Source organism: Culex pipiens, chromosome 2 (genome assembly GCF_016801865.2).
Source record: "Culex pipiens pallens isolate TS chromosome 2, TS_CPP_V2, whole genome shotgun sequence".
Classification (NCBI taxonomy): domain Eukaryota; kingdom Metazoa; phylum Arthropoda; class Insecta; order Diptera; family Culicidae; genus Culex; species Culex pipiens.
This window is the reverse complement of record NC_068938.1, coordinates 204,492,091-205,068,806: the sequence shown is the minus strand read 5'-3', so window position 1 is coordinate 205,068,806 and position 576,716 is coordinate 204,492,091. Positions and strand designations below refer to the sequence as shown.

The window sequence follows — 576,716 nt, the reverse complement described above, 5'->3', positions numbered from 1 at the left end:
TTTGTCTGATCGCGCCCTCCGTGGGATGGGCAAGTAAATGTTGGCCCGGACTAACCTAAAGGTTAGGTCGTAAGCTCAGTCCAGGTGTAGGAGTCGTCTCCCTGGGTCCTTTCTCGGTGGAGTCGCTGGTAGGCAGTTGGACTCACAATCCAAAGGTCGTCAGTTCGAATCCCGGGGTGGATGGAAGCTTAGGTGTAAAAAGAGGTTTGCAATTGCCTCAACAATCAAGCCTTCGGACACCTAGTTTCGAGTAGGAATCTCGTAATCGAGAACGCCAAGGCAATGCTGTAGAGCGAATAATTTGATTTGATTTTTTCAAAAAAATCTGAGATGGTACAAAAAGGTTTGATTTTAAAGATCAAAAACAATATTAGTAAGCAAACTTAATGTAATCTTGAATGAACCAAGTTTTAATATTCTGATTTCTTTTGAAATTGTAGCTTTAAAAGAATTGTAGGCAATGTGTTATTACAAAGAATGAAAATATAATTTAATTTGGTAAATTTTCTAAGAAAAGTTGATAAATTATTTCATGTTGTTATGTTTGTGCATTGATTTGAACCTTACGCAAATTTCACGGGATTTTACGGAAATTTTAAAAATTCACGAATTTCACGCTGTCCGCGAAATCTTGAAAATTTACTAACCTAACAACACAATGCAGAAATTACAGAAAAAAGTGGTAAAATTACTTATTATTTTTTTTTTTTTTTTTTTTTGAATTAAATATACTTTATTGAATCTTTCTTATAATAATTACATTTGGTTTACATAATAAGTGGTCAGCTGTGGCTCTTCAGCTTTAATTTGCTTTTCGTGATTTAAACACTGTTCATTTCCATAACTTTAAAAATATATGATTTATCATTTTTGTAACACTAGGTACAATGAGGAAAAAAAAAATGTTAAGAAAACATAACCTAACCTAAAACTAACTTAAACTTACAATAAACTAAACCAATCCTTGAATCAAGGGGTATTCAGAAATAGCACATTTTTCCCTGAATTTCAAACATTTTTCTTGAATCTTCTGATCCAACATTTTTACTTCTGCTAATTCATGAACCTCACTTGATCTTGTCCAGCCAGGAACATTCAAAACCATTTTGAGTACCTTGTTTTGGACACGCTGGAGCTTCAATTTATGAGTTCTAGCGCAACACTCCCAAACAGGTACTGCATACTCAATAACGGGGTAAATTATTTGTTTGTAAACTGCTAGCTTATTTTTCAAAGATAGCTTTGATTTTCTGTTAATTAAAGGATACAAACACCTGATGAGAATGCTGCACTTGTTCAATATTTTATCTACATGCTGCCGAAACAATAGTTTCGAGTCAAGTATGAGACCTAAATAGACAACTTCCTTTGACCAGGGTATTGAAACATCATTCATTTTAATCAAAACATCATCCTTTGGGACAAATCGGGCCGATTTGGAAAGTGGAAAAATGATGGTTTGAGTTTTGGCTGCATTTATGCGAATTTTCCAGTCGCCAAAGTATTCGGAAAGAACGTCAAGACCCTTCTGAAGACGGCCAACTAAATATCTGGTTATTTTACCCTTATAAATAACGGCAGTGTCATCAGCAAAAAGTGACAAGACACCATTACCAGGAAGAGTAGGCAAATCAGATGTAAAAATATTGTACAGAAGTGGGCCAAGAATACTTCCTTGGGGAACCCCAGCATCAATGTTGAATAATCCAGATGCAATCCCATTCAGAAAAACCCTGAACGATCTCTCCGAAAGATAGTGCTGGATAATTTTGATAAGATACATTGGAAAACCGTATAAATACAGTTTATGTATCAAACCATCATGCCAAACATTGTCAAAAGCCTTCTCAACATCCAACAAAGCCATAGCAGTTGATTTAGACTCAAGCTTGTTCTGCTTGATGATTTTAGTTACTCTCGTAAGCTGATGAGCAGTATTATGCCCCTTTCGGAAGCCAAACTGCTCATTCAAAATTATATTATTATCGTTGGTAAAATCCAAAAGCCTTGAATAGATGACCTTCTCAAAGAGTTTGGACAGACTACTCAAAAGACTAATGGGACGATAACTTGTTGGCGATGTTGGATCTTTTTGAGGCTTCAAAATTGGTATGACTTTGCCCAGTTTCCAATTGGTGGGGAAGTAACCAAGTTGCAAACATTTATTGAAAATATTGGCTAGATGTTGGAAGAACTGATCACTCTGTTTTTTCAACACTAGATTAAAAATGTTATCAAAGCCAGGAGCTTTCATATTTTTCATTTGTTTAACTGCAACTTTGACTTCCTCACCAGAAACATGGGAATCTGCAGGAAATTCAAAGGTAGAGTCATTGATTGTTGAAATACTATTGGCAACTGATGTTTCTTTACGGCTGGTCATGGAAGCGCCAAGATTATGTGAACTAACAAAATGAAGCCCAAGTGCATTTGCCTTTTCCTCGGATGTAATCAAAGGAGAATCCTCAACAATAAGAGGAGGAATAGGCTTTGGTTTGTTTTTAAGAACTTTTGAAAGTTTCCAAAATGGTTTTGAATAATTCCCAAGCTGGCTTACATGTTTTGAAAATTCTTGATTTCTGATATTGTCAAGTCGGTCTTGTATGATTTTGTTCAAATTGTTCACTGAAATCTTTTTGTCATAGTCCCCAGTCCGTTGATATTGTCTCCTATAAACATTCCTAAGTCTAATCAAGTGTTTAGTATCTACGTCAATATCAGTTACCTTAAAATTAACAGGAACCTCCCGAACGTTGGCAGCCTCTGCTTGGTTGATAGCCTGCTGGATCACCTCCAGCGAACGATCAATATCAGCAGAAGTTTCCGGGTGTTGATCATAGTCGATGTTGCTGTCTACCACTTGCTGAAACTGCTGCCAGTCAACGTTGTGGTAATCTTTCCGGGTTGGTTGCCGCTGCGGAGTAACGGAAGCTCCAACCTCCACAACCACCGGATAGTGATCAGAACTCAACTCTTCAAACACCTCAGGATGAGCCACGTTCTCAGCCATATTGGTAATGAAGAAGTCGATGATTGAGTGATTCCCAGACCGAGCCACCCTCGTTGGACGATCTGGACTCACAACGTTGTAGTATCCGTTTTGCAGATCGTTGTGCAGAATCACTCCGTTCCGATTCCTCCTGCTGTTGCCCCAAACTTCATGCTTCGCGTTGAGGTCACCAGCGATGATGTACTTTGCGCTCCGCCGTGTCAGCTTCTGGATATCGCTCTTCAGTTTTGCTGCTGAACCATCTCTGGCATTCACCTGACGTGGGCAGTATGCAGCAATGAAGAGTACTGGGCCAACCGAAGTGGAAATTTCCACCCCAACGGCCTCGATGATATCCAGCTTGAAGTGTGGCAGCCGGCGTGGCTTGAGATCACGATGAACAGCGACAAGCACACCTCCTCCTCCAGAGGTGGTCCTGTCGAGCTGCGTCGCGATCTTGTAGTTTTGCAGATAAACTTTTTCACCGGGCTTCAGATGAGTTTCCGTGATGGCAGCTACGTCGATCTCCTTCTCGCGAAGAAAATCCACCAGCTCTAAGTTCTTCCTCCTAATGGAGCAAGCGTTCCAATTCAGCAGCTTGAGGGACCTACGATCCATACTGGATGACGAACGAGGTCAGCACTTCAATCTGCTGGGTCTTGGTTTTGCATCCACGCAGTGCAGCGGACATCTGTTTGAAAATATTGAGGAGTTCGGTTGAGGTGTAAAGATCATTACCATTTTCCTCAACTGCTGGTTCTTGGGTTGGTCTTGGCTCCTGGCTGAAGCCCGGTGGTGACGGTCTCGGCTCCTGGCTGGAACCCGGCCGCGGTTGATGCATCTCAGCTCTCTTCCTGGGATCCAACGGCAACGGTGCCAAGTTCGGGACCTGGCGTCGCGGTTGAAGAGGTGGAAAGTTTTGCTCCACCAGGGCTGGAGGAGTTCTACGACGCTGAGGCTGATTCTTCGTCGATGCTTGCTGCCGAATTTTCACGAACTCAGCTCTCTTGGGGCACTTTCGGTCGGTTGACGAGTGCTCACCGTTGCAGTTGAGGCACTTCACCAGCGAATCTTGGATGCACTGGGATGTGATGTGCGCATCGGTACCACATTTGGCGCAACGACGCTTTAGGTGGCAGTTCTTACCTCCATGCCCGAAGCCCAGGCAGTTGAAGCATTGTGTGACGTCACGGTGCACTGGTCGGTATCGCTCCCACGACACGATAATGTTGAAAACCGCTCGGATTGCCTTCAGCTCAGGAAGCGTCGTCGATCCCTTAGCCAAATGCAGCAGGTAGAGCTGGTCACGGTACTTGATGTCTTTGTTGCGTCGGCTCATTTTGTGCACGGCCAACACATCCAGTTTCAAAACTTTTAGCTCGGCAGCTAATTCCTCCACTGGCATGTCGTACAGACCTCTGACGACGATTTTGTACGGCTTATCCATGGCGACATCATGGGTAAAGTACTCCGCCTCGTTTTCGGTCAAGTATTCCTTGACCAGTTGATAGTGCTGCCTGGATTGCACCAGCACCTTAAATCCGTCCTGACACAGACGAATGTTGCCTTGGACTTTCCCAGACTTGATGAGTTCAACCAGCCCCGCTCGAAAGTCGATCGTTGCTGCTGATTGCCGCACATAAAAAGGAGGCAGTTTCTCCTTTCGCTGTTTCACTTCATTCTCCTTTGCTTTCGCTACCTGGTCCTCGTCAGGCAGTCCAGCGAACTTGTTGTTCTTCAAAAGCTGCTCCTCGTGCGACGAAGAGTTCTCCTCCTCCTCATCCATCGGTACAGTACCGTCGCTCTTTTTCGTCTTTTTGCTGTTCGATGTCACTTCCAAAAGCACCTTCCTCTTGGAAATCCCCGGTTTTTGGCCATCAGTTGAGGCCTCAACCTTCCTTTTGGAAATTCCCACTTTTTTGCCTGCTTGAGCCGCAGGTAGGGCGATATTGCCGGCGTTTTGCGCCGGGACGCGACGAGTCATGTTGAATCAGACAACCTTCTCCAACGAATGCTCGGATAACAATCAAATTACTTATTAAATTCTCATTTACTCTCAAAAATCTTCATTCATTCAGACATCATCTTCATTTCAAAATCATCTTCATTTCATAATGTGCATTTTCATGAACCAAAAAATTCTACTTTGGCAAAAAAAAAAAAAAAAATAATGTTGAGAATATTGTGGATATTTGGAGTTTTTTTTTGAATGATTCAATAAACCAAGTTTTCACTTCTTGCTTTTTGGGTGTTTTTGAAACCGCCTAAGGCGAGGTTCTCAGTCAGCTGAACCTTACGGGCTATTTTGGCATTTTTTTTTCGTTCATCGCTGGCCACATGTGAAACATAAATAAAAATTACCGAAACTTGAAATATATTATAGTTTGTATAAGTTGAAATTTGAAAACTTACTTTTTGTGCATCTTTCATTTGATTTTTGAATTTAAAAACTGTCAAAAAAAAATATTTCCATAATCTGTTGGAACCACGTTCCAGTTCAATCTGTGCTAAATAAATTTCCTATGCACAAATTAAATTTTCAACGTAATTTTGACATTGTCCCCTTTTAAATTCTAAGATTTTCTTGAATTCAAGTTTCGAAAACATTTATTTTTTTACATTTTGATACTCTTTTCAATATTTGTTTGATTTTTTAAAATTTGAAACAAGCTTTTCAAACCACAATATTTTTCAATTTATATAATATTCAATAAATATTATATAATTAAGGTTTTGTTCAACAATTAAGATTATGTTGGCTGATAAAAAAACAAAACCATTTTTTCAGTAGATTAGTGTTAGATTATAGACTTTTTGTACTAAGTTTTATTTTTTCATAATTTCTTATCAAGGAAGAGTACAAGAACAACAATAAAATTTATGTGAATATAATTGAATCATGAAATTTTTTTTTAATTTTAGTTGTTTTTTGTTCGAAAAATGAAACAATAAATTTTAAAATGTTGGTTTGAAATGCATATTTCACAATCGATTTTAAGGTATGCGTGCTTTTTGCAAAATGAAAAATATCATTTTTTGCAAAATGAAAAATATCAATTAAATATAACCGGAATGGTATGGAACCATTTTGATCTCGAAAAATAAGTATTTAAAGTACCTCAGGAAGTATTTTTAAACATACTTTAAATAGTTTTGAATGTTGATTTGTAATTTGTTGTTTTATTGGTTACGATACACACTCAGAATCAATTTTCGACTTCGGCAGAATTATCTGCCGACCGTGATCGGCAGGTAATATTCTGCCGAAATCTCGGTAGAAAATTTATTGTCCCAATATTCTCGATTAAATTTAACCGATAATTCGGCAGATCTAAGCAAAATTCTGCGGCAGAATTCTGCAGAAAACAGAACAACTGAGCGCTCGGCAGAGAGTTCGGCAGAAAATTCATTCGCCGAAGTCTCGGCAAAAGTAATTTTGACAGTCAGCTTGTTTATAACGAAAATCTCGGCATTCCTGGAAACGAATTTAACCGAAAATCTCAGCATTTATCATAATAAAAACAAATCGAGATTTTCGCAATTAGTTAAAAGCTGAAAAAACATTATTCCACGTATTTTGAAACAATATGCATGCGTGTTTTCATATTTATTGGTCGTTTATAGTATAATCTGATACAATATATTGTATTATATATTGTATTGTAATATATTATATAATATATGTAATATATTATATATTGTATTGTAATATATATATTCTTTTGAACCAGAATGAATCCTATATTGCTACCAAGCGCCATCGTCATGCATTTCCTTGGTAAAAGCTGCAAATGAAAGACCCTCCAGATTATCTTTTCACTTACTGATTTTATTAAATTACCTAGCTTTTTTTATTATTACCTAGCTTTCAAGTAGAAATCCTGTAGAAATTCGAGTAGAAATCCGGATTTATCCAAAGAACCAGAACTTAGCTTAGCGAGTACTTCTCATATCGAAAACAAATATGGCTACCTCAACATCTAACCAAACAGCTCGGCACTTTCTAGCGAATTTGACAGATGAATTGCCGAACTCGGTAGGTTTTGGACATGCCGAGATTTTCGTTAAATTTAACTGACGAACTTCGGCATTTTGCCTAGATCTGCCGAATTATCGGTTAAATTTAACCGAGAATATTGGGACAATAAATTTTCTACCGAGATTTAGGCAGAATATTACCTTGCCGAGCACGGTCGGCAGATAATTCTGCCGAAGTCGAAAATTGATTCTGAGTGTGTAAACTGTGCATCAGGTTCATTATTGTATAATGAAGAAAACACTGATAAATATGATTATTTGAATACTCTCAAAGTGTCATATTTATCTCTATGAAAAAGAGTTCGATCCTAAAAATAGTCTACATTATTGGAAGCTACACACTCATTTTTGGTTTTCGAGCTCGGCAGAATTCTGCCGAAAACAGAACAACTGATTTCTTCGGCAGAAAAATGCCGAACTTCGGCAAATTAACTGTCATTTTTCACCGAGTAATCGGGACAATGACTCACATTTTGCCGAGATTCGGCATATATTTCTGCCGAGCGATAAGTTGTTCTGATTTCGGCAGAATTCTGCCGAAGTTCGGCATAAAAATCTGAGTGTGTAGTTTCTATGTTACAAGTTTCATTTGCATTTGAAACAGAATTCAAAAATATCACAATATTTATAGAAATTTTCAGTAAAACTAGTTTCTCATTAAATTTCGAAAATATATGAACCACGATTTATTTTTTTTTGGTGTCAACAAAAATTAATATTTTTATTAAAATTTTGATTTCTAATGAATGGTACTCGGAACTTTTTATAAACTCAAATAAAACATTGAAAGTAACCTTACTTTTGGTCAATTTGATGAAATCAATCAATTTGGTCATTTTAAGGATAAAATACGTAGGAAACACAGGGACTATCAATTAATAAGAATATCAACCCCCCAACAACAGTTAGTAATTTTACTTGTTATTTTTATTGCTTGAAAATTAATTCTTTCTTTGACTTTGACACAAAACACTCTTCTGAAAAAACTTCAGTTAAAAAGCATTTTCTAACATGAGTTTATAGCGATAAGAACAAAGCAATTTTGTTATCTGATCAATCATTGCAGCGTGCTTCAGCTTAATTGCTGGGACGAGTTTGCGACACGAATTACAAAAGGGAGGAAAATTCATTTTTCAAACAAATCAACAATAAAGATATACTTTAAGCTTTGTGTGAAACTGTTTTGTTCAGTTCAATTGCACAAAAGCTTTAAGTAAATGTGTTTATAAAAAACTTTTTAAAGGAAATATGTAACAACTTTTTAAGTGGCAATTTGATCTACATTTAGAAGCAGCTAATCTATCACGCAGATCATTTATACAACCTGGCGGGAGCCAATGAACTGCTCCAAATGATATTCCTTGCGCCAAAAATACGCCCAGGTACCCCCATCGTGAACGTGAACTACCCGCGGAGTAAATAACGACTCCTTTTTTTTCGTTGTTATTTTTATAAACATAGCTTCCCCGGTCAGAAGAAGAGAGTACAGTACGTGAATCGCGAAACCAAAGTGGTAGATCGGAGTGGTATCGGATATCAAAGAGGAGACAGTCATTAAATTGGAAGCCCCGAATTAATTAAGAATTCGCGTCGTCGTCGTCGTCGTCGTCGTCAGGTGGGCACAGGTGAAGGTAAACACAGCAGAGAAGAATATCAAATCTCCTTTCGAAGAGCAAACTTGGTCAAACTCGAACGCAGTTATTTGATCCACGTCTATCGACGCGCCCCAGATATTCGGAGCTTTTTTTTTTGAGAATTAGGATGCGGTTTCGAAAACTGGTTTGCGATCGAAATGATACGTGTGGACACTTTTTTTTGGCAAAATATTTTTGGAAAACAGGATTAAGCTGTTATTTTGACCGTCGTGAAAGTCGCCGAGCTTGTTGTTTTCGTTGATACCATCATGATAAAACTATCACTATCTTCACGAAAACTGAGATTCAACCACTTTCGATAAGAAACACTTGTCGTCCTCACCTTGCGATAAGCGGAATGTTTGAACTGACGGAAGATTCTTTGCACCCTCATGATTGGCGTTGTCGTCGTTGCAGATCACTATCCATAAAATTCCGTTACCACTTTTCACCGCAAAACTTTTTGCCACGTTTTGACCATCGGTCAGAGATAACGGCCCCACCAAACCCCCTCTTTCACTAGTGTCTCCAACTATTAATAGGTCCGTCCGGTGGTGATAACATTTCTGCAAGTGCCAAAATCTGTACTGTTACTGGTTGTAGCAAAAAAAAAAAAAAAAAAAAAAACATGTAAAGCGAAAAAACGCGTTCAAGTGCGACGAAATAAAAGAGACCGGTGGCGCGGCGATGGAAAGTCCATGTGCGAATCGGGCGACCGTTTGATAAAGACTACTTCACTATAGCTACGAACTTTGCTTGCCTGACTCTGCCAAGACGATGGGCAGTGCTGGCGGTGGCGACTCTGAAGCGGGCAGGGTCGTAGCAGCAGAGTTGGTGAAGATGTTTGAAGTTTTTTTTTAAAGTTCAAGTTTCTCATCTAGTTCAACTTAATCTAAATCAAAACCAAATTTCAAGGCAAAACTTGTTAGAAAACTCTTGGAGCATGATTATTGATTACTGTTCTACAACTAGATATATTTATTTTATAATGAGAACGGGCAACCAAACTATTTGAAAAGTTTGGCAGAAGCTGTAATTGGATGTCAACAGACGGCGCTCTGATATAGTTATAAAAAAAGAACTGATGCACAAAAAATCGTAAGCGTACTTCGAGATTCAAACCGAAGCACTTTGAATGAGAGTAGAGGGTGACAATGTTGAAGATTTTGAATTTCCTAGGAGTCGCACCGGGATTTTTTAAAAATAAAAACAAAACAAAGCATTAACAATTTGTAATTGCAAGCCATAGTTTTTTTTTACATGGAATAAGGGTTGTAAAATGCATTATAAATCAATACCGTTATCTTGGGCGAATCGGTATTATAGTCTGAATAGGGACAAAATTTTGAGAGCTCTTGAATGCTTCAAAATGGAAATCAAAAAATGTTGTTCTGTGTCTGTTCAGCCAAACCAATTAAAAAATATCATAATATGGTGCAAAAACATGGCTAACATACATATCCCAATTTGATCTTTGCTGTCAAATTCGCCCCAGATTACGGTACAGTTAATTGTCAATCTTTAATTCTTTTTAAAACCCCAAGTCAGATTAATAATGTTCGCGATAAAAAATTCTCTGCTAAACATTTTTTGTTTCAATATTAATTCAAAAACGAATCCTAACGTATTAAAAGGGACCATTCATAAACCACGTGGACACAGTTTATGAAATTGTTATCGTTGATTGCAATATTTTGTTTGCCTCTTGATTTTTCGGAGTATTATTGAGGGAGTGTTTTTCGGAATTGCAACAATGTTTTAATTTTTTTTTCTCAAACTTTAAAGTTTCAACTGAAATAGACGTCCAATCAACTGAAAACAATTTAAAAAAAATCACCGTGGATAATCACTGTTAGCACGATTGAACCAGTTTAATAGTAGTTTATGTAACAATACGACTCGTCGTATTTATCCAGCTTGTTAAGCCTCGTTGAATAAATTTACGAACCGTGCTTAAAAAATCATTGTCATATTGCATAAATTATTACTATACTGGATCAATCACGCTAAGAATTAAAATTCATTTTAAATAGTTTGAGTCAATTGCGCGTTAATTTCCATTGAAATGCAAATCTAAAAAAAAATTGTAAATTTGCATGGAGACTAGCATTTGAAAAGGGCTAATTAGAGTGTTACTTCCATTTCAAATGTCACACGGCGTGTTTCCTAGAACAACCTTATCAGGAAAAAAATAGTCATCGCTACTTTCAAATGTGTCTTATAGGAAATTTTCTCAGCTTTCCAATGCTTCTAAGAGCGAAATGTTTCATCGGGAAATTCCTGAGATATCTCTATTTTATTGTTTTTGGTTTTAAATTCCTTTATTATTTATTGGAAACTTTTAAATAACAGTCCAGGAAACTTGTCAAATGATGTGTTTCATGTGTCTTTTACTCATCAAAATGTGCAGAATAAGACAAAAAAAACTTTGTAGAAGGTTGCAAAACGCTAAACATTTTGCAAATCATGTTTTGTCTAAGTTTTTGAATATATGGGATTTATTCAGAAATTAAAATCATAAAACAGTGTAAAAATATATTTTGTACAAGAATTATTTGATAATTACATATTTTTTGTGTACAAATAACACGTGTCTACTCTGATTTAGCTTGTTCAACCGAAACTATGGCAGGTTTGTGATTGTTAATGGTATTATTGAATTTTAATGAATAAATTTGATATTTTCTTAAGCAAACATTAACCTGGAACATAAATACAAATATGATTTGAAATCGAAAATATACTACATATTACTGTAGCAAGCTTCAAAAGTCATATTTTCATCAGTATAAAATAAAAATTAAATTTTATAAAATGTTTTCTGTTGAAAATGCACTTAAAAGTAGCACTTAAACTCGAGTCTTCCAATTCAGAATGCTGAAAACACCGTCACAAACATTTTTTTTTGTTTGAACAAAAATTAAATAATATTTTAACAAAAAAAAAACAAACAGAAACTTTCTTATCAAACTATTTGAAAAAAAAAATCAAGAAATATATATATTTTTTTTATAGATGAGATTGAAGATGAGAGTCTTATAAACTTCTAAAATATTGCTAATCATTTAATCATTTAATACAAAAAAACTAAAACAATCATTTCATACTAATGAAAAGTATTTCTCCTAAAGCTCGCAACAGTAATTTGCAGTTTAATTTCTAGTATTAAACATGTTTTGTATCCATGCAACTGTTTAGTGTTTGATTAAGGAAATATTATATTTATGCATAAAAATCTTGTAATACCCTATCAATCTCAAACCTGTAGAAATTTCGGTTGTATCAGCTAATTCCAAGCTGGATCAGAGCAGACCGGTGTTATTTGTGCACATCAATTGTGTAATAATCTATTTGTTCTTTTAAAATTAATATTTCAATACGATTTTATTATTTTAATATTTGAATAAATCCCACATATCCAAAAATTCGGTTAAAACTTAATTTTCAAAATGTTTAGCGGTTTGCAAACTTCTACAAAGTTGTTTCTTGTCTTATTCTGCACATTTTGATGAGTAAAAGACACATGAAACACATAATTTGACAAGTTTCCTGGACTGTTATTTAAAAGTGTCCAATTAATAATCAAGGATTTTAAAAGAAAAAACTTAAAATACTGATATCTCAGAAATTTCCCGATGAAACATTTCGCTCTTAGAAGCATTGGAAAGCTGAGAAAATTTCCTATAAGACACATTTGAAAGTAGTGATGACTATTTTTTCTAATTAAGGTTGCCCAGAAAACACGCCGTGGTCAGAAATGAATTTTAAATTTGAAAAATTCGAAGGGACTTAAAAAGTGAAATGTATCTTGTATTGACAATAACAATCGCTTTTGAGATATTGAGAGTTTCCTCTCAGGAACCAAGAAAACCAATCTTTAATGTTATAAAAAGTTTCAATAATGTTTTTTCAAAATGTTTTTTTTATGATTTTTCTTTAAAATTAAACTTTTGGTGGACAAATGTTGGGCCGTTTTTTTATATGGTTCAAAAGTTGACACGGATTTTGTTTATTTTTGTAATTAAGGCCGTTGCAAATATTTTTCGAAATTTATGTCGCCCCACTCCCTTCTTCCTTTAAAATCGTTTCGAAAAATCAGAGGTAACTTTTTTCAGAGAACTTCGAAATTTTAACGAAAATAGAAGTCTTAGAAACTGAAAACCTTTGAAACTTGTGAAATTCTAATGTGCAGTACTGTGATTGCAACTGGACTGGTGTAAAATGCATTTTGAAAGATTTTTTTTGCATTCAAATGTTGAAGCTTGTTATTTGAATTTCTGCATTTTTTTATTTTATTGTCGCTTCTTCAGGGGTTCTTGGACATAAACCTAAAAAAAATATTTGCAACGGCCTTAATTTTAATATGTTTCCTGTGTTTACAGCGCTTGATACAGTCATAATCTCAGGAACAAGAAAACCAATATGAAATTTTTGAAGAAAAAATATAATAAAAATTATATAATATATAGAATCGAAAATTTTATCAGGGCAAGGATTTCGATTGCGATTCCGATTTTACATAAAATTAAGATCATTAATTTCTTGGATGAAAATGCTTTCCAAAAAATTCTTTGTTCCCAAAAAAATAAAACATAGGTAAACATATGAAAAAAATCTTATTTTTCTTGTATTAAATCTGTATTTTCTGCTTATTGTGTTTTCACAAAAAATATCATTAATTCAATTTGTACGAGATTTAAAAGCGATGATGGTTATGCATTTTGTATTGATTCTAGTTCATAGAACTTAAAAATGATTTATTTTTTATAGTTTAAGTCGCTTCCCCATTCAAAAGTGCTCCAAAAATCTGGAGGTTATTTTTTCCCTCAAACAACATTTTCATGAATTTCATTTTCAACTAAAACACCCCTCCCCCCGCCCTCCCATTTAATTTTAAATTATATTTTGCAAAGGTAATTCAGAAAATTACATTTCCGTGTACACGGATAAAAATAATGTAATCCAATCCAATCGTGTCGAATTTGAAAACATTGAATTGTTCCGAAATCATAAAAAAATCGACTCTGCTGTAGATGTTTTCAAAATCGAAATTTTTTTTTGACGGTTTCCGAATCATTTTAATGTTAACAAATTTGAAGAGTTGCTGCATTGGCTTACAGGATTTCTATCCGTGTATTTATGCGGAAACTTTCATAAGATTTCGAACAAATGTCAGGCAAATTTAGTTTCAATGAGTTAGGAGAAATGAAAAAAAAAACAATAGTTTTAGAATTGGGATAGCGATATATTGAAACTTTTCATATTTGAATACATTCTTCATTTTTTTTGGATTTTATTACAAAATGAGTTTACACACTAACAAATAAAACCTTTCCTGACTACACGCCTGACCCAACCATCTCTCGCCGTTACCGGGCGCTACCGTTGTCGTGGGCAATGTTGATACGGGCCAAATATCCGCAACTATTTAGCACGCCGTCCATCGTTTGATATAGATGTGGGTGAACTGGTGCGGTGTCATCATTCGGAGACTCATGAATCATTCCCAGATGGTCAACTAACTGTGATATAAATAGTGTTTCAAAGTCACTCCGCAAGACTGTCTAAACAAGTGACCCCCTAAAAATCACTGCAGTTCTGCTGCGAAAAAGGGGAAGGACAAAATTGCCTTTATTCTGGAAATGCACTTTTTTGGGCAAAAAAAAACGCCTTCAGCTTCTGGAGAAAGAAAGGCTTTGAGTTTATCAAGGTCTCAAACAAGTTTATTCTGTGAAAGGTTGTTTTTCGCTTTCCCGAAGGCGGGCTGCTGCTTATTTATATTTACTTTAAAGCACTTTGGCAGCAACCGGTAGCAGCCGTCGCAGTAGTAAAGTAGTGCATTTCGGGTTGTTTTGGGGAGTTCAAGAACTGGAATTGTGGCGACGACGCCGCGACCTACACCGGTCTGGCGTTGTCGCCGTTGGCAATGAAGAAGTGCAACAGAGTTTCGTCTACAAGCATTGTTCAATGTTTGGGCAAACAATTTGTGGAAATTGGTGTGATTGTTATGGCCAGGAAGCGAAATATATTTATTTAAATTATTTTGATAACATAATGCTGACTTTTGGTAGGAATGTTCATTTATTTATTTTTTTAAAGAAATTAAATTGAAATTTGAAGCTTAATTTGTCTAATATTTATCAAGAAGAGTGTGAGAATTTAAATCTGTTTTTTTAAATTCAAATGTTGAATCAAAAAATCGTTGATTTTTTGTGGACCTTTTAATATTGAATGATGTCAAAAAGTAAGTTAGAGTATGTTTTTAAGGAGTTTACGAAGCTTTTTTTAATTGCTTCAAATTTGACGTTTTGTTATTTTTAGAAAGTAACGTTTGGCAAACCAAATATATGTACATTGATTTAAAATAAAAACAAACAACAAACAACAAACAACAAACAACAAACAACAAACAACAAACAACAAACAACAAACAACAAACAACAAACAACAAACAACAAACAACAAACAACAAACAACAAACAACAAACAACAAACAACAAACAACAAACAACAAACAACAAACAACAAACAACAAACAACAAACAACAAACAACAAACAACAAACAACAAACAACAAACAACAAACAACAAACTACAAACAACAAACAACAAACAACAAACAACAAACAACAAACAACAAACAACAAACAACAAACAACAAACAACAAACAACAAACAACAAACAACAAACAACAAACAACAAACAACAAACAACCCAACAATACGAACCGTCTTATTAAACTCTCAGTGTGATTCCCAAGTGCGATGTTTTACATCCCGGCCGGCTTGCAACGACCCATCACACTTCTACACTCAAACCTACGTTTTACAACAACAACACCATCGCACTGTCAACGAACGTGATAGGGCGAGAATGTTGCTGCTGCGTCGTCTGTCAAAGCGGTCGATTTTTCCAGTCTCGCTCGGTGGAAGTCGTTCCGTGCTTTGTTTGGGAGCAACAGGCGACTCGGTGGATCGTATTCCGGAACTGAACCGTAGCAGAAGGTTCACCATGGGCGAAAACAAGTCACCGCTGATGGAGCGAGCCCGGAACATAGTGCCTCACTTGGAAACGACACGCCACAAGGGCCAAGCTGGCCGGATTGGGGTGGTGGGCGGATCGCTCGAGTACACCGGAGCACCGTACTTTGCGGCCATCAGTGCGCTGAAGGTGGGGGCGGACCTGGTGCACGTGTTCTGTCCTCAGGCGGCCGCCCAGGTCATCAAGTCTTACAGTGCCGAGTTGATTGTGCATCCGTTGTTGGATTCCAACAATGCCATCATCCAGATTGAACCCTGGCTGGAGAGACTGCACGTACTAGTGATCGGTCCGGGGTTGGGACGTGACCGGGTGGTGCTTCAGACGGTAGCCGAGCTTATCAAAATCTGCCGTCAGCTGCAGAAACCGCTGATAATTGACGCAGACGGATTGTACCTGATTACGCACGATGTTAGTCTGGTGAAGGACTATTACGGCCTTATTCTGACTCCAAACGCCATCGAATTCTGCCGGTTGTTTGGCAACGACCGTTCCCGCATCTGGGAGATGATGGAAAAGCTGGGTCGGGGCGTAACCGTGATCGAGAAAGGCCTAAATGATCGTATCTACGAATCGTTGACGATGGAGAAGTTTGAGTGTCCGCAGGGTGGCTCAGCGCGGAGGTGCGGAGGTCAGGGCGATTTGCTGGCCGGCGCGTTGGCCACGTTCTACTTTTGGGCGCTGGAGTCCAAGCAGGAGATTAGCCCGGCAACGGTGGCGTGCTTTGCGGCAAGTTATCTAACCAAGACCTGCAATAGCCATGCGTTCAAGCTGAAAGGTCGCAGCATGACCTGTACGGATATGATTGAACAAATCCACGTCGTGTTTGAGGAGTGCTTCGAGCACAAGAAGGAATAAAAGGGGCATTTTATTGACGAAATAATTTCAGTGGCATCTGGTTGTTCTTTTTCGGTATCAAATTTTAGAAGGTTACTCAAATTACAAATTTTGAATGTGTTTTTGGAGGTAAAAAGTCTTCTTTCTTCTTCGGTGTAGAGATATTGGGGTGGCTGTTTAAATAAATAATTTCTAGTCTTTCTTAGTTTTGTTTTAAGAAAAATGTGATTAAAACTATGGAATCATCACAATCTGTTTATGGTCAGTGGACTAAATAATATACAATATGCACAATTTTAGATCTCATATAACGAACTTTGAAATACAATACGAACTACGAAATATATTCTATATTGCAACAATATTTTACATGTTTCATTCAATGAGAAAATCTTAGCAGGCGAAGTGAGTTTATCTGGTTTGAAAACTAGAGTTTTTTTTAATAGGTCTTATAAACATATGAAACACAATAGCTTATAGGACCTTTTCAAAAAAAAAACTCGCGAAATGAACGATTTTTTTTTATTTTTTTATTTTTATTTTTTTTATTAGGTCCTTTTCGGTACTAGGACCTGGTTATGACCGAGGAAATGAACGATTCCAGCAACTTAACTTGTTTATCCTATAACCAGTTTCGCTATTGACCGCAAGATGTCGCGAACAAACATAATTCGTTCGGTTTGTGTGTTTGCTTTTCATCTCTGTGAAGGTGAAGCGAGAATGCTTCACAGTAGGCGCGACGCTTTGTTGGGCAGCAAGCACGTGGTGCGTTAAAAGTAATTTTATGGAAGCTCAATAATAGTTTTTAAATTTATATGCAGCCTTAATTCACAAATGACTTTTGTTCATTTCATATCAGCAAATTTTCTGATTAATCGAAATTAACATCCATTTCTGAATGATTATCCAGCGCATTAAGTACCATCAACGCGCTTTCTACACGGAGAAAAATGAGTTCCGAAAATCGTGAACAAGCGCTCATGAAATTGGGAACCACAAACAAAGTGTTCAAATGCCATGGTCGTTATTCACGATTTTCAGAACTCATTTTCTCCGTGTAACGACCCCCTAATGGTCAACCTCACCCGATGGCCCCTCCCCATCCCCCACCCTCGAACTCGTTTCCTCCACCTGGCCAACGTTGTGGTAAAACTGCAGATGTTTCTTGTAACTTTTCGCGTAGTAAAACGTCTGCGGGCAGTGCGGACAGCGCAGCTTCTTGACGCAGTTGTGCACCTTTCCGCGGCTGTTTTCCGCCTTCAGGACAAACACTTTGTCGCACCGGTCACACTTGTACGAATCCCTAGCCCGGTGTTCCTCGGCGTGGTGAGCGATTGCATGCTGCAGGAAGTCGGCGCAGCTCTCCTTCACCACCAGACATATCTCGCACGTGTGCCGCTTGGAAGCTGCGTCCGGTTGATACGCGCCGATTAGTTTCTCGTCCAAACACTGGAAGCAGTTCCGGCTGTACCGTTCGTGGTGTTGCATGTGGACGTTGCGCTGGAAGAAGTGCTTCTCGCAGATTTTGCAGAAGTACTTGGAACGGACAATTTTTTGGGAGGACTGCAGTTGTTGCTGGGAGCCTGAGGAGGTCATAAACGGTTGCACAGCGGTCATTGCTTGCTGGTGGTGGAACAAAGATGGCGGCGGCGGAAATGTTGCCTCGAATGTCAGGTCGTTCTGTTCCCAGGGAAATCCGATCCAAGAAGGCTCCGCTGACCAGCTTTCGGTTTCGAGCAGTGGAGGCAACGCTGCTGGCGAAACGAAGTTCAGTCCGTACTGCTCCAGGCTGACTTGATCGATGGTATCGTCGCGGTTGAACAGCAAATGGTGGTCCAGATAGGAGGCTGGTGGTGTGGCTTCCGTTGGTGGTTCTGGAAGTTCCTGTTTGATTTCGAGCGGGGGTTGCGGGATGAGGGATTTGATGTTGAAGGCGAGATTGAGGGCGTTGATTTCTTCCAAGGTTTTGGTGGCTTGGATGCACGTCTGGCGGAATTTGACGCACAGTTCGAGGCTGGTGCAGCAGTTGGCGCAGATCTTGTAGTCAACGTTGTCGTCGGTTGAGAGCTGAAATTTTGAAATTTTACCATAAAAATAAAGAAATAAATTGTTGCATTCATTTTTTAATCAAAGTTGGAAGAAATTACTGTCCAGACTCGATAATCCGAAGTTTCGATTATCCGAAATTACGATTATCCGAAGTTTCGATTATCCAAAGTTTCGATTATTTCAATTTCAATTCGGTTTTATTTGTGAATAATCAAGTTACAATGAGTTCATTTAGGTGCACAACAGAGTTTTGGTGTTCCTTTCAGCTGTGTTTAAATCGTTATTCAATCGAAAAATTATTACTTATAACTATGGAATAGACAAGAGTAAGAAAAAGTTTTCAAAAAACTTACAGAAAGTGCAATGGGAAAAGGATAGATAGAGAGAAAGCTTAAAACTAGATCACAGACAAAAATAATCAATTATAGATGTGCTTGATCATCAGCTCCCCGAGGGCCAGAAATTGCTCCGCCTTGTTACGGCAGCTCCGAAACCGCGTCATCATCTCCCCCGCGAGAGCAAAGAACTCCGGCAGGGAAAAGAGATCTTCCCCGGTGACTCCTTGCTGGGCCGCATCGCCGCTACCGGCAGCGACCACGCTGGCAAACGAACGCCCCCATCCAGGAGGGATCGCTGGGTTGTCCGCTGGAACCGTACGCTGTCCAGCTGCAGGAACGGCTGCGTTCGTACTTCGCTGAGGAGAGTGAGACGCTGCTGCTCTCTTCTTCCTCTTTTCCTGCTCCTCGAGGTAGGCTTTGCGCGCGACGCATCCGCGGTAATTGCCGGTATGGTTGCCGTCACAGTTCGCGCACTTTACGCGCGGCTTGGTTTGTTCTGCCTTGTCCCCCAAGTCCGCCTTTCGTGGCAGTGCGCACGCCTCCGAGAGGTGCGACTCACCTCACTTCACGCAGCGGGGCCGGAGATTGCAGTTCCGCGAGCCGTGGCCGAATTTCTGGCAACGGTGGCATTGCGCTACGTCCGTCGGGTTCTTGGTGTAAAACCGCCAGTTTACCCAAAAACCGTCCAACGTCTTAGTCCGCCGCAGATCTTGGATCTTGACGGTGCCGCGGTCGAAGTACAACAGGTACAGGGTATGCGTACCCGTGACTGTTGTCTTTCGCGAGAGCACTTTTATCTCCCGTGGCTTTATTCCCGCGTTCGAGAGGTGTCGCTTCAGGTCGGCGATCGGACGGTCTTGGTAACCCTGCAAGACCACCTTAACAGGGGGCTTCTCTGGGTCGTATGTGTAGAAGTTGAAGTTGCTACGCTTCAGTTCTTCAAGCACCAGGTCGAAATCTTTTCTGTTCAGTGTGATCACTTGCACTGCCGACTTACCGATTTTCAGACAATATCCGAGGCCTTCCAGCAACTCGTCAACATCGTCCGCCAACGTGTCCAAAACAAAAATTGGAGGTGGTCTTCGTTCCGTTGGAGAATTGTTCTTTTTTGACTTCGGCACTTTTTTCCGTGCACGACCATCATCGTCGTCGTCGTCGTCGGTAGTGCTGCTACCGTCGGTGTTGTTTTCTTCGTCGTCGCTCAGCATCTGGAACTCGTTCCTGATGGGAATGTTGGCGGATGTTGACGTGTTGGTCGTGGCACCGGAAGTACCTGAACGGGTTCGCACTGGTGATCTCGGAACATATCCGGGATGAAGTAACTTTTTGTCGATGCCTTCTGCGCTCACGCTCCCCTGCGCGATGGCGGTCGAAACGGCGTTGGTTTGTTTACCTTTTTGCACACGGCCGGTAGACGAACTTCGCGGGTTTTTCGAGGCCGCACTCGAACTGCCACGGCCACGGCCGGCCTTTGGCATGCTGGAGAAGCAAACTCGCGGGTAATCACAATCAAATACGGCGAAAAAATCCGAAAAAAACGATAGAGCACTGAGCACTTGACTGCTGCTTGCTCTCGTGCGTACACGGAGGTCGAAGTTTCGATTATCCGAAGGTTTGTATGGGACTTCGGATAATCGAATCATGACCAAAGAAATTAGTTTTTTTTCAACTATTCAAATTTAAGTAAAATGGTTTGAAGAACTCGAATTTGATATTAAAGGTAAAAAAATGAAATTGTTATCGAACTTCTAATAATCCAAACTTCGGATAATCGAGTCTGGAGTCTGGACTGTACTACAATTGGGTCCTAAAATTAAGCTTAATTTTGTGATATTATTGTTCAAAACGATAAAGCTAATTTTTCTGAGTACAATGACCCTTTGAACAACCGCAAAGGATTTAAAATTGATTTTTAATTCAAATTTAAAAAAATTAATTTCACGGCCCTTCTTGACAGAAAAGGTCCTACTTGACAGCTCGTTCCAAGGGCCGATTTATCGCCGATTCATCGAAAAAAATGTTGTCTTGTCAATAATTTTTTTTAGCATTAAAATAAAAAAAAAGTGATCAGAAATGGTTTTTACCGTTGTACATAAAAATTTACATAGGGCTTTAGATCACAATTAAATTAATTAGAAAATAAAAAGATTAATGATTAAAGATTTTATTTGCTAGAAAATTTATTTTAACATATTATTATTGCTCTACGTTATCGTATATCGACTTTTATTTGTATTTTTTTAGTATGATAAAACTTTCCATGCATTTCCTATGTTGAAAAGTGCCATTTTGCATCATTAGTTGTTCCATACAAAGCTTCATACAATTTTGCCCTTACAAAATGGGAATGTGAATATTCGTAAACATGATACATTTTCTTATCGATTCGGCGTCTTGAAAAAGTTGTAGGTTATGATTTGAACCCTTAAAAATAGGTTCAGGGAAAAATGCAGACTTTAGAAATTGATATTAGAAGTTGATTTCCCAAACCTCTTATTTTATTTCTGAAAATTTGTTATATTTGTTAGGAAACATCTTTTAGACTAGTGTTTAGGTTTTGTTGTAAAACCTGGTACTATTGTTTTTGATTGAATGCACCGTTGTCATTATTTGTATTTTTAGGTAAAAAGATATAAATCGGAAATGGATCCTCGTATTGGCATACTAATAATACAAAATGACTCCTTTTGTCAAAGAAAATGCATGGAAAGTTTTATCCTATTAAAAAATTCAAATTAAAGTCGATTTACGAAAACGTAGAGAAACAATAATATTTTAAAATACATTTTCTAAAAAATTTTTGTAATTTGTTGTTTTATTGGATAGGAAAAAAAAAATTCATTAATCTTTTTATTTTCTAATTAATTTGAGCCACCCTAATCCGATATCATATCCTCAGCTGCTTTATTAATTAAAATAGGTTATGTATATTAATTTTGCTTAAATGTTTTTTTTATTTTTCTTTCTATGCGAATTAAAAAAATCATATCTTATAAGAGTGTACGAATATGAACCACCCTAGATCATCTTAGACCACCCTAGTTGCCATTAAAACCAGGTTCGACCGCGTTTGTCCACAAACAAAACTTACGTGCATTTGAGCTCATTAAGAGCAGTTTTGATACTGATTTATGTGACATTCATGTACATTTTCTCATAGAGCATGGTTCAAAATCTCATAAAATTACCATTTTTAAATCGCTGTAACTTGGGTTTAAGAAAAACCCTTTTGAGATGTTATATTTATATTAAAGAAGAAGTTTTAAGCTTTCAGATGCACCGCGGAGCACATTTTTTGTTTTCCCCTCGAAAAGATACAAACATTTGAAAAAGGCCTATTAAAAACTTTAAAAAAGCTGTAACTTTTTAACAAAATGACCTAGCGACTTTGTTGACATTTCAAAAGACGCGTATTTTTATGCTCTAAATATGTCCCTAAGACACCAAAATTGCCAAAAATAATACAAAAAAGATACGCAATAAAAACACTTTTTTGATGGGCCACCCTACTACTTTCATATAAAATGCTGTAGAATGATCAGATTACGAGATAGAGATTTGGTGTCTTCGACAAAGTTGTTTGAAATGGCTAGTACTACAATACCTCTATCTCATCTAGAAGTGGATATAGTTTTTGGAAATATTAGAAATTGTTGGACCGCCCTAATGTCGTTTTGACCACAAGATGTAGAATTTCATTTTTAACAAGTGCTTCTTAGACACCGAAGCTCGAAAATGCATCCCTGAAGCGGAAATAAATTATTCCTGCTAAATTTGCGTTTCCGATCACTGTGCATCCCTGCCTTTAGTAAAATCGAATTTCTGATATTCGATTCGCACTGTATAAAATAGTATGTTTGAAATGATACTTTTTGTAGACCTTTGATAATTGTTAAATGATAGTTGTACTTTGAGCATATCAAGTGAAATAAAATTCAATCAACTTCCATTAAATGCTCCTATCTACAACAAATCAACACAAGTGCCGCAATCAAAGCATCACACATAAAACCTTCAACTCACCTCGACCGTCGTCAACTGTCGCACGTTCTGCGTGACCACCTCGGGATCCTTGTGCAGTCCAAACAGCAGATACAGCTGTCCTTCGGCGCTGAGGCAGAACCGGCAGACGGAATCCAGCCGCAGGTCAACCTGCTGCTGGTCCATTCTACGACGATAAATCGGACTACAGACAAGCAAATTAAGAGAGAAACACTTCTGCCAGGGAAAGCAAGGTCGCTGCTACTAACTGATGTCTGCTGAATTTCACTCTGGCGCTGAAACACGCGGCCACACTGACTGACTGTGTGTCGTCAAACGTGGCAAAAACGTGTGTGTTTGTGTTTCGGCGGACACGAAATTTAAAAATAAATTTTAAACTATTTTGAATTTTCATTTTTCGTTTCGTTTTGCTCGTGAATTCGTTTGAATTTTATTTTCTCGCTTTTTGCCGGTTGTTGCATTGGGAAGCAAGTAATAAATGTGCTTTTTTGTTGTTTATTCTTAATTTGGATTCGCAGCTACTCGACGGAGGGGAAAGGTCGTCAGGGCGTTTATTTCAATCTGAAAAAATACACAATCTACGGTGGATTTATTAGATTGAGCCTGGCCAGTAGCGCTGGCTTGATTGGATTCATTGTTGGTTTCGCAGAAACCATCATTATGCTCGAATCCAGAAATCTGCTCGAATTGAGAAACCCGGACATGATATTTATTCAGGTGAAGCAGCAGAAAGAAAAAAAAAGAACAAACCTGAGATTATCGGTTATGACGCTTGACACAAAACTGACGCGCGCTTTACTTACCTCTCTCTCTGGAGCGGCGGAACTGACATCACATGACAGGCAATGGATTACCTTCGTTAGTCCCGGCATCGAGCGTGCAGAGGGAAACGTGGAAAGGATATCTTCCCCGGAACGTGCTGCTGACTCGACTCAACTCTCGCATGGTCGCAGGGTGTCGGTTCTCGGAGGAGTAGGTCGGATTGTCGAGCATGATAAATCCGTATTTTGACATGGAACCGATGCGGAAAACTCCAAACAACGTTAAGCATCGGTCGGATGAGTCGGATGAAATGAAGTTTTGCGTTGAAAAACAGAGGCAGATTTTTTTTTTCTCAATTTCACCAGATCTTTCCACACTCAAAACTGGGCAGCACTCGTCAGAGAGAATAATGGCATCGAGTCGAGAGAATAGTGGTACCAATCACGGACACAGAGAACACAGGATGGACGGAAGAACTATACCCTCGAGGTTCATTTTCAAAAAAAGTTCATCCGTCAAACAAAAAACCAGAAGTGTCAACAATAAGAATCGAACCAGAGACCTTTGACAAACCAACGCAATGACTTTACTGCCTCGGCCACCTTTGCTTGGTGACCAAGGAATGGTCAGAAGTTGATGTACGACACTTTTTTGGTGATTTTTTTCTCAATTAAAAAATGAACACATTTGTTTTGATGGTGTGGGTTGGTAGCATTATTCTCTCGATTTTGGCGCTGAGCCCTCAATTAATTTTGAGGAAAAGATTCTCTCGACTCGGAATTTTGGGTGCATGTTTATAATTTGTGATTAACTCTTTAAATTTCAAGTGCGCGGTAAACTAGGTCGATTCTACAAAAAAAAAACAGTTTTCCGCGTACTTGGTATTCAATCTAAATAAAATTAAGAGGGATTCGTTCTATTTAAAATTCAGCAAAAAAACAATGTTTCAACCAATGCAGGATTTTCGAAAAGAATCGGAAAGAAAATTACAGGTTTGGTGATTTGACTTGTTTGGTGATTTGACTTGTTCTTTGAGATTAATTAAAACATACCGTAAACCGGGGTGACTTTGATAGGATTTCAATTTGTTTTTAGAATATTTTCGAACAGGTAAGGGTTTTCTCAAGATTATTATTTTTAAAACATGTACTGGGGTAGACTACACAAAGTCCATGCACTATTTCGGAAAAAAAGTTTTTTCAATAATGTTTAGAAAAATAGTTACGTTAAAAATTCTTAGTTTTAATTCCGGGGTGACTTTGATAGTCATAGTTTTTCTTGTTAAAATCATATTTAAGATGTTCAAACTTTATTTGTACGCTAAATGTACCATCACTAAAGAAGCTGATATAGTTTTTAAGAAAAAAATCAATGTTTATATTTAGTTAACTAAGTGTATAAGCTTTTTAGCAAAATACATATAAATTTTAGGTAAAATTGTTAAAAAGTCGGAATTTTGCCTGAAATTTGTTAAAACTAGTTTTGTTTGTAAAATTATCGATTTATATTGCATTTTATACTGAATTCAAAGCACGAATCACAAGTTTTCACATTTTAAATGAAATTTGTTCAACTAAAATTGCCTATAAATTTGGAGATTTTTTAAATTTTGTTTCAAAAACACATTTTATTTAATGTTTACAAACTTTTTTAACCTTCTCCTAGTGGAAAATTGCCCAAAGAATCCGAAAATGCATTCCGTTTTCTGATTAAAAATCATGTTTTTAATTGAGAAAATCATGACAATTTGAGAAGTTTAAAATAATGACTTTCATCAGCATTTTCTAATTATAGTTAACTAACTTTTTAAACTTGTCAAAATTTTATGAAAAGTTCTGCTTGAGGTACTTTGAACACTTCTCTACCACGGTCAGTATGTTTCTTAACCATTCCTTACGTATTTTAATTGTACTCTTCATTTTGCGGAAAAATCGCAAACCTATCAAAGTCATCCCGGCTATCAAAGTCACCCCGTTTTACGGTATTATTTTTTCAGAAGTTATCTTTGGCTTTATTTTTGACTAACATTCTTAATATCACATGTCAAAATAGTTATGCAGTAATTTTTGTATTTTTTTGCATTTTGTTGCAACTGAAAAGTTATTGGTTGAAAAAATATGAAAAGCATTCAACCAATTTAAAAAAGTGACTGGGCAAATAAAAAAAGGCGAACGATAGCTATTGGAGATGGTCAAGAATGTTACAATAATAAATACAACAAGCAAAATTTGTTTGATTAAAAAAAAACCCACTACACTGAAATAAAAAAAAAAACTAACCAATTCCTAAATTCTAGGAATTTTGGCTCCTTTCCTTATTTAGCTATTGGGTTTTTTGGATTACTTAATAAGAAAAGAAGTAGAATAGAATTTAGGAATTTGGTACTTTTTTTTTTAATTCAGTGTAAGTATTTTTTGGAAGTAGGACTATTTTTTTCAAAAACTGTTTATGCTTGAAAGAATAGAAAAAATCATAAAAACATTACAATATTTAAGGTATATTTTTTAGGTTGGGAAATATTACATTAGAACCACCAAGAAATGTTGAGAAAAAAACCCATCAAAATAAGCCCCTTTAATGATTGAAGAAAATGATAACGTATTTTAGATGGCGGACTTATATTTTTAAACTGCTTATGTTTGTTAGAATTGAAAAACTCACAAAAATATTACCACAAAATTTGAGGATTACGTCCTTTTTTTAAGGAGCTGCTCATTAGCCTGTCCCATTTTGAGGTCATGTCGAGGAATTTCAGGTGCTCACTTCTTAAATGATAGATTATGATGTTAGGAACAATGTTTTCTTAGACGAGAAAAAATAATAAAATACTTTCTCGCACCCCCTAGTCGATTTACTGAAAAAAGTCACTCTTTTTGAAAAAAAATTCTAAAATCGCTTGGAATCAATACAAAAACTGTTTCGATCAGGTGTGTATTATCTTCAAACGATAGGTTTTTGTCCATAGATTAAGATGCACTATCAATATTGGACCAAAATTTAAGTTTTTGGACTCTCCCAGGCGGATTTGTGTCGAAAAAATCGCATTTTTTCGAAACTTTTTACAGAAATGTTCATTTAATTTAGGGTAGCCTATTTTTCCCAGTGAAACTAATACATGCAGCTTGTAGGAAATTTCATGGCGAACATTTTTCCCTCTGAGAAAATGCAATTTCGACACTCCAGAGCCGAGATATTTGAGTTTTAGTGAGGAAAAAAGTGCCAATTTTCAAAATTTCTCAGAATTCAGAAGCAAGGCCTACTAATTACACGATATAGCAAGCATATGTCTCAATGGTCAGGGTATGCTTTTTTATAGTAATTTTGGCCGCTGAATCCGAATCTGAAATCAAATTTCGTGTAAACAGTGATGTTTTGGAGCTACACCCTTTTGGAATGTTATTTGCGTGTTTAAGAGGCAGTTTTTGTAAATATTGCTCGGTTTGTTCTAGAGGTCGTATCGAGGTGCTCCGATTTGGATGAAACTTTCAGCGTTTGTTTGTCTATACATGACATGAACTCATGCCAAATATGAGCTCTCTACGACAAAGGGAAGTGGGGTAAAACGGGCTTTGAAGTTTGAGGTCCAAAAAACATAAAAAATCTTAAAATTGCTCCCATTTGCGTAAAACTTCATCAATTTCAACTCTCTTAGATGCATTCGAAAGGTCTTTTGAAGCACTTCAAAATGAGCCATAGACATCCAGGATTGGCATTGAAGTTTGAATTTTCCGAGGATTTCGAATATGACAAAAGTGAGACTAAAAAGTGCCGCTATGGATGCAGGTCAATAACTAACGTTGTAAAATGTTTGTTATAGAAAAATCGAAAAACTATGAGAAAAACTGCATTGGCCAAAAAGTTATTTCCGTAGGCTTATAGTCTATGAAACTACCAATCTTTTGACCTCTGGGAGTATGGGTGTTGGAGGCTGTTGCAAAAAGATATTGAGGTTTTAAAAACAACATTTTTAACAGTAATTTGCAAAAGCTATGAGAAAAAGTCAAACCAATCCTGGATGTCTATGGCACATTTTGAAGTGCTTCAAAAGACCTTTCGAATGCATCTAAGAGAGTTGAAATTGATGAAGTTTTACGCAAATGGGAGCAATTTTAAGATTTTTTATGGTTTTTGGACCTCAAACTTCAAAGCCCGTTTTACCCCACTTCCCTTTGTCGTAGAGAGCTCATATTTGGCATGAGTTCATGTCATGTATAGACAAACAAACGCTGAAAGTTTCATCCAAATCGGAGCACCTCGATACGACCTCTAGAACAAACCGAGCAATATTTACAAAAACTGCCTCTTAAACACGCAAATAACATTCCAAAAGGGTGTAGCTCCAAAACATCACTGTTTACACGAAATTTGATTTCAGATTCGGATTCAGCGGCCAAAATTACTATAAAAAAGCATACCCTGACCATTGAGACATATGCTTGCTATATCGTGTAATTAGTAGGCCTTGCTTCTGAATTCTGAGAAATTTTGAAAATTGGCACTTTTTTCCTCACTAAAACTCAAATATCTTGTCTCTGGAGTGTCGAAATTGCATTTTCTCAGAGGGAAAAATGTTCGCCATGAAATTTCCTACAAGCTGCATGTATTAGTTTCACTGGGAAAAATAGGCTACCCTAAATTAAATGAACATTTCTGTAAAAAGTTTCGAAAAATGCGATTTTTTCGACACAAATCCGCCTGGGAGAGTCCAAAAACTTAAATTTTGGTCCAATATTGATAGTGCATCTTAATCTATGGACAAAAACCTATCGTTTGAAGATAATACACACCTGATCGAAACAGTTTTTGTATTGATTCCAAGCGATTTTAGAATTTTTTTTCAAAAAGAGTGACTTTTTTCAGTAAATCGACTAGGGGGTGCGAGAAAGTATTTTATTATTTTTTCTCGTCTAAGAAAACATTGTTCCTAACATCATAATCTATCATTTAAGAAGTGAGCACCTGAAATTCCTCGACATGACCTCAAAATGGGACAGGCTACTGCTCATGTTTGTAATCATGGATAAACATACTCAATTTTTAGGGCAATCAAGAATAGGCTGTTTTTTAAAGCTAAAAAAAAACATGCAAAATATTCTTGAAGTCAGATTTTTTTGTTGTTGAAATAACTGCTCAGATTTGAGAGAATGGAGAAAATCAAAAAATAGTACCACCATCAATAATAAGTTGTTGTTTTAAAAGAATAAAAAAATCATCAGCTTTTTTCTCATGAGGTATATTTTTTTTTCAAAAATCAAATTATTCAAATTATTCGCTCTACAGCATTGCCTTGGCGTTCTCGATTGCGAGATTCCTACTCGTAACTAAGTGTCCAAAGGCTTGATTGTTGAGGCAATTGCAAACCTCTTTTTACACATTAGTTTCCATCCACCCCGGGATTCGAACTGACGACCTTTGGATTGTTAGTCCAACTGTCTACCAGCGACTCCACCGAGATAGGACCCAGGGAGACGACTTCTACACCTGGACTGAGCTAACGACCTAACCTTTTTAGGTTAGTCCGGGGCCAACATTTACTTCCCGTCCGACGGAAGGCGTGATCAGACAAATCTCGTCTCGAAAAATGCCACCGGGACCTTCTGGGATCGAACCCAGGCCGACTGGGTGAGAGGCAACCACGCTTACCCCTACACCACGGGTCCCGGCCTGGTAAAAATATTTTTTTTTATTGAACTTAAATATTTAAAAGATAGGGACAGCACCGTACCTAGGGGTTGGCGCGATTGGCGACAGCCCTTGGGGGCGCTGAAATCGATGATTGTACAAAATTTTTATGTCAGCATTAACATCCTCATTAAATATTTGAAACAGAAAGGGCCCCGAATTATTAAATAGAATTACAAAAACCAAGATAATTTGGCTTAAAAAATAAAAAAAATATTCAGGGGCGCCAAAGTCAATTGTATGAATACTTCTACTGAAGTGTTTTTGAAAATTCATACTTAATGCTAAACTTATTTTTTCATCAAAGAAGGGGCGCTCAAGTGGCAGAAAGTTAAAGGAGTTCTAGAAGAGCTTCTCAAAATAAATACACGTTAAAGTTTGGACCGTTGTATAATGAAGTTTAAGTCATACCTTCCAGACTAAAAAAATGTCCAACTATATGTTATTTTCACGTTAATTTGTCTGTGAATCACAATCAGCCAAATTGTGAAAAAATATGGTCATATTTTGAGTTTCTTTGAAATAGGAATTATTTTAACATGAAAACATATGCCTTTCTTTTGAAATTTTAACACTTTCCGCATAATTTCGTCATCATTTCGAAACTTGTTGCATAATCTACTTTTAATGTACAATAACAAATCGCATTTTTCTAAATTAATGAACGGAAATATTTCTGATTTTAAAACTATTTCTTTACTTTTATAAAAAAATGCAACTACAATTCAATCACTGCCACACATCTCGCATCGGATCAGTTTGCTTGCTGTAATTAATTAACACCGGTAAACAAAGTGCTTTAATTAGAGCCGGCACAACAAGAAAAACGCACAGCTAAAGGTGTGACAACAGTTTGTACTTGAGCATGCTTGCCTTTTTTTGCTTACAGCCGACTGCACCTCGTTGAAAAGCTCACTCCTCGTGTTAAGTTAATTAATTGCCCTCTGCCTTTCTTTACATAGCCCCCCCCTCCCAAGAAGTCTTGGCTGAAAACTAACTGTTGTAAAGCCACCCCCGCCAACGTCGTCGGGTGGGTTGAACTTTCCACCGGCTGAATCGAGGGAGGTGCGAAAAACAATTTTCACTCGCCACGGAAAGTAACCAGCGTCGTCTCGAGGAAAACTTGGGGAGAAAAAAAAGTGTTTCCCGCGCGCGTGGTTTGCACAAATTTGTGTGCTTGTTTTTGTTTAGCGTGCAGCGAGCCATTCACTTTTCTTCCTGAATTCTGATCAGGGCCAGGCTAATGTTTGGCCGAGTGGAAGGAAACTTTTTTTCCTGTGCGCGCGCCCCATCACTTTTCCGACTTTTCAACAAGTTTTCTGCAGACCACGCAAACAAGCGTGTAAGAAAATGAAGGGGAAGGTATTCAAGTTTTTTTTTGGGTTGGTTAAAGTTAAAGGGAAAATTACCCTTCAGATTACTTTTACAGGTAGGGTTTGTTGACAGTGATCATAAAAAAGTGAAAAAAATGACTAGGAAATATGAAAAGAAAAAGGATTGGAAATGTTGAGTAAGAAAATAACAGAATGTTAATTACTCAAATACAAATATTGAAAAAAATAAACAAAAACAACTTTGAAACAAGAAAAGAAGAACAAGAATGTGATACTTTCATTAAAAATTACATTTCCATCAAATTACAATCATCTTTGATGTCTGAATTCAAAATCCATGCTATATGTCAGTAAGCCTAATCAAATTCCCTACATTGATTCCCGTCGCAAATCCATCCAGATCCCCATGCTGCTGGGTATTCATAACACCATAAACTTCCCGCCTAAAACCGATTCCGAGTTCGGTTTCAAGCTCTAACCATGAAACCATGAAAACGTGCGAATAACAATCATGGTGCACAGACATCATGATCCCCGGAAGCGTGCCTCGTTTTGCTTCCCGTTTTTTTCTCACTTTCTCGCTCTCTGCCGGATGTGATGCGATTTAGAGCATGAACCATCTACTTTTATCCAGCGTTGTTATTGTTTGTGTGTGTGTGTGTGTGTGGGTGGGACTGGAGGTTCATTTTTATTATCCACAACAGCGAAAAGAGAGCTGACTTTCTTTGGGCGAGTGGTTTGCTGAATTTTTGTCTTTAGAGGAGAATAGAACTTCCAGAATGTAGAAATTTATAACAAAATAATTCCTTTTAAAAAGAGTTGATAACTAATATATACAGCACATGATTTGTCGGAGTTTTTTTTATTCTGCTTTAAGATTTAATTTTACATTTATTTTTCACGTAAAAATGAGATCTTGTATTCTTTTGTTGAATATTTTTTTAAACAGATAAATAATTACCAAAACTGAGCAAAACTTCCAAAAAGCTGCAAATTTTCAAAATATTTTTTTTAATTTTTTTGTTGGGCATATTGCTATGACCAAAACGGCCGTAATTGGTTCATACTTACATTCTAATTGTAAATTGTACCTTTCCGAAACTGTTCACAACAATTGTAATTTCTAAACATTGAGCAATTCTCTACCAAAACCGTAAATGGATTTTATTTGTATTTTTTTTATTTAGCTCAAACTTTGTGGGGGCCTTCCCTATGACCATACAAGTCTCCATACCATTTTGGCAGCTGAAATGATGCGTAAATTTTTAAATTTGTGAATTTTCCGATTTTTTCGAAAACAATATTTTTAAATGTTTGAATCAAGCCAAACATTTCAAAAGGGCCTAATAGTGAATGTTTGGGCCTTTTTAAATGTCTGTCTTTATTAAAAATTTAAAATATTTTTTTCGAAAAAGATCGGAAAATTTCACAAATGTTTCATGTTTTAACATTGAAAATCGGACCATTAGTTGCTGAGATATCGACATTAGAAAATGGTGGGTTGTTTGGGTGAGACTTAGAAAACTTCAATTTTCTTGTTTCTTTTTCTTTAAGCCGTTGCATCTCAGCAAATAGAGGTCCAACCTTCAATGTCTCTTAGACAATTTTAAATCAATTTTTTTGAACTTTTCAAAAAAATATTTTCAGTAATGGTCACTCATGGTCACTATTTTTAAAAACCGAAAAACTGCAAATATTTCGCTAAAGTCAAACATTCGGTGGCTATATCTTGAAAACGGAGCCCTTTATCAAAAAATCTCTTAAGTAGTTTTCGATTGCAAATTCAATTTTGCATTAAAAAATTAGGTCAAAATTTGTTTTTGTATGAAATTTCATTTTTTTCCAAAAATCATTATTTTTTCAAAAATGTATAACTCGGCGGCAGATTTTTGGACCATACTTCTCTATGGCTCAAAAGTTGCGGGTTTTGGTCCCCTAAAACATATCAAAATATCTCGAAAATCAAAAATTACATATTTTGGGAAATTGATTTTTGGTGAAAAAAAGTTTATTAAAAACTCACCAATTTTATTTTCCGTGTACCTATTTTTTTCTCAATAGTTCTCAACAATACCTACAACTTTGCTGAAGACACCAAATTGATAGGAAAATTCACTCAAAAGTTACAGCTGTTTGAATATTTACGTATCATTTTTGTATGGACAGCTGCCAAAATTGTATGGAGACTTGTATGGGTGAACCAATGACACAAAATAGCTTCTTTGGTCATAGGGAAGGCCTCCACAAAGTTTGAGCCAAATAAAAAAAAAACAAATAATAAAAATGGTCGAAATCGGCCGATTTCGTCGAGACTTGTTCCATTACGTAACGACGAAATGAATATTTTTTAATGAATCCTAAAATTTCGAGCAATGTAAACAATTCAGAATACTGAGTAATTCCCTGCAATTTCCCATTTTTGTTTTTTTTTTCATTAGAAAAATGTTTCACAGTCAAGAAATTTACCGAGTTTTTTTTTATGTTACTTTTTATTACAAAAAGTAGAATTCCCAAAATACATATTTTTATATTTTCGATTTTTTATATGTTTTAGTAGACTTATTTTGTTGAGCATTATATGTGCAAGAGTTTTTTTTTCAATTATTCATGAAGTAAAATCAAATTTTCATATTAGCGCACAGTTTTTATGTTATAGGCATCTGAAGGTGAAATGTTGCAATTTTTTTTAAATCTATATATATAAAAAATTTCGATGGTTTTGTTCGAACGCGAATCAGTTCAATACGGAGCGTCGGATCGAGGTGCTCTTTGTTGCGTTGAGTTCGTATAAGCCCAAGGAAGGTTTATACGCTAACTAATTGACACTTTGGCCACTCTGGAACCGATTCCGGAGTATCGGCAAATTGTTTGGAGAAAGTTACGTAAAATCAAATTTTGATCACAGGAGGCTGAATAAGCAAAAAAGCAAAAAACGTCAACAAACGAAAAAAGGTAGAACGAAGTTTGTCGGGAAAGGCTTGTATTTCATAAAGGAAAAGTATCCACAACACTAATAGTAGTTTATGCAACAAGTTGCAAAAAGAAGATTTTTTCAGCACGAGTTGTACATTTATCCAACGAGGTTTACCGAGTTGGATAAATACGACGAGTGCTGAAAAAATCAAGTTTTGCAACGAGTTGCTTACATCATTTTTTGCAATTCCGAGAAACGCTTCTTTAATGGAATTTTATGTCAAACATTCATGTCTTTAGTAAATTCATCGTTCAAAGCAAAAAAATATTGAAAAATGTTACTTTTCGGTACTAGTGTTGAAAAGTTAAACTTTTCAGCACCCATTTCAGTGCTGAAAAGTAGAACTTTTCAGCACTGTTATTGAAAGATATTAATTTTCCATTCTGTTATTTTTGGTAGGGAAAAGTAGGCCGTTTCGTTTCTCCAGAAGGACAGGAAAAGTTGACAGTTTCACAGTGGAATTGCAAAAAATATTTTAAAACATTTTCAAATCAATCACATTGTAGAGAACTGTTTCCTGAACAATTTCCATAAAAAAGTAACAATTTTGGTTCAATAGCTGAGATAAACCCAATTCCGTAAAAAAAGTGACTTTCTCCAAAATTTGTTGATTCAATTACCATTCAAACGATGAAAACCGCCTACTGAGTTTTTTATGATTTTAATTAAATAGTTTCAATAAATTTTATCAAAATTTTATATAATTTTTATGTCTCAGCCAAATGTTTTCATCCTTAAAAATATCTTAGTAGGCAGTGTTCATCGTTTGAATGGGAATTAAATCCACACATTTTGGAGAATGGCACTTTTTATTTTACGAAATTAGGTATATCTCTGCTCATATTGAACCAAAATTGTTACTTTTTTATGGAAATTGCTAAGGAAACTGTTCTCTACAATGTGATTGATTCGAAAATGTTTTAAAATATTTTAGTGTTGTATGGCAGAGGATTGAAAAAATAATGTTGGGAACCTTTTGGGTAATAAATAGCTTTTAAATGAAATACTCTAAGTTTAGCAATGGTTTAAGCTCGAATTTGTATCCGGGCAATCTGTTGCTGTATTTTCATGACAAATTGTACAAAGAAAAGATTTTTATTTGGTCGTTTTGAGGTTTCCAGCTTGAATGTTGGGGTTATTTCAAAGAAAGCTAGAAATCTGGCAAACTTGGATTGGAAACTTTTGATTTGAGGTCAAATATGTAATTTGAGGCACATTCATAAGAAATTTGATGGATGTGAACATGAACCCATCAATTTCTATCGACTTTTCTGAAGAAAAATCCTATAAAATCGAAAAAAAATCTTCAAAATAAAAAGTTGCTCTAAACTCCCCGACAAAATATTTCGCCGGACCCCGCAAAATGTCGGGAAAGAGCCCTTCTTTCATGGTGCCAAATATCAGACTTGCCGAATTTTTTATCTTAATGTTATCGGAAAAATACACCGTGTACTGGTTCAATTTTCAATGCTTAAAATGAAAATTTGTGAAATATTCTGCCTTTTTCATTGAAAATAAATTCGATTTTTTGCATACAAGGTCACTTTTGAAAGTGCTAAAAGATGTTTTTTACATTTTCAAGGGTCAGGCAAGATTTTTAAAATTCGGATTTATTGTTAAGAAAAAGAGCAGAAAATTTCACAAAAGTTAAATTTTTTAGCATTGAAAGCCGAACCATTAGTTTATGATTTCTCGCGAGTTGAAGTTAAAGCTAATTAAATGACACTGAAAATTACAATTTTGCCAAAAAAATTAGGCTTCCGGAAATTTTCTCATCTCTTTGGATATATTTTTTGGAAGGATGCTTTTCCACACAGAAAAAAAAGTTGAATTTCGAAAGGTTGAAAATTTGGTTGGTTGAATGTAACCTCTTGTTTGAGTAATTTTACGTAAAAAATGTGTAAAAATGTGAACCTGATGAAAATTCATCAGAAACTGATGAAAACTGATTACATGTTCCTGATGTAATATTTCACATTTTATTTTACACCAAATCTGTCATCATTCCCTGATGAATATTACCATTTTTTCTGTACATCCTGAAATATTTTTAAATTGAAAATACTGAAACTTTTTGAAAAATACTTTGAAATAAAATGAAAACGGAGCACTTTATCAAAAAATGTGTAGAGTCATTTTCAAACGCAAATTTGATTTTGCATGGCAAAGTTTCATCCTAATATAAAATTGTATAATGTAAAATCTCGAAAAAAATTGTGAAATTCCATAGAATTACTCAGAAGGTAAATTTATTTCAATTTCACCACTCTCATAAATATGTACTCTTCTTTTGTAAAAACAACAAAATGATCATTTCTGGGAAATGGTCAAAAATGGGAAATGGGCTTTTCTGACGAATGGAATTCACTGGCTTGGAATAGAATCACAAAACATAATACCTTCGCGCAAAAAGGAAGGAATCTTTAATTTTTTCTCACATATTTCCAATTTGATCGTTGTATTTTAACAACAAAAATTTTTCCAAATGTTTTTGATGTTATTTTTTATTAAAGAACTCCGGATTTCATATCTATTCCTTCTTTTTACCGTATCTTTGAAGTTCAAATTTAAATTTTCCCCGAAATTCCCTATTCTATTCAGTGAAAAATCCTAGCAAAATCCCAGACTATAAAACCGCTTTCTCCCCCATACACACCATGAACGTGTACCATTTTCGCGTTTTCCCACCATCAGTGGCACCAAACACGCGAAAATAGCGAAATGGGATAAGAATCCTAGCGTTTTCCTTCTGATTCCGTGCCAAAAGTGAATATTCGTTCCGCCTTCAGCAACCAAATATTTGCAATAAGCTGCTGTGTTGAATACATCGTCTGCCCTTCGCTTCCCCTTAACATTTTCTCCATGATCCTCGTGATTTTCTTTTGGATGCTTTGAGCCAGTTTATTGTCGAGCATTGAATGTGGAAAGTTAGGTCACGTTTCACGACTGAACGAACCTCGGATTAGAGTTGATTATGAAAATTTGATTTCGGTTTACGAAGTATTGAGCGCGCACTTGTTGAGGAATAGTTTGACTCTATTCGCTTAGATATTTTCATAGAATTTGAGTTTGGTTAATATTTCTTTATTGTTTTGCATTCACGTTTTAAATCCCAAAAACAAGCTAAAGAAGAAAGGCTAAATAATTTAAAATTAGAAGTTTATATTTCATTCTTGAGATGGTAAATTGGCTCCATTCTCGAGCAATTTATCGTAATGGAGTTTAAATTTAATATATTGCGAGCCATTTTTTCCCGTTTCTTTCCCCGCTTGAAGAAGCGACCCAAAACGCGTGGAGTTATTTTCATTCCAAGTAGCGCCAAGAAAAAAAAATTGTATCAATTTGTCTGCTTTGGCCACCCTTTGGAGTTTCACACTTTATGTCATCCCGGGAATGCTGATGTCCATCAAATAGCTGTTTGATAACGCACTTTTTCAACGGAAATGCCGTAATGAAATTACAGTCTTGTACGGGGTCGTCGTCCCTCTCTCTCGAGGGAGTTGTGTTTCGGCTGGGTAATGATTTCCCGGGATTGAAAATAAGCTTCTATTGAAATGGACAGAACGGGAAATTCGGGAGGAAAAGTTCGGTCCAGATGGGAAGGGACAAACCAAAGGTCAGATATCATCAGAGTTCAGATCTGTTTTTTCCACCCTCGGTTTTGGCAGTTGGAATTTCCCACTGGAATTCGGCGGAGCTCGGTATTCAAAGTTTTGCATAGTGGAAGCGTGTTTTTGAAATTTGGTGCACGTCAAAATGCTTACAAGATTTTTGCTAAATTTTGTCATTCCGGTTTGTTTTGTTGTAGATTTTTCCTTCTAAAGATTTTGAAACAACTCTTCTGATGTAGAATGTATTTTTTATGTTATGTTAAAACCATGGATTCTTATTTTTTGTTTTTTTTATGTTTGCTCCCATTTAAAAAATATTTGTATCGGCCATAGCAGAAATAAACAAATGATCATGATATGGTTAGGTAATTTTCGACAAACTGAAAAGTTTCGAAAGGCGATATTGAACATAAATCTTGTGATTAAAAAAATCGGAAAATAATGAAATTTAAATGCCAGCAGTGCAGGTTGAATTAGGCTGAAAAGTTGCTTGTCATCGAGATATCTCGAAAAAAAAAATAAATAAACATGGGCGTTACAGGGTTAACAGCATTATGAGTTTTGAAAATAAATTTGAAAATTAGGCTTAAACTTCTTTGGTATCTTTTCGTTCTAGAAAAGATATAATAAGAAGGCATTTTTTTTCAAACAATGCTCAAGACAATAAATTATGGTTTTTCTCAAATAAATGAAATTGTAAATGAAATAAAAAAAAATAGTTTAACTCATTATTGAAAAAAGAGCAACTATGGATGGGTTGATTTAACCGTTATTTGGTAGTAAAAGGAAAGTAAATAAAAAATAACCTTACATTACTTACTGAACAACTCAGTACAGGAGTTCATACTTAAATTTAAAATATGCTGAACTTACAATATATTTGCCATCTTCACAACCTTTCACAATGTTTCTAGCATTTGAATTGAATATACCGTAAAACGGGGTGACTTTGATAGCCGGGTGACTTTGATAGGTTTGAGATTTTTCCGCAAAATGAAGAGTACAAATTAAATACGTACGGAATGGTTTGGAATCATACTGACCATGGAAGAGAAGTACTCAAAGTACCTCAAGAAGAACTTTTCATAACATTTTGAAAAGTTTAAAAAGTTAGTTAACTATTATTAAGAAAATGTTGATGAAAGGCATTGTTTCAAACTTTTCATCATCATCCCGGTACGAGAATCGAACTCACGACCTCTGGATTGGAAACCCAGCACGCCGCTAGTCGAAACCCATCCCCTACCGGTCAGTACTCCCAGTGAGCATATTTACTCCTTTAAGGGATCTGACTTTGCCGAGCCAGACAGGAATCGAACCCATCACCTTCCGCTTACAAGGCGAAACCCGTAACCTCACGGCCACGGAAGCTCGGCAACTTCTCAAAATGTCATGATTTTCTCAATGAACATGATTTTGAATCAGAAAATGGAATGCTTTTTCGGATTCTTTGGACAATTTTCCACTAGGAGATGGTAAACTAATTTTGTAAATATGTATTTTTTAAACATAATTTAAAAAAAATCTCCAAATTTACAAGCAATTTCAGTTGAACAAATTTCATATAAAATGTGAAATCTTGTGATTCGTGCTTCGAATTAAGTTTAAAATGTAATATATATCGATAATTGATCAGTAGTGCGGTGCCTGTGTGGACGCGCAGTCCTGTTTTTTTTTGTGTTATTTTCCGTCTCTTTTGTGTCGCTGTTCGAGTGCATGGGGTGATTGGCTATTATAATTAAATAATGGCATCAGTAGTGTGGTGCTTTTCGGGACGCGCAGTTCTGGTTTTTTCCTTCCTTTTTTTTCATTGTTTTTTTTCCACTCGCGTTCGTTGGCCGGTGAGTTTTTTTGTGTTGTTCTCTATTTATAGTTTTCTATAAAAACGTACCTATTTTTTTGAGACTAGCAAGTCGTATTGCTTGATTAAGCCCTTTCTATATCATTGAAGATTGGAAGGCACGCCATCGAATATTTTTTAAGGCTTATGATAGAAAATCATTTCAATAAATGAAGCCCTTCCTACATCACCGTTGATCGGAAGGCACGCCGACGGAGAATTTCTGGAGAATCGCGGTCGAATTAATACTATATTTAAATCCCTAGATAGCTATCTTTCCGCAGCCGGCTGCCTAAGATTTTTTAAAATTTCAACCGATAAACAAATTGCTTATGGTCGCATCACCTACCACAGTGAATCCTGACCTCATACCCATCTTACTAACCCCTCAAAACTCATGTGATACTTTGTCGGAGACGCAGTCGATTTGAATTTCAGGCAAAATTCCGACATTTTAACAATTTTACCCATTGTTGGAATTCGAGCGAGAAGAAGGAAAGCATTTCTCGCTCGCGAACGAGGGAGAGAACTTGTAGTACTTTTCTCTTCTCGCTCGCGCTCGCATTTTCGTTCGCGTTCTCGCTCTCGCCGCGAGCGCTCGCGAGCGTCTCGTGCTAGCCGTTCGTCCCAAGTTAGCAATTTGTTTATCAGGCTTATGAATATGAACCAGGCGATGGTATAGAGGTGTAACTTCAATCGCCGTGTTGTTTTTTGTTCGTTTCTAACACGTTCAACTTCTCGCGAACGGGCAATTCTGGCTCGCGAGAAAGCCCGTTCGCGAGCGGAGGAAAGCACGAGCAATCGGTGAGTTTCTCTCGGCAGCTCGAGACTCGCGGCGAGGACTCGAGAGAGAGAAAATTTTCTCGCGAAAGCGCGATAAGACCAACACTGATTTTACCTTAAATTTATATGTTATTTGTTAAAAAGCTTAAAAACTTAGTAAACTAAATATAAACATTGATTTTTTCTTCTTGAAAACTAAATCAACCACCTTGGTGATGGTACATTTAATGTAAAAATAAAGTTTGAACACCTTTAATCTGATTTTAAAAAGAAAAACTATGACTATCAAAGTCACCCCGGAATTTAAAATGAGAATTTTTGCCGTAACTTTTTTTCTAAACATTATAGAAAAAAACTTTGATCAGAAATAGTACATGGACTTTGTGTGGCCTACCCCAGTACATGTTTTAAAAACATTAATCTTGAGAAAAACAGTTCCAGTTGGGAAATATTCCAAAAATAAATTACCCCGGTTTACGGTATTTAAAAAAGCAAGAAATAAAAAAAAACTGAGCATGATTAATTACTAAATTTATTTGCCATTTTCACAACAGTTTTCTGCTGTAAAATTTAATTGATTTCAAATAAATTATAAATTTTTAAGTTTTTCAGGTGTAAAACACGTTTTTTAATTATTTCCAGAGTTTTTTTTGAAAAGGACCAATAAACTATTGTCTTTCATATGTTTATAGGACCTAATAAAAAAAACTCTAGATTTTTTCTTAGTTTTTTTAAACCTTTTTCTATTGGAAAAATGGCAGATTTATTTTTTGGTTTTCACTGGCATCGCAACTTGGATGAGTTATTATCTTTTCAGTTTGATACATTTTAAAAAGTCTTCTTAAAAAAATGAGGAATAAAAAAATCAGGGCAAAAAATAATTTATTTGTTTTATATTATCTTGGTAAAAAACGTGTACAACCGATTATAATCAGATTAAATTGGTCGTCGTCGATCATGGCCGTTCATTGCCACCTGCGACAGACACGGACGACGAAACAAAGAAAAAAGCAAAATGTAACTTTTTCAAAACTTTTTTTTTCGTAAAATCGCGATAACTTGTGATGTTTACAAGCAAACCCCTTATGTTTATATATCAACATTTTTTTAATTGTCTGCTCTACAATACACGAAATTTTAAAATGAAATTTTTTGTTCTAAATGAAAAAATTACTCTTCTGGGTCAATGTAGATTCGAAAAGTACATTAAATTTCCCATAAAATGAAATGTTACAAAAAATTTTACAGTTTGGTAACGGAAAATGGGAGAGTTTTTAAAACTTTTTTAGTGTTTTTTTTCCATGAAAAATATTTTTTTTTTCGGAATTCTGAGTACGCCATCAAATCGGGCGTCTAATTTTACATAAAAGTCGCTTTGACACCAAATTTCTATCTCTTCTAGGCTGCAAATTATTGAAAAACACATCTTTTTTCGCATGTTCAAAAATTGAAGGGGTCGTACCGCCCCTCCGTCACGAGATATCAAAAAACGGACTTCGGATTTGTGATCAGGGACAAAAGTTACCCCTTAAGACAAAGTTGCACGCAAATCGAAGAGGGGTCGGGGTAACTGCTGTGTGAGTTGGCGGAGAATTACCCATTCAAAATAGTATTTTTGAGTTTGAATTTTGAAATTAGCAAAAATAGCAACATATGAAAATTATGTAAATTATGATCACAGATTATCTGGCTTAAATCTATTTTAATTTTTTTCTTCGCGTTGTGAACAAAGAAATTTAAACAGAAATTGAAATCTTATTTGTTTTTTTTCTTCTAATTTTTAAGAATTCAGTTTTATAAAATAAATAAAAATATGCAAATAATATGTTGATAATTTTTAACCTGTAGGAAAAAAAAAGAATAAAAATGAACTGATAAAAGGACTTTTAAATATTTTTTCCAAATATTTCTAAAAAAGTTCATTGTCCAAAGCTTGCCCAAATGCAATGTGAAAGTTCCGAGAAGTCCAAATGAAATTGAAATAAGCATAGATTCAGCACTAGAATGGACCTAATATTCAAGAAAAAAATAGAAGTAGAGAAAACCAGAGATGGAAAGCAGCAGAGACAGTCCTGGGTTTTATTTTCTCCAACTCACAATTCCGTTTGATTGCTAATGTTTTATTTTGCCTTCGAGGCCTTCGCAAGAACGGCTTCGGGGATTGCCCACCGACATCTTGAGGTGTTAAGTTTGGGGACGAATGAAGGTCGAGCCACGGGTGTGCATGATGGGTGTTTCTAGGACTCCTCTGTAATGATAAGGGACGTGCCAGGGATGACCAGCTGCTACTAACCCTGAGGAGGACAAATAGGTCTATCATGGTTCCCCAGGGGGGGTTAAGATGGAAGGATGAGTTGGCATTCCGGTGGATCTCCGGTAATATCGTTTGTATTTAAAGGGTGCTTTCTAATTTGTTAAAGAATGCCTTTGAACTGCTGCTGATGGGGACGGATTATTAAATTGTTAACCGACAGAAAGGGTTTCTCGCCGGGATTGTCCCTTATCGACCGACAGAAAGGGTTTCTCGCCGGGATTGTCCCTTATCACACCGATCCCATCTGGGTTGTCTGGCGTATAAGGAAGATACAGTTTCAATTAGGGGGGAATGATAATGTTAGCTTGAAGAGACTTAATGTTGGAAATCCAAACGGACATATTTTGAAATTCAAAGTAATTTTCAAGAAAATAGATAAGTCGACTTTTGGTCAACTCCCAAGTGTTGAGTAGAAAGCATCTTCAACAGATTCGTTCGTTTTTTTTGTCTGCGCTTTTCCCTTCAGGCTGTCGACCAACTTCTCGGTACGATGGAGCTGAAAAACTGCCACTGGCAATTTGCTTCCAATATTTGCCAACTGTCAGCAGCGCAAACACGTGCATTCGGGAAAAATCGAAGATTTTTTGTTAATGTGACGTAAATGCTCGTCGAATGTCAAATTTTATGTTTTTTATCAAACTTAATGATAATTATTTCATCCTAAATTTTATTTCATAATTATTTTTTTTGTCATTTTGTACAATTAAATAACAAAAGTAAGAAACAAAAAAAAGAAGAAGTCCATCATGGATATTACTGGACGTAAGACGCAGATTCCGTTCACGTTTCACTCGTCGTTGGGCGGACTATTCTGTCGGAATTCCAACAGTTCCTGAAGTCGGTTGCTGGTGGCACTAATCGAAATTGAGCCTGCTTATTGAGTGAGATCCAATTTCTTCTCCATGCCGGCAGACGACTAGTGGAGTGGGATGAAGAAGAAGAAGAAGTTGGTGGTGATGGTGGACTCGATTCGACTCGTTGAGCTGAACCATATTGTTCGTACAGCTCGGAAAAGCTTGAATTTTCTGCTTTTCTTATGTATATTCAGACCGTAGAAAGGTGGGAGTTCAAATTAAAAACTAAAAACTAAAAACTAAAAACTAAAAACTAAAAACTAAAAACTAAAAACTAAAAACTAAAAACTAAAAACTAAAAACTAAAAACTAAAAACTAAAAACTAAAAACTAAAAACTAAAAACTAAAAACTAAAAACTAAAAACTAAAAACTAAAAACTAAAAACTAAAAACTAAAAACTAAAAACTAAAAACTAAAAACTAAAAACTAAAAACTAAAAACTAAAAAACTAAAAACTAAAAACTAAAAACTAAAAACTAAAAACTAAAAACTAAAAACTAAAAACTAAAAACTAAAAACTAAAAACTAAAAACTAAAAACTAAAAACTAAAAACTAAAAACTAAAAACTAAAAACTAAAAACTAAAAAACTAAAAACTAAAAACTAAAAACTAAAAACTAAAAACTAAAAACTAAAAACTAAAAACTAAAAACTAAAAACTAAAAACTAAAAACTAAAAACTAAAAACTAAAAACTAAAAACTAAAAACTAAAAACTAAAAACTAAAAACTAACAACTAAAAACTAAAAACTAAAAACTAAAAACTAAAAACTAAAAACTAAAAACTAAAAACTAAAAACTAAAAACTAAAAACTAAAAACTAAAAACTAAAAACTAAAAACTAAAAACTAAAAACTAAAAACTAAAAACTAAAAACTAAAAACTAAAAACTAAAAACTAAAAACTAAAAACTAAAAACTAAAAACTAAAAACTAAAACTAAAAACTAAAAACTAAAAACTAAAAACTAAAAACTAAAAACTAAAAACTAAAAACTAAAAACTAAAAACTAAAAACTAAAAACTAAAATTTAAAAACTAAAAACTAAAAACTAAAAACTAAAAACTAAAAACTAAAAACTAAAAACTAAAAACTAAAAACTAAAAACTAAAAACTAAAAACTAAAAACTAAAAACTAAAAACTAAAAACTAAAAACTAAAAACTAAAAACTAAAAACTAAAAACTAAAACTAAAACTAAAAACTAAAAACTAAAAACTAAAAACTAAAAACTAAAAAACTAAAAACTAAAAACTAAAAACTAAAAACTAAAAACTAAAAACTAAAAACTAAAAACTAAAAACTAAAAACTAAAAACTAAAAACTAAAAACTAAAAACTAAAAACTAAAAACTAAAAACTAAAAACTAAAACTAAAAACTAAAAACTAAAAACTAAAAACTAAAAACTAAAACTAAAAACTAAAAACTAAAAACTAAAAACTAAAAACTAAAAACTAAAAACTAAAAACTAAAAACTAAAAACTAAAAACTACAAACTAAAAACTAAAAACTAAAAACTAAAAACTAAAAACTAAAAACTAAAAACTAAAAACTAAAAACTAAAAACTAAAAACTAAAAACTAAAAACTAAAAACTAAAAACTAAAAACTAAAAACTAAAAAACTAAAAACTAAAAACTAAAAACTAAAAACTAAAAACTAAAAACTAAAAACTAAAAACTAAAAACTAAAAACTAAAAACTAAAAACTAAAAACTAAAAACTAAAAACTAAAAACTAAAAACTAAAAACTAAAAACTAAAAACTAAAACTAAAACTAAAAACTAAAAACTAAAAACTAAACTAAAAACTAAAAACTAAAAACTAAAAACTAAAAACTAAAAACTAAAAACTAAAAACTAAAAACTAAAAACTAAAAACTAAAAACTAAAAACTAAAAACTAAAAACTAAAAACTAAAAACTAAAAACTAAAAACTAAAAAAACTAAAAACTAAAAACTAAAAACTAAAAACTAAAAACTAAAAACTAAAAACTAAAAACTAAAACTAAAACTAAAAACTAAAAACTAAAACTAAAAACTAAAAACTAAAAACTAAAAACTAAAAACTAAAAACTAAAAACTAAAAACTAAAAACTAAAAACTAAAAACTAAAAACTAAAAACTAAAAACTAAAAACTAAAAACTAAAAACTAAAAACTAAAAACTAAAAACTAAAAACTAAAAACTAAAAACTAAAAACTAAAAACTAAAAACTAAAAAACTAAAAACTAAAAACTAAAAACTAAAAACTAAAACTAAAAACTAAAAACTAAAAACTAAAAACTAAAAACTAAAACTAAAAACTAAAAACTAAAAACTAAAAACTAAAAACTAAAAACTAAAAACTAAAAACTAAAAACTAAAAACTAAAAACTAAAAACAACTAAAAACTAAAAAACTAAAAACTAAAAACTAAAAACTAAAAACTAAAAACTAAAAACTAAAAACTAAAAACTAAAAACTAAAAACTAAAAACTAAAAACTAAAAACTAAAAACTAAAAACTAAAAACTAAAAACTAAAAACTAAAAACTAAAAACTAAAAACTAAAACTAAAACTAAAAACTAAAAACTAAAAACTAAAAACTAAAAACTAAAAACTAAAAACTAAAAACTAAAAACTAAAAAACTAAAAACTAAAAACTAAAAACTAAAAACTAAAAACTAAAAACTAAAAACTAAAAACTAAAAACTAAAAACTAAAAACTAAAAACTAAAAACTAAAAACTAAAAACTAAAAACTAAAAACTAAAAACTAAAAACTAAAAACTAAAACTAAAAACTAAAAACTAAAAACTAAAAACTAAAAACTAAAAACTAAAAACTAAAAACTAAAAACTAAAAACTAAAAACTAAAAACTAAAAACTAAAAACTAAAAACTAAAAACTAAAAACTAAAAACTAAAAACTAAAACTAAAAACTAAAAACTAAAAACTAAAAACTAAAAACTAAAAACTAAAAACTAAAAACTAAAAACTAAAAACTAAAAACTAAAAACTAAAAACTAAAAACTAAAAACTAAAAACTAAAAACTAAAAACTAAAAACTAAAAACTAAAAACTAAAAACTAAAAACTAAAAACTAAAAACTAAAAACAAAAAACTAAAAACTAAAAACTAAAAACTAAAAACTAAAAACTAAAAACTAAAAACTAAAAACTAAAAACTAAAAACTAAAAACTAAAAACTAAAAACTAAAAACTAAAAACTAAAAACTAAAAACTAAAAACTAAAAACTAAAAAACTAAAAACTAAAAACTAAAAACTAAAAACTAAAAACTAAAAACTAAAAACTAAAAACTAAAAACTAAAAACTAAAAACTAAAAACTAAAAACTAAAAACTAAAAACTAAAAACTAAAAAACTAAAAACTAAAAACTAAAAACTAAAAACTAAAAACTAAAAACTAAAAACTAAAAACTAAAAACTAAAAACTAAAAACTAAAAACTAAAAACTAAAAACTAAAAACTAAAAACTAAAAACTAAAAACTAAAAACTAAAAACTAAAAACTAAAAACTAAAAACTAAAAACTAAAAACTAAAAACTAAAAACTAAAAACTAAAAACTAAAAACTAAAAACTAAAAACTAAAAACTAAAAAACTAAAAACTAAAAACTAAAAACTAAAAACTAAAAACTAAAAACTAAAAACTAAAAACTAAAAACTAAAAACTAAAAACTAAAAAACTAAAAACTAAAAACTAAAAACTAAAAACTAAAAACTAAAAACTAAAAACTAAAAACTAAAAAACTAAAAACTAAAAACTAAAAACTAAAAACTAAAAACTAAAAACTAAAAACTAAAAACTAAAAACTAAAACTAAAAACTAAAAACTAAAAACTAAAAACTAAAAACTAAAAACTAAAAACTAAAAACTAAAAGCAAAAAACTAAAAACTAAAAACTAAAAACTAAAAACTAAAACTAAAAACTAAAAACTAAAAACTAAAAACTAAAAACTAAAAACTAAAAACTAAAAACTAAAAAACTAAAAACTAAAAACTAAAAACTAAAAACTAAAAACTAAAAACAAAAAACAAAAAAACAAAAAACTAAAAACTAAAAACTAAAAACTAAAAACTAAAAACTAAAAACTAAAAACTAAAAACTAAAAACTAAAACTAAAAACTAAAAACTAAAAACTAAAAACTAAAAACTAAAAACTAAAAACTAAAAACTAAAAACTAAAAACTAAAAACTAAAAACTAAAAACTAAAAACTAAAAACTAAAAACTAAAAACTAAAAACTAAAAACTAAAAACTAAAAACTAAAAACTAAAAACTAAAAACTAAAAACTAAAAACTAAAAACTAAAAACTAAAAACTAAAAACTAAAAACTAAAAACTAAAAACTAAAAACTAAAAACTAAAAACTAAAAACTAAAAACTAAAAACTAAAAACTAAAAACTAAAAACTAAAAACTAAAAACTAAAAACTAAAAACTAAAAACTAAAAACTAAAAACTAAAAACTAAAAACTAAAAAACTAAAAACTAAAAACTAAAAACTAAAAACTAAAAACTAAAAACTAAAAACTAAAAACTAAAAACTAAAAACTAAAAACTAAAAACTAAAAACTAAAAACTAAAAACTAAAAACTAAAAACTAAAAACTAAAAACTAAAAACTAAAAACTAAAAACTAAAAACTAAAAACTAAAAACTAAAAACTAAAAACTAAAAACTAAAAACTAAAAACTAAAAACTAAAAACTAAAAACTAAAAACTAAAAACTAAAAAACTAAAAACTAAAAACTAAAAACTAAAAACTAAAAACTAAAAACTAAAAACTAAAAACTAAAAACTAAAAACTAAAAACTAAAAACTAAAAACTAAAAACTAAAAACTAAAAACTAAAAACTAAAAACTAAAAACTAAAAACTAAAAACTAAAAACTAAAAACTAAAAACTAAAAACTAAAAACTAAAAACTAAAAACTAAAAACTAAAAACTAAAAAACTAAAAAACTAAAAAACTAAAAACTAAAAACTAAAAAACTAATTTTGCATAATTTTGTGCAAAAAATAAATTTCAAAATCCTCCCTGGCACAGTCGCAATAGTTCGAACCCAAAGACGACCAAACCCTGACGACAACGGTGTGGTAGCACGTTGACAGGGTTCCGTTGAAAATTCAGCTTCAGGCGGGTAAAATTTGACGTGGAAACTATTTGCCGAAGCGATTGCCAATCAACACAGCATCAACAGCTCTGCTCAACAGGCAACCCGGGAGCAGTGTGGAACAGACCATGAATACTAATGGGCTAATCGGGAAATTTACGGTGAATTGGATCTTGGCCGTTGGAGCTCAATTAAGTTGGCATACAATGCAGTTTGATCCGAGATGGTCAGTTTAAATCTGGCAATGTCTCGTCATCACCCTTGGACTATGTTACCCTGAAGGGCAATATTTTGAAACTGCAGAGGTTTTTAGTGGCAACCCATAAACCAAAGTCACTCCCTCCCCCCTGCTGAGCAGAATGACATTCCATAAATTCCAAACTGCATATTTTCCTGTAAGGATTTTCTGTGCATTGTCGTTCTCTTCTATTACACTCTGGGAAAACATTGTTGCAAGTTTGCCAAATGAACTCAACGCAAAGTGCCCAACTCTTTTTCCCTCGGTGCCCTCTGGGAACGTTCCGACCACATGCTGGTTCAATGCTTTGCCACCTAATATGTAACCAACTCCACAAAAGTGGTCTCCCACAAATGTATGGGACGGGGAGGTGGGGAGGAATGTTGTCCACTTTTGGGGGACAAGATGAATATTATCGTTCCTTTGCTGAAAAACGGATCCTCCCGGGACCGACTCCTTGTGTTATTGTTCTCTACTCTGTGTGGTCTCTGTGGACTTGTCTGGTGAAGCTGGCTCTGGTGTAACTTTGGTAGAAGCTAGCAAAGCTTATCACTTGGAAGCCAAACCCCAGCCACAGCAAGCACCAGATGGCAATTTGGAAGTTGAGTGTATGCAAACAAGCACTATGTCACGATTTTGGAACATATTTAGCACTGAAGTAGAATTTGCATTTGGGGTTTTGTTATTTTTGCACCAAGGAGTTGACAGCTTGGGAAATGCATTGTATTGCATTGTTATTATATGTTTTTATCTTCCTTTTAAAATGACTTCAAATGCATCTGCATGTGAACTCAGCTAAACCTTCATCGAACCAAAGTTCCTCCCCGCTCAAACAGCTGTACGGCTAATCCCTGTGTAAATTTACCTGCGGATAACCCAGCACCGTGTAAAAGTGTTTGATCATCGATTACCCTCATCGCTAGGCTGGGTTGATTGACGTGAACTTCACCAGCCATCGTAGTGATGCCTCTCCTGATGATGGAGAACAACGCGCGATGGCTCATCCCGACCCTCAGCAAAAAGGTCGAACGGGTTGAACGCGATACGCTTCGATGCAAAAGTTTTTACACCTGAACTAAATTTACACATCACCTGGCTGCCGGAGCCGCCTGAAAGCTTTTGAGAGCGGGTTAAACTCGATAGCACTCTTGCTAAACTTGCAGCTTGAAGCGTGGAGTGGATTTAGCGGGGAATTAGCGAAACTTGTAAGTCTCTGGTTCTCGGACGAGGCAAAGTTTGCGTCAAGAGCAGGTTCAAAAGTACTTCAAAGTACAACAAAGTATTGACGCGGATCGGATGTAATATCGACAAGTACGCCGAGTCACAATATCGTTCCGCTGTTCCAGCGGGGACAATCAATCACAAAGTCCGAAAGCAAATATATGCACTTTGTGGCATGCGATGAGTTCGATCCCGCGAATATCGGATTTTGTTCCGCAGTCGACCAACGCGTTTGTTTGTACGGAGTGGTTTTATTGTTTCCACTCACGGTTCCAGTAAAGAGGCGCTTCGGGGTTGAACGGTGTAATTTAATATCGTGTTTTTTGTTATTTATTATGTGAAAACATTACGCAACACTGACATACAATTTCAAAGATTTTTCTTGCCATTAAAGAAAAGTGAATTCATTACATAACTACAAGTCATTTATCCATACCATCAAAACAGATTTCAATTTAAGTAGTTAAGAAAAGTGTGAGCTCACACCATAGTTATAAATTTGACTCATTTGCATGTACGATCATCTTTTGAAAAAAAGCAAAAGAACTTATTTTTTTATAAAAAATCACTTCTTTGCTAACCCTCTATTGCTCATTTTTCTCGATTTATTTTTTATTTTTACCGTGTTCAGGAGGTGATTTCGAGCAACTTTTGTTCTACGGATAACTTTACCTCTTTTGTTTTAATTTTCATTTAGTTTAGTAATTTTATATCAATTCAAAATTGATAAGAAAGATTGGGTTATTTCTTTAATCGATGCCGGGCTAGAGGCGGGGTTAGGTTGTAGGGTGTTAATGTCATCTGGATCTCCAAATTAAACATTGACTTGGATCACAAAATATATTTTCGATAGCCCTTGGATTAGAGGTGATTTTCAAAAGCAGTATTTTTGGCTCCGCTTTTAAATTTGATAAACATTGTGTTTTGCAAAGCTTTAGTGATGTTTCCAAAAACACAAAAATCTTTAAAATTGAAATAAAACTTAGGTAGATATTCAAATGACTTTTATTAATAAAAATCCAGTCTTTATTTCTATTGGTTTTGCAAGGGTTATCAAATGCCTGACTTTAAAAAATATTACCTAATTCAACTGAATTTCAAGCAGAAGTCAAATTAATATAAAAGATTGAAAATATATTAAATAGAGCGAATGAAATAGCATTTTCAATGTTGCTTTTTTACCCACATTTTCAATGCATTTTATCTTCCTTTCCGCCCAATGCAAATCGAGATTTTTATCGTTTTACATTATTACTAGACTAGAGGATTAAATGACTCACAGATAACATTCTACAGAAATCAGTGCACGTTAAATCAGGATAAAAAATTGCTTTGTTGTCGAGATATTTCCAGTTATTATTTTAGTTAACAGTTAAAATAAATAGTTCAATTTAAATAGTTGAGTTATTGTTAAAGACCGCTGACTTTGATTGATGCTCATTTATCGATCATGAGACTGGTGCGTTCAGTCATTTAGGTATCGCATTAATTCCGAAATCTTATGCTTTTGATTGCTCTAAAAAATGTGGTAATATAACATCTGGGAAGGGGTACATCGTTTATGTCAGAAAAAAATTGTAATCTTATCTCTGAAAATGTTTAATTTTAACGAAGCTTTTGCATCCAGATTTTACAGAATTTTAGTATCTTCAAAACAACGGAAACTATCGATATAATTTGTTATTCATCCCCTAAGCTACTATTTCCATAAGTTCAACTATTTTAGAATAAGAAGACACCAACTTCCTTGGTTGCGGTGTGCTAGCGTGGTTCACGGTTATATGAAAAAGACAAAAGTGTTCAATTTCGATTGCATCAACCGGAATTTTTAAGTACTATGACCCTAGAAGCTAGCCTGAAAATTTGAGCTTATTTGGTTGAGGTTTAGTTGCTCCAGTTTTGATCTGAAGCTAGTATGGAACATTAATCAATTTACTATGGAGAATTGTAGATTTTGATTCGCGGAACAACTTTGTAGAACATCGCAAAGCGCTAAGAATTGATCCCGAAAAGATTCAGGATGTTTTTTGGAGTTTACTTTTTTTCGGGAAAAATTCAAAACAAGCTCAAAAAATAACCTGTATCTTTTCGGGATCAATGCCTAGCGCTTTGCGATGGTCAATAAAGTTGTTCCCGGATCAAAACCTATAAGAAATCTCTTAGATGATAATATTTTATCGGGTTGAGGAAAACTTTCTAGAAGAAGAGTTAAAAAGTAAAAAATAAATCAATTAAATTTATTGAAATTCCATTCTAACTTCAGATCAAAACTGGAGCAACTAAACCTTAACCAAATAAGCTCAAATTCTCAGGGTAGCTTCTGGGGTCATAGAACTTTAAAATTCCGGTTGATGCGAACGAAATTGCACACTTTTGGCTTTTTCATAAATCCTTGAACCACCCTATTGTGTACCCTTAACCCTTTTCTGGTGTACACAGAAAAAAATGATGGTAATATTCATCAGGGAATGGTGACAGATTTCGTGTCAAAAAAAGTGTAATATTACATCAGGAACTGGTAAATTTTCATCAGTTTCTGATGAATTTTCATCGGGTTAACATGTTTACACATGTTTAAGGTAGTTTTATTTAAAAAGAGGTAATATTCAACTAACCATCCTTTCTCTTTTTTTTCTGTGTAATGTCATATTTTAAAATCTAAATTGAGGGAAAATTACATCATAAAAGAGGTAATATAAAACCGTCAAAATTTTCACCATTTTTTATTGTGTGTTGACCGTAGTCCCAATTTGCTCCGGATGACGGCATTCAGTCTGAAAAAAAAGTTATATTTGTCTTGTATAGGTTGAACCTCCACACACAGCCATATAAAACATCAGTTTTAATTGATTATGTGATATGAATGTTTTGTTTTTTTAATTCTGTAGTAAATCTACCTTCTAATTAATTTATTCAATTTTTTTAAATCTTGCCTCAGAGCTAAATGCTTCGTACACAGTAATTTTTAAATGCAATTACACATTTTCAGAGGAAAAATTACACCTTTTTCTTAGATAAAAGATGTACCCATTCCAACATATAATATTACAACGTTTGTTTTTTACTATTTAAAGCTTTTTTCATACGTATAAAATAAATCTAATTCACGTCATATTTTTGTATGTTTCTTCTTTTGATTTGATTTCTTACAGACTTTATAAGGCTGGTACAATTTTTTTATTTAAAGTTTTGTCACCTCCCCCCTTCAAAATCGGCCTAAAAATTAAGGGGGCAAAAATTTATTTAAAAATAAGTTCAAATTTTCAGCGGAAATTTTTAGTGCAGTCAACTGAAATTAATTTAATATGCATTCCCCTGCGTTTTGAATCATTTTTAGTATGTTTGAGTTGATTTAAAATCTTTTGTATTTCAGTGAATTTTCGATGTCCAAAGCCGCAAAAATTTTTTTTTGCAAGATTTTTGTTTATCGTCAAATTTTACATTTTTTTTAAAACTAATGATTGCATATAAACTTTACAAGTGGAAAATGCATTTTCCAATAGTTTTTTTTTCACTAAAATGGAAAATCCGGCTTGTTATCTCAATTTTATTTTATTTTTATTTTTTGCCTTCCTTCAACCCCGGCTTCAACTTAGGAAAATATTTGCATCGGCCTTAAACCTTAAAGAAAAATCTGTTTTTAAATAATGATTTTTGTAATCTTTTTCAAATTTTACAAACAGTAGTGTTTGAAGCTTGGAGCAAAAAAAAAATCCAAAATTTTGTTGCAATTTTAATAATTTGCAAAAAAGAAATTCAATATTTTTTTCAGCGCATTGTACCCCATGCTACCGAAAGCATCACTGCACCAAACACCCAAGGGATCAATTGTGGACAGCCAGTGTATGATTATCGGGAAGGGTTCGCGGCCATCCATCACACTTTGGAGAGTGGCTTCGAAAATTACCATCCTGATGAGCTCGGGACTTTATTTATTTAATTCGTTCATAAAGCTGATAATACCACGAATTGTGGAATGCTGAAGTGTAATTTCCATTTGAGCAGCGCGATGTCAATAAATAAACAAAAATAACTAAATTGCAAATGTTGGACGTTGCAATTTTCTCGGTATTAAAATATTGAACCGTGTTGTGCACTTTCATTTGAATGCATTTTGCAACTTTCAGTTCCGAGAAAATTTTCCACTTCACGATTCACTTTCCAAATCAACTTACACACGCTTTTCCGCGTTTGAACTGCGCTGCCACGAGTGCACATCGCGAATGTCACTGAGTTCAGATCAAAGAGCTTCAAAGCGCCACTGCCTGGACCAGCTGAGAACCAGGTCAGCTCGAAAAACTGTTTCTATTTTGCATCCGGAATGGACACTGACCGAGAGAGAGAGTTCATGTGTGTGTGTGGAAAAAACTGACCTCTGTTACCAGACTCTGGACTCTGGACACGGGCCTAATGTAATGAAACATACCGCAAAAAGTTCAAACGGGCCACAGCCCGGAACAAGTCCACCGGAAACAATTCGGCCTGTTGTGCGGGCGGTAAACGACGACCGACGACGACGATGACCACTTTGCATTGCAGATATGAAGTTGGCGATGGACTCCGGCGAAACCGTACTCTGGCTGTCAATTTGGTTTTCAATTTCGGTCTATTGCAGGCGGTTCAGAAGGTGGAGCAAATGGGTGGTAAAAAATAAGTTGGTTGGTTTTGTTTAGTAAATATTTGCATATCAGTTCTGATCAGGATTTTTTAAGTTTAGATATACATTGTAATGATAAACATTTTTTTTTTATTCTTACCTTATTATTCCATACTTGGAGATCATGTAACTGACGGGGGTTACTTGGTCCAAGCGGGTCTTGCAGGTCTTGCAGGTCTTGAACCTGCAAAAAAAAAAACATGTTGTAGTCAGTGAGATTTTCACATGAGAAATTAAAGTTTAAAGGCTCTAAAATTGTCATACCGAAACCGGAAACTTAAATCTCTTAAAAATCAAATAAAAAGTACAGCTTTAAAATACCAAGTCATCAATTTCTTGTAACAATAGCTTGTAATGCCATCAAACATTTTCTCTTAAATCTCACTTACCGACCATTTCGGTGTTACAACACAGACTACAAATTGAAAATTCCCTTCGCACTACTTTCTACAAACACCACCGAGGAAAACAGCTTCTCTGTAGTCTCCTTAACACAAACCGCCACCAAAAACGTTACGTTTCAGCAGAAACACGATGCTCCCTGGAAGGGGAAAATTCCACACCAAATTGAATATTTAGTCAGTAAACAAGCCAAAACATCCATTTTGCCATCAACGGAGGTGTTTTCAGGTGCTCTCCGGGTTCACCACCAACCAACCAACTACACACTAAAAATAACACCTGCACACAGTGCACACACGTGAGGGGATGGCGGCGAAGGATCGTTTTCCGCATCATCAATTCTTCAGCACTGACACCGTCTTCTTCTGAGGTGCGGTGGCACAGATTCGTTGGGTTCGCCAGCCAGACAACAGAACGACAACATCGAAGGGACCTACAACTACGGCGACGACGGTTTGGCGAAACTTAAACCGTTGAATAATGCATGAACTTGCTCGGTTTCCTCTGTGTTTGGTGTTGTTCAGGAATTTCCACGGCTACAGTTAGTTTGAGATTCTTGCTAAAGATGTGTGGAATAGACTGAGTCAAGTTGCTCTTTGAACTTCAAATCTTTAGACAAACAAAAGTTTCAAACCTCAAGTTTTAAATCTCAAATATCAAGTCTCAAGTCTCAATTGTCTCAATTCTCTCAATTCGCTCAATTGTCTCAATTCGCTCAATTCGCTCAATTGTCTCAATTGTGTCAATTGTTTCAATTGTTTCAATTGTTTCAATTGTTTCAATTGTTTCAATTGTTTCAATTGTTTCAATTGTCTCAATTGTCTCAATTGTCTCAATTGTCTCAATTGTCTCAATTGTCTCAATTGTCTCAATTGTCTCAATTGTCTCAATTGTCTCAATTGTCTCAATTGTCTCAATTGTCTCAATTGTCTCAATTGTCTCAATTGTCTCAATTGTCTCAAGTTTCAAGTCTCAAGTCTCAAGTCTCAAGTCTCAAGTCTCAAGTCTCAAGTCTCAAGTCTCAATTCTCAAGTCTCAAGTCTCAAGTCTCAATTCTCAAGTCTCAAGTCTCAAGTCTCAAGTCTCAAGTCTCAAGTCTCAAGTCTCAAGTCTCAAGTCTCAAGTCTCAAGTCTCAAGTCTCAAGTCTCAAGTCTCAAGTCTCAAGTCTCAAGTCTCAAGTCTCAAGTCTCAAGTCTCAAGTCTCAAGTCTCAAGTCTCAAGTCTCAATTCTCAGGTCTCAAGTCTCAAGTCTCAAGTCTCAAGTCTCAAGTCTCAAGTCTCAAGTCTCAAGTCTCAAGTCTCAAGTCTCAAGTCTCAAGTCTCAAGGCTCAAGTCTCAATTCTCAAGTCTCAAGTCTCAAGTCTCAAGTCTCAATTGTCTCAAGTCTCAAGTCTCAAGTCTCAAGTCTCAAGTCTCAAGTCTCAAGTCTCAAGTCTCAAGTCTCAAGTCTCAAGTCTCAAGTCTCAAGTCTCAAGTCTCAAGTCTCAAGTCTCAAGTCTCAAGTCTCAAGTCTCAAGTCTCAAGTCTCAAGTCTCAAGTCTCAAGTCTCAAGTCTCAAGTCTCAAGTCTCAAGTCTCAAGTCTCAAGTCTCAAATCTCAAGTCTCAAGTCTCAAGTCTCAAATCTCAAGTCTCAAGTGTCTCTAGTGCAGTGTTTCTCAACCTTTTGCGATCCATTCCCCCCTTGACTGATTTGCAAGAACTGCATGCTCCCCCCCTTATTTTTAATTTACTGTTATCAATGCACAAATATAATATTTTTTTTAGGTTTGCATAAAAATGACAATTTTCATTACAAATTAAAGTGTAATATACGCTATAAACTATAGTAGGTATTTGAAAACGTTTTATTTCAATAAAAAAAAAACTTACAGACAACGTAGGTTTGATTTTGATTGATTGTTTGTTTATTTGAACATTTTTTCTTGTACAAGAAAAGCAACTATTCTTCGCTTTTTCTATTTAAATTACAATAAATAAAAACAATTATAAAATGTATACAAATACCAAATAAAATTAAAAATTATTTGCGGCAGGAGACAGATTACTCTAAAAAATGTGAAGAATTCTAGCAATCTTAAATAATAATTATTATTTTTTCAATTTTAAATTATTTTTCAAAAAATTGTCTTTGTTAAAAAATTTACAAAATTCTAACAGAAACCAGCAAAAAAAAAATCTGTTTGTGTCCAAAATAATACAAATGCATGAGAAATATTTAAAAAATCATTTTATTGATTCAAGTAATGTCAAAATTAACAGAAATTGAAACTTAAATAATTATTTTTGGGAAAAAAAATTGTTATTACTAATCAAAAAAACTGAAAGTTGCACAGAATGTGTTAGATAATGATTTAAGACATTGAAATTCTATTGAACCCTCATTCCCCCCCTAGAATGACCAAACTCCCACCCAGGGGGGAATTCCTCACCGGTTGAGAAACACTGCTCTAGTGTCTCTAGTGTCTGTAGTGTCTGTAGTGTCTGTAGTGTCTGTAGTGTCTGAAGTGTCTCAAGTATCTCAAGTATCTCAAGTATCTCAAGCGTCTCAAGTGTCTTAAGTGTCTCAGGTGTCTCAAGTGTCTCAAGTGTCTCAAGTGTTTCAAGTGTCTCCAGTGCCTCAAGAGGTTCAGGTGTCTCATGTCCCAAGTCTCAAGCGTAAAATTGAGCAATTCTTATCAAAGTTATCTGCGTTTAAGTGAAAAACTACAACAATTTGAGTTTGTAAGTCATCATATCAATCAAATTTCTTAAGAAAAAAAAGTTCGTTGAACCAGTCTACTGTAAAGAATCTAAGCGTCGTTACGAATGAAGAAAAACTGCCAGTGACCACGGATAAGATACATTGGCAGGTGACGCAAAATTGAAAATAGATCGGTGGACAAACAGGACTAAAGTTATACCAAAAGTGGAACATTTGTCTTGAAAAAGAAGGTTTAAAAAAGATGAACTTTAAAAGGTTGAAAATATCGATCTGTTTAATGTCGATAAATTTTCTACGGAATAGAGCAATCATCTGCACCCTGCATTTCATTACAGATACTAATCAATCAAAATTGTCCAGTCAATTGATTGCATATCCGTTTCAAGATGTGGTGATGTTCTAGTTCAAATCACTTCAACCGTGTGTAATCGATTTTCCATGCAATTGGTTAAGTCTTCTTTGCTGGTACATCAAAGGGTTTAGTTTTAAAGCCATTTATGTGTGTATAAAAGGTACCACTTTGACATTGGCTGGTGTTTCAAGCTAACAAGCTGTATCTGATGATGGAAACCTTCGCATGCAACGCACAACAAGCATTCAAATTTGTGGAAATAAAAGTTTCCAAAATCCAAGTTTACTTCAACCCACTTATATTAAAATGTTCACTAACCTACACAAACATTGACACAAAGATGCCTTTCTCGAGTGCTTCCGACTCCGTGAACACACCGCCAAATCCACATTCAGCTCGGGGAGGAAACCGTACACGTGGCAGAATTTAAGCGCTGCATTCGAGGAAAATCATGCACTAAAACGGGGGTAGATAGTAGCAAATGTGCCGTCTGTAATGCATCTTTAGCTCCCTTTCGGGTTGCTCGTCTTGCTTGCTCCGGAATTATGCGGATCTTGCGAAGCGGAAATTTTGTTTACACAACCGGCTTCCGGTTCTCTGATGGGATTAGTCCCAGCGGAAGAAATGTTTTGACATGCACTTTTGTGGAGATGAACTGTGATTTCATGGAAGTTTCTTCTGATTAAAGCAAGTATGTGTTGTAAGGTTTTTTTCAGTCTTACGATAAGCATGTTTTGTACAATCATTTTACACAGCAATTAAAACTATATAAACAGCCTCTCTTGACTGTAAATTGGACTATTTTTTTACGTTCTAGTTGCTTAAAACAAAGCAGAAAACATTCTGTCGCAAATTTATTTGAGATGAAAAGGATATAAAATTTTGAAAATACTTCTCAAAAAGTTTAAAGTGAGTTCTGCGCAAATGTCCAGGAAAGCATAATCCATAGTTTTCAAAAATAAAAATGAATTATTCAGGATGACTGAAACCAATAAAAGAACACCATTATAAATCTAGTTCAATCACTTAAGGTCGTTGGAATATTTTCACTTCCACTAAAAATCACAATAAATCTCGCCACTAAAGACTCCATCGCGCCGGAACAATAGAGCACCCATCCCGCGATCCTTGGAAGCGAAAATTAAAATTAAATTAAATTTATTCCGGCTGCTTGAGCCGCGAAGTGGCATGTCCTCTAATTTTCCGGTTCGTCGACGACGGTGCGGTTCTTTCGCTTGTGGCCTGCCCCCACTTTGTCATGGCCACGGTCATGGAGCCTGGATTTCCCGAGAGAGGGGTATAGGCGAGATTCTGATCGTCCAAATCGCGCGAAAGTAATGACCTGAGAAATAACGACGCGAAAAGATGCTGTCGGATGTCACTGTTTTGGGGGTGGGTTTTATTGTGATTCCGGCTTTATGGTCCAATACCTTGCACGTGGCTTGAGCACGCGCGCGCGTCTCCCTCCCGTGATAAAGCTGTAAAGCGTCTCCAGGGAACTTTATTACTTGCAGGTCTGGGAAAGCTTGATTATGAAATAACTTACCCTGGGCAAATAGTAGGTCGAACACGTGGGACCGAACGTTACGCCGTAATTGCGTGTAATATGCGCTGTAAATGAGCCCATCGTAACGGTAATTCCCGCAAAGTTTGTCGAAAGCACCCCTCGACTTATCACAAGTGCTCATCGAGAACGTCAAACGCACCCCTCGGCGGGTCCTTGCCATGACGACGGCTGAGCATCAACAACATCCCCCTCTCCAAAGTATGGCAGAAGAGCAATGTTTATCTCAATAGGTCCTTCTTGTCTACTATCGCTGATGAGTAACTGACGTTACCGCGTAAAAATGCTAATGAAATTCTGCTATTATAGCAGCCACCCTCCCCAAGTACATGGAAGGCCCGTGGGGGGGAGGGAGGTGGGGTGGAGAAATACCATGCTTTTTTACACAGTTCGTTGAAATTACTCAGTTTCGTCCAAAATTAAACTGCTGAAATTTGGATTAACTATTAAGATTGCATTAAAATTTTCGGAGTAAATCTCACACTAATCATCATTTCAATAAAATGCAAAACCTCGAAATTTGTATTCAAAACTACCTAAATTAAAACAAGAGTGTACTGAGGGGGATCGAAGTAGGCAGCTCATCGAGCATCTTAGGGGAACGTTCCCCGTAATGGCGCGATGATAAGAGGACGTATACAGGCTTGCTGGCGAGATCGTAGTTGGCGGTGGCATCCGTAACAAGTCGTTTGCGTCACAGATAGCAGGAAAAAGTGTTGTCAACCACTGAACTATAAGACCGGATTGTTGCACACTGCCAAAGTACAACATCCACTTGTCTGTGACGTGTAATGGTTTGGCTTGATGCTTAGCCTGCTTTCTGGCGGTTTTTTTTTTCAAGCAGATCTTAAAGTTTTATCCGTAGCGAACGGTATCACAGCGTAATGACATAATTGAAACTGATTGGCCAATGTGGAGCTATCGCGGTTTTGATGAGATGTTTTAAATGAAGAAATTGCTGTCTTGAGTAAAATTAGCTAAGCTTGTTTTAAATATGAATGTAAACTCATTGCCGGTTCATAGCTGAATAAAGTTTGTAGCAAAATAACAATACCGGGATTTTTTTTTAAATCCAACGTAGTTTTTTAATAGGGCGTAACCTTGACTGTTTCTGCCTTAGGTTAGGCCGTTGCAAATATTTTTTGAATTTTATGTCCCCGGCCTTGACCAAAGTCGAAGGGGGGGGGGGGGGGGGGAACAAAAAAAATTACAAGCCTAGGTTTTAACATTTGGATGAAAAAAGTTTTTTAAAAATCATTTTACACGCAAATCAAATTATCGATGTATTGGCGGATTTTTTTCTCGAAAAAATGCTAAATATGATTATAAACGCAGGAAAATGCATTTTATCTGGTTTTCAGTTGATAAAACTTAAAGTTTTATTAAAATTTTGAAGCTTTTCGAAAAAATATTTTTGTGCCCCCTGATTATTCAGGCTGACTTTGAAGGGGGGGAGGGGGGGGGGGGGGTGACACATACATTGAAAAAAAATTGCAACGGCCGTAGAAAAATTCTTACGGAAATATTGTTTACCTGTAATATGTAATTCGCAAGACTAAACAAACTCTTGTTAAAGTTGTTAAAAATAAAATCCAAACTGACGATTGAAAATTTGTGAATCTTTGAATTCAAGTTTTACACTCCACAACCCAAATTTTTTTTCGAACATTTTTATTTTTCCCTTGATCAGGAGGCCATTTTGAGCAACTTTTGTTCTACGAAAAACTTTACTTCTCTTATGTTTTTCTAATTGTTGGCGCCTTTCAGCACCGAATACCGGCGACCTGAGGTGTTTCTTCCCGCGATGCCGCGGGTACCTGGATAGCTCACCTCCGGCAGACGTCACCACCTGGCACTCACACTGATCACCACCTTTCTCACCAAAGGCTGGTAGATCACCACAAAACTTGCCCAATTAGGCCACTAATTGCGGTTTAGATTGGACTTGGCACTATTTCGGATCGCGCAACAGAACTTCACTTCTTGTGTTCGCGGGGATGGATTTATTGGGGGAAACAAAAGAATACGCGCGCAGCTCTTTACAATACGAACGCTCTTGGGGTACTATTTTATTGGTTCTTCTTCATGAAGTGCTGACCGTTGGTCAGTCTGGTCTGGTTCTCTCTCAGAGAGATCTAATAGCTACCGTAACGTAGTGTAAATAAGATTAGGATTTGGGATGCAATTCACATTTAAATTAGGGTTAGATTAAGGACTAGAATTAGGTACCGTAAACCGGGGTGACTTTGATAGGATTTCAATTTATTTTTGGAATATTTTCCAACTGGTAAGGCTTGTCTTGAGATTATTATTTTTAAAACATGTACGGGGGTAGCCCACACATGGTCCATATACCATTTTTGAAAAAAAGTTTTTTCAATAGTGTTTAAAAAAATAGTTACGTTAAAAATTCTTATTTTGAAATCCGGGGTGACTTTGATAGTCACAGTTTTTCTTGTTAAAATCAGATTTAAGGTGTTCAAACTTTATTTTTACGTCAAATGTAACATTACTAAGGTTGCTAATTTAGTTTTCTATGAAAAAATCAATGTTTATATTTAGCTAACTAAGTTTATAAACTTTTTAACAAAATACATGTAAATTTTAGGTAAAATTGTTTAAAAGTCAGATTTTTGTCTGAAATTCGTTAAAACTCGTTATGTTTATAAAATTATCGATTAATATTGCATTTAAAACTGAATTAGAAGCAAAAATCAAAAGTTTTCACATTTTATACGAATTTTTTTCAACGGAAAATGCCTATGAAACAAGAGATTTTTATTTATTTATGTTTCAAAAACACATAATATTTATTATTTACAAACTTATTAAACCTTCTCCTAGTGGAAAATTGTCCAAAGAATCCGAAAATGCATTCCGTTTTCCGATTCAAAATTATGTTCGTTGAGAAAAACATGACACTTTGAGAAGATTTAAATAATGTTTTTCATCAACATTTTCTAAATTATAGTTAACTAACTTTTTAAACTTTTCAAAATTTTATTAAAAGTTTTTCTTGAGGTACTTTGAACACTTCTCTACCACGGTCAGTATGATTCAATACCATTCCGTACGTATTTAAGTTGTACTCTTCATTTTTCGGAAAAATCTCAAACCTATCAAAGTCACCCCGGCTATCAAAGTCACCCCGTTTTACGGTATTTACAATTTCTAAAACTAAGGGGAATTATGATCAGCAGCGTGATCACTAATGTTATTTTTAGTATGTTAATTTTCATTAGTCATGTTTAGTTTATGTTTGTTGTTGGTAGTATTTGGCTTATTCTACCACTTAAGAAAATTACATTTTGCCTATCTTTTTTTTATGTTTTTACAGTACTTTTTCAAGTTTTTGCTTGTTTTCCACATATTCTGCTATAGAATGGCACCATCATCATTTAAATTGTGAAAAATGCATAGATGCATAGTCTGGGACACTACAAAAATTACTGCATGCTTCTTTTTACTGAAAATATAGCAAATTTTAGTAAAAGACACAGCTAAAGTTGACCCCTAAAAAAAGAAATTTTTAAAAACATTTACAGAGTCACATAAAAAAAGTCAAACTTCCAACCTTAAAATTTTCTAAAATTTTGATAGTTCTTCTGTCCAATGCACAGTGGTCCAGATCGCAAAATTAAGTGGAAAATGGATTTTCCGTAAAATGATGATGTTTTGAAGCTTTGGTGCCTTGAGAAGAGTTGTTGCATATGGAAAGGGGCAACTTTTGGTTTGGTTGGAAATTAGGTGATTTAAAAAATCTAACTTTTCAGGAATATTTTTGGAATTTTTTTGTCTTCTAGAAAGTTTTTGGACTTGCCAATCCAAGCAACTTTGTCGAAGACACCAAAATTTTATCTCGTAATCTACGCCTTCTACGACCAAATTTATAGAAAGCATCTGAGCAAACCTTCAAAAATCAGTTTTTTGAACGTGGAAATTAGGGGTTAAGTTTTAGAGAAAAGTGGTATTCGGGCACTTTTAGAGTTCTAAAAACAAACATTTTTATTTTTTGACAAGTCAATTTAGACTTAAGGGTCAAAAGTTACAGCGATTTTAGGGTAAAAAAGATGCAAATTTAAACTTAAATATCTCGAAATGGCGCTAGCCAAATTTTAAGCGCTAGGTTGCATTTGAAAGAGGAGATGCAGCACTGTAAACGCTGAAAAAATCTCATGGGTGTTTTTCTTTTAACTCGAGATATCTTCATTTGAAAAAGTATAATTTTCAAAGGAAAACCTTATGGGGCCACCCACCCTGAAAACTGTCCAAATATATGATTTCCCATGTAATTTTGCCCGCTGAATCTGAATCTGCCCTCAGAATTGACCCAAATTGTCGAAAAATTGGTTTTTGGTCATATTTTGGGTTTAAATGATAATTTTACATGAAAACCCAAAATATGACTAAAAATCGATTTTTCGACACTTCATCATTTTACGGAAAATCCATTTTCCACCTATTTCTGCGATCTGGACCACTGTGCAATATGCCTTTTAAAGATTAAAAATTGGTTGAAAATTGATTTTTTAGATCGATGCCTGTATAGCGGCGGGGTTAGGTTGTAGAGGGTTAATTTTCAATTGATTCTCGTGATGTTTAAAAGAAAGGTGTTTTTCGAGGTGAGATTAGAATATACACAATTTTCTGTTAATTTCAGAAATTTGTACCTCATCAGGTGTAGGGAATTGCGAATTCGATTCAAACTTTCAGTAGAGTGAAAACAAAAAAATAAAAAAATGTTAAATTTTTCTGAGGAGTTCTGTAAAAAACCTCCAAGAGATGTGTTTATATGTATAGAAAACGTTTAAAATTTATTCAAAATATTATTTTTTATGCAAGCATTGTTTAATAAACTTAATAACTACAAAACCGTTGATGTTAAATTAATCGCTCTACTTTTATCAAAATCATTTTTTTAGGGAGACTTGTGGTACGTTCGTTTGAAGAGCCGGTGAGGCACTGAGTGCCGCACTCGTCGGTGCCAGTTTTGGTTCAATCGAACGTCATTTGTCAGTGCGCGTGGAACTCGCATGAAACTAAAAAAATATCGAGTGCGGCACTAGAGTTTCAGTTCCAAGATGGCGGCGAAACTCGTGCGGAACTGATGCGAGTTTCTTCAACGAAACACTTTGACAGCTCTGAGTGCGGCACTCAGTGTGGAACTAGCCATCAAACGAACGTACCATTGGTATTCACTAGGCACTTAAAAAAACCTTAAGTTGGTTTAGTTTTTCGTACATGAAAGTTCAAAGTTTTGTTATAAATTGAATTGATGGAAAAAAGTGGATCAAGTCTCCCTACTTTCCTTTTATAAATAAGTTCTAAACAAATTAATATGAAGGATGAAAACATTCATTCTTAATGTTACAAAAATCTGAAATCGACTATAATTTGAAAATGGAGCACTTTTTAATTTTCCCTAAAGTTACTGTCTAGTTGTAATGTTGGAATTTTATGTTTATAATCTTCGCTTGATTTCTGAAATCATCATTTTGCAATAATTCATGATTGGCCTAAAAATAATGCACGGATAGAAATCCTGTACGGTAATCCGGAAACTCTGTGTTGTCGAATACAAAAACTTGGAAATGTTTCCAAAATCGTCAAAAAAATTTCGATTTTGACCAAAAATGTTATTAATTTTGAAACCTTTTGCAGTGAAATCAAGAAAAATGTTATTTAGTCCTTTTTTTCTATTTTTACTGATTGTTCCTTAACCAAACCCCGATCATCTGCCTCGAGCACCAGCAATGCACAACAGTGCAACGATTTCATGAAAGGTGCTTCAATTGCTTGAAAGTGCACTCTGCTAAATTTGCCCTTGGGAAAATATTCATTTCAATAAAAGGTAAAGTGTTCCGATCGGGTAGAGGTGTGAGTTTGCGTGCTGAATTGTAAATATTGTTGGCTAAAGGTGGGTTGAAAAAAATGCTAGCAGGAGTTTGTTGAGATAAATTTTCCTAAATCTCTAGAGACCAAACGAAGCAAGCAAGTCGTGGGCACGGCTCCCAAGTGAATGCATTGAAAGCAACCCGTTCGGCTGCCAGATATAAGCCGGAACCGGCTTATGGAAGTGTTTGCCATTCAAGATGCAAGGAGTGCATCCTCCATTTAACGCTGAATGGGTTCGCTTATGAATGGCATCGGCGCTTTGAATGCAAAGTGAGTCGCTTTTGAGTGCATTTCCTGCATGATCTGATGTCTTCGTTTGAGAGAGAGTGGGGAGATTTTTAGCTAAACATTGAAGTTCTGAAAGAAAATTAAATCAATTTGCAAGGAAGGATATTTTCGAGATATTTTGACTGAAAAATCAAAATGCAAGTCACGATTTTCGTAAAATATTCAACAACAAGTTTTTTTTTGTTTTCCCACTCAACATCGCTAACACAATAAACCTCAACGTTTTCCACGATGATGATTTTGCCGGGCTTTCAAGCTGCTGCCAATCATGTGTCAATTTGGAGAAAAAGAAATCGGAAACATGAAACTTCAATTCAACATCGTTCGCATACCTTCCCAATCAGTTTGGCACTTTGGAAAGTGTTTCGATCCATCTTTGTAAGATTTTGACGGGAAGAAATGCTGGATGTTGCCACGGTGATTGGTTGGAAATTGCTACTTTTCTTCTTGTTTTAAAAAACTTTTTTTTATCAATTTCTCTATTATTAGGATCAAGTGTAAAAATCATAAAAAGAGTCCAAATGTCCTAATTAGTGAATTTCAATAATTATTACAAAGAATATGTTTTAACAAGTTATTTAAATTTAGTAAGCTCATCTATTTTCAGTTTTTTTATGGTCCTAAACAACTCCCCAAAGTTTGGGAAGATTTGGTTAGTTTCCATATGGTGGAAAGCAGTTCAATTTTGTGTGGAAATTTGAATGGAATCCCCCTTTTTGAAATTATGGTAACTTGCTCCGTATTATTTCTATGATTTCTCCTTGTGTTGTCTTTAGGTCAAAACCAACAGTTCATCAGAAGCAACTGGTTCGAAAACCACTCTGATAACCTCGTCGAGCATCCTCCAACAGTAGCTTGCCTAAGAAATAATCCGAATTAATTAACTGTAGGGCGTTCAACTAGTCCCAAGCTGGAAACTAGAAGTCAAGCTTGAACGGCTCTTGAGAAAGTGCATCGTTCCAGTCAGCCTGATGGTGGCCAGGATGTCCGATGTAGGAACTTTTAGAAAGTCTATTTGTGTGTTTTAGAAGTTGAATTGATCTCTGAAATTGTCAGGGTTGGAAATTGAATTGGGTTCGGTATTATTTTTCGTACTCACTTATGCTTGTTTGAGCAAATAGAGGTCTTTCAACTAGAATTAGACATTGTTCAACCCAATAGAATGAATAATAAACACTTCTAAACGTCATTGAATATTATCACAGACGAATAATCTGAGGCACAAGCTTGCCCAACCAAACAATAATCCTAATTGGAATTGTTTCGAAATAACACAAATGTTCCCCAAATTGTTCGGGAAATGAACTCCTTGGATCCTCAAATTGGACACAATTTTCCCAACCACCGCTCACAAAGCCAGTTGCGGAAAAATTCTTGCCTTCGCCACTAATTGCTCCAATTATCCAAACTTTTTTCTTCCACAGTCTGCCCCCGCACTGTATTGAAATCCACTCGGGCAAACATAACCTTACCTAAATTTTTTCCGTCGTTTTCCACGAGAATGTTCACAACTGGAACGAAAATCGCGGCGGTTTCACCACTGGCACCACCTTGTGGTGGATTTTTGTACCTTCACGGGCAATTCTGCTGGTGGCGCAGGAAGTTATGAGGCGGAAGGTGTTTTATGTTGAAAAAAAAAAAAAAATAATAAGAAAAATTCGTAGAACCTTTTCAAATTCATTTCAGGAGTTTTTTTTTAAAAGGTCCAATAAACCAAATTTCCAGTTTTTTGATTTTTGGGTGTTTTTGAAACCGCCTTGAGTCAGGGGTATTAAAAAACACCCAAAAACTTTCTACTACTTTTTTAATTTATGTAAATAATAAATTTCGAGAACCCATATTTTTTAATAAAATAATCAATAGTTTTCAAAAAATCCTGACATAACTGTTTTCAAATTGTTGAAATTATACGCCTTTTCCAAACATCAATCTCCCTTCCAGCACTGTCAAAGCTCGTTTTTTGAAGCTTTTTTTCAGTTCCGGTTCGTTAAAGCACGGTATGTTGAAAAGAAACGAAAGAGCAAGCCCGAACTTGGCAAACCAATTTATCATACAAAGCGAATAGAAAGGAAGGAAGGGAAAGAGAGTTGGTTAGGTGGCAGGCTGACATTTTTCACTCGATTTTATGCTTTATTTTTTTTCTTGCGAACCACCTCTTTCCTAACAGGGTTTTGCTATTTATGGTGTGACATTGATTTTCCACGCGAAATATCAAAGCATTTCGCCATCTTGCGGGTGGCTAAACGACGACGTTGATAACGACAGAATGGCATGAGCGGAGGGAAAATTTGTGGAAAAATTTGAGAAAATTATTGGTAAAGGACCAAATGTTAAAAAACATACATGAAAAATCAATCTAACATTACAACCAGAGCTGCGGAGTCGGGTCATGTTTTAGACGACTCCGACTCCGACTCTGACTTCGGCTTTCTGGGTTGAGCCGACTCCGACTCTGACTCCGGCTCCGGCTTTCAGCTTCATACGACTCCGACTCCGACTCCGGCCTGCCAACTCTAGCCGACTCCGACTCCGACTCCGACTCCGACTCCAGCTTTATACAAATTGTTGACTCCGACTCCGACTCCAACACTAACACAGTATTAAGAATATCTAAAAATTTTGTTAAATAAAATCTCCATTCCTCTAACTATTTCCCACCTATTAGATATATTGAAGGTTATTTTGCAACTTTCCTTCAGTACTCATAGTCGATTCTTTAAGCACCTGCAAACTCTGTTAACAACTTAGAATTAATCAGCTGTTCAAAGGTAGTCCACATCTCAGCTTAAAATAACTTTACACAAGTAATGCTTTAACAACGAAATAAATTAAATGAAATGGAAAGTATTAATAACACCACCCACATGCTCAGCTCACACATGCGCGTATACCGACCAACGATATTTGTAAGGATCCACACTTTTAGATTTTTGTAGAGAAATAGTAAACATTAAGGAAATCGACACATTTAACATATTCAATGATGATTTCAAAATTAGTTGCAACTTATTTCTGATATTTTTTGTCAGTTTCAAATATTTACAACACGACTCATTGTTTTTTTTTATTATTTATATACAAAATGAGCATGTTGAGTTCCAAGTTATAGATTGATATAGGGGACATTCTCGTATGTTTGGCAGGATAAGCACTCGCTTGTAACTCCATCCAATTTGCTGATTTTTACTATTTATACAACTAATTTTGCAAAACTGTTCATGGAAACTTGTTTGCACACATCCTGTTGAGCTATTTATCACTAGATTTCAGTTGAAAACGCTATATATGAGCTGTAATTGAACATCAATGTGCTGATATAGCAACATTAGAGGAATTATATGCGGTTGCCTTAATAGTTGATAATTTGATGGTAAATTTTACCAATGTTTCAAAAACGTCATCATTTTAGTTAAGTACTGATAGTGATCCTTTGTTTTTGTGAAATTTGGTGAAATTTGAATTGAAAGAACACATAATTACAAGCATAAGAAAGGAGTCATGCATCAACTGAATATTCAAAAAAAATAGTGCACAACCAAAATTGTTTATAATTTTATGAGTTATGAAACTACAAACATGGGTAAAAGAGGGGAAATTTATCATTTACTGATCATATTGAAATAACACAGAGCTGTCCAATCAAATGGCATCTGATAAATCTCTTTAACTAACACATAAATTAACTGAAAAAAAATCATTACGCGGTTTTAAAAAAATAGGTACATACAAGTTTTGTAAATTAATTTCCATTATAACAAAAACTGAACAATAAAAAGTTTATAAATTAAATTGAATTTAAGATAACTCCGACTCCAGCTCCGACTCTGGGTTTATCAGAAATATTCGACTCCGGCTCCGACTCCGACTCCAGCTCATAAAATTTAGCCGACTCCGACTCCGACTCCGACTCCAGCTATTCGATTTTTGACGACTCCGACTCCGACTCCGACTCCAGGTCCCCAAAAAGACCCGACTCCACCGACTCCGGCTCCGACTCCGACTCCGACTCCACAGCCCTGATAACAACTGTTGCACACTGTAAAAAAACATGGTAATAATACATCTTTTATGACAGAAAAAATGTGTAATTTTACCTCTAAACATGTGTAATTATACCACTTTTTTGGAATACAGTCCAGACTTGATTATCCAAAATTTCGATTATCCAAATAATCGAATCACAAACAAAACACTTTTTAATCGTTTTTTTTCTTTTTCTTGTTTTATACATCAAATTTAAGTTCTGCGACCCCATTTTAGTAAAATTTGAATAGTTGATTGCCTATTAAATAATAAAATTCATTTTTTCAATATTTCGTCACCGCCATATTGGATTTAAAAATTTTAAATCACTTCAGCGTAGTTTAGGGGTCATACTTAAGCGACAATGCAAAACTAGACAGCGAAATTTTTTTTTTCGTGATTCGATTATCCGAAGTTTCGATTATTGGATAATCGAGTCTGGACTGTAATGTCACTTTTTCAGACTAAAACTCATGAAAGAGATAATATTTAACCTTCTAAAATTACACCTTCCAAATTTACACATTTTTTACTGTGTAAAATTACATCCAATTACATCGAGAAATGTTGTCAGATTATGTATCAGAAAGAGATTTAAAATGTATTATCTTTAAAAATGTGTAAATAAAAATCTTTTATGTGTCAAATTATAAAACTTCTAAAATTTAACCTTAACATTATTTTTATTCATTGTAAACGACTATATACATGGGTCTCGTGGCGCAGGGGTAGCGGCTTCGGCTGCCGATCCCGATGATGCTATGAGACGCGGGTTCGATTCCCGCCTTATCCACTGAGCTTCTATCGGATGGTGAAGTAAAACGTCGGTCCCGGTTTCTCCTGTCTCGTCAGAGGCGCTGGAGCAGAAATCCCACGTTAGAGGAAGGCCATGCCCCGGGGGGCGTAGTGCCAATAGTTTCGTTTTTCGACTATATACATTGAGCTAAAGTTCAATTATTAAAAATGATAAATAAATTAATAATTGAAAAATTTAATCTCAATTTAATTATTTTTCCAACCTCAGATTTTAATACACCGTTAGCGAACTGTTGAAAAAGTGACGTTCGTGCTGCTCGAAAAAGTCAAACGGTTAAGGTGCTAGTGCAAAAAACACGAACGGAGTCTAAATCGAAATATGATGTCGGGGCTTCCCACGAGGATGGACAGGGTAATAAAATAAAAATCATGTTCAGCATTTTAGACATTCTTTCACTCCCTTCTTTAAAAACGATGTCAAGGGTCGGGCTGTCATGACCGTGAAGTTTCCACGCGAACATTTCTTCACACAAACGCATTTATTTCATTCAAACTAGAAATTGATCACACTTTTTCAAGTAATTTAATCCGAATCACTTTTAATCGCTCCAAACTCGATCGGCTCCTCCTCAAACGCATCCGGTGCATCGACGATGACCTCGTCCTGCTCCTCCGAACTTACCGATCCAATCGCGTTCATCGTGCCCTGATCGTCGCCCGACCGTGCCAGCGAAACCTTCTTGGCCTCCTCGTCGGAGTCGAAATCACCACTGCGGCTCCGTCGATGCTCCTCGCCGGACTCCTCCGAGCTCTTAAAGTTCAACCGAACGTGGCTGATCCGGTCGTACACGGAGTCGCTTTCGGAAGGAATCCGCAAGCTGACGCTGCTTTCCTGCTCGCTCACGTTGGACGCCGTGTCCGGGGTGAAAAGCGGGGTGTCCAGAACGGATTCCGGAGGTTGGTCTGCGTCGGTAATTTCCCACGGAATCATGCCCAGACTGCCTCGGATGTAGCCCTCGACGTCGGCTGGAAGTTTGACGAGAGGCGTTTCGACACGTGGCTTTATCTCCAGCTCGGTCAGCATGTTCAGCAGATCGTCGACCAGCCGCTTGCGTCTTTCCTCGTAGAACAGAGCGTTGCCCACTTCTGCCCTGTCTTCTTTGAACGCTGCGCGAACGGTGGAACGGACACCCTTCAAGATCTCCGCCATACGGTCGAACTCCTTGCGGTAGTGTTCGGAGTCGGTCTGCAGAACGTGCCGTTCGTTGTTGATGTACTGCGTGTACTGTTCGAGAATGCGAGTACGATGGGTTAGCTTCTTGAACTCTTGTTTGATGTCTTCCGTTTCCTGTATGAACACGTCAGCTTTGTCCTTGTAAACGGTGAGTTCCTCGTTCTTACGTAGCTGTTCTTCGTACTGGTCGGTCAGCTTTTTGATGAGATCCAACCGCTCCTGACAGGTCTGCACAAGACGTAGCTTCTCCACTCGATCGATTTCCGCTTGATTACGCAGCTCGGTGTTGGTCTGCTTCAGTTCGGTAAATTCTTTCTCCAGACGTTCGTACGCGAAAACCACTCGATCTACCTCGTTGTTCAAGGCGATGTTCTCCCGAACCAGTCGTTGGGTATGGGCTGCTACGCGGATTTCCGACGACTTGGTGAACTCCTGGGACAGCTGAAGCAGCTTGCTTTCGACGTCCTTTCGCAGACGATCCTTGTCGAGAATCATCTTCCGCTCCATCTCGTACAGAATCGTCTTGTGGCGTTTGCTCTGCTCCTTCAGCTCAGCATCCTGAGCGTCAAACTTGGCCAACAGCTCGTCCCGCTGCAACCTAAACTCCTCCATCGAGTTCAGCTTGCCCGTCAGCAGCTGTATCTCCGACGTCAGCTGCTCGTGCATCATCTTGTACTTGGCGTCCAGCGTAGTGATCTGCTTCTGGCAGTCTTCGTTCTCCTGATTCCGCACCTTGGACAGCTCGCTCAGCTTGTCCTCCAGCTCCACGATGACCGCCAGCTTTTCGTGCAACATCCGGTCCAGAAACGCCATCACATCCGCCCGGTCCTCCTCGATCTGCTTCAGCTTGCTCTCCAGCTCCTCGTTCCGGTCTTCGATCTGGACGTTCAGCGTGCGGAGGCGCGCCAACTTTTGGTTCAGATCGTTGATCGTTATCTCGAAGAACTGCCGGTCGACGGCACTCAGCCCGTCCACCGGCGTGTACTCCGGCACGACTTTTTTCGGCTTTTTGACCTTCTTCTCCTTGGTCATCTTGCCGCCGGCACTGTTTTCCGATGAGCCCTCCGTTTTGGCGAATGTTTGTTGAACGACTGAGACGAGCCGCTCGGCGGAACCCGGCTGGGGCGTGAATTAAATTTATAGTTTCGGGGCCTGTTGATAAGACGGTATCGATTAAATTGGGCGTGCTTTTTTGCATGTTCGTGACCGATTGCTTTTTTAGTTGTCTGGAATTGATTTTGGCAAGTCTACCGTGGGGCTTTCTACTCCCTGTATAATATTATCATTCCAATTGAACAAGTGAAAGGAGTTTGAAACATTCTGATTGGTCATGAAATGCAAGTGTTCACACGAACTTTGTTGAATGGGGTCGTGTATCTGTTTGTAGCACATGCATAGTAGGTCAGATCGATTTAAAACATACGTTTCTTTCTTTCAGTCCCTTAAATTTTGGGAATGATTCGTGCTGTGTGACTGGAATTATAATTTTAGAAATAAAACATTTTCTTGTTAAAACTTGAAGACAACGAATCTCTTTGTGACAACCATTACTGGAATAAAACCCAATGAACTGTACATTCCAACTGCATCATTTGATTCTCGTTACTGAAAACGTATGTTTTCCGCCAGATAAGAATCCCACCCACAGGAAGCAGTCATTGTTGAGTTGTGAACACGAGCTGAATCCATTCATCGCAACCAACACAGAACATTCATTGACATTCAATTCATAACACTTCCTCCCACTACAGAGGAAGTCCCGTCACTCTGCTGACATATCTGAAAGTAATTTGGCTTTTCACTTGGGCCACATTGTCATGCAAATAAGTCAACAAAATTGTTTGCTTCTTGATTACGCGTTTTCCCCTCCACGTTTTATGGCACACAAAGCAGCACATATTATTATGACGAAAGACGATGACGGTGATGTGAACATGGTGAAATCGTAAATGCTTCATCTTTTTCAAGGGAGCTTCGAGAACAGCTCTCAAGGACTATGTCATCATGTTGGGAAAATGCACACACACAGTATAGTGAAACCTTAGCAAAAACTCAACGACAAAGTCCTGTCTATCCTGGCTGTTGGCAGTCAAGAGAAACACACACAAACACGGGGGAGGAAATGAAATATTGTTGTATGGGAATATAATTATTTCCGTCTGGGACTCTGGTGGGACTGGTTATGCTGACTGAACACATATTCTGTACGCTGGCAGCATTGTCCTGCCAGGGAAAACTGCTGAAATGGAAAATTCAATAACAATAACCTACCCCAGAAGTACCGGAGTGCAACGTTGTTGGTGTCATGGTGTTGTTGAAATAAACTCCCAGGAATGTAATTAGTTTTTGTATTCGAGCGATTCTCCGGACTTCGAACAGTTGTTTTTTTTAAATAAAGTTATAGAAGTTATTGTTTCATTTATTATTCCAACAAACTTTTGTTTATTATATTAAAAAATAGTCCATAGACAGACGTCAACGATGAACTAAATTTCTCCACATTATACAGATGCTTCTTATCAGAATTCAGTACACTTTGCCACATTGGACCTTCCGGTTCCGGCTGCGAGAGCAAAAGTGAGATTCAATCCATAAATCACTCTATTGATTCGTATTGAACCCAATAACCTTTCTCCATTTGCTCGTCGATCAACCTCCGAACCTTTATCGGCAAGCAGAGGAGGACTACGTTTACGGGCAAAGGTCCTGCTGGAAGCACAATTCATCACTAGAGCCAATTAACCTTTGATGTTCCAATTGTGTCTTGTCATTTGTCTTTTAAAATTAATATTTTTCCCTGGAATCAAAATTTCAACATTTCACAAAATTCTAAATTTTGAAATTTTCATCGATTTAAAACTGACTAATCAATCTACAATCCACTGAAGTTCGAAGAATCAAGTCTCCCCTACCAATAAATACCAAAACTGATAGCTATAACCAGCCGTCGAAGACCGACTAGCAATTCCAAACCCCCCCCCCCCCCCCCCAAAAGAGCCCGATTCGAGAAGCATTCCGTGCATACCGGAATCGGACACCCGTTTTGTGCGGTGCCAGTTTTCGGCACTATCGAAAGTGGAATGTGTATCGAGCGAGTGTCAAAATTGATTGGCTCGATATTGCATTTCGCCTTCTAGGTGGCCAGTTACTCACTGTTGGATGGACGAGGACAGCTGTTGACATGTAACTGTTGAAATTACATTCCTTGCCGTTATTGCCCCGGGGGAAGAATCTGTTTGCAGTTTAGGAGTGGTTCTGAAGAATTGGGAGGAAGTGACTTCCATAAAGTATCTTTCACTATTTCTAGAGTTTTATTTTGAAAAGGTCCAATAAAAATAAACTATTGTGTTTCATATGTTTATAGGACCTAATCAAAAAAAGTCTAGATTTGAATGAAAATTGATAATTGAGAACGCCATTTTTATCAATAATTTAGCTCTTTACTGCCCTCATTTTTTTATTTTTTTTTTAGTTTTCCCGTTTCAGGAGGTCTTTTGCAGCAACTTTTGTTCTACGAAAAACTTGAATTCTCTTATTTTTCTTTCTTGTTTAATTTTTAGTGTTTAAATTTGCAATTGTCTTTTTTAGTTTCGGTTGGTTTTTGATAGTATTTGGCCTATTCTTTTACCTCCTATAATAACTTTTTGCTTTTCTAGTTTTTTCATGTTTTTACAGTCACTTTTTCAATATTTTGCTTATTTTTCACATTTTCTGCTTTAGAATGATCATATAAATCATATATCATATAAATTGTAAAAAAAAATGCGTCCTGTATATTGCGCCTTGCACGTATTTCTAGATTTTTGTGTAAATCGTGTTTTGGCCTTTGATTTTTTCATCACAGTGTTCATGGCTAACTAAAACTGTCAACTTTGCGCATTTTGCACCTTGCAAGAGTGGTGCGCAGAATTTTTCATCACACTGACATTTTCTTCACACACCAGATTCAGCTAATCCAGATATTGTGAGGTATTTCCGTCACCAAATTTTAGTGGTTTGAGTTCAGACCGGGAGTTGACAAACGTACAATGTGTTTTGAATGGAAATTGGGAGAAAGTTGCAACTTCAAACAAGCTTAAGGTCAATAGTTGAACCAATAAAAATTGTCATTTGAAAGGTCTGATGTAAAAATGATCTTTTTAGAGGTTTTTGAAAATTTGCTGCCACATGTGACCACGGAATCCTGTAACGATTGGAGCAGTTTGCACGAAGCAGCACAAGAAGTTTAAACTAACGAACTTCATTATGAAACTCTTACAATTGGACCAGTAGTTATCGGTCATGAATTGCTTGTCCAGCTCAAGATCTGTTCCAGTATAAAATTTCTAATCTAATCTAATCTAATCTAATCTAACCCTAGCGCAGCCAGTCTTTCGAGGGCATCCTGGAGAATGCCTTAGGTTGATTGACGCCTAGCATCTTCTTGTCATTATCAACATTTGCAGTGCGCCATTGCATTAGAATGCATTGAAACATCACAAACGTTAAAGCGGCCAGGCCAACTGCGTAAAGTTTACCGCAAAGATGATTCGTTGAATTGGATTGTGTTTGAGCACGAGTGTTCAAACAGCAATACATTTCTGAATCTACAGGGGAGGAAGAAACGTGGGGATCCCCCGCTCACGTTCCTGTTTGTTTTGGCAATTTATCGTTGGGAGCACCATGCTAAGAAGTTTTGGTGCTCCGGGACCCTCTAGGATGGGACATAGTATTTCCACAAATGCCCTGGACACTATTTGCCATGGTTATAGCGCTACAACTCGCTCTCTGTTGATGAGATAATATTGGAATAATTATTAAGAAAAGACATAAATAACATACATATTTCAGCCAGATTAAACTGATTTGAAGTATAACAAACAAATATTGTAAAGTGTACACATAAAATTAACCGAAAAAACTGGACTAACCTTGGTAAATAAATAAAACGCCAAATCACTCTGAAAACTAGAAAATCTTACCTCTAATCACAGGTCTTTTAGTCCCTACCGTTGTGAATTTTATCCATCTCTCGCTCACCAACTCTTTTTGTAATTCACCGCTGCTCCGGACTGGAAAGCTCCTTTAAACACAGGCTCGCCTCTTCCGCCTTCGCACGACCTGAGCAGTGCAAACGCTGAAGCCCAACACAGCAAATAAAAATTGCTTCCAGTGCACCCTTCCGATGCCGACTTTGCCCCACACTCGCGAAAAAAAATATGTATCTTCGACGGCCTACACGATTTCAACGAAACTTCTTCTCTAGTGAAACTCCTTCCTATTTTCGTTCAGGTAATTTTATTTATTTTCACGATTTTCACAATAATTCAAATCGCACTCGTCGATCGTTTGTTTACCGTAAAATAGATCTGTTCCAGTATAAAATTTCGAAAATAAAAGCCTTCAAATTGTTTCTTGTTTAAGCCTAGAGTCATTCAAATAAAATTTGTAAAGTGCGTTGGTCATCTAAGGCGGATCCTGTTCCGCATTCTATATAAGTAATGTAGTTCCTAAAGCTGATAAGGTTGTTTCCAATCGTTTTCCACTTCTCTGCACCCCATGTCTCCGAACTGATTGGGAAACTGCGGACGCGAGCTCACTAATTCAAACCATAAACACGACAATGTATGCTACGCCGTGCTTCATAGGATTAGAACTGGAACCGTGTTGATTTAATTTATCCTTGTGGGCATGGCCAATAGAATCAGATTTTTTAGGGAACTAATGAACGAAACTCAGCGTTTTTATCCAGTCCCTTTTTGCAAGTTCCACTTGATTGCATTTCCAAACTTTCTTATTTGAAAACAAACAAACATGTTGCTATGGTAGTGTGATGAAAATCCACTGTGATGAAAAGGTACTGTGATACAAATAATTGCGCAGGACTCTAGTAAAGTGCAAAATGCGCAATACTTATTTTTACTTACAATTATATAGGAAATGTTAGTAAGCCAAAGCCAACGTTGACCCCTAAAACAATGACATTTTTCAAAACATTGGCAAAGTCACGTACAGTCGTGCCTCAGTTTAGCACCGCATATGGGGGATGCACAACCGAGGCGTGCATAAATGAGGCATAGAGCTTATGGGATTCTGTCTATATGGGTGACATTGGTTAAAAAACATCCAAACTTCAAAAAAATATAGTGTTTTGGAATCGGGATGATGTCAACTATCCATTGCTATTGTAAATCAATTTTCGAATTTTCACAAAAATACGTATTTTTCCAGTATTTTGGAAATGCAATTTTTTTCTCGAAAAAAAACTTATTTTTTATGAATACAAAGAGACGAGTTCTTGAGTTTTTTTTGATAAGGTCCTATAAACAAATGTAAACATTGAGTGTATCCCGCTTACTCCGATGGACTTTGACATAAGGTGTGAAAGGGATACACTCAATGTTTACATTTGTTTATAGGACCTTATCAAAAAAAAGTCAAGAGTTGTTCTTTTTAATTCCGCTATATATTTTAATATCTTGACAGATACGTATTTCGTCTACTACTTGCAGACTTCATCAGTGTTCTGTTCTCGTCTCTTTGTATTCATAGTAATGCTAATGCATTCTGCTAAAACGCTCAACCAAACCACAATCATTTTTTTTTGTTTTTACTATATGGGTATCAAATAAACGGGAATATGGGTATCAATTAAACGGATTTTTTTTCAAAAATTTCGAGAGAAATAACACAATTTTTGGAAAATACTCAAAATTTTCACAACATTACTCATTTTCGAAAAAATACTCCAAATTAAAGTTTTTTACAATATGGGTATCAAATGAACGAGATTTTTCAAACATTTCGAATAAAATTACAAAAAAAATTTGAAAACTCTAAAAAAAATCACAAAAATGCGTATTTTCGAAAATATACTTTAAATTTCAAAAAAATATCAAATAATTTTTATGAATACAAAAAACTGAATGCTGGCGTATTTTTTTTTTTCAAAAATACGTAGTTTTATGAAAATTCTGAGTATTTTTAAATAACATGTTATTACTTTCGAAATTTAAGAAATAAATCCCAATCTTTTGATACCCATATTGTAAAAACTGAAATTTTGAGTGTCTTTTCGAAAATACGCAGTTTTATGAAATTTTTTTATGTTTCCAAAATTTTTTGATATCATTCGAAATGCATGAAAAAATTCTGATCATTTGATACCCATATTGTAAAAAACATTGATTTAAAGTATTTTTTTTTCAAAAATACGTAGTTTTGATTTTGAATATTTTCAAACCTTTTTTTATTTGAAATGTATGGAAAATCCGGATCATTTGATAGGCGTCATCCATAAAGTACGTCACGCTCTAGGGGGGGAGGGGGGGTTGTCGCAAGTGTGACAAAGTGTGACAAGGGGGAGAGGGGGGGTACGTGAGACTGTGACGTCACGCTAGACTGTTTATTTAATATTGAACTTTTTTTTTAAATATAGCTTTGAAAATTTAATGTTTGATAACTTTGACTCATAAATCAAACACGATTCAAGGCTTTATGAAACAGAGTTTTTGATGATAGATTTAATATGCTTCAAAAAACTGTGATGGTAATTTTTATCACTACAACATTTAACAAAATTTAAAAAATCCAAACGCAACCTGTAAACATTAAAAACATTCTCGAATGAATTCCGAATTTCAAAATCATCCTTTTTATAAATCATGCCACACAGTAAAAAAATGTGTAAATTTCGAAGCTGTGATTTCTGAAAGTTGAATTTTACAGATTAATTGATGTAAATTTACCTCAATTTAGACTCAAAAAGTGTCATTACACCAGAAAAGTGGTAAAATTACTCATTTTCAGAGGTAAAATTACACATTTTTTCTGACATAAAAGATGTTCCCCTTCCCAGATGTAATATTACCATGATTTTTTTACTGTGTAAAATTGTACAAAAAACAAGATAGTGCGGAGGGGGGGGGGGGGTCCGACAAAACGTGACGTACTTTCTGAGGGGGGGTCAGAGCCAGCGTGACAAAGTGTGACATAGGGGGGAGGGGGGGTTAATTTTGGCCGATTTTAGCGTGACATACTTTATGGATGACGCCATACCCATATTTCAACAACAATAACTTTAAAAAAAATCGAGAAACATTGCATTTTCAAAATACAGGAAAATGCATGTTTTTGTGAAAATTTCCATGTTAAATGCAATCGATAGACATCATTCCGATTTCAGAACACTATAATTTTCATATGACTATAGCCAATGTCTCCCATATAGCCCAAATCTCATAAGCTCTGTGTTTCAGTTAAGCACAGGGTCGTGCTAAACCGAGACAGCTGAACGAATCAAAACCGGCACAGTGCAAAACCGAGGCGTGCAAAACCGGGACTTGACTGTAAAACAAGTTTCAACCCTAAAATTGGCTAAAATTTAAAGAGTTCTTCTTTCCTATGCTGTTTTAAGATGCTTGACCTTTGAATAACTTTGAGCATTGAGTTAGCAAAATAAAAATAAAACAAAGAAACAAAGAAACAAAGAAACAAAGAAACAAAGAAACAAAGAAACAAAGAAACAAAGAAACAAAGAAACAAAGAAACAAAGAAACAAAGAAACAAAGAAACAAAGAAACAAAGAAACAAAGAAACAAAGAAACAAAGAAACAAAGAAACAAAGAAACAAAGAAACAAAGAAACAAAGAAACAAAGAAACAAAGAAACAAAGAAACAAAGAAACAAAGAAACAAAGAAACAAAGAAACAAAGAAACAAAGAAACAAAGAAACAAAGAAACAAAGAAACAAAGAAACAAAGAAACAAAGAAACAAAGAAACAAAGAAACAAAGAAACAAAGAAACAAAGAAACAAAGAAACAAAGAAACAAAGAAACAAAGAAACAAAGAAACAAAGAAACAAAGAAACAAAGAAACAAAGAAACAAAGAAACAAAGAAACAAAGAAACAAAGAAACAAAGAAACAAAGAAACAAAGAAACAAAGAAACAAAGAAACAAAGAAACAAAGAAACAAAGAAACAAAGAAACAAAGAAACAAAGAAACAAAGAAACAAAGAAACAAAGAAACAAAGAAACAAAGAAACAAAGAAACAAAGAAACAAAGAAACAAAGAAACAAAGAAACAAAGAAACAAAGAAACAAAGAAACAAAGAAACAAAGAAACAAAGAAACAAAGAAACAAAGAAACAAAGAAACAAATAAAATTAAAAAAAAATGCAAAATCGATCAACTTGAACATAAAACTTCCAAACTACAATCATCTTCTGCTAAATTGACGTGTAAAATACAACATCACTCCTAACACTTGACAGTGGCTGGCACGTGACACTTACCCACGTGAAATTCACTCAACACAGTGTTGTGGTCAAAATAACACAGATTTGATCAGCTCATGCACTGATAAAAATCTCTACTTTAAAGCTTAAACCCCTTCACAACAGCAAGATCTGGCCCTGACAGTTCTGTTTTCAAATCACACCAACGCAAATACTCTTTGCCGAGTCTTTCGCACGAACTGTGATTTTCACACTATATCCGACCCAACTGTGCAGAGAGTGCGCTTTGTCGCACACTTTCTTTTGAAAATTTTAACTTGCTCCTGTAAATCCCAACATTCATTAGTCAAGCTGTCAGCCATTGTTCGCAAACAGTTTTCGTGCAGTTGATTTTTCTCTCCTTTCTTTTGAAACAGTTAGTTTTTTGACTCAATTTAAAGTCTTACTTAGGGTGATCCTAAAATGACTCAATTCAAACATTTGAATTTGTCTACGGAATCTGATTTGAAAGGACTCAAAAAATAATAGTTTTCATGTTGCATTAAACATTCTACTGCACACTCTAATGCCTGCCGACACAAAAGCACAACTTTTAATTGTTCGTGGAAAAATCAACGTCCGGACGACGAAACTAACCAACCAGCTGAGAGGGTGCCGCAGTATGACAGCTTAGCCACTTCTCACCCAAGGGTGATAGAAACTGTGAAACTTTTCATTTCCAGTCCTTTTCACCGGCAGAGGACATTTTCATTTGCAGAGGAGGAAATCACAATTACCAGTAAATGTACGAGGACCTGCAGGAAAATTCTTCGGGGCTGGCCAGAATAAAGTTTCGAGGCGGCACTCTGCGCAACAATTAGGGGCAAAAATTATCACTGTTGATGGGCACTTTCCTGAAGATAATTGTTTTTCATGTCGGGCTGTAATAGTTATAGTTGCTATAATTGTCCAGGAGCTTAGAGAGGCACAAAATGAGGGCACGATAATGAAGCACTGCAGAGATTATTAAAAACTTTGTGGAAAGTTGAGCTCGAGAGCAATTTGCGTCAAACGAAATGATTTGAATTCAAAATTATGAATTTTCAACCAAATTCCCCTTCTTCTTTTCAATTTTGTGACACCATTCATAAAACTCTCAAACCTTCCGGGGTAACTTTCCGTGATTCTGCATAATTTATCAGTCATAATCCGGAAGCACACTGTTATCCTCGAGCTCACAAAATTGACCCATTTTTCAGCAACACCTACAGCCAATCCGTCCCACCTTTTGATGAGGAGGTGGCAATGAGTCGGTGGAACTTAAAATTTAAATAATTAGGAATTTGAAAATCCAATTATCAACTCCGGACGAAGAATTAAGAATTCATTAAGAATTCATTATTTATTTGTTGAATATTTAAATAACTCATTCATCTCTAAAGAAAGTGAATCGTTATTGCGAAGTTTCAATATATAAAAATTTTACAGTATATATTTAATTTGTTAAACATATCTTTTTCATGAAGGATGTTTTAACGAACGAATTTTTTAATGCATTTGTACAAAACAAAATTATAACAAAAAAATGAAAATTAAATTTAAAATCGGTTTTAAATTATTTAGAATACACTGTATAGTCCTTATTTTTGCATGTTTACCAAAAAAAGGCTTTTTAATCTTTTCACAAAATTTGAAATTTGCGGCCATAGATCGGAAAATACGTACAACCTTAGGAGTTTTTTTTCTCAATTCATCGATATCTTGCAAATTTGTGAGCAAAGCATTTGAGGAGGCGCGTTTGGAACAATATTTAAAGCATTTTGTAATTTTTAAGCCCAATTTGTTTTAAAATTAGATTCAAAATTTCAGACTAAGTTTTTTTACAATATTTATCAGTATTTTTAATTATTTTGGTATGCAGAGCTCTCAAAGCTGTAGAGCAGTTACTCACAACTTTACGCCAGAAAACAAATTTTAGGATTCAAATTTCAGGAAATCCGTTGATTTTGATGTATAAATGCAAAAAAGGAGGAAAAAAAGAAGGAACTAAATAATAAATTTATTAAAAATAAATAAAAATTGCGTGAGATTTTGAGCATCTCTATGCAACTTTTCAACTCGGAAACTGTCCTTCCGGCTTTATAAATTTGATTAAAGCAAAATTGGAAATTTAAATAATCAACTCAAACACAGGTAAACGTTGGAACGTCACAATGGATTGGCTCTCGCTCCGGGATTAATTACTCTTCCTTGCCGCTGTGACCATTGGCAATCAACTATAGTTTGCGAGAGTCAATTAAAATTCCAGAAATTATATCAGCTAATTGCGTATTGATGATAAACTGCCTAGCCTGGTTTGATTTTAAGCTGTATTTGTTGATTCACGATTTTAAAAGTGATTTTTTGTGAATTGTTGAAAATATGTTGTTTTTACATAAATGGTTTGAAAATTAATACATTTTGTTAAAGATTAACTTCCTCTTCCTGCAAATTATTCCCTTTATAGGTACTTCATCTCACCTCGACAACCTTCATAAAACCTTCGCGTCATTACCATAATGAATTGCAAATTCAAGCACCAACCCGGTTCATCATGGTATGCCATGATTCTCACGGTCGGTGCAACATAATCTGCCCCGTGAAGCTGCCCCCTGGAACACGCAAAATGATGAAGGGGGGAGAATTATTCAACATAACCTCAACGTGGCCATATGCAAATTCAGCTTCCGGGGTAAGGTGGCAGCTTTGCCTGGTCGTTCGGCATCAGGACAGCAGAAGAATGTTTATCCTCTTTGCATAGATTTCACAATCAGCTGGCAACCATGTCTCGGGGAATATTTTTTGCTGGTTGGTCAACGGTTACTTTGATCATTAGGACAAATTGCTTTTTAAGGTTGGTTAAATGAAATATCGATTAATAAATTTGGCTTGGAATTGCTAATTTTGATTATGTTTGTAGTATTTCATGTTTTCATACATGTAATATGATTTTTCGTACATGTAATATGAATTTTTTTTAAGTGATGATAATTTCATGTTGTTGATATTCAATATAAGCTTAATTCTATTTATTACCTTCAAGTGCCCACTTGTTATAATCCGGAAAACACTCCAAAAATACAATGCAAAAGTTGTGAATCTCTCTCAGTACCGGATACTACCGAGTAATGACCCCCATTTCTACTTTCACCCACTACAACAAAAGCCACAAACTAAGTGTTGTCGTAAAATCGCAACAAAATCCGACCATCCGAATGGTAATCCTCTCAAGGCATAAAGTTACTTTATGGTTTTGTGGGGGATAAAATCCTTCTCCATGTTCTCACTTTTAACGGAATTATTTCAAACACAGCCCGAAACTACCACACGCATTCACCACTGGCAAATGTCAGTGTGACGTGGGGGTGGGAAATGCATTTGAATTTTTATTGGAAAATTATTCAATGATGGTGTGATTCGTTTGCATTGAATTTATTCAAATTCTCTCCCCCCATACTGAATGTGGGAACGTGCTGCTGAATCAATCATCAGGTCACGTTGCATTCTCACCTGCTGCGGGTCCGGTTCTGAGCAGTCATGAAGAGCAGGTTGACTTTTATGCAAATGTTATCCCAGAGAGACAGATAAAACTGATTCAATATTCTGACACGCCCGTTTTATGCATTTGTTAAAAGTATTTGTTTTACTTGTGGACATTTTTTTAGCATATCAGGTGAAAAAAATACAAAAAGATCAACATATATTAAGCTTATATAATAAAAAAAAAATTATAAAGAAACTAGAGAAACGATGGGGAATCAAGTCCCAAGGTTTTCTATTTTTTCACGATCTATAATTTTTATGATTATTTGGATGAAACTTTGTCTATCGATTCCTTACTTCCAAATTAGCGTTCTTGCACCATTCTTTTCTCCATACAAAATTTGAGGCTATCCATACAAAAGTGATTCAAAAATGTACGAAAATATTCAAAAATCCGATTCTTGGAAGGAATTTTCTGATGGACTTGGTGTCTTTGTGAATGTCGTAGTTTATCATTAGAACTTGTAAGAAAAACGGGAATTACGCAAAAAAACTCATGATAAATTTTTAATTTTGAACCTTGATTCTCTCTTTGATTTATTAATTTTTTAAAATGTTTAGTGGACTATAGTTTAAAATTCGAATTTTTGCTCAAATTTCCATAAAATATAAAATATAAAATAAAATTTAGATTTTTGAGTGTATGGATTTAAAAACATCAAAAAAGGGTTGTACCGGGCAACAATCAAATTGTCTAAGAATATTGAAATGACCATTGTGGCACCCCCTACAGCGTGATGCAGACCCGTTATGCTATGCTATGCTATGCTATGCTATGGATTTAAAAACATCAAAAAAGCAAAAAAAAAAAACGTTATATATACGACCATTTTGAATAATATCTACAACAAATTTTAATAAGCTAAAAATTCCTCATATTTTTTTCTCTTTGTATTGTTGATCTAAATTCTGGATGCTGAGTTATGACCATGACCTTGCAAAGACTGAAACTTGGGAGAAATGAGTACCCTCATTTCTCAATAAACGATATCTTGGAAATTATTATAGAATTTTCCTTTTTGAAATTTTGTTATCGATTTCAAAAAAATATTTTCAGAATTTCAAAATTTTGACTGAAACTTGGTTGATATCTGCTTAAGCCTATTGAATTTGGATTAAGTTATTAAGTAATTTTGGAAGTAAGTTATTATTCAGAGAATCTTTACTCTCTTTAATTTCGTTATAGACTAAATATTATTATTGAACCATACAACTAGGGCTAGTGATTTTTCGCGATTTCCGTGAAATTTAGTAAATAATGTGAAATGCCACGAAATTTTAAACAATTAATTGAAAAATTGTTTCTAAGTGTATTTAAGCTTTGTATTGAATCATAATTATTATCACAAATAAAGATCGTTATTCATAACTACAATTATATTTAAAGTTTTTTTTTAAACTTGTAAAATTTACTGTTACAATTTCTCATTTGATGATATTTAAAACAAACAAAATATTATTTCACTTGTTCTACTGTTTGTACTTTTGACGAATACGGATTTCGGCCGGATGTGCTTCATTTCAGAAAACTAAATGTCTAAAATCCTATTCGTAGTACGGAAATCATGCAAAGTTCCACAAAATTTAACCAATATAATTTAGTTTTTAAACAAAATTTGTGTCAGAGGATTGATTTTTGTATCTAGAACTACTTTCATCTGGGGCGAATCGGGGATACAGCCTGAATAGGGACAGCAGTGTTTAGAGCACTTAAAGGTTTTTAATTTTGAAATGGATGTACACAATTTGTTGGTCTGAGTCTGTTCTATTAGAAACCAACAAGAAAAATCAAATATTGTGCTCTAACATGGTTAAAACTGCTGTTCTAATTCGCCCCAGTTGACGGTACTGCTAACTATAGTAGACATTTTTCTGTACATAATTATTTGAAAATAACACATTTATAAGTTTACTTTAGTCTGATTTTATAGTACCGTGAAATTGCCGTTAAATTCCAATGTTTTGTAAATGGCATGCCGCGAAATTTCGATTTTTTTACCGTGAAAAATCACTAGCCCTACAAATAACGCTAAGAAGTATTTGGAAATGACATGTTTTTTTGTAGTATTTTGTTTAAAACGTAAAAGATTAGGCATATTAAATTAAATTTGTGAAGTGCTGATCAATTTGCTTTATTTTATTTGAAATTGATTATTTTTATTTTGGTTGAAATTATTTTATTTCAAATCCGATTTAAAGTGTTTTTTTATATTTTTTTCTTATAGTTGTCAGTGTTTTATTATACATTTTGTTAAAATAAAATTTGAAGCTTTTCTTAATACTAGCACTGATTTTATTGTCAATGCCACTTATCTGCTGTAGGTTTCTCACGCAGATAGTACAATTTGAAATGTAAGCAACAATTAGGTTAGGGACACAAAAAACGAATCGATAGTTTTTTTATGCCACATTCTCTGGATTTAAATGAAAGTTTAGGTTTTCCCCTTTTCGGACGTTCTGGATTGTTAGAAAGGGTAGGTCATCTGGCTCTGACATAAATTTTTTATCAAGGGATGAAAAAAATACCTGGGTAATTCTCCGCCAACTCACACAGCAGTTGCCCCGAACCCTCTTCGATTTGCGTGAAACTTTGTCCTAAGAGGTTACTTTTGTCCCTGATCACGAATACGAGGTCCGTTTTTTGATATCTCGTGACGGAGGGGCGGTACGACCCCTTCCATAATTTTTGAACATGCGAAAAAAGAGGTGTTTTTCAATAATTTGCAGCCTGAAACGGTGATGAGATAGAAATTTGGTGTCAAAGGGACTTTTATGTAAAATTAGACGCCCGATTTGATGGCGTACTCAGAATTCCGAAAAAACGTATTTTTTATCGATAAAAGCACTAAAAAAGTTTTAAAAATTCTCCCATTTTCCGTTACTTGACTGTAAATTTTTGGAACATGTCATTTTATGGGAAATTTAATGTACTTTTCGAATCTACATTGACCCAGAAGGGTCATTTTTCATTTTGAACAAAAATTTTCATTTTAAAATTTCGTGTTTTTTCTAACTTTGCAGGGTTATTTATTAGACTGTAACAATGTTCTACAAAGTTGTAGAGCAGACAATTACAAAAATTATAATATATAGACATAAAGGGTTTGCTTATAAACATCACGAGTTATTGCGATTTAACGAAGAAAAGTTTTGAAAACGTTGGTCGTCGTTGATCATGGCCGTTCATGGTCACCCGCGACAGACACGGACGACGAAACAAAGAGAAACGCAAAAAGTTACTTTTTCAAAACTTTTTTTCGTTAAATCGCGATAACTCGTGATGTTTATAAGTAAACCCCTTATGTTTATAGATCAAAATTTTTGTAATTTTCTGCTCAACAACTTTGTAGAACATTATTACACTCTAAAAAATAACCCTGCAAAGTTACAAAAAACACGAAATTTTTAAATGATTTTTTTTGTTTTAAATGAAAAATGACCCTTCTTGGTCAATATAGATTCAAAAAGAACATTAAATTTCCCATAAAATGACATATTCCAAAAAATTCTACAGTCGAGTATCGAAAAAAGGCATAGTTTGACACCAAATTTCTATCTCATCACCGTTTCAGGCTGCAAATTATTGAAAAACACCTCTTTTTTCGCATGTTCAAAAATGGAAGGGGTCGTACCGCCCCTCCGTCACGAGATATCAAATAACGGACCTCGGATTCGTGATCAGGGACAAAAGTTACCCCTTAGGACAAAGTTTCACGCAAATCGAAGAGGGGTCGGGGCAACTTTTCCCGATTTCGTGTGAGTTGGTAGAGAATTACCCACCTGTCAAATGCAACCAAGAGCAATCAATGTTATGCAAGTGCAATCTGACTGGTTGAAATTTCCGGAGAAACAGATCCTCCAAAAGGAGTTTTTTTTTGTGTTAGCAGGTTCCCAGAGGACACAGGATCAAATTCGGTCTTCCTGGTCCAGGTCTTCCGGTCTTTCGAAAAGAGGACATTATAAGTTCCGATTAGAGACTAAGAGAATAAGATTTGATAAAAATCTAGATTTTTAGCGATTTTCTTAACTTTGGGGTCGAATATAACTTAAATTACAAAAAATGTTTCCGCTTGATTATGGATTGCCTCTTAACAACACAAAATGATTTCATTTGAAATGTTTGATGCAATAAAATTAAAAATGTCTTACTGTTCTTCTTTGGCTGTCTTAAAATTCCAACTAAACGAAAAGTTCATTTACTTAAGAGTTCGTTCCAACCTTCCAACTTTAGTCAATTGCCCCCACCCCCAACTGCTCCTAGTATGAATAACTTGTTAGCACATGCAGCTGTCGTGTCGAACAAAGTTGTTCCAATCTGGAAGAATAAACACTCCAGGTTAGAAAGTTGCAGCAGGATGCATTTGAATAGTGCAGTTTCTCCTGGCAGTAGGAGGATGCATTTTAGAATTTAATTAAAATGTATTGCTTTAGATTGAACTCAACTAAGTTAAAGTTAAAGACTTCATCTGACGACCTTGTTGAAAACTACCCACTCCAGGATCACTCACAGTTTCCAGAAGATTAATAGAAAATCAATTTGTCTTCCCATTATAGCCGGCAGATCAATCAACGCGGAGAAGGGCCCAGACACAGCTTCCGAGAACGCTCGTTCGGTCCCGCAGTCTTGTTTAACTTATGCAAATTAAGGTACACAACGCCGTTTGAGAACCGACTCGGAGTGGCTGTATGTGGAAGGAAGTTTCGTTCCCCACCAAGGATATCATCAATCTCAACTTTGTTGTCACCACGGAGCCTTACCAGGGCTTACCTCGGGACTAGAGACAGGCTGTGTTCAAGTTTTGAGGGATTGCATGGATTATGCGCTGATTTGCATATGAATCATGGAACTCGTTTCAACTTGTGCTCGTGATGGAAGCTCAATTATCAAAGTAAGTAGATTTGTGGCAAGATTTTCCCTTCAAGCTTTGGTGATGAGGTGAGGTGTCGCACTGAAGATGAGTTGACTTTATGAAACGATCAATTTGAATTTATTGTGTTGAAATTGCTTCTTACATACAAAGTGCAATTTTAGTTTTTACCTATTATAAGCAATATAAGATTCATTTAAATTTCAATGCAAAAGTGAGAACCTTGACACATAGTTGCATTCAAGTTTCTCTCAATTTTATTGAAAATTAATATGGATTGTTAAAATAAAAAATAGAATTAAACTAGGAAGAGCCTGTCGTAAGTTATTATTCCAGTAATTTTTCAAGAGATAAACTTTGATGCAATAAAAAATCTCGCTTCATCCAAAAGTCTGTTGTGCTTGGTTACCCATCCGGCAATTCACACCACAGAAAATATCACGCTTTCTTCAGCAACTTTCTCCAGAAATCTTTGCGTTCAAAAAACTTGCAAAAGTTATCTCAGCGCACGCTAATTTATTCATAGTCATGAATTTACAACTTTTGAAGAGTGCCAGAATGAAAAAAAATCCCATTCGCCAGTCGGCTGACTGATTTTGCTCCCGAAAGTGGCAAACACCCTCCCCCGGGAATGGAACAAGGAAGTGAAACTTTCCGTTCATCCTTTCGGAAGGGAAAAAGTTATTTTCTGCAAACTTATGAGGTTTCTGAGATATTTCTTTTTCGTTCCTCCTGGCAGCGAACGCCAGCTGTAATCATGCTGGTAAGTCATCTTTTATTTACAGTTGAGATTGTGGCCAACAGTTTGTTGTGAGTTTAATTTGGTTTCCCCTTCTCAGTCGGGATTAATTACAGTGTGAGGTGGTTCATTGAATGGGAAAACTTCCGGACAGTAGTCCCTTCTGGAGCCACCACTTTTACGTTGCTTCGACAGCTCTCGTGTAAAAAGTGTCAATCATGGCATCCAAGTAAACACATGTGATTTCTTGACGAGCTCTTGGAAAATTTCCAATTTCCGCACGTTTCGGAACCGCAAGCAGAAAAACACAAACAAAGCCTGCCTAGATCAATACACAACAACAACAGCCAACATTGACAGCGAGACGTGACCGGCCACTTGACCGGCTTTTACTGTGGAGAGGGCCACACAAATGGACCGTTTTTCTTCCAGGGGAGGGGGAGTGAAATCTATTTTTCCGATCGTTCTTTCCACTTGTCAAGGCTCGTTAGGATGACATGCGTGCACATTGAGTGGCACACACGTGCACACATATTGAGACATACATACACAAACATACGTTGGAGCTTTCAGAACTCGGTCAGTGAAAATGACGAAGATATTTTTTTCTTGTTTAACTATCAATTTTTAAGTATTCATTTCGATTTTTTTCCTCAATTTCTTTTTGCTTTTTATGCTGTTGTCCGGGTCCGGTGGTTTAGTGGTCAGCGTGATAGCCTCCAAACCCCAGTATGGCCTGGGTTCAATCCCAGACGGACCCGGTGGCATTTTTCGAGACGAGATTTGCCTGACCACGCCTTCTATCGGATGGGGAAGTAAAACGTCGGTCCATTAGCGTAAAAGAGGTTTTGAGTGACTCATCACACATAACCTTCGGACGTTTAGAAATGAACAGAAACTTGCAACAGAGTCCACAAAAGACCCGAGGGTCGTTAAAGTGGATTGCTTTGCTTTGCTTTGCTGTTTTTAGTAAATTCATTTTTTATAATTTCATTCAATTCATTCCTTTCTAAAGCACTGCCTGCAATGTTTGCAACCTTGATAAGTTGTTTTTAATTGTGTTAACTTTGTTTATCAGAAATACTGTGCACCTTTTTTAACTGTAAAAAAAACAATATTTTCATCAGTTTTTAGCTATTTTCAGCTGTATTCTACTGGTTTTACTTGTACTATAATGTTATCCAATGGTTTTGAAACAAACTGTTTGTTTTTGTTTCTGCCATTGTAAAATTTATTCCAAGTTTTTGTCCCTTTCCCCTTCAAATTTCTCTAAAAAATAGAAGCAAAATATATATTGTAAAAAGAATTCTTCTCCATGAGCAATTCTCTAGAATTTCAAAAATCGACTTCTTCGACACCATAATTTCAAAAACCTGTTTATTTTCTTTCAAAAAGTTAAGAAAATTTCACAATTGTTTCACTTTTCAACATTAAAAATTTGATCAATGGCTTCCAAGATATCATCGATTAAAAATTGAGTGTCATGAACTATGAAAAACTAAATTTTTGGTAATTTTATTCTTTGCAAGTACAATATAGATAATTGTAATTTTCTCAGCTTTTCAAATATATATTTTTGTAAATAAAAAAGCCTAATTTGTTAAAAAATTAAACTGAAAATGGCTATAATTTCAAAATGGTGCACTATATCAACATTTTCATAATTTACTTACTTTTATTTACTTTTCGATTTTGTATTAAATTTTTAATCGTAACAACAATGTTTTGATTTTCACCTGTGTGCATTTTCAGTACATCCAGGCACAGATTCCCGAATGATTATTTTACGTTACTTATTTATTCAGATATTTCAAACATTCATTTAGAGATATTATTGAGTGTCCAATCACAATCGGTGATTTTGTAGCTCATTTTTATATGCTAGAATTTTTAATTTATTTATAAATATATTTAACTTTTGCTATTCAGTGATTTCGAATGTAGAAGATTCTACATTTACAAAAGGTTTAAATTTTCGAATGATTTCATAACAATTTTCTAAGGACAGTCCCAAAATGTTAATGGAGACTTCTTTGAAGTAATTTATGATAAAAAAATGTGTTACTTGGATATAAGGTATCGAATGTAGTCTCATACAAATGCAAAATAAAAATACAATGAAAAGTCGTTTTCCGAATTTTGAGAGAATTGATGAACTTTGAAACTTCGTTGTATGGGTAATTTTGGTCTCAGATCAATATCTTGGAGTCTTTTATTCGATATTTTTTCAGCATCTGCCGTCATCAAGAACTGCCAAGTTTTCCACACAAAATTTCTGTTTTTACTTATTTTGTAAAATCAATTCAAATTTTTTACCATGTTTTACAAAGTTGGAAATATCAAACAAATACAAAAAAATAAGAACAAATGTAGGTATAGGGTTGCATCGTTGCATACAAAATATCGCAATGTCATGAGAAAAAATGAGTACATCTTTTATGTCACAAAAAATGTGTAATTTTACCACTTAAAATGAGTAAATTCGCAACTCATTCAGTGTTTTTACACATATGCAGTCTGAATTGTGGAAATATTACTTCATAAAAGAGGTAATATTACGCCTTCAAATATTACTCCATCTAAATTTACTCAATTTTTACTGTGTAGGTTACCATCGAAAAGCACTCTAAATATTCAAAACTTTCTCCGTAGATATTCTTGAATTGTCGGAAAAGAAGCATGTTTTATACAGAAAATGTAAAATTTGTTGTTAGCTTATTCGAATTGGCTCTTCTCTTAAAAAAATGACTGAAAACAAAATTTTGTATTCTATTTAGTTTTTGTGCATTTTTCCATGGAATTCTACATTTTGTGGACGACCATGTTCTTTTCCCAACTATCCTCACTATAAATACTGCTTGGACTTGAATGTGTCAGCCATTCAATGGACCGAAAAGTGTTAGACTGGGAAATTTTAGGGGATGAAACCTCGGGGTCAGATTGCGTGGTGCCCAATTGGGCTTCTCTTAATATTCACCAAGAAATGTGATTTATTTTGGGTTTTGTTCCTCTAATTTGATTGAGAAAATTTATTTATGTGGTAAACTGAAACAAAAAACAGCAACCTTGTAACAATGTTCACCACATTTCACAGATTGTGCCCAAGGCCGTCCAGAACTCGGGCAGAAATCCAGCAAAAAACATTGTATAATAACGGGTAATTTATGCCACCCAAATGTGATATATACTGCGCTAAACGATGCCGTTTAGCAACGGAGAGGGCGTCCGGACTAAGGATTTGGAAAACATGAGAAGCAACATTTCAGCAAGTTCTGTGGCAGGCAGCAGCAGCATTGTGTCCATGAGGAATGGCACCGGTGGCCAACATCCGGATCTGTATCGGGGAGGAAGATGAAGCAAAAAAAACCCCATCCTTGGCCGGATGAGATAAATAATTCATGGCCATCATTTGTAATTCTATGACCTTCATAAAGATTACCAGGCCTCCCCGACCGCCGGGGGGCACATCTTCCAAGGCACTTGCGCTTGTTCTGCGGCTAATGGTGGTCAGCTGCTCTACGGGACGGTTCAGATTTGAGCTTTTGTTTTAATGAAGTCCGAAGTGAATCAAACACTTTACGGATGAATGTTTTACCCTTGAAGGTTGTTCGAAGTGATTTGATTCTAGGTTAGATTTGGAAATTGAACAGTGTCGGAAATTTTCAAATAATTTCTTCTCGTTTAAGCAAGTCTGATTTCCATCAAGATAAATGTTTGAACTACGTGCCACTTTTCTGGGGTTGCTAATTGTCGGACAATATTTTGCCAGGGAAATGCTAACGACCAACTTGAAGGAGCTGGGAAGGATGTTTGAAAATAATTTGCATAATTTGGCAGGTAAACTCGTTTCAAGCTAATGAGCATGGCCAGACACTCTTGAGTTATAGCTTTTGTAATTTTTCCTTCTTTCAATTTCTTTTACATTATAAAAAACATATTTTGATCAAAATCTAAAAGTTTTGCGAAGGATCAACATCTCATTATTATTACGAAATTAGAAAACAAAACAACCTCTTCTTGTATTTTTCCTAAATGACCTCCCATCAGAGCATTCTAGGGGGTGTTTGTTATCTATACCGGCAAGTGTGTCATGGAACTCAGACTCTGAACTCGTACTGCGCAAGTTCGTCGATTTCTGGCTGAGTGACGGCTGTTTCGTGAGATAGGTTCGGTTGAGTTACCGCGGCAATGGAATCGGACCAAAGCAGAAATACTCAGCTCAGTGATTTTGGGATGTTTGGCGTCATATGATGTTGGTAATCTGTGCTTTATGAGTGAAAGTTAACAACAAAAATTCTCGGAAACTGACAGTTTTTTGGTGTGTGAGGAATCCTTCAACAATAAAATAATTAAATTGTGTGATTTCATTTCAAGAAATGATTGTTTTAAATTTAATTGTGAAAATCATGTCCATATAAACCAGGAAGTCCAACTCCAAAAGTGCTTCAATTGTGCTAAAATTGAACTTGTGTAATCAAAAAAATTGTTTAACATAACTCTTCGAATACCAAGCGCAAGGAAAACTAGTTTGTTTTTATATGGAACCAACCTAGTTTTCCATGCGTTGACAACATTATAAAGAGGTTTGATTTTCCAAATAGTGTCCAAATTACTTCAGTTTCGTCAAGGTATGATAAATTTGAGTACCCTTCACACTCTACAATGGACAGAATTGAATGTTGGTTAATTCCCTACTAATAAATAAAATTATGAAAGTGGGTCGTAAAAGTTGCTTAAGATAATTCCATGGAATTGAAATTCAAAATTTAAAATTTTAGTTATTGGCATGGAATCACATAAATTATCCACATAAATTATTTTTTCGATTGGAGCATGTTTAGGGAGCCCACATCTTGACGAACATGAAACGTTTACTGACATTAACTTCGAAAATGTCGAGTTAAATATGTTTGTAGCCAATTTGAAAGAGTATATTTTTATTTATGTTATAATAGTAGCTTATGCAACAATTTGAAAAATGATGAAGTTTTTCAGTCGTGTTGAAAAAATACTACGAGTGTTGGTAAAATCGAGTTTTGAAACGAATTGCATCAATATTGTTTGCAATTCCAAAAAAACTCTATTGAACAAGATTTCAATCAAAAGTTTGTTTTCCTGCTTTAGTTTGGCGTCCGTAATTTAGGTTGACTCAAAAATCAAAACAGTGTCAAAAGAATTACTCTTTGAGACGAGTGCCAAGTTGAACTTTTCAGCATTGTTATTTTTGGTGATGATTAGTTTGTAATTTCGTCACTTTAAATTTTTCTTTAGAAGTTTACAATTTCAGAAAACAGTAGTTTATGCAACAAGTTGCAAAAAGGCGTCATCCATAAAGTATGGCACGTATTTTTCATCAAAAAAAAAAACACTAAAAAACACCAAAAACTTAATATATAAAAAAAATGTTATTGTCTGCTCTACAACTTTGTAGAACAAAGTTACACTCTAAAAAATAACCCTGCAAGGTTAGAAAAAACACGAAATTTTAAAATGAAAAATTTTGTTCTAAATGAAAAAATGACCCTTCTGGGTCAATGTAGATTCGAAAAGTACATTAAATTTCCCATAAATGACATGTTCCCAATTTTTTACAGTTGAGTAACAGAAAATGGTTTTTAAAACTTTTTTAGTGTTTTTTTCGATGAAAAATACTTTTTTTCGGAATTCTGAACACGTCATCAAATCGGGCTTCTAATTTTACATTAAAGTCCCCTTGACACCAAATTTCTATCTCATCACCGTTTCAGACTGCAAATTATTGAAAACACCTTACACAGAAAAAAAAAATTATGGTAATGTTCATCAGGAAATGGTGACAGATTTTGTGTTAAAAAAAAAGATTAATTTTACCCCAGAAAATGATGAATTTTCATCAGTTTTTGATGAATATTCATCAGGTTCACAATTTTACACATTTTTATTTAATATTACTCAATAAAAGAGGTAATATTCAACCTACCAAATTTTCAACATTCCAAAATTCAACTTTTTTTTTCTTCACGTATTAACGATGCACATCAACAGCTTTTGCACCAAGATTTTTGTTACAGATATTTTAGTATTTTCGAAACAACGGGAACTATCAACATATTTTTTTATTTATCCCCTAAAGTACTGTCTCCTAAGCGACTTACAATAAAATTTTCCTATTTTTACAATTAGATTGTTGCAGGATTGAGTCCGTAAGTTTGTCAATTTTGGCATAAGAAGACAACAATTTCCTTGGTTGCACAGAAAAAAAAAGTTGAATTTTGGAATGTTGAAAATTTTGTTGGTTGAATATTTATCATTTTTTGAGTAATATTACTCAAAAAATGTTTAAAAATGTGAACTTGATGAATATTCATCAGAAACTGATGAAAATTCATCAATTCCTGATGTAATATTACACATATTTTTGGCCACAAAATCTGTCACCATTTCCTGATGAATATTACAGTCATCCCACATATTCGGAACACCCACAAATTCGGAACACTTTTGTGACAATTTGTCAATAGCATACCAAATGCATCTTTTCTGTCGACCCTATTATTTTTAAGGACCTTTATTTGGACATTCTCTTGCTATTTCACTAGTAAAAGTAGTACTTTTTGAACAAAAACCTTCATTTCAAGACTATTTTATCCCTAGCAGCAAAACACTGCCTCCCAATTGCCTGTTCCATGATTGTGGGATGTTATTGTGCCTCCCACAATTGTGGAACACCTGAATTCTACTGATATTTTAACAAAAAAAGTTTTCAGACCATTCATAAAACATAACTAAGCTTGAGTTTCGTTGGTTTCAGTGCGTGAAGTCATTATTTTGTAAAAATTATGTACTTATGGAGAGAACCAAAGTTTGTTTACATCCGTAAGAAAAAAGTGTTCCGAATTTGTGGATTTCAAGGGTCAAAGTTTTTCTTCAAAAACTTGATATAAAAGTTGAAATTTGCAGTTGTTCGATACAGCATTCGAAAGATCCCAACAAAAGCTTTCAAATGAAATTAACAGCGAATCATTAAGTTCAATTATCGATTTGCTATGATTTTTTGAACATTGACCGATCTGTAAACTGTTCCGAATATGAGGGATGAGTGTACCATCATTTTTGCCTTCCTCACTGAGGTAAGGCTATAATCCTGCTCTAAAATTGAACTTTTTATTTAAAGCTCGAAAACCCACCTTGATGTATACATATCGACTCAGAAAAGAAAACTGAACAAATGTCTGTGTGTATGTGTGTGTGTATGTGTGTGTGTATGTGTGTGTGTATGTGTGTGTGTATGTGACCAATAATGTCACGCAGTTTTCTCAGCACTGGCTGAACCGATTTTGACCAAACCAGTTGCATTCGACTTGGTTTAGGGTCCCATACGGTGCTATTGAATTGTTTGAAGTTTCAATAAGTAGTTCAAAAGTTATGTATAAAAATGTGTTTTTGCATATTTTTGGAAGTTGAATAAATGGCAGTAAACTGAACCAAACATCATCATGTTATACATCGTTAGTTAGGTAATTGAAAGACCTTTCCAACGAGTCCAAAACATTGATAATCTGGCAACCCTGTCTCGAGTTATAACCACTTAAGTGATATTTATGTACTTTTTTGTAGCCAGATCGCACTTAAATGTATGTAAACAATGTCCGGATCCATCATCCGACCCTTCGTTGGTTAGGTAATCGAAAGACCTTTCCAACGAGTTTAAAACATTGAAGATCTGGCAACCCTGTCTCGAGTTCTAACCACTTTAGTGATATTGATGTACTTTTTTTGTAGCCGGATCTCACTTAAATGTATGTAAACAATGTCCGGATCCATCAACCGACCCATCGTTGGTAAGGTAATCGAAAGACCTTTCCAACGAGTCTAAAACGTTGAAGATCTGGCAACCCTGTCTCGATTACTGACCACTTAAGTGATATTTATGTACTTTTTTGTAGCCGGATCTCACTTAAATGTATGTAAACAATGTCCGGATCCATCAACCAACCCATCGTTGGTTAGGTAATCGAAAGACCTTTCCAACGAGTCTAAAACATTGAAGATCTGGCAACCCTGTCTCGAGTTCTGACCACTTGAGTGATATTTATGTACTTTTTTGTAGCCGGATCTCACTTAAATGTATGTGAACAATGTCCGGAACCATCATCCGACCCATCGTTGGTTAGGTAATCAAAAGACCTTTCCAACGAGTCTTAAACATTGAAGATCTGGCAACCCTGTCTCGAGTTCTGACCACTTAAGTGATATTTATGTACTTTTTTGTAGCCGGATCTCACTTAAATGTATGTAAACAATGTCCGGATCCATCAACCGACCCATCGTTGGTAAGGTAATCGAAAGACCTTTCCAACGGGTCCAAAACATTGAAGATCTTGCAACCCTGTCTCAAGCTATGACCACTTATGATGCCACTTATGAGCCCTTGAAAGATATGCGTGTTTTTTGTATTGCGGAACTTAATGTTTAGGGCTAGTGATTTTTCACGGCAATTTTTTTGAAATTTCGCGGCATGCCAATTGCAATACTTTGGAATTTCGCGGCAATTTCACGGTACTTTAAAATCTGCTCCAAATAAATTCAAAAATGTCTTATTTTAAAAAAAAATATGTTAAGGTAAGTTACGTAAAAAGTTGGCAAAAGTTAAAGATACAAAATATGCCATTTTTGCTGAGTTAAATTTTGTAAAATAATAATAAAAAAAAATTATCATCTGAATTTACTATTCAGCTATCCTAAGTTTACTGAGACTTTAGAAATTTGAATGTCAGAATAATTGCAATTGCATAAAAAGTGCAATAAAATGTTGTCTGTTTTCGTGGTTTTTAGCAGAAAGGGATTTTTTTTAACATTCAGGTCAAGTCTCATTTATAGCAGTTTTATGTAACATTTGATGTTAATAAAATCAACATCGGAAGCGAGTGACCCATATAGTTAAAGTTATCCAAATAAAATCAACAACAATATCAGATTGCAATCAAATTTTGCCAAATGCTTAAAAAAATATACCAACTTTTATAATATTTTAAATAATATTTAAAAAAAAACTTGATTTCTACCTGAACCATTTAAATCATTTTGAATTTGCCTCACGTTTAATAGAAATTGTTCATATTATTAAATTTTACCACATTTTGAAAATAAAATAGTAGAATTGCTTTGCGTTATCTTCATTTATTTTCACATAATATTATCCATGGCAATTTTCAATCACTCAGGAGCAACTTTTCAAGTGAACATTTCAAATTTCGTGGCATTTCACGGTATTGACCAGATTTCACGGATTACGCGGGTTCCGCGAAATCGCGAAAAATCACTAGCCCTATTAATGTTATATCATCATGTTATACATCGTTAGTTAGGTAATTGAAAGACCTTTCCAACGAGTCCAAAACATTGATAATCTGGCAACCCTGTCTCGAGTTCTGACCACTTTAGTGATATTTATGTAATTTTTTTGTAGCCGGATCTCACTTAAATGTATGTAAACAATGTCCGGATCCATCATCCGACCCACCGCTGGTTAGGTAATCGAAAGACCTTTCCAACGGGTCCAAAACATTGAAGATCTTGCAACCCTGTCTCAAGCTATGACCACTTATGATGCCACTTATGAGCCCTTGAAAGATATGTGTGTTTTTTGTATTGCGGAACTTAACGAAATTAGACGAAATTTGTGTCCAAACCCATCATATTACATATCACCCATTTTTGGAAAAGAGTGAGGAAGGCACCAACCACATAGGTGGATTAAGTTAGTTTTTTTCTGTGTGCTGTGCACCCTTATCAAATAAAATTTTGTTAAAATTGGTTTAACCCTCTACAACCCAACCCCGCCTTTAGACGGGCTTCAATTTAAATATCGCCAAAAATCAAATTTTCAACCAAATTTGATCTTTTAAAAGCATTGAACAGAAGAACTCTTAAAATTTTAGAAAATTTATGGGTTGGAAGTTTTACTTGTTTTATGTGACTTTGCCAATGTTTTAAAAAATGTCATGTTTTCAGGTGTCAACTTTGGCTGTGTTTTTTACTAAAATTTCCGATATTTTAAGTATAAAAAAATATGCAGTAGTTTTTATAGTTTCCCAGACTATGCCTCTACGCATTTATTTTCAATTTAAATGATAATGGTGCCATTTTATAGCAGAAAATGTGAAAAACAAGCAAAAAATTGAAAAAGTGGCTATAAAAACATGAAAAAATTAGACAGGCAAACTTTAATGATAGGAGGTGGTAAAATAGGCCAAATACTATCATAAAACAAACATAACCTAAACAAGATAAATGCAATTTAAAATACTAAAAATGAAACAAGAAAAACATAAAACAAGAGAAGTAAAGTTTTTCGTAGAAAAAAAGGTGCTCAAAATGACAACAAGGGAAAAATAAAAAAAAATGAAAAAAAAATGTGCAGTAGACCCAAAGTAACCATCCAGCATTAATATAAATCATAAATTAGCTGTTCATCAGCATTCACCAGCTAGTTAGTCATAAAACAGCTAAGATCAAAACAAATCAGCTCTAAAACAATTGCTTTAGGCTTTGCTGAAATGCAGCTGAATTAATGCTGCTCCTAGCAACACTGCTGGATTTTTTTCCCCATTAACTGGCAACACAGAAGAGGTGTGAAAGAGAGAGAATGAAGCAAACGAAAATAAACACATTTCTTACTCGCTCATCCCTTCAACTAGAACAACCATCACAAACCTGCGGAGAAAATCTGGAGCAACACGAGAAAAGGGCGGATAAGCATTTTGACAGCTGGAAGAATTTTGCAAATTCCGAGCCAAAAAATAACTTTTTCACAAAACTCAAAATGTAAATCAGTAGCTGGCCTTCCCAGCTACCTTTTAACACTGCGGGTTTTGTTAAATAGTTACCTGTTGGCTCGGAATTTGCTAAATCGTCCTGGCTGTCAAAATGCTTATGCGCCCTTTTTAAATGTTGCTCCAGAAATTTCCGCTGTCAGTTGGTGGCTGAGATTCACCGTGATTTCATGCTTTAGCAGGTGCTGTCGATTTTTTCAGTCCTTATCGAAGTTTTTCGTAAGAGCTGAATAAACAAAATGAGGACTAATGTTGCGATTATTATGAAAGAGAATCGCTTCTTTTGAAAAATGTAGGTTGGCCTAAAGGTTGACATTTTTTGAGCCTCTTCGGTGCCTAAAGAATCTTCAGAATTCGCCGTGGGTACTGGGGTATTGGTCATAATGGAGGAACCTGCCCCAGCAGAGTCTGACGGAGCATATACCACAGAGTTATTTTAGGTATCATGCAAAGTACAAGCATTGGTAGGTTTAAAAACAGCTGCGGTAAGCCAACTCCAAATTGGGCGAATGGATAAAGGCGCAGAAAATTCAACACATCGGCGGCAAACTCAAGCATCAAGGTATCACATCTCCAACATCTACCTTTCACGCAAAAAAATCGGCTCTTCCCCACACGAACATCTGAGTCGGTAACGTGGTAGTAAACAAGCCAAAAATAGATCAGAAGATGGGGAGGGGAAATAGAGAGAGCCGAGAGAGCCACATTTTTGCTTCTCTCAATTTTTTTTGACGTTTTGTGCAGGGTTGGATCAACAACAGTAGAGGCTAGCTGGAAATCAGAAATATAAAGTCCAAAACCGATCGCAAATCAGCTGTAAAAGCGCTTTTAGTGCAGATGTCTAAACTTGTTAGCAATAATCCGCAGCTGGTAAAGCGCTTGTAGTGCTGAACACTGACTTGTTTTAGTGCTGTTTGGTTACTTGGGGAGGGTTAAAGCATTGATAAAAAAAATCCTTGAATTCCACGTTATGAACTTTAGTTATGATTGAGGAAGATTAATTTAATTTTCATTGTTTAAACTGACAACTAAAACAGCAACAAGCTCAGGAGTTAAATTCTCTTCAGAACTTCTTCAAGAGTTTGAAAGAGAGTTTAATCTTGCCGCGGTCCAAACTGCTATGCTGTAGCTATCTTGAAGAGCTGTTGTAAAGAACTGAAACTTTTTCCTACTTGGGATTTTAATAAAACCAAAAGCTTTAAAATTATTCTACTTATTATGAATAGGCAACTCCTGCTGAAGTACGAATTCATCCACTCTATGTAACGACTCTTGAGAATTTCTTTATTTTTCTAATTAGCTCGGACTGCACGCCAACTTGCATAATTCACCGGCAGGGCTGAAGCAACAACAGCAACAGTAAATGAGTGAGCAGATGCTCATGATGAATAACATTTTGCCTGCCGGAAAGTTAACAAACTGTAACTGATTAAGTTAGCCGTTGAGAGCGCGCGCTTGCAGCAAGAAAAGTGAGCAATGCTTCTGTCCGTGTGCTTTGGATGAAGATGGGCAAATTTCCCTCTTGTTTTCCAAGCCAGCAGCGAAAAACGAATTGAAAATTGGACGCAGAATGGAATAAGCAAATCATCTTTTCCTCGCCCCCGAAACAAGATGCAACAAGATGTTTTGTGCTGGGATGCTTCTTCGAGAAACTATGAAATTGCACTTTTATTGCAGGTTTCCTTGGAGACACAAGAAGGAGGTCTGTTTTGTCGTCAGTGACGCTGCAATTACGATAAAGTGAGTTATTTATCGTTTTGGTGCCAACTGAATGGCTCTGCCCGGGGAGAAGTCGTTATGCCATTCTGCCATCAGCAAAAAACTCCAGTTGTTGGACCAATTCGTAACAAACTGCTCAGACAAAAAGAGGAACGTTCCTTAATCAAAGACAAACTTGTTCGGAGTCAGTGTCTCGCTTTTTACAGCAGCACTCCATTCAATTTCGGGCGAATTTTCAGTGAACCACAAAAGCACTACACAAGATATCAGAATGATGGCTTGTTTTGCTCAATGGTGATGCCAGATCGCAATCAACCGAACAAAGAAAATCAACACCCCCTCCCCGTCGTGGGGGATTTGGTGGTAGTACTTGGTAAAGCCAATTCAAATCTAGAAGTGATTGTCACACTCCGGAGGAATTTCCAAGAAAGTGAGCAACAATGCGAGAACTGGAAAAAGTGATTAGTTTCAAGTTGGGGAAAAAACCTCAGTATTTTTATGTTTTGCTTTAAGGATTTTGTCAATCACTTTTAAAACTTTAGTTCAATGGTAACGTTTTCATGCAACTTTGCAAAACCTGTAATTTTATACCAACTTTTATTTAAGTTTGCGTGTAAAAAAAGCTTTCAAAAGCAGTTAAAAAGGATCATAATCATCATCATAATGATCATAACCTACGGGTTTTTACAGTACATATGTACAAAAGCAAAATCCGAGACCCAACACTCACTGACTGTGTGTGCGGAGGGGAAATAAATTTTCCCATAAAACATCCCCACGTAGAGCAATTTCCATGGATCCCATTTTTATTACCCTTTTGCGTAGACAGAAGTAGTCAGCCAGAGTGTGCATTTTGGTGGGTGGGTTGAAATGGAAAGCTTTCAACTTTCCCTAGACCTGATGGGTGCCATATTAAAGGGTATATTATACCCCATTGAGTACTTTCCGTGACGAGAACTGAGTGAAATTGTCGAAGGATTACGAGCGATTAGAAGCAGTGATAATCGTAAAAGTTGAATTGAAACGTACTGTGTTGATTTTGGGTTTTCAAATTTCAGTTTCTATTGGTAGATGAGCTTTTAACGCAATAAAACAATTTTCTTCTTTTATGACATGTTCCATTAGGGTTTCCAGGATATGGGACTTTTTTTCCAAAACCTCGCTCCACAAGCTGATTATTGTTCCTTGACCTATTTTAGGACGCTGGGTCAAATATGAGCAAAATCGGTCAACATTGACCCATTGATACTCGAGGGTGAAGTTTGTATTTAAAAAATCGGAAAAATGTATGAAAAACCAGATTTTTTACGGGTTTACCTGCAGGGCACGCTACTTTCATTCAAATTTTCTCAAAAGTGAGATTCTTATTGGAAATTTAATGGTCTACTCTACAACTTTGTAGAACATGCCAAAGCTGTAAAACTCGTACCGCAAAAGTTATTAGCGATATTAAAAAGTAATTTTTGTATCAAAAACTTTTTTTTTACCAACTTTAGGCTCGAGTATCAATGGGTTAATCTTAACCAATTTCTTTTTATGAAAACGTCCTAGACCTACCTACATTAGGGTGGTTCAGGGCCCCTTGGAAATGCAAAAATGTCAGCTAGACCGCTGCATTGTTGATAAAATCATTGTTCTATGTCCACAGAAGCTCCCCTGAAATTTTCAGCAAATTTGGTTCAGGTTTCGTCACAGCTCTTGAGCATTTAAGTTTGGCTGGAAATTCTAATGTTTTACTATGGGGGAAAACCCCATTTCATATTTTATTTTCGGTAAAATCAGCCATCCAACCAAAAAAAGTAATTCCTGAGATTCATACAGTTTATGGTATGGAGAGCATTTTTCTAGTACATCACAAGTTGATCCAAACAAATCTGGCTTAATTAATAATGGATTAAGCTAAAGTGTCGTAACTGTATTTTGCAAAGGGCCAACTCAGACATTTTGTTTTTAATTTTCATGTAGGCGCTCACTATGATTGATTGAGGTGTGTTTGACAAGACTGAAAATTGTTGAAAAGTCGTCACCGTTCTGTTGGTCTTCATCCCGGCAAACTTGGTCGCTGGTCCGTTCCTGTTGTCTTGCTGTCCCCGCGTAGAGTAGAGAGAAGCAGCCTGGTCGCTGACGCTCGTCCGTGCACTTGCCGTCGCCGCGAGGTTTTTGAAGTAGAAGCCTGGTCGCTTGACGCTGGATTCCGGTCGTTTGAAGGAGAAGCCTGGTCGCTGGACGCCGTTTGCTCCGTTCATGCTGTCCCCGCGTAGAGTAGAGAGAAGCAGCCTGGTCGCTGACGCTCGTCCGTGCACTTGCCGTCGCCGCGAGGTTTTTGAAGTAGAAGCCTGGTCGCTGGATTCCGGTCGTTTGAAGGAGAAGCCTGGTCGCTGGACGCCGTTTGCTCCGTTCCTGCTGTCCCCGCGTAGAGTAGAGAGAAGCAGCCTGGTCGCTGACGCTCGTCCGTGCACTTGCCGTCGCCGCGAGGTTTTTGAAGTAGAAGCCTGGTCGCTGGATTCCGGTCGTTTGAAGGAGAAGCCTGGTCGCTGGACGCCGTTCGCTCCGTTCCTGCTGTCCCCGCGTAGAGTAGAGAGAAGCAGCCTGGTCGCTGACGCTCGTCCGTGCACTTGCCGTCGCCGCGAGGTTTTTGAAGTAGAAGCCTGGTCGCTTGACGCTGGATTCCGGTCGTTTGAAGGAGAAGCCTGGTCGCTGGACGCCGTTTGCTCCGTTCATGCTGTCCCCGCGTAGAGTAGATGTCCTACATGTATAGTATATATTGTATACATATCGACTCAGAATAGAAAACTGAGCAAATGTCTGTATGTAAAATGGTCGCATTCGACTCGGTTTAAGGTCCCGTTCATCAAGTTTAACTTTTTTGAAGTTTTGATAAGTCGTTCAAAAGTTATAAGTTATGCATAAAAAAGTGATATTGAACACCAATCCCCAAAAAATAATTAAAATACCTTTCCATTGAGTCATTAACTTTGAAAATCTGGTCAGTCCGGATCTATCTTGTGATACATTATTGCATAAATAATTGAATGACATATCTATTGAGTCATAAACTTTGAAGATCTGGTCACCCTACACAATGTTAGGGCAACTTAAGTGAAATGTATGTTCTTTTTTGAAGCTGGTTCTCAGTTAATTTGATGAAAATGATGTCCGGATCCTATCATGAGACAAATCATCGGATAGGTAATTGAAAGACCTATCCATTGAGTTATAAACTTTGAAGATCTAGTCACCTTACCTAAAGTTATGGCCACTTAAGTGATATTTATGTACTTTCTTGAAGCTGGATCTCAGTAAACTTGATGAAAATGATGTCCGGATCTATCTTGTGATACATAATCGGATAGGTAATTGATAGACCTATCCATTGAGTCATAAACTTTGAATAACTGGTCACCCTATCTAAAGTAATGGCCACTTAAGTGATATTTATATACTTTTTTGTAGCCGGATCTCAGTTAACTTGATGAAAATGATGTCCAGATCTATCTTGTGACACATCATCGGATAGGTAATCCTATCCATTGAGTCATCAAATATGAAGATCTGGTCACCCTGTTGAAAGTTATGGCCATTTAAGTGATAATTGAAAAACATATCCATTGAGTCATAAACTTTGAATATCTGGTCACCCTATCTAATGTTATGGCCACTTAAGTGATGATTATATACTTTTTTGTAGCCGGATCTCAGTTAACTTGATGAAAATGATGTCCAGATCTATCTTGTGACACATTATCGGATAGGTAATCCTATCCATTGAGTCATCAAATATGAAGATCTGGTCACCCTGTTGAAAGTTATGGCCATTTAAGTGATAATTGAAAAACATATCCATAGAGTCATTAACTTTAAAGATCTGGTCACCCTATACAAATCTAGGGCCACTTAAGTGATATTTATGTACTTTTTTGAAGCCGGAACTCAGTTAACTTGATGAAAATGTTGTTCGGATCTATCTTGTGACACATAATCGGATAGGTAATTGAAAGACCTATCCATTGAGTCTTTGAAAGACTTTGAATATCTGGTCACCCTATCTAAAGTTATGGCCACTTAAGTCATATTTATATACATTTTTGTAGCAGGATCTCAGTTAACTTGATGAAAATGATGTCCAGATCTATCTTGTGACACATCATCGGATAGGTAATCCTATCCATTGAGTCATCAACTATGAAGATCTGGTCACCCTGTTGAAAGTTATGGCCATTTAAGTGATATTTATGAATCAAATTATTGTTTATTTTAATTGTAATTAGAAATTGAAATTGTAATTAGAATTTACTTTGCATTTGGAATCAGTTAGTTTTTAAAATGAATATGGTTAGATTGTGTTGATTAAATCATAGCCACTATGTTAAAATCCCTTCGGATTATCACATTTTCCTACATCCATTGGTATACCCTTTTTCAAATTGTTAATTTACTTCCTAAAAGTGCCACCCGAATAAACATCCCGCTCTCCAGAACATAATTGACCCATTCGAAGGAGGTCACATCCCGGCGACAAATTGTTTATTTTCCAAACCCTGGTTGCACCCTCGTCACCATCAAATATATACTTAGAGGTAAAATTCACCATTGCGACCTTCGTTCGACCCTGAGACGTTTAAATTTTCCATCACTTCCCATCCGAAGAAAAAAAAAAACAAAACTTTTCCAACTCTTCCACCAAACCCTCCGCTGCAATCCGACATATCTGATCCAACAACGGATAAACGGCGCACGAAGTGGAACAAAAAAAAACGGCCCGTAATCAAACGGGGAATTGCGTGCGAAGGGATTCGAACCCATTTTGCATCGCAATATTCTTCTTCGTTAGGGGGGTTTTGGGGTTGGGTGTGTGGGAAAATATTTTTCTTCCGATCCAAGTTCTGCTTCTGCCACTCTGGATTCCGGTGGGACATTCCGAACCCTTCGTCATGGCAGCTGGAAAATTGAAAAGGATGCTTCAATCAGAGCTGTGGATCGGGCTGGCGAGAATGGTGAATACTGTTTTAAAAATTCAGTAAGAAAATAAAAAAATGAACTTAAAACAAAATTGTTTTGAAACTTTTTCCAAACACTTTTAAAAAAATAATATTTAATTTTATCAAATAAATCAAGGGGAAAGTTCACATTTGAAAATTAAAATGAAGGTTTTTTTCAACTACATAAATAAATGAATAAATTGTTTGTTTTACTGCACATTTAATGAAAAACTATCTTCACAGCGATTCTACGTCAAACCAGTAGGATTCGATCAAAATTGCTCCAATTTGGCTAAAATTTTGCATGGACCGGTATTTTTTTTGGTGATTAAGGTGAGTTTATCCGAAATAGGGTGGTCCAAAAAATGTTTCAAAGTACCATGTTTTTCCATGGAAGTGAGTTCCCAGTAGGCGATGGAGGCGCATGGTACAAATTATGAAAATCATGTCTCAGAATCCTGTATATGGATTTTCACCATTTTTGGATATGTTGCGTAAAAAATTCTGAAAACTCATATTAAAATCTATCTATATCTATATGTATATAAAAACAAGCCTTACCCGAAAATCTTCGTCTTTTCCTTTTTTCGTTTGTTGACGTTTTTAGCTTTTTCCTTATTCAGCCTCCTATGATCAAAATTTGATTTTACGCAACTTTTCCCATACAATCTGCAGATTTTCCGGAATCGGTTCGGTTGCCACTTTTTGGCGAAAGAACCTTCCTTGGGCTTATACGAACCCAACGCAACAAAGAGCACCTCGATCCGACGTTCCGTATTGAACTGATTCGCGTTCGAACAAAACCATCGATATTTTATATATATATATATATATATATATATATATATATATATATATATATATATATATATATATATATATATATATATATATAATATATATATATATATATATATATATATATATATATATATATATATATATATATATATATATATATATATATATATATATATATATATATATATATATATATAGATTTCGCCGGTTTTGTTCGAACGCGAATCAATTCGACACGGAACGTCGGATCGAGGTGCTCTTTGTTGCGTTGGGTTCGTATAAGCCCAAGGAAGGTTCTTACGCCAAAAAGTGGCAACCGAACCGATTCCGGAAAATCTGCAGATTGTATGGGAAAAGTTTCGTAAAATCAAATTTTGATCACAGGAGGCTGAATAAGCAAAAAAGTTAAAAACGTTAACAAACAAAAAAGGCAGAACGAAGTTTGTCGGGTAAGGCTTGTATTCTCCATATAAAATAAATAGTTTTTGTAGGGAGCGAGCACAATTACACCCCTCACTTTCCATAAAGTTTCCCTGTGGTTTATGGATGGTGTCTTGGCTCTTCGGTCTCAAGTCCTTTTAATCAGCAAACCAAGTTTTCAATTAATCTGAGAGTGTGTTAAGCTATGCTTTTTAATTGTCTTATTTTTCATTAAAGGCCCGTCTAATCACTTTTCTTATAAAACGTGGTGAGCGAAAATTGGTTCAGCCGCTCCAGAGATGTGATTTTTTGAAAAAATGAGTTTTTTGCGAAAATTGTTAAAACACTTTTTATTTAGACCATCTTATCACAAAAAATAAATACCATTTTTGCCTTCCTCACTGAGGAAAGGCTATAAAATCACTCGAAAAATGAACTTTTTAATTAATCCTCCTAGACCCACCTTCATTTATACATATCGACTCAGAATCTCGAGCTGAGCAAATGTCTGTGTGTTTGGCTGTATGTAGACATGTGTACCAAATCAATGTCACTGGAATATCTCGGCACTGGCTGAACCGATTTAGTCCATTTAGGTCTCATTCGATTCCTCTTGGAGTCCCATATCTGCCTATTTAAAATCAGCAAGTTTAGTTAAGTACTTCAAAAGTTATGCTAAAAATACGATTCCATAGTAAGTTTAAACGATACAAAAAAGGGTGGTTTTTGCAAAAAAGTTGGTCATGTAGGGTAAATATACCCATTTTAATCACTCTAAGCCGTTCGACCAATTCTCATCACTTTTGCCATTTTTCGCTATTAAATCAACATTTTCAGATGTATCAACAATGGAGAGTTGCTTGCTCACTTTTATTTGAGCTATTTATTAGTTTGGAACAGTCAAAAACACTTTATGAAAGCTGTAATTCATGATCAAAGTGCTGATAGGCCGATAATAGAAATAGGCTGAGAAAGGGTATAGTTCCCCTAATATATTTTTAGAAAGATTTTGGAAATACCTTTCAAATGTCTTTGGAATTTTCAAGATCCGGCAGTTATATCAAAAGTTATCAGCATTTTAAATAAATTAACATAACCTTTCAATGCCGAGTGGGATGTAAATCGTTTTCGAACAGCAAGAACAGCGTTGGCACTTTTACTTCATGAGAAGTCTGTATTAATTTGGAAGAAAATCTGCAATAAACTGTAAGTTGTTGATTACGGAACGGAATCAAAAAAAAAAACCCCATGCACATACAAATGCAGATTTGTTGTTTTATGCGTCATTAGGAATAATCTTTTGAATGAATTACAAGAAACTAATTGAAAAAAGATAAACATTTGAATCGTGTCTAAAGGAAATATTCTGGTCGAGAAGTCTGTATTTATTTCCTCGTCGTTAATTTTCGTTATACTGCCCATATTTGAAAATTCGGCTATTATGCCAAATCAAGTATTCCGAGAAAAACGCGTTTTAGTGTTTGTCACAAAATCTCCGTCAAGGCAATTTCCCATAAGAGTGGCATATTAGCCGTTTGGTTTTTCGCATCGGCAGCCAAGTCCAAACACTATTTCAGTAAAAATCAAGTTCCAGAAGATGCGTTGGAACATCCTCTACCACCTGGTTCAAATATCTCGTTTTTGCCAAAAGTGGATATTAGCCGTTTTTTCAATGGTGGGCAGTATATCTGGCATGACTGCCAACATTCTAGTGTCAAGCCCGTCAAGCCTGGTCAAAACGTCAAAAGATCAAAACAACTGCTGCGGGTGAATCGTCGTCGCCTTTTTTCTGTTTCGTTTGTTTTTTGTTTGCGCCGCGGTGCCTTGTTCCAGATCACCGTGGATGGAAGGACCCGGTGGACCAGGACAACCACAGTGTCCAAGCTCGGAGGACTCTGCCGGAATCGGAGGTGTTTTTGGCCGGCCGCCCAAGCCTTAACACTGACTTCGTCGGTGCCTCAACCCTTCATCTAATAAGAGGCAGAACCGTGTCAAGACTCACGCCACTACGGGGATCACGACGACACCACGGGATAAAAACATTACCGTCTATACGTGCGCGACCTGTATCGGATGGTTACAGGACATTCCGGTCTGAAAGTACGTCATTGCGGACTAAGAGGATGACGACAATGGGGACGAGTCTGAAGAAAAGCGGTTTCGTTTAACCCCGTCGACAGGAAAACGAAGACGATCATCCAGAAGGTCAAGGTCAAGAACAATAAGAATAAGACGGAGGCTTCGATCCAGGTGAACAACAAGTTAAAGAAGTATCAGATCAAGGGACTGGAGTGATTGGGTGAGTCACGCACCTTTTGTAAAATTAGCATCGGGAATAATCGAAATACAATTTGTTTTTGCTTCAAGGTTAAGCCAATCGCTCTGTTCACCTGCTAGATGGAAAAGAAGAACAACGGCCTGTAATTCGTCAATGTTCTGCTGTCCTCCCTCTCCAACTGAACTCCAGTGAACAGCTCCCGATGTTCCACGGCTCGTCCGACCGCCTCAAGAACACGCTCTAAAATCCGTAAGGCTGCTGACCGAGTCCGAGTTTAGCGGACCATCTTATCTAAATCTACTTCGACCACTAAGAAGAAACTCTTCGAACATGGGCACCATCGATCTTCATTATATTCGTCTGATTAATCCGAGTGACCGTTCGTAAGTTTCTCAACGATTTGTGCTTATTTAACTAAAACTAAAACTTTTTGTATTACTTTCATAATTCTTAAAAATTAAGAAATAGCCTCCAACGAGCATTCCTCGAAGTTTGAGTTTGACGACCACCATCACCAGCAACTCTGAGCTTCCAAAAGCCGAAACATACTCAAAAACTGAAGCGCGCCGGAAAACTCCGGTGGAAACAAAACTGGTACGCTGCAAAATCCCACCATGCGGGATCACAAAAACTATTTAATTTGATTTGAATTTATGTAAGATGCATTGGTGAATACAAAAATTATCGAAATATTAATTTTTTTGTGCAAAGATTGAAAAAGGCTGAATGACTGTCAATCCGCCGTTTCCATATGATCCGCCAGAATTTTAAAAGCACATCCGGGACAAGAAGTTTCTGTTCTTCCTCCCGGGATAAACTAATGCCAAGATCTTACAAATAAAGGCCGATTTCGAGGCTAGGACTGCTGGCAAGGAAAACTCACCGGCCGTTAGTGAGCCCTGCTTGTGAGAGCCAATTTAGCTGGTAATCTACATACCACAAGATAGGTATTCCGTGAACAGTGAAAAAAATGATGCTAATACATGTTACAACTGGAAACGGTGACAGTTTTTTTGTCAAAAAATGTGTAATTTTACATCAACTGTGGAAATTTTCATCAGTTTATGGTGAATTTCACATTTTTATTCATTATTTTAAAATTTCGTCAACCCTATCAAAAGAAATTAGTTATGAAACTTATTTCATACAACTTGTTTTGGGCGAATGAAACATTTTTTTTTGAGTAAACTATGTGACTGTGAGGAAGGCACCAACCACCTAAAGGTGGATTAAGTAACGTTTTTTTTATTGAATAGCACAGAAAAACAAAAAAGTTTTTGAAACTGTTTTTGATTTTTTTTTGATGAAAATTACATTTTTCGGAATTCTGAGTCGAGCGTCCAATTTTACTTAAAAGTCCTTTTGACACCAAATTTATATATATATACGACTTTTTTGAATATTCAAAAATGGAAGGGGTCGTACCGCCCTCCGTCACGAGATATTGGGAAATGGAGCTTGGATTCGTGATCAGGGACCAAAATTGCACAGTAGAAAAATGTGTAAATTTGATGTAATTTTACCTCAATTTAGACTGAAAAAGTGACATTACACCAAAATAGTGTTAAAAAATCACACACTTTCAGAGGTAAAATTACACATTTTTCGGACATAAATGATGTACCCCTTCCCAGATGTAATATTACCATAATTTTATCTACTGTGTACCTCTAGGACAAAATTTTACGCAAATCAAAGTGGGGTTGGGGCCTTTTTTTCGATTTCATGTGAGTTGGCGGAGAGTTACCCATTAATCATTTTGGCTGTAATAGACTTTAAAGACTTTTAGAGATAAAATAGAAGCGAATCAGAGAAAACTAGTAAGTGTAATTCGATGGATAATGTCATGATTAAAACAATTCTATGTTCTATGAAAACTTGTAAGCGTAATTCGATGGATAATGTCATGTTAAAAACAATTCTATGTTTCTGTGAACAATACAGAAATTTTGAAAAGATTTTTTATTTATACACATTAAAAAACTGTGTAAATTTGGATGGTGTAATTTTGGAAGGTTGAATATTACATTTTTTATGATGTAATTTTATCTCAATTTATACTGAAAAAGTGACACTACCCCAGAAAAGTAGTAAAATTGCACATTTTCAGATGTAAAATTACACATTTTTTTTCTGACATAAAACATGTACCTCTTCCTAGATGTGATATTACCATATTTTTTTACTGTGTATCACGTTATGAATTGAGGAAGAAAATGAACAGTTAATTGCAAATAATATAAAATTAAGTATACAATGTGCTTTCTAAAATTAAAACAAGAGAATTTACAGGCTTATTTCACCGTTTTGCACGTTCCGTGAAATTTATTGTTTTAAAATCATGGACCCTGTGAAAATTGGATTTTTAGCGTGAAAAATCATCAAGCCTTAAAATATGCATTACACGGAGAAAAAAGAGTTCCCAAAATCGTGAACACCCGTTCATGGAATTGGGAACCACGAACAAAGTGTTTAAATTCCATGGTACGTTTTTGAAAATCGTACCATGGAATTTGAACACTTTGTTCGTGGTTCCCAATTTCATGAACGGGTGTTCACGATTTTGGGAACTCTTTTTTCTCCGTACTAGCCAAATATTTCATTTGACAAAAAAATTGCATGAAATTCATGTGATTCAATCAGATTAAATTCAATTAATTTGATGAGAAATGAAGTTCGTTAGTCTTGTTTACAATACAAATTCACACACATCCAAGTTTAAGGGGTAACAAGGGTAAAATGGTTATTTTTTCTATTGAGTTTTTTTTTTCAACAATTACAACTTAGTTTTTCTAGCAAAGATTTTTCTAATTTTATTTTTTACACTTATATCTAATTTTAGTTCTTCGCCACGTTACCCCAAAACCTCCCAATATTTGTTCACCAAACACCGCTACCGGTGTTTTCCGGGCAAATCCAGGAGTGGCTTTCCGCTTGAGCTAATCGTCGCTTTGGTTAATGTAAATTCATTTATTACAACAGAGCTTAAAACAACAGATGGACCGTACACGTGTTCAGCAGAGCGCTCCTCGTTGGCGATGGAGTTTAGTGGAGGGGGGAGCAAACAAGTCTGGGTGAAAATTTAATTGGTACAATCCACTGATTATGTTTGAAAAACATTCCACTGACTGGCTGCTGGTGGTGGTGGAAACTGGAACTGGAGATGATATTTGGCAAATAATCCGTTTGCGTTTCGGATTTGGATTTGGTTAGTTACTGAACAAATATTCGAAGAACTCTTCAAATTAAATTGGATTTATTTATTCGAAGTTGATTGTTAATTAAATTTGATAACACGTAATTCAATCCTAAGTGATTGTTTGTATCAAATGTCGTTTATCTTGATAAATTGAAAAAGGGCACCGGAAGCGATATTGAACATCCGATATTGTCAGTATCAGAAGCGCAGGTGAAGCAAACAACGAAACAAATTGGAATCGCTTCTGAGAATCGATTTCAATGTTTGGACACTCCGTAGTTCATATGGATTGAAGGAAGAATGAAATTCGAAAAAATATAAATATATGCGAGATATGTTATTTAATCTGAATTCTTCGAATTTTTTGCAAACCTCATCGCTATTGTCCTTAAATTTTCTACTATTAAAACTTCCACAAAATTGCCAACCAATTTCATCTAAATGACTAAATTCCCCAACTTCCACCGAGACAGCGTTCAACAGGGGGGAAGGCCTTCCGCTAATGAAAATGTTTCCAAAGTGGGCCTGTCGAAACATTTTAATGAGCCAAATTTTCCTCTTGGATAATTGAATATTGCTCACCTTTCACCACCAGACGCGGTGACGACGACTTTAATTAAAGTTTCCTTTAACTTGGCCTCCCCCCGAGCAGAACAGCCGCTGCCGTATCGGAAATGAAAACTTTGAACAAGCCGCTGGACCGCGCTGGTTGATCGAAGGGGAAAAAATGTTGAGAAAAAAACAAGACACTACAACGAGCCGGAAAATCCTGGAAGGAAACGCGCGCGTAAGCAAATTGATCCGTGGCATAAATATACTCGGCAAGTTTGGCGCAGAAGAAAGTGAGCAATTTCCCTTGCAGAAAAAGAAATGTAAGAACAGCGAGAAACAGCGACAGGAAATTGAATTGGCAAAGTTTTAATTGACACCGGGAAAGTGGGGTTGGGAGGCTGGGGAAAATCAACGGTGAAAGTGACCAAACCAGACGTTGAACAATTTCAGGAAGAGAGGATGGTTTGGGATATTTTTTGATCAAACTGCTCAAGATAATAACAAATTTAAATAAATAAATCTCTTTTGAAGGTTTTGGAGCATTATTCGCATTGTTGTTTCACCCAAGTTTCCATACTTAATTTGTTACAAAAGAATATTGTACCATTCGTTATTTTTATAGCTTCTAAATAAAAAAGTACTGAAGCTCTGAGCCTCCTGATTTTTGCCATTTTCTATGTTCTAAACATGAACTTAGTATAAGAAGCTTGAAACCCCTCTTTTATGAAAACCAATCGATTTAAAATTGAAAACTGAACAAATGTCCAACAATTTTCCACAAGTTTAGTTTAAATGTAGTTTAGTGTGGTTTAAATCTCGTTTTTTTGTTCAACAATATTATAAAGTGATTCCAACCTTATTCATGCCAGGTATTGTCGCACGATTGGAACCCAGAGAGTAACATTTCGCCACTTCATACAAGCTTGCTAGTAAGCAATAATTTTCTTGTTTTGCGTTTAGTTTTCATCTAGTCTGATAGTTTAAGGCATGTTTAACAATCTCCAATTATTATATTTTATATTATAAAATGCTCTGACTCTTTTTTCTCATTTTACTTGTTTACATGTCAGAAAAGAAATTTCACCTACACAGAAAAAAAATCATGGTAATATTACATCTGGGAAGGGGTACATATTTTATGTTAGAAAAAATGTGTAATTTTACCTCTAAAAATGTGTAATTTTACCACCTTCTGGTGTAATGTCACTTTTTCAGTCTAAATTGAGGTAAAATTACATCATAAAAGAAGTAATGTTCATCCTTCAAAAATTACAGCTTCGAAATTTAGATTATTTTTTGCTGTGTAAAACTAGAAATTTGATACAAGACTAGTACAAAATATATTTGAAGTTTTTGTCCCCTAAATTTCGCCAGATTTTTTAAAATTCCGAAACAAAAAGTTTTATGCTTTACAAATCCAGTAACAATACATTTGATATTTTGCAAAATTAGATTACTTTTTTTACATAAGCTTTTCTCTTTTTTTGTTCCAAAATTAAAATTTTATTTGGAGATTTAAAACATCGTTAGTGGACAACTGCTAAAACTGAACTAAGATTTGTAAAGACTATCTACACGAATCAAAATCCTGTAAGCTCATCCGGTAACTCTATGCTGTTGAATTTGTAAACTATGAAATGTTTCCAAAACCATAAACTTTTTTTTCGATTTATTTGCAAATGTTTTCAAAATCGACAACATTGTTGTTTGAAATCGGAAAAAATGTACAAGGTTTTGGAAACATTGCAATGTTTACAAATTCACCAACATAGAGTTACCGGATTAGCTAACAGGATTTTTATCCGTGTAATGATGCAACGTGGCTTGTTTGGTCATAGTGAAAATCACTCACAAAAAGTCGTAAATTCTAATTCTAGAAAGAATTGCTTACACATGCCACGGCGGAAGGTGATTTTTGAGTTTTTTCCAATTCTGGAGTTTTTTTTGAAAAGGTCCTATAAACAAAATTTTCATTTTTTGCTTTTTGGGTGTTTTTGAATACCCCTGACTCAAGGCGGTTCTAAAAACACCCAAAAAGCAAAAATTTGAAATTTTGTTTATAGGACCTTTTCAAAAAAAAAACTCCAGAATTTTAAGTTTTATCATATTGTTATGGAGGTGCACGGTCATTTACAAAGCTTCTTTTTAGGTGAAGGTTTAAGAAAGATCGCGCGCCTCCTTTGAAATATAACAAAAAATCCTGATGTGAGCAACTCTCTACGAAATCGGCCGATTTCGACCATTTTTATTTTTTGTATTTTTTGATTTGACTCAAACTTTGTTGGGGCCTTCCCTATGACCAAATAAGCTATTTTGCGTCATTGGTTCACCCATACAAGTCTCCATACAATTTTGGCTGCTGTCCATACAAAAATGGTATGTAAATATTCAAACAGCTGTAACTTTTGAGTGAATTTTCTGATCAATTTGGTGTCTTCGGCAAAGTTGTAGGTATTGTTGAGGAATTTTGAGAAAAAATAGGTACACGGAAAAAAAAATTTGCAGATTTTTTTATCAACTTTTTTTTTACTAAAACTCAATTTCCCAAAATACGTATTTTTTGATTTTCGAGATTTTTTGATATGTTTTAGGGGACAAAAATCCGCAACTTTTGAGCCATAGAGAAAACGAAACGAAGTTGACTTTATAGCTGTCGGCCACCATTGCTAGTACCAACCACTAGTGTCTTCCTTTTATCTACAAGGACTTCGCCGCCCTGGGCTCCTAAGTGTATGAAAGTATGGCACGGAGCGACGGCGCCGAATACCCATATTTACACAAAGAATTTTAGAGCGCCCGCCGCGGGATTCGAACCGGCGACCTCTGGATTGTGAGTCCAGTGCGCGGTCCGATTGATCCACACGGGCGGGCATGCAAAAATGCCATAGAGAAACATGGTCAAAAAATCTGCCGCCGAGTTATGGATTTTTGAAAAAATAGTGATTTTTGGAAAAAAAATTAAGTGTATGCAAAAACAAGTTTGACATTACTGTTTTAATGCAAAATTGAATTTGCAATCGAAAAGTGCTTTACAGATTTTTTGATAAAGGGCTCCGTTTTCAAGATAAAGCCACCGAAAGTTTGATTTTAGCGAAATATTTGCAGTTTTTCAATTTTTAAAAATAGTGACCATGAGTGACCATTTCTAAAAATATATTTTTTTTGAAAAGTTCAGAAAATTTGCTATAAAATTGTCTAAGAGACAATGAAGATTAGACATCGGGTTGCTGAGAAAGAGCCGCTTTAAGAAAAAGAAACACGAAAATTGATGTTTTCTTAATATCACCAAAAAAACACACCATTTTCTAATGACGATATCTCAGCAACTAATGGCCCGATTTTCAATGTTAATACATGAAACATTCGTAAAATTTTCCGATTTTTTCGAAAAAAATATTTTGAAATTTTTTAAATCAAGGCTAGCATTTTAAATGGGTGTAATATTCAATATTTGGCCCTTTTAAAATGTTAGTCTCGATTTAAAAAAATTAAAAATATTTTTTTAGAAAAGTTCGGAAAATTTCACGAATTTTTCATGTATTAACATTGAAAATCGGACCATTAGTTGCTGAGATATCGTCATTAGAAAATGGTGTGTTTTTTTGGTGATATTAAGAAAACTTCAATTTTCGTGTTTCTTTTTCTTAAAGCGGCTGTATCTCAGCAACCCGATGTCCAATCTTCAATGTCTCTTAGACAATTTTATAGCAAATTTTCTGAACTTTTCAAAAAAAATATTTTTAGAAATGGTCACTCATGGTCACTATTTTTAAAAATTGAAAAACTGCAAATATTTCGCTAAAATCAAACTTTCGGTGGCTTTATCTTGAAAACGGAGCCCTTTATCAAAAAATCTGTAAAGTACTTTTCGATTGCAAATTCAATTTTGCTTTAAAAAGTAATGTCAAACTTGTTTTTGCATGAAACTTAATTTTTTTCCAAAAATCACTATTTTTTCAAAAATTCATAACTCGGCGGCAGATTTTTTGACCATGTTTCTCTATGGCTCAAAAGTTGCGAATTTTTGTCCTCTAAAACACATCAAAAAATCTCGAAAATCAAAAATACGTATTTTGGGAAATTTAGTTTTAGTAAAAAAAAAGTTGATTAAAAAATCTGCAATTTTTTTTTCCGTGTACCTATTTTTTTCTCAATAGTCATCAACAATACCTACAACTTTGCCGAAGACACCAAATTGATCAGAAAATTCACTCAAAAGTTATAGCTGTTTAAATATTTACATACCATTTTTGTATGGACAGCAGCCAAAATTATATGGAGACTTGTATGGGTGAACCAATGACACAAAATAGCTTCTTTGGTCAAGGGGAAAGCCCCCACCAAGTTTGAGCCAAATCAAAAAATACAAAAAATAAAAATGGTCAAAATCGGTCGATTTCGTAGAGAGTTGCTCATTTCAAGTTTTTGTCCCCTACATTTCGCCTGTTTTTTTTTTTAATTCCGATACAAAATGTTTTATGCTTTACATATTCAGTAAAAATACATTTGATATTATGCAAAATTAGAATGAATTCATAAAATACTTTTTTTTTACATGAACTTTTCCCTTTTTTTTGTTTAAAAATTACAATTTTATTTGAATTTAAAACATCGTTAGTGAACAACTGCTAAAACGAATCAAAATCCTGTAAGCTCATCCGGTAACTCTATGTTGTTGAATTTGTAAACTATGAAATGTTTCCAAAACCATCATTTTTTTCGATTTATTTGTTAATGTTTTCAAAATCGACAAAATTGTTGCCGATGAAATCGGAAAAAATGTACATGATTTTGGAAACATTTCAATGTATACAAATTCGACAACATATAGTTACCGGATTAGCTAACAGGATTTTTATCAGTGTAATGATGCAACATGACTTGTTGTTGGTCATAGTGAAAATCACTCACAAAAAATCGTAAATTCCAATTCTTGGAAGAATTGCTTACACCCGCCATGGCGGAAGGTGATTTTTGAGTTTTTTTTTCAAATTTTTAGATTTATCATATTTTAATGGAGGCGCACGGTCATTTAAAAAGTTTCGTTTTGGGTGAAGATTCAAGAAAGATCGCGCGCCTCCTTTGAAATAAATAGAAACTTAAAAAATAAAAATAAAATTTAAAATCCCTAGGTTAAAATCCCTAGATTAACGAAGATCTTTTTTTTGGTACATTGGTTTGCAATAATAATTACCTTCAGCCAGGGCGTGACCGAGCCACGTAGCCTAGTGGTAACGCTTCCGCCTAGTAAGCGGTAGACCGGGGTTCAAATCCCGGCTCGGACCAACACAACTGGTGATCTTTTTCCTTCTGGATTCGATTGCTTAGTAAAGGGAAGGTAGTGTATCGTCACAAACTGGACCTTATCACGACACCTTAGGGAGGCGACCTATGGAATGTTAACATTAACCTTAACATGTTAACATTAAGTTGATAATGAAACTGCCACTGAATCCGCTTTGTAAATGCCGGCCCCGATACTCTTCAAGGGTGTTCCCCTCAGGAACTGGGAAAGATTTACTTTTTACAGGGCGTGATTACATGAAACATATAATTATGTTCTAGTTTCATCAGTTCTACGATTCTGAATCTTAAATCAATTCAAATTGGTTTTGATGTGCAATTATTTGAAATAATAATTTGTCCTTATGCCAACAATGCCATGTTTTGACCCGGATTGACGAGAATACAAATATTTATTAATTAAAATTTAGTTTTTTTTTTTTTGCAAAAAAAACGAAGTTGACTTTATAGCTGTCGGCCACTATTGCTAGTACCAACCACTAGTGTCTTCCTTTTATCTACAAGGACTTCGCCGCCCTGGGCTCCTAAGTGTACGAAAGTGTGGCACGGAGCGACGGCGCCGAATACCCATATTTACACAAAGAATTTTAAGAGCGCCCGCCACGGGATTCGAACCGGCGACCTCTGGATTGTGAGTCCAGTGCGCGGTCCAATTGATCCACACGGGCGGGACGGTTTTTTGCAAAAACAACATTAAAAAAACATTTATCCAAAATCTCTGAACCACTACTAGCTTGTCACAAATTATCGGATTTTGGCTTATCAGTCAAACCAACAGTACCATGCTTTTCCATTGAAATGAGTTCCCAGTACATTTTGCTGGAGACCAATCTGATAAATTGTATCTTGGTAATTTTTTTATAATGTTTCCTTATTAATTTTTGCTCCCAGTAAAATTTTATCTCATCTCATTTTCCCTTCAACCTTTGATGAGATCTCTACCCAGCCTCTTTTTATTATCGATGCTAGTGCGAATACTCGTCGTCAATTCCAAGTATGTTAAATATATGTAGATTGATTGAACCCGAAGAGCCTGATGTGTGTAAGTGTGCGGTGTTGAACAAAAGAGCCTCTTTTCGATTAATCACCCTATTCACAGGAACCTCTCTGCTTTCATTGAACGCAATTGGCAATCTTGTGATTGATTACACCACTGCCATTCAAGTACTCTTTTAATGGTATATGAGTGTGTGTAGGTTGAATGTATTTGCAACTGTGATCAGATAATCCAATTGTGGTGGGTGGGAGGTCGTAAAGAGATCGGTATCAGTTCACCTCAGAAAAAAAGACACAAATCCACAACCTGTCAGAAATGGAGAAGAGAAAAGCTTTCCCACACCACCTCCCAGCAATGATACCTGAAGAAGTAAATCACCGAAAGACCTATTTCATCACCTCTTTTTTGTTTGTGTGTGTCCGTGAGATATCAACAGTGACGAAAAAATAAAATAATCGCGTTAACATCAGCCGAAAGAAGCATAAAAGTATCATATATTTAAGTGGGAGGTTTTGCGATGGGTGGGAAAAAGCTATTCCACGTGGAACCGAAATCCTCTTAAGGCCACGACGAGGGCGTCAGTTATTTTCGCCACCAGGACACACCAGCCAGCAGGCGCGCTGATAAGGAAAATTGGAAAAAAGAATGAATGATGGCATTAATGAAAGCTTATCATATTTCAATTTCGTGCCACGCCGAGCGTCACCTTTTTGGGTGAGGGCGAGAGCGCGAAAACTTTCTTTCCATCAGCAGCAGCATCAACCGTGAATGGTGAGTTAGAGCAAGACGGGAGAGGTCACGCGTTGTTTGAACCGGGGCGGTCATGGTGGCACAATTTTTAAGCCCTCTAGGGGTGGTTTTGGGGATGGCACAGTGAGATAAGTATTTTTTTTGTGATTATAGTAATATGTATTTAGTTTTTTCCAAAATGACCAAAATGACCAAAATGACCAAAATGACCAAAATTACCAAAATGACCAAAATGACCACAATGACCAAAATTACCAAAATGACCAAAATGACCAAATTGACCAAAATTACCAAAATGACCAAAATGACCAAAATGACCAAAATTACCAAAATGACCAAAATGACCAAATTGACCAAAATGACCAAAATGACCAAAATGACCAAAATGACCAAAATGACCAAAATGACCAAAATGACCAAAATGACCAAAATGACCAAAATGACCAAAATGACCAAAATGACCAAAATGACCAAAATGACCAAAATGACCAAAATGACCAAAATGACCAAAATGACCAAAATGACCAAAATGACCACAATGACCAAAATTACCAAAATTACCAAAATTACCAAAATTAACCAAAATTACCAAAATTACCAAAATTACCAAAATTACCAAAATTACCAAAAGGGGTCGTGCATAAACCACGTGGTCTCCTTAGGGGGGGGGAGGGGGTCCGAAATTCGACCGAAAAAAACCATGAAAAGCCATGGGGGGGAGGGGGGGGTCGACGGCTGACCACGTGGCCTTTAAAAAAAAAATCTTTTCTTAAAAAAAAAAACAAAAAATACGCGCTTTGAATTTACTTATATGCATACATTTTTTGTTACACTTCAAAACCATACAATTATTGTGTTTAAAATTATTACTTTTATTTCAATGTCATAATATTTTCCAATTCAATATTGAATTATATATTTCGGCAGATCAATACTTTGAGCCTGTTATTGAATGTACACTTTTTAATACTCATGTAACTAGGTCTTGCAAAAGTTTAAAAGCTGTTAAAAAATAAAGTGACAGTATCCAAAGTTAATATACCCTAAAAAATGCGTACCAAAATGCAAACACAATTTCATTTTTTTGTTGATGCTATCAAGTAGCTAAAAATGTGCTTGCAAATTTGCATTAAAAGTAGATGTAGTCTTCGATAGTTCTATTTTGAAACAACTTAACATTCCAACGCCCAAGGCTCCGAAAAAGTTGGAACGGTAACTTCAACTCAATGGTTCTCGGGCATAACTCAACCAATCAAGATGATTCTTCTTTCCAGAGATTTGTTAGGATGTCTAGATGATACTAGAACTTTACAGAACTTAATTTGATCAAATCTGTAACTTATGGGATCAAAAACATCGTTCCAACTTTTTTTTTCGCGTGTAAAAAAAAATTCGCCAAAAATTCCGCCCGATCCGTCCCGATTGGTTGAGTAATGCCCGAGAACCAGCGAGTTGGAGTTACCGTTCCACATTTTTTGGGAGGCTTGGGCGTCCGTGTAAGTTGGACATGCGTTGGGCGTTCCAGTGTTAAAAAGAAAAGTTGCTTTAGTTTGGATTTTTATGAATGTTTGGAATAAAATAAATATTAACTAGGAGCTTTCATAACTAGATATTTTCTTAAAATAAAATGAAAATATTTTTTTCCTGAAACAAAACTTTTCTATTTAATTAATTTCGATTTTAAGAAAATATTTAAAAGCGCATTTAAATTAAATCATGAATGCTGTTCATATATCAAAATAGCTTTAATTCTTAAAGCATATTTATTCTGCATGCAATTAATTGCACTGCAATTCCATAATTTTGAATACATATGTTTTACTAAGTTGTTTGTTTTGTTTCGAGTATTTTTTACTTTCTGTACCATTTCAATAAATTGTTATATGTACTGTTATTATTTACCTTAAACATTGTGATATCATACTTTTTTCACACTTTTAAGTGAACTTCTGTTTTTTTTTTATATATGATTAAATTGGTTTTAATGGTGTTACAGCACCTACACAAATTATAATGTTTTCTATTCGACCCAATGTCACCCCCTCTAAAGGGTGAGTTTGAGTTAATTTTAAAACGATTGGCATTTATGAACGGTGTGATTATACTAGCCATATTCTGGGAAAATGTTGGTAAATTCAGGAGCATTCCCCAACATTATTTATTTCGATATAATTTGAAATGTTTTTATTGTGTTAAAATAACGTTTTTTGACCAAAAGTCACCACCACTGATGGTACATCATTTGTGGATAAACATTTTTGAAATCTATACTTATTTTGTTTTTTTTAAAGATTTTTCACCTGGGAGGAAAAAGCCACGTGGCCATATAGAGGGGGGGGGGGGGGTTGGCGTGAAACCACGAAAAACCATGAGGGGGGAGGGGGGGGTCAAAAATTCTCCAAAAAAAGGCCACGTGGTTTATGCACGACCCCAAATTACCAAAATTACCAAAATTACCAAAATTATCAAAATTACCAAAATGACCAAAATGACCAAAATGACCAAAATGACCAAAATGACCAAAATGACCAAAATGACCAAAATGACTAAAATGACTAAAATGACCAAAATGACCAAAATGACCAAAATGACCAAAATGACCAAAATGACCAAAATGACCAAAATGACCAAAATGACCAAAATGACCAAAATGACCAAAATGACCAAAATGACCAAAATGACCAAAATGACCAAAATGACCAAAATGACCAAAATGACCAATGACCAAAATGACCAAAATGACCAAAATGACCAAAATGACCAAAATGACCAAAATGACCAAAATTACCAAAATGACCAAAATGACCAAAATGACCAAAATGACCAAAATGACCAAAATGACCAAAATGACCAAAATGACCAAAATGACCAAAATGACCAAAATGACCAAAATGACCAAAATGACCAAAATGACCAAAATGACCAAAATGACCAAAATTACCAAAATGACCAAAATGACCAAAATGACCAAAATGACCAAAATGACCAAAATGACCAAAATGACCAAAATGACCAAATTGACCAAAATGACCAAAATGACCAAAATGACCAAAATGACCAAAATTACCAAAATTACCAAAATTACCAAAATTACCAAAATTACCAAAATTACCAAAATTACCAAAATTACCAAAATTACCAAAATTACCAAAATTACCAAAATAACCAAAATTACCAAAATTACCAAAATTACCAAAATTACCAAAATTACCAAAATTACCAAAATTACCAAAATTACCAAAATTACCAAAATTACCAAAATTACCAAAATTACCAAAATTACCAAAATTACCAAAATTATCAAAATTACCAAAATTACCAAAATTACCAAAATTACCAAAATTATCAAAATTACCAAAATTACCAAAATTACCAAAATTACCAAAATAACCAAAATTACCAAAATTACCAAAATTACCAAAATTACCAAAATTACCAAAATTATCAAAATGACCAAAATGACCAAAATGACCAAAATGACCAAAATTACCAAAATTACCAAAATTACCAAAATGACCAAAATTACCAAAATTACCAAAATGACCAAAATGACCAAAATGACCAAAATGACCAAAATGACCAAAATGACCAAAATGGCCAAAATGACCAAAATGACCAAAATGACCAAAATGACCAAAATGAACAAAATGACCAAAATGACCAAAATGACCAAAATGACCAAAATGACCAAAATGACCAAAATGACCAAAATGACCAAAATTACCAAAATTACCAAAATTACCAAAATTACCAAAATTACCAAAATTACCAAAATTACCAAAATTACCAAAATTACCAAAATTACCAAAATTACCAAAATTACCAAAATTACCAAAATTACCAAAATTACCAAAATTACCAAAATTATCAAAATTACCAAAATGACCAAAATGACCAAAATGACCAAAATGACCAAAATGACCAAAATGACCAAAATGACCAAAATGACCAAAATGACCAAAATTACCAAAATGACCAAAATGACCAAAATTGCCAAAATTACCAATATGACCAAATGACCAAAATGACCAAAATTTCCAAAATGACCAAAATGACCAAAATGACCAAAATGACCAAAATGACCAAAATGACCAAAATGACCAAAATGACCAAAATGACCAAAATGACCAAAATGACCAAAATGACCAAAATGACCAAAATTACCAAAATGACCAAAATGACCAAAATTGCCAAAATTACCAATATGACCAAATGACCAAAATGACCAAAATTTCCAAAATGACCAAAATGACCAAAATGACCAAAATGACCAAAATGACCAAAATGACCAAAATGACCAAAATGACCAAAATGACCAAAATGACCAAAATGACCAAAATTACCAAAATTACCAAAATTACCAAAATTACCAAAATGACCAAAATGACCAAAATGACCAAAATGACCAAAATGACCAAAATGACCAAAATGACCAAAATGACCAAAATGACCAAAATGACCAAAATGACCAAAATGACCAAAATGACCAAAATTACCAAAATTACCAAAATTACCAAAATTACCAAAATTACCAAAATTACCAAAATGACCAAAATGACCAAAATGACCAAAATGACCAAAATGACCAAAATGACCAAAATGACCAAAATTACCAAAATTACCAAAATTACCAAAATTACCAAAATTACCAAAATTACCAAAATTACCAAAATTACCAAAATTACCAAAATTACCAAAATTACCAAAATTACCAAAATTACCAAAATTACCAAAATTACCAAAATTATCAAAATTACCAAAATGACCAAAATGACCAAAATGACCAAAATGACCAAAATGACCAAAATGACCAAAATGACCAAAATGACCAAAATGACCAAAATTACCAAAATGACCAAAATGACCAAAATTGCCAAAATTACCAATATGACCAAATGACCAAAATGACCAAAATTTCCAAAATGACCAAAATGACCAAAATGACCAAAATGACCAAAATGACCAAAATGACCAAAATGACCAAAATGACCAAAATGACCAAAATGACCAAAATGACCAAAATGACCAAAATTACCAAAATTACCAAAATTACCAAAATTACCAAAATTACCAAAATGACCAAAATGACCAAAATGGCCAAAATGACCAAAATGACCAAAATGACCAAAATGACCAAAATGACCAAAATGACCAAAATGACCAAAATGACCAAAATGACCAAAATGACCAAAATGACCAAAATGACCAAAATGACCAAAATGACCAAAATGACCAAAATGACCAAAATGACCAAAATGACCACAATGACCAAAATTACCAAAATTACCAAAATTACCAAAATTACCAAAATTACCAAAATTACCAAAATTACCAAAATTACCAAAATTACCAAAATTACCAAAATTACCAAAATTACCAAAATTACCAAAATTACCAAAATTACCAAAATTACCAAAATTACCAAAATTATCAAAATTACCAAAATGACCAAAATGACCAAAATGACCAAAATGACCAAAATGACCAAAATGACCAAAATGACCAAAATGACCAAAATGACCAAAATTACCAAAATGACCAAAATGACCAAAATTGCCAAAATTACCAATATGACCAAATGACCAAAATGACCAAAATTTCCAAAATGACCAAAATGACCAAAATGACCAAAATGACCAAAATGACCAAAATGACCAAAATGACCAAAATAACCAAAATGACCAAAATGACCAAAATTACCAAAGTTACTATATAAATCTCGACAAACTGCAAAATTCATGTAATTACTCAGCTGAGTAATTCGCTGCTTTTCCGACGATTTTATTTGTCGAACTTAGTAAATGCCATTTTGCGTTATTTTTTTTCCTTATAATATATAATACAATAAAAAATGTGAATATTTAAAAATCTGTTTCTTGAGATGGGTTTTTCTGACCGATTTGGTGTCTGCGGAAAAATTTCTAGGTGATTTTCTTGATTTTAATTTCTATTTTTGATTGTTATTTAGTGGAATTTAATAGCATCTTTTACGCTAGAGTTCTGAATAGTGTCATATCTGGTACCAGAGATATCAATTATCTTTCAAAATATTTTTTGGAAGATATTGAAAGTTCGGCTTAAATAAATCGTTTTTAATCTAATCTAATCTAATCTAATCTAACCCTAGCGCAGCCAGTCTTTCGAGGGCATCCTGGAAAATGCCTTAGGTTGATTGACGCCTAGCATCCTCTTGTCATTATTAACAATTGCAGTGCCCCAATGCAATAAATTGCTTTGAAACATCACAAACGTTAAAGCGGCCAGGCCAACTGCGTAAAGTTTACCGCAAAGATGATTCGTTGAATTGGATTGAGTTTGAGCACGAATGTTCAAACAACAACACATTTCTGAATCTACAGGGGAGGAAGAAACGTGGGGATCCCCCGCTCACGTTCCTGTTTGTTTAGGCAATTTATCGTTGGGAGCCACCATGCTAAGAAGTTTTGGTGCTCCGAGACCCTCTAGGGATGGGACACTGTATTTCCACAAATGCCCTGGACACTACTTGCCGTGGTTATAGCGCCACAACTCGCTTACCGGCTTAAATAAATCGTTTTTATATGCAAAATAACTTTGGCGATTGATTTTGAATTTTAAAATAATTCATGAAGCTAAACAGCAGATTTCCGAATGTGTACATGCCCATTTTGATGACCAGGCCACAAAATTGAAAGGATACTTGCATAGACAAAGTTTCATCTATTATCTACACTATTAAAAGTCTCGAGAAAAACACGAAATTCTTAAATGAGTCGAAAAAATTTAAATAGGTGATATTTTTCGACAAACATCAATCAATATTTCTTTCAAAAATGTTGTCCTTTGTCAAACATTCCCACAATCCATCATTGTCTCGCCCGCGGCAGAAAGTGATCAAAGTTTTAATCAGCCTGAAGGCGTAGGCGCTGTTGTTCATCGCGAGTGAATCAAAATTCTGCCACATTTTATTTCTTCTCTCCAGCACGCCTTGTTTACCCGAAACAAAGAGCATAATTTCGCGGAAATAACCCCACCCCGGTGAGGGGGACATAAATTGAACCACCAACAAGCCGTTTGGGGGCTGTGCTCGATTGTATCATAAATTCTGATTCCAGCTCAATTTATTCCTTCCCTAGGGGGGTGGGTTCTGCAGCAAATATGACCAACGGGCGTCGACGATCAGCTTTTTGAGTGTGTTGTTTCATTGGATGGGTTTTTGGCGGGTTAAAAAAATGGCGTGAAATCGATCCCATTGGCGATTGTGATTAATGGAGTACGCGCGGGGAAAAAACAGGAGGCTCATCAATTCGAGAGAAAGTGAGAAAATAAATGGATTTGCCGATGTGAGAGATGAACCAATCGCTGGAGCATTGAAAAAAGCTGTTGAACTTGAGTTGGAGTTACCAGTTACACAGTCGCTTTTTATGCGATTTGTTCTTGGTCAAAATCGATTCATTAATCAATCTCAAAGAATGCTGCAGAAACAACCTACAAAACTTTCACAATCAAAATAATGTTAACCTCTACAAGTTTTTAAAGTTGATTTATTCATTGTATTGGCTATTGCCCAAAGCATGTCAATTCTTCACAAAACTTTCCCCTCATAAAGTTGATCACTTTTAAGTTTAATCTGACCCCACTCCAAGAAAACGTCTCACTCTGTCAATAATGGATTCCGCTGCCTAATTTCCCACCTCAGGCTCTCTATTTCGACTCTGGCAAAGTGAAAAGTTAAGCCAAGACATTAAGCCCGAATAAAAGTGAAAAGTTTGGGGTGTTGATTTTAAGCATGTTTTCACGCGTCTTAGTGTGCTGTCAAATTTCGTGAGCACCTTTTCCCTCAAAATCATCTTGGCATGCATAGCTGAACACGTGTTTTTCGTTGCGTGCAAGCTTTCGCCCCTGGCAAAAATCGTGACGGATTGATTCCTCTCCGGGAAAAGAAGGAAAAGTTTGCGCCCCATTTCCCCTCCCCCCTTCCCACCATAATCCGTCACGCAGTTGGAGAATAGTTTTGTTCTGACGTCGAGAGCTTTGTGGAGCGAGCTTGGGAAAAGTTTTATGCTAATGGGATTGGGCGAAAAGCGGCCAAGATGACGTGAGGGCTTTTGCATGGGGACTTTGGGAAATCTGCGTGGGAATGGAAGTATTTGGTGATCTTTCACTATTTGATGAATTCTAATTTATGTTTACCACCGAAAAACAAATTTTCAACCAATTTTCGATCTTTAAAAGCATTGTATAGAAGAACTCTTAAAATTTTAGAAAATTTTAGGATTGGAAGTTTGACTTGTTTTATGTGACTTTGCCAATGTTTTCTTAAATCTAGAGTAAATTTTCAAAACAACCTATCCCTCATGGGTTTCCTATGCAGATAGGACCTTTTGAAAATTTAATCGAGAAATGTCATTTTGTTAGCGGTCAAATTTGTCTGTGTTTTGCCTTCCTCACCTTACTGAGGAAAGGCTATAAAATCACTCAGAAAATGAACTTCTTAATTCGACCTTGTAGACCAACTTCACGTATACCTATCGACTCAGAATCATGTTCTGAGCAAATGTCTGTGTGTGTGTGTGTGTGTGTGTAGGGATGTGGGTCTGTGCACCAAAAAATATGCACTCGATTATCTCAGCACTGGCTTAACCGATTTGGACCGTTTTGGTCTCATTCGATTTGTCTTGGGGTCCCATAAGTCCCTATTGAAAATTATGAAGTTTAGTAAAGTACTTCAAAAGTTATGCTAAAAAAACGATTTTGGCGTATGTCCGGAAGATTGTAAAAAGGGTGGTTTTTGCAGGAAACCCTATCATGTTATACATTTTCAGAAAGGTATTAAAAAGACCTTTCCAATGTGCCCAAAACATTGAAGATCTGACAACCCTATCAAAAGTTATAAGCACTTAAGTGTTATTTATACACTTTTTGGAGGCCGGATCTCAGATATTTTAGTAAAAATGATGTCCGGGTCCATCATGCGACCTGCCGTTAGTTAGATAATCAAAAGACCTTTCAAATGAGCCTAAAACATCAAGGATTTGACAACCCTATCAAAAGTTATTAGCACTTAACTGTTATTCATACACTTCTTGGAGGCCGGATCTCAGATATTTCAGTAAAAATGATGTCCGGGTCCATCATGTGACCTGTCGTTAGTTAAATAATCGAAAGACCTTTCAAATGAGTCTAAAACATCAAGGATCTGACAACCCTATCAAAAGTTATTGGCACTTAAGTGTTATTTATACACTTTTTGGAGGCCGGATCTCAGATATTTCAGTAAAAATGATGTCCGGGACCATCATGCGACCCATCGTTAGTTAGATAATCAAAAGACCTTTCAAATGAGCCTAAAACATCAAGGATCTGACAACCCTATCAAAAGTTATTGGCACTTAAGTGTTATTTATACACTTTTTGGAGGCCGGATCTCAGATATTTTAGTAAAAATGATGTCCGGGTCCATCATGCGACCTGCCGTTAGTTAGATAATCAAAAGACCTTTCAAATGAGCCTAAAACATCAAGGATTTGACAACCCTATCAAAAGTTATTAGCACTTAACTGTTATTCATACACTTCTTGGAGGCCGGATCTCAGATATTTCAGTAAAAATGATGTCCGGGTCCATAATGTGACCTGTCGTTAGTTAAATAATCGAAAGACCTTTCAAATGAGTCTAAAACATCAAGGATCTGACAACCCTATCAAAAGTTATTGGCACTTAAGTGTTATTTATACACTTTTTGGAGGCCGGATCTCAGATATTTCAGTAAAAATGATGTCCGGGACCATCATGCGACCCATCGTTAGTTAGATAATCAAAAGACCTTTCAAATGAGCCTAAAACATCAAGGATCTGACAACCCTATCAAAAGTTATTGGCACTTAAGTGTTATTTATACACTTTTTGGAGGCCGGATCTCAGATATTTCATTAAAAATGATGTCCGGGACCATCATGCGACCCATCGTTAGTTAGATAATCAAAAGACCTTTCAAATGAGCCTAAAACATCAAGGATCTGACAACCCTATCAAAAGTTATTGGCACTTAACTGTTATTTATACACTTTTTGGTGGCCGGATCTCAGATATTTTAGTAAAAATGATGTCCGGGTCCATCATGCGACCTGTCTTTAGTTAGATAATCAAAAGACCTTTCAAATGAGCCTAAAACATCAAGGATCTGACAACCCTATCAAAAGTTATTAGCACTTAACTGTTATTCATACACTTCTTGGAGGCCGGATCTCAGATATTTTAGTAAAAATGATGTCCGGGTCCATCATGCGACCTGCCGTTAGTTAGATAATCAAAAGACCTTTCAAATGAGCCTAAAACATCAAGGATTTGACAACCCTATCAAAAGTTATTAGCACTTAACTGTTATTCATACACTTCTTGGAGGCCGGATCTCAGATATTTCAGTAAAAATGATGTCCGGGACCATCATGCGACCCATCGTTAGTTAGATAATCAAAAGACCTTTCAAATGAGCCTAAAACATCAAGGATCTGACAACCCTATCAAAAGTTATTGGCACTTAACTGTTATTTATACACTTTTTGGTGGCCGGATCTCAGATATTTTAGTAAAAATGATGTCCGGGTCCATCATGCGACCTGTCTTTAGTTAGATAATCAAAAGACCTTTCAAATGAGCCTAAAACATCAAGGATCTGACAACCCTATCAAAAGTTATTAGCACTTAAGTGTTATTTATACACTTTTTGGAGGCCGGATCTCAAATATTGTGATAAAAATATTGTCTGAATCTTCCATGCGAACTATCGTTGGATAAGTTTTTTTTTGCCGATGAGCCAGAAAAATTAATGATCTACGAACGCTATCAAAAGAAATTAGTAATAAAGTTGATTTGTTAAACATGTTAAGGGAATGTTGCTATTTTTACTGAATGTATTGACTTCATGAATGTGAGGAAGGCACCAACTACCTAAAGGTGGATTAAGTAACGTTTTTTACTAATATTTCCTTTATTTTAAGTAAATAGAATTATGCAGTAATTTTTGTAGTGTCTCAGACTATGCCTCTACGCATTTTTTTTTGTAATTTAAATGATAATGGTGCCTACAGCAGAAAATGTGAAAACAAGCAAAAAATTGAAAAAGTTACTTTAAAAAATGAAAAAATGATAGGAGGTGTTGAATAGGCCAAATACTACCAAAAACGATGATAAACTAAATAATATAAATGAAAATTACTGTACTAAAAATTAAACAAGAAAAGCCAAGTTTTCGTAGAACAAAAGTTGCTCAAGATAACTTCCTAAACAAGGAAAAAAATAAAATAAAAATTGGGGCAGTGCCTCTGATCGCATAAATGTCCCATGTGAATTGAATTTTCATCGTTTTTGTGTCATTGATGCAATTTGGTTTAAAATCGTGTTCTCTTTCAAAAATGCCCGCAACATTCAGTGCTATGTTCTAGAAATCAGGAGGAAATCCAGTTTTTTTTGCGAAAACTAAGCACGCAGCCTTATGTATGGGACAAACTTCAAATGTGTTTTTCTCAGCTTTCTGTTTTTGCATATGGGACATTTTACGAACATGGGCAGACATTTCTCTACGAAATCGGTCTTTTTTCTTTAATTTTAATTTTTGTATTTTTTTTATCCGTCTGAAACTTTTTTGGTGCCAACGGTATGCCCACAGGAGCCATTTTGCATCATTAGTTTGTCCATATAATTTTCCATACGAATTCGGCAGCTGTCCATACAAAAATCGACATCGTCGTGCTATCTTGTCGCACCCGCCATTACGACGTTCTGAGAAAAACGCGTTTTAATGTTTGAACATGAATAAACAAAAACTAGAGCACTAGTAGAGCCGAAGCACATTTTTCACAAATTTTCAATATTTTAAGCACTTTTTCATAACCCTTTGTACAAAACAATGAAAACTGAAGTCTTTTGAACAATTTTGACTATTTGTTTCATCAGTTTTTTTTTTGTTTTTGAGCAGAAAAATAATAACCATTTGAAAAAAAAGTTTTTTTTCCTGTTATGGACCCCCTTTTCCTATAGTAGACCCGGGTCCATATTCCGATTGTGGACCCGGGTCCACTATAGGCAAACTGTTATTTTCAAACCAAATTTAACCGATATTTGATGTTTTGATGCATGTTGTAGGTCTAATGATAGATATAATGAATAAAAGATGGATTCTGCTCACTTTTTATCATAAACAAATACGTTTTGTTAACAAATTTGACTTCAAACAACAAAAAAACCAAACAGACATTTAAACACATTTATTTCCGAAAAAGATCAGAGAAAACGTTTTAAAAACGACTGTAAACATAAAATAATTAAAAAAAGTAATGTTGATGCACATTTTTTTCATATTAATTACATAAATGGTTGACCGAAACTAAACAATAGATTTGTTTACAGTTGCTGATAAAACCACGCATGTTTATTTAAAAAAATGTTTTGTTCTTGATTTATTATTATAAAATATCATTTCAAACTGCAATTATGATGCTTCAGTTAAGTATAATTGACTATAGTTTTGATTAATTATAATTTTTACGGCTTCAGCATTTTTGGTACTTTTAACATGAAACAGCTATATTTATACTCATAATTGAAAAAAAAATATGCGTTTAGGTTGATAACAACAAGCATTCATTGTATGTTTAAGAGAAACTTTTGGTTAAATACACAGTTTTCTTCATTTTTGAAGGTTTAATTAACAGGGGTCCACTTTTGGAAAAGTTTGGATTTTCGTTGTCCTATATTGGACCCCCCTAATTTTTGCTCGAAAATGAGCAGTTCTTCGCTTTATTTTAGTAAAGTTCCTTAAACTTACATTATTTCGACTTGCTGAAGTTAAATAATCAGTCAAAAAATGATTGGATAGTTAATTCAATCATAAAATATAAATGCAGTTTTGTTGTGAAAATGCTAGTGGCCATGGCTGATTTCAGATGTCGAACTCAAAACACTTATTTTGGTGAAAAGGACAATTAAATATCAGTCAACATTGGTTTAAATGATGCTGAACATGCCAAATAAAAGATTTGTAGACAATAACACGCTTGAAATTGTGATTTTATTGAATTTTTCATCAAAAACCCTTCAGAGGGTCCACTATAGGAAAGGGGTCCACTAATGGATAACGTACCCTATTTGAAAAACGTAGTAATTATGTAATAATTTTGTATCGTGCATACAGTCAAGATTGATATCAACAGGAAAATTTTACGTTGAACATTAAGTTGATCAAAAAAATATTTAAATAAGAAAATTTCTTAATTTTAATTCATTTCAAACATTTTACATGTTTCAGATAACTAAGCACTTATAGCTTTGATTTTTAAGGCAGTGGGATAGCCTTTATTAGATTTTTGGCAAATTATAAATTGTAACGCCTATTTTTTTTTAAATAACTATAAATAAGTGTGTATAAGCCTCTGGTTCTATCAAACCAGAAACATTTATGGGAAATATCTCTATTGGTCTCTGAAAATTTAACACATTCATTCAGTTACAGTGTATTTTTTTCACATTGTTAAAAAAAATCCAAATAAAAGAAGTTCGATTGAATTATGAACATAATGATGAAATCATGTTTTATGAAAACCCTGCAAATTTGAAGGGCCCTTCGACACAGGATATTTAAAAATGGACCCCAGATTCGTAAACAAGGATTAATAAAACGAATTCGAAATTTAGCGAAATTTAACACGATTTATCTTAAATTATACAAAACGTTCGTTTGTATGAGAAATACTGAAGTTTTTTATTCCTAGTTTCATCGTAAATTAAACTGTAAGTAACGATAAAAAAACTTTAAGCAAATTCAACATTACTGACCTAGTTTGAATTACTCTGGAAAAAATATAAAATTTAACTTAATCGTTCTTATGGCATGGATCAACCAAAGCTCATTAAACAAATCGGCTTTGTAATTATTTGCCGACCATCAACAAATCATCGAGCAAAACAATGACCTGCGGGTGCAAAACAATTTTCACTTCACCACCACTTGGCCAGCAAAAATAAGCTCATTAGGTCATTCATGAGGCTGTCATGAGCAGCTGAGTGGATTGGATTTTGTGTGTTTTTGTTTTATGGAGGCTTAGAGCTATCGTTGTGTAATAAATTTGATTTCAGATAATTTCTTTAATAACAAACAACAAACAAACATTCCACTACAAGATGAAAGAAAGTGTACAAGTCAAGCGTCTTAAAAACATGCATGAACTAAGCACTCACACACACCCCCTCGAACACGCCCTCTTGTGAGCAACTTTATACATTAGAAGCTTCAAACACGAAAAAAACTCGAAAAAGAGTTTCCTCTTGGTTGAAATGAAAAAAAAAAGAGTAAAATAAAAGTGCTCCCAGATGATGATGATGTTGATGATACTTTTATTTTCGCTAAAAGAAAAGATTCCCGGGAAAAACTATCCTTTTCACCGCTCAGTTCGTTATTTTCCAGTAGTGGCAGCAGCTGCTAGAGCTGAGAAAAAACAGGGGTTTAAGATGTCACACATATGTGCTTCCCGCCCGAGTTTACACACTCATATTAAAGTGTGCACTTTACCGGTGAGCACCTTTGTACCGAGTTCAGTAGATAAAAGGCTTGGCTGCTGCGTGACTCTCGTCCTCTTCTGGGTTGCAACCCAGCAGTTTTTCCTCGACTTTGCTTGAAAGATAGCCACCCCTTAATGATCATTGTTTGCCACCGGGAAGAAGCAGCAGCAGCAGAAAGCGCACAAATGAGGAAACTTTTGCTTACAGTTGGGGCGAGAGAATTTAGTAGCTTTTTCTGTGTGAGCTTCTGCGGAAAAGTTTCTGCGCCGGCACAGGTGATAAGGCAAACCGGATTCCGATTTCACGCCAAACTTTGCGCGCCGGTTAGGTTAATGACTTCCAGACGATTTAGTACCTTATGCGGCAGAATGTTTCGGAAGGTCGAATTACTTTTATGCTTGGAAAGTTTCATGGAGTCACTGAATTGACGCTTTCCTTAAATATATAATTTCATACAAAACACACTGCAATCTTAAAATTCGTTTTTTTTTCAACTAAATGATTGACATTGTTCAGATCCCTTCTCTCATTTCGTTCTCTATGTTTTCGTAAATTGATTTTGCTAAAGTTTAAGATAGTGCAATGTTTTGCAACGGTGTTATGAATTTTTGGATAAAAATGGAATGGGTTTGAGAAATATTGAACGTATACATCATTTTGATCATTTTGGTAATTTTGGTATTTTGGTAATTTTGGTAATTTTGGTAATTTTGGTAATTTTGGTAATTTTGGTAATTTTGATCATTTTAATTATTTTAATCATTTTGGTCATTTTGGTCATTTTGGTCATTTTGGTCATTTTGGTCATTTTAGTCATTTTGGTCATTTTGGTCATTTTGGTCATTTTGGTCTATTTGATCTTTTTGGTCATTTTGGTCATTTTGTTCATTTTGGTCATTTTGGTCATTTTGGTCATTTTGGTCATTTTGGTCATTTTGGTCATTTTGGTCATTTTGTTCATTTCGTTCATTTTGGTCATTTTGGTCATTTTGATCATTTTGATCATTTTGGTCATTTTGATCATTTTGATCATTTTGGTCATTTTGGTCATTTTGGCCATTTTGGTCATTTTGGTCATTTTGGTCATTTTGGTCATTTTGGTCATTTCGGCCGCTTTGGTCATTTTGGTCATTTTGTTCATTTTGTTCATTTCGTTCATTTTGGTCATTTTGGTCATTTTGGTCATTTCGGCCGCTTTGGTCATTTTGTTCATTTTGTTCATTTCGTTCATTTTGGTCATTTTGGTCATTTTGGTCATTTTGGTCATTTTGGTCATTTTGGTCATTTTGGTCATTTTGGTCATTTTGGTAATTTTGGTCATTTTGATCATTTTGGTAATTTTGTTCATTTCGTTCATTTTGGTCATTTTGGTCATTTTGGTCATTTTGGTTATTTTGGTCATTTTGATCATTTTGGTCATTTTGGCCACTTTGGTCATTTTGGTCATTTTGTTCATTTCGTTCATTTTGGTCATTTTGGTCATTTTGGTCATTTTGGCCACTTTGGCCATTTTGGTCATTTTGGTCATTTTGGTCATTTTAGTCATTTTGGTCATTTTGGCCACTTTGGTCATTTTAGTCATTTTGGTCAGTTTGGTCATTTTGGTCATTTTGGTCATTTTGGTCATTTTGGTCATTTTGGTCATTTTGGTCATTTTGGTCATTTTGGTCATTTTGGTCATTTTGTTCATTTCGTTCATTTTGGTCATTTTGGTCATTTTGGTCATTTTGGTTATTTTGGTCATTTTGATCATTTTGGTCATTTTGGTCATTTTGGTCATTTTGTTCATTTCGTTCATTTTGGTCATTTTGGTTATTTTGGTAATTTTTTGGTAATTTTGGTCATTTTGGTGATTTTATCATTTTGGTCATTTTGGTAATTTTTTTCATTTTCGTCATTTTGGTCATTTTGATAATTTTGGTCATTTTGGTCATTCTGATCATTTTGATCATTTTGGTCATTCTTATCATTTTAATCATTTTGGTCATTTGGACCATTTTGGTCAAATATAAAACCCTTAGAATTTTTATAATATTTCCTTATTTCAATGGGTTACTGCTTACATCTTTTTCCATGCTCTGCTGCATAAAGAAAACATCAACACTCCAAGCTTCCAACGAGTGTTGGCAACTTCCCAAGAAATACTAATTGAATTACAGTAAATTGGTCCCAACCAGAGCAGAAGTTTCTCCATTTCTTCGAATCTCCATCCTCCAAGTCCTACTAAAACCTCTTCACCTTGGTCCTCATTTTGAACGCCCAGAAAACACCCTACAATCCACTCTCTTCCTGCCATTCTCGACGATCTCGGAAAAGAAAATAAACAATTCTATTTCGGCTGCTAATTGCTCTCCAAACTTTAAACAAATTAGTGCCGCACTATCACCCCTTCCGGAAGAGCGCGTTCGGTTTGGGGCGGGGATCCACATCATCATATCCCGAAAGAATCTCAACTCTGGCAGAGCACGAACGATTTTGGGAGTCACTGCGATTCGGTGGTGGTGTTGTTTTTGGCAACAACCGTTCACAAACTCTGGTTGGAACCGGAGCGGGATGGTACACCAGATCATGCTGGGAGCTGTGGCAGATTGGGTTGGGGCTATCGATTTGGTAAAATTGCTTAAAAATCACGTTGAAAGGTATTTTTAAAACCTTTTTTTACTTCACAGATTCATTTGCTCTTAATTTATTTGCAAAAAGTTTGAATCTTAATTTAAACTTGTTAAAATCACCCTAACCATTCCACCACACAGTCAAGAGGTTAGATCTACTCTGGCATGGAATCATCCGGCAGCGTTGGTATATCGGGTGAAACCGTTTCGCCACCCCTGAGGCACTAATTTGGCATCCAATTACCATTCGCCGTGGATGCGATGGCGGTGTATAATTGCTACGGATCCTCGCGCACCGCGAAAAGTAATTAATTTGTCCTTTCCACCTCTCGGCGAAGACTTTTGCGGCGCCAACGCCAAAACTAACTAACTAGCGCACATGATACGCAGTATGCTGTGTGCGATTTCTAGTTGAGGTTTGACGGACTCTGGATAGCTTTGTTTTGTTATGCAAAAGTCATCAGTTGAAATCATATTTACCAGATTCATTTATTTAACATGAAATATCAACCCTCTTGACAAATGTCAACTTCTTTTCCTAAAACGTTCAACCATCACAGTAAAAGTTAGACGTTGAGAGATTCCTATCGCTGGTGGGTACATACTGCACTATAGTGTTGATGGGAATATCGAAATACGTGGCGTAGGAAACTCAGGAAACAATAGGATACGTTCTCGTTAGTACAACCACGGTGTTGTCTACAGCAAACACGCTCGCTGGAGTGGCCCACCGACAGTTTCCCCATTCATTGAAACTTCTTGAGGAAGCAGCATGTTTATCGTGTAGTTGTTGATTCTAGAAAATTGACGATGGGTGGATAAACGATGGATGTGCAAAAGATGTGTACATTTTGCTCAAAACTAAAATAAAGAAGAACTCTATTATGCTTTTGGAAAGCAAAAGTTGTTGTAACAAAGAAAAAAAAATACTTTTATTTTCTACATACAATTGTTTGAAATAAAGTGTACAGCCAAACTGCTGATTGCTGCATAGCGATGTTATAACGTCATGATTCGAAATCCGGACACTTAGTAGCATATCATTTTTGTTATAGCTGGCAAAAAATCATTTAATAAGTTGGAAATGTAAAAATATCATCAGGATGTAGTATTAACAGTCAGTTTCAAGAAAATGCATGCAAAATATGTCTTTTCTAACAATTTTTCATCAGAATTTTAAAATTAAAATGACTTGTTGTGCTTCGAATCCCAGACACTGATAAAAGCTGATTCGAAATCCGGACACTTTTGCTTCGAATTCCGGACACTCGATTTTACTTATGAATCGCACAAATTTGGACTGAAATGTTAGCGAATGGCATTCTTTAGGTCTCAAATAAGCTGTTAACATCAAAACAATCGATAGTTCATATAAAAATTTGCAAGAATTTAAGGAAATCGAAACCAAAAATTTCTGCTTTGCCTTCCCGGTGCTTCGAACGCCTATGAAATATTTCAAGTGAAATGTTTCGCCTTTTTGGTAAACTTATAATTTTATTGTATTTAATTGTTTTGTCATTAACTACAGCGTTCAAACAAACTTTAAATAAAAGTTGATGTTGGAATCCATCAAATAACACAGTTTTGACATTCATAATGCGAACTTATATCCAAATAATTGATAAAACAAGATGAAGTGTCCGGGTTTCGAAGCGTCCGGGAATTCGAATCATGAGGGCTTTTGTTAATTTGATTTGGTTAACCGCGGTGGATTTTCTTGAAATAATTCGAACTGTCAAAAATCCACCAAAGCATCTACCGGTGGATATTTTTCTACCACAGATTTTTGTGCGATCAATGTGGTAGATGCTTTGGTGGATTTTTGACAGTTCGAATTATTTCAAGAAAATCCACCGCGGTTAACCAAATCAAATTAACAAAAGCCCTATGACGTTATCATGGTGATGACATTGAATTGCAGTACATAGTGGTATGGAGTTTGGCATTAACAAAATATTTAAAGAAATCCAAGGAGTTCAATCCTCGAGCGACTTTTATCTTAACAGTGTTTATCAAAATTTTGGCATTAAAAGTGTCAACAGTTTGCATTTTAATCAAGGTCATACCGTTTTTTCAAGTATTAGTCAACCGGTTCGACTTATCGAAAGATTTATATTTCTTTACATGTACTGGGGTATGCACGCTTTTCCAAAAGTTTTTTTTTTCATAAGTGCTTTAAAAGTTTCGATTATCCGAAGTTTCGATTATGCGAAGTTCGATTATCCAAAGGTCTTCGGATAATCGAATCATGACCAAAAAAATTTTTTTTTCGCTTCATTTCATTTTTTTACTTTTAACATCAAATTCGAATTCTGCTACCACATTTTAGTCAAATTTGAATGGTTGAATGCCTTTTAATTACAAAATGCACTTTTTTAATATTTCATCACCGCCATTTTGGCCGCCATCTTGGATTTAAAATTTCTAAATCACTTTAGAGTAGTTTAGGGGTCATACTTAAGCTCAACAATCAAAAATAAGACAACGAAAAAAAAATTTTTTCGTGATTCGATTATCCAAAGTAAATTTTTTGCAAGGCCTTCGGATAATCGAGTCTGGACTGTATTTAAAAATCCACGGTGACTTTGAAAGTGACTGTGTTTCTTACAAATTTCTGATTAGATTACGTCAAATCGACCCTAAGTGAGGTTATTTTTAATGTTTGATTAGAAAAATTTACACTGAAATGTTTGTTTAAATAAGTTTATATACTTTTGATAATTTTTATATAAATTTGATGTTAAGTAAATTAAAAGTATCAAATTAGCCCAAATCTAATAAAAAATGTTTTTTTTTTAAATCGAAATAAAACTTGTCTTAGTGAAACTAGAGTGAATTTTGTTGTAAGAATTATTTTTTTTGTAATGAAAATGTGTTTAAATCTGAAGATATTTTTGAATTTTGTTTCTATCACAATTTTATAAGTTACATATAATCTAATTTTAATTGTATAAATTGTAAAATCGTCAAAAAATCGGACATCGCAAATAAATAAATAAATATTTTCACAGTCATAGTAAACTTACTATAAGAATATTTCCAATATTAATGAAAACTGCTTCTTGAGGCTCTTTAAACATTTTTCTACAAAGCTCAGTATGATTTCATATCATGCCGTAGGTATTTGATTTGTATCTTTCATTCTGCAAAAATAAGATCCTCAATCTATTAATATCACTCAGGCTATCAAAGTCACCCAGCATTTACATTTCGTAAAAAAAAATCATGAAGGTCTGCATTTCTAATGTCTGACAAATTTGAGAGTTTAATTTTTTTTAAACATATCGAAAGATTTCAGAAAATTTTAAATGCGGAATTTGGAAAATTTGTTTTTTGTTTTAGAAAAAAAATATTTTGAGTTGAGTTGATTTTTTCCATGTGCCAATTTTTCATAAGTTCTCGTTAATTGTAAAACTTATTCGAAGAATCCAAAACGATCAGAAAATTCCTAAAAAGATAGAGATCGAATATTTACGTACAATTTTTGTGACAACAACAAAATGGATATTATGGGCACCCTATGGTTCAATTTAATAGGCAAAATTGAGCATCTGTGCTAGATCAGTTAAGGTTTGGGGGTCGCTGTAGAACGTTAAAGTTGGTGAAAAAAATCATTTCATACAAAAACGTCTTTTTTAAAATCGCTAATTACTTTTCAGGGTCAGATCGGAACACTTTGCACTCTTCGACAAAATTGTAGAGCGTTAAATTATACACATTAGATCTCACTAACATGACCTTAGGGGGAAAAAATATAAAAAATTGCCTTTCCATATTTCCATATAGACTTCAACTTACGACCACGACTTCTAACTCTTAATTGATTTGCTTCAAAATTGCCCAGATTCATAATTTTGCCTAAGGAATTAAACCGGGGGTGTCACCTAATGCATAGCAACCTGGAGCTTTAAAAAAGAGAGTGTTACCAAATAAATTGGATTTTTTTAAAAGATAGGTACTCGATTTAAATCTATTTTAAGATTAACCCTGAACGCTATTTTTTTTCATTTTTTTTTATTTTATCTTGTTTTTAATGTCATTTAATCCATCTTTTATTCTTCGAAAATCTTTACTTTTCTGGTTTTCTTTTTATTTCTTCCATTTAAAATTTTTATATTTCAATTTATCGTGTTTAGTTTTTGTTTCTTTCTGTTATCATTAGGAATGTTCTTTGACCTACAATTATTATCTTTTGCCTTTTTGGCTGTTTTCTAATGATTGTTCAGTTACTTTTACACAATTTGGAACATGAAAATATTACTGCATATTTATTTTGACTTGAAAAATTGAGTGTGTAAGTAAAAATGTTGACTCCAGAAAATAAATTATTTTTTAAAATACAACAATTAAAACAATAAAAACACACAATAAAAAAAATCAGATTCAACAATATTTGTGAATATCTCTTTATATAGCAAGAATTTAAAGAAACAGAAGGTGAAAAGGTGTCTCGTTCTTAAGACATGTTCTTATTTTTTTTTATCTCGAATAAAGCCTCTAGAGCGCCCTTGCCAACCTTTTTGGCATTATTTTCGATCGTCAAAATAACAATTGCCTTTCTAATGGTTTATTTGATGGAATCGGTCCTCAGTTGACCGGAGAACAAAACTTTGACAAAAGTTTAGAAGAGTTTTGTATGATTTTTGTTTGTTTGTATGAAAAAATAAAAAAAACTGTAACTGTAACATCCTGTTATTGTTTTTGCTAAAAAAAAAATGACTACGGGTGGTCAAATGAAGTTTTTTGTAATTTTATTAAAAATTAAAAATAGGTAAAAATCTTGTTTAATACGATGCTACAATTTAATCGGCGAAACTAAAAAGAAGCATTATCCTGAATTTCATGCTCTTTGAACACTTTAAAATTTGTTGAAACCGGCGGCATACACACCTCTTCCCGCACCTACGTGTGATAGGGGCTTTCCAAAAAGGCTACTTCTTTGCGGTTGAGCCGGTGCCAACCCATTACCACCGACAGCACAGCATCGCCACCACGAAAGCTCTCTCCTCTGAAGTGTGACTTGGCAAAGTGGAAAACTACTCACAGCTGATGGAAACTCGAGTGTGTCATCATCATTACCGGAGCGCTTCAGGCACACACATTTGGTGGTGAACTGTGAAAAAGTTCTTTTAAAGTTTATTTTTTTAAATTGACTTCAATTACAAGTTTTAATACAGTAAAATCTTGAGCTTTGAGAAATACAAAAAAAAAAGATTTTTTTCAAAACTTGTGATATGTGTGTGACAAATGAGCTCAAAAAGAAGAACCCTCAAGCTAAGACCACAAGAGCACGTGGGGCACACGTGTGAAGTGTCACAACGGTACGGTTTAGTGCGATAAACTACTTTTCAATTCAACAACCCTCGTCGTCGGGTCATCCACAGGTGCCAGCGAGATGTGCTGGTAGACAGTTCATTAGAAAGGTAAAGGTGCACTGAGAGGGAGACGCAAAAAAAAGGTCGAGCCCACCTGGTTCGTTCCGGTGGCATCCCCAATCCAATCAGAACCGTATACGGAAAGGACAGGAAATTTCGTAATGACGAGAGGGGAAATTGAATACAGTTCACGCAGCTTTTGCGAAAAATTAGAGATCACAGACAAAAGAAGTAAGAAGTAAGAAGTAAGAAGTAAGAAGTAAGAAGTAAGAAGTAAGAAGTAAGAAGTAAGAAGTATGAAGTAAGAAGTAAGAAGTAAGAAGTAAGAAGTAAGAAGTAAGAAGTAAGAAGTAAGAAGTAAGAAGTAAGAAGTAAGAAGTAAGAAGTAAGAAGTAAGAAGTAAGAAGTAAGAAGTAAGAAGTAAGAAGTAAGAAGTAAGAAGTAAGAAGTAAGAAGTAAGAAGTAAGAAGTAAGAAGTAAGAAGTAAGAAGTAAGAAGTAAGAAGTAAGAAGTAAGAAGTAAGAAGTAAGAAGTAAGAAGTAAGAAGTAAGAAGTAAGAAGTAAGAAGTAAGAAGTAAGAAGTAAGAAGTAAGAAGTAAGAAGTAAGAAGTAAGAAGTAAGAAGTAAGAAGTAAGAAGTAAGAAGTAAGAAGTAAGAAGTAAGAAGTAAGAAGTAAGAAGTAAGAAGTAAGAAGTAAGAAGTAAGAAGTAAGAAGTAAGAAGTAAGAAGTAAGAAGTAAGAAGTAAGAAGTAAGAAGTAAGAAGTAAGAAGTAAGAAGTAAGAAGAAGTATTAAAACAGAAATAAGTTTCGAACGTAGCGGAAAAACTCATAACAATTTCGTCACTTTCTATGTCTGGTTGTCTGTAAAAACAGCCTCAAAATTGACTCAAAAAAGAAGCAACAATTCGATGACTTGATAAACCGAGAAATCACAGGTTGCGTAGAAAACTAAATTTCCTATCGGGTCGGCGTACGTGACTGAAATCATCCTAGTAGGTTGTGGAAAAAACACAGTTTCGGTTGGTTGGGCGCAACATTTTTCCGACGAATGATGTTGCCATGTACCAGCTAGTTTGAGGTTATGTATCTAAAAATCCCGAAAAAAGGTTGAAATCGTGACTGAAATGAATGATAAGTTTTCAATCAGTATTTTTTCGGCAATGATTGATTAACAAAATCTGCCTTGTTTCTACTGACAGTTTCGTAGTTTCATGAGTAGCTTAAATCGATTAAAAATTAAAAAAAGGAATTTGACCAAAAAAAATATTTTTTTCCTGCTATGAAAATCTTCGAAAAAACGTTATCAACCGCATTCTATTTACAATGTAGGATAAATTCAAAAAGCTGGCAAAAAAAATGCAAATTTTCTCCATCAACCAATAAATTACCTCTCCTTTTTAAGTCTGCCAAAAACGCGACAGCAAAAAAAAAAGATCCCACAAAGTCCTCTCTGATCCACCGTTCAGGGTAGAAATTCAATTACAACTTTTAATTGCCACGACAGTTTGCGAGAGCGGTTTCAAACGCAAAAAAAACACACTTTTTGTAAAACATTTGTCCCAACAAAAGCTCCCCTCCCCGAAAAAGTTGTGTAAATTGATCTACAATTAATGCCGCTGAAAACCCGAACGTTCTTGCAAAGTCCCCCCTGGAACCTAAAAAAACATTGAAACAGACCTTCCAGTTAGGGGCCTTTGGGAATTTACGGCTGACCGGAAAATGTGCCACCTGACCCGCCACTGTTGTGCGCGGAAGGGGTTCAATTTAGGGGACAAATTCGAGGTCTCCAGGGTCGAAGCTTAGCGGACCAACGATTTGTGGACGGCGGCGGCTGTAATCTCAATTAAGTGCTAAAATATGCGATGGTTTTGGAGCTTGGACGAGGGTTTGCCAACCGTTTGATGATCCTCAGTTTAACCTTTTAATTAAATATTGTTTTTTTTGACACTGGGTTGTTTGTTTAGGGAGATTACCAGCAGCAGAATTTGTTTTTATAGGGAAAGGTAACCGAAAATGGAGAGATCATTGAAAAAATATTGCCTGGTTTGATTCTGTTTGATTTCTTATGGAAAACTCTTTTGAAGTCGCAAATGGCTTCGGCTTTGATCAACGAAATCATCATAAAATCGCAAAATATGATTAAAGATAATAACTGCGTTGAACGACAACACTGTTGAACCCGTTGCTGTCTTTGACTTCAAAAGGTGTGATTACACGACTTTGAACGAGAGAATCCTTGCTGTCGATTGGCTGACCTTTCTGGATGCTCCCTGTGTCAACTCTGTGACTGAAATGTTCTACGAAAAACTCTTTGAAATCTTCAACGAGGTTGTACCAAGGAAGTCAGTACGCATCTGCCACCGCTACAAGCAGCCCTGGTGGAACGACGATTTGCGCTTGCTCCGAAACCGTCTGCGGAAAGCAACTAGCAGGTTTCTATCAACTAAAACAGCGTGGGACAAAGTCGTCGCGCGTAACATCGAAGAAGAGTACCTGAATCTTCAACAAGAGAGCTTCCAGAACTACATCAATGATCTGCAAAGTACCGTGAAGAGCAACCCGTCAAAATTCTGGACCTATGTGAACGCAAAAAAGCAGACTGAACAAACTCCGCTGGACGTGTCCTACCGTGATGTCAACAGTTCGTCGCCCGAAGAGTCAGCCAGTTTTTTTGCTGATTTCTTCAAATCTGTATATAACACAAACTCTACGGTGTACCCGGACAGCCACCTGGAGGGGGCTCCTACCTCTAACATCTCAATCCCTCGCCCAACCCTTGCAGATGATGACATCCTCAAGGTTCTTTCGAGCGTCGATCCTAGCAAAGGTCCTGGTCCCGATGGTCTCCCACCAGTATTCGTGAAAAGCTGTGCAAACTCGCTTGTTGTGCCGGTCTCGGTGATCTTCAACAAATCGCTGGAACATGCAATCTTCCCCGACATCTGGAAACTTGCGTCGATTAGTCCAATCCATAAATCCGGTAACGTAAGCAAGGTCGAAAACTACCGGCCTATTTCTATCCTAAGCTGTTTAGCAAAAGTGCTAGAAAAGGTCGTTTACGACAGGCTGTTCCCAGCAGTGCGACGGATTATCTCGGCAAACCAACACGGGTTCATGCGGAACCGGTCAACTACCACGAACCTTCTTTCCTTCGTCTCACCTACCATCAACGTGTTGGAGAGTGGAGGCCAGGTGGACGCAGTGTATATCGACTTCGAGAAGGCGTTCGACAAGGTGCCGCACACGCTGACCATCAAGAAGCTGAAAAAACTGGGCCTCCCGGACTGGATCGTCGCTTGGCTTCACTCCTATTTGACGAGCAGGAAGGCTTTCGTTAATCTCCGGGTAACTCGTTCCGATATCTTCGATATTCCTTCTGGCGTCCCGCAAGGTAGCCACCTGGGGCCGCTCATTTTCATACTGTTTGTGAATGAGCTCAACACTTTGACGGGTTCAAGTACGCTTATGTACGCCGACGATCTTAAACTCTACCGAACTGTAAAATCTCACGTCGACTGCCTCGCTCTACAAGCAGATGTGGACACCTTGCTGCACTGGTGCGACCGGAACGGGATGACAGCGCACGCAAAAAAGTGTAAGGTTCTGTCATTCAGCCGTTCGAGGAACCCTATAATCTCGGACTACAGCATGAATGGACAACAACTCGATCGTGTGGACACCTTCAAGGACCTGGGAGTAGTTGTTGACAGTAAGTTGAGGTTCAACCAGCACATTGCCCTAACGACCGCCAAAGCTTTTGCCATGTTGGGCTTCCTGAAAAGGAGTACCAAGCACTTCGACGATCCTTACTCGCTAAAATCGCTGTTTTGCTCGTTAGTAAGAAGTGTTTTGGAGTACGCAGTCGTTGTATGGGCCCCGTTCCACGAAACTCAAGTCACCAGAATCGAAAGAGTACAGCGGGCTTTCGTACGGTACGCCTTCCGGAAACTTCGCTGGAACGATCCCCTGCGGTTGCCACCGTATGAGCAACGTTGTGCGCTGTTCAACCTGCCTACGCTCGCCCGCCGCCGTGTTTTTATCCAGCGTCTACTGGTCTTCGACGTTCTTAGGGACAACATTGACTGTAGCAGCATCCGTGAACTGGTCTATTTCTACGTTCCAGCACGTCAAGGACTCAGGAACAACCCACCACTGCTTAGTGTCCCGCGGCACCGAACGGTTTATGGACATCACAACCCGTTAGATGTTTGTTTGAGAAAGTTTAATGACGTTCATTCATGTTTTGATTTTATTGTGTCTAAAAATGTGTTTAAATCTAGAATTAGTTCATAGTTTTTTAAGAAAGTAGCCTGTGCATCATATTGATGGAGGTGTCGACAAAATAAATAAAAAACTCATTGACGTTTCAGTGATTGATGTGAGATTTGTTGCAAATAATTTGAAACTGTTTTATCGAAAATATGAAATTTATTTATTTTTCAAAAATAATCAAATGAATAAAATTTAAAAATTCTGTTTTTTCTGATTTTTTTTTGGTTTTAATCCAGCTATCTGTTGTTCTTGTTGGAATAGTATTTTTGATAGAAAAATTATCATTATAGTCCGGAGTTTCAACACTTTTGAGCAATTCTCTGAGATTTCCGTCATTCGATTTTTTTTTGTATTTTTTTTAATACGGCTGAACTTTGTTGTTGCCTTCGGTATGCACAAAGAAGCCATTTTCCATCATTAATTTGTCCATATAATTTTCCATATTGGCAGCTGCCCATACAAAAATGATTTATGATAATTCGAAAATCTGTACCTTTGGAAGGAACTTTTTGATCGAATTGGTGTCTTCGACAAAGTTGTAGGTAAGGACCATATAAGGACTACACTGAAAAAATATGATACACGGTACAAAAATTTGGGTGATTTTTTATTTCACTTTTTGTCACTAAAACTTAATTTGCAAAAAAACGCTATTTTTATTTTTTTCATTTTTTGATATGATTTAAGGGACATCAAAAGCCAACTTTTCAGGAATTTCCAGAATGGGCAAAAAATATTTGATCGAGTAATGAATTTTTGAATCAATACTGTTTTTTTTATCAAAAAATCGAAATATAGGTCGCAAAAATTTTTCAATTTCATTTTTCAATGAATAAAATTAATTCTTCTTTAGCTATTTTTATTTTTCAAAATTTATGTCGCCCCTTCTTTACAGTCGGCCTGAATAATCAGGGGCAAAAAATATTTTTTCGAAAAACTTCAAAATTTTAATAAAAGTTAATGTTTAATCCACTGAAAACCAGTTAAATTTAATTTTCCTGCGTTTATAATCATCGCATGTTTGAACTACTTTGAAAACATTTCAAATTGTACAGTCCCACGAGAAGTTTTTTTTTCGCAAAAAAAAAATTCCGTCAATGCATCGATATTTTGAAAACTAACGATTGGAAAGCAACTGGACCTGTGTAAAATGCATTTTAAAACAATTTTTTCATCCAAGTGTTGAAACCTAGGCTTGTAATTTCAATTTCCACAGTTTTTTTTAAAATAGTCCTATAAACATATGAAACACAATAGTTTATAGGACCTTTTAAAAAAAACTATAGATTTCTATTTATATTTTTAATTGTTTTGCCCTTAATATGCAGTGCGTAATATTAAACGACTTTTTCCTATAAAAGAGTTGAGAGTCCTCTGGCTACTAATTCAACCATCGCATTTTGCTGTATTAGAAGAAAAGGAACATTATTGTTAACTGTTAATTGTTTTTTGAGGTAACACACTATTACATGAAATGCCATTTCCATTTTTGACAATTGTTCACAATCTATAAAGCAAATATCAAACATGTAGGGTGATCTGGGAGGGTATGTGAAATCACATGCAAAAACATGTACATTTTCTTTGTGAGAAAAGTCATGTAACATCACACGTAATTTGTCTGTCTATCAGACTGTTAAGGAGTGTGTATAACATGTCGGTTAAGTACAGTGTGATCTTTCAAAATTCTTTGTCATATAATTTGTACAGTTTCAAGTCTTTTTAAATTAAGTATTGCAAAAAATAAAACGAAAACAAAAAAACAGTAAAAAAAAGTCCCAGTTCACGCTATGTGTTATTCAAACCCATTCCTTGAATTATAACTTACCATCAATCCGACTAAATTTGATTAAATCGCAACTAGCAGTGAAGCTCAATCGCTTTGAAACCGGAAATTACGCAAGCAATCAAATTATCCCTTTCGAGAAGACGATTCGCTCTCTTTTCTTTTCTGGCAATCAAGAACGGGTCCTGGCGCAGAGTGGAGAACGTGCTTCCGGAGTGTGTGTGCCTAATGTCTCTTTGGGGCCCGCCATTAGGGCCATCATTTTGGAGGTATCTTAAATTGAGGAAATTGAATTTCGTTACGATTGAGACACGCTAAATTGCTGCAATTAAAGGAATTTTAGACAAAGTTGGCCATGACCTGGCAAGATTCAGTAAACGAACCATCGCCTCTTTTGGTTGTTATGTCCTTAACAAAGAAGTACAAGACCTTTTTTCCGCATAAAACACAGCAAAAAAAAAGTACGAGATTCTTGTCCAAACAAGGGCAGGGAAGCGTTAAACGAACCGTAAAATGAGCAGCATAAATGCTGACGTGTCTGCATGTGTGCACACACACACACACATACCTCGCACACCGACAATCAAAGCCGACGTGAATACATCGCCGTGGGTAATAAAAGTTGCCTTCTTTTATTCTGCACCTTGTGTGTTCGTGTCCTTCAAATGTTAAACGACACCGAAGGGGGATGTCAACCTTTACCGCTATGGCAGTTTATGTATTTATAGAGTACGGAGAAATGTGCAGTTTTGGAACTATTGATTGAACACGTTGGAGTTGTGAAGACTCATTGATGCATTGAAATCTCGAAGGTGGGGCTGGCCTCTGCCATAATTTAGATTTTTTTCAATTTGATTGATATAATTTAGGCGATTTTTGATCTAAACACAGGCTGAATCATTTTTTTCAGTGTGCTTTCAAAAAAAAGTATTTAAGCTCAAATAAACCCAAATAGGTGCAACTGTGTGTGGTGTGTGTGTGTGTGGTCAAATCCAATACCCGCTAACCGGTAGCGAAATTATGGGAAAGTATAATTTGTATCAGACTTTGTATATGCCGAATGCTGATACAACTTATCTCAGTCCCGGGTATTAGGTGGTGATAGCCCTCGCGCTGCTTCCAACGACCCATTTCAGAATGGCAGAGATCCTAGCGGCCCAATTCCGAGGTCGTTGGGCATTGTCCGGCCCCGCCTTAACATAGAAGCAAGCACCAGACGGATCCTTGATCTAACTTAAGACTCCCAATCCCTTCAGGCAAATCAGGGATCAGAGCGTATATAATATGAGAAGAATAATCCCACCTGATTTAGTTTCGTTTTTGTTCCAATTCCTGATTCCAAATTTCAAAGGTACTGACCGGGATTTGATCCCTGAACCTTCTGCTTGTGAGGCAGAAGCCGTAACCATTAAGCCACGGAGCCGGTTCAAATAAACCCAAATAGGTGCAACTACCCCTAAATCATATCAAAGAAAAAACAGGAAGATGTCATGTCCGTCGGCGTTGTCATCATTGTCATAGCCGAGCCTTTTGCTGTGACAGAATGAGTGTATGTGTGTGCGTGGTGTGGCTGTCGTATATCGCAAATTACACTAACAAGACAAGTTTTCCTCCGAGTTGTGACACTTGTGATTAATATAACGACTTTCACCACACAAGAAGTCTCTTAGTGGGGGAGAAGGTGCGGTGGCACCACTTCATGGGGAATTAATATACAAGATGCTATCGGTGGAAGGTTGACGAATGTAGTTTCGGGAAAACTGAATTTGTTTATTTGATTTTATATAAAATATTATTTTGATTCTTTACAAAACTGTTTCCTTTCAAAATATTGTTTCGAATCAAATCAGAGTTTTGAAACCATTTTTTCTGACATGTTACTAAAACAAATTAATAAAAAAATAAGTATATGTCTATAACATGTCCAATTCCCCTACATACTTGAGGTAAATGGTGACACCTTATACCACCGTACAACGTGAGAACATCTCATCCGATAATGATGCTAAATTAAACAACCGTCACACAAGAGGTATAATGGCACAAATTGGATTTATCTCAAGTTGTCAGATGCAATTGTGGAAATGTGCTACGATGAATTGGAGCTAGTTTGAGTCGTGTTTCAAAAGCTTGAGTATTTTAAAAAGCTTCTGTATTTTGTGTATTTAAATTTTATTATTAAAGCATTTAAGTATTTAAGTATTTAAGTATTTAAGTATTTAAGTATTTAAGTATTTAAGTATTTAAGTATTTAAGTATTTAAGTATTTAAGTATTTAAGTATTTAAGTATTTAAGTATTTAAGTATTTAAGTATTTAAGTATTTAAGTATTTAAGTATTTAAGTATTTAAGTATTTAAGTATTTAAGTATTTAAGTATTTAAGTATTTAAGTATTTAAGTATTTAAGTATTTAAGTATTTAAGTATTTAAGTATTTAAGTATTTAAGTATTTAAGTATTTAAGTATTTAAGTATTTAAGTATTTAAGTATTTAAGTATTTAAGTATTTAAGTATTTAAGTATTTAAGTATTTAAGTATTTAAGTATTTAAGTATTTAAGTATTTAAGTATTTAAGTATTTAAGTATTTAAGTATTTAAGTATTTAAGTATTTAAGTATTTAAGTATTTAAGTATTTAAGTATTTAAGTATTTAAGTATTTAAGTATTTAAGTATTTAAGTATTTAAGTATTTAAGTATTTAAGTATTTTAGCCTTTTAGTATTTTAGTATTTTAGTATTTTAGTATTTTAGTATTTTAGTATTTTAGTATTTTAGTATTTTAGTATTTTAGTATTTTAGTATTTTAGTATTTTAGTATTTTAGTATTTTAGTATTTTAGTATTTTAGTATTTTAGTATTTTAGCATTTTAGTATTTTAGTATTTTAGTATTTTAGTATTTTAGTATTTTATTATTTTAGTATTTTAGGTTTTTTAGTATTTTAGTATTTTAGTATTTTAGTATTTTAGTATTTTAGTATTTTAGTATTTTAGTATTTTAGTATTTTAGTATTTTAGTATTTTAGTATTTTAGTATTTTAGTATTTTAGTATTTTAGTATTTTAGTATTTTAGTATTTTAGTATTTTAGTATTTTAGTATTTTAGTATTTTAGTATTTTAGTATTTTAGTATTTTAGTATTTTAGTATTTTAGTATTTTAGTATTTTAGTATTTTAGTATTTTAGTATTTTAGTATTTTAGTATTTTAGTATTTTAGTATTTTAGTATTTTAGTATTTTAGTATTTTAGTATTTTAGTATTTTAGTATTTTAGTATTTTAGTATTTTAGTATTTTAGTATTTTAGTATTTTAGTATTTTAGTATTTTAGTATTTTAGTATTTTAGTATTTTAGTATTTTAGTATTTTAGTATTTTAGTATTTTAGTATTTTAGTATTTTAGTATTTTAGTATTTTAGTATTTTAGTATTTTAGTATTTTAGTATTTTAGTATTTTAGTATTTTAGTATTTTAGTATTTTAGTATTTTAGTATTTTAGTATTTTAGTATTTTAGCATTTTAGTATTTTAGTATTTTAGTATTTTAGTATTTTAGTATTTTATTATTTTAGTATTTTAGGTTTTTTAGTATTTTAGTATTTTAGTATTTTAGTATTTAAGTATTTTAGTATTTTAGTATTTTACTATTTTACTATTTTACTATTTTAGTATTTTAGTATTTTAGTATTTTAGTATTTTAGTATTTTAGTATTTTAGTATTTTAGTATTTTAGTATTTTAGTATTTTAGTATTTTAGTATTTTAGTATTTTAGTATTTTAGTATTTTAGTATTTTAGTATTTTAGTATTTTAGTATTTTAGTATTTTAGTATTTTAGTATTTTAGTATTTTAGTATTTTAGTATTTTAGTATTTTAGTATTTTAGTATTTTAGTATTTTAGTATTTTAGTATTTTAGTATTTTAGTATTTTAGTATTTTAGTATTTTAGTATTTTAGTATTTTAGTATTTTAGTATTTTATACATTGACATATCATGTCAATGTTAGAATGCTAGAAACATAAACTGCAATTCATAAACCACATGAGTGAGTAGCAGAACAGATGCCAATCCAAATTGCACTAATCAAAAGCAGGTGTTTGAGCACTAGCGTGTCCCAAAAAAACACGAAGTCGAGGAATTCAATGTGCTCAGTTCTCAAATGATAGAAAATCATGTTAGAAACAACTCTCTCATACATAAAAACTTTCGGAAAAATTGTTTACCACGTTCCCTGGGCATTTTTTTTGAAAAAAGTTAGTTTTTTCGACAATTTCACAAAATCTGCTTAGAAAAAATGGAAAATTTTAAAATTTCAAATAGCCTATACCATTAAATGATGGTCTGTGGTCCAATAAACAAGTTAATGTATCGATTTGGCCTTTTAAAACCTTGTTTTCACTTTCCCGGTAGCTTTTATGTCGAAAAATACGAGTTTTTGCTTTACCTTTTTTCAATCTTTTCCCTCGGTATTGAACACAAAAATTTCCTCATATGTGAGAATACATGCATCTTGTAGGAAATTTTCCGCCGAAGATTTTCGTCTAAGCAACTTTGAAGTTTCATCAACTCTGAGCTGAGATATTCCAGTTTTTGTGAAGAAAGAATATTAAATATTTGAAAATGTTGATATTAATCATCATTGGCATACAATATTAAGGATAATTTAAGCCTAATTTGAAGTGCGGCTGTATCGCATCTGTTTTTTAACATGATTGGTTCATCCTTCAATACTAAGGGCCACGTGGTGTTGTTTTCTCATGGCACACTACGTGCTAAATCAATGAATTACTTTTAGCAAATAACTCATATTTTGAGCATTTTGCATTTAAACCAATCGATGCACGTTTGCTGTGTTTCCATGGATACAAATAAACAAATAACAAATCGATGCATCTGTGCTCTCATATGCTATCTAGATAAGAAAACCAGTAAGCTTAGTACAAGAGCACAGAGGCATCGAAATATATGGTTCGATTGTACGGGGTTGGCAATTGTCCACGCTCCATCCAAAAAAGTTTTTTTTTATGGACAATTGACCATGAGAAGGGGAGGGAGCTGAGATTTAAAAAAATGTCTACGTGATTAATGGATGGATCCCTATAGAATAAATTCCAATTATTAGTGATATTTTTAATTTACCTGAACATCGGATTTATCAACAGGAGTTATAAGAAGGGAGTGTAAACGTTACGTTGTGGTTCAGATCACGGAAATGCGTACAATTGAACCTTATATTTGTTATTTGTTTATTTGTATCCATGGAAACACAGCAAACGTGCATCGATTGGTTTAAATGCTAAATGCTCTAAATATGAGTTATTTGCTAAAAGTAATTCATTGATTTAGCACGTAGTGTGCCATGAGAAAACAACACTAGGTGGCCCTTAGTATTGAAGGATGAACCAATCATGTTAAAAAACAGATGCGATACAGCCGCACTTCAAATTAGGCTTAAATTATCCTTAATATTGTATGCCAATGTTGATTAATACACTCAACCCCCGGTGGTTGGTCACTTTTTCGTTTGACACTTTTTAGTTTGTACCCCGTTGGTTTGACAAAGTCAAACTAAAAAGTGACGAACTGTCACTTTTTACACGGCGCTCACTCACACTATCAAAACAAACGTTTGGTAGTGTGTGTGAACTCCGTGTAAAAGGAGTGTCAAACTAAAAAGTGACCCCGTTCGTTTGACAACAGTTGGTGTCAAACCATCGGGGTTTGAGTGTATCAACATTTTCAAATATTCAATATTCTTTCTTCACAAAAACTGGAATATCTCAGCATAGAGTTGATGAAACTTCAAAGTTGCTTAGACGAAAATCTTCGGCGGAAAATTTCCTACAAGATGCATGTATTCTCACATATGAGGAAATTTTTGTGTTCAATACCGAGGGAAAAGATTGAAAAAAAGTAAAGCAAAAACTCGTATTTTTCGACATAAAAGCTACCGGGAAAGTAAAAACAAGGTTTTAAAAGGCCAAATCGATACATTAACTTGTTTATTGGACCACAGACCATCATTTAATGGTATAGGCTATTTGAAATTTTAAAATTTTCCATTTTTTCTAAGCAGATTTTGTGAAATTGTCGAAAAAACTAACTTTTTTCAAAAAAATGCCCAGGGAACGTGGTAAACGATTTTTCCGAAAGTTTTCATGTATGAGAGAGTTGTTTCTAACATGATTTTCTATCATTTGAGAACTGAGCACATTGAATTCCTCGACTTCGTGTTTTTTTGGGACACGCTATTGAGCACTCAAGTGCATAACAATGGCAATTTGAAATGCAAATTAATTGCACACTCGAGTGCACTCGTCAAATGCAACCCCATTTGAATGATGAATCCATGCTCTTGCTTCAATGAGCGAGCAATTGTAAAATCAAAGTGAAATCGAGCTTGTGGTAAGTGGATTTCAATTAAACTATCCTGCGTCTCCATTGCCACCTGCACGAAATAGTTCATCAAATTTGGAATGTAACGTTAATTGACTTCTATTGGGAATTAATCTGAAATATTTATTCCGAAATGGGGAAGCAAAAAAAAAAAAAAAACTTGATGAATTCCAGCACATTGCCAAGGAGCGAGTTTTCCACTCGGGTAAACTCCCAAAACCTGGTCGGGGTACGCTGCATTTGAATTTCAAATCTGACTGGTAATCAAATTTTCAATCTCATCCCCGTGGCGTCAGAAGTTTCGCCTGTTGATACTCCCAAAGCTCTGAGGGTTTTACGGGAAAAATATCTCGAACACGGTTAAAAAATTTAAATTTTGTCGAAATCCATATTTCAAGCAATTAATGCAGTTGTTTATCACTAGTTCACCATAAAAAAGGAATGATAATTATGAAAAAAAATATAAACTTTGATTTTCCTTGTAATAAAACCTGCAGGGAATCCGTTGAGGTGTCGGTGCTAATCTGGTTCACCTCCGATGCCACCATCCGACCCACGGAAAACTTCCCGCCCGAAATATAAATTCGTGAGGTGAAAACGATTGAAGTTAATAAATTATGCAGCAGCGCAGGAAATTATGGATGGAGTGAAGTTTGTTTTTTTCGAGGGGCTCTAAAAGGAAAAATCTGGCGCTGAGGTGTCAATAAACGAAAATTGGGAGATTAAATTGTGTTGAGCACACATAATCCCATTTTTCAGGGAGTAAACAACATTTTGAAGGTGTGAAAACGCCATGTTTTGAGCAAGATGGTCAACATTGAATTGGCAGTGTTGCCAAGTTTGTATGTGTCAAAAAATCTATTTCCTGGAACAATAAAAATAATGTTTTTTTTACTATTTTCGTGCTTAAAAGTCGTTCTGGCTGAACTTATCTCTCCAACGAAATCGCAAGCTAAACAAAGCAAACCTCCATATCAATCCATTTCACTCGCTCAATTTGCTTTATTTTTCTTCTGCGGTCCAATATCTTTCTCATCTATTCGACCGTATCCAATATAAGAGGACAGCAATAGCTTTTCCGCGGTAATCCTACCCGAGTCCGTGGCCAAACTGTAATGTATGTGTTTATCTTTGTATGTGTGCACGTGGCGCGGCTGCTGTCAATGTCCCACGTGCAGCGAAAAATAAATCGAAATAAATAGTCCCCGGAGGATTTGCGTCACCCACTCTCTCTTCTGTCAACTCTCTCACTTTATTTTTACATGGCTGATTTGCAGCGCCAGATTACACCGCTTACTGTGTTCGATTACAGACGCGCGATGTCTTTTTTACAGCTGATGTGGGGGTGCTGCATTTGGGTTGTAAATTGAGCGGACGAGCTTTGTGTCGAGCTGGCAACACTGGCCCGGAGAGTGTGGAGCTTTGTGGCGTAATCCGGTGGAATTTGCGAGAGATTTTTTTATTGGGTTGTTTTTTTTTTTTTGCTGAGGAAACAGAACACACAGCACAAAGCTGACAGATTTGAGCTTAAAAGTAATCTGATCGATTGTTTCGAGCTGTTTTGAAAATTGGAGATTTAAATGTCAAAGAAAGGGGCAATTAGTAGTCAAGGAGCTAAGAAATTGCTTTTTTTTAATTTTACAAACATATTATTAACATATGCTTATGCCTGGGAGAAATGCTTTTTTGAGGTCAACCTGTAGCTTTTGGAATTCTTTCAACATAAGTTGAGACAAATAATAATATTCGGGACTTATTCCAACTGAACGCTTCATTAAACTTTACTCAATGAACAGAATCACTGCACACTTTGCTGCGCTGTTTCCAGTTCCTTGGGGCTTTTTGTTCAAGCTTCTTCTACTCAAAAGTCAACAAATGGAAGCTCAATTTATGAAGTGGCGCTACTTTGGAGATTAATTTACTCCACTTCCGCATCATCATTTTGCTATCTTAGTGCCGGGCAATCCATCTGTTGCTCCTTTAGTTGGTTCTACCGTTACGGTACAGGTAAGTCTGATTATGTCGATATTTTAAATTTCAAATTTTTTGATCCGAAAAAAAATTGCTTATTTTTGTTTGAAAAAGCGTTTCTTCCTGCAATTTTTCACAAAATTGATAAAAACTTTGAATCCACTGTTCTAATCGTGCAGTTTGGCTCACAGCCAAACCAACTTCCGGTATAAATCAAACTATTGATTTTCGGTTCTGGTCTCCGCTGTTTGCACACTGGCAACATTGGTGGTTTGTTCCCAGCGTTGATGTTCCTGGCAGAGTGCGGTTGTTCGCTCCACGGGGACTCCGACTCTGATTTTTCGGAACGAGCACGTTGATTTAACCGCAGCCACCACCACCGCTGTCGTTTGTAAAATTCTGTGGTTTTGACAGGGACCCGTCACAGCGCGTTTATTAGGAAAGAAAATGTTGAAATTAATTTCACGTTTCACTGCGGGGAAAGGTGGTTACGTCAGGTGACGGCTGGAGTTGACAAACGTCAATCAGGGGATGGGGTTGGTTTTTTTTTCTTGTGAAAAGTCGTGGAAAATATATAATTCTGTTGATGAAAATAAATAATTAAATAACTAGATTTGACATAAAATTCCATCAACATTCACAATTTCATGAAAAATTACATTTTTGCAATTTCGCTGTAAAACTGTCAACTTTTCCTGTCCATCTGGAGAAACGAAACGGCCTACTTTTCCCTACCAAAAATAACAGAAAGGAAAATTAATACCTTTCAATACCAGTGCTGAAAAGTTCTACTTTTCAGCACTGAAATGGGTGCTGAAAAGTTGAACTTTTCAACACTATTATCGAAAAGTAACATTTTTAAATATTTTTTTGTTTTGAACGGTGCATTTACTAAACACATGAATGTTTGACATAACATTCCATTCAAGAAGCGTTTTTCGGAATTGCAAAAAATGTTGTAAGCAACTCGTTGCTAAACTTGATTTTTTCAGCACTCGTCGTATTTATCCAACTCGGTAAACCTCGTTGGATAAATGTACGGCTCGCGCTGAAAAAATCTTCTTTTTGCAACTTGTTGCATAAACTACTATTAAGGGTGCACAGTAGCGTGGTTCATGGAATCATCAACCGGAATTTTAAAGTACTATGACCCCAGAAGCTAGCCTGAAAATTTGAGCTCATTTGGTTCAGGTTCGGTTTTTCCAGTTTTAATCTGAAGTTAGTATGGAACATTAATCAATTTAGTATGGAGAATGTTAACTTTTTTCATCTTCTTATAGAAAATTTCCCAGAATCCTGTCAAATTTTCCTATTCTTAAATTTCTTATAGGTTTTGATCCGGGGAACAACTTTGAAGAAAATCGCAAAAGCTAGAAATTGATCCCGAAAGGATACAGGATTTTTGGAGTTTTTTTTTGACAAAATTTAAAAACATGCTCAAAAAATTAACCTGTATCTTTTCGGGATCAATTCCTAACGCTTTGTGATAATCCACAAAGTTGTTCCCCGGATCAAAACCTATAAGAAATCTCTTACATGATGACATTTTATTGGGTTGAGGAAAACTTTCTAGAAGAAGAGTTAAAAAGTGAAAAATAAATCAATTAAATTAATTAAAATTCCATTCTAACTTCAGATCGAAACTGGAGCAACTAAACCTTAACCAAATGACCTCAAATTTTCAGGCTAGCTTCTGGGGTCATAGTACTTTAAAATTCCGGTTGATGATTCCATGAACCACGCTACTGTGCACCCTTAAATGTAATTTTTCACGAAATTGTGAATGTTGAAGGATTTTTATGTCAAATCTAGTTAAAAAAAAATAAAAAAGATAAAATAAAAATAAATAAATGAAGATTCCCCATGCAAATCCTATACAAACTTAAATGCTAAAGAGCTGTGACGAAACCTGAATCAAATTTGCTGAAAATTTCAGGGGAGCTTCTGTAGACATAGAACAATGATTTTATCAACAATGCAACGGTCTAGCTGACATTTTTGCATTTCCAAGGGGCCCTGAACCACACTATTCTGGGGTCATAGTGCTTCAAAATTCCGGTTGATGTAAACGAAATTGAACACTTTTGTCTTTTTCATATATCCGCTAGTACACAGCAACCAAGGAAGTTGTTGGCTTCTTCTTTCAAAATCTACAAACTTTCGGACCCAATCCTGCAAGAATCTGATTGTAAAAATAGTCAAACTTTGTTGTAAATAACTACGAAGACAGTACTTAAGGGGATGAATAAAAAAATATATCGATAGTTTCCGTAGTTTCGCAAATACTAAAATATCTGTAACTAATATCTGGAAGCAAAAACTCTGGTTGATGTGCACCGTTATTATGCTGAATGTAAATTAGGGTGACAAGAAAAATTGAAAATTTTGGAAAATCATAAGAGATACCCCTTAGCTCGATTATATAGGTAAAAATAAGAAACTGTGCCAATTTTGTGCCAAATCGGTTGAAATTTAAGGGTTGCTATTGATCGTTGAAGTTTGTATGGGGAAAATCGCAAAAACTTATGGGTAGAAGCAAAAATTTCAAAATTCCACCAAAAGGTGGCGTTAAATGTGTTGGATCATTGTCATGTATGAGAATACCTGAATACCATAAAACGATCCGAGGTAACCCTGGTGAGTTATTAGCGATTTAAAGAAGAGGTTTTTGTATGAATACATTTTTTTCAACAACGACTCTTAAAAATCATCCGATTTGGCTCAAAATTGGCACAGTAACTTCTTTTTGCCTAAAGAATCGAGTCAGAATCAGGTATCTGTATGTGGATTTCTTTATTGACACCCCAATGTACTGTTTTTCTGCAAACTATCAGGCCATTAAATAGTGAGTAGGATATAAGTCATTATGAAATTGACAATTCGTAGGATTCCCATACTGTTGAAATTTTATAAAAGATGCCAAAACTTAGACCTTTTATACGCTGGTAAATGACTTTATTTTTGCTGTGTAGTCTTAAATAATGCATTTACAGAGAAAAAAATGTGTTAATTAATTTTGTAACAATCTACAGTGCTACATCTTTGAAAATTTATTAAAAATACAAAATTTACGAATTCATTCCATTGATAACAGATTATAGAGTTAAATTTGCAGCTGGATATAAAACTCTTTTGTTTATTATTTTGTTTGGGTACATGAAGTTTTATTCATGTTTGATTTCGATCGGTATTGTAAATACAAGTTGCATTTTTTCCAAAATTATGAAATTTTTCAACAGGCATGAAACTTGATGATTTCTTTTTAGTTGATGTTTGGTTTTATTTAAAAAAAATATCATTGTCTACTTTAACTTTAGTTATTGGTACTGGACATGAAAATGGTCATTTCAACAGTAGTGGTCGCAGACTGGTAATATTAAATAAAATGATTAAAATTTAATGGAATAGAATTGAAATTTGAAAAACTTTGTGCAATGTTCTTTGTCATATTGGTCAGGTGTAACGTGTAACATAGCACCCTGCCTCATTTTTCCCATCAGATTTCAATCGATTGTTATAGCATTTGTGAACTTTTTGTTAACATTTTTTCGGCTTCCGATTTCTTTGGATGAGGAGAATTTATTTGTGCCCAAGAAAAAGACACAAATATGTTTCTATCAAGATTACTATTTAAAATAATATTCTTCGCCACAATAAAATGTACTTCAATAAATTTAAGCTTGCTAAAACTACTGCCTCATTTTCAAAAGGCGAAAAACCCTAATTGATTGCATTCTGTGGTAAGATTGTTATTCTGAGGACAACGCCAAGCAGCAGAAAATGTCAGCCTCCAGCATTCCTTCTTACCACATGCATTTTCCAAGTTTAATTTTCCAAATGCATCTCTGTTGCTTTGCTCGAGTTTATACATATGGTATGCTAGAGAGTTACCTGCACAGAAGGTAGCATGTATTAATTATCCGGCTCCAAAATTTTTGTTGCATCTCAGGTTTACTTTGCAATCTGTAACGACTTAATGTAGCCACTCAATAGAAGTGTTTTTGGCAGCAAGTGCCTTGTGAAACTTATAACTTATTAAAGAGATTTTACGCTTTGAGACTACCTCAAAATGTGATTTAAGGGTTCAAATCTGTTTTTTGCAGGAAAAATTTAAGATTGATTTAACACAAGATTTGAATTCATATCCAATTTTTTTTTACAAAACCCCAATTGACCCCATTCCCCAGAAATTAAACCACACCCCAGTGGCCAGCAAGAAAAGGTACAGAGGGTGAAATGGTTTTATTATTCCGACCCCTGACTGCTACATAGTGGTGCCCTTACGCTTGCCCCCCCGCAGGTGGTGAGTGTGGTCAAAGTTGGCCATAATGTATAGTTTATCACACCTGTCCGGACACACTGGCTGTACGACCAGAGTCTACCTCTCGAGTGCCGTTGGCTACTAGGATTGGACATGTGGTGAAAGTATCTTCCCAGCAGAATGGCCTAGGAGGTGGGGTTAAGGTGGAACCACTATCTTTCATGAACTTTTATGGGCAAATGAACGACTTTCATGGAACTCTATTGCTGCAGGATATTTCATCTCCGTAATGTTTGAGCAAAATAGCTTCTACCAAAGCACATAGTTTTGAATTGGATTAGGGGTGAACCCATTCAGGGTCTCTAGCCGGGATCCTGATTGACCGAAAAATAACACTTAATTTTTACTATCTCCAAAATTGAATGTTGCACAGCTAAAGAAAAACTTTCGAAATTCAATTTAAAAGCTACACCACGGAATAACGGAATAAAGTGAGTCCCCCACCACTCCATCCCACGCAGATAATGGCGTCCCGGCACTAATCCTTTAGTATTGACTTTCCCTTTGAGTTTATCTATGGGTTTGCTTGCTTGTGTTTCGAGAGCAGCACCAATGCTGACTGTGCTGAGAGGGGGATTTCCCTTTTGAGACCGTGGGTTTCCTTTTATCAACTTTTGTGTGCGGTTTCAGTGCTATTGTGTCGAGTGTTTTGCGTGAGTGTGTGTGTTCGAGTTTATTTTATTTTCTTTTTTTTTTGCTCTGTGAAAATGGAAAATGTGTTTCTACTTGTTATCGTGCGCGCTCGATTGTATTGGCAAATCGATTTGTTTTCGTGGCGTAATGGAAAAGTTTACTCTTTGATTTGTCAAATTTAATTGTGTTTCCATTTAAAAAAAGAAAAAGTTGAATGTATTGAACAAAAACTCAAAAATCCAACAAAGAAGCTGCTCAGTTCAAATAATAATTAAACAATTTTTAAGAACTTACATAAATGTTTTTTTTTTAGTTTTTTTTTTTCTGCAACGAAGGGCAACATAATTTTTATTCCATTTAGCCGTTTAAGGTACAAAAAAGTGAACTGATTTTTTGATGAAAAAAGAACAACTAAGCGCTCGGCAGTGACAAATTACAAAGCTCGGCAAATTATGAACGATTTAATTTTGCCTCAGTCTCGGCGTTAACAGTTAATCTGCCGAATTTGTTTTGGCATGTTTCTGCCGAAAATATTAGATTTTCTGATTTCGACAAATATTGTCGAGCTCTTGAATTGAGTGTGTAGTCTCTTAACATAAAAGTTATAAATAGTTTAATAAATATTCTTGGCTCTTTGCTGATAAAATTCTTCTTCTATCAAATATTTTTTATCAGAATACGAAGCATTTGTATGTTTTAGATGTTTCTTTTCTTCAAACATCTTACAAAATTGACGCTTGGAAATATGTTACTCAAAAAAGACAAAAGTTGTTACAAAAATGGTTATAAGGCATATAAAAAAAGATATGCTTTTATTTAACATAGTTTTACAAGTCCATGTCATCGTCATATAACTCAAAAGTTAGAACTTTTGTTCACTAAAACGAATATTTTTTTTTTTTAAATCGAAGAAGGTAAAGTTTATCCGAATCTAATGTTTGTGATACAAAGTATAATTAAAAATAGCTTACTTTTTCTCATGTACCTATTTTTTCTGAACAGCCCTAATCATAACCCAAAACTTTTCCCAAGACACCAAATCGTTCAGAAAATCTTCCTCAATATGGGTTCGCTCAAAAATTACGGCAAATAAAAGGGGGAGGAAGGGGTGGGGGGTTTCTGGGGTTTGTGACAGTCATTGGTAAAAGTATAACTAAAAAAAACAATTAATAAAACAGATATTTATGAAAAATCTAAAATACTGCCCTAATAAAATAATAGCAAAGTAACTCCACTTTTGGATTTTTGAAGCAAATGAATGTTCTTAAATGTGTTTTTATTCCTATCATTGTTTGAATTAAAAGAATTTCAATTAAATTGTAATTAGGCCATTTGAAATACTTTTCAATGTTTTCATTTCATGTAATTCATGTTAATCACATGCAATTTTGGGTTGCCTCACTCCCCCTCAATTTCAGTTGAAGTCAAGGGAAAAAAATTTTACAAAAAATCATTGTTGTGGTTATCCTGAATTTATAGTTTATGATAACATTTCGATGTCTCTGTACCATCTTCTGCAAAAATCTGCTGTAGAGAGCAGAGAGAGCACAGAGACATCGATTTGCTATGCTACACAGAAAAAAATCAATTCTCGTAATCGTGAATTAAGTTCACGAATGTGAGAATCACGAAGGAATTTGCACTATAAACGTGAATATATTCCATCGTGGTTCTCGCATTCGTGAATTTAATTCACGATTTTGAGAATTGATTTTTCCGTGTATTTTCAGATCTATTAAACCAGGGGTGCTCAAAGTTTTTGAATGGTGGGCCTCATTTCAAGCTTACATAAGCTTGCGGGCCAAACGTGAAAATTGCTGATTTCACAGAAAAAAATCAATTCTCGTAATCGTGAATTAAGTTCACGAATGTGAGAACCACGAAGGAATTTTTTCATGAGTATGGTGCATTTGCACTATAAACGTGCATATATTCCTTCGTGGTTCTCGCATTCGTGAATTTAATTCACGATTTCGAGAATAGATTTTTTTCTGTGTTGAAGAAAAAAAAATGTTATTTCAATCTATAAAACGGATAAATACATCAATCAACTATAGTTTTTTTTGCAATTTCAACACTTTTTTTTAACATTTTCATCATTAAAGTATTAGGTATTAGGAATAGAAAAGAAAATATTCCAACAGATTCGTTGAAAATAGCAGCCAATTCCTCGGCCAATACAATTGGGTCGAATTTATAAAAATCAAAAAATATTTAAAAAATAGTATTCAAAATCTCATTACTGCAATGGAGTACCCGACGCGATTGGTAGTGAACAATGTATTTCTTATGGAGCGAATTGTCAAACTACCTCTCGAATCGAGTATTCCATGGCTTTCTACCTAAGGTACTCGCGATTGAGTGTGTAGTGGTGCGGTTGTCAAAATCGCTAACTCTGACTCTGTCACTCCGATGAAGGTGACTTTGTTTATGTTTTGGTTTTCCTGGCACGGTCCATTGTTCGTTTGTTTTTGTTTTGATTTTCGTGGCACGGAATGATGCACTCACACTAATGTAAGCCTTGCGAGTATTCCATTAACATGTTTCAACAGACATTGAAATCGCTGCTAATATTTTTGTTAGAAATTTATATTTCACGGTCTGGTCAAGATCAAGGTGATTGATCATTTTGTGGCTGAATGCTGAAAAAAAAATATTTCACGAATATAATGATTTTTTTTATTTAATTGATTGCACTTACCGAAGTACCGAATTGTAATATTTTATTTTTATTTTAAGGGGTAACACAAACTTTAAAAAAATTAAAAACAGTTTGATGTGACTTTTGAATTAACATGGAAAACAAATTTCTAAAAAAGATTGATGAAATTAACATGACGAAATATTTTTTTTCAAACACATTAAAACTTGCAATAAGATAGATTCTTCAGTAAAATGTAAACCTTAATTTGTTCAAAACTACAAAATCACTTTACTGATAAATCAAAGGGCCATTCCCAAGTAACATTTTAGGCTTTATCAAAGCTGTCACAACCGCTATAAAACCTATCAGCCAAAACCAACATTAAAACCCCTTAGTCGTAACAAACTCCCCAGAACCTTGATAAACCCCACTTAAAACCCAAAAGGACCTCCGCAAAAGGTTGTTACGGCCTATTTATAAAACCTACATAGGAGTTCAAGGCTTTAAAACTGAACCCTAACAACATCCTCAAAGCCTTGATAAAACCTTTGTTAAAACCTAGTCAGGAGTTATGGAAAAATGACATTTCATACGTCTTCAAACGTCTTATGCCAAATAGGTTTTATTTTGGCAAAAATAAGTCTTCGTCTTGCCAAATGAAATTATGGAGATGGTTGTCAAAAATGGCGATGATAAATAATAGATATTATTTGGATTAATTTGAAAGCTTATTTCTCACAATTGATGGCTCAAATTCAGCTGCGGTTGAAATTTTATTGATAAATGTAGGGGAGATAGAGCCAAAAAATTCAACTCGCTTCATCAAAAATCAATATTTTGTAATCATAGTGTTTAATGTTAAAATAGTAGTTTATGCAACAAGTTGCAAAAAGAAGATTTTTTTAGGCACGAGTCGTACATTTATCCAACGAGGTTCACCGAGTTGGATAAATACGACGAGTGCTGAAAAAATCAAGTTTTGCAACGAGTTCCATACAATATTTTTTGCAATTCCGAAAAACACCCATTGAGTGAAATTTTAAGTCAAATTTTCATGTATTTTGTCTATAAAACGTTTAAATCAAAAAAAAGTGAAAAGTGTTACTTTTCGAAACAAGTGCTGAAAAGTTCAACTTTTCAGCACCCATTTCAGTGCTGAAAAGTAGAACTTTTCAGCATTTATTTTGAAAAGTGTTGCTATTTGATTCTGTTATTTTTGGTACAGAAAAGTAGGCTATTTCGTCGTTCAAGAATGACAGGAAAAGTAAGTAGTTTCACGACGGAATTGCAAAAAATATTTTATTGCAATTCATTGAAAAAAATGTTCAAAATATTTTTAAACATCTATCGCTATATAAATCATACCAGAAATTCAGCATAAATGTGTGTTTTCATCAAATTTAAATCAAATTTTCCAGATTTCTATTTTTTCAACCAAGATGGCGGTCAATCATATTCAATCAGAGCACGCGTCTAGCGCCATATTTATGCACTGCTATTTGGCCGCGATAAATGCTCTTTAAGGAGCTTATGGTTTTAAGTGAGCTTTTTACATGCCTAATGGCACTTGACAGCTACAACACCCTAGGTTTTAACAAAGCATGCGATAAAACCGTTTGGCATGGCATCTGGTTTTCAAGCTTCTGTTAAAACTTTCATAAAACCTTATTGAAAGCCAGTCGGCTTTTATTTAAACCCGGTTTTATGTCCGAGGCATAAAACCCTGTTAGAACCTATTAATTAGCTCTTGCTTGTTGGTTGCGGTGAATGCCTAAATAAAACTATTAGGCAATCAAGATGCTACAATAAACCCTTAATAAAACTTGGTGGTGGCTAGTTGGTTTAAAAATGTTACTTGGGTTTTACATGATCATTCAAAACGGGTCCGCGGGCCACAACCGCACTGATACTCCATACAAACTTTGGGAAAAAACCATTCGGCCAAGACAAACTATTTTTGAAAACTTCAAAATGCACGTGATTCTGGGGACCCCAAAGTTCATGTTTCCCCTCGAGTTGAGTCTGCGTAGAAATTTGGTTGGTCGGTGTAATTTTTAAATTTTTATTTATAATACAAACAAACCAATAAAATGATAACTCTACATTGACGATTTAATCACAAATACCCCAACCTAAACGCATCCTTCAGCAGCCCACTCATCCTAGCCTGATACCTTCCATCAATCCCCTCCCCACCCTGCCCGTTTCCCCTTCCCTCCTCTCCGTTCTCCTCCCCTGCCGCTCCCGATTCCCCACCAATCGCCATCATCAACGGGACGTGCAGCACGGCCACCGTAACGGCGTACTTGGCCTGCGTCTTAATCAGCCGCATCAGCGTCGTCAGCGGGAACCGTTCCGTCGCGTGGTCCCCGCCCAGTCGCTCCAGATGATCCCGCAGCGCGTTGTGGTACGTCTGGAGCATGTTGTCGTAGTGGTTCCGCCGGAAGGACTCGTCCGTACTGAGGAACATAAAGTGCAGAAAGTCGAGGGCCGGCGAGCCGTACTTGGCCAGTTGCCAGTCCAGCATGATGAGTCGGTTCGGGAAGCCACTCTGGAAGAGTTTTGAGAGAGGGTTAAGCTTGGATTTGGCCTGGGTTGATTTTGACTTACATTGTAGCTGTACATGAGGTTACTGGCACTAAAGTCCCCGTGGCATACTACGCAGAACGGTTCCGACAGTTCACTGTCGGCGATAATCTTTAGTTCCTCTACGAATGAATCTCTCAGCTTGGTCAGCTTCTCCTTCTTGACGGTTTCGTGAATGTTCAACGTGTCAATAGCCTGGTCAAACGAAGTGTTCATGGTATCCCGGAAGCCTTCCATGTTGGTCACCTGATCTCGACTGACATCCTCAAGCTGCTGGAATCGAGCAAACAGTTCCGGATGTTGTTCCTTCAAAGCGAGTGATACCGCGTGGAATCTCCCTAGCTGAACCATCGCCAACCGTCCACTATCATAGTCAATCGGTTCGAACTTGTTACGATTCCCAAACAACCTCCGTCCAACATCCTCCAATATCAACAGACCTTCCCGACGCTGAAAGTTAAAGTGTCCGTAGTAGCAAGCCGGACCATAAATGTACTCCTCCGTACCCGGCAGAATGTCGTGCTCCTGCTGGAACTGGACAAAGGTCGGCAGCAGCTGCTGGTACACAAACACTTCCCGCTCGAACAGCGCCAAAACGGTATCGTCCGCATCCGCCGGAGGAACCTTGCACAGCAGCGTCACTTCGCGCGGTTCTTCCCTCAGCGTTATTTGATAAATCACCGCGACGCAAGCCGACGTACTGAAGCTCCGAAAGTCGTAATCCACCGTGTGGTGTGCGCTAAACTGCAAGCTAGCAGCTGCCTTCCGAATGCCATCCTGGACATACCGGGGCACGTTGAATCCGGGCTTCATTAGGAATAAGGCGGGTGCGGTCGATTCACTGCCGGTGGATAAACTAAAGTTATTGCAATATGTGGAACAGGTGTCGTGCGCGCACCGTTTGTGGAGATAAGATTACGGCGGCGGCGACGACGACGACGGGGTTCTGGTATAGAGAGGACTTATCTGTCGGCCTTTGGCGGTGTGTGAGTATGGCAAATTCATTAAATATGATATCACCTTCAGCGTATGCTACGCTGCTGCGGTCAAGGCTGAAAGGTGGTTGGGAAATTCTCTGGGAAATAAGTGGTTGGATAAATTACACAATACGACATTTTTTAAGTTAATGACAGTAAACGCTTCAGGTTCGTCAAGGTATGATAAATTTGGGCTCTCTTAACACGCTCCAATTGACAGAATTGAATTTTAGTCGATTCCTCGGAAATAAATAAAATTGTAAATTTCGAGTAAAAATGCTATGAAATCCACTTAACTAACCTTGCGCACCGCTTTATTTTTGCTACCCCCACACATAAACGTGGGTGCGCATGGTGGCTCAAGTTGATTCCATAGCATTTATACCAGAAATAGACGAATTTGTGTATTGGCAGGAAAAACACTCAAAATCAATTATTTTGATTGGAGCTTGTCCCCTGTTTTTCCCCTCTGTCATTTTATTTTAAGTATTTGAGTTTTCATTTATCTTATTTAGTTTATGTATGTTTTTGATAGTATTTGGCCTATTATAACACCAGTCACTTTTTAAATTTTTTAATTGTTTTTCACATTTTCTGCTATAGAAAAAAATGCGTAGAGGCATAGTCTGGAACACTAAAAAAATTACTGCTTACTTATTTTTACTTAAAATATAGGAAATGTTAGTAAAAAACACAGTCAAAGATGACCCCTAAAAAAATGACATTTTCAAAAACATTGGTAAAGTCACATAAAACAATTAAAATTTCCAACCCTAACATTTTCTAAAATTTTAAGAGTTCTTCTTTCCAATGCATTTTATAGATCAAAAATTGGTTGAAAAATTGATTTTTGGCGATTTTTCAGTCTAAAGGCGGGGTTAGGTTGTAGAGAGTTAAATTTCAGCCAGTTAAAAAATCATGGAAGTTTTTTATTGTATGTATTTCTTTTCTTGAATTTAAACGAGATTTTGTTTTTTAAAGAAGAAAGCACGACTATTGAAGAGTATAAATGTTTTTAACTTTAATATTTTTGCACACAAGTTTTAATTATTTTTTCAGAAAAAGATTTTGAAAACTTTCTGATAGGCATTTCTTGCTTTGCAGTAAAATTTTGCAAAAAAGGCAAAGCAATCCACGTTAACGACCCCCGGGTCTTTTGTGGTCTCTGTTGCAAGTGTCTGCTCATTTCTAGTCGTCCGAAGGTTATGTGTGGTGAGTCACTCAAAACCTCTTTTACGCAAATGGACCGACGTTTTACTTCCCCATCCGATAGAAGGCCAGGAGGATAAGGCGGGAATCGAACCCGCACCCCATAGCAACTTAGGGATCGGCAGCCGAGGCCGCTAACCACCGCGCCACGAGGCCATAATTGCATAATTATGTAATAAAAACCAAGTTTTATTGTTATTTAGTTTGGATGAATTGATTGGCATGAAGATAACAAAAATCTCAAGTTTTTGGAAAATTACGTTTTTGGATTGAAACCCGATCAAAAACGGCTTTGTTTACAATTAGTGCTTGCGACCACTTTGAAGTTATCCTAGGAAATAAAAATATGAGGCAAAAAAGTGTACCAAATGTTGGCATTGAAAAAGTTTTTTGCCACTTAGGTTGTTGCAAATATTTTATCAAATTTTATGTATTCCCTCCCCCTTTTTACGAAATAGATACGGTAAATCAGGGTGGCAAAAAATATGTTTTTGAAAACAAAAAATTCAAATGGTAATAGAAGTCTAAACAACTTTTAACTTTTCAAAAACAATCTGAAATTGATAACATTATTTTGATTTTTTTAGTGAAATTCCAATGTACAGCACCGCCAAAATTTTTTTCATCTCAAGGTTTTTAATTTTTATTTAGAGCAATTCTCTACGAATTCAGTCTTTTTAATTTTTTATTTTGTATCTTTGTATCTTTTGAAAATCTGTAGCCTTTGCATGGCAATATCTCAGCAAATAAGGGTCGTATCAACAAAGTTCAAAAAAGCAAAATATAGAGAATTTTCTTAACCTTTCAAAAATGTTTTTTTTTTCAAAAGTCGGCAAACATGTGCACTAATTTAAAAAAATAATAATAACTGTAACTATTTTCAAAAAAGTTACCTAAAAGTGGCTAGAACTTGAAGACGGTGCACTTTATCAAAATTTCACTAAAGTACTTTTTGATTGCAAATTCGATTTTACATCGAAAATTCAAAGATTTTTTGCACATTTTGGAGATTTCTGAAAAGTAGCCATTTGATGTCCCCTAAATCATATCAGAAAATAAAAAAAGTTAAAATGGTGATTTTTTGCAAATCAAATTATAGTGACAAAAAGTGAAATTAAAATGGAAAATTATATGGACAAATTAATGATGCAAAATGGCATCTTTGGGCATACCAAAAGCACCAACAAAGTTTCAACCGGATAAAAAAATTAAAAAAAGAATGAACGAAATCTCAGAGAATTGCTTTTTAATATTTGGAAGGTATTTTTTAAATTATTGTAAGTTTAATTCAATTTCTTGCTATTCAATTCGTAACGAAATAATAATCAGAATAAACATTGATCCTATATCCATAGGATTTTCCTCTGCATATCTCCGATGATAAACGGTAAAACGGTGTGCAAATGTTATAAGGTTGACTCAACAACTTTGGTCACCGGAGCAGAACATCATCAGCGAGGCAAACGACGCCTTTGGGAATGCGCTGGTCAATGGTGTGCTAAATAAATGTACGATGCAAATGGCACTACCCTGGTCACCCGGTATTCTGTCCGGAGGTATCCCATTACGGTCAGAGTTGGCGGAAATTGTGCTTTTGGGATATTAGGTGGATAGGGATAAATTGGCTATTAAAAGTGTTGTAAAACTAGTGCATTTTTTTTTGCAAAATTGAACTTCAGAAATCAGAAATATTTCTTTCCAACACCCAGAACTGGGTATCGGCATACGAGAGGATAAAGACCTCGATTCGGTAGTAAAATGGTACTGTGTGGACGGAGGGGATAAATCCCGAAATTACCGAGAGTACTTTACTCATGGTTCATCTTCAAAAAAAGTTCATCCTTCAAAAAAAACAAAAGTACCGGTACCAAGACTCGAACCCAAGACCTTTGGCATATTGAACCGTGCCTTTGCCGTATGGGCCACCATGGTTCGGTAACTAAGTGGCGGTCATTTGTCCGTATAAGCCACTCAATAGGATGAACTGTTCCAATGAACGAATGAACACGCGAGAGGACTATACTCTCGCAAAATAGCACTTTCCTCACTTTTTTTTGTGTGAGGACTATCCCCTCATTCTTTAACTTTGGGTGTAACAAACAAAAAAATACAACTTTTTGCATCAAATTTCAACAAAAAAAGAAACGCCCAAATGTGTCGTTACCATATTCATCACGATGTCATTGGAGAACAGATTAAAAATTTACTAGCAGACCAGCAGACACAGGATCCAGAGTTATATTTCATCACGCCCGTAAAGTCAGAACGCCGAATGTCGCGTAGCGATGATTTATGATGAATGGAGCTCAGCGAGTGTTTATATTCTGCATGTTTTTCGGTATAGTTGAAGCTTTTTTCACTTCCGTTGCTTCCCAAATGCTGTTCACAATTTGCATTTAGTGAACACGAGACAAGGACTGTGATAAAGAACTTTAGGACGTTGGAGATAGTGTGGAGCTTTAGTTTGAGAACTATGGGATAGTGTGATGTTTTTTTGTTGTCAAAATGATTTACAGCTATTGAATCAAATAAGTTTTTTAAAAGCAAAAAAATAAATAAAATTAATCCAGAATACCTTATTTATCTTAATAACAATATTCATACAGCTTAGAAGAGATTAACAACTGGACCTTAAGAATATTTTTTTCTGAAAGTTTCTTATTGTTCAATGACATTCTTTTTCTCGTTCAAAGTAAGACTTCAGAGTGCTTATATACATATAATTGGATTTTTTGAGTTATTAATTCCTACACATAACTCATAATAGATGTAAACAGTGATAACTCTTAATTTTGAAAAAAAAACACAAAATGGAAAAGATTAAAAGAGTGTTATAACATTAAACCTAATAAAAGGCATATTTTTCTGCAATAATATCATTACAATAATTTTTGAATGTAATCACTTTTCCCGATTCTCAACAACTTTCATCTGCGCAAAAGCACAAACAAATGCTCGCCAAAAATTGTCTGCCATTTCATGCGTCCTTTTCCCCAGTTTCAGTACTAAACCATAGTAAAAAAAGGAACCATCGTAAAATAAATATGATATGTACGCTCTCAACGAAAACCTTATGACAGGGGCTGTGATTTTGTGTACGTACTTGTGACACACGCAAACATCACATCGCAGTCGTCAAAAAAAACGTGAAAGGGTTTTCAAAAAATGTCAGCAAAAATCAATTGCCACGTGACGGGTGATGATGATGGGTGATGGTGATGATCTTGGATTTATGACCAGAAAGACATCTTTTTGGGGCCAAAATGATGGGGTTCGTTATCGGTGATTGCTTTCAATTGAATGGGCTTCGGGATTTTTTTGAGCTTTCCGGATGTTTTAAAAATGGCACTTTGAAAGTACAATTGAAGAGGTTTACATATGAAAATTAAATTATTTTTGCAACCAACGTATCGTTTCATATTAAAGTTTAAAATCGTCGCATGTTTTCCTGGTCCAAAATCTACTCAAATCGTCTTGCCAACATCTCAGGCCACATCAGAACATTTGCAGTAACCGAGGCAGAGCAGAAAGCCAATAAAAAAGTTTAATTGATTTCTGGTTTCTTCCTTCGATAGGCACATTTCCACCAGGGATGACTGCGCTTTAAGGGTTATGGTTTCATCGAATCGATAAAAGGAATTTTATGGGAAAATTTATTAGTTCTGGTGATTTGGGAGATTTTATCGAGTTTGGTGGATTTTATGGGATGACTTTTAAATTTCGGGAGTTTTATTTCAAGGTTCTAAGAAATGTTTTGCTCTAAACTCGTTTAACCTAAATTTATGTGTTATGTTGTTTTAAAGCTAAATTGTGGTCTGTAAGATATCTGGGTTCAGCGGATTGCAAAGCGATTTCAAAACTATTTTCGTCTTTGCACAACTTTCTTAACATTGCCTAGTTCAAAACGTTCCATTTGGGAATGATGGTTCAAAATTACTCATTTAACCCTCTACATTCCAACCCCGCCTTTAGACGAGCTTCGATTGAAAAAAAAAGCCAAAATTACATTTTTCCACCAATTTTTGATCTTTAAAAAGCAATGCTATTAAAATTTTTGGCAATTTTAGGGTTGGAAGTTTAACTTGTTTTACGTGACTTTGCCAATGATTTTAAAAATGTATTTTTTTTGGGGTCAATTTTGGTTGTGTTTTTCAGTAACATTTCCTATATTTTAAGTACCGTAAAACGGGGTGACTTTGATAGCCGGGGTGACTTTGATAGGTTTGCGATTTTTCCGCAAAATTAATAGTACAATTAAAATACGTACGGAATTGTTTAGAATCATACTGACCGTGGTAGAGAAGTGTTCAAAGTACCTCAAGAAGAACATTTCATAAAATTTTGAAAAGTTTAAAAAGTTAGTTAACTATAGTTAAGAAAATGTTGATGAAAGTCATTATTTTAAACTTCTCAAAGTGTCATGATTTTCTCAATGAACATGATTTTGAATCGGAAAACGGAATACATTTTCGGATTTTTTGGACAATTTTCCACTAAGAGAAGGTAAAATAAGTTTGTAAATAATAAATAATATGTGTTTTTGAAACACAATTAAAAAAATCTCCAAATTTATAGGCAATTTCAGTTGAACAAATTTCATGTAAAATGTGAAAAATTGTGATTGGTGCTTCAAACTCGGTATAAAATGCAATATAAATCGATAATTTTATAAACAAAACTAGTTTTAACAAATTTCAGGAAGATATCCGACTTTTTAACTATTTTACTTAAAATTCATATGTATTTTGTTAAAAAGCATATAAACTTAGTTAACTTAATATAAACATTGATTTTTTTTCTTAAGAACTATATCAGCTACTTTAGTGATGGTACATTTAACGTCCAAATAAAGTTTGAAAATCTTTAATATGATTTTAACAAGAAAAACTATGACTATCAAAGTCACCCCGGAATTTAAACTAAGAATTTTTAACGTAACTATTTTTCTAAACACTATTGAAATAACTGTTTTTCCAAAAAAGTGCATGGACTTTGTGTGGCCTACCCCAGTACATGTTTTAAAAATAATAATAATGTGAAAAACCTTACCTGTTGGAAAATATTCCATAAACAAATTGAAATCCTATCAAAGTCACCCCGGTTTACGGTAAATAGAAGTATGCAATAATTTTTGTAGTGTCCCGGACTATGCCTGTATTTTTTTACAATTTAAATGATAATGGTGCCATTCTATAGAAGAAAATCTGAAAATTAAGCAAAAAATTGAAAAAAAATGACTTTAAGAACAGGAAAAAATTAGATAGGCAAAATGTAATGATATGAGGTGGTAGAATAAGCCAAATACTATCAAAAACTAACATAGAATATAAAAAGATAAATGCAACTTAAAATACCAAAAATGAAACAAGAAAAACATAAAACAAGAGAAGAAAAGTTTTTTAAAAACAAAAGTGGCTCAAAATGACCTTCAGAACATGGGAAAAAAATTGGGCAGTAGAGGGTTAATCAAATTTGAATAACAAACGAGAATGAAGTTTATTTTTTAATGAGCCTAATTCTATGGATTTAAAGAATTTTAAGAATCTCTTTAAAGTATGAGCATTCGTCAGTTAAAAACGCTCTTATTAATTTGAGTAGATTTTATGATATGTTGAACAAGACCGTTTGAATCTATTTAAGAAATTTTGATAATATATTTTTATTTCTTTAATAAGTCAACATGAAATTATGCAAAATAAAAGCAAACTGTCTCACAAGCTATTTAAATTTACACAGAAAAAAAAATGTTTAAATTTGGAAGATTTAATTTTGGAAGGTTGAATATTACCTCTTTTATGATGTAATTTTACCTAAATTTAGACGGAATAATTGGCATTACATCATAAAAGTGGTAAAAATACAATAACATATTTTTTCTGACATAAAAGATGTACCTTATCCCAGATGTAACATTACTATGATTTTTTTCTGTGTATAACTTAAATTTAGATTAAACACATTGTTCCAATCTGAACAATTGCTGTAATATCCTTATCCCTATATTCAAAAATATTTTATTCTGAACTTGAAATAAGTAAACAAATAAACAATTTTATATTTTTTTTCTAAAAATTTTATGGAGCAATTTGACAACTCAAAAAAAATATAAAAACGGGGTTATCTCCGTTATTGTGGACATTACACTTAAAAAAAATGAAATCAATGTCTATAGATCTGCGAAAAATATGAAACTTGTTAACAAAAAAAAAAAAAGAATCAGCTGGCATTTTGACCACTTTTTGCATGCCTATTGTAGTTTGTGATTTTTTTTTTCAATTTTTAAAATCAGTCTATTCTTACTTTTTATGCTCGGTCAATACAACTTTTTTTTTACGATTTTACCAAATTTTTTTAATCATAGATTTCTATGATTTTTCGCCGCAGTAGTTTACAGTTCAGATTAGATCATCCGAAGCCTTGATTATCCGAAGATTTGATTGTCCGAAGTTCGATTATCTGAAGGCTTGGATGAGACGTCAGATAATAAAAAAAAAATGTGTTTTTATTATTTATTACTTTTAACATCAAATTTGAGTTCTGCGATTTTTTCAAGACAAATTAAAAATGTTAAATGGCCAAATGCATTTTCTGAATATTTCATCACCGCCATTTCGGTTGCCATCTTGGATTTTGATAATTCTAAATATCTTTAGAATAGTTTAGGTGTCATACTTTAGCTCGACAATCCGGATCGGATTCAAATAATGGAGTCTGGACTGTTATTTAATTATGCTTTCATTTTTTGATTCATAATTATTTAATAGCAATCACGCATTATTTCTTTGTTTTATTATTTTTAAAATAAGGATTTAACGGTGCACATCAACCAGAGCTTTTGCACCCAGATTTTTGTTACAGACATTTTAATATCTTCAAAATTACGGGTACTATTGAAATATTTTTTTATTCATCCCCTAAAGTACTGTCCACAAAGTGATTTACAACAAAGTTTGAAAAATTTAACAATCCCGTTGTTGCAGGATTGGGTTTGTAAGTTAGACAATTTTGGAATAAGAAGACAACAACTTCCTTCGTTGCTGTGCACCCTTAAATAGTTTTTTTTTATGAATTCATTGTTTAATTTGTTGAATTGATCCTTTTTCAACAACTTTTTTTAACTAATAACCAAATGCAACAGATTTTCCCCTAGCCACAATTATATTGCGCAACAGTTGCTGCAACATGCAACCACAAGCTTGAACTTTACCATCGCGATGAACTTCGACCCAAGTTGAAAACAACCTGAGAAAGTCGGAAAATGCAGGCAATTTCTTCGATGTTGATGTGCTTGGGAAATTTGCACAAAGTGCTAAATCACTTCCTTTCCCACGCTCGTTGAACTTTCAGATTTTCTTTATACTCTCGCTCTATTTATCAAAGTTAAGTAGCGTGGCTTATTTTCCCCGAAAGCGCTCCTCCATCAAAACAAGTTTCCGGCAATTTGAATAAACTCGCGCGTATCAAATTTCATAAACTCAAAACTACCCAAACAGAGCAAAAACCACATTTTGTAGAGCTTGCAAAAGTTTTCCGCGCTCTCGCAACATTTGCATCGGTTCACGTCTTCAACTTCAACTTACTTGATAAATGGCGCAAATGCTTTTGTCATTATATTTCCGTATCAAGGAAAGGAGCAGCTTTTTTTTCCTTCAAACAAACGCGAAAGAGCGGTGGAGACGAACGCTGGTCGCGAAGTTAAAAGTGTTTGTTTGAAGACACTTTGTTGAACTTTCGACTCGCGACGCTTCGTCAAACAAGCGCGCGCGCGGTCTCGTGACTTGAAAGCAGGATGGAAAGTTGCAGGAAAAAAATCGTGAGGAGTTTTTTTCTTCTTCTTTTATTTCCCGGAATAAGAAACATGGTGCTCAAAGAAAAATGAGTTTTTCCCGGTAACAAATTGCCATAATTGATTTTCGTTATCAGTGCCATTGGAGGGAAATCAATTTCAAACTTTCCTGGAAGCATCTCAAAGGAATGGCATATTAATGTAGCGATATAAGTCGAGAAAAAAAAAATAACTTTTTTTATTGATTTCAACGAAAAAAATTCTACCGCCTTGAATGAGGGAAGGTAGATTGAGCTTTCATTAAAACACTGTTTACTGTATAAATGTGTGGTAATATCATGTCAAATTAAGGTCGTAGAAGGTGTCTTTCAATCTTGGGGCAATGACTGTCAATGATGGTTCTGAATTCAGGGTCTAGAAATAGTTAATTGAAATGAGAACATAATCACTAAATGTAAAATGCTTCTACAAACAACACAAAGAAACCCATTTTTTTATTGATACGTTCTCAATCAAGAATTGAATGCTTTTCCAAAACAAACATGGCCGCCAAATGGCCGAGTGATGCCTTTCATAGCCTTAAGCCCGAATTGTCATTATTTTGTTTATGTTTTTCATACTTGAGCATGAGCATGAGCATGAGCATGAGAGACCACCCATGGTTGTCCTTCTCCGTTGCTGAACAGGACCGTAATATCCTATCAATACAACCGACCATCAGTGGTGTCACGGTTCGCTTTTGAGCGTATCATAGCCACTCAATCGACGAACCTATCGGGTGAGCGCTTATCGAACGCTCAGAGCGGCGGGTTTGAACGGTTCGCGAACCAAAATTTTGATCATCATTTCTCTGCTCGCTTGCCGCTCCGCTCTTAACGGAGTAAAGAGAGCGTTCAGCGAACGGTTCGCGGCGGAGAATGTAGGCACTGATAGAAAAACTTATTTGTTTTTATTATTAACTCCCACAAAATTGTTCAAATTTGTTAACGATAAAGCTATCAAGGGACCATCCATAAACTACGTGGACACCTTAGGGTGAGGGGGGGGGGCTATGGCGATTAACCACGTTCCATAGAAAAAAGATTTAATTTGAATGGAAATTGTCCACGATGGAGGAGAGGGGGGGGGGGGGGGGGGAAGGCGGCCATAAACCGCAGACCTCTTGCTTATTACGGCGGGGGACCCACCAATAATAAATACAGGGAGTCATTGGAAGACCCAGGACATCCCAATGAGTTGTTGCAGCCATACTCTGTAGCCCTCCATAGTCACCTTCTGTTGTCAAAATCATGAAATGTTTTTCTCTGAGTGCTGTTTTTTTAGCTCTTCTTGCGAACCGCTCATTGATGGTCCCTCTCACTCTCATTCGCGATGAGAGAGCAAGGGTTCATGCGAACCACGGCAGGCGTTCGGATCGTGGTTCGCTCGTGCTTGGTTCGCAATCATGAGCGAAACATACTTGAGCGTCATGACTTATCGTTTGAACCACGATTCGAGTGAGCGAACCGTGACACCACTGCCGACCATACGCTTAAACGATCTAATGGTGTTTCCAGCATGTATTTTGTTTATGTTTTTCATACTTGTTTCTTTAGTCTCGTATAGGTGTTTTGCTTGATTTTTATACATTTATTTCTATTACACAAGATTATTAAATTGTAAGCTTTTAAGTTGTGATTCTTTCAAAATAAACCTGAAAAAATCTGATAATTTAAATGTTTCTCTATCCAATGCATTGTAACTTTAAATGATTTTTTGTATTTTTTCATCAGCATTTTTTTAAAGAGCTTTTTGTTGCATTTTCTTTCTTTTAAAGTGTTCTTACATTGACTAAAATATAGGATCGAGTCAACCTCTATGGCCAGAGTAATTTAATTGTCTCATTGTAGACGCACTTGGAAGGAACAATGAGACCAGTGAAAAACAAAGACACTCTACGAAAATCAATACTTTTCTAGATAAACATATGGTTTTTGTATTGCTCCATTGCAGGTGACTTTCTGAGATCATTTTAAAACATTTTTGCCAACATGAAACTTTAATTAATAAAAGTTATACTAAAAAGTATTGAAATTTTACAAAATCCCACGATTTTTAAAAATTTTTGATCTGGCTGCCCGGGTGTAAATAAAATAAATAACTGTGCCAATTTTGAGTCAAATCGGTTAAGGTTTAAGAGTTGAAATTGATTGTTGAATTTTGTATGGGAAAAATCAAAAATGTCAAGTGTTAGATTCATATTTGTTTATTTGTTTATATATTCACCGCCTCCATCTAAAATGCTCAGGCTGTATCTTAACACTAACTGATTCATATGTAAAATTTAATGATAATCAACTTTGTCAAAGATTGCAAAACGATCTGAGTTATTAGCGATTTAAAGAAGACGTTTTTAAATGAAAAGATGTTTTTTCACCAACTTTAACGGTCTATTTATATATATGGCGACCCTTTAACCTCAACCGATTTGGCTCAAAATTGGCACATTTACTTATTTTTTAGCCGGGAACGTGGTGTAGGGGTAAGCGTGATTGCCTCCCACCCAGTCGGCCTGGGTTCGATCCCAGACGGTCCCGGTGGCATTTTTCGAGACGAGATTTGTCTGATCACGCCTTCCGTCGGATGGGGAAGTAAATGTTGGCCCCGGTCTAACCTAAAGTTAGGTCGTTAGCTCAGTCCAGGAGTAGGAGTCGTCTCCCTGGGTCCTGCCTCGGTGGAGTCGCTGGTAGGCAGTTGGACTAACAATCCAAAGGTCGTCAGTTCGAATCCCGGGGTAGATGGAAGCTAAGGTGTAAAAATAGGTTTGCAATTGCCTCAACAATCAATCCTTCGGACACCTAGTTTCGAGTAGGAATCTCGCAATCGAGAACGCCAAGGCAATGCTGTAGAGCGAATAATTTGATTTTGATTTTGACTTATTTTTACCTACAGAATCTGGCCGGGGGTATCATTGATGGCGTTTTTTGTTTTACTGTCCATACATAAAGGCTATTAAAATATTCAAAAATATGTAATAACAATATGTCACACAAATTATTGATTTGTGCATAATAATTGATTTGAAAATTCTCATTTTAGTATATGTTTTAAATGAAAAAAATGCCATCTTTCGAGCTATGGCACAAGTTGATCAAGTTAGGGGAAGGTGGGGCAAGACGACCATATGGGGCAAGAGGAAGAATCGCTCTTACGGCCGTAATTTTTACAATTTTGATTATTTCCAGTATGAGGAATTGTTGCTAGCAATGCATTTAGCTGATTCTACTACCACATAACCGCCAAAACGACGTAAACGCCTCGGGGCATAAGATTTAATGAAGTTTTTTCCAAAACCTTTGTTTTCTTAAAATATTTGGAAATTACGAAATAAGGCTTAGGGTTCGTTTTAAGGCTCATTTTATCAAAATGCTATTCAGTAGTATCCCTACCAATGACTTGCACCTATTATAAAGTATGATTTAACTTTTGGTTATTTTTGTTGAGAGCCTTTAAAATGTTTTGTTCAGGTGGGGCAAGTGTACCATATGGATTTTTAATATGGAAAAAATACGAATTGCTGCAACAACATATTTTATTGGGAAATAAATACATAAAAGTACTTAAAAACTGGTAAACAATTGTTAAAAAAAAACTGTCCATACAAATATAGTGATATTATGAAAATCTAAGTAATATTTTTTTCGTAAAAACGATCAAATTTTTAGTAAAATATCATTATTTAATCTAAAAATGAATGAAATGTTTCAAATACATTCTAATCTGATGTATCTAAGTGATAATAGTTCAATTGTTATTAAATTAACATGTTGTTTCATGCATTGTCCCTCTTGCCCCAACGGGTTGTTCGTCTTGCCCCACAAGCTAATTAGAACGCGCGGAAAATCAAACATTTAAAATCAATTTTTTACATTAAAAAAAAAGGATTTTTTATTTATTTTATTTTATTTATTTGCGTTTAAGGACCACTTAACTCAAGAGTCATTCGGGTCCGAGGATTTTTTAAAAACTTGTTTTATCAAAGTCTTAGTCAAAACCTGGAATAAGATGATTTAATAAAAAAATCCGACAGATTTTTTAACGTTTTTAATGGGTTATAACGAGCATTTCCTTAGCTTGTTACACTTGCCCCACTTTCCCCTATAGCAACTTAAAATTCATTTTCTGTTTAAATGGTGACTATTTGGCCTGTTAACGTCATGATCAAGCTTGACCATCTCTGAAAATGTTATTTTCGAAAAGATCACATTTTTTTTTTCTAAAAATTTGCTCAAATATTATCGAAGACTGGACCAATGCTTGCTGAGATACGGTATCTGAATGAAAAGCAAGCAGGAAAAATGAAGTACATCCCATTATACGTGCAATTTTTATCATCTCAGAATATCCAACAATGAGTTATTTAAAATGACTATTTGGTGCAATTCAATGTTTTGTGTGAAAAGTGTGAGTGTAACTATTTTTTTCTGATGAGTCCTAATCAATATCTACATTGATCTGAAAATCTGATCTCAAGGTACAGTTTAATGAATGTTTAAATAGTTTTTAAAAATGAACAGCAGCCAAAATTTTATGGAGAAAAAAAAATTTTCAAAATAACTTTTATGGTCATAGAAAAGGTACACACTAAGTTTCATCCAATTAAAAAACAAAAAAATAATTATCATTCCTTTGCTCTAAATAAAATTGTATTTATGAATGTTAACTATTTCAATTGTGCTTCCCTTCTCAGTTGTTGCATCAAGGTACTTCAATCCTGTGTACTGAATAAACAGAGCGCCAGAGTGTGCTGATATGCTTCCCCGAAGGACTGAGCAAATCTAATCACTTAATGATGGCCTGAACGTTAAGTACTGTCGCCTGCGACGCTCTGCAAACAGAAAGAAGTGCTAGCAAGTGTGTTCCCGTGGAAATTTTACCCTTCATGGGAAAATGTACATGCAACGTTTCAAAGTGCCGTAACGATTGATTGCATTCATTTGTTCGGAAAGCCCAACAAGCTGAAATGCACACAGTGGAAAAATGTAAATGAATTACCTGGGTAAAAATGTAATATTACATGATTTTTTTGTGGAATTCAGATAAAAAGGTACATGTTCACAATTTTTAAAGCAAAAATTATTAAAATAGATTTTTGAACTGTGCAACAGCAATACCAACAAAAAACACGCCAACATGCAACTAGAGCTTGCAATTCGAATGGCAGGGACTTCAGTGACGTTGGGGTAGGAGGAGTGGTCGTTAATTTTTAACTTCCTGTGCTTCCTGTGATGCAATGTAAAGAGCTCGTGCGCTGCTTGTTCCGAGAGTGGGTGGTGTCGAGTGTTGATCCTGTTGTTGGCTCAAATTGAACGAGGTGCTAACAGGGGCAAATGTGACCTGTGGGAATTTTAATCCTTTTTTTTTTTGCACGAAACGATGTTGAGTTTGCTTTAGGCAAGGATTAAAAGTGAATATGATTTTAATTTAGCATTTATTTCTAAATCCTTTTGGAACTATCATTAACTAGTGACATAACCATGAAATTTAATGAGTTCATTTCATACGATGTATCGATTTCAGCTTCCAAAAATCCAACAAAATGTTCCGCCCAAATAAAGACTGCATTAAACCATCACTTACCGGAAGGCTCAATTTCCCCGACCTAATCGAAACCGACCCAGAGCTGAGGAACCATTTCCCATCAAAACAAGCCCCGATGGGAAACGGGAACGGAAGACAAACACGTCGTCGTCGTTGGATGACATTCGACACTTCCACTGCAGACGGAAGTGGATCCATGTCGGGGAAGATGGAACTTTGTTATACACATATCACACGACTTTTGGTTGGTTGGTTGTTGGTCCTTCTTCGAAATATACACACTATCAGCCGGGTACTCGAGCAGGCTAATGGATATTTGTGGGGTCTTCCAGAGAAAACGAAACTGTCTCGCTTTATCCGAGTTCAACTATACAGCTGAACGGAGCTTAAAAACCGAGCTCGTAGGGCAAACGATTCGGTCACTTTAGATGTTTTTTTTTGTCTGATGGCAAATAAGAATAGAACTACGGAAGCTTCTCTGTTAGTGATAGTGATAGGTAGTTGCCCCGAAAAGGGATACTCTGCCTTTGCTTGGAGGAATTGTCGAAATGATTGGACCCCGATAGTGCAATGAATGGCAACTGACCGAGTGTTTGTCGAGTACAATGAACTTAAGTGGGCTTTGTGGTAGATTTGACCCACCAAAAGCCTGAATCCACATTAAGATGATCTCATTTTTGGGATTTTTTTCCAGTTGAATTTAAAATTTCAGTATTTATTTTCAGATGGTTAGATTTAACGCTCTATACCCATATTTCATATGTCGACTTTTACAACAAGAGTTAAGGGGTTACATCTGGGTTATTCTCTACCAACTCACACGAAATCGCGAAAAGTTGCCCCGACCCCTCTTCGATTTGCGTGAAACTTTGTTCTAAGGGGTGACTTTGGTCTCTGATCACGAATTCATTCTTTCATTTTTGAACATGCGAAAAAAGAGGTGTTTTTCAATAATTAGCAGCCTGAAATGGTGATGAGATAGAAATTTGGTGTCAAAGGGACTTTCATGTAAAATTGGACGTTCGATTTGAAGGCGTACTCGAAATTTCGACAAAATGTATTTTTCATCGAAAAAACACTAAAAAAGTTATAAAAACTCTGCCATTTTCTGTTACTCGACTGTAAATTTTTTTGGAACATTCAATGTTCTTTTCGAATCTACATTGACCCAGAAGGGTCATTTTTCATTTAGAACAAAATTTTTCATTTTAAAAATTCACGTTTTTTCTAACTTTGCAGGGTTGTTTTTTAGAGTGTAATAATGTTGTACAAAGTTGTAGAGCAGACAATTACAAAATTTTAAATATATAAACATAAGGGGTTTGCTTATAAACATCGCGAGTTCTCGCGATTTTACGAAAAAAAGTTTGAAAGAGTTACTTTTTGCGTTTCTCTTTGTTTCGTTGTCCGTGTCTGTCGCGGGTAGAGGATGACGATTCTCGAGATTTTCAATTTCCCGGGAATCGAGAGTTGAACTTGGCAATTTCCCGGGAATTCCCGGGACCCGAGAGTTTTTTTTACTACGCCAACAGTGTAAAAAATTTAAAATAAAAAGTAATAAATGTGTTTCTTTTAAATGAATTCAGTTACTGTTAATTCATACTAATTCTATGAAACGTTAGTTTGAACAGCCTCATTGTTTTGAGGAACTCGAGGAACTATATAAAACTTTTGATTATTTTTTTTCTGAATCTGCAAAAGCTAAATCGTTTCTTAAGTTTTTTAAGACTCAAAATTGTAGTTTAAAATATTTAAGAATCTTAATTCGCACTGAGTGATTTTTCAAAAGGTTCATAAACTTGTTATTAGATTTTTGTTAAATAATAACTAATATAGCTTATATATAATTTCCCACTATCGGGAATTTTGCATTCTGATAAATAACGACTCAAAACAACAAATTAAATTGTTTTTTAAATTTTTTAGTTCAACATTAAATATTCATTGAAAAAATATTTACAGTTATCAGGAAAACCCAAATGTTCACAAAAAACTAGATTGGATTGCTATGCTCAAGAGAAGATATGGAAATTGAACTTAACTTGAAAAAGCTTTTCCCTTTTACAAATAATTAGAAAAAATAAAATTTGAAAATAAAACATTTGATTTCATACCTGGGGTGTAACTGCTAAATAATTTTTAAGGTAAATTTTTGGGTCCACCTTTTTTTGGCTTCTCTAAATTGTAGTTATTGGAATTTTTGACAAGTTAAAATTTACACTTTCTGAATAAGAAGATTAGAGAAACATTGGTTTATTCGAACTTGAACATCGAACATTGGACATTCAATGTTCTAAACAATTTTGAATTTTTTAAATGTTTTTTTCTGATTAGTTCACATAATTTTGCTTCGATATTTATAAGTTTAAATTTCCCGGGAGTCTCGACCGAATTTCCCGGGAATCGAGAGGTCCAAAAATGGTCAATTTCCCGGGAAATTTTTCCCGAGAATTCCCGCTCGTCACCCTCTAGTCGCGGGTGACCATGCACGGCCATGATCAACGACGACCAACATTCTCAAAACTTTTTTTTTCGAAAAATCGCGATAACTTGTGATGGTTACAAGCAAACCCCTTATATTTGTATATCAAAATTTTTGTAATTGTGTGCTCTACAACTTTTAAGAACATTGTTACACTCTTAAAAATAATCCTGCAAAGTTAGAAAAAAACACGAAATTTTAAAGTTAAAAAATTTGTATTAAATGATAGAATTACCCTTCTAGGTCAATGAAGATTCGAAAAGTACATTAAATTTCCCATAAAATGACATGTTCCAAAAATTTTACAGTCGTGTAACGGAAAATGGCAGAGTTTTCAAAGCTTTTTTAGTGTTTTTTTCGATGAAAAATACGTTTTTTCGGAATTCTGAATACGCCATCAAATCGGGCGTCTAATTTTACATAAAAGTCCCTTTGACACCAAATTTCTATCTCTTCACCGTTTCAGGCTGCAAATTATTGAAAAACACCTCTTTTTTCGCATGTTCAAAAATGGAAGGGGTCGTACCGCCCCTCCGTCACGAGATATCAAAAAACGGACCTCGAATTCGTGATCAGGGACAAAAGTTACTGCTTAGGACAAAGTTTCACGCAAATCCAAGAGGGGTCGGGGCAACTGCTGTGTGAGTTGGCGGAGAATTACCCTACCTTTCAATACCAGTGCTGAAAAGTTCTTCTTCTGCTCGTTGGGTAAATGTACGACTCGTGCTGAAAAAATCTTCGTTTTGCAACTTGTTGCATAAACTACTACAGTTCTTGTTCGGGAACTGGGCTAAGAACGAAGCCCAGTCACCGAACGCTGCTCGCTAACTGGGCTGAACGAAAAATTACGAAGGGATCACCGGTGCACAATATTTTCCTGATGAAATAAAAAAATAAAGGAACTCATATTTATTTACAGTGCTTTCTTTTCTTATTTCTTTAATTATGACATGAAAAATAAATTACAGTTTAAGAAAGTTTGTTTTTGCATCCAATGACCCCTCGGTCATTTCGGTTTGTTTTGGTTATTTTTTACGTTTGTCTGTCTTTTAAACAACGCCAAGTTACCGAATAAGTACTGTATTTCATCATCAATTCCTCCAGACAAAGATGACAAAAATGAGCAATTCTCTGAGATTTCGGTCATTCGATTTTTTCTGTATTTTTTAATCCGACTGAAATTTTGTTGGTGCCTTCGGTATGTCCATATAATTTTCCATACAAATTTGGCAGCTGTCCATAAAAAAATGATATGTGAAAATTTAAAAATCCGTATCTTTTGAAGGAATTTTTTGATCGATTTGGTGTCTTCGGCAAAGTTGTAGGTATAGATATGGACTACACTGAAAAGAAATGATTCACTCTAAAAAAAAATGATTCACCAGATTTTGTATTTAACTTTTCGTCACTAAAACTTGATTTGCAAAAAACACCATTTTTAATTTTTTTTATTTTTTGATATGTTTTAGAGGACATCAAATGCCAACTTTTCAGAAATTTCCAGAATGGGCAAAAAATCTTTGACCGAGTAATGATTTTTTGAATCAATACAATTTTTTCCAAAAAATCGAAATATTGGTCGCAACATTTTTTCAATTTCATTTTTTGATGTAAAATTGAATTTGCAATCAAAAAGTACTTTTGTGAAGTTTTGATAAAAGGAATTTTTTTTTAAGTTATAGCCATTTTTATGTAACTTTTTTCAAAACAGTCGCAGTTATTGATTGTTTTTTTTAAAATAGTGCACATGTTTGCCCACTCCGAACATTCAATATTACGCCCTTTTGATATGTTAGTCTTGATTTAAATTTTTTGAAAATATTGTTTTCGAAAAGATCGGAAAATTTCACGAATGTTTCATATTTTAACATTGTAAATTGGACCATTAGTTGCTAAGATATCGACATTAAAAAATGGTGGGTTGTTTGGGTGAGACTTAGAAAACATCAATTTTCTTGTTTTTAAACCTTTGCATGGCAATATCTCAGCATGTAAGGGTCGTATCAACAAAGTCCGAAAAAGCATAATATAGAGAATTTTCTTAGCTTTTCAAAAATATTTTTTTCAAAGGTGGGCAAACATGGGCACTATTTTAAAAAATTAAGAACTGCGATTATATTGAAAAAAGTTACATAAAAATGGCTATAACTTGAAAACGGTGCCTTTTATCAAAATTTCACAAAAGTTATTTTTGATGGCAAATTCAATTTTACATCAAAAAATTAAAATCGAAAAAAATTTGCAACCAATATTTCGATTTTTTGGAAAAAATTGTATTGATTCAAAAAATCATAACTCGGTCAAAGATTTTTTGCCCATTCTGGAAATTTCTGAAAAGTTGGCATTTGATGTCCTCTAAAACATACCAAAAAAAAAAATAGTGTTTTTTTTGCAAATCAAGTTTTAGTGACGAAAAGTTAAACACAAAATCACCAAAAAAAATTTTACCCTGTATCATTTTTTTTCAGTCTAGTCCATATCCATACCTACAACTGTGCCGAAGACACCAAATCGATCAAAAAATTCCTTCAAAAGATACGGATTTTTGAATTTTCATACATCATTTTTGTATGGACAGCTGCCAAATTTGTATGGAAAATTATATGGACAAACTAATGATGCGCAATTGGCTTCATTGGGCATACCGAAGGCACCAAAAAAGTTTCAGCCGGATTAAAAAATACAAAAATTAAAATTAAAGAAATTTAAATAAAATGATTCATCAAACTGGTTTGTCAATGAAAACTATGCTTTTAAAAGGTAGTCCATATCTTAGCATGAGAGAGTAACATTACAAAAGTAATATTTTAACAACGAAATAAAATAAGTAAAAAAATGAAACGAAATCGAAAAAAGTTGCTCGACCTCTTCAATTTGCGTGAAACTTTGTCCTATTGGGGAATTTTTTTCCTTGATCACGAATCCGAGCTCGATATCTCCAAAAAACAGTTTCGAAAATTCTGTAATTTTTCTTTACTTAACTGTAAAAATGTTTGGAACATGGCATTTTAAATAAAATGTAAGGTTCTTTTTTAATCTGCAAAAATCCAGGCAAAAACCCAGAAGGGTCGTTTTTTCATTTGAATGTTTTTTTTTTATTTTAGAACTTCGTGTTTTTTTAACTTTGCAGGTGTAATTTTTAGAGGGCAACAATATTGTATAAAATTGTAGAGAAGATAATAAAAAAAATGATATACAAACATAAGGAGGTTTCTTGAAAACATCACGAGTTACCGTGATTTTACGAAAATAAGTTTTGAAGAACAAAAGCAGCGTAGCCTATTCTGAAATTGATTTTAAATTCAATAAATTGAAAGTCTAGGTAATGATTATACCTAAACCAAAAAATAGTTTGATGATTGAGCCTGTGATCTTTTGATATCCATTGTCGATCAATTGTCGATTGATGGTTTCGTTCAACCGCTACATTTCCATTGGGGTTGATCTCGAAAAACAATTCCGTTTTGTCCTGAGGCGTAAAGTACTCAACGTTTTCACACCCACATAAACAGTAGTTGAGAGTTGCTGCATAATGAATTCACCTGAGGCTTCAAAACGGCATTCGTACCTATTTTTTTTCTCTCTTCAGAATGACTTTTTGTTACCAGCAGCTGCAACATTCATCCAAAATCAACCAACTGTCTGCTAATGCTCAACGCAGCGCAAAAAAAAGAAACGCCACCCACAAAGCAAACACTTTTCACGTGGGCGAACTGACTTTTCCCAGTCAACAGTGGGCAACGCTTCGGATATCTGCCAGCATCTGGTGTTTGTCTACATGGATGGAAATGGTGGTACACTGCGGCTTCGTTACGCTGCAATTATAGTTGAGTTCTGGGTTTAAATATTTATTTGAATTGTTTTTTTTTAATCATCCTCGATTCAAATTATTACCTTGAAATATTGTGAAAAAATGCCTCCAAAACTGATCTAAATCCAATCCCGACTGTACCAGCGGCAACTGCATTTGTGCAATTCCCAGCGCAGAACGCACACCGGTAAGTTCAGCAGTGTAACTTTTCCGCATCAAGGGAAATCTCCGCCTGAAAATGAGATGGATTCGGCGAGGTCGGTTGGTTCCGTCGGTCGGAGATGGCACTTTTGGTCAACAGCAGCGTGGGTGCAGTACGAGCCTGAGGTTCGGTACGGATGAGATTACATGAAGTCCGGTATCCGCATTGGTGAACTTGGTAACGAGGGATTTGCAATAAGTCACCGTTTTTGTGCGAGAAGGAGAGTTTTGCTGTGGAAGCAAACATCGTTTCCAGAGTTGAAACTTTATCAACAGAAGATTTAACAGTGTTTATTTGAATTTTGCTGAAAATAGAAATATAATCAACTTGAAACAAAGTAATACTTTTAGCATTTGGAAAGAATAGATTAAAAATGTTTTCAGTTTATTATAAATGTAAAATTTTAAGTTTTTTTTGGGGTTATTTCTTAGTACTTAGTGTTTCAAATCCCAAAAGAAATATTTTGATGCAATTTTGGAACCTTTATTTGCATTGCCAGCACCCTGATCCATTTTACACCCCACAAAACTGGCTTCCTTTTTCAATTTCGCGATTGTCACTGTGTCGAGTCACTTCCCCCTCCTTTAGAAACGCGCTCAAAAGCCAACCCGTGACACCGTAAACATTTTTCACGGATCATGTTTGGCGCCCCTCCGAAATAAGCTGGCTGGCATCGCACGACACGTGTGCACAATCCCGTCACACGTCACACGTATCTACCTACCTGGAACCACCCACTTTTATTGTTCCGTTTCGGCGTTTTTCACGCGAAAGCACGTGACGGGCGACGAATATGCGCTGCAATGCGTTCAGGTGAAAAGCGCGCGAAAATCGCTAGATCGTTTCCTTCCACTATGACTTCGCACACGTGGCATTCATCGAAACGGTTGTGGCTTGTTGATGGTTGGTTGGCATTGTTACACATTCTAGCATGTTTTAAACAGCTTTTGTTTTTAATGCACTTTTGAAACTGTTAAAAGTAAAAATCTTTTTTCAATTATCTTAAATTAATTTGTTAATTTTAAAATTATTTTTTTATGAAAAATTCACCATTCCAAAGTACCATGAAAACACGTGTAAGCCCTAGGTGGAATGATTTTTTACTCTCTTTTCACCCCCCGCAGTCTCGGTAAATCCTCCCAAAAATCACTGTTGCAAACAACATACTCCAGAATGTTACGCAGCAGTGCTTGTTCCAGAGGCGTGCAACCGCAAAAATTGTTTTCACGCTGGCAGCTACCGCTGCTGGCTTCGAGGCGTACAGGAGTGCGATCTGATTTTCGACACATAGTCGTGATTCGAAGTACTGTATGGAAAGAGTGGTTGATATTATTTGTAACGGTTTGCAAACTTGCAAATTGCAAAGTTCGAACTTATGAGCTTTTCATTTTTGAATAGAGCGTCCAATTTCCCTGGGTTACAAAATTCTCAGGAAACGGGAAATTAAAACAAATTTGCGGGGAAATCCCGGGATAATTTTAAATTTATTAAAAATTATTGTGATCAAATCGCTCTTTATCAAAAAATGATCATAAGTATTTTTTGTTGATTTTTTGAAATCATGCAGAAATTATTTATAATAAAAAATCTCACTTTTCGTGATTTTTCCTTGAAACACTATTTCATGAAATTACAACTAAAAGTTTTCAAATATTTGAAGCGAGTTTTTGAATAATGTGCATTCTTTCTCTGATAGTTTTAAACGGGTTTAAAGATTTTTTAAGGTTTCATTTATAGCATGGTTTTTGTTACATGGTACTCTGTCAATTAAGTGACTTAGGTTCAAATAATTCTCATGGTGCAAAAAGTGGTTTAAATTAAATGATACATATTTTTCATATTAACCCTCTCACCCCGAGCATGGGTAAATAACAAGGGAAATGCGTAATAATACCTTTCTCTGGTATCAATACCAAATTTTGGTATTCCTGGACCCTTAAAAATTTGTCTTAAGGATTATGCAAGAGCAAAATGTGGTATCATACCAATTTAAGGTATTGTTTTGATATTGCAAAATTGCAGAATTTGTCAATGGTCGAACACCACATTTTGGTATTATTTTGGTATTAAAGTGTTTTACCAAATTCCTCTGAAACTATGGGAAAATTTTGACCAATTTTGACAAAATAATTAATTTTGCGCTAAAATGATGTCTCAAAGCGAATGTTTTCATTGAAAACCGGAAATTTCAAACTTGATTTTAAACATTTTTGATATACCCCCTACAGAAATGACTTAAAATTGTGGAAAATTTTCTAAGTCAGGATGGCATATTTTGGTATTATTTTGGTATTAAGGTGTTTTATCAATTTCCTCTGAAACTATGGGAAAATGTTGACCAATTTTGACAAAATAATTAATTTTGCGCTAAAATGATGTCTCAAAGCGAATGCTTTCATTGAAAACCGAAAATTTCAAACTTGATTTTAAACATTTTTGATATACCCCCTACAGAAATGACTTGAAATTGTGGAAAATTTTCTAAGTCAGGATGGCACATTTTGGTATTAAGGTGTTTTATCAATTTCTTCTGAAACTATGGGAAAATTTTGACCAATTTTGACAAAATAATTAATTTTGCGCTAAAATGATGTCTCAAAGCGAATGCTTTCATTGAAAACCGGAAATTTCAAACTTGATTTTAAACATTTTTGATATACCCCCTACAGAAATGACTTGAAATTGTGGAAAATTTTCTAAGTCAGGATGGCACATTTTGGTATTATTTTGGTATTAAGGTGTTTTATCAATTTCCTCTGAAACTATGGGAAATTTTTGACCAATTTTGACAAAATAATTAATTTTGCGCTAAAATGATGTCTCAAAGCGAATGCTTTCATTGAAAACCGAAAATTTCAAACCTGATTTTAAACATTTTTGATATACCCCCTACAGAAATGACTTGAAATTGTGGAAAATTTTCTAAGTCAGGATGGCACATTTTGGTATTATTTTGGTATTAAGGTGTTTTATCAATTTCCTCTGAAACTATGGGAAAATGTTGACCAATTTTGACAAAATAATTAATTTTGCGCTAAAATGATGTCTCAAAGCGAATGCTTTCATTGAAAACCGAAAATTTCAAACTTGATTTTAAACATTTTTGATATACCCCCTACAGATATGACTTGAAATTGTGGAAAATTTTCTAAGTCAGGATGGCACATTTTGGTATTATTTTGGTATTAAAGTGTTTTATCAATTTCCTCTGAAACTATGGGAAAATGTTGACCAATTTTGACAAAATAATTAATTTTGCGCTAAAATGATGTCTCAAAGCGAATGCTTTCATTGAAAACCGAAAATTTCAAACTTGATTTTAAACATTTTTGATATACCCCCTACAGAAATGACTTGAAATTGTGGAAAATTTTCTAAGTCAGGATGGCACATTTTGGTATTATTTTGGTATTAAGGTGTTTTATCAATTTCTTCTGAAACTATGGGAAAATTTTGACCAATTTTGACAAAATAATTAATTTTGCGCTAAAATGATGTCTCAAAGCGAATGCTTTCATTGAAAACCGGAAATTTCAAACTTGATTTTAAACATTTTTGATATACCCCCTACAGATATGACTTGAAATTGTGGAAAATTTTCTAAGTCAGGATGGCACATTTTGGTATTATTTTGGTATTAAAGTGTTTTATCAATTTCCTCTGAAACTATGGGAAAATGTTGACCAATTTTGACAAAATAATTAATTTTGCGCTAAAATGATGTCTCAAAGCGAATGCTTTCATTGAAAACCGAAAATTTCAAACTTGATTTTAAACATTTTTGATATACCCCCTACAGAAATGACTTGAAATTGTGGAAAATTTTCTAAGTCAGGATGGCACATTTTGGTATTAAGGTGTTTTATCAATTTCTTCTGAAACTATGGGAAAATTTTGACCAATTTTGACAAAATAATTAATTTTGCGCTAAAATGATGTCTCAAAGCGAATGCTTTCATTGAAAACCGGAAATTTCAAACTTGATTTTAAACATTTTTGATATACCCCCTACAGAAATGACTTGACATTGTGGAAAAAATTCTAAGTCAGGATGCCACATTTTGGTATTATTTTGGTATTGAAAGGTTTCATCAATTTTCTCTGAAACTATGGTTTTTTTTTAATTTTTGACGAGATAATTAATTTTGCGCTAAAATGACTTGAAACCCAAAAATGTTAAAGCTGATTTAATTGTTTTTTTTTGTGATATACCCACTAATATTTTTTTCAAAAACGTTGAAATTTTTCTAAGTTGGGATAACCAAATACTTTGAAAAACGAGTCAATCAACAGATTATTGAATTTTGGTGAATTTCAATCCAGTTTCATTTTAATAATACTTATTTTTCAATCTTGTTATTTTTCAGAAGCTTCAAGAACTTCAAGTACAGCCGTTCATCAATGACAAATGCATTCGGTGTGGTGAAGAATATCACTAAAAACAACATGGAATCATCAGGTGAGTAGATTTGGTTGTTGCATAAGGATCATTTACGTTTTTTTCACTAACTGCAACTGCTGCACTAAAAATGGTATGAAAATAGCAAATTTTGGTATTACTTGTGCAAATACCAGCTACCAAAATGTGCTCTTGGTTGCCCAGTAATAGATGGTAAAATACCATGAAATCAAACCAATATCATGTTTGTGGAAGACCACAGGAATACCAAAATATGATTTTCCAAGGGCGCGGGAATACCTAAAATTAAAACCATGACAAAAATCCAGAAGACCTCAACTTGGTATTGAAATGATTTTATTTTGTGGTATTATTTTACCTTTGGAATAACATGGTATGGTATTGTTGTGCCCTTCCACATACAAGCTTTTGGTATGATTTCATGGTATTTTACCATCTATTACTGGGCAACCAAGGGCACATTTTGGTCGCTGTTATTTGCCCAAGTAATACCAAAATTTGGTATTCCCGTGTTATTTACCCCTGCTCGGGACGCCCTTGGTAGCTTTTTTGCTTTATAAATTTTTAAATTCAAGCTGTAATTTCCTCTATCGATCCAATTTTCACTCAATTTGGAAGGTAAACAAAAACGTAATAAAATCTCAATCATGATCTTTGCCAGAAGGAGTTAATGTTTTTTTTTCCAACAACAATTCTCGTCAAGAAAGGTTTCAAAAAAAGTTTAATTTCATTCCATAATAGCTTATTTTTTGTTGCCCAACAAATAAGCAAGACATATTTCTATTGGAGAATGCTTCAGAAATAAATATTATCTGAAATAAACCTTGGCATGAAATTTACAGATGCGCTGATAGTTCATTGTCTACAGTAGATTGTAATAAACAACATTTGTTAGGTTCTCTCATTATTTTTTTGTAGATTTTCAGAACATTGGTGCCAAAAAGTCAGGAAAATGTTTTCTGTCGCATGAATTTCGGGAATTCGGGAAACGAGAAAAATATTTTTTCGGAAAATCCCGGGATGTTTTTCCCGGGACGGAAAATTGGACGCTCCATTTTCATCGCTTTAAATTCAAGAAATTCAAGAAATTCAAGAAATTTAAGAAATTCAAGAAATTCAAGAAATTTTAGAAATTCAAGAAATCCAAAAAATTCAAGAAATTCAAGAAATTCAAGAAATTCACGAAATTCAAGAAATTCAAGAAATTCAAGAAATTCAAGAAATTCAAGAAATTCAAGAAATTCAAGAAATTCAAGAAATTCAAAAATTTAAGAAATTCAAGAAATTCAAGAAATTCAAGAAATTCAAGAAATTCAAGAAATTAAAGAAATACAAGAAATACAAGAAATTCAAGAAATTCAAGAAATTCAAGAAATTCAAGAAATTCAAGAAGTTCAAGAAATTCAAGAAATTCAAGAAATTCAAGAAATTCAAGAAATTCAAGAAATTCAAGAAATTCAAGAAATTCAAGAAATTCAAGAAATTCAAGAAATTCAAGAAATTCAAGAAATTCAAGAAATTCAAGAAATTCAAGAAATTCAAGAAATTCAAGCAATTCAAGAAATTCAAGAAATTCAAGAAATTCAAGAAATTCAAGAAATTCAAGAAATTCAAGAAATTCAAGAAATTCAAGAAATTCAAGAAATTCAAGAAATTCAAGAAATTTAAGAAATTCAAGAAATTCAAGAAATTCAAGAAATTCAAGAAATTCAAGAAATTCAAGAAATTCAAGAAATTCAAGAGATTTAAGAAATTCAAGAGATTTAAGAAATTTAAGAAATTCAAGAAATTCAAGAAATTCAAGAAATTCAAGAAATTCAAGAAATTCAAGAAATTCAAGAAATTCAAGAAATTCAAGAAATTCAAGAAATTCAAGAAATTCAAGAAATTCAAGAAATTCAAGAAATTCAAGCAATTCAAGAAATTCAAGAAATTCAAGAAATTCAAGAAATTCAAGAAATTCAAGAAATTCAAGAAATTCAAGAAATTCAAGAAATTTAAGAAATTCAAGAAATTCAAGAAATTCAAGAAATTCAAGAAATTCAAGAAATTCAAGAAATTCAAGAAATTCAAGAAATTCAAGAAATTCAAGAAATTCAAGAAATTCAAGAAATACAAGAAATACAAGAAATTCAAGAAATTCAAGAAATTTAAGAAATTCAAGAAATTCAAGAAATTTAAGAAATTTAAGAAATTTAAGAAATTCAAAAAATTCAAGAAATTCAAGAAATTCAAGAAATTCAAGAAATTCAAGAAATTCAAGAAATTCAAGAAATTCAAGAAATTCAAGAAATTCAAGAAATTCAAGAAATTCAAGAAATTCAAGAAATTCAAGAAATTCAAGAAATTCAAGAAATTCAAGAAATTCAAGAAATTCAAGAAATTTAAGAAATTCAAGAAATTAAAGAAATACAAGAAATACAAGAAATTCAAGAAATTCAAGAAATTCAAGAAATTCAAGAAATTCAAGAAATTCAAGAAATTCAAGAAATTCAAGAAATTCAAGAAATTCAAGAAATTCAAAAAATTCAAGAAATTCAAGAAATTCAAAAAATTCAAGAAATTCAAGAAATTCAAGAAATTCAAGAAATTCAAGAAATTCAAGAAATTCAAGAAATTCAAGAAATTCAAGAAATTCAAGAAATTCAAGAAATTCAAGAAATTCAAGAAATTCAAGAAATTCAAGAAATTCAAGCAATTCAAGAAATTCAAGAAATTCAAGAAATTCAAGAAATTCAAGAAATTCAAGAAATTCAAGAAATTCAAGAAATTCAAGAAATTCAAGAAATTCAAATAATTCAAGAAATTCAAGAAATTCAAGAAATTCAAGAAATTCAAGAAATTCAAGAAATTCAAGAAATTCAAGAAATTCAAGAAATTCAAGAAATTCAAGAAATTCAAGAAATTCAAGAAATTCAAGAAATTCAAGAAATTCAAGAAATTCAAGAAATTTAAGAAATTCAAGAAATTCAAGAAATTCAAGAAATTCAAGAAATTCAAGAAATTCAAGAAATTCAAAAAAATTCAAGAAATTCAAGAAATTCAAGAAATTCAAGAAATTCAAGAAATTCAAGAAATTCAAGAAATTCAAGAAATTCAAGAAATTCAAGAAATTCAAGAAATTCAAAAAAATCAAAAAATTCAAGAAATTCAAGAAATTCAAGAAATTCAAGAAATTCAAGAAATTCAAGAAATTCAAGAAATTCAAGAAATTCAAGAAATTCAAGAATTTCAAGAAATTTAAGAAATTCAAGAAATTCAAGAAATTTCAGAAATTCAAGAAATTCAAGAAATTCAAGAAATTCAAGAAATTCAAGAAATTCAAGAAATTCAAGAAATTCAAAAATTTAAGAAATTCAAGAAATTCAAGAAATTCAAGAAATTCAAGAAATTCAAGAAATTCAAGAAATTCAAGAAATTCAAAAAATCCAAGAAATTCAAGAAATTTAAGAAATTCAAGAAATTCAAGAAATTCAAGAAATTCAAGAAATTCAAGAAATTCAAGAAATTCAAGAAATTCAAGAAATTCAAGAAATTCAAGAAATTCAAGAAATTCAAGAAATTCAAGAAATTCAAAAAAATCAAGAAATTTAAGGGGGTGCAAATATTTTAATTCTAAAAAATAAAAATTAAAACATACAAAACAACTACATCTACAAATTCAATTTAAGATTTTATTTATTTTTATTATACTCATGTACTTCTATTCAATTTCTGCAAAATAAGGGTTTTCTGTTTTTATTGCTAAATTTTAAATTTATGCAAATATTTCGAAAAGATTCAAACATAAATTTTCCCTCTCAGCCAATTTTTCACGTTTAGGACCTTTCATCACTCCCAATACTTCACACAACGTTTTTGTGTGTGCGTGCTATTCTCCAAAAAGGTGTCCATGAGAACCTCCAGGCTGGCTGTCTTGGGTACAAAAAGCTGGATGGACTTTTTTTTGTTGTACCACATATTCGGCAGTTGACTGTCGGAGTCGAAAGTGCTGAATCAGTGAGTTTCTCTTTTTTCCTGCCGAGACCATCCAAACGCACAGATTTGGCAGATATGATATTGAGTTGTTTTCCTGAATTACTCCTTCAGTAGAGATGACTTTAATTTTTGATTGGGAAGTGCTTTAAAAATTTTCAAGAAAATATTGACTCTTGAGATTCCTTAACAATCTGACCTCATTAGTTAAATCAACCCTTCAATCTACAATTCAAACTAATCAGCACAATTTTTATCGCCCCCAAAATCCACAAACCGTAAAATTAATCAACAACCGTGATTAAAGTTACCACGCCGTCGAGAGGACTACGACAACATTCCGTCGAACAGAGCTGGGTGAAGGAAAACCATGGTTTGTTGGTTTTAGACGAGGTCGGGTTAGGGGTGGGGGGGTTGCATAATTTATGGACTTTAATGATGGCATTTTCTCACTCCCTCGCAAAAATGTGCTGTGCTCACAGGCAGGCCAAAGAGTGTGATGCCGTTGACACGTGTCGATGGTGCACGTGGGATAATGAGTGGTGTGAAATTTCATACTTTGGGACGTCTTTTGAGTTTGATGGAATGTAGCATTTTATTATTGCTTAAAAGTTTTGGGATGTTTTCCATCCTTTAAAAAAATCTTAAATTTTTATAAGGATGAGAAAGCACGAAAGAAAATAATAACAGTCCCTATGCTTTCTATTGGAACTTTGAAGTCGTTTTCTATGACAGTATAAGAAAGTTCTTGCTCCAGATGTCTGTTGTATTTATTACCAACAGCTGTACAGCAGAGTGATTCAATAGATTTCGTCACGGTCCAGCTGAACTCAATTGATGTTGGTTTTGCCGTAAGAATAAATCCAATGCTTGAAATCTGCTTTTTATCAAATATATTTCGTCCAACTTGATAGATTATTTACGCTCCAACTAACACCAAAGGATTTAAATTCATTCAGAAATTGTGCTGTCCTAAAGAGGTGTCTAAGCTGAGGAAATCGTAAATCCTCCTTTTGAACAGATCTCACTCTTAAAAGTATTTTATTTCAAAATAGACAGACCTTTTTTTATTCAGTTTAAAATTTTATATTTGTAGCCAAAACTTATTATGAAACTCATGGAACAGTTTTTTAAATATTATTTTATGTGTTTCGAATTCATTATCTGACATGAAGTGTTCCATTTCCTCGAAGAACTTCTCAGTGATCAATTCAACTGCTACGTAAGGCGCCAAATACTTGCTAGTACCGTCGTTGAAATGCAGTGTCAACATCCGGTACAATCACTGTGCTAACACTCTTGCGATTCCTGATTATGTCCAAACGAAAATCAGCATCAGCAGTAGTGCACATTTTGAAAAGAGATTTGGAATAGGATTTGGTGAATACATTTCAGGGTGGACACGTTTCTACTTACTTTATTGACAATCACTTCTGAAGCAAAGTAAATCCCAGCTTGAAGAGGGATCCCCCTTTTGTCGATTCCATCTCCAATCAGTTCAGATATTTCTTCTTAATCAGAGATCCGATGATAATGGCTGAATAATAATAGAGGATATTACATTACACTCTGGTGCTACAGAATCCAATAGGAAGAAGTTGGGTCAACTTTCGTTCCAATCAATCAGATCTTCCCACTTCTTCACCACTCGCTCATGACCTGGAAGCACATCCTCTGTGCACTAGAGTGGGACACGTTAAATGAACCGATTCCAAGCGGAAGGGGGTGCCTTAACCGGTTCTTACCGCACGGACGAACGAATGAAAAAGGACCCCCCCCCTCCCGAGTAAAAGGATTCCTGAATAGACAATCACCGGTCTGCCGGGTTTCTTTTCCGGCAATAAGGAAGAGACGATACCTGTATGTGTGCTGGGACACCTACTCACACAGATGTACGCAATTACCACTTCGACCTACCTTTTGCATCTGGGGCCAGGGCACGGAGGGGAACAAATGGGACGTTCAACTGTACGGATTGGCCCCATATATTAGCACGTGTGGTTACGATGACGCAGATTCCGGCAAAGACATGGACACAGGCTTAGTTAGCAGGATTGCAGGAAGGAACGGAATCCAGGATTTGAGGTTTTGATGAGTTGGTAAATCTGGTTCTAATGGAGCTCGTGATTGAATTGTCGTTGTTTAATTTTGATTGATGACTGACGAAAGAGTCAGGTTTATTTTTATTTAAGGCCATGTTTTGAAAGTTTTGGGAAGAAACTTTTATTTGTGTATCATGGAAAAATTTCAAAGTTCAATTCAAACATTAAGCTGATATCTGGAAGTAAGGTCAACAAAAACTGAGAAATGTTTATTTTAACATCTGGTCCTTGTTCATATATACTACCTTGTTGAAGGACTTTTGGGGAAAATGTGTTGAAAAAAATCCCTAGCGGTTCACCTTATATTTTTTTAAACAATTTTGGCTTAATAATTGCTTTTTCGAAGATTTGATGAGGCAATTATTTTTACTTTTTTACTTGGCTATTTTGGCACAGAAATCATGTTTCTTAAGGTAAGTTGTGTTTGTTTGGATGTTTGGGAAATGATCATCTATATCAAGGGTGCCCAACCTTTTGGCCTTGCGGGACAGATCTGTTTTTTCTCAAGCAGTGGCGGGCCAGAACTAATGTTTGATAAAAGTTGAAAATGCCTACAATTTTTTTCATAGCATTATTTTCATCAGATTCTTTTAAAATAAACAAATGAACAAACTAGCATGTACAAAAAAGATTAATTTATTTTGATTTTAAGAAAGGAAAATACAGATAACTTTCAAAAATGTGTTTGTTTCATTTATTTTTATGTTGGTTTGTTTTGTTTAAAATTGTACTGCAATTGTTTTGTCAATTTCAATAGAATACCAATGGTCGAAGTAAGTTTTAAAGTTTAATTTCCTCAACATCAAAGTATAAAAAATCAATCTTGAAACGAAATTTGAATTTAAAATTTTCCTACAGAAAAAAATACGTTTTGCGTTAAATTTTACAAAATAATTTCAAATTATTTTAAACACAAACAAAATTAAAAATATTCGTCGAATTTATGTGACAAATATATTTTTAGCTGATTTATTGACACATTTTTATATTTTATTTATATTTTATAATTGAATATTATTATTATTAAGAAATATTTTCAAAATTATAGCAGCGAACTTTGTTATCTGTATAGTTAATTTGTTTTTTTAACTAGCCTGACAAAATTTATAAATTAAAAAGTTTTTATTAAAACTACATCAGTTTTTGATTACTAATTTATTAAAAAATCAATTTTGAACAAATTCCTCAAAAATTTAAAAAAATAAATTTGAAGTGAACAAATCCAAAACTGTTAAAAAAAATTAAATCTTAGAGTACAACAATCCAAGTTCTTTTTTTCGCATATATCTTATTTTTACGAAATTGATAATAATGTTTTTTCCCCATTTTTCAATTTTAATATTATGCTGAAAACATCAATACAGAAAGAATTAATAAATTGAAAAAAACATAGCTAAAGCATAAAAAAATAATAAAAAATAAATGTTCTTAATTATTTATTTTTTTTAAATTGGTGAAAATTTGATCTCAAGCTTATTTTTTCCAATCTACACACTCAATTTATTTCGCGAGCCAGATGAAATGGCTTCAAGGGCCGGATCCAGCCCACGGGCCGGACGTTGGGCAGGCCTGATCTAGATGGAAACTCCAGAGAATATTGCAAAGTTGATTTTTTTTTTCAATTTGATCATATATAGAGAAAAAAACAACTTAGCGTTAAAGTGCAAATTATATTGTTTTTTTTTTCGCAAAATATTATTATTTCCTAAAAGGAAAATGAGTTGACTACAGTAAAATGTTTTCCATTTTGGATGTTCTAGTTTTATGCTTAGTTTTTCTAAGAAAATTTTAGTTCCTAAAAAGAGTTTTATTTTTTTTCAATTCAATTCAATTCGGTTTTATTGGTGAATAATCAAGATACAATGAGTTATTTTGAAGTGCATAACAGAGTTTTGGAGTTCCTTACAGCTGTGTGTTGCATCATAATCCATTTAGGAACAATTATTTCTTTAACTAAGGCACTAGCAAGAGTAAGAAAAAACTATAAAAAAAAACTTACAGAAATTGCAAAGGAAAGGGGATAGAGGAAGAGAAAGCTTATATCTAGATCACAGGTAATTTATCCTTTGTAGATGTGTTTGATCATCAGTTCCCCAAGGGCCAGGAATTGTTCTGCCTTGTTCCGGCAGCTCCGAAACCGCGTCATCATCTCCCCCGCGAGAGCAAAGAACTCCGGCAGGGTGAAGAGATCTTCCCCGGTGACTTCTTGCTGGGCCGTACTGCCGCTACCGGCAGCGACCACGCTGGCGAACGAACGCCCCCAACCAGGAGGGAACGCTGGGTTTTCCGCTGGAACCGTACGCTGTCCAGCTGCAGGAACGGCTGCGCTCGTACTTCGCTGAGGAGGGTGGGACGCTTTCTTCTTCCTCTTTTCCTGCTCCTCGAGGTAGGCCTTGCGCGCGACGCATCCGCGGTAATTGCCGGTATGGTTGCCGTCACAGTTCGCGCACTTTACGCGCGGCTTGGTTTGTTCTGCCTTGTCCCCCAAGTCCGCCTTTCGTGGCAGTGCGCACGCCTCCGAGAGGTGTGACTCACCGCACTTCACGCAGCGGGGCCGGAGGTTGCAGTTCCGCGAGCCGTGGCCGAATTTCTGGCAACGGTGGCATTGCGCTACGTCCGTCGGGTTCCTGGTGTAAAACCGCCAGTTTACCCAAAAACCGTCCAACGTCTTAGTCCGCCGCAGGTCTTGGATCTTGACGGTGCCGCGGTCGAAGTACAACAGGTACAGTGTGTGTGTACCTGTTACCGTTGTCTTGCGCGAGAGCACTTTAATCTCCCGCGGTTTTATTCCGGCGTCCGAAAGGTGACCCTTCAGGTCGGAGATCGGACGGTCTTGATAACCCTGTAAGACGACCTTAACAGGGGGCTTCTCGGGGTTGAATGTGTAGAAGTTGAAGTTGCTACGCTTCAATTCTTCAAACACCAGGTCGAAGCTCTTTTTATTCAGTGTGATCACTTGCACTGCCGACTTACCGATTTTCAGACAATATCCAAGGCCTTCCAGCAACTCGTCAACATCGTCCGCCAACGTGTCCAAAACAAAAATTGGAGGTGGTCTTCGTTCCGTTGGAGAATTATTCTTTTTTGGCGTCGGCACTTTTTTCCGTGCACGACCATCGTCATCGTCGTCGTCGGTAGTGGTGCTACCGTCGGTGTTGTTGTTGTTTTCTTCGTCGTCGCTCAGCATCTGGAACTCGTTCCTGATGGGAATGTTGGCGGATGTTGATGTGCCACTGGTCGTGGCACCGGAGGTACCCGAACGGGTTCGCACTGGTGATCTTGGAACATATCCGGGGTGTAGTAACTTTTTGTCGATTCCTTCTGCGCTCACGCTCCCCTGCGCGATGGCGCTCGACACGGCGTTGGTTTGTTTACCTTTTTGCACACGGCCGGTAGACGAACTTCGCGGGTTTTTCGAGGCCGCACTCGAACTGCCACGGCCACGGCCGGCCTTTGGCATGCTGGAGAAGCAAACTCGCGGGTAACCACAATCAATTACGGCGAAAAAAATCGAAAAAACGATGGAGCACTGAGCACTAGCTGCATGCTCTCGTGCGTACACGGAGGGAGCTGAAGAGTTTTATTTATTTATACCAAATCAGCAACAAGTGAACAACAACAAAATTGATATCTCTTGCATCGAAAAATAGCTAATTCGTAAAAGAAACCCAGTTTGGCGGAGCAATTGTTTTGCAAACTTGTATTGAAATAGATACAATTGAAGAAAATCAACATTCAATTTGTTATAGGGGAAGAAGGGGTAAAACAGAGCTTAATGATTACCTTAATTATTAATTCACGAACACTTAATCGTGATTCAGCCCATGGTCAAATATCTGAATGACCAGAATTTTTCAAAAAATGTTAAAAATATAAAATGTACTCCAATCCACCTATTTTCAGTACCAGCTGTAAAGTAGAATACTCAATATCGACGCTTTAGTGCTATCATGTCGCACGTTGCTTTTTGACGTTCTTAGAACAACGTGTTTAAAAAGTTTGGCCTTCAATAACTAAAAATTTTGGTTGACAATTCTTTGCTTTATCCCGAAGTTTGGTTAAATTTGGTTGCCGGAGTCCCGAGTTATAATTACAAATGTTTACGGTAGTCGGGCATGTACGTGTGTCAAACGCGTTCCGACCTGAAATCCCTTTGGCCAGTTGTCGCACTTACAGCAATTTTCAGGGTGTGTCAAGATAGCACGACAAGATTGAAACTTCTTTCATATGAAGAGTGACAACAATGCACGGAGTTTTTTCGGTTTTTATTGAACATATCAGAATTGAAATCGAATTTTAAGGATTTGCGAAGATCAAAAGGTGAGGCATTGTGAGCTGCACATAATTCTAAATACAATTGTGCCCAAAACGCCCGTGCGACAAGATAGCACGAAAACCACGATATGACAAAAACCGCACAGTTTCCCGTTTGTCATCAAAATCGAATTTGGACTACCATACGCTGCCAACATCGACACACACAAACACCCTAATTGATGCTCTAGATCCAAATGCGAATCGAATTCGATTCTAACGAACGCTCACACCACAACCGATTCTCTTTCTCACACACACAAGCTTATTTGTGGTGGGTGAGCACACACCGACACAATTGTTCATTGTTTTTTCCTTTCCAGCTTCCCACATTTTCTCTCTCACACACACAGATGACAATGCCAAAGGGATTGTGTGTGTGTGACTTTGTTTTGGAAATACGAGAGCACCGAAAGGATGAATGGAAGACGGATTTAGCTAAAGCGCTCCCCAAGTTCATGAATTATTCAGCGGGTTCGGGGTTAAACCCAACAAAAAACCCGGACGGGGCTGGTGGAACTTGAAGCACCCAATAGGGGGCAGTTTCGCGAGCAAGAACTTGTTATTTATTTATTTTATTTTACGCAAGACAAATATTTAAATAAAATGATCAGCAATAAACCAGAACTTGTGCATAACAGAGAACGTTGAACAGCATTTTTAAAATATTTGTGCAAATTTTGATAAATTGCCCAATTTGATCTGAAACTTGTCAATCGAAAGAAATTTAAATTGAAAACTTTTTTAGTTTTTCTTTAGTTTGTTAGGTGACAGCATAAATCGATTTTTTGTTTGTTTTACAATGTTTGAAGGAGAGTTAAGTCGGTTTGGTTCACATAAACAAAAAATAATCCAGAGAAGTCAGGTACCGTCAGTGGGGGTGACACTGGGTCTGGGGGGTGAGATTGGGTCAAAGTATTTTTTTACGGGTTTTACCATTTCTCAGGTAGGGTAGGGTAGTCATCAATGAGACACTTTTGGTTTTCAACTTTCAACGATTTTTCTATTGTTTTCATCAGCATGTTTTAATAAGCTTATTGTTGCATTTTATTTCTTTTAATGTGTTCTAACCTTGACCAAAATATGAGATCGATCCGACCTCTAAAGCCAGAGTTATTCAACTGTCTCATTGTAGACGCACTTGGCAGGAACAATGAGACAGGTGGGGAACAATGAGACACTCTTCGAAAATCAATACTTTTCTAGTAAAACATCATGTGTTTGTATTGTTCCATTGCAGTTAACTTGCCTTGATCATTTTAGAGCAATTTGGCCAACATTAAACTTTAATTAAAAAAAGTTATACTAAAAAGTATCTAAATTCTGTAAAATCCAAATATTTATACCAAATAACTTTGTATTATAGGTTAAATGAAGTTTAAACTCTACAAATATGCCAAAAATCACTTTCAATTCATGTGTTGAAAGATTTCCATAGATTTTGAAAAGTTTAATGAAGAAAAATCGAAGTGTCTCATTGTTACCCATGGGCTGAAATGAGTGGGGAACAATGAGACAGCCCTGGATTCTGGGTATATTCTATATTTTGGCCAAACCTAATGAAAGGACATTGTACCCCAACTCAATCCCTATAGAACGTCGAAAGAAATTTGAAGAAATATTAGTTTTTGTGTAAATGGCAGCCTACGAGCGAAAAAGTAATTTTTGTCCATAATTTACTTTTACACCCCAGAATCAAACATTTATGAATAACTTTGCAAGGGAGCGTCCATACCAAAAGCCACTATTATGGCAGACGTGTATCCAGTAGACACACCTTTCCCCCAAATATGAGCCTGATTGGTTGAAACTACGACTTGTGAGAGCCATTTTATCATTGTTCCCCGTGTCTCATTGATGGCTACCCTACCCTACTTCTCAATGAAACTAAATTCTGTTAAAAAGGTTGTGCAAGGGAAACCTTTTGATGACTTTGCTGAAAAAATCTCGTTCCTTAAACAAATCCTGTCTTTTTAGCAGCTGTCTAAAGTTGAGGTACGTTTTTGGACAAAAATTACCTCTCGAAAAATCAACCTTTTAAAATTTTTGTTGGAATTGTTAAAAAAATACCCAAATGTTTGAAAATCTCTACTTCAAACATTTGACCATGTCAATACGATTCCCTCGAACAACAAACACTGTTGGATGCTTCTTTTATCATATCTTTGTATTTGAGCATCATTTTAGTCTCATTTGACCCAATGTGAAGGGGTGAAGTTGGGTCAACTTTCAAACGATTGCCATTTAAGGTATCGAAATCCACCATATTTTGGGAAAATGTTAGTAAGCTGTCTAAGAACAATTCTACGATAAAAGATTTTCGATGTTATTTAAATTGTTTTTTTTGCCTTCCTCACTGAGGTAAGGCTATAATCCTGCTCTAAAAATGATTTTTTTTATGAAAAGCTCGGAGACCCACCTTCATGTATACATATCGACTCAGAATCGAAAACTGAACAAATGTCTGTGTGTGTGTATGTGTGTGTGTATGTATGTATGTGACCAAAATTCTCACTGAGTTTTCTCAGCAATGGCTGAACCGATTTTAACCAAACCAGTTGCAATCGACTTGGTATAGGGTCCCATACATCGCTTTTGAATTGTTTGAAGTTTCGATGACTAGTTCAAAAGTTATGTATAAAAATGTGTTTTCACATATATCCGGATCTCATTTATATGCATGTAAACGATGTCCGGATCCATCATCCGACCCATCGTTGGTTAGGTAATCGAGAGACCTTTCCAACGAGTCCACAACATTTAAGATCTGGCAACCCTGTCTCGAGTTATGACCACTTAAGTTATATCTGTGTACTTATTTTTCTGAATCTAAAAAAATAGCTGAAATATGTGTCCAAACCACTCATATTACCCATAGTTGGTAAAAAGTGAGGAAGGCATCAACCACATAGGTGGATTAAGTAAGTTTTTTATTAAGAAATTATGAGAGGTGTATGTTGTGTGTGTTTGACCCATTATCACCCCCACTGACGGTACTAAATTATTTAAATAAAGTTTTTATCAAATTGAGTTTTAGTCTCAAGTTCATTGGACAAGCAAATAATTTGAAAAAATATTAATTTCTACATACCGTCGCTTGTGTGCTATCTTTTGACACGTCTGTGTGTGTGTGTGTGTGTGGTCCAATCCAATACCCGCTAACCGGTAGCGATATTATGGGAAAGTATAGTTTGTATCAGACTTTGTATATGCCGAATGCTGATACAACTTATCTCAGTCCCGGGTATTAGGTGGTGATAGCCCTCGCGTTGCTTCCAACGACCCGTTTCAGAATGACAGAGCTCCTTGCGGTCCAATTCCGAGGTCGCTGGGCATTGTTCGGCCCCGCCTAAACATAGAAGCAAGCATCTGAAGGAAACCCGATCTATATTTAGACTTCCAAATCCCGTCAGGCAAATCAGGGATCAGCGCGTATTTAATATGAGAAGAGATAATATGTTTCAACACTACGGATCAATTCACTGCTAGAGTGTAAACCTTCTGATGGCCGACTGCTTAGCGTCCCAGACCACCAATCCAAAGGCGTGAGTTCGAATCCCGCCTGATTCATTTTCGTTTTTGTTCATATTCAAAGTTCGAATTTCTGATTCCAAATTTCAAAGGTACCGACCGGGATTTGATCCCTGAACCTTCTGCTTGTGAGGCAGAAGCCGTAACCATTAAGCCACGGAGCCGGTTGTGCTATCTTTTGACACGTCTGCTGTAAAAAGATAGGATGTGTCACAAGATAGCACAAAAGCGACGATACTTAAATAACAAAATGCACTTATTATTTTATCTAGGGACATGAATCGAACCCTTAAAATTTTTTTGTTACGTATGCGATACCTATGAAAATCAACGCCTACTACTGTGAAAATGCTCTTTTTGTCACACAAATCACGATGGTATCGTGCGATGATGGCGTTGCATTTTTGCACTGGATTACAATAGAAGCAAGCGCTCTTTGTTGGGCTTCATAGCAATTTTGTGGGATGATTTGATGTGGTCCACGATAAGGTTTGCGGTGTAAATGTGCATTTGCAATGGTGTATTTTTAAATAATAGTGTTTGGTATTTTATGTCAACCTTGGAAAAGGTGAGATTTAAAGCCATTTTACAGAAACAATTGTACTTCAGTTATTTTGTAATCATCAGTTTTTGGAAAACTTTTCTTTGACAAAAATACAGGAAAATAGCTCTTTGCAGTGCTCTTGATTGAGTTGAATTTATTTCCATTAATAATTTGGACCATTTTTTTGGAAACTTTTATGTTTATTGCAAATATGTTTCAAAGTTTGTGTCGAACATTTTAAAATCATTTCTTTAAAAAGCAAGAGAGCAAGAGTATTCTTGCAATGAGTGAAAATTCGTTTCCCATTCAATTCTCAAATTGCCTATCGATAGCACACAGCAAAAAAAAAATAGAATCCATTGGTCTCTATTTGGTTTGCCATCGAAATTTCCATTCACCAACCGAATAGGACAAATATTTGAAGAGCTGTAGAGTCGCAGAAGCAGGCCACAGCTCTAATGTAATGAAACTTGCCCCTCGTAGGCCGCTGTCCGAAGTGTCGAATGGATGACCGTTCCGCTCATGCATATGCGTGTTCTGGACGGATCGAATTCGAAGGGCGAAGCACACTATTTTGCAATTCAAATGGTTAAGCATTAGCCGATTCAGGTCGGTTTTTGGGTGGTGGACTTTGGAGCCGTAATGGGTGGGTCATTGCGTACACACCATCTCACCATCATACACTCTTCATTGGTAATTCTGTTCGGGCATCGTTTGATCCGAATGTTTGAATAAGGGTTTTCCAAAATGTTGATGATAGGTTGATGTTTTCGAAAGAAGGGCACTGCTAGAAGCTCTTTTGAACTATTACGCTGAATTCTGCATTAAGAATGAAATGCTTATGTAGCATTCTAAGAATTCTGCTTGTTTTAGCAAGACATAAAGGATCAACTGAATGTTTACAATCCAGCAATTTTATTGAAATATATAAAAGTCAAATTAAATTCAACCTCGCTATGCATCTGGCATCACGTCGCTGGCTGGTCCTCTCCAGTTGCCGGAAGTGATGCTGCCTCGGAAATTATCTTTCCAAGTTTATCGTCGACGACGTCCTGTGCGCCAAGGATACCACGTCTCATGCAGTCAAGCAACGTGTTATTATGCACTTTTAGCTGAAAACAGTAATATCAGCAACTAGGGCGCAGAACTGGTCTTGCCAATTTAGGTGGAACCTGTGCTGTGAACGACGAGCATTTCGTGGGGTCTGGTGGTCCAGCAAGATGGTATAATTAATGTTTATGCCATTTCCGCCATGTGAGAAAAGTGAGCTTTATTAAAAGTCGGGAAAAAGTGGTAGTTGGAATTTAAAAAAAAAACATTTGGCCGAAAGACACTCAAATTTATTTAAAAAAATCCAAAATAAAAAAAATAGTTTTATTCAAAAATAACTAGCAAATATAACAAAAATCGCTTTTTACCATAATTTCACACTGCTCATCGCTAAGGTTGCCCAGTCGTCCTCGCTGTAAAGGAAGGAAGGTGTCTTCCCGGTGTTGCCAACATTCGTCGGATGAAACACATGGCCCGTGAGCTTCGTAGAGGCTTGCCAACTGTGCACCCGGTGAGCTTGTGGTGGCAGTGGCCGTCTGTAGACGCTCCAGTGCGAGTTTATTAAGGTGGCCAACAAGACCTCTTCTCCAACTTTGCTCGCACAATGGCAAATATCTTGCTGCTCCCCTTTCTCTGGCTGTCATAATAAAGTCGGAAGCCATTAGCCGGTGCAGCTCCGGCTCCGGAACATTAAGCGATCCTGTTCCTGAGGTGACGGTCATGATGATGATGACTTAGGGGGAGCTTGATTTAAGCAAATTGGGATACTTTTCAGAAGGGGGATTGTTGAACAAATAAAATTGTTATTATGAAGTTAGCTTACTGTATTATTAAATGTGCTAACACTACCGTTGATTTCATCCAATTAAATTAATTACATCACCTTCAAGAAGTTCTCGACCCATCAACCCACAATCTCGCGACCATCATCAGCCACACGGTCCTCATCCCACTAATTGAAGGTTTACCACATCGTCGGGTCTCGTCGGCATCCCCAGAAATCCAGCAGAAATAATCCTAATTAATTGGTCTCATCGTCATCAACAACCACCGTTTGTATAAGTCTCCATTCCAAGGATCAAGGATTAGCATCGACGAAAAAAAAATTGGTCTCGGAATCGTGCGCTTTAGTCGTCGTTTGGTGAAAATGGCTCTCAACTAATCTGCAATAATTGAAAGCTTTCGTTGGCTTTGTGTGAACGGTTTCTTTCAAAGTTTTCTCTTTTGGCTAATCTCATTTAATGAGATTTACACAATTTTTACTTTCAAACAAAACACCAATAAGCATCGAAATAAAAACAACTGGCTTACCGCAAAATTTCCACCATATAATCCCCTTAACTTTCACCGGGACCATATCCGTGTCGGTGGTGGCCGGTCGTTTATCATGGTTTGGAAAGCTTCTACAAAAAACGCTTTAGAATTTGGTGCTGGAGGTGATGGCCAAGTGTTCCATAGCTTTTCATGGTCAGATATTTTAAGGGGGGAAGAGCACTTGAATGCATCTCCGTGAATAACCTTTTGTTAGTGTTAATCCGAGCAATGCTGAACGTGGCAGAACACAGTGGAGAGTTGTTCAAGTACAAGCGAAACTCGACTATTGCAGCGCTGTTTAAACATAATAATATCTGCATGCATTTGACTGAGCATTCCCAGTTAAATTTGGTAAAGAATAACTTTGTGAATTTTCTTAAGTAATAAAAAATAGAGCAATTCTCTGAGATTTCGGTCATTCGTTTTTTGTTGTATTTTTTAATCCGGCTGAAACTTTTTTTGGTGCCTTCGGTATGCCCAAAGAAGCCATTTCGCATCATTAGTTTTTCCATATAATATTCCATACAAATTTGGCAGCTGTCCATACAAAAATGATGTATGAAAATTCGAAAATCTGTATCTTTTGAAGGAATTTTTTGATCGACTTGGTGTCTTCCGCAAAGTTGTAGGTTTGGTTATGGACTACACTGAAAAAAAAAATGAAACACGGTAAAAAATTGTTTGGTGATTTTTAATTTAACTTTTTGTCACTAAAACTTGATTTGCAAAAAACACTATTTTTAATTTTTTAATATGTTTTAGAGGACATCAAATGCCAACTTTTCAGAAATTTTCAGGTTGTGCAAAAAATCTTTGACCGAGTTATGATTTTTTGAATCAATACAATTTTTTTCAAAAAATCGAAATATTGGTCGCAAAAATTTTTCAACTTCATTTATCGATGTAAAATCGAATTTGCAATCAAAAAGTACTTTGGTGAAATTTTGATAAAGTGCACCGTTTTCAAGTTAAAGCCATTTTTAGGTAACTTTTTTGAAAATAGTCGCAGTCCATTTTTTTAAATTAGTGTTCATGTTTGCCCACTTTTGAACAAAAATATTTTTGAAAATCTGAGAAAATTCTCTATATTTTGCTTTCTTGAACTTTGTTGATACGACCCTTAGTTGCTGAGATATTGCCAGCCAAAGGTTTAAAAACAGGAAAATTGATGTTTTTTAAGTCTCACCCAAACAACCCACCATTTTTTAATGTCGATATCTCAGCAACTAATGGTCCGATTTACAATGTTAAAATATGAAACATTAGTGAAATTTTCCGATCTTTTCGAAAACGAAATGTTTCGACCAATATTTCGATTTTTTTTAAATGTTTTGATTCAAAAAATCCTAACTCGGTCAGAGATTTTTTGCCCATTCTGGAAATTTCTGAAAATTTGGCATTTGATGTCCTCTAAAACATATAAAAAAAAAATAAAAATAGGGTTAAGTTTTAGTGACAAAAAGTTAAATTAAAAATCACCAAATTTTTTTTTACCGTGTATCATTTTTTCTCAGTGTAGTCATATCCATACCTATAGCTTTGCCGAAGTCACCAAATCGATGAAAAAATTCCTTCAATAGATATATATTTCTGAATTTTCACATATCGTTTTTGTATGGACAACTGCCAAAATTGTATGGAATTTTATATGAACGAACAAATGATGCAAAATGGCTTCTTTGGGAATACCGAAGGCACAAAAAAGTTTCAGCCGGATTACAAAATACAAACATTAAAATTAAAGAAAAAAGACTGATTCCGTAGAGAACTGCTCAATACTAATTGGATTTTTTTTCCTCACCTCACTGACGAAAGGCTATAGAGTAACTCGATAAGCCTCCTAGATCACCCTTCACCTTTACTTATCGAATTGGAATTATCTTTAAAATGAATGAAATTTACTAAAAACAAATCTAGAGTTTTTTTTGAAAAGGTCAACTAAACAAAATTTTAAATTTTTGCTTTTTGGGTGTTTTTAGAACCGCCTTGAGTCAGGGGTATTCAAAAACACCCAAAAAGCAAAAAGTGAAAATTTTGTTTATAGGACCTTTTCAAAAAAAACTCGAGAAATTCATCTGAACAGTTTTGCCTTCCTCACCTTACTGAGGAAAGGCTATAAAATCACTCGGAAAATGAACTTTTTAATTAGACCTCCTAGACCTACCTTCATTTGTACATATCGACTCAGAATCACCAGTTGAGCAAATGTCTGTGTGTTTGGCTGTATGTAGGCTTGTGTACCAAATCAATGTCACTGGAATATCTCGTCACAGGCTCAACCGATTTTGGCCGGAATGGTTTTAATCGATCCGTCTTAATGTCCCCTAAGTTGCTATTTAAATTCATGCAGTTTTATCATGTATTTAAAAAGTTATGTTAAAAAACCTGTTTCATATTAAATTGAAATTATGGTAAAAAGGGTGGTTTTTTCATGAAACCCTTACATGTTACATATTTTTAGAAAGCATATGAGAAGACCTTTTAGGTGGAGTAAGAATTTTCAAGATCTGACTTACCTATCTAAAATTACAAGCAGTTTAAAAAATGGTCTGAATTCATATAACCTCAAATGGTCGCCACGAAAAAGCCTTGAAGAGGGATGCCATTTTCCTTAAAGGCCGTGTCTGTATAATCTTGACAAAAAGTATGTAGGTTGTCTGTTTTTTTACTCATCACTTATTTTTATTAGGACCTCTTAGGTGCTGCGAACGTTAGGGGAGATCCATAAACATGTGGACACTTTAGGGGGGTTGGAATTGCTCTATAAATGAGAGGAAGGCACCAATCACCTAAAGGTGGATTAAGAAACGTTTTTGTCATATTGGACATGTGTAACATAACCACTTGCACCCTATTCATTTAATTTTTTTAAGTGTTGAATCAATGCTTATTTTTATTTTACCATTAAAAATTAAGCAAAGAATACATCTAATCAGTTGAAGTTAGGCAATATTTCCTTATTTGTTTTGATTCTACCATGCCTTTACTGTTCATCCAAAGGTGAGCTTTTTGCAAAAAGCATAAGAAATCCCATAACATTACCGCCTCAACCCAGGTACAGTGAAAACAAATTAAAATTGCATCCCAGTGAAATAAATTAAACTAACCAGAATTGAAGTACCCGGTGCACCGTGGCGGCCGCCGCCGGTTGAATGCGACCCCACATATATGCAATTTATTTTCCTTCGACCTGGCATGCAATTTATCCCTACGGTTCCTGGAAGAGGTGTGCAGCAGCCTCGAGCGACACATCACAATATAGCGGAAATAATTATTTTCCAGAGTGTGCAACAATATATCAATTTGCATTTGCCGGGATAGACCAGGCGGGTTCCCTTTTCTAGCGTGGGGTGGCGAGTGGATCCGTGAAAGGTTTCCTCCGGTGATAGGCAGCAACACCGGATGTGAGAAGCTTTTCAACTTTTAAGGTAAATGACTTTGAATATATCATTTGAAAAAAATAATTAGTTGATTACAATCCCCTTGATATTTTTGTAGGATATCGAAAATATATTTTTTTTTGTTTTTATTAGTGTAAAACTACAACATACTCCCCTACCATCCCGAAGCTGACCAAGCCATTCTTCCACGAAGCCTAACGTGGGAAGCCACATATGTGCACAATCACAATAAATTGGATTCGACTAGATAAACTATTCAGCTGTGTGCTTTTCTTGTCCAAAGCTCTCGCTGTCCCGTTGCATTCATCGCTTCCGGCAGATTGATGAGTATGGAGCATCAGGCACTGTGTGAGGGCGGGTGTCGGTCAACTTTTAAACCTGGCAAAATTTGATTGCAAACAAAAGAGGGGGTATTTTGATGAAATCAGCTCGGTTTCTGCACTCTTTGTTGCAAAGCGGATTTCAACTACTGCACTGTGTTGTTGTTTTTTAAATGCATTGATATCATTTTAATTTTGAGTGGTTCAATAACATATTTTTATATGAGTTTTATTGTTTTAATTGAATAAAATTTGAATTTATTTCTTCAAAAGTGATAAAAAGAAACCGTTACTGGGGCCAAATCGGGACACATGGGCCGAATCAGTACAGCTGTTTAAACAATGTGATTGCATAATATTTCGATATTTTCGATAAGCTTATAGAGCAATTCCAGCTCAAATCAGAAAAAAATATCTGCTTTTGAACCCGACCCTCTCATATTTCAATGAAACTTTGCAGACATGTTATTCTAGGCTTATATAAGCCATGTTTTGTTTATTGAAAATAAAATTTGAGAAGGGCGTAAGTTATTTAAATATTTTTGAATTTCGTAATTTGAAAATCACTATATCTCGAAGCCGTTGCACCGTATCAAAAAGTGATCAAAGACAAACTTATGGGAAATTGGACGGGCTTTTCGGTAAACATATTTTTGAGACTGGAAAATCAAGTCTGTCATGTGGAAATGGCCAAAATGTGGACAAAACCTCAGTTTTTTCAACATTTTTATTTTTAATATCGCTGTTCAAGGATTGGACTTACGACAATGCTCAATGTAATATTGTCTGGAGAATCGATTGTCACTATCGGTTTTTGAAAATTTTGACATTTAAAAGACCACTTAAAAAAACAAGTTTTAGTAAATGATTATTGTATTTTTTAAAGAGAGACATACCATCCTGCATTTTCGGTGAGTCTTTTTGTTAGATCTTAGGCTATTTCCTCAAAAATTTAGAACGACAGAACCTTTAAATTTAACTTCTACACTTAAAAATTGAAAAATCACAAAAAAGTGGCGTGTAGTTTTCTGTCAGTGTTTTTTTTTTCGGAAAGCCCGTCCAATTTCCTACAAGTTCGTCTTTGATCACTTTTTGATAGAAGTTTCCAAGAAATTTTCGATTAAAATTTGAGGGCCAAATGGGTAGCACTAAAGAAAACAATTTTTCATAATTTGATTAATTTGCAAGGGTCAAATTAACAACCAAAGATCGGATCAACGATTTTCTAAAATGAAAATTGTAGAGAATATTGCATGCTTTTTAAATATTTTTTTTTCAAATGTAAGTAAGGACGGATATTTTTTGAAAGCATTTTCAGGCAAATTTCCAATACTTTCTAAAAACCACATGCTTTTTAATTCAAAAAATCATAACATGGCGAAAAATCAAACATTCGTCGTAGCCCAAAAGTTGACACTTCTTGTCCACTAAAGCATATCAATCGAATAATTTCTGATCCTAACCTACAAGTTTGTTGAAGACAATTCGATCTTGTACGGAAAACTAATGCAAAATGGCTTGGAATCGTTGTGCATTGTAAACAAAAAAAAAAACAGTTTTTATTTGCAAAATTCTAGAGAACTTCTCAAAGACAAAATAACGTACTTAACAACTTTATTATAGCACCCAGTGCTTAAAAATTCAATATTTCAGCACTTGTATCGAAACATTATACCTTTCAGGATTTTCTTCAGGAATGTTGAGCACTCGTCTTATTTATTAAAAATAAATAATTTTGCACTTGTTGCATAAATTACGATTTTTGAACTATCATCTAAACAAAATTAAAAAACTTTGCATTGTACAACTGATCGTACATTATAGTATTAAACGGATAGAAATTTGAGCATTTCAAATTCAAAAAAAAATCCTCTTACCCGATTAAACTTTAGCATTTATAGACTATATCGATTAGATCATATTTTAGAAAAGAGTTCGCAGAGTATTTTATCCGAATAAAATGTCATCAAAATTTTGAAAAAGAGCGAAAGAGCCGTTCAAAAGAGCCGCTTTTTTAATGAGTAAACGAAAATGAGCGGCTCCTAAAAAAGAGCGGTTCAGCCCACCCCTACTATGAACATAAGAACGATATGCAAAATAGCCATTTTCTGGTCACAATCAGACCTCAAAACAGCCTCCTTAAATTTGAGAGCGATCTGAGTAGACCCGTTCTTCCGTAAACCATTTCATTTTTTATGGAAATTTGTATGGAACTTTTTGTTATTCGATTTTTTTAATTTTTATTTTTCTACCAAATGCAAAACTAATAATAACTTTAAAATTGAGAAAATTTGCTAAAACATTTCCGAAGAAAGTATGGTGCTATCATGCTCCTGGCAAAGATACACAGCAAAAAACCCGATGGTAAAATCGCATGCAAAAGCATGCACATCACCTTCGTCAAAATAAACACTTAAGAGCGAGTCCACGAGCAAAGCATACCCATCTCGCATCGACCTCACCAATCTGCCTGAAATTTTCAGGGGTTGTTTGTACATATAAAACCAAAATATGAGCACTCTAGGTCAACGGGAAGTGAGGCAAATCGGGACACAAAGTTTGAAGGTTATGCATGTTTCTATTGTGAACACGAATATGATAAAATTATCACCATAAAATGGGATCTAAGGGGTCCCCCGAGCAAAAATTTACAACCAAAAAATTCACTAAAAGTAAAAGTGTCTATTAAATATGTTAAGCTGCCTTACCCAAAGCGTTCTCAGTCTCAGATGGTAGTCCCAGATGTCCCCTATAAGCTGCAGGTCAAACCGAGTTGATATCTGGATGGAACACTTTTTTATTTGAGTTTGAAAATTATGCTATTTTTTCACTAAAATGCCAATAACTCCCTTTACATTTAACAAATCGGGATGCTCTACCCTGCATTTTGTTGCATTTTTTGAGCCCTTTCAGATGCATTTTGAATTTTGAAAATAAATTGAATTTTGCTTAAGTTATAGCCTTTTTAAGATTTTTGACGTTTTTGAACCTTCAAACTTTGTGTCCCGATTTGCCCCACTTCCCGTTGACCTAGAGTGCGCATATTTTGGCCAGATGCTAGTTTTATTTGTACAAACAACCCCTGAAAATTTCAGGCAGATTGGTGAGGTCCAAACGACGTCCCATACAAAGGGGTATGCCCTGTTCGTGGACTCGCTCTTAATATTACACACGGCATTTACATTTTTTGCAAACAAAAAGAAAAAGTTGCAACCGACGGGATTCAAACCCAGCACCAACAGTAAGGACTGGCGCCTAAGCCCACTCGGCCATCAGACCGATGAAAAGCTGTAAGCATAAACGCATATTTGAGCTTGTCATTTCGGTCAAGTAGGTTTCCCATACTGATGGGCTACATATTTCGGGGTGAAAAATCACATAAAATTGTAAAAACCCAGGCCTTTTACACGCAGCTGGATTACTATTTTTTAGCTGTGTACAGCTTTCTGGAAACTGATCTAAAATGAAAAAAAAAAACACGTTTAGACCAGTTTTGAGAAAACTGTATCATTTTCTGGGAGCAAGATACAGTCATGCCTCGGTTTAGCACCGCATATGGGGATGCAAAACCGAGGCGTGCATAACCGAGGCACAGAGCTTATGGGATTTTGGCTATATGGGAGACATTGGCTTTAATCGTACGAAAAATCATGCAAAAATCAAAAAATTATAGTGTTTTGGAATCGGGATGATGTCAGCTATCCATTAAAATTATTATTTCATGAAAGTTTTCACAAAAATACGTATTTTTTCTGTATTTCGAAAATGCATTTTTTTTCTCCAAAGGAACCAAAAATATATTGTTATTGCAATATGGGTATCAAATGATCAGGTTTTTTTCATACATTTCGGATGTAATAACAACATTTTTAGAAAATACTCCAAATTTTCACAAAACTACGTCTTTTCGAAAAAATGCTCAAAATTTCAATTTTTACAATATGGGTATCAAACGATCGGGAGTTTTTCATAAATTTCGAATGTAATAACAACATTTTTAGAAAATACTCAAAATTTTCACAAAACTACGTATTTTCGAATAAAATACTCAAAATTTCCGTTTTTACAATGTGGGTATCGAACGATCGGGATTTTTTCAAATATTTCGAATGCAATAACTACATTTTTTGAAAATACTCCAAATTTTCACAAAACTACTTATTTCGAAAAAAAAATACTCAAAATTTCCGTTTTTACAATGTGGGAGTCAAACGATCGGGATTTCTTCATACATTTCGAATGTAATAAGTCACTACCTGTAGAAATTTTTTTTTGAAAATACTCAAAATATTCACAAAACTACGTATTTTTGAAAAAATACTCAAAATTTCCGTTTTTGCAATGTGGGTATCAAACGATCGGGATTGTTTCAAACATTTCTAAAGTTATAAAAAATGAAAATACTCAAAATTTTCACAAAACGACGTATTTTTGAAAAAAATGATTTGATTGTTTGATACCCATATTGTAAAAACTGAAATTTTGAAAACTTTTACAAAAATACGTAGTTTTGTGAAAATTTTGAGTATTTTCAAAAAATATTTTTATTACATACGAAATGTATGAAAAATCCCGATCTTTTGATACCCACATTGCAAAAACTGAAATTTTGAGAAGTTTTTCAAAAATACGTAGTTTTGTGAAAATTTTCAGCATTTTCAAAAAAATTGTTATTGCATTCGAAATGTATGAAAAAAATCTCGATTGTTTGATACCCACATTGTAAAAACGGAAATTTGTTTTTTTTTCGGAAATACGTAGTTTTGAGAAATTTTTTATTATTTTCAAAGAATATTGTTATTACATTCGAAATGTATGAAAAAATCCCGATCGTTTGATACTCACATTGTAAAAACGGAAATTTGAGTATTTTTTCGAAAATACGTAAATTTTGTGAAATTTTTTAGTATTTTCTAAAAATATTGTTATTACATTCGAAATGTATGAAAAATTCCCGATCGATAGATAACAAAATATTGTAAAAATTGATATTTTGAGTATTTTTTTCGAAAAAAACGTAGTTTTGTGAAAATTTGAAGTATTTTTTAAAAATGTTGTTATTACATCCGAAATGTATGAAAAAACCTGATCATTTGATACCCATATTGCAATAACAATATATTTTTGGATTCTTCAGAGAAAAAAATGCATTTTTGAAATACAGAAAAAATACGTATTTTTGTGAAACTTTTCATGAAATAATAATTTAAATGGATAACTGACATCATCCCGATTCCAAAACACAATAATTTTTTGATGTTTGCATGATTTTTCATACGATTAAAGCCAATGTCTCCCATATAGCCAAAAACCAATAAGCTCTGTGCTTCAGTTAAGCACTGGGCCGTGCTTAACCGAGGCAGCTGAACGGTGCAAAACCGGGGCAGTGCAAAACCGAGGCGTGCAAAACCGAGGCATGACTGTAGTAGCATACTTTCTTCGAGCAAGTTTTAGCAAATGTGCTGCAACTGCAACTGGTATCATCTATATCAATGTTGAGGGTTCAAAATTTACTTTTTTCGATTAAATTCGGATTTCGGAAGTGAATTTTGCCAATTGCATTTTCAAGTGACAAAAATCATCAAAATTGGTTGAAATTTCGATTTTGCGAGCCAAAAACATTTCAGAGTCCGTACGGCGGTGCGTATGCCAACGCAGGGTTAAATTAGATTGTTGATATAAATTCAACCACAATTACCAAAAATACCCTTTCCCCCTTTTGATTTGCCACTCCGAAATTAAGCGCATCTCACTTCGCATTCCGATTTTCCCCGCATTATGCAGCCTAATTAATCATCGTCCTATAAATTATAATCGTCCACGACCCCCCCACGAGCCTTCCTGGTCGAGTGTTGAAAATTGGCACATTCCGGAAATAAAACGGCAACAACGCGAGCGGCGGCGGAAAAGCCCAACCGCAAACATTATTGCGGTTTCGCTCATTTCGTCGGCCGATTCAGCAAATTGTGTGCAACTAATTGAGCTCCAGCAACACCAGTACAACACAACTCGTTTTTCGTGGGGGTGAAATATTATTGCTGACTGTGTCAATGGAGGTTGGAGTGAAGAGGTGGACTGTAGAGGCGGTCTCCTGAATGACCGTAATTAATGCTTGATCACGGAGGCGAGCCTAATTTGATTCTGCTGAGCCGCGCAATTTTCCCGGAATCAAAGAGATGACAGCAGGTTGTGGTTGTGGGGAGGGTTGATGATTGCTGCACAGTTTGCTGATTTTGATTGGATTAGGGCTTGGCCACGTGTTTTTGGTAAACAAGATTAAATGAAAGCATTGTGGGAGAGACTGATTGCCAGTTGATTGTAGCGTAGTTTGTATAATTGCCGATAGGTGGGGCAGTTTAATTGGAAAGGAGATTTGAGCGTCAATGTACTAATTGAAACGTGTGATTTGATTAGATTCTAAATTTCGGAGAGTTGAAAAATTTACAATGGTGTAGAGTCGGATATCTTTTAGGACCCCGAAATTGAATTATTTTCATTTGTCATCATCAAATCAAATTGAGTGAGGCTTTCTGAAGTTGTTCATGCATTTGCACAATTTTACAAAAAAAAATTTACGTGATCTTGTGAAAGGACGAAAGGAGAGGGAGGATGATCAAAACCCTGGTCTATACAAAAAGTAAAAAAATGTTTTCAGAAAAATCTATGGGGATGCAAATGTCTAATTTAGGCACGATCCCATATCATAACTATAATATATTTTTCGAGAAACTGTAAACAACTATACTTACGATTTTTGTGAATGCTTGCCTCAACGAAAATACGATAATCAATTTTGTCCATCTTCATTAACACTCAAACGCTCGGGTAGTAATTTGACCCCTATTTTTTTTCTTAAAAATCTCATAACTTTTGGTAGAATTGACCAAATTGGATGCTTCCGGTTGCAAAAGATCCAGATTTGTCTATATTTTGAACTGTCAGATGGGGGACAAATATGGTCCACTTTTACTGGAGATATTCCGGATTCCGTTGGGGTACCTCGGCCATCCTATTTGGGGTTTTGGTCAATAGAACAAAATCCATTTCACAGAAAAATGCCGGAAATGATGCAAAACTTCAAGGCATCCTTCTAATACATCATCCAGCAAAAATAATTGACATGGTTAAGTCATACGGGGCACTGGAACCGGTTCCATCTGGGCACCAATCGACATCAGCTCAGTGAACCGTTTTCGGTTGGAACCTGTTTCGGTGCCCGAAGGTCTTGGCCATGCCATGTGTCTATGCAGGATGATGTATTAGAATGATGCCTTGAAGTTTTGCATCATTTCCGGCATTTTTCTGTGCAATGGTTTTTGTTCTATTGACCAAAACTCCAAATAGGAGGGTCGAGGTACCCCAACGGAATCCGGAATATCTCCGGTAAAAGTTGACCATATTTGTCCCCCATCTGACAGTTCAAAATATAGACAAATCTGGATCTTTTGCAACCGGAAGCATCCAATTTGGTCAATTCTACCAAAAGTTATGAGATTTTTAAGAAAAAAAATAGGGGTCAAATGACTACCCGAGCGTTTGAGTGTTAAACTTAGATTTGCTGCTTTCTGTTTGCAAAAAAAATACTAAACTACCGTTTTTCTGAAACACATTTCCGCCGCATCTCAGCCGAAGCAGAACGGAAGTGCCGAGTTGAAAGCCCATTAAGCTGAAGGGATACTAAATTGGCTCTCAGGATGATTCAGGGCAGCCTTTTTCACTATGCAGTGAGTCCTCGCGTGATACGGCTTAATGTTTCCTGTTTGTTGATTTTTCGGCAATAAGAAACAAAATTTTTTGAATCATTCATTAATTTTAATGATTTTTTTTTTTCATTAAATTAAAAAAAAACCACTTTACAAAATTAAAGGAACCATCCCTTCAAAATCTGAAACACCAAATGTGGTAAAGCATGCTCGAGGAAAACCGTCGGAAGATGGTTTGGGTTATTATATTTTCGTTCTCCATTCTAGCTCCTCCGGGTGGGCATGCTGGTCGCTGGCAAAATTGCCATTAAAAAATAAGTAGTCGAATTGAATAAAAATCACGTCCGTTGGGTCCACTTGGGAACGCCATTTGGAGGTGGTTTTTGGCACCAACGGGAAGGAAAGAACAAAAAAAAATATACGGCTGCTGCAGTTCAAAATGGAAAGCTCATTATGCCCGAATAGCCGGAATGGCCACGTTGGTCCACGCGGGATAAAATTCTTATTTTTAATGGGATAAATGTGAGCCGCTTGCGGAACGATTTCTGGGAAAAATGAATTGCGGCGCGGCTTGTCCGGAGGGTGTGTGTGCTTTGACCTTAGCCGGGATCATGGCGAACTCTAGTGATTTGTTGCAAGTGTCCAAATTGGGGTAGGATAGACAAAAAATCACTGTATGAATTTCCTACATCGTAAAATGTGTTCTAAAATTGTGAAAACCTCCATTTTCAAACTGTTACTGCTGCTAGTTTTCAAATTTTAGTAAATGTTTCCCTTTAAATTTACAAGATATAATAAATTTTAAGATTTTGTGAAAAAATGTTTAAATAAAAAAAACTTTTCATTATCATATGAATTTACTCTAAAACTAAACATCTTTTTTCAATGTTTTTTTTTATCTTTGATGTCCCCCGATTTTTTGGGAAAATTTTACGAGGGAGGAGTACATAGGATAAAATTATGTACAACTGTACAATGAAAGCTAATCTCATCATCCTTCAAAATAATTTGAAATTCATCATATTTCAACATATACTCAGCTTTTTTTTCCTTTCGCTGTTGAAAAAAAGACTTCATAATGACAGGTATTTATGACAATCAGTGAAAAAAAGACCCTTTCAATTTATTTATCTTTACACAGTGGTTTATCATTTGTCAAATTATATTGTTTTAATGAAATAAATATTTTTGTATTCCATTCTTTCCATTTAAATAAATAACACTAAGATGATATTTCAAATGAGGGAATGGATAGTATTTTTGGAATTATCTGAACATAAATTCAATTATGCCGTGACATAATTGGAATGGCATTGACATCAATGAAGTTTATAAATAATCGACTTGAAATTAAATCAATTTTCCTTTAAAATTCAATTCAATTACAATTTTTATTATTTTGCCAAAATGAGTATCAAAAACCTGCCTAATTGATCTCTATCATAAAAGTCGTAAAGAAAAAAAATCCTAAATCAAGATAATTTGAAATACATAGATTAATGCAAAAAATAATGGTATCCTTCAAAATGTTGTTGAAGAATTATTCATTTAGAAGAAAAAAGCTAAAAATATACATAAAAAAACTAATACAAATGAAATATAATCTACAGAATCGCTACTGTTATATAAAGAGTATAACTGTAACAAAATAAATTTGCATTAACAAATGAGTAAAAGAAATTTTAATAAAAAAAAACTTCATAATAAACTCACTCTCAAATTGGCTCTAAAAGCAAGAGTCCAAAAAAAAATAAGGGCTAAAAAATAGAGTATTTTTAAAATTAAATTAGGCCGTTGCAAATATTTTTCAAAGTTTATGTCATTGGTCAAATAGAGACAACGGATCCTACAATCTCAAACATTACAAACTAGCCAGATAACCAAACTGACTAACTACCACCCACTAATCACCGGTTCGCACCCACTTCCGATTTCATCCAGTCATTCTGAAGCACCTTTAATCTTAACCAACTGTGCCACAAAGTTCCGATAGCGGCCAAGCTTGGGCTCGAAATCCACCGAAGCCAATTTGTTTCCTGATTATATCCTGTCATTTGGGCCGGAATCGAAGCAAGCCGAGCCCGACTCCCTGGAACACGTGCGCACAGACGACACACAGCAAACACACCCGGAGACAATCACCATTATTTTGGTCTCTGTTTATCGGCGATGATTTGGCCTCTATTTTGAGGGTGGGCAAGGCACTTTTGGTGAAGGTTGGAACTTTTTCTTAATTTTTTTTATTTTGTTTTTTTTTTAATTATTTTTTTTTCGAATTTTTGTTTTTTTTTTATGTTTAAATTTTCTGTTGAGTAAATGACTCCAACCTTTTTTTTTAGATTTCTTAGGCAAATCAAAGAAAAGTCGGTGACAATTTGCCTGCCTTCTGTTTTCTTCGCACGAAATCGATATTCTGGTGGAAATCCATGGCAAGCTTTACAGACCCAGCAGGGTGCTGGGGGAGAAGCTCCACTTCACAAGCCCCTCCCCCGCTCGTATCTTCCGTGGCTTGCTGAGAGTGGGGAATTGTGTTTACGATCTCCTTGAAAGTGAGCTTTTTTTATTATTTCAAGAGCGCAGCACACTTGAATCAAGATTTATGTTTTTATTGTTGTTCGGGAAGTTGCGTACTGTTGTGGACGGATGTTTGGTAGAAACATCTGTTCGTTGCTGTAGAAACTGATGAGGTACAACGCTTTTGGTTTATGGAAATGGCACTTGGGAGGGATGATTTAGATGATGCTCAAGATTTGTTCGAGAGCTTTCGAATATTGCTATTGTAATGCATTTCTCCTACTTGATAAATTGTTAAACAAAATTTTATGAAAACACAATTTCAGTAGAAAATAAACTTAAAAATAAGCAAGTAAACTCTACTTGAACCCATAGTCTAAAGCAGTTCATTTCCAAGCCATATAAATATTATTTTGTGGTTCAGTTCCCACAAGTAAACGATGGCTCAATCCAGCCAAGGTATTAGCTCAATTGAGCGGTTAAATTTCCACTCAAGCGTTCCAAGGCACGTTGAAGTAAAGCGTTGTCGTACGATTGGGCTTTGGTAACCCTCAAACACCCTCAAAATCATCATCATCAAGAGAAAATCAAGTGTAGCGAGAGACAGAGAAATCGATGTTCAAACATTTGCAGAACGCGGATGGGTTACGTTACGGAATGCCAACGCAAACCATTGTGCATGTAAATTTACTTTACGGTGGTTTGGGGGGTAATTTAAGTCGTGTCTTGAGTGAATAATTGGTTGAGGATGGAACGGAGATCAATTGACACAATTGTTGGTTCATTGCAATCAAATCAGTAGACTTTTGTTAAAAACCTCTACTTCAGCCATATTTCAGACTACATTTTTGACAAAGAAAAACATACTATAATTTTTTCCTCAATCAGTTCAAGTTTTGTTTTTGTTTCTAAAACATCTTTTTGATGATTTCTACAACTTCAGTCTGACGCATTTCTTTCTCGAACCACTCGCCAAGAAGACAAGGTAAACTTTTCACCCAGAAAAAAACACCTATTTGCCATCCCAAGAACAAATAACTATCAAAAACAAATTAGACTCATGTCACCACTGCCACAGCCAAGCCACATCACATCCTAAACAAACACACACACAAAGAGTGAAATGTGCTATAAAGCAAACCCACCCACTACGGGGCCGGTTGGGACGTCGTCTCGAAGGAAGCATAAAAGTCCACGTTCCGAGTTTTGAGATGTGAAACTTTGTCCTGGGGGCCTGGAAGGGTCAAGAAAAGTTGAAGAATTCCAAACAATACCAACAAACGGCTCTGGCATAGTATTTATTTCGAACGCACTCCAAAGGGGAAAAAGCTCCTCCGAACGTGTGTTTGTGTGAGTGTGTTTTGACAAGAGAAAGTCTTTGAAATAACATCAATAGATGGAGGAGTGTGCAAACATATTTGTAGCATTCTCTCCGTGTAAAGTGCTTTGGGCGTTTAGGGGGGTGAAAAGGTTCTTTCCAAGAAATTTTCTTGGAAGAATGTAGCTAAGAGAGCCTACCAGGGTACATAATTGGGTTATTTGACGTCGGCTTTGGTGTCATTTAAAACTTTATACAAGATTTTTTTTCTCGATACTCCAATAAAAGTATTGAAATACACAAATTCGTATGTGTGTTGAATTTCAGGATTTCAAAGGGCTAATGAAAAATTAATTACAGATGAAAAAACGATTGATGACTTTATTTGAAGACTAACAAAACATTTTCTTATAACACATTATTGCTTTAAATCATCAACCCCCTCCAGCCTACATTTTGTTCTAGATTTTTTTACGTTCTTCCACATTACTGGCTTATCTGGTTTAAAAGTAAAAACAATTTATCAAAAAAAAGTTTAAACTGATTATGTTTCACTGTTACGATTACAAATGTTATATTATTTTTCTTAACTACCTCGAAAATTAGTGTTGAGAAATAACTCTACTCTTTTCAAACCGACTTTTCATTTGTCGATCGATTTCACATGACTAAATAAGTTATATGGATTCTTCATCCCAATCTCCATACAAATTAAGGACTATCCATTAGGGTGACAGCAAAACAAATCAACATCAAGGATATCTTCTGTCTGGATTTCGTAGGCAAAAATAAGTAACTGTGCCAAATTTGAGCCAAATCGGTTTAGGTTTAAGGGTCGCTATAGATCGTCAAAGTTTGGTGATAAAAAGAATCTTTTCTGACAAAACGTCTTGGTTAAATCACTAATGACCCGTCAGGGTTAACTAGGATCGCTTTGCTGTCTTCGACAAAGTTGTTTGTCATATAATTTTACATAAGAATCTCACACTTGACAATGGTCCACATTTAACGCCACATTTTGGTGGAATTTTGAAATGTTCGTTTTTGCAATACATTTTTGCGAATTTAGCAATTCTATGCCAAAACAGAAAATTGATCTCATTTGATTTTTTTTTATTTAACTCAAACTTTGTGGGAGCTTTCCATACTAAAATGGCACGTAAATTTTCGAAAAAACTGTAGCTTTTGAAGGAATTTGCTGATCAATTTGGTGTCTTCGGTGAAGTTGTAGGTATTAATGAGGACAGTTTAAAAAATATGAACACGGAAAAAAATCTTGCCGATTTTTTAAATTAAATTTTTTTACTCAAAAACTTGATTTTCCAAAATTAATATTTTTTTATTTTCAAGATTTTATACGGGGACCAAAAATCGCGAAATTTGAGCCATATTTTTTTTGAGAAAAAAAGTGATTTCTAAAAATATTTCAAAAATGGTCACTCATGGTCACTATTTTTAGAAACCGAATTTGGTCCCATAAATGGCTCAAAATTGGCACAGTTACTTATCTGGTCTTTCAGTCCCGGCCTTGGTTGTTAGGCCGTTAAGTCATTCCAGGTGTAGGAGTCGTCTCCATGCCATAAGTACAAACAACACACCAAACCAAGCCTACTCCGGTGGAATCGCTGGCGGCGGTTGGACTCGCAATCCAAAGGTCGTCAGTTCAAACACTGGGGTGGAAGGTTCCATGGAGTAGAAAGAGGTTTGGGTGCTCTCCCCATCCAAGCCTTCGGACTCCTAGGTTCGAGCAGAAACTTGCAATAGAGACCACAAAAGACCCGAGGGTCGTTAATGTGGATGGTTTGTTTTGATTTTTTTGACTTATCTGTATCTAGACAATCGAGTATCTCTTAACATTTAAAAAAAATATATTTTTCTTGTCACCCTACTGTCCGTCCATACAAAAATGTTATGAAAATATTTGAAAAAAAATATCCTGAAAAGAAATGTTCTGATCAATTTAGTGTCTTCAGAAAAAAATGGTACATGAAACAAATCTTTCCAATTTGGTAAATGCAACGCAGTAGAGCTGGCCTCTTTTTGTTTTTGTAATACAGTTTTGGGTGTTCTTAAATGTACTGCAATTATAACCATTGACAAGAAAAGTGCTTGGGGCATAATCTAATCACAAGACTTTAGCTTGCTTTCATCGGACATGCTAGATTAGATTAGATTAGATTGGATTAGATTAAATAAAATGACATTAGATTAGATTAGATTAGATTAGATTAGATTAGATTAGATTAGATTAGATTAGATTAGATTAGATTAGATTAGATTAGAATAGATTAGATTAGATTAGATTAGATTAGATTAAATTAAATTAGATTAGATTAGATAAGATTAGATTAGATTAGATTAGATTAGATTAGATTAGATTAGATTAGATTAGATTAGATTAGATTAGATTAGATTAGATTAGATTAGATTAGATTAGATTAGATTAGATTAGATTAGATTAGATTAGATTAGATTAGATTAGATTAGATTAGATTAGATTAGATTAGATTAGATTAGATTAGATTAGATTAGATTAGATTAGATTAGATTAGATTAGATTAGATTAGATTAGATTAGATTAGATTAGATTAGATTAGATTAGATTAGATTAGATTAGATTAGATTAGATTAGATTAGATTAGATTAGATTAGATTAGATTAGATTAGATTAGATTAGATTAGATTAGATTAGATTAGATTAGATTAGATTAGATTAGATTAGATTAGATTAGATTAGATTAGATTAGATTAGATTAGATTAGATTAGATTAGATTAGATTAGATTAGATTAGATTAGATTAGATTAGATTAGATTAGATTAGATTAGATTAGATTAGATTAGATAGATTAGATTAGATTAGATTAGATTAGATTAGATTAGATTAGATTAGATTAGATTAGATTAGATTAGATTAGATTAGATTAGATTAGATTAGATTAGATTAGATTAGATTAGATTAGATTAGATTAAATTAGATTAGATTAGATTAAATTAGATTAGATTAGATTAAATAAGATTAGATTAGATTAGATTAGATTAGATTAGATTAGATTAGATTAGATTAGATTAGATTAGATTAGATTAGATTAGATTAGATTAGATTAGATTAGATTAGATTAGATTAGATTAGATTAGATTAGATTAGATTAGAGTAGATTAGATTAGATTAGATTAGATTAGATTAGATTAGATTAGATTAGATTAGATTAGATTAGATTAGATTAGATTAGATTAGATTAGATTAGATTAGATTAGATTAGATTAGATTAGATTAGATTAGATTAGATTAGATTAGATTAGATTAGATTAGATTAGATTAGATTAGATTAGATTAGATTAGATGAGATTAGATTGGATTAGATTAGATTAGATTAGATTAGATTAGATTAGATTAGATTAGATTAGATAAGATTAGATTAGATTAGATTAGATTAGATTAGATTAGATTAGATAAGATTAGATTAGATTAGATTAGATTAGATTAGATTAGATTAGATTAGATTAGATTAGATTAGATTAGATTAGATTAGATTAGATTAGATTAGATTAGATTAGATTAGATTAGATTAGATTAGATTAGATTAGATTAGATTAGATTAGATTAGATTAGATTAGATTAGATATTAGAGCTACGAAGTCGCGAAGTTTTAACAGCCATTCTAAATCCGATTTCAGAAAATTTAGTGAATTTGTTTTTGACTCCAACTTTATGAGATATTTCAAATAAGACTCTAACTGCAGCTTTCTAAAAAAAATCACGACTTCAAATTCTGCTGCTAACGATTTAGCGACTCCAACTTCAACTCCGGGTCCATAAAAAGACCTTGCATCGGCTCCACTCCACAGCTCTGGTTTGTTCTGTTTCATATCTTTCCAAAAATTACCATTTTCAAACAAAAATGGCCAAGATAAAACCGTCTGTCGTGCCCTCCAAGTCAAAAGTTTGTTCCTATAATCCTCTAAAACAACTAAAAACTGAAAAAAGAAAGGGGGGGGGGGGGGGGGACTTTTTCAAAATCAAGTTTTTGTGATAGAATGTAAACTTCGTGAACATTTTTTTATTTGCAATTTTCAGAAAATAAAAGTTTCGTTTATGAACAAACAATACATTAAAAAAAAATAAAAAAAAACACCATTCATGGTGATAATTTAAAAAAACTAGATTTTTGTGAACACAAAACATCAAAGCATGTTTTCCGTAACAACAATATGAAAAAATCAACTTTTGCTACGGGTTCCATACAACATTTTTTGCAATTCCGAAAAATGTCAAATGTTCATGATTTTTGTTAATAAACCATGTAAATCAAAAAAAAGGTTGAAAAGTATTTCTTTTCGAAACAAGTGCTGAAAAGTTCAACATTTCAGCATCGATTTCAGCGCTGAAAAGTAGAACTTTTCAGCATTTGTTTTGGAAAGTTTTACTTTTTGATTCTGCTATTTTTGGTACAGAAAAGTAAGCTTTTTCGTCATTCAAGAATGTTAGGAAAAGTTAGTAGTTTCACGACGGAATTGCAAAAAGATATATTTATGTGTAACCAAGCACATAACTTTTATTCCTTTGCAAGGAAAGTTGGGTAAAATTACAAAGTCAATACCCGTCAGCACAGAAGCTTAATAGTTATGGAAAATTGAAATCTTTTCTTTGCAAACCCATCCAATCAACGGAACTCCAACGATGACCTGTCCATCGCAAGTTTTAGTTTATAGAGAGTAAGTCCTGACGAACGGCAAAGTTCTTCTTTCTGGAGCAGCAATCCCGGAACGTTGTTTACCATGCAATTTATTCCTGCTGTTTGATCATCGTTCCTGGTTTAACCCCACCCCCTCAGCCTCTCTTTGCTTTTCAGTGCATATTCCAAGACCAAAGTGGCAATATTGGAAAGTTTTTTTTTTCTCTGGAACGAGCTTGTCACCCTTACTAGAAAGCTGCAAGATGGTGTAAATTGAACGGGATCGAGGAGTGTGGTGGGTGCTGCCCACGAACCTCATAAATCTCTGCCATGTGCAGGACAAAAGTTGTTAATATTAAAATCGCTTCTTACCTCACCATAGAATATTGCTCTTAGGCACCTCGCTGCGAAGCTTCTCTGGAGCCAAGTTGTAGGTAATTTTGGGCAAACGAGCAACGGTGACGGTGGAGGGATTTTTAGTCATAAATTTCCCAATTTTCCGGTCGGATAAAGGAGTGCGGCCTTAAATTCACCAAAGAGTGTAAAGTATAATTAAAAATATTCTCCACCTTGGAATGGGCGCTCTGTTGGGCCAGGTTGAAGGTTTAAATCCGCAGGTTTATCACTGCTGTCTTGTTTGTTGATATTGCAAAACGAAGTAGCTTTATTTATCGGAAAATATGCTTTAAAGTTTTTCCTATTTTCCCATGTGTCTTCTTTTACCCAAAATTACAGTCCTTAATTTCAAGAGTGAAAAAAATCTAGATTTATTAATTTCAACATTAAATTTTGAATTACCGTGGGTCTCCATGAGATTCATCATAAGTCAATCATTCAGTGGAGGTGCATGATACTTTGTTATAATTTGATTTTCTTCAGTTATTTTTTAGTGTTTTTTGTTTTGAACAATATTATTTTTAAATTTGTATTCGAAATACTTGAAAACATGATAAAATTTGCTAACATTTCAAACAACAATATACCAAATTCACCCACCTGCACAGTCCCAAAAACTTTTCCCAAGAAGCAGAAGTGAACATTATTTCTCCGGGAGCATGTTTCCGCGTGCGTGTGTGTGCAAAGTTGTGTTCTCTCAGAATGTGAAAGTATTTGCCCAGGATATGCCTGCAACGTGTTATGTAATGAAACTTTTCCTGTTTGACTGCTTCCTTCTTGTTCTGCGAGGGAGCAAAAACAGCAAACGTTGTTGAAGTTCTTTGCCCAGATCGGGGTGAAAAAGTTACAGGTACGAGGTGGGAATTCTTATGCTTGGTACACGCAGGACACTTTTGTAACGCGACAGAACTTGCAAATTTGTTCGAGAATGTTGGATTGTTGCTTTGTGAGAGCATTGTTTCCTACTTAGTGCTTGTTTTTGGATGACTTTCAGGTTGAAATTGAAAAATATAACGTCATGATTCGAAATCCGGACACTTAGTAGCATATCATTTTCGTTATAGCTGACAAAAAATCATGTAATAAGTTGGAAATGTATAAATATCATCAGGATGTAGTATTAACAGTCAGTTTTAAGAGAATACATGCAAAATATGTCTTTTCTAACCATTTTTCATCAGAATTTCAAAATTAAAATGACTTGTTGTGCTTCGAATCCCGGACACTAATAAAAGCTGATTCAAAATCCGGACACTTTTGCTTCGAATTCCGGACACTCATTTTTGCTAATGAATCGCACAAATTTGGACTGAAATGTTTGTGAATGGCATTCTTTAGGTCTCAAATAAGCTGTTAACATCAAAACAATCGATATTTTATATAAAAAAGGTGCAGGTGGTTATGTTACACATGACCAGTATGACAAAGAACTTTGCTAGATGATTGTTGAAATTTTCGATTAGAACGTCCGATCCAAATTTCCCCATGATTCCCTTATAATTACACAAGACAACTCTTTTGTGGTCTATTTCGTGGCTCTGAAACAGGCTGTTTGATTTGTAAAGTTTTAAGGCATAATATCAACGTCCTATCGAACTAAGGGGATGAAAATTGCAAGTGGAGCTGAACTGCCCTATTCAGGGCTCTAATTGATTACGAAATAGTTATTCTAAATTTCCAGAAACAGATTTCAGAAGTTTAACAGTCATTTTTCCCCAACTCTTATGGTTTGGCAAATGTCCCCCCATCGGAACATCCCCGGGGCGTCCGGCCACTCCGGATTGTGGCCACTACTGCTGAAATATCAAATTTCATGTCCAGTATCAAAATCCATAAAGTTTGATACCCATATTGTACCAACTCTTATGGTTCGGCAAATGTCCCCCTATCGGAAAATCCCCGGGGCCTCCGGCCACTCCGGATTGTGGCCACTACTGCCGAAATGTCAAATTTCATGTGCAGTATCAAAAACCCTACAGTTTGATACCCATATTGCCCCAACTCTTATGGTTCGGCAAATGTCCCCCCATCGGAACATCCGCGGGGCCTCCGGCCACTCCGGATTGTGGTCACTACTGCCGAAATGTCAAATTTCATATCCAGTATCAAAAACCCTAAAGTTTGATACCCATATTGCCCCAACTCTTATGGTTCGGCAAATGTCCCCCCATCGGAACATCCCCGGGGCCTCCGGCCACTCCAGGTGGTGGCCACTACTGCCGAAATGTCAAATTTTATGTCCAGTATCAAAAACCCTACAGTTTGATACCCATATTGCCCCAACTCTTATGGTTCCGCAAATGTCCCCCCATCGGAACATCCGCGGGGCCCTCCGGATTGTGGCCACTACTGCCGAAATGTCAAATTTCATGTCCAGTATCAAAAACCCTACAGTTTGATACCCATATTGCCCCAACTCTTATGGTTCGGCAAATGTCCCCCCATCGGAACATCCGCGGGGCCTCCGGCCACTCCGGATTGTGGTCACTACTGCCGAAATGTCAAATTTCATATCCAGTATCAAAAACCCTAAAGTTTGATACCCATATTGCCCCAACTCTTATGGTTCGGCAAATGTCCCCCCATCGGAACATCCCCGGGGCCTCCGGCCACTCCAGGTGGTGGCCACTACTGCCAAAATGTCAAATTTTATGTCCAGTATCAAAAACCCTAAAGTTTGATACCCATATTGCCCCAACTCTTATGGTTCCGCAAATGTCCCCCCATCGGAACATCCGCGGGGCCCTCCGGATTGTGGCCACTACTGCCGAAATGTCAAATTTCATGTCCAGTATCAAAAACCCTACAGTTTGATACCCATATTGCCCCAACTCTTATGGTTCGGCAAATGTCCCCCCATCGGAACATCCGCGGGGCCCTCCGGATTGTGGCCACTACTGCCGAAATGTCAAATTTCATGTTCAGTATCAAAAACCTTAAAGTTTGATACCCATATTGCCCCAACTCTTATGGTTCCGCAAATGTCCCCCCATCGGAAAATCCGCGGGGCCCTCCGGATTGTGGCCACTACTGCTGAAATGTCAAATTTCATGTTCAGTATCAAAAACCTTAAAGTTTGATACCCATATTGCCCCAACTCTTATGGTTCGGCAAATGTCCCCCTATCGGAAAATCCCCGGGGCCTCCGGCCACTCCAGGTGGAGGCCACTACTGACAAAATGTCAAATTTCATATCCAGTATCAAAAACCCTACAGTTTGATACCCATATTGCCCCAACTCTTATGGTTCCGCAAATGTCCCCCCATCGGAACATCCCCGGGGCCTCCGGCCACTCCAGGTGGTGGCCACTACTGCCGAAATGTGGTGGCCAATTCCAATTCCCGCTCATGCCGGCTGGCATGTCTTGGCGTGTCCATGCCTCCAGGCTATCTGCTCCCGGGCCTCCAGGCCATCTGCAAACGGGCCACCAGGCCATCTGCTCCTGATGTGGTCTCGTCGACGGCCCGCAACAGACTGAATTTTCGGGACCGACCGAGCCGAGTTTTGTTAATTTAGATCGGGGACGTATGCCCCGCCTTTTTGCACCCATTCTCCTACATCTCCTTATTCGCTTTTTGCCGCGTCGACGATCCGAAAATTATGAGGTAGAGTGGGGGTGATTTTAGATACATCAATCTCACGTCTCTACATTGACTGATTGGGAAACGTTTGTTCAACCAACCAGCGTGCACCAAAAAGAGGGGAAATCTGCCGAGAGGGGAATTCGTCACGTAACGTTTTCGCTTCGCGAAAATTTTGGATTGACACCCCGTATAGAAACCTTAGGACAAAGTTCTTTGTCAAAATTGCTAGAATTTAAGAAAATCAAAACCATAAATTTTTGCTTTGCCTTCCCGGTGCTTCGGACGCCTATGAAATATTTCACGTGAAATGTTTCGCATTTTTGGTAATCTTATAATTTTATTTAATTTAATTGTTTTGACATTAACTACAGCGTACAAACAAACTTTAAATGAAAGTTGTTGTTAGCATTTATCAAATAACACAGTTTTGACATTCATATTGCGAACTTATATCCAAATAATTGATAAAACAAGATGAGGTGTCCGGGTTTCGAAGCGTCCGGGAATTCGAATCATGACGTTAAAAGTTAAATTGATTTGATTTTTACGACGCGATTCAAGTTATTCAATATTTAGCTCATCATCATAAAAAATTGATTAAGCAGTGCTGAAATTCCAACGTGAATCTGATTCAATTGCTGTCATCCTAAGTTTGTGAGGTACGTGATTCGTTTACATCAATCAGTATAAAACGAACGTGGTCAATTTGAATGTTGGTAAACATTTAATCACGAATCAGTGAAATGACATTATTCTGGGCATAACTTTAAAATTGCAAAATAAAAAAAGGTTAAGCGTTCTACTGCTGCAAGTAAAATTATTTCCAGTCAAAAGAGGATATGGAGTGCCAATTGAATTTTCATTTACATTTCCTGCATCGCAACCGTTTTTTTCAATCCTGAACCCACTTGACTGAACTCACTTGATAGTTGCATTTCCTGCTGTAAATTAATGTTCACGTATGCTGGGGGTAAACTCCACTTGTGAAAAATCGTTCCGTTCAAGTGTGGGAAAAGTTGAGCAAAAATTGTTTGCAATGCAAACAACATAAAATCCAGCAGCAAACGAGTCAGGTCACTGGAGCAAATTTTCGGAAATGGGTAATTCTCCGCCATCTCACACAGCAGTTGCCCCGACCCCTCTTCGATTTGCGTGAAACTTTGTCCTAAGGGGTAACTTTTGTCCCTGATCACGAATCCGAGGTCCGTTTTTTGATATCTCGTGACGGACGGGCGGTACGACCCCTTCAATTTTTGAACATGCAAAAAAGAGGTGTTTTTCAATATTTTGCAGCCTGAAATGGTGATGAGATAGAAATTTGGCGTCAAAGGTGTAAAATTAGACGCCCAATTTGATGGCGTACTCAGAATTTCGAAAAACATATTTTTCATCGAAAAAAACACTAAAAAAGTTTTAAAAATTCTCCCATTTTCCGTTACTCGAATGTAAAAATTTTTGGAACATGTCATTTTATGGGAAATTTAATGTACTTTCGGGCTACCTACGTTGGAGTCAGCCAAAACACAGTTTCAGTGCTCCGTCAAATTTTCGAATTTTTCACGCCGCGGGTGAAGTGTTTCTTCGCGAACTTGCCGCCCGGAGATGCCCAAGCGTGGCGCTAGGCATGGCAACTCGAGTGCAGCACCGGGGACCTCGCGGAACCCGTCTCCTGGCCGGATTACTAAAAACAATCCGGCCAATAGCCAAATCAAGCCTTCCACCGCGGCGACAGCGTTGGAAGGCATCGACAAAACAAAGCTGCATCCACACTATCGCAGCCCGTACCAGCTTCGTGTGAAGACAGCTAAGGCAGGCCGGCAGGCCTCCGGTGTCCCCTCCGTCACCCCCGTCCCCACACGCAACGAATTCGAGCCGCTGAGTGGTGATGATGAGGACAATGAAGACGACTGCAGCACCAGCAGTAGTGACGACGACGACGACCCTGCACGCGGGTCGAAGAAAGCAGAAACCAGCAAAACTGCGGCGAAGGGAAGAAGACCTCCGCCGATATTTGTCGTCGACACATTAGCAGATCATGTGGACGAGCTATTGGAGGGTCAAACCTACTGTTTGAAGATCGGGAAGAGGAATGTGCAGGTGATCACGTTGGAAAGGGCTAATTATGATAAAGTGTTGATGGTCCTCAAATCACACAACGTGAAATTTTTCACATTTGACCCGGCTGAAACAGTTCCGACCAAAATAGTCTTGCAAGGCTATATGGATCGGCCAGTGGACCAATTGGCCGAACACCTTGCCGACGCTAAAGTTCACCCTCGGGACATCAAGGTGCTCTCAAGAACGACCACGGTGACGGGTACTCACGTACTGTACCTACTCTACTTCGACCGTGGTACCGTTAAGCTTCAGGACCTCCGGCGGACAAAGACGCTGGATGGATTCTGGGTAACTTGGCGGTACTTTTCCAAGAACTCGACGGACGCAGCTCAATGCCACCGTTGCCAAAAATTCGGCCACGGGTCAAGAAACTGCAACCTCCCGCCGCGCTGCGTTAAGTGCGGCGAAATGCATTTCACGGAGAAGTGCAAACTTCCCCAGAAAGCAAAGCTGAGTGAAAGCGACGCTCAGCAGCAACGGTCACGTGTCAAGTGCGCGAACTGCGATGGCAACCATACTGCAAACTTCCGTGGTTGTGCCGCGAGAAAGGCCTACCTCGAGGAGCAGGCCAAGAAGAAGAAGAAGCTTCCAGCGACCCGGCCACCTCCGAGATCAAGACCAACCGTTCCTGCAGCTGGACAAGGCGCGGCTGACCGGAATACTCCAGCGTTTCCTCCCGGCTGGGGAGGTTCTTACGCAAGCGTGACCGCGGCAAGCGGTACGGTTCCGGAACAAGCAGCGGTGTCCGGAGATGATCTTTTTACCCTGCCAGAGTTTTTCGCTCTCGCTGGGGAGATGTTAACTCGATTTCGTGCCTGCCGGAACAAGGCAGAACAGTTCATGGCTCTGGGAGAGCTCATGATTAAATTCGTGTACAATGGATAAGCTGCCTTGTGCAGCGCTGCTCTCGACGTCGAAAGACAAAATCATTCTGTGATCTAGTTTTAAGTTTTCCTCCAACTATCCCTTTTCTTTAGCAATTCTGTAGGTTTTTTTGTTAGAAATTTTTCCTACTTTTGATTAGCCCTTTAGAATAACCAATTGTGTCCATGGACAAACATTATCAAAACATAGCTGAAAGGACCTCCAAATCTCTATTAGGTTTAATTGTAACAAATTGTGAACTGATTATTTACTGAATAAAAACTAAATTGAAATTGAAAAAATTAATGTACTTTTCGAATCTAAATTAACCCAGAAGGGTCATTTTTTCATTTAGAACAAAATTTTTCATTTTAAAATTTCGTGTTTTTTCTAACTTTGCAGGGTTTTTTTTTTAGAGTGTGACAATGTTCTACAAAGTTGTAGAACAGACAATTACAAAAAATTGATGTATAGACATAAGTGGTTTGCTAATAAACATAACGAGTTATCGCGATTTTACGAAAAACAGTTTTGAAAAAGTTGGTCGTCATCGATCATGGCCGTTCATGATCACCCACGACAGACACGGACGACGAAACAAAGAGAAACGCAAAAAATAACTTTCTTTAAACTTTTTTTCGTAAAATCGCGATAACTCGTGATGTTTATAAGCAAACCCCTTATGTCTATATATCAAAATTTTTGTAATTGTCTGCTCTACAACTTTGTAGAACATTGTTACACTCTAAAAAATAACCCTGCAAAGTTAGAAAAAACACGAAATTTTAAAATGAAATATTTTGTTCTAAATGAAAAAATGACCCTTCTGGGTCAATGTAGATTCGAAAAGAACATTAAATTTCCTATAAAATGACATGTTCCAAAAATTTGTACAGTCGAGTAACGGAAAATGGGAGATTTTTTAAAACTTTTTTAGTATTTTTTCTATGAAAAATACGTTTTTTTCGGAATTCTGAGTACTCCATCAAATCGGGCGTCTAATTTTACATAAAAGTCCCTTTGACACCAAATTTCTATCTCATCACCGTTTCAGGCTGCAAATTATTGAAAAACACCTCTTTTTTCGCATGTTCAAAAATGGAAGGGGTCGTATCGCCCCTCCGTCACGAGATATCAAAAAACGGACCTCGGATTCGTGATCAGGGACAAAAGTTACCCCTCAGGACAAAGTTTCACGCAAATCGAAGAGGGGTCGGGCCAACTTTTCCCGATTTCGTGTGAGTTGGTAGAGAATTACCCAAATGTAACTTTCATAATGAAAGTTTCATTCAATTAATTTTAAGAGTAATATGGATCAATTCCAGCTCAAATCAGGAATTTTATGGCAATTTTTTACCCAACCCTCTCCGAATTCAATGAAACTTTGTAGAAATGTTATGCTAGGCCTATATAAGCCATTTTTGTGTATATGGAGCCAGTTGCACTCGAAAATGACATTTGAAAAGGGCGTAAGTTTTTTTTTTAAATATTTTTGTATTTTGTAATTTAAAAATTACTGTATCTCGAAGCCGTTGCATCGTATCAAAAAGTGGTCAAAGACAAACTTGTTGGAAATTTGGCGGGCTTTCTAAATAAATACACTGAAAGAAAAATACGCGTCACCTCTCTGAGATTTTTAAATTTTTAAGTTTAAAAGTAAAATTTTAAGGTGATGCTACGATTTTTTTTGTTCAAATTTTTGAGGATGTGGTCTAAGATGCTACACAAAGACTGACCAAACAATGCAGGATGGTAAGTCTCTCCTAAAAAAAATTACTAAAATCATTAACTAAAACTGTTTTCTTGAAAAGTGGTCCAAACGTCAAAATGTCAAAAAACGAAAGCGGAAATTGATTCTAAAGACAATTTTACATAAAAGTCTCCGTATTGACCATTGTCCTATGTCCAATTCTTGTGAAAATACAGCGGCTTTAAAAACAAAAATGTTTAAAAAATAAGTTTTTATGGTGGTTTTTGGCTTTTTCTGTATGACAGACTTGATATTTCAGTCTTGTAAATATTTGCATCGGAAATCTCGTCCAATTTCCCAGAAGTTTGCCTTTGACAGTTTTTCAATTTGACTCGTTTTAATATTTACGTAAGCATATTTACTATCCAGGTTTCTCCAATACAACTAACCACACTGAAAAAAATATTCTTTTTTTAAGTTATGAGCAGGGTTGCAAATGAGTGATAAAAAAGCTATCAATTGATAATCTCTGCACCATCAACATCAGAGAGTATAGCGACCGTCACTATAGCTTGTGTGATCTCGTCTAGTGTCTCGTGATTCTCAGCGATGGCATTCTCTCTCTATCACTCCTCCCCTTTTCCTCGACTATGCGCTCTCACCGCTGAGTCTCTCAATCTCTCCGAAAACTGCAATGAAAGAACGCGAGACGGAGATTAGGAGCCAACCACGCATGACGTCCCGTTAAACTGCGTTTGCGAAATTGGTTTTGTGGCGGCTTTTGTGGTTAAACGCTGTTGCGGTAGGATGATCGTGGAAGCGGGAATGAGAGAGAAAAGGAAAATGTCAATCGCGAGTCTGTAAACACGAAAACGTGTTCGGCTATATTCGGCGCTGAGGGTTTCAACAAGGAGAGAAGAGCAGTTGTGTCTGAGGCAAGATTATTCAGGCGGGATAATTGTAGTTGCTGAGAGCTGATATTTTGATATTTTAACAACACTGGTTATGAGCAATGTAATTAGTCTTATATCTGTAAGCCCATACATCCAATTGAAATGCTGTCAAAGACAAACTTTGACTAAAAAATTGAGTATGTCATATAGATATTGCCAAATACCACCAAAAACCTATTTTGGATAAAAAACTAAGACTTGTTATCCAGTGGCAAAAAAAAAAACGCAAAAAAATGCCAATCTCTAACATAAAATGTTTCTGCCGCAAATCGCTTAAAATGAAAAATCTTAAATTGATGTCTTGTTTTTTTTCATTTTTAAAGTAGGGTATTTTAACCATTAGTGGACCCCCTAGTAGAGCCGAATCACATTTTTCACAAATTTTCAATATTTTAAGCACTTTTTCATAACCCTTTGTACAAAACAATGAAATCTGAAGTCTTTTGAACAATTTTGACTATTTGTTTCATCAGTTATTTGTTTTTGAGCAGAAAAATAGCCATTTGAAAAAAAATTTTTTTGGCTTGTTATGGACCCCCTTTTCCTATAGTGGACCCGGGTCCATAATCCGATTGTGGACCCGGGTCCACTATAGGCAAACTGTTATTTTTATATCAAATTTAACCGATATTTGATGTTTTGATGCATGGTGTAGGTCTAATGATAGATATACTGAATAAAAGATGGATTTTGCTCACTTTTCATCATAAACAAATATGTTTTGTTAACAAATTTGGCTTTAAACAACAACAAAAACCTTACAGATATTTAAACACATTTATTTCCGAAAAAGATCAGAGATAACGATTCAAAAACCACTGCAAACATAAAAATAATAAAAAAAAAGTAATCTTGATGCAAATTTTTCCATATTAATTACATAAATGGTTGACCGAAACTAAACATTAGATTTGTTTACAGTTGCTGATAAAACCACGCATGTTTACTTAAAAAAATGTTTTTTTATTGATTTATTATTATAATATATCATTTCAAACTGCAATTATGATGCTTCAGTTAAGTACAATTAACTATAGTTTTGATTAATTATAAATTCTTACGGCTTCAGCTTTTTTTGGTACTTTTAACATGAAAACAGCTAGATTTATACTCATAATTGAAAAAATATGCGTTTAGGTTGATAAAAACAAGCATTTATTGTATGTTTCAGAGAATTTTTTGCTTGGATACACAGTTTTCTTCATTTTTGAAAGTTAAATTAACAGGGGTCCACTTTTGGAAAAGTTTGGATTTTAGTTGTCCTATATTGGACCCCCCTAATTTTTGCTCGAAAATGGCAGTTCTGCGCTATATTTTAGAAAAGATCCTTTAACTTACATTATTTCGACTTGCTGAAGTTAAAGAATCAGTCAAAAAATGATTGGATGGTTAATTCAATCATAAAATATAAATGCAGTTTTGTTGTAAAAATGCTAGTGGCCATGGCTGATTTCAGGTGTCGAACTCAAAACACTTATTTTGGTAAAAAGGACAATTCAATGTCAGTCAACAATGTTTTAAATGATGCTGAACATGCCAAATAAAAGATTTGTAGACAACAACACGCTTGAAATTGTGATTTTATTGAATTTTTCATCAAAAACCCTTCAGAGGGTCCACTATAGGAAAGGGGTCCACTAATGGATAACGTACCCTACTTTTAAATATTTTTTGAAATTATAAACTTTAGCATTGGTCGCTGTCATGAGATTTTAAGTTCATTTTTTTTTATTTGATAAATTTTTGCTGTATGTTTTTGAGAAGAGATTTTTTGATTGATTTGTGTATGAATCAAAAATGTTGGTAATAATAAGGACAGTTTGAAAATACAAACTGTCATATTTCAAAAATAAATAATTTTCAAAATTAAGCAAATACACGTTATCTTTATTTTCTTTCAAATTTAAATGTTGGAAAAACTGATTAAAATTTGATAACTTCTGAAATAGTTTTTTTTTATTCGAGGGTCCCTACAACAATTTCCATACATTTGTTAAAGTTTCAAAGTTGCTATTTTAGTGTCATCTTGACCATATTCTTAAAAAAAACATTTTATGGAGCATTGTTTTTTTCTGAATTGACATGATGATCAACCTTAATTTTGTTGAAGACACCAAATCGATAAAAAAAATTATTTTTGATTATGATTATACTATGCACGAGCTAAGGGTGTAAAATAAAAAAAAAAATTTGAAAATGTGTCAGAAAAAAATCCACAAAGTTCAAGCCAATTCTAAAACCAATTGGCCGGTTTTTCGTTACAGTAACTTTTTGAGCTTTTGCTTGTTTGTCACAATTTTTGCCGTTGATTAATTATCTTATGTTTGCCATACCAGAATCTCTGCAACTTTTTTTTAAGTGAAAATGGGGTTTGCGTTCCATAAAAGTGAACACACTCTACTCAAATAATAATTTCTACAGATTTCTTAAATTATGGGTGTTAGGAATAGATATACATCATTAATTAAAACAATGAGATTTCAATCCGATTTGAATTCATAATTTTTAACAATTTTTTAATTTTATCTCAAATTACCCCATTTGATATCAAAACACCCTCAAATGAGTTTCTAAATGTCCTCCCAAAATGGTTGATGAGTTTTCCGTTTGCTTTCATTCTCCCCCACCACACCCACAGCGCTAGGGGGAAAAGTTGATTTATTTTTTCCAATATCATTTAGCAGAGAAAAGGACGACCACATGGCGTTGGCGTGCCAGAGCAGCATGCGTTGTTTGGCTGATGGCAGAGCAGCTATAGCTCAAACAAATTACGAGCCGGACTGCCGGTTTTCTCTCTCAGCATGAGGTTTATTGCGAAATTTGTTACATTTTTGTGTGGGGTTTGGCTTTGATTGCACTTTTTTATGGAGGACGAAATTTTTCATGCTTTCTAGTTGTGAGCTTTTCTCGAAAGTATTAGGTTTGTTAAATTGAAAAAAATGTGGAATTGAACTTTTAACTATTTTCTTTTTTTTTTCATTTTAAGAAACTTCAACAAATGAACCATTGAACAGTTTTTCATTCTCATTCTCATTGTGTATACGATGCCAACTATAACAAAAAGCAGCTTCGCAAAACAAAACGGAAGTCTTTTTCCACTTTCTTTTCTCTTCCGTTTCAACGTAATTAAATAAGAAAACTCTGCCCAGAGGAATTATTTAGCACTGAATGGTAGCTGATGATGGAATAATTATTTTCACCTGCATGTGCAACAGAGGTGGTCTTATGCGGTAGGGTGGTTGAACTTTTTTGTTAAAAATTCAAAATGAAAAAAAATATAATAGAAACGCGTAAGGAGACCACAATCAAATTTTCAACTTCACAAAATAAATTAAAAAAAAACATTTTAACCAAGATAAGTCTGGGTGGCATTGTTTCTGAACTTTCATTTCAATTAAGTGCAATTTTAATAAGAAAAAGTCTTACCTCATGGACAACTTTCCTTAACTGAAAACTGTTCAAGTTGTGTTGCATACTTATTTTTACTTTTCTACGTTCAGAACTTTCCACAGAAAAAAAAACTCATTTACAACTTATTCCCTCAAAAAAAACTACCAGAGCACCCCCGCCCACCTTTTAGGTCAAGACAAAGGAATTCAACCTCCGGAACCAGGAGAAAAAAAGTGTCACTTTCCTCCGGCAAACCAGCAGCTTCCGTCGGAGGGTAGGTCGTTGAATTACAAATGACACCGATGAATTATTTATCCTCTTCACCACACAATCCCTCCTCCCCCGCAAGAAAGCCACCTTGATTTGGCCTCGGAGGCGCCTCCAGAATAAAAAAAAAGATTTGCTGGGGGACAAACGAAATCGAGCTTATTTTCTTGTTTAGTCTTTAGTTTCCTAACGACATCGTTTTCGCGAGCATACATCACTTGCGAACGGAATAAATTACCCTCTAATGATGGGTTGTTTGTGGAGGAATATTTTATCCAATAAGAAGTAGGATTTAGTGTTCCATGAAAACAAAAACGGATAAATGTCTTTCCTTAAAATAATTTATTGAAAATTGAAAAATTGAGAAAATATTTAGTATTTTCAAAACAAAAAAAAAAGCGAATCTTTCTAGTAATTTACAGTAAGTTTCACAATAACATTTTCACAATTATCTGTAAGTATTTAAAAAATGTCAGGATTCAGATAGTTGGAACCATTTCAGTTATATCAGTACCAATTATTCTTAAATTTGGAGTAACAGAAGATTAAACAGGCTTAACAAACCACTCTATTTTAAGCCTCTCTGAAAACTTTTAAGAGCCGCAAATTCTATACCAAACCATGCAACACCACCCGTCTCTAAATGATCACTATTAATTGAAGATAATCCTCACTTTAGATTGTGAGTCGTAACCGTGTTGTCCCCGTTCTGTCTGCAAAAAGTGATGCTAATTCTTCCTCAACCTCGTCATTGTGTGCCTTCAGGCGGAGCAGCCAACAACATTGCGAAGCTTCCACGAAAAGTTCTTCGATTAAGCACCTTTTAGAATGATGCACAAATAGAATGGAAACAGGTGAACTAAAATGCATATCTTGATTTTTTTTAAAGTCCTATAAGCTATTGTCTTTTATATGTTTATAGGACCTATTAAATAAGAAAAAAAAACTCTATATAGGGTCATTCTCCGCCAACTCACACAGCAGTTGCCCTAACCCCTCTTCGATTTTCAAGGAATTTTGCTCTAAGGGGTAATTTTGGTCCCTGATCACGAATCCGAGGTCCATTTTTCGATATCTCATGATGGTGGGGCGGTACGAACTTTATTTATTTTTCTGGATTTTTTCTTGGACACGTTTTTTAGTGAATGATACTGCCGCTCAAATCAAGTCCGTCCCATATGTGATTTCGTCAATTTTGAGTTTTTTTTAATTTGAAATTAAATATGTCTTTATTGAACTTTCTTATAATAATTACATTTCTTTTACATGCTAAGTGGTATGGCTAAATGCTCTTCATCTTTGTTGTACTTTTCGTTTTATTATTAACTGTTCATTTATTTACTTCAAATTGTTTTACATTTTTGCATTGAATCGAATACATTTGGGTAAAAAAGAAGAAAAAATCACTTTAACAGCTAATCCTACAACATTGGGACAACATTGACTTGCGTTTTTCTCTTTTTAAAATCGCATCCTATTCCCATTACTCAACGGTCAAAAATCGTGAGACATGTCATTTTATGCAAACTTCTGAAATAACCCACAAGGTTCAATTTTCTTATTTAGATTTTTTTTTAAATTTTAGATTACGTATAGGTATATAAGATTACGCATAGAGTATAACAATGTTTTACAAAATAGTAAAGCAGACAAAAACAAAAACAAACTAGATATAAACATAAGTTTTTTGAAAAAGTTGACAAATTTTTGACCAGTTTTTCGAATGTTTAAACCCTAAAACTCAATAGTGTGCTTTTGAAAATATTTTTTCGAACATTTCAGCTAGTTTTGTATAAGAATGCCCCTCTAGATGATTGTGGTGACTCTGAATTTGAAGACGGTAATCAAATCGGGCATCCAATTTCACACGAAAGTCCCTTTGACACCAAATTTCTATCTCTTGACGGTTTAGAGTTACAAATCACTGAAAAACGTATTCTAGTAAAAATCCAGAAAAATGACAGGGGTCGTAACGCCCCACCGTCACGAATCAAAAAATGAACCTCGAGATTAGGGACCAAAATTACCCCTTAGAGCAAAGTTTCACGAAAATTGAAAAGGGGTCGGGACAACTTTTTTCCAATTTTGTGTGAGTTGGTGGAGAATTGGCCTATAAACACTAAAAAAATATGAAAAATATAAAACAAGACATTTTAAAATCAGACTCAAAAAATATATCTAACATCAAAATTTACAATTGTATTATGTGAAAACAAATTGCAGACAAAACGATAACAAATGATCGATAATATCAGTTAAATCCAATTATAAACAAAAAAAAAACGGAGAATAACACAGTTTGAAGATTTCACAATACAGTCCAGACTCGATTATCCCAAGGCCTTGACAAAATTTCACTTCGGATAATCAAAACTTCGGATAATCGAATCCAGAAAAAAAAATGTTTGTTGGGCTATTTTTTATTATTGAGCTTCAGTAAGGCCCCTAAACTACTATAAAGTGATGTAGAATTTGAAAATCCAACATGGCGTCAAAATTGCTATGATAAAATATTGAAAATATGCATTTTTAATTTAATCGGCGATCAAACATTCAAATTTGACTAAAATTGGGTCACAGAATTTGAATTTGATGTTAAAAACAAGAATATAAAAAAAAAAGTTTTTAACTTGTGATTCGATTATCCGAAGTCCCATACAAACCTTCGGATAATCGAACTTCGGATAATCGAAACCTCGGATAATCTAGTCTGGACTGTATACCTGAAAAAATAAACTGCATAGAAAATCATTAAATACATGATAAATATCATTATTAAGAACACATGTCTATATATTTAACAGTTCTCGTTGTAACTGTACCTTCAATTCAGTAGCTTTTCGCGAAAACGTACACCAATCGTTTGTGAAATGAAAGTGGAGAGTTTTGCTAAAAACAAACACGCCCTCGAGGATAAGGGGATGGATTAAAACTGAAAGGGTGGGTGTGTGGCTTTCCTCATTGACAGCAACTGTCAGATTAGCTCTGGTAGACCAATCCAAATTAATTAGGTTTTGCGGGTATCAGTGTATGTGGGATTTTCAGAGTTTATTTACGCTAAATCAAGTTTTGCAACGAGTTCCATACAACATTTTTTGCAATTTCGAAAAACACCCTTTGAGTGAAATTTTGAGTCGAGTATTCATGTATTTTGTCAATAAATCGTTTAAATAAAAAAAATGTTGAAAAGTGTTACTTTTCGAAACAAGTGCTGAAATGTTCAACTTTTCAGCACCCATTTCAGTTCAGTTGCTATTCGATTCTGTTATTTTTGGTACAGAAAAGTAGACTATTTCGTCGTTCAAGAATGACAGGAAAAGTAAGCAGTTTCACGACGGGATTGCAAAAACGTTTTTTAAAGGTTTTGTGCCATACAAACTCGTAAAATTCTCTAAAACAAAATTCCTGATCAAAAGGTTCCCAACACTTTAAAAAAGATGAATGAAAGCCAAAATTGGCTTCTCCCACCTCTCCTCCACAGCTGTTGGCGGTGCTCCCGGTTTCCAATTTCAAGCTGTTCCGGAATCGGAAGTGAGGCTTTGGTAAGAGAGGTGGTTTGGCGATTTCACAAACGGGACTGGACGGACGGAACATGACTGTGAACGCGTATAAAAATGAAAGTCATAAGCGACAAGAATGGTTGAATGACGTAAGAAATGGAAGAAGTGGAATTGATAACGCCACGACTTGTTAGAAGAACATGGTGCGTTTGAAGAATAAGGGAGAAATAATTGAATCTTTGCCAGTGATTTTGATTGATGACTTGGAATTTCGCTTGATGCAATGAAAACGAAATTGCAAAAAAAATCAATCTCTTGATTTTATTTTTTTAAATGTGTTGAAACAATGTTAAATTTAGGGTATTCTCAGAAGTGAAAAAACTAAACCTTTAAATAGAAAAGCTTTGTCGAAGTTTTCACCGACAAACAGACATGAATTTTGTAGCAAATATCTTTTTTTCTGTGAATTAGGATATTTTTCTGTAAATTAGTCATCTATTGTTTAATGTGACTCTAAAATGAACAAGATTAATCAACAATCTCTCGCTTATCCAAAACCTACCTCGCCCCAAGGCTAATACCCCAAAAAGTATGATTTATTGAACGCCCTTCGAGACATTGCTCCTTCAGGCAAAATACGGTCTGCCATAGCGCCAAATAGCTTTCCCATTTTCCCAAGCATTTTCCTTTCTGCTGTCTAGCGGAGGAAAGCACCCCGACCCATTATGATTATGATGGAGCAGAACGGTCCGCTGTGAGTGCCTCGCAAGTACGATGCTCCTGGCCGCGCCCAAGGGAGTTGCTTACTGGTCATTATTCATTCGTGTTTCAGCGGAACTTTGGAACCGGATTCGGACACATTAATGAAGACGAATGGACAATCGATGGGGGATCGGTGGGATCGGTAACATTTTGCGAGGAAAATGGAAATGGATTAGCTTCGGAAACCAACAAGTCAAACACTTCTCCGTGGACTCGTTTGTTTTACGGGTAACTAAACTCAGTTCTAGCGCCAAAAGTACACAAAAACTGTGGCAGGATTCCGTTGCAAATCAAACATCATACCGTAAAACCACCATCATTGCTGGAATTCCGTCCTAGCCCGGAGAGGGACGATGATTCGTTTCAGCACATTTACCGCTGTGCAAAATGCTCTATTTGCAAAACTAGCCGTAGTCCTTCAAGTTCTGGTCATAAAACCGTCGTTGAACGAAGCCCAACCCGTAAGAAACCCCGTCGCCGTACGAGTCCAACCGAAACGGGTCCCGGAATTTCCACCTATTAGGACACGTCGTTGGCCAGCCATAAATCTAGGTGCTCTCTCTCGCTCGAACCTCGAACCGTTTGTTTTAGTTGTGCAACGGGGTTTTCGTCCTCCGACTGAAGGACAGCTAGGAAAAAAGGACGCATCAACCCTCCCTCCCCCGAACAACCCCAAGTGGGTTTAGAAATGGTTGGGTGCTCGAACCCACGTTTTCCGGTCCATTGACTGCATCTCACTCCGGGGTCAGTTGGATGTTTTCTACGGTGGGAAAGAGAGCCGCACCACACATAAGTTGTGCTCAACGGTACGCCGGTCATTTGGATGGAAAAACGTGACGGAACGGAGAATTTGGGACAGGAGAGCATGTGCCAGTTTTGGGAGGCTGGGTGGCGAAGGAACGGATAGCGTAGAAGAGGTGATTTTCTGAAGATTTGACACAAAGTAGAAAAGTGCGTCGATTAGTAATTTTTTTTTCAAAATATCAAGTGAAACCTGTTATTTTTATTGAACGCCGACTAAATCATTAAAATGTCGAAAAATTAAAGATTATCCATTAGGGTGGTCCAAATCCGGGCTTTCTCGGAGCTACCCCCTAAAATCAAAGATTGACCCATCACTAGGCTAAATTCCAAATTTGAGCTCATTCTGACCACGGGAACTCCTCCCTCTAATCACTTGAAGTTTGTAGTTCGAGAGCCGTCTGCGCAATAAAGGTCCTTTTCGGAAGCTAATACACAAAGTAGAAAAGTTTCAGTAAAAAATCCTAAAAATATGGTGTCTTCGGGAAAGTTGTTCAAAATTTAATGAAAGTTCTACATCTGAGAAGATAAAGATTGGACGACTTTTACGCCCTTCACAGGTAAAAACCTGAAACAGTAGCTTTTCTCCATACATTTTGACGATTTTTCCCATACAAACTTCAAGCGATTGGAGGGAGGAGTTCCCGTGGTCAGAATGAGCTCAAATTTGGAATTTAGCCTAGTGATTATCTTTGCTTTAAGGGGGTAGCTCCGAGAAAGTCCGGATTTGGACTACCCTATTATCCATGAGTATTTCTCAACTCTAAGAAATTTAAAAAAAGAGAATTTTCAAAAATGAACTTTCACAGTTTGATTATTTTGCTACTTTTCAAGTTTTAAGTAACTTTTTCATAAAATTCAATTGTGAAACAATAGTTACTCTGAATTACTGTGAATTTTGTTAAATAGTTTCCTGTTATAGGAATTTGCTAAAAAGTTCCAGCTATTAGCTTTTGCGCCCTTATCACATGTTGCTCCAGAAATGACTTGTATACGATAACAGTTGTCTTGTCTCTTTGAAAATCATAGAATAAAAAATATTTTTTATGTAAACCATAATTTAACCAATAAAAAAATAATCTAAAATGAGCCCAAACAATCTGACGTTTTCTCCTTGCGAATGGTCAAGCATCTGCAAAATGCGAAGATTGAAAAATAAATGTTATTAAAATGAAACTGGATACAACAAACAATACTCTCAAACTACTCGTTAATCAAAATACCTGGTTTAAGTTTTCATTAGAAAAAAATTGTTAAGATATTTGGGAATAAATTGAACACTCTAACAATACCAACTATTGAAATACCGATTTTTCATGATTTTGCTGATGTTGGAATACCGACTTAAAGAATTTTTGATGATTTTACAAATTTCCTTAAGGGGTACAGTCCAGACACAATTATTTGAAGCCTCCGAAGTTTCGATTACCCAAAGGTTTGTGTTGGACTTCGAATAATCGAATCATGAACAAAAAAACGTTTTATTTTTTTTATTTTCTTACTTTAAACATCAAATTCGAGTTCTGTAACCCCAAATTAGTCAAATTAGAGTTGTTGATTATCTTTTAGCATACCAAATAAATATTTTAGTTATCAACACCGCCATTTAAGCCGCCATCTTAGATTCAAAAAATCTAAATCTTTTAAGAACATGTAAAAACTACAATAAAAAACAAAACAACTTAAAAAAAACGAAAATTCTATTAATAGAAGTGAAATTCTTCTAAGCCTTAAGATAATCAAATATCATTTTGTCCAAATTTATCAACATTTTCCTATAGTTTCAAGGAATTAGGTTAAAAAACTGAAATCACAAATATACCAAAATGTGGTTTCCGACTTAGAACAATTTTAACGATTTTACAAATTTCATATTTTTGAAATCTCATTTTGATGCAAAACTGTTGACCATGTCAAAAACTGTCTAAATTACCAAGTGGTTTCTAAAGAATTTGGTAAAGGACTACAAAACCACAACAAAACCAAAACTTGATATCCGATACTCACCAGTTTTTGATTTTTTTTTCAATGTCAGATTAATACCACAAATTGGTATGTTTCCAAATGTTGTTATTCAACTATCCTCAAGACTATTTTTCATGGGTTCACTAATACCAAACTAAAGATTTATTCATAGTATTGATACTATAGAAACATATAACTACGAATTCCCCTTATTATTTACACGTTTCCGATTATTTGGCTTACATCATAAAGCTACCAAAACATGTAATAAATCGAAAATGGTATCAACAACAAGCATTTACATGTTCTATCGCCAAAATGCACAGTTTCCGAACAGTAAAACGTGCTCAGTAAAATGGTCCACCTTCGTCTAACCTTTCTAACGGTATAAATTGGAGTAAAACCCAAAACAAAGCATCACAAGTTGACATCGTCAAGTCGTACAATGACCACTTGGAAGCTGCTTCTGGTGCTGGGTTTGGCCGTTGAAGTCACGAGATGTTCTAATCTGAAGCGACACGATGAGAAGCGTAAGTAATGATTGAGGTTAGTATTAAGGAACAAAATGTAATCTTGCGAGTATTTCAGCTATCATCGTGTGCTCGGTGAATATGTATCCGGTTATAAGTGACGCAGTTCTGACCAAACTCGCAGTCTGCGGCCACATAATAGTGTGTAACGAGGATTTTTGTAAACCGTCAAGGCAGCTGAAGAACTTTTCCGACTCAAAACGAGTCGCTTTGATCCGTAGTAAAGCACCGCAGGCCAAGATTCTGCGCGAGGTTGAGATACAGTTTGATGAGAGCTTCGTTCCCGACCAGGCGGTTCAGAACGTTAAGGCAAGCGTTGCGGGCGGGCCGTTCGATGGAGTTGAGCTGGTTTTCGATTCGGCGCATCTGGACCAACCCGGACAGGTTTGTATGAAGTTTGTTTTTGGGTTGTGAATGATTCCTAATTTGGTTTCCCGAATTGCAGATCAAATATGCTCAGTTTCTCAAACTGCTGAAACGCAACCTCGACGACAACGTGATGATCTCGAGCTCGTTTGTCTGTCAACACAACCTTCCGGCTTTCTTGCTTAACGCGATGAGCGAAGTACTGGACTACGTCATACTGGCTCCATCATCCCAGAATGTTTCCGCCGAGGGGAATGCTCTGGCACCGCGGGTGTACACTGATTCGGTGGCCACCTGCCTTTTGAATACAAATTTTCCACGAAGTAAAATCATTCTCGGACTACCCACCGGTGGAATGCTAGTGGATCCTTCGTCGGACCGGGAATCTTCTTCGAACTTGATTCCATACGGAAATGTATAAAATGACATTTACTGCTTCAAAAAAGATTCTTCTAATCCTGATTTTACATTTCAAGGTTTGCGAGCTTCAAGAAGAGCAACAACGACACTGTGAAGAACAGCAAAACCAAAACTGTTCATTGTTTGAAGATGGTGTTAAGCTCATCTACGATGATCCCAACTCAGCCGGTGGACGAGCCTTGCAGGTTGTTGGATGCAAACTGAGGGGAATCTCCATTGCGCTGAGCTACGATGATCCAGCTGGAATCTGCGTGGGATCATGCTTCCCACTGTTGGGTGCAGTTCAGGACGTGTTCGAGCATCGTGCCAGCGTTTCAGGAATACGAGGATGCCCTTGTGGTACCGATGAATCTGGAGAAGTAGAGTGAGATCCGCTTACGGTAATGTTTTCCCATTGTATACCAATCTTATATTTACAGACACGCATCCGATCCTCCTTGTCATTCGAACGATCAGCATCAACCCGCAAGCGATTGCTGTTGCAACAGTGAAAAACCTTGCGATGGATGTAAACTACTGAATCGCCTGCAAGGAGCGGTGAAAACTTCCGAACACGTCGCTAGTATTTCTAAAAGTGTCGCAGATAAAGTCCTAGAATCACTCGACAGAGTGGTCGTGCTTATCTCCTACATGTTGGGTCAAACCCCCGAGCTGCCTGAATGAGATGAGAAAATCGTTGGCTCTGAATCTGCACCGTCCGCTCCATCATTTCTACTGGATTCTGTTTAATCTGCTATCTGATATTGTGTCCAGCGTTACAAATAGTTTTTTTTTGCACCTTTAACACCTTCAGTCCTAAACTTGATTGTTCGGCTTCCTCCTATAAGTCCTGTTTTGGATGCATCCGCACAAGTATCTCCTCTATCAGGAGGCATTTCAGGCGCTTTAGGACTTAAAACCATCAATAAACAGCCACTGGATCGTGCTCTGATCCCTGCCTAATGCAATAAAACAAAATCAACAAATTCTCAAAGATGCAGCCAATACGGATGATCAGACTATTATTGGTGATGAAAGAAGATACGTTTGAATTGTTTGATGACTCAATAAATAACATTTGCAATGGACAAGAATTCTAAACTGTTTTTTTTTAATTTTTTTTATCATTTCAAATTAAATATTTCATTTGATGAAACAAACGTTGTTGGAACATTACTAGTGTACAGTAGGGAGACAAGAAAATTTAAAATTCTGGCAAAACTCAAGAGCCAAAAATAAGTAACTGTGCCTATTTTGAGCCAAATCGGTTATGGCTTAAGGGTCGCTTATTATCTTGCTCACCAAAAATTAGCATCAACTTGGATTGTTTTGCACCCTTGGGCAAAGTTGTAGGGAATTGAATTACCGACAAGAATCTCACAATTGGACAATTTTGGGTGAGACCCGCGCCACCAGGCAGAAAAATAATGACACGATGTTTTTCTGCATACACCTTTGCGATTTTTCCCATATAAACATCAACGATAAAAAGCGACCCTTAAACCTTAACCCTCTACTGCCCAAATTTTTTTTTTGGAAAATTTTTATTTCCTCGTGTTCAGGAGGTCATTTTGAGCAACTTTTGTTCTACGAAAAACTTTACTTCTCTTGTTTTATGTTTTTCTTGTATTATTTTACGTATTCTAATTTGAATTTATTTGTTTAGTTTATGTTTGTTTTTAGTAGTATTTGGCCTATCCTACCACCTAATATAATTACATTTTTTCACGTTTTTACAGTCACTTTTTCAATTTTTTGCATGTTTTTCACATTTTCTGCTCTAGAATGGCACCTTCATCATTTAAATTGCAAAACAAATGCGTAGAGGCAAAGTCTGGGATACTACAAAAATTAGTGCATACTTATTTTTACTGAAAATATAGGAAATATTAGTAAAAAACACAGACAAAGTTGACTCCTAAAAAAAATACATTTTTAAAAACATTGGCAAAGTCACATAAAACAGGTTCAACTTCCAACCCTGAAATTTTCTAAAATTTAAAGAGTTCTTCTTTCCAATGCTTTTTAAAGATCAAAAATCGGTGATTTTTGGCGATTTTTTAGATCGAAGCCCGTCGAAAGGCGGGGTTAGGTTGTAGAGGGTTAACCGGTTGTGTGTGTGTGTGTGTGTGTGGTCCAATCCAATACCCGCTAACCGGTAGCGAAATTATGGGAAAGTATAATTTGTATCAGACTTTGTATATGCCGAATGCTGATACAACTTATCTCAATCCCGGGTATTAGGTGGTGATAGCCCTCGCGCTGCTTCCAACGACCCATTTCAGAATGACAGAGCTCCTTGCGGTCCAATTCCGAGGTCGCTGGGCATTGTTCGGCCCCGCCTTAACATAGAAGCAAGCATCTGAAGGAAACTCGATCTATATTTAGACTTCCAATCCCCTCAGGCAAATCAGGGATCAGCGCGTATTTAATAATATGAGAAGAAGAGAGATAACATGTTTCAACACTACGGATCAATTCACTGCTAGAGTGTAAACCTTCTGATGGCCGACTTCTTAGCGTCCCAGACCACCACCAATCCAAAGGTGTGAGTTCGAATCCCACCTGATTCATTTTATTTTTTATTCATATTCAAATTCCTGATTCCAAATTTCAAAGGTACCGACCGGGATTTGATCCCTGAACCTTCTGCTTGGGAGACAGAAGCCGTAACCATTAAGCCACGGAGCCGGTTGAAAGGGACGTGGTTCTCTGTATGGCTTTTTGCGAGATGAGAGCAGAGGACAACAATCATCTCAACGTTTCCACTTTACCCGGGCTAACGACCGGCAGTTCCAGTTCACGATGATTTCCCTTCATATGTTAAAAACCACTTATAATTTTGGCACATATTCCGTTTGTCAGCGTTTCCTGTCATTACTGGCGGAAAAAATCTACGTGGAATCAGCTGTGCAGACCTCATGTATGACAGGTTGTAGAGGGTTAACCGGTTTGGCTCAAAATAGCATAGCATAGCATTGGTGTCTACCCGTAGTTGCTACTCTGTTATTGACCAGGACCTCCAAGAATTGCTCCGTGGACCACAGATGAAGAGTAGGAACCAATAATCACATCTTCGCAACTTTCAAATGTCCCTATCATGCTAGTCAATCACAGCGCCGGCCACGACCAGTGGTAAGACACGGAGAAGTGGATGGGAATTTTAGTCTGATACTTGAGTGATGAAGACCGCTAAATCGGCTGCGTCTTCGACAAAGTATTACGTGAGATTTGAGGGGGTTAGTAAGATGGGTGTGAAGCCAGGATTCACCGTGGTAAGTGATGTGGCCGGTCAAAGTTATTTATAGTCCTTAATTCTTCGTATGTTCTTAGATTCATCTTGAAAGCTTTCCAATTCGGTTCACCAAGCTTTTTGTGGTGAATTCTGGTCGTGTTGAAAGTTCAATATTCGCCTAACGAGTATGCAACCAGTAAAGTTCTTGAATTCAACTTTGCATTCAATATTGCATTTGTCCTGTTCTTAGGTTCACAGATTCCAATCAATTTTTCTTGGATTCTTATAGCATTCTTAATCCTTCTAGTCAACTAAGCCTCGATGGTTTAGTGGTTAGCATTTTTTTCTGGTGACCCAAAGGACGGGGGATCGAACCCCGCCAAAAGCTAATGAATTTTTCGTTCATATACAAGTGTTCAGAATTTCTTCTTTCCATAATTTCTCGATAGGAGCGGATGGGAATCGAACCCAGAACCTTCCGCTTACAAAGCGAACAGCGTAACCAATCAGCCACGCCTACCCCTCTTAACCGGTTTGGCTTAAAATTGGCACAGAAACTTATATTTGCCTAAGGAATCTAGTCAGAGGGTAGTCAGAGGTTATCCCTAAGGTCATTTTTTTATTGTCACCCTAGTGTAGAGTCATTATCCTTTTCGGAGATATTGCCTTTCAATAGCTGATTAATTTAAAGTCTAAAACAGTTTGTTGATGCTAAACAATCGAGTAAATCAGCTGAAGAAAGAAAGGCAGGAAAATAACCGGTAGCTAACGAAATAGCTAACATCTGGGGGATAGATCGTTGTAATGTGAATATATTAGCAGTATATCATTATTTTATTTTTCAATTCATGTTTATTTTTGATCAGGAATTAAGTAGAGATGGTTTATTTAATTACTAGTATTTCAAAAATCTTTACATCTGCAGTAGGAATCATTAAATATAATTTAACTAAAATTTCGCAAGATTACCCTTGAATATTTGATACTATTTTTGAGCTATTTTGTCACCCAAAAAATATATGCAAGATTACCCTTGAATATTTGATACTATTTTTGAGCTATTTTGTCACCCAAAAAATATATGCAAATCTTACAATTCTTTTTCATTTTATACAATTGCCGATCGTATTTTATACAAAATGAACATTTTAACTTTATTCCAAGTTATTGTAATCCCATCTAGCTTGTTTTTTTCCGTATGGTTAGGCCATGTAAGTTTATGTTTTGAGTAAAACAATAATTTTGAATTCACACAGAAAAAAAAAATCATTGTGATATTACATCTGGGAAAGGGTACATCTTTTATGTCAGAAAAAGGTGTAATTTTACCTCTGGAAATGTGTAATTTTACCACTTTTCTGGTGTTATGTCACTTTTTCAGTCTAAATTGAAGTAAAATTACATCATAAAAGAGGTAATATTCAACCTTCCAAAATTACAGCTTCCAAATGTACATTATTTTTTACTGTGAGAGAAAATTGAAACACTGATTTCAACGTGTAAATTAAATATGATAAATTCCTTCACTTTCTCAAAACATTCTTCATACGAATTCCATCCAAAAAAGCGCATTCCATACTGGTCACGTTCTCTGATGTAGCCGAAATGAGCAGTGCTTTGCTAGAAGACATGCTCGGAATGTGCGGAAATTAGGAGAAGTGTTTGTTCTCTGCTTCTGTCTGGCCGTCCTTCCGTCCGTCTGTCTGGCACTGTGACAGCTTTCATATCGCTCATATTTGGCTTTCTTTCCCCTCGTGCTCAAAGAGGACTCGTCGAAACGGCCAGATGGCAAATAGGTATAAAGATGAGCAATTTATGACGGGATTTGCACGTTTGCTCAAGACTACTAACATTCGTGTCGTCTTGGCGGAGAAGGTCGTCATTTGGCGGCGCCAGAATCGAATCTCGGCTGATGGAGGTCATCTGGACTGTGGAGGAAAATTTCCGGAGGAGACAAAACTTTCATGTCGTCGAGCAGACACGTCTTCCACTTTGCAACGCTGGTTTTATTGACAGTACGTGCTGTCAGGTATGTGGTCGTGATTTGGCCGTTGGCCGTTGAGGGCGAAGATGTGATGTGCAAGAAAAGAAGGATTCTTGAAAACTATGAAATTTTCATGCTCTCACTTTTGTAGAAGCTTTAATTTAAATCAGTTTCAAACATAAATTGAATAAAATACTAAAAAAAGAGAAAAAAAAAACCAAATGCAAAATACGCCAACCCGAGCAGACGGAAATAACGTAGGAATAACATTTTTTGATATTGGAAAATACAAGGCCAATAACATTTTATGGTATTTATAACAAGTTTTGTTATTTGCCGTTATGATATTTTTGTTATTGGATTGTTATTGCAATAACAGACTAATAACATATTTAGTTATTCTTCGAACAAATCTTTGTTACAACTAATCCGATAATCCCAATAACAGTTGGAGTTATTCTTCTATAACAAAAAATGTTATTCCCAAGTTGTTTTGGCATTCAACCAATATCAGACCAATAACAAATTTTGTTATGATTACATAAACTGCTATTGAACCCTTATGCAAAAATGGATTTCGCAAGAATATTCCATAACACTTTTTGTTATTTAACAGTATTTGTTATTGAAATGGCATGAATTTTGTTATTACCGTCTGCCCGGGAAGTCACGCACGTTTCTCCAAAAACCCTTCCTGATAGTCCTCAATTCATGGGCCGTAGTGAGTCGTTTTCATGATCACACCCGCGATGGATACAAATTGATATGGCTCTACTTCGCCAGATAGAACGACATGTCTTTTCGTGTCGGTTGAGCCTTTTCTGTGTCGAGCCTCCACCGGCGATGCCTTGTTGAACATAAAACTTAGGCCCGCTGAACAAAGGATTCTTCGTGCTCACCTTTGGTCTAAAGCTGGAAGGAGAACCGTGGCCGGAACGGTGTATCTTCGTGCACCTTCAGGGATTATGGTGATGGTTTTTATGGCCATTTATCACGATACGAGCTTCCGACAGGGTGTCGAGTTTAAAAAAATGAAAAATTAAACATTAAACATTAAACATTAAACATTAAACATTAAACATTAAACATTAAACATTAAACATTAAACATTAAACATTAAACATTAAACATTAAACATTAAACATTAAACATTAAACATTAAACATTAAACATTAAACATTAAACATTAAACATTAAACATTAAACATTAAACATTAAACATTAAACATTAAACATTAAACATTAAACATTAAACATTAAACATTAAACATTAAACATTAAACATTAAACATTAAACATTAAACATTAAACATTAAACATTAAACATTAAACATTAAACATTAAACATTAAACATTAAACATTAAACATTAAACATTAAACATTAAACATTAAACATTAAACATTAAACATTAAACATTAAACATTAAACATTAAACATTAAACATTAAACATTAAACATTAAACATTAAACATTAAACATTAAACATTAAACATTAAACATTAAACATTAAACATTAAACATTAAACATTAAACATTAAACATTAAACATTAAACATTAAACATTAAACATTAAACATTAAACATTAAACATTAAACATTAAACATTAAACATTAAACATTAAACATTAAACATTAAACATTAAACATTAAACATTAAACATTAAACATTAAACATTAAACATTAAACATTAAACATTAAACATTAAACATTAAACATTAAACATTAAACATTAAACATTAAACATTAAACATTAAACATTAAACATTAAACATTAAACATTAAACATTAAACATTAAACATTAAACATTAAACATTAAACATTAAACATTAAACATTAAACATTAAACATTAAACATTAAACATTAAACATTAAACATTAAACATTAAACGTTAAACGTTAAACATTAAACATTAAACATTAAACATTAAACATTAAACATTAAACATTAAACATTAAACGTTAAACGTTAAACATTAAACATTAAACATTAAACATTAAACATTAAACATTAAACATTAAACATTAAACATTAAACATTAAACATTAAACATTAAACATTAAACATTAAACATTAAACATTAAACATTAAACATTAAACATTAAACATTAAACATTAAACATTAAACATTAAACATTAAACATTAAACATTAAACATTAAACATTAAACATTAAACATTAAACATTAAACATTAAACATTAAACATTAAACATTAAACATTAAACATTAAACATTAAACATTAAACATTAAACATTAAACATTAAACATCAAACATTAAACATTAAACATTAAACATTAAACATTAAACATTAAACATTAAACATTAAACATTAAATATTAAACATTAAACATTAAACATTAAACATTAAACATTAAACATTAAACATTAAACATTAAACATTAAACATTAAACATTAAACATTAAACATTAAACATTAAACATTAAACATTAAACATTAAACATTAAACATTAAACATTAAACATTAAACATTAAACATTAAACATTAAACATTAAACATTAAACATTAAACATTAAACATTAAACATTAAACATTAAACATTAAACATTAAACATTAAAAATTAAACATTAAACATTAAACATTAAACATTAAACATTAAACATTAAACATTAAACATTAAACATTAAACATTAAACATTAAACATTAAACATTAAACATTAAACATTAAACATTAAACATTAAACATTAAACATTAAACATTAAACATTAAACATTAAACAATAAACATTAAACATTAAACATTAAACATTAAACATTAAACATTAAACATTAAACATTAAACATTAAACATTAAACATTAAACATTAAACATTAAACATTAAACATTAAACATTAAACATTAAACATTAAACATTAAACATTAAACATTAAACATTAAACATTAAACATTAAACATTAAACATTAAACATTAAACATTAAACATTAAACATTAAACATTAAACATTAAACATTAAACATTAAACATTAAACATTAAACATTAAACATTAAACATTAAACATTAAACATTAAACATTAAACATTAAACATTAAACATTAAACATTAAACATTAAACATTAAACATTAAACATTAAACATTAAACATTAAACATTAAACATTAAACATTAAACATTAAACATTAAACATTAAACATTAAACATTAAACATTAAACATTAAACATTAAACATTAAACATTAAACATTAAACATTAAACATTAAACATTAAACATTAAACATTAAACATTAAACATTAAACATTAAACATTAAACATTAAACATTAAACATTAAACATTAAACATTAAACATTAAACATTAAACATTAAACATTAAACATTAAACATTAAACATTAAACATTAAACGTTAAACGTTAAACATTAAACATTAAACATTAAACATTAAACATTAAACATTAAACATTAAACATTAAACATTAAACGTTAAACGTTAAACATTAAACATTAAACATTAAACATTAAACATTAAACATTAAACATTAAACATTAAACATTAAACATTAAACATTAAACATTAAACATTAAACATTAAACATTAAACATTAAACATTAAACATTAAACATTAAACATTAAACATTAAACATTAAACATTAAACATTAAACATTAAACATTAAACATTAAACATTAAACATTAAACATTAAACATTAAACATTAAACATTAAACATTAAACATTAAACATTAAACATTAAACATCAAACATTAAACATTAAACATTAAACATTAAACATTAAACATTAAACATTAAACATTAAATATTAAACATTAAACATTAAACATTGAACATTAAACATTAAACATTAAACATTAAACATTAAACATTAAACATTAAACATTAAACATTAAACATTAAACATTAAACATTAAACATTAAACATTAAACATTAAACATTAAACATTAAACATTAAACATTAAACATTAAACATTAAACATTAAACATTAAACATTAAACATTAAACATTAAACATTAAACATTAAACATTAAACATTAAACATTAAACATTGAGCATTAAACATACTATAATTAATTCTAGCATAATTTATAGCATAATTGCCACCCTGAAGCTCCTTGCTTGGCCCACGGTAAGCGAGTAGAGTGTGCCTGTGAAGGGTGTGCTTCCGCCATGCGATGCGAAATATGAATGCGAAATAAATCATATTTAGGGTTAAGAGGACGACACGTGTTGTGGGATACTCGGCAGATTCAACCGGGCCCTAATATTACCCCGCTGAGCCACAGACAATAAGACGTTTAATTACATTTTTTTTTCGAATTTTTCGTCGAGTTTAATTTTTATAGCATTTTTTACAAGAATGTTTTGCATTTTTTTTAAATGAACCATTAAATTTTTGCGTCCAATTGACGATTTCATAGCTGTTGTAGACACGAGCTAACATCATGCTCCGTTAGTGAATCTACACAGTCTCGCGGAACTCTACCGAGCATTAAACCGGTGTCGAGGCGTGAGTTATTTAAAATTTTAGTATTCATGTCGCAAGTGCACACACTCGCACTCCCAACGCAATTTATGTCACTTGTCCTGACACGCTCGCCCGAGCCCTGTGCCTTTAGCTGAAGGCACAATTTTAATAAACATCGTTTTGCCAAACATCCAATCCTGTGCAAATCCCATCAACAAGCCTCTTCACTGGCGTACTATTTCAATTCGTTGGAAAATTTTATTCCAACTTCGAAAAAGCATAACTTTTTTCGACAGCTCCACTTGTGTCGACCGTAATTTATTTCCACGACACACACACACGTGGGTGCACATCTGGCAATGAAAAGCATGTCAAAAGTTGTGTTAATTTTTCGGAATGAAAATCGCTTTTCCAATCCCGCTTCCGTCGTTTCATTCAAGAACTGGGTTCGAGTTAAAAATTTATGAACGTTGCTGGTTTCTGCAGTGAAACATGGAAAGTTTGTCGTTTGTGAATTTTGGCTGTCATTTAAAAATTGTCTTGTATTGTACAACATAACAGCCATTTCAACATTTAAATCTCAACTTTTTTTTAAAAATGTTCTTATTCCCTACTCAATCACGGTAGTAGACCCTCGTTGCCTTGAAATTTCCTCTTTTTCAATGCAATGTGACGTTGGAATTTTGGCTTGAAAAGGAGCCCCAATAAACCCTTGTCAGTTTCGAAAAGGCAGCAGTCAAATTTTCAAATACCCTTTTTCCAAAATGAATTCCAATCTCCTATCCCAGAGTAATCGTGACCGGTAATTATAATTTGGGACGGATGGCTGTGCTCTTTGTTTTTGCGAAAGGTAATTGATTGTTTTGCAACTCGGCTGAATATAAAAGCTTGTAGATTTACTTTTGATAAAATAAGGGAATGACAGTCATCTTTAAAATAGCGACATTTGAAACGAAAATCATGACTTATTTCCAGAAATGTCCATACAAAAATGCTACGTAAATATTCAATAATCTGTAAAGATTTTTGAAAATCGTTTAAGTGTTTTCAGCAAAGTTATAGGTTTTGATGAGGACTACGCAGAAAAAATAGGTACACGGATTTTGTGCAGATTTTTAAAGGAACTTTTTTTTAACAAAAATCAAATTCCAAGTTCCTCCTTTTTAGTTATAGAGCAATTCTCTGCGAAATCGGTCTTTTTTCTTCAATTTTAATTTTTGTACTTTTTAATCAGACTGTAATTTTGGTGCCTTCGGTATGCCCAAAGAAGCCATTTTGCATCATTAGTTTGTCCATATAATTTTCCATACAAACTTGGCAGCTGTCCATACAAAAATGATGTATGAAAATTCAAAAATCTGTATCTTTTGAAGGAATTTTTGATCGATTTGATGTCTTCTGCAAAGTTGTAGGTATGGATACGGACTACACTGGAAAAAAATGATACACGGTAATTTTTTTTTTTTTTTAACTTTTTATCACTAAAACTTGATTTGCAAAAAAACACTTTTTTATTTTTTGATATGTTTTAGAGGACATCATATGCCAACTTTTCAGAAATTTCCAGGTTGTGCAAAAAATTTTTAAGCGAGTTATAAATTTTTGAATCAATATTGATTAGGTCTCAAAAAATTTTCACCTTCATTTTTCGATGCAAAATCAAATTTTCAATCAAAAAGTACTTTAGTGAAATTTCGATAAACTGCACCGTTTTCAAGTTAAATCCATTTTTAGGTGACTTTTTTGAAAATAGTTGCAGTTTTACATTTTTTTTTAAATGAGTGCACATGCTTGCTCAATTTTGAAAAAAATATTTTTGAAATGCTGAGAAAATTCTCCATATTTTGCATTTTTGAATTTTGTTGATACGACCCTTAGTTGCTGAGATATTACCATGCAAAGGTTTAAAAACAGGAAAATTGATGTTTTCTAAGTCTCACCCAAAAAGTCCATCATTTTCTAATCTCAGCAACAAATGGTCCGATTTTCAATGTTAAAATATGAAATATTTGTAAAATTTTCCGATCTTTTCGAAAACAATATTTTCAAAATTTTCAAGTCAAGACTAAAATTTCAAAAGGGCCAAACATTCAATATTACGCCCTTTTAAAATTTTAGTCTTGGTTTTGTTTCATATTTTGACATTGAAAATCGGACCATTAGTTGCTGAGATATCGACATTAAAAAATTGTGGGTTGTTTGGGTGAGTCTTAGAAAACATCAATTTTCCTGTTTTTAAAACATTGCATTGCAATATCTCAGCAACTAAGTGTCGTATCAACAAAGTTCGAAAAAGCAAAATGTAGAAAATTTTCTCAGCTTTTCAAAAATATTTTTTTCAAAAGTGGGCAAACATGTGCACTAATTTAAAAAAATGAATTACTGCGACTATTTTCAAAAATTTCACCTAAATATGGATTTTGCTTGAAAACGGTGCACTTTATCAAAATTTCACTAATGTACTTTTTGATTGCAAATTTGATTTTACATCGAAAAATGAAGTTGAAAAATTTTTGCGACCAATATTTCGATTTTTTGAAAAAATCAGTAGTGATTCAAAAATTAATAACTCGCTTAAAGATTTTTTACAAAACCTGGAAATTTCTGTAAAATTGGCATTTTATGTCCTCTAAAACCACCACTAAAACCACTACACCAAATCGATCAAAAAATTCCTTCAAAAGATACAGATTTTTGAATTTTCATTCATCATTTTTGTATGGACAGCTGCCAAATTTATGGAAAATTATATGGACAAACTAATGCCTTCTTTGGGCATACCGAAGGCACCAAAAAAGTTTCAGTCGGATTAAAAAATACAAAAAAAAATCGAATGACCGAAATCTGAGAGAACTGCTCTATAGATAAGTACGGCTAAAGATGTTTCCGCCTAGAAATTTTTTTCATAAAAAAAAGAAATCTTACCTAAAAAAATATTTGACCGTGTTTTAAAGACATTTTGATTGGTTAATTTTAACAAATAAATTTAAGCTTTTAGATTGTTTTTAATAGTACTCATGAGTAACCATTTTTATTTATTAGTTTTACCATACCCAAAAACCCATTTTTGCCTTCCTCACCTTAATGAGGAAAGGCTACAAAATCACTCGAAAAACGAAATTCTTAATTTGACCTCCAAGACCCACCTTCATGTATACATATCGACTCAGAATCAAATTCTGAGCAAATGTCTGTGTGTGTGGTGGTATGTTGATTAAAAAAAAATTCCACTGGATTATCTCAGCACTGGCTGAACCGATTTGGACCGTTTTGGTCTCATTCGATCCGTCTTGGGGTCCCATAAGTCGCTATTGAAAATTATAAAGTTTAGTTAAGTACTTCAAAAGTTATGCTAAAAAAAAGATTTTAACAAAGGTCCGGAAGATTGTAAAAAGGGTAATTTTGTAAGAAACCTCGTCTTGTTATACATTTTTAGAAAGGTATTCAAAAGACCTTTCCAACGATTTCAAACGATTGAAGATCTGACTACCCTATCAAAAGTTATAAGCACTTAAGTGTTATTTATGAACTTTTTAGAGGCCGGATCTCATATATTTCGATGAAAACGTTGTCCGGATCTATCATGTGACTTGTCGTTGGATAGGTAATCAAAAGACCTTTGCAACGAGTTCAAAAGATTAAAGATCTGACAACCCTATCAAAAGTTATAAGCACATAAGTGCCCTTAATTATGAAGATCTGACTACCCAATCTGATGGTATGAATAAATAATCAAGTTGATAGAACACTGAAAGGTCCGCCCTTTTGTATCTATTTTGGATAGCATTACCCTCTAAATGTGAGGAAGGCATCAACTACCTTAGGGTGGATTAAGTAACGTTTTTTAAAGGGTTCTGAAAACTTTCTAAAATGTCGTCTGAGAAACATTGAAGATTGGACCACTGAATTGGTTTCTGACATACGGCGGATAAAAGAATCACAAACGTTTAAAATATATGTTTTTTAAGTCTTACCGAAACAGGCCTGACCAACAATTCAAAAGGGCCAAATATTCACTATTCGAAATTTTTGAATTACTTATTCTGGAAAAAAAAAATTTGGGTAGTTTTTTTAATTATTTGTTAGTTTTATAGAAAAGAGCAGAAAATTTCACAAAAGTTTCAATTTTTCATTGAAAACCGAATCAACAATTCTCAAGACGAGTTGAAAAATTAGGGCTAATTTGGAGACAGGGAGAAAACTCAATTTTCAAAAATATAAACCTTCAACCTATAAAAGCTCAGCAATCAGCGTCCGATCAACAATGTCAAAAAGAGATAATTGTTTTTCGAAAATATTTTTTGCAGAAGTACATTTTCTTCATAAAAAAAGACAATTGACTCTTCACGTCGCTCACAATCTGGGGTTCCACGTAAGAAGTTGTATCGGCTTTTTCATAAACATGTTTTGTTTGGTTTTTAATATTTGGCCTGGATTTTTAAGTGGATAGGTTCGAAAATTTTATTAAACGCTTCAGTATAAAGGAGAAACGTCCTTTAAAACTCATTCTAATTTAAAAAAAAAAAACTGTTTTGTACGTGAAAACGAACTTTTATTTTGGAAATAACTAATATTCTTTTCTTTCGCTGCCTATTTTTGTTTTCGATGAGATTTAGTTTTTTATCCCTATTTTACAGTGATATTTAACAAACATTTCATAATTTGACTCCTCTTAAACTTTGTTCAATATTATTACACTAAAAAAAAATACCCCTGTAAAGTAACAATAAAACACGAACATTAACATGTTTTCTTTTGTCATGAATGAAAAAGTTAGGCCGTTGCAAATATTTTTTGAAGTTTATGTCCCTCGACTCTGACCAAAGTCGAGGGACATAAACTTCAGGGGGGGGGGGGGGGGGGCCCAAAAATAAATAAATATAAAAAATTTAATTACAAGCCTAGGTTTCAACATTTTGACGAAAAAAGTGTTTTAAAATGCATTTTACACGCGTTCAGTCTTGCGCTCAGTTGCTTTCCAATCATTAGTTTTCAATATATCGATGTATTACGGGAATTTTTTCTTCGCGAAAAAAAAGCTTTTCTTGAGACTGAACCATGGTTTTACATGAAAATTTAAAATGTTTTCAAAGGAGTTCAAACATGCTAAATATGATTATAAACGCAGGAAAATGCATTTTAACTGGGTTTCGGTTAATTAAACTGCAATTTTCATTAAAATTCTGAAGTTTTTCGAAAACATATTTTTTTGCCCCCCTTATTATTCAGGCCAACATTGAAGGGGGGGGCGACAGAAACTTTGAAAAATATTTGCAACGGCCTTATCAGATATTGCACACTTGAAAAATAAATTCAATTTTCAGCAGCTTTTTCTAACTCTTTAATAGCTTAATAACGAAATATGGCAAAGCTTTCTAATTTTTTTTTTTGTTTATTTTTTAATGATAAATACGTTTTTTTTTTATTCTGAGAACGCCATCAACGCCGGGTCCGGTGGTTTAGTGGTTAGTGAGGTAGCCTCCAAAACCCCGGTATGGCCTGGGTTCAATCCCAGACGGACCCGGTGGCATTTTTCGAGACGAGATTTGCCTGACCACGCCTTCTATCGGATGGGGAAGTAAAACGTCGGTCCATTAGCGTAAAAGAGGTTTTCAGTGACTCACCACACATAACCTTCGGACGCCTAGAATTGAGCAGAAACTTGCAACAGAGGCCACAAAAGACCCGGGGGTCGTTAAAGTGGATTGCTTTGCTTTTTTGCCATCAAATCTGGCGTCCAATTACACAACTGTTCCTTTGACAACTATTTTCTAACAATTATTGAAAATCACGTTTTTTTACGAAATTTAAAAAATAAAATTGTTCGTACCTTTCTTCCGTCACAAGATTTCATAAAATGAACTTCGGATTCATGAGCTTTACGCAAAAGGACATTTTTTTCCAATCTTGGATGAGTTTGTAGAGAATTTTAAAATGGTCTTTTAGAGTAGATAACTGCATTGTTTTCATTTCATCAGGACTAAATAAATGCCGTAAAACAAAACCTCCAAAACTGGTTTCAAAAGTTTCTGTTTCCAAGTACAATTAAACCCGTTTACTGCAAAGCCTCAATTTCTAAAATGTTGTTTTGTTACCCTCAATCCTCTAAGACGACCACATCTCCATTGGAATAAATTTATTCCAAGAAGCATAAAGCAAGCCTTACACTGAATCAAGAAACCAACTTTTCCCAAGAAAACTCCCAAGCAAACAGACTTCCTGGAGAACAAAAACCTCCGCTCGCCATTTAGAAATGATTGATGGGAGAGAAAAACGGGGTGCCCCGGCTCAAATCGTTCGCTGCGGAGGTTTATTTGTGGACCACATTTTGATTTGACTTTCCAATGGCACTTTTTCGTTTGATTCGTTTTCTTCTGTTCTACCTACCTACTAGCACACAATTCGAAGAATCGTTAGACGTCGAACGGAATAGAAATCGAACTCAGAATGCTGATGAGGCATCTGTTTAACAAATTTATTCGACAAGCCCGCCAGCGTGGGTAGAATGTGGTTTCATGAGCGAATTCAGCGTGCAAAGTTAGTGCTGCCAGGCAACCGTAGTAAACTGTTCCGGAGGTGTTTGGTAATGAACTTCAGAGCTGAACCCCTATCCAAGCAATCCCGGCGGGCAGCCACTTGTTGTTGGTTGACCTACACAGCGCTTCAGCGCTTACTACGACACGGTCAAAGTCCCTGCGAATGCACTTCCTCTCACGTGGTGCAGCCGAGAGTTCCCGTGGGCACGCTACTGCGCAGCTTCGTCGATTCCGTGGCGGTTCGGGTGAGTGTCAAAACAACCCGCTGACAAGGCTGTGATAAAACTTGGGTCGTAGGGCACGGTTGTCCTCAGTGAGCAACGGCACTTTGGATTGGGCGGTTTACTTTCGGAGCGGGATTCGCCGCCGGTTTGAGACTTTTTTTTGGGAATTACGCGAAAGTGCACAACACACTGTCTCGTGTGACCGGTTCCGGGGGTTGTCTTTGGGGGTTCCTCGAAGGACGTATCATGTAGTGTGTCTTGGAAGCGGGGTTTGCGTTGTTGCTGTCCGTAGCCGCCAACTGCGATGGGATGGGATGATACCTGGAAATTGGCAATGGGGAAAGTGAACTTTTTTTGATGGAAAAAGTTTCTTTTAAGGAGAATCCGATGGGAAGAATGCAGTCTGGGATTTCCAGTGTGATGACGGATTTGGATCCCATGGATTGGAGGGGTTCGGCACAGTGATTGATCGGTTGATGAAGGAGGGGACCATGCAAAATTTCCAGCAAGTGATACATCATGACATGATAAAAGTTGGGGATTGGAGATTAGGCTCCGTTCAAGGCAGTGTGTTCGTTGATTATACGATGAATCTCGAGTGTGAGGGTCTGTGTACTGTGGGAAATTCAATCAAAGTTTGACGAGCAGTTTCACCCCCCAGCAAAGTGCAAAGTTGGCCCAATTTGTTTCAAGAACTGCAACTCGGTAACCGGAAAGCAACACGTGAACATCACAGTAAGAGCTTCAGCGTAATTGCATCAACTTGAGAAGCAGTAGGCGACGGACCTGCAGCAACAGCATTCAAGTTGGCTTTGCAAAGTTCTTCTGTGGAAAAGCCACTGCAGCTTGCTTTGCAGAGCACCGGCATGACACGCTTTGATCTATAGAAAGTGTCCTGTGAAAGGTTTCTACAAACGTTGAATGCAACGGCTCTGTGGCATGACTAGAGCAAAAGAAGTGCTGAATCCTACGCCTAGCTCCAAAGAAAATGATGTTTGAACAGGCTTTTTCTAGGCTTCAAAGTGAGCGGAAGATTGTGGCTGTCGCCAGCTTCCAGGAATTGACTCCATAGAGAGCACACCAGAGTGTGTAGGAGCATCTGTCGACCCCCAGGGGACGACTCCGACGACCGACCTGGAAGTCTTGCCGCAAGAAGGTAATCCCACCTCCAGACAGAATGTCAAATGTATAAACACTTTAAGCAGAGAGTTTTGAACACTTTAAACCGTGTAAGAGAGAGAGAAACGAAAAGGAATCAACTCAATTTGTGTTGATCTAACCTCATTTTCTTGGCCTCCGACAGCAAGATGTCGCTGCTTGAAGAAATCATGGCAGGTTGAAAGCGAAAAAGGGGGTTTCACCGTGAACACTTTCCTTTCCAACGTTGCAGCCCTGAGATGAGCTCGGCTGAAAAGTTGAAAAGGAAAATCCGGTCCCAAAAAAATGGGACAGTAGGAAATGGGATCCCGGCCGTAGGCGGTACCGACTGTTGTGGTATCCTTTTTTGGGGGGGAGGGTGCAAAAGAAGGTGGCCAGGCGAGGACTTGAACACCACATAAAAAATAATAAGAGTGAAAGTCAACGATGATGTCGATGATGATGATGCTGGTATTGTGGAGGAGGAAAATAATTTAACTTTGGGTAGGAATGGTGAATGACTAACATTTTGGGAGATGAAATTTTTGAATCACTTTTCAAGACATTTAAGAAATTATTTCAAAGAACATAACCGTTAAAAAGTCTATAAAAGCATAAAAATTATTTTAAGAGCAAACTTCCAAACAAACAGAATAGTTAAACATAAACTTATCCGATAGTTGTTGAACAAGCGTCAAGAATTCTATTTGACAGAAATGCTGTTTGACAAGAAATGCTTCAACTAGGTGCATCAATAGTTGAGTGATGTGGCTTCAGTGGTAAGGTGTTGACATTAATGTTGATGTTTTTTTTCTGAAATGAAAGTTACTTTTTTACACTAATCTAAAATCGAAGAGAGTTTTTTTAATTGAAGAGTGCTTGTTTCCAACGCAATATAAAAATTTAAATAGTGATATGAATGATGGATTGTTACCGAAATATCAGGGGGTTTAAAGGTTTCAATTGTAAATATATGCAATGCAGGAATAGTGATTCGATGGAGGCGTTTGGCTTCTTGAAACGATTACAAAGTATTTGTAAGACCAATTAAAGTCAAGTGAAACAGATATCAGAATTTATCAAATTTAGTGATAATAGCCCTTAAAGTCTATAAGTTCTCTTCTCCACTGATCACTTCAAACAATTGCACAGAACCACTTTTAATTTCGACGAACATAATTTTAAGCTTGAAATGGCTGAAATTTAATCTGAACAACCATACTTTCAATGAAGAGCCTCTCGACTAATAAACAGCGCTAAAATAAGCAAACAAGCTCTTTTTTCGTCGATTTCTCCAAAAACTTTTCCCCCGAGGGTAGGTCCAACCACACCCATTTGGGCCAGCTGTTTCCGCGTCAAACCCCTTGTCGTCCCGCACTAATTAATTATCATAATTATGCAACTTTTCCGTTTGCGTGAGTTCGAGGAGAATGTGTGTTGGAAACGAATCGAGAAATTAAAATTGGTTGGTTGAAAAAAGTGGTTCCGTTCGTCTAAAACAAAAAAAATCAACGTGTTTTGTGTGAGTGATAGCGAGCAGAAAATTACAGTCACATCCTGTGCTGGCTGCTCACGGAAGATGATGCCGATTTTCGAAGAGAGCCCAGCTTTGGCAGCCTGAGTTTGTGCGCGTGTGTTAGTGTAAGGGCATGAGCTTTTTTGCAGGAGATAAAAGCTTGAGATTTTATGAAGGCAAAAATTGCTAGAGACATTCGACTGTGATGAAATGTTTTTACTGTGGGATTGTGAAATATGACCAGCCAGACTTGCTTCAACTGCATCCAGATTCCAGTTTAATAATTTGGACCAACAAATGCATCAGAGGAGCAGCAGTTGCAGCGGCACCAGACCACAACACCACCGAAGAGCAAGTTGACATCGAATATGCTCGTATGTCTGTGGCGTTCGCAGTCACTCTGCAAGTTCTTGCTTGTGTGTTTTTTGCTGACGTGTAAGAGCTTTATTTCTGGTGAGTACGTTCTAGCTAACGCGCGTGTGTGCGTGCACTGAAAGGTGAGTGAATTTCAACTTGTTTTTAACCCTCCAACGCCCATGTTTGCTCTTATTGACCAACATATAACATCTGAATAACTTTGATATTATTCAACATTACTATTTTTTTGCAAGGGTCCTTAAAGCTCTGGGTTTCCATATGTTTCTAAAACATTTTCAAATTAATCTCTAGATTATATTGTTAATTTTATAATAAATAACTAACGTTGAAAATCTCGATAATGCTCTGTGTGTTGCATCTCGTAAAATAACATGTGTAATTTTGTTTTGATAAAATCCACTCATATTTTATTTATCCACAGAGAGCGAGTTGTGGCGCTATAACCATGGCAAAAGTGTCCAGGGCATTTGTGAAAATACAATGTCCCATCCCCGAGGGTCCCGGAGCACCAAAACTTCTTAGCATGGTGCTCCCAACGATTAATTGCTATAACTAATAGGAACGTGAGCGGGGGATCCCCACGTTTCTTCCTCCCCTGTAGATTCAGAAATGCATTGCTGTTTGAACACTCGTGCTCAAACTCAATCCAATTCAACGAATCATCTTTGCGGTTAACTTTACGCAGTTGGCCTGGCCGTTTTAACGTTTGTGATGTTTCAAAGCAATTTATTGCATTGGGGCACTGCAATTGTTAATAATGACAAGAGGATGCTAGGCGTTAATCAACCTAAGGCATTTTCCAGGATGCCCTCGAAAGACTGGCTGCGCTAGGGTTAGATTAGATTAGATTAGATTAGATTATGCAACTTTTCCGTTTGCGTTTGTGATGTCCCTGAAAAGGCAGTCCCCCGACATTCGCTCAAACGTAATCGTCAGAGAGTTTTTCTGCGTTGACAGTTCGCTTCCCCAAAATATTCAATGGAGTTTGGTCCAAAAGCTTTCCCTCCTTCATTTTCGCGAGCAAAATCCTTCCGATCGTCATCATCATTTTCATCAACAACAAAATCGTCATTCCAGAGTTTTCGGGGGAAACCCCTTCAGCACGAAAACTCATTCAAAGTTGAGGAGGAAGAGACGGTTCGCATTTTCCGCCCTTTACTTAGCTGCTGCGAAAACGCTTTTCCGCCACTCTCTGCGAGAGTGCTTGAATGTAGCGCACCTTTTTTTTTCTTTCAGGGCGTATTTGCGTAAGGGCTGGCAAAACGAACTTATTTCACTGTCGTCAGTGTGGTGTGTAGTAATACTTTCTGTTCGGTCGTCCCCTCATCAATCGACCCCATCCGTTAGATCACCTTATAAGATGAACATTGCAGCAAGGAAAAAACCCTTGCTATTGCCCAATTTTAAGGTTTTTAAAGATGTATTGATTTTTCTTCTCTTGTTTACATCAAATGTTGACATTATTGACTACTTTCATGAAGCAACTTTAAATTTGATAATGAAAATTCCAGACTGTATAAACGGTTACACCAGAGCACCGACTCAAGCATTGACATGACATGCTTTAAAAATAAACTGGAATCTCATGACACTAGGACACACTGAGCAATAATTTTGATTTACTTTTTTATTGATTTCATGTTTCCAAATAAGCATTTTTTTACCAGTACGTGAAAATCTGTAACTCTAGTAGGAATTTTCTGATCGCTTTTGTCTCTCCAGCATAGTTGTAGGCTGTGATCATATAAGAAAGAAATGATATCACTCTAAAAAAACATTACTTTTATTACTTTTAATTAAAACCCCTTTCATTCTTTTGTTTTAGAAATCCAAAAGAGCATTATTTAACGTTAATTTTCTCAATTTTGACCAAGTAAGGTACTTATAAGCAACTTGAAAAAATATTTTTTTGGATTTTCATGGATTAGAGGTGGGCAAAAAAAGAGCGAGCCGCTCAAAGAGACGGTTCACTAAAAAGAGCGAACGAACCTTGGCTCACAAAAAAAGAACCGTGGTTCTTTTTCAAACTCCGGTCTTTTGAAAGAACCGTTTCAAGATGGCATGATTTTTGTTATAAATATAATTTATTGAATTTCAAAATAAAAATGTGGTATTGAATTTGTTTTTGAGAATTGAAAATGCAGTTTGAAATATTTCAATCCTTATAAAAATTAATCCCAAAAGGAATACACCGGAATCCAAATTTGAGCATTTCAAATTGCATAATTTGTAAAATATTACCAAAAATCTACTGAATAGTTTGGAGATTTTGGAAAAAAAACCTTTTGTCCGATTAAACTTAAGCGTTTATAGACTTTATCGATTAAATCAGAATTTAGAAAAGAGTTCACAAAATATTTTCTCCAAATAAATATTAGCATTAGTTCAATTCTTGCAGAAATAAACGCAATTTTAAAATTAATATCAATTTGTCCAGCATCCTAGATGATGTTTAGGATGTTTAGATGTTTAGGTTTGAGTAGAAATCTTGACATAGAGACCACCAAGACCTATGGTTTTCAAAGGCATCTTCTCGTTTTCAGTTTTATTTTTTTATCAAATAATTTATAAAAGTCCAGTGTAAAATAACTTATAAAATCACACGATTCTTTAAAAAAACCTTTTCATCCAAATTTTGAAAAAGAGCGAAAGAGCCGTTCAAAAGAGCGGCTCTTTTTAATGAGCGAACGAAAATGAGCGGATCCTAAAAAAGAGCGGTTTTGCCCACCTCTATCATGGATGCATATTATTTGCAAGTTTTGACAGAAGCATAACTGGTACAATGTACAAAGCATTTTGCAACATTTCAAAAGGGCACAATATCGAATTTTTGGCCCTTTTGAAATGTTAGTATTGATTTAAAAAAAATATTGTTTTCGAAAAGATCGGAAAATTTCACGAATGTTTTATATTTTAACATTGAAAATCGGACCATTAGTTGCTGAGATATCGACATTAGAAAATGGTGGGTTGTTTGGGTGAGACTTACACAGAAAAAAAATTAAGGCAATATTCATAAGGTAATGGGGACAGATTTTGTTTTAAAAAAATGTGTTGTAGAAATTGATGAATTTTCATCAGGTTCACATTTTTAAACATTTTTTTAGTAATATTACTAAAACAAGAGGTAATATTCAACCAACCATTCTTGCTGTGTAGAAAACATCAATTTTCCTGTTTTTAAATCTTTGCATGGCAATATCTCGGCAATCAAAGGTCGTATAAACAAAGTTGCGCTCAATATTTCGATTTTTTGAAAAAATCAGTCTTGATTCAAAAATTCATAGCGCGTTCAAAAACATTTTGCCCGTTTTGGAAATTTCTGAAAAAATGGCATTTGATGTCCCCTAAAACCTATCACCAAATAAAAAAAATTAAAATAGTTTTTTTTCAGCAAATCAAGTGACAAAAAGTGAAATTAAAAATCACGAAAAAAATTTACCTTGTATCATTTTTTTCAGTGTGGTCTGTATCCATACCTACAACTTTGCCGAAGACACCAAATCGATCAAAAAATTCCTTCAAAAGATGCAGATTTTTTCATTTTCATAAAATTTTTGTATGGACAGCTGCCAAATTTGTATGGAAAATTATATGGACAAACTAATGATGCAAAATGGCTTCTTTGGGCATACTGAAGGTACCAAAAAAGTTTCAACCGGATTAAAAATACAAAAAAAAATTAGAAATGACCGATTTCGCAGAAAATTGATCGCTGCCATCTTTTCGATATTTTTTTCCGTGTAAATATGGTCATTTTACTCAACCTTTGTTTTATTTTTTTCTATAAATTTTTAGTATTGTATACGGGTAATTCTCCACCAACTCACACGAAATCGGAAAAAGTTGCCCCGACCCCTCTTCGACTTTCGTGAAATTTTGCTCTTAGGGGTAATTTTGGTCCCTGATCACGAATCCGAGGTCCATTTTTCGATATCTCGTGATGGTGGGGCGGTACGACCCCTTTCATTTTTCAGGGTCTTTTTTCATTTAGAACATTTTTTTTTTCATTTTAAAATTACGTGTTTTTTTTTACTTTGCAGGGTTACATTTTAGAGTGTAACAATGTTCTACAAAATTGTAGAGCAGACAAAATCAAAAATTTTGATATATAGACATAAGAGGTTTGCATGTATTCTTCACGAGTTATCGGATTTTTACAAAAAAGTTTTTTGAAAAAGTTATGATTTTGACCATTTTTTACCAGTTTTTCAAATTTTTAACCCCAAAAACTCAACCGTGTGCTTTTGAAAGTATTTTTTTCGGAAAGTTCAGCTAATTTTGAATAAAAATGACCCCTTGGACGATTGTTGTGGGAAATGGCAGCGATTTTAAATCTATTTTTAAACTTTTTTTTGATGAAAAAAACTTTTTAACGGAATTTTGAGTACGCCATCAATCGGGCGTCTAATTTTACACAAAAGTTCCTTTGACACCAAATTTCTATCTCTTCACGGTTGCGAGCTACAAATCACTGAAAACGTGTCTTAGTAAAAAACCAGAAAAATGAAAGGGGTCGTACCGCCGCACCGTCACGAAATATCGAAAAATGGACCTCGAATTCGTGATCAGGAACCAAAATAACCCCTTAGAGCGAAGCTTTACGCAAATCGAAGAGGGGTCGGGGCAACTGCTGTGTGAGTTGGCGGAGAATGACCCATACACATTTATCTCGTTTGGTTAAACATGGTAGTTTTTTTGACATAAACTTTTATATTGACATTGACAACAAATTCATGAAACAAATTAAATCGTGAACCCAAGGATTTCTTTTCTTTTTTTTATAAAAAATGATTTTTATAAACAAAAATGATTTTGAATCGAAGCCCGTCCAGAGGCAAAGTTAGGTTGTCTATGAATTTTTAGATATTACGCAAGATATTCTAGATTCGAGATGATTTAATTTTCCAAAACAATAATAACGGATGGACCTGGACCATACGAAAGTGTTAACTATGTATCTTAATTTATATAAAATAAATTAATTACTTTAAGCGTTCGTTTGAAGCTCTTCAGGATCAATAGTTGTAAAATTTTCAGACTCTTGATCAGTTTTACCCTTCTTGAGTTGAATGAAATGAAAAAAAAATGTTACACTCAAAAGGAACCATCTAAAAAAAAGTGAAAATTTAAGATAAACGTTTTATTGATAAAATATTAAGAGGCCTTAATCAAAATTCCCAGACTTTTTTTTTCACTTTAAAAATATGCTAGGCAGCAAAAGTTGCATTTTTTTCTCTTTTACTTCACTTCTTACTTCACTCTTAAACCTTACAACCAAAGTGCCAAAGTTCTATGAAAACTTTAGCAGGTTTAAGGTTCCACCACTTGACACCCGTTCAGGAATACAATCAAATTTCTCCCTTTCCCAAGCCGTGTGTGCCCGTGTCACTCACCAAGTTCATTCCACCAAAGCTGTCAAAAGCCAAGGGTTAATCACCATAGCTTAGAGGGGGCTTCTGCCGACTTGAACCCGCATGACAAGTCGTTGACTTACTGCTGCCGCCGGCTGTCGTCGATTGTGAACCAAGTACGAAAAGTCAACTTCATCATGCTTCTCGCATGTGGACCAATATCATCATCGCCCAGATCTCCGTGCCGGCGGCGTTTCACTGGAGCGGAAATTGAATGTTGTGTCTGTTGTGATTCAATTTGGGGTTGAGATCCTTTTTTCAGTAAGTTTCCATAAGTTTTTAAAAGCTTTTGAATCAGGCAAGTTTAACGTCATCGATACAACTTAAGACCGTTTCAATTTAATAGGTTACACTACAAAGCTTTTTAAGCTTGTTATCCAAACAGAAAGAGAAAAAGTTCCATCGATTTCCATTAGCCATAGAGCATTGTCTCGTCGAGGAGCTTATCATTAGCCGATAACATGAGCCAGCGGTTTTTGGTGGAACCACTTTGATGAACACGACAAAGTTTTGCCGCCCTTTGTAACGGCAACTTTCTACGGCATCGATCCGCCCAAACTGCTTGGGATCCGCCCATGACAGAAGACAGTCACTGTTTAATGAAGACCGTGAAAGTTGCTCCTTTCGGTGTTATGGAGCTTTAATGGTAATAAGGGCTGTAGATTTATGAGTGATGAGCATTGAAGCGTCAAAAGTTATGAATGTTAAGTATGAAAATAGCTAATCAAACGAAAACTTATACTAAGGTAAATCAATTTAAAACCGTTTAAATTAAGCCAAACAAAATTTATGTGTTATTGTTTACATTGCGTGCTCTTTTTTTTGTTTGACCCATGAAGTATCACGGCCGCATTTTCAAAACGGATTCAGTGGCTTTTTATGTCTCAACTTAATGTTAACATGTTAAGGGTTATGTTAACATTCCATAGGTCGCCTTCCCAAAGGTGTCGTGATGAGGTCCAGCATATTATGATACACTACCTTCTAAGCTAAACCAGTTGTGTTGGTCCAAGCCGGAATTTGAACCCCAATCTACCGCTTACAAGGCGGAAGCGTTACCACTGAGCTCCGTGGCTTAGTTTTGCTTTTTCATTGCGTTAAATTCATTAAACAAAAAAGTTAAAAAGAGGAAATTACAAGCCAAGGTTACAATATTTGAATGAAAAAAGGGGTTTAAAACGTGTTTTAAATTTTGTTGTTTTACAATTATTAGTTTAAAAATATGAAAGTATTGACGAAACATTTTCATTGCGAGAAAAAAAAACGCTGTTGTGGTGCTGTACATTTATTTATTTATTTAATTCAAATAACGTAACTTAAGGCTTAGCCTTTTAATTTGTTACAAAGTGTGCAGATGCAGGATTTAATTCAATATCGATAAATCGATTCCTTAATGCTATGCTTCTCTTTATCCTAATTCTAATTTACGCTGGCGAGTTCTGACAGTAGGTTTTCTTTGAAATTTTTATAAGAATGACTTTTTTTTAACCTAATGCTTAACTGATTCCAATTCACAACCCCTCTTGCGAAGAAAGATTGACTATAGTAAAAAGACGAATGTTGCGGTATCAAAAAACTTTTAGTTCTTGTAGATCTTAACGGTCTGAGTTTAGTATATAAATATTCTGGTTTTTTAGTATGAATAATTCTGAACAAGTTAACACATGAACGAAATTTATAGAATTGCGAAAAATTACATCCAATAAGTGTTTTCTGCAAGTGAGTAACTCTAGATTTTCTTGGAAGGTTATAAACAAATCTTAGACATGAATTAAGTGCCACCCTAAGTCGGTCAAGGGCTGCCATAGATGCATTTGTGTACAAGAAATCTCCATAAATAAAATGCGGAAAAAGCAGGGTTTTAAAAATTCGAATTTTAGTTGCTATGTCTAGATGTCTGGCTACAAGATGTAATTTCTTTAATGTTACATAAATTTTTCCACACTGAATGTTGATTTGGGTCTCCCAACATAAATTACACATAAAGGTTATCCCAAGATTTACAAATTTATCAACAAAAACAATTTGGTCACCATTCAAAAACAACATGGGATGGTTAATTTTAATCTTGGAATGACTAAATAGAATTGCTTGCGTTTTAGACGAATTTATAAACAACAAGTTACGTTGAGACCAGAGCCAAACACTATGAAGATCGGAATTAATTTTTCGTGCAACAACATCAAGATTATAATTAACATCAGCATTGAAATATATTTGGACATCATCAGCAAATAAATGCACCGAACAAAAAGTTAGAACCGATGGAAGATCATTTATAAAAAGCGAGAATAGAATTGGCCCCAAGACTGAACCTTGGGGGACACCAGATTTTATCATTACAAAACTAGAAAAAACATCATTATACAAAACGGCTTGACTTCGATCGCTTAAATATGACTTTATGAGATCAACAGCCATTGAAGAAAAGTTAAATTTAGATTTTAATTTATGCAATAGTTTTGTATGTGACACACGATCAAATGCCTTGGCGAAATCTATTAAGAGCAAAATAGCAATACCCTTTTTATCTAAATTTAAGGCAATGTCGTCGTGTATTTTGATTAACGCAGTTTCAGTGCTGTGGTGTTTTCTAAAACCTGATTGATAGGGACTCAGTAGGTTCATTTGATTAACATATTCTGAAATTTGTGATTTTACTAATTTTTCAAATGCTTTAGAAAGAGCACTTAGAATGCTTATTGGCCTAAGATTACTTAAAGAAGTACTATTATTTTTTTTCTTAATAGGAATAACTTTTACGCGTTTCCATGCATTAGGAAAAATTGAAGTCAGAAAATTGAATTGAAAATATGAGTAATATAAGATAAAGCTAAGGGTAGAATAATTTTAACAAATTTAATTGGTATTTCATCTAAACCGATTGCATTTGAAGAGATAGAAAAAACAGCATTAACAACCTCAAATTCTTCCACTTGTCGAAAACGAAAACCATCATCATTTGAAAAACCTGAAATACCATCATAAGGAGTATCATCGGACGTAAAATTAGAAGCAAAAAAATTATTAATGTCTGTAGGAGAAAACTCGCAGCTTTTGTGCGTGGAACTAGTTTTAGTAACACCAAGTTTTTTAATATTTTTCCATAATTGTTTACTAGGAACGTTGGTATTAATAATTCTTCTTTCATAATTTTCCTTGGCATGTTTGATCGTTTCATTTACGCGATTTCTAAGTCTTTTATATTTGTTATGCAGATCAGTAGTTTTGTTACGTTTCCAGTTATTGTAGGCAATATTTCTATTAACGATAGCTAGTTCAATATCATTGTTATACCAAAGATTGTCTCTTGGTTTGTACCACTTGAGGGGAAAAAAGTCTTCATGTAACACCTTAAGTCTTTCATTAAAACTGACCAATAAATCATTAGGATCAGTTATACGCAAAAAAGAGTTCCAGTCGAAAGAAAAAAAGGTATCACGCAAAGCTGCCGCATTAAAGTTATTGTAATCTCTATAGTAAATAATATTATTTTCAGAATTGAAATCAATATCTAATGAGGCAATTATCATATCATGGTTTGACACACCTGGCATAGAAATTTGATCATTTTTTATAATAAGTTGCGGAGAGTCAGTTAAAAGAAGATCGAGCTGAGAACATCCAGTATTATGAAAGAATGTTGGCTCATCGTTTATACAAACATATGACTTTCTTTCCAGAACATCACGAAAACTTCGTGATTTATTCGAATCTTTCATAAAATTAGTATTGAAATCACCGATAAAAAAGGTTGAATCATATTTTATGTTATACTCTTCAAAGTGGGATGCCAGAAGACCAGAACAATCAGAAATTGGTGGATTATAGTAAACTCCTAACAGAAATTTTTTCAAGCCGCACTGCATTTCCAGCAACAAAAATTCAGTTGTGTGAAAGTATGGAGAAGATATCGATTTACTAACAATGCGACAATTCAAATTTTTTCGATAATATACACAAATACCTCCTCCTTGTCGATTTCGGTCATTTCTAACCAGTTGGAAATTATCAATTTCAATCATCGAATCGGTAATTTTATCACTTAACCAAGTTTCTGTCATACAAATGATATCAATTTTGTTGTCCATAAAAGACATTTTAAGTTCATTGAATTTAGTGAACTGTCGAGCACAAAGGCTTTGAACATTGATGTGGGATATATTCAATTTTTCATTATTTAAACAAGCATTGATGACCGCACGTGGAATGAATGAATTTGAAGGGGTGTTGTGAACGGATCCACTATTCAACATCGTAGAACCAACTGCAAATTGACTTCAGAGGGAACCCAACTGCCATACCCACCACACGAAAATTACAACTAGGATTTGAGAAGCATATCTTATAACTAATTATTGAATTCACTTTTCTTGAAATATGGGCCGTCTAGGATTAAATCAATCAAACAAAAAGAAACACAACTATCTTAGTAAGTTACGGCCATTGATAGCGCCTCTGCATCCAGCACGGTAGTACCAGCACTACAGCAAAACGGTAGCTTACGACATCGCCGACAGGAACAACAGTCATCGACAACAGCGGCCGACCTCATCAGCAACAGCAGCATCCGTAAAACAGCGATATCAGCAACCGTCATCAGCAGCAGCAGCAAACCGTCATCAGCAACAACAGCAGACATCATCAGCAACAATTTGATCAGCAACCGTAGTATTCAGCAACAGACTTTCAGGAAGGATGGATTCACGGGAAATAAGGGATCGGATTCAAGGGAAAATCGAGGCGGGATGAATGATTTAGCGAGGATAGGTTTGATTGATGAACTATTTTCACAAATTGACTTTTAGGAGGGGTGGGGATTCACGGATAAACTCAAGGAAGGGAAACAAAGGAGATGGGGGAAGGAGAGAGAGCGCTTTTGAGGAAAGGTTATTTGACGTGGTGGAACAGCTTGTCCAGCGTGTGGCACGCGACGGCATCAGCAGCACCAGGTCCCTTCACGAAAACGACGCCGTCTCTGGAGTAAACCCTCAGCAGCCTCCCCTTCTTCTTGAGTTTCAGAGCCTCACTTCGGATCTGCCTGGCTTGCTCGGTGAGGTTTTCGTTGATGTACACACGGTTGTCACTGTCGAATCCAAAGTTGCGCAAGCTAAGGGTTTTCAGGTTGAGGTAACTGCGGTAGAAATCGTCTCTAACGTTCTTCAGGGCAAATTGGCACACGATTGGAGGCATCGTTCCGGGTGCGATAGGGTCGCGAGCCATACGTCTGAGCGAGACCATGGGGAGTTGATTATCTTTGTACCCAAGTGTGTTTGCCATATTCTTGAACAGACCGAGCAAATTTTCATTTTGTGTGAAGGGAACCCCAGAGATGAGAATATCTTGAGATCTACCAGGTCGATTGATCCCCTTTGCAGTAATATCCAGGTCATGGCGCATGACGTCCACAGTTTGAGCGATGTTTTGAACACTCGAGTGGCACTCGTTCCGCAACTCGGCAAGCTTGAGCTCGATGCCACCAATGCGCTCCTCGAGATCCGTTTTGCAGGAGTCAATTTTGGATTCGATAGTGTTGAATTTTTCTTCCATGATTGTGGCAGAGCTCGAAAACATTCCATGGATTTTGGACCACAGATCAGCCAAATCGGTGACTTCACCCATCTCACTGCCCTGGTTAAGATCGCTGCGAGATCTTTTCAAAGTATTGCCGTCCAAGCTGATAAGTGAGTTCACCGAGGTTGAACGTGTTATCATTGAATGGTTAGAGTTCATTTCAGTGAGTGACCATTACAGCAGCTGTCAGAGTGGTCACTCCGAAAAGGTCACAAGGAAACAAAAGAGATCCAGCAGCAACGTGGTGTAAATATAATGTTGCTAATTGTCGATTTACAGCTAACACCTCTTCTTAAACAGCAGAACTCCACCAGATCGATGACGAGTCAGCTCTCCTGCAGCGGCCAAACAATAACCGTAACTATTAACGTGGTAATACCGATAGATTCTACGATTTAATCCGCGACGATAACTTTATTTACGTTAGCTTGTGCATCCCTTAGGGTGATAATTCAAATGCATTTCAGATTGTTTTCAATTGATTGAACCTTTATTTCTATTGTTATTTTCAAGTTCAAAAAAATTTTTGCTTTTGATTTTTCGGAATAACTTGGATGGGGAGGGAGGGGAGGGGTTTGACATAAACTTTGCATAAGATATGGTATAGTAGGGAAGAATCTAGTAGGGTAGAATCTAGTCATATGGAAAAATTTAAAATGAAAAAAATCCAATCAGCAACACTTTTTTTTGGGTCCCTTTTAGGGTCCAAAACAACCTCCCAAAATGTGGGAGCGATTGGTTAAGCCCAGGATTGGCGCAAAGCGGATGAAATTTTTAACGGAAATTAATATGGGGAAACTTGCATTTTCACATTTTTGAATTTTCAAAATTCACGTTTTATTATTTTATGAAACTAACACCGTGGAAGTATAGCCCTGGATGTCCTGAACAACTCTCCCCAAGACAGTATGGTGCTTAAGTGCGTCACAAAAAAGATTCAGAGTTTTCAAAAGTAGTGTATTGTTATAATCAGTGAAACTCACATCTTCTGCCAACATTGCCGAAGGAACCATGAAATACAAAATAAACACGATTTTTCTTATATTTTGATGAGCCTTACGCAAAATCGTTATGAAGAAATGTTCAGAAGACAAGTAAGTTGCACACAATTTCTCAAACCACAACAGCGTTATTTTTTTCTCGCAAAAAAAATGTTTCGTCAATTCTTACATATTTTTAAACTGATAATTGTAAAACAACAAAATTTAAAACACGTTTTAAACCCCTTTTTTCATTCAAATATTGTAACCTTGGCTTGTAATTTCCTCTTTTTAACTTTTTTGTGTAATAAATTTAACGCAATGAAAAAACAAAACCAAGCCACCTAGCCCAGTGGTAACGCTTCCGCCTCTTAAGCGGTAGATTGGGGTTCAAATAGTTTACGAATGTTTTCACTTGACTTGGCAGTGTTGGCAAAAAGTATTATTTTTACCGAGTATTCCGAAATGACTTGAACGCTGTGTAACTTTTGTTAGAAGAAAGTTAGCACCATACTGTCGTCGAGAGAGTTGTTAAGGACATCGATGGCTATACTTCCACGGTGTTAGTTTCATAAAATAATAAAACAAGAATTTTGTAAATTCAAAAATGTGGAAATGTAAGTTTCCCAATAGTAATTTCCATACAAATTTCATTCGCTTTGCGCCAATCGTGGGCTTAACCAATTGCTCCCAAATTTTGGGAGGTTGTTTGAGACCCTAAAAAGGACCCAAAAAATGTGCTGCTGAAGAAAGCAATTTTTGATTCCACCCTAATGGTAACGCCTAACTAAAATTTGGAGTATTTAGTCAAAAATACGTAGTTTGAAAATTTAGAGTATTTAAAAAAAACATTTATTTTGAAATGTATGAAAAATTGCCATATTGTAAAAAAAACTTTTTTTTGTATTTTTTATCAAGAATATGTAGTTTTTAAAATACTTAAAAAAATATTGTATTAAATATTTAAATGTAAAAAAATTACATTGTATGTTGATGTTTAAAATGAATAATTTAGTAATTTAAGCAGAATGATGTATTATTGCGGGCGTTGATAATTAGAATTCATGCGCGGTGATACGACCGCAAGATAATGGTCGCATGACAGCCGCATGACAACCGCAGAACATTTTTTTGGCTATTGTCAAAGGTTGCCTTGAGTTTTCAGATGACTTTTTGGAAAATATTCAAAACAAACCAAGAATTTCAGTTCAACTTGCTGATTTTTACACTGCGGTAGTTAGACGGCAATAATCTCCTGTCACTCACAGCGATGGAGAAACGTGATTTTATCTCGCAATAAGCAATATTTTGATTAATCATCAAACAGTGTTTGATGTACAGTCAAACCTCGCATAGTGCGCAGGCGTTACGCTTTGTATTTCTTCGATTACTCTAAAACGACATAATATTTTTGCAATTTTTTTAAGGGGTTACATACATGTAGAAAATCACAAAATTTTATATTGCAGAAAATTTGTTAAACCCACTCAAAAGATGATTATAAATCACTCCTGAAAGTTTCATGAAGTTATTCATGTTAAACTGAGTAAGAGACGATTTAAGATCAAAATTTTGCCATGCGTAAAGCGGACTGACAAACTTTGTGAGCGTTTTTCTCAAAACACCGAATTGATTTGCGGGTGCCACGATATCTCGAGATGGGATGGACCAAATTGGCTGAAATTTTAGGTGAAGACTCTCAAGACATATCCCATGTGCATGACGAAGCCCGATTTTTAAATATTGCTTTAAAAAAATACAAAAATTAAATACTGACGATTTTTTTATATGAAATACATAAAAATATTTTTATCTTTTTTTTTTAATAAACTTTTTGAAAATCGGCCTTCGTCATGCACACGGGAATAGTTTGACGAGTCTTCACCAAAATTTTGAGCCGATTTGGTCAAAGCAGTGTTGAGATATCGTGGCACCCGTTTTTTTAAACTGCTAACTTCAAATAGCTATATCTCGGCAACGGTACTACCAAATGGCTTCAAATTTGTTTTGTTATTAGATGAAAATGTACTTTTTATTGCCCTGAAAACAGATTTTAAAAAAAGTTCAAATGTGTGCTCAATCAATCTCTGACATTTTTGCCGATTTACATGTTTGTAACCCCTTAAGCTAATTATAGATTGGAACAAGACGAACAAGTTGTTTCAAAGAGATTGCAAAAATATTATGTCGTTTTAGAGTAATCGAAGAAGTACAAAGCGTAACGCCTGCGCACTATGCGAGGTTTAACTGTATCAAAAAAACTTTACGTAATGTCGTAGAATTTATGACAAGTTTCTTTATTCAGCTTATTTCTCGTCAATCCTGCAGGATTCAGCTCACAGCTGAAAATATGTTTCTTAATTTTTTCAAGGCATTTTACAAAAAAAGTGAATATCCATTACCGTGAAGACTTCCATCATTGTCATGATTTTTCGTTCAAAGATATAAATTTTGCGTCGCTTTCAATATTTTGAAAAAATTCCTTCAACAAGTTGTTTAGAATAGTGCCCTACACATGCTGATTCCTTTTGGTAACGATTGTCCCATTCCTTGTAAAGTTATGGAAATAGTCATTAATCAATGACTGCCAAGTAGGACGTCAATGACTGTGCCACAAAATTTTATAAATTTTGAAGCACATTTGATTTAGATCAAAAATTCCTTCAGTGGCTTCAAAAAGGTAACAACACAACCGGTACATACTGATTCCTTTTGGTGCTGAAATTCGTAAAATTGAATTTAATACGGAATATTTTATAGTGATGATCAATTTTCTTCGAAAATGATCAACGGTTCACCTTAACAGGATTCTAAGATACGAAATCGAATTTCGGTATATTTCGAGCTAAATTTTATTTTAATTGAATTTTATCTCAAAATCCTAATAATGATTATTCACCATTTTTGGATATGTTACCTAAAACATTTTGAAAATTCATATAAACATATTTTCAGATGTCTCACCAATCAAAGTTTTCTGTAAGTGTATTAAGACATGTTTTAAAATGCTAGTATTTTTCATGAAAAGTCCACTTAGTTTTCTTTTGAAACATGACAATCTAAGGTGGTTCAGTCGTTCCGGAGATATATTTATTTAAATGTAGTTTTTGAGAAAATCGATATAAATATGCCAATTATGGACCACCGTATTTCGAAAATGATCATCCCAATCGCCAAACAATTAATTACGGGTTTAATTATTTTTACCAAGGAACTCACATGTTACTTTTGATTTGAATCCTTCTAGTATGACGTGGAATTGCTGTATTGTCCTTTTTCCAAAAACATTTTCTTTAAATTCTTGTTATCTGTTCAATATTTTGATTTGAAAGTTGACACCTCAAAAATAACGCAAAAATAACATTTCAGAAATTCATTTCATTCATTTTGATGGATATGTTTTGATGAATTTAAACTTTCTGAATGCTCGAGCGTCACCGTCTCCATTTTAATAACTCTCATCTCTTTAACTGTCGACGCAGTCACATTCCAGAGAATGTGTGACACGACAGTGGAATTTTCATCACCACCCCCAACCTCGCACAGACACAGCGCAGCAGTGTGTCGAAAGTTTTCACGAAGGTGGTTCGACAAAGAGGAATGTGTCAGGCTGGATTCCAACGGGGCTGTCACAAATTGCACAAAAGCTTTCCGCCGGTGAAAGATTGGTTTAAAGCAGATGTTTTGGAAATTTAAGGGGGTGGTTATTATTCAACTAAAAATAGAATCCATCTGGCATTCTCCAGCAAATTTCCGTACAAAACAACCGGATTGTACATGAATGTAGTAAATTCAATCAATAAGTCGCTTCCGTTCAGCACCAGCTTCGAACAATTTCTCGATTGCTATTTGTGGAAACATCATCAACAGGGAATATGTTTGCCCACGGCGGTGCGTCCTTCGTTTGTGGTGCGTGTGCGGTGCCCTCCTCCCACCCCCCATCAAGGAGGAGAGCTTTTCAAGAGCTTCCATTGAACGTAGTTTCGAGTGGGTGCTTCAGCGCGTTCGGAATCGATGAACCCGCGGGGACTACACTGCTAGCGAATTGTAGTGGATTCCTTGAATAGATTTAAGAATGTGTTGATAGGAGAACTCAATGTACTTGATTAGGGAATTTAGTGGAATTTTAAGTTTTTTTAAATGTTAGAATTAATTACTGTTTTGTCTCAATATTTTGACTTCATAAATTCACTTTTTTAAATTTTCTACTCTCCTTCTGCAAATAAAACCACCCCCACTGCCGGGTAGGTTGGCCAACAAAAGGCAAGATACATCTCCCTAGTCACCGTTGAAGCTCAAGTAGCGCGACGAGATGGGCACCTCTTGAATCCGTCGCGTCGCCATCGTAATTCTGTGGAAAAATTGTCTGGGAAATTCAAAGAACTTCTAGCAAGTGACACACATGAAAATGTAAATTTATTTTGAAATTTACTTCATAAAAATATTATTAATATTATTCAGTTTTGTAATATCAACACAAAAAAGAAATACTTTGAAAAATATTATTTATTTTCAAACAGTGTTCTAGCAATAAAAATGTGTATTATTTGCAGTGCACGCAATTTTTTGCCATGGTTTCCCTGGGTGAATTGTTCTTTTTGCCGGCTGTAGAAGCTGCTTCTACGAATCCACGGTTCAGAGCAGCAAAGGTGCTATACTTCATGAGTGTTTTTAGCAGACGGTATATTTTAGCGCAAATCGCTTACAAATCAGTTACTTATGTTGTTTTTATTGGAATACATAAGAGCCATAATCACAACTTTCGAAACTAAACTAAAAATTTCGTATGGTTCTCAAAAGCATTTTCTTATCATAATAAAGCAATATTTTTTTCAATGAAACATCTTTGGTAATTATAAAAAGTTTTCTAAACGCATATCAATTAACCTTAATAGGTTAGAAAAACGACATTCATTTTCCTTGAAAAAAGAGTTTTTGCTACTAAGCGTGGATTTTTTTCAAAAGTAAAATATAGACAGACAGCAAATCCAAGCTCGGAGGCTGCGGCACGGTGCTTTATTGTATTATTAGCAGTTAAGTGGAATATTCATTTCACTTCCACCGCGGTGGAAGCTTTCCAGTTGGGATTGAGTGTACTGCTTTTGTCATCGTTGGGAAAAATGAGCATCTCTTGGAAATCTCAAATGAAAACACTTATTTGATGTATTTTTTGTCTTTTCGTACAAAAGATTAGATTTAAACATTTAATTTAATGTTTAAAAAATCTTTTTTTTCTCATAAAATTATTTTTATTGGGTCCTATTCGGTGCTGGGACCTGGTTAGGACCGAGTCGGCTTTTGTAATTACATTTTTCTTAAAGCTAAGAGTAATTACAGAGGAATGTTTGAAAAATAAAAAAAAAACAAATTAATCAATAATTTGATTTTTTCAGCACGAGTCGTACATTTATCCAACGAGGTTCACCGAGTTGGATAAATACGACAAGTGCTGAAAAAATCAAGTTTTGCAACGAGTTCCATACAACATTTTTTACAATTCCAAAAACACACTGTGAATAGAATTATTAACCAAATGTTCTTGTTTTAAGTCAATTAACCATTTAAATCAAAACAATGTTGAAAAGTATTACTTTTTGATACAAGTGTTGAAAAGTTCAACTTTTCAGCATCTATTTCAGTGCTGAAAAGTAGAACTTTTCAGTATTTGTTTTGAAACGTGTTACTATTCGATTCTGTTAATTTTTGTTGGGAAAAGTAGGCTGTTTTGTCGTTCGAAAATGACAGGAAAAGTAAACAGTTTCACGACGGAATTGCAAAAAATATGTTTTTGCAATTCCGTCGTGAAACTACTTACTTTTCCTGTCATTCTAGAACGACGAAACAGCCTACTTTTCTCTACCAAAAATAACAGAATCGAATAGAAACACTTTTCAAAATAAATGCTGAAAAGTTCTACTTTTCAGCACTGAAATGGGTGCTGAAAAGTTGAACTTTTCAGCACTTGTTTCGAAAAGTAACACTTTTCAACATTTTTTTTGATTTAAACGATTTATTGACAAAATACGTGAAAATTTTACTTAAAATTTCACTCAATGGGTGTTTTTCTGAATTGCTAAAAATGTTGTATGGAACTCGTTGCAAAACTTGATTTTTTCAGCACTCGTCGTATTTATCCAACTCGGTGAACCTCGTTGAATAAATGTACGACTCGTGCTGAAAAAATCCTCTTTTTGCAACTTGTTGCATAAACTACTATTCTACAATGCATTTGCCATGCAAAAAAAGCAATCGAGAGTTCACAAATTCAAACAAAATTGAAATTTAATTCTGGAAATAAAATAGAGTAATATTTTAATAGATCTGTGGAAATGAAAAATAAATAAATATTCATTTAATTCCGTGTTCAACTGAATTCAAAGAGAAGATGAAAATATTCTCGTTTCATCAGTCTGTAAAAAAATAAATAATGAAATTCAGTGTGTCCTACTTTCCCACTGACAAAAAGCCGCTTTAAGCATGAATGGTTTCGGCTCGTGTGGGAAAAGCGCGGGAAATGAATTTATAACATGTTATCGTCGACAGATCAAACAAAAATTCATTTACTGCCAGACGCGCTCATATTTTTTGCCCCCCGCCGACTGTGTTTGTGTTTGCGGAAAGCTCTCTGCATGTATTTATGAGCTTCGTATGAGTATGGGTGTGGCTCTGTTTACAAACCTGCCTTCAGCGTGGTGCAGATAGTGGAGGAGTGAGCGTGCAAGGTAAATAAATATTAATATTAAAGTTCTCAGGCAAAGTTTTTAGCATCAAATGAAAAAGAAGCTTTTCTGTCATTTAAGGCAACCCTTATCGTTTTATTCTGAAAATGTTGTTTTACCATTTTAAGTCCGAATTTAAAGTTGTTATCAATTCCTGTCTATTCCATTCCTTTGATAATTTTTTTTTTGTAAATTTTGTATACCAAAACAACTTAATGAAAATGCAATATCAAAAGTTTAAGTATATTTTTTTGTTTTTTAATAAATACCATCTGGGTTATTCTCCGCCAACTCACACAGCAGTTGCCCCGACCCCTCTTCGATTTGCGTGAAACTTTGTCCTAAGGGGTAACTTTTGTCCCTGATCACGAATCCGAGGTCCGTTTTTTGATATCTCGTGACGGAGGGGCGGTACGACCCCTTCAATTTTTGAACATGCGAAAAAAGAGGTGTTTTTCAATAATTTGCAGCCTGAAATGGTGAATAGATAGAAATTTGGTGTTGGTGAAAGTTTTAAAAACTCTGTCATTTTCCGTTACTCAACTGTAAAACAAATTTGGAACATGTCATTTTTAGGGAAATTTAATGTCCTTTTCGCAAATCTTAGAGGGGTCTGCTGTGTGAGTTGGCGGAGGATTAACCTTCTACCATTTTAATTCTAATTTTAAGGTTTTAATCAATGCCTATTTTTCTATTCTATTCCTTTGATATTTTTTTAAACTATGTATACCTTTTTCATGAAAGTGTATTCTTAGAAACAAGCAAAAAACCTAATGGAAATGCAATATCAAAAGTTTCAGTATATTTTTTGGTTTTTTTAAATAAATACCATCTATTATTGGGCAACATTTTTTTTAAGCTGGATGAGTTCATAAATTAATAAAATGAAATAAATACAAGCGGAATGGTATAGAACCATACTGAGCCTGGTAAAGAAGTGTTCAAAATACCTCATGTCAAAGTTTGTAGGATTTGTAAGTTAGTTAACATTAATAAAAAGTATTATTTGAATACTCTCAAAGTGTCATTTTTTTTTATCAATGAACATGAGTTCTATTTAAAAAGATAAAGACGAACATTTCAAAAGGGCGTTATATTGAATTTGAGTCTTGATTTTAAAAATTTGAAAATATTTTTTTCGAACGGATCGGAAAATTTCACGAATGTTTCATTTTTAATATTTTGAACATTGAAAATCGGACCATTAGATACTGAGATATCGACATTGGAAAATTGTGGGTTGTTTGGGTGAGACTTAGAAAACATATTTTTTTTTCTATTTTTTAATCTTTGCATGCATATATCTCAGCAACTAAACGTGGTATCACCAAGGTTCAAACAAGCAAAATATAGAGAATTTTCTCAGCTTTTCAAAAATATTTTTTCAAAAGTGGGCAAACATGGGTACTTATTTAAAAAAAAAATAATAATTGTGACTATTTTCAAAAAAAGTACCTGAAAATGGATTTAAGTAAAAAACCGTGCACTTTATCAAAATTTCATAAAAGTTCTTTTTGATTGCAAATTCAATTCTACAACGAAAAATGAAGTTGAAAATACCAAATCAGTATTGATTCAAAAATGCATAACTCGGTCACGATATTTTGCACTTTCTGGAAATTTCTGAAAAGTTGGCATTTGAACAACAAAACATATCAAACAAATAAAAAAATTGTTTGCTTGCAAATCAAGTTTTAGTGACAAAAAGTGAAATAAGAAATCACCAAAACAATTTTTTCCGTGTATCATTTTTTTTTCAGTGTAGTCCTTATCCATACCTACAACTTTGCCGAAGACACCAAATCGATCAAAAATTCCTTCAAAAGATATAGATTTTTGAACTCTCATACATCATTTTTGTATGGACAGCTCCCAAATTTGTATGGAAAATTATACGGACAAACTAATGATGCAAAATGGCTTCTTTGGGCATAGCGAAGGCACCAAAAAAGTTTGAAAAATACAAAAATTAAAATTAAAAAGAGACCTATTTCGCAGAGAATTGCTCAAATGTAAAATTACACAATTTTTGACTCAAAATCTGTCAACGTTCCCAGATTTAATTTTACCATATTTTTTTTCTGTGTAGATTGAAGCAATAATTACTCGAAAATGGATTTAAGATTTATCACCCAGCTGAATGGAACTCCAAGATTTTTTCACCAGATATAAGAAATTGAAATAACAAAATTTCTAAAAATCATTTTCCGTCTTCATAAGTTTTCTCGAAGGATAAAAAAATAAATCGACAACCAAATCAAATCTATTAGTGGTTCATGGTCAATTAATTGTTCTGTAATTTTTTTTATGCGATAAAATATGTATAACAAATCTGTCAACCACTTGCTTCAAATTCACTCGAAAATCATTTCAATTGAAACACACAATTAAAGCTAAATCAATCAACGAACATAAATATATCATACACGTGCCACATAACCAAAGAGACCACCTTAATCGAAACAAAACCAATCAGCAAATGTCAGCGGCCTATCAAAAAAAGCAAAAAAAAAAAGGCTTTCAAAGTATCATTTTTCAAACGAGCCAAATCAAGCGTCACAGCGCAGAGCGTCGCGACGTCACCACCAACATCCCGTTTCCAGGAATGACTTTTTAAAGATTGAAACAAGAAGAATTGAAACACCACACTTTCGTCCTACCCCGCCACACACGTCAATCAGACCGGCTCGTCTGGTCGGAAGAAGACATGATATATCACGGAAAAAGCGGAAAAGTTAACAAAAATTTTCCTTGTGGTGATTTTCCTTAAAATTTGTCATTTTAAGCGACCAACACAGGCATCTTCACCCTAAATTATGCGGTAGCAATTTTCTTTTAAAGTTCTCAGAACGTCTGTTTCTGAAACCACAACTGGCCGTAGCTTTGTCAATTACAATGATGTTGTCGGCTAAAAGCGCATCCGTCTCATCTCGCCTTCTTTGACGGTACCCGTCAAACCCCACTCTCTGTCAGATTTTTGGTGAATGTTTGACGAGGCTCGGGGATAAGCCTCGTGGCATCATTTCCCGGAAAAAGTCATGGTCTACTTAGCGCTCACTGCGTGGAAATTGCTGTTGGTTACAGTGGGTTGAGGCACAATATGTTATTCCTGCGGTGGATTTCTGCGATGACTTTACACAAAAAAAAGTTCACTTTCAAAAAAATGCAAACAAAAGCGTAAAAATAAAATCGCTTGTTCACCGTTCAGCGAAAAAACCGCCCTTCGAAGCGAGTGCTTCTGATTGCACTGATTGATGAAGAGACTTTTCAGCTTTTCAGGTTATGTTTGCAGGTTGTAAAGGGCGTGACAGCCGTAGTCGTGGGTCGGTCGATCCTTTGTACCGAAATCAATCCGTTCACTGTCAGACTGTGATTCGGTGGAATTGTGAAGGACTTACCCATCGAATCGGTCGAATGTGGTCGCAGTGATTGATGTCGGATTGGCAGCAAGTCGGTTTACGCCCTCGGGTTTTGGAAAAAAAATGTCGACTCAATTCAAACGAGTGGAAACTGCGCACACTTGTGGGATCTGGTTTTCAAATGAAAATTTATTGCTGTGGATGTGGAGGATTTAATCGATTTGAAAACACGCTGCTGTCAAAAGCTTATTTGAATGAGCTGAGATGGTGTCAATATGAAAAAAATCAAGATTTACAATTTACAAAACAATCAATTATACGTGAAAACTGATTTTGCAATATTGATGTAATATTTAACTTAATTAAAATTAATATAAAATATCAATCACTAAGACAACATTGTTTTTCCTCAATTGATTTTATCCGTCCATAACAAAGAATCGATTCCGCTAGAAAATGGGATCAGTTAATGCGATTTGCTCGTAAAATGCCGAGAAGCAAACATCCGCTGCAGTGAACGTCAGCCTGGCTGTCGTTCTTAATCGTCGGAAACTGGCACGGTGATGCCAGGAACGGAACGCAGATGCACCCGTCAACGGGCGCTTTTCCACCGGTTGGATCAATAAAAACTAATCTTATTAATTTTCAATCCAACTTTCCAAGTTCTTGTTTCTACTCCATAAAGCGACTTCTTGATCCTTCTTTTGCGCGTCGTCGTGCCATCGCCAAGGAGTAGAAGTGGCAAGCCGAGGCCAGAAGTTGATTCTTATCCGGTATGGGCATGGAGGAAAGATCAGCCCGGGGAAGACCAAGCACCAGCACGTCATCTAATTTTATTTCACTCTGCAAACCCAGTTTACTGGAACGTGGTGGGTGGGTCTATGGATTAAATTTAATTTTAATTCAAAAATAAGGGCAAAATTACACCAAAATGTGAAATATACAGCAATTTGGAGTAATTTAATTCTCAATCTGGAATTCTTGTGAAACAACCTGATAAGCCTAAGGTGAAACGGGACGCCAGGTCTTTGACAACTTTTGGTCAACTAAAATCAATTTCTGAACTCGACAGATTGCTTGCTATCGTTATATTTATCGTCTGTTACACACATATTTTATTTATCCCATTATCCCTAAAACTATATTTCCAAACTCTAGTCGTGATGCCATGATGGTGGTGCCAGTGGTGCCTTCCCGTTTCACCTTAACATCATTTTTTAAACCATTTGCACGCTTGGAATATCGAATCATAATTTATATCCATTTTTTCTGTCTCACAAGCAGTAGGTTCAGGGATTATCACCTATACAAGTTTCCTTACCATTTTGCCAGCTGTCCAAACAAAAATGGTACGCAAATATTCGACAATCTGTTATTTTTGAACAAATTTTCTGATCAACTGCTGTCTTGGGCAAACTTTTTAGTCCGGGCTGGGACTGGGTGGCGGTTTTGGCGGATTTTCAAATATTTAAAATATTGTTTTGTTATATTTTTTAAAATATTTATCAAAAGAATAAGTTTTAAAAGTTCTGCGAATTTATGACTACTAGAATTTTTAAATTTAAATATTTTTATAATAAAAAAAATGGTACAACTTTTTCAAATAAAAAAAAGTTATCTTAAGAAGAGTTCTATTAAAAGTTCTTTTAATATTTTATTTTTTATATTTTTTTATTTTTGTCTTTAAAATTTAAAAATCTCTAAAAACCTAAAAAAATAGAACCTTTGTTTTTTTTATTTTAAGGATGCACAAAAAATAGAGTTTTGGAAAATTTTAAAGTCTGTAAATTTAAGAGTTGGTGAGGATTATCAGAATTTTGAAAGTTTCAAAAGTTTAAGATGTTTTAGAATCTAGAATTTTTTAGATTTTTTAGAACTTTATGAAAAAACTTTAAAAGGAGCAAACAAAATCAAAATATCAATGGAAATTCAAGTGCAATCAGCTGATATGAATTTTTAATGCATTCCTCTGTGTTTAAAATCATTTTTTACATGATCGGGTCTATTTAAAAAAACTTTTTTTTGATAATTTTCGATGTGCAGTACCGCAAAAACCTTTTTTTCGCTAAAATTATTGTTCTAATGATTGCAAAACAACTGAACTGCCCATGTTCATATAAATGTCCCATATGCAAAAACAGCAAGCTGAGAAAAACGCATTCGAAGTTTGTCCCACACATAAGGTTACGTGTTAAGTTTTTACGAAAAAAAATGGATTTCCTCCTGATTTCTAGAACAAAGTACTGGATGTTATAGGCTTTTCTGAAAGATCTCGCGATTCTGAACAAAACTGCATCAATAACTCAAAAAACGATGAAAATGCATATGGGACATTTATGCGATCAGGGGCAGTGAACTAGTGTAAAATGCATTTCAAAAACATTTAAAATTTCCATTTGTTTCAAAGTTTCTGAAATGTTTAGAATTTAAAAAAATATTCAAGGTTTATGAGTTTTGTAATTTTATTTGGCTACGATATCCTGTTTTTCAGGTCAGGCAAGGAGATAAATTTAAAAAAAAATAAGATTGTTTTTTTATATTAGGCCGTTGCAAATATTATTCAAAATGTATGTCGACCCCCCCCCCCCCTTCAAAATTGGTATGAAAAAGCAGGGGGCAAAAAAATATTTAAAAAAAGTTCAAGATGGTATGTCAGAGACATAACCGAAAGACATAGGACCAAACAATTTGAATGAGTTTTTGGATTGCTAGTGAAATCTGGAATAAGATTATTTTATTTTGTTTCATAGATTTGTCGGCAAAATTGTCATTAATGTTCCCCCAAGGTGAACCTTTCATGAGGGCACCGGCAACGCAAGGTTGTGGCCACTATTGTCGAAATGGCCATTTGCAGGTTCAATATCAAAACTATGAATTTTGATACCCATATTGCCACAACTCGTATGTTTCGGTTAATGTTACCCCGGGCCCAAGGGGAACCTGCTTTGAGGGCACCGGCCACTCCAGGTTGTGGCCACTACGGTCGAAATGGCCATTATCATGTTCAGTATAAAAAACCATGAATTTTGTTACCCATATTGCAACAACTCGTATGGTTCTGTAAATGTCCCCCAGGCCCCGGGGGAACCTTCTTTGAGGGTACCGGCCACTCCAGGTTGTGGCCACCACTGTCGAAATGGCAATTTTCATGTTCAGTATCAAAAACCATGAATTTTGATACCCATATTGCCACAACTCGTATGGTTCTGTAAAAGGCCCTCTGGGCCCCGGGGGAACCAGCTTTGAAATCACCGGCAACTTCAGGTTGTGGCCACTACTGTCGAAATGGCAATTTTCATGTTCAGTATCAAAAACCATGAATTTTGATACCCATATTGCCAAAACTCGTACGGTTCTGTAAATGTCCCCCAGGCCCCGGGGGAACCTTCTTTGAGGGCACCGGCCACTCCAGGTTTTGGCCATTATCATGTTTAGTATCAAAAACCATGAATTTTGATACCCATATTACCAAAACTCGTATGGTTCTGTAAAAGGCCCTCCGGGCCCCGGGGGAACCTGCTTTGAGATCACCGGCCACTCCAGGTTGTGGCCAACACTGTCGAAATGGCCATTATCATGTTCAGTATCAAAAACCATGAATTTTGATACCCATATTGCCACAACTCGTATGGTTCTGTAAAAGGCCCTCCGGGCCCCGGGGGAACCTGCTTTGAGATCACCGGCCACTCCAGGTTGTGGCCAACACTGTCGAAATGGCCATTATCATGTTCAGTATCAAAAACCATGAATTTTGATACCCATATTGCCACAACTCGTATGGTTCTGTAAATGTTCCCCCGGACTCCGGGGGAACCTGCTTCGAGGGCACCGGCCACTCCAGGTTTTGGCCACCACTGTCGAAATGGCCATTTTTCATGAGAACCGCCGCATCATAGCGACTTCCACCGGTCCGCTTCGCTCGAATTTCCTCCTTCTGCTGCTGGTGGTTCTTCCTTCTGGTTGCTGGTCCTCTTCTTCTATTGGCCGCTGCTGCTGCTGCCACGCGCCGGCCCGATGTACCCGGTTCGAGTGCTCGTTCCAAAGGGACTTGCTTTTGCGAAATTTTCTGCTTAAATAGCGGCACAGCCGGAGAACGACACAAAAGGGGCGCGGCCTCGAATGCATACGCTCGCTCTGATTGGTCATCTGTCCGATTTGAACTGAAAAATTACTCATTTTGATTGCATGTTTTAAGTGCTTTAACTATGTTTAGTCAAACTTTCTATGTAGTTAAACGATAGCTGAAGTCTTCCCCTTTCGATTGGTGGTTCAACCGTCCGGATTAACAGGGAAAAAAGATATAAGCGTTCGAAATGTCCCCTTTTTTTGAACGCTTAAAAGTGACGCTTTGGATCGAATTTCTGAACTGGCCCCCCAATATAGTAAGTAGAGACATAGTCCTATGTCAAAAATTCAAAATTTCCATGAAAATTTAAGAATAATCAACTGAAAACAATCTTTAATGCATTTTTCTGCATTGATAATCATATTTAGCATGTTTGGGCTTGTTTAAAAAGATTTTGAATTTTTATGAAATTCCAATGTACAGCACCAAAAAAACAAAAATTCGCGAAAAATAAAATTTTCGTCAGTACATAGATATTTTGGAAACTAATGATGGCAAAACAACTGGACAGGTGTATGATGCATTAGGATGTAACAAAAATGACTTTTTGGCGGGCATTCAGGGGTTTGTTCCGGTGGCCATACTGAGCCCAAATCCCAAATATGAGCTTGATTGGACGTAACAGGAGCTGGCGCTCCGCCCTTCAATTTTAAATGGGATTTAACCCGTAAAAAAAGATTTTTTCAAAAATGTCAACTTTTGAGGCATTTTGGCCACTGAGGCGTTCACCAAAAACATCACTGGCATGTAGGCCAGATCCTTGCGCATCTTTTGGTATATATAACATTGAAGTTTGGAGCACCCTAGAGCTCGTTACAGACCTTCAAAGTTCGGCATTTTTTTCGAAAAATCGGTCCCAGCAAAATCAAATGGCGTCTCGGGCGTCGCGAGACGCGACGCATATCTTTTTTGCCGGGGCCGGTTTTTCGAAAAAATGCCAAACTTTGAAGGTCTGTACCGAGCTCCAGGGTGCTCCAAACTTCAATGTTATATATACCAAAAGATGCGCAAGGATCTGGCCTACATGCCAGTGATGTTTTTGGTAAACGCTTCAGTGGCCAAAATGCCTAAAAAGTTGACATTTTTGAAAAAATCTTTTTTTACGGGTTAATTCCCATTTAAAATTGAAGGGCGGAGCGCCAGCTCCTGTTACGTCCAATCGAGCTCATATTTGGGATTTGGGCTCAGTATGCCCACCGGAACAAACCCCTGAATGCCCGCCAAAAAGTCATTTTTGTTACACTCTAATGATGCATTTTAAAAAACTTTTTTCATTAAAATGTTGAAACCATGGCTCGTAATTTCAATTTTTATACTTTTTTATTTTTATTACACTACACCCAAAATTCAGAGTCGAGAGAATCGTTCTCTCAAAATTTATTGAGGGCTCAGTGCCAAAATCGATAGAATAATGGTACCAACTCACACCATCATAACAAATGAGTTCATTCGTTAGTTGAATCAATAAATCTCCAACAAGTGTCATACATCGACTTCTGACTTCTCCTGGGTCACCAAGCTGTGGTGGCCGAGGCAGCTAAGTCATTGGATTGATTTATCAAAGGTCTCTGGTTCGATTCCCGTTGTCGACACTTTTGGTTTTTTGTTTGACGGATGAACTTTTTTTGCAAATGAACCTCGAGAGAATAGTTCTATCGCCCATCTCGAGCTGTGTTCTCTGCGTCCGTGAATGGTACCACTATTCTCTCGACTCGAGACCATCATTCTCTCGGACAAGCGCTGCCAGTTTTGGGTGTATCTATTTATCTAAAGATTCTACAAGAGTTCATGATCAAAATGAGTTTTAAAAAATTCAAGTACAAACTTTTGTTGCACCCTTTATTATTTGCAGCAACGAATTTTAGACAAATTCTGAACATAAATTATATTTTAGAAATGTTTACTTTTTTATAAAATCGATAAACTGCAAATTTTTCACTGAAATCAAACTTTCTTTAGCTATATCTTGAAAAGTAGGCACTTTAAAAAAATCTGTAAAGTACTTTTCAATTCCAAATTTATATAAAAAACAAGCCTTACCCGACAAACTTCGTTCTGCCCTTTTTCTTTTGTTGACGTTTTTAACTTTTTGCTTATTCAGCCTCCTGTGATCTAAATTTGATTTAGGAACCGACGTTCCGTGTTGAATTGTTTCGCGTTCGAACAAAACCGTCGAAATTTTGTATATGTATAGAAGATTAGGTCAAAAAAATTTTATGTATGAAATTTCATTTTTTTCCAAAAATCTCTATTTAAAAAAAATCAAAACTTGGCTGTAAATTTTTAGACCATACTTTTCTATGGCTCAATAGTTGCGGGTTTTGGTCCCCTAAAACATATCAAAAAATCTTGGAAATAAAAAAAATGAGAAATTAAGTTTTTGTGAAAAAAAAAGATAATAAAAAAATCGGTTAGATTTTGTTCCGTGTACCTATTTTTTCTGTCCTCAATTTCTACAACTTTGCCGTAGATACTTTCAAATATTTACGTACCATTTTTGTATGGACAGCTGCCAAAATTGTATGGAAACTGTTAAAAATTGTATGGAGAACCAATGACACACAATGGCTTCTTTGGTCATAGCGAAAGCCCCCACAAAGTTTGAGGTAAATCGATAATACAAATAAAATCCATTTCTCCGCTTTTGGTAGAAAATTGCTCAAAAGAAGTTATTATGTGTTTTTTTTACTGAACTATTTAAAAAAATACATTGTTTGTTTTTTTTTTCAGAAATGTTCGAATCATCACTTTACCGAAAATATCACATCGATCGGAATATTCTCTTCTAGTATTTTCTAAATCTTGTTTAAATTTGTATGAAAAAATGGATATCAGAGAACTGCTCAATAATTGAGAACCTCTTTTAGAAAAAAATCTGAATTTCTCAAACAATTTCCCCCTGCAAACCCACCTTTCAAACCAAGCAAAACAAAACCACCCGGCAGCTGCTGCGGCAAATTCACTCCACTCGCTCAAGCAAAGAGCTGGCCTCAATTCCAACTTGGTGCCTTGGACTTGTCTTATCATCACCAGCAGTAGTGGAGTAGCACCAGAGCCTCCCTCCCGCAAGATCACTAACTGCAGAGGGTAGTTTATCTTCGCTAAGCTCGTGGGAGTTGTTGGGCTGAGGGTTGAGCATCCGTGTGTGTGTGTGTTTTTGCTTTCATAAAGTTTTATTTTATGGGCGCCGTTCTTTGCAGATGATAGTTTCTGAAATTACTTACATCCCATGCGAGGGACGCGGTTCCACGTCGATCCGGATGGGGTGCGCTGCGGAAGGGTTTTGAAAAGCAATTCAATTTGGAAAGTGAACCTTCATCGTTCCCTCGATCATGAAGTGCACACACTCTGCTGCTTGATATTCATGGGTTTTATTGGATTGAGTAATTGCATTTAGTTTCGCAGCTTCAGCTCAAGTTCCACTTCGAGTGATAGAAATTTAATCCGGGCCTTCAAATATTAATTTGCCGTTTAGAGAAACAAGGCTCCTCGACCCCACTTCCGGTTTGCGTGGTCGTAAAAAACAAAATCAGTAGCAGAGCTTATCGCGATGGCGGGATCGGTGGCGACCCCCGAATTTGGCCAATTAATTTAGTGTGGGAGGGTGAAGGTCGAGCTTTCAATACATTTGTGCGCTACTGTTGGGAATAATTAACTCCAAACAATTTGGAGGCGAAAGTTTGCGTGTTGATCAATGTCGGGCAGATTAGAGGGAATTAGAGAAAGTTTTGAGAGCGTGTGACTGCGAACGGAGGGGAGTGGGTGGAGTTTATAGTGCGAGGCTGTTGATTAATATAATTAGATGAAAACTGTTTATCATGCAGAAATTAGAGGAGCTGGCATATTCTTTTTTTTTTTGTTAGGGGAAGGTGGGGCAAGAGGAACAATCGCTCGTATTTCCGTAATTTTTTACAATTTTGATATTTCCAGTATGAGGAATTGTTGCTAGCAATGCAATGAGTTGATTCTACTACCACATAACGACGTAAACGCCACGGGACATAAAATTGAATGAAGTTTCTTCAAAACCTTTGTTTTCTTATAACATTTGGAAAGCACAAAATAAGGTTAGGCGTCATCCATAAAGTATGTCACGCTAAAATCAGCCAAAATTAACCCTCCCCCCCCCCTTATGCCACACTTTGTCACGTTGGCTCTAACCCCCCCCCCCCCTCCTCTAAAAGTACGTCACGTTTTGTCGCCATCCCCCCCTCAATCTTTTTTATTACAATTTTAGCATGATTTAAAAAAAAAAGATTATTTTTAAATTCGGAATTTAATCGACATAAATTTTTACCGGTTGTGTTTTGAATTTTTTTTCAATGTTGTAGTGACAGAAATCACCATCACAATCACAGTTTTTTAAGCATATTATACATATTATCAAAAACACTGTTTGTTAAAGCCATGAATCGTGTTTGATTTATGACTAATGTTTATCAAACATTAAACTTTTTTATCTATATTTTAGGAATGAATTTTCAGTATTAAAGAAATAGTCCAGCGTGACGTCACAGTCTAACGTAACCCCCTCTCCCCCTTGTCACACTTTGTCACACTTGCGACCACCCCCCCCCCCCCCCCTAGAGCGTGACGTACTTTATGGATGACGCCTTACGAGTTTGTTTTTATGTAATTTATACTTAAATTATTTTTTCTCCTATATAAGTAGTATTCCTACCAATGCACAGTGGGAAAAAAGACCCAAAAAATTACCGCAACATGATTTAGCGCAAACCATCGATTGCTGTACACCAAAGGCTTCGTTTTTGCACCAGGAACAATAATCCGATGAAAAATCGCACTGCACGGACCGGTGGCCGGAGTACAGGCCACCGGCAGATCCGAATTTTTGGAAAAAGTGTCAGATTTATCCAAATGGGAACTGATAAGCTTTCTTCTACCATGAATAGTCATGCATAACAATCCTAGAATAATATTAAATACCATATGACCCATCGGAACCGGTTCCACCGATCTCCGGTGGTCACATCCGGAACCGCATTTGGAAACAGCGTAAACTAGTCATGCGACGTATCAAACTTCTTGATTTTGGATAAAAGTATGAAAAAAAAAACAAATTGCTGAAACAACACAGCTTAGTGGGCAATAAATACATAAAATTGCATCAAAACTGATAAAAAATTGTTTAAAAAAAATTAATAGTAAGACATTATTATCTCTTCAAAAAACCAAAGAAATGATTCAAATACATTATAATCTTATGTTTCTAAGTAAAAACTATTCAATTGAAGCAAATTAACATCATTTTCATGAATTTTTCTTTTTGCCCCAACGGGTTGCTCGTCTGCCCCACCTAGCTGTAGAATGTGGTGAAAAACAATAATTTTAAAATCCTATTTTTTATGGTACAAAGCCAGATTTTTTTTGAACTTGTTAAAAAAAAGTCAGAGTCAAGACCTGAAATAAGATGTTTTAAAAATATCAGACTGATTTTTACGTGTTTTATGGATTTTAACGAGCATTTTCTAATCTTGTTTAACTTGCCCCACTTTCCCCTACCATCATCATCATTCTTGACACTTTAGAAAAGATTTTTGATCTAAAGAGTTTTTTTAATATTATTCTGCTCTACTTTGCAGAACATTAATACAATCTAAAAAAACCCTGCAATGTTACAAAACAACACGAAATTAAAAAATGAAATTTTTTGTTTTAAATGAAAAATTGCCTTTCTGGGTTATTGCAGATTCAAAAAGTACATTAAATTTTCGATAAAACGACGAGTTCCAAAAATTTTCACGGTTGAATGACGAAAAATGGCAGAGTTTTAAAAACATGTTTGTATTTTTTCCATGGATAATACGTTTTTATATATATTTTGTGCACGCCATCATATCGGGCGCCCAATTTCATATAAAAGTCCCTTTCACACAAAATTTCCTAACCATCTCAGACTGCACAGGGTTTGTTCAAATATTACGTCCAGAGATTTTCAGAATTTTAGACCCCCTCCCTCCCCCCTGTCACGCACTTTTCCTATACCTTTAACAAGGGCTGTCACAAAACCCTGACCCCCCCCCCCTTCCCCCTATTCATGGACGTAATTTTTAAACGAACCCACAATATTGAAAAACGCGTATATATATTTTTTTTTTGAATGTACAAAAACGGAATGGGTAGTACCGCCCCTCCGTCATGCGCTATAAAAAAAAATTGAGCTCAGATTTGTGATCAGGGACAACAGGTAACCCTAAGGACAAAGTTTCACGCAAATAGAAGAGGGGTCGGGGCAACTTTTTCCGATTTCGTTTGAGTTGGCGGAGAATTACCCATATGAAATATGTTCTGCTTAAAATGCTTATAAATTTTGAGATTTTTTCGAATTATGTTTTAAAAACTCAAAACATTCATTAATACCAATCTAATTTTATCTTCTCATAGTAAAACATTGTCCAAAGAATCCGAAAATGAACTCCGTTTTCCGATTAAAACTCATTTTCATTGAAAAAAGCATGACACTTTGCTAATATTAATATACAGCAGTTCCATATAAAAGTTAAAGAAAAAAAATAAAAGTGCCTCGATTTGGCTCTAAATTTTTCTGGGGGTTCCTTGGCCAAAATCGTTCGACCCGTATTTTTTGTTTGGCCATTAGGGTGGCCTACGCCGTGTTAGGGTGGTCCGAAAAGTTGCCATTTTCGTCGATTTTCACAAAAAAACACTTTTTTCAAAAAATCATAACTTCGCTCCATTTCAACCGATTTTAGCTGTCTTGGGCGCAAATAAAAGATGATAAGTTTGACTTCCAAGAAAAAATAATGAGGAGTTTCAAAAATCTAGCCTTACATTTGAAAAAGTCTTATAAAAACATCAAATGCCGTTTTGACGGTGTCTGGACCAAAGAGCCTATATCTGAACATATTTTTAACGGATTCCTCGGACAATTTTACATAACATATCAAAAATTGGGCGAGGTTCATTAACTGGATTCAGAGATATGATTTTAAAAATAATAAAATCCGGGTTTTTCGACGCGCCGCGCGCAAAAACAGGAAATTGACGAAATCGGCAAAAAATCAACTTTTTTCACTAAAACTGCTATAACTTGAAAATTTCCGCGATGACCAATACATGTAAGGGTACCAACAGTTGCGTATTTCAATTACTAGATTTTTGAAACTCCTCATTATTTTTTACTTGGAAGTGAAACTTATCATCTTTCATTTGCGCCCAAGACAGCTAAAATCGGTTGAAATGGAGCGAAGTTATGATTTTTGAAAAAAGTGGTTTTTGTGAAAATCGACGAAAATGGCAATTTTTCGGACCACCCTAACACGGCGTAGGCCACCCTAATGGCCAAACAAAAAAATACGGGTCTAATGATTTTGGCCAAGGAACCAAGGAAAATTTAGAGCCAAATCGAGGCACTTTTATTTCTTTTTTTTTTTCTTTAACTTTCATATGGAACTGCTGTATAATGATGTTCATCAACATTTTCTTAACAATACATAACTAAGTTTTTTAACTTATCAACATTTTATGAATACTTCATCTACTTCTCTACCAGGGTTAGTATGAATCCATTCCATTCCGAACGTATTTAATTCGTACTCTTCGTTTTGCGGAAAAATCTCAAACCTATCAAAGTCACCCTGGTTTACGGTACCAATATTCTCCATTATGCCAAATCTTGGCATTACAATGTATTCTTAAGACTTCAAACCTATCTTATTTCCCTTCTGTTCATAATTTATTGATTGATTTAAATCAACCAGAGATAGATTTCCCATCAGCAATAGTCCGTAGAAACGGAATATCAAATAAATTATGTACTACGATTCTTTCTCGGAAATGCAAGAGTAAAAAATAAAAAAATAAAAACTTCCTCGAACCAATCTATCTTATCCAACTCCTCTCCTCTACAGCAAAGAGAGTTCCCACTCGAGCATCGTTAGTGGCAAATAAAATTTTCATCCATTTTTTTTTTCTCCTGCATTTTTTCCGCGCTTTTCCAGGGGGAAAACTTGATCAACCCGGGACCGGGAAGCAAAGCGCAAGGAAGCCGTAGCCATCAAGAATTCAACGGTTGCCGGACATCGATTCGAGTCGAGTCAAGAGTTTAAAATTCCAACCCCGCATCACTACTGTTCACAGAGTCGAAGAACTTGTCGAAAACAGACGGACAACCGGGGCCAAGATGCACCGTGAAACGAGTTATTTGCATCTTTAGCAAGTTCCTGGCTGTGAGCACGTGCCAACCAACGCAGCGGGGCGCTAGCGGCTTCCGGAAGCTGAGTTGAGGTTATGCAGAGCTGAAAAAGTGATAAACCAACCGGAAGTGAGCATAACTGGGGTGCGGTGTGGCGATAAAAATGAGAAATAGTTTTCTCCCCTTAAACGATGCCAACTAAAGTGAGCTAAAAGTGGACCTCAGAGGAAGACAAAAAAACAAGCCTACTCTTCACTTGAAAGAACCAACGGCGCATAGTTCTTCCAGGAGAGCCAGAAACCGGAAGCGGAAGCAGAACCAGCAGTGCCAGCATGATGAAGTCGGCAATTTTGTACCCGTACGGGCCACTCCGCGCTAATGGATGCTGTCGGATGCTGCACGCGAAGCATCTGGCGCTGACGAGTGCCATCTACACGCTGGTGAGTGAACCGCAAGGGAGTTGGGGCTGCCACAGACAAAATGATACAAACTGAATACAGTCTGGATACAGTTAGTAAAATTTTCGATTTGTGAATTTATTGCAGCTTAGTTTAAAAGTTTTAGCTGTTGTTTTTGAGGAAAAAAATATTCTAATGATTCACGTCTATTTATCTGTGGTGCTACAAACTCAACTTGTTATTTGAGCAAAAGCCTCTTGCTGCTGGTTGCAAGTAGCTTTTAGTACTGAGTGCCGAACAATTTCCGTGGGTTTATTGTGAGTTATAGGGTAAAACGGGTTGGCTTTTTGATGTGAAGGTATAATATGATGAGTAAGATTGAAATCTTTGGTATTGATAAGTCCTTATTGATTATTCACCAATTCTATTGAATTATTTTCTTGTAAAATTTAAAAATGACAATTGACACAGAAAAATCAGTAAGAACAAAAAATCATACCAAGAATTAGCGCTGTTAAGTTAAGTTAAGTTAAGTTAAGTTAAGTTAAGAAAAAATCCGCTTTGTAAATGCGGCCCCGATACTCTTCATGAGTTATTGGAATAATTTACTTTACTTATTTTACACATTTCTGGGTCAACAAATTGGACAAAAAATAATGCCTAATTTAAGGCATTTCATTTTTACAATTTTTGTTGAGAGAAATATTTTGAAAACATTTTATAAAATCTTGAACTTGCTTTAAATACCTCCGAAAATCGGGGCGCATTCTTTTTTTTTTTTTTTTTGGAAAGCTCAAATAATTAATGAAATCTAGTAAAATCTAATTAAAGAGCAACTCTCTACGAAATCGGCCGATTACGACCATTTTTATTTTTTGTATTTTTTTATTTGGCTCAAACTTTGTGGGGGCCTTCCCTATGACCAAATAAGCTATTTTGTGTCATTGGTTCACCCATACAAGTCTCCACACAATTTTGGCTGCTGTCCATACATAAAGGGTATGTAAATATTAAAACAGCTGTAACTTTTGAGTGAATTTTCTGATTAATTTGGTGTCTTGGGCAAAGTTGTAGGTGTTGTTGAGGACAATTGAGAAAAAAAAGGTACACGGAAAAAAAATTGCAGATTTTTTAATCAATTTTTTTTCACTAAAGCTCAATTTCCCAAAATACGTATTTTTTTATTTTCGAGATTTTTTAATATGTTTTAGGGGACAAAAATCCGCAACTTTTGAGCCATAAAGAAACATGGTCAAAAAATCTGCCGCCAAATTATGATTTTTTTTTTAAAATAGTGATTTTTGGAAAAATTCGAAATTTCATGCAAAAACAATTTGAAGTTATTTTTTAATGCAAAATTGAATTTGCAATCAAAAACTACATTACATTTTTTTTGATAAGGGGCTCCGTTTTCAAGATATAGCCACCGAAAGTTTGATTTTAGCAAAATATTTACAGTTTTTTGATTTTTAGAAATAGTGACCATGAGCGACTATTTCTAAAAATATTTTTTTTGAAAAGTTCAGAAAATTTGCTATAAAATTGTCTAAGAGACATTGAAGATTGGACCTCGGGTTGCTGAGATACAGCCGCTTTAAGAAAAAGAAACACGAAAATTGAAGTTTTCTAAGTCTCACCAAAACAACTCACCATTTTCTAATGTCGATATCTCAGCAACTAATGGTCCGATTAATACATGAAACATTCGTGAAATTTTCTGATCTCTTCGAAAAAACTAACTAAATCCACCTATGTGGTTGGAGCCTTCCTCACTCATTACCAACATTGGCTGATTTGATGGGGTTGTACACAAATTTCATCAATTTTTAAGAACCGGAATAAAAAAGTACATAAATATCACTTAAGTGACCATATCTCGAGACAGGGTTGCCAGATCTTTAATGTTTTGAACTCGTTGGAAAGGTCTTTTGTTAACCTATCCAACGATGGGTCGGATGGTGGATCCGAATATAGTTTACATACATTTAAGTGAGATCCGGCTACAAAAAAGTACATCAATATCACTTAAGTGACCATATCTTGAGACAGGGTTGCCAGATCTTTAATGTTTTGAACTCGTTGGAAAGGTCTTTTGATAACCTATCCAACGATGGGTCAGATGGTGGATCCGGACATAGTTTACATACATTTAAGTGAGATCCGGCTACAAAAAAAGTACATAAATATCACTTAAGTGACCATATCTCGAGACAGGGTTGCCAGATCTGCAATGTTTTGAACTCGTTGGAAAGGTCTTTTGATCTGTTTAAAACTATCGATCGATCTATGGGACCCTAAACCAAGTCGAATGCAACAGGTTCGAGTCAAATCGGTTCAGCCAGTGCCGAGAAACATGAGCTAGTTTGTTGGTCACATACATACATACACACACACACATACACACAAACACATACACACACATACACACACACATACACACAGACATTTGTTCAGTTTTCGATTCTGAGTCGATATGTATACATGAAGGTGGGTCTACGACGTTTTTATACAAAGTTCATTTTTAGAGCAGGATTATAGCCTTACCTCAGTGAGGAAGGCAAAAATGAATGAATGAATGAAAATTTTTAAATCAAGACTAACATTTTAAAAGGGCCAAACATTGCATATTACGCCCATTTAAAATGTTAGTCTTGATTTAAAAAAATTCAAAAAAAATTTTTCGAAAAGATCACAAAATTTCAATAATTTTTTATGTTTTAACATTGAAAATCGGACCATTAGTTGCTGAGATATCGACATTAGAAAATGGTGGGTTGTTTTGGTGAGACTTAGAAAACTTCAATTTTCGTGTTTCTTTTTCTTAAAGCGGCTGTATCTCAGCAACCCGAGGTCCAATCTTCAATGTCTCTTAGACAATTTTATAGCAAATTTTCTGAACTTTTCAAAAAAAATATTTTTAGAAATGGTCGCTCATGGTCACTATTTTTAAAAATCAAAAAACTGCAAATATTTTGCTAAAATCAAACTTTCGGTGGCTATATCTTGAAAACGGAGCCCCTTATCAAAAAAATGTAATGTAGTTTTTGATTGCAAATTCAATTTTGCATTAAAAAATTATTTCAGATTTGTTTTTGCATAAAATTTCGATTTTTTCCAAAAATCACTATTTTTTCAAAAATGCATAACTCGGCGGCAGATTTTTTGACCATTTTTCTCTATAGCTCAAAAGTTGCGGATTTTTGTCCCCTAAAACATATTAAAAAAATCTTGAAAGTCAAAAAATACATATTTTGGGAAATTGAGTTTTAGTGAAAAAAAAGTTGATTAAAAAATCTGCAAATTTTTTTTCGTGTACCTATTTTTTCTCAAAAGTCCTCAACAACACCTACCACTTTGCCGAAGACACCAAATTGATCAGAAAATTCACTTAAAAGTTATAGCTGTTTTAATATTTACATACAATTTATGTATGGACAGCAGCCAAAATTGTATGGAGACTTGTATGGGTGAACCAATGACACAAAATAGCTTATTTGGTCATAGGAAAGGCCCCCACAAAGTTTGAGCCAAATCAAAAAATACAAATAAAATCCATTTCCGGTTTTGGTAGAGAATTGGTCTAAATCACTCAAAAAAACTTTTTTCATGTGGTCAGAATGTTTTTTTTTTTTTCAGAATGTTTCCAAACTTTGTTCATGTGGTAAGAATGTTTCCAAAATGTTTATGTTTTTGAAATAAGAATAACAATATTTTGTAGGAAACCCTTGTTTTGTGTAATAATACAAATATTTAAAAAAAAATTATTTTTTGCGATGTCTCGGTAATTTTTTTTTTTTTTTTAAAGCTCAATATAAATTTTACTGTGCAACTGTGTTTTTGATCATTTGTATATGCTTATGCAAAATCGAAAATTCGAAAGTTCGAAAATTCGACCTTTTGTGATGGAACCTTTTGTGATGGAACAAATATGGTTCCTTTGGAACCAGATATCATAAATTATACTTTCTTTCAAGATAATCCGCAAGCTTGGCCTCATGCCTAATTTTCCAAAATTAATTTAAGAATATGTTTACTACCTTTTGTGGTCGTACAAAGTGTCATTGAACTCTGACTATCTTTTTTGTGATAAAATCAGAAACTTTAACTAAATTTTAGGATCAAATTCTAAACATTAAAATTACTCGTAAAAAAAAACAATACCTTTCCATATGTTTTTCGACGCATGATTATTAATTTTAAAATTTTAGAATTTTATAAATAACAATTAAATACATTTGTTTTAGTGTTTTTTGTTTTTTTTTTTTTGCTTTTTAACAAAAAAAATGAGTTTTTGGTTCTTGTGTTGAACACTACCTTTTCAATAATTAACATTTACAATTGTGTATGAAGCGAATCAACGTCAAACCAGCAAGATCCACACCAAAAGTGCTCCGATTTTACTCAGATTTGGCCTAAGAGTTCCTTGGTCAAAATTATCAGACATATATTTTTGGTGTGACGGTAACTGTGGTCCTTACCCTAAACAATTTACGTAGAAACCACATTTTTCAAAAAAAAATATCTTCGAAACGGCTGAATCAATTTACGCTAGCCGCGTTACAAAATAAAGGTGATTGGTTGGGCATTGAAATTAATATATAATTTAATTTTAAAGTTTTAAATTGCATTATCTCACTCCCCTTAAAAAAAAAGTTCATTCGAGTAGTGCAAGCCGATTGTTAATATTGGATTGAATACATTTCTGGAACCTATTTTTTATTTGAAAAATATGGTTCTTGCGTAAATTGTCTAGAAATCAACTTTTTTACCACCCCAATCGCCGAACAAAAAAATCGTTATAATAATTTTGGCAAAAACACTTTTGATTTTGATCCTGCTGGTTTAACATGGAATCGCTGTATGTATTTATTACTTAAATATATGATATATTTTATGCTTCTTAGAAAGACCAAAATATCCTACAATTATAAAATAGATTTAGTTAAACCCCAACTTCTCAACCTTAACTTCCTATGGGCACCTGAGTTGCTGAGGCCGTTTCTCTCACAACTGCCGCATTTGTAATGGAAACTTAAAAGCATTTTTATTTCTGCAGTTTGCTGAGCATATAATCGCAAACCCTTATAAATGCACGCTCGTATGAAGGTACATCAAGCTAAGTGGTAAATTATTCTGCGCTTTTAATCCCCACTTTGGGTTAAGAATTGTTGTGAAAGGAACCGCCGGATTCTTTTAAGTCGTGTTTTGCTGGAGTTTCGGAAATTAAGGAGAAAACTAGTCTCAATTATGACATATTTATTAGCCGTTAAAATACAAAAGAATCTTAGTTCAGTTCCTTCTACAATTCAACGTAACCAGAAACCTGCAAACCAAACATTATTTTCCATTTGGAAATTGCTCCAACAAAAAGCACAGTTCACTATATTTGCACAGTGCAATGCTGCACCCAGTGCAACAGAGATAATCAAATCCTGGTGTAACCAGATTGCAATATTTTCCCATTTTTTCAGCTCCCATCGCAACCACGCAAATCTCAGTAGAACGGTGTCCTTTTTATGCTTGTTTCTCTTTTTTTTTCGTCCCAGAACATTTCCATCCTGGTCGTGCTGCTCTACTCCTGGCGGATCAGTGTCAACGTGAAAAAGTACAGTGACCTGGAGGACGTCTACTATGGTATGGCAATTTCCGGCTTTTTTTATTCGATGTTTTTTTTCCAACAGTCCTGGAAGGATTATTGGAAGCTTCAAATTGGAAAAAAGTAAATCCAATTTTCAGGCTTGGACAGTAGAAATAGAGTTCGTTTTTGTATGAAATCATGAAAAATCCAATTTTATTATGATACAATCTTTCAACTGCCTTTTCAATCTCTTTTTGTTCATTTCCTGACATCTGGACGTGTTTGAAGGAGTGCAAATTGCGTACTTTGCAATCATTGGGACGCAGTGCTCGATGATTCTGCTCAGCGTGGTGCTGATATTCGGCATCTACAAGGTAAGATCTTTATCTGCTTCGAAAAAGCTACTTACAATGTTGTGTCTAAAACTTATGGGCAATAACTCGTGCGGAACCGAAAAAGTTTTGACAGTTTTATCAACAATTCTCGCCATTTTGCTTGACCTCTCAAATATTTATATCCAGTCCCTTCTACGAACAGCTTTATCGCTGATTCAAAATACGCTGGCGAAGCGATTCAATTAAAAAGGATTTGTTTTGTTTTGCTTTGCGTTCCGGTTTTTTTGTCCCACAGGAAAATATTGGCCTCGTGGTGCCGTGGATAATCGGATTCATCACCTTCATGGCGCTGGAAGCCGTGGCGATGGTGTACTCAAACGTGCTGCGGGACCACGTGAATCGGGTAAGTTGCGATTGTTTTAGAAACGTCAACTTGGAAAATTTAATTCAAGACAGTCAAAATTTGGTTAACCGAAAACTACAAAGCGACGACAAACACATTTTTCTAATAGATTTGGTGAATTTTTCCCATTAATCTCTTGCTGAACTAATCGAAAAACGGAAAAAATAAATAAATGAACACAAAAATACTAAAACACTAAAATACTAAAATACTAAAATACTAAAATACTAAAATACTAAAATACTAAAATACTAAAATACTAAAATACTAAAATACTAAAATACTAAAATACTAAAATACTAAAATACTAAAATACTAAAATACTAAAATACTAAAATACTAAAATACTAAAATACTAAAATACTAAAATACTAAAATACTAAAATACTAAAATACTAAAATACTAAAATACTAAAATACTAAAATACTAAAATACTAAAATACTAAAATACTAAAATACTAAAATACTAAAATACTAAAATACTAAAATACTAAAATACTAAAATACTAAAATACTAAAATACTAAAATACTAAAATACTAAAATACTAAAATACTAAAATACTAAAATACTAAAATACTAAAATACTAAAATACTAAAATACTAAAATACTAAAACACTAAAATACTAAAATACTAAAATACTAAAATACTAAAATACTAAAATACTAAAATACTAAAATACTAAAATACTAAAATACTAAAATACTAAAATACTAAAATACTAAAATACTAAAATACTAAAATACTAAAATACTAAAATACTAAAATACTAAAATACTAAAATACTGGTGGACTAAAATACTAAAATACTAAAATACTAAAATACTAAAATACTAAAATACTAAAATACTAAAATACTAAAATACTAAAATACTAAAATACTAAAATACTAAAATACTAAAATACTAAAATGCTAAAATATTAAAATACTAAAATACTAAAATACTAAAATACTAAAATATTAAAATAGATTTCTTTAATTTTCTTCAACAGCAATTCGATTCCCTGTGCAAAGCAGAAGTGGCCTTTTTCATTTCTCGAGCGTTCATCAACGTAAGGATTCCATCATCAAATTTGTTACAACATACTCTAACCGTTTCCACTTTCACTCCACAGGCCCTGGCCATGTGGGCCGTGACGCGCTTCTACAACCTGCTGCGGGCCGGCGTCACCTGGAAGGGGCCGGAGGTGATCGAGCTATGACACAACTCGAACGACACGGAGAAAACGCTGGCGTCTCTCCGTGACGAAACGCACCTGATCGTGCGGATCCGCGGCCCGGACGGGGACGACGACTACGTGAGCCGGCGGAGCAACCACGCCGGGAGTGGCACCGGCAGTGAGGACGACGATGGGGAGGAGGACGACGACACCGACGACAATATGATTGACACTTCCGGTGGGCGGCGAGGGAAGCGACGGGGTCAACGGGGCAACAGCCGGAGTTCGCGCTTCCAGGACGAGGACGATTCCGGCGAAGACGGCGAGGAGCGGAGTGCCGGAAGTGGCAGCGACGAGGACGATTCGCTGCTCGTGGCGTACGACAGCAACTCGGTCGCGTCCGTCTGACACTATCGAAAGATGGCCCGGGCCATGGCCGAGTTCCAGCGGCAGGCGGACAGTGCCGTGTTGTTGTTCTTGATTATATTTTGTATTGAGGTTTATGCGCAGATTTTTATATTTTTCTAGACAGGCCCTCGAAAAGGAAGGGTGCCAGGTTTAGTTGTTACGTATTGCGGTCAGGAGTGTACGGCAGGTATGGATGGACCCCTTGTGTATGGTAGAATCCTTGTAAATACAGAATTCCGGGCAAGCAATTCTCTGATGTTTTGTCGATCTAATATCAAATGTATTTTTTTATTTGATTGAAACTTTGTATAACAATCTTTATTACAAAAAAGTCAGTTTATGACATTAAAATGGAAAGCATTTTTACCTTAATTATTAAAATAAAGATATACCAGCTGTTCAAATTATTTTTTGCGGCATTCCGCCAGAGTGGGCCTGTGATTTTACAGATTTTGACTTGATTTTGAATTGGGTACTAAAGCCCTATGTCAATTTTTATGTACAACGGTAAAAAACACGATTAAAAACCATTTCTGATCACTTTTTTTCATTTTAATGCAAAAAAAATATTGACAAGACAACATTTTTTCGATGGATCAACTATGGTCCCCTTGGAACGAGCTGTCAAGTAGGAACTTTTCTGTCAAGAAGGACCGCGAACTTAATTTTTCCAAATTGATTTAAAAATCCATTTTCTTTGTGGTCGTACAAAGGGTCATTGTACTCAGAAAAATAAGCTTTATCGCTGTAAACAATAATATCAGCAACCTAAGCTTCATTTTAGGACCCAATTAAACTATGTTCGTTGCCGTACTGGTCATGTCTGAAACATAACCACCAGCATCCTATCATTTTCTTAAAGTAAGCAAGGCAACCTTTTTCTTAATCAATGCAAGGTTTTAAGGTGTATTTTAAAATTCAAATAAATTGCAAATCGTTGCAAATATTTTTTTAGAACTCATCACATTTATGCAACTCGACTAAAAAAACTTTCATTAAATTACATGAACTGGTATTGAAATAAAAAAAAATGTACTGTTGTGATAAAAACAGAATGGATTACTTACACTTTTTTTATAAAAAAAAATCCAAAAACATAAAAAAAGCTGTGAAAATCAGACTTTCAAGAGAATTGCTCGAATAAGTAACACGTGTTAAATCTGAAAAAGAGATCGCTAGAGTGAATTAATGAGTGCCGTAGAATCTGAAACCTTATTTACCAAGAAAAAGAAACATGAAAAAGGACAACCCAACCAAACAGGCTCCGTATTTACAGCCACTAGTTACCGAGCGAACGCAAGTTCCGACAACAACAAAGAGTAAAAACAAGAGCAAACGCAAAAGTTATAGAGAATGTTGTAAGCTAGTATTATATAGATATATATATTATACATAAACTAAAAGTAGTAGGGAAAAAACAAACGGGAAAGCTAAAGGTGGAATAAATAATGAATGTGCTATTGTACCAAAAATAAAACCACAAAAAAGGAGCGTGCCCACATTACTTATGCCGAAAATTCCGTGTTCACCACCATCGTCAACGCCACCGTGGTGCGGTAGGCCCCTCCAGTCTGGAATTAAAATATCATCGTAAATTCATCAAACACAGCTCCCCTGCCGAGTTGGGGCCGGAAAGGGCATTAATCAGGCGGCAGTGTGGAAGCAGTACGACGAACATCTTAATTACTTGGAAGCAGCAGGAAACTGGATATTTGCCCCCCACACAGTTGATTCAGCGTTTCTTTGCCTGCGGTTGGTATCAATCAATTAATAAATCGATGGATGGACATTTATTCGTTTTGGGAGCTTGTTTCATAATTAATTTGATCTCAGAGAAATATGATCAATAGGCTTTATCTACTAGATTGAACAGAGAAACTGTTTAACTTCTTTTGTTTTGTATTTTATAAAATAATCTATTTTAATCTCTAATGTCTGCGATTCGTATTTCCTTGGATTTAAGATTGATTATTTTTGGAATGCTTCCTTATTTTTGACATTCTAGCAATATTTCGTATGTACAGTCCAGACTCGATTTACCAAACCCTCGATAATCCGAAGTTTCGATTATCTCAGGTTCGATTATCCGAAAGCCTTCAAAGGACCATCGGTTAATCAAATCACGCAATGAATAAAATTTGCTTTTTTTCTTACCTTTGTGATTAAATTCGACTTCAGTAAACTAAAATTAATAAAATTATAGTGAGTCCAAACTCAATTATCAGAAGTCCTTGGATGTTCTTGCATGTTCTTGCTCGGTATTTAAAACACGAACGCTAACTACACATAAGCAACTTGTTTACGAGAAATCCCAGCCGAAGCCAAAGGTCAAATCTACTATGTTATCATGTATAGTAAACTGAAATGAAACATCATGTCTGCAAATGTCATTTTGCTTTTCGAGTTCTACAAGCATGTTTCATTGAAGTCAGAATAAACTTCAAAATGAACTACAGTCCAGACTCGATTATCCGAAGCCTCGATTATCCGAGGTTTCGATTATCCGAAGTTGAATTATCCGAAGGTTTGTATGGGACTTCGGATAATCGAATCACGAACAAAACATTTTTTTTCGTATATTTTCATTTTCTTGTTTTTAACATAAAATTTGAAATCTACGACTCCATTTTAATCAAATTTGAGTTGTTGATTGCCTTTTTAAAAATAAAATGCATTTTTTCAATATTGCATCACCGCCATTTCAGCCGCCATCTTGGATCTTGCAGCAATTGTTCAACAAAAAAACTAAAAAGTGATGCTACTACTTGTTACTTGGGTAATATGACCACAAAATTGTTCTAAAGTGATTAGGTAACTTAAAATCAAAGATGGCGGCCAAAATGGCAATCAGACAATGCATTTCAAAATGCTATGAAAAATCAGTTTGCTATGATGATCCTATGATTCTATGAACGATTATCCAAAGTAAAATTAATGTGATGACTTCAGACGGTCGAGTCTTGACTGTATAAGCTTTTAATTTGCAAATTTACCCATTTCAGCATAGTTATGACGGTCTTCAGACTTCGACCATGAAACAAAGTTTCCTTATAGTTTGACTTATGACAATCATTAATATTGATCTCCAAATGAGGTATCAAAACATGTACAGGTACTTAAAAATCTGAGCGAAAATGTTTAAATTTTAGTTCAGATTTTATCTAATGTTTTCGGCATGGTCAAAATCGAGGGTTGAATGACAAAAAAAAACTAAATATCAAATTTCAAGCCATACTATCAATTAATTTACGATAAAAAATCCATAAATTGTACGTTTTTTTTTACTATCCTTGGTCCCAAAATTTAAAATTTATTAAAAGCCCAAAAGTGCCTTATTTGATAAAACATGCACAAATAAACGTAATACAATGTACTCTTCAAAGATTACAATCGATTGTACAAGTTGTTCAATAAATAACAATTATAAGCAATATTTGTTTTGTCCCCTGTACTTTTTTGGTTTTTTCAAGTTTTGGATACTGATGATTCGATGTGGAATCGCTACTTGACTTCTCCACTTAAACCAAACAAATTTTGGTAAAAAAGCCTAATTATATTTAAATTGCTTCATTTGAAACTTTTAAAAACAACAAGATCAATTGAAAGAAGAAATAAGAAGAAAATTTGCAAATTTTAGAAAACTTTCACAATAAGTGGCAAATTTGATTTTCTGATAAACTTAGAATAAATATGTAGTTTAATATCTTTAAATATCAAAATATATATTTATTGCTAAAAGGGTTGGAAAATGAGAGAGATTTTGATACACAAAATTTTGCATTGAAAAGTATTTCATGCCATAAATCTCACAGTACAAACCATTTCAACAAATTTCAACAGAACGACACCGGCAGCCACAGCCAAACTCCCAGTTCCGCGGCTGGCGAGCTGACCCTAACCACAACAAGCTTGCAAAACCCACAAAACCCGCTTTTATAATTCGTTCAACACTGTTGACACGGTTTGTTGTGCTGTTTTATATGCAGTGCTGTCATCGCGTTTAAAGGGTCTATACTAAAATCAACTTTGTTTGGGCTAGGAAAGAGTCACTCTTTTTTTGGATTCATAGGGAATAAAGGGGTGTACATGCAATATTTTGAAAATATTTAATGTTGCGAAAAACTCAGTTGAAATTTCGTTTGTTATAATGAATGTTTAAAAATATATATTTGAAAAAATCAGTGTGATCTAACCTCAATCACCCTAATTTCCTCACGGTCCAAATGTGATGTAAGTTTGCAAATTGTGGCACAACAAAGTCACACGTGGTATTCCGGAGCCCGCGCATCGGCCACAACAAACAATGTCTGACAAAACACAATATTTAGAACCCGCAGTACCTTCACCCAGATTGGCCTTTTGTACGGACAGACTGCAGCACGTGACCCCCGGTTGGGGAACTTGAGAGTCGTAATCGGACAATAACTTTGAGCGAAAAAAGTGCAACTTGGTTGCAGTTGGGTGATACCAAAGAATGTGACAATTTGAACTATTAAATCAATTTTATTTGAATATTTTTACATCTACAGAAATAATGAATGAAGTCACACTTGCTAAACAATTTTCCTTAGTTTCATCTCACCTCAAATCCTTTTTTTCAATGAAAAAAAATCTAATTGTTTTTTTTTATATTTCCCCCTTTATTTCCGAAGATTTTGCTCTCATATCGTCGCTGTCTTGCTATCTTGTCGCACGTCAATTTATGGCCAAATTGAATTAAGAACGTAATTTTGTGCAGCTAACAATGCCTCACCCTTTGAACTTCACAGATCCCCAAAATTCGATAGCAATCCTTAGATATTCAATAAAAACCGTAAAAAACCATGCATTGTGAAAGAAGTTTCAATATTGTTAGCATCCATTGAACTCTCAAACTTTTCAGCACTTGTAACGAAAAGTAATACTTTTCGATACGGTAAACCTCGTTAGATACATGTACGACATGAGCTGATTTTTTTTTTGCAGCTTGTTGCATAAAAAACTATTCTATAAACTTTGAATACTTTTCAGATACTACGTAATGCACCAATTAAAGCAAAACAATGGACTGTTCTTAATGATAACACACACGATTAAATGATGTGGTTACAGAAATAACTGCAATCACCCATAATGGACCATGTGGTCAATCAATGCCGTAATTGCTGAGTTTATTTTCAATTCAATCAAGTTTTAATCATTTAATTAAATTAACTGCTGAGCGCACCACATTTGCCACAACCGCAAAACTCGATAAAATATTTCACGTTGATGCCAAAACCACTTGAAATAACTGCTGCTTGTTGATGTTTACAGTATTGATGCAAACAATAAACATATTTTCCGCCACTCTTGCCATGTAATTGTGGCCGTTGGCGTTCCACTGTAAACTGGACGTTTTGTTTTTTGCCTCTTTATTGACAGCCGTTTTAAGTGCCACCCACGCCACCCATCAACTGTTGTGTTTAAAAATATCATCACTTTGCAGAGTGGCAGTTTTCCCCTCCCATCAAGGGCCGATCGCTAATGAAATTATCTCCTTTTGCAGCTTTTTCACCATATTTTCCGGACGTTAAATTTTTTTTATTCATGGAGGTCGGAGAATGACCTTTTTTGCAATGCAGATTTTTCAATTATCGGTTGAGAGAAAAAAAAATAATAAAAAGCTATTTCTGTTTATAGATTGGCTTTCCGGCTTCGTTCTGTACATGTTTACCTCTCAATATCACTCTTTAAAATTGACTTTACGTGACCTGTTGCTGCTGTGAATTCAACGTGAGTCCGTGCTTCCGGAGCAGCAGCATTTCATTATGGTTTCAGCAGGGCAGACCAGTGTGGCCCGGTGAGCTGGAAAATATTTCTTCATTACCGTTCTATCAAATGAAATGGATCGTGTGCTCGTTTCATGAATATTTAAGTTCCATTTCATTTCTTTTTGCGGAGGTTTTTTTTCTTGGCAACGGATTGACCACAGCATCCCGGAGTGAGGGGCCTGGACACTGAAGGATTGCCACCACAACCAGACGCTGAGGACGGTCAAGGCAGTTGCAAATGGTAAACCAAGACGCTGGAAACCGACACTGAAGAAGCTTGTTGTGACTGCTGAAGTGGTGAATGAAAACTTCAGCTTGATTTAATTAATTTGAATCACTGGCTTCCAACGACCATCGATATGAATTATCTTCTCAGTAGGAATAAAACAGGGAAAAGTTTTACTTTATTATTACGACCTGCCGGTAAACAGTTTGAAAGTTGAGAAATTCTCAGACACCTCATACGGTTTCATCAAATTTCGCCAAATTTTGAGAAATTTTTAAGAAATAGTTTTAAAATATTTTCGTGTAGAAAGTGTTTAGATATCATTTGTATACAAGTTTGTATAGTTTTTGTTATTAAAGAAATTAAGAGAGGCTTATCGTTTGCCAAAAATCAAATTTTCAACTAATTTAAGAACCTTAAAAAGTATTGAGGAAATCTTAAATTCAAAAAAATGGTTGGGAAGTTTGACTTCTTTTATGTGACATTGCCAATGTTCTTAAAAATGTCATTTTGTCAGGATCACCTTTGGCTGTGGTTTTCACCAAAAAAAATATATGTTTTAGGTTGCTGCAAATTATTCTCGAAGGTTTTCTTGAGCCCCCTTCAAAATCAGCTCAAAAAATGGGGAAATATAAAAATTCTGATGTAAATTTTAGTGCAAAAAATTAATTGCTGAAATTAATTAATAATGTTTTCCTCTGCGTTAAGAATCATTTTTAGCGTGTTCGGGTTTGTTAAAAAGTCTTTTGAATTGTAGTAAATTTGCGATGCAATTTTTGTTTTTCTTAGTCAAATGTAAAAATTTTCAAAACTAATGATTGCAAATCAACACTGCGGTTTTATAATGAGTGGTTCTCTACGATTTCGGAAGTCGACTTTTCTTTGTATCTTTTTATTTGGATGAAACGTTGTCCTTGCATTCCGGATGTCAAAAGAAGCAATTTCACATCATTAGTTTTTCCATACACGTCTCCATACAATGTTGGGGACTGGTCATACAAAATGGGTATTTAAATGTATGGAGCAGTTCTCTAGGATTTCGGTCATTCGATTTTTTTTTGTATTTTTTAATCCGACTGAAACTTTTTTGGTGCCTTCGGTATGCCCAAAGAAGCCATTTTGCATCATTAGTTTGTCCGTATAATTTTCCATACAAATTTGGCAGCTGTCCATACAAAAATGATATGTGAAAATTCAAAAATCTGTATCTTTTGAAGGAATTTTTTGATCGATTTGGTGTCTTCGGCAAAGTTGTAGGTATGGATACGGACTACACTGGAAAAAAATAATACACGGTAAAAAAAATTTGGTGATTTTTTTATTTAACTTTTTATCACTAAAACTTGATTTGCAAAAAAACAGTATTTTTAATTTTTTTAATTTTTTGATATGTTTTAGAGGACATAAGATGCCAACTTTTCAGCAATTTTCAGGTTGTGCAAAAAATCATTGAGCGAGTTATGATTTTTTGAATCAATACTGATTTTTTCAAAAAATCGAAATTTTGGTCGTAAAGATTTTTCAACTTCATTTTTCGATGTAAAATCAAATTTGCAATCAAAAAGTACTTTAGTGAAATTTTGATAAAGTGCACCGTTTTCAAGTTATAGCCATATTTATGTGACTTTTTGAAAATAGTCGCAGTTTTTCATTTTTTTAAATTAGTGCACATGTTTGCCCATCTCTGAAAAAAAAATATTTTTGAATAGCTGAGAAAATTCTCTATATTTTGCTTTTTCAGACTTTGTTGATACGACCTTTAGTTGCTGAGAAATTGCCATGCAAAGGTTAAAAAACAGGAAAATTGATGTTTTCTAAGTCTCACCCAAACAACCCACCATTTTCTAATGTCGATATCTCAGCAACTAATGGTCCGATTTACAATGTTAAAATATAAAACATTCGTGAAATTTTCCGATCTTTTCGAAAAAAATATTTTCAAAAATTTTGAATCAAGACTAACACATCAAAAGAGCGTAATATTGAATGTTTGGTCTTTTTGAAATGTTAGTCTTGATTTGAAAATTTTGAAAATATTTTTTTCAAAAAGATCGGAAAATTTCACAAATGTTTCATATATTAACATTGTAAATCGGACCATTAGTTGCTGAGATATTGACGATAGAAAATGGTGGGTTGTTTGCGTGAGACTTAGAAAACATCAATTTTCCTGTTTTTAAACCTTTGCATTGCAATATCTCAGCAACTAAAGGTCGTATCAACAAAGTCCGAAGAAGCAAAATATAGAGAATTTTCTCAGCTTTTCAAAACTATTTTTTTCAGAGATGGGCAATCATGTGCACTAATTTAAAAAAATGAAAAACTGCGACTATTTTCAAAAAAGTCACTTAAATATGGCTATAACTTGAAAACGTTGCACCCTATCAAAATTTCACTAAAGTACTTATTGATTGCAAATTTGATTTTACACCGAAAAATGAAGTTGAAAAATTTTTACGACCAAAATTTCGATTTTTTGAAAAAATCAGTATTGATTAAAAAATTCATAACTCGGTCAATGATTTTTTGCACAACCTCGAAATTTCTGAAAAGTTGGCATTTTATGTCCTCTAAAACATATCAAAAAATAAAAAAAATAAAAATAGTTTTTTTTTGTAAATCAAGTTTTAGTGATAAAAAGTTAAATAAAAAAATCACCAATTTTTTTTTAACCTTGTATTATTTTTTCCAGTGTAGTCCATATCCATACCTACAACTTTGCCGAAGACACCAAATCGATAAAAAAATTCCTCCAAGAGATACAGATTTTTTAATTTTCATACATCATTTTTGTATGGACATCTGCCAAATTTGTATGGAAAATTATATGGACAAACTAATGATGCAAAATGGCTTCTTTGGGCATACCGAAGGCACCAAAAAAGTTTCAGCCGGATTCAAAAATACAAAAATTAAAATTGAAGAAAAAAGACCGATTTCGTAGATAATTGCTCATGACATTCTGTATCTTGAAAAGGGATTTTCTGATCGATTTGGTGAATTCGGAAAAGTTCTAGGTTACGTTTTGGACTTTTTGGTAAAAAAGGTACCAGTAAAAAATCCATTTGAGTAATTCTCGCTGAAAGTGGACCACTATTTACACAAGGTGCTCAAAAATCAAAAGCAATGTACTTTTCCAATAGCCCCCACCAAGTTATGAATGAAACCATGTTTGGTTGGTTAAATTTGTCCTCACTTCGGCGCCACGAAGCTAAAACATTTTTTTAAATTGGTAATTGTTTGACTTAGGCGCGTCTACAAAATTGCTAATAACTTTGCAAAACTTCAACGAACCCTTGATGTTTAGGGGTGTTTTGGAAAGGAAATGAGCAGAGCTTTCGAATGCACTTGTCAGAAAAATACCGTTTCATTTATTTAGCCACAAAACACCAATGTATTTTTAAAAGTCATTTTTGAAGGCCGGCGCCCCGCTTTATCGAAAAACTGACAAATCCATTCGAAAGCTGAGACGATTTCACATAAGGGATCAATAAATCTAAGGTGTATGTTCCTCCTATCTTTTTTAATCTAATTTTGATTCTGCGAGCGCAGCGCTCCGTTCGCATTTCGGGCACCCAAAATGGTGCAATTTGCTTGCCCCATTTTAAGGTTTTGTCAAAAAATATAGGTGCTCACTTTTTAAATGATAGTTTATTGTCCAAGGATCAAAATGCACTTTCGATAATTGACCAATATTTATGTTTTTTGGTTATTCCATGCAATTTAATGTCGAAATTTTTTTTTTTTTTGTAAAATTCTCACTTACAATTGGGTGGACTTTTTTTCAGTAGAACTAATGAATGTAGCATGTAGGAAATTTCACCACGAACATTTTGCTCTAAAAGAAAACGTAATTTCGATACTGCAGTGCCAAGATGTTTTAGTTTTAGTGAGAAAAAAAGTGCAAATTTTACAAATTTCTCAGAATTAACAAGCACGGCCTATTATTTACATGCGGCATATGTTTTGGAGGCCAGAGTATGGTTTCTTATAGTTATTTTGGTCGCTGAATTCGGATCTGGAATCAAATAAACAGTTAAATTTGGAATTTCACCAATGACCAATGATAAATGATGCAAATAATTTAAAAAAGTCGTGTTTTTGCCTTCCACACCTTATTTAGGAAAGGCTATAAAACCACTCGAAAAATGAACTTCTTAATTCGACCTCGTAGAACCACCTTCACGTATACCTATCTACTCAGAATCAAATTCTGAACTAATGTCTGTGCGTGTGTATGTCTGTAAGTCCGTGCACCGAAAAATATTCACACGATTATTTCCGGACTGGCTAAACCGATTTGAACTGTTTTGGTCTCATTCGATCCCATCCCATTGGGGTCCCACAAGACTCTAGTTAATATTATGAAGTTTGGAAGCTATTCTAAAAAAATGATTTTAGCTAAACTTCAGAAGATTGGAAAAAGGCTGGTTTTTGTAAGAAAACCCGCCATGCTGTACATTTTTCAAAAGGTATTTAAAAGACCTTCCCAACGAGCCCAAAACGTTGAAGATCTGATAACCCTATCAAAAGTTATGATTACTTAAGTGTTATTTATACATTTTTTGGAGGCCGGATCTCACAAATTTTGATGAAAACGTAATCAAGAGATCTTTCCAAAGAGTCCAAAAGAATGAAAATCTGACAACCCTATCAAAAGTTGTAAGTACTTTAGTGTTTTAATTCACTTTTTTTGAGGCCGGATCTCAGATATTTTGATCAAGTGTTATTTATACACCTTTTTAAGGTTGTTAGCAATTGGAAAGGACATTAAATGTTTTCTTAGCAAAATTTACCGTTTCTAAGTTATAGCCAGACGTGCATCGGCACTCAATAGCACTTGACAGTTTTTCTAAGGCCATGGCTTGGCAAAGGCACCAAATCGATTTGTTTTGTACAATAAGTATGTTTTTTTCATTGCACTATAAGTTACTGAACGACCGAAACCTTTATCTTCACTTATTCGCCAGTTTTAGCTATGAAGTGCTAGCACATTTAGCACTTGAAATATTTGTGTTATTCAAATCACTATTAATTCGTTGGTAATGCACATTGTATAGTGAAAAACGATAATTATAGACATCGAACTAAAGTTTGATGTATTGCACAGTGAGCAAAGATTCACTCTGCCCGTTTGCTTAGGCCATCATCTCAAAATGTGGTGAAATGCTATTGAGTGCCGAGGCACGTCTGGTTATAGCTACCTTTAGGTATACATTTTCGATTTCTGTTTATTTTCTTAAATTTAAAAATGATAAAAATTTAAAAAAAAATTTAAAGCTGAGAAAATTTCCTACAATTTTATCTGAGAGATTTTATAAATCGGACAATTCGTTTCTGATATACAGCCTCACAAAGAATTCAAATCACTGAAAATGAGATTTTCTGAGTGTTACCTAGTTAGCAAAAATATGTTTTTTTATCTAACTTAACTTTTGGAACGGTTTACAAATAGATAATTTTCCTAATTTCATAGTTTAGACCAAATCATATTTTTTGGGTTATATTTGTTGCACCCCAATTTTTTTTTTTTAGACATCACTCCGTCTTTTCAGACTGAATTTACGAACTAAATGGGACAAACACAGAACACCCAGAGGAGATGGGCGGGAATCGAACCCTGACCCCTTAGCACACATGAGGGATCGGCAGCCGAAGCCGCTAACCACCGCGCCACGGGGACCTCCCGTGGCGCGGTGAATATAAAAATAAACCAAAAACTATATAAAAAGAATAAAACGACGAAGGAAGATTTTTTACAGTGCAGAATCGAGTCTTAAGTTTCGTTTGTCCGAAGGTTTGTATGGGACTAACATTTTAAATCACTTCAGAGTAGTTTAAGGGCCATACTTAAGCTCGACAATCAAAACAAGACGCAAAAAAATGTTTTTTTATTCGATTTTTCGAAGATTCGATGTTTCGATTAGGAAGGGATTTTTTTCCAAGGCCTTCGGATAATCGAGTCTGGACTGTACAAACTGTTATCAATGTTTAGTTGCTTTACAAAAATATTCCAAAATTCAAGGGGTGAAACAACATTCAAATTTGCATAGATTATAATTCCTAACAATTTTCTAGAGGAGTTTATAATACACCCTGATCGTGATCCACCCTTATTTTCAACTTTGCCATAAGTTGTCCCTTCCCAGATGCAACAACTGTTCTGAAGACACACCAAAGCCCCAAAACTTCACTTTTTTCGAAAAATCTTGAGAATATATTTTTTTTCTTTTCTTAATTTTACGATTTGAACCACTGTGCATTGTTAGCAATGATAACTTGCTTTGGCTCTCAAATTAAGAACAATGTTGAAAAATAAAATAAATTAGAAAAACTAAATACTTCCAAACATTTATAAATCCAACTAGGCTTACAGAGTTGGATAAATACGACGGATGTTGAATAATCGAGTTTTGCTACTAATTCCATGCAACATTTTTTGCTATTCCGACAAACACTCTTTGAATAGGATCTATCAGCGAAAGAAGCTTATTTCACGACTTTATGTTAGAATCCATGTATTTCGATGCCTTTATGCTCTCTTATGCTAACTAGATAGGAAAACCAGCAAGCTTAGTACAAGAGAGAAAAGAGGCATCGATTTAGTAAATTCAAACATTTTTCAGTGCTTCAGTGAACTTTTTAGAACTCTTATTTTTTTGCGATAATATACCAACATCATCCTAAACTGAAAAAAATATATACACCTTCATTACTACCACAAAACTGATCCATTATGCAATTCACATAACACATTACCATAATTCACAAAATAATTTACCCATTTCACTCTAAAATTTGATCATAGCACCGACAGCACCCATAGGGTTACCCAATTTGCCACCAAATCCACTCAACGCCGGACCAAGTCACGTGAGTCCCCATCTGGCAAAAGCACATCACATGGCATGGACGGACACGCTCAGGCCATCATCGTCGAGAACCGATGCCAAAACGGTGGGTACTCTGCACGCCACAGCAGGCCTTCTCCTCTTCCTCCTCCGGTGGTGCCAAATTCCGCTCCGATCATTATCAGCAAATTGAACGTGATGTAGGCCAGTGTTGCCAGCGTGCGCACGGTTGAAGTATGGCGACGATGATTGCCGGATTTTCCGCCACCCCCGGTCCAGCTGACGGCCGTGGCAACCCGAATGACCACATAGTTTAGCTCCAGTACCAGGGTGGCCACGTGGAGGAAGTAGTACGGAAGGAGCAGGGTGGTATTTTGCTGTGGATGGAAATTTTGTCAAAATTTTGTTAAAAATAATTGTCCACATATGGCCACAGACTTAAAAGATATGAAAAAATGAATTTCCCAAAGTGTCATGTCTGATAGGTCTGCGCGGCTCAGCACTAGATGGACTTAATCCGAAAATCGACCTCTCCATAAAGTGTACGAAATGGCCAGCTTACCGCGAGCAGTCCCACAATGGCCGCCCCACTGGACAGCAGCATCAGTGTTGCCATCGCCAAGTGCAGATTCCGTCGGACGGCACTATCGGGAAAGCGTCCTTCCGCAGGCCGCCGGCGGTGTCGCTTTTGCTTTCCAATTTCGTAGATAGCGAAACACTGCTGATGCGCAAAAGTGATGGAGAATTAATGCGAGCCGGGATGGGGATTAGGAGGGAGAATGGGGAGAATTTAACAAAAAAAAAAATGCTTCGATAATTGGACTATGTGGACAGTGGGTGATATTTGCAATGTGATTCAGCTTAATGTTTTCGAATATATTTTATTATTTGAACCAAAGCTACGCCTTAACCTTTCCTTTAAATTTGTCGTCATTTAACGTTTCTAAAAGTATTTTTTTTCGAACTTCAAAATGTTTAAGAAAAAAGCATCAGAAATATCTGAGGATTCATCTTTTTTTTTTCAAACTAATGTTTCACGTCTTTTTTTGATCTTTGGCTAAAAATTGTATTTGGCTCATTCGACAAAACCAAAAAAAAGCAAGTTCATCAGGGTTTACCAAGTAAGATAAAAGAGTCAAGTTGGACGTTATTTGCCATCAAGCTAAGTGCTAACTCCAAAACAGTACCGAAAAGCATTACTTTTCGAAACAAGTGGTGAAAAGATGAACTTTTCAGTATTCAAATGGATGCTGAAATGGTAGTACAAGTTGCAAAAAGAGGTTTTGTTCAGCACGATTAGTACATTTATTTAACTAGGTTTACCAAGTTAGATAAAAAAAGAAAAGGGTGAAAAAAAAGTTTTGTAACGAGCTGCATACATTTTTTTTGCAGTTCCGAAAACACCCTTTTAATTGGATTTCAAGTCTAACGTCCATCTGTTTAGTAATTTCACCAGTGAAATCAACACGATACTGAATAATAATGCTTTTAAATACAAGTACTGAAAAGTTAAACTTTATAGCACCTGTTTGAGTGCTGAAAAGCAAACTTTAGTAAACTTTTTGCAATTCCGTCGTGAAACTACTTACTTTTCCTGTCATTCTTGAACGACGAAATAGCCTACTTTTCTGTGCCAAAAATAACAGAATCGAATACCAACACTTTTCAAAATAAATGCTGAAAAGTTCTACTTTTTAGCACTGAAATGGGTGCTGAAAAGTTGAACTTTTCAGCACTTGTTTCGAAAAGTAACACTTTTCAACATTTTTTTTATTTAAACGATTTATTGACAAAATACATGCAAATTTGACTTAAAATTTCATTCAATGGGTGTTTTTCGGAATTGCAAAAAATGTTGTATGGAACTCGTTCCAAAACTTGATTTTTTCAGCACTCTTCGTATTTATCCAACGAGGTTTACCGAGCACGACTCGTGCTGAAAAAACCCTCTTTTTGCAACTTGTTGCATAAACTACTATTTCAGCCCTTATTTCGAAAAGTATTTCTCTTGATTCAATTATTTTTGGTGAAAAAAAGTAGACCAATGCAGAAAAATGCATTTTAGATCGTTTTTAATAATTAAGGCTTCTATTTCCATTCAAATTTTAAATTTAAAAAAAAATCCTCTTGGGTTTTCGGTCCAATTTTGAAGGGGAAGCAATATAAACTTTGAAAAATATTTGCAGAATAAACAGGTAACCAACAGTCCAAAACTTTGAACGATTTCACCAGATTAGACCAAATCTTAAATTTGATTGAAACTAAAGTATTCACAAAATTTCGCATTTAAAAAAATGCATTTTTTGACAATTTAAAATAACGCGAAATTTGGAATTGAATATCACTATTGGGTGACAACGAAAAATCAATATTTTGGAAAATTCAAGAGGTTGCTGTGTCCTATCCCTCGTCATGTCCAGACCAAAATCCATGATAGATCTGTCAGACCAAGACTGTCAAACCAAAAAGCAAAAAATAAACAATCTTGGTTTTGGACATAGGTGCTCATATAATAGGCAAATACAATTTTAAACAAAAAAAATTGTTTTGATTTAAACAACAGGTTTTTAGCTGCATTTTTTCATTCCTTAGGCAAAATTAGGCATCTGTGCCAATTTTGAGCCAAATCGGTTAAGGTGTAAGGATCACTCTTGAGAGTTGAAGTTTGTATGGGAAAAATGCAGGAAAAAAGCTAAAATTTCAAGGTGGTGGTGTTAATTGTGTCGAAATTTATGAGAATCTAATGTGAAATTTAACATTATGCAATTGTGTCAAAGAATGCAAAGCGATCAGAGTTGATCCTGAAAAGTTATAAACAATTGAAAGAAGATTTCTTTTTACACATTTAATTTTTTTCCCTGATTTAACGATTTAGAGCGATCTTTAAACCTTAACCGATTACTTACTTACTAATTTGATACTTAATTTTGCCTAAGAAATTGAACTAAGGAAACCCCTAAAATCCTTTTTGTTTTGTCTGCCTAATGCACGCCAATTTGTTTTTATATGGTTTACAGGATGTAGCCCATTAGTGTGGGCAACATTCTGAACCGAAGTGTTAGACATAATGACAAACTATTGTTATTTTAAATAATTACGATTTTTATAAACTAAATATGGATAATATCGATTTTAATATTGGTATTCAATGACGCAAAATTTGGATTAAATGTTCACTAAATTTGAGTAATTTAACATTGATTAAGTACTCAAGTTTTTACAAAATACCATTTTTATCGTTCAATTTTTTTTTGTTATATGGGTAAAAATTCTTTAAAACAGAAAAGAACTTTTTTTTAATATTTTTTTATGTATTTATTTATTTTATGATATTGTAAACTGTTAAAAAAAACAATAAATCTACTGTGCGCCCCCCACTCTACATAAAAGTCCATGATGTCACGTGTCAAGCCCGGCGCCCGGCAGAAACGATGATGGAACGCTCTGAACGGGGGTCCATCGGGAAACGCGAGTGAGATAGAACGAGATAGCGATAGGAGACAGTCCGAGTGGCTTACCGCTTCGACCACGTTGATCAGCACGGCGTACCACTTGATGAATAGAGCCGTCCGCCACGAATTGTTTAATCGTGTCTCGAACTGCCGACGGAACGTAAAGTGACCGGGTGGGGGTGGTGGTCCCCCGGTGACACCGACGGAGCCAGCAGCAGCGGTCAGAGTTAATTGGTGCTGATCTAGCGGCTTCAGCACGTTCCGGCGCGATGCGGAACATGACCACGATCGGAAACAGCTGGACATTGGACACCGACCCGGAAGCAGTGGAGGGAGGTTGGTAAATGGGGCTTTTTTGTTCTTTGTACAATTGGCGAGGCGCCAATTTTGTCACAAACCGCGGGGAAGCAATTTATTCGATTCGATTAATTACAATGGAACGGGTAATTTAATTTATGTTTTGACGGATGGGTGAATAACGTCGGAAATTTGTACGTGGCTACTAAGATAAAATACTGGTACATATACAAATTTAGATATTTTTTTAATTTTTTTTTTTTCAAAAGGTCCGATATGCTTTGGGATTTTCTATGTTTAAAGAACCTTTCAAATAAATTCTAGGAATCAATTCGTCCGATTTGATCAATTGTACCAAAAGTAAGAAAAATTTCAGGAAAAAATAGGGTTAAGAAATTGACTACCCGAGCAATACCCGAGCATATAAGTATTATAGATAAATCCAACCTTAAAACTAAGATAGTAATGCAGTTTACTTTGCGTTTATTTTTGTAACATTTTATTTAGTTTCCTAACGATTATATTGAAACAGTTTGTTATAAATAGTACTTAATCCGGTCCAATTGGTAATGAATTAAACGAAAATCGATCCTGTTAACGAACAATCTGTCCTCACTTCTGTGGTGAATCATAATCTACTTCACTATATTCCGGAAAAGATCGTGAACTTTTTATTTCCTCGACAGTTATTACGGAATCTTCCTGACCTTCATCTAGGTCGGTTGGTATTGAAGGATTTTCTACTCCAATTGGTTCTGTATCTGGTCCTGATGGTGTAATTTGATTTCCATGATCAGTGTGTTGAGAATCCGGACCGGAATCATCACCAGCTTGATCCCCAGGGGGTGGCTCGGTTTGTTCATTTAGATTTTCTTGAGCAGTTTGTGCCAGAGCCAGCTCAGAATCTGGCCCAGATGGTAAATCGTGATTTTCATTCGTTAGATCTGAAGCTTGTCCAGGTTGCGGGTCTTCATCAATTTGCACCTGGTTTGACCCAGATGGTAAATTTAGCTCAACTTCATCAGTTAGTATTGTATCTACGTCAGATTTCTGAACTGGGTCGACTTCAACAGTTTCCACCTGATCTGACCCAGATGGTAAATTTTGCCCAGCTTCTTCCGTTGATATTTTATCTACGCCAGATGTCTGAACTGGGTCAACTTCACCAGCCGGGTCAGGTTGCGGTACTGGTTCAACTTCAACAGTTTCAACCTGATCTGACCCAGATGGTAAATTTTGCCCAACTTCATCAGATAATATTGTATCTGCGCCAGATGTCTGAACTGGGTCAACTTCACCAACCGGGTCAGGTGGCGGTATTGGATCAACTTCAACAGTTTCCACCTGATCTGACCCAGATGGTGAATTTTGCCCAACTTCATCAGTTAGTATTGCATCAACGCCAGATTTCGGAACTGGGTCGACTTCAACAGTTTCCACCTGATCTGACCCAGATGGTAAATTTTGCCCAATTTCTTCAGTTGATATTGTATCTACGCCAGATGTCTGAGCTGGGTCAACTTCACCAACCGGGTCAGGTGGCGGTATTGGATCAACTTCAACAGTTTCCACCTGATCTGACCCAGATGGTGAATTTTGCCCAACTTCATCAGTTAGTATTGCATCAACGCCAGATGTCTGAACTGGTTCAACTTCAACAGAAGGGCCAGGTTGTGTGTCTGGATTTGTTTCAGCAGTTTGTATCTGATCTGAACCAGATCGTAAACTTGGGTAAACTTCTTCTGACAAGCCTGCATTTGAAGAAGGTGGTAATGATGGGCGCTCATCTGGTTGCATAACGGGAGGCCCGACATGCTCTAGTAAGGGTGATATCCGAGTAACATGAGGATGCATAGACCTGTATTGCATCATTAAGGAAACAAGTGTTACGACCCTATCTAATGATCCCAACACCTTTTCTGTAACGTCCTTTGATAAGCTGGCAACATTCTCGGAACTTTTAAGTGTTTGTTGCAGACGTTTTCGCAGGGTGCATCCGTTACATAGAGCCCCCTGAACACAACTGCAATCACCTTCCTTTTCACTATCTAAATGATAGTTCTCAATTGAATGAGAAGAAATGTCGAACTGAATCCTAAAAAATAAAACATTTTAATACAACACAGAACAATATCAATCTTGCGGATCTTACTCTGGATTTGAACCAACATCAGATTCTTCAGAATCAGATGGACACCCGTTGAAGCCCAACACTCCGGAACGATACTCGAACACGTTCTGTACTGCACTCAGCAGTGGAAAGCGTGACCCCACACATATTCCAGCTGGATCGTCGTAGCTCAGCGCAATAGAGACTCCCTTCAGTTTACATCCAACGCACTGCAAAGCTCTTCTTCCAGCTGAGTTGGAATCGTCGTAGATGAGCTTTACACCGTCCTCGAACAATGAACAATCTTGATTTTGCTGCTCTTCGCAGTGTTGCTGCTGCTCTTCTTGGAGCTCACAGACCTTGAAAGATGAAATCGTCATTAGAGAGTTCATATGGGAAGCAAAACACGAGCTTCATACATTTCCATACGGTATCAAGTTCGAAGGAGTTTCTCGGTCCACCGATGAATCTACCAGCTTACCACCGGTTGGGAGTCCGAGAACGATCTTATTACGAGGGAAATTTGCACCCAAAAGGCAGTTGGCCACCGGACCAGAGTACACGCGGGGTTCAAAAGCACTCACTTCAATGGAAGCATTCTGGGATGATGGTAGCAGTATGACGTAGTCTAGAACTTCACTCATTGCATTTAGTAGATACGCATGGAGTTGTTGATTGCAGACGAATGAGTTCGAGATCAACACGTGGTCATCCAGGTTTTGTTTGAGTATTTTGAGAAATTTCGCGTATTTAATCTATAAAAAAAAATATACATTAAGGAAGCATCCAATACCTAAGAACTATCTTCATAAACCATACCTGTCCTTGTTGATCCAGATGCACCAAATCCGAAACCAGCTCAACGCCATCGAAGAGTCCTCCCGCCAAACTGGCTTGGACGTTTTGAACCGCCAGGATTGGGTCAAAGTTCTCATCGAACTTTACCTCAACCTGGCGGAGAATGTTGGCATGCGTAGCTCTACTACGAATTAACCCAATCCGAATGGTATCGGAAAAGTTCACAAAATACTTCGCCAAATCGCACAAACCATCGTAACTAACGATGACGTGATCACAATCGTCTAGTTTTTCCTTTATTGCATCACTGATATCTGGGTAGATACTCACGTGGCACACAATCAAAGCTGTAATTTTCACAAACTTTAATTTATCTTAAACAAACTCAAACAGAAGGGACATACGCCTCGGAGCAGAATCTTCAAGATCCAGACATGCCACAGCGCCAACGGTTAAACTCAGCACGAGAAACAGCTTCCACGATTCCATTCAACTACAAAGTGATTGAGTCTAATGATGCTTGGAATTGAACCCTGTTCGAATTTATACCACATTATTGGTTCGATAACACAGAATCTAGCTGCTTGAGGGTCATGTCCCGTGATAAACCATGCACGCTGTTGTTTTATCACGGTCTTTGAATCACACGACGAGATGATAGACTGGCCTCGAGACTTGCGGAAGCAGGAAGTACTGTCTGCCGTTTTACGGCGATATGATGTATACGCCATTGAGGTGATTTTGCTGTAGACACGATTTTCTGTTTTTGTTCATTTTTTCAATTTAAAATGACTAATTTAAGGTCTGCTCTGTAGAAACTGTTAAAAAGTACAATAAAAATGTGGCCCCTACAAAATTTATTGTTTTTCCTATTCTCTACGACTTTAAACCACAAACATCATTTGGCCGAAAAAATAGCAATAAAAAATCACTACTTTTCCTTCCCAATGATGTATGCTCGATCAAAGCAGGCTATATTTTTTGTGCCAGCTATTTTGACAGCTGAGCGGATCCCTTAATGCATTGTCCACGTGGATACTTTAAGGGGGGAGGGTATTAGGGAGCGTTCTTTTATTACGTAACGCAGTTGGAAGGGGGAGGAGGGGTCGGAGGCCGTGTTACGCTCCATACAAAATTTTAAAATTTGTATGGAAATTTTGTTAGGAAGGGGTGGGGGAGGGTGTCTAAAATCCGATTTTTTACACTACGTAATAAAAGAACGCTCCCTTAGCGATTGTCTACGCTCCATAAACACATTTTTTGCATGAACAATTGTCCGCAAGGGAGGTGGGTGGGTCTAGAATTTTCAAAAAAGTGTCTACGTGGATGTGGATAAGGTGTCATCCATTAAGTACGTCACATTAAAATCAGCCAAAATTTGCTCCACCCCCCTTTGTCACGATTTCCCTATGCTTTTAACACGCAATGTCACGATTGCTCAAAACCCCCCTCTTCCCTCAGAACGTGACGTACTTTATGGATGACGCCTAATGGACGTCCCCTTAAGTATTAAATCGAAATAATGTAATAAAATATTGGCCAGTCTTGATTTGGTCCCAAAACCTCATATCAACATTCAACCAGTATTGAATTTGACTTCTATCAATTCTCAATGTATACATTAGGGTGTTTCATCCAAACAAAAAAGTTCTCAGAATCAGGCAAACCGAGGTTCCCCTAGTAGAGGATACCCATAGGCACTCTCATGCCTAATATCAGCCCATTTGGTTGAGAATTGGCCTGTCCCCAGCGGTTCAAAGTTTACATGGAAATTACTATGGGATTTTTATGCTTTTTGTTCAATCGTTCCTACAGGTCTGGGGACAACATGGATTCACTCGGAATAAAGACAGGTGTGTAGGGGATGGTCCAATGAACAAATTAGGGTTGTCCATTCTGTCCCCAAGGTGCGCATTGGATCGACGTCCGGTGTCTCCAGAATCAACGATTCACCCACATAGGTGGAACTTAATTTCAAAAAGAGAGAATCGTACGGTCCTGCCTCTAGCGGTGGAGAGCTGCAACAATTAGACAAGATTTTCTGCCAGATGGGATCGAGGGGTTTCAAAACTGTGTAAAACATTAAGATTTCAAAATCTTTACCCCTCGTATATTGCTGCCCGGTGAAACTCTGGTATAAACCTGTCAAAACACAATCAAAGTAATCCATGGCTGAAACTAGGACAGTCAATCAAAACGATTGTCAAAATAAAAAAATGGTTGGATATGGAATAATCCTTAAATTTCTTTAGATATAATGTCGTTTAAATCATTTAAGTTTATTAAACCTACTTTTAAGTTTTCCATATTGGTTTCACGCAAGTATAAATCTAACGAAGTTTGTGGAGTTGCTGCTAATGTTTTTGGTGATTGGTCATTGGACATGAACCTTAACTTAACAGTCGTGTTTCTTCAAGCAGCTTGACGGGGTCAGCAACTTTTCCTATGTGACTTAAAGGAAGCTTTTAAAGTAAGATTTCAGTAATATTAAGTGCTGAAATGCTTTAGTTGAAAATACTTCTCAGCTGCTACATTTTTTGCATCCGTAAGCAGAGCTTGATTGTTTACGTTTGGTTTCTGTCTATCTGGTATAGTGAAATTTCTTTGGTCAAAGGATGCCATGACAATGTCGATGACAAAATCCTTATTATACCACTAGCCAAATCTTTCTCGACCTACTTTTTGAGAGAGAATTTGTACGGAGTTCCACGTATGTGATTCACCCTTCAAATGTACGCATTGTCCTTAGTATGCTATGACGGCTAAATGAAAATTACGACGCCCCATGTCAGACGGTGCAGCGATTGCCCACGCTCCATACAAAAAAAATGTTTTGTATGGAAATTGTCCACGTGGTAGGAAGGGGGGGAGGGCGTCTGAAATTTCAAAAAAGTGTCCACGTGGTTTATGGATGGTCCCTTAAGTACTTTGAACAATGCATCTATCACGGTCAGTATGATTTTATACAATTCTGTACGTATTTAATTCATTCTCTTCATTTTGTGGATAAATCTCAAAGTCAAAGTCACCGGTTAACGGTATCAAAAACCAGCTAAAACAAATTTTGTTCTTATTTTCAAAAGTTAAATCAAATTTTTAAATAAAAAAAATATAATTGATTTGCTAAGATGTTTTCGAGTTACAACTACCTAAAAATGATTTTTTTTTAAATAAAAAGAGAGTTATTTACATTCATTGCTCATATTCGGAACAGTTTACAGATTAATCAATGTTTAAAAATCATAGAAAATCGATAATTCAACATTTACTTTCATTTGAAAGCTTTTGTTGAGATCTTTCGAATGATGTATCTACCGGTAGGAAATTTTAAAATTGCATTTCAAACTTTTTTTGAAGAAATTATTGCATCACTGCATGACGAATTACCACTTAAGTGTTCCGAGTTTATGGGTGCTCCAAATAAAAAAAAAAGACAAACCAACAGGGAAAATTGAGTTTTACATGTGTTAGGGCTCATTCATAAACCACCTGGCCTTTTGACGGGGGAGGGGTGGTCTGGCGAAAAACAACGCTTAATACCAAAGTTGAAATTTTGAAATTTGACTGCCACGTGTTTTATGCACGATCCCTTAACGACGAAGCGACCAATATTCAGATAACGTTATTTCAAAAACTTTGGAACGTTTGTCAATGATTCCAAAGTTATCACATTAATCTGGGCTCTGAAATTGAAATAACAGCAAAATTAACTTATGTACTCAAAAAGCTGACCGAGCCACGTAGCTTAAAGGTATAGCTTCCGCTTCGTAAGCGGTAGATCGGGGTTCGAATCCCGGCTCGGACCAACACAACCTTCTGGACCTTATCACGACACCTTAGGGAAGGTGACCTATGGAATGTGAGCATAAACCTTAACAGGTTAACATTAAGTTAAGAAAAAGCCTCTGAATCCGCTTTGTTAATGCGGCCCCAATACGCTTCATGGGAAATTGGATAAAAAATTACTTAGTTACTCAAAAAATCTAAAATCCTATTTGAAATTTGAACCGTAGGGCCAGCATTTTTACTCATACGTATTTCAATTGTTTATTTATATAGTGCTTTTTTACAACCACATACCAATGTGCTGGGGGACTCTCTTGGTGAGAAGATACATATAAAGGTTTAGGAATTTATTCGAGTATAATTGAAAGTAATTGTCATCCCCAAATGAAATTTCAAAGTTTTGCTTTAAAATGTGCTTTATTAATACGTTTATTCATAATCATTAACATCAATGTACCGTTACTTTCTCCGTACAGCGTTAATTTAATCAGTTAATTTACTGCATTTATTTTATGATGACGGATGATTTCAGCTTATAACGTTGCCATTCAGTTCTTGGATTTTGCGCCAACGGAACTACGCGATCCCTTCTCTCTTTTAACTCCTTTTGCTGAGTGATGTTCATCAACAGCTTGTTTGTTGTGCTTTAGACTAACATTATCTTCATGCAGATTGGTGCTCCTCTTACGCAATAGAAGGAAATTTGGAAGCCTACCGATTGATGTAGGGTTTGGCAGTGTAAGAGGAACTATCGGATTGGAGCCTAGAACAGAACTTGCAGAAGGAACACCGGCTGGAGCAACAGCCGAACCGGTTAGTGCAGTATTAGTTCGAGGGCCTAGGAGGGTGGAGGCAAGTGAGCCTACTACGGGTATAGGAACTGGTGATGATGGGGCAGAAGGAGCTAAAGGACCTAAGAGAGTAGAAGGAGCTAAAGAGCCTAAGGCAGAGCCTATCAGGGATGGCGAACTTGTAGCAGTTAGCGAGCCTAGTACTTGGTTTAGTGTATTATTCAGGGCACCCAATACTATAGGTACAAGGCCTAATTGATCGGAAGTGCTAGTTAAAGTAGAAATGGGGCTTAATATACTTGACGGATTTGCAAGAACAGTAGGAACGATTGATGGAGCAGCTGCTGAACCCAGTAGAGTTGGATTAGTTAGAGATCCCGCTACGGAAGATACGATAGAGTTTGCTAAGGATGTTGGAACTGGTGCTGAAGGCACAGGAGATTTCACAGCGCCTAACAGGGATGGCGAGCTTGTGCCAGATAGCGAGCTCAAAACTTGAGTCAGGGTTTTGTTTAATGCGCCTAACACGAGAGGTACCAGGCCTGGTTTTGCAACTGAACCCGCTAGTGCAGGATTGGCAAGAGATCCCGCTACGGAAGATAGGATAGTGTTTGCTAAGGATGTTGGAACTGGTGCTGATGACGTAGGAAGATTTAAAGAACCTAATCCCGATCCTAGAAGGGATGGCGTTGATAGAGAGCCTAAAACTTGCTGAAGGGTTTGGTTTAGGGCACTCAGTACCAGAGGTATCAAGCCTGTTGTAGAAGGACTAAGAGGACTCAATATACTCGTCGGAGCAGCAACAGCAGGAACATTCAGAGGGCTAGGTGCAAGTGGAAGCTGAGGGTTTAATGCGCCTAAACCCAGTGGAAGCAACGATCCCAATAGCGATGAAGGAACAGGAGACGGAGCTGGCTGAGGAGATTCAGGCAACTCTGGACGTTGGCCCATGGTGTAAGATACAAGCTCAACAACTCTATCTAGTGATTCCAAGACCTTGTCTGCGACACTTTTCGAAATACCAGCGACGTGTTCGGAAGTTTTCACTGCTCCTTGAAGACGATTCAGCAGTTTACATCCATCGCAAGGCTTTTCACTGTTGCAACAGCAATCATCTGCTTCATGACTATCCGACTGGTGGTGCTCGCTTGAGTGGCATGGAGAATCGGTTTCATGCCTGTAATATGTGATATTTTTATGAAATGGTAAAAAAATACCTCAAGCGGATCTTACTCTTCCTCTTCGGATTCATCCGTTCCACAGGGGCATCCTCGGAATCCTGAAACACCGGAACGATGCTCGAACACGTTCTGAACAGCGCCCAACAGTGGAAAGCTTGATCCCACGCATATTCCAGCTGGATCATCGTAGCTCAGCGCAATGGATATACCTCTCAGTTTGCAACCAACGACCTGTAAGGCACGTCCACCAGCCGAATTTGGATCGTCGTATACAAGCTTAACACCGTCTTCAAACAAGGAACAGTTCTGGTATTGCTGCTCTTCACAGTGCCGTTGCTGCTCGTTCTGTAGCTCGCAAACCTTGAAAGAAGGAATCGTGGTTAGAAGAATCCTTCATGTAGCAATATATGATTTTCAATACATTTCCGTATGGTATAAAGTTCGAAGGAGATTCTCGCTCTGCCGATGAATCCACCAGCAGTCCACCGGTTGGGAGTCCAAGCACAATCTTATTTCGGGGGAAATTTGCGTTCAGAAGGCAGTTGGCAACCGAGTCGGAGTACACTCGAGGTGCCAGAGCATTTCCCTCGGCGGAAGCATTCTGGGATGATGGTACCAATATGACGTAGTCCAGTACTTCGCTCATCGCGTTGAGCAAAAAAGCCGGAAGATGGTGTTGGCAAACGAAAGAGTTCGAGATCAGCACGTGATCGTCGAGGTGGCGTTTCAGCAGCTTGAGAAATTGAGCATATTTGATCTGTAATACGTAAAATCCAGTTGGGAACATTTTCACAATTTAAGAACTCGCTCAATTCATACCTGTTCATGTTGATCCAGATGTGCCGAATCGAAAGCCAACTCCACTCCATCGAAGAGTCCCGCCGCCAAACTACCCTCAACGTTCTGAACCGCATGGTTGGGGTCAAAGGTCTCATCGAACTTTACCTCAACCTTGCGCAGAATTTTCGCATGCGGTGCTCTACCACGGATCAAAGCGACTCGTTTGGCGTCGGAATAGTTCTTCAGATGTCTCGCAAAATCGCACAAGCCGTCGTAGCTTACGATGATAAAATCACAGACTTCAAGCTTGTTCAGAATTGCATCACTGATATCCGGATAGATGTTCACCATGCACACGATGTCAGCTGTAATACTCGTAAGGTTACTTCCTTATTCCCTAACATAACCTCATATAATGCTTACGCTCCTCGTCGTGAATCTCCAGGTCCGAACATCGTGTTGCGCCAACGGCTAAACCCAAAACCAGAAGCAGCTTCCAAGTGGTCATTCTATGGCTTGATGATTTCGACTTATGATGCTATGGATTGGTATTTGCTCGATTTTATACTGTATTATTGTGTGATAAAATTGAACCACGTGCACGTCTCACTGTTCAGCCACTCCGGTGATAGATCATGTACTCTTCTCGTGGTCTTTTGGTCACACGCGAAGAGATGATGTGACCTTGCACTCGGTGATACAAATGCTTATTTGGAAAAGTGCCAAGTTCTGTATTTAGTTTCTTCATAGCTTTGGATCAAATCGGTTCAATTTTAATTCGAGAAAGAAATTGTAAATACTTATTGAAATGTTGTTGCTACAGAAGAACATTTCCAACCAAGACCCGGCGAAAGTTTTCATTTCCCATCAAAACTTTGCGTCCAATAACAACATTTTCTGCACAGAACACATCAAAGCCTTCACCGCGGCATCCGATTGCATCCTTCCCAGCCCGGCATATTGAACTTCTGAAACATGCAACAGCAGCAACAACAAATCCAATATAATGGTGCAGCAAAAGTCCGCCAACTTTCCCCATCGCGGATGCAGTCGTCGAAGGAAAACTGTTCTTTGATCTATGCCAGCTTGCCACATATCAGCGGTTTGGTTAGTCAGCACTCGGCGTGGTTCTTCTGTTGTAACAAGCTTCCTCAAACCAAAACCACACCACCATCACCACCAAGTACCGATAAATTTTCCAGCCTTCCTCCGCTATCCTTTATCACTCTCAGAAGCTTCTGGGCCGCCATCGGCAATCGGAAAACTTTCTCCGTAAAGCTTAAGAGTTTGCAAAATGGTGAAAAATTTCCTTTCTCCTGGGGTCCCAAGAAAACTCGGAGCTGTCCCGTGGGGAAAAACTTTACAGAAACGCTCCACCATTAGTCTTAGCTTAGTGGAAGCCAGCTCCCCGTCGTAGGGAGCGGGTGAATTTTCCTCCAAAGAGTTTACATTGTCAACGGATTGACGGTGGTGGGTGGCAAAGAAACAGCTTGAGTGTTGGGTTTTCTAAAGGAAAATTGTGACATAAACAAAGAGATCAGGAAGAGATTTTTGAAGGCAATATTGCTGGAATCATAAAAAATACGAAGTTGACTTTATAGCGGTCGGCCACTATTGCTAGTTACAAGGACTTCGCCACCCTGGGCTCCTAAGTGTTTGAGTACGGCACGAAGCGACGGCGCCGGATACCCATATTTACACTTGGAATTTTTAGAGCGCTCGTCGCGGGATTCGAACAAGCAACCTCTGGATTGTGAGTCTAGCGCGCGGTCCGATTGATCCACTCGGGCGGGCATAAAGTAAAAAGTATTACGTGGATTTGTTTTCAATGGTTAAAGATAACGATTATGTTATTGGCCAAAAACAACGATAATCCATTAAAATAAATTTATTAAAACTAGCCTTATAACTCTATGAAAAATCATCCAAACTTCAAACAAATAGAATGTTTTGGAATCGGAATGATGTCTAGATAAAATTTTCAAAGGTCCTATCTGCATATGAAACCCATTAGTCATAGGTTGTTTTGAAAATTTACTCTAGATGTCAGCTATCCATTACAACCAAAATTTCATACAAAAAATTCAAAGAAATAAGTATTTTTCCTGTATTAATCAAACGTAACATAGGGTTAAAGTTGCCATAAAAAATCAACAACAACAATTAAACGCAATATTTCTCGAAAAAGTATTCTAAACAAGGTTGTTAACGATAAAATTATCGAGGTTCGATAACGATAACGATAGTTCTATCGCTATCGTCGTGACGATAACGATAATCTATCATTATCGTTATTCCGATAATTCTATCGGCGATAATTTTTTCGACGATAACGGACGATACTTTGTGGATGGTTTTTTGATTTTTGGACGATACTTTATATTTAATATATTTCTAAAATATACTAAAACCAACCAAATTATGTTGAATTTTCAAGCTAAATATTAGTAGTATTATTAAAGCAAATATTTTTTTGATAATATGTTAAGTTTCAAAGTATAAATACTAAAAACAATCACAAAACACCGTATATATTTTTTTTTTTTGAGGGTACTAAAATTTTTATGATTTGCAAAATGGGTATCAAACGATTCAAAATTTTGCATGTTTTTTAAACTTTTTTAGAGTTTTTTGAATGAAATACTAAAATTTTCCCAAAATACCGTATTTTTTTTTAATGTACTCAAATTTTCATGATTTGCAATATGGGTATCAAACGAAGCAAAATTTCGAATGTATTTTAACTGTTTTAGAGTTTTTTGAATGAAATGCTAAAATTTTCACAAAATACCGTTTATTCTCAAAAATACTCAAAATTTTGATGACTCGCAATATGGTTATCAAACGATTCGAAATGTTTCATGTATTTTAGCTGTTTTAGAGTTTTTTTGAGTATTTCATTTAAAAAACTCTAAAACAGTGAAAATGCATGCAAACTTTGGAATATTCCGATACCCATATTGCGAATTATAATAATTTTAGCATTTTCGAAAAAAAATCGGTATTTTGTGAAAATTTGAGTGTTTTCTTCTAAAAACTTTAAAACAGTTAAAATGCATGCAAAATTTAAAAACTTTTGATACCCATATTGCGAATTATAAAAATTTGAGTATTTTCGAGAAAATACGGTATTTTGTGTAAATTTGAGTATTTCTTTCTAAAAACACTAAAACAGTTAAAATACATGCAAAATCTCGAATCGTTTGATACTCATGTTACGAATTATAATTTTTTTTGTATTTTTGAGAAAATACGGTATTTTGTGAAAATTTTAGTATTTTATTCAAAAAACTCAAAAACAGTGAAAATGCATGTAAAATTTTGAGTCGTTTGACACCCATATTGCGAATTATAAAAATTTGAGTTCTTTAAAAAAATACGGTATTTTGTGATTTTTTTCAGTATTTATACTTTGAAAATAACCATATTATCAAATAAATATTTACTAAGAGGAAGCTTGCATATTCAACATGATTTGCTTGGTTTTAGTCAATTTTAGAAATATTTTAACCTTCCTACGGTATTGGGGTCCTTTTCGGCCTTTTTGAAAATTAAATTTGCCATAACTTTTGGTATATATATGCTAGAGCCTTGAATTTTTTTGTCATTAAATTTATAGTATAAATACACATTTCACAAAACAAATAAACCTCGAACGACCCCTAGGGGAGTGTCCATAACAAAAGTTACTTTAAAGATATTGGGGTCCTTTTCGACCCCAAACTTTAAAAAATCTTCAAAAATCCAGTTTTTGACCGAGTCCGGTTCTTATGGTCACAAATGAAAGCTTAGAACGTCCCCTTTCCGAAACTGACCTGGGAAACCGGGTTTGGCCACTGTTGCCACCGGGAATCGGCTACAACCGAAAAAAGACCTTTTTGAGACCCCAATTTTGACGACCTGTAGCTCCGGCAAATTTCAACCAATCAGGATAAAAAATGATTTTATTTTTAAAAGTGATTTCAAACTTTTTTCTAACCTCATAATAACTCTGCAACTATTGATCGGATCGATAGATTAAAAAATAAATCTTTGGAAATTTACCGATCTTGCGAATAGAAATCCTTATCTTCACTTAGATTTTTTTTTAAATCCTGGTAAGAAACATGATTTGAGAAGTAGAACATATTTTTCATCATTCTTCAATTACTTGTAAAAAACGTGTTTTTTGTCATATTTTTTGGTACAACATTGTTCAGTTAATCCAGTATTAACGTATTATCATATTGAAAACCAATTCTTGAATATAAGTAGAACAAACTTATTTTATGTTTTTTTGGGAAATATTATAATAAAACATTTCCAAATTTTCTGAAACTGCTCTTAACAGAAATTCATGGTTTTCTATTTAAAATGTTAAAAAATCTTAACGTAATTTGATGTCCCCTTTTCTGTGGCATCAACCACCACTCTCCAATAACCGGTCAAACTTTGCACGTAAACTTTGTGGCCAAAAGTTGCCACAGTTATCTTTGATGGGTATTGTTTGTGTGTTCCCAAATCGGGAAAATGCTTGGGAAAGTGAGGGAGTTTTTTTGCGGGGTAGTATCGCCTGAAATATCGTGCTTGTTTTATTTCGTGAAATTTGCTCAGTCGCTTCCGGTGTTGGCGTGAGAGGCTCCTGGAGACGAGATAATCGTCTCAACTTCAGGGAGGATTGAGGGGGGGAAATACTATAAATTCGACACCCCTCCATTGACTTCTTTTACTGAGTCCGGAGCGGACATGGAAACAACTTCATTGCGAAAGTTTCGTCACTAAAGTCAAGTGTTAGCGGTTGCAGCGCAGTATAAACTTTTGCGGCTGTGATAGAAAATATAAAATAAAGTACAGTTTATGCAATAGCGATTTATTTCATAAAATAAATATTTATTTAAATTTAAGCAATCTTCATTTATTTGCCCACGTAACGGAAATCTTAAAACTACACAACAGTGTCTTTGTCAGTCTTAGTGCAAACTATTTCCCAACCGGAAGGTAATGTCCTGCTGGTTTATGGCCGGATACCGCATACGGTATTGTTGGATAACCTCCGCCGCTATGGTACGGTACCGTTGGGTGACCACCGCCAGGAGGCATAGTGGCAATCAAGTTCGGTACAGTTGGTAAGATGGGAGGAAGGGTCAGGCCAGCTATCGGGGGTAAAACCGGTGGTAGCGTTACGGGTGGTAACGTCAACGGAGGTAGCACAGGAGGGATCGTTACGGGTGGTAGTGTTACCGGGGGTAGCGTTAACGCTGGTAACACAGGAGGTATCGTCACGGGTGGTAGAGTGACAGGAGGTAGCACCGGAGGTATCGTTACCGGTGGTATCGTTAATGGTGGTAGCACCGGAGGTATCGTTACCGGTGGTATTGTTACGGGAGGTAATCCGGGAACAGTCGGTAAACCAGTATCGGATGAGGTATCGGAACCAGACCCCATGGTAGCAACTGAAGCAACTGTTGTAGTTGGTGCTGGTGTCGTCGTCGTAGTTGTCGTAGTCGTTGTAGTCGTTGTGGTCGTTGTAGTTGTTGGAGCTGGTGTCGTGGTTGTCGTAGTCGTCGTTGTAGTAGTTGGAACTAAATTCGATGTGTTAGTAAATGATTAGCTCGTTATACAATATAAATAAATCAAGTGATGTTTTAATTACTTGGCGTCGTAGTCGTCGGAGGAACCGTCGTAAGTACGGTCGTAGTCGGTTCTTGTGGGAAGAAAACTGGAACCGGGATGAACTCCGTTTGGTTGTTTACGTCCAGTGGACTGAGAATTGTACAGGTCGTTTCGTTACACTCCATCCGAATGAAGGGAATGCACGTGCCGTTTAGAGCGTCAAACAGCTGACCTGGCGGGCACTGATGGAGTTCGCGTCTGCAAATAAGTATTCGGTTAAGAAGTACATGAATGCACATATTATTCAGAAACTCACTTTCCACCACCGCAGCCGTAGAACCTCGACCGATCAGTTGGATCCGGCTCAAATCCGTCAAAATCACAAGCATTAGGATCGGCGTCTAGAGAGTCCTTCAATCTTCTAGTCTTGGGAAATGTACCCTCGCCGCAGTCGTTGTTCACGTCGTCTCTGTCTACCTGTATAGTGGCTCCAAACAAGTTATTCTCCTGGACAATCCTACCAGCTACATCGACGGGTCTCGTATTGATGGGACAAGTCTGAAATATCATTCATCAGTAACTTATTTGTTTGTGCTTTTTGCAGTTTCTTACCAGAACTGGTGGCTCCAGAACGTCTATCACTACTCTAGTGGGAATACCTCCGTTTGCAATGTATGCTCTCAACGTAGTTGCATCCTCCTCGCCAGGGCAAGAAATTATATCGATATCTTCGTTCAAAGTTTGGATAACCACTGGATCAAGATCTGGATTGTCCACCTTGGCGAATATTGTGAATCCTCGACCAAGAAATTGACGCAACTTTTTAAGTGCCCCGTTATACGCAGTCTGATTAACTCCGTTAACTGTCGGATCACACCGCAGGTCTACACCCCGAAATTGCCCGTTCGACAGTTGCTGCTGAACAGTGGTAGCGAAACCCGTTCGACCTGCATTCGTACTAATCAGGTCACCAAAGTATCTGCAAGCTCCAGCTCCGTCGTACATCGAGACCAGGTTGTTCAGGCCTCCGCAAATAACGTTATTGCCTTGATCAGCACCTTGCTGGGCCAATTCTATTGGGTAGATCCGATACGCGCAGTCCGCCAGCGCTCGACAGTCTCGTACCTTGGACGGATCGTCGATACGACACACCATCTGCTTACCAACCACCGTGGTCGGTAGCATCCAAGCAGTCCATGCCAAGAACACCACCGCTGAAGCCGCCCGCCGATCACGCATTGCAAATCCAAGGCCTACTGGTACCCTCACGTGTCAACACTTCTCAACCACTGACCGGAACGAATGACCTACGTGTACTTAAATATTGTCTTTTTTATAACCCCAAATAGAAAGTTCCCCCCAAATAGGCTTCGCGCCATGCGACATGTGATAAGGCACGTGCGTGGCACGTACTATTAGGACCTTTCGAAAACAAAATGTCCGATAGCACAAAGCTCGATTAAACATAATTTATTTTGAATAATTACAAGTACAGCGTAGATAACAAGCTGGTTCAGCTCAAAACATTAGCCTAAAAGTCCTCCAAGAGGTCCCCCACCAGCCGGTGCTCCACCCGTGGCTCCTCCTAAAAGCCCTGTCACGGGAGCCAACGGGTCGGCCGCCCCACCACCTCCTCCACCGCCTAGCAGCCCAGTCAGATCCAGACCGAGCAGATTCTTGAGCAAGTTCAACACCACATCCAGCAAGCTCTCCAGCAGACCCAGCTTTCTCCGCATCTCGTCCATTTGTCCCATGGTGTCGTTCATGGCTTGGTTACCCAGCAGAAGATTCGAAAGCAAATCGTTGACATTGCCCACGACGTCCTTCAGCGGTGGGTAGACGTCCTTCAGGGCCTTGTTCAAGATTCCTACCGTTTGCTCGAGGTCAGTTGCGTTCAGCAGCTTCAGCAGCTCGGACGTCTGCTGGTTGAGCATGGTGACGGTGGTAGCGTTTATGTTGGTGTTTGTGCCGTTTGCACCAGGTGTTCCCGTACCATCCATACCATCCGTACCGTTCATACCAGCACCGCCATTTCCTCCCATGTTCCCACCGTTGTTTCCTCCCATGTTCCCACCGTTGTTACCCCCATTGTTGCCACCATTGTTTCCTCCCCCATTGTTACCACCTGCTCCACCGCAAGCTCCAGGAAACGGGAACGGGTATGGAATCGGAATCGGGACCTTGTTACCACCTCCGTCGATGACTCCGGTCAGCGTGCACGACGTCTGGTTACAGTTCACCTGGTAGAACGGCTGACAGCTGCTGCTGCACAGATCAAACGACTTTCCAAGCGGGCACTGCATCTGATTTTGTCTGAAACAAAATGCGATAAAATCTCGTCCTACATTAAGCATTTTCTACCTACTGTCCGTTGTTGCACGAGTAGAACCGCGAGCAGTCACGGGTATCGCGGACGAATCCGGTGAAGCTACAGCCACCGGAACCGCTGCCGCTTCCAACTCCATTACCCATCATTCCACTACCTCCCATCATACCATTTCCACCCATCATTCCACTACCACCGCCCATTCCATTGGTCATCATACCGCTGCCCCCACCCACGGCACTACCTCCGTTTAGCTGGAAGTTCAGTAGTCGCAACAGCGGGAACCGACCACTTCCGCACACGTTCATCACGTCATCTCGATCTAGCTGGAGGCTCGCTCCGAACAGATCTTGTACCAACACCTCGTGACCTGCCTTCTGGATAAACGTGAAAAGATTGCTCGCTCCAGTGTTCAGCGGACAACGCTAGGGACAAGAAGACAGTCACACTTTAGTCGCACTCGTAAACGTGATCGAGTCGAGCTTACCAGCACACTTGGAACAACCACTTCGAGCACGATCTTTTGACGATCCAAACCGTGAGCAATGGCATTCTGGACGTTCGTCAACTGCTGAATGTTACAATCCCGGGTGCAGTCCATTGGCATGATGACCAAATCGACGGCAGAATTCAGTGTGTTGACCAGACACTGCTCCAGCTGGATGTGCTTGAGCGATACGGCAATGATGTATCCACCACCGAGCTGAGTCCGCAACAAATCCAGGAAGCTCGCGTAGATTGACTGAAAGATCGAAACACACTCACTTCAGTAAACTACTTGCACTTGTTGCAGCCGACTTTTCAACCTGAGAAACTTCTGCCATTACAGCATCGCACTGAATTTCGAAACCGCGGAAACCACTCTTCAGCAACTGCTTCTTGATCGTTTCGATCAACGTTAGCTGTCCCTTGGGGGTAGCAATCAGCTTCCCAAAGTATCCACACGAGCTTGGACCACCGTACAACGAAAACAGTCGGTTGTGGCCTCCGAAAATATCCATGGAATTCTGAGCCACCTCCACCGGATACAACTCATACAAACAGTCCTTGAACACGTTACATCCCGACACCACAGAGGGGTCCTTCACTCGGCACACCAGTCCGTACTGTCGAGCCTCGACCCAACTCAACACCCCCACAATCACTACCACCAGCACCTGCACCACTGCTCGCTTCTCCATTGTTCTTGGCTGTCTTCTTGATCGGAGTCTTCACTAGTCTTCGTCCTCAGCCGATTATCCTTCTAAGCATTATTTTCCACGTCCCACCAGGCTATCCCGTTCAATAACTAGCAGGTCTGTCCTTCCGCCGACTGTTTTTATATCCGAAGGCTGCAAATGCGTGCCCACGACAAAGAAGCCCTCGAAACCTGGCGCCCAGCAGGTCAGGTGTGAACGATAATGGACACCTCGGCCAGGGCTCGCGGGGTTATCTATGGCTGTAACGAAATTCGAAAGGCGCAAATTCTCACGTGCCAAGTGCTGCTGGCAGCTTTGGGCCAAAAAAGGGTCGTGCTGAAGTGGCTGCTTCGACAGCTAAACAACAGATATCGGCTACCTGGAATGTTTTCGGATAAACATGCCGCGCAACCGCGCTATTCCAGAACTCACAGCAAGCAGGCGAGCAAGGCCGTCGTCAAACTGCATGCAGTTCTGTGAAAAATATTTTTGCTTTGATAGTACACAAGCCATACACAGTGCCGAGATCGAAGTTAGCTGGGCAGACGAGTGCGCGCGCGTTTGTCAGGTCCATTGGAGCAGGCTACAGCCGTTATCTCAGGTACTCTAGACCGTCTGGAAGACCAGCTCCGTACGCTGGACTTCCGTCAACACTGGTCACGTAGTGCTTTCGGGAAGGCTTTTTGTGCTACTTTTAATTTGCCATGGATTGCCTTGCTTGCTGTTAAGATCACCAAATAACGTCATGATTCGAAATCCGGACACTTAGCAGCATATCATTTTCGTTATAGCTGACAAAAAATCATGTAATAAGTTGGAAATGAAGAAATATCATCAGGATGTAGTATTAACAGTCAGTTTTAAGAAAATGGATTTAAAATATGTCTTTTCTAAGCATTATTCATCAGAATTTGAAAATTTAAAAATGACTTGTTGTGCTTCGAATCCCGAACACTGATAAAAGCTGATTCGAAATCCGGACACTTTTGCTTCGAATTCCGGACACTCGTTTTTGCTAATGAATCGCACAAATTTGGACTGAAATGTTAGTGAATGGCATTCTTTAGGTCTCAAATAAGCTGTTAACATCATAACAATCAATATTTTATATAAACATTTGCTAGAATTCAAGGAAATCAAAACCATAAATTTCTGCTTTGCCTTCCCGGTGCTTCGGACGCCTATGAAATATTTCACGTGAAATGTTTCGCAATTTTGGTAATCTTATAATTTTATTTTATTTAGTTGTTTTGACATAAAGTACAGTGTTCAAACAAACTTTAAATGAAAGTTTATGTTAGAATTCATCAAATAACACAGTTTTGACATTCATAATGCGAACTTATATCCAAATAATTGATAAAACATGATGAGGTGTCCGGGTTTCGAAGCGTCCGGGAATTCGTATCATGACGTTATCAAAGACATTTAAAATTAAAAAAAAATGTTCATGCCAAAGTCTAGTTCGATAAAATATGGAACAAAATGAACTTTGTATTCTCGCACCAAAGTTTGTTTAAAATTAATAATTTTCAATTCCATTGATTAAGGATATCGATTTTTTTAAATCACAATTGTTATAGGTATTTTGAGAAAATTTTCATTCAAGGTTCAAGTAGTAGTTTTTTTAATCAGTTTTGTTATTTATTCGAATTGAGTCCTAAAATTAAGCTTAGATTGCTGATATTATTGTTCACAACGATAAAGTTCATTTTTCTGAGCATGTACTATGACCCTTTGTACGACCACAAAGGATTAAAAATGGATTTTTAAACAAGTTCAAATAAATCAAATTCGCGGCCCTACTTGACAGCTCTTTTCAAGGGGACCATAGTTGATTCATCCTAAAATGTTGTTTTGTCAATTTTTATTGCATTAAAATAAAAAAAAAGTGATCTGAAATGGTTTTTTCAGTTACCTTCTATTGTTGAACATAAAAATAAACATAAGGCTTTATAACCGTATAATCATGATCAGTTCAATTAGGCGTTTTAAAACAAATAAAACTTGGGAAAATATACCCTTTCTTATCGCTCTTTTGTTATCGGCCTTTCAGCACCTTAAATTACAGCTTACAAAAAGTGTGTTTTGACCATTTCAAAGTAAATAATAAAAAGCTTAAATAAAAGTTAGCAAGCAACTGTTTTTATTGATTTATTTGAAAATGGTGTTTTGATAGGATTAGTGAGAATTAGTTGGAAAGATTTCTAGAGTTTTTTTGTTAAAGGTGCTATAAGCTATTGTGTTTCATATGTTTATAGAACCATATCAAAAAATTCTAGCCTACACATATTTCCCCTAATATGTCCAGAAATGTAAATAATTTCTAATTTTTACTAACATAAACTTACACGTGAGGTGTATCCCATTACTGTGATCGCTCAGTATCGGGAAACGATGTTTACATTTTTCATACAAAACTATTTACGCCATTTTTTACTACACGCTACCAACTCATTGTGTGAACTTACCGATAAAACACGCACCAAGGCCTCAACACAAAACTTTTGATTGCAGACTAGCATGATAGTCCTTTAACTGTTTTAGAAACATAAATGGAGAGCCAAAAATAAAATAATAACGATGTTAGTTATTTGTTTTTGATTATTTTCTTTTTTTATATGCATTTATCTTGTTTCGTTATAAATTTGTCGTTTTTTTTTTTTGTGGTATTTTTTCAATTTTTTGCTTATTTTTCCCTTATTTAAAATTCATTTTATTATCAGCTCTATAAGATTAAACAACTTGCGTTAACGCACAGTTCCTTGCGAAGCAATATATATTTTAACTCAAGATATTTAAAAATGATATTTTTTCCTCAAAACGAACTTTTGGTTATAGCATTAGGTATATCGAAAACAAGTTTTTATTTTTATTTTGAATTCAATGTTATAACAATGCGCAATCGGTACTCTGCGATCCCGTTTTAAAACATTTTAAAAATCGTATAGAAAAAATACAGATTTTTCCAATTCAAGATTCTGTTAAAAAGTGAGGCCGCTGCAAACAGTTTCAAATTTCAGGCCGGTTTTTTGAAATGTAAAAACCATAGCATGTAATTTCAGACCGCTTCTACCCCGCATGGGAAGGCCACTTCTCAGAATCACTCAAAAATTGTCAACAAAACATCAAACATCGTTCACTAGGCGTAATATTTCTAAAAACTTTCTCGTCAGAATGCCTTGCGATCGGCTTGGCTTTAAAATGAATCACGGGATTTGTTATTATTTTGGACCTACTAAGCAGTGCGCGTCTATATTTTGATATATTCTCAAAGGTTTTTTTACATGAATAATAAGGTTTTTTAATGCTAAAGCTCGTACATGTTTGATGAAAATCCCTTATATCACTGTATAAGCCCGAAAACTAAAAAAAAATCCCTATTTTAGGTCTATTGCTCCTAGAACCAAAGCTTCAATGCACCTATTTTCGACACATTTTCTGATTGGTTCAAATTCCGAAGCACGTGGCGAACTTTTTTGACGTACAGTTCAGCCCCAAAAAGTACGGTCGTCAAACAGGCTAAATCAATGTTTTGTTTCGAGCCACACATCAACATTAAAATGATTATAACAATAAGGTGACAGTAAAAAAATATGTCCACGTGGTTTATGGATGGTCCCTAAATTATGTTTGGCAGACCAAATTTTAGTACTAAGCGCCATAGAGGGACATATACCATATTTGAAGCAATGCGGGTTACAATCTTCTTCAAAATTAGCTTAAAAAAATAAAAATTCACGATTATTTCAAAAGAAACCATCTAAGCAATTTATTTGTTATGTATGTATGTATGTATGTCGCCCAGCAAAATGAAGTCGATAAAGTAGACGGTTTCGATGAGAAAAAGTGGAAAACGTGGTCTAAAAATAGCGACGCCATCCCCCTATTCTCTGGCTAACGATTTCTTCTGAAATTGTACAGCGATAGATCGGTAATGCAGATGACTCGGGCCAGGCAATCCACGACTCCCTCGTCCAGTTCATGAGTATATGAGATGGCCCTGGGCTGTTTTTGAGACGGTGTTAGTAGTTATATAATGGTTTGATATATTATACCTTGTGACATTATTTCGCCACTACGGATCATTTCGTTCTAGAGCATTAACTCCATTATGGCCGACTGGTTAGCGTCCCAGACCATCTATCCAAAGGTGTGATTTCGAATCCCACCTGATCCTTAAAGGTTTTTTATTCATATTCAAAGTTCAATTCCTGTTTCCAAATTTCAAGGGAACCGACCGGGCTTTGATCCCTGAACCTTCTGCTTTCGAGGCAGAAGCCGCAACCAATAAGCCACAAAGCCGGTTTATCTAAGCAATTTATTTGTTATTTCCATGATCCGTTCCAAAATCACTAAAAATTTTGTGAATTTCAAAGCAAATTTATTTTTATTTTACAAGCATTGAATAAAGGAGTTTTATCCGAAAAATTCAGTATTCAGTTATAAAGGAATTAAACATTCATAACCCAAGTAAAACAAGACAAATGTGATATCAGCAAGTCAGAAACACAGCCATATCAAAAAACAAAAATATATTTCATCATCCAAACAATCGTCAATCGTTCGTTGTTTCGTCTAAAACACGTACGGTCGCTGCGGCATGCACAAGTTATAGTACGCTGTCTTGTTCCAAAAGTCTACGCCCTTCCAACCGCACCAACCCTTCGCCAGCACCGTGCCCAGCTCGTCCGCCCCCGTAAAGTGCGGATCCAGAATCAAAAATTTCAAATCCCCAGTATTCCTGTCGAAATCCACCCCCAAAATGGTGTGCGCAAGCACCCCTCCACCGATCATGACCGGCGTTCCCTGGGTCTCAAAGTGGTACGCCAGCTCCGATCCCTTGGTGGCCATGTCCGCGCCCGAACTGACGTGCATTATCCGCGAGTCCACCTTGACAAACTCGTTCAGGCACATTGAGACTTCCGTCGATCCGATCCACTGGCGTGAACCGGCAAAGTTGGCGGGTTTGTCTCCAACGCGGACCAGATACTTTTGAATTTCCGTGTGGGTCGGGATGCGAACGTCCGCGTAACCCTGGTAGATGAACCACGAGATGAGCGTCTGGAGGGACCGGTACGCACAACCCCACCCGTCGTCATTGAATCCGTCCTGCATGTAGTGGTGGTAGCTGTACCGTCCCTGTACCAGCGATAGTTTGCCTTCCGTCACTGAAAGATGAGATGCGAGTTAGTAATTCGTTCTGGGTTATCTCTACGCTGAAGTGTTTACATTGTCGCTTGACTCCTACGTGAGGGTTGAACAGCAGTTTGCTATCGGTTTCCCTGAATCTGAACCCGTTGGCTTTCCGGAAGTACGGTCGGATTGTCGGCAGACCAAACTGGAGGTGCAGCGAACGTCGTTTCTCCAGCAGAAACTCGTCTGCAAAATAAAGAGGTTTAGTCACAGTCGTCTACGTTTACAAGTAAGAATTTGATTACCTTCTTCCTTCACGTCATTTCCCGCGGGGTAAACGCACGTCAAAAAGTGACCCAGACTTTCCGGCATCATGTGGTAGCACTTGGAAACGTGTACCTTCTTGTACTGACCGAGCTGTTCCACGAAGCTGCTTTCCAGAAGACGCAACGAACGGCACACGCTTTCAACCAGAATGTCGTAGCAAAGGACCACCTTGGTTTCCCGGTGAATCATACTGAGCACGTCCAGCTGCAGTGGAATCTTTACGCGATTGCAACCTGAAACAGTTCACACCTTCAAGTTATGGTCACCGTATCAAGCAACACTTCTTACCATTCTTGCTATCGATCGTCACGTTGCACGCTTCCCGCGTCAACTTCTCGTCCTGTGCATCCTTCGACTTCTTCACCAACATGTTGATATTGACCACCTGGTACTCCGTCGGAACCACGTTACCACCTGCCGCTCCCTTCTTCTTTCCACCCTTTCCCGTTGATCCGAACCCGTCGTCCTCCACCTTCGCGCTCAGTCCCAGCAGCGTCTCCATGGAATCTTCCGCCCCCAGTCCAACCACCTGACTTCCACTCGATCCGCCACTCAAAATAACTTTGCTCCCAGCAACAGCAAAAGCCACATTCCCCGCCGCCAGTCGCTTCCTCAACGTAAAAGCATTCTCCGCCACGGACTTTTCGTTCTGCTCGCAGTACAGCTCCAAACTACACCGCAACCTCAGCAGCATGTACTCCCGGAACAAATCCGTCTCACTGACGACCTCGTAGCTTATTCCCTCCAGCTGACCGTGCTTGAACAGCGACGCCGTGATCTCCCCATCCGCGTCACAGTTCAGCAGCACCGGATTGTCCGTAATGTCCACGTCCTGGAGGATCTCGCTCAGGTGGGCCTCGGCGTCACTGCACGGCCCAAACTTGATCAGCCCGCACAGGTCGATCTCGGTCGGGAAGTTGTTCTGGATCTGGCTGTAGTTGAGCGTGCTGGACTTTTCCTTGCCTTCGAGGATGAACCCCAGCACGGTCAGCGTGCCGCGGCACATGATCCCGAACAGTTCGCCACTGCATTGGGATGTGACCTTGGTGATGCGCTGGAAGGGGAAACAGAACGGTGACTTCAACGAGTAGGAGGAAACGAACCTTGGAATTTTGGTAACTTTCGAAGTATGAAAAAAGGCGCAATGAAGAGAAAATTTTTACGAGTTCAGTATTAATAAAACGTAAAGGCGATTTAAAAAAAATATTTTCGTGATTATTTCAATAACAATTACGCTCTGGAATAAACATGGTTTTCCTTCTTGGCGTACTTTAACGCTTAATGAATGCTTCTAGAAAATGTTTTCATTTCCAGAGTTTTTTTTTGAAAAGGACCAATAAACTATTGTCTTTCATATGTTTATAGGACCTAATAAAAAAAAACTCTAGATTTGTAAATTGATTGCTTAAAGTTAACACACTGGGATGCTGATTTTGCATAAAAATTATTGTGAATTAATTTAATAAAAACTGAAAACAAGCAAATTTTGATGGAAATAGAACTAAATCCTTAATATGCCAAACATTTGAACTTTCCCCTATTAGAACGAATCCCAGCGAAAATTTCAACTAAAGTCGCGAGTCGATTTCTAGAGCTTTTTAAAAGGTCCAATAAACCAAATTTGGTTTTTTTTTTTTTTGGTTTTTTGGGTATTTTTGAATGTTTCTGATTTGAGGCGGTTTTGAAAACACCCAAAAGCAAAACATCAAAATTTTGTTTATACGACCTTTTGAAAAATTCTAGTTTTGTAATGTGACATTTATCTGACTAGACGGTGCGAATTCTTTCAGACATTTTGTAATTTTATCCCACCGCCAATCGCGTTTGTGTACTTAGTACAAAATTTCAAACTTGTAAGAGATATTAAAACGCGACATTCTGAAGAATAAGTTATATTATGGCAAAAATAGTAAATGTAACTTTTGATCCCGATTAGTTTTCATCTCATCTTAACAAAAACAAATAATTTTGGAAGTAACAGAAATAAAATTTACTGAAATCACTCAATTTTTGATTTCACATTAATGTATCAATTACAGAAAATAAAAAAAAACGCATTTTCTTTTACCAAATAATCGGTATCGTCGGATTTAAACGAGTTAGAAACCAACATAATAATTAACACCTAAACTCCCAAGCTAGAGAAAAGGGGGAATTTGTATGGAAATTCCTCCTTTTTCTCGAGCTTGGGAGTTTAGGTGTTAAGATCAGCAAATTTTCACGATTTCACGGAAATCGTGAAAATTCACGGACCAGCGTCTATCCGGGAAATTCAAAAGCATCAATTTAAAATTTAAAAATGAAGCATTTGACAAAAAGAACAATTTTATCGTGCATCTAATGTTGGCATATAAGTGTTTTGACGTACAATTAGAGCTTCTTAAAAATGTCGTCTGAAATCAACACAGAAAAAAAAATCATGGTAATATTACATCTGGGAAGGGGTACATCTTTTATGTCAGAAAAAAGGTGTAATTTTACCTCTGGCAATGTGTAATTTTACCACTTTTCTGGTGTAATGTCACTTTTTCAGTCTAAATTGAGGTAATATTACATCATAAAAGAGGTAATATTCAACCTTCCAAAATTAAAGCTTCCAAATTTACATTACTTTTTTCTGTGAAGCGATACTCAGTAGTGATATGATACTCACTACTTAGTGAGCAGGCTATTTTCTATCAAATTTGATTATTTCAAACCAAACCATTTGCGTTGGTTGTAAGCGTTGTAACACTAAACGAAAATGAGCTTTAATACATGAAATAATTTAATTTTACAAAGTAATTAAAAAAACTAAACCCATACAAGAATTTTAATATGTTTGCTCTGCAATTTCGTGCATCCAATTGATAGTATGACAACCAAAATTGAGAGTGAAAGTAAACATCCTTCACATGGATTTTAGACAAAATTTCCAATAAAAATAAACGCTCTGTTGACTCACCTGCAGCACACATTCCGAGATCTTCAATTTGGGAGTCATTCCGGGACAGTTGAGGAAACAATTATCTATAAAAAAAAACACGACCGCTCTCAGAATCGGTCTTGATTGAAAGCAGCGCTACGTGTCAACAACAAAAATATTATACTTTGACAGATTGAAAGTGCATAACAAGAGAAAAATGCATTCGCAAAACGTGTGAGAGAGTCCACAAGCAGAATGAAATATTTCATGAGTTGAGAGTAAAGCGGGAGAGAAATGGAAACGTTTCAGTATAAAGAATGAGCAAACGAAGCGCATTTGAAATGTTTCGGTTCAGCAAGAAATTTGACATGACAGTTGCACTATACTCGCAAAAAAATAAGGCGTATTTGAATGAACAACACATCTTGTTGACTTGCAAAACAAGATTTTTGTTGAACTCCTACAGGCTCATCTAACAACAATTTTTGTGCGTGTATTTATCTTGGGTTAATATTATGATAATTTATCGAGTGTCTTGCCCCTAGCTCAAAATTGTATTTATATGAATTAAAGAATTTATTTTTCTATTTTTGATCGCCGAGTATTTTTCCTTTAATGAACAGAATTTTAAATGTTTTTTTTACGTTTCGGCTTGATTAAAAAATAATTAAAATTATCAGTTGTACAAAGTTTGTATCCCAACCTAAATAATATATTTTAAAAATACACTAAATATTGGTATCAGTCACCGTATAAATAGAAAACATGTACTGTTGAATAAAAGTTCATTTCTCATCAAATTATCAAACCATAAACATGACATTAGATAACGAGTAAATTTACGATTTCCTTAAGGCTTCAGCTCCATCAGCTCCTCCGGAATTACTGAATTGCTGTTGTTCATCTGTTGCTAGGAATTGTAGATCTTCCACCAGTCCTGTACCACGAGTTCCAAATCTGAACGATCTCATTCTCCAGGCATAAATTTGTTCCGAGAAGCCATTATTACGCAACAGAACGAAAACGATTCCAAAACCTAGAACTAAAACGAATAAAGCTAGGATAAGTGTGGTGGCCACTGCTGAAGAGCCTTCCGAAATTTTTAATGCTGTTCCAAGTTCTACGTAGGTAATTTCGGTATTGGTGAACACGCACAGCTCTATGTAGTCCGGACAGCACGAACTATTCGAAATACAATCGGAGTTACAACCGCAGTGAATAACGTTCATCGTTAGGTACGACTGTTCAAGCGTTTGTTCACAGCGGTTCTCACATGAATCGATCTTAGAACCCTCCTCTTCATCCACCACAGTAGGCGACACGTCGGTTCCCGTTACTACGTTGCAGTCCGCTCCACTCAATAGGCTAACGTCATCGAGCGCCATATCGCTTCTGAAACGCATCCCAAGCGATGCCTCGAACACTATTTGGAAACTATCCGTCTGTTGCGGCAGATCAAAGAAGCCCTCATTCCACGTGTTACCTTGGCTACCGTTAACGGAGAACTGGGCGCCCGCTGCGATCACATCGGCCCACCACTTTGATAGCGGCTTGACGTACACGCTCATACTGCCTACTGAGTCACCGTACATGTGGTAGAAGAACTGAAAGCATGCATTCGCGCTATAGTTGGCAGTGTAGATCGGAGAGATCAGACGAGTTGTTGAGTTCGTAAGCTGTTCGGATGAATCAACCATCAGGAAGTGTCCTGGAATAGATACTGTTGAAGCTCTTTGAAGTTTTAAATACATCCGATCTTACCATCCAGCTCTTTCCCCGTAGTATGATCGTGCTTCGGTCCAGTTTTCAGTGTACGCTTCGAAACGATCCCTGCACTTCTTCTCCAGCCGTACTCATGGGTAGCCTCACTTGTCCAGCCGCACCAATCGTCTACTTCAAAGTCGCAGCTGGTCTGCACCGCTAGTCCCGTCTTTCGACAGTTACCTATCGCACGATCCCAGTGCGTACCGTTGCAGTAACTGTACGACGATCCTGCCGCTTGGTAGTCACTGTTGCAGAATAGAGTCGCTGCCGCTTTCAGCTTCTCGTAGAAGATGAATCCATTGGGAACAGCCGGAAAATCGTCACAACCTGGCTCTATTGGAAGGAAAGTAGCCCATGATCATTCGCTCCCACCCTTGGAATCTTCAACTTACTAATGCATATCGGAGTGTTTGCGTCCCAGCGTCCTTCCCTGCAGTACATGTATTTTCCACCGACCAACGTATAGCTCTCGTTACACTCAAACATCAGGATCTTTCCCCTCAACCTCATCCTGATCTGTCCGTTCGGAAAGTGAGGATACGAGCAGATGTACGTATTCCGTAACAACTGGCGTTGACGGTACGAGTCTGCAAAAGAAAAGTATATCAATGCTATCGATTCGAAGAAGTTTCCTTGTCGCCCAACTCACACCGCGACGAAGCAGCTTCCGCAATGCTGAAACATGCCACTACGATCAACGGCACTGATAAGCGCAACTGCATAGCTGTGCAGAACGATACGATGAACCGAACGACAAGAGAGACAACTAAAGACTGATGTCGGAGAAGAAACTGTGACGACGAGAACCCTACACAATAACCACAGGGAAAAAGAAGCGATCATATCTTTCCGGAGAGAAACCCCGAGGGTTAGTTCTTTCGCTATCATACAGAGAAAGCGTTACGTTCTAGAACTTTATTCAAAATAAATTACAGAGAAAACACACACACACGCACAAACCTGAGTCACTTCTTTCCCTTCTTGCCAGGCTTATGCCCGCTTTTCTGCACAGTCTTCTCCTCCGCCTCCTCTCGATCGCTTTCCTCGGCTTCCTCAGCGTCATCCGGCGTCAAGCTAAAGTCCAAATGCTCGTCGACGGCCAAAAACCGCACGTCCTCGAACCCTTCCGTACCCTTCTTCATCGACTTTTGCTTGAGCCGTTCCAGCACACTGGCGCCGGAGTTTCGTCGGATGTGTAGCACGATCGCCACCACGATCGCGCTGAACACAATCGCGGCCACACCGGAGTAGATGAACACGTGCGCAAGGTTCGGCTTGGTGTCACCGCTTCGACTGGCGAGCGTCTCCAGGTTCATGCGGGAGATGATCCTCAACTCTACCGTCGTTGATTCCGTTGAGGTGGTGGTGGTGGTCGTGGGGGTCGTCGGTTTACGGGTTCGTACCATGGGTACGATGACGGGGGCTCCCGTTGACGTTCTTGGCCGAAGGTTGTACGGTCTGCCCGTAGTTGTTGTGGATGATGGTTTTGGGGTTGTTGGTCGGGTAGTGGTCGTCTTTCTTTGGGTTGTGCTAGTGGTTCGCGGTGTTGTTGGTGTCGTAGTGATGCGTTGGGTTGTTGTTGTACTACGTTGCGTAGTCGTGGTGCTACGTTGAGTCGTTGTAGTACTACGTTGTGTCGTGCTAGTACTTTGTGTCGTCGTGCTAGTACTTCGTTGCGTTGTACTTGTTGTCGCTCTCACTGTGGTTGTTGTAGGAGCTGCAGTTGTTGTAGTCGTCGACGTGGTAGATGGTGTTGTGCTAGGTGTCGTTAGAGTTGTACTTGTAGTGGACGGCGTTGTTGATAACGTTGTAGAGCTGGGAGAATCCCCGGCGCTCCACACACACCGTTCCGCATAGTCTGGACAGCACGTCTTCGTTTCGACGCAACCTTCAATACAGTCACAGTGAATGAAGAACAGTTCGCCCACGCGAACCGGAGACGAGACGTTGGCGCCGCAGCGATTTTCGCACGAATCAATCTTGAACGTGTCCTTATCAGCAGTGGGAAGCTCTGCGGGCAGTTCTTCGTCCGGCACGGCAGAGGAAATTTCCAGTACGTCATCTTGTCCTTCACCGGTTCGACAGTCGCTTCCGGACAGTAAACTCACGTCGTCGATCGCAATGTCACTCTTGTACTTCATTCCCAGCGATGCCTCGATCACTATTTGGAAGCTATCGGACTGTTCGTTCAGCTTGGAAAATCCTTCGTTCCACATGTTACCTTGATTGGTATCTCTGTGAAACAGCACATCTTCCGCGGTTAAGCTGTCTAGCGATACCGAAGACGGTTTCACATACACCGTCAGCGATCCTATTTGATCGCCGTACATGTGGTAGAAGAACTGGAAGCATGCGCTTTGGCTGTAGTTTGCTGGATACAAGGGAGATAACAGTCGAGCCGTTTCGTTCGTCAGCTGCACCGCTGAATCTACCATCAAAAAGTGTCCGGCCAGCGGCACCATAGTCGTATGATCGTACTTGGGACCGGTCTTCAGTGCCTTTGGGGACACCACGCCATCGCTGCGCTTCCAATCAAAGTCATGCGTAGCTTCGTTAGTCCACCCACAATAGTCCATCACTTCAAAGTCACAGCTAGTCTGCACGGCTAAACCCGTTTCTCGGCACGATCCCAACGGTCTGTCCCAATGAGTCCCATTACAATACGCTTTCGACGATCCCGCAATCTGGTACCCGGTGCTACAAAACAACATCACCGCAGCCCGTCCGTACTCGTACGACAACTGCCCGTTCTCCACGGTTTCCAAGTCCGCACATCCGGCTTCTGCAAGTTCCAAAAATAACCCCCAGCTATGATTCACTTCCGGTCCAAAAACCTCGCACTACTTACTGATACAAATTGGAACCGGCGCGTCCCAGCGGCCCTTTTCGCACATCGAGTACATGTTACCGACCAGGTAGAATCCACTGGAGCACGTGTACCGGATCATTTTGTTCCGTTGGCGAGCTTTCGCCACACCGTTCGGAAAATACGGCGTCGGGCATTCCGGACCACTCTTCAGTATCGGAGGCTTCGGTCGACGGATTTGGGTCACTAAAATTGAACATAATCTCATAAAAAGTCAAATTTGACCACAAAAGTTTAAAATTCCTACGTTGATACTGCGAACCACCAGCGCCGGAGGATTCCTCTAGAAGCAGTAGAAGCGCCACCGTCAAGATCGGTAGAGCTGATAAAGAGGTTGGAAGCATTCTAAGGCGTCAGTTACAAGCACCACCACCATTCGAGTACAAGTTCAAACACAAACTGACTCCGGGACTTGGCGGCGGGTACACATGGATGTCGGCTTCATATCATAAAATTTATGCAAGAATGTGATTTTTTGAGATGTGTTCTTGGGAGGAAAGGAGGAGAAAATGAAGCACTAGAAGAGAAGGGTTGCTGATAAAAATGTGCAATTGGAATCACACATGGTGCGTGAGAGAAGTGAGTGAAACTGCGATGAGAGAGAAAGTAATGTGTTTAACCAATATACCGAAGAAGACATCAAAACACAAACTAAGGAAAGGATTCAAAATAAATATATCTGCAACGAGTTGCAAATGAAGGTTTTTCAGCACGAGTCGTATAAGGCAATGTTGTATTGTACTAAGCTTGCTGGGATTCCTATCTAGCTAGTACAAGAGAGCACAGAGGCATCGAAATACGTAAAGAGATGAGAAAATCACTTTTTTTTCGAAAATCACTACCTAAATATTTTTTACCAGTGACAAGGGGATTTTCTTGATTTATGTAGAAATCCTTGTAATATTGTAATATTATTTTTCCAACACTCCTCGCAGTTGAAGCATTTTTTATGAAAAATCTTCTGATCTCTTCAGAAAAATATTTTCAAAGATGGTGAAGTTTCTAAAGGTAAAATAAAGTCAAAAATCAACGAAAAAATGCCTTTAACTTGGAAACGGTGCACAAAATCAACAATTCAGGCAAGTACTTTAAGATTGGACCATCCATCAACCACGTGGACGCTTCTTTGGAAATAAATCTTTTTTTTTGTACAAAAATTCAACTATCCAAAAATTACATCATATTTTTTTAAATTTTTAGGTTGTTTTGGGATATTTGCCACAGGGTTATGATTCTTTTTAAAATTTAGTTTGTTGGACCTTTTTTCGTGACTACCTTGTTTAATTTACAGAAATTTTGATAAGGTGAGCCGTTTTCGAGATATGACCACTTAAAATTTTATTTTAACTGAAATTTGCAACTTTTCTATTTTCTAAAAGTTTCCTATCATTTCATCAAAAAACATTGAACATTAGACCTGAGATAAAGCGGTTAAAAGAAAAACATACAGAAAAAAATAGTTTTTAAAGTCTCATCAAAATAGCCCTCAATTTTCAAATGCCAATATCTCATCAGCTGGCCGAACATTCAGTGTTAAAAAAATGAAATATTTGTAAAATTTTATGATCCTTTTGAAGAAAATATTTTGACAGTTATGAAATCATGACTCACATTTGGGTAATTCTCCGCCAACTCACACAGCAGTTGCCCCGACCCCTCTTCGATTTGCGTGAAACTTTGTCCTAAGGGGTAACTTTTGTCCCTGATCACGAATCCGAGGTCCGTTTTTTGATATCTCGTGACGGAGGGGCGGTACGACCCCTTCCATTTTTGAACATGCGAAAAAAGAGGTGTTTTTCAATAATTTGCAGCCTGAAACGGTGATGAGATAGAAATTTGGTGTCAAAGGGACTTTTATGTAAAATTAGACGCCCGATTTGATGGCGTACTCAGAATTCCGAAAAAACGTATTTTTCATCGAAAAAAACACTAAAAAAGTTTTAAAAATTCTCCCATTTTCCGTTACTCGACTGTAAAAAATTTTGGAACATGTCATTTTATGGGAAATTTAATGTACTTTTCGAATCTACATTGTCCCAGAAGGGTCATTTTTTCATTTAGAACAAAATTTTTCATTTTAAAATTTCGTGTTTTTTCTAACTTTGCAGGGTTATTTTTTAGAGTGTAACAATGTTCTACAAAGTTGTAGAGCAGACAATTACAAAAATTTTGATATATATACATAAGGGTTTTGCTTATAAACATCACAAGTTATCACGATTTTACGAAAAAAAGTTTTAAAAAAGTTGGTCGTCATCGATCATGGCCGTTCATGGTCACCCGCGACAGACACGGACGACGAAACAAAGAGAAACGCAAAAAGTAACTTTTTCAAAACTTTTTTTCGTAAAATCGCGACAACTCTCGATGTTTATTAGTTAACTCCTTATGTCTATATATCAAATTTTTTGTAATTGTCTGCTCTACAACTTTGTAGAACATTGTTACACTCTAAAAAATAACCCTGCAAAGTTAGAAAAAACACGAAATTTTAAAATGAAAAATTTTGTTCTAAATGAAAAAATGACCCTTCTGGGACAATGTAGATTCGAAAAGTACATTAAATTTCCCATAAAATGACATGTTTCAAAATTTTTTACAGTCGAGTAACGGAAAATGGGAGAATTTTTAAAACTTTTTTAGTGTTTTTTTCGATGAAAAATACGTTTTTTCGGAATTCTGAGTACGCCATCAAATCGGGCGTCTAATTTTACATAAAAGTCCCTTTGACACCAAATTTCTATCTCATCACCGTTTCAGGCTGCAAATTATTGAAAAAACACCTCTTTTTTCGCATGTTCAAAAATGGAAGGGGTCGTACCGCCCCTCCGTCACGAGATATCAAAAAACGGACCTCGGATTCGTGATCAGGGACAAAAGTTACCCCTTAGGACAAAGTTTCACGCAAATCGAAGAGGGGTCGGGGCAACTTTTCCCGATTTCGTGTGAGTTGGTAGAGAATTACCCATTTAAAAAGGGCAACATATAGAAAATAACCAGAATGACAAGAAAAAACATAAATTTGCAAAATATCATCGGGCCTTCTCCGTTTTTGATTCTTTAGCCAAACAAACAATCCGTGCGAATTTGAAACAAAATCGCAGTTGAATGTTCATGTTTGTAAAATTTGGAATTTTATTTGTTTGCAATTTTGTCTAACGGTGGTGTTAATTGTGAAATATTGTCAACTATGTGAGTGAGTGTGATTTTTGAGTGAAATTTTATGTAGAACAACTTTTCCAAAGGCCGCAACACAAGTGGTAGAATCGTTTCATAAGAAACCATGGAAGAGATCGCCACAATATGATAGAATACGAGGTGATTTCAGGTATTAGTTATATTCTTCAAATACGTTTATAAACACAGCACAATAAAACAACATCAGTGCAATGCTCTTAGCCATTTATTGATGTATGTATCTAACGTAATATGTATCAACAAAAAAGATTATATAATAATTACATTATGCTTTGCCTCTGTTTCTTTGCAACAAGCATTTTTTTTTTTGCTTAATTTATCCATCATTCTTGATTTGTTATTTCGAATTAAGAGACCTAGACTGGCATATAAATAGAGATATCAACTTCACTCACGTGTTTTCGCCTTCCACGGAAGGGTTCGATAGTTAGATTTTGTTCTGGTTTCTGTGATTTTTCTAAATAATGTTTTATAATAGCTATTACTCTCTGTGTGTGTTGAGTTTGTGTGTTGGTACTACAAATATACTAGCTTTCATTTGGGATACGTGTGCTTTGCTCTCTATTGATGTGTGTGTAAGTGTGGGAGGACAGCGATTTTCTACTGGTGATTTGTCGGTTTGGTGAAACAATCTCAATGCAATCACAGCATTTAATTCCATCTCTTGATTTCTCTCCTCTCGTTCACTATCATTTGATTATCTCATTGTTTTATCTTAGTTCATCTTTGCTTACAACAACTTTATTGATTCTTTAGGTTTATTTCTTCTAGTTTTTTTTTTGTTCAGTCCTTTGCTTGCTTTCTTTTTCACAAAACGACATTGCTCCACTACAACGTGATTCTTTACTTTACTACACAGTTTTCAATTGTTTTAAGCTACAGTCACGACCCTTCCTTGTGTTTATATGTACAGTTTTTTTTCTTGTTTTGCTGGCCAGCGTACAGTTATTTGATAATTGTATGTCAGGATAAAACGAGATCCACGAAATTCCACTAGTGATTGTTTGTCATGATTTTTTTTACGAAACTTGGAGTAAATGAGTTAAACGATTTATCAACTTGGTATTGTTCTACTACAGGAGATTTTAAACCTTCGGATTATCTTCTAAAATTAGGTAATTCATATTGAACATTTCATGTCACGACGATTGGATTAATTCAAGCTGGTTCGTATTGGTTTCCCATGACCTGGATAAGTGATAACAGTTTTTTTTATATCTTTACTTCGATTGGTTTTTTGCCATTATTGTGTACGCGTGTGTGTCTGTTTGTATCCTATTGTAGTCCTTTAGTTCTCCTTTTGTTTATTTGCTGAATTATTGTTACAGTTGTGGATAGCATTGGTACCGCGTTGCTATTGTAGCTACTGATTTATTAATTTATTTTATTCATTTCAGTTTGTGAACTACTCCAATGCACGTGGCAAATCACGCCAAGTACTTTGGAATCGCTCGCACGCACTCACCAGCATACGACACGTTTCTTGCTGTATTTACACAAAAGGTGCCATCTCCAGTGACTTTTGCTGTCCTTCACGTCCGTATAAAGTCTTACAACTTAACAGCTCAACAACAACATAAGAAAAAAGGGCTTAGCTTATTATCTTCGAGTTGCTGCTGTCTACTGCAGCTGGTATTTCTCCATCTCGAGCAGATGCTCGTACAGCTGGTCCTGTTCCGGGGACATTCCGATGACCACCCAGCCGAAGATGGCACCGACGCTGCGCGCTATCGACAGCGTGTTCCAGATACTGAGAACTTTGTTGGTTTCCTGCAAAAAAAACTCATCGTTATTTATTTTCAATTATCACAAATTATAAACTTGTATCGAAAATAACATTTAAAGTGATAAGAGTAATAAATTATGAATAAAGCAAACAGTTCCACAGAACCCAAATTTGTATTGAAACTTGTATAAACAATAAGGTGTTTCAACCAAAACAAAAATTTCTCAGAACACGGCAAACCGAGGTTCCCCTTGTAGAGGATACCCATAGGGACTCTCATGCCAAATATCAACCCATTTGGTTGAGAATTGGCCTGTCCCCAGCGAGTTACATGGAAATTACTATGGGATTTTTGTGTTTTTCGTTCAATCGATCCTACAGGTCAGAGAACAACTAGATTCACTCGGAATAAAGACAGGTGTGTAGGGGATGGTCCAATGAACTAATTTCAGAAGGATTTGGAGTTGTCAATTATGTCCCCGAGGTGCGCATTGGATCGACGTCCGGTATCTCCAAAATCAACAATTCACCTTCAAAAGCATCGCATTTCCTTAGTAGGTATGCTATGACGGCTTTGTGTAAACCACGACGCCACATATCAGACGGCGACCACGTGGAGAGGCATCGATTGCATTATTAACACATAATCATAATTTTACGTTATTTAGAATAGTTGAAATTTTTCCAAAAATATCAATAATTATAATGTTATTACTTTAAAGAATGTTTCTGAGCCAATACTTGAGTATATGCTCTGCCACGTGGTCGCCGTCGTGGTGTCGTGGTCGTCGTCGTGGTCATACATAATGGGTTTGTAAATGTATGTAATTCTGTTGGATTTTCTGATCTATTTCGTGTCCAACATACTTATTTTTCATTTTTTTATTTTTTTATTTTAAGAGGACTAAAAAAGACATCCCGTGACATTGACTTTTGAATTTTAAAATTGAAAGTCGGACCAACAGCTTCCGAAATCTCGTCAGTTGAAAATTGCAGGCCAATTAGGTGAAACTTAAAAATATCGTGTTCATCGGTTCGAAATTCTTTGTGATGCTTTATCTCAGAACCTAATTGCCCGATTTTCTAAATTCCAGAGAGAAAATAATAGGAAATTTTCTGAGCTTTAAAAAGTCGGGGTGCTTTTCTTTTATAGAGAATTTTTAAAATGCAAACAATTAAAAAAATATCAATAATAAAAAAATTAAGAAAGGTACAAAACTATACTTCATTTTGCTTTAAAACATGAACTTTAGTTATTATTAATCCAGATTTTCGATATTTTCCAAAAAATACATTTCATATCTAATTGTATTTCCTAACCCAGATTTTTCACCATCACGCCATATGACTCAAAACATGTGTTTTAAGTACCCTCAAACATTAAAAAAACGAAAATTAAAAAGCGCGCATTTTGTGTTTTCAATTATACTGGTACAGAATATAGACTCTATACAGCCATTCCACGTCAAACAGGAAGTCTCAAAATCAAAATCATCGCTGAAATTTTCAAGTTATCGCAGTTTTAGTGAAAAAAAGTTGATTTTTACCCGTTTTCGTCATTTTTCCATTTTTGCGCGCGGCGCGTCGAAAAAACCCATTTTTTATGTTTAAAAAATCATATCTCCGAAAAGTGTTAATGGATATTCGCAATTTTTTGATATGTTATGTAAAATATTACAAGGAATCAGGGAAAAATATTTTCAGACATGGGCTCTTTGGTCCCGAGACCTTGAAATCGGCAAATGAAATTTTCATAGGACCTTTTCAAATATTCAGCTAGTTTTTTTGGACCTCAACATATTTTTCCTTAAAAGCCCAACTAATAACCTTTCTTTTGAATTGTAGCGCTCCAAAATTGGTTCAGCCGTTCCGGAGATATGATTTTTTGAAAAATGTGGTTTTTGCGAAAATCGACAAAAAACGCAATTTTTTCGACCACCCTATTTCGGATTGGACCACCCTAATCGCCAAACAAAAAAATACAGGTCTAATTATTTGGGCCAAAGAACCCCCACTCCAAATTTGAGCCAAATCGGAGCACTTTTGATTTTGAGACTTCCTGTTTGACGTGGAATGGCTGTATAATATACACGTAGAGCCTATATGAAGATAAAAGATGTTACTGTCGGGTTTCCAATCGAGCAACAACACTTTTCATGAGGTGAGTTAGAATCAATTTTAAGTATTTTTAAGAAAAAAACGAGATTTACTTGTTCCAGCTGCTGCATTTAAGTGCTCAAAAAAAATTGTAATGGTTTGAAAGATTTTAAGCTTATTTAGAAAAAAAAGTTGCTAAACATGATTTAAAATACTCTTGAAGAATTATGATTTACTTTATCAAATAAAGTTCGAATTGAAAAATGGACTCGTTTTAAGATTTAAGATTTTCTGGACAATTTTATAATGAGCAGCATTTTTATAAGAGTACAAGCCTTACCCGACAAACTTTGTCTTGACTATTTTTGTTTCTCGATGTATAGCTTGTTTGCTTATTCAGCCTCCTGAGATCGAAATTTGAGTTTTCGTAAATTTTCCCATACAATCTGCAGATGCTCCGGAATCGGTCCAAGAGTGGCTTAAGTGACATTTTTTAACATATAAACCTTTCTTGGGCTTACACGAACCTAACGCAACAAAAAGCGCCTCGATCCGACGTTCCGTGTTCAAGTGATTCGCGTTCGAAAAAAACCGTCGAAATTCTTTTTTTTTACATAAAATATTCGAACATCTTTTCAAATTTAAAAAGTTCAAGATGGTATGTCAGAGACATAACCGAAAGACATAGGACCAAACAATTTGAATGTGTTTTTGGATTGCTAGTGAAATCTGAAATAAGATTATTTTATTTTGTTTCATAGATTTGTCGGCAAAATTGTCATAAATGTTCTCCCAAGGTGAACCTTCCATGAGGGCACCGGCAACTCCAGGTTGTGGCCACTACGGTCGAAATGTCAATTTTCATGTTCAGTATCAAAAACCATGAATTTTGATAACCATATTGCCACAACTCGTATGGTTCTGTAAAAAAAACCTCCGGGCCCCGAGGGAACCTTCTTTGAGGGCACCGGCCATTCCAGGTTGTGGCCACTACTGTCGAAATGGCCATTATTATGTTCAGTATCAAAAACCATGAATTTTGATACCCATATTGCCACAACTCGTATGTTTCTGTAAATGTCCCCCCACGCCCCGAGGGAACCTTCTTTGAGGGCACCGGCCACTCCAGGTAGTGGCCACTACTGTCGAAATGGCCATTATTATGTTCAGTATCAAAAACTATGAATTTTGATACCCATATTGCCACTACTAATATGGTTCTGTGAATGTCCCCCCCCCCCCCGCCCCGAGGGAATCTTCTTCGAGGGCACCGGCCACTCCAGGTTGTGGCCACTACTGTCGAAATGGCCATTATTATGTTCAGTATCAAAAACCATGAATTTTGATACCCATATTGCCACAACTCGTATGTTTCTGTAAATGTCCCCCCAGGCCCCAAGGGAACCTTCTTTGAGGGCACCGGCCACTCCAGGTTGTGGCCACTACGGTCGAATTGTCAATTTTCATGTTCAGTATCAAAAACCATGAATTTTGATACCCATATTGCCACAACTCGTATGTTTCTGTAAATGTCCCCCCAGGCCCCGGTGGAACCTTCTTTGAGGGCACCGGCCACTCCAGGTTGTGGCCACTACGGTCGAATTGTCAATTTTCATGTTCAGTATCAAAAACCATGAATTTTGATACCCATATTGCCACAACTCGTATGTTTCTGTAAATGTCCCCCCAGGCCCCAAGGGAACCTTCTTTGAGGGCACCGGCCACTCCAGGTTGTGGCCACTACGGTCGAATTGTCAATTTTCATGTTCAGTATCAAAAACCATGAATTTTGATACCCATATTGCCACAACTCGTATGTTTCTGTAAATGTCCCCCCAGGCCCCGGGGGAACCTTCTTTGAGGGCACCGGCCACTCCAGGTTGTGGCCACTACGGTCGAATTGTCAATTTTCATGTTCAGTATCAAAAACCATGAATTTTGATACCCATATTGCCACAACTCGTATGTTTCTGTAAATGTCCCCCCAGGCCCCAAGGGAACCTTCTTTGAGGGCACCGGCCACTCCAGGTTGTGGCCACTACTGTCGAAATGGCCATTATTATGTTCAGTATCAAAAACCACGAATTTTGATACCCATATTGCCACAACTCGTGTGTTTCTGTAAATGTCCCCCCCCCCCCGCCCCCCCTCCGTTCCGAGGGAACCTGCTTCGAGGGCACCGGCCACTCCAGGTTGTGGCCACTACTGTCGAAATGGCCATTATTATGTTCAGTATCAAAAACCACGAATTTTGATACCCATATTGCCACAACTCGTGTGTTTCTGTAAATGTCCCCCCCCCCCCCCCGCCCCCCCTCCGTTCCGAGGGAACCTGCTTCGAGGGCACCGGCCACTCCAGGTTTTTTCCACCACTGTCGAACTGGCCATTTTTCATGAGAACCGCCGCATCATAGCCACTTCCATCGGTCCGCTTCGCTCAAATTTCCTCCTTCTGCTGCTGGTGGTTCTTCCTTCTGGTTGCTCGTCCTCTTCTTCTATTGGCCGCTGCTGCTGCTACTGCTCCGCGCCGGCCCGACGTGCACAGTTCGAGTGCTCGTTTCAAAGTGACTTGCTTTTGCGAAATTTTCTGGTTAAATAGCGGCACAGCCGGAGAACGGTACAAAAGGGGCGCGGCCTCGAATGCATACGCTCGCTCTGATTGGTCATCTGTCCGATTTGTACTGAAAAATTACTCATTTTGATTGCATGTTTTAAGTGCTTTAACTATGTTTAGTCAGACTATCTATGTAGTTAAACAATAGCTGAAGTCTTCCTCTTTCGATTGGTGGTCCAACCGTCTGGATTGATTCACAGGGAAAAAAGATATAAGCGTTCAAAATGTCCCCTTTTTTAACGCTTAAAAGTGACGCTTTCGATCGAATTTCTGAACTGACCCCCCAATATAGTAAGTAGAGACATAGTCCTATGTCAAAAATTAAAAATCTATTGAAAAAATATGTTTGAGAAACATTTCCAAACGCTTTAGTATCATCATCTCGATTACTTTTCAGTCACAAAACTGAACCTTATACAAAAAAAATAGACAAGACTACGAATTCAACTCACTTTCACAAGATCTTGCAATTTCACTCGTCATGCTCCCTCTTTTTGCCCCCTCCCCACCACCATCGTGCAACGACAGTGCTTCATCCCACTTTTACAGGCAAAACTTTCCAAGTAGCAAAAGTTTTCCACCCTTTCTACATTGCTGTTTCCTGTTGCTGCACCCCTCCGACTCACCAATTCCTCCTCCCACACGGTCACGTTCACCGCCGCCGACAGGTACAGCCGCTCGTCCATCGAGCCCGCCGACAGGCTCAGGATAATCGTCGCTGCGTAGATCATGATAATTACCACCGACCGGAAGGAGATGTTGCTTTCCGCCGCACCGGATAGGCTGAAGTGTGATATGTCCATTCTGGAGCAGGGTAGAAAAAGAAGATGAACAAGTTGAGTTTTAAACATTATTTTTTAAATTTAATTAGCCATTACAGCTATTTTTTCAATCGACGCAATTTGGACTGCTTTGCACTGTATTGATGTTTTTATTTTCGACCGACCAGTTTAAACAATCTTTCTCGATTTAACAAAGACCTTTTCCGAGCATAAAGTTCAGCTTGTTTTGACCACTCCCCCTTAAGCTAACTAATGTGACCTGCAATCCAATTATGCCACCCAAGTTACACAACTTGACTTTAGTTATCGATTATTTTTCGTTCGTTTTTCCGTTCCCCCGGAAGCAGACTCAGAACCAAATTGGCACGCGTCCAGGTCGTCGTCGGCGTCAACTCACCTATCGAATATCGAAACCATACAGACGATGGCCAAGCAGTAGAACGTGTTGGCGTAAACCTCCGCGAAGGCCGAGTAGTGGCGGATCGACGCCTCAACCCAGTCGTACGGTTTGGTGGTGCAGATCAGCAGCAGATGGGCGAGCGCGAGCCCGCCGAGCAGCCCGTGGCAGATGCTGGACACGTGCAGCCAGGCCCGCTGGACCGCACAGGACAGGTGCACCGCGGTGCTGATTGGGAAGCTGGAAGGCAGAGAGAGAGGGAGAATGTCAAAGTGTTATTTTCGCAAAAAGATTTACTCCCACAACGGGTATTTTCCATATCAGGCTGGTAACATCAGACTTGGACAAAATAAAAATCAAATAAAACAAATACTTTTTCGCCAAAACAAAGATTGAAATTATTCAGCGATTCCACGTCAAACCAGTAGGATCCAGATCAAAAGCACTCCGACTTGGCTCAATTTTAGCATGTTGTTAATGTCGTTTAGGTTGGTCCTATCCAAAATAGGGTGGACAAAAAATGACGTTTTTTAACATTTTCGCCAAAAACAACATTTAACAGACTCGGTCCTAACCAGGTCCCAGTACCGAAAAGGACCTAATAAAAATAATTTTATGAAAAAAAAAAAAAAAAAAACATTTAACAAAAAATCATGGCTGTACCAATTTCAGATCGCCGCGTTGCAAAAGAAAAAATATTGGTTGGTTTTCTAAATAAAAAAAAATCAAGATCAATCCGATCAAATCAAGACCTTTTTGGATAAGTGAACACACGTATTACATCAAAATTCATTTAATAAAAACTTTATTGATTTATCAAATCTTGTTGGGACCAAAGAGCTCACAGCTGGAAATGTTTTTCTATGATTTTTCAGAATGTTTTACTTATCACATACAAAAGTGTTTTAACAAAAATTGCCATTTAGAATGAATTAAAATATTTTTTAACAATTTGTTGGATTAGGGGTAAAACAGGTTTTCGTACTTGATACAGCATTTGACGTTTTGATCACAGGGTAAATAAGATCTATTTCTTTTTTCAAAAATGTTTTATTTAATTATTTTTTAAATTAAAATTACAACTCCAATACTTCTAACTTACGTGAAATTGTCCGAGGATTTCGAATATGACAAAATTGAGACCAAAAAGTTCCGTCTTCTTGGCCTACAGGGCAAAAACTAACGTTGTAAAATGTTTGTTCTAGAAAAATTGAAAAACTATGAGAAAAACTGCGATTGGCCAAAAAGTTAATACCGTAGGCTTATAGTGCATGAAAATACCTATCTTTTGACCTGTGAGAGTATGGGTGTTGGAGGCTGTTGCAAAAAGATATTAAGGTTTTAAAAAAATCCATTTTTGACAGTAATTTGCAAAAGCTTAGAGAAAAAGTCTAACCAATCCTGGATGTCTATAACACATTTTAAAGGGCTTCAAAAGACCTTTCAAATGCACCCAAGAGAGTTGGAATTGATGAAGTTTTACGGAAATGCGCGCAATTTAAAGATTTTTTATGTTTTTTCGATCTTAAACTTCAAAGCCCGTTTCACCCCACTTCCCTTTGTCGTAGAGGGCTCATATTTGGCATGATTTCATCTCATGTATAGACAAACAAACGACCTCTAGAACAAACCGAGCAATATTTTCAAATACTGCCTCTTAAATATTCTTTAACAGGATTCTATCATATGATTTCTTGAAAATCGTAATAAGGGACATGAAATAAAAATACAGTTACATGGGTCTCCACCAAAATGAACTAGGAACTCATTTTGATGGAGAATCATGGTATTTTTAGTTCGATTAAAATAATATTTATTTCAGAAAATCGTTACTTAGAATCCTGAAAATGTTTTTTCACGATTTTTGGATATGGATGAACACTCTGAAAATGCATAGAAAAATACTTTCAACTGTGAGCTTTTTCGTCCCAAACCCTTCTAATAAACAAATAAAGTTTCCAATTGGTCTATAAGTGTAATCAGCTATGTCTTGAAAATTAATTAGCATTTTTCATTAAAAGTCCAACTAAACACCATTATTTTGCAACATGGTTGGATCGCGAAAATCGTCGACAAATGCAATTTTTCGGACCACCCTATTTTGGAATACAAGCCTAATTATTCAGATCAAGGCACTTTCATGCTGAATTTGAGCCAAATTTTATTTTGGCTGATTTTAGCGTGACATACTTTATGGATGACGCCCAACTTCTGTTTTATTTTGTTTAAATAGGGAAAAATGGGGCAAGACGACAATATGTGCCTCAAAAGGTCGAAAGACGTATGGTCGAATGGACAAAAAGTCGAATGTGATAAAAAGAAACAAATAATTATAATTATAAACTTATTAAAAAAAACCTTGAAAAGTATACTTTCTTACAAACAAGTCTGATTTTGTTTTGTGAGTTAATTTTTAAACATTTTTTAAACATAAATGTCCCATATGGGTAATTCTCTACCAACTCACACGAAATCGGGAAAAGTTGCCCCGACCCCTCTTCGATTTGCGTGAAACTTTGTCCTAAGGGGTAACTTTTGTCCCTGATCACGAATCCGAGGTCCGTTTTTTGATATCTCGTGACGGAGGGGCGGTACGACCCCTTCCATTTTTGAACATGCGAAAAAAGAGGTGTTTTTCAATAATTTGCAGCCTGAAACGGTGATGAGATAGAAATTTGGTGTCAAAGGGACTTTTATTTAAAATTAGACGCCCGATTTGATGGCGTACTCAGAATTCCGAAAAAACGTATTTTTCATCGAAAAAAACACTAAAAAAGTTTTAAAAATTCTCCCATTTTCCGTTACTCGACTGTAAAAAATTTTGGAACATGTCATTTTATGGGAAATTTAATGTACTTTTCGAATCTACATTGTCCCAGAAGGGTCATTTTTTCATTTAGAACAAAATTTTTCATTTTAAAATTTCGTGTTTTTTCTAACTTTGCAGGGTTATTTTTTAGAGTGTAACAATGTTCTACAAAGTTGTAGAACAGACAATTACAAAAATTTTGATTTATAGACATAAGGGGTTTGCTCATAAACATCACAAGTTATCGCGATTTTACGAAAAAAAGTTTTGAAAAAGTTACTTTTTGCGTTTCTCTTTGTTTCGTCGTCCGTGTCTGTCGCGGGTGACCAAGAACGGCCATGATCGATGACGACCAACTTTTTCAAAACTTTTTTTTCGTAAAATCGTGATAACTTGTGATGTTTATAAGCAAACCCCTTATGTATATATATCAAAATTTTTGTAATTGTCTGCTCTACAACTTTGTAGAACATTGTTACACTCTAAAAAATAACCCTGCAAAGTTAGAAAAAACACGAAATTTTAAAATGAAAAATTTTGTTCTAAATGAAAAAATGACCCTTCTGGGACAATGTAGATTCGAAAAGTACATTAAATTTCCCATAAAATGACATGTTCCAAAATTTTTTACAGTCGAGTAACGGAAAATGGGAGAATTTTTGAAACTTTTTTAGTGTTTTTTTCGATGAAAAATACGTTTTTTCGAACTTCTGAGTACGCCATCAAATCGGGCGTCTAATTTTACATAAAAGTCCCTTTGACACCAAATTTCTATCTCATCACCGTTTCAGGCTGCAAATTATTGAAAAACACCTCTTTTTTCGCATGTGCAAAAATGGAAGGGGTCGTACCGCCCCTCCGTCACGAGATATCAAAAAACGGACCTCGGATTCGTGATCAGGGACAAAAGTTACCCCTTAGGACAAAGTTTCACGCAAATCGAAGAGGGGTCGGGGCAACTGCTGTGTGAGTTGGCGGAGAATTACCCATATGCATAAACAGCAAGCTGAGAAAAACGCATTTGAAGTTTGTCCCACACATAAGGCTACGTGTTAAGTTTTCGTGAAAAAACAGGATTTCCTCCAGATTTCTAGAACAAAGTAGTGGATGTTATAGGCTTTTCTGAAAGAGCACACAATTTTGAACCAAACTACATCAATAACTCAAAAACGGTGAAGATGCATATGGGACATTTATGCGATCAGGGGCAGAGCAGTGCTTTGAAAAAAAAGTTCGACTTCTAATTTGGAAGTTTATAAAAAAAATACTTGAATAGAAAGAAAAATGTGTGGGTTTTTCTATTCCTTCAAACATGAACTGTTCTTCCAAAAAAAAAATGCGAATTCTAAAATTTGTTTTATGTTTATATTTTATTTGAAAAAACAAACTTTTTCTTGTATGTCGCAATATTTTTTGAGTTTTTCCATTCTTTCAAACATGCGCAGTTCCTTGAAAAAAAGTTCGACTTCTAAAAAATTTTGGATGTTTATTTTTATTGAAAAAAAACTTCTTGATTGTCAGTTTTTTTCCATACTTTCAAACATGAGCAGTTCTTCCAAAAAATGTTCGACTTTTAAAATATTTTTTCAGTTTCAATTTTATTTTTATTCATGGTTGTCAAAATATTTTTATGAGTTTTTCCGTTCTATCAGATATAAGCAGTTCTTTAAAAAATATCGGTTTCTAAAATATTTCTAAAGTTTTTATTTTATTTTTAAAAACCCTATTCTTGACTGTCATAATGATCCATTCTTTCAAATACTACCGGTTCTTTTTTTTTGAAAATACTTCTTCTTAGATATTTTATAAGTTTTTATTATATTCATAAAAATCGCTGGTATGTTGAAGAGATTTTAAATTTCTTTCAAATTAAATTTAAAAAGTTTCAAAAAAATTATAACTCTTCCTTTTCAAAAGACCTCTAATTTTTAAGAATATACAAGTGAAATTAAAGAAAAACGTTCAAACCATCATTCCATAGCTGCTTATCAATATTTGTGTATTTAGGCTAAAATCATAAGATTTTTTTTGCAAAATGTTTTTTTTTATCTCGACCTTTTGTCCTTTCTGCCTTTTGTCCATTCGACCATTTCTGGAGTTTATTTTTGAAAAGGTCCAATAAACCGATTTTTCAGTTTTTGCTTATTGGGTGTTTTTAATACCCCTGACTCAAGGCGGTTTTAAAAACACCCAAAAAGCAAAAACTGGAAATTTGGTTTATTGGATCTTTTGGAAAAACTCCAGATTTGTCCATTCGACCATTTGGTATTCAACCTTTTGTTTATTCGACCTTATGTCTTTCGTCCTTTTGTAATACATCCGTTTATTTGATTCAAATAATTTTATTTAGATAAATTTTCGTTTTTAAGTTTTCTAAGTTCTTGACTTTTTTGAACGATTTTATCAAATTAAATAAATTTGATTTAGCAAAATTTTTAACAACTTTGTTAGAATAAAAAATATACTCCATTGTTTGTAAAATTAATTGCATATTTTCATGGCCTAAAGTTTTAAATCAAATATATATTATGTTTTTTAAGCAAAATAATTTGCTGTTTTTTCTTAACTTCGCAGTTTATTCGAAAAATTTGTTAACTTCTCAAAAACTTTAAAAAAAAATGTTTTGATTAAATTAAAACTAACACAAATCTTTGTCACGGATAACAGTTTGGTGGTCACTGTATAAATTGGATTAATCAGAACAAACTTGCAATTTGCGATAAATAGCTAGTCTGCAGCAAAATTTAAATAAAAAGTTTTTGGGAGCTGCTTACAATGAGTTGACCAACAACAAGCTAAGAAAAAACGTGATTTTTTTAACAGATTGCTCGGGCAACCCCAGGAAATATGAAATTTATTGGGTATTGTTCAGATAAATATTTAGCCATACAAATTCTTCCTTTTTTTCAAGCTGTGTAAAGAGTATTTCAAATAGATCTTGAGATAAAGTTTTAAGAAGAGACGGTTAGTTAAAAAAAGAGCATTGAATTAAATTGAATTAAATCAAATTAAGTTTTTATTCAAACTTTATCTTTTTTTCCAAAAACAAATCAAAACTTTGGTTCCAAAAATTAAGATAGTTCCGCTTGAATTTTGAGAATTCCAGGGACCGGGACGGAAGATTGGACGCTCTAGTTAACCACTATTATTTTTTTACAAATCTTGAGTTATTTTTATGATAGTAAGACTAATTAACAGTATACTGCTAGGATTCCCATAATTTTTAATTTGTGGCCAAGTAAACAAATAAATAAAATCACACATAATAACATATTTTGAAAGCTATTGTCCCCTGATACTCACTTATTGCTTTCGGGATCACCGCTGCGCGACCGGTGCAGCTGCAGCTGGTGCATATGACTGTGCGGATGCAAATGGTGGTGATGGTGCCGATGGTGGGAGTACTGGTAACTATTGTCGACCGGCCGGTACCCGCTGGCCGTCTGAATGTACATCTTGTCGATCCGCGTCGGGGCCGCTTCCGTCGTGGGGGACACCACCGGCGTGAATGGATTGTAGATCTCGCCATGGTACGCCCCGCTGTCGTCACCTGGTTTTGAGGGTAAAGATTGTGGTGGAAGAAATTACTATTTTTTACCAGTGTCAAAACCAAACCTAATCGGATATTAAAGATAACATTCCAGATTCCCCTATCAGTAAATGCTGTCTACTGCAACGGTCAAAGTTCAACCTATTTTTCTTCAGTACTATCTACTGCTTCTATCTCCGTGTGCTGGGCAGCCACTCTTGACTTTTGACATTTTCCACAGCTTTTCTCCTCCGCGAAAAAACCATTCAACACTGCTGGCAAGAATTCATTTTCGTCCGAAAACGACGACGACGATCGTGGACTCAAGCCAAATCAATAGACTTTCGGTTGCCATTATTTATAGATTAGCCCTGCTGGCAAATCCCTCCGAAAGCTGAACGATTTAGGATTGTTTGCTTTTACGTTGATTAATTTCTCGGTTTTTGAAAGGTTGAACAAATGGTTCGAACGAGAAAAAGACACCTCCGTGATTTCCATTAAACATTTTCCGCGCGTTGGCTTCATTTGCTGAGAAAAACAACCAACTTTATCGAAATTTGGCGTCGTCGCGTGGCGTAGGTGTCGATGGACAAATTATGCTGCTCTCGAAAGGCTAACACGATTGCAGGTGGGCTAAAAATAATGTGTACATTATACATTAGCATCACGAAAAAGGTCGATTCGTGGGGAGAAAATTTCAACGATTTCTACTTCGAGTTCTTCTTGAGCTGAAATTGGGCGATTTTGGTGGAGAAATAACATGTATCACACGGTTCTTTACTGTGGATCGCTTGGTTGGCGAAGGAAAAATGTGATGTTGAAACTTTTTTTCAAAAATAAAATATTTCCTTCCCCTGAAGCGAGTTTCTATAAAAAGAACATCCACATTCAAGTTCACACGAATCCTTGAAGCCACAACACAATTCCGAGCTACCCTCGATCTCAAGTAGTAGAGAAAAAGACGAAAAGAAAGCTCCACAAACCCCATCAAGAATCAAAGAACAGTGGCCTCCCTTTAAGCCTTCCCCCTCACACAGATACTCATATTGATAAAACCCTCGAAACTTTGCCTGCGGAATGACGTCATTGCCCATTCCGCGCAGAGAAGGGATGATGATGGCACCGCAACCCGCAATAATGTCAGGATTTCCTTCCGTTATTTTCCCACGCCGTTTCCACAGACACTGTTACTGTCTTTGACCTGGGAGACGGCGTCGGGACGCCATCTCACTGTTCTCGATGACGACTTCAATTACAGCAAGTCAAAACGTGTGCTATCGAGAAAAGCTGGTCGGTAATTATAGCTAAGCGCTATAAATAGCTTGTACCGAAAATTTCCCACCCCCTATTCATCCATATTGATCCGCACCCGCTAACAACCACTCACGCGTTAGGACATCAATTATGCGTAATGGAACGAACAACGATATTGTAATTTAGATGGACACGGATTGCTGTGGGATTGGAGTTGGTATTGTGAACATGGTTTTGTTGTCAATGCTTTAGCATTTGGTCACAACAGGAAAGAAAACAAAATCAAGAAATTAAATGATAGGATTTGTAATCGAAAATTTCACAATATTATTCCCTACAAAAAAAAAAGAAATCTATTCACAATTTGTTTAGGGGACTCATAAAAAAATACTGCATCGGTGGATTAAAGTTTTTGACTCATTGAAGGAATCTACATAAATTTTAAAATACCCTTAAAATGCATAGACGATTTCACTTAAGAATAAATGGATAAAATCATGATTTGCGTGAGATGTGTTAAACTACATATTCCGCACTAAAAAGGCCATAGAATTTTTTTGTGTGGATGCCACAACCCACGGCTGTAGTAAAAAGTTAACCTCTCGACAATTTTAAGATTTTTTTACTTGTTAAATACCATCATCAGGGGTGGCATTGGGTTTGGGTATTTTTGTATGACCCAATGTAACCCCCAGGCTTAATGTCACCACTGATGACGGTATATAAATGTTGTATGTTGCAGGACAAAAGTTAACAGTGCTTAAACCATGTTACAGAAAAATCGATCAATGATCTATCTAATCTAATCTAATCTAACACAAACGCAGCCAGTCCGATGAAAGCATGCTGGAAAGTCTTGTGATTAGATTACGCCCCAAGCACTTTTCTTGTCAATATTAATAATTGCAATACATCCGAGATCACCCGAAAATGTAATACAAAAATTAAAGCGGCCAGCCCTACTGCGTTGTGTTTACCGCAGAGAGAATTCTGTGAACGGATCACATTCCACAGAATCTACAGGGGAGGAAGGATGCGTGGACATACCGTACCAAACGCTCCGGATCAGTTAGGTGTGGTGTGTTAGTGTAAATTTGGCAGATAATTATATTTTTAGGGAGGAAGTGGAATTGGGCTAAATGGGATTAAGGAAGGGGAAAGTGAGGAAGGGGTAGGAGGGCTATTGAATTTATAGTATAATAATATAAGGGAATATAATCATTTAGCAAATAATGATGGAAAGCTCTCACCAAGAATCAGCAAATCTTAAAATCTTCAAAAGACAAAGCCAGATTGTGTCCCAACCTGCAGCTCCTAAGTTCTTAGGAGCCGCCAAACCGGCCGCATCAAATCAGCCAAGATTTTCTCGTCATCTGCGCGATTGAGGCCCTATCCCAGATCAGCGACGTCTTCCCGGACATGCAGCAACGCAACGCGAATCCCGTATATCTCCACCATTTCCACCTTGTCCACTGCCACTCACAAGTTCGTCTAGAACTAGCCGATAAGAATTTGACGGAAATCCTCAGAAGACGAAAAAAAAAACGCAGAGCGAATAATCAAACAAACCGGACGCGACCATAGCTTACTGCGATCTCCCTGTTACAGAAAAATCGATCAATGATGAGAAAAACTTCAGTTGGAACAAAAATTTATACAATAGTCTCCTTAAGTCTCGTCCCTTTCGCAAAAAAAATATTCAGATGCAAAATAAAATTTGCAATCAAAAATAACATACATACATAGATTTTTTTAACCAAATTCGGTAGAAGTTTTCATCGGTAAACCATCTGTCAAAATAAACCAAGAGCAACTCTCTACGAAATCGGCCGATTTCGACCATTTTTATTTGTTGTATTTTTTTATTTGGTTCAAACTTTGTGGGGGCCTTCCCTATGACCAAATAAATATTTTGTGTGATTGGTTCATCCATACAAGTCTCCATACAATTTTGGCTGCTGTCCATACAAAAATGGTATGTAAATATTCAAAACGAAAAAACGAAGTTGACTTTATAGCTGTCGGCCACCATTGCTGGTACCAAACACTAGTGTCTTCCTTTTTATCTACAAGGACTTGTAAATATTCAAACAGTTGTAAATATTTTTTTCACTAAAACTCAATTTCCCAAAATACGTATTTTTTCGAGATTTTTTGATATGTTTTAGGGGACAAAAATCCACAACTTTTGAGCCATAGAGAAACATGGTCAAAAAATCTGCCGCCGAGTTATGAATTTTTGAAAAAATAGTGATTTTGGGGGCCAAACATTGAATATTACGCCCATTTAAAATGTTAGTCTTGATTAAAAAAATTTGAAAATATTTTTTTCGAAAGGATCGGAATTTCAGAAATGTTTCATGTATTAACATTGATAATCGGACCATTAGTTGCTGAGATATCGTTATTAGAAAATGGTGGGTTATTTTGGTGAGATTAAGAAAACATCAATTTTCGTGTTTCTTTTTCTTAAAGCGGCTCTATCTCAGCAACCCGAGGTCCAATCTTCAATGTCTCTTAGACCATTTTATAGCAAATTTTCTTAACTTTTCAAAAAAAAAAATTAGAAACGATCACTCATGTTGAAAAACTGCAAATATTTCGCTAAAATCAAACTTTCGGTGGCTATATCTTGAAAACGGAGCCCTTTATCAAAAAATCTGTGAGGTACTTGCGGATTTTTGTCCACTAAAACATATCAAAAAATCTCGAAAATCAAAAAATACGTATTTTGGGAAATTGAGTTTTAGTGAAAAAAAAGTTGATTAAAAAATCTGCATTTTTTTATTTCGTGTACCTATTTTTTCTCAAAAGTCCTCAACAATACCTACAACTTTGCCGAAGACACCAAATTGATCAGAAAATTCACTCAAAAGTTACAGCTGTTTGAATATTTACCATTTTTGTATGGACAGCAGCCAAAATTGTATGGAGACTTGTATGGATGAACCAATCACACAAAATAGTTTAGTTGGTCATAGGGAAGGCCCCCACAAAGTTTGAGTCAAATAAAAAAATACAAATAAAATCCATTTCCGGTTTTGGTAGAGAATTGCTCCCAAATTTTATAGAATATCGATTATACGATTATAACAGTAATGATCTTCATTACCGAATTTCGGTGATTTTTTACCAAATTCGAGCATAACTCAACCAATCGGGGCGATTCTTTTTTTACTGATTTGTAAGGATGTCCTAGATGTTTTTAAAGCTTTGCAGAACTCAATTTGATCAAATCTGTCATTTTTGCGATCAAAACATCGTCCCAACTTTTTTTTTTCGCGTGTATAATAAAATTCGCCAAATATTCAGCGGAGGCAGTCATTTAAAACAGTTGGAACGATGTTTGCAGTAGCAGAAATTAATACAGATTTGATCAAATTGAGTTCTGCAAAGTTGCTAATTTGATCAAATCGAGTTCTGCAAAATGCTAGGATCATCTAGACATTTTAACAAATCACCGAAAACAAGAATCGTCCCGATTGGTAGAGTTATGTCCGAGAACCAGCGAGTTGAAGTTACCTTTCGAACTTTTTTGGGAAGTTTGGGCATGCGTTGGGTGTTCCAGTGTTAATAGGGGACTGTGAGAAAAATTCAATTTTCACACAACAGGCTGTATCTCAGCAACTAGCAGCCTTTTTGCATTTCCTTCACCAAATTTGTTAAAATCGGTGCATTTATTTTAAAACATACATGAAATCACTTTCGATTTTCACTATCGTTTTGACTGCACTTTTTTTTAAATCCAGATGAAAAAAAAAACCTTTTTTCCAAAATTCATATTAAAAAAAAACATTTCTCCGGTATCAAGTTTTGCTCCATCATCAACTCAAAAAAAAAGTACAAAAGGTGCCTTTTTATGACCGCTAATACGCTTAATTTTTTTTCAGGTTGAAAAATACCTCTTATGAGAAACAAACATTCAACGATTATTTATATTCAAATAACATAAATCGGACATTTTATTTTACGTCTTACTTTTTCTGGTGAGTCATGTCCATAACCATCAGAAAATCACTCCTCAAGATATTGATGTGAATACACGCTGAGTTTGTATAACCAGCCTTGCTGGTTTTGTATGAAGCATTTATGGAAAAAAAAACTAATGACGCAAAATGGCTTCTTTTGACATAGGGATCGTGCATGAACAACAATGATTATTTACTTAGATCCGGAATTTTTTGCTTATTATGATGGTGTTAAAAAGAACTTGCGAAAAATGCACCAGATGCTGCCAGATTTTGCCGAAGTCGGAAATCTTAGTTGGTAAGAAATTTCAATCAAAAATCAATGTTAGCGATTCAAAGTTTCCCTAAAAATAAAAATAAATGTATATTTATGTATACAGACATTTTGTTGAATCTAAAATTTTCAAAATTAGATAAGTTTTAAAAAGAATTGCAAAAGATATATAAACTTTAATTTGAATTAAATCAAATTCATTATTTCATGGAGTCATGGATGACTAGTTTTTGTTAGGACAATCAATTAATGGTGACAACGCAACTTTCTGCGTATAAATCTCTGATCTAGTATCTTAGTTTATTATATTTTGTATACTAAAGGAATGCGCAGGAGAGGTCATTATAATAAAACAGTATGATTCGAATAAAAAACAAGCCCAAAACAGGGATGAAATTATCAAACAAGTGATCTTTTTCGCCTTTAGAGTGTCTCTGGTTCAAAAAATGTCAGTTTTCGTCGATTTTTCACAAAAACACATTTTTTAAATCATATATCCACGCCAACGGATTGAGCTCTCTTCGACGCAATAAAAAGATGATTGAGTTAGGCTTTTAAGAAAAAAATATTCAAAATATTGCCTGGCATGGCAAAAGTTGTTATGAGCACTAAGAATGTGGTTTGAAGGATTTGGGACTAAACAACCTGTTTGAAAATATGTCTATCGAGTTCCTCAATCCGTTCAGTTTTCTCCTTTCAATTATGGATTTCCGATTTTTTTAATTATTTTTTTTTGTACTTTATTGTTTCATTTGTTAACATCAAATCATAACAAAGCCGTACTGCCAGCTTCTGGTTCTAAAATTCAATTTATTAGCCAGTAACTCTTTCCTGGAATTCCTTCACAAAACACAAACACCAAAGCCCACAATCTTCAAAACAACACAAGCTTGCCCACCGCCACCACACCTGTCCAGCATAATTGAAAAACTGTTCCTGACATTCCCCCGCCCACCCACACTACCGGATCTCCCAGCACTAGTGTGTGTGTGTGCGTGCTTGTGTCTTAATCTCGCTACTAGCCCAGCTTCGTTCCATCCATTCCCTTCCCAAATTGGGTGCGCGTTCTAAAAATAGGCTCGCTCACCATTCTCTCTGCTCGTAACGACCTAACCTAAATATAGCATACTGCTGGTACAGCAACGATACCTACCCGCGGGCTTTGGGCCACCGCTGCCGCCACCACCGCCCTGCTGCTGGTGCTTCCGCTCCCGCTGGGACTTGGTCTTCCGGTGGACGCGTCGGTCTTCCAGGTTTTCCGGAATCTCCAAATCCCCGGACAGGGACGCGTCGTTAAAGTCGGAACACTGCTTGAGGTACCGCATCAGCGTTTCGTTGGCCTGGCGGACCTCCATCTCTCCGGCGGCGATGATTTTCCGCTCGCGACGCCTACGCGACTCCGATTTGCTGCGCTTCCGGCGTGGGCTCTTGTCCAGGCTAGACCGGGTCGAGCGCGTCGAGCGCTGGGCCGGGGATTTCTGGGGGTCGGACAGGGACTGGACTTTGAGTTGGCGGTCCATGTAGCCGAGGATGCCTTTCTGGAGCAGCTTGTCTTCGGTGGTATTGACGCCGCCGGGGACTGTTTCCAGGGAGGTCGAGTCCACCGTCGCCAGATCCGGTGGATTCTGGTTCTTGTCAATTGCGTCATCGTCATTGTTGTTATTGTTATTGATTTTGGCACTGGCATTGGTGGTGGTGGCACTGCTGCTGCCAGTATCTGCTCCGTTGTCTTCCGAGGGCCGTACAGTGGTCCTGACGGCAGGCACGGGTGGCGACGGTCTATTTTTAGCCGATTCGTCATCCTGATGCTGTACTGGCTCGAGCTCGAGCCTGGAGCTGGAAGACACTCGCCGCGAACTCGACCCGGATCGGGAACTCCGGTGTTTGCTTTTGCTGTGCACTCGAGCTTGCTCCATGTTTTCCCTTTAGATTTGTTTTTCTTTTTATCCTCCAAACTACTGGAACATGTCGTCACTAGTGTGAACTGCGTGGGAAGATTTTTCTCACTGGATTTCTTCCACGTAACAAAACGGCAACTTATCCCTTAACCAGCTGCACACTTTCACATTAATATCTCAAACGGTTCCTCACAGTGGCCACATCCTTTGCATTCACAGGGCGTGTTCCGACTCTTTTTGCCAAGACAAGACCTGGACAACCCAAACTCGCGCCGTGACCAACCGTCAGCAAGTGCCTTACGAGTTGCGACCTGTGCTGCTGACTACGAACTCCGTCGGAAACTCCTCACAGACTGACTGGGAGCCCTTTTTCGCCTACTAGACTCCTGCAAGGCAGCCTCGAATATTGCGTTTTCGATTCCAGCAAGAGAGTCGTCGAGTCGAGCGGGACCTGCGCAGTAGGCCGAACCCACGTTTTTTTGTGTCGTCGTTGTGTTGTTATTATCGATCTCTCGCGCGCGCTCGCTGGCTGGTCGGAGGTCGACTAGGTTGGGTGGGTGGATTTGAGGTGGAGGAAAAAACCACCCCCGCGCCATCCCCCCTCGATGATGACACACTCGATCAAAACACAAGTTCGTCCTCCCCAACGCCGACCGCCCGTCAGCGCGACGTCGTCGTTGCAGAAGGATGCAGAAAGGACTGGTTGCTGGTGGGGTGGGCGTGAAAATGTGGGTGAGTGAGAAAATATTGTGCAGAGAAGGAAGGGGGTTAAATTTAACAAAGCTGTTCATTTGAGAAATATTTCTTCTTTTTTTTGGGGTTTTCAGTAGTAACTTCCCGCTTTTAAATTTTTAAATTAAAAATATTAGAAAAAATAATCCATGGTTTGCTTCGTTTACTTTTTTATCTAAACTTGGATTGCCTTCAACTTTAAAAGACAAATCTTTTAGATGCAAGTACACTATCAAACGTGGTTTCACGCCAAAATGACCCTTCTGGGTTATTGCAGATTCTAAAAATGCATTGATTTTCCCTTAAAATTACATGTCCCAAATTGTATTTCAGTTGAGAAACGAAACCTGACAGAGTTTTTAAAACATTTTCTTTCTCCGTATGTTCAGAAATGGAAGGAATCGTACCGCCCCTTTGTCACAAGATGTCAAAAAATTGAGCTCAAATTCGTTATCAGGGACAAAAGTTACCCCTTAGGACAAAGTTTCATGCAAATCAAAGAGGGGTCGGGGCAACTGCTGAGTGAGTTAGCGGAGAATTGCCCAAATTGCTTTGACAGAAGTAGAAAACTCACATTAATATTACTGAAACAAGAATAAATAAATTTCGAAAGATTATTTTTTATTTTTGAGTTATGTTCGAATTTGATATTTTCTAAAGAAAGAAAAGATTTGAAAACCCCTTTTTTATTATTTGGTGAAACTCACATATACAGCCCAGACTCGATTATCCTAAGTTCGATTAGAAGAAAGTTTGTATGGAGCTTCGGATAATCGAATCACGAATTAAAAAAATGTTATGTTATTAAATTCGAATTCTGCGACTCCCATGTTGGTCAAATTTTAATGCTTGATTGCCTTAAAATCTATCAAATCAATTTTCTCAACAATTCATCACCGCCATATTGGCCGCCATTTTGGATTTTAAAATTCAAAAATAAGATAACTAAAAATAATGTTTTCGTGATTCGATTATCAGAAGTGAAATTTTCCGAGGTCTTAGGAAAATCGAGCCGTACTGTATTATCAAAACAAGAATAAATTTTTTAGTCATGATGGAAAAACTCACAGAATTGTCACAGAAGCAAATGAAAATGTAAAGGAATATTAAATTCTTTGAATTGCTTGAATTCGGACTTCTTCTCTTAAAACTTTTTAAAGAAATGTGTATGAAATCTGAGTTCACACTTTTTTCTAAATCATTTAAAAAAATGGAAATAAGTGAATGGGAATGAATTATTGTTCTAAATGTCGTTGAAGTCCTATCGCGTTCATCACGCTACACCCTGATTTTATTGGGCTCTGGTTGAATTTAAGGACAGGGGGTAAAACATAATTGCAGAAGTCTTGGCAAAATTTTGTGTATAGGTTCACAGTAACCATTTTACAAACCATGACTTTAAATTTCATTTTTTTATATTTTAAAATATTTATCTTAAATTTATGATTCTGGGTTCGATTCCCATCTGCTCCAACCTTCCATCGGATGAGGAAGTAAAATGTCGGTCCCGGCCTTGGTTGTTAGGCCGTTAAGTCATTCCAGGTGTAGGAGTCGTCTCCATGCCATAAGAACAAACAACACACCAAACCAAGCCTACTCCGGTGGAATCGCTGGCGGCGGTTGGACTCGCAATCCAAAGGTCGTCAGTTCAAACACTGGGGTGGAAGGTTCCTTGGAGTAGAAAGAGGTTTGGGTGCTCTCCTCATTCAAGCCTTCGGACTCCTAGGTTCGAGCAGAAACTTGCAATAGAGACCACAAAAGACCCGGGGGTCGTTAATGTGGATGGTTTGATTTTTTGATCTTAAATTTATGCTGTATTTTTTTAAAGATATTATATTAATTATCGGTTTATACCAATTTCATTTTTCGAATACACGTTGTATTATTTCCAAACAAAAATTAACGCTGGTTTAAAGCAATTGCATTCCAAATAACGGATAACGGATTTATTCAAAGTTCGTTCGCATTTTGAATGAAAGCAACACATAATTTATTTCATAAAGTACATTTAGCCCCACTGTTCCCCCCTCCCCCCTCATACACCCGTAGGCAGTAAAAAGACCATTCGCCCGATGTGATATATGATTTCGAAATGGTAGAAGTTGATGACGGTGTGAATAATACGGTTGGTCACCAGCAGATCAGAGCCCTCGCCTTGGCAGCTTGAATTTTCGCTGCCATAGCGGTAAATCTTTGCGTGTTCCGAGGCCCCAAGGCACGATTTCGTGTTCGTTTGCCGGATGACCTTTACCCTGGCCGGCGTCGTGTCGTTTCGAAAGGGCACCACCACCGCCGCCCCGATTCACCGATGATGGGGATTTCGATGTAACTTTTATTTATTTTTTGTATTATTTTTCTCTGTGATTATTTCTTATCGCAATACTTGGTGGAATGTTTTTCCACTCCGGAAGAGCTGGGCAAAGTTTTGCTGTCGTCTTTTTTTTTTCGTGTACTCTGATTGAGACGTTGAGCAGCAATACACAAGGTATTGCCTAGGGATAATCCCACCAGATGCAAGAAATTCGTTAAGACTTTGAGAGCCTGGAGACTTCCAGCAATAAAAGAGTTGTTTACCAATCGAGGAGGAACAAGATATTTTCACGACTCTATCTTGTTTTTTTATCCAATTATTTTGAGCGCAAACCATTTTTTTCCAACATTTTTGTTTATCATTTTTTAGGTCAATTTGAGCATCGACAACAACTAGACTTGGATCAAACTTTGAGGGGGCCTTCCCTGTGACCAAAGAAGCTATTTTGTGTCATTGGTCCACCCATACAAGTCTCCATACAATTTTGGCAGCTGTCCATACAAAAATGGTACGTAAATATTCATAAATCTGTAACTTTTGAGTGAATTTTCAGATCAGTCTTCGACAAAGTTGTTTGATTATTGAGGACTATTGAGAAAAAAATAGGTACAAGGAAAAAAAATCCGATTTTTTTATAAACATTTTTTCACAAAAACTCAATTTCGCAAAAAAATTAAATGCTTTAGGGGGCAAAAACCCGTCAACTTTTGAGCCATAGAGAAGTATGGTGAAAAAATGTGCCCCCGAGTTATGATTTTTTGAAAAAAATATGATTTTTGGAAAAAATCAAAATTTCATGCAAAAAATTAGATCTCATTTTTTATGCAAAATTAAAATTGCAATCGAAAAGTACTTAACAGATTTTTTGATGAAGGGCTCCGTTTGCTCCGTAGTCACAAAAATCTTGATTTTAGCGAAATCGTCTCAGTCAGCGCGTGGGCGTCCCAGCTTTTCTGCAGCAGGGCAAAACTTTGTATAATGCTACCATGTCCCTGAGTGACAATTTCTAATTTTTTTTAAAGTTCAGAAAATTTTGCTATAAAATTGTCTAAGAGACATTGAAAATTGGACCTCTGGTTGCTGAGATACAGATGCTTAAAGAGAAAGAAATATATCTCAGCAACCAGAGGTCCAATCTTCAATGTCTCTTAGACAATTTTATAGCAAATTTTCTGAACTTTTTAAAATCCATTTCCGGGTTTGGTAGAGAGTTGCTCATATACAGATACCATTTTTTACGAGGTGGTAATAAAAAAGTGTATCTGAATGAACAGATTCACTTTTAGATAACCGGCAAATGAATTTAAAATTTCATCTGCTTTTATGCTAATTTCAAATGACAATTATCATAATTTATCTTACCAACACATGAAGCTCAACTTTGAAAATAAATTCTTCTTCCCACCATTATTTCCCACATAAATCAAAAATTCCACTCCCGACAAAACCATCACCACTTAGCTTTATTTCCGCCACTGCATCCCAAAAATGGACATTGCCAGGACAGGAAAACTTTAGCCGAAAAAAACAACAGCCCCGGTTCTTATTCGGAAAATTGCGCACCATCTGGTAAAATGTTATGTCCCTCTCACTCTCTCTCTCTCCCTCTCTCTCTCTCTATGACCCTTCCCTGCACCGACCTCCGACCCGACACGTCATCCCAACGGTCCACCGAGCGAAGGTTGCTCGCGCTCAATGAATGAAAGTGTAGTAAACCGATGCCGGCATTCCCCAGCCCACCACCCACTTCCTCATTCAACGTGCGAGGAGTGGGGAGGTCGCCATTCACACTCATACACGCGCACACGAAAAAGGACGAAGGAGCGCACGCAAAAGATTGAGAGAGCGAGAGTTTGGGTGATGACGTCAACTTCGGCCGATGACGTCAATGGAAAGGTTCTGTTTTATGGGGTTCCAAATAACATGCACAACGGAGAGAAGTAGCAAAAAATGGATTCTCCCACATCCCCCCGACTTGGTCCCCTGAGGACATCGGATTGAGGACACCCGCCACACCGCCGGCAGAGAATAGAATCTCAGATTCTTTGCCCCACGCTGACTGGGATGGCTGGCAGCAGGCTGTGGCCGCCGGTGGTGTTGCTTTAGGGGGGATTGATGGTGTGACGGCAGGGACGTGGTAGCATTATACAAAGTTTTGCCCTGCTGCAGAAAAGCTGGGACGCCCACGCGCTGACTGAGACGACCGGTGCATTGTGGGACGTCGGTGTTGAAAAGTTCACATTTGAGCATGTTTTTTTAACATAAAGAATTATTCATTTTCAGCTAGCAGTCTTTGTGCTGATTCTATTTTAATAATCCGAATCAAAATAAGTCTAACTAATGTTTTAGCAATTTGAAAACTCTTTTTGAAGCGAAATTATTAAAATACATGTTTTAATATTATTATCTTCGAACTGAATATTCTAAAGATTTTTAACAATGTGAATTTTAGAACACAGATTCTAAAAAAAAAAGTATTTTAGGCATAAGTATTTCAGATGCTTGAGTGCATAAGTAACAAAGTAATTTAAAGGTTTGGTTTATTTTTAAGAAGTTTGCAATGTATGAAGTTACAGAACTGGGACATAAGCCCGAATAATGTTTTTTATTCAAATATCAATACTCACGAATAAATTCTTCAAATTTTGTGTGACTAAAAAAATACAATTCCATTTTCACTCCAAAAATGAACTTTTTTGATTGAACTTCTACAATAGGCCGTCCCAAAAAAAATGAAAAGTTGTCAAATCTTTGGTGCTCACCCCTAGAATGATAGATTAGGATGTCAGGAACAATCTTTTCATACAACAAAAAATCCCAAAAATGGTTTACAACTCACGCGCGGAACTTTAGTAAAAAAAAGTGCATTTTTCGAGTATTTTTCAGAACTGCGCGTAACAATCATACTAAAGTTAATCAAATTTGGTCGCCTAGGGCGTTAATGTCCCCTGAACAAATTCCAGTACAGACATAGTCCATAAAAGCTAAGAGTTTTGAAAATTCGTCGGCTTTGCGTGGACATAAATTGAATGTTAAAAAAAAAACAAAATGATCTCCGTAAAATTTTCTATATGATAAATGCATTAGTTTTTCTGCAATTTTTTTTGGCTCGTTTTGGGGAGCGATTTTTGAATTTTTTTAGCTGAAAAATACAGTTTTTTTCTCCCTAAAACGTCCTGCTATGCCTAAACGCAAGCTTTTATGGACTATGTCTGTACAGGAATTTGTTCAGGGGACATTAAACTATAACTTGAAGCCCTAGGCGACCAAATTTGAATAACTTTAGTATGATTGTTACGCGCATTTCTGAAAAATACTCGAAAAATGCACTATTTTTCATTCAAGATTCGCGCACGAGTTGTAAACCATTTTTGGGATTTTTTGTTGTATGAAAAAATTGTTCCTGACATCCTAATCTATCATTCTAGGGGTGAGCACCAAAGATTTGACATTTTTTTGGGACGCCCTGTTTCACACCCACCTTTATTTATACTTATCGACTCAGAATCAAATTCTGAGCAAATGACTGTGCGTGTGTGGGAATGTTGATCAAAATATACACACGATTTTCTCGGCTTTGGCTGAACGAATTTCGTCCGGATGTGGTCTACTCGGTCTAGTTTCTGGTCCCACAGCTTGGTATTAAATATTGTAAAGTTTCATTTAGCTGTTTAAAAGTTATGATGAAATAACTATTTTGACGACTGATTTACAACATAACCTCAAATGGCCGCCGCGAAACAGGCGTGTGGAGGGATGCTATTTACTCAAAGGTGGACCGGAAAATTTCTATTTCTGTATGTTTTTTTTTTTTTTTTTGTTTCTTTAGAGTTATTTGTTAAGGATTCGTGTTTTGTGATTTAGATAATACATTGCAAATACGTTTCATATGCCCCCAGAAGTCATTTCATTAAGACCCAAAACTTTTTAGACAAGAGTGTGTCCCTTTCACACCTTATGTAAACTGTCATTCGAGTGAATTGTTTACAAACGTTATGTGCCTTTTTGAAATGTTAGGCTCCATTTTGTCAAACATTTTTCTCAAGAGTAGTCATATAAGCGATCATTAGCTATTTTATATCTAACCGTTAGGATGCAAACCAAAAAGCTCAGATTTGGATAAAATTTGGTTTCTGCAGTTAGGCCGTTGCAAATCTAACTTTATGTTCATGTGCCTCGACTCTTACCATTTTTAATTTGAAGCCAGTCCAGTTGTTTTGCAATCATTAGTTTTCTATATACAGCAATTCCATTTGAAAAGAGCTTAAACCAAAAAAAAAGTTTTCCGATCGGGCTCCAAAATTTTCTGGGGTATTCTAGGCCAAAAATAAAAAGACCCGTATTTTTTTTTTTGTTTGACCATTAGGGTGACCTACGTCATACTAGGGTGGTTCAAAAATCTGCAATTTTCGTCATTTTTCGCAAAAACCCCTTATTTCATCCGATTTTAGCTGTCTTAAACGCAAAATAAAGGTTATTTGTTTAGCTACATGAGAAAAATAGCAAGAAGTTTCAAAAATTTAGCTTAAAATTTGAAAAGTCTTACGAAAACTAAAAATGGCGTTTTGACCGTGACTGGACTAAGGAGCCTATGTCTGCAAATATTTTTATCGGATTCCTCGGAAAATTTCTCACATATAAAAAAATGGGCGATGTCGAACCGTACGTTTCCGAGATATGATTTTTTGAAAATAAAAACTGAGTTTTTCGACGCGCCACGTTCAAAAACAAGAAAATGACAAAATCGGCAAAAAATCAACTATTTTGCTACAACTGTGATAACTTCAAAATTTCAGCAATGACCTATAAAAAAGTTGCGTCTATCAATTAAGAAAATTTTGACACCCAAACATCTATAGATCATCGCTGAAATTTTAAAGTTGGGGTACCTAGACCGCCCGATCTCCGACCTCAAGAAGGACCTCTCGGGTGCTGGAATAACGCCGCGTGACATAAAAGTCCTCTCGCGGAAGACAACAGTCACAGGTACACACACACTATACCTGTTGTACTTCGACCGCGGCACCGTGAAGATTCAAGACCTGCGGCGAACTAAGGCGTTGGACGGGTTTTGGGTAAACTGGCGGTTCTACTCAAAGAACCCGTCGGACGCAGCACAATGCCACCGTTGCCAGAAATTTGGCCACGGCTCGCGGAACTGCAACCTCCCACCCCGCTGTGTGAAGTGCGGTGAATCACACCTATCTGAGGCGTGTGTACTGCCGTGCAAAGCGGACTTGGGGAAAAGGCAGAGCAAACGAAGGCGCGCATCAAGTGCGCCAACTGTGGAGGTAACCATACCAGCAACTACCGTGGATGCAGCGCACGGAAAAACTACCTCGAGGAGCAGGAAAAGAGGAAGAAAAGCAGCAGCATCCCACCCTCCTCAGCGAAGTACGAGCGTAACCGTGCCAGCAGCTGGTCATCATACGGTTCCAGCGGACAGCTCAGCGTTCCCTCCTGGATGAGGGCGATCGTTTGCCTGCGTGGTCGCTGCCGGTAGCGGCAATGCGGCCCAGCATGAAGTTACCGGAGAAGATCTCTTTACCCTGCCAGAGTTCTTTGCTCTCGCAGCGGAGATGATGACGCGGTTTCGGACCTGCCGGAACAAGGCGGAGCAATTCCTGACCCTTGGGGAGCTGATGATCAAGCACATCTATAAAGGATAAAAACCTGTGATTTAGTTCTAAGCTTTCTCTATTTCTATCCCCTTTCCCTTGCAATCTTAGTAAGTTTTTTTCTCTTGGTGACACCTTTGGCTACAAGCAATAATTGTTCCAAATTGGATTATGATGTAACACACAGCTGAAAGGATCTCCAAAACTCTGTAAAGTACCTCAAAAGCACTTATTGTATCTTGATTATTCACCAATAAAACCGAATTGAATTGAAATTGAAATTTTAAAGTTATCACAGTTTTAGTGAAAAAAGTTGTTTTTTTTTCTCTTTTTCGACATCTTTCTGTTTTTGCAGGGGGTGCATCGAAAAACTCAGTTTTGATTTTCAAAAAATCATATCTCGGAAACGTACGGTTTGACATCGCCCATTTGTTGATATGTTATAAGAAATTTTTCGAGGGATCCGATAAAAAAAATTGAGACATAGACTCTTTGGTCCTGACACGGTTTTGAAACTTTTTACAACTTTTCACAAATAACCAAACTAATCACCTTTCTTTTGCGTCTAAGACAGCTAAAATCGGATGAAACGGCGCGGAGATATGATTTTTTGAAAAAAGTGGTTTTTGCGAAAAATGACGAAAATTGCCATTTTTTTAACCCTTGCACGATGTAGGCCAAGGGGGCCAAGGGCCCAGAGTGCTTAAATTATTTGCAAGGATCTGGTATACACGCCAGTGAAGATGAAAATAATGACATTGTTAGCCAAAATGCCATAAAATTCATCATTTAAAAAAATGCCTTTTTACGGATTAAATCCCATTTAGGCGGAGGCCAGTCTTGTTAAGTCCAATCAAGCTCATTTTTGGGATTTGGGATCAGTTTATCCACTGGAATAAGTCCCTGGATGCCAACAAAAAAAATCATTTTATTTCACTCTAATTGTACCCAAGTTCGTTGTATTATTTTCAAAAAATCATATCTCGGAGTCCTGCCAACGGATATTTGTAAAAGGATATGGATATTATTTTTGATTTCTTTTATTTGGTTCAAACTTGAAAAGGGCCTATGAACAAAAAACGTAAATATTTGAAAATCTGTATCTGAGTCTTCGAAAAAGTTGTCAGTATCAATTACCCCTTTTAATAAATAGGACATGGATTTTTTTACGATTTTGGAATTAATTTTGAAAAAAAACAATTTAGCAAAACATGTATTTTTTTAATTTTCAATTTTTTATTGTTTCAGGAAACAAAAACTCGTAAATGTTTTAAGCCAACAAGAAGTACGGTCGAACATTTTGCCGCCAAGCTGATGATATTAAAAAAAAAATCCAAGAGTGTCTATGTCTAACAATATTTCTTTAGATCAGAAAATTTTCTATTAATTTGTCTAAGAATCATTGAAAATTTGACCTTTGGTTGCTGAGATACAGCGGAAACAAAAAAAAAGAACAGGAAAATTGAAGTTTTCTAAGTCTCATCCATACAGCCACCATTTTTATAATGTTAATCTCGGCAACTAATACACAAACGAAACATTTGTGAAATTTTCTGATCTCTTAAAAATAAATATTCCGAATATTTTGGTATCAAGACTAACATTTCCGAAGGGTCAAATTTGTAATACTCTTTGATCAAGTCATCGTGAGTAATACAAAAAACTAGAGTTTTTTTTAAAGGACCTATAAGCTATTTTCTTTCATATTCAACCTGTAAAAAAATTACACTGAAACCCCGTTGGTTTGACACTTATTGTTGTCAAACAAACGGGGTCACTTTTTAGTTAGACACCCTATTTATACAGCGCTAACAATGACTACCAAATGTTTGGTTTGATAGTATGTGTGAGACCCGTTTAAAAAGTGACAGTTTGTCACCTTTTATTTTGACTTTGACCAACTTTCTAAAATCAAATTTAAGAAAGACGTCAACACAGCCAATCTCACCAATGCTACTTTTTGAATTCAAAAAGTAAACTTTAATATATAAGCCAGGATTTTTCTTCAAGACAGTACATGTTACAAGCAGTTGATAAAATAAAATAATTTATTTTCAAAACAACAAAACAACATTTCCCCCACTGTGCTCCCAGTCACATATTCCAAAGCTGCTTTCACCCTCGTCACATTGGCAGTGACTACACACAGGTCACACGTCCCGTCATTACGGCCATCATTTTCTGCAATAAATTTCTTTATTGGCCACCAGTTCCTTCCAAAAACTCCCGCATCACCCGGTTCACCAGCGTCGGGTTGTGCTGCTGCAGAAAGTGGTCCACCCCGGGCACAATCTTGAAGCTCAGATTGTTGTACTCCTTCTGCATCAGCGGACCGGTTTCCTTCGAAATGTACGCATCGTGCTCGCCCAACAGGTAGAGTCCGGGGGCGTGCGGAACGTCCGCCGGCGGTCGACTCGACTGAACCCGGGTGCCAAAGTTTGCCCGGTAGTAGTTGATGGGGTAGGTGAGGGCGCCTGTAGGGGGAGGGGTTAAGGTTTAGACAAGATTCTATTTTTAAAAATTGACTCAGGCTCTTACCCTTTTTGGCAAACGTGTACTTGAACGCTTCAAGCTCCTCGTCATTACAATGTTTGCGGAATACCATTTCAAACAATTTGAGGTCGCTCATTCGCATGAAGAATTCTGGTAGTTTGGGCATTTGATAGAAAAACACGTACCTAGAACAAACCAAATTCATATGTAAATTCTCAAACACTTCTTAACTGAATCTTTCTTACCAGGACATCTTAAACTGGGTTTTGTTGGTCAGCAGAAGCTTCCGGACGACCCGTCGGGAGGGTGCGTCCATCAGGATGTACTTGTCCACCATGTCCATGTGTGTGGCCAAAAACTCCCAGCCGATGACCGCGCCCCAGTCGTGCGCCACCAGGGTGAACTTTTTGCGACCTGTAACAGGTAAAAATAAATTTTAAAACCATGAGCAACTCTCTACGAAATCGACCGATTTCGACCATTTTTATTTTTTGTATTTTTTTATTTGACTTAAACTTTGTGGGGGCCTTTCATATGACCAAATAAGCTATTTAGCGTCATTGGTTCACCCAGTCTCCATACAATTTTGGCTGCTGTCCATACAAAAATGGTATGTAAATATTCAAACAACTGTAACTTTTGAGTGAATTTTCTGATCAATTTGGTGTCTTCGGCAAAGTTGTAGGTATTGTTGAGGACTTTTGAGAAAAAAAAGGTACACGGAAAAAAAATGCAGATTTTTTAATCAACTTTTTTTTTCACTAAAACTCAATTTCCCAAAATACGTATTTTTTTTATATTCAAGATTTTTTGACAAAAATCCGCAACTTTTGAGCTATAGAAAAACATGGTCAAAAAATTTGCCGCCGAGTTATGATTTTTTGAAAAAATAGTGATTTTTGGAAAAAATCGAAGTTTCATACAAAAACAAATTTGAAATTATTTTTTAATGCAAAATTGAATTTGCAATCGAAATGTATCTAACAGATTTTTTGATAAAGGGCTCCGTTTTCAAGATATAGCCACCGAAAGTTCGTTTTTAGCGAAATATTTGAAGTTTTTCGATTTTTAAAAATAGTGACCATGAGCGACCATTTTTTAAAATATGTTTTTTGAAAAATAGGCTATAAAATTGTCTAAGAGACATTGAAGATTGGGCCTCGGGTTGCTGAGATAGAGCCACTTTAAGAAAAAGAAACACGAAAATTGAAGTTTTCTTAACCTCACCACAACAACCCACCATTTTCTAATGACGATATCTCAGCAACTAATGGTCCGATTTTCAATGTTAGTACATGAAACATTTGTGAAATTTTCCGATCTTTTTGAAAAAAAAATGTTTTAATTATTTTTAAATCAAGACTAACATTTTAAAAGGGCCAAACATTGAATATTACGCTCATTTAAAATGCTAGTCTTGATTTAAAAAAAATCAAAATATTTAAGCTTTTTTGGTCATAGGGAAGGCCCCCACAAAGTTTGAGTCAAATAAAAAAATACAAATAAAATCCATTTCCGGTTTTGGTAGGGAATTGCTTCATTGTTTTTTTTTTAAAGAGAGTTAAGACCCAATCCCTGATTTATTTTTTCTTTAACCAGCTTCAGACAAAGATCTATGGTATTTAATTTCGCCAATGAAATGAGACATTTCAGCGCATTTAAACTTGTGAAATTTTTGAGTAGCAAAAATTACTTTTTGATAAGCATTCTACTGAGCCCAAATCTCAAATATGAGCTTGGTTGGATGTAACAGAATTAAATTCATAGGACATTTTCAAATATTAACCTAGTTTTTTTCTGACCTCAACATATTTTTTCATAAAGCCCAACAACCTTTCCTTGGAAATGTGACGCTTTAGAATTGAATCAGCCGTTCCAAAGATAGGATTTTACGAACAATGGATTTTTTTGGGAAAATTTACGAAAAAGGCAATTTTTTGGAATATCCTATTTTGGGTAGGAGCACCCTAATAGCCAAACAAAAAAATATGTGTTATTACTTTGGCCAAGGCCAACTTCCATGCCAAATCTGAGCCAAATCGAAGCTCTTTTGATTTGGATACTTCCTGTTTGACATGGATTTTGAAAGAAATTTGCAAAAAATAACTAGTGAAAAATACACTTTCAAAAAAATAGTAAAAAATGACGACTTTCTGAATCAATATAAATATAAAATATTCATGAATATTTTAGTACAAATGTTCAAACTTATCTGAAAAGAGGCAATTTTTCAGAAAATCTTAAATCGCGAGCACTAGATGAGGGTTAGGAATGTAAAAAACATTGTTCTTAACTGAATAAATCAATAAAAACCCGGCTGATCTTCTCAAATCAAACGATACTGTGGCATATTTAAACTGAAGTATTACAAAGATATTTTGAATAACTTCCTAGATTTATTATTGTTTTAAAAATATCTGAATTGGGTCCTAAAATAAAGCTTAAATTTGTGATATTATTGCTCATAACGATAAAGCTTATTTTTCTGAGTACAATGACCCTTTGAACAACCGCAAAAGATTTCAAATGGATTTTGAACTCAATTTGAAAAAAAATAACTTCACGTTCCTTCTTGACAGAAAAGGTCCTACTTGACAGCTTGTTCCAAGGGGACCATAGACCATAGAGACCAAATGTTGTTTTGTCAAGTAAGGGATCACATGTTACTAAAAAAATACCATATAAAAAATGGCACTGTTTGAATCTATTTCGCAAATGCAGCTCAAAACCCCATCAAGCTAAAAATAATTGCTCACACATGACTCGCCTCAACTTCAAAGCTTATCTCCACGTGGGTCTCCGCTGTATCTATCGTTTCCTAATCTGCGTTTCCGTCGCACTTCGGACTGATATTAGCATGCAGCCGTAGTCTCTATTGTTGATAAGATAAAAACGGTAGATTGTGATTGCACCCCACGCCCAAGAGGCTCAAAATGTGCATCGATGAAGTCAGCAGCCACCGAAGCGGGCACAAATCCGCAACTCATCATCACGTCTGTTTGGGCCAGGTTGATGACTTTTGAGCCAATTTTTGTGGCTGTTTAACACGTTTTGTTGACATTGATTTCATGTAAAGTGTGATGAGGCGAAAATCGAACCGGTTTCTCACCTAAAGTCGTCACAAGTTCGCGAACATCTCGTATCAACTGGGTGATCTCGTAGGCATCCAGCTGTTTCGGTTTGTCCGAATCGCCGTACCCGCGCATGTCCACAGCGACTACCCTGGAAATTGGAACGACAATTTTTGTATTTTGGAGCTTCCGACGACTCGATCTATTTCGTACCAATAGTCTTTGGAGAACTCCTTGAGCTGGTGCCGCCAGGAGAACCAGAACTCGGGGTAGCCATGGATGAACAGCATCAACGGCTTGCTTGGGTCACCATTCTCAACGTAGTGCAACTTCACGCCCTACAAAACAAAACCGTCCATCAATTAGACCAATTAAATTCACATTCCCTTGGGCAACACACTTACGTTCACCGTGGCGTACTTGCTCACGCCGTACTCGTGCTTCACGAGGCATTGCGGTGCGTACGGACGTTTCTTCACGACCCAGAACTTGGAGTGGGGCTTCTTGAAGAACATCACCACGATCATGAGCACGATCTGGGCCGAGTAGAACAGGCACAGCACCCAAACGGCAATCTTTTGCGCCACATCGCGAACCGAGCAGGCCATGGCGGCGCATGCACGCAAACCGGGGAGTTCGTTCAGAGTAGTGATAACACGCCGCCGCCTACTGAGTGTGTGCGATGTGCGAACCCGTCTGGCTATCTCGACGGTGATGATAGCTTTCCGTCGAACCGTACGCGAATGCAAGCAAGCGTTGACTGAAACCGGCCGAGTCTTGCTCGCAAGGTATAAACAGAGCAATTTCAATCATCTATAGATGATCTGGTAGGGTGGTGCTTAGTTCAATGAATTTAACTAAATGATGTCTAAATAGTAGAACTATTACCTAAATTTAATACTTATCGAATGTCAAAATTTTCCCAATCTTTTGGCTCTTCTTAATGTTTTTTTTTTTACTAGAAGCAAATGTGTAACCACCCTGATCAATTCTTGAAACACTAATTTTACATCATACGCGTGTTCCGTTACAACTGCAGCAATTGTCTTGGACAGAACGCACAACTTGATCACGAAGGTATAGGAGACCTACTTGAGGCCATGGTTCAATGTTTGTTCGCAGCAATGTAATTGAGACTATGCTGAACAACTGTCCCATTTTAAACAAACATAACTTCTCGTTAAGACAAACTGTCTAATCAACACAAGGTCAGTTCACCGTCAAAGAGTTTGATTAATTTAAATAAATTTTGAAGATCCACCCTAGAATGTTTACCAAAATTCACCAGACCGAAGAAGACTTCGCCAGATAACAAACGTAATTTGGCTAACCACCACAACTGAGCATCGTGCTGATATCAGAATTTGCTAGGGTAAATGACTGTATAATTGGAATATGGTTTGTAAATTCAGTTATGAATGCAATTATTCTTGAATTGCTTCATATTTTCGGAAATTTCCTCAAAACATTCATCTCTGACTCAAAAAACCCTCTTTTTCGAAATCATCACGATGATTGTCAACTTTTTTTTATCACATCCTGATGTGATTCTCCGAAACAAATCAAGTCCAACAACAGCAAGGCAGAAAAAAAGAATATCGCGCTCGAAAATTGATTGATCATTATCGATAGAGGCGGTTAGTAGGCACTTGTTTTGCCCGTACGAGGTGCTTCCATGGAAACGAAACTTCTAAACACTTGCCACGCGCCAACGCACACGACGCCGGCCACCGGCAACCTAGTTGTCTTGTATTCAACTTTGCGTACAAGAATACAATCAGTAGTAGGCTGGATTTACTACCCACTTGAAAGATGTGCGTTTACTGCAATACAGTGATGACCGATTTTGTTTTACTTAAAAACTAAAAACTAAAAACTAAAAACTAAAAACTAAAAACTAAAAACTAAAAACTAAAAACTAAAAACTAAAAACTAAAAACTAAAAACTAAAAACTAAAAACTAAAAACTAAAAACTAAAAACTAAAAACTAAAAACTAAAAACTAAAAACTAAAAACTAAAAACTAAAAACTAAAAACTAAAAACTAAAAACTAAAAACTAAAAACTAAAAACTAAAAACTAAAAACTAAAAACTAAAAACTAAAAACTAAAAAAACTAAAAACTAAAAACTAAAAACTAAAAACTAAAAACTAAAAACTAAAAACTAAAAACTAAAAACTAAAAACTAAAAACTAAAAACTAAAAACTAAAAACTAAAAACTAAAAACTAAAAACTAAAAACTAAAAACTAAAAACAAAAAACTAAAAACTAAAAACTAAAAACTAAAAACTAAATTTTAAACTATAAACTAAACTAAAATTTAAATTCAGTAAAACTTTGATTTGATAAAATAAGTTTAATTTTCTGTTCTTTTAGGACCTTTCTTTAAGATTCCCGAAATCATCATTCCGTGCATGCAACGTATTATCATTCCAATTTCTGGCTCTCTTTTCAATGGAATTCAAGGACATACCGACAAGCAGTCTGCAGGTTGGCCCTAGAATTGCAAATGATTTGCTGGTACTGTTCATGTATCATTTGATTGGTGCCTCCATAAATGATGCTACAAATCTTGAATTTTACATTTTTATCAGTTTCAACAAACTGTATCGTTTTTCCCGGCCACCCCTTCAATTAACGAACCATCGATAAAATGCCGAAGGAGGAAGCGCAATAAACCATGGCCAAAAACGTGCCTCCGCTGGTATCCACGGCGACACGCCGAGTTTGTTGAATTTTCTTTCGGTTCTAGAACAAAAAATCAAGTTTGGTGTGTTATTTTGGCTTTTGCTAGGAATTTTTCAATATTTTATACGCGAAAAAATATCCGAACTACCGCCATGCCGGAACAGCAGATTCCGGCCGAGGACCGACCATCGTCGAGTTCGTCGTCGGAACCCGCCGGCGGCTCGCTGGGGCATTCCCCCGAAGAACTGCGCGGTGAGGCTAACGGCAATGAGTTCGTCGCCATCCGAAATCTGATCAACAGTAATCGATCCACGACCCGACACCGGCCACGTCCGCCCGTACCCCGGTTGCCATTCGAGTCCTTTATCCCGGCCCCGATGCGCTACTATCCGATTGTAATTCCGGCTGAACCGACCATCGAGGATTTGCTGGTGAGTAGTTACTATCGGAGCTTTTGTAACCTTTTGATTGATTGTCCTTGAAAATGGCAGCGCCAAGCGGCGGGATCCACCGAACTTCATCGAGTAACGGAAATCAAGCTGAAGGTCATCTCGCACCTGACCAGCCTGCAGCGAATTCCGTGCTTTATACCGAACCTGCGCTCGCTGACTCTGGAGGGAAGCATCGTGATGACCTTGAGGGATTTGGGTTGCGACATGACGTCGTTGGTTTATCTGAACGTGAGTCGGTGCAGCTTGAAGAACCTGGACGGAACCAGCGGGCTGGAGACGCTGGAAGAGCTGGTCGCCGATCACAACCAGATCGAGGAGGTCGGACCGTGCACAAATCTGGTGCAGATCAAGAAGATCAGCTTGAAGAGGTTGGTATGGGTTATTTGAAGGGTTGTGATACGATCTTAATTGACGTTTTTCAGCAATCGCATCACCGATCTTGGAAGCATCACATTTCTTGCGCTATGCGAAAAGCTAGAACATCTGGATCTACGCGAGAACTTTGTCTCCGAGAACCCCTCCTTCCGGCACATGCTTAAGGAGAACATTCCACAGCTGCGATCGCTTAACGAAATTCCGTTTTCGGATGCGGCCCACGAAGATCACACCGACATGTCCAGTTCGGAGTACCAATCGAGTTCGTCAAGCATTGAAGGTGGTCCGCACACCAACCGTTGGGAGGTTGGAGGTATTGGCGATGGGGCCTGGAACGAGCGTCAACAGCGGGAGGTGCTGCAGCCATTCAGACCTACCAGCAGTCACCAAGAGCGGACCGTAACGCTAGAACTGCTGGACGACGCACGACCAGCTACCGCGGGTAATTGAAGATACCTCTCTCAAGACCTTCAAGAAACCTCAAGATCCCATTTTTTTTCTCTTGTTACACTTACCACAAACAGATGCAACGAAAATAAAGCACCAACTCACATCCGGAGAGCCGCTCTGCGGAACGATCGTAACCAAAGCCCGCCGAACGCGCCGTCAGCGAACGGCCTGGGGTGAATCGACGTCCTGCTCCAGCATGAGCAGCTCGGATTCGTCCTACTCGAAGGACTTCCCCGATCGACTCCCGCAGAAAAGCGTCGACCTGGAGCTGGGCGTTATCGGTGGATCTGCTCCTCCGCCAAACGATCCCACCGGCGGTGGCGACGATGACTCGCAAAGTTTGCTCAGGGCGGCACGCCTCTGGCGCCAGCGATCCCTCCAAACGCGGGAATCGATCCGCGAGCAGGATCAGCTGCAGCGTCACGTAAGTGAGGGTTGAATTAAGGTGAAAGTTGTTGATTTGTTCTGTACAGAATTTATTCTTGCTAATAAATAAATTTTAATTAGTATAGAAAAATGTCCTTCGTTAGCCTGAGAGGTCCAAAAAGTCCCGAATCATCTTGTTGACTAGCCGGTGAGATTGCTGTTGCATGTAGTGTCCCGTTCCGGGGACGATCCGATACCACAGGTTGGGTAAGCTCCTCTCCATCACTCGACCACTTCGTAGCGATATAAACTGATCATGTTCCGCGATCAGGTAGAGTCCGGGGGAATGATTTTCAAGCTTCGGCAGTGGTTGTTCCTTCCGCAGGAAGCTAAGATTCTCCCGATAGTAGTCGATTGCTCGCGTCACGGCTTTCCGTTGGGAAAAGGTATACTTGTATGCCTCTAGTTCAGATTTCGTCAAAAATCCCCCCATGTTCTGCTCAATGTATCCGAAGTCCTTTCCCCAGATGTAAAACTCCGGCAACCACGGAATCAAAAAGAAGAACGTATACCAAGACATTCGGAACTGCTGCCAACTGATCAGCAGCAATCTCCGGATCCCGTTCAGCGACGGACCACCCATCATCACGTAACGGTCGACCATGTCCATGTGCTTGGACACGAACTGAAAACCAAGTACCGCGCCCCAATCGTGTCCCACCACGATCACTCGATCACGTCCAAGTGCCCGGACAAGGCTTCGAATGTCCTCCACGATCACATCGATCTGATACGCCGCGCGATCATCGAACCCTTCCGACTGCCCGTAACCTCGCAGGTCCACGGCTAACGTCCAGTAGTCCTTGGAGAACTCCTCCAACTGATGTCGCCAGCTAAACCAAAACTCGGGAAATCCATGGAGAAACAGCATCAACGGCTTCCCAGGATCACCCTTTTCGACGTAGTGCAGCTTGACACCCTGTAACAAACCACCTCTCTATCACAACCAAAAAAAATCAAACAGCAATCCAATCTAGTACTCACATTAACCTCAACGAAGCGATGCGTTCCATAGCGCGGATCGCCCAGCAAAGCAGGCGCCACCGAGCGTTTCTTCGCCAGCCAGGCTGCTAGATCGGGATCGGCTAGGAATTGCAACGCGGTTTGGAGCACAAACTGAAGCGCGTAGAATGCGCCAATTCCGTAAAGAAGGGCCGCTTGAACCGCTCGGAGGATCAGCATCGCGGCCAGGTGGTTCGATTAGCACTGAACGTGAACCCGAGTGTGTAAATGAACTTGAGCACGTGGTTACGGTTCAGTGGCTTGAATCAAATCGACTAGATTCTTCGTACAAAAGCTTGTGGAAGTTCTGTTTACTTTACTTCATCGACAGTGAATGAAGTTAATCGCATGTTGAATGGCTAGACTAGCCAATTTGATAAGATGAATGTTGTTGATTCGAGCTATTAGAATGTATTCTTGTTGGTAAACACTCTTCATTAGCATGAACTGTCTGAGAATGCCGAATCTTCTCTTTGATCTATCAATCTGTTTTCACCCCTACCATTACATCAAATGAATGTGAAATTAAATTATTGATCCCAACTGTGACAGTAACACATAGAAACTAATCACTCCTCAAAACCGTCATTGATTTTTCAACCGTCAAACACTATCCCTGACCTGGTGTGTGGTCATCTTTTGATCGGTGCAATCATCAGCCTGATGTGTGCCTCTCCCCGCTAATGTTACATATGAGTTTTTATGAAATTGCCATCCCTTCGGTCGGAATCGCGTGCAGATAATGGAGCTTGAGTTTTGCTGTTGGATGGACATTGTTGGGTGTGTAGACAGTGGCAGCAACATACAAGTTACAGTACGTGGCTTTGCCCAAAGGATTCCGTAAAAACGGTCCTTGAATAATGAAATGATGACACACGTTCGTTTTGTACTGCAAATATTATTGCATTTTGATGAAAAATATGAGCCGATGTGGGTCGACATTGTATCAGAGAAACAATGTGTTTTGGTGCAAAAACCTGTTAAATTACATAAAATTCAGAATACTTAGAGTGTTTTCCTTGAAAATGAAGGACTATTTCACCTTAACTATATAGTGTGTGTGTGTGTGTGTGTGTGAGTTGACGGAGAATTACCTATATATATATTAGAGTGTAACAAAAATGACTTTTTGGCGGGCATTCAAGGGTTTGTTCCGGTGGGCATACTAAGCCCAAATCCAAAATATGAGCTTGATTGGACGTAACAGGAGCTGGCGCTCCGGCCTTCAATTTTAAATGGGATTTAACCCGTAAAAAAAGATTTTTTCAAAAATGTCACATTTTGAGGCATTTTGGCCACTGAAGCGTTTATTTTCAACATCATTGGCGTGTAGGCCAGATCCTTGCGCATCTTTTAGTATATATAACATTGAAATTTGGAGCACTCTGGAGCTCGGTACAGACCTTCAAAGTTTGGCATTTTTTCGATAAATCGGCCCCGGCAAAATCAAATGGCGTCTAGGGCGTCGCGAGGCGCGACGCTTATCTTTTTTGCCGGGGCCGATTTTTCGAAAAAATGCCAAACTTTGAAGGTCTGTACCGAGCTCCAGAGTGCTCCAAATTTCAATGTTATATATACTAAAAGATGCGCAAGGATCTGGCCTACACGCCAATGATGTTGAAAATAAACGCTTCAGTGGCCAAAATGCCTCAAAATGTGACATTTTTGAAAAAATCTTTTTTTACGGGTTAAATCCCATTTAAAATTGAAGGCCGGAGCGCCAGCTCCTGTTACGTCCAATCAAGCTCATATTTTGGATTTGGGCTAAGTATGCCCACCGGAACAAACCCTTGAATGCCCGCCAAAAAGTCATTTTTGTTACATCCTAATATATATAGGTAATTCTCCACCAACTCACACAACAGTTGCCCTGACCCCTCTAAGATTTGTCCTAAGGGGTAACTTTTGTCCCTGATCACGAATCCGAGGTACGTTTTTTGATATCTCGTGACGGAGGGGTGGTACGACCCCTTCCATTTTTGAACATGCGGTGTTTTTCAGTAATTTGCAGCCTGAAACGGTGATGAGATAGAAATTTGGTTTCAAAGGAACTTTTATGTAAAATTAGACGCTCGATTTGATGGCGTCAGAATTCCGAAAAAAACGTATTTTCCATCGAAAAAAAAACACTTGAAAAGTTTTAAAAACACTCCCATTTTCCGTTAATTAACTGTAAAAAAATTTAGAACATGTCATTTTATGGGAAATTTATTGTACTTTTCGAATCAAAATTGACCCAGAAGGGCCATTTTTTCATTTAGAACATTTTTTTTTCGTTTTAAAACGGACGACGAAACAAAGAGAAACACAAAATGTATTTTTTTCAAAACTTTTTTTTGTAAAATCGCGATAACTCGTGATGTTTATAAGCAAACCCCTTATGTTTATATATGAAATTTTTTGTAATTGTCTGCTCTACAACTTTGTAGAACATTATTACACTCTAAAAAAAACCCTTCAAAGTTAGAAAAAACACGAAATTTTAAAATGTTAAATTTTGTTTTAAATGAAAAAATTACCCTTTTGGGTCAATGTAGATTCGAAAAGTGCATTAAATTTCCCTTAAAATGACATGTTCCAAAAAAATTACAGTCAAGAAACAGAAAATGGGAGCATTTTTTTTAACTTTTTAAGTGTTTTTTCGATGAAAAATACGTTTTTTCGGAATTCTGAGTACAGTCATCCCACATGTTCGGAACGGTTTCCAGATCGGCCAATGTTCAAAAAATCATCAATTTTTGTGACGCACTTAAGCACCATACTGTCTTCGGAAGAGTTGTTCAGGACATTCAGGGCTATACTTCTACGATGTTAGTTTCATATAATAATAAAACATAAATTTTGTAAATTCAAAAAATGTGAAAATGCGTGTTTCCCCATAGTAATTTCTAAACAAATTTCATTCGCGTTGCGCCAATCGTGGGCTTAACCAATCGCTCCCAAAGTTTGGTTGTTTGTTTGGGACCCTAAAAGGGAACCAAAAAATGTGTTGCTGCTTGAAATTTGATCATTTTAAATTTTTCCATATAGATTCCGCCCTAATGGGGCAACTGCCCCACCATCCTCAGAAATTCGTTCTAGTTTTAGTCAGGGGGCGTCCATAAACGACGGAATTTTCAAAACGTCCATATAATTTCCCCACGCCACTGGACAAAAGTTACCCCTTAGAACAAAGTTTCACGCAAATCGAAGAGGGGTCGGGGCAACTTTTCCAGATTTCGTGTGAGTTGGTAGAGAATTGCCCGTACATTTTTTTACCAAATAAATAATTCAGACAAATTATCTATGAATCATTTTCAATATGTAGGTGTATTGAGCACCTACACCTACTACAAATACTAAATTCTGCGAATGGTACTTTTCACCGAATGAACATTTTCAATAATGTTCAATATAAAATCAAAGTGAACAAAAAATTTACACTACTTTCTCAGGATATCTCAAGAATAATTCTATTTACCCTGATGTTTTAATTGACAACACAATATATGTAGAAGGTATTCCATTTGATTATACGTCAAAAATTCTTCAAATTTGCTCATCCAAAAATTGACTTTTTGTAAAGGAAGGAAAATGAATTTTTAAAAATGAGATTTTAAAAATGGATTTCTTATCTTTTTTTTTCTTTTTAATGCAAAAAATAAATTCTTTTTAATGCAAAAAATAAATTGACAAGACAACATTGTTTAATGAATCATCGGTCCCCTTGGAACGAGCTGTCAAATATGACCTTTTCTGTCAAGAAGGACCGTGAAGTTATTCAAAAAAATGATTTAAAAATCCATTTAAAGGTTCTGAAAGGCCCCAATCGGCCACTTGGCGGCCATGTTTGTTTTAGAAAAACATTCAAATCTTAATTCAGAATGTTTCAATGAAAAAAATGCAAAAAAAAAATTAAAAAAAGCACAGTTGTTTTGCAATCAATAGTTTCAAAAATACCTAAGTATTGACGACAGCTTATTATTATTATTATTATTTTTTTGCTAGTAAAACAGTTTTTGCGGAATTGGAATTTCATAAAAATTCCAAAGATTTTTAATCCAGCCCAAACGTGCTAACTATAGGTCTATTCCCGTACTTGCAGAATTGCAGAATTTCTGCAGCTTCTGCAGAATTCTGCAGCCAGCATAAGTCACTTTTTTGCAGCACGTTCCCGTACTTTTTTGCAGCACGTACTCGCTCTCTTCATCTCTCTCTTTTGCAGAAGTTCTGCAAGGAGAGAAGCCGCAAAACTTTTGCCTGGGTAGCGCGTTCCAGTACTTTTTCTGCAATGTTGTACACAGTTGAGTGGATTTACTCAAATTGGGTATTGAAGTTTTTTTATTATTTCAAAACAATTAAAAAATGGATTGACAAAAATTGTAATTGAAAGAAGTTTACCTCTAGAACGGGGACTTATTTTTTATGCAAATCAAAATTTTATCTAAAAAATCAAGCATGTACCATTTATTAAACTAGAAATTAATAATGCTTAGGTAGACATTTTATATTAGAAACAACTCAAAACTTTTACGTTAGATAAACAATTTAAGAAATGAGAATGGCAGGTACTTTAAAAACATAATTAAAAAAATAAAAAGGTTTAATATAGAAGGTAAATTTATATAGACCATAAATACATGTTTACATAGCAAAATGTTTGAAAGATAACATAAATAAATTATGATTGGATTTCACATCGAAGAACAACGGTGACGCAGCGAAATTGACAAATAAAAAAAATGAATCACAAACTCTACAATTTTCAAACTCATAAATTTATAAATTTTTGATTAAAAATATAAAAAAAAATATTTTCAAATTGAGGAACTTGAAAAAAATAAATCAGATATTAGAGAAATTTAAAAATGCAAATATTTATTTCTGAACAAAAAAACAATAAATCAGAAATTCAAAGCTTGATAATTCAAATAATTAAAAATTAAACATTGAAAATTTCAAAAACATCTTAATTTTCAAAATTTGAAATAAAAAATAAAGGTTTCTAACTTAAAAGTTCCTAAACTTAAAAATTCAAATATTTTTAAATTCGATATAAATGAATCAAAAGTTTGATTTTTTCAAAGTTCAGAACACCAAAAATCCAAAAGTTACAGTTTAAAAAAATAATAAAAAATTAAGAAACTAAAAAACCTAAAATAAGTAAAATTTTAAAATTTTGTACATAAAATAATGAAAACTCAAATATTAAAAACATAGAAACAGTTCGTACTCTATTTTCCGAAGAACTCGTCAAAATGTTCAATCTCTAAATCCTCTAAACCTGATTTTCTAACAACTCCAAAAAAATGTACTTTTTGTGATTCAAGATGGCGCATTTAAGAATTTCCGAATTTTAGAATTTAAACTTCCTAAAATTTAAGAATTCAACTAAATTACATCACATTTTTTGGTTCAAAAAAGAATACAAATTGGTAGCACCGTTAAAGGTACAAATTATTATTTGGCAATTAAATTTACCTATTAGTTAAACACACATATTTAGTCTATTCAAAAAGTTATCATTTTAACACTAAAAAATATCGCTATATCATTTACATTAATTAACTAAGCATGAAATCGTTAACACAAAAAATCGTTCTCAATAAAACCAGACATAAAAAACTAACTACCCAAAAAAAATCATCAATTCAAAATATACAAACGTCTCTTCAAAAGACTAATTCGATTTAGTGATAATAAAACAAAAAAAAATATTACAACTAATAATAAAATGCTTGATTTCACCAAAATTGCAAACTTTATGTAAGCGTGTACTCAACATCCATCACACAAACTTGCAGTCACTTTTCAACAAGAAAGAGAAGAGAGAGCTTGCAGAAAAGTACGGAAACGGTTTTGCTGCAACTTCTGTCTCTCTCATTGCAGAAGTTCTGCCTGGGAAAAAAGTTACTTATGTTGCAGAAAAGTACGGGAACGCTCTGCTGCCGATTTCGTGCAGAATTGCAGAATTCTGCAGTACGGGAATAGACCTTATGATTATCAAAGTAGAAAAATGAGTTTTAGATTGTCTTCAGTTGATTTGACTTCAATTTTCATTGAAATTTTGAAGTTTCAAAAAAAAGTTTATTCCCTGATTTTTCAGACCAATTTTGAAGGGAGACTATGAAAAATATTTGCAACGGCCTTAAAGAGAAAAATACAAGCGATGTTTTTTTATCTTAGTAAGTTGCACCTGCATCAAAATCTCCAAAAACAATCGTTGTTCTAAGACTCTAAGAGAATTGTTCAGTTTGAGAGAATGCAAACAAATCACATATTTGAATTTTTGTTTTAAAACGAATTTAAATACTTTCAACCTCATTCTCCTTTAACATTTTCTTTTAACTACATTTACATTGATTTATTGATTCATGCTAATATTGCTTACAATAATAGTATACACACTGAATTGTTACGATGGATTGTGATGAACTCCATCAACTGCAAATTATATCATTATTCCAATGGAAAATGCATTTGGCATTGTATTTTCCATTTCCAGATTCCTCCCTCCCCTTTCCCACCCATCAAATATGATGACACAATGAGCGACAATAGAAAAGCCCCCCTCAAGAAGGTCACCAAACAGTGGAATATAGATCGGATATGTACAGAAGGTAAACAGATAAGATCAATGGTTGTCATCGTCATAACTCTTGCCTCCCACTCCCATTCCTGCTGTGATATATCACAATCTAGCCAATGATTTCAGGACACGTACGTGGGACACAGTTGCAGTTTACCCCATCAGGGAAAAGCACACATAAGGAATCGCTGGATCGGAAAATGGATTTTCCAATTCTACCGATATTAAACATTAAATTTAATATTTTAGCTTTAGCTTTGTGGGAAATGATCCCGGAAATAACCTCTGCTGTTGGATTTATTTACTGGCTTATCCAATTGCATTAGGCCTTTTGTGTCTGGGAAGCACGTGTGACCGCAAGAGCCAATAAATAACGAAATTATGGTCATCACCACCGACAGCTCAAACATGAAGTTTTTTCTACAATTTGTTATACCGAAATACTTCCCTTTAATGTTGTATCAAAAGATTTACTGCATTTTTTTATTATTTTTTTCGCTGATCAGTTTTGAATGCTTATTATTTTTTCATAAAATTTTCTTTCTGAAACTTCTTTAAATTAGTAGAAAAAGGACTTTCAGCATTCATTTATGTGATGTTCAACTTTTCGATGCTGATCTCGAGCTGTCACTTATAATGACGGCGAACAACATTCTAACGGAACAAAAACGTTTCACCTAAAAAAAAAAGCATTTTTGCAATTCCACTGTGAAACTATCAACTTTTCCTGCCCTTCTGGAGAAACGAAACGGCCTACTTTTCGCTACCAAAATCAATACCAGTGCTGAAAAGTCCTACTACGACTCGTGCTGAAAAATCCAATTTTGAAAAATGTTAACATTTTTAAGCGATATTTGTACGAAACTCAAAAAAAACTAAACTTAGGTTTTACAAACAAAACAAATTGCCACACTTCACATAGAATACTACTACATAAAGGGCCTAAGATAAATAGAAAAAAGCAAATCTAAACAATTTATGATTGACCACCAGGGGGGGTGATAGGCTTTATTGTTCCCCACGTGTGTGTATACGAAATCGTATGTAATGACTCCCGACAATGATGGTGCGCTTTAGGTCTGGGAGCCACTTCCGTCCAAACGCCTGGGGACTTGCCCGTTCAGTTCCTTGCGAACGGTTGGCCGGTACGGACGCGAAACTCGGAAAGTGACTTGTGAGAAAGAAACGAACCCCCCTTTGGATTACCAGTTGGAGAGAAGTTAATGTGTTGGGATTTTTTTCTATTTTTTGTTGAATTTAAGTTTTTTCTTGTTTTTTTTTTTAACTCAAGGAAATAAAGTTTCTCTCATTTGTGAACCCAAATTGTATATCAGAAAAACAGTGAATCACAGTGAAAATTAAAAAAAGAAAAATCCTTCATAAAATGTCCCACCAAGGTGATCATGAGTAAATCCCAAGCCGCCGAGAAAAAGTGTGCAAAATTTCCCAAACTATCCTGCGCTGGTCTGTTTCTGCTGCTATGCTTCTCCCAACTGGCCATCACCGCCGTTCGGGGGGCCATTCCGGTGGTGCGGCCGGACCGGACCGGCCCCAACCGGTACGGGACTAAGAACTTTGTGTACCAAAGCGATTCGCGCACCAGCCAGGCCGTCAAGGATGCGTTCCAGGAGAAGCTGGCCAACGAGCTGAAGGGCCGGATGCTCAAAGTGACCACGCTGGAGGTAAGGCGAGGAATAATATGCAGATTTTTAGAAACATAAAAAAAAGTACAAAATCATGTTATATTTTTCTATCTGAACATCTTTCAAATGTTCATGAAAAGGGAAAAAAAAGTCATGTTAAGTTTTGGAAAAACCTTATTTTTTAACAATACAATCAATTTTTTCTGTTATGTCTAGTATTTTTTCGTTTATTTTTTTTTTTTGAGTGATCCTTCTATTACTCAACGGCAATTGCTAAGAAATAAATTAATGCTCATCTATAAAGTGGCTTTTTCAATGGGTTAGAAGAATTATTTAAACCGCGGTGCGGGACATTTAACCTAAAGTCGTTTCGTCGAATGGACATTTCGGCAAATGGAAAATCAACAGAAAACTAATTGTAAAAACAATAAAACTGTTATTTGCGTGAGTTTTTACATTTTTCAAACATGACTGGTTCTTCAGCATCTTTAATAGATGATTTTATTTATTTCTGGAAGCTTTTGCATTTTTTTTCCAACATTACCAGTTCTTTGAAGATAATTCTGTGTTTCTGACATTCTTTTAAATATTACCAGTGCTTTGGACTATTCAAATAGTAGTTCATCTAATAATGTGCAAAAAATAGATTTGAAAAAATCAAATTTTGCATCGAGTTCAACTTTTTTTTGTTATTCCGAAAACTACATTTAAATAGGTTTTTTAAGTGAAAGAAACGTATTTGTTTTCCATGCGTATAGTCTATAGTCTATTCAACGACTGTTCCAACCTAGGCATTCTTTTCAAAACTAGCAGGATTCTAGCAGAACTAGCTCTGCTAGTATATTTCGTGACCGGGGTTCTTTGAAAATAAATCGTTTAACAGAAAATTGTTGGGTTTTGTGTTCTTTTCAACGAGACCAAAATTCTAAATATTTTTTTCTAAATTCTTAATATTTTTTGGCTTTTGCCTTTCTTAGTAAAGAAAGGTATAGGGTTTGGTTTTGGCTCCGACGCCAAATCCAGCTTCGTTCCCAAATCATTTCTCGAGAAATATTCATTCCAAAAATCTGCAAAAAAAAATCATGGACGATCGATTTTTGACGCCCGATCGATTGACAATGACAGAATTGGTCTATCTCCAATATCCGAATTTTGGCGCTTAATTTACTGTAGAGCACGCGTGACGTCCGTGTGTGGTAAAAAAGTGCTCAATTTTGTGGTAGGGGGTTTCTCAGAGCTCACATTATGGATTTAAGCTCTCTTGGGCACATTTAAAAGGGGATGTGCTGAACCTGAACCAGTTCCATACCAAATTTGAATTTATCCATTTTTTATGGGGACTCGGAGTGTGTTTTCACCTGAACAGGCGGTTTTCAAATGAAAATTCGGTCGAAAATTGAAGTATTGAAATCGTTTATTTATCCAAAAAAATGCATTTTTTGAGCCCTACATCCTCCCAAATTTTCATCCATGTCGGTAATGTGGTTCTTGATTTACAGCTTGAGGACTAATTCACTGTGAGGGGGAAAAACCCCTAAAAAAGGTAAAAGCCAACATTCACCAAATGCCAAAACTATTCCTTCGGAATTTTATCTATTTTTTTCTCCATATCATAATCTAGACGATAATCGAGGTTCTGAAACAAATTTGACCTCATTCGGATTTACCGTTCAGATTTTAGAAAATTTCCATTTTTGCCTTTTTTAGTAAAGAGGGGTATAGGGTTTGCTTTTGGCTCCGACGCCAAATCCAGCTTCGTTCCCAAATCATTTCTCGAGAAATATTCATTCCAAAAAACTGCAAAAAATCATGGACGATCGATTTTCGACGCCTCGTCGACAAGTTGTCAAGTTGAGCTTCACATGCAGACGCGAGCAATGCTGGCGCGTATAGAGTTTTGATACTAGATTACCCCCTTTTAGTGCAAGTTGCTTTATCGATTGCTCGTTCATCACACATCGCCTTTCATGATTATCTATGCTAAGCTTCAGTGAACGCATACTAGACGCAAGCTGCTATCCGTTCTAAAGCCCTATGCTCATTCTTTTGCCTTTCTTTTTTGTTTTGCTCATTCTCTGATCGATTTCTGAGTGAACAAATTTCTGGTGAGCGTCCAAGCTGCCCATGCGCCAGTGACAACGCACATCACGGGTTTGGTTTTCTAGCTTCGGTACGAGCCTTTTTGTGTGTTAGTATTTTGGTTCATCGTATCGGCTCGTCGGCAATGAACCCAGCGTGCGTTTGTCGTAGTGAAGTCTCACCGAGCGCTCAGTCGCAGTATGCTTCCCAAACCCAAAAACGCCTAAATGCATACTACATCATTTTCTGGCTTGCTTATTGAAAGCTCACAATTTTGCCTGACGCCTAAATGTCAGTTTAGTGAATTCCAGCAGGCATTTCAAAGCTTTCAAGAACATTCATGCGGTTTAACGTTACATCTTTACAACACGGCAAATTCTCGGGTTTGGAAAAACTTTCTGCCAGTCATTATGTAACCACTTTAACGCTCTGTAGCATGACGGAATTATTTTGTTTTCTCGTTAATTCTTGATATTTTGAAAAGTGCAAAAAACACTCAGAGAATAAGAACAATTTAGTGATAGGCAGAAAACATTACGAACATCGCAAATTGTGAGCTAATTATCTGCCTCACAAATAATTTGTTCTGATTTTAAAAATCGAAAATGCTTGTGTGCGAGCACAGCTTACACTCGGCCATGGCAAATGAGGCAAAAACCAGCGCTTTTCAGTTTTATGAAAAAATCATGTTGAGTTTTGAATTGATTCATGAATAGACCATTCTTTATTTTGCTATTTCTTTGAACAAAAAAAAATCAACTGCCGTTATCTTCCTTTTGTAAGAAAGGCTCTATCTCACCCCAGGTGGGATTAAATCAGGGTTTTTTTTTGTATTTGCAAAACATGTAATATTGTTTTTTTTTCATATGAATTTTCTTGTAAATAATTTAATTTGATACATGATCCAAAATTCAAAATTTAAAAAATAGCCTATAATTTACGTATGGTCTAAGAATCATTTTGCCATCATTATCTAAAAGTATATTTTCAAAAAATCAGGCCTGAATGGGTTAAAGAGATGATTTCAAATTTGTGGTTCCATCAAATAAAAAACATATTTAAAAACATTTTTGAAAGATTTTTTTAATTTTTGGATTCTATATAACATTAGCAGTTCATGAAAAACATTTTGAAGGGTTATTTATCTGAAAATGCATGTATTTGCACATAACTTTGAAAAAGGCAGATTCTGTATGATTTTAATAATGATTTAGATCAATGTTAATTTCTCGAGTGAGTTTTCAAAAAGTTTTTCTCCAAATTGTAGCAAAATTTAATTATTTTTTTAGTTTGGGGCACTTGAAAGACGCGTAGATGAACAAACTTAAGCAATTTTGAAATTGTTTTTTCGTTTGTAGGTCGAATACCAATGCAAAAAAAGGCTTTGTTTGCAATTGGCTCTTACGTCTTTTTGAAAACTTATACAAGATTTTTTCCTATAAAGTTTTTTTGATCCGTTTCAAATATTAAATAAAACGTTGCGAAGTTCAAATATTTTGCCCAAAATGAGATTTTGAAGTTTTATTCGGCCAAAAATAAATACGAAGCAAGCCCTGTGATTTTTAAATCAAAAAAATAACATTCAGCGAACCGTCCCATTCGGCGAAATGACTTTCGGCATAATGTACCAGATTCGTAAAGAATGATATTAATTTAAATTGAAATTAACAATTATTCTTAGACGCTTTGTCTGACGGTTATTTGTATTTTTTTTTTCGAGATCGCACTTCGATTTCTTCTGAAAGAACACTGAAAAAACCAAATATAATTTAAAACTATTTTTAATGAGATTTTGTATACCTGTTGACATTCAGATTAAAAAAAACTAAGGTAACTTTCAAAAATTAAATAACCTTGGACAATTGAAGTAATATTTTATGATTTTAGCTTACTGTTTATAACAAAATCCAATTAAAAGAATATTTCTTGAGTTTTTTTTTTTGAATAGGTCCAATAAACCAAATTTTCAGTATTTTGCTTTTTGGATGTTTTTTAATACCCCTGACTCAAGGCGGTTTCAAAAACACCCAAAAAGCAAAAACTGGAAATTTGGTTCATTGGACCTTTTCAAAAAAAAACTCCAGAATTTATAATTTTAGATTACTGTTAATAACAAAAGTTGAACAAAAGTAAACTTTTTCTGGCAGAATACCTGCTGCTTGTCAAACTTGTGGGATAAAAAAGACTGTGGGCCGGATAAGATTTAGCCATAATACATCATATCCTGGGTGCTGAATAGTTGTTCGCAAAACGGTCTAAATTTAGAACTGTCGAAGTGGATCCAATCTACTGTTCGCCAAAAGTAGAGAATATTGTTATCGATCATTGGAATTGTTTTTTGCAGGAATGAAAAATTTGTGGCTTTTGAGGACCTAAAGTTGAAGTTACGATATCTTAAGAAACTTGAGGACGAGTTCGTCATTTTATTTAGTCGATGCGGTTGTATCCATCCAGAAACTGTCTCAATTGTTTGATTCCGTTTGAAAACCTACTGGTTTAGTGAAAATCTTCGCTAGAATTACCGATGTTTTTTGCAGGGCCAGGAAGAGCTGCTGATTCCAAAATCAGCCAGGGAATTTATCTGCGATATCGCAGAAGTCTCGTCGCAGTTTTTCGTCACCCGTAAAAAGAACCTCTTCCAGCCGAACGAAACTTGAATCCTTAAAAATGTAACAATTCAATAATTTCAATTTAGTGTCTTTTAGCAATCCTTTTGCAAAAATTAAAATAAATGAATGTTTTGTTATAATATCTGAAAATTTGATCTCAAGTTTGTATCTTAAATTTTTGAGTATTTCATAAACAGCCTTTAGGGCCGGTCATAGAACTATTTTGAAAAGCCGTCGCGGGCCGGATGAAATGGCTTCACGGGCCGGACGTTGGGCAAGCCTGCCCTACTGGAACAGCAATCGAACAGAAGGATGCGTCTCCATTAAGTTTAGTTTCCATTGAATTTTGATGGAGCCGCATGGTTTACGGCTTTAAGAATGCTTTAAAATTTATATGTTTCACATTGACACATCCACTCAATGTCAATCTGGTTTTTAGAAAATTACAAAAAATTAATAGTTTCGTACACTGAGATTCGCAAATATCCAAAATGGTTTATGCATAACAATTTTCATCTTTTCGACTCTCCAGGACTGGCCCCTCAGCTACACGGAACGTATCAACGGAACGCTGATCGGGCGCGGCGTGGCCTTCGAGATGCTCGAGTTCCTGATGGAGAAGTTCAAGTTCAACTACACGCTGGTCATGCCGGAACACAACATCGTCGGCTCGAGCGACGACATGGACGGAAGCATCATCGAGCTGCTGGCCAACGAGAAGGCGGACATTGCGGTGGCCTTTCTGCCCATTCTGGCCGACGCCCGCCAGCACATCCTGTACTCCACGGGCCTGGACGAGGGCGAATGGATGATGATCATGATCCGTCCGCTGGAGTCGGCCAGTGGTTCGGGGCTGTTGGCTCCCTTCGATCGGGACGTTTGGATTTTGATTCTGGTTTCGCTGCTGGCCGTGGGTCCGATCATTTACGGACTGCTCGTCATCCGGTACTATCTGACCAAGGACTCGGAACAGGTCCGGTACACGCTGCCGCACTGCATCTGGTTCGTGTACGGTGCGCTCATGAAACAGGGCAGCACCCTGTCCCCGACCGGAGGTATGTCGTCCATCCGTTATTCATGGGGTCCGATTTGGCTATCGGGTTGTCACTATCTGCTGACTGTAAATTATAGGCCTGCCCGGGGTTGAGCCTTTCAAAGTGCATGGTATTACAGCTGGAGTCTTTAATTTTAATGGTTGATGAGAGCAAAAAACGCCGGATGGTAATTACAAAATGTACAGAACACACAAACGGGAATGGGATTTAATGGTTACAATGCATGCATGCAATGATGTTCCGATGTAGGTTTTACAAATGTACAAAGAGTCAAAGTACATGGCACGTTGTCCTAACACCAGCCATATTTTTTTTTTGTTCAATGTCAATCATGCATGAAAATTATTATATAATCTGTTAATTTGAGAACTGAATGATTTGAAATTGATCAGTTTTGTAAGCAATTGCGTTATTCATTTTTTCATACAATTTCTGCACGAAACAAAGTTTTCGGAGAATTATCAGAATGTTGTATTATGCTAAACAACATATCCTCTCCTCCCCTTCACCAGATTCGACCCGCATCCTGTTCGCCAGCTGGTGGATCTTCATCACGATCCTGACGTCGTTCTACACGGCCAACCTGACCGCGTTCCTGACCCTGTCCAAGTTCACGCTGCCCATCAACAACGCCGAGGACGTGCGCCGGAAAGAAAAAAACTTTGTAACCATTCGCGGCAACGCCATCGAGTACGCCATCAAGAACGTAAGTGCCGATTTGGGACTAATCTAGTGCTCGCCCGAAGTGGTCACTCTTGTTTCGGCTGACTTGGCTGGTGTCAATAATTGATTACAGTCTGGCTTGTTTACAACCGACAAAACATTTCGGCTTCCAAGCCCCGTCCCAGCTCCCATAAATCACCGTGAAAGTGGTACATATTTGATGGGGTAAATTATGAGACACCTCCCTCCCCTTGTCTGTACCCCTTTTGTCCAAAGCCATCTGAGGTGTCTACAAGGTGTGTCCTTCCCCCACCAAAAACGACACTTTCCCGTCCTTGATGGCCAGCGCCACACCTGATGGTTCCGTGGCGTGGAAATCAAAAATCAACACCCCGAGGAAAAGCTCAGCAGGACGATGATTTGGGAGGGGTGGGGTTTGGGAAGCAGCGCAGTAATCCAAAAATAAATGGAATATTTTATGAGGCAGTCTAACGACGGCCGAACACGTGGGCGTTGGTTCCAAAATTGACCTGTGCGGTTGGTTTTGGAGCGAGGAAATGAATCAAAGCCTGTTTCGATTAACGAGCAGTTATATAACTTTTAACAGATCGTTCATTGTAAATCGTAAATATAGTTTTAATTTAATTTAACAGCTTTATTTTGCAGTTCGCATTGCCAACAGGGTGGCCACTCAACTTTTCCAGAAATTCAAATGATACGTCATTTTTACCCAACGAAAAATTGCAAATCAAAAAGTTGTCTTCGAAAAGTCAATATTATCGAACACAATTTCTAATTGAATTATACTATTGACAATTACAGCAAAAAAATTAATTCAAAAGCAAATGTGAATAAAAACTATAAAGAGGAATCAATCCCTTCCCTACTAACCCCGAGTAGGCCGCGGGTAATCGGCTCCCCTCCCACTAACATTTACACACAAGATCCTCCGAAAAGGACCTAAACAAATTATTTTACGAAAAAAAAGTACCCATAATACCGAATCAGTGAGAAAAATTTAAACAGTCAGTCTTAAAAAAAAATCCTCTCGTACTCGTCTTCTCGTACAGAAAACTTCAAGATTAACCAATCGCTCCCAAAATTTAGGAGGTTGTTTTGGAACCTAAATGGGACCCAAAAGAAGTATTGTTGAAAAAAATAATTTTCAATTCCACAGTTATTTATTTTTGCCTAAGGAATCGCTTCAGGGGGTGTCCCTAATGTCGATTTTTTATGTTCACCCTATTGTGCTCCCTTCACACAGAAAACAAGTTTAATGCCCTTAAAAGTAATTGTCAGACAAACTTTCACATACACCATGACTTTTGAAAAAAAAATCCAAAATAAAATTTCATAAATCATTTTTAGATGCAAATTTAGATGTAGTAGCACCGTTTTGAAGTCCGGACACTTAGTAGCATATCATTTTTGTTATAGCTGACAAAAAATCATGTGATAAGTTGGAAATGAAGAAATATCATCAGGATGTAGTATTAACAGTCAATTTTAAAAGAATGCGTGCAAAATATGTCTTTTCTAACAATTTTTCATCAGAATTTGAAAATTAAATTGACTTGTTGTGCTTCGAATCCCGGACACCTATAAAAGCTGATTCGAAATCCGGACACTTTTGCTTCGAATTCCGGACATTCGTTTTTGCTAATGAATTGCACAAATATGTACTAAAATGTTAGTGAATGGCATTCTTTAGGTCTCAAATAATCTGTTAACATCAAAACAATCGATATTTTATATAAAAAATTGCTTGAATTTAAGGAAATCAAAACCATAAATTTCTGCTTTGCCTTCCCGATGCTTCGGACGCCTATGAAATATTACACGTGAAATGGTTCGCATTTTTGGTAATCTTATAATTTTATTTTATTTAATTGTTTTTACATTAACTAGAGCGTTCAAACAAACTTTAAATGAAAGTTGATGTTAGAATTCATCAAATAACACATTTTTGACATTTATAATTCGAACTTACAGTATGTAAAAAAAGTATTTACACCCCTTGGGCACTATGCACATTTTGTGATGAAACATGTAAACAATTTAATGTTGACATAAACCTAGTACTACGTTTTGTTCAGAAACTCATGCCGAACATTTTGCTGCAAAAAGCTCATGAAAAGATGTTTTCTATAAAAAGTTATATAACAAATACTATTACAAAAATAAAAAAGGTGCAAAAAAAGTTTGTACACCTTTCGAAAAATTAACATAAATAAAGTTATTTGTTGACAAATCACCATAAATCCAGTCTCCCAACTCCAAATAGGCATCCTTGACTGATTAAAAAAATAATTTGGATTGAATATAAAGTTTACTAATTACTTAGTATAAAGTTTATATAACTCTGTAAATTCTATATAAAACTTATCTAAACTTAATTTTGCAAACTTTTAATTCAACTAAATGTCAATATATTACCATAGAATTGCTAAATAAACATTTTGGAGTGGGTATAACACCGTTTTGGGGGTATTTATATCGATAGAATAGATTTTTCGTTGGAATTTCGTACCAACCCGGAATTACGTCGTCGGAAAATCCGCCGGCATTCGAACCGGTCCACAATTAACAAGTCAACCTATGTGGCATCGGAAAGGGCATAAAATTTCCGATCTTTTGATACCCATACATCTAGGTTTTCTATAAAACCCACGTTTTTAAATACCTAGGCAAAAACGTTGTTATGGTTTTGTTTGAGCAATCTGCCAAAAATGTATGGAATTTCGTAATTTTTGTTCTCGTGGATCAAACTTACTTTTTGCCCAGGTATTTAAAAACGTGGGTTTTATAGAAAACCTAGATGTATGGGTATCAAAAGATCGGAAATTTTATGCCCTTTCCGATGCCACATAGGTTGACTTGTTAATTGTGGACCGGTTCGAATGCCGGCGGATTTTCCGACGACGTAATTCCGGGTTGGTACGAAATTCCAACGAAAAATCTATTCTATCGATATAAATACCCCCAAAACGGTGTTATACCCACTCCAAAATGTTTATTTAGCAATTCTATGGTAATATATTGACATTTAGTTGAATTAAAAGTTTGCAAAATTAAGTTTAGATAAGTTTTATATAGAATTTCCAGAGTTATATAAACTTTTATACTAAGTAATTAGTAAACTTTATATTCAATCCAAATTATTTTTTTAATCAGTCAAGGATGCCTATTTGGAGTTGGGAGACTGGATTTATGGTGATTTGTCAACAAATAACTTTATTTATGTTAATTTTTCGAAAGGTGTACAAACTTTTTTTGCACCTTTTTTATTTTTGTAATAGTATTTGTTATATAACTTTTTATAGAAAACATCTTTTCATGAGCTTTTTGCAGCAAAATGTTCGGCATGAGTTTCTGAACAAAACGTAGTACTAGGTTTATGTCAACATTAAATTGTTTACATGTTTCATCACAAAATGTGCATAGTGCCCAAGGGGTGTAAATACTTTTTTTACATACTGTATATCCAAATAATTGATAAAACAAGATGAGGTGTCCGGGTTTCGAAGCGTCCGGGAATTCGAATCATGACGTTACACACTAAAACTTTTTTAACCGAATTTTTAACTACCGAATGCGGTAAAAAAAATTAAGTGTGTTGGCAAAATTAGGTAATGTTTTTCAATTTAAAAATACTTTAGAGCAATTCTCTACCAAAACCGGAAATGGATTTTATTTGTATTTTTTTATTTGGCTCAAACTTTGTGAGGGCCTTCCCTATGACCAAATATGCTATTTTGTGTCATTGGTTCACCCATACAAGTCTCCATACAATTTTGGCAGCTGTCCATACAAAAATGGTATGTAAATATTCAAACAGCTGTAACTTTTGAGTGAATATTCTGATAAATATGGTGTCTTCGGCAAAGTTGTAGGTATTGTTGAGGACTTTTGAGAAAAAAATGAAAAAACGAAACTATTGGCACTACGCCCCCCGGGGCATGGCCTTCCTCTAACGTGGGATTTCTGCTCCAGCGCCTCTGACGAGACAGGAGAAACCGGGACCGACGTTTTACTTCACCATCCGATAGAAGCTCAGTGGATAAGGCGGGAATCGAACCCGCGTCTCATAGCATCATCGGGATCGGCAGCCGAAGCCGCTACCCCTGCGCCACGAGACCCGACCCGACGAAAAAAATAGGTACACGAAAAAAAAAAATTGCAGATTTTTTATCAACTTTTTTTTCACTAAAACTCAATTTCCCAAAATACGTATTTTTTGATTTTAGAGATTTTTTGATATTTAGAGATTTTTTGAGTGACCATTTCTTATTTTTTTTTTTGAAAGGTTTAAAAAATTTGCTATAAAATTGTCTAAGAGACATTGAAGATTGGACCTCTGGTTGCTGAGATACAGCGGCTTAAAGAAAAAGAAACACGAAAATTTAAGTTTTCTAAGTATCACCCAATTTTAGAAATGGTCACTCATGGTCACTTTTTTTAAAAATTGAAGAACTGCAAATATTTCGCTAAAATCAAACTTTTGGTGGCTATATCTTGAAAACGGAGCCCTTTATCAAAAAAAATGTAAAGTAGTTTTCGATTGCAAATTCAATTTTGCATTAAAAAGTAATGTCAAACTTGTTTTTGCATGAAACTTCAATTTTTTCCAAAAATCACATTTTTTTCAAAAAATCATAACTCGGCGGCAGATTTTTTGACCATGTTTCTCTATGGCTCAAAAGTTGCGGATTTTTGTCCCCTAAAAAATATCAAAAAATCTCAAAAATAAAAAAATACGTATTTTGGGAAATTGAGTTTTAGTAAAAAAAATGTTGATAAAAAAATCTGCAATTTTTTTCCGTGTACCTATTTTTTTCTCAAAAGTCCTCAACAATACCTACAACTTTGCCGAAGACACCAAATTGATCAGAAAATTCACTCAAATGTTACAGTTGTTTGAATATTTACATACCATTTTTGTATGGACAGCAGCCAAAATTGTATGGAGACTTGTATGGGTGAACCAATGACGCTAAATAGCTTATTTGGTCATATAAAAGGCCCCCACAAAGTTTGAGTCAAATAAAAAAATACAAAAAATAAAAATGGTCGAAATCGGCCGATTTCGTAGAGAGTTGCTCTTTATTTTGTTTGTTTGTTTTCAATATAAAAAAGGAAACTTTTGAAAAAAAATCTGCTCTTTAAAATAAAAACATTTTTTTAAATTTTAGAAAGAAGAATAACAATTTAAAGGGCTTAAAGCAGTAATTTTCAAATTTTGGGCTTGATTTTTGAGTTTTGAAAATATGTTTTTGCAATTCTGTCGTGAAACTAGGGGAAATATGCCCATTTTAATCACACTAAGCCGTTCGACCAATTCTCATCACTTTTGCCGTTTTCCGCTATTAAATCAACATTTTCAGATGTATCAACAATGAAGAGTTGCTTGCTCACTTTTGTTTGAGCTATTTATTACTTTGAAACAGTCAAAAACACTTTATTTAAGCTGTAATTCATGATCAAAGTGCTGATAGGCCGATAATAGAAATAGGCTGAGAAAGGGTATAGTTCCCCTACTTACTTTTCCTGTCATTATTGAACGACGGAATAGTCTACTTTTCTGTACCAAAAATAACGGAATCGAAAAGCAACACTTTTCAAAATAAATGCTGAAAATTTCTACTTTTCAGCACTGAAATGGGTGCTGAAAAGTTGAACTTTTTAGCACTTGTTTTGAAAAGTAACGCGTTTCAACATTTTTTTGATTTAAATGATTTATTGACAATATACATGAAAATTTGACTTAAAATTTCACTCAATGGGTGTTTTTCGGAATTGCAAAAAATGTTGTATGGAACTTGTTGCAAAACTTGATTTTTTCAGCACTCTTCGTATTTATCCAACTCGGTGAACCTCGTTGGATAAATGTACGACTCGTGCTGAAAAAATCCTCTTTTTGCAACTTGTTGCATAAACTACTATTATCACACAAGTTTCATTTTGAACATTTAAAGTCAAACCAATAATTTCCGAGACATCGCTAGTACAAAATAAGGATACTGGTGACACTTAGAAAAAACTGATTTATCCTAAAATTTGAACTTTGACTGGTTGTAACTCAGCAACCAGCAGTCCAATCAACAAAGGCAAAAGAGGAAAATTGTAGGATTTTTTCACCTGTTCAAAAAAATATTTCAGTGATGCTTTTCCTACCTGAAGTATTTTAAATTACAAAAACTGAACATTTTTCGAAAAAAAAAAACCTGAAAATGCCAAATTTTTCAAATATCACACTTGGAAAAATATGTCTTCAGTACCAGACTTGTCCACTTCTAAACTCAAGCCGCTTTGGCGCGAAAGATGCCTTACCTCCCCTAAAATTTTAATAAATAAAATCGTCCCTTTTACCTTTATTGTGAGTTGAATAAATAATAAAAAATAAAACAAAAAAATCCAGTTTTTTTGTTTCGTATTTTTTTTTAGATCCTTATTATAACCTAAAACTTAGCCCAAGACACTAAACCAATCAGAAATTCTACGAATTTTCAGGGAAGTTTTCTGCATTTTTCGAAAAAAAAATGAAATCAAGAAAAACAAAAACATATGTGTAGTTTTCGACATTCTTGAAAAATACCTTTTGAATAAAACAAATAATTTTACACTTAAGATTAAACTTTTTTAAAGAAAAATAAGCGTTTTGACTGAGTTTGAATTCGATTTTTTTTAAATCACAAAACCACCTACTCACTTATTTTCTCGTACTTCTATTTATCTCAAAAGTTGCCTTTATCAGTTCACTTAAAGAAATAAATATAAAAAAATACTGATTCTGAGAAAAAAAATTAAAGAAAAAGGTCGTTTGAAATGGGTTATTTTTTGAGTGTGCAAATGTGCATCCTGGAACAGAACTGCTAAATTCTAATAAAATCACAAATTGAATTGAATTGAACCATGTTTTTTTAGCAAATTTTGTTCTACGGAAAACATGACTTCTCTTGTTTTATATTTTTCTTGTTTTATTTTTAGTTTTTTTTAATTTGCATATATGTTTAGTTTATGTTTGTTTTTGGTAGTATTTGGCCTATTCTACCACCTCCGATCATTACATTTTGCCTTTCTAATTTTGTCATGTTTCTACAGTCCCTTTTACAGTTTTTTTTTTCTTGCTTTCACATTTTATACCATTTATACCATGGCACCATTTTTATTTAAACTGTAAGAAAATGCGTATGGCCACAAAATTTACTGCATACCGTAAACTGGGGTCAATCGGGACACATGGGGCGAATTGGGACAGCAGTTTTAACCATGTTGGAGCACAGTATTTTGATTTTTCTTGTTGGTTTCGGTTAAAACAGACTCAGGCCAACAGAATGTGTGCATCCATTTCCAAATTTAAAAGCTTTAAGTGCGCTAAAAACTGCTGTCCCTATTCAGACTGTAGTCCCAATTCACCCCAGATTACAGTAGGTACTTCTTTTTACTTCAAATATAGGAAATGTTAGTAAAACACAGCCAAAGTTTACCCCAAAAAAATGACATTTAAAAAAAATTGGCAAAGTCGCAAAGACATTTTTAAAAACACTGGCAAAGGCGGGGTTGGTTTGTAGAGGGCTAAATTCACGAAAAACAAATCCAAAAGTTTACAGATTTACCTTTTGTGTTTTTCTACTTCTTCTTTCTTATAAATATTATAAAAATTGTTGCTGCAATTATTTATTTTCTCAATTACATAATATTTCATGTTTTTATTTTAATTACCCAGAGCGACGAAGCGCTCAACTCGCTGAGCGTCCTCGTGGACAAGCACCTGGTCGAGTTCACGACGAACCTCAACGACAGCGACATCCTGATGACGACGGTGGCCAAGAAGAACTACGTGTACGTCCGTGATCGGCCCGCCATCGAGCACCTCGTGTACAACGACTACCTAGTGCGGCGCAAGGTTAACCCGATCAACGAGCGCAGCCACTGTCCGTTCGCGACCGCTACGACGCCCTTCCTGAAGCGAGTCCGGGCCTTCGCGTACCCCAACTCGACCCGCTGGAACGCCCTGTTTGATCCGCAGTACGACTGACAGCTGGTGACTTGGGCAGATTTTGTTTTTGACTGATTTATTTTTTCCAGACTTCTCAACATGGTCGAAGGAGGCCTGATCAAGTTCAAGCTGTTGGAGAATCTGCCCAAGGCCGAGATTTGCCCGCAGAACTTGGGCGGCACTGAGCGTCAGCTGAAGAACCGCGATCTGGTCATGACCTACTTGGTTATGTTGACCGGGTTCTGCACGTCGATCGCCGTGTTCTTCTCGGAGGTAAGCGATCAATGAGAACGACTTGGAACATTTGGTAACCTTTTGCGATCCTCCCTGCAGATGTTCGCCCGCATCATGAACGAGCGCAAGCTGGCCAAGGAGCTGAAGGAACTCAACGGACCCGGACTCAAGCTGCCCCCGGAGAAGATCACCTACCTGAGCAAGGGGGTGTCGGACTCACCGCCGCCGCCGTACGCGGAGATCTTCAGCCGGCACACCAGTGGCATGATCGGCGCCAAGGGAATGTTCGGCAGTCAGATCGTTACGGACGGGGACGCGGCTCGGCAGATGATCAACGGCCGGGACTACATGGTGGTCAAGGAGAAGAACGGCATCGGGTCGCAGCTGATTCCGATGCGGGCCCCGTCGGCGGCGATCTTTCAGTACACGTACACCAATTAAGGTCGGATTTTCGGTTTTTTGCTCAAGTCAACGGATTAATTCTTGCGGAAAGTGGAACATATTTTTCAAGCCAAGATTATTATTCATTTACAGTGCAAGTTTATGAATCTATCATTGAAAGTATTTTTTCAATAGAATTTGAAAATAGAAAAGTATATGCATTAAACAGTGAAATTCTTTTGAAACAATTTAAAAAGTTTTGTTTGCAGTTTGTTTAAAAATAATGCGTCAATTGTCGTTTGTTGATTGTATTTAAAAAGTAGATAATAGATTGAATTTGCAAAAAGATATCTGAGCACATCCTGGAAAGTTGTTTTGCTATAGGCTTTTAAACTCCATTCAATTTTTTTGGAAATAACTCAAGTAGACTTCTACAAAGCTATAAATGTCGTAAGACAAAAAGTGCGATTATTTTTCTATAATCTATTAAACGAATTAATAAATTATCTAATTATCTTACTAGAAACAAAACAATACTAAGAATACATTCATTAGTGTAAGGTTATGGTCATTGCAGTAGCCATTTTGTTATGAATGAAACGTCATCTCGTTTGCCTTAAACCGGTCTACTACGTTGTATTAGCCGTAACGGTAATTGAGTCCTAAAATTAAGTTTAAATTGCTGATATTATTGATCACAACGAAAAAGCTTATTTTTCTGAGTACCATGACCCATTGTACGACCCATTGGCTTTTTAAATGAATTTTAAAAAATCAACCTTGCGGTCCTTCTTGACAGAAATGGTCCTACTTGACAGCTCGTTCAAAGGGAACCATAGTTGATTCATCGAAAAAATGTTGTCTTGTTTTTTTCTTGCATGAAATGAAAAAAGTGATTAGAAATTGTTTGTAATCGTGTTTTTTACCTTTGTACATACAAATTGACATAGGGCTTTAGGACCCTATTCTGCAAACTAACAACATTACACAGAATATTGTTTAAAAATCATTATCGCTGAAAAAACATTTATTTTCAAATATTTAGATATTTTTTTACATTTCCTGAAAAATACTTGAACAAAAATATAAAAAAAATAAAAAATATTTAATTTTTTTTTGAAAAAAAAATATTTTGAGGTAGAAAATGTTGTCTCGCGAAAAAGAAAATTATTATTCAACAATTTGCACGATAATCGCCGTAATAAAACAATTTTCAAATCATTTTAGCACATAAGAAAACTGCTAAAATCGCTTTGAAACTGCGCCATTTTAATGTTTCGCCCAATTTTTGCAAACCTCTTGGACGTAGCAAAGATTGTGCCACATATTGCTCCCCAACCCAGATCGCTAATTGTCAGGTTTTTGGTCTGGAGTGGAAAGTGCGCAACCAAAAATGTCGGACAGTGTCGTGAATCTGCTTTGTGACACTGCCCGATGTATACAAAAAAGTTGTTGTCAAAATATGACTAAATTGATAACTACGAATGTATTAGGATAATATTGATGTCAACATATTTGAAAAACCTCCCTAAAAGATCATTATCATTATCGAAGATTATAATGAGAAGAAAATAATAATTTTAAGATTTTAAATATAACAATTACCTACTAGTTAAGAATCTGCATAGAATGGAAAAGGCACCAACGAATGCAAAAGTATAGAAAAATACTAAAAAATACACAAAAAAAAACATTGAAAGGACCAAAAAAAACATGAAGACCTTGGCCACGAATAAATGACAAAGCCCGAACGGATCTGTTCCTTAACCATGCGAAAAGAGAAAACAATTATTACACCAAAAAATACAAATCATAAAGCAAATATGAATATAAAAAAAGGTAAACCAGATAATGTAAAGCAAGTTACAAGAGTATTTTATAAAATACCTTGATTATTGTGCAAATTGTGCGAACTTTTTTTTTCTAAATTTTTATAATTCAAATAAAAAAAAAGTTTTTTTTTTCGTTCTGGCATAAACATTGCTTCAATTTTTAAAACATAATTTACAAATTTTAAAAATAAAGAATCAACGGAAGATGCTTTAAAACACAATCATTGTACGGATTTTAATTAATTTACAGAAAATTTATGCTAACAAATGGCTGGTTTAAATTAAAAATTCAGGTTATGTTTCCTGATCTATTAAAAAAATTAAAAGGAAATTTGGAACAAAAACTTTCTTAATTGTTCAATTGTATTGACCGTTTCGAGAATCTTTAAGTTTAAACTAATTTCGATAATTTTTTATATGTTGGTAACAAATATATAACCACGAAAATATTACTTTATTATGAAAAACCAATTCAACGAACAAAATTTTTGTTTGCTGTTGTCAAGTTTGTCGTAAAGATGATTCATTGAATCTTCTTCTATATGGAGTATTTTTTTTTAAAGGTCCAATAAACCAAATTTCTAGTTTTTTCCTTTTGGGTGTTTTTGAAACCGCCTTGAGTTAGGGGTATTAAAAATGGCAAGCTGAATTTTCGCAAAGCTAAAGCATTACGCTGCGAACTTTCCTTCTTGGGACGTGCAATCCTAGTACCAAACGCTTAACCTGTTTGACTGACACTACTGTCTCCGGAAGTGAAGCCGAATGGCTGAGGACCAGTTGCAACTGAGATGGGACAAGGGTCAAATTTGGAATTTGGGAATCAATTTTCGAGTTTTTCGATAACGAACATGACATCTCATTTTTTTTCAGAATTTGCTACAAAGTTTATGTCATTGGAATGATTACCTTAAAAAAATATTTTTGAATATCTCAATCAAATTAAAAGAAGACCCAACCGTCGGTCGCTTTGAAGTTCAAAAAATCTCAATTTGTGTTTCACTACTGTAAAATTGGAAAACCACACAGCAACTTACCTTTCCAGGATGTGCACAAAGCTAGCGATAATTGAACAACCAAACCAGAAGAATCACAGTGCATTGATAAACCCACCCAAGCCAGAGTAGATTTTTTTTATTAAATGTTAGTTGATCAAATATGTTACCATCACCAAATTATCACCACAATCAAAAGATAGTTGAAACCAACGCACAAGTGTGTACAAACAAACAAAGAGTAAAAAAAAAGTTTGTGTTATTTTTTGTAGTTTGAACAAAATACGATGTACAACCAGGTCTAAGTTTCTTTCCGAGCAAATAAACAAAATCGCAAACAGTTCCTTACCATGGTTTTGGAATGTGGGCAACACCACTCTCGTTTCTATTTCTAAACTCTAAGAATAAAACAGTACATCGAATCAATAAAATACATCACGAAACACCAAATCGATCCAACGACACTCGCTTCTGATTCTGCTTCTCAAGGTGGAAATCCCAAACACGCGGATATCACAGATTCAACGGCCACAAACTGCTGCTTTCCGAGAGAGAGATTTGTCTACAACCCAAACAGCGACTTGAGGTCATCTATCGTGAGCTTGCTGCCAGTGTGCTTGGTGCCGGTGAGGGCCTGCGTCGCCAGGTCCAGCTTCTTCTGCTGCAGCCCCATGATCTTCTGCTCGACCGTGTCCGTGCACATGAACCTGTTTGGAAGCGGGATTGTCAAATTGTTGGTTTAAAGTAGTGTAGAAACGACTCACTTCCAGATGTAGACGGGTTTCTTCTGGCCCACCCGGTACACGCGGTCCTGGGCTTGCGCCTCCAGCTGCGGGTTCCAGTGCAGATCCAGCAGCATCAGGTGGTTCGCTCCGACCAGGTTCAGACCGACGCCGCCGGCCGTCAACGAGAGCAGCATAATCTGGAAAGAAGCGGCAAAGACTTTAACTCTAGATCTAAAAATTTGCAACTCTTCACGGAAAACGCAAAAAAAAACTTGATTCGTGTGTGTGTGTGTGTGTGAGATGTCACGCAAGACAGAAAACGGTGAACTTTATTCGAAAACAACAACAAAACAAACGGCACGCAGCACAAAAACACTATTTCTTCTTCGCCTTCTGGACGTTCTCGATCTCCATGCGGGCCTCGTGTTCCATCTCCATCTGCTTCGAGCGGCGCCTTCCGAGGGGCGTCTTGCACCACCAGTACATGAACGCTTCCTCCTCTTCCTTGTAGACCGGTTCCAGGGCGCTTCATCGAAAAGATGTGGTGTCCGATTAGTAGTGTTGGATCGTGAGCTGGAGATTCAACGCCCATTTGCACAGTGGGTACACCCAAACGATAGACTTCTGACCTCAAATGCGGATGCCAAATCATAACGCGGATTGACAGCTTTTCTGACAATTGATGCGACCTCAACGCTAACCAATGCATAGTTTTGTAATCATAGAGCACTGTTTTCAAAACCCAAACAATCATTTTCGTCGTGAAACTTCTTACTTTTCCTGTCATTCTTGAACGACGAAAAAGCCTACTTTTCTGTACCAAAAATAACAGAATCGAATAGCAACACTTTTCACAATAAATGCGGAAAAGTTCTACTTTTCAGCACTGAAATGGGTGCTGAAAAGTTGAACTTTTCAGCACTTGTTTCGAAAAGCAACACTTTTCAACATTTTTTAGATTTAAACGATTTATTGACAAAATACATGAAAATTTTACTTAAAATTTCACTCAATGGGTGTTTTTTGGAACTCGTTGCCAAACTTGATTTCTTCAGCACTCTTCGTATTTATCCAACTCGGTGAACCTCGTTGGATAAATGTACGACTTGTGCTGAAAAAATCCTATTTCTGCATCTTGTTGCATAAACTACTATTTTTTCGCGTTTATGTCATTTCACTTTTTAGCATGCAATGTCAAAGGTACTGTCAGTGTTGTTTATAGATTTGGCTTCAACAGTTTGGGTGTACTGCACAGGTTGCAATAAAAAACAAGAGAGAAATTTAATTTCTGAAAATTCTAGCAGCTTTGAAAAAAATGTTAACTATTGTCCAATGATTGTCCGACGGAAATAATGGGTTGTTGAGAACGATTATTTTATCTACGATAATGTTATCGAAGATAGTCCATAAAATTTTCGTAAAACAGCAGATAGTATCACAAAATGCTTCTTTGATTTTAAAAAGTATGCAAATCACATTTTAAAAATTATGCAAATCATTAGAAATCATGAAAATAATTATTTCTGGAAGACACTGTTGTAAATGAGTGATAGAAAAAAATATCATTTGATGATTCCTGCACCAAAATAACAGAGAGTAAAGCTATGTACCGTAACTATAGCTTGTGAGTTTTCTTCTTTTATCTCGTGATTGCCAAAAAGAGCATTCTCTTTCTATCACTCTTTCTTTTTTCCTCGATCACGCACTCTCGCCAAAGATTATTTTGTTTTCTCAGAAAACGGCAATGAAAGAGCGCGAGAGCGGGATTGGGAACCGAGCCCGCATTACGTACCGTTAGACTTTGTTGGAAAATTTTGTTTTGCGGCAGCTTATGTAGCTACGATCAGTTGAGGGGAACGTGAAGAATGAGAGAGAAAAAGAGAATGTCAAACGGGATTATGTAGACACGTGATAGAGACCGTCAATTTTTGGTGCTGAAAATCTCGCGACGGAAAGAAGAGCAGTGAAAATCTTTACAGCCCTGCTTTATTATGCAAAGAGCCTCATTTTGTAAAGAAACGCTAAAAAACTATTTTTTTGCAATTCCGTCGTGAAACTACTTACTTTTCCTGTCATTCTTGAACGACGAAATAGCCTACTTTTCTGTACCAAAAATAACAGAATCGAATAGCAACACTTTTCAAAATAAATGCTGAAAAGTTCTACTTTTCAGCACTCAAATGGGTGCTGAAAAGTTGAACTTTTCCGCACTTGTTTCGAAAAGTAACACTTTTCAACATTTTTTTGATTTGAACGATTTATTGACAAAATACATGAAAATTTGACATAAAATTTCACTCAGTGTGAGTTTTTTTTGGAATTACAAAAAATGTTGTATGAAATTCGTTGCAAAACTTGATTTTTTCAGCACTCTTCGTATTTATCCAACTCGGTGAACCTCGTTAGATAAATGTACGACTCGTGCTGAAAAAATCCTTTTTTTGCAACTTGTTGCATAAACTACTATTATCATAAAATGCTTTTAAAAAACATCCAGTGCGAAATGCAAAATATCCAATATCCATTCATCCAGTGTAAAATGAAAAATATCAATGAATTAAAGAAAGCATCGCCATTTGGGGCGAATCGGGCCACATGGGACGAATAATCCAATAGCACTGATTTTGTGAAACTCTATTCAAATACTCGCCACGTTTACTACCCGTATCGCAAATTATGATAATTTGAGTGTTTAAAAAAACACCGTCGAAGTGCCTTCCGAGCTCTAAGGCAATGGAAAGAAACCACAACAAATAAATTCCAACAACTGCTAGATTTTTCCAAAAAAAAACAGCTTTCCCACTGAATTTTGCAACCTCTGACCACTGGAATCACTTCGGGGCCCAAACCTCAGCGCGTTGATCAGCTCCAGATGCGTGAGCGGTTGCGTCCGCAGCTGCAGCATCCGCTTGCACGTGATGACCTCCCGGATGCAGCGCGCCACCGAGCCCACAGTGTAGCCGTCCGAGATCTTGGCCATCGCCCCCGTGTCAAACTGCCGTGGGACGCCACTGTACTGGCTTAACATTTCCTTCCAGGCGTACGATAGCGCACCGTAATCCGGTCGGGGAATGTAGATGAATCGCTGGTAGGTCTGTATCATGAGCTTCATGTCCGCCTCCCAGGGACAGTTGGACGTGCCGATTAGCATGATCCGATCTTCGGGGTTGATGTTCTTGATCAGCTTCGGCAGGTCCTTCTTCAGCCGCTTCGGATCGGTGCGGTCCGTTTTGGGGACCTTCTTCATGAACGGTTTCTCGGCATCGCCAAAGTAAATGACGGACGGTTGCAGCAGCCGAGAAACCTTCGACACCAGGTGCATCAGCATGATGAGGCCCGACTTGCCGGGATATTTCCCAGCAATGTTGGCCGGACTGATGTCGAACAGCACCGATCCGGTTTCTGTGCAGATTGCGTGAACTAGAGCCGTCTTTCCCGAACCCTTCGGACCGGCGACCAGCAACGACTTTATGCACGGTCCAAAATTGCGGATGGTCTCAGAACCCAGTGGAAGGATGCAGTACTGTTTGATGAGGTGACGAACGTCTCCCGGGGAGGGATTTAGTGCGCTCCGAGCGGCGTAGCTTAAATCCCCCACAAAGGAGTTGATCGGAGTTTCGGGAAACTTTTTAATTATGCCGTTCGTGAGCAGCTCCTCAAACAGAGACTCCGTCGTGCGATCGGGGGTCAAATCTTTCTCACGTTTCTTCTTGCCCTTTTTGCCACTCCGTCGAGCCTTCTTACTGCCCTTCTTGGTTTTCTTTCCCTTCTGGGCTCGATCTCTATCCAGTGCAACCTGCAGCAGATCCAACTCCTGCCGCATTATATCGTCCACGATACGTCTCAACTCGGCCTCTACGTCCGCGTACTTTTCCTCGTAAATCATGTCGTCATAGTACGTCTGTCTTAGGTTGTGCGATTCATCCTTACCCTTCCAAATCTCATTATACTCATCAATGCCATTCTTAATCTCCGGAAGAAACGCGGATTGCATCGGTCTAAATGCTTTATCCAATCCTTCCTCGAGCGAAACCTCCCCAGGTCGCTTCTGCTGCTTGTTCGGATCTTTGGCCGACTTGAGCTTACTCTCGCGCGAGGACATCACGGAAGACCGGCTCATCTCACTCTCGGTGGCCTGCCGGCTCAGCAGATGGCGGGAACCGCCGGCTTCCTCCGATGGAAAATCCGGCAACCGACCGGTTCGCTTCTGATACTCCTTGAACCACGTCCGGATTTCATCGGCAATGTCCTCCTTCATGGCGGCACCCTGTTTGGTGTAAATCTCCTCCTTCACCCGCACCAAACTCTTCTCGTACTCCTCTTGAAACTCCTTTTGCTGGTCGTACCGTTGCAACTTTGCTTCGGCCAGCTCGTCAACCGCCGATCGCGCAGTCGTGACCTGGGGTGGAATCATTCCTATCAGGATCATTTCTTCCGCCTTGCGTCGTCGCGTCTGTCGTCGCGTCGCGTACCCTCGCCAAACCTTCTGAATCTTCATCGCCGCGTTCAACCCCGTCGTCGACTTGTCCCTACTACTGTCCGGCTTGCCCTTCTCCTTCAACAACTTCAACTCCTTCATAAACTGTGCCCTCAACCTGCCCTGCCTAGCTCGCTCGTGCGTCTGAATTATCTTTATCGCGTCCAACTCGGACCATTCCTCCTCCACAACCTCCTCGTCCAACGCCCCAATCCGTCTCAGTATGTCGTCCATAAACTTCTTCCGCTCGTTCAGCATCTCCTCCTTCTCGCGCCGGAAGTACTTTGGCACATTAAGCTCCATCACCAGCGGCGTCAGCCCCAGCTTCTCCACCACCGCATCGTTATAGCTAAACTCGTTCATATCAATCACCACCAGATCATGCTTCAGCTCCAACACCCGCCCCAAACAGTTATCCAGCAGCTTCCGGATCAAGATCCGCTTCTGCGGCTGCACAATCTGGTCGTAGATCTCCTCCAGCTTGTTCGCGATCACAATGTACCGCAGATACAGCTCGTACACGTGCCCCTGGATTTCGGTGCGATCGTGCTGCGCTTCGATGGCCTGGTACTCAAAGTCGTTCACTCCGAGCTTCTCCAGGTCCTTCTGGGAACTGGTCCACAGCAGGTTGAACGTACGGTTGGACATTCTGGGTGACACAACAACAACTCTAAGGTAGATCTCGAAAGGCCACAAAGTGGACCCACTCGCGGTGACGGTTCTCGGCGGAATGAACGGCTTGTTGTTTGGAATCGCAAAACAGCGGACCAACCTTGCCACGGCCACTATGGTAACGACGGGTGAATCACCCGTCGCTTCCTCTTTGGGCTAGTGGAGCGGAACGTTGCGCGGGAAACGAACAAACAAACGTTGTTTTTGTAGGGGTGATTCCACTCAGTCACAACATACGAATGCCGGTTATTGGAATACTTTTGCTTTCGTACGTGGTTCAACTTTTCACCCCAAATTTTTAGCATCGACATTTGATTTAAAAAAAAGCCTTCTTTTATTGAGCAATTTTCTGAGATTTCGGACATTCGATTTTTTTTTTGTATTTTTTAATCGGGCTGAAACTTTTTTGGTGCCTTCGGTATGCTCAAAGAAGCCATTTTGCATCATTAGTTTGTCCATATAATTTTCCATACAAATTTGGCAGCTGTCCATACAAAAATGATGTATGAAAATTCAAAAATCTGTATCTTTTGAAGGAATTTTTTGATCGATTTGGTGTCTTTGGCAAAGTTGTAGGTTGTAGTTATTATACACGGTAAAAAAAATAATTTCACTTTTTGTCACTTAAACATAGTTTGCAAAAAACACCATTTTTTCTGATATATTTTAGAGGATATAAATGACAACTTTCCAGACATTTTCAGACTGTGCAAAACATTCGTGACTGAGTTAGGAATTTTTGAATCAATACTGATTTTTTCAAAAAACGGATAAGATCGGAAAATTTCACGAATGTTTCATATTTTAACATTGTAAATCGGACCATTAGTTGCTGAGATATCGACATTAGAAAATGGTGGGTTGTTTGGGTGAGACTTAGAAAACATCAATTTTTCTGATTTTAAATCTTTACATGGCAATATCTCAGCAACTAAGGGTCGTATCAACAAAGTTTAAAAAAGCAAAATGTAGAGATTTTTCTCAGCTTTCCTTAAATATTTTTTTCAAAGGTGAGCAAGTTACCTAAAAATTGCTATATCTTGAAAATGGTGGACTTTATCAAAATTTCACTAAAGTACTTTTTGATCACAAATCCAATTTTACACCGAAAAATGAAGTTGAAAATTTGTTGTGAACAATATTTCGATTTTTTTTAAATCAGTATTGATTCATAACTATGTCAAAGGTTTTTTGCACATTCTGGAAATTTCTGTAGAGTTGCATTAAGAGGCAGTATTTGTAAATTCTGCTCGGTTTGTTCTAGAGGTCGTATCGAGGTGCTCCGATTTGGATGAAACTTTCAGCGTTTGTGTGTCTATACATGAGATGAACTCATGCCGAATATGAGCCCTCTACGACAAAGGGAAGTGGTATAAAACGGGCTTCGAAGTTTGGGGCCCAAAAAACCTTAAAAAATCTTAAAATTGCTCGCATTTCCGTAAAACTTCATCAATTCCAACTTTCGTAGATGCATTTGAAAGGTCTTTTGAAGCACTTCAAAATGTGCCATAGACATCCAGGATTGGTTCGACTTTTTCTCTTAGCTTTTGCAAATTACTGTCAAAAATTGTTTTTTTTTTAAACCTTAATATCTTTTTGCAACAGCCTCCAACACCCATACTCCCATAGGTCGAAATATAGGTAATTACATGGACTATAAGCCTACGGTGTTAACTTTTTGGCCAATCGCAGTTTTTCTCATAGTTTTTCGATTTTTCTACAACAAACAACAAACGGTACTTTTTGGTCTCAATTTTTTCATATTTGGAATCCCGGGATAAAAATCCCAGGATTTTCCCTAAACCGGGAATTCCAGAATCCCGGGATTTTTTATATTTTGTCCCGGGAATTCCCAAAATTGGATGCTAAAGCCCTATGTCAATTTTTATGTACAACGGTAAAAAACACGATTAAAAACCATTTCTAATCACTTTTTTTCATTTAAATGCAAAAAAAAAATTTTACAAGACAACATTTTTTCGATAGATCAACTATGGTCCCCTTGGAACGAGCTGTCAAGTAGGAGCTTTTCTGTCAAGAAGGACCGCGAGGTTAATTTTTCAAAATTGATTTAAAAATCCATTTTAAACTCTTTGTGGTCGTACGAAGGGTCATTGTACTCAGAAAAATAAGCTTTATCGCTGTTAACAATAATATCAGCAATCTAAGCTTCATTTAAGGACCCAATTGAAAATAAAAACATTTTTTGGTCTGGAAACTCAGATTTGGGTTTAAAGCATAAGCAAATTTGTATTCGGCATATATCTACATTTATTTGGCTTATAAAGGAAAATTAATAAAATTTTAGTTTACGGATCCGCAAAATGCCTAGCACTTAAAATATTTTTCATTATATTTTATTTATTTTTTAAAGATTTACGTTTTTTTAAATTTATTTTAAACTTGAAAAATCATATTCAATTAATTTTTATCGAAAATCTGCATTTGGATCAAATTAGGACAATAGTAACAAATTAAGACAGCATAATGTTCTGATATTTTTAATTGGGTCCTAAAGCCCTATATAATTTTTAATGTACATCAGTAAAAAACACGATTAAAAACCATTTCTGACCACTTTTTTTTCTTTTTAATGCAAAAAATAAATTGACAATACAACATTTTTTCGATGGACCAACTATGGTCCTCTTGGAACGAGCTGTCAAGTAGGACCTTATCTGTCAAGAAGGATCGCGAAGATGATTTTTCAAAATTGATTTAAAAATTCATTTTAAATCCTTTGCGGTCGTACAAAGGGTCATTTTACAAAGAAAAATAAGCTTTATCGCTCTGAGCAATAATATCCAAAAATTTAAGCTTAATTTTAGGACCCAATTAACAAAACAATTAGTACACCAATTTTAAAATTTATTGTTCTAAAATATCCTGTACCTTTTCAGACTGCAGACCCGATTTCCTCCAGTTGGCGGTAGTGACTTAAAGATACAGTCATCCCACATATTCGGAACGGTTTCCAGATCGGCCAATGTTCAAAAAATCATAGCAAATCGATAATTGAACTTAATGATTCGCTTTTACCTTCATTTGAAAGCTTTTCTTGCGATCTTTCGAATGCTGTATCGAACATCTGCAAATTTTAACTTTTATATGAAGATTTTGAAGAATTACTTTGACCCTTGAAATCCACAAATTCGGAACACTTTTTTCTTACGAATGTAAACAAACTTTGGATCTCTCCAGGAGTACATATTTATTACCAAATAATGACTTCACACACTGAAACCAATAAAACTCAAGCTTAGTGATGTTTTATACATGGTTTGATAACATTTTTGTGAAAATATCAGTTAAATTCAGGTGTTCCACAATTGTGGGAGGCACAATAACATCCCACAATTATGAAACAGGCCATTTGGAGGCAGTGTTTTGCTGCTCTGGACAAAATAGTCTTGGAATGAAGTTTTTTGTTCAAAAAGTACTACTTTTACTAGTGAAATAGCAAGATAATGTCCAAATGAAGGTTCTAAAAATAGTAAGATCGACAGAAAAGCTACTTTTGGCATGCTATTGACAAATTATCATAAAAGTGTTCCGAATTTGTGGGTGTTCCGAATATGTGGGATGACTGTAGTTTGAAAAATATGTTTAATATAAAATATGAAATTCTAAACATTTCTAAAATTTTACATTGGATGGTTTAATTTTATTTGTTTTCGCTTCTTGTTTTTTTTTACAGTTTCAATGAAATTTTTTAGCTCTTGTAAAAAATTAAAGAAATATATTAATAAGTATTTCATGATTATTAATATGAAATAAGTTAAATCACTTTGGATTAAAAATTGCGATTCATTAAAAATTCAAAGCATAAGAACAAAAAACTTTTTTTTATATTTTTTAAACTAACAAAAAAAACTGCTGTTCTTGTTTATATTGAAGTAAAGATTATCACCAAGTACCAGTATTTAGCTAATTCTATGATTGTAAGCTTGAAAAACATAACAAATTTAATGAAAACATATATTTTATGAAAGTTAAAAAAAATCCCGGGATTTCAAAAATATTTTTTCCGTTTCCCGGGAAATTAGAAACCCGGGAAAATTGGACGCCCTTATCAAAAGATACAGATTTTTGAATTTTCGTATTTCATTTTTGTATGGACAGCTGCCAAATTTGTAAGGAAAATTATATGGACAACCAAATGATGCAAAATGGCTTCTTTGGGCGTACCAAAGACAGCAGGATTGGAAAATACAAAAATTAAAATTAAAGAAAATACCGATTTCGTAAACAATCACTCTATTCACATATTCGCATTAGTTATTTTCACTCCTCAATTTTGTATTTATCTTAGAACTTAAAAAGGCTATAAAACGTTTCCAAATTACTTAACATAAATACATTTGGACAAAAAAAAAACAGAATCACAAATAAAAACTGCTTTTTCAAAAAAATAGCACTGAAAAATTATAAAGTAAAGGAGGTGTGAGACTACGACAAACAAACAAACTCGCACTTTTTGACTGTTTGCCTGCATTTTTTTTTTACCGAAATAACCATTTTACAACTTGTGGTGTCCCTCGCAACTATTTCCTTTTCATTAACCGCTTAGTAACAGAAGGTTCTTCTAATGCAATCAAACAAAAACTAGGAAAAATTTGGCCAAAAAACCTAGTGAGATCGAAAATAGTCTAATACCTCCTTAACGCGTCATCCACAAATAACGTAGCACTTTTTGTTTTTGAAGTATTTAACCCGTGCTCCCTTTTCTCTCGTAGTCTTCTCCCATACAAAATAGAATCTGTTCTCACAAACTCTTAATCTCATTAGGGGCCGAGCTCCCGTAGTCTAGTGGTACGGGTTTCGTTTTGTAAGCGGAAGGTCGATGGCTTGAAACCCATCTGGCGAGGCAAAAGGGGTAGGTGGCGGCCGAGTGGGGATTTCGGCTGCTGCGGGAATTGATTTGTCAAGTCCCATGCCTCCCCAAAACCCATCCCATCCAATCTCTCGGATGAGCTGTTGGCGACTGAGTCTGAGCGTTGAAGAACTCTGCAACAATCGCTATTTTTAGTCCACGTTTTTCCACTTTTTCCCCATCGAGACTGACTACATTATCGACTTCATTTTGCTGGGCGTGATAGGACGCCATCTATTTTTAGACGATGACTCAGCACTTTTTCACTCTTGCACTTCAAAAAACCAGATGGTAGCACGATGTAACGCCACGTCCCAATGCACAGGGAAGAGCTTCAAATGCCACTTTCGACTGGGTCACATGCTCTCAGACAAAATTCGAACTGAAGATTGGGCTATATGATCGGTACCGATCTCTAGATGGGTCAAAAATAAACGAGATTTCCCCTCAATCTCGCTCATCTCCACGTCCTCGGATCGGTCTCTCGTGCTCGTGTGGCATGGCATTGGGGGATTGGTTTGGGAAATGAGAGGGGGCAACTGCTCGAATAATTCGTCAAAAACTGTATCGCTCAAACAACAGCGCTACGGAAGACGATCGTTCGGCATGCTGTATATCGAGAAATTAAAAGTAAGAGTGCGTGCGTGCAACATGGAGTTAAACTTTTCAAAGTGCCCTGGTAATCTTCACAGCAACTTCACAGAATGTTTAACTCCATGTTGCACACACTCTCACTTTTAATTTCTCGATAGATACTTTAAGGCATGTTACCGTATAAGTAATGCGTAACAACCTCCAATCGAATGGAGCAAATTTCATAAAACAACTCAAATCGCACTCACCTTCGGTCCGGCGCCCTCCTTGTTAAACTCCACCACCAGATCGTTGCGCAGCTTGACCGGCACCGCCCCGGTCAGCGCCGTAAAGCGCACCCCCTTCACGCGCAACTGCTGCGCCACAATCTCCAGCATGCTGCTCCACTGGGACACGACTACGGCCTTATCGCTGGTTTTGAGCACCCGCTCGTCCAGCAGCCGGATGACGGCGCCAATTTTCGAGCTGACCCGATCCATGTCGAAGACCGGATTCGAGCGCATCATCACCTTGGAGGACGCCTTCGAGAGGGCCTCCGTGTTTTCCGGCAGCTGGTCGGAGATGTTGAGTTCGCGCAGGGCGCCAGTCGAGTCGTTGTTGGCGGCGTCGTCGGGATCGGTTAGCTTGAGGTTGTTGAGTTGGGCGAGCAGGTCCAGCTCGGGGGCTTCTTCGTTGTTGCCGCTGACGTCGTGGAAGTTTCCTTCGTCGTCGTCGAGCATTTTGTGGATGAGACCAGGGTGGCAGCAGATTTGTCGCAAGCGGAGGAGAAGGACCAGGATCTCGTGCTGCTTTACGTCGTCCTTGGTGTGGAGCTGCTTGAGCTTTTGGTGGACGCGATCGAACGCGCCGTTGGGTTGGCGGTTCTGGGCGTAGGTTGCTTGGCTTCCGGCGTAGCCGTAGTGGTTGGCGTTTTCTTTTTCGGTACGCTGGTGCAGGAACTGGGAGAAGAGGGTTCGAGAGTAGAGCAAGACGCGCTGGTAAACGTTCATTTCGTCCTTACTGAGTTGCACCTCGATGAGTTCGATGTTCTTCTCCGGTAGGCACTGGATGGCGCCTTTTTCCTTCAGCTGTTGCTTGGTTCTTCGCAGCATTAGCGACTTCATGATCGTGTTGAGTCGAACCATTCCGCCGGCGGTTTTGTTGTCGATCCACTTCTTCCAGTGGTTCAGATCGTCGAACGGCGTACAGCGGAGGAACTTGAGCAGCGCGTAAATGTCCATTTCCTTGTTTTGGATTGGGGTTCCCGTGAGGGCCCAGCGATAACGACCCTTTAGCGCACAGCAGCCCACCGAAACGGCCGTTTTGTGGTTACGGATTGTGTGCGCTTCGTCCAGGATGATTCGTTCCCAGTTGACGCCGAAGAGACCTCCACGATCGCCTTTCCCCTCGCGTGCGACAATGTTGTAGGTCGTGATGACCACGTCGTACTTGGCGAGATGTCGCGATTTGGCGTCACGATTGGTGCCGTGATACACGCTGACCGCCATGCTGTTCCGCGCGACCCGGGTCGTGATTTCTCCCTCCCATTGGCGCATCAACGAGGCCGGACAGACGACCAGCGTTCCTCCAGCGTAATAATCTTTACGACCTTTCGCTTTCCAACCGGCGTTGTTGTCCTCCTCCTCGTCGGAGTCGCTCTCCTCCAGTTCTTTGTCCGGATCGTCCGTTTCGGCGGATTTCAGGATCAACGAAATCATGCTGAGCGTCTTGCCCAAGCCCATGTCGTCGGCCAGGATTCCTCCGCGAGGTTTCTGACTTTCGCGCCACATCATCCACGCAAGCGCGTGCAGTTGATGGTTCATCAGCTCAATCTTCAGCAGCTTTGGCGGTTCCGCGTAGGTGTCCTCCGTCGGACAGGTTTCTATCGATTTGTGCAGCGTCTCCAAACGGCCCATCGTCAGCGTTTTCTGGTTCTCGAACGTGGCCATTCCCTGCTTTCCGGTGTGCACCGGCACGATCTGATCCGCGGCCTTCTTGATGTCATCCCACGAGATGTTGATCACCTTGTCATCGTCCTTGACCGATTTTACGCTGGCATTCGCGCTGGTCAACGAATTGTTCGTGCTTTCGAAACTCTGCCGAATTTCGTTCCGAAGACTCTTCGATTCCTGCACTTCCAGCCCGTTCAACTCCTTCGCCAAACCCGCAAGCTCCTCCTTCGCCTTAACAATCCGCTTCATCAAATTGACGCCCTTGTCCGGCAGGCTGTTCTTTGCCAGCATCAGCTTCTCCATCGTGGCCAACGATTGCTGCGAATCGGCCAGCTTCCGCTGCTTCGATTCGTAAAAGCTCTGCGAAACCTGCTGCTTGGCGAACGCCGCCCGAATCGTCGGCTGCACCAACGTCGTCGGCTTGTCCGGCTTTTCATCATCACTGGACAGCGTCACAACCTCCGCCGTCTTCTCGATCAACGCAATACTCGAAGTATCATCGCTCCTCGGATCGGACGTGTGCTGCTCGGAAGAGTTCAACGCCGTCGAAGACAGCTTGTTCCCGATCGACTGACGCACGCTGGTCGACAGTCGACCTCCAATCGACAAATTGCCCAGCTCATCCTTCAATTCCTCCTCGGAAACAGCCGTCGATGACAACTTCGTGCTGATCGAGTCCCGTCTACTAGTCTCCTTCACATCATCTGAAACGACCGTCGAAGACAGCTTCGAACTAATCGACTCGCGCTTATTCCCCTCCGCATCGAAACTCCTCATCGGCAAACTCTCGTCAAACGAATCCTCCCGCTCTCCCTGCTGCTCATCCTCCTCATCCGAAACCAGCACGTTCCGCTTGCCACCGGTCTTCTTCCGCTGCATAATAATCTCATCGTCCTCATCCGAGGTCATGTCCTCCGGCCGAATCCCCGATATCGACATCCGCGTCCGCGGTGACAACGCCCTCGCGTCCATCGACCGTTCCTCGTCGTCCGTCTCACTCCCGGACGCATCCGAACCAGCTTCGCTCTCGCTGGAGCTGCGCACCTTTACCGACACCTTCACCGGACCAGGCTTTATCTCCACCTCGTACTCGTCGGAGGAAGACTCGTTGGCGACGGTTTCGGCCTCGGATTTGCTCGAACTGCTGCTGCTGCTGCTCGAGCGCTTCGGATGGAACGACATGCGGCGGCTTTGGCGCTTCTTGAGACGTTCGCGCAGCATTCGCTCTTCTTCCTCTTCCTCCTCGACGTGCTCCTCGTCATCGGCTGTGGGGAAGAAATTGAATAGAAAATTAAAGGGAGAATTGGAATTTGTATGGAAGGTGGTCCGTAGATGTACATGAACGGGATCAATTTTGTTTGTAAAATCTCGCCGAAACAAGAAAAAAACTGAATTTTCAATGTCAAGCCTTATTTTCTAAATTTTAAAACTAAAAGTATCACAAAAAGCTTTACACATCAGTAAAAATATGCTACTTAAAAAAGCAAAATATCAATTAATTTATGCAAATACTATTTTTTAACTTGTGTTCCCAAATTTCCAAATTTTTATCAATGGAAAATTTCGACTGTAATCAAGTATTATTTTTTGCTCCCATATTATTTTTTTATGTTGTAAGGGTGGGGCAAAAACATTTTTAAAAATGGCATCATTTTACGATAGTTTCTGTTTTTTTGTTTATTTTGAATATAAAAAAAAATCAGGTTCAATATAACATAATTTTTGAAATATACATTTAGAGTTTTTAAATTATTATATTTTTAATGTTTAAAATTATTAAACAAGTTAAAAAATTTATTTAATATATACAAATTTAAAACATGAAAAAAAATTCTTAATTTTTGAGAAATTTTTGAGAATATTTGCAACGGCCTAAATGCTTTAAAAAATCTGAAATAAGTAGTCTTTATTATTTAAACAAAAAAATTAAAATAAAATTATAATTATTTTAATTATTCTTCATTTTTTTTCATAATTTCAAGAAAACTTAGAGTTTTTTGAGCATTACGTTTTTATAGCTTTTTTTAACCTCCGGAACAAAAAAAAAACAAAACATTTTTTTAATGTTTAGAACCATACAATTTTTTTAAATAACAAAAAACCCTTTTTTGAATTTAATTCTTTAAATTTTCTGAATTAAGACCTTAAGAATTTTGAATTCTAGATTAAATTTTCAAAAGGTCCTATCTGCATAGGAAACCCATGACTCATAGGTTGTTTTGAAAAATTACTCTGGTTTTTTATAAGAATTTTTAACATACTTTAAAAATTGCACAATATAATTTTATAAATATAAAAAAATGTTTTACAAGTTATGTATATTTAAGAATTTTTTAGAATGTTACTATGTACTAGAATTTAAACTTCTAATATTTATAAAAAATCAAAATTTTAGAAATGTACCAGTTTTTAAAATTCTAATATCTTTAAATAAAAAATATTCAGAAACTTAGTATTTTATAACAATTAAGAGCAAGTTTTTCACCGATGTGAAACAGGTCGTATCGAGGTGCTCCGATTTGGATGAAACTTTCAAGGTTTGTTTGTCTATACATGAGATGAACTCATGCCAAATATGAGCCCTCTACGACAAAGGAAAGTGGGGTAAAACGGGCATTGAAGTTTGAGGTCCAAAAAACATGAAAAATCTTAAAATTGCTCGCATTTCCGTAAAACTTCATCTTAGATGCATCTCTTAGATGCATTCGAATGGTCTTTTGAAGCCCTTCAAAATGTGCTATAGACATCCAGGATTGGTTTGACTTTTTCTCATAGCTTTTGCAAATTACTGTTAAAAATTGATTTTTTTAAAACCTTAATAACTTTTTGCAACAGCCTCCAACACCCATACTCCCATAGGTCAAAAGTTAGGAAATTTTATGGACTATAAGCCTACGGTATTAACTTTTTGGCCAATCGCAGTTTTTCTCATAGTTTTACGATTTTTCTATAACAAACATTTTACAACGTTGGTTTTTGCCCTGTAGGCTTCCATAGCGGCACATTTTGGTCTCAATGTTGACATATTCGGAATCCTCAGAAAATTTTACATTAGATTGAGGTGTTGGAATTTTGAATTTGATTGGAAAAAATGCCATTTAGAATTAATTAAAATATTATTTAGCATTTTGTCGGATTATGGGTAAAACAGGTATTCGCCTACTTGATACAGCATTTGACGTATTGAACACAGGGTATGAAAAATCTAACTTTTTTTCATAAATGTTTTATTTAATTATTTTCTTAATCAAATTCATAACTCCAACATCTCAATCTAATGTAAAATTTCCTGAGGATTCCGAATATGTCAACATTGAGACCAAAAAGTGCCGCTATGGAAGCCTACAGGGCAAAAACCAACGTTGTAAAATGTTTGTTATAGAAAAATCGTAAAACTATGAGAAAAACTGCGATTGGCCAAAAAGTTAATACCGTAGGCTTATAGTCCATGAAATTTCCTAACTTTTGACCTATGGGAGTATGGGTGTTGGAGGCTGTTGCAAAAAGATATTAAGGTTTTGAAAAAATCAATTTTTAACAGTAATTCGCAAAAGCTAAGAGAAAAAGTCAAACCAATCCTGGATGTCTATAGCACATTTTGAAGGGCTTCAAAAGACCATTCGAATGCATCTAAGAGATACATCTAAGATGAAGTTTTACGGAAATGCGAGCAATTTTAAGATTTTTCATGTTTTTGGACCTCAAACTTCAATGCCCGTTTTACCCCACTTCCCTTTATCGTAGAGGGCTCATATTTGGCATGAGTTCATCTCATGTATAGACAAACAAACCTTGAAAGTTTCATCCAAATCGGAGCACCTCGATACGACCTCTAGAACAAACCGAGCAGAATTTACAAATACTGCCTCTTAAGATGTAAAAAAATCTGAATGTCTTGAAATGTTTTAAAAGTCTGGAAATTTAAGAATTGTTGAGAATAATGAAATGTTTGATGAATTTTTATTTTAAGTATCTATAAAATTTTAAATACTTTGGAATTCTTCAAAATTTAAAGAATTTCATTTTTTTTCTTGAGTAAGAATAAACATTTTTTTACAATTTTAAGAGAATTTAGAATTTTTTGTATGTTTCATTTTATTACAAACATTACAAATTCATAAAATAAATATCTTCTGATTTAACATTTTAAGAATAAGAAAAATATAGACCATTAATAATTGTTTAACTTTGAAGAATTGTTAGAGTTTTATAAATTTAACACAATTAAGAATAAAAAAATCTTTAGAAATTTTAAATATTCAAGAATTAAAAAAAATGTTTTAAAGATGCTGAAATTTGTATAACTAAAAAAATATTAAGGGTTTGGGGTAATTGGCTACGATATCCTGTTAGTCATACTTTTTACCAGGGCAAAGAGGTAAATTTTAGAACTTTTGGAATGCTAAAGATTTTTTATGTTATTTATTTTTTTAAAGTTAAAAAATTTGAAACATTCTGAATTTTTAGGATGTTTTAAAATTTTCGGAAATTCCACAATGTTTATAATATAGAATTTTTTAAAATTTTGGAATTTTAAAGGTGTCAGAATTTTGGATTTTATATGTTTTTTTTATGAATTCTTAAAAAATCAAAATTTGATTTTAAGAGTTAAGAATTGTAAAACGTTTTAAAATATTTAAATTTGTAGTTTTTTTTAAAATCATCATCCCGGTACGAGAATCGAACTCACGACCTCTGACCCAACCCGCCGCTAGTCGAAATCCCTCATCGGTCAGTATTCTCAGTGAGCATATTTACTCTTTAAGGGATCTGACTTTGCCGAGCCAGACAGGAATCGAACCCATCACCTTCCGCTTACAAGGCGAAACCCGTAACCTCAGGGCCACGGAAGCTCGGCGAAAATTTGTAGAGTTTGAAGGTACTATAAACATATGAAACGCAATAGCTTATAGGACCTTTTCAAAAAAAAACCCTAGTTTTGTAGAATTTTGATAAGTATTAAAATTAATGAAAAAAAAAATTCTAAATTCAAACTTTTGTTGCAATCATCAAAAAAAAAAATGTATAGAATCGTTATCTGAAACATCGAAACACAAAATAAAAAAAAAATCTGATCCTTTTGTCTGTGACACATACAAAACCTCAAAAACACGCTGAAATCGCTGTTGAAAAATGCAGAAAAACTATATTTCCAAAAATGATACTTTTGTGACTTACTCTCTTCGATAATAATCGATTCCGGTTCCTGGACGCTGCTATTTACGGAGGCATATTCTGTAACGTCGCAGAAAAATATTTTTTTTAGTTAATTTTGTCAATTTGCACAATATTGACGGTTGTCAAACTCACCCTCCTCGTCCGATGTGTTTCCAACAAAGATATCCTCCGAATCTGACATTATACGCAACTTGTCCCGATGAAACTTTAACCAAACACGTCCACTTCACACTTCAAAATCGAATAAAATCAAAACTTTTCACAAAATCCACCAAAAAAGTCCACAAACTTTCAACGACTGCTTTGTTGCCCGCGGTCCTGTTGTTTCGCGAAAGAAAGCGCAATTTTTTTTTGAAAAGAAACGGCATCGGCGAAATTACCGACAGTGATATTTGACGTTTCGGTACATTTGTACACGGTCACCTGCTTCGAATCAGTAAAAACGAGTTTAAAATCGGTATGCTTTGTTTTGCGTGTAGTGAATCATAACAAAAGAAGAAAGTCGCAGGAAAAAGCTGGTGATTGTGTGAAAATAGTGGAAAATTTTGGGTTTTTCCGGGGAAATTATGCCCGTTTGATTGGGACGTGTCGGAGAACCGTGCCGGACGCGACCGTTTCTGCGCGCGTCAAGATGCAGTTCCAGTTTGTGTGGGCAATGGCCCAGCTGCTGGTGTTTTGCGCCGGATCTCGGCCGGACAACAATTTTGACATTACGGATCTGGTGTTTGGGGGCAAGCTGGCGGACACGATTCCGGCGGCGTACGGGGACTTTAACTCGGACGAGCTGTTTGACGTGTTTGTGCTGCGGGACAATTTCAAGACGGTGCAGATTCTGTTTGGCAGTGACGATAAGCCACTGCTGCAGGAAGGGCCAAAGTGCGAGTTTAAAAAGTTTCACATCACCGGAGTTGTTCCGGGGGATTTCGATGGGGACGCGTACATGGACGTGATGTTTACGGTGCGTCGCGAGGGGGAAAAGGACGAACAGGGAGTTTATATCAACTGGGGCGGCTCGGAGTACATGAATTGCACCAAAGAGGACGAAGAACCGTTAATTGTGATGCGAGGCCAGCCGCTGGCGCTGGATTACGATAAGGACTTTATCATCGACCTGTTTGGGATGGACGCGCACGGAGAACGACGGTTCTGGATCTTCAAAAAGCCTCAGGATGGTCACCGGAAACCTCCGGATGCAATCGGAATGAAAAAGGCCAAGGGAGGAGAGCTGCGAGTTCCGCACTCCCACGCCATCATCGATCTGAACAAGGATTTCACCGCGGACCTGGTGCTGGCCACGATGGGTGGCTTCGAGATCTGGCACGGCACCGAAGACGAAGAAGCGTTCGTCTACAGCCACGAAATCCCACTCATCGTCGGCAACTACGACGCCCACATCGGTCAGGCCATCTTCCTCGACGTTGAACTCGACGGAAGTCTCTTGATGGTGGTCCCCCTCTGCTTCGATGCCAAATGCCACAACTCAACCATCTTTGTGCACCACGGAAATCACTTCCATGACCTGCACATCGACTTCAAAGACGACCACAACGACGTCTGGGGCTTCGTAACGCCGGAACACGACAACTGGGCCAACCAGGTCATCTCCCTGCGCGGCGGAGACTTCAACCTGGACGGTTACCCCGACCTTCTAGCAACCCTCTCAAAAACCCCCGGCCAAACCCAAACCTTCCTCCTGGAAAACGTCCCCTGCGAGAAACTAGCCTGCACGCACATGAAGCGAACCTTCGCGATCCGCTGGAAGGCCCTGGCGCCCTTTGCCAACGGCACCCTGATGGGGTCGTTTTACGATTTTTACAACGACGGCGTGTTGGACGTGATTTTGGTGGAAAAGACGGCCAACAGTACGCGGCCAGTGGCATTCCGGAACTCGCTCGATTACGACGCGAACTTTGTGAAGGTGATTGTGCTGACGGGGCTGTCCAACAGGACCGGGCCGAAGAAGCGAACGCCGCTCGGGAGGAAGAAGAGAACGTACGGTAAGTCGGTCATCAGGAAATTTTTCTGTGAGTTTAGATTCAGTAATCATATTTAATTAGCTTTTAAAAAATAAACTCAGCAGGACAAGCTTATTTGTGGAAACAAATTCAACTTCTGATTCGATTGCTTTTAAAAACATACTTCTATCTTTTGAAGCAGTCCATAAAAAAGCAGCTTAAGCCAATTTTTTAAGGTGTTGACAATGTTTTCAAAATTAATTCAATTGTATTTTCAAAATTTTTGTGATAAATTCCTGAATTCTTAAATTCTTAAATTCTTAAATTCTTAAATTCTTAAATTCTTAAATTCTTAAATTCTTAAATTCTTAAATTCTTAAATTCTTAAATTCTTAAATTCTTAAATTCTTAAATTCTTAAATTCTTAAATTCTTAAATTTTTAAATTTTTAAATTCTTTAATTCTTTAATTCTTTAATTCTTTAATTCTTTAATTCTTTAACTCTTTAATTCTTTAATTCTTTAATTCTTTAATTCTTTAATTCTTTAATTCTTTAATTCTTTAATTCTTTAATTCTTTAATTCTTTAATTCTTTAATTCTTTAATTCTTTAATTCTTTAATTCTTTAATTCTTTAATTCTTTAATTCTTTAATTCTTTAATTCTTTAATTCTTTAATTCTTTAATTCTTTAATTCTTTAATTCTTTAATTCTTTAATTCTTTAATTCTTTAATTCTTTAATTCTTTAATTCTTTAATTCTTTAATTCTTTAATTCTTTAATTCTTTAATTCTTTAATTCTTTAATTCTTTAATTCTTTAATTCTTTAATTCTTTAATTCTTTAATTCTTTAATTCTTTAATTCTTTAATTCTTTAATTCTCTAATTCTTTAACTCTTTAATTCTTTAATTCTTTAATTCTTTAATTCTTTAATTCTTTAATTCTTTAATTCTTTAATTCTTCAATTCTTTAATTCTTTAATTCTTTAATTCTTTAATTCTTTAATTCTTTAATTCTTTAATTCTTTAATTCTTTAATTCTTTAATTCTTTAATTCTTTAATTCTTTAATTCTTTAGTTCTTTAATTCTTTAATTCTTTAATTCTTTAATTCTTTAATTCTTTAATTCTTTAATTCTTTAATTCTTTAATTCTTTAATTCTTTAATTCTTTAATTCTTTAATTCTTTAATTCTTTAATTCTTTAATTCTTTAATTCTTTAATTCTTTAATTCTTTAATTCTTTAATTCTTTAATTCTTTAATTCTTTAATTCTTTAATTCTTTAATTCTTTAATTCTTTAATTCTTTAATTCTTTAATTCTTTAATTCTTTAATTCTTTAATTCTTTAATTCTTTAATTCTTTAATTCTTTAATTCTTTAATTCTTTAATTCTTTAATTCTTTAATTCTTTAATTCTCTAATTCTTTAATTCTTTAATTCTTTAATTCTTTAATTCTTTAATTCTTTAATTATTTAATTCTTTAATTCTTTAATTCTTTAATTCTTTAATTCTTTAATTCTTTAATTCTTTAATTCTTTAATTCTTTAATTCTTTAGTTCTTTAATTCTTTAATTCTTTAATTCTTTAATTCTTTAATTCTTTAATTCTTTAATTCTTTAATTCTTTAATTCTTTAATTCTTTAATTCTTTAATTCTTTAATTCTTTAATTCTTTAATTCTTTAATTCTTTAATTCTTTAATTCTTTAATTCTTTAATTCTTTAGTTCTTTAATTCTTTAATTCTTTAATTCTTTAATTCTTTAATTCTTTAATTCTTTAATTCTTTAATTCTTTAATTCTTTAATTCTTTAATTCTTTAATTCTTTAATTCTTTAATTCTTTAATTCTTTAATTCTTTAATTCTTTAATTCTTTAATTCTTTAATTCTTTAATTCTTTAATTCTTTAATTCTTTAATTCTTTAATTCTTTAATTCTTTAATTCTTTAATTCTTTAATTCTTTAATTCTTTAATTCTTTAATTCTTTAATTCTTTAATTCTTTAATTCTTTAATTCTTTAATTCTTTAATTCTTTAATTCTTTAATTCTTTAATTCTTTAATTCTTTAATTCTTTAATTCTTTAATTCTTTAATTCTTTAATTCTTTAATTCTTTAATTCTTTAATTCTTTAATTCTTTAATTCTTTAATTCTTTAATTCTTTAATTCTTTAATTCTTTAATTCTTTAATTCTTTAATTCTTTAATTCTTTAATTCTTTAATTCTTTAATTCTTTAATTCTTTAATTCTTTAATTCTCTAATTCTTTAACTCTTTAATTCTTTAATTCTTTAATTCTTTAATTCTTTAATTCTTTAATTCTTTAATTCTTCAATTCTTTAATTCTTTAATTCTTTAATTCTTTAATTCTTTAATTCTCTAATTCTTTAACTCTTTAATTCTTTAATTCTTTAATTCTTTAATTCTTTAATTCTTTAATTCATTAATTCTTTAATTCTTTAATTCTTTAATTCTTTAATTCTTTAATTCTTTAATTCTTTAATTCTCTAATTCTTTAACTCTTTAATTCTTTAATTCTTTAATTCTTTAATTCTTTAATTCTTTAATTCTTTAATTCTTTAATTCTTTAATTCTTTAATTCTTTAATTCTTTAATTCTTTAATTCTTTATTTCTTTAATTCTTTAATTCTTTAATTCTTTAATTCTTTAATTCTTTAATTCTTTAATTCTTTAACTCTTTAATTCTTTAATTCTTTAATTCTTTAATTCTTCAATTCTTTAATTCTTTAATTCTTTAATTCTTTAGTTCTTTAATTCTTTAATTCTTTAATTCTTTAATTCTTTAATTCTTTAATTCTTTAATTCTTTAATTCTTTAATTCTTTAATTCTTTAATTCTTTAATTCTTTAATTCTTTAATTCTTTAATTCTTTAATTCTTTAATTCTTTAATTCTTTAATTCTTCAATTCTTTAATTCTTTAATTCTTTAATTCTTTAGTTCTTTAATTCTTTAATTCTTTAATTCTTTAATTCTTTAATTCTTTAATTCTTTAATTCTTTAATTCTTTAATTCTTTAATTCTTTAATTCTTTAATTCTTTAATTCTTTAATTCTTTAATTCTTTAATTCTTTAATTCTTTAATTCTTTAATTCTTTAATTCTTTAATTCTTTAATTCTTTAATTCTTTAATTCTTTAATTCTTTAATTCTTTAATTCTTTAATTCTTTAATTCTTTAATTCTTTAATTCTTTAATTCTTTAATTCTTTAATTCTTTAATTCTTTAATTCTTTAATTCTTTAATTCTTTAATTCTTTAATTCTTTAATTCTTTAATTCTTTAATTCTTTAATTCTTTAATTCTTTAATTCTTTAATTCTTTAATTCTTTAATTCTTTAATTCTTTAATTCTTTAATTCTTTAATTCTTTAATTCTTTAATTCTTTAATTCTTTAATTCTTTAATTCTTTAATTCTTTAATTCTTTAATTCTTTAATTCTTTAATTCGTGTATACTTTTATTCTTATATTCTTAAATTCTTTAATTCCTAAAATTTTTAATTCTTAAAAAAAATCTGAAAATTCGAAATTATAATGTTATATTCAAAAAATCATAATAATAGTAATATCTTGAAATTAGATAATTTGTCGCATTTTGGTGTTGTATTTGGTAGAGATCCAAATTTTGTGAAAAATAATATTTTTAGATTAAATTATCCGGATAATGCCTGATTATTTTTTTTAATCGCTAGATTTTAAAAATTAAATATACTCTATATCTCTGAAATTTAAAAAAAAAATCAGTACCTTTTTTTAATAACTGAATCATTTTAACATTTTATTTTACTTTCATTGTAATAGGCAAAAAAATAAAAAAGTATAAAAATTGAAATTACGAGTCATGGTTTCAACATTTTAATGAAAAAAGTGTTTTAAAATGCATTATACACCTGTCCAGTTGTTTTGCCATCATTAGTTTCCAAAATATCTAAGTATTAACGAAAATTTTATTTTCTGCTCAAAATAAATCTGTAACAACTTTTCAATAGGGCGAAACCCTCAGATGTAAACAAACTGAGTTTTTGTCAGAATCATATAAAGCGAACAAAACTGATTCTAAAACACCTTCCATCATCACAAAATTCTGAAAATACGTAGTTTTACAAGCAAAAAAACAAAAGGGCTAATCAACAACATCAATCAAAACAAACCAAATTGAGTTTCCGCCCTTGTGTTTTCATCCAATCACGAGGGGCGAATGTAGTGTTTTCTGCAAGTTCCGACGTATATTTAGAAACACTAATTTTTCGTTATAATTTAGTGAATTTGAACCTGACAATCCTTAAAATGGATCAAAATGTATGTTTTTGATGTCTCTGACCACAATTCCACAACAAACACAGATTTGTATGATCCTAAATACATAAATTTTTAATTTCAATTATTGTAGTATCGGATCTGGTCTGGATTCACAATCTAGATGTGAAGGTCCATAATTTACCGGTTCATGGGACATCCGGGGATTCTGGGTCGAACAGTTGCAGGACAAAAAGTTAGTGTAGGGAGGTTTAGGAGTAATGCCGTACAAAATCATCGCCTCCGTAACCATCGAAGCTATGCAAAGATTGAGAAGGCAGGATGGTGTCTCCCACTTCCGGCGGGGACACCCCAAGGAACGTCACTTCAATATAGACCACATCGTCAAACCAACTTGCTACTTACGGTGTATCCTAGCTCAACGAGCCTTGGCCTGAATCGGACTCCTTATGAAGGCTTTCTAGACCAATTTTTTATCACTGAGGTTGCAAATATCACTGTATTATCACTGACTGTAACGTTTCACAATGATAAAATAGTTGTTTCACCACTTTTTTTCTTTAAAAACCCGAAAAATGAACAAAAAACAAAAGGGCGAATCTGTTGTTTACTTTTGCTTTGTGGCGTAACCTGACGGGCTAAACCGTTGTTTTGGTTGAGTGGGTGGCGAATATGGTGGGGCGAAAATGGAGGCACGCTCTTCAAAAAGGCCTAATTTGTTTTTCTCAATTTTTAATAGCAAAAACACCTTAATTATTTTCAAATTGCTCTCTGTGATGAAATCATTGCTATTTTCTGTTAAGTTTTGAAAAAAATGATGGTTATCATGCTTTTTTGTGAAAATAGGAATTGATCGGAATTGCAAAATTTTGAATGTTGCTTTTCTCGAAACGGCAGGATCGTAGGTTTCGCCCTTTTGAAATGTTGTTACTGAAATTTTGAAAAATATTTGCAACGGCCTAACTTGGGACCATCCATAAACCACGTGAACACTTTAGGGGAGGGGGGTATGGTGATTGTCCACGATCCATACAAAAAAGATTTTTTATATATGGACAATTGTTCACAGATTCCCAAAAAAGTGTCCACGTGGTTTATGGATGGTCCCCTTGTTGAATTTTGATTTTTTTTTCTTCCGAATTTTTTTAATTTTTCGTTTATGGTTTTTTAATGATTGTGTTTTTGAGTTTTTATGTTTCTGGATTTTTGAGTTTCTAAATTTTAATAAAAATACATTTTAGATAACAGGAAATTGGATAGTTTGTAGCATTTTTGTAACACGTATCAGGTTAGCGATCCAAATTTTGTGAAAAATAATATTTTCGTGATTTGATTATCCAGATAATGCTTCATTCATTTTTTCTAATCCCTAATCCCTTTACCTCTGAAATTTTATAAATTCAATACCTATCGAGAAATTAAAAGTGAGAGTGTGTGCAACATGGAGTTAAACTTTCTATGAAGTTGCTGTGAAGGTTACCATGACACTTTGAAAAGTTTAACTCCATGTTGCACGCACACACTCTCACTTTTAATTTCTCGATTTTTAATTACTGAATTTTTCAACTTTTTTTAACTTTGAAATGCAATTTTTTTCTAATAATTTTTTTTTATTTTTCATTTTTCAACTTTTTTATTTCTATTTTTTAAGTTGAAAATTCAGTTTTTTTTTTTATTTTCATATTTTTATTACTTTTTAACACTACGAAATTTTCAAATTTTCTTTTTAAATTAATTTATACATTTTTGAATTTTGATTTTTATAATTTCGATATTTTTTTAATTTTTAGTTTAGGATTTTTTAATGTTTGTGTTTTTGAGTTATTAAGATTTTTGAGTTCCTATATTTTTGTTTTTAATATTTCTTGTTTAAATTTAAAAAAAATACATCTTAGATAACAGGACCTTTATACCCCCCCCCATGTTCGCATAAATGTCCCGTATGCAAAAACTGCTGAGCTGAGAAAAACGCATTTGAAGTTTGTCCCACACATAAGGTTACGTGTTAAGTTTTCGCGAAAAAACTGGATTTCCTCCTGATTTCTAGAACAAAGTACTGGATATTGTAAACTTTTCTGAAAGATCTCACGATTTTGGACCAAACTGCATCAATTACACAAAAATGATGAAAATGCATATGGGACATTTTTGCGATCATAAACAGTATAGTTTGTAGTATATTTCCAATTTTGTAAAAAAAAAAATCTAGACTTGCTTTGCTTTATTAATTTTTTTGTGATCCCCAGATTTTTTAATAAAAAAATTTCTAAAGCTCTGGAATTTAAAACTGTATTTTTACTACTGATTTTTTTTTAATTTTGTTAAACTTTTTTTAATACCACATTTTTTTTTGTTTTTGCATTTTTTTTTTTGCATTTCGCAGTTTTTTAATGCTTAAAATTTCCGTATTTTTTAATTGTAAGATTTTCAATGTCTTTTTTTATTTTTTTATCAACTAAATTTAAAAAAAATCGAACTTAGATTTTTTTTAATACAGATTTTTGATAAATTTTTAAGTTTTTTTTTATGTTTTTGAAGTTTCTAGATTTTGAGTTTCTAAAATGTGTGTGTTTTGCCTTTCTTACTAAAGAAAGGTATAGTGTTTGCTTTTGGCACCGACGCCAAATCAAGCTTCGTTCCCAAATCATTTCTCGAGAAATATTCATTCGAAAAATCTGCAAAAAATCATGGACGATCGATTTTCGACGCCCGATCGATTGACAATGACAGAATTCGTCTACCTCCAATATCCGAATTTTGGCGCTTAATTTACTGTAGAGCACGCGTGACGTCCGTGTGTGGTAAAAAAGTGCTCAATTTTGTGGTAGGGGGTTTCTCAGAGCCCACATTATGGATTTAAGCTCTCTTGGGCGCATTTGAAAGGGGATGTGCTGAACCTGAACCAGTTCCATACCAAATTTGAATTTATCCATTTTTTATGGGGACTCGGAGTGTGTTTTCACCAAATCAGGCGGTTTTCAAATGAAAATTCGGTCGAAAATTGAAGTATTGAAATCGTTTATTTGTCCAAAAAATTGCATTTTTCCAGCCCTACATCCTCCCAAATTTTCATCCATGTCGGTAATGTGGTTTTTGATTTACAGCTTGTGGACTAATTCACTGTGAGGGGGAAAAACCCCTAAAAAAGGTAAAAGCCAATTTTCACCAAATGCCAAAACTATTCCTTTGGCATTTTATCGAATTTTTTTTCTCCACATCATAATCTAGACCATACTCGATGTTCTGAAACAAATTTGACCTCATTTGGATTTACCGTTCAGATTTTAGAAAATTTCCATTTTTGCCTTTCTTACTAAAGAAAGGTATAGTGTTTGCTTTTGGCACCGACGCCAAATCAAGCTTCGTTCCCAAATCATTTCTCGAGAAATATTCATTCGAAAAATCTGCAAAAAATCATGGACGATCGATCGTCGCCTCGTCGACAAGTTGCCAAGTTGAGCTTCACATGCAGACGCGAGAAATGCTGGCGCGTGTAGAGTTTTGATACTAGATTACCCCCTTTTAGTGCAAGTTGCTTTATCGATTGCTCGTTCATCACACATCGCCTATCATTATTTTCTATGCTAAGCTTCAGTGAACGCAAACTAGACGCAAGCAGCTATCTGTTCTGAAGCCTCATGCTCATTCTTTTGCCTTTCTTTTTTGTTTTGCTCATTCTCTGATCGAACTCTGAGCGAACGAATTTCTGGGAAGCGTTCAAGCTTCCCATGTGCCAGTGACAACGCACATCGCGGGTTTGGTTTTCTAGCTTCGGTACTAGCCTTTTTGTGTATTAGTATTTTTGTTCATCGTACCAGCGCACCACGGTGGTTTATTCGGTACGTTTGCGTTTGTCGTAGTGAAGTCCCACCGAGCGCTCAGTCGTTGTATGCTTCCCAATCCCAAAAACGCCTAAATGCTTGCTTATTGAAAGCTCACAATTTTGCCTAACGCCTAAATGACAGTTTAGTGAATTACAGTAGGCGTTTCAAAGCTTTCAAGAACATTTATGCGGCTTTACCGTTACATCGTTGTTTACAACACGGCAAATTCTCGGGTGTTGAAACACTTTCTGCCAGTCATTTTGTTACCACTTTAACGCTCTGGAGCAGGACGGAATTATTTTGTTTTCTCGTTAACTTATAATATTTTGAAAAGTGCAAAAAAAACACTCAGAGAATACGAACAATTTAGCGATATGCAGAAAACATTATGAACATCGCAAATTGTGAACTAAATCTCTGTCGCAAAAACAATGTGTTCTGATTTAAAAAATCGAAAATGCTTGTGTGCGAGCACAGCTTACAACCGGCCATGGCAAATGGGCAAAAACCAGCGCTTTTCAGTTATATGAAAAAATATGGTTGAGTTTCGAATTGTATTATGAATGGACCATTCTTTATATTGCTATTTCTTTGAAAAAAAAAATCAACTGCCGTTAACTTCCTTTTGTAAGAAAGGCTCTATCTCACCCCAGGTGGGATTAAATCGGGTTTTTTTTTAATTTTTATGTTTCGATTATTTGCATTTTTGAATATTAAAATTTTCGTTTTTTTTTTTGTTATGGCTTTTTGAGAAAAAATTGAGCTAGGGATCACATCGAAGAAAAGCATTGCAGTATGAAGTTTGAAAGGGCTGAAGGAGGTATCGATAGATCGAGAAACATTGTGATAGCGAAAGTCGACAATCAGATTGTCGGTATTGTGTACCATCGATGTGCCATCCGAACTACAATGCTATAGAATGGTCTTAAACAATCAAAAATTATTCTAAAAAAATATTTATAATATCTTAACATCTCTCCCCCCACAGGAACCAACCTGCCCGGTCCTCGCATCGAGTACAACACCACCACCCAGGACGGCGACCCGCAGCACGGCGCCTCCGCCCAGCTCCCCCAGTCCGCTTACTTCTCGCTCCATCTCCCGTACACCACCTTCGGCCTGGGTCGCACGCCCAACTTTGTCGACTCGCTCACCGTCGGCCTGTCGAACCACTCGCGCACCTGGACCCAACTCATCCCCAACTCCCAGATGATCGTCGTTCCGCGTCCGATCGACCAGACGGAAAAGTGGAAGGCGCAGCTGTTCGTGACGCCGAGCAAGCTGATCCTGATGAGTGTGGTGGCGCTCGGGGGGATCTGTTTGGTGATTCTGTTGCTGATTTTGATCCTGTACGCGAAGGAAAAGCGCGAGGATCGCATCCAGAGATCGCTGGAGGCACATCGGTTCCACTTTGATGCGATGTAGAGGGGAGTTTCGAAGCAGGTGGAGACGAAGACGGGGTAAATATTCTGCGATATTTCTCTTTATTTATAGTTGATTCTATTCTTTATATATACGTGTGTGTGCTTTAGCTTCCTTCTTTTTGGAATAATTTATTATTGTTTTTTTAATCGATAATATTCGAATAGTGTACTGACCGAGCGCGACAAGTTTCATTTCATTCTCAAAATCTACTGATAATAACCAGAAAATAATAAAATAAACGAAAAAGACACAGTTCACAATGTTCCAGGAAAGAAAACGCCAAGCGAGAGTAATTATTTGTGAGAAAGTCCCATTTTTAATCACTTGCTGCAGCTCGAAATGTATTCCAAATTTGCTTTTCTAACTTTAACGTGTTTGTTGACATTCATAAAACAACTGACAGCATCGAAAGTCGTTTAACGACTGAAGGAACAGATGGAAAATGAAATGCCAACAAAATCACGTCATTTGGCAGCTGTTGTAAGAAAATTGCTTTATTACGGATTCCGGATATTTTTGGACCTGCTTCTGTTTCCCAGGTTAGGAACGGCTCAAAACAGCGTCTCTTTATCAAGTGAAAATCAGATCTCAAACAAAGGCCTTCCGGTCAGACACGGAGTTGGTGCAGAAACGGCTTGGAAATGCTTAGAGAAAGAGAATACATTCTAAGAAAAAGATTCCAGTATCTCTTCCGGAAGAGATCCAGCAACAAATTTGGATGGTTTGACGTTTGCGGAGAGTGACAATAAGCGAAGAAAATTGTTAGAACACAATTGTCAGTACGGAATTACACATATATCTTAAACAGTCAATACAATACTTTAAATACATTCAAATGCAGTCTCTCGTCTTAAGCCGGTGCCAGCAGCACCATCAATGCAGTCAGTACGCAAGCGTCCGCCTCCTTCGTCGTCCAATGACGCAGCCCAGCACTTCCGGCACCGGAAGTGCTTGACCCGCCCTCTCCTACACCACTGCCGGCCGCATCCGGAAACTCAATGCTGGACAGCGCCTGCGACCTCACGCGAACCTCAAAGGTGGCGCAAATCCGATAGCACACTCCGCTGGCCATGTACCGGTGGAACGACGAACGCTGCGAACGCTCGCTCGAGTCCGGCTGCGACTGCAGCAAGATGTGCGTGCCGGGTACAAAGTTGTCCCCGACTGTGGTACCTTCCGGCAGGAATTGGCACGATTCTGAAAGAACAGGTATTGAGGATTGAGAAATTCGTGGTTTCAAGAGATCTCTCACCAATCGGCAACGGTTGACCGTGATCCAGCACCGACCGTATCTTCTCCACCCGCGCGTTGTAGTACGCCGTAGTCCAAACAGAATCGTCCCCAGTCATCCGGCCATCGCAGGAACTGTTCAGCGTTTGCTGGTTGATCTTGAACCGCACCCACCCGCTGACCATCGTGCCCTGCAGCGAAGGAGCGCAACCCTCGCAGAAGCACCCGAAGCTGTCCCCGGCGAAGAACACGTCCGGCAGCATCAGCGTCCGCTTGAAGCCCATCACCAGCTTCAGGTAGTCGCAGTCCTTGTTCTCGGCCACGCTCAGCACCGAAGCGGCCGACGAGATCGAGTTGGCGCGGGACAGCCGTACGACCGGATCCTCGGCGAACTCGACCACGTTGGCGCGACGACCGGTGGAAGTTCCCGTGGTAGTTGTAGATGCCACTGCTGACGACTCCGCCGGAGGTTGATGTTCCGGAGCCGTCGAGCAGCTGTTCTGCAGCGGCAACCCCAGCTTTGCCCGATTGTTGGCGATTGTGTTGCTGTCCTCTTCCGGCTCGGACTCGTTCAGTTGAATGCTGAAATCAATGTTGCTGTCCACGTCCTCCAGATAGTTGGGATCGGTGTTGCTCTCCTGGTTCGCCTGGCCAGCTGCACCGGAAGCTGCCGCCGTTACGGCAGCCGCAGAAGTGGCTGCCGCTCCAGTCGTGCTGCGGTAGTCTTCGAAGCCCTCGTCAAAGTTGACCGACTGGGACAGCTCGCCGCGGTTGCTGTCGAAGCTGCCCTGCAGCGCGTTGAAGCGATGCGTGCTCTGGCTTCGCTGGATGTTGAGATTCGTGGAATGTTGCAGCTGGAGCGAGTCGCGGAGGCAGCTGAAAATTTAAAATTGAGGTTGTCCAAATTTAACGTGTACGTTTGACGTTTGCTAACGGATCATGGAACGGCTGGAAAGCGAAACTTAATTGTTGATCGAAATGTCAGTCAGTCAGTTTCCTCAATATTTGTTTACAAGCAAAACAGTGAAAATCAAGCGTTTGTGGGTAAGAAACGGTTTAATCCAGCGTTTATTCACCATTTGAAGCGGCTTAGCTAAATCCACGTGCCAGCGTGCGACTCTAAACAAAAATTATTACTCACCACGAGTTGGATAAATCCTGATTCCTGGCCTCGTTGGCGGTTCGATTCTTGATGGAAATGTTCATCAGCAGATTCTCGGACACGCTGTCCATTACGGAGCGGCTCCTGAAAACAGCGAAATCGATTAGTTCCAGCAAAACAACCCGACATCCCCGTTAAAACTCACATCGAAGACGACGTTCCCGGGTTCGAGGCACCCGCCACGTCCGTTTCCTTCTCGTGCACCTCCAGATCGGCTTTTTCGCACTGCGGCACGTTCTCCACCTCCAGCGCGGACGATCCTTCCGCGACTCCACCGACACCAAGCGGAACCGCTCCCGCGGGTAGTGCCAGCTCCTCGTTGATCGGACTGCCACCCTTGGCGTCCCCATTAACGATCCCGATCCGCTCGCAACGGCCGTAGATGTCAAACACCGGATAGATGTGGTGCGGCAGCCCGATGGCCAGGTCGTCGAGCTGGGTTTGGCCGAAGGTGATGCCCAGGTTACCGGCGTGGGTCAGCGTTAGCGTGATGATGGTTCCCGGTTGGATCTGTTCGAAGATTTCCGCGTACTTGGACTGGGTTTTGTTGCCGTTGATGTTGATGTAGTCGTGGGTGGCGATCCAGCAGGGTCGTCGGAACAGGATGGCGGACGTTGGGAACGGGAACTGGTGCGTGGTGGGGCAAACTCCGAGCGCGCCAACGGCGATGGTTCCCTTCCACTTGGGGTTGACCTGCAGGATCTTGATGCTTACGCTGTGACCCTTGCAGAGCGGTTTCGAGAGGCAGACCACGCCCTGGTGGTAGGATTGCATTCGTCCGGCGGATTTTTTGTCGTCGAGGAGTTGGATGTTCTTGCCGTGACATTCGGAGAACTCGAACGATAGCGAGTCGGAGTCGATGGATTCCAGCATGGAATCCTGCTTGTTCAGCGGATCGAGGCCAAGCTCCAGTGAGTCCTGCAAGCGCAAGCTGCACGGTCTCAACGGAGACGAAGGGCCTTGCGAGGAGATGACCTGAGCGGCCATCGTTGACCCGAGCAGTTCAACCACGGCGAAAATGTCTTCCGAAACGTTCTGGAAGCTGATGTTCATGTCTTCCGAGTTGAGCAGGATCTTCAGCGTGCGCGAAGCGGTTAGCTCGATCGCGATGCGATCGCCAACCCGTAGCCAATCCAGCGATGCCAGCGACTTCTGCAGCAGCGTAGAATTGTACCGAACCTCGTTTCCGCTGACGTACCAAACGTTCGCCGGGATGCGCTTCATGCTGATTGGGATGTTCTTGCGGACGTGTTCGTCCGAAAGGTTGAGGTCGGTGACACCAACCTTCAAGCTACCCGCGTACAGCGGATTGATCTCGGTGATCTTAATCTCGAACGTCTCTCCGACCACGAGGGGTCGCTCGGAAAAGACCAGACAGTGCGACAGTGCCGTATTGGTGCAACGTGAAGCCAACGTCCAGTTCTGCATGAGCGTAACGTTGCCGGAGATGCACGACCAGCGATGTTTCGCTTCGAGTGCCGGTTGAATAACGGAGGTCGCTTGCAGGCTCTGCGAGTTTTCGCTGATGGCGTAAGGAGCTCGAATGTCCGGGAGCGGTGTGGTGATGCTGACCTGGGCGCACTGTCCGTACAGGTCGATCACCGCGTACAGATTCGGAGCCTTGCACTCGTAGTACGGGCCCTGGTCGACGCCGTTGATGAAGAAGTGGATGTTGTCGCCGTTGCGCATGACTCCGACACGCGAGCTCGCCGAGAGGGTGTCCAGATCGAACGGGAGATCGTTGCGGATTGTAACTCCGTTGCGCATCAGGGTCGTTCCGGAGATCATGATGGTGTCGTGTTCGAGATCGGTTGCGGTGCTTGGCAGGCTGAGCTCGTCCGGCCGGATTCCGGTTACGCCGATTTCTATCGAGCCGTTCCACTGGTCTACGACCGTTTCGAGGACGATCTCGAAGAGTTCGCGTTGTCTCAGCGGACGATTGCTGAACACGATCGAGTCGTTGAACTCTGCTAGGGCTTTGGGACGACATGCGGTGAGGCCTCCGTTTGAGATTCGGGCGTTCTTTCCGTGAACGGAGTGGAACTTCAGCTTGGGTTCACTGCTGAAGAGTGTGGTGTTTGAGATTGTTGAATTTCCGGTGTCCGGAGTGCCGCACTCGGACGTGTCTACGATGCTGGCTTGCGCCGCTTGTCCGTACAGGTCGATTACGCCGTAGACCTTTTCGGGGACGTTGGAAGCAGCCGGGCCTTGGTCAACTCCGTTGACCCAGAAGTGCAGCGTTCCGTCGTCCTTGCGAACGACACCGACGCGATCTCCAACCTGCAAGCGGTCTAGATTTTGACCGTACTGCTCGATCACGGTCATGCCGTTTTGCATCACGCCATTTCCGGTCATCATCCACGTACCGGAACGGACATTTGTCATGGTGAAGGGGAAGTCCAGCTCCTGTGGGCTGTGAGTTGTGACGCCCATCTCGATCGAGCCGGCCCACTTGGTGACGACCCGCTCCAATCTTACCTGGAACATCTCGTTTGGACGTAGATGTCTACGCGTGAGCACGACGCCGTTGTTGAAGTCGTCCGAAGCGTTAGGCCTCAACGCCGTTCTACCACTGTGGGTCACCGAAGCGTGCGATCCGCACATTGGATGGAACAGCAGTCGGTCCGATTGGCTCAGGTCTATTTCCGGACTTGGCGGGATCAACTCCTGCTCGGTGACGGGCAAGCTCATCAGGTTATTACGCCGAGTGACCAAGTTCTGCTGCTCACGTTCGTCTCGATCAACGATCGTGACTTTGATCGTCATGCCATACAGGTCAATGACACCCCACAACTGCTGGGAAACCCGAGTGGCCGCCACCCCCTGATCCCGACCGTTGATGTAGTAGTGAAGATTTGCGTTCGACTTTCGCATCATTCCTACGCGATCACCTTCGCGCAGTTCGTCCAGGTTGAACTCACCGTACTCGCGACGTGTGCCCTTTCCATTGGTCAGAATTCCACAACCTGACATCATGATGGTTCCGCTGCGCAGATTCGTCATAGTCGCTGGGAATTGCAACGCTGACGGGCAGTGCGTCGTAACGCCGACCTCGATCGAGCCGGACCACTTGTCAACCAGGCGATCAATGCGAATCTCAAACAGCTCGTTATCCCGCAACGGTCGATGCGTCATCACGACTCCGTTGTTAAACTCGTCCAGAGGTCGTCGCCTTTCGGCAGTTCTACAATTTGCGCTCAACTTCACCAACGATCCACAGCGCGTATGAAATCTCAACTTATCGCTAGGATCGATCGCGTCCAGTACGGAACTAGACCCGGAAGGACCTCCCCCGTTAGCCGTTGCACTAACGGACATCTCCACCGACATGGCAATGTCGATGTTCTGCGAAATCTGTGTACTCTCGTTACCATACTCCAAGCTGTCCGACGGACAAATCGAAACCTGGACGCACTTCCCATAAAGGTTCACCAACGCATACACGTTCTTCGGAATGTCCACCGCCGAAACGCCCTGCGAATCTCCGTTCACAAAGAAAATCAACTCCCCCTGCGCCGTCCTCACAACCCCAACCCGATCACCCTCCCCCAGCTTGTCCAGATCGGACCCATAATACTCCATCAGCGAGAGACCATCCTTCAGCACCGAAATCCCCGACATCACCCACGTTCCATTCCTCAGCTTGGTCGCACACGGTGGCAGCTCCGTCGTCTCCGGATTCACCGTCGTCACGCCAATCTCGATACTACCACTCCAGGCGTGAATCTACCACAAAGAAACCAGAGCCGCAATTAAATCAACTCCCAGACCAAAAAAAAAAATCAATATCTCACCTTCTCATCGATCCGCACCTCGAACAGGACGTCATCCTTGAGCGGTTCCGAACTAAGCACCAGCCCGTGGTTGAACTCGCTAATGTTCCGCATCGCCGTCCGGTTGTTGTTGGCCAGCGTGATGCGCTTGCCGCACCGTCGGTGGAACGACGACATCTCCCGGTTCCGGCGCGACAATCCGATTCACAGCACAGCAGAACAAGAGGGTTTGTTGTTCGATGCAAGTCTGGCAGGTTTGAAGTGAAAATTTTTGACAGCAGCGTCGAACTGTCAGAGTTTGTTGTTGTTGGGCTTTGTTGTGTTGTATTTTTATGAATGGAACGTATCGATAACAACAAAACACGACAAAAACAGTTATTTTCACGCATGTCACATCTACATCGATATGGGTTCGTGTTGGTGAAGTCCAGTTATTTATGCCGGCTTTCTGTTATCAGCTGGCATGTTTTTGTTTTGTTTAATCCTGTCCTTTTCTTTTAAATCAAACTACAGAAAATCCGACTGTTGAATTTTTGAATATCTAGAGTTCTTTTTTTGAATAGGTCCTATAAACTTATGAAACACAATAGCTAGGCTTAGTGATTTTTCACGCTCGAAAATAACTAATTTCACGGGGACCTCGATTTCAAAACACTAAATTTCACGCAAATTTCGCGGAACGTGAAAAATGCTAAAATAACTCTGAAAATCTTTTGTTTTAATCACAGAAATTACTATTTATACTTCATTCAATAAACTAAATAAATCTTCACTAAATTTGAACCTGACACAAAAAAAAATATTAATTTTCAAAAATATTTCCACCTGGTCAATAGATGAGCTTTATTTAAATTTTAAAACAAAATGTCATTTAATGAACTACTTTTTTAATATTCGACTAATAAAGCAAAAACGTTTTCGCTGATTTGCTTCTGTTTTATCAGTTTACAGTTTATTGAATTTCATATCACAGCAAGATTCAACAATCTTGTCCAGCCAAAATGAGTAAAATAGTTTGAATTTTCTGCGACATTCAGCCCATTCAAAATAATTTTTAAGGATTTCATCTCTCTCTTCAAAAACTAAATTTAACATCAATAGGCAAAAAAATATAATTTGTAAATGAGAACAGAAAACAAATAACAGGTGGCATATTGAACTTTCACGGGAATTATCCACCAAAATAATCAAATATCGTTAAAATTAAACAGGGCTTCGAAAAAAAATCTGAAATTTTTTCAAAAATAAAAAATACTCTTCCTATAATTTTGGATAAAACAAAGCTTATTTCTTCTAATTTTTTTATGAAATTTTACATTTTATATAAAATTGTAGTAAAATTTTACTAAAGCGAAAAAATATTACTATATTTTGTTTGTTTCTAAAATCTAAACAATTCTTCAAATGGTATATTAAGCTTTTCAATTGAATTTTTTTTTCAGAAATAGTCTTTATGGATGAAATATTGAAAATGATTTGAAATTTTTTATAAATTCATCGAAATTCACTAACCCTGTATTAGTAATTGAACAAGGGTATTCGCTCGCTCAATTCTACAGTAAAATTCTTAAAATTATGTTCATTCCTATTTAAGTATAATAAAATATTTTGAGATAAATCGTTACAGTTTCACACAAACATAAAATTTCACGCGATTTCGCGGAAAAAGACTAATTTCGCGGATTTCACGCTGTCCGCGAAATCGTGGAATTTCACTAACCCTAACAATAGCTTATAGGACCTTTCAAAAAAAAAATCCTAGAATGTCTTAACAATAAACAAAATTTCAGTTCCAAAGTTGTAAGAAACTGAACAAAAATAAATTAAAATACAGTCCAGACTCGGATAATCGAATCATGAACAAATTTTTTTTCGTTGTCTTATTTTTCATTGTTGAGCATAATTATGACCCTTAAACTACTCTAAAGTAATTTTAAAATTTTAAATCCAAGATGGCGCCAAAATGGTGGCGAAAAATATTGAAAATCATCAACCATTCAAATTTGACTTAAATTGGGTCGCAAAACTCGAATTTGATGTTAAAAGTAAGAAAAGACAAATTTTGATTTTTTTTTGTTCCTGATTCGATTATCCGAAGTCCCATACAAACCTTCGGATAATCGAACTTCGGACTTCGGAAGCTCAAAAGTTTCCTTTGATACCTACCCTAAGCATGGGTCATTCCACCTCAAACGTATCAGCATAGGGACGTGGCGTTACATCGTGCTGCCACCTGGTTTTTATAAGTGCAAGAGTGGAAAAGTGCTGAGTCATCGTCTAAAAATAGACGGCGTCCTATCTCGCCCAGCAAAATGAAGTCGATAAAGTAGTCGGTTTCGAGCATGAGCATGAGCATGAGCATGAGCATGAGCATGGTTGACTGCCAATGAGCTGCTACTCCGTTATTGACAGATCAGCTGAAGTTAAACAATGAATCAAAAATGATCAGTGGGAGCCAACCATCCGTTCACTGTTTAACCCCTGAAGACCCCGACTTTATTAGTCAATACCGGCGCCCTCCCAAGAAGCCTGCAGTTCAACAAAAGGGAGGAATGTTAGTCCGATAGTTGAAGTTGCAGACTCATCAAGCACATAGTTTTTCGCTATATACTTGTTGATACCGCTTGAGACCGTTGAATCCACAGCATCTCCTTCAAGCATCACGTGATTATTTTTTTTTTTTGGGTTAGTAGGATAAGGTATTGGTTTTTCGATGCCTCCCGAGCTACGATGCTATGGGGAGGACTTTCATAACAAACCCGTCGGCGAGCCTTCCGAGCAACGATGCTATTGGAAGGTCTTTCTAATTAGCACACCAAAACACTCGCGCACAGGTATTTAAATACTGAATAAATGTAATTTTTCATCACAATTACCCAGACGACATTGATGATATAGGAAGGACTTTTTTACAGTCATTTACAGTAATACTTAAACTTATTTTAATGCAACAATTTACACGACGTCGTGCCTCCCGATCAACGATGATGTAGGAAGGACTTGAGCAAGCCAATCAGGATGAAACACGAAATAAAATTCTTTTCTTTTCACACACAATGCCACATAATTGACCGCGCGTCACCACCCAACTCGATAAAGTAGTCGGTTTCGATGAGAAAAAGTGGAAAACGTGGTCTAAAAATAGCGACGCCATCCCCCTATTCTTGAATCCTCAAAATTTTTAAATTCGCAAACCTAATTATCCTTTAATTATTGAATTTTAAAAATTATTCGCTGTTTTGAATTTTTAATTCTTAAATTGTTTAATTTCATAATTTTCGGATTTTCATATTTCTGTTTTTTTTTTTATATTTCTAGAGTTTTTTTTAAATAAAAAAAGGTCTTATAAACATATGAAACGAAATAGTTTATAGGACCTTTAAAAAATCTGTAGATTCCTGGAGTAACATTTGAAAAGGGCGCATAAGCATTTTTACAGCTAGAACTATTTTGCTTTTTCCTAACTATTCAACAAAACTCGCAGTGTTTAAAGGTAGCAATGGAGGCCAGCTATTGTTTAACACTACGAGTTTTGTGAGAAAAATTTATTGCGATTTTATTGCGACAAAAAAATATAAGATTTCTTTTAAGTACGCTTTTAATTTTTTTTAAATATACGAAAATCTCAAATTTTTAAGTTTATGAAGCATATTTAAAGCTTTAAACTTAAAAATTGTAGATTTTCGTTTTTTTATTTATTTCTTTTGATTTTTTTTGCTAGTTTGCAACCATCTTCAAACCACGTGGACAGTTTAGAGGCCGGGGGGGGGGGGGGGGGGTTGTGGCGATTGCACAAGCTCCACATGTTTTTTTTATAGACAATTGTCCACGAAGATCGGTCAAGGCCCGTTCTTACACTGAAAATGGTGAATTGCGAATTGCGAAGGGGGGGGGGGGGGGAGGGGGGGATACGACATTCCTAATAAAGTGTCCACGTGGTTTATGGATGGTCCCTTCTGAAATTTCTCAATTTTGGACTTTTTTTATTTTCGATTTTTTTATATATTTTTTGATTTCTTTTTAATTTTTGGGATTTGTATTTTTTCTGATTTGTAATTGCTTGAAATTATAATTGTTTTTTATTTATTACTTTTTTTTTCTTATTTATATAATTTTTGATTTTCTGTTATTTTCAATTTTTAAAGTTCCGTTTTTTTGCGGCATAGTTAACATCATTTCTTCAAAGTACGCTTTTAATTTTTTTTATTAAATTTTTAGTTATTTTGATATTGTTAAGCTCTATATTTTAGAGTTTTTGATTCTATATATTTTTTATTGGATTTTTTTTTCTTAATTTGGGGATTTTTATATTTTCGAATATTTTTATATATTTTTATTATGGAATTTTGATTTTTTTAAAATTTGAAATTGCTTGACATTATTTTTTTCAATTTTTATTTTGTCTTTTTCATTAATAATTTAGTTTTTGTAAATTTTGTGTATTTTTGTGTTCTTATTTTCTAAATTTCAGATTTTTTACGACAAAGTTAAGTTAACTTCTATTTTTTTTTGTCATTCCTCCATTTTATTTCATCATGGGTTATACATAAATTCGTCCTTTTAATTTTCGATATTAAAAGGAACTGAGTTTTTAGATTTGGCCTTATGATGATCTGATCTGGATTTTTAGTATAAACTTTGTTATTTTAATTCGCATTGAAATAAATCAAAACAATTAAATGTATTAGGTGCTATCATTAAGCTGAAATTTCTGATATAATTGATCACACAATTTATTTTTAAATCAATTTTGAAATAACTTGTCAAATTATTTAATTTTGCATAAAAATCGAATTTGCAATAGAAATATATTTTCAACAAGGCCGTTTTCAAACCATTAAAAGAAACACAATTAACATTTACAGATCAAGAATTTATTCGTACACAATGCCGCATCGTTTCATCAGTGGCAATCTGACTGGCAACGGCCCACGTCTTTCCTGGCCCTCCCAGTATAACCTGACTGACGTTGATTTCACGTTGAAAAATAACCAAGTGATTCTCGGCCTTCAACGCTCGGCCCGGTTTCCACTTTACGATGGCCCCGTCCCGTGGAATGATGTAGAACAGGTTGTCCCGGAGATCGAGCTTTAACCCACTGGCGCGTCCCAGCAATCGCCCCAGGTAGGTCACGTTGGTCTTCATGACCATTTTCTGAACGTCGTCCTGGGGAAAGGTAAGCTGGCGGATGGTCTTCACTGGTAGGGAAAATAACCTTCCCGTTAGGCTGTCCGAGATGTAGAGGCGATTCTGGTTGATGGTCACCTCGGACAGGGAAATCGGAGTGATCCGAGAGAAGTCTTTCTTTCTGTTTGGAAGATGTGATTAGCAAATTGGGATATCTTTTGAATTTCAAAATAACTTACTCAAATTGCAGCTTCCCAACGGCTTGTTTAAATAACGAGAAAAATAGCAAATAATCGGTGTTCTCGAGCGTTACAAAAGCTCGCGTGTCTCCATCACTGGCCTGAATGGGATCGACCACGATCGAATGGAGCTCTCTACTGGAATCGCTAAAGTCGTAGCGAATTTCTTTACTGCTTGCAAATATCAAGCTGCTGATGATCAACTTTGGATTGCACTGCTCATCGCCACGATCCAAAATCCACAGTCGACCCACCGGATCCACATCGGTCCAAATAACCTTCTTCAAACCTTCACATCCGCTGTTCAGCTCTCCATTATTGTCGGAAATGATTCTCGGTCGAACGCCGAGTTTGTTCTCCGGCCACGATGCTTCCACGAGAGTAACTAAAACAATATTCACACCAGTTTAAAAATCTGTCTCAAATTGCAATTTCAAACTCAACCCACCATTCGCATGCTCAATCGTCAGGAAAGCCCGTGATTTGTACAGGGACACGTGCTTCAACGAAAACTCCTCAACTCCAACACTGGACAGATCCCAGCTGGTGGCGCACGTGACCAACCAGAATCCTAAAATTGTTCTCGAAAACGATTTTGCCATCTTTTCTCAACGAACTGAACTGCTAGACTGAAGAAGCGGTAGTTTCGCTGGAAAAGGTTCAAAGCCCAGGCGACGGCACGGCATTGACTTTGACCGCAGCGCGAGAAGCAAGTGCAACGCTATTGTTTTGCTGAGTAAGGAGTTTGTATTAAGCACTGCGTAAACTTGTTTTGAGACTGGTCGAAAAACATTGCGGAAGGGTAGGAATCGCTCAGGCTTTGGAGTTTACTGTTGGAATAACGGAATGCACTCAAATATCAAATATTTGGTCTTTAAGAATTGCTTTTAGGAACCTTTTGCCATAAACTTTCGTTAAATGCATTTGAAAACAATTACAATGAAATATCCGTGTACGTTTAATCTGTTGATTTCAAATCACAAACATGAACTCGATTGGTTGAACAACATGTATTGAATGCATGTATTTTTTACGGATTTTCCTGTGTATTTTAATTTTTCTATATAATGAAAAATAATAGAAAATTAACTTTGTGGGAGATTATTTTTGTTAAAACTGGCAATTATTATAAAAATAGTAGTAGGTATTAAAAAATATATCCGCTTCTTAAGAATTAATTTTAAATTATATTAAAATTTAATATTTATTTTTCAAATTCATGCCCTACCGAATTTATGTCCCACCCCCGAATCGTAAACAGAGAGAACTATCACTCTCTCTCCTCTCGCTTTTGTCCTCTCTTTCGCATGATCTCATCCTCTCACGCACACACACCACTTCTCTCGCTCTCTCCTCCAGTTTGTCTGTTCCTCTCCGTCCCGTCCGTCAGAATCAGTTTGCGTTTGGTGCCAGAAACAGTGCCCCATATTCTAGTCCTCCGGAAAGTTCCCACCAAAGGTAAGCGCTTCATTCCGGAACCTACCGTAAGCTACGGTTTCCGTCAGTGCCAGTGGACTCGCGTCGAAAGCTTACGCAAGACGTGAAGGAAAAAGTTGCATTTTCTTGATTTTCGCCAGAGTTCGATTTTGCACAAGAGGAAAAAAGAAAAGTCGAATGTGTCACTCACACTAGTGTGCCCATGGTAACCTGCGTGCAGCTGGCTGCACACAAACTCAGCTGATAGCTACTCTCTCTCAGAGAGACTCTCCGCGGGTTGAAAACAGATGATAGGTAGGAGTAGAGGGGGAGGTAGAGAATCAAAACAAAAGTGGGGTGGCTCTCGGGTGCAAGCCGAAAAGAAGATTGATCTCTGAGAAACGGGGATGTCGATTCAAACTGTTATCAGTTGGGGATGTGGTTGTTAAGACGCGCGATTCTTTTGCTGTTTTTGTTATCATAGAGCTCGATGATAACAAATGGATAGACATTGTTAAAGAAAAATCTGAAATTTTTCTTTTGATTAATGTAAACGTAATCCAAAGTTCTATATGAGTAGACTTATAAAAAGTCCTAATTTAGTAAATTTTCCATCAACATGTTTTGGTTCAAATGATTCAATTTTTAAAAATTCCCCCTTTTGGCAGTTCGAACGAATTTACGAATTTAGCTAAAAGTTAGTTAATTTTACCAAATAACCAGCTGGAAAAATGCTGTCAGATGGTTCTTTGCCCTACTTTTGGCTGGTTTAGTTTTGTTTTCCGCTGTTCATGCTTATAAAATGTATTAGTCCAGCTTGTTTTTAATCCAAATATATAAAATATAAATTAATTTGGGTGTTTTAAAATACCAAATACAAAAATAAAGGATTACAAAAAATATCCAAGTATCGCAAATATTTTTCGATTTTTTGTTTTTTTGTTCAAAAATCATTTGATTTTTTGTATTTTTTTTGATTTCATAAGGTCTTACATTTTTTTATACCAATGATTGCAAATCAACTTTACGGATGTATAATGTTGAAATTCTGGCTTTTAATTTATTTTATTATATTTTCTACAAAAAAATATATTTTGACCAATTATTGCATTTTTAAATCATGAAAATTTGAACAAAAAAAAAAATCATAATTATTATTTTTTCGACCTTTTGAGAGTTCTGCTTTTTAAGCAAAATAAGCGGCTGTACGAAAAAAAATCAAATAATTTTGAACCTAATTTAAAAAATACCTAAATAAAAAAATTAAATAAAAAAAACAAAACGTTAAATTGGAATGAAAAATTTATATGCTTCAGAAAATTATAAACACTCAAAATAAACGAAACAATACAATAAAAATATTAAAAATTAAAAAATCAAGAATGTTTCATTTTTTTAAATCTTGAAAGATTTAAAAAAATATGCAATTGGGTCCTAAAATTAATCCTAAATTGAAGATATTAATGTTCACAACGATAAAGCTTACAATGACCCTTTGTACGACCGCAAAGGATTTAGAATGGATTTTAAGTTAAATTTTCAAAAATTTACTTCTTGACAGAAAAAGTTCTATGTGACAGTTGTTTCCAAAAAGGCCATAGTTGATTTATCGTTTTTTGCATAAAAATGGAAGAAAGTGATCAGAAATGGTTTCATGTTTTTACTGTTGTACATAAAAATTTACTTAGCGCTTAAGGATCCTATGGAAAAAAAAAGAAATTGAAAAAAATATAAAAAATAAAATTCAGCAAATTAGAAACTTCAGCGAAAACATAAATCCTTAAACTTTAATAGCTAATTTAATAGCGAAACTCAGCGAAAACATAAATCCTTATACTTTAATAGCTAAACAAAATCTAAAAAAATCCTTAAAGTTAAATAGCTAAACAAAATCAAAAGATATAATTAATCTAAAAAATGCAAAAAGTTAAAAACGGCAATTAATAAGTAATAAAATTCAAAAAACTACTAAGGCAGTATGTCGCCCCCCCCCCCCCGGCCCTCCTTCAAAATCGGTCCAAAAAATCAGTCGGCAAAAAAAATATGTTTTTCAAAAAACTTGAAAATTTCAATGAAAATAGAAGTGTAATCGACCGAAAACAAATTTATATGCATTTTCCTGCTTTTAAAACATATTTAGAGGGATTGGGATCGATCAAAAGTATTTGATTTTTTTTGTGAAACTCCGTTGTACAGCAACGCAAACAAATTTTTTTTACGGCAACATTTTTTTTGTTAATACTTAAATATTTTGAAAACTAATGATTGCTAAAAACTGGGCAGGTGTAAAATGCATTTTAAAACAGTTTTTTCATTGATCTGTTCATATCATGTCTTGTAATAATTTTTTTTAACTTTTTTTTGAGTTTTTTTGTATTTTTTCATTTTTTTGTTTCTAACATAAAATTCGAGTGCTGCGACCCAAATTTGAGTTGTTACTGCCTATTAAAAAATAAAATGTTTTTTTTTTTTCAATATTGCTTCACCGCTATTTTGGCCGCCATATCTTGGATTCAACAATTCTAAATCATTTTAGCGGAGTTTAGGGGTCATTCCTAAGGTCGACAATCAATAATTAAACAACAACCAAAAAAATCGTGATTCGATTATCCGAAGTGAATTTTTCCGAGGCCTTCGGATAATTGAGTCTGGACTGTAGTTAAAAAACAAAACAAAAAATCTAAAATAAAAAGAATACAAAAAAATACTTGTTTGAAGAGTAATGTTTGTAGAATAAGGCATTCATATCTTGATAATTTTTTTTTTAATGTAATTTAAAGTTTTTCCTGTAAATTTTCAGCCTAAACATTTTTTTGATGATTTTTCGCCGTATTTTTTCAATATAAATTTTAACTTTGTTCAAAACATTGTGCTACATTGTAATAACAATGCAGTAATTATTGCACACTTCCTACTCCCAGTCCCCGAAACTCAGGGGGGCGGGGAGGGCAGATTCTCCCAATCACCAACACCGCAGAGGCCAGTCTTCTCTCCCTGTCTCTCTGTAGGTATGGGTTCCCAATCGCCAATACAATACACACAGCTGACACAGCATAAAAAACGCGTTTGCTTGGCGTACGAACGAACGAACGAGGCTGCACAAGAAGGTAATTCAACAGAAATTTCTAGAGATTTTCTGGCAGTCGGGAGTATCTTTCGGGCGCACGGACTCCGTTTCGTTTCGGTTTGGCTTGTACGGCTTAAGTTTTGTGGCTTTTTGGGGGGTATCCGGACTGGTTCTTAGCGAAGGTTGTGGCCTGCGGCCACACTTCATCGATTGGTGGTTGAATTAGGGGGATTTAAGGTTGATTTTGAACAATTGGCGAAGGTTGGTGCGCGCGACCTCGTCGAAGATGCTAGAAGTTTTGAACTTGAGTTCAGCTTAAGTCCCGCGGAGTTCCAGGTGGCCATGGCCGACGATTCGTGGGCCAGGTGCGCCGCCAAGCGGTCACGCTTCGACAAGCAGTTCGACGCCGAGTTCAACGGTTTCGATCCGTCCACTGGCATGACCAGTACGCCTAGGTAATTGTTGCATTGATCGGCGCATTTCTTATCTCTCTCGTTGCAGATTTTCGACGCCTTAGCGCTGTAGTCGTGGTGTTGTTTTCGGTCGTCGCGTTGTGAACTGGTGTGCGTACAAGAACCGTGCGCGCGTGAGAGTACATGATTCCGACAGCGAGATTTAAACAAGACAACTTTCAACAATCTACGGCCGAAGACGACGACGGTATGGAAGTGGACACGGTTGCACCGGATTTTGGCGGCGGACCAAGTGGAAGCGGAGTGGCGGCTGTGGCCGGATCGTCCTCCTGGATGGTGATGCCCCGCGTAGACGACTCCAACACCCACTGGCACAGCAAACCACCGATGGAAAGGTGGTGGTCCCAAGACTAAGACAGCTCAGCCCAGCTTCGTCATCGTCCTTCAACCTTTCCAAAGCAAGTCTAATGCGCGTCAACTTTTGCTGCCCGTTTTAGGTTCATCGGCATTCTGGACCAGCTGGACTCGAAGGTGGAAAAGCTTCGCAAGGAGGCGCTCGTTCTGCAGGAAAAGAAAGATTTTCTCGCGATGTCGGTGGACCTGTTGCGGAACAACGAATACCTGACGGGGCTGGACGAAAGTGAGTACCAGGCGCCGTATTTGGTGGGGCGATCAAATTGGGGTCGAGTGTTCTTAGAGGTTGAGAAATGGTGCTCGCGATCAAAAAGATGTGTGAAAAGGTAGAAATTGTGTGGGAGGCTGTCGAAAAAGAAAAAAAAACGCGAACGGAAATGATTCATCTTATTTTGGGATTGTGGCAAAGCAAGTAAATTTGGACAGAGAAGGCGCTAAAGTGGTACGCAGACTTGCCCACCTCGCATGATGTTGCAGAGCTATAAAAAGCACCTGAGGGTGACATCGGTGTCAATCAGTTAGTTTGTCAGAGCGGTGCATTGTTTTGCATTGAGTTGGATGGAGCTGATGCGGGTTGTACTTGGCGTTGTTTGTGAATAAGAGCATCGAGGTCAAGTGCGCGCAATTGTACTAATACGTGCATTGATGCTTGGGATCGTCAATGCACACCGATATGTTGTTTTTTATGCTCACTACTTTATTATTAATTTTGTAAGAGCAAAATGATGATTAATTTGTTTTAATCAGATCGGATATAAATGGTGAAACAGATTAAATTTGAGCAACATTTTTTTTCTTTGCCAAAACAAACAAAAAATTGTAGAGTTACTCTTCTGTGTTGCCAACGTTTCTGACGAATTTTTAATTATTTATTAAACTTTTTAATTTAATTCAAATGATTGAGATTGACAATCTCCATATCCTTGAAACTACCAAGTTTAAAAACCAATCTGTGCATCTGGGCCAAAAATGAGCACTCCAATGCGGGAAGTGGGAGAAATCGGTACGCAAATAGTTAACCATTAACGTTCAACCATCGAATCTTCATTGTAAACCTACCCAAACTTAACGTGAACTAGCACTTGAGCAAAAGTTTGTTTACAATCAAGGTTTCGACCTGTTGAAAAGTTTCTACGGAACTAAAGTAAAATTCATAAATGTCATAAAATGTCTAAGAGCACCATCTATGCAACAAAATTAGGTGTATAGTATCCCAATTGGTTAAATCAGAATCATGCCTATTTTTAAAAATTGCGAAGTAAATTATTTTTCAAATTTGTGAAGTGAAAATTATCACAAAGTGCTTCATACCGTACAAGCTACACCAAAAATTTGCAAAATATCAATGAGTTTACGAAAAAAACATTCCTGAAGTTTTATGCCTTTTTCCGATCTGTGATCTAAAAATTAAGAATTTACTAAAACTCCAAAAGTGCCCTATTTGATTAACATACAACTTGTTTTTGCTCAGGAGACCCCTTAGATCTAATTTTTTGATGATATTTTTATTAAATTTGAACTCTTGAGCCAATTTTACATTATAAACGCGCCAAAAATTGATAAATTTTCCGCCTTTTTTTAATGATGAAGCAAACACTCTCAAAAAATCACAAAAAAAAACTGAAAAATGTTGGGCAAGTTAAGCATTCACTCCTAACTCCATCCAATTTGCAGATTTTCACTATTTAAACAAGTTATTTGTAAAACTGTTGATAGAAACTTACCTGATCGCTTCCGAGTGATCTATTTATCATTGGATTTCAATTGAAAACGCCTTTAATGACTGTAATTGAATGTCAAAGTGCTGATATGGCAAAATTAGAGGCACGCTGGAATTAGATGCTGTTCTCCTACTTTATATCGAAAATTCACTAAATGTCATAATATTTTAAAATTAACTCTTGTTACTTATAAATGCAGGGGAATGCACTTTTAATTGTTTTCAGCTAATTGCATTTAAAATTACATAGAATTTTGAAATTTATTGAAAAATATGTTTTTGCTGTATGATTTTGCAGATCGTTTTTTTAATGGGAGAGAGACACAAATTTTGAAAATTATTTGCAACAGCTTAAAGTAAAAGTTAAAAAAATCGGAACTATAGAAATTAAAAAAAAATCAACGATTTAAATTCGAAAATAAAAAAAAATAAAATTACAAACATCCAAAAATATTAAATAAATAAAATCAAATATTCTTGAATTCAAATAAAAGCATAAAATTCAGAAAATAAAACAATTTAAAATTTAGCTATTCAAAAAATCAAATATCTAATAATTTAATATTGCTTTATTAATATTAATCATTTAAATATTATATTGATTACGAGAGGTACTCGCCAAAATTTCATTTATTAACATCGAGTCATGAGTTTTAATTTTTCTCAAAAATGACCCCAAAAATTTTCTATTATCTGAGATGGCGTCAAAAATGTAAAAAAAAAATAAATTTAAGAATTTTAGAACCTCATGGTGGCCACTCAAGCCGGAAAAGTCGGGAATTTGTCAAAATCCGCCAAAAATCGGGAAAAGTCGGGAATTTGTGATTTTTTGTCGAAAAGTCGGGAATCCCAAGCACACTTGTTTGAAAATTATTTTCTAATTTTGTAATATTTTATACAATTCTCAAATTGAATTCACTCAATGATTGAATTATTGCACTCTTTAAATTTAAGGTTCCTTTCACAATTTCAATCTATTTGATAATGCGAAGGTTATTTATTTATTTATTTTTTGCAGATCGGATAATGCGAAGGTTATTAAGACATTAATAATCCTATTAAATATTGGATGCATTTGACACAGATTTTTTTTTTAATAAATCGAAAGATTTTTATTAATTCTGGAGCAACATTTGAAAAGGGCGCATAAGCATTTTGACAGCTGCAGCTATTTTGCAATTTCCCAGGCAATGGGCAATTCGGTACTAAAGCCCTGTGTCAATTTTTATGTACAACGGTAAAAAACACGATTAAAAACCATTTCTGATCACTTTTTTTCATTTTAATGCAAAATTTTTTTTTTTTGACTAGACAACATTTTTTCGATGGATTAACTATGGTCCCCTTGGAACGAGCTGTCAAGTAGGAGCTTTTCTGTCAAGAAAGACCGTTAGGTTAATTTTTCAAAATTGATTTAAAAATCAATTTTAAACTCTTTGTGGTCGTACAAAGGGTCATTGTACTCAGAAAAATAAGCTTTATCGCTGTAAACAATAATATCAGCAATCTAAGCTTCATTTTAGGACCCAATTATTTTACAAAACCCATAGTGGTAAATGGTAGCGGGGAGGTCAGCTATTGCCTCCCATTTCGAATTTTAAGAATAAGTTACCTGAAGCTTGAGAAAAAGCAAAACAGTTCAAACTGTCAAAATGCTTATCCGCCCTTTTCTCGTGTTGCTCCAGAATTTTAGTTTATCAAACAAGAACAATGTTACAAAAAACCAATATAGGAATAGAGCATGATTTCAACCATTATGGCCAGCCTAAAGTTATGATTCTGTTTCATTTTGTCACATTGATCGATTATTAGAAAAAAGATTCCAAAAATGGTTTATTTTTGTATTTCATTATGTCATTTCAATTTTTTTCCAAAAGTTTCTCTTGAACTTTTTTGTGAGTATGAGTAGGGGAACAGCATCTAATTAAGTCGTACCTCTAATGTTGCCATACCAGAACTTTAACGTTCAATTACAGCTCATAAAATGCGTTTTCAACTAAAATCGAGTGATTAATAGCTCAATAGGAAATGAGCAAGCAAGTTTCTATATATAGTTTTGCTAAATAAGTTGTTTAAATAGTGAAAATCAGCAAATCGGACGGAGTTAGGAGCGTGTGCTTAACCTGTCAAAAATACGAAAATTTCCCTTAAATCAATATTCAGTCATCGGAAAACTTTTTTTTTTTTATTTAAATAAAAATATCGAATAGCAGGCCAAGTGCGAATGATGCTGATGATACCTCTTCAGTTGACGCTCAGGCGAGGAACATCCTGGAAGGAGCGTCACTGACTACGTCCGTAGTCCTGTTAGATCATACTTGATCAAGACAGTATAGCTCTGGTTCCTTGCAAGTGTCCTATTTTCTTACCTCCACGTTGGCTTGGTTTTCATGATGACCTAGCTGGTGGCCTGTGGAAACGGATCGTAAACCTTTGACCACCGTGGGTCAAAGTCGAGACGGCTAAAAGAAAGGGGCGCGACAATGTGGGAAAGGGAAGTAATTTGTGATTGTAGACGGTATTGTTTTGATTCGCAGTATGTTGAGTCAACTGCTGTGGATGTACCTGAAACATCGCACAACGGGGTTTCTCTTCTTTCCATTTCATCTACCACCTATCTTCTGTTTATTTTGTTTCACTGATTTTCTAACGCGGCTTCTGTTTACTATCCTCCATTTGATTTCGATTTTACTCATTTGATTCTCTTATTTCTCAACGCTTTTTCGCTCTTTTTTACCAATTGATGCTGCTGTAACATACTTTTTGCTTTCCCTTAATTTGGCAGCGATGTCAATTTTGTTTATCATGTGCCTTTTCTTTATTTGTCTATTTGAATAATTTTTCATCTGCCCTATAAATTGCCCTCAATACAATCTAAGCTTGTTTGTTACCTCTATTTATTAATTATTGTTTATTTCTTTATCTACTTCATAAATTACTATTGATTCTATTGATTCTTCAAATAGTATATTTCTTTCACTGTCCATTGTTTTCAATCTTCACCTTTTTCTTCAAACAAATGAGGTTCTAGCCCTTACTCAATTTTTGGAGTGATCAAAGAATTAACACAAATATTACTATTGTATTTTTAGTAAACTTTTATAACATGCTTAGGACCAAAAATTGTAACAAAACACCGCGACAAAAGAAATAGCAACAGATAAACAGACTCAACAATAGGGAAGATTTCAGGAGAAAACAAAACACAGTAAATAACAATTAGTTTTTGAATTCAAACTAAAAATAAAACAGTTTTTGCTTTAATGAAAGTTGTTAGGCACACTATAAATGGTTAGGCGCTTATACTTACATCAAACCCTACGTAATGTACCACCCCCGGCCGAGTTAAAATGCGTAACCGGAAAAGAAGGTGTGCATGCCTGGCACGAACACTCAAAGCGTGTTCTAGCGTGCTGCTCGTACTGACTCAGAGCAAGGGTGAGATGTAGGTGTAAGGGCAGTGCGTGTTCGTCGGGAACCTAGTGCATAAGATCGGTCAAGGCCCGTTCTTACACTGAAAATTGCGAATTGCGAATTGCGAATAAAAATATCGAATAAGATTCAATCGTTATTCATTCTGAATGAAAAAAAATGGAAAAACTGTTTTACCTTTTGGAAACATGGAAAAAATATTGAACTTGCATTAAAAAGAAATCCAAGAAATAAATATTGGTTTGAGTTATTTCAAATATCTTTAATGAATTTGTCTCTTCAAACATTTTGGATACAAATACAGTTAAATACTGACAACGAGACAAATCAACATTGATTCAAAAATTCAATATCAAAATTAACAAAATTAAAATTACAACTTGGCAAAAACATATTTAAACCGAATTCTCAGATATTTTTTCTGAATTCTTTGATAGAATAATAACAGTAATCATGATTTAAACGCTGTTTGATTTAAAAATAAATAAATGAAGTTATCTTTATTTTTTTGCCATTTTCAGTTGAAACAAAGTATCCTTACGCTTACCAATTTAAAAAATAAACATTGAAATTATTAGAATTGTTAAGCATCCAGTTATTTTCAAAGAAAAAAACATAGTAGTAAAAACATAAACAATTAGTTCTGTATCTGAATCAAAATTGAAGTTTTTTTTTATTTGTTTTTATGTTTCTGCATTTTTTGAAAATTGTCAACAGCTTGATTTTTGTTTGGAATCATTTTTTTAAGATAATAAATGGCTATTATTAGAGTTTCTGGAAAAGTCGTGAAAAAGTCGAGAATATGAAAATGGGGTTTGAGTGGTCACCCTCTGAACTTCAAAATTTAAACGTTTTTAAACGTTCCTTCAGAGCTCCGTACTTTTTGATTAACCAAAATTGTATTTTAAGCAGAACTTTTGAAGGATTTCACAAAACTTTATAATTTTCAACAGGAATTTGTGGGTCCCCAAACTGAGCCGAATACTAGGTCGAATAGAACATACCTGGACAAAATCCATGCGGCTAGTGCCGTAGAATTCGAGTCAAAAAAAGTACAAGATAGTATGTTAGAGACATAACCAAAAGGCATGGACAAGATTTTAGTCAGTGTGGGGTGTCATGCCATTGCACTTTTGTATGACCCAATCTCACCCCACAGACCCAATGTCACCTCCGATGAAGGTAGTTGAACTATTGAGCAAATGAATGAAATATCAGCGTTTAAATTATCTCAACTGTAACATATAATTATGTTTTTTCTTGCAGACGAGCGCGAGGAGATCAACTGCTACGTCCAGCGGATAAGCGGCCGCCTGTCGACGGTCGAGCTGAGCGTCTGCACCGTGCGGGACCGCGCCCAGGAGGACTCGCTGCACCACGTCAACAGCCTGATCGACGCCGTCATTTCCGGCCCCGACTCGGTCCTGTCGCGGATGCGCTGCCAGCAGTTTCTGAACGCGTGCAGCACGTCCGACAGCTCGGCCAGCTACTCCGAGCTGCTCGATCCCACCATGTGTTCCGACAAAAAGTTCGAGTCGGCCCTGCTCGGCTGCACCCTGGACGACCAGAAGACGATCAAGAAGCGGTTGCAAGCGCTGCTCACCTACCTTACCCAGCAGACCGTCGTTCAGTGAGATGGGTTTTTTTTGGAGTACTGGATATTAAGGTTTTCTTTTGGTTAGCTTGTAAGAGTGTTCCCACTATTTCATTAACTTGAGTCGCCAAAGACGACTTTGCTAAATCTTCAGCCTGATTACTTAAAGGATTTCGTTCTGCTGTTTAAGAATGTGCCATTCTAGAGCATGTCGCGCGAATCGGTTCCAGAATCTTACAGAACTAGAAATGTTAATTTTAGAGGTAGAAACAGAAAATAACAAGTTCCAAGTGTTGCTGCCCTGCGTGTACCAGTTTCGAGAGTGTCATTTGTATTTACCACATCCTGCCGATTACCAAGCATTGTACTGAATTTTACGTGCCTGCACTGCAAAACTTTCCCCGGGGGCAGTGATACCGAGTCGAAGCAAACCAGCAAGAAATGCGCAATAAACTTAGCTTAAATGTAAAGATCAACTTTATTTCCCCACACACACTTCCCTTACCCGCCGCCCTTGGAGTATCGCTTCCAGAACTTTTTCACGTCGTCGTGGCCATTCTTCGTCACGACCATGGTTCTCGTGCGCTCGTTTTGCCAGATCATCACCCCGATCGATTGGGCGTAGTCCCGCAGCGTGTTGAAGTCGCCCTGCGACAGGAACTGGTTGTACACGACGCCCTCGGTGTACGTGAACCGGTTCCGTTCGTTTTCCCACAGCTTGATCTGGTCGACGACGGTCGGCGGCAGGGCCGACTTGGTGTTGATCGTTTGCTCGACGTTGTGCATCTGGGGAGAAGGAATTGAACTTGATTTAAACGTAAAAACGTAAGCTTGGCCCTAACTCACCGTCGGATGTGCGTGCTGCTCGAGGTAGCTGATGATTTGATCGGCCGTTATGCCTCCGCGGAACGCCTGCCGGACCGAGTCCCGTGTCAGCACGCCGACCACCAAATTAGGAAAGCGGTACAACAGCTCGGTGAACAGTCCCAGCAGTGCAACCTGCAGGTTGGAATCCGTGTACGCGTACACGCGGTAATTGGTCTCGACCACAATGTAGCCCTTGTCCTGGGCCGCCGACCCGTCCTCCTGAATCGTCGGAACGGCATTGCGGGAGGTAATGTTGTGCGCTAGTCGAGTTGGGTAGAACCGCCCCTCTTTACGTTTGCGCTGGTAGACGAGTCCGAATTCTCGCAGATGTTGAAGGAACGTCAAAAGACCTTGGCTCAACCCTTCCGAACTGTAGTCACGACCCAGCGTGGAAAAGCTCAACTGGAATAACATCGAAAGGCATTCGGCCAAATCAAGACCACGCGCCTCGCAAGTGTCCAAGTACTGCAGCATAAAGTGCCACACCTGTGCCTGCGTGTCCAACAGCAAGAACTGGAAACCCTGCCTCGTAATCACCGGACTCCCATCGGTTTCGTCCCGTTTCATCAGATTGGCATGCAGCAAAATCCGTACCGCGTCCGGTGAAATGCCCTCTCCCTCCATCCCCTTTGAACTCCCCGCTCCGACCATGTAATGCAGCACGCACCGCCACCGGGACATGGCATAACCATCCAAAAACTCAATATCTCGCGATTTCTGGTCCGGATCCAACGCATTAGACATGGACCAAGGGCGACCTCCCCCAAGCAACGCAATTTTTAGATTCTTCTTAAAAGTCGAACACAACTCCCAACCCTCCAAACCACCGGTCAACCCAGTGCTGCGCCACACTCCCAACTCCGTCAGGACCTTCGACACAGCCGTATTCTCCTTGGCGTAAATCTGCGACCCCCACGACGACACAACCGCATGAGGAATCGGCTGCTCCACGAACAGAATCCGGATCACAAACTGACGCGCAATCTCCGGCAGTTCCCGGTACACGGCCAGGCAAATAGCCGGATAGTTGTACAGCTTTTCCAGGGCGTCCGGCGGGCGCGACCGGAGATATTCCTCCAAATTCTTACACTCGAGATTTGCGGGCTTGGCGATCAGCGAGGACGTGCCCGACGAGGAAGAGGACGCCGCCTTGGAGCTCTTGGAGTCGGACATGGTGACGGGGAGCTATTTGGTCGCGGATATTCACTGCAATCTACGGGAACGGGAACATTCCGCGGAATCCCGGGTGAATCGCGGTGCCGCGGCGAACGAAAACAAACTGAGTTTGACAGTAAAAATGCTAGTGGATGATGTTTGATTTGCGTAACGCCAGGTTGGCTTGATGAAGTTATAGTGAGTTTTGCTAGTCTGATATTTCAGAATTTGAAAAACTTTAAAATAAAATAAAATTCTTAAATTCTTAAATTCTAAAATTTTTAGATTCTTAAATTCTAAAATTCTTAAATCCTTAAATTTTAAAATTCTTAAATTCTTAAATTCTTAAATTCTTAAATTCTTAAATTCTTAAAATCTTAAATTCTTAAATTCTTAAATTCTTAAATTCTTAAATTCTTAAATTCTTAAATTCTTAAATTCTTAAATTCTTAAATTCTTAAATTCTTAAATTCTTAAATTCTTAAATTCTTAAATTCTTAAATTCTTAAATTCTTAAATTCTCAAATTCTTAAATTCTTAAGTTCTTAAATTCTTAAATTCTTAAATTCTTAAATTCTTAAATTCTTAAATTCTTAAATTTTTAAATTCTTAAATTCTTAAATTCTTAAATTCTTAAATTTTTAAATTTTTAAATTCTTAAATTCTTAAATTCTTAAATTCTTAAATTCTTAAATTCTTAAAGTCTTAAATTCTTAAATTCTTAAATTCTTAAATTCTTAAATTCTTAAATTCTTAAATTCTTAAATTCTTAAATTCTTAAATTCTTAAATTCTTAAATTCTTAAATTCTTAAATTTTTAAATTTTTAAATTCTTAAATTCTTAAATTCTTAAATTCTTAAATTCTTAAATTCTTAAATTCTTAAATTCTTAAATTCTTAAATTCTTAAATTCTTAAATTCTTAAATTCTTAAATTCTTAAATTCTTAAATTCTTAAATTCTTAAATTCTTAAATTCTTAAATTCTTAAATTCTTAAATTCTTAAATTCTTAAATTTTTAAATTTTTAAATTCTTAAATTCTTAAATTCTTAAATTCTTAAATTCTTAAATTTTTGAATTTTTAAATTCTGAAATTCTTAAATTCTTAAATTCTTAAATTTTTAAATTCTTAAATTCTTAAATTCTTAAATTCTTAAATTCTTAAATTCTTAAATTCTTAAATTCTTAAATTCTTAAATTCTTAAATTCTTAAATTCTTAAATTCTTAAATTCTTAAATTCTTAAATTCTTAAATTCTTAAATTCTTAAATTCTTAAATTCTTAAATTCTTAAATTCTTAAATTCTTAAATTCTTAAATTCTTAAATTCTTAAATTCTTAAATTCTTAAATTCTTAAATTCTTAAATTCTTAAATTCTTAAATTCTTAAATTCTTAAATTCTTAAATTCTTAAATTCTTAAATTCTTAAATTCTTAAATTCTCAAATTCTTAAAATCTTAAGTTCTTAAATTCTTAAATTCTTAAATTCTTAAATTCTTAAATTCTTAAATTCTTAAATTTTTAAATTCTTAAATTCTTAAATTCTTAAATTCTTAAATTCTTAAATTCTTAAATTCTTAAATTCTTAAATTCTTAAATTCTTAAATTTTTAAATTTTTAAATTCTTAAATTCTTAAATTCTTAAAGTCTTAAATTCTGAAATTCTTAAATTCTTAAATTCTTAAATTTTTAAATTCTTAAATTCTTAAATTCTTAAATTCTTAAATTCTTAAATTCTTAAATTCTTAAATTCTTAAATTCTTAAATTCTTAAATTCTTAAATTCTTAAATTCTTAAATTCTTAAATTCTTAAAATCTTAAACTCTTAAATTCTTTAATTCTTAAATTCTTAAATTCTTAAATTCTTAAATTCTTAAATTCTTAAATTCTTAAATTCTTAAATTCTTAAATTCTTAAATTCTTAAATTCTTAAATTCTTAAATTCTTAAATTCTTAAATTCTTAAATTCTTAAATTCTTAAATTCTTAAATTCTTAAATTCTTAAATTCTTAAATTCTTAAATTCTTAAATTCTTAAATTCTTAAATTCTTAAATTCTTAAATTCTTAAATTCTTAAATTCTTAAATTCTTAAATTCTTAAATTCTTAAATTCTTAAATTCTTAAATTCTTAAATTCTTAAATTCTTAAATTCTTAAATTCTTAAATTCTTAAATTCTTAAATTCTTAAATTCTTAAATTCTTAAATTCTTAAATTCTTAAATTCTTAAATTCTTAAATTCTTAAATTCTTAAATTCTTAAATTCTTAAATTCTTAAATTCTGATTCGTAAATATTGAGTATAAAATTTAATGCTTATTAAGGTAATTGATTTTCATTTTGTTTTTTGTTTTTAAATTTTAATGTTTTTTGATTTTTGTTTTCAATGGATAATAATTGAATAAAATTGATTAATTCATGAAATTGAACGTGGAATCACCCTATCGCTCATCACCAAAACAAACACTGAAAAGCGTAACGCCTCCGTGTCCCTTCCCAACTTCGTAACGCCTTTCTGTCAGCTCATAAAATTTTCATTAATTTGACAGCGAGAAATCGTGTGATTTTCGGACAGCTGATAAAATTGCTAAATTTTAAGAGTAAATCGCTCTGTTTTAGTTAAATTCTACCGACAAATAATATCCGGGACCATGGCCACCAAAGTCGCGTCGAAAAAGTTCAAATGGCAACTCGATTTCGCCTCCAAGTAAGTCGACTCTTCTTTGTTGTGAAGTTCTTCGCTGAAATCAATCGAACCTCCCCCCTCAATTCAGATCCCGCAGCAGCGGCGACATCGCCTCCCCGCCCGGTTTCAACCCGTCCGCCGGCCAGGTCAACAGCGAGGTGGCCCGCGACAACGACCAGAGCCATCTGATCCTGAAGAAGTCCTGGGACATTGCGCTCGGCCCGATCAAGCAGTTCCCGATGAACCTGCTGATAATGTACATGTCCGGCAACTCGATTTCGATCTTTCCCATCATGATGGTCGTGATGATGCTGATCCGGCCGTTTAAGGCCATGCTGTCGACGGGTGCCACCTTCAAGGTCATCGAGGGGGTGCAAGCCACCGGCCAGAAGTTTGTCTACTTCCTGGGGAATCTGGTCAACGTGGGGCTCGCCCTGTACAAGTGCCACAGCATGGGTCTGCTGCCGACGCACGCCTCGGACTGGTTGGCCTTCGTCGAACCGCAGGCCCGGCTCGAGTACTCCGGCGGTGGTATGTCACTTTTGTAAGGCGTGGTGAGAAAGAAAAGACGACACAACTGCAGGATTTTTTTTTAAAGAAAATAATTTATATTATTTCATCTCTCAACATAATTACGTTGGACGCGCGTTCGGAGCAAACAAAGTGTGGTTTGGAAACAATAGTCAGATTCAGGCGTTTTTTGTTTGATGAGGTAAAACGAAAAAGAACACTCCCTTGAAGAGCAGCTGAAGAAAAAACAGGAAAAGCCACTAATTTTGGAGGGTGTCGCCTCTCGTTGGAGCTTCAGGGCTTTTTATGCTGGTCCAAAAAGTCTTTCACCTTTTCTGATGTTTTCTCCCATAGCTTGGCCGGTTCGTCCACCCGGGGAACCTGTAGGATGTTAAAAAAAGAAGGTATATAAAAAATATAAAAATTTAAATAACAAGCCATAGTCTTCACATTTAAATAAAAAAATGTGTTTTAAAATGCATTTTACATTAGTTCAGTTGTTTTGCAATCATTAGTTTTCAAAAAATCTAAGATCTGACAAAAACAAAAATTGCATCGAAAAAAAAGATTTTGCATCAAAAATTTTCAAAAAATCTTAAGATTTTTTAATAAACCCAAACATGCTAAAAATGATTTTAAACGCAGGAGAATGTATTTTAATTTGATTTCAGCTGGTTGCACTTGAATTTTCATTGAAATTTTGAAGATTATTGTAAAAATATTTTTTTTGCCCCCTGATTTTTCGGGCCAATTTTGAAGGGGGGGTGACAAAAACTTTTAAAAATATTTGTACCAGCCTAAGTTTTTAAGTATGCAAATAAATTTAACAAAATACTGTACTTTTCGAAAATACTAAAATTTTCATAATTTGCAATACAGGTAATGGGTATCAAACAAAACAATATTTTGTATGTATTTTAATTTTTTTTAAAAAGTATTTTTTAAAGGAGGCTTATAAATATCTTTTATTTTTAAAAATACTATTTTTTATAATTTGCAATATCAAACGAAGCAAAACTTTGTAGGCATTTTCACGTTATTAAAGTGGTTTTTAATTTATTTTCACTCAAAGAATATTGTTTGTAAAATACTCAAATTCTCACAAAATACCTTATTTTTTTCAAAAATCCTAAATTTTTATGAAAAATAGGTTTTTTTTTAATAATGGCATAAATATGATAATTTCAATATTCCACAAAAATCTATAATTAAGTAAAAATGCATACAAAATTTCGCTTTAAAATAAAAGTATTTTAAAAAGTAAAAATACATACAAAATTTTGTAACATAAAAATATGGTATTTTGTAAAAATTCTAGCATTTTACAAAAAAAACACTAGATTTTTTGAAGATTCAATTTTCCGTAGTTTGATTATCCGAAGTTTTGTATGGAGCTACGGATAATCTAATCAAACAAAAAATTGTTTTTTTTTTTTATTTTGTTAGGCCGTTGCAAATATTTTTCATAGTTTATGTCGCCCCCACCCCCCTCCCCCCTTTAAAAATTGGCCTGAAAAATCAGGGAGCAAAAAAATTTGCTTTTCGACAAACTTAAAAATTTTAATGAAAATTAAAGTTTAACCAACTGAAAACCAGTTAAAATGCTTTTTCCCGCGTTTATGATCATATTTAGCATGTTTGAACTACTTTGAAAACATTTTTAATTTTCATAAAATATCAATGTACAGTCCAACAAAAAAAATTTTTTGGGGAAAGAAAATCCGTCAATACCTTGATATTTTAAAAACTAATGATTGAAAAGCAACTGTACGCTTGTAAAAAGCATTTTAAAACACTTTTTTCATTCAAATTTTGAAACCTAGGCTTGTAATTTAAATTTTTATATTTTTTTATTTTAAATTTGAATAGTTGCAAAATTACTTTTTTCAAAAACTTATAGATTGACGCAATAATTAAACGTCCATCATACTCTATAGCTCAAGAGTTAGATTTTTGATCAACGTCAACAACCAAATTAAAAAAAAAAAGTGCTAAGAAAGTTAAGTTTGTCAAAATAGATTTTTTATGATGAAAAGCAAATTATTGGGTTTTTCCGTTTACCCTCCTTTTTCCGAAGACACCAAATCAATCAGAAAACTCCTCCTCAAGATACAGATTTTCGATTATTTGCAAAGCACTTTTTTATGGACAGCACCCAAAAATAGCAGAATCGAATAATAACACTTTTCAAATAAATGCTGAAAAGTTCTACTTTTCACCACTGAATGGTTGCAGAAAAGTTGAACTTTTCAGCACTTGTTCCAAAAGGTAATTCTCTTCATTTTCTTTTTATTTTGGACACTTAGTTGACAAAATATATGAACAATTTACTTATAATTTCACTCAAAGGGAGTTTTACGGAATTGCAAAAAAATGCTCGCTGTAAAACTTGATTTTTTCAGCACACATCGTATTTATCCAACTCGGTGAACCTCGTTGGATAAATGTACGACTAGTGCTGGAAAAATCTTCTTTCATTCGAAAGTTATGTTGCGCGCGGGTTTCATTAAATTTCCGTGTCAGTTTTCTAGTACATAACTAAAAGAACAAGTCTGGAGTTTTTGCCTTCCTCACCTCACTGAGGCAAGGCTATAAAATCACTCGAAAAATGAACTTCTTAAATACACCTCCTAGATATACCTTCACGTATACCTATGGACTCAGAATCAAATTTTGAACAAATGTCTGTGGGGATGTGTGTAGACACTATTTTTTTCCACACGATTATCTCAGAACTGACTGAACCGATTTTGGCCGGATCCGCCTTATTCTGTTCGTTTGGGGGTCCCCTAAGACCCTATTAAATTTTATTCAGTTTAGTTAAGTATTTAAAAAGTTATGCCAAGAAAAAGATTTTTGTAGATACAAAAAAGGGTGATTTTTTGCCTAACCTCAAAAAGCCGGGTCTTTTTGTTTACGTCGCGCTAGATGCGAAACGTCCGGTTGCCACATTGCTTCAACTGAGAGTCTGCATGTTTTCTGGAAAAGTCTGTATCAGGTATATATTTTTTTCATAAACTTATTTTCATTATTACTTTGTAAATGTGAGGAAGGCACCACCCACCTAATGGTGGATTAACAAACGTTTTTTTTTTTTGAAAAGGTCCAAACCAAATTTTTCAGTTTTTGCTTTTTGTGTGTTTTTTAATACCCCTGACTCAAGACGGTTTGAAAAAATACCCAAAAAGCAAAAACTTGAAATTTGGTTTATTGGACCTTTAAAAAAACTCTAGAAGTTTTGTCAAGCTCATTTCTCAAAAAATCATAGAGCATTAAACAAATATTGGTAAAGCGGGCCTATCACTTGCAAAAAATCGGAACATTCTAGTTTGGAGTGGATAAACACAAGAGATAAAATGATTTGCATAATCAAGACCAAAATAGCCACTTCCTCTTCACGTGATACGAGCTAATCAAACAATTTGTAGGACTTACCTCAAAATTTTGGGTGACGTATATGCCGGTGTAAACACCGGCGCCGAAAGTCAGCTGCAATTAGAAAAACAAAATGTAATTAAATTTCACCATACGATAACAGATGAGCACTGGTGTGACATTGAAATCAAATGATGAGATGAGATTGCAGAAAGCTAAGAGGTGAAACTTTTTCTTCGTTTCACTTTTGTTTGGAGACGCACTACAGGGATCTAAAAATAAGTGCTTGTCTCAGCCGACATCGATATATTCTGCACCACTTATATAACCTTAAAGTGGATCCCGCACCTTCTGGGAAAATTCGGAAGGAAAATCTCCCAATTTTGTATGAAAATAGCCCGAGGAAAAAGGCTTCCCCTCCGTACTCACCAGGAATTTGATCATGTCTGAAACGCCAAACGGCTCCACTTTGACAGCTTTTGGTGGGCACTGGAACGACAGGAAAAAGGAAACCAAAATCTGGCCTGCTGCTGCTGCTTTTTGGGGTGGTGGTTGTGCGTGAGTTTTGTTGTGATGGAACAGCTGTACAAAAGTTGGTGGGCTTGATTTCTGTAGGCCTGCTCTCGCTCACTCGCGGCTCACACGCGAGACGTGAGCAGGAGTTGGCCGAGCTAATGATAGGGTTAAATGAAACACAACTTTTACAGGATGATCTTATTTCAGATTGTTTTTTTTATCTATTTATTAGTTTTTTTTCAATATCTGAAATATTTAGCGATATTGAAATCTTTTTTTGTACAATTTTTAAAATAAATTTGTGATAGCACTTTATTCCAAAAAATAATAATATAAAAATTGAAATAATAATATATATACTCAACATTTAATTGAAAAAAGCGTTTTAAAATGCATTTTTAGTTTTCAAACAATGTAAGATTTGGCAACATCAAAAATTTCAGCGAAAAAAACGTTCATTTTTTTTCCAAAAAATTCTAAATATTTTTGAACTAACCCAAACTTACTAAAAATAATTCTTGACCCAAGAGAATGCATTTAACATTGATTTAAGAGCGAGTCCACCAAACTGCCTGAAATTTTCAGGGATTGTTTGTACATATAGAACTAGCATTTGGCCCAAATGTGAGCACTCTAGGTCAATGGGAGGTGGGGCAAATCGGGCCACAAAATTGTATGGTTCAAAAAGGTCAAAAATCTTTAAAAGGCTGTTTAGCTTAGGCAAAATTCAATTAAGTTTCAAAATTCAAAATGCAAACTAAAACTAAGTTAATCAAAATAAAAAAACATTTGAATAAGGCCGTTGCATATATTTTTCAAATTGGTCTGAAAAATCAGGGGGGGGGGGGCAAAAAAAAATCCAAAAAACTCCAAAATGTTCATGAAAATAGAAGTCCAATCAACTGAAAACAATTTAAAATGCATTTTTCTGCATTGATAATCATATTTAGCATTTTTGGGCTTCTTTAGAAATGTTTTGAATTTTTATGAAATTCTAGTGTACAGAAAGTCAAAATTTTATTTTTTGCAGCAAATAAAATTTTCTTGAATACTTAGATATTTTGGAAACTTATTATGGCAAAACAACTGGACAGGTGTATAATGCATTTTAAAACACTTTTTTCATTAAAATGTTGAAACCATGACTCGAAATTTCTATTTTTATATAATGGATCTGGATAAAATAGTCTGGAAATGCAGTTTTTGTTTAAAAAGTACTACTTGTACTAGTGAAATAACAAGAGAATGTCAAAATAAAGAACCTCAAAATAGCAGGGTCGGCAGAAAAGTTGCATTTTGCATCCTATGGGCAAATTACCACAAAAGTGTTCCGAATATGTGGGATGACTGTATATTATTTGAATTCGGGAATTCGAAAATTGAATTTTATTGGGCCTTGTAGCCCAGAGATTCTTGAAAAAACGTCTAACTTTCGTTGGCCAGACAAGTTCATGTGCTTTATTTTTTTTATTTTTGAGATGGTCTAGTTCTGTATTGAAATTCTCTGATAATTTGAAAAAAAGAGCTTTCTAATTGGAAATTTACAGTTTAATTCAAAAGTGTATGTTATTTGCCATCACGATAGGTGTCAAACTCCAAAATACTATCGAAATATATAACCTTCCAATTCAAGGGCTGAAAAGTTGAACTTTTCATCACTCAAATGGATGCCGAAATAAAAGTAAATGCAACAAGCTAAAAATGAAGATTTTTTCTAGCACAATTTTGTATATTTAAATACGACGAGGGCTGAAAAAACAAGTTTTGCATCTACACAGAAAAAAAAACAATTCTCGTAATCGTGAATTAAGTTCACGAATGTGAGAACCACGAACGGATTTATTCATGAGTATGGTGCATTTGCACTATAAACGTGAGTATATTACTTTGTGGTTCTGGCATTTGTGAGTTTAATTCACGATTTCGAGAATTGATTTTTTTAGTGTAGTTGCATGATTTTTTTGCATATCCGAAAAATACGATACACAAACAAGTCAAATATCCATGTGTTTTGTCAATTCAACTTTTCAGCATCCATTGCAGCCCTTGTATCGAAAAGTGTTAATTTTAGATTTTGTTATTTTTGGTAGCGAAAAGTAGGCCGTTTCGTCGTTCAAGAATGACAGGAACAGTATAATTCACGACGGAATTGCAAAATAGTAGTTATGCAACAAGTTGCAAAAAGAGGATTTTTTCAGCACGAGTCGTACATTTATCCAACGAGGTTCACCGAGTTGGATAAATACGAAGAATGCTGAAAAATCAAGTTTTGCAACGAGTTCCATACAACATTTTTTGCAATTCCAAAAAACACACACTGAGTGAAATTTTAAAGCAAATTTTTATGTATTTTGTCAATAAATCGTTTAAATCAAAAAAATGTTGAAAAGTGTTACTTTTCGAAACAAGTGCTGAAAAGTAGAACTTTTCAGCATTTATTTTGAAAAGTGTTGCTATTCAATTCTGTTATTTTTGGTACAGAAAAGTATGCTATTTCGTCGTTCAAGAATGGCAGGAAAAGTGAGTACACAGCTAAAAAAGTAGTAATCCAGCTGCGTGTAAAAGGCCTGGGTGTAAAATAAATGTTGCATTATTTTATGCAATTTTATGTGATTTTACACCCTGAAATATGTAGCCCATCAGTATGGGAAACCTACTTGACCGAAATGTCAAGCTCATATATACGTTTATCCTTCCCATTTTTCATCGGTCTGATGGCCGAGCGGGCTAAGGCGCCAGTCCTTACTATTGGTGCTGAGTTTGAATCCCGTCGGTGGTAACTTTTTTCATGTTTGCAAAAATTGTACATGCAGTGTGTAATATTAAGTGTTTATTTTGACGAAGGTGATGTGCATGCTTTTGCATGCGATTTTACCATCGGATTTTTTGCTGTGAGTTTCACGACGGAATTACAAAAAGTTTTTTTAGTACTGTTATTACACAGTAATGAAATGATTGTAATTTTACAACCGGAAATGGTGACAGTTTTTCTGTCGAAAAAAATGTGTAATTTTGCATCAGGAACTTGAAAAATTTCCATCAGTTTCTGTTGAATTTCACTTTTTTACACATTATCTTAGTGACAAGAAAACACATTAGTTTCATAACGTCATTGAAAAAAATGTCTTTTCCTACCAAAAAATAAAATTCCGCACATTTTTTTTACGGCCGAATTAAGACCAATATTTTGTCATATTTCTAAGATCTGATGATATCGCAACTAACATGACTAGTGTGTGCTAATAGAAAGATTTTGTAGACGACAACTTCTAGCTATTTATTTTATTTAAGATGTTTTTATAAGGTAATATATTCAAATTAAACAATATTTTTGACAAAGAAAGCGCTTGCAGTTTCACCAGGTTATTGGCTCAATCTTCAAGGGCCTTCTTTCATTTTTTTTAAAGTCAATGCATTTTTCTGAAAAGTCAACCCAACATTTTAGCGTCCCATGGGAGTCTGCAGTCTAGTGATGTCGCAATTAGTCGTAAAGTCGCCAAGTGGAGGAGCGATTTTTTTTTTGAAAATTTGTCTTCAGTTAAGTTTTTTGTCTACTTAATTTTTTTTATACTTATTCTCAGTTTGGAAATTTTACTGGAGACGCCTCAACGTCCTGAAAAACATGATCAAAATTGTACACCTTTTAAAACTTATTTAAAATATTACGACCGTAAACAACAGCGAACGCGAGAGAAAGAGAACGCAAACTTCTCGCAAACAGCATGAACCGAATTCTCTCGCGCTCGCAAAACACACCTGCCTTGGCGCGTTCACAGCGCTCTCCATTGATGCGCGAGACGTCGTGCTGTTCACACGCGCGCTTGTAAAACGAATCTTTTGTGTGCGTCGCGACGCTCCGAGGCGTGTGGGTTTTTTTCTTCTTGTTTTTGGAAGACAAATTTGTGATTTTTAGTGTTTGAAGGAGTTGAAAGTTTTGTTGCTTTTGAAGGAAAAGTTCTAATTTACGAAAATTGAAAGTGCGTGTTTTCTCAATCGTAATTGTGCAGTAATTGTCTCGACAAGCGCTTTATCACGAAACCTTGGGGGAGGGTTGCACTTTGCAAGGTGATTAGTTTGAGGTATTACTTTTAAACAGAGTTTCACACAGCTGCTAAACCGAGAAGTTTATTGTGTTTATGCAGTATCGAATGCATCAAAGTACGAATCTTGCATACTGAAATCAGTGTCTGAGGAAGCAAGTTGAAGCAGAAAAAAGAGGAAAAAAGGAACAAAATATCGATCGCTTCCTGGTTCAATGTGTGCCTAGTCCTTCTTCCTCGTGGTGACAAGGATAAACAAAAGTGACCTCAAAAAAATGTCCATCCTCGTGGAATCATCTCCGGTTGCCATGGGCATGACGTCACGGGACCGAACCTCCCTAGCCGGTGCCAGCCCCAGCAAGCAGCAGCGCCTGGACGACGAAACGTGCCATCTGGACACGAACCTAAACCTTCCCTCCTACCCAGACCTGTCCCGGTCTCCCTCGATGGGGGAAACCTTCGTGTCCGCCGATGGACCACTTTCGTCCTCCGAAGAAGGCGACGATTCCAGCGACGACGACGAGGACGTACTCCGGACACGGGACCCGGTGCGGTCACCGTCGTTGAATTCGGCCACGGCCATGCCGATGGAGGGACGGTCGGAAATTCGGCCGATGTCACCTGGGGAGGGACCGTCCGGCTCGACGTCGATTTCGGTTTCGATGGGCTCGAATGGTGAGTCTGAGTGGCTACTCGAGGATGATTGATTCGGGCTTTGTTGTGCGGGGCAAATTTAGAGACTCGGTGCGAAAATTGATAAGAGTTATCAGCCTTTATTATGGAGGTTTGCTATTAAATCGTCGTGTGTGGATTGCCAGGTGATAGCACCTATCGGACCAACGCACAGACTTTTGGGATTGAGCTTTGAGCGATTTGATTGCTTTTTGGGCACAGTAGGGAAATGTTTAAATTTTAAGAGTTGAAATTCATCGGGACTGGCAACACCAGCCAGCAACAGTCAACTGTTCGGAGCTCCTCAAACTTTTCGATTTTTTCGCCGTAATTAACAGTGTTTACCCGCGAGTTTGCTGCTCCAGCATGCCAAGGGCCGGCCGTGGCCGTGGCAGTTCGAGTGCGGCCTCGAAAAACCCGCGAAGTTCATCTACCGGCAGAGTGCAGAAAGGTAAACATACCAACGCCGCATCGACCGCCATCGCGCACGGGAGCGTGCCCGGTGACGTCACCGATCCTTCTTTTTTACACGTGTCATACCGTCCACGTGAGTCCCCAGTACGGACGAGACAATCGACCCGGGCATCCGGAAGTACTTCCGACCAGCAGCAGCAGCAGCAGTCCACCAGCACTACGACAACAACCACTTCCAACGTTCCCACCAGCAACGAATTTGAGATGCTGAGTGGAGAAGAAAACAACACCGCCAGTGACAGCAGCAGTGCTGGCGACGACGATGACGATGATGAACTTGCGCGCAAGCAAGGAAAGCAGAAAAAGTGTAACTCTCCGAAGGAACGACGACCACCTCCAATTTTTGTTTTGGATACGTTGGCGGACGATGTTGACGAGTTGCTTGAGGGACTCCAATATTGTCTCAAAATTAGCAAAACTTCTGTGCAAGTGATTACGCATAAAAAACAGAATTTCGACTTGGTAGTGAAGAAGTTGAAGTTGCGAAACTTCAAATTCTTCACATTTGACCCAGCAGAGAAGGTCCCAGTGAAGATCGTCCTTCAGGGATATCCGGACCGCCCGATCTCCGACCTGGAAGAACACCTGTCGGGCGTCAAGGTTAAGCCTCGAGAGGTTAAGGTGCTCTCGAAATCGACAACGGTGACAGGTACGTACACATTGTACCTCCTGTACTTCGATCGTGGGTCGGTCAAAATCCAGGACCTACGGCAGATCAAAGCACTGGACGGCTTCTTCGTGACGTGGCGATTCTACACGAAGAATCCGACCGACGCAGCGCAATGCCACCGCTGTCAAAAATTCGGACACGGTTCAAGAAACTGTAATCTTCCGCCCCGGTGCGTTAAGTGCGGTGAGACCCACTTCACCGAAAGGTGCAATCTTCCGCGGAAAGACCAGCTGGGGGAAAACGCCCAGCAGCACAAAGCGCGCGTCAAGTGCGCGAACTGTGGTGGAAACCACACGGCGAATTTCCGTGGCTGTGCCGCGCGGAAAAAGTACCTCGAGGAGCAGGACAAGAAGAAGAAAGCGCCAGCGTCCCGCCAACCTCCAAAGACTTCGAGCACGAACGCTGCAGCAGCTGGCGGCGGAGCGGTTCCATCGACCAACCCAGCGTTCCCTCCCGGTTGGGGAGGTTCGTACGCTAGAGTAGCCGCTTCTGGGAGCGGTACTTCACCGGGACAAGCAGACGTTACCGGAGATGATCTCTTCACGCTTCCCGAGTTTTTCGCTCTTGCTGGAGAGATGCTCACGCGCTTTCGTGCCTGCCGGAACAAGGCAGAACAATTCCAAGCTCTGAGTGAGCTTATGATGAAGTATATCTACAACGGATAAGCTGCCTTGTGCAGCGAAGTTTTTCGACGTCAAAAGACAAAACAAACTGTGATCTAGTTTTAAGCTTTTCTATCTCTATCCTTTTCCTTAGCAAATTTAGAAGGTTTTTTTAAAATAATTTTTCCTTCTGTTGGCAAATCCATTGTTAGAATATCCAATTACATCAAAATGAACTATAGTACAAATCATAGTTGAAAGGTACTCCAAAACTCTATTAGGATATAAGAATTACGAAATTGCGAATTGATTATTTACTAATAAAAACTAATTGAATTGAATTGAATTGAAAGAGTTGAAATTTGAATATTTGTTGCATTTTTTTTTGTTTCCAAATACTAGGAAAATTCGAAGAGTTTTTTTTCGGACAGTAATAAATTATTTTTCAAGCACTTTTTTTACTATTTATGTCCTAAACAGTTTATTTGCCAAAATTTTTAAATTTTTGAAAAATTTAAAATTTATTGTCGCTGAAAATGTTCAAAAACTTCTATATTTGAATTCCAGTCTTGAGTGTTGTGAATATTTCTAAAAATGTTGTTATTCACTTTATTTCAGGGCATTTTTGATTTAATTTTAATAATATATTTGTTCAAAAGGGTAGGCGTCAAATCACCGTCAATTGGGTCCCCTTCTTGACAGAAAAGGTCCTAATTGACAGTTCGTTCCAAGGGGATCATAGTTGATCCATCGAAGAAATGTTGTCTTGTCAACTTATTTTTGCGCATTTAAAAAATTCTGATAACATTTTTTTTTGTTTTAATGCAAAAAAATAAGTTCACAAGACAACACTTTTTCGATGGATCAACTATGGTCCCCTTGAAATGAGCTGTCAAGAAGGGCCGCGAAGTTATTTTTAAAAATTTATTTAAAAATCAATTTTAAATCCTTTGCGGTCGCCGGTCGTACAAAGGGACACTGTACTCAGAAAAATAAGGGGTTAAGACAGGGGTGCTCAATGCTTTTGAATGGCGGGCCAACTTTGAACCTCACATGAGCTTGCGGGCCATATGAGAAAAAAATGTGTTTTTTTTTTATTTCAGTCCATAAAGCTAAAAAAAACAAAATATTAGAAAACAAAATAAAAATAAACAGATTTGTACAAAAAAGCCTCAAATCAATTGGTTAAATTTTATTAAAATCAGAAAATCAAAAAAAAAATATCAACATAAATATTATTCATCTGCTTTTCATTGCCACTTTCGTGCCTCAACTATCTTGATTTCCCAAATATAAGGAAAGTTTCAAAATTGTATTTAAATAGATTTGTTTTATTTATTTTTAAATATATTTAAGAAGGGGTGTCACAAACTTCGTAAAAGTGTGTAAACTCTTTTTTTTTTAATTATGTGCAATCTTAATGATAAATAGTTGCTTAAGGATTTTTCAAAATTTATTCCTCCAATTTTAATACAATTTCAATGAATATTTGATGAAAATTTTGACATAATTTACTCTTTTTAATCACATTTAAACGTGTTACGACAGATAGTTACGATAAGATAGATTTTTAACAAAATGTTTGTTTCATATAATAAGGATCAAAGCATAGCTTTTCCATACTTTGATTCCGATTATACATTTAGTTTTATATTAACAAAATCTAAAAAGGTTCGCAGAATAAGCATAAACTTAACCTTAATTTCTGAGAATTGTTATATCACTTGAAGATGCGTTAAAGGGCCATTTTACATGATCATTCAAAATGGGTCCGCGGGCCACAAAAATGACGTCGCGGGCCACGTTTGGCCTGCGGGCCATACTTTGGTCACCCCTGGGTTAAGAAATCACAAAATTTAATGTCACAGAAAATTTATAAAATCCACTTAAAAATGATTTTCAATCTCTCTTCAAAAAGCTAAAAATTTTGCCATGCCCAAAGCGGACTGCAAAATTTTGTGAGTTTTAAACACCGAGTTGATTTACGGGTGCAACGATATCGTGAGATGGGATGGACCCAAACGGCTAAAATTTGAAGTGAAGACCTCCAAGACATATCCCGTGTGCATGACAGAGCCCGTTTTTTTATTTTGCTTTCTTTTCAATACATAAAATAAAAAAACGGGCAATTTTTGATAAGATAATCAAAAAAATATTTGAATCTTTTTTAAAAATTAACTTTTTGAAAATTAACCTTCGTCATGCACACTGGAGCCTTCACCAACATTTTGTGCCGATTTGGTCAAAGCAGTGTTGAGATATCGTGGCACCCGTTTTTTAAAACTGCTAACTTAAAATAGCTATATCTCGGCAATGATACAACCAAATGTGTTCAAATTTGTTTTGTTAATAGATGAAAATGTTTATTGAAATACCCTGTAAGGCCGATGCAAATATTTAAAAAAGTTTTTGTCCCTCGGCCCTGGCCGAGGTCAAGTGGGGGGCAAAAAAATAAAAAAAATATAAAAATTTAAATAACAAGCCATAGTCTTCACACTTAAATGAAAAAAGTGTTTTAAAATGCATTTTACACTAGATCAGTTGTTTTGCAATCATTAGTTTTCGAAAAATCTAAGATCTGACAAAATCAAAAATTGTATCGAAAAAAAAAAAGATTTTGCATCGAAAATTTTCAAAAAACCTGAAGATTTTTTAATAAACCCAAACATGCTAAAAATGATTTTAAACGCAGGAGAATGTATTTTAATTTGATTTCAGCTGGTTGCACTTGAATTTTTATTGAAATTTTGAAGTTTATTGTAAAAATATTTTTTTTGCCCCCTGATTTTTCGGGCCAATTTTGAAGGGGGGGGGGGGGGTGACAAAAACTTTTAAAAATATTTGTACCAGCCTAAACAGATTTAAAAAATAATTAAATGTGTTCTCATACCACCCTCTGAAATTTTTGGCCAATTCACATATATGTAACCCTTAAGCTATATCGTTGTGATAATATCACAAATTTGAGTTTAATTTTAGGACCTAATTCAAAATACGAAGCATTATTAAATTTGTTCTTGAGGATCAAATTGCAATTTCACATATTTGATGCTAATAAATTAATGCCAAATTTGTCAAAATTGACCCACGGTGTATTTTTTCAAAAACTTTAGGAAAAAAAACTGGCATTTCCCAACATTTTGAGAGTGGAATCGACATATGGGTCATTCCATCTGAAGCGGAACAGCATTTGAAAATTACCATCTCCGATTCTGCTCAAATTTGACAGAGCTGTTGAGACTATCAAAACATGCAAAAATCCCGAATTTCATCCAAATCGGACCACCCCCTCCATTTTTGTACCCTCCCAAAAAATCGACTTTTTGGCGATTTTTGAGCAAAACCCCTATCTTCAAACGACGATATCTCAAGAACTACAAATCTAAGAGGGTCGGTCATAGACTCAATTTTGAAGGAAATTGGACGTAGAATCCATTTCTGTGATCAAAATTTAGATTTAAATATTTTTTCTACCTGTATTGCGCAATTGAAAACTTTAAATGGCCGTATCTCAAAACAGCCCTGTTTATTTTTCAAATTTGACCTCACCATCGTATTCCTCGTCCGATTTTACATAAGAATCACTTATCGACAGAAAGGAATATGTTTCATTCAAGAGATATCGAATTTTAAAGTTTTGAGTATTTGAGATTACCTAAATTAGCTACACTCGCCGCATCTGCTAGAAGCACTCAGTCGTGCTGATCAATAATTACTACCTGCCGTTCTGTAAGATGAATTAATTTTATAATTTTATACGATTTTGAGATAATCAATACCTTGAACAATCTATTTTTTGTTTAAGGAATATTTATTGGGTTACTTTTAATGCACTGTTTTTCCTGATCACAGTGTCATTGAACCATATTGAGTGAAATTTGAACTTTTAATATTTATTTACAAATGCTACAACGTTTATACAATATATGTTTAAAAAAATTATCATTTTTCTATTATTTTTTTCCTAATTCCTCATTCCTACCCACTTTATCAAATTATTTCTTTTATTTAGCTTCTTTTATTTGAAGCGAGAACAAATGCACAGCTAAAAAAGTAGTAATCCACCCTGAAATATGTAGCCCATCAGTATGGGAAACCTACTTGACCGAAATGTCAAGGTCATATATGCGTTTATTCCTTCAGCTTCCCATCGGTTGATGGCCGAGTGGGCTAAGGCGCCAGCCCTTACTGTTGGTGCTGGGAATCCCGCCGGTTGCAACGTTTTTTTTGTGTTTGCAAAAATTGTACATGCAGCGTGTAATATTAAGTGTTTATGTTGACGAAGGTGATGTGCATGTTTTTGCATGCGATTTTACCATCGGATTTTTTGCTGTGTGTAGAGCTGGCTGTAGTAGATGGAATAATTCTCATGGGTTCTAGAACTTTTGCCATGTACGGTAGCGAAATAGTGCCATTCAGCAATAATCGTCTTCCAAGATTTCGAAATGATTGACAAAAAAAAAGATAATTGTTCGGACGATGTCGAAATCAACACCACTTGATTTGATCTTAATCAGATAATAAATCCGATTAATCTTTGTGATTTTCTTGCATTTTTCAGTTTTATACTTTCCAGAAATTCTCTTGCTTAATCAAGCTTCACGAGAGTTTTATTCATGTTGATTCATAATTCTTAACACGATAATGTATCGTACACCTTTTCTAAAGTGTTACTTACATGATCAATTGCTATTTCCTGCTAGCTCTGCGAGAATTCCAATCTGCCCTGTATTGCGTGTCGTTCTTGCTCTGACCTGTGGGCTAGCACACAAGTTCACAGTATACTTTTTTTTTAATTTAAGATTATACAGCAGTTTCCTACAGTGGTGTACATTCAATTTTTTCCTAATTTGCTAATGATTATTTGGGATGAAATCTTATTTCAATAAATAACCAGGTAGCAGTTATTGATCAACGCGCCCGAGATGCGGCAAATGAAGCAAATACAGGTAATCTCAAATACTCAAAACTTTAAAATTCGATATCTCTGGAACGAAACATATTCCTTTCTGTCGATAAGTGATTCTTATGTAAAATCGGACGGGGAATACGATGGTGAGTTCAAATTTGAAAAATAAACAGGGCTGTTTTGAGATACGGCCATTTAAAGTTTTCATTTGCGCAATACAGGTAGAACAAATATTTTAATCTAAATTTTGATCACGGAAATGGATTCTACGTCCAATTTCTTTCAAAATTGAGTCTAAGACCGACCCTCTAAGATTTGTGGTTCTTGAGTTATCGTCGTTTGAAAATAGGGGTTTCGCTCAAAAATCGCCAAAAAGTCGATTTTTTGGGAGGGTACAAAAATGGAGGAGGTGGTCCGATTTGGATGAAATTCGGGATTTTTGCATGTTTTGATAGTCTCAACAGCTCTGCCAAATTTGAGCAGAATCGGAGATGGTAATTTTCAAATTTGCATTTTTTCTTGCACACTTCAGGTGGAATGACCCCCATATGTCGTTGGAAACCTAAACTCTAAATAGCATTTTTGGTAATATTTGAACACCACTTAAAAGTTTTCAAACTCATGTTTTCAGTTTTCCAGCTTTCTTTGAATTACTTCAAAAGTAAAGTTGAATGATTTTCTAATCGAAATTCAACAAAAAAAAAAAAAACTAACTTAATCCACCTATGTGGTTGGTGCCTTCCTCACTTTTTTCCAAAAATGGGTTTGGACACAAATTTCGTCTAATTTCGTTAAGTTTCAGTATACAAAAAATACACATATTACTCAAGGGCTCATAAGTGGCATCTTAGGAGGTCATAGCTTGAGGCAGGGTCTTCAGGTCTTCAATATTTTAGACTCGTTGGTGAGGTCTTTCGATTACCTAACCAACGATGGGTCGGATGATGGATCCGGACATTGTTTACATACATTTAAGTGAGATCCGGCTACAAAAAAGTACATAAATATCACTAAAGTGGTCAGAACTCGAGACAGGGTTGCCAGATCTTCAATGTTTTAGACTCGTTGGTGAGGTCTTTCGATTACCTAACCAACGCTGGGTCGGATGATGGATCCGGACATTGTTTACATACATTTAAGTGAGATCCGGCTACAAAAAAGTACATAAATATCACTAAAGTGGTCAGAACTCGAGACAGAGTTGCCAGATCTTCAATGTTTTAGACTCGTTGGAAAGGTCTTTCGATTACCTAATCAACGATGGGTTGGATGATGGATCCGGACATTGTTTACATACATTTAAGTGAGATCCGGCTACAAAAAAGTACATAAATATCACTAAAGTGGTCAGAACTCGAGACAGGGTTGCCAGATCTTCAATGTTTTAGACTCGTTGGAAAGGTCTTTCGATTACCTAACCAACGAGGGGTCGGATGATGGATCCGGACATTGTTTACATACATTTACGTGAGATCCGGCTACAAAAAAGTACATAAATATCACTAAAGTGGTCAGAACTCAAGACAGGGTTGCCAGATCTTCAATGTTTTAGACTCGTTGGAAAGGTCTTTCGATTACCTAACCAACGATGGGTCGGATGATGGATCCGGACATTGTTTACATACATTTAAGTGAGATCCGGCTACAAAAAAGTACATAAATATCACTAAAGTGGTCAGAACTCAAGACAGGGTTGCCAGATCTTCAATGTTTTAGACTCGTTGGAAAGGTCTTTCGATTACCTAACCAACGATGGGTCGGATGATGGATCCGGACATTGTTTACATACATTTAAGTGAGATCCGGCTACAAAAAAGTACATAAATATCACTAAAGTGGTCAGAACTCGAGACAGGGTTGCCAGATCTTCAATGTTTTAGACTCGTTGGAAAGGTCTTTCGATTACCTAACCAACGCTGGGTCGGATGATGGATCCGGACATTGTTTACATACATTTAAGTGAGATCCGGCTACAAAAAAGTACATAAATATCACTAAAGTGGTCAGAACTCGAGACAGGGTTGCCAGATCTTCAATGTTTTAGACTCGTTGGAAAGGTCTTTCGATTACCTAACCAACGCTGGGTCGGATGATGGATCCGGACATTGTTTACATACATTTAAGTGAGATCCGGCTACAAAAAAGTACATAAATATCACTAAAGTGGTCAGAACTCGAGACAGGGTTGCCAGATCTTCAATGTTTTAGACTCGTTGGAAAGGTCTTTCGATTACCTAACCAACGATGGGTTGGATGATGGATCCGGACATTGTTTACATACATTTAAGTGAGATCCGGCTACAAAAAAGTACATAAATATCACTAAAGTGGTCAGAACTCAAGACAGGGTTGCCAGATCTTCAATGTTTTAGACTCGTTGGAAAGGTCTTTCGATTACCTAACCAACGATTGGTTGGATGATGGATCCGGACATTGTTTACATACATTTAAGTGAGATCCGGCTACAAAAAAGTACATAAATATCACTAAAGTGGTCAGAACTCGAGACAGGGTTGCCAGATCTTCAATGTTTTAGACTCGTTGGAAAGGTCTTTCGATTACCTAACCAACGATGGGTTGGATGATGGATCCGGACATTGTTTACATACATTTAAGTGAGATCCGGCTACAAAAAAGTACATAAATATCACTAAAGTGGTCAGAACTCGAGACAGGGTTGCCAGATCTTCAATGTTTTGGACTCGTTGGAAAGGTCTTTAAATTACCTATTCAACGATGTATATAATGATGATGTTTGGTTCAGTTTACTGCCATTTATTCAACTTCCAAAAATATGCGAAAACACATTTTTATACATAACTTTTGAACTACTTATCGAAACTTCAAACAATTCAATAGCATCGTATGGGACCCTAAACCAAGTCGAATGCAACTGGTTTGGTCAAAATCGGTTCAGCCAGTGCTGAGAAAACTGCGTGACATTATTGGTCACATACACACACACATACACACACATACACACACACATACACACACACATACACACACACATACACACACACATACACACAGACATTTGTTCAGTTTTCGATTCTGAGTCGATATGTATACATCATGGTGGGTTTTCGAGCTTTAAATAAAAAGTTCAATTTTAGAGCAGGATTATAGCCTTACCTCAGTGAGGAAGGCAAAACTGAACAGCCCATGAGATTTTGGTCCTATAGGGGACATCTGAGCCTATCATCTTGGACTGAAGACGGGTTGGGTAAGACAGTTTACATAAAATGTATATTTTTTAATTGAGTATTTTTTTTTTTGTTTGTAAATGTTTGCTCGGGAAAACCCTTAGGTCCAATAAGTAAAAGCTATTTTATTTAAGATTTAAATCAAATTCATTTAATTTAGAAATAAAATGCGTGTTCAAAAAATTCATATATGTTTATAAAACTTTTTCAATAATATTCATCCTTCTTACATTTAAAATTATTCGATGTTGAAATTCTTATTTAAATGAAACTGTTTTCCCTTTTCCCGCCCGTGTGGATCAATCGGACCGCGCACTGGACTCACAATTCAGAGGTCGCCGGTTCGAATCCCGCGGCGGGCGCTCTAAAATTCTTTGTGTAAATATGGGTATTCGGCGCCGTCGTTCCGTGCCATACTTTCATACACTTAGGAGCCCAGGGCGGCGAAGTCCTTGTAGATAAAAAGGAAGACACTAGTGGTTGGTACTAGCAATGGTGGCCGACAGCTATAAAGTCAACTTCGTTTTTCGTTTTCCCTTTTCAGTAAAATATTAAGAGTTTCTGTAATATGTATTATTATGAGAATAATTTGACCTTCCAGGCGAGTCTAAAATATCTTATGGTTTCGTACTAAGAGCCTACACGGAGAAAAAAGAGTTCTCAAAATCGTGCGTTCATGAAAATGGGAACCACGAACAAAGTGATCAAATTCCATGGTACGTTTTTGAAAATCACGATTTTGGGAACTCTTTTTTCTCAGTGTAATTTGATGACAGATTTCAATTATTTGCGCATATTTAGTGTGAACCATTTTTGATGAACAGTGAGGAAGGCACCAACCCCAATGGTGAATTAATTTAGTTTTTTTATCAGTCTTCGATAAAATCAAACCTTGGTTGTTGCTTATTGCCACTCCGACTAAGCGCAGTTTAATGTTTACTGATTTGATTACCACCGGTGCAAATTAAATTCGTCCCCGTCGTTCGTTTGTGCCGTTTGTGCCAAAAAAGTGGGCGATAACGTTTAAACAGCTAAATCTGAGAAGTAGATTCCCGAGATTCCCTGTCGGCGGCACACTTTTCAGCACACTTCTGCCGGTGGAATCGTAAAAAGACTTCTATTACAGTTTTTTTTAATTACCTTCTTTCCAGGGAATGTTTGATTGTTCTTCATAAAGCTTTTTGGCAAAGCCTGGAAATTGTCCCGACATAATTTTTGATGAGAATTATCCCTAAGCAAATCGTGCAGAAATTGCAAAAGTCTGATCTTACGTATACCATGTCGAGAAACTATTTTATTGCAATCTCATCTTAACTGATAAGAACTGTCTTGTTTCTAAAATGGCACGTTGGTCATTAGCTCGTTTTTTTTATGACATTAAACTGAAAATATGAAATCTTAATATTATTTAAAAATCTTGAAATACATTTAAAGCTTAGAAACAAGATGGAATTGTTGAAAAAAAAGTAAATATATTTTTTTTATTTTAATGATTCAAGGGATAACAGCAAACACACTCCATGCAACGTCATACCATTGAGGGCTGTGTTTGCCTAACTGCTGCCTATATCCGTCTGTTGAAAACTTGCACAAAGCTAGCAGCTTGAACTTGCTCTACATTGCTGATAACGAAACGTTCGTCGTTAAAGTGATGCAGAGTGACATTTTTATACGCATACGGCTAAATTAAAAAAAAGTATTTATTGGTTTTCAGATGATTTTTTTGAGAAATCATATTTTGCCCAAAAAATTAGATCAAGTTCAAAGCCTCTTAATCTGGAAACTAATAAAATGTAATAATAAACACTGAAGTGTGGGCAGTTCAACGGCTTATCTTATCACCTTGCAGCGCACGACAACGTCGAAGACGATTGGTCCGGCTTAAGATAAATATGCGAATTGTTGCTCGATTTGGTGTGGAATTTCAAGATAATGGTTTGATATTGTGTTCATGTTCAGCTAGGTCATGAGCCTCAAAATAATTATATTTACGTTAGATTCACCGAGATTTATAATTAATATTGAATTAAACAATTGTAGCAAATCAGGTATTGTTTATGACAGTTATTTATTCAGAAGAACATCAATTTCCAATAACAGCTCACGAAAAATCCCAGAACGCGAAATTTAAATTTCATACGTGCTTGCCTTACTGGAACACTTAGAGCCAAATTAGGAAACAATATGGTGATGGTCTTGCTAGGTATCTCGCGTTCAACGCGTACGTAAATTCAATTCATGATCAATATATTCATCGTGAAACAGGCAAGGGGAGAGGAGCGTTATTAGTATGCTAGTCGCAACCTTCAAGAGACTAATTTACCGCAACTTCAGGTGCACCGCTACTGATTGGGCAGCATGCCACCAATGGGATTTGTACAGTTTCAGTACGCGCTATAGGGTAAGTGCACCAAGCATACTTTAGGTTGACTCACCCTACATTTTCGAGACTTTATGACACAAAATTAGCATTTTTGAATAAATTAAGGACGGCGTCACCTTTCCCATCGTAATACAAAATTGAGGCAATTAAATTGCGACAAAATTTCGTTGGTCCTTAAAATTATTTTTGGCGCCAAAACAGAACGTTAAAGTCAACCTGCTCGAAAAACCGGTATCAACACCTTCAGCTCTAATAACAGTTGCACGTCTTAGCGAGACTCAGCCTTCAAAGCAATTTGTAGACCTTACACCATGCACTATTGAACTACCACCGGCACAACACTTGAGCCGGGCAAGAAACCACCAGTAATGTGGAGTAATTAAAATGCAGCCAAACAGGTTTGCGGGTTTTTACCGATTTACCTAACCAATTGACAATATCTCGAGGAGGGTTCCACAGGTGTTAATAGAAGCACTATAGGCGAGATTTGTAAACCACAATATTCTCTTCAGATGATTTGAGGCTTCATATATTCGTCCACAAACAAAAAACCAACGTCATTGACATGATTGACGTTAGAAGGTTGCCGACGAGTGATTTTCGTGTTAGGCCCAAGACAAATTAATGGTCTGAACTACAGCATCTAGCATCGCCGTTTGAATTATGAACGACCTAGGTATAATGATTGAATATTAGAATTTTAAGCCGTGCTAGGATAGCAAAAAGCACAGTCATGATTGTCGAAAACAGCGTTGGAAATTTATTACAGACTTTACAATAGTTTTAGCATGATTTGTAGTCGCTCAGATTCAAATACTCTGCGTCTCCATAATGAATCGATTTCTTATTAAATTACAGTATCAAAGTGGATTTTTTTGCAAAACGGCAATATTTACGAGATTTTTTTTAATGAAAATGAAATGTTTTGGTTGTGAAAAACTTACAAGGCGATTACAATAATATTTTTAATCAAATTGACTTTGAAAATCTTGCAAATTGGTTGTTGCCGAGATTGAACATTGCAAAGAATTGGAACTGAGAAAATTTAAATATTTCAAGTGTTTTTCAATCATCCTTAATTTTTCATCTGACAATATCTCCGCAACTTTTGGCAAGATTAAAAAACGAAATCTTTGGGAAATTTTAAAAACGCTTGAATAAGAATATTCTTAAAATTCCAAAACCAAGCTTAACCTTTTCAAAGGGCAAAAATATAAATAACACTTTAAAATTTAAATTTTTAAAATTATTAATCTAAACCAGGCCTGTCCAACGTCCGGCCCGTGAAGCCATTTCATCCGGCCCGCGACGGCTTTCTAAAATATTTCTATGACCGGCCCTTAAGGCTGTTCATGAACTATTACATAAATTAAATTATTGTCTGAATTAAAAAAATAAGCTTGAGATCAAATTTTAACATATTGCAAGAACATTCTTCATGTTTGAATTTAATTCTTATAATTTTTATATTGATATTATTAAACTGAAAAAAATGTGCAGGAAAACAAAAATATCCATTTCGTAAAATTGTTAAATTTATGAAAAAACTTCGATTGTTATCTTAAAATTTACAAAAAAAGACTAAATGTTATTTCTTTCAGTTTTGACTGTTTTAACTTCAATTTGATGTTTTTTTTCTATTTTCTTTTTTTATAAATAATTGAGCAAAACTAATGTATTTTTCCAAAACAACTTTTTAGTGATACATCTTTTTTAAAAAAGCTTAAAAATCAAATTATTCCTACTGAAAATAGATCGCTGGAATTTTTTTTGAAAATATTGAAAAATGTATCAAAAACTTCAAAAACTTGCAATGATCATTGAAATTTTAATGTTTTTTTTTAATAAAGAAATATATCAAGGTATTTAATTGCAATCGTCAAAAACAATATCTATACAATTTTAAACAAGCAAAAATTAAAATAAGTCAAATAAACAAATTTTTGAATGTTGTTTGTTTTTCATTTTTAAAATCAAGATATATGAATCATATTTGCAACACTAGTTCTTTTATGTATTTGCTTTAAAAAAACTCAATCATAAGAAAATTGAAAAAAATGTGTTTACTTTTTCAACTTTTATCAAATATTAATTCCGGCCCGCCACTGCTTCAGAAAAATCAGATCTGGCCCGCAGGGCCAAAAGGTTGGGCACCCCTGATCTAACCTATACTACAAAGTCCCTTCCCTTACAGATTTTCTAATGTTGACGTAATAGGGTAGCTTCTTAGGAAGCCATCCATAAACCACGTTGACCTTTTTTCAAAGTTACAGTTTTTTTTGAATCTTAAAATTAATAATTTTATAAGAATTTAAAATTCGATTAAAAATAAAAAAAATACAATTATTGTACAAGTTTGTTTTTTTTTTCATAAAAATTTGAATGTTAGGCTTTAATTATTTTATTTTCACCTGATTTGGGGAAATTTAAACCACTTGAAATACAATTTGATAGGCCTTCACGTTCAATCAAATTTCAATCAAATTTAAATCTCACTCTTGACAAAGTTTCCACACAATTACAAACCACATTTCTGGAAAAAACGAACTTTTCTCCATACAATTTTTTTTTCTCAGGAATCTCATACAAACTTCAACTCTCAACAGCGACTCTTGAACCTTAACCGATTTGACTCAAAATTGGCATAGATGCTTAATTTGGCATAAGAAATCAGCGATAAATTCGATTTTCTTAAGGTCTATTTTCTGCGTAGTAATTTGGATGAAAGTTTTGTATGGGAATATATTAATTTTGTAAAAAAAATGTGACCTCATTACTGAATCTGAACCAAACCCAACAAAGTAATTGATTTCGGGAAGTTTTCTTCAAGAACTTTATAATTGCGAAAAAGTTCAATCATTAGCTCTAAGGTGACAGGCTCTAAAACATTATGCGTAGGGGAGCTGGGGGTAAGACGGACACCCAACTGTTTTAATAAGTTTATATACTAATGAATATTACTGAAATTTTTAAGCAATACTGTTCCTCGTGCATGTTGTTTGAAATAGTATAAAAATAGCTCAAAATAAACAAATAATTTTTGAACTTTAAACTGGATGTAATTTTCATGAATTACAACTTTAGATTTTTTGTTAAATAACAATTTGTTTTACTGTCTTCAAATGTTTTTTCCCTCGGAAAAGTTAAAAAAATGCGATGAGCTATATGCAAAAAATGTTTCAAAAAATAATTTATTTGGAGGCAGACGGCCAACTATTCCGGGGGGCTACCCGAAATTTATAAATTTTATTTGATATAGGTTATATTTTTGACGGGTTTCTGACTATTAAGACATATTTCTAGAGTTTTTTTAAAAAGGTCCTGTAAACATATGAAACACAATAGCTTATAGGACCTTTTCAAAAAAAGAAAACACTAGATTTGTAGATAAGGAAAAGCATTTTCAATAAAACTATCCATTTTTAATCAAAATGCTGTTAACTACCGTTTCGACAACATTCTTTACTGTGATATAGCAAAACTTATTGAAAAGTATGAAATCCTATCAAACTTCTCATAAAAATCGCTAATTTAATATTGTTTACATAATTTTGATTTACTTATTCTAATCGAAATATACAAACTAATTATTTTGCATCAAATTGTGTTTGTTTGTAGTAAAAATTCACAGTTTTTCATAAAATGTGGTCGCAATAATATGAAATTCACTGAGCCAAAAAAATAAATTTTTAAACTGCATTTTTTTTCTATTTGAAACTTGATTTTTTCAACCAAAATAGTTATGATGTTCAGAGAAGTCTGTTCATGGTTATGGTTGGTATTTGGGTGGATTTAGCAAAGTTTTTGAGTTAATTTATTTTAATTTCAATTATTTTTTTTAAAATTGCTGAAAAGTATTGAAAATTGTTTTTTTAGACCAACTAATTTATGTCATTTCTATAATGGACTACTAGTAGAACAATATGTGCATAATTTGTGATCAAAATAATCTGTTGTGTAAATTTTATGAGACTTCTCCCATAGAGTGGCCGTCTTACCCCTATCTCCCCTAACTTAAAATTGTTACCATTTGAAGAAATTCCTGAACTCGGATTTAGGAAAATGAACGCTTAATTCGACATCACAGATACGATAAATGTGTTTTTATGTTAAACTGTGAGATGATAAAATTCAAACAAACCCCCAAGGTAATTATTTTTATTTTTAATTATTTATAACAAGCTTCAAAATTAGCGTATAGTTTGTCCGATGCTTACCAAACAACATTGAATGAACCCACCAATTAGCCCGAATTCGAGAAACATGCAAACAAGTAATTTGTCTGATGATGACGAGTAAAATCTCGAATTTGTCCATGGATTCAACTCTACCATGATTATAGGGACAAGACAGGGTTTTTTTTTCTCAATTTTGAGCATGAGATGAAAGACTACAAAAAAACAGATTGATGAAAAACCAGCGGCCTCGTCGCAATGTAGCCTTTGATCTGTTCTGAATTCATAAAAATTAAAAATATTGAACTTAAAAATGGTGTCCCTATTGAACCTTGAGTTGACGGGGGCAAATAAAATCTTCTAAAATGCTTATCTCATCAATCACACCCATTTAACTACAACGGTTTAGCAACTTGCAATCAAATCTTGATAATCACGTTTGCACTCTGTGTACTTAACCCGATACTAATTCAGTAAATCAAACCATGCCAAATGCCTGATTTCACGTTTCGTTTTGTTTACGCCCATTTCCACCGTTTAAGCCCGTTTAGGTGCATTTACTCTATACTTTATGAGGTTGAAATGTTCACACAATTGATGCCACAGAGTTGTAACTCTCACAACTCGTCGTCGGGTCCAAGAACCGCTCTTTCCTTGACTAGATCGCTTGTGACGAAGTTGTCCTCAGTTCAGTTACCTTTTATCACTTGGTCCGATCGGCCATGCTGGATGCTGGACGGCAGGGATGGTATTTTCTCATTTCCTCGCCGATGGCCGAGGGCTTTTAGATATCGTCCCTCGCTCAAATCATCAAATTTTCGGCGTTCTCCCAAAACTGCATCAAGAGAGCGAAGCGAAAACGACGCCGATGAAATAGCGAGCAACGAACATACCGATGCGTAAGACGGAAAAAAATCTCTCACACAGCCAGTCCCCTCGCTCAAAAAGCAAGAGAAAGAGCAATCGTGAAATTCTCTCGCCCGTAAGCCCTGTAGAAATGAGTTCATTTGTGTGCGTGAGCTCCAGTGTATGTATACAGCAATTTCGTGTGCGTGTCTCTCCGGTTGGAACGATAGTTCCATCGGAGCCAGCGAGAGAGTATTTCTCGTCGATGTGATGGGCTTTCGATATTCGCGACAGCAAGCCGACCATCACTCGGCTGCGAAAGAGAAGAGAAGTTTTAAGAGACGAGGAACGTACCGAAATATGCATCAATGATAGTGCGATGGTGATGGTTTACCTACCCTGCTGGACGGACACTCGTCGTCTTTGTCGTCGTTGGATACAAACAGATTACAATTACTCGCGGTGGTACCCTTTTCTTACGCGGTCGAGGCCGGTTTCGTGCTCGTGTCGTTAATCCTATTATTCGGGATAGCTTGCGTTCCCGAACCAGTTTTCTTTGATGATCTAGCGAATTAGCGGGGCCGTTTAGCGTCGTTTGTGTGTTTATTTACTGTTTGGGTACAAAACCGAACCAAGAGGACAGTTTTGGTTCAGATCGGGGAAGAAAGCAGTTCACTTTCTCGGTTCAGTCCTTAAAAAATGATGGAAAATTGTTAGTTTGAAACATGTTTTTTTTAAATACAAAAGTTTTAATTAGGTATATCTTTCATTTATTACTTTCAGGTGACGAATCGGGTGAGAGAAGCCTCAGCGAGCCCAGTATATTGGTCACAATCGTTCCGGAAAAGAAGGGGATCTTTCTGAAGCACTCCGAGTATGAGGTAAGTTACAGTTGTATGTCTCACTAGGATGTAACAAAAATGATTTTGTGTTGGCATTCAGGTTTGTTTTGTTGGCCGTAATGAACCCAACACCCAAATGTGAGCTTTACTGGTTGTAACTGGAGCTGGCGGTCCGACCTTGAACTTTTAATGGAATTTAAACCGTAAAAGAACGATTTTAAGGGACTGTGGCCATTAATGCCTATAATTTCAAAATCCCTGGCGTGTGGGCCAGATCCATGTGCAAGTTTTGGTATAAATAACAGTAAGGTTTTGAGCAATCTTGAGCTCGGTACAGGCCTTTTATAGTTTGGCTTTTTTTTTTAGTCTGGAACCTTGCCAAGCATTTTGTAAAATATTTTCAAAGGCATTATACAAATATTAGGGTGATTTACACATTTTTTCTGATATAAAATATGTACCCCTTCTCAGATGTAATTGTAATTGATGTAATTGATATGCCAACATTTGGCAGTAGTAGTCTGTAATGATGCATTAAGCATTTTGTGATACTTTTCGTCTAATTCTTTTCCTGAATATATTTTTTTTACCTGCGTATGATAAGATAGAGCTTAGGGTTTGACGAAATAAATCATTTTTCATCATCTTTTCAAACCTTAATACAATACTGGAAGCTGTGATACAAACATGCTATCGAAATAGAAACCTTGCTGTTTTGTATTTGGGTTAATTTGAGATGTTTTTGCCTTCCTCACCTGAGGCAAGGCTATAAAATCACTCGAAAAATGAACTTCTTAAATACGGCTCCTAGATATACCTTCACGCATACCTATCGACTCAGAATCAAATTCTGAACAAATGTCTGTGGGGATGTGTGTAGACATGATTTTTTTTTCCACACGATTATCTCAGAACTGGCTGAGCCGATTTTGGCCGGATCCGCCTTATTCTGTTCGTTTTGGGGTCCCCTAAGACCCTATTAAATTTTATTCTGTTTAGTGAAGTACTTATACATGAAAAAGTTTTTTTGTAGCTACAAAAAAGGGAGATTTTTGCATAACCTAAAAGGCCGGGTATTTTTGATTACGCGCGAGATTGCGTAGGGATTTTGGTCTGACCACGCGAGGGATTGGCAGCCACACCCCCTTGTATGCGTATCGCTCGGTTGCCACATTGCTTAAGCAGTGTCTGCGTCTCTTCTGGAAAACTTCTGTATTAATTATGTTGCTGCATCATTTTGTCTCGACAAAGATTTACACGAACTTTCTACTGAAATATATAACTTATGAGACTTTTCTCCTTTATTTTGGAGAGTTGGTAATAAAAGAATTGAAAATTGCTGTTCAAGTAAAATCAATAAATATAAAAAAATAAATGAAAAAAAAAATTAAAAAAACTCTTAAATTAATTTGTAAATACAACCTAAAATACAACATGAATGCGAGGAAGGCACCAACCACCTTAAGGTGGATCAAGTAACGTTTTTTGTACTTAATTTGTTTTTATTCATTTATCAGAAAAATTCCTACAATTTTACTTTGATCGAATTTCAACCAATATTTACAAAATCAGCCGATTTCGACAATTTTTATTTTTTCATTTTTTTGATTTTTCTCAAACTTTGTGGGGGCCTTCCCTATGACCAAATAAGCTATTTTGTGTCATTAGTTCACCCATACAAGTCTTCATACAATTTTGGCAGCTCTCCATACAAAAATGGTACGTACATATTCAAACAGCTGTAACTTTTGAGTGAATTTGATCAATTTGGTGTCTACGGCAAAGTTGTAACAATAGATTATTGAGAAAAAATAGGTACACGAAAAAAGCTTTTTTTTTACACTAACTCCCAAAATACGTATTTTTTTATTTTCGAGATTTTTTGATATGTTTTAGGGGGCAAAACCCCGCAACTTCTGAGCTATAGAGAAACATGGTCAAAAAATCTGCCGCCGAGTTATAATTTTTTGAAAAAAATAATGATTTTTGAAAAAAAAAATCGAAATTTCATGCAAAAAAAAAAAAATGATGTAATTTTTCAATGAAAAATTTAATTCCAATTCAAAAGAATTTTACAGACTTTTTGATTAATTGCTCTGTTTTCAAGATATAGCCACCGAAAGTTAGATTTTATCGAAATATTTGCAGTTTTTTTATTTTTTAAAAATAGCGACCATGAGTGACCATTTCTAAATACAGTCGACTCTCTGGTTGTCAATATCCAAGCGACCGTCGAGGAAGAGAATCATCAGTTTACAGAACGATGCAAAATGAAGACTCGATCGAAAATATTTTTTTCTTGATACCCAGCTATGGGAGAGAATCATGGCAACGTCCATCAAACAAAAACAAACTAATGTCAAACACCCTTCAAAGCTTCGTTTCGGCAAGAAAAATGTCTATGCAAGCCATGAGAAAGTGAAATTATTGACAACCGGAAGAGATTTTTAAAGCAAACAGAAACCAAGGGACCGTCGAGGAAGAGATCCTTCAAGCAAGGGAAAATATCGAGGAATGAAGATAATTGAAGTATGCAGATTGAAGGGACTGAAGAATTCATCGATAGATGGAGAATTATTGATATCGAGAAGATCGACAGCCAGAGAGTCGACTGTATATGTTTTTTTAAAAAGTTCAGAAAATTTGCTATGAAATTGTCTAAGAGACATTTAAAAATTGGACCTCAGGTTGCTGAGATACAGCGGCTTAAAGAAAAAGAAACAGGAAAATTTAAGTTTTCTTAGTCTCACCAAAACATCTCACCATTTTCTAAAGTCGATATGTCAGCAACTAATGGTCCGATTTTCAATGTTAAAACATGAAACATTTGTAAGATTTTCCGATCTCTTCGAAAAAAAATATTTTGGCATTTTTTAAATCAAGACTAACATTTTAAATGGGTGTAATATTTAATGTTTGGCCCTTTTAAAATGTTAGTCTTGATTTAAAAATTTCCAAAATATTTTTTTCGAAAAGATCGAAAAATTTCATGAATGTTTCATGTTTTAACATTGAAAATCGGACCATTAGTTGCTGAGATATCGACATTACAAAATTGTGGGATGATTGGGTGAGACTTAGAAAACTTCAATTTTCGTGTTTTTTTTCTTAAAGCGGCTCTATCTCAGCAATCCGAGGTCCAATCTTCAATATCTCTTAGACAATTTCATAGCAAATTTTCTGAACTTTAAAAAAAAATATTTTTAGAAGTGGTCTATCCTGGTCACTATTTTTAAAAATCATTAAACTGCAAATATTTCGCTAAAATCAAACTTTCGGTGGCTATATCTTGAAAACAGAGCCCTTTATCAAAAAAATCTGTTCTTTTCGATTGGAAATTCAATTTTACATTAAAAATTACATCAAATTATTTTTTTGCATGAAATTTCGATTTTTTTCAAAAAAAAAACACTATTTTTTCAAAAAATCATAACTCGGCGGCAAATTTTTTGACCATGTTTCTCTGTAGCTCAAAAGTTACAGCTTTTTGAATATGTACGTGCCATTTTTGTATGGACAGCTGCCAAAATTGTATGGAAACTTGTATGGGTGAACCAATGACACAAAATAGCTTATTTGGTCATAGGGAAGGCCCCCACAAAGTTTGAGCCAAATCAAAAAATACAAATAAAATCCATTTCCGGTTTTTGTAGAGAATTGCTCAATTTTTCAATCTCTATTTTTAAGCAACAAATAATGTGTCAAGTTTTGAAAAACTTTCTTGAAATTTTAAATATCTCACTTAAAAATGTGGTTGAAAGTTAAAAAATATTGTTCAAATTGAGTGTGATCTTTTAAACGTCCCAAAACACACAAAAAAAAACATAGTTAACCGTAGAATTTATTGGTTTCAGCGATTATAGCGTTAAGAGCTCTTCTGGAGAAAACCCAAGTTTGCTTACATATTTAAGAAAATAGTGTTCCGAATTTATAGATTTCATGGGTCACGGTTTTTCTCAAAAATACATAAATACATTAGACATAAAAAAGCACTTTTGGGATCTTCTGATTGAGGGCTATACTGCCCATGTTCGCATAAATGTCCCATATGCAAAAACAGCAACCTGAGAAAAACGCATTTTTAAGTTTGTCCCACACATAAGGCTTCATGTTAAGTATTCGTGGAAAAACTGGATTTCCTCCTGATTTCTAGAACAAAGTACTGGATGTTATAGGCTTTTCAGAAAGAGCACACGATTTTGAACTAAACTGCATCAATAACTCAAAAGCGATGAAAATGCATATGGGACATTTATGCGATCAGGAGCAGTATACATCAATCAGAAGATCCCAAAAGAAGTTTTCAAATGAAAGTAAAAGCAAACCATTATGTTCAATTATTGATTGCCTATGCCATTGGGTGTTCTGTAAACTGTTTCGAATATGATATTCATAAAAAAGGTATTTCAACAAGTTTGTTTTATAGTCTTCTTCAATAGTCTAGATTGATTTATAGTGAGAAGTTTTTTTTATTGCGAATTTTATATTTAAAAAATCGAAAAAAATACTAGAAATAAATGAAAAAAAACCATAAAAAATAGAAAAAGTAGATTTTTGTAGAACAAAAGTAGCGGAAAATGACTCAATGTGTACTGCTAAGTCAAAAAGTTGATCCACTCTTAGAGCTATTATATTTTAAAAATAATAAAAAAGTTTTTCAATAATTTGATTGAATTTGTTAAGTCCATTTTTAACTTGAGAAATAAACATTTTTTTTTGTTAACCGGTTTCATTTCAGATCAAATCAAAAGCCTACGATACGGAAGTAAAGCGCCGTTACAAAGATTTTGTCACCCTTCACAGTTATCTTGTACAAAAGTATCCGTACCGGTAAGTACCTTGATCATGAGTTCATGAGTTTATAAATCGTGTTCCATAGAACATCTCATAAGTCTTAATTTAAACAAAATGGGTTAGTGCATTGAAATGCAGACAAAATAAACTCATTTTGTTAAATTCTAATATTGAACCATTGGGGTGTAAAATGGTTATATGAAAAAAAAAAAGTTGTCCAAAACTAGTGAAAACCAATACTTTTCTCCCCAAAGTTTGGGAACGATTGGTTTAGTCCCCACTTCGCGTAAAACGATTCAATGTTGTGGGGAAATTTGTATGGGAAAACCCATTTTTTTGGATTTTGATACTTTAATAATCCAGGTTTGCAGGCCAAGGATTGATACCTAAGAGCATGCAATGGCACTGACCTTGTTGCGTGCTCTTCGGTTGACGTCCACGTAAGGAACATCCTGGAAGGAGCGTAACTAACTACATCCGTAGTTCTGTTAGATCATCCGAATTATCTTGATCAGAACAGTATACACTCAAACCCCGGTGGTTTGACACCAACTGTTGTCAAACGAACGGGGTCACTTTTTAGTTTGACACCCCTTTTACACGGAGCTCACACACACTACCAAACGTTTGTTTTGATAGTGTGAGTGAGCGTCGTGTAAAAAGTGACAGTTCGTCACTTTTTAGTTTGACTTTGACCAACCAACGGGGTACAAACTAAAAAAGTGTCAAACGAAAAAGTGACCAACCACCGGGGGTTGAGTGTAGCTCTGGTTCCTTGCGAGTGTCCTATTTTCTTACCTCCACGTTGGCTTGGTTTTCATGATGACCTAGCTGGTGGCCTGTGGAAACGGATCGTAAACCTTTGACCACCGCGGGTCAGAGTCGAGACGGCTAAAAGAAAGGGGCGCGACAATGTGGGAAAGGGAAGTAATTTGTGATTGTAGACGGTATTGTTTTGATTCGCAGTATGTTGAGTCAACTGCTGTGGATGTACCTGAAACATCGCACAACGGGGTTTCTCTTCTCTTCATTCTCAGCTACCACCTATCTCCTATTTTTATTTTGCTCTTCTGATTCCCAATTCTTCACTGATTCTTCTATTTAATATCCAACATTTGATTTTAATTTTACTAACTTTTGATTCTCTTATCTCTCAAAGCTTTTCCACTCTTTTCTATCAATTGATACTACTGTAACAAACTTTGTTGTGTTTTTTTTCCTTAAAATATATTTTTTTTTCTTTTTCTTTTTCCCTTAAAAATATACTTTTCCTTATTGTACTAGTAATATCAAGTCTATTTATCATTCGCCTAATCTTTTTTGATTTTAATATGCGAATTTATTTATTTGAATAATTCTTTATCTGTCCTATAAATTATCATTACTATAATCTAAGCTTGTTTTGTATCTCTATTTATTAACTATTGTCTAATTTTACATCTAATACATCTAGCTTCTCATTTTTATTCTTCAAAATACGCTCATCATTCTCTTACTATTGATACTTGATTTTTATAAAACAAATTCTCTTTTACTGTCAATTGTTTTCAATCTTCACCCTTTTTTTCAAACAAGTGAGGTTTGAGCCCTTACTCAATTTATGGAATGGTTTAAGGATTGACACAAATATTACTATTGTATTTTTGGTAAACTTTTATAACATGCTTAGGACCAAAAATTGTAACAAAACACCGCGACAAAAGAAATAGCAACAGATAAACAGACTCAACAATAGGGAAGATTACAGGAGAAAACAATACACAGTAAATAACAATAAGTTTTTGAATTCAAACTAAAAATAAAACAGTTTTTGCTTTAATGAAAGTTGATAGGCACACTTTAAATGGTTAGGCGCTTATACTTACATCAAACCCTACGTAATGTACCACCCCCGGCCGAGTTAAAATGCGTAACCGGAAAAGAAGGTGTGCATGCCTGGCACGAACACTCAAAGCGTGTTCTAGCGTGCTGCTCGTACTGACTCAGAGCAAGGGTGAGATGTAGGTGTAAGGGCAGTGCGTGTTCGTCGGGAACCTGGTGCATAAGATCGGTCAAGGCCCGTTCTTACACTGAAAATTGCGAATTGCGAATTGCGAATAATCCAGGTTTCACGCTATATTGCTACTTGCTCCTCTAAACTAGTCTAAAACGTGGTTTTCGAGCAAATATTTTTAGGACTTCTAATGGAACTGAAAAATTGCTGTGCTGGAAAATCGATTTTATTATTACACCCAACAACACAGATAACACGTTTAGCTGTCAAGGTTTAGGTTAGTGATTTTCTCTAGTTGTTGTTGGAATATTCTCACCTGCTATAGAGCGTCGACCGTTGATTGATTGCCCGTCAACCTGCCGGCAACCGGTATTCACTTGACGACGCTGTGTTCTACACAGCCTTATAAATGGGATAGGTCATTTTCGCTACACTTGTTGGACTAAGGGATGGAATCACCGCGTTGCGGGTGTTTTTGTGTTAGTACAAGTAGATAGGTCTGAATTGGGTATTGTTTGAGCTATGAATGGGATGTTTTTCTTATCAGCGAAGAATAGATTATCTGGGAATTGAGGGTATTGTTGGGAGATATTGAATCATTGATGAGCTAAATATGCAATTTTCAATCTAGAATCAATCCAATATTTTATCAAGAATATTTGCAATAAATACTTTCATTTTGTTTCAAATGTGTCATAAAAATTGTTGTTTTTGTTTTTCTAAACGTTAGTAATAATTGCTTGAACCGATTACAAAGTTTGCACGCAGGTGGCACATTAATCACACGCAATTGCTGAACGGTTATTAAAGGGAATGAATAAAACATCTTCATGCAAATTACAAAACAGAAGTAACCATAATGAAGATAAATACACATTTTACTCGCTAAAGTTGAGGAAACAACACTTTAAATCTGTTTTTGACATTGCTCGGAATAGATTTTTAAGACAATGTTTTTTTTTCAAATCAAAGGATAGTTACTATCTAACCACGTTCACACTTTTTCGAATAGGTACCATACCCCTGGCCGTGGTGTAGGGGTTAGCGTGATTGCCTCTCACCCAGTCGGCCTGGGTTCGATCCCAGTAGGTCTCGGTGGCATTTTTCGAGACGAGATTTGTCTGATCACGCCTTCCGTCGGATGGGGAAATAAATGTTGGTCTCGGTATCTAACCTAGAGGTTAGGTCGTTAGCTCAATTCAGGTGTAGGAGTCGTCTCTCTGGGTCCTGTCTCGGTGGAGTCATTGGTAGGCAGTTGGACTAAAAATCCAAAGGTCGTCAGTTCGAATCCCGGGGTGGATGGAAGCTAAGGTGTAAAAAGAGGTTTGCAATTGCCTCAACAATCACGCCTTCGGACACTTAGTTTCGAGTAGGAATCTCGCAATAAGGAACGCCAAGGCAATGATGTAGACTCAGGGTGGTCACTCAAGTCGGGAAATCGGGAAAGTCGGGAAAAAGTCGGGAATTGGCCAAAATCCGCAAAAAATCGGGAAAAAGTCGGGAATTTATGATTTTTTGTCAAAACGTCGGGAAAATTCGGGAATTCTAAGCATACTTGTTTGAACATTATTTTTTAACTCTTGAATAATTTTGTAATATTCTGTGCAATTTTCAAATTGAATTTACTTAAAATTTAAGGTTCTTTTCACTATTTCAATATATTTGAGTATGGAAAAGCTGTTTAAAACATTCAAAATCTTAATTAATATTGGAGTCTTTGACACAGATCTTCATAATATTTTTCATGAATCATATGATCTCTATTAATTTTTGTTTATCAAACAAGAGGTTAAGTTAATGATAAACTAATATAAAAATAGAGCCTAATGGCCAGCTTAGAGTTATGATTCTATTACATTTTGTCACATAGATTGAATATTTGAAAACAGATTCCAACTTGAGTTTTTTTTTTGTTAAAAAAAATTATTTAGAGCAATATATTTTGTACATGGTTTACATAGAAAAACATAAGTTTTGTCGAGTAATACAGATTATTTGAACAGCTATACCAAATTTTTTTTATCGTTTACAATAAATATTATTAAGCTGAGTTTGGCAATGGTTTTTTTGGTAAATATTTTTAATTGTTTAAATAAAAATCAAAAGTTTAAAAACTTTTTTTTACGTTTTGAAAACATAAAGAAGATTTTGAAATTGCGAAAAAAAATAATCCAAAAAAGTTGGAGTTATTGCAAAACTGTTAAAAAATTATCTCTTCAAACATTTTGCTTGAAATAAGTGGTAAAACATAAGATCATATCAAACCGAATGCTCATTGAAAAAAAAAGCAGTTAAATAAATTAAAATTGAAAAAAACTATATCAAAAATTACAAAATTAAAAAGGGAACATAGAAAAAACATTTTTTTTTATAAATTCCTTGACATTTTTCTAAATTCTTTGAATGAATAATATCAGCAATTGCGTTTTTATCATTCTCTGATTTCAAATGATTAGAAGTTTAAAAAAATAGGAGCGAAATTTTAAGTTCAGTTATCTTCGACCTTTTGTCATTTCCAGATGAAACGATGTATCAAAAACTATACGTTTGCCAATTTAAAAAAAAATACAAGGAAGTTATAAGTATTGAACTTTCGATATTTTTTCAAAGACTGTTGTTTGTGTTTCTACTCTGAATCATAATAATTAAATTCCATTTTTGAAGTTTTTTTAAATTGTTGTTTAGTTTGTGTATTTACAAAAAATGCCTATATTTGGATAATTTTTAAATTCATTTATTTTTTTTGTGGTTAATATTGACTTTTCTTTTAGAAAGTTTTTCGTTTGAAATCATTCTTTAGATAAGAAATGCATATTATTTGAGCCTTCTGAAAAGTCGGGAAAAAGTCGGGAATTTGAAAATGGGATTTGAGTGGTCATCCTGTGTAGAGCGAATAATTTGATTTTGATTTAAAAAAAATAAGCAAAAATAAATTATCATTTGAAACTTTTTTTTCAATCATTATATTTCCCCTCAGCTTGATTCCCAGCCTCCCGCCCAAGCAGCTCATGGTGGACTCCCTGCTGGAAGAACGTCGCCGCGGTCTCCAAACCTGGCTGGCCATCATCGCGATGCATCCGGTCCTGGGCAGTTCGCCCATGCTGGTAACCTTCCTGAGCGACAAAACCCCGGACCACCTGTTCCGGATGCGGGTCGCGTTCGAAAAGCAGGTCGACGAGTTTAGCCGGCTCCGGACGGACGTCGATCTACCGCTGGAAGATCAGGAAAAACTCGCCGCCAGCCGGGACCGGTTGCGGAAGGTCCTGCACTCGCTGCACCGGCTTCGAAAGATCTTCGACGAGCAGGCCTTCCGGCTGGAGCAGCAGGCCCGCGACATGGCCGAAGTGGATCTGATCCTGCAGGGGCTGGAAGTGCGCGAGGTTTTCGGCGAGAAGACGTTTGACGAAATGTCCAACAGTGCGCAGGCCGTGTCCAAGCAGTCGGAACGGTACGTGCAGCTGCAGCGGAATGCCATCAACGAGCGGATCCACGTGCTCATGGAGCTGCTGGCGGCGCACAAGTGAGTTCAGAAGGCATGAGAGAAGGTCGTGGACGTGAGAAAACGTGGCGTTGAGGATGACTTCGTATTGACGCGATTTTTTTTGTTTCATATTTTAGCGAACTCTGTGATCGGGTGGAGAAAGGAATCTTTGCCGAGTACCAGAAAGCTCTCTCAAAGTCGCTCAACATCAGCAAGATCAAGATGAAGAGTGTGATTCGCGGATCGGGGGTGAGTTTCGTGGGGTTTAGTTATTGAAACTATTTTTGTAATTTGTTTCAGTGTAACGTTTTGTTTTGTTCAGCATTTAGATGGAATAACATTTGTTGGTGAAGGTAACAAAGTAAATGAGTTTCATTTGTCAATACACTTCTTGTAAAGGATTATTTTTTAACTGAGTAAAGGTTTACTGAGAAAGGCTAAAAGGAAACTAAAAACTAAAAACTAAAAACTAAAAACTAAAAACTAAAAACTAAAAACTAAAAACTAAAAACTAAAAACTAAAAACTAAAAACTAAAAACTAAAAACTAAAAACTAAAAACTAAAAACTAAAAACTAAAAACTAAAAACTAAAAACTAAAAACTAAAAACTAAAAACTAAAAACTAAAAACTAAAAACTAAAAACTAAAAACTAAAAACTAAAAACTAAAAACTAAAAACTAAAAACTAAAAACTAAAAACTAAAAACTAAAAACTAAAAACTAAAAACTAAAAACTAAAAACTAAAAACTAAAAACTAAAAACTAAAAACTAAAAACTAAAAACTAAAAACTAAAAACTAAAAACTAAAAACTAAAAACTAATAACTAAAAACTAAAAACTAAAAACTAAAAACTAAAAACTAAAAACTAAAAACTAAAAACTAAAAACTAAAAACTAAAAACTAAAAACTAAAAACTAAAAACTAAAAACTAAAAACTAAAAACTAAAAACTAAAAACAAAAAACTAAAAACTAAAAACTAAAAACTAAAAACTAAAAACTAAAAACTAAAAACTAAAAACAAAAAACTGAAATTGTCCTTCCTCGAATCCTGAATCTTCTAGTATTAAGTTCCTGTCTCTAATGACTTCCCTCTACCCTCCCTCCCCATTCAGCCCGACAACGTGTCGACGCTGGCCCAGCGCGAGGTCGCCCAGTGCGGCGAAGCGGACGCCCTCGGCCGCCGGTGTGCCTTCGCGCTGCACTGCGTCCGCAGCGAATCGTCCCTTGCGGAGAAGTACCTCCAGTCCCTGCCGGCGATCCTGTTGGCGTACGCGAGCGAGGAGTCCCAGTACCACAGCAAGGTAACCGACATCGAATACGTTCGCTCGAACCGCTGGAAATATTTCATAAACCTTTCTTTCGCCGCAGATGTCGAAGATTTGGCATCGGTTAGTAGCTAGTGAGTCGTCCAAGTTGTGCTAGGTTTGTGCGCCGAGGTTCGTGTGCGAGTTAGGGTGATTACTTTTATTTTTTGGAAGGGAAATTTAGAGTTTAGTGGGCTCGAACGCACTTCATCACTTTTAGAACTAGAGTTCCGTTAGAATCGTCAGTATCAGTGAAACAATCAAAACCAATGCGCCAAATAACTAGCGAGACAAATCACAAAAATAATAAAATCTATCAAAAAGAATGTTCAAATCGCCAAAAGAAACAAAGCATCCACAATTCCGTACAATTTTTTTTTTTAATTATAGTTTTGTTAAGTTAGAAGTAACATTCCTTTTTAAGCAGCTTTTTACGCATTAGCAGATGGAGCTTACGATATTCACACAAAGTACACGTATTCACGAGAGGAAGTAAGCTTATGATATGATTAAGAAACTAATGTAGTAGTACGAAGAAGATGATAAATGGTGTACTAAGTTTACAATAAAGAAATGTTTTTACAAATCGATTGGCGTTACTTTATTTTATATAAGACTGGATGACGGGAATAACATCTTAATAGCAAAACACATAATTTTATTTATTATTATTGTGATGATTGTATTACTTGTTTTTTTTCATGAACCAAAACTCATTTCAGTCAAGGCAAGAAATTAAAAAAAGGTCATTATTTTTCATTGCGAGAAGCAAATTGTGTGACAATGTTACACAGCTTCACAAGCAGAATACAGCTTTTAGGGTTATTTTAAGGGTCTGTGTCAATTTTGAGCGAATTCTGTAAAGATTATCCCATTATTGATATCCGAGGCAAAAGTTGTTAAAAAAGTTAAAAAAAACTTCCAACAAAAATTACTTTTTGAATGTACCGCTTTGGTCCGATTGACAAAATTGTATTGAATTTCCTATGAGAATCTCATTTTGAGAATATTTGAATTGAAACATCACCCACAGAGAAAAAAATCGTTTAAAAATGAGTTTCATTATTATAATTTTTTCCCATACAAACTTCATTCTCGAGTATCAGTGGTTTAACTTAGCTCAAGAGGGTTGAAGAAAAGTTTCATATTCTGGGCAAATAAAAATGATGTCTAATGTTCTAGAATTTGTATCCTGAGTAGTGAATTTCTGATGGTGTCTTCGGCAAAGTTTTAGATATAAGTAAGGGCAATTCGGGAAAAATTAGTACACTGTTACTTAACAAAAAAAAATATTTTGTATAAAACAACTATTGAACAATTACTCGGCAGCAAAGGCAAACGTTGCAAAAGAACGTTGGAAGTTTATTTATTTTTCTTAAACTGCGAAACAACATCCCAAAACAAATCTGTTTAATTTTTTGGAGCAAAATGTTAATGAATTTGGACGATTTCGCGAAGAACGTGAAATTTGTGAAATTCTACAATGTCCGCGAAACCCCGTGAAATTCACGAATTTTCTGAAATCATTGCATAGAAATTACAAATTTAACAAATATTTAATTCACAAAGGTTTTTTGTGTAAATTTGATCAATTTCAGTTGAAAAAAGTGATATTTACTTTCTAAAATCTTAAATTGAACTCTTATATTTGAAAAGAACACAAACATTAAAATTAAACTCTTACAAAATTTAATAAGAAATTAATGCTGATGCCTTATTTAAGTAATTATTTAAATTAAATTGGGAGAAATTTTCTGGGATTTCGGTTCATCTTTTTTTTTTGTTAATTTTAATCTAGCTGAAAGAAGCCATTTTGCATCATAAGTTTGTCCATATAATTTTCCATACAAATTTGGCAGCTGTCCATACACAAATGATTTATGAAATTTCAAAAATCTGTATCTTTTGAAGGAATTTTTTGATCGATTTGGTGTCTTGGGCAAAATTGTAGTTATGGGTAATGACTACACTGAAAAAAATGATACACGGTAAAAATATTTTTGGTAATTTTTAATTTCACTTTTTGTTACTATAACTTAATCTGCGAAAAACCCTTTTTTATTTTTGTAATGTATTGAAAATTTTCTTTGCTTTTCAAAAACTACAAATTAAAAAAAAAATCACTGCGAATATTTTCAAATAAGTTACCCAAAAATGGCTATAACTTGAAAACGGTGCACTTTACCAAAATTTAACTAAAGTAGTTTTTGATTGCAAATTCGATTTTACATAAAAAATGAAGTTGACCAAGTTTTCGATTTTTTGAAAAAAAACAGTATTGATTCAACAATTCATAACTCGGTCATAGATTTTTTGCACATTCTGGAAATTTCTGAAAAGTTGGCATTTGATGTCCCCTAAAACATATCAGAAAATTTTTCAAACTTTTTCAAAACAACAAAAGATTTTTGTGGAATTGAGGAAATCAAGGTTTGTTTCAACGCAAAATCGGCGTTGATTATATTCAACAAAAAATTTGTTGAATCAAACCTCGTACAGGCTGATTCTACAAAATATTTTTTCTGCGTGTTCCATTTTTGTATTGACAGCTGTCAAATTTGTATGGAAACTTGTATTGACGCAAAGTGGCTGATTCTCACAGGGAACCGAGATATTCAAGATGGTGTCCAATAGGGCAAATGGGTAAGATAACCATCAGAGCTTATTTCTTTGAAACTGCCTATTCGATTTAATCCTCGATTTGAACTAATTTGAGGTCGCTGACTTGAATATCTCTCCTAGAATACACCATCTTAGGGATCGGCTGCCGAAGTCGCTAACAAATGCGTCACGAGGCTCTCTTTTTAAAAGACTGTGCTCATACTTTTTGTAAAACAGAGGAGCAACAATTCCAAAGTTTGGGAAATTTCTTAAATTTTTTTGACAATAGTTTGCTGTAGAAAAAAAGTATTTTCGGATCAAATAAAACTCTCACTCAATCACTTAATTTGATACAAAGGTTTATTATTTCATAATATTTGTTTGTTCAAAACTGACAGATTTTATTTTTTTTTTAATTTCTGCTTCGTTCGGTTGGATTTTGGTTTGTATACAAACGACACGATGTTTGCCGCACCAGCAGTTGATAAAAAAACACACCTGCTTAATTATGAGGATATCGTGGAATATGGCTGCATATTTTGTTGTTTTTGTTTTTACGTGGTACAATATTTTTTGCATAACTTTTTTTTTTACTTCGGGCAAACATCTAATCTTGCTTGGGGCGGGGTGTCAAACGTCTCATACATAGTACGGTTATTTTTACTTTGTGAGTTTGTGATGCAAAATGCTCTTTCTTTTAAGGTTTTCCATTCGAGTAATTATGGGGTTGTTTCGATAGTAAATCGCTCTCCTCACTAGCTGGGGAAATGTATTTTTTATATTTATTTTTACAAACACTACAAAAGCGTGATTAGAGTGAGTGATTCCGGATTCTGGATTTAGATCGTGTTTATTTTTCTATACAAATATTTATTTATTTTTCTGTTGTTTTATTAAGGGCTATGAAATGGGTTCTGCACAATGAGCTGCGGGTATGGTTTACATTAATAGGTGATTATTTGAAGAAAATCTACTGTGATGAACTGTTTGCTTGACGGATGCTTTTCTTTTCTTGATAATGATATTCTGCAGCATGTACAACTTTGTATTGATAATTGCAATAGGTGATTCTCACACGGAAGAGTGTTTTTTTTACTTATGTGTATTATTTAGCGTAGGTTTATATTATTATTCACAAACAATTAATATACAACTAGCACAAAATGGCAGTCTCTTTACGGTGTACTTTTATTGTTCTTATAAATAATAAATTTACCTATTTTCCTCGCGCTTCATTGTCGAGCCCGGATAGATTAATTAGATTTTACATTTAATTGAACTAGCCTTCGTGTTCGAGCTCTAATTGTTCGCCAGAAATTGCGCCCTTTTCGTGCTGATCTGATTTAAAATGACTTTTTGTTCGCTTGTATAATTTATACACCATTAATTTATTACTTTCTTACAAGGTGTGATTCCACCTGAAAGTGACTCACTTTTAAAGCGAGTTCCACATGTCGACTGTGCCACTTTTGTGCTAAACCAATCAATAGACTATAAAATAAATAATTTACACTCGACCAAAGGTGGCGGAATATAATATCACGAATTAGCTTGTTCTTTCTTCTCCAAACTTGCTCTCTACATTTTCTTACTTTCCCCTAACCTGAGGGTGGGATAAATGTGTGTTTATTTGCCTCAACGTTTTAACTTAAAACCCTTTTAATAACTACGATATTTGGCGCAGCCGAGGAGGAAAAAAACAACTTTTCGACAACTTTGGGCAGTCCTCGCCATGTCGACAACCGTTCTTGCGTAGTAATCTCAATCAAAACAGTCTACTAAAGTGTGAATAACTAGTGTTTTTAGTCCGTGCAAAGGTGTTTGAGGGTATTTTGAAGAGGGGCAGGCCAAGAGGGTGGTTTTTGTAAAATATTTTTGGTAAGTAATTGTAGAATTTTGATTAATTTTCGGGGTTTGGACATAATTACTAATATAACCGGGGAAAGCGTTGAAGTTGTGATTTGCGGAGCAGGAAAAGACGAGCTGTTATCAGTTAGAGTTTCAGCGTTGAAAGAGGCCGAATAGAGCACAAGCTCGTTTATTTAAGGTAAGTTAGAGAACGCGCGTTACATGTATTTGTGCTGTCATTTGACTAGTACTCAAACGAGGGGTACTCAACAGTCCTTCCCCCTTTGCTTAAAACTAAAGTTAATCGAACTCATTAATGAAATGATAACAAAGTAATGTATATAAAGCAAGGTTATGAATCAACCAAAAATCTAATACAACTTTTTGTACTATTCGAATGAAAATATTGTTCAGGAATTTAAAATAGTCACTTTTTGCGTTTTTTACGTTTTGTTCCTTTCCGTTCAGAGACACCCCTAAACGGACGGTATCTGCCGCATCCAGCACCACACGTGTCCTCGTTCGAAATCTCCATGTCGTTTCGCATTTCGTCTTCAGTAGAAGGTCATTTCGTTTGCTGCACTCCACCAGCAACCTCTTTGATTGCCAGTCACCACGAACAGCACATCTCCTTCGAGTCCACAACACGACGGTTCGTGCTACTAGCCGCCATCGCGCTTTCTTGTCTTCGCTACACTGGGAACCGTGTTGAATGAGTATCTGTTTAAAATACAAATAAAATTGTTTTAGGAAATTTATAATGAAAACTGTAATAACAACTCTAAAACTCAGGACAGAAATCCAGCATATCAGCCTGTGAACAAAGCCAATGGACCTTGAAACAACAAGTAATTCATCACTATTGTGGATTTTTGATTGAGAATTAATGCAAACAATGCATGGAATCAAGATATTTTGATCTATTTTATGAAAATAAATGCTAGGCATGTCCCAAGTTAAAGAGACTACCTCATTCACCACCCTTTCAAAAAAATTCCATTGAAACCATTGAGTTTCCACATCTACTATCTGATCATCTGTCAAACACTTCTCTTGAAAAGTTTTAGTTTTAGGTATGCTATAGTTTAACTTGTTTATAATTTGCTTTTCATTCAATGTACCATTGCACACACAACTATTTGAAATTAAACTAAATTTCCATGACAGACAATCATCGTCTTGAATAAAATTAATGAACTGAATTGAACAAATGACCAACAAACTAAAATTATGGAATTCTCCATTCGTCACTTTCGTCAGCCCGCGAATAAGGTTTCTTAGCAAACAAATTGAGAAAACTAATCTCAAAAATATGAATAACACAATGACTATTGCCAAACTGTCCAGCAAACAATTACATTCAAGCAAACAAACCAACAGCTTTGGTTTGATGCTTTTAATAAGATTCCTGTCCAACACTTGTTGTTTCTCAATTGTGTACCAAATATGACTTTCCAAAAACAGATTTAATGATTTGGCATAGATGACTTGTAAACATTTCAATTTCCCGCTTTGTAAATATAGCGGTTTGCCAACTTTGTCATTTAACAACCAGCAATCGTCCACAAATTTTTGATCATGCCGACCACAAAAATCGTCAACAAAGCGATTGTCTAACTTTTTAGCACATCCTTTACTCAAAATCAAAATAAATTGCAAATTTGCAATGCTCGTCAAAATTTCAGTCATCAGTTCGTACAGAAACAACGAATTTTGTATAGCTTTAAACCCATTTTGGCAAACAATTATAGCAATCATAATCAAAAATATTATCATCAATTCAATGTTTTGCATATCATACTCGTTTTTCAAATTAGATTTACATAGCTTTAAACTCAAACTACTACCTTTTCGCCCTGACATCTCAGAAACTTCGTCAAATAATACTTTTTCAAAACAAACACTTTCCGAACTTTCTTGAAACATTCCCCAAATTGGGGTTAAAATCAAATTCTGAACATCATCAATACAACACTCAATTCCACAACCATCATTGCCAATCAGCAGCTTTTTGTCCGAACTTTCACAGTTATCAAGATTTGCTTGATTTGAGTTAACATTAGTGGTAAATAAACATTCCAAATCAAAATTGTCACTGTCTTCCCAATTTGAGGTATAATATAAATTTGCTGCTATCGCATTGCTTGAAATATTCCTTTTGATATCAAAATTATGTTCAATCGAACCCTCGTTATTTTCCAACATCACATCTTGTTTTATATCCAAAACATCGTCATACAAAAATAAATTATTCAAACCACACACAACATTTTCTTCCCAATTTGGGGCACCTTCAAAACTCACGCTGACATCTGCTAAAAGTTCATTAAAACCTACATTCTCGCATTCACCACCTTGTTCACCACCTTCCATGTTCTCATCATGTAAAAATCCAAAACCACAAAACAAATTATCATCCCAATTCAGGGCCTTATCACAATTTTCATCAATATTATAACAAGTTTTATCAAACAAATCGTTCAAATCCAAAATCGAATCATCCTCCCAATTCGGGGTAAACAAACTTTTCAATTCAATGTCAGCATAACTATCATCATCAATTGGTATAGAAAATTTGCTGTCATTCAACAAGCAACTATCATCAACTTCAAAATCAACCATTTGGTCCTCTATTTGTGTTTCATCCAGCTTAACATATGTTGTGTTCAAAACAGTAAAAATTTTCATGCATTGGTCGTTATTATCTTGAAAGTTTTCTATTTGGTTGAACATTTCCGCATTTGCGTACTCAATTTCACCACCTTCATTGCAGGAATAATCATCTGCAGTACTCTCACCCATGAAATTCACAAATTGTCTGTTAAAGTAATCAAGTTTGAAGCAATTTTGCTTAGAATGACCCATTTTCCCACAAAAATCACACGAAATTCTAGTCTGAGGATATCTCCTATCATAGCTTTTGTCAAAATACCTTTGTTGTTGTGTTTGGTTATTGAACCTTCGGTTAGTGTAAACTTGAGAATCAGAATTGTAGTTTTTATAAGGCTGAAATCTGGAATTGTTTCGCCTTTCTGGAAAATTTTGCCCTTGCAACCCATCATTTTGTCTGTAATTTCCGTACCGTGAAGACCCTTGCCTTTGTGTTGTTGTCTTTTGAATGTAATGAATTTTTTCTGGTGTAAAGTAACTGTACTGTCCCAATTGAGATTCTCCAGGTTGATTGTTTAATGCTTTAACGTTTTGTTTTGCTATGTTCCATGTTGTGATGAACTTGTCCATCTTGTCCAAAGTCAAACTTTCCTCCTTCAGCAAATTCTCTTTGAGATTCCCGTCAAGAAGACCCGCCAGGACCCTGTCCATAATGGCCACGTCCTTAAACGCCCCAAAACCACAGAATTCCGCCTGCATCTTGACCGCCTGCACGAAATCCTCATTGGATTCATCAGGTTGCTGCTTTCGTTGACTAAAACGAAAGCGCTGAACCAAGTCCGGTTCCGTTTTGTCCAATTTTTGTTTCAATTTTAACACAATATCAGCATAAGTGGCTTTATCCAGCTCATCTTTGCCGTAGTGCAGCTTTAATTGAGAAAAAAGAAACGGTCCGCAAATCGTCATGAAATGCGATTTTTGGCGATCAGCCGCAACTTGATTTGCGTGAAAGGTATAGGCCAATCGATCGGACCAGTCCGTAAATGACGTACCCTTTCTAAACATCTCAATAGAGGTAGCTAACCCGTTCGAACCCATGTCTTGATATCAAAAATCAGGTAAAAAAAAACAAATTTCAAATTTCCCAAAGAAAAAAAAAATAAAAAGAAAAACACAAATATTACTGCAAATCCAGGGATCACTTTAAAATAGCTTTTCACTCACCGATCTCCTTCCCGGCCTTTGCCAGCGAAAATAACTCAACCTTCGCTGCAAAACTCGTTCAGCGACTCGCGCACCAGCACAGGAGTTCTCCGGTCCGCGGAACTGAAGTTTGCACTAATGAATTAGCAGAAACTCCACCTTGGCTATTCGGCCCACTAATGAAATAAAGAAGAAAACTCTCTTAAAATTTGAATAAAATTTAGACCTTTTGTTCTTCACGAACAAAAGAATCACACACACTTACGATCACACGGCAAAATGTTCAAATGTTAGTACACCAAATGTCGATACAAAAATTCCTTGGTGATACTGCCTAGGAATTTCACTTTTTTTATAAATATAAATGGCAAAAAGAGCTTATTTGGCCCCAATCGCCCTTACCTTGTGATGCAGCACCCAACGAACAAAAGAAGACCAACGCGCGCCGCGTCTTCGACCAGCCGGCGTCCAAAATGGCGTCCCGACCTTGAACTTGATCCAAAAATTTCCGCCAGCGACCGCCTTTCCGCCCTCTTTTGTTCTCCTCCTGCCGGTTCCGCCCTATTAGCACACCGAATCCACCGTCAGCGTTGCGCTCTGAAATGCCGCCAAACCACGGAGTTGCTTGCTGCTCACAATAGCCGTCCGATTCACCAAAAAATAGCGCACCAATTTCAGCACCAAACGCCACCGAAACCAGAGAAAAAAAAATCCCCACGGCAATTCACCGCACGATAGCCGCCCGATTTGTTCCGTCGATGCCGAATGCTTGCCGCGTGCTGCTGATTCTTCACCTCACTCTCAGAACCACAAATCCGCCGGATATTTCCGCTAACTTCAACGAACGCTCTCCACAGAACGAGCCACAAAATGGTCGCTTAAATTTTCAACGCCCAAGCGCGTTTTCAATTACCACCGCACGTAGTAAAAAAAAATTACACCTTTATCCCCGTCGCCACTTAATATAACCGGGGAAAGCGTTGAAGTTGTGATTTGCGGAGCAGGAAAAGACGAGCTGTTATCAGTTAGAGTTTCAGCGTTGAAAGAGGCCGAATAGAGCACAAGCTCGTTTATTTAAGGTAAGTTAGAGAACGCGCGTTACATGTATTTGTGCTGTCATTTGACTAGTACTCAAACGAGGGGTACTCAACAATTACTTGTTTGAGAATATTCCAAACATTGAGAGATTATTAAAAAAATAATTCTGAAACAAAGAAAATCAGATTATAATAATTTATGTTGGTTTCATGAATTTATTTAAATTTGATTTATTTATTTCAAATCAAGAATGTTCATTTTATTTTTGAATAACGAGATTCATCTTGCAACAGCGAAGCAAAACCTAAATTTGAGATCTCACTGAAAATGTTTCAAATCTTTTTAAAGAAATGTTTCTTGATTAAAAATCACTACAGTCTTAGTTGTCTAATCTGTATCTTCGGCTTAGATATTGGTATAAATGAGAATAATTCAATGCAAAAAGTACCACTAAACATTTTTGAACATTTTATTTCCAAACACAAAAATTCTAAAATTCTCAAAATACTTAAAATTTATAACATTCCTAAAGTTCTGGAAAATTTTGTAATTTTAAAAATTCTTAAAATTCTTGAAATTTAGGAAAAATTTTAAATTCTTAAAAATCATGAAAGTCTTAAAAATCTTAAAATTATTGAAATTTTTAAAGTTCTTGAAATTCTTAAAATTCTTGAAATTGTTACAATTCTTAAAATTCTTGAAACTTTTGAAATTCTTGAGAATCTTAAAGTTCTTAAAATCCTTAAAATTCTTAAAATTGTTGAATTTTTTTAAAATTCTTGAAATACTTGAAATTTTTGAAATTCTTAAAATTCATAAAATACTTAAAATTCTTGAAATTTTTGAAATTTTTAAAATTCTTAAAATTTTTAATTTTTTTAAAATTCTTCAAATGTTTGAAATTTTTAAAATTCTTGTCTTTTTTAATTCTTGAAATTCTTAAAAAATGAAATTCTTGAAAATCTTGAAATTTTTGAAATTCTTGAAAAACTTGAAATTCTTGAAATTATTAGAAATCTTAAAATTCTTGAAATTCTTAAAATTCTTGAAATTCTTGAAATTTTTGAAATTCTTGAAATTCTTGAAATTCTTGAAATTCTTGAAATTCTTGAAATTCTTGAAATTCTTGAAATCCTTGAAATTCTTGAAATTCTTGAAATTCCTGAAATTGTTGAAATTATTGAAATTCTAGAAATTCTAGAAATTCTAGAAATTCTAGAAATTCTAGAAATTCTAGAAATTCTTGAAATTCTTGAAATTCTAGAAATTCTTAAAATTCTTGAAACTCTTGAAATTTTTAAAATTCTTGAAATTCTGAAATTCTTGAAAAACTTGAAATTTTTGAAATTATTAGAATTCTTGAAATTCTTGAAATTCTTGAAATTCTTGAAATTATTGAAATTCTTAAATTATTGAAATTCTTGAAAAACTTGAAAAACTTGAAAAACTTGAAATTCTAAAAATTCTTGAAATTCTTGAAATTTTTGAAATTTTTGAAGTTCTTGAAACTTATAAAATTTATGAAATTCTTGAAATTCTTGAGGATAGCAAAGTTCTTGAATTCCTTAAAATTCTTAAAAAAATGAAATTCATGAAAATCTTGGAATTCTTCAAATTCTTAAAAATCTCGAAGTAATGGAAATTTTGAAATTTATGAAAATTTTAAACTTCTTAAAAATCTCAAAGTATTAGAAATTTTTGTAGTTTTTAAAATTCTTAAAATTAATGAAATTCTTGAAGTTTTTAAAATTCTTGGAATTCTTAAAATTCTTGAAATACTCAAAATTAAATTTAATTTCAAAATTTAATTGGAATTTAATATTGTTGAAATAATAAAAATTTTAAAAAATCTTCAATTTTTTAAAACATTTTGAATTTTTTAAATTTTTGAAATTTTTGAATTTTTTAAATTTTTTGAAATTCTTGAATTTCTTGAAATTCATAAAATTCTTTAAATTTATTAAATTCTTGAAATTTTTGGAATTTTCGAAAATTCATAATGCCCCTAAATTTTTATAATTTGAAAAACATCTTTTTTTGTATTCTACGAATTCTTCAAATTTATGAACTCTTTAAAAGTATGAACTTTTTTAAATGCATGAAATATTTGGAATTCTTGAAATTTAAAAAAATTCTTGGATTTCTTAGAATTCTTAAAATTCTTAGAATCCTTAAAATTCTTAAAATTCCCAAAATTCTTAAAACGCTTGAAATTTATGAAATTTTTTTTTTGCATTCTACAAATTTTTAAAATTTTTGAATTCCTTAAAAATTTTAAACTATTTAAATTTCTTGAAATTGAATTTATGAAATTCTTGAAATTAATGAAATTTTTGAAATCCTTAGATTTCTTAGAATTCTTGAAATTCTTAAAATTCTTGAAATTCCTAAAATTCTTGAAATTCGTAAAGTTTTTGAAATTTTTGATTTTTTTTTATTCTTAAAATTCTTGAATTTTTTGAAATTCTTGAAATTTATAAAATTTTAGAAATTCTTAATGTTCTTAAAAGTTATAATTTTTTTTAAATTCTTGAAATTCAACAGGTAAAATAAAATATGTTTAAAAAAAGGTTTTTTTGCATTCTACAAGTTCAACAAATTTATTGATTCCTTGAAAGTCTTTTTTTTATTCTTGAAATTTATGAAATTTTTGATTTTTTTGGAATTTTTTAAACTTTTTTTATATTCTACATTTTTTTTTCAAATTTATAAATTTCTTGAAATTCGTGAAATTTATAAAATTTTCAAAATTCTTGAAATGTTTCTTAACCTTTTTTTGTATTCTTAAAATTTTTATCGTTTTTATATTTTCACATTTTTTTCAACTGTAGGAAGTTTGAAGATTATCTTGCTAATGAAAAGGATAGATAGTTTTGTCTTTTCAAATTAAAATACCAAAAATCTTCTCGTCATTTCACAATTTTAAAAGTTCTTCGACATTTTTCATTTCTTTTTGTGTTGCCCTTCGCCTCTCTGTTCCTCTCTGTCTTTGTTTCCAGACAACGGAGAACCCGGAGAACAGCATCTCGACAGAAGTGAGAGAGAAAAAAACACAAAAGAGAGAGCATTCTCTGTTGGTTCTTTAGTCGGAGAGCGTTTGTCTCGTTTTCAGTAAGAGAAAATAAACATTTTCATATTCTAAAAATAATCAAATGTTTAAATGAGATCAACGAAACTAACTTTTTTTACGAACTTCCCCCAAATTTCCACTGTACCACCCCCTCCAACCCCTCTCGATTCTATTTCCCCTCCCCTCCTCCACCCTCCTTCCTATCCCGATCGCGACTGCTCGGTTTCGAGTCCCGATCGGCCCTCGGCGGCAACGGCGGCTGCAGCTCCGGTTCCGGTTTGGGCGGCTTGGGTGGCGCCACCGGCGGAGTGTTCAAATGCTGCGGCGGCGGTGGCAGATCGTGGCCAATGTTGTTGCCCTGCTGGAAGTGTTGCTGCTGCTCGGCAGCTTGCCGCATCATGCGCTTCTGGTACTCTTGCTGCTGTTTGATGAAGAGCGAGAGTCGACTGAGGAGGAATTGCTTGTCGTGGCCTTCGAGGACGAGCTGGTGCTTGAGGACGGAAACCATGTGCCGGTTGGCCGCCGATACGGCGTAGTAGTAGTAGATGAAGAAGGTGAGGATTACGAAGCAGGGGACGGCGAAGGAGGCCGTGCCGAAGAAGAAGATGACGGTTTGGAAGAAGGCCGGGGTCTTCATGAAGGCGGTGATGGCACGGTCCCACACGAAGGGGAGTCCCCGGAAGGGGCCACACGAGCGGGATGGAATGATTTCGGCCCACGCGTAGACAACCGGGATGATGGCGAGGGTGAAGGAGATCAGGAGGGTGGACATGAAGAGGGAGTTGGAGCGGGAGGCTCGGTAGAGGATGGCGGAGGGGTTCGAGTTGACTAGACAGGCAAACTTCTTGATGTAGAACATGAAGAAGAAGAGGATGGCGGCGATGGCTGGGAGGAATGGGGTGTAGAAGGTTCCCAGCCAGCACAGCGTTTGCGAGTAGATCACGTCGAGCACGTGCTTGGACAGCTCGAACTCCTGCTCGCCGATGAACTTGGCGACGCGGCTGGACGAGTGCCGGGCGAACATGGCCCGGGGGAAGTTGACGAAGAACGTCACCAGGAAGTGGGTGGCAAAGTCCACGATGAACAGCTTGTAGAACTGCTGACCGACGAACGTTTCCCAGCACTGGGGCTTGCCGGTGCCGGCGTCGTAGCACTGATCTGTCGTGGTGATTGGTTCGGTGGCGTTGAAGGGTTCGGTTGTGTTGGTGAGTTGGTGCTCGTGGTGGGATTTGGGCTGAACTAGGAAGTAGAACCTGCTCAGGAGGACGGCCAGCGAGGAAAGCCGCAGGAAGACGGTTCGGAAGAGGGAGATTTTGATGACGAAGAGGGGTGAGTATTTTTCGAACTGAACGAGGTAGTTGAAGAGAAGTGGAACGACGAGATTCATGATGACGATCGCGAGGTAGGGAAGGAATTCGTAGAAGAGGATCATGAGTCGGGTTTCCAGGGTGATTGTGTCGATCGTGTCTGGGGCGGATCGTGCGGAGAAGGTGTCCTCTGAGCTCGCCGCGACCGATGGACTTGAAGTGGTAGAAGTGGCGGAAGAGGAGGATGAAAATGGCCACGAAGTCCAGTTGTGGGCTTGCTTGATGTACTCGCCGTAGCTGGGGATGTAGTTTGGCTCCAACGCGGACATCGACAAGCTAAACAACAGATAGATGATGACGACTGCGAGAAGCAGAATGATCACCACCACAAAATTGATCACGAACCTGATCGCAATCAGCTTCACCATGAAATCCCGCGACCTGTTGCTGCGTTCGTTCTCAAATCGCTTCGTATGAAGCAACGATCGTATCTCGTGGTACAGCGCCTTGTGCTTCACGTCAGCAGACTTTTCGTTGTGAATGCAAAAGTCCCACCCGCCAAACACCAGATTGCAGTACTGGTAGAACAGACCTTCGCCCTCGGCTATGCGATCCTTAAACTGCCGCACGACGGCCTTCATGATCGCTACCAACGCGATCACGTAGCAGATGGCCGTAATTATCACGTAAACTAGCGGAAAGTCGTAGTACAGCACGGTACCGGACCGACTCCCCACACTTTGGTCATCACTAGCTTGCTCCAGTTCCATCACGAAGCTCTCGAAGAAGCTCCCGTTGAGACTACTAAAATTACCACCACCACTTTTAATCTCTGCTATCACGGCCTCGACCACCGCCGGCGTCGTCGCCGCCGTCGTAGTCGTGGTCAGGGCTTCAGTTGTACTACTACTACTGCTAATGCTAACGCTACTAATGCTACTACTACTAATCGTCGTCGTAGAACTCATTGCCGTCGTCGAAGACGACATCGTCGTGGGAATCTCCGTGGTCGTCGACGTCATCATCGCCCTGCCGATCAACCGATCCTCCAGCGGACTATATCCGTAGATCATGTTGGTGTACATCCCGTAGAACAGCAACGTTCCCTCCATAAACCCCGTGCCCTGTATCACATCGAGCACGGAAAACGTCGCCGCCTTCGTCACGTTCACGTACGACTCCGAGCAGCACTGCACCGACGTCGAGTTGACCCCGAGTTCGCACGGAACATCCCGCGGTTCCCGCAGCGCCAAATGGGGCAGCACGATAAACGTCGAAATCAACCCGAACACGATCAAGTTCAGAAACATGAGCCAGCGCAGAAACAGAAAGTACGCCACCACGCCGGTCCCGAAGTTGCCCTCGATCGTCTTCAGCGACATCCGCCACAGCTCCAGCTTGGTACGGTACTCGCCCCACTTGGAGCGGATGCTTTGCCACGCTTTCCGGCGGCGCCACTTGATCTGCTCGAAGCCCTGCAGGCGCAGCTTGGTGGCGTTCTTAAAAGAGGGTGAATTAGTTCAAGTTTCAGCAAGGACGAGTAGCTCGACATACCTGCAATTGGGCCTTCATTTCGCGCTTTTGCGCCATCGGGACTGGCATCGATTTGATCTCCTGGATTTCCTCCCATGTGCGCTCTTCGTTGATGAGGTTTTCTGGAATAAAGAATAAATTGTTGTCAGAGCTTCAATTGAACAACCTTTACAAATCAATCCCAATTATATTTGATAAAAGCCAACTTCTCAATAGTTAAGCTTGTCCTCAGTTCAACTCGAGACAATTATTCTAAATTGGACTTAAAACGCAGTCAGTCAAAGTTCAATCCCATCATCCACTTCACCATATATCGTCTGAATTAGAATACTGTATCGCAAAGTGCAACATCTCGTCCGCGCGCGCGCGTCTTTGTCGTCGGCGAGCTCAATGGCTTAATTTATGCTTAATTGAACCCATTGCGCGACGTTACAGTCAGATGGGACTCAATTACGACCATTATTTATAGTGCAAGATCGTGAACTGCAAATAGAGTGGAATCTAGATGGAACTGCATCTAGATCGGAGACGGGAGTGAGCGAGGTCGACGACGGGTTGTCTGCGCGTTGTAAGTGGAGGTGTAGGTTAAGGTCATATGCGACAAGCCTTTTTTGGTTCAAAATTGAAAAAAGCCTTATAAAATACCTAGGTTATTCTCTTCCAATTGAAGAAAGAAATTTTCCCCGAATTTTCTTTGATTTGCGTAAAAGGGATAATTTTGGACTATTTCAAAGTTAAAGTTTCTGAATTTTAAAGTTTTTGTTTCAGATTACATTTTTGCCTTTTAATTTTTTTTTAACTTTTGAAGGGGGAGATAAAAACTTTTAACCATATTTTCATTGAGTTTAAAAAGTATTTCAAAATTAAAAAAAATACAAGTTGTTTTAATCAAATCCAAAATACAATACCATATAAAATAGAAAAAAAGAAGCGAAAAGAACAAAGGAATTTAGAAAACGTTATTTTATAATTTTCCGTAAATTTCACGTGAAATTTGGTGCTTTGGAATAATAGTCCCCGTGAAATTTGCTATTTTTAAGCGTGCAATAAAACTAAGCCTAATGATCACGAATCCGCGGTCCATTTTTTGCTATCGTGGCAGAGGGGCGGTACAACCTCTTTCATTTTTAAAACATAAAAAAGCGTGTTTTTCAATATTTTGCAGCCTGAAATTGTGATCATTCAGAAATTTAACAACAAACGAGCTATTATTATACAAAATAGAACGCCCGACTTGGGACCATCCTTAAACCACGTGGGCATTTTTTTTTGGAAATCAAAATAAAAATTTCATCAAAAATCTACTGAAATTGAAATTGTAATTTTTCATTACTCAACTGTATTAATTGTGAGACATATAATTTTACGATACAGAGCGGATTCGTCAATTTGAATTAGCGAATACGAATTCGCTAATTGGAACGACTGCCAGCTGTCAAAAGCTTAAACTACGTGCTCGGAAATCGTCGAACAACAGGATTGAAATGTTAACATCAGTTTAACAGCTGATTTTAACGTTTTAGCGCTTTTAATTCGAATGCGTTCGAATCAGCGAGCATTCGAATTAGTGGTTTAAAATACATTCCCTTGCATTTAGAATCATTTTTAACATGTTTGGGTTTATCAAAAATAACTTTAGATTTTTTTTGTTAATTGTATATTTGTGTCAAATCATAAATTTTTTGAAAGAAATATTTAATGATTGCATTTTAAAACACTTTTTTTATTTCAGTTTAGAATCAATGGCTTGTTATATAATTTTTAATTTATTGAAAAAGCGGATAGTAAAATGTTTCATATTTGGTCTAAACTTTTATTTTTTTATTTCAAGCCCTTAGCTAACAAGTTTAAATTTCAAGCTAAGTTTTCAAACAAATATAAGCAAAAAGTATCACAATATAAATAAAACTGCTAAATAAATTGTACAGTGGTCCAGACCGCAAAATAAAATGGATTTTCCGTAAAAAAAATGATGCTGTTTTGTCGGGTCTCATACGAAAGGCCGAATTACTCGAAAGGTGAAATTCTTGTATGGCCTAATCTCATAAGGCAAACCGTACCTGAAAAGGCGGAATTGTATTTCAAACTTCGTTTGGATTTTTCAACTTTGTCGAAGTTGAGGTCCTACAAAATAAAAAACAATTTTAACCAAAATTTACATTTCTGATTATCAAAATATTATTTTTTGCAATTCCGTCGTGAAACTACTTACTTTTCCTGCCATTCTTGAACGACGAAATAGCCTACTTTTCTGTACCAAAAATAACAGAATCGAATAGCAACACTTTTCAAAATAAATGCTGGAAAGTTCTACTTTTCAGCACTTTAATGGGTGCTGAAAAGTTGAACTTTTTAGCACTTGTTTCGAAATGTAACACTTTTCAACATTTTTTTGATTTAAACGATTTATTGACAAAATACGTGAAAATTTGGCATAAAATTTCACTCAATGAGTGTTTTTCGGAATTGCAAAAAATGTTGTATGGAACTCGTTGCAAAACTTGATTTTTTCAGCACTCTTCGTATTTATCCAACTCGGTGAACCTCGTTGGATAAATGTACGACTCGTGCTGAAAAAATCCTCTTTTTGCAACTTGTTGCATAAACTACTATTTTAAGGTTGATTTTGAAATGAAAAGATTAAAAAATATCAAAAATAATTCAAGTAAAACAAAGCTTTTTTGTGACCAAAGTCTAAAAACGCGTTAATCCACCGTTAGGTGGTTGGCGCCTTCCTCACATTTAAAGGGTGCTATCCAAAAAGACACAAAATGGCGGTGTTTTTCAGTGTTTTGTCAATTTGACTCATTATTCATACCACTAGATTGGGTAGTCAGATCTTCATATTGCAGGGCACTTATGTGCTTACAACTTACAGTCAGATCTTCAATTAAATTCATGCTTGATCTGAGATCCGGCCTCCAAAAAGTGAGTAAATAACACTTAAGTGCTTATAACTTTTTATAGGGTTGTCAGATCTTCAATGTTTTGGACGCGTTGTAAGCTGCCGTTCTACGCATAATTGTCCCATGTTCAAAAAAGTGCAACTGAGAAAAACGCGATTGAAATTTTTCGACCGATTTCTGTGTTTCTACGTGTCCCTAATCGCCCCAGTTAGCATTTTATCACCTTTAATTGTGATTCTGTTGCTATACAACAGATTAACAAGACATAATGGTTAGTAAAACTAATGATTCCGTGTAAGAAAATGCTTGGTGGGACAATTATGCGTAGAAGTTTAACGATGGGACAAACAGACTTGGTGTTGTTTTCAATGAGTTTCCGAACAAAGTACCAGATTTTATGTGTTTTTCTTAAAGTACACATCAAACTAAACTTAAAAATGTCATAAAGTCAAAATCGTCCAAAACTGACATGGGACAATTATGCGTAGAACGGCAGTAAACTGCCCCTGACCGCATAAATGTCCCATATGCATTTTCATCGAGATCGAGTTTTGATGCAGTTTGGTTCAAAATCGTGTGCTCTTTCGAAAGAGCCTATAACATCCAGTACTTTGTTCTAGAAATCAGGAGGAAATCCAGTTTTTTTGCGAAAACTTAACACGTAACCTTATGTATGGGACAAACTTCAAATGCGTTTTTCTCAGCTTGCTGTTTTTGCATATGGGACATTTATGCGAACATGGGCAGTTAAGGTATTTTAAATACAAAAACGTTTCTTAATCCACCATAAGATGGTTTGTGCCTTCCTCACATTTAAAGGGTGCTATCCAAAATGCAAAAAGTGCGTAAATAACACTTAATTGCATATAACTTTTGATATCGTTGTCAGATCTTTAATGTTTTGAACGCGTTAGAAAGGTCTTTTGAATACTCATCCTACGATAGGTCGCGTGAGAGATCCGAACAGCATTTTCATCAAAATATCTGAGATCCGGCCTCCAAAAAGTGCTTATAACTTTTGATAGATTTGTCAGATCTTCAATGTCTTGGTAGCGTTGGAAAGGTCTTTTAAATACCTTTCTGAAAATGTATAGCATGACCACCCTTTTTACAATCTTCCGGACATTTGTTAAAATCGTTTTTTAAGCATAACTTTTGAAGTACTTATTTAAACTGCATAATTTTTAATAGCGACTTATGGGACCCCAAGACGGATCGAATGAGGCCAAAACGGACAAAATCTGTTCAGCCAATGTCGAGATAATCGAGTGACAATTTTTTGATCAACATCCCACCACACACACAGACATTTGCTCAGAATTTGATTCTGATTTGATAGGTATACATGAAAGTGGGTCTAGGAGGTCTAATTGAGAAGTTCATTTTTCGAGTGATTTTATAGCCTTTCCTCAGTAACGTGAGGAAGGCAAAAAGAAATAACATTTGGATTGAAAAAATGTTATCCATTGAAGCCAAATTGTAATTAAAATTGGTTTCGTTTGCTGATGCAAAACAAATTTGTTGCCCATTTCAATTCACTATTCAGTCATATTTGGCTAATCATAAATATTCCAGCCCCAACAAAAACAAAATACTGTCAGTGTCATTAACTTCCACGTTTGCCATTGTCGCACATTACGACAACCGGTCAATGACGACGACAACACAGTGCAGACTCGTCGTCCAAACAACCACGAGTACGAGACAACTTCATCAATTAGCACCCACGTACAAATCGCTACAAACGCTTCTTCGACCTCTTCTTCGTCAATCAACTTTTGGGGGTTGTTTGATTACGTTACTCACCTGACAAATCGGGCAGCGTGGCCACCTGAATCTCGTGATACTGCGAACCGCGCCGGGCGACCGTTGAAAAACTGGCCCGCCGGCGGGTTCCCTTCGTGTCCTGCTGGGACGGCCGTACCCGTCGGGTTGTGGCTGCAAAATTTAGAAACCAATTTTTAAACAATTCAAAAAACTAAAAACTAAGAGAACCTACCATTTCTGGTTTGCTTCGAGGGCAGCAGCGTCGCGATCTTGGACGGATCCCGCTGCATGCCCTCCAGATCGGCCGGGTAGCTCTCCTGGTAAAACTCCCCGCCGGCCTCCTCCCAGCCCTGGGTCTTGCTGGAGCGCGAGCGTCGATCCTTGCCGCCGGACATGCTGGGGCTTCTAACTCGCGCAGCCCTAACCTGGGTGGAATCTACTTCGCAAACTCGCGACTCTCAACCGCTTTGATGATGCAGTCGCGTTGAACGGCGGTGCCACCTGGAATGAATCAGAGAAAGGGAAACGGTAACATTAGTGTCGGACTGTCACGATGATATGGTTTCGATAACGTGGACATCGTGTTCCGGAGTCGTTGATTTCAAGTGGACGGTAATGAGATCGAGAGGGCGATGTGGCGTGAATTGTATTTTTCTGAAAGTGCAATTCTTAAATGAAATTTCATTATTACTGAAAACATCTCTAGATTTCTTTTTGTTTTCAGGTTAAATAAAAAAAATATATTTTTTGTTTTTTTCTCAGTCAGGGGTGAAAACAGTTTCAAAAACACAAAAAGGGCAAAAAAATGGTAAAAAATCTAGATCTGATCTAAAAAAACATAATTCATCCTTCCTTAGCATAAAATTGATATGATATTTTGGTCATTTTGGGTTTTTGGTTTTGGTCATTTTGATCATTTTTGTAATTTTGGTCGTTTTGGTAATTTTGGTCATTTTAATCATTTTGATCATTTTGATCATTTTAATCATTTTGATCATTTAGGTCGTTTTGGTCATTTTAGTCATTTTAGTCATTTTGGTTATTTTGATCCTTTTGGTAAATTTGATCATGTTGGTTATTTTGATCCTTTGGTCATTTTGATAATTTTGATCATTTTAGTCATTTTGGTTATTTTGATCATTTTGGTCATTGTGATATTTTTGGTCATTTTGATCATTTTGGTCATTTGGTCATCTTGGTCATTTTGATCATTTTGATCATTTTGATCATTTTGATCATTTTGATCATTTTGATCATTTTGATCATTTTGATCATTTTGGTCATTTTAGTTAATTTGATCCTTTAGTCATTTTGATCATTTTAGTCATTTTGGTTATTTTGATCTTTTTGGTCATTTTGATCTTTTTGGTCATTTTGATGATTTTGGTCATTTGGTCATTTTGGTCATTCGGCCATTTTGGTCATTTGATCATTTTGTTTATTTTATTAATTTTGTTCATTTTTTTTCATTTTGGTCATTTTGATAATTTTGATGATTTTGGTCATTTGGATCATTTTGATCATTTTGATCATCTTGATAATTTTGAACACTTTGATAATTTTGAACATTTTGATCAATTTGGTAATTTTGGTCATTTGATCATTTTGGTCATTTTGGTCATTTGGTCATTTTTGGCATTTTGGTCGTTATTGTTATTTTGCTTACTTTTGTCATTTTCGTCCTTTTGGTAATTTTGATCATTTCGTTTTTTTTGGTTATTTCGATCATTTTGTTAATTTTGATCATTTTGGTCATTTTGGTAAGTTTAGTCTTTTTGGTCGTTTTGGCCATTTTTGTCAATTTGGTAATTTTTATCATTTTGATCATTTTGATTATTTGAATCATTTTGATCATTTTGGTAATTTTTATCATTTTGATCATTTTGATTATTTTAATCATTTTGATCATTTTGAACATTTTGATCATTTTGTTCATTTTGTTCGTTTTGGTCATTTTGGTTATTTGATCATTTTGACCATTTTTGTCATTTTTTCACTTTTGTCATTTTCGTCATTTTGGTCATTTTGATCATTTTGGTCATTTTGGTTAATTTGATGTTTTGGTCAATTTGATCATTTTAGTCATTTTGGTTATTTTGATCTTTTTGATCTTTTTGGTCATTTTGATCATTTTGATCATTGTGATCATTTTGATCATTTTGATCATTTTGATCATTTTGGTCATTTTGGTTAATTTGATCCTTTAGTCATTTTGATCATTTTGGTTAATTTGATCCTTTAGTCATTTTGATCATTTTAGTCATTTTGGTTATTTTGATCTTTTTGGTCATTTTGATCTTTTTGGTCATTTTGATCATTTTGGTCATTTGGTCATTTTGGTCATTTGGCCATTTTGGTCATTTGATCATTTTGTTTATTTTATTAATTTTGTTCATTTTATTCATTTTGGTCATTTTGATAATTTTGATCATTTTGGTCATTGGGATCATTTTGATCATCTTGATAATTTTGAACATTTTGATCAATTTGGTAATTTTGGTCATTTGATCATTTTGGTCATTTTGGTCATTTTGGTTATTTTTGTCATTTTGGTCATTTTTGGCATTTTCGTCGTTATTGTTTTTTTGCTTACTTTTGTCATTTTCGTCCTTTTGGTAATTTTGATCATTTCGATTTTTTTGGTTATTTCGATCATTTTGTTAATTTTGATCATTTTGGTCATTTTGGTAAGTTTAGTCTTTTTGGTCGTTTTGGCCATTTTTATCAATTTGGTAATTTTTATCATTTTGATTATTTGGATAAGTTTAGTCTTTTTGGTCGTTTTGGCCATTTTTGTCAATTTGGTAATTTTTATCATTTTGATCATTTTGATTATTTGAATCATTTTGATTATTTTGAACATTTTGAACATTTTGATTATTTTGATCATTTTGATAATTTTGAACATTTTGATCAATTGGTAAGTTTAGACCAGTTTAGTCTTTTTGGTCATTTTGAACATTTTGATTATTTTGATCATTTTGATGATTTTGAACATTTTGATCAATTTGGTAATTTTGGTCATTTGATCATTTTGGTCATTTTGGTTATTTTTGTCATTTTGGTTATTTTTGTCATTTTGATCATTTTTGGCATTTTGGTCGTTATTGTTATTTTGCTCACTTTTGTCATTTTCGTCATTTTGACCATTTCATTTGATCATTTTGGTCATTTTGGTTATTTTTGTCATTTTGGTTATTTTTGTCATTTTGATCATTTTTGGCATTTTGGTCGTTATTGTTATTTTGCTCACTTTTGTCATTTTCGTCATTTTGACCATTTCGATTTTTTTGGTCATTTTGATAATTTTGGTCATTTGGATCATTTTGATCATCTTGATAATTTTGAAAATTTTGATCAATTTGGTAATTTTGGTCATTTGATCATTTTGGTTATTTTTGTCATTTTGGTCATTTTTGGCATTTTGGTCGTTATTGTTATTTTGCTTACTTTTGTCATTTTTGTCATTTTGGTAATTTTGATCATTTCAATTTTTTTGGTTATTTCGATCATTTTGGTCATTTTGGTAATTTTGGTAATTTTGTTCATTTTGGTCATTTTGATTATTTGAATCATTTTGATCATTTTGGTAATTTTTATCATTTTGATCATTTTGATTATTTTAATCATTTTGATCATTTTGAACATTTTGATTATTTTGATCATTTTGATCATTTTGATCATTTTGATGATTTTGAACATTTTGGTTATTTTGATCATTTTGGTAATTTTGGTAATTTTGGTCAATTGGCCATTTTGTCAATTTTGTAAATTTTGGTCATTTGGTCATTTGGTTATTTTGGCCATTTTGTCCATTTTGGTAATTTTAGTGGTTTAATCTTAGTTTCTATTCATAAACTATATATTAAAATTTGAAAAAGGATATCAAAGGTGCGCAAATATAAGAAAAAATGCTTACCCAAAAAACTATTACAATTCTAGAATTGAGTTTGAGAATATGAATGGAATCGTAAAATTACTGAGGAGGCATTTTTATGAATATTACTAATTACACGGCATTTCACAGGATTGGTCGAATTTCACGCTTCTTCCGCGAAATCGCGGAAAATTACTAGCCCTATCAATAACCTAGAGAACTCACTTCACTCGACATGCCCCAAGATTCACATCGTACATTACATCGCTATCGGACAGCTTGTTCCTTCGTCGCAATATCTAATGGACTTTTCTCACCCATCATTCATCGTTAACAACCCTGAGAGAGCAATTAACAATGCTGTCATAAATCACCCCAAGTCGGTTTCTTTTGACAATAAAAAAAAAACACTCTCCACACTCCAGAAATTAGCTTATCTTGAGTGACTTAAGCCGCACTGTCAAGTGCGGGTAAATTCCGGAATTCCGTTAACAAGCCATCACACGCAGATAAGATAGCAACAATATGACAATAACTTTCGCTGATACACATTAATGTGCCAAGTACCTGACGAACTTCAATCGCGAGGTTCTTGAAGTGGTTATTGGTGCAGCGTAAACAACAACAGCACGGGATGAGTGCCCGTAAAATTTTATGACGAATCTGTTGCTGGTAATGGGTGATGGACGTTTGCCTGCCGGGGATTGGAGATAAGAACTTCAAACGGAACGAGCAGGGTCAGTGAAAGTTCGAGTGAACGATTGTGGGAAGTTTGTTTGCCAACTATCAGCATGTTTTGTTTATAGATGAATACTCGGTATTTCTTGCTCAATAGTTTATGTTCTAGTTAACTGTAAACAGATCAAAAACGTTGTGACATTTTTTTAAATCAAATAACATTATGAAAAAATACTTTAACAAAATATCTTGCTACATTCGTCACTTATGACGCCACACAAAATTCACACTAAAGGAAAAAGGAGCACATGTGTACCACCTCAAATGTCTGACGTTATTGCTAGCCTGGTCAAAAAATTTACGACATCGTTTTTTTTTTTGTGGGGTCCCCCCTCACAGCTCTCCCATTTAGCAGCAATGTGTGTGAAATTTAAAACCGTAAATAAACAGAATTTATTCTCAGCAAAAGAAAAAGGAAAAAAAACTACAACTACAACAACCAATGATGGTAAACATGTGCCAAACGTGCGGTTTCGATTAACACCAGTATGGTGCCGGCTCGAAAATGCATAATTCATTTTTATCGGTTAAGTTCTACTTGTGGAAACTGACAAATTTATTGTTTAATAAGTTTCCTTATATGTCTCATTGAATCTAGCATATGACCTCTTTTGACCGAAGATGTCAAATTCTACACTCAACTTTTAGTGATAAAAAGTAAAAAAATGAATTCCGATAACCGATAACTTTTGCGCTTGAGTTTAAAATAGGCAAAGGAGTTATGATTTTTAAAATGGCAATTTCTGTAAAAAATCTTAAAATTCACAAAAAAAATAAATTTTTTTTCTGAAATGCAAAGCAAAGCAATCGAAAATTCCACTACACATTTTATTATAAAGTGAACTGTTTTCATGTTAATGGCATTTTAAGGTAATTTCTCTACAAAAATGTTCAGTTTTTCTACAATTAAAAAAAATTGAAGGAAAAGCAAAACTAACAATTTTATTTATTTTCAATTGGGTACTAAAGCCCTATGTCAATTTTCATGTACAACGGTAAAAAACAAGATTAAAAACCATTTCTGATCTCTTTTTTTTTTCATTTTAATGCTAAAAAATATTGACAAAACAACATTTTTTCGATGGATCAACTATGGTCCCCTTGGAACGAGCTGTCAAGTAGGAGCTTTTCTGTCAAGAAGGACCGCGAGGATAATTTTTCAAAATTGATTTAAAAATCCATTTTAAACTCTTTGTGGTCGTACAAAGGGTCAATGTACTCCGAAAAATAAGCTTAATCACTGTAAACAATAATATCAGCAATCTAAGCTTCATTTTAGGACCCAATTGTTGACATTGGTTGCTTACGCGGAGAAACAAGTGTTTTTAAAATCGTGAACATGCGTTCGTGAAAATGAGCACCACGTGTAGATACGGCAGATTTGATGGACCTTTTAAAATCCTTTATATTAATTTAACCTTTTCTACATAAATTACGTTTGAAAAATACGGAAATGTACACATTATTTTTTTACAACATCCAGTTACGCTTTTTCAATTTAGTAGCTAAAATTACAAGATTATTCGTATTTTTCAATTAATGTAGTTGTCATCAACCCTGACAAAGCCGTGGCATCCGAATTAATTCAACACACACAGCGCAACGCCTGCTCTGTTTTTAATTCTCTTTAATTATAATTATTTACTTCACTGAGACAACCTTGGGCAATGACAATAACTCTCGGCGTCAATTTCGGCCCAACTGCAGGTTTATTAGTTTTACAGTCTTGTCTGCATTGTCAAAAATCAAACAAAACTTCGCACAAATTGACATTTACATTTTTTGGCTGAAATAATAAGAAACTATTTCTCACACATTATGTCATTGTCAATGCGGTAAACAGCCGGGAGCATCTATTTTTTTTGTTTTTATTTTGCTCCTTACTCGAGGTGGGCTCAAAAAACACAAAAGCAAAAAAAAACAACAATAAAAAAACGCTAGATTTGCTTATTGGACCTTCTAAAAATAGATCCTGATTTGATATATGTCTCGGCGCTGTTTGGTAAATCTGGTCTACACTGTATTTTAGCATGATTAGTAGGCTGGTTGATCTCGAAGGAACCACCACAAATTTGATTGCGCATCTTGCTATTCAAACAATGTAGGGTAGGCAGGGTATTCTTGATGTGTATTTAGAGAGAATTGTTTTTTACCAAAACCAGTTTTTGTCTTCAGTTTTTGTCTAGGTTGGTCTAAGGGCAAAGAAATAGAAAAAAAAACTTAATTTAAAAAAATTCAAACCATTTAAAAAAGATTATAATAAAAGTATTCGAAAAACTTCATTACAGTTATAGTACTGGCCAAAGCCAACAACAAAATTTCAAAAAAAAATTATCGGCGTTTATACGAAACGCTAACTTTCTAGACTAACTTTTCTTTCAAACTCAAGGTACCCTTGCATTCCCTAAGCCATTTTCACAGAATGAGATTTGACGGTTGATGGCAGCACAGTGTTTTTATTTGCTTTGCGGCGGCAGCGGCAACCACCGACTGTTGAAATGCATGATGATGAAAGTGCACTTATAATTAGACGTATAATGACAATTATGAAGTGTTTGCATGCGCTTTGGCATCATAATGAAGAGCGCGCGGAATGATTATTGTTTGAACTTGTGTTTATTTTATTTTGTGTAAACACACGAATGTGTTAATTTAATTAAACAAATTATTTTTGAAAAAAAAAAAATGGTGAAATTAGATTCCACTTGATACCGTTTCAACTCTTTATTTTCACCGCATTTAATTGCAAAGTTTCCCAAATCGGCTTAAAAATGGCTGGTTCATCAACCTTCAATTGGCGTTTTCTGTACCAATGCTCGACCGTCAACGCCGTCCACACGCGTCCAAACCAAACCCCAACAACGCACACACTCTACTCAGAAACGACCTTCGATACTTAACTCGCACAGGCGAAAAAATAAAAATAATATTGAAAAGCATCCATCCCAAACGATCCACCAAAACAGTGCGCACTGTTTGGGGATTTCTGTCTTATGTGAAAAAAAATCTATGAGAATTTTATTTTACTTCAATAAAAAATTTCGTTGACAAAATTTTAAAGTTCCTTTTTTTATTTTTTTTTAAATTAAAAAAATAAATCAACCTGATTTTTTTTGACATTTCAAGACCATGCAAAAAAGCCAAATTTACGATTATGACCTGCAGTACTGTAAATGCCGGCGGCTTGGGTTCATTTACGCCACGCCAAAGCCATCACCATTCATCTATAAATTTTCACATCACAAACACAGACACACACAGACGTCCGAAATACATGCCGGCCATTGAGTCAACCAGACAACGAAATTGAAAAATTACGCTCACTGCCAATTAAATCAATCAATGGATGATGGCGGCTTTCCCGCCGTTCACACGTCTAAACATTTTTGATGTAAAATCCCCCTCTCCGATTTGACCATAAATGGGGGTTGTTTTGACTTAAATTTTGAAGAAAAATATTTTGAACTAAATGAACAGAACAAGGTTTGCCAATTTGTCAAATAAAAACCACAACAAAAATCAAATTTATGTAGCAAAAAAATTAGTCTGTGACAAATAAATTAAATATTTAGAATATGTCAAATTAGCCCCTCTCTACTGTAGTTTGTTACTCACGCGAAACACTTTTTCGTTATTTTTTCACTCTCTCTCTCTCTCTCTCTCTATCTCACTACGGTGAGGGTGAGGCAGATCGGTCAAGTGCGATCGTCATCCGAAATTTCGTCAGATCGCCACTCGTACACATTGACCGCGAACACACTGCATGCGCGATCGAAGTGAGAGAGTAAATTTAGACACAAACGCAACACAATTCAAAGGTCGGCCGGCGTTTTCGTCGGGCCCGTCAAAAAAATGTTCTCAAGGGGGACGCTTGGGGAGCGCGTTGAGTGACGTTTTTTTTTCGTTTGAAATTTTGCCGTTGATTGATGACGTGGCATGTGGGAGTGAAAGGTGATAATGACATATTTATGACCGAAAATAACATGTTTATTTATAAAATATTCGTTTGTAAGATTTTGTTGCGAAAATACCTAAAAACAGGAGAAATTTAATTTAGTACCCACAATGACTATAAGCTTGTGACAAAATTTAGAAAAATAACCAATTATTTTGTTTTGTATTTTAAAATACAGTCCAGACTCGATTATCCCAGATTTCGATTATACGAAGCTCGATTATCCGAAGGATTCTAAGGTACTTCGAATAATCGAATCATGAAGTTTTATTTTTTTTTATTTCTAGTTTTGCAACTTCATTTAGTCAAATTTGAGTGGTTGATTACGTGTTACATTACCAAATACATTTCTTTTTTCAATATTTCATCGTTGCAAATTTGACCGCTGTTTTGGACTGAAAATTTCCACAACACTTATAGTATTTTTATGAACATATTTGAGCTTAACGACCTAATGCAAAAAAAAAACTGATGGAAGTGATTTTTTCTGAAACAAACTAATGATGTTTATTTATTTAAATATTTATCCATGGTTTTCAACCTTTTAACTATTTCTTTTTTATTTTAAATGTTTCAATTTGAACCCAATTAATATTATAAATATTTTACTTTTTTAGAAATATTTTTATATCGTAGGGTAATTATCTTAAACTTCGAAATTTTTGTGAGATTTTTATATTTGTATTTCTTTATGTTTGAAATTTTGTCAAAGGCAGCCAATTTGCATGGTTAATTTTTCCTCCATACAATTTTGCGAACCAGACATACAAAATTGGCATGTGCAAACAGTCAATACTCGTTTATCCGAAGCCTCGATTTTTCGAAGGTGTGTATGAGACTTTGAATAATCGAATCAAAAACATGTATTTATTTTAATTCGAGTTTTCCTACCCATTTAAGGGTGCACAGCAACCAAGAAAGTTGTAGTCTTCTTATTCCAAAATTGGAAAAAAAAGTTTTAAAAAATCTTGAGGATCCAATTCTGCAACAATCTGATGTAAAAATAGTCAATCTCTAGTTTATGTAACATTGCAGATAGCTCTTCAGGGGATGAATCAAAAATTATATCGATAGTTTCCGTAGTTTTGATGATACTAAAATGTATGTAACAGAAATCTTGGTGCAAACGCACCATATTTCATTACCGCCATCTTTGATTTGAAAATTCATACATGATCTCGACAATCAAAAATAAGACAACGAAAAAAAATGAGTTTGAACTGTATTGGAAATCTATCTCTTGAGAAGGAATTTTCTGATCAGTTTGGAGCTTTCAGTAAAATGGTAGATTATGATTAGGATTCTGCAGACTAGGTAGAAACAAGTTTCCTGGGTTTTATTTCAACATTTGATCACTAAAACATGAATTCCAAAAACGGGGCAACTTTTCCCGATTTCATGTGAGTTGGTAGAGAATTACCCAATTCCGGAAAAACCCAAGAAAAGCGCGTGAAGATCAGCACTGAAAAGTGCTTTCCAGTAATGTTATTTTCGACGATGAAAAGAAGGCCGTTTGGTCGTCAGAGAATGACAGGTAGTAAGTAGTTTCACAACGATATTGCCAGAGGCGTCGCGTTCACTTGTTCAACCTGTTCATAGGACAGGTGATCATTTTGATTTCTTTCTGAAGAAAGAATTAAAATATGTTCATCATAATAATTGAACGAACACGCCAACTCTTCTTGGAAGTTGGAACCATGAAATAGCCAAGCGCATTCGTATCATAGAGCGTCAATGAAAATTCTCCCAAGCAGCCGCCAACCTGTCCGAATTTCTCCATGCACGGGTTCCCATATAACGCATCCAAATATACACAGAAAGACCCCCCTATTTGCACACGCTGGACGGTATGAATGTGGTAGTTCAGGGTGTGCATGGAAGCTTTTGCACAGTCGACATAAAAGCGCGCGAGCCGAGACACGAGCAGGGAGAGAGTTTTTCTCTCTCTCTTTGAACTTTGCTCTCTCCCTGCTCGAGTCTCGGCTCGCGCGCTTTTATGTCGACTGTGCAAAAGCTTCCATGCACACCCTGAACTACCACATTCATACCGTCCAGCGTGTGCAAATAGGGGGGTCTTTCTGTGTATATTTGGATGCGTTGTATAGAGTTATCTACGTGCGCATGTATTGCGTATACGTACACAAAAAAGATTGAGGTTAAATTTTGTACCGGCCAGCAAAACAAATGGTGTGCTAGTGTGCGTGACAGCGGCCTTAGATAACTCTATGGGAACTCGTGCATAGAGAAATACGAACAGGTTGGCGGCTGCTTGGGAGAATTTTCATTGCGCGTTAGATTTTCATTGAGAGCTTTATGGATACGAATGCGCTTGGCTGTTCCATGATTCTAAGACCAGGGTTGTTACGGAAAAGTCGAGAAAAAATCCGCGCCGGATCCGCGCCGACCCCAAAACCCAATCCGCGCGAAATCCGCGCCATATAAAAAATATCGCGACAAATATAGAAGAGAGTAACATAATGAATGAAATTTTAAACGAAAAAAGAATAATACAGAAGGCATTTGGATCAGTACCGTTGATCAGTTGTGGATTCATGTCCCACCTGTACCAAATGGAACCTTTTCTGCCATTTCTGAAGCAATATTAGTTTTTTTAAATATCGTTGCTTTAAAAACAAATTCAGGAACAAAATTAAAATCATAAAATTAATCACCAAATTATAAAATCTAGGGATTTAGTAATTGATAATTCTCGCCAAAACTTTACGCTGGAAAATCGAAACACGAAATTTCTATTATTTTCTTCTCTAAATTTCTCTAAACTAAAATATGACTCCGAAAATGGTCCGAACTAAGAAAATGGTAAAAAATAATAATTTAATTATTTTAAAATTTAATAATTAAGTAATTTAATAATTTAAAAATTAAATAATTAAGTAATTTAATAACTTAATAATTTAATAATTTAATAATTCAATAATTTAATAATTTAATGATTCAATAATTTAATAATTTAATAATTTAATAATTTAATAATTTAATAATTTAATAATTTAATAACTTAATAATTTAATAATTTAATAATTTAATAATTTAATAATTTAATAATTTAATAATTTAATAATTTAATAATTTAATAATTTAATAATTTAATAATTTAATAATTTAATAATTTAATAATTTAATAATTTAATAATTTAATAATTTAATAATTTAATAATTTAATAATTTAATAATTTAATAATTTAATAATTTAATAATTTAATAATTTAATAATTTAATAATTTAATAATTTAATAATTTAATAATTTAATAATTTAATAATTTAATAATTTAATAATTTAATAATTTAATAATTTAATAATTTAATAATTTAATAATTTAATAATTTAATAATTTAATAATTTAATAATTTAATAATTTAATAATTTAATAATTTAATAATTTCATAATTTCATAATTTCATAATTTCATAATTTCATAATTTCATAATTTCATAATTTCATAATTTCATAATTTCATAATTTCATAATTTCATAATTTCATAATTTCATAATTTCATAATTTAATAATTTAATAATTCAATAATTTAATAATTTAATAATTTGATAATTTAATAATTTAAAAATTTCATTATTTAATAATTTAAAAATTTAATAATTTCTAGCATAGGAAATCCATGAGGGATAGGTTGTTTTATAATTTTAATCTAGAATTTAATAATCTAATAATTTTTAAATTTTATAATTTAATAACTTGATAACTTTAGAACTTTCTTAAAAAACTAAAAATTAACAAAAAAAAATTAATTGTAATATTTTCGTAATTTTTCAATTGAATAATTCGTACTTTTTTACGTTTTTTGAGTCTGTAAGTTTTGACAATTTCAAATTATGAATTCTATTTTTTTATTATTTGAATATGGAAATTCTGAAATTTCAAATTGTTGAATTCCAGATTTCTTATTTTTTTTAATTTTAACATTACATTTCGCTTTTAGACGGAGATTTTAGCAGATTTCTAAGTGGATTTCGTCATGTTGTGATAATTGGGAGTAGAATCAATTCTACCTGAATCAGAGTGGCAACAGAATTTTTATTTTTTTCAATAAGTCAAAAATTTGAAAAAAATAATTTTTGTATTGAAAAATCATAGAAAATCTGAAAAGTTTCATAGCTTCAAATTTTTAAAATTCTGTAATTTTTCTACTTTTGTTATTTTGAATTTAATTAAATTGGCATTTATTTGAATTGTTAAGTAGATGTTTTAAAAATAATGAGTTGTAATAAATATATATCAATACATTAAAACAATCGCTCCTTGAAGATTATTTCAAAGTTTCGTATTAAGAAAAAAAACAATCAATATTTTTTAGAAGAAAATTTTCTTCATTAACAACTTCTTGTAAGTTGATGTTTTCGCACTAAACGAAAAAGATTGAATTTATTTAATTCCTAATAATATTTTCCTTTGTAATTTGAAAGAAATTCTATCGTTCTCAATTATTTTGTTTATCAAAATTGCTATCCGCGCGAAATCCGCGCCTGAGCAAAGTTAGCCAGCAAATCCGCGCCAGATCCGCGCGATACGCGCCATCCGCGCGATCCGCGCCATCCGCGCCGTCCGTAACAACCCTGTAAGACGATTTGGCGTGTAAGCTCAAATATTTTTGTAAAACTTTTTTATTTGTTATAAATAGTAGAACGGCATGTTGCTTCCAAAACGTCGCCATCGTGCTAACTTGTCGTACGTGCATTTTGGGACAAATTGAATTAAGAACGCCATATTGTGCAGCTCACAATGCCTCACCTTTTGACCTTCACAGATCCCCAAAATTCGATTTCAATCCTGAGATATTCAACAAAAACCAAAAAAAACTCCGTGCATTTTTGTCACTTTACATATGAAAGTAGTTTCAATCTTGTCGTGCTATCTTGTCACTCCATGAAAATTGATGTAAGTGCGACAAAAGGCCAAAGGGATTTCAGGCCAGGAAAGTCAGGATGCGTTTGTCGCACGTACAAGCTAGACTACCGTAAACATTTGTAATTATAACTCGGGACTCGAGCAACCAACTTCAACCAAACTTTGGGACAATGCACAGAATGGTCACCCAAACAAAACGTGTTTGTTATTGTTTACATTGCGTGCTCTCGATTTTGTATATTCAAGGTCAAACATTAAAACGCGTTTTTCTCGGAACGTCGAAATGGCGGGTGCGACAAGATAGCACGACGACGTCGAAAAGGCGTTTTTAACTGAAATAAAGGAATAAATAGCTCAGTTAAAAGTGAGCAAGCACGTTCATCGACAGATTTGCAAAATAATTTGGAAGAAAATAGAACAAAATCTTTAACCTACCAAGCATACAATAATTTCCTTTACATGTTGTTTGTCCAAAAACAAAAATCAAAATAAAGCTGTCGTAATAATGTGTACCAGGTTTGAATTCTTGAGTTTTGATCGTTTAAATTTTTTTGGGAAAATTTTACAAAGTGATGTTTTTTATTTAATTTTTTGTAGGTTTTCATAATTTTCATCGATATTAATTTTTTCCCTCTAGTTTTTTAGGAAAATTTTGAAGAGAAACGTAAAATACAATATTTATGGCCTAATTGTTTTGGAATGGTCAACATCCGGAATGTTTGCTTAGTGAGAATTGAGAATAATGATTTTTTTTTTTTGCTCTAATCTAATCCAATGGAACATAAGAGAAGTCATTCTGAAGAAAACTCCAGGGAAAAACTTGTGGTTGGATTACGCCTCAAGTTTTGATTTAGTTTTTCTATTTACAAAACAAGCTAATTATAGAAAACTACAATGTTAAAAGCATTTCAATTTTACACTTCTTGAACAATAATAATTGCTGTTATTTGAAAGAATTATTATTTCAATAAAAATCATGTGATCAACAGTTCTCACAACAATATTGCTCATCATCTAATTATTTTTTATTATGTATAAAAGATATTTTTTAAATATGATTGAGCTAAAAAACTTGAAAATTGCTAAAAAGATTGTTTGAACAGGTATACATTTTGGCCACGCGTCGCCTCTGGATATTGCAAAAGTTACACTTCAGAGGGGGGGGGGGAAACGGGGGAGGGGTCTGAGATTTCAAAAAAGTGTCCACGTGGTTTATGAATGGTCCTGTATGAGGTCTACAAAAAAAATAACCTATTATTTACATTAAGGAAGTGTTTCATCGTGTTCTGCAAAAGCAGTGGAGTTCCAATAACAAACTTATCAGGTGCAATCTGCACATTTATACCGACTAAGTACATACTAGCCTACAAAGGTGTATCTTCCATTGCAGCAAAACTAAAAACTTTACAGTTATCTCTACCTTTAGAGCGGGGGTTTTAATCCCCGATCGTTCTTTCCGTATAGCTTCCAATCGCACCAAATCGCTAATCCGTTGCTAATTACTGTTACCTTTTTTTAAATGGTCATTTTTGCTTTCCGCTTTAGTTTCGCTTATCGCAGCACATGTTTGCAGGTTCGTTTCGACTAAATGCACCTCCACAAAACCAAACTGATGATGAGTACAATTCACATAGGAAGTGGCCGCGTTGGAATGGAAGAAAACGTCGAGCATATAGTATAAGCAGCAAAACAAACGGTTACTTGCCACGATTAGCTGGAGCAGGCAAATTGAACGATTATAAGTATCCGATAGGCGATACGAGGGACGATGGTGGAAAGTGCATTCAAACAAGCAAAAAATACCTACTACAGATAGTTGGGTCGATGAGTGACTTTAAAGCACACATATAATATTTGTTATGTGTTTAGTTAAAGTACAGCCCAGACGTAACATAACAGCTGGTCAATGGTGCTGAAATTTATGCAAGTGAGTGAATGATTGAATGAAAAAACTGTTAATTGAATTAACATTGTTTCTTACATGGTTATTATTAATTTCTAGTGTGATGTGTGATAAGAAACGTTTTATGAAATTTCCTTTTATTTTTCATAAACATCAGATTTTTCAACGACAGCCTTTTTTGTTGAAGCTTACATATTTTATGCCAGTTGTGCTTAGTAAGAAAACATGTTTTGATGAGCATGTCAAACAGTTCGATTTGTTTTTAAAAGGAAATAATAAACATGAGCAAATTTAATCATATCAGTTAACGATCAATAAAGAAATATTTAGATGATTAACAATAACCTTTTTCAATGTTTCACAATTGAAGAAGCAGACCAAAATAAAAAATCTATATTTTCATAGTGTTATTAACATTTTGTAAAAGAGCAATTCTCTAGAATGTATGAAATTGAATTTTTATTGTATTTTTTTATTTGTATGGAACTTTGTTTATCGAATCCATATGTCCAAATAGTTTCCACATACAAGTCTACATACAAATGTGGGGGATTTCCATAAAAAAGTACGATGAAAATCTCTTTTAATGTTTTTTATACTAGACGACAAAAAGTGCCAACTTTTGAGGTGTAGGGCAGTGTTATAAAAATATCAAACTTTCAGTGCTCAGTGACTACAGTTCACAAGCGCGAAATTTCATCTTCCCAAAATTCATTGCTCTTTTGCGTCGAGATATTCTCAGCAAAAATAATTGCCGGTGTCAATCCCGTATATGACATTCTCTTTTCTCTCTCATTCTCGCATTCACCCCCCCCCCCCCCCCCCTCCTCACAAAATTCTCGAAAAAACAAACATTCCAAACCCCCTCTCGCGTTCTTTCATTGCGGTTTTCTGAGAAAACAAAAGAATCTTCGGCGAGTGTTCGTTAACGAAAAAAAGAAAAGGAACGATAGAATCACATTCACATAGAGATGGTGACCCTAGCAGGTTGCAGACTGGCTTTCGTCATGTATGTGTGTTGATTGTCCAGGCCAGAAATTGATAATTGATTGCTGGCAATCGCAAGATAAGAGAAGAGAATTCACAAGCTATAGTGAACGTCGCTAGAAATGCTGATGTTTTGGTGCAAGAATCATCAAATGATAGTTTTTATTAATCACTCGTTAGGGTATAGGGTAACTGACCCTCAATTTTCAATCGATAATATCTTAGAAACCATGGATCAGATTTTCAATGTTAAAAATGAAAATTGTGTGTGTGAAATTTTCAACCATTTGGAAAACATATTTTCTTATTTTTAAAATGGCGACTTACATTTTAGGCTGGTACAAATATTTTTAAAAGTTTTTGTCACCCCCCCCCCCTTCAAAATTGGCCCGAAAAATCAGGGGGCAAAAAAATATTTTTAAAAATAAACTTCAAAATTTCAATGAAAATTTAAGTGCAACCAGCTGAAATCAAATTAAAATACATTCTTCTGCGTTTAAAATCATTTTTAGCATGTTTGGGTTTATTAAAAAATCTTAAGATTTTTTGAAAATTTTCGATGCAAAATCTTTTTTTTCGATACAATTTTTGTTTTGTCAGATCTTAGATTTTTTGAAAACTATTGATTGCAAAACAACTGAACTAGTGTAAAATGCATTTTAAAACACGTTTTTCATTTAAAGGTGAAGACTATGGCTTGTTATTTAAATTTTTATTTTTTTTTTTTTTTTTGCCCCCCCCCCCCCCCCCCTTGACCTCGGCCAGGGCCGAGGGACAAAAACTTTTTTAAATATTTGCATCGGCCTTCATAAGGCGAGATAATATAATTTATGCCCTTTTCATGATTTCTAAATCTAAATTATTCGCTCTTCAGCATTGCCTTGGCGTTCTCGATTGCGAGATTCCTACTCTTTGTTTTTAAAAATTATTTTTAAAATTAATAAACTCACAATATTGGCATTTTCAAGACATAAATAAAATATTCGTTCTTATTAAAAATCAGTATCTGAATATATTAAAAATAAAAGGTTATAAATAAAGAAGTTGTAAATTGTATGTAATTAAAGATAACATTAGTAAAACAACGTTGTTAAAAAGAGAAAAATTATAACAATATAAAGTGTTTGAAACACACGAAACAGAGTAGCTACTAAACAGTCACTAACCCCAAGTAGCGATAACGGTTAGCTAACAGCTTTCTGGCATGTAACTTTCAGCTGTCTGGCTTTTTAGCCTCTTGCCACTCAACTCTACGAAAAAGAGAGATAACGTCACAAATTTTGGGAGGCGAAAAGACTCAAATGGATTGTTCGGAGAACAAGACCAATTTGAACTATTATTTTGTTTGATTATTTTTGTGTTAAAAATAAACTCACAATATTGGCATGCAACATATCATTTGTTCACATTTTTATATTAACTTGCTAATTGGATTCTTGAAATAATGGGAACAGTCACGAAGTTACGATAGAATTCATTTGCTCTGAGACTTTCAAATTGATCACCCCATTTATTTGGCGCCAAAAAAGACTACATCGCATGATGTCTTAATTAGCGAATAATTTAAATTCACGTTACTCATCGCCAAAATTTCGACGACAAATGAAAAAAGAAGTCATGAAATGACACACTCAAACCTATTTTCGGGTCCTGCTGAAACATTCAAAAAGAATTCTCAAAGGGCAACGTGCGAATTATGGATTTTGCGACTTCTTAGTTTCTTTTTTGTGTTTTGAATAAACTCAAGAATGTGGCGTCTCCAAACGAAGCCGACACGATACGTCCCCAAAAATAGAACCTTTCCTTTACGCGTTGTTGTGAGGATTTAACGAGCACTTCCGTCGCCCGCCCTCTCTTTGTGTTATCAGTGTGCGAAACGTTGGACGGTTGTGAGTATAGTGGCAGCAGAATGTAGCACGTGGATTGTATGTGATGATGTTTGTTTTTCTCCGATTACGAGTTCAAGAAGCATAACGAGAAATTATGGCGAATTGTTTTCGTGTAAGCTGGGCAGAGATTGAAGTTTACTGTTTCATAGTTTAGTCGAACAATGTTAGCAAAACTTGTTAGGTTTTATGAGAATTTAATGACAACTAGGAAGGCCGACCGGCCGGCTATGAAATTATGAAAAATATAATGCTGATACAGCTGATGTTGATCGCCATGTTTTACCAAAAACAGTCACAAAACGAAATTGTGTCACTAAACCAACTTCAAACCCTCAACGTGATAAATCTCAAGTTTACCTTCTTAGACAACGTCGAGGTCACGTGTTGCATATAAGAGCATGAACTTGGCCATTTTAGTAGACTGTTTTTATCGCTAATACCGCTCACTAGTATAAACTTTGTTTCAGCAACCAGGGTGACGATTTTCGTTGGAAAACCCCGTGTTCTTTTTGCTTCTCGGGGCGTTGTCGTGGACACATTCTGTGGCCCACTGAACAGCAGCTTGCGGTTGATAATTAATTGTGCACATGGAAATGTTTAACATAGCACCCAGCAGAGCAAAGTTTTTAATTGTTTGAGTCAATTTTGCTAGAGCTTCCCTGGGTATCTCGACAGAGAATGGTGAACTTGTCAAAATTAGAACTAAGGCAGGGGTTTTGTATGCTGAGCTGATTATTATCTTAATCAGAAGAATATATAAATTGCTACAAAAAAAAAAGATATTTTTTTTGCAAAATTTAATGGGTACAGTTTCAATAGAATTTGGAGATTATTTCAAATTACATTTTCCTTCCTCTGTTCTGAAATTGTTGCAAATCTAGAGTTTTTTTTATTTGAATAGGTCCTATAAGCAAATGAAACAAAATAGTTTATAGGACCTTTAAAAAAACTCTACAAATGTAAATATCCCAATTTGTTTGCTTGCTTTTAAATTGTTTCCATTCAAACGACGATACCATGACGATCTACACTCAAAGTCAGAAGTATTTCTCAAAAGGGTACTTTCAATCCTCAAAAAGGATACTTTCTATCCTTTTTTAAAGTTCACCCGGCGTCACCCTTTTAAAAGGGTATGTCAAATTCAGTACATTTTCGATACCCTTTTAAAGGATTGACGACGGGTGAACTTGAAAAAAGGATACTTTTTACTTTGAGTGTATGTGGATACTTTTTGGAAATCTCTGCAACATATATTCATCCAATATATTCATTTCGAGGTATTTTTATAGAACAGTAGATTATTTTGAGCGACTTTTGTTCTACGAAAAATAATATCTTAGGTTTTAGTTTCATTCTTTTTTTGTATTTTTATATGCGTTTATCTTGTTTAGTATTTGTTTTTAATTAGAAGTTTCAGGCCTAGTATAAAACCTCCAATGATTATTGTCCATTTCTTTCGAAGGTACACGCCGCGCCTGAAATGCTGAATGTGCCGCAAACATTGTTGTCAGCGATTTTTTGCACTTTTAGTGCAATAAAAAAAACATACCTGGCAACGATGCCGAGCGATTCGAACAAGAAGAAGATCAACAAAAACGCGCAGTATGGGATATGACAGCGCGCATTTGCCGAAAGTGCGGCGCGTCGTTCCGAGGCTGGTTTGCCGCGTGGTTTTTGGGTATTACGCGGAATATCCATTGCCTTTTTTGGTATTTTTCATAACTCTCCAGACAGATTTTAGATATTTTGAATGCTTTTAAATTTTTTAAGCCCTCTAAGGCTGGTACAAATATTTTTAAAAATTTTTGTCCCCCCCCCCCTCCCTTCAAAATTGGCCCGAAAAATCAGGGGGCAAAAAAAATATTTTTACAATAAACTTCAAAATTTCAATGAAAATTCAAGTGCAACCAGCTGAAATCAAATTAAAATACATTCTTCTGCGTTTAAAATCATTTTTAGCATGTTTGGGTTTATTAAATAATCTAAAGATTTTTTGAAAATTTTCGATGCAAAATCTTTTTTTTCGATACAATTTTTGTTTTTGTCAGATCTTAGATTTTTTGAAAACTAATGATTGTAAAACAACTGAACTAGTGTAAAATGCATTTTAAAACACCTTTTTTCATTTAAATGTGAAGACTATGGCTTGTTATTTAAATTTTTATATTTTTTTTTTTGCCCCCCCTTGACCTCGGCCAGGGCCGAGGGACAAAAACTTTTTTAAATATTTGCATCGGCCTAATTATTGCAAAATTAAGTGGAAACTTGAATTTCCGAAAAATTGTGAAATTATGAAGCTTTGGTGTCTTCAGAAGAGTTGTTGTAAATAGAAAGGGGCAGCTTTTATTGATTTTGAAAATCTAACTTTTCTAATCTAATCTAATCTAATCTAACCCTAGCGCAGCCAGTCTTTCGAGGGCATCCTGGAAAATGCCTTAGGTTGATTAACGCCTAGCATCCTCTTGTCATTATTAACAATTGCAGTGCCCAATGCAATAAATTGCTTTGAAACATCACAAACGTTAAAGCGGCCAGGCCAACTGCGTAAAGTTTACCGCAAAGATGATTCTTTGAATTGGATTGAGTTTGAACACGAATGTTAAACAACAACACATTTCTGAATCGACAGGGGAGGAAGAAACGTGGGGATCCCCCGCTCACGTTCCTGTTTGTAGGAGCAATAAATCGTTGGGAGCCACCAGCTAAGAAGTTTTGGTGCTCCGGGACCTTCGAGGATGGGACACTATATTTCCACAAATGCCCTGGACACTATTTGCCGTGGTTAAAGCGCCACAACTCGCTCACTGTTGGTGACAGAAAGAACATTAATAAAACTCTTATAAACACAAGATTTCAATTGATGGGATGACAAGATCATCTCACAAAGACCCAGTGCATATTAAATATGAAATGGTTTATTTTGATTAGGATACATTATCGGATTGATCTCACCAAATTAAACAAGCCCTCTGAGAAATGTAACACCTCGATCAGTCTGATGGCTGATTAAAAAATGATGTAATGTCGATCAGGGCGTTAAATTTCTCAGTGGAAGCTGCCGCATCTCAAAAAATTAATCACGAAAAAACAGGACTGCGCGTCCCAAGAAGCACTGCACTTTTGATGGCATTATTCAATTCTGATTTTGAAAATCTAACTTTTCTTGAATATTTTTGGATTTTTTTTTTGTCTTCTAATAAGTAGTTGTGATTGCCAATCGTAGCATCGTTGTCCAAGATATTAAAATTTTATCTCGCAATCTACGCCATCTACGACCAAATTTAAAGAAAGCATTTGAGCAAACCTTCGAAAATCAGTTTTTTGAGCGTAGCAATTCAGGGTCCGGTGCTTTAGTGGTTGGTGTAATAGGCATTTTTCGAGACGAGATTTGCCTGATCACGCCTTCTGTCAGATGGGGAAGTAAAACGTCGGTCCATTTGCATAAAGAGGTTTTGGGTGACTTTACCACACATCATCCTTCGGACGCCTAAAAATGAGCAGAAACTTGCAACAGAGACCACAAAAGACCCGGGGGTCGTTCAAGTGAATTACTTTGCTTTTTTTAATTCAGAGTTAAGTTTTAGATGAAAGTTATGTTAGAGGCATTATTTTTTTGACAAGTCAATTTGAAGTAAGGGTCAAAGTAACAGCCATTTAAAGGTAAAAAAAAGATGCAAATTTAAAACATTCAAATATATCGAAAAAGCGCAGGTCAAACTTTAAGTTGCATTCGAAAGGAGAGATCTAACCTTACAAAAGCTGAAAAAATCTCAAGGGTGTTTTCCATTAAACTCGAGATATCTTCATTTAAAAATGTCTAATCTTCAAAGGAAAAGAGTATGAGACCACCCTAACGAAGTTTGAAAATTGTCCATTTACATGCATTTTATGTTATTTTGTCCGCTGATTTTGAATCTGCCCCCAGAAACTAGCTTTACCAAGATGGATCAAACGAGACTAAAACGGTTAAAACCGATTGACATAATAAATTGATTTTTAATGATATTTATGGTTATTTTTTTTTGTATCAGAGAAAAAGAACAATTTAATAATTTTATTTTTTATACTTTTTCAACTAAAATTGAGGTGATATTTTTAGGACCAAACTGCCTTAAACCTCAACTAAAACTTCTTCGTTTAATGAAAGCATAATTCAAGAGTCTTTGAACTTGATCTGTCAAATGACTAAATATTCGTACAGTCAGTCAGTTTAGTGCCCGCGGAGTGCTAGTGTTTTTTTTTTTGGTTTCGTTTTGGTTACTGTGACTAAAAATGTTCGTTATTTCAAAGTTATTTTTTCCTTGTGATTTTTTTTTTCGACACGTGCTGGATGCCGGTGCGTGCCGCAAGCAGAGCTGAAAATGTCAGGGGTCCTGACGCGAAAATCGGCGACGCATACACGATTTTTTTCCGATCCATTCACTGAACCGCAAAACCGTGACATAAACAAACCCGACTCAGTCGTGAGTGCCCTAGCTCATTGAGCAGCTGCAATGCTCAATTCAACGTTCATTCAACGTTGCACGCACACACATAAAGAAATAAGTTTTTACACAAAAAGTTCGTATTTATGCGTGGAAATGTAATTTTGAATATAAGTTATGGTTGTTTTAAGTGTTTAGCACAGTCTAGAACCATTCAATTGTTTAAAAATAGTCAAAATAGTGTTTAGAGAGGATTTTACGAGTCAGTCATACGACACGAATTGAGTGAGTGTAGCTCATTTTTTCACGTCTCTCATTCTCCAGTAGCCGACCGGCACGAGTCAGGCGGCAGTGGTTGAACGGACACAGTAGGCTTACAGTCACATGCTAGCAGTGAACTGACATTTTGGTTTGCTTCATGTGTACGCAGGTTTGGAAAAATTTTGCAGGCCTGGCCGCAAGCTCCTGTCCGGCGCCCAGAGCAAAGTTTCAACAAAATTTGAACTAAATTGAAGAAATGTTTTTTTATTGCTCAACAAAATTAACTCAAAAAAAATACCTGAACCGTTTGAATTCCGCTACCTCAGTTTTACAGGATTCACGAGAAACAACGTGACATAATAATACACTTGAGAGTTGAGGTCTTGATAGCGCAAACGGCAAACCAAAATTGAAAATGACTGAGTCAAACTTTCTTGCTGCAGCAAAACATGATGACTCACACCATCATCATCACGCTCCGTTTGCACGATCATTCTACCGATTCTGCAAGGGAGAGAAGCAAAAAAAAAACAATCTCGCTACGTGGACTGCTACTAAAGTTCAGGCAGACCCAAAACAGGTTACCATCACGCCACCAAAGCATGGGAGGGCTAAATCGCGAGAGAGTTGAGCGGAGAAGAAGCAGCTGGGGCAGCAGCAAAAAAGTGGCTGATCTTCACCTCCACCTGGTGTGGATCATGATTTCGCTCGAAAAAAAAGTGAATCGTCACCACTAGCCTCCGCCAACAACTTCCAGCAGCAACAACAGTACGTCAACCAATTATTATCAGATTTCTAATTCCACCGAACGCGCTACGCAATCGACGCTCTCTGGTACACTGACTGTCGAGTCGTAGTGTAACAAATCCAGTCAGCTGAGCCCGGTTTAGTTGTGTTGTAGTTCGTCGCCAACATCGGTAATGATGATAATAGAGGCGTATATGTTTTGTAGTCTAAATTACATGAACTGGACTGAAGTTCAACTGCAACCGGACGGAAAATGCTGATGCAGTCCAGTCAGCCCAGTTGACACAAATGTATAGATCGGACACGTTTGAAAGGGCTTTGTTGCAAAGTGATTAGTTGCACTATACCCTCGAGGGAGTCCCGCCCGCTGGTGTCCGGGTTCGATATAATTAAGTACGCAGCACAACCGGGTTGACCGGTATAAAGCTGTCTGGGGGTGGCGAAGTGGGTTTTCAAATAGCAAATTCTTGAACTTTGAATCGTTTATAGTTACACCCTTTCCTTACTTTTAAATGCATTTCCTAACAAACCCATGACTTTTTTTAGTAAAAATTGGGCCGTTGCAAATATTTTTTGATGTTTATTTTCGCCGATTCCTTCGAGAACTTTTACAGAGGATCTATCAATGGAAATCAGTAGGCGATGATCGGCATTTTTTTCATCTCCCAATAATGAATTTTTGACGCCTTTTTGCACGTGATAAAAAAAATCAGAGCATTAAAAAAAATGTAAAAAATAAATGTTTTGTGGAAACTACAGATAGAGCAATTCCAGCCCAAAACAGGAATTTTTTAGGTACTTTTTTTTCGATCCTCTCCGATTTCAATGAAACTTTGTAGACATGTTATCCTAGGCATATATAAGCCATTTTTGTGTATATGGAGCCAGTTACACTCGATAATGACATTTGAGAAGGGCGTGAGTGTTTTAAATATTTTTGTATTTCGTAATTTAAAAATTGCTGTATCTCGAAGCCGTGGCATCGTATCAAAAAGTGGTCAAAGACAAACTTGTAGGAAATTTGACGGGCTTTCCGAAAAAAAATACACTGAAAGAAAAAAACACGCCAATTTTATGAGATTTTTTGATTTTTAAGTTTAAAAGTCAAATTTGAAGGTGAGCCCACGATTTTTTTTTCGTTCAAAATTTTTGTGAAAATAGCCTAAATGTTACAAAAAGACTCACGAAAAATGCAGGATGGAGCAACTCACCTAAAAAAATACAAAAATCATTTACTGAAACTGTTTTTTTGAAAAGTGCTCTAAACGTCAAAATTTTCAAAAACCGAACACGAGAGTCGATTTTCCAGACAATTTTACATAAAAGTCTCCATATTGACTATTGTCCCAAGTCCAATGCTTATGAAGTTACAGCGGTTTTAAAAATAAAAATGTTGAAAAAATAGGTTTTTTTATGGTTTTTGGCAAATTCTGTATGACAGACTTGATTTTTCAGTCTCGAAAATATTTTTACTGGAAACCTCGTCCAATTTCCCATAAGTTTGTCTTTGACCACATTTCAATTGGATGCATTGGTTTACAGATATAAGTTAATTACATTGCTCATAACTGAAAACATAATATTTTTTCAGTGTAGTACACTCAAACCCCGATGGTTTGACACCAACTGTTGTCAAACGAACGGGGTCACGTTTTAGTTTGATACCCCATCAAACGACTGTTTTGATATATGCTTAGGATAACATGACTACAAAGTTTCATTGAGAGCGGAGAGGGTCGGGTACAACCGATTCCCTGTTTGACATGGAGTTGCTCGATAATGTTTAAAAATGCTAACAAATGATGTCGATTAACCCTCTACAGCCAAAGTTTTTTTTTCCGATTTTTTTTTATTTTCCCGTGGGTCATTTTGAGCAACTTTTGTTCTACGAAAAACATAACTTCTTCCTAGCTTTAAAATTTTCCTAAAATTTTAAAACTTCTTCTTTCTAATCCTGTTTTTTAAAGATCAAAAATTGGTTGAAAAATTGAGTTTTGGCGAATTTTAACATTG

General features: G+C 36.0%; 31 protein-coding genes across 38 annotated transcripts in view; 9 read left to right on the top strand and 22 right to left on the bottom strand.

Annotated features, from left to right (window-relative positions):
* Nucleotides 1-9,255, bottom strand: part of LOC120416368 (N-acetylgalactosaminyltransferase 6-like) — a 14,151-nt gene extending 4,896 nt beyond the window's left edge. Inside the window, exon 1 of the mRNA XM_039578103.2 lies at nt 9,005-9,255. Coding sequence (XP_039434037.1) covers nt 9,005-9,055 — 51 coding nt within the window. The 5' untranslated portion in view covers nt 9,056-9,255. The remainder of the gene's footprint in view (nt 1-9,004) is intronic.
* Nucleotides 9,256-15,501: 6,246 nt separating this feature from the next.
* Nucleotides 15,502-16,901, top strand: LOC120416381 (ATP-dependent (S)-NAD(P)H-hydrate dehydratase). The gene has a single exon (XM_039578116.2). The coding sequence runs from the start codon at nt 15,536-15,538 to the stop codon at nt 16,556-16,558; it is 1,023 nt and encodes a 340-aa protein (XP_039434050.1). The 5' UTR covers nt 15,502-15,535; the 3' UTR covers nt 16,559-16,901.
* Nucleotides 16,902-16,994: 93 nt separating this feature from the next.
* Nucleotides 16,995-61,382, bottom strand: LOC120416370 (zinc finger protein 347-like). Of its 2 annotated transcripts, XM_052708340.1 has the most exons (4): nt 61,166-61,382; nt 54,415-54,498; nt 54,084-54,263; nt 16,995-18,604 (listed from the first exon to the last, which is right to left on the bottom strand). In XM_052708340.1, the coding sequence occupies exons 3-4, from the start codon at nt 54,189-54,191 to the stop codon at nt 17,606-17,608; spliced, it is 1,107 nt and encodes a 368-aa protein (XP_052564300.1). In that variant the 5' UTR covers nt 54,192-54,263; nt 54,415-54,498; nt 61,166-61,382; the 3' UTR covers nt 16,995-17,605. The 2 variants fall into 2 exon arrangements, with proteins under 2 accessions (XP_052564300.1, XP_039434038.1); XM_039578104.2 differs by lacking the exons at nt 54,084-54,263; nt 54,415-54,498; nt 61,166-61,382 and adding an exon at nt 22,948-23,358.
* Nucleotides 61,383-70,823: 9,441 nt separating this feature from the next.
* LOC120416349 (cilia- and flagella-associated protein 157-like) lies at nt 70,824-105,170 on the bottom strand. Its single transcript, XM_039578079.2, has 2 exons — nt 104,505-105,170; nt 70,824-72,650 (listed from the first exon to the last, which is right to left on the bottom strand). Exons 1-2 carry the CDS (start codon nt 105,168-105,170, stop codon nt 70,881-70,883), a joined length of 2,436 nt encoding a protein of 811 aa, XP_039434013.1. The 3' UTR covers nt 70,824-70,880.
* Nucleotides 105,171-168,321: 63,151 nt separating this feature from the next.
* On the bottom strand, nt 168,322-169,747 carry LOC120416362 (uncharacterized). Its single transcript, XM_039578096.2, has 2 exons — nt 168,884-169,747; nt 168,322-168,824 (listed from the first exon to the last, which is right to left on the bottom strand). Exons 1-2 carry the CDS (start codon nt 169,670-169,672, stop codon nt 168,390-168,392), a joined length of 1,224 nt encoding a protein of 407 aa, XP_039434030.1. The 5' UTR covers nt 169,673-169,747; the 3' UTR covers nt 168,322-168,389.
* Nucleotides 169,748-252,822: 83,075 nt separating this feature from the next.
* LOC120416374 (uncharacterized) lies at nt 252,823-254,356 on the top strand. The gene is made up of 5 exons (XM_039578108.1): nt 252,823-252,907; nt 252,966-253,291; nt 253,353-253,559; nt 253,750-254,057; nt 254,113-254,356. Exons 1-5 carry the CDS (start codon nt 252,823-252,825, stop codon nt 254,354-254,356), a joined length of 1,170 nt encoding a protein of 389 aa, XP_039434042.1.
* Nucleotides 254,357-270,217: 15,861 nt separating this feature from the next.
* LOC120416373 (uncharacterized) lies at nt 270,218-316,113 on the top strand. The gene is given in 7 exon segments (XM_039578106.2): nt 270,218-271,255; nt 307,282-307,915; nt 313,420-313,507; nt 313,740-313,825; nt 314,082-314,189; nt 315,185-315,244; nt 315,308-316,113. Coding segments are annotated over 6 exon segments (903 nt in total). The 5' UTR covers nt 270,218-271,255; nt 307,282-307,807; the 3' UTR covers nt 315,761-316,113.
* A 12,352-nt stretch (nt 316,114-328,465) lies between these two features.
* LOC120416364 (uncharacterized) lies at nt 328,466-332,588 on the bottom strand. Of its 2 annotated transcripts, none has more exons than XM_039578099.2 (3): nt 332,148-332,588; nt 329,192-329,350; nt 328,466-329,006 (listed from the first exon to the last, which is right to left on the bottom strand). In XM_039578099.2, the coding sequence occupies exons 1-3, from the start codon at nt 332,385-332,387 to the stop codon at nt 328,701-328,703; spliced, it is 705 nt and encodes a 234-aa protein (XP_039434033.1). In that variant the 5' UTR covers nt 332,388-332,588; the 3' UTR covers nt 328,466-328,700. The 2 variants fall into 2 exon arrangements, with proteins under 2 accessions (XP_039434033.1, XP_039434034.1); XM_039578100.2 differs by having other exon boundaries at nt 328,467-329,006; nt 329,192-329,347; nt 332,148-332,586.
* Nucleotides 332,589-334,161: 1,573 nt separating this feature from the next.
* Nucleotides 334,162-335,775, bottom strand: LOC120416375 (uncharacterized). Its single transcript, XM_052707081.1, has 6 exons — nt 335,691-335,775; nt 335,308-335,633; nt 335,037-335,243; nt 334,531-334,847; nt 334,237-334,473; nt 334,162-334,165 (listed from the first exon to the last, which is right to left on the bottom strand). Exons 1-6 carry the CDS (start codon nt 335,773-335,775, stop codon nt 334,162-334,164), a joined length of 1,176 nt encoding a protein of 391 aa, XP_052563041.1.
* A 4,903-nt stretch (nt 335,776-340,678) lies between these two features.
* Nucleotides 340,679-342,332, bottom strand: LOC120416376 (uncharacterized). Its single transcript, XM_039578110.1, has 6 exons — nt 342,248-342,332; nt 341,864-342,189; nt 341,595-341,801; nt 341,097-341,404; nt 340,771-341,040; nt 340,679-340,703 (listed from the first exon to the last, which is right to left on the bottom strand). Exons 1-6 carry the CDS (start codon nt 342,330-342,332, stop codon nt 340,679-340,681), a joined length of 1,221 nt encoding a protein of 406 aa, XP_039434044.1.
* Nucleotides 342,333-346,732: 4,400 nt separating this feature from the next.
* LOC128092710 (uncharacterized) lies at nt 346,733-347,389 on the bottom strand (the record flags this gene model as incomplete). Its single annotated transcript, XM_052707080.1, has 1 exon — nt 346,733-347,389. A coding segment is annotated over one exon (606 nt), but the record flags the coding sequence as incomplete, so codon positions are not given.
* A 1,422-nt stretch (nt 347,390-348,811) lies between these two features.
* On the bottom strand, nt 348,812-351,412 carry LOC120416380 (uncharacterized). The gene is made up of 6 exons (XM_039578115.2): nt 350,549-351,412; nt 350,230-350,484; nt 349,782-350,167; nt 349,551-349,729; nt 349,435-349,475; nt 348,812-349,386 (listed from the first exon to the last, which is right to left on the bottom strand). The coding sequence occupies exons 1-6, from the start codon at nt 350,921-350,923 to the stop codon at nt 348,943-348,945; spliced, it is 1,680 nt and encodes a 559-aa protein (XP_039434049.1). The 5' UTR covers nt 350,924-351,412; the 3' UTR covers nt 348,812-348,942.
* A 4,028-nt stretch (nt 351,413-355,440) lies between these two features.
* On the bottom strand, nt 355,441-359,465 carry LOC120416372 (probable Ufm1-specific protease 2). The gene is made up of 5 exons (XM_039578105.1): nt 359,328-359,465; nt 356,672-357,437; nt 356,362-356,616; nt 356,153-356,302; nt 355,441-356,091 (listed from the first exon to the last, which is right to left on the bottom strand). Exons 1-5 carry the CDS (start codon nt 359,364-359,366, stop codon nt 355,499-355,501), a joined length of 1,803 nt encoding a protein of 600 aa, XP_039434039.1. The 5' UTR covers nt 359,367-359,465; the 3' UTR covers nt 355,441-355,498.
* Nucleotides 359,466-360,042: 577 nt separating this feature from the next.
* On the bottom strand, nt 360,043-361,861 carry LOC120416378 (MAM and LDL-receptor class A domain-containing protein 1-like). The gene is made up of 4 exons (XM_039578112.2): nt 361,702-361,861; nt 361,445-361,639; nt 361,050-361,385; nt 360,043-360,996 (listed from the first exon to the last, which is right to left on the bottom strand). Exons 1-4 carry the CDS (start codon nt 361,772-361,774, stop codon nt 360,128-360,130), a joined length of 1,473 nt encoding a protein of 490 aa, XP_039434046.1. The 5' UTR covers nt 361,775-361,861; the 3' UTR covers nt 360,043-360,127.
* Nucleotides 361,862-361,952: 91 nt separating this feature from the next.
* On the bottom strand, nt 361,953-364,399 carry LOC120416367 (MAM and LDL-receptor class A domain-containing protein 2-like). Its single transcript, XM_039578102.2, has 3 exons — nt 364,166-364,399; nt 363,901-364,104; nt 361,953-363,834 (listed from the first exon to the last, which is right to left on the bottom strand). Exons 1-3 carry the CDS (start codon nt 364,260-364,262, stop codon nt 362,018-362,020), a joined length of 2,118 nt encoding a protein of 705 aa, XP_039434036.1. The 5' UTR covers nt 364,263-364,399; the 3' UTR covers nt 361,953-362,017.
* Nucleotides 364,400-367,469: 3,070 nt separating this feature from the next.
* Nucleotides 367,470-388,800, bottom strand: LOC120416337 (uncharacterized). Its single transcript, XM_039578064.2, has 5 exons — nt 387,720-388,800; nt 380,845-381,091; nt 374,733-374,972; nt 374,180-374,357; nt 367,470-368,886 (listed from the first exon to the last, which is right to left on the bottom strand). The coding sequence occupies exons 1-5, from the start codon at nt 388,480-388,482 to the stop codon at nt 368,737-368,739; spliced, it is 1,578 nt and encodes a 525-aa protein (XP_039433998.1). The 5' UTR covers nt 388,483-388,800; the 3' UTR covers nt 367,470-368,736.
* Nucleotides 388,801-388,931: 131 nt separating this feature from the next.
* LOC120416336 (glutamate receptor ionotropic, delta-2) lies at nt 388,932-434,512 on the top strand. 2 transcript variants are annotated; one of them, XM_039578063.2, is made up of 7 exons: nt 388,932-389,196; nt 391,888-392,015; nt 421,516-422,038; nt 422,551-422,744; nt 430,428-430,729; nt 430,790-430,973; nt 431,034-434,512. In XM_039578063.2, the coding sequence occupies exons 1-7, from the start codon at nt 389,070-389,072 to the stop codon at nt 431,373-431,375; spliced, it is 1,800 nt and encodes a 599-aa protein (XP_039433997.1). In that variant the 5' UTR covers nt 388,932-389,069; the 3' UTR covers nt 431,376-434,512. The 2 variants fall into 2 exon arrangements, with proteins under 2 accessions (XP_039433997.1, XP_039433996.1); XM_039578062.2 differs by lacking the exons at nt 388,932-389,196; nt 391,888-392,015 and adding an exon at nt 415,796-416,334.
* On the bottom strand, nt 399,156-403,449 carry LOC120416339 (epoxide hydrolase 1-like). The gene is made up of 6 exons (XM_039578066.2): nt 403,094-403,449; nt 402,903-403,027; nt 402,728-402,840; nt 399,864-400,032; nt 399,664-399,803; nt 399,156-399,599 (listed from the first exon to the last, which is right to left on the bottom strand). Exons 1-6 carry the CDS (start codon nt 403,295-403,297, stop codon nt 399,322-399,324), a joined length of 1,029 nt encoding a protein of 342 aa, XP_039434000.1. The 5' UTR covers nt 403,298-403,449; the 3' UTR covers nt 399,156-399,321.
* LOC120416338 (leucine-rich repeat-containing protein 56) lies at nt 405,402-406,765 on the top strand. The gene is made up of 3 exons (XM_052708388.1): nt 405,402-405,810; nt 405,871-406,199; nt 406,254-406,765. Exons 1-3 carry the CDS (start codon nt 405,532-405,534, stop codon nt 406,654-406,656), a joined length of 1,011 nt encoding a protein of 336 aa, XP_052564348.1. The 5' UTR covers nt 405,402-405,531; the 3' UTR covers nt 406,657-406,765.
* Nucleotides 407,183-408,403, bottom strand: LOC120416340 (epoxide hydrolase 3-like). The gene is made up of 2 exons (XM_039578067.2): nt 408,067-408,403; nt 407,183-408,001 (listed from the first exon to the last, which is right to left on the bottom strand). Exons 1-2 carry the CDS (start codon nt 408,262-408,264, stop codon nt 407,183-407,185), a joined length of 1,017 nt encoding a protein of 338 aa, XP_039434001.1. The 5' UTR covers nt 408,265-408,403.
* LOC120416343 (transcription termination factor 2) lies at nt 434,476-452,936 on the bottom strand. The gene is made up of 5 exons (XM_039578069.2): nt 452,722-452,936; nt 452,590-452,646; nt 445,729-448,676; nt 434,904-435,061; nt 434,476-434,846 (listed from the first exon to the last, which is right to left on the bottom strand). Exons 1-5 carry the CDS (start codon nt 452,768-452,770, stop codon nt 434,702-434,704), a joined length of 3,357 nt encoding a protein of 1,118 aa, XP_039434003.1. The 5' UTR covers nt 452,771-452,936; the 3' UTR covers nt 434,476-434,701.
* LOC128093017 (dynein regulatory complex protein 11) lies at nt 435,154-440,203 on the bottom strand. Its single transcript, XM_052708387.1, has 2 exons — nt 437,714-440,203; nt 435,154-435,390 (listed from the first exon to the last, which is right to left on the bottom strand). Exons 1-2 carry the CDS (start codon nt 439,987-439,989, stop codon nt 435,240-435,242), a joined length of 2,427 nt encoding a protein of 808 aa, XP_052564347.1. The 5' UTR covers nt 439,990-440,203; the 3' UTR covers nt 435,154-435,239.
* Nucleotides 452,937-453,066: 130 nt separating the features above from the next.
* On the top strand, nt 453,067-464,349 carry LOC120416344 (T-cell immunomodulatory protein). 2 transcript variants are annotated; one of them, XM_039578073.2, is made up of 3 exons: nt 453,067-454,586; nt 463,630-464,101; nt 464,174-464,349. In XM_039578073.2, exons 1-2 carry the CDS (start codon nt 453,221-453,223, stop codon nt 464,064-464,066), a joined length of 1,803 nt encoding a protein of 600 aa, XP_039434007.1. In that variant the 5' UTR covers nt 453,067-453,220; the 3' UTR covers nt 464,067-464,101; nt 464,174-464,349. The 2 variants fall into 2 exon arrangements, with proteins under 2 accessions (XP_039434007.1, XP_039434006.1); XM_039578072.2 differs by having other exon boundaries at nt 463,630-464,349.
* On the bottom strand, nt 464,107-470,497 carry LOC120416341 (neuralized-like protein 4). Its single transcript, XM_039578068.2, has 5 exons — nt 470,253-470,497; nt 466,604-470,184; nt 466,438-466,542; nt 465,319-466,172; nt 464,107-465,263 (listed from the first exon to the last, which is right to left on the bottom strand). Exons 1-5 carry the CDS (start codon nt 470,406-470,408, stop codon nt 464,917-464,919), a joined length of 5,043 nt encoding a protein of 1,680 aa, XP_039434002.1. The 5' UTR covers nt 470,409-470,497; the 3' UTR covers nt 464,107-464,916.
* Nucleotides 470,498-475,007: 4,510 nt separating this feature from the next.
* On the bottom strand, nt 475,008-476,402 carry LOC120416348 (uncharacterized). The gene is made up of 3 exons (XM_039578078.2): nt 476,046-476,402; nt 475,598-475,982; nt 475,008-475,539 (listed from the first exon to the last, which is right to left on the bottom strand). Exons 1-3 carry the CDS (start codon nt 476,197-476,199, stop codon nt 475,098-475,100), a joined length of 981 nt encoding a protein of 326 aa, XP_039434012.1. The 5' UTR covers nt 476,200-476,402; the 3' UTR covers nt 475,008-475,097.
* Nucleotides 476,403-476,937: 535 nt separating this feature from the next.
* Nucleotides 476,938-488,123, top strand: LOC120416346 (BAG family molecular chaperone regulator 2). Of its 3 annotated transcripts, none has more exons than XM_039578075.2 (4): nt 476,938-477,055; nt 480,582-480,888; nt 480,991-481,133; nt 487,326-488,123. In XM_039578075.2, exons 2-4 carry the CDS (start codon nt 480,677-480,679, stop codon nt 487,691-487,693), a joined length of 723 nt encoding a protein of 240 aa, XP_039434009.1. In that variant the 5' UTR covers nt 476,938-477,055; nt 480,582-480,676; the 3' UTR covers nt 487,694-488,123. The 3 variants fall into 3 exon arrangements, with proteins under 3 accessions (XP_039434009.1, XP_039434010.1, XP_039434011.1); XM_039578076.2 differs by lacking the exon at nt 476,938-477,055 and adding an exon at nt 480,103-480,120; XM_039578077.2 differs by lacking the exons at nt 476,938-477,055; nt 480,582-480,888 and adding an exon at nt 480,152-480,535.
* Nucleotides 488,103-489,793, bottom strand: LOC120416345 (general transcription factor IIH subunit 4). Its single transcript, XM_039578074.2, has 2 exons — nt 488,500-489,793; nt 488,103-488,439 (listed from the first exon to the last, which is right to left on the bottom strand). Exons 1-2 carry the CDS (start codon nt 489,691-489,693, stop codon nt 488,155-488,157), a joined length of 1,479 nt encoding a protein of 492 aa, XP_039434008.1. The 5' UTR covers nt 489,694-489,793; the 3' UTR covers nt 488,103-488,154.
* A 2,404-nt stretch (nt 489,794-492,197) lies between these two features.
* On the top strand, nt 492,198-493,042 carry LOC120416353 (ER membrane protein complex subunit 4). The gene is made up of 2 exons (XM_039578086.2): nt 492,198-492,380; nt 492,448-493,042. The coding sequence occupies exons 1-2, from the start codon at nt 492,325-492,327 to the stop codon at nt 492,905-492,907; spliced, it is 516 nt and encodes a 171-aa protein (XP_039434020.1). The 5' UTR covers nt 492,198-492,324; the 3' UTR covers nt 492,908-493,042.
* Nucleotides 492,911-496,826, bottom strand: LOC120416354 (uncharacterized). Its single transcript, XM_039578087.2, has 3 exons — nt 496,674-496,826; nt 496,305-496,358; nt 492,911-493,250 (listed from the first exon to the last, which is right to left on the bottom strand). The coding sequence occupies exons 1-3, from the start codon at nt 496,686-496,688 to the stop codon at nt 493,164-493,166; spliced, it is 156 nt and encodes a 51-aa protein (XP_039434021.1). The 5' UTR covers nt 496,689-496,826; the 3' UTR covers nt 492,911-493,163.
* Nucleotides 496,827-500,557: 3,731 nt separating this feature from the next.
* LOC120416352 (sorting nexin-8-like) lies at nt 500,558-531,745 on the top strand. Of its 2 annotated transcripts, XM_039578085.2 has the most exons (7): nt 500,558-501,475; nt 519,521-519,618; nt 524,318-524,409; nt 529,344-529,886; nt 529,985-530,096; nt 530,964-531,152; nt 531,220-531,745. In XM_039578085.2, the coding sequence occupies exons 1-7, from the start codon at nt 501,076-501,078 to the stop codon at nt 531,271-531,273; spliced, it is 1,488 nt and encodes a 495-aa protein (XP_039434019.1). In that variant the 5' UTR covers nt 500,558-501,075; the 3' UTR covers nt 531,274-531,745. The 2 variants fall into 2 exon arrangements, with proteins under 2 accessions (XP_039434019.1, XP_039434018.1); XM_039578084.2 differs by having other exon boundaries at nt 530,964-531,745.
* Nucleotides 531,746-543,024: 11,279 nt separating this feature from the next.
* LOC120416355 (transmembrane channel-like protein 7) overlaps nt 543,025-576,716 on the bottom strand; it is a 37,611-nt gene continuing 3,919 nt past the window's right edge. The window contains exons 2-5 of the mRNA XM_039578088.2: nt 551,271-551,539; nt 551,078-551,209; nt 546,387-546,487; nt 543,025-546,331 (exon numbers count right to left, since the gene is read on the bottom strand). Coding sequence (XP_039434022.1) covers nt 543,695-546,331; nt 546,387-546,487; nt 551,078-551,209; nt 551,271-551,433 — 3,033 coding nt within the window. The 5' untranslated portion in view covers nt 551,434-551,539 and the 3' untranslated portion in view covers nt 543,025-543,694. The remainder of the gene's footprint in view (nt 546,332-546,386; nt 546,488-551,077; nt 551,210-551,270; nt 551,540-576,716) is intronic.

Excerpts from the sequence above, each read along its gene's own strand:
- LOC120416381 (XM_039578116.2), top strand. The coding sequence starts at position 15,536 with ATGTTGCTGCTGCGTCGTCTGTCAAAGCGGTCGATTTTTCCAGTCTCG.
- LOC120416370 (XM_039578104.2), bottom strand. The coding sequence starts at position 23,091 with ATGGACCAGCAGCAGGTTGACCTGCGGCTGGATTCCGTCTGCCGGTTC. Across the intron at positions 18,605-22,947 it reads GACAGTTGACGACGGTCGAG|CTCTCAACCGACGACAACGT; the intron begins GTGAGTTGAAGG and ends TCAAAATTTCAG.
- LOC120416349 (XM_039578079.2), bottom strand. The coding sequence starts at position 105,170 with ATGAACGGAGCAAACGGCGTCCAGCGACCAGGCTTCTCCTTCAAACGA. Across the intron at positions 72,651-104,504 it reads AGGAACGGACCAGCGACCAA|CCGGGTTCCGCCGAGCGGCT; the intron begins GTTTGCCGGGAT and ends TTCACGCCCCAG.
- LOC120416362 (XM_039578096.2), bottom strand. The coding sequence starts at position 169,672 with ATGAAGCCCGGATTCAACGTGCCCCGGTATGTCCAGGATGGCATTCGG. Across the intron at positions 168,825-168,883 it reads ACCTCATGTACAGCTACAAT|AGTGGCTTCCCGAACCGACT; the intron begins GTAAGTCAAAAT and ends AAACTCTTCCAG.
- LOC120416374 (XM_039578108.1), top strand. The coding sequence starts at position 252,823 with ATGACCACTTGGAAGCTGCTTCTGGTGCTGGGTTTGGCCGTTGAAGTC. Across the intron at positions 253,292-253,352 it reads ATCTGGACCAACCCGGACAG|ATCAAATATGCTCAGTTTCT; the intron begins GTTTGTATGAAG and ends CCCGAATTGCAG. Across the intron at positions 253,560-253,749 it reads CGCGGGTGTACACTGATTCG|GTTTGCGAGCTTCAAGAAGA; the intron begins GTGGCCACCTGC and ends TTACATTTCAAG.
- LOC120416364 (XM_039578099.2), bottom strand. The coding sequence starts at position 332,387 with ATGTCCAGCTGTTTCCGATCGTGGTCATGTTCCGCATCGCGCCGGAAC. Across the intron at positions 329,351-332,147 it reads TGATCAACGTGGTCGAAGCG|CAGTGTTTCGCTATCTACGA; the intron begins GTAAGCCACTCG and ends TTTGCGCATCAG. Across the intron at positions 329,007-329,191 it reads CCATTGTGGGACTGCTCGCG|CAAAATACCACCCTGCTCCT; the intron begins GTAAGCTGGCCA and ends TTCCATCCACAG.
- LOC120416375 (XM_052707081.1), bottom strand. The coding sequence starts at position 335,775 with ATGGAATCGTGGAAGCTGTTTCTCGTGCTGAGTTTAACCGTTGGCGCT. Across the intron at positions 335,244-335,307 it reads ATCTGGATCAACAAGGACAG|ATTAAATACGCGAAATTTCT; the intron begins GTATGGTTTATG and ends TTTTTTTTATAG. Across the intron at positions 334,474-334,530 it reads GATGTTGGTTCAAATCCAGA|GATTCAGTTCGACATTTCTT; the intron begins GTAAGATCCGCA and ends TTTATTTTTTAG.
- LOC120416376 (XM_039578110.1), bottom strand. The coding sequence starts at position 342,332 with ATGACCACTTGGAAGCTGCTTCTGGTTTTGGGTTTAGCCGTTGGCGCA. Across the intron at positions 341,802-341,863 it reads ATCTGGATCAACATGAACAG|ATCAAATATGCTCAATTTCT; the intron begins GTATGAATTGAG and ends TACGTATTACAG. Across the intron at positions 341,405-341,594 it reads CTCGAGTGTACTCCGACTCG|GTTTGCGAGCTACAGAACGA; the intron begins GTTGCCAACTGC and ends CCTTCTTTCAAG.
- LOC120416380 (XM_039578115.2), bottom strand. The coding sequence starts at position 350,923 with ATGGAGAAGCGAGCAGTGGTGCAGGTGCTGGTGGTAGTGATTGTGGGG. Across the intron at positions 350,168-350,229 it reads TGGTTGTTCCAAGTGTGCTG|CGTTGTCCGCTGAACACTGG; the intron begins GTAAGCTCGACT and ends TCTTGTCCCTAG. Across the intron at positions 349,730-349,781 it reads TACTCGTGCAACAACGGACA|ACAAAATCAGATGCAGTGCC; the intron begins GTAGGTAGAAAA and ends ATTTTGTTTCAG.
- LOC120416372 (XM_039578105.1), bottom strand. The coding sequence starts at position 359,366 with ATGACTCCCAAATTGAAGATCTCGGAATGTGTGCTGCAG. Across the intron at positions 356,617-356,671 it reads GACGATCGATAGCAAGAATG|GTTGCAATCGCGTAAAGATT; the intron begins GTAAGAAGTGTT and ends GAACTGTTTCAG. Across the intron at positions 356,092-356,152 it reads CGTAGGAGTCAAGCGACAAT|TGACGGAAGGCAAACTATCG; the intron begins GTAAACACTTCA and ends CTCATCTTTCAG.
- LOC120416378 (XM_039578112.2), bottom strand. The coding sequence starts at position 361,774 with ATGCAGTTGCGCTTATCAGTGCCGTTGATCGTAGTGGCATGTTTCAGC. Across the intron at positions 361,640-361,701 it reads GGAAGCTGCTTCGTCGCGGT|ACTCGTACCGTCAACGCCAG; the intron begins GTGAGTTGGGCG and ends TTTCTTTTGCAG. Across the intron at positions 360,997-361,049 it reads TACGGGGAAAGAGCTGGATG|GACACTTCCTGATGGTTGAT; the intron begins GTAAGATCGGAT and ends TATCTATTCCAG.
- LOC120416367 (XM_039578102.2), bottom strand. The coding sequence starts at position 364,262 with ATGCTTCCAACCTCTTTATCAGCTCTACCGATCTTGACGGTGGCGCTT. Across the intron at positions 364,105-364,165 it reads TGGTGGTTCGCAGTATCAAC|TGACCCAAATCCGTCGACCG; the intron begins GTAGGAATTTTA and ends GTTCAATTTTAG. Across the intron at positions 363,835-363,900 it reads GCCGGTTCCAATTTGTATCA|AAGCCGGATGTGCGGACTTG; the intron begins GTAAGTAGTGCG and ends TGGAACTTGCAG.
- LOC120416337 (XM_039578064.2), bottom strand. The coding sequence starts at position 388,482 with ATGGAGCAAGCTCGAGTGCACAGCAAAAGCAAACACCGGAGTTCCCGA. Across the intron at positions 374,973-380,844 it reads GGTGATCCCGAAAGCAATAA|CTTCCCAATCAGCACCGCGG; the intron begins GTGAGTATCAGG and ends TCTGCCTTCCAG. Across the intron at positions 368,887-374,179 it reads CCGTGTGGGAGGAGGAATTG|GAAACCAACAAAGTTCTCAG; the intron begins GTGAGTCGGAGG and ends TTTTTTTTGCAG.
- LOC120416339 (XM_039578066.2), bottom strand. The coding sequence starts at position 403,297 with ATGGCCTGCTCGGTTCGCGATGTGGCGCAAAAGATTGCCGTTTGGGTG. Across the intron at positions 400,033-402,727 it reads CGAACTTGTGACGACTTTAG|GTCGCAAAAAGTTCACCCTG; the intron begins GTGAGAAACCGG and ends TACCTGTTACAG. Across the intron at positions 399,804-399,863 it reads ACCCAGTTTAAGATGTCCTG|GTACGTGTTTTTCTATCAAA; the intron begins GTAAGAAAGATT and ends GGTTTGTTCTAG.
- LOC120416338 (XM_052708388.1), top strand. The coding sequence starts at position 405,532 with ATGCCGGAACAGCAGATTCCGGCCGAGGACCGACCATCGTCGAGTTCG. Across the intron at positions 405,811-405,870 it reads CGACCATCGAGGATTTGCTG|CGCCAAGCGGCGGGATCCAC; the intron begins GTGAGTAGTTAC and ends TGAAAATGGCAG. Across the intron at positions 406,200-406,253 it reads AAGAAGATCAGCTTGAAGAG|CAATCGCATCACCGATCTTG; the intron begins GTTGGTATGGGT and ends GACGTTTTTCAG.
- LOC120416340 (XM_039578067.2), bottom strand. The coding sequence starts at position 408,264 with ATGCTGATCCTCCGAGCGGTTCAAGCGGCCCTTCTTTACGGAATTGGC. Across the intron at positions 408,002-408,066 it reads ATCGCTTCGTTGAGGTTAAT|GGTGTCAAGCTGCACTACGT; the intron begins GTGAGTACTAGA and ends GGTTTGTTACAG.
- LOC120416336 (XM_039578062.2), top strand. The coding sequence starts at position 416,056 with ATGAGTAAATCCCAAGCCGCCGAGAAAAAGTGTGCAAAATTTCCCAAA. Across the intron at positions 430,730-430,789 it reads AACGCCCTGTTTGATCCGCA|ACTTCTCAACATGGTCGAAG; the intron begins GTACGACTGACA and ends TATTTTTTCCAG. Across the intron at positions 430,974-431,033 it reads TCGCCGTGTTCTTCTCGGAG|ATGTTCGCCCGCATCATGAA; the intron begins GTAAGCGATCAA and ends TCCTCCCTGCAG.
- LOC128093017 (XM_052708387.1), bottom strand. The coding sequence starts at position 439,989 with ATGTCCAACCGTACGTTCAACCTGCTGTGGACCAGTTCCCAGAAGGAC. Across the intron at positions 435,391-437,713 it reads GAGCTGATCAACGCGCTGAG|CGCCCTGGAACCGGTCTACA; the intron begins GTTTGGGCCCCG and ends TTTTCGATGAAG.
- LOC120416343 (XM_039578069.2), bottom strand. The coding sequence starts at position 452,770 with ATGTCAGATTCGGAGGATATCTTTGTTGGAAACACATCGGACGAGGAG. Across the intron at positions 452,647-452,721 it reads AAACACATCGGACGAGGAGG|AATATGCCTCCGTAAATAGC; the intron begins GTGAGTTTGACA and ends GCGACGTTACAG. Across the intron at positions 448,677-452,589 it reads ATCGATTATTATCGAAGAGA|CCGATGACGAGGAGCACGTC; the intron begins GTAAGTCACAAA and ends TCTTCCCCACAG.
- LOC120416344 (XM_039578073.2), top strand. The coding sequence starts at position 453,221 with ATGCAGTTCCAGTTTGTGTGGGCAATGGCCCAGCTGCTGGTGTTTTGC. Across the intron at positions 454,587-463,629 it reads GAGGAAGAAGAGAACGTACG|GAACCAACCTGCCCGGTCCT; the intron begins GTAAGTCGGTCA and ends CTCCCCCCACAG.
- LOC120416341 (XM_039578068.2), bottom strand. The coding sequence starts at position 470,408 with ATGTCGTCGTTCCACCGACGGTGCGGCAAGCGCATCACGCTGGCCAAC. Across the intron at positions 470,185-470,252 it reads AGGTGCGGATCGATGAGAAG|ATTCACGCCTGGAGTGGTAG; the intron begins GTGAGATATTGA and ends TCTTTGTGGTAG. Across the intron at positions 465,264-465,318 it reads CGGTCAACCGTTGCCGATTG|AATCGTGCCAATTCCTGCCG; the intron begins GTGAGAGATCTC and ends CTGTTCTTTCAG.
- LOC120416348 (XM_039578078.2), bottom strand. The coding sequence starts at position 476,199 with ATGGCAAAATCGTTTTCGAGAACAATTTTAGGATTCTGGTTGGTCACG. Across the intron at positions 475,983-476,045 it reads GACGATTGAGCATGCGAATG|TTACTCTCGTGGAAGCATCG; the intron begins GTGGGTTGAGTT and ends ATATTGTTTTAG. Across the intron at positions 475,540-475,597 it reads GTTGGGAAGCTGCAATTTGA|AAAGAAAGACTTCTCTCGGA; the intron begins GTAAGTTATTTT and ends TCTTCCAAACAG.
- LOC120416346 (XM_039578075.2), top strand. The coding sequence starts at position 480,677 with ATGATTCCGACAGCGAGATTTAAACAAGACAACTTTCAACAATCTACG. Across the intron at positions 480,889-480,990 it reads AGCAAACCACCGATGGAAAG|GTTCATCGGCATTCTGGACC; the intron begins GTGGTGGTCCCA and ends TGCCCGTTTTAG. Across the intron at positions 481,134-487,325 it reads CCTGACGGGGCTGGACGAAA|ACGAGCGCGAGGAGATCAAC; the intron begins GTGAGTACCAGG and ends TTTTTCTTGCAG.
- LOC120416345 (XM_039578074.2), bottom strand. The coding sequence starts at position 489,693 with ATGTCCGACTCCAAGAGCTCCAAGGCGGCGTCCTCTTCCTCGTCGGGC. Across the intron at positions 488,440-488,499 it reads AGCAGCACGCACATCCGACG|ATGCACAACGTCGAGCAAAC; the intron begins GTGAGTTAGGGC and ends CCTTCTCCCCAG.
- LOC120416353 (XM_039578086.2), top strand. The coding sequence starts at position 492,325 with ATGGCCACCAAAGTCGCGTCGAAAAAGTTCAAATGGCAACTCGATTTC. Across the intron at positions 492,381-492,447 it reads CAACTCGATTTCGCCTCCAA|ATCCCGCAGCAGCGGCGACA; the intron begins GTAAGTCGACTC and ends CCCTCAATTCAG.
- LOC120416354 (XM_039578087.2), bottom strand. Across the intron at positions 493,251-496,304 it reads ACGTCACCCAAAATTTTGAG|GTTCCCCGGGTGGACGAACC; the intron begins GTAAGTCCTACA and ends AACATCCTACAG.
- LOC120416352 (XM_039578084.2), top strand. The coding sequence starts at position 501,076 with ATGTCCATCCTCGTGGAATCATCTCCGGTTGCCATGGGCATGACGTCA. Across the intron at positions 529,887-529,984 it reads GAGCTGCTGGCGGCGCACAA|CGAACTCTGTGATCGGGTGG; the intron begins GTGAGTTCAGAA and ends TTCATATTTTAG. Across the intron at positions 530,097-530,963 it reads GTGTGATTCGCGGATCGGGG|CCCGACAACGTGTCGACGCT; the intron begins GTGAGTTTCGTG and ends CTCCCCATTCAG.